Source organism: Microcaecilia unicolor, chromosome 5 (genome assembly GCF_901765095.1).
Source record: "Microcaecilia unicolor chromosome 5, aMicUni1.1, whole genome shotgun sequence".
NCBI lineage: Eukaryota > Metazoa > Chordata > Amphibia > Gymnophiona > Siphonopidae > Microcaecilia > Microcaecilia unicolor.
The window spans coordinates 78,737,359-79,314,074 of record NC_044035.1 but is presented as its reverse complement, the minus strand read 5'-3'; the positions used below and the strand labels follow the sequence as shown (position 1 = coordinate 79,314,074).

The following is a 576,716-nucleotide window of genomic DNA, read 5'->3' as shown; positions in this document are numbered from 1 at the left end:
CTGAACAGAAAAGGGTAGAGAGATAGACACTGGTTAGAAGGAGGGAGAGAGGGTAGATGGGTAGAAGGATGGGGAGAGAAAGAGGGAAGACGCTGGATGGAAGGGTAGGGAGAAAAAGGTGACACTGGATGGAAGGATGCAGAAAGAAAGAGGGGAGACTATTGGAAGGATGGGGAGAGAGAGGGGAGACACTGGAAGGATGGGGAGAGAAAGAGGAGAGCTGCTGCATGGAAAGGGGGAGTAGTGAAAGCAGTGGCGTAGCCAGAAGGCAATTTTTGGGTGGGCCAACAAGTTGGATGGGTGGGCACTAGAGTTGCCAACTTTTTGAAAGAGAAAAAAACCCCAGCCACCTAATACACCCATGCTTTACCCCTACCCCACCCCATGCTGCACCTCTACCTCACTCCCCATTACTTCAATGAGGGTAGCAGTGCAGGCTTCAGTGGCCAATTAATTGCGAGCTAAAGGAAGTACAAGGAACTGCACTCTTCTTCAGCCCCCATTGAGCCAAGGTCCTCCAACACACATATGGTATTGAAAGCCAAACACTGAACGCCAAACACATTCTGCATCCAGAGCACCTCCTGGCCTTCCATCAATAATGGATACAGAGCACAGCAAGGACATTTCCCCATAAAACTCACCATACAAAGAAATTCTGGTAATCTCAATAATAGACATGTTGTAAAGTAATTTAAAAAAATCTACAAACAAAAAGTCACTCAGAATCTAGAGCAAATCTACCATGCCAGCACTAACTTCCAAAACAAGGATCCTCTACCTATGAAAAGCGGCTCTAAAATATTGATACATCTATCAAGAAAACTGAACAAGCCAAATTACTACAGAATGCTACATAGAAACTTCATGGTGACAGAATACCTCAGGGCCACGCACACAGAACACAAGAGCCAAATACAGAATAAGTGACCACAAACTCTATTAATATAAATTAAACTGAAACCCCAAGAAACCAGACCTTGCATGTAGTACAACACTAGAGAAACAAAAAAGAAAGGCATTTCCACCTGTGCAAAACTTAAAGGTATCACATGCCAGGGATGATGGTTTTTTTTTTTTTTTGGGGGGGGGGGGTGCAAATAGGGCAATTGTGCTTGGCTTTCTGGCCAGAGAGAGCCTGCCAGAAGCTGAAGAAGGTGCAGCCTGGTAATGGGCTTTGGGGTCCTCTCCTAGATTTCTTCTCTGGGCCCCAGCCATGTCTGACATATGCCAACTCTGACATAATCTAATCACAAAATAGAAATAAAAATAATTTTTGTACCTTTTTGTTGTCTGGTCATTTTATTTTTCATATCATATTGGTCCCTGTCTCTGGTTTCTGCTTCCCTGTCTCCTGTCCATTTGACATTTCTTCTGTCTCCATGTCCACCATCCATCTCCCATCTCTATGTCCATATATTTCCTTATTCAGAATCTCCAGTGTTCATATCCCCGCATCCATCATCATTCCTTTGTGCACCCATGTACCCCATGCCCAGCATCTCCCATCTGTGTTCCTATTCTCCCTCTTGTCTGGTATCTCCCCTCTGTGTCCATTATATCTCTATTCTCATACCTCCCCCCCATGTCCATTGTATCTCTATTCCCATATCTCCCTCCCCACCCCCATGTCAGGCATTGCCCCTATGTGCCCATATGTCATCCCAATATAGCATCTCATCTGTGTCCCTGTCCCCTTGCTCCCATCCAATGCTCATCCCTTCTGTTTCTTTGTACCTCTCTATGTCCCCTTTCTCCCTCCCACACACCTTTCCTCTCTAACCAGCAACTTTCCTTCTCTCTTCCCTCGCCCTTATGCATGTGGTTCATTCTCCACTGTGGGTTCAGCATTTGACCCCCCCCCCATTCCTTTATCTCCTTGATCCAACATCCTTCTCCCTTTCCTCTAACACTAACCCTTCCCCCTCTCATAGGTCCAGTACTTCTCTCCCTTCGTTCTCGCCCCCCTTGCAGGTCCACATCTCTCCCTCTTCCCTCCAGTCCTCCCCTGCATATCCAGCACCTCTCTCCCTTTGCTGCAGCCTCCCTTGCATGCCCAGCACCTCTCCCCCTTCCCGCCTACCCTCCCCCACAAATCCAGCAGCTCTCTCCCTTCCCTCCCACACCCTCACCCAGCACATCTCTCCCTTCTCTCCCCCTACATATCCAGCAACTCTATCCCTTCCCTCCAGCATCTCCTTACATGCCCAGCAAATCTCTCCCTTCTCTCCAACCTCCCATCCACAAGCATACATGTCCAGGGCCCCTTCCCTCCCCTCCAACCCCCATGTCCAGCGCCTCTCTCTCCCCTCCCACAGTTCCAGCACCGCCAGGGTGCTACCTCCGTGTCTTCCTTACCCACCCGCCATCCTTGCAGCGGAACTTCTCTCTCTATGATCGCCGCCCAGCAGCAACTTCAAACAGCGCTGTGTCAGAGCCTTCCTCTCTGCCGCGTCCCACCCAGCCTGCGTAAACAGGAAGTTGCGTGAGATGCGTCAGAGAGGAAGGCTCTGACACAGCGCTGACACGCTGTTTGAAGTTCCTGCTGGGCGGCGATCATAGAGAGAGAGCAAGTTCCGCGGCAAGGATGGCAGGTGGGTAAGGAAGACACGTAGGTAGAGGTGCCGGAACTGTGGGAGAGGAGAGAGAGGCGCCGGACATGCGAGGGTGGAGGGAATTGGTTTGGGTGTAGCGCTTCTGGGTGGGCCTGAACCAAGACTGGACGGGCCTAGGCCCACCCAGGCCCACCCGTAGCTACGCCCCTGAGTGAAAGATTGGAGAATAAGAGGAAGGGGCATGGGGAGAACAAGGGTGAGAAAAAGATGAAAAGCCATAAGTAGATGAAGGAAATTAAAAATGGTAGTAAGAATGAATTAAATCTGGACACAGAGAGAGGCAGAAAAATATTGAAGAAAGCAAAGAAAAAGGAGAGAAAAACGACAAATGACCAGGAAACCCTGGCAGAAGAGTTAAGCGAAAACGAAGGAAAGCAGAATCTAGAGACTGGGAGCAACACAATGAGAAAAAGTAAATAGCCATACAACAAAGGTAAAGAAAATAATTTTATTTTTAATTTAGGATAAAGTAATATGGTGTTAATAAAGTTTCAGAGACCAATACTTCCTTCCTTAGGTCAGGAGAGGATACCGTAACAGCATTATACAGACCTGAGGCAGGAGGTTTTGGTCTCTGAAAGCTCACTGAAAAGGATTAGGCTATTAAATAAATTGTCTGAAATCGGATGCACTGAAAAGCAGCACTTTACCCTGTGTGACAAATGCATCTGAGTGTGACTAAATTTTGCTGGGGGGGGGGGGGGGGGGGGGGGTACAGAGAAAATTTTGTGCCCACCCACTTTGGGTTCAGGCCCACCCAAAATTGGCAGTCTGGCTACGCCACTGGTTTGTGTGAGAAGGAGCATTGCTTTTAACCTTATCTGTTGGACCAGACATGCTGTTAGTGTTGAGCATGGGTCAGTAGTTTTAACTCGGTGTTCAGCCAGTTTTTCCAGCTGCTGTAGGTAACATCGCCGGAGTTCTATGCATTGGCACCTGAGTCCTTTGCTTCCCTGCAGTCCTATTACAGCCCTGGATTTCCTTTAATCATTGTGTTCCTTGTTCTATAGGTAAGGCTGCTCTCCACTTGGAAGAAATTTGTAAGCCAGGTGCCAGATTATGAGCTTTGCCACTCTCCTGATTGACACTGGATAATTTTAGGTTCTTATATGGCAACCTGACCTCTAGTGGTATAGGTCATGGCCACCATTTTGAACCCACATCACACCTACCTTAGTCCAGTGAACTATCAGGGGGTAGGGGGTGCTTTGGTAGTGTGGGGAACTAAGGTGGCACCTGGGGGTGAGGAGTAGGATGCTATGGGGGAATGTCTTGGGTGTTCTTCAGGAGGTTGGTGGGACTATGGGAGGGAATACTTTAGGATGTGCTTCAGAGGGTGGGGAAGCTAAAGGGGGTGCTTTGGGGTGAGAAGCCCATTGATAGAGCCCTAGCTTCTCTAAGATGGCACCTGGGAGCATTGGATCATGGTTAGTGGCCTGATGCTCCTGAGCAGAACAGTAGCTCCAGCTTTGAGTTGGCATTATTTTTCCAGGAATTGTGCAGCTTTCAGTGTTCAAAGCAAACTACATTATTCAATTTGCATATTAAAGAGGTGCTTTGAATGCATCTCATTATTATGCACCCTGTGTAAATGAAACTAACATGCACTACTCTCAAATGTTAAGGGGCAATAACATGTGTTATTTCCTTAGTGCATGTTCATAACTCCCCCCCCCCCCCCACCAATATTCTATAACAATGCATATAAATACTAGGAATGCCCTGTTCTGCCCAAACCCCTCCCATTTCCGCACCCCATTTTTTAAATTTGCATATAAAATGTAGGCATGGATCCTGCACCTAAATTTATGTGCATAAGTTCTAATTAAATCTAATTAGTGCCCAATAATTGTTTGATTAAAAAACATTTATTTATTTATTAAAGACTTAATATACCGCTAAAAGTGACGAACAGATCACAGCATTTTACAAATAAAACAAAAAGCATAGAAAAGAACTACAAAATGCAATAGGAAAGAAACCGTGCACACAAGGGAAATAATTAATGGCATTAATTAGTTCATTATTCAATTAAATTGTGCATGCAAATTGGGCACACGCCCACATTGCGCATGCAGTTTTTGGTGACTTTTATAAAATTAGGAGGATAGTACCTCTAAATTTTATCTTTTATAAAATCTATTCCTCCACTCCCTTCCCAATTTCCTGCATGTTAAGAATAAATTAATAGTTTTGGTATATTTAGATGTCTTTATTTTCTCTTGAAGATTCATTGGAAGCAAACAAACTATGGTTATGTTTTCCTTCTATCTTATTCCTGGTAAAAATAATTTATTTTATGTTTGATTTTTAGATATTTTCTCCTCATTACATAACTAGAATAAAAAAATAATAGGAAAGCGGATGTCTCTTTTCCTCAATATATAAACTTCAAATGGAAAAATATTTGTAAACCATTTTAGGACGTGCCACTGTGCATTTCAAGAAAATGTATGTATGTCAGTGTCTTTCCTCTTATTCTACAAAATGTCCATTCAAATGGCTCATTTTCACATCCCTATGAAAAGCCTGGAGTTGTCACTCCTAAAAGGAAATTGCCCTTGATTGGGGGAAGATTGTGAAAAACCATGCTTAATTGCTTTCTGAAGCACCTGTGAAGGAGAACTGTGAAGGACTTGGCTTTATTTATCACTTTACTTTGTTACCTGTCCAAAGAAAGAATTAGATTTTAGATTTAACTACTCCCTTCTCCAAATCCAAGCTCATGGTGAGATACACATTCAGCTTTAGTTTGTGGTTCCCTGGCTGGAAGACAGTCTAAAGGTTGATTTATCACTGCAGGTTTTCAGCCATGATGTTTGAACCACACAGGATTCTGTAGAAACAGAGTCCCATAGTTCAACCTGAGAAGGCCTGAAACCACATGGTCCTGCTGCTGAGCAAAGGAAGAAGGAGTTGCTTGTAATCAGTCCTGCATTCCGACTGCTGTTACCAGAATCACAGTCCAAGGAGAATTTGGGAAGGGAGGCAGAGAAGGGGAACAGAGCAGAAGATGAATGGGACATGGGGTGAGGGGAGAAGTGGAACAGTCACACAGCAGAACATGGCTTGGAGGTGGAGGTGGGGGAGAAGCAGAACATAGAGGTGGAGGTGGGGGAGAAGTAGAACAGAGCAGAACATAGAGGGTACTTGGGATGGGGGTGGGGGAAGAAGTAGAACACAGAACCACAGTCCAAGGAGAATTTGGGAAGGGGGGCAGAGAAGGGGAACAGAGCAGAAGATGAATGGGACATGGGGGTGAGGGAAGAAGTGGAACAGTCACACAGTAGAACATGGCTTGGAGGTGGAGGTGGGGGAGAAGCAGAACAGAGCAGAACATAGAGGTGGAGGTGGGGGAAGAAGTAGAACAGAGCAGAAAAGAGATGGGTCATGGGGTGGGGGAAATGAAATGCAACAGACCAGAACAGGAATGAGACATGGGACTGGGGGCAAAAAGTGGAAGAGTGCAGAACATAGATGGGACTTGGGTGGGGGGGGGGGGGATAAAACAGACCAGAACAGGGATGAGACACGGGGTTGAGGGGAGAAGTACAACAGTGCAGAACAACATGTGGAACTTGAGGTGTGGATGGGGGTAAATGAAACAGACCAGAACAGGGATGAGATATGGGATTGGAGGGAAGAAGTAGAACAGTACAGAACATGGAAGGGACTTGGTGATTAAGTGTGAAAGTGTTGGAGGGCAGAACAGGTAATTATGGATGGGAGATACCGATGATCAGAAGCAAACGCAGGCACTAGAGGCTATTAGCGCCATACTAGCACCTGCGTTTCCTACTGCCCCATGATCAGATCCCCATAGCTCGTGAAACAATATGCTTGTGGGCTCTGACCCCAACTAGCATGGAAATGCATGCTAAACTGGGCTCTTAGCACAAGTACCATGCAATGTACATCTTTTCTATTTTTATATTTACCAGAGTACAGAAAAAAATTCATTTCTGATTCTCTTTTACCAGTATTTTCACTGCTTATAGAATCTGGGTTTCTTGGGGGGGGGGGGGTCTCCATTTCAGTATTTGTCTGCATGTTGTTGTTTTTTTGTTTGTCTGGGGGGGGGGGGGGTTGTAGTTCCTTATTTTGTATCAGGTGAGGGTCTGTTCATGTTTTGCATGTGCGACTGAGGTGCAAGATTCTGCTAGCATGTAGTACCATTCAGCTACTTCCAGTTCCCCATTAGCAGGTGTATTAAAAGTGTTTGTTAGGTTCTCTTGATACATTGATACTCTAGGGCCCAGTGTAATATTTATAGCACTGTCTTTTTATAGATGGTTTAGGGCTGCTATGCTGTGGCAAGATTTCTGTATAGGTTTTGAGTCTCTTTTTTGCAGGGTTCTCTGAGGCAAGGGCTGCCAATGCTCAGGACTAGTGGTTTCCACACAAATAAAAACCCATCTGCTTTAAACAACGTATCTGGCACTGGCACTGTGCCAATGGAACTGTGTGCTGTTCCTGACATGATCATCACAATGTGAATGTTTTTCTTATGAGGGATAGCTCCATTGTTGGGGAATATGGAGTTTGTGATACAGAACAGGAGCTTCAAGGTTTATATTGAGATTCTGATCAATCCTGTGGAGAATCCAGACTTCACTCCCACATACAATAATTTGTTGAATGATGCTGTCACTTATAATGGTGTTTTTTTCCACGTAGCTGAAACTGGCTGGAGGGGAGAGCTTTCTTTATGTATAGAACGTCATGGGTGCCGGTTGGTGTCCTGGCATCTCAGGGGGACCAGTGCACTAAAAATGCTGGCTTCTCCCACGACCAAATGCCTTGGATTTCGCCGGGTTTGAGATCGCCGGCATTTTTTTACATTATTGCTGAAAAACAAAACTGGCGATCTCAAACCCGGCGAACTCTGGCATTTGGCCGGGCTAAACTGTATTATCGAAAAAAAAGATCGCCGGCCATTTTTTTCGATAATACGGTTCCGGCCAGCTGTTGTGCCGCTGCCAAAATAGATCGCCGGCGACATTCGATTATGCCCCTCTATGTCCCTATATCCTTCATAACTCCTCTTTGTCTCTGTTACTCCCTTGTACAGCATAATCCTTGTTTCCCTATACTCTCATGTCCAGCATTACCCATCTGTGTCTCTATCCCCATACCTCAGTGTCCAATATCACTGCTGTGTCCCAGGGCTGGTATCAGACATTCAGAGGCCCTGGGTAGAAACCAGGGAAGGGGCCCAAAAGCTGGCCTTCAGCCTATTCCTCCTTTAGCTTAAGGCAGGTTTGGGGCCCCTATTGTATGGGGGCCCAAGGCAATTGCCTTGTTTGCTACCCCCTAACACCATCCCTGTGTGTCCCTGTCCCTATGCTCCTCCCATATCCAGCATTTCCTCTTTCTCCATATCCCCCCTGTGTCCAAATTGCTCCTCTATATCCCTAACCCCTTCTCATCCAGTATCACCCCCCCCCCCCCGTGTCCCTGTCACTTCACCCATGCCTTGCATATCTCCTCTGTGCCCCAGTCCCTACACATGCCTATTGTTCTCTCTCCTCTCTCTCTGTCCTTCCCCAGAATAAAAGACAATTTAAAAACAGAAATAAGCAGACAAAAACTGACATGGAAACCCTATGAAGCTAGACTATGAGCCATGCAAACTTGGAAAAACAGAAACAGAAATACACTTCCTTCTCATATGAACATAGGAATAGCCATACTGGGTCAGACCAATGGTCCATCTAGCCCAGTATCCTGCTTCCAACAGTGGCCAATTCAGATCACAAGTACCTGGTAGAAACACAAATAGTAGCAACATTCTATGCTACCAATCCCAGGGCAAGCAGTGGCTTTCCCCATGTGTATCTCAATAATAGACCATGGACATTTCCTCCAGGATCTTCGGGGGGGGGGGGGGGTACGGGGGAAGTCCAAGGGGTCTTCGTGCAGAATTGATGCACAAATCGCTCCTGCCCCATCCAGTGCTGCTCTCAGAATGGCACCCCTAGCACTAGTCTTGCGTGACTACTGCTAAGGGTCTGATTGCCATATTTATTAATTTTATTTATTTATTATTTGTAGCATTAGTATCCCACATTTTCCCACCTATTTGCAGGCTCAATGTGGCTTACATTTTGCCGTGATGGCGATCGCCATTTCCGGGTACAGGATTATAAATGGTATTACAAGATGCATGCATACATGGTTAAGAAGAGTGCATTGTGGTATTGCATAGTGGTTTCTGAGTGACCTCCTTTTCCGGGTACTAAATTACAACTGGTTTTGCATTAAGGTGCATACATACATGGTACAGAGGAATACATTATGGTATTGCATGGAGGTTTCTGAGTGATAGTGAGTTGTAACACAGGTTAGTTCATCGACTATAGAGTTATCATTTTCAACTTAGGAAATGAAGTGGTAATGCGTATTGTGTAGCTTTCATTACTAGCAGTGAGGTTAAACAGTCAAGCGACAAGAGTTCGGTTTTGTCTAGTTTGTGTAGAGTCTATTTATTTTGTATATTAGGATGGATCGTTATGGTATGCCTTCTTGAACAGGTCAGTTTTCAGTAGTCTACGGAAGATTGTTAGGTCATGTATTGTTTTTATGTCCTTCGGTAATGCGTTCCATAGTTGCGTATAAGGGACAGGCAGATTCCCTGAAGCCCTGCAGAGCTTGCCTGTCTTTACCTATTGAAAATGTGATAGTGAAACAGTGCCCTCTACTGGCAGGATTATAGGTGGAGGACTCCTGCTCAGTTCAGAGGGAACAGTGGCACTAAGGCCATCTTTACCACAGGAGTAAAATGGCTGATTTTACTATTTCCCTTATTAATATCCACGTGCTAATTTTCCCATTAGCAAACGGCCATTAGTGTGTCAGCCCCTACTGTTACCCATTCTGTAGGCGGTAAGGGCTCATGTGCTAAGCATGCACTAATAGGCTAGTGAGCGGCAATGTAGCTGTTCTAACCAAGTAAGGCGTTTACCACAAGACACCTGAGCGCGTCCCGTGGTAAGGCATTGTTTGCTGAGGTAAGCAAGTGTTTGTGAACGAGGGCCCCTTAGTTTGATTATACAGTAAAAGGAAAACTGTTACTAAGCTAAATAAAAAGAAGGATATAAACATTATACAATTCTGGTTTGGCTATCAAGTAAACCTTTGGGGACCTTATTTCATGGAGGTTTCCTTGTCAATGACGCAATCTTACCAGTCTGCAAAAGGAATACCAAAACTCAAAGGGCCCCTTTTACCAAACTGTGGCAAAAGGGGACCTGCGCTGACGTCAGCATATGTTTTTGACGCACCCTTTTATCGAAGCAGGTGGAGAGGTGTGGTAGCCGTGTTAGTCCACTCTTAAAGGTTATCAATAGAAATCAAACAAAATAAAACATGGAAAAGAAAATAAGATGATACCTTTTTTATTGGACATAACTTAATACATTTCTTGATTAGCTTTCGAAGGTTGCCCTTCTTCGTCAGATCGGAAATAAGCAAATGTGGTAGCAGATAGTATATATAAGTGAAATATCCAAGCATTACTTAAAAGATAGGTCTTTATTTTTTTTTTTAGGCAATGGCCATGCGGCAAGTGAAGCACTTGCCACGCGGCCATTTCGGGGGGGGGGGGAGCCCTTACCGCCACCCACGGCACTGCCCAATTACTGCTGGATATGACGGTGCGCTGGGAGTGGGAAGGACTGCTGGGCTGCTGCAGTAGCCCAGCAGTACTTCCTTTTTAGCAAGTGGTAAGCCAGCCCATGTTGGGCTTACCACGCTTTGTAAAAGGGGACTGATGTGATGCTATAAATTTTCAAGTGGCTGGTTATTAGTCATCAGTAGATTCGTCGTATTCTCTTATTTTTTTTTAATGAAAATTAACAGAAAAGAAAGGTTATGTAATGCTATGAAAACAAGAGAATAGAAATCAAGAACAAATTGCTCCAAAACTATTTTGTTGAGCCACAGCTAGGTTTCAGTTCTCATCTGACAGCAAAAGTTACCTCAGCTGCACTATTAAAAAAAACACGATCCATATTTATTTTCAAACTGGCACATTTCTTAGCCCTCTGAGCTTGCAATTAGAGTAGACAAGACTGATTGCAAGTAACAGGGTTTTCTCAGCTATCTTTATGTTTCCCACCTTGTTTTGAGGTAAGGCCAGGATAAAAATGTCTGAATCGTGGAATTTTTCTTTCTTCCTCCTTTCTAAAATTTCATTTCTGAGCTGAAGGCAAAAGGCTAATATTTATTTTAAAAACCTCTTTAATTCAAAGGCCTGCTATAATCTCTTGACCTTATTTCCTGTCATCAGTAAGACTTAAGCTGCTTCCAAGCTGCTCCTATTCACCCTAATAGCCATATAGTATAACCCTTGCTGTGAGCATCAGCTATTTATGCCTGCCTTTGTGACATGCTATAATCTTGGGAAGCCATTATGAGCCTGTCTCAAAAAGGGTCATTTACAAACAACCTCTTGTTTGACCTGAGGGATACAACACATTACCTCACCATATACTTTTTGCTTATGTATACTCTACTGTACTTCCTTCCTGGATCATTCACTTTCTCTCCTATTTAAGGCAGTGCAGGTGGGTCTGCCTTTTAAAAACCAGATGTTGGAAATTTAAGTTGTTTCCTGAAAACTTTGGCTTCCAATTATCTGAGATATTATTTAGCACCTTTTCTAGTATTTTCTACTGACCCAACCACACACATAAAGAGAAATCTGACAAGAGTGCATACTTGTCCTTTAGATTGTAAGCTCCTTTGAGCAGAAACTGTCCTTCCTTGTTAAAATTGTACAGCGCTGCGTGACCCTGGTAGCGCTTAGACATGTTAAGTAGTAGTAGTAATCTTGGCAAATAGAACCTTTGGGTGGGGATTCAGCTAGCAAATATCTACAGAAAATATAGGGAAAATTTTTACATTACATTGCACAATCAGTTAGTGCCTTTTCTCAAAAGCAGATCATGACATTATATAAAATACAATAAAATACATTGACATCATATTATGTACTTACTTTCATTAGCATTTTTTACCCTCAATTCAAAGGGTAAAACGAACCAACCAATGCAATCTCTGTATATTATTAACCTTATAATTGAAAGAGAAAAACGCCTAGATTTCGACCCAAATCGGGAGATAGACGTTTATCTCACAAAAACGAATAAATCGGTATAATGGAAAGCCGATTTTGGACGTTTTCAACTGCACTCCATCGCGGAAGCGTACAAAGTTGAAGGGGGCATGTCGGAGGCATGGCGAAGGTGGAACTGGGGCGTGGTTATTGGCCGAGGAGAGATGGACGCCTTTCGCCGATAATGGAAAAAAAGTATGCGTTTGTAGCTAGAATTTAGGGCACTTTTCCTGGACCCTGTTTTTTCCACGAATAAGGCCCCAAAAAGTGCCCTAAATGACCAGATTACCCCTAGAGGGAATCAGGGATGACCTCCCCTGACTCCCCCAGTGGTCACTAACCCCCTCCCACCACAAAAAATGATGTTTCACAACTTTTTATTTTCACCCTCAAATGTCATACCCACCTCCCTGGCAGCAGTATGCAGGTCCCTGGAGCAGTTGTTAGGGGGTGCAGTGGACTTCAGGCAGGTGGACCCAGGCCCATCCCCCCCTACCTGTTACAATTGTGGTGCTTAATGCTTAGTCGTCCAACCCCCCCCAAACCCACTGTACCCACATGTAGGTGCCCCCCTTCACCCCTTAGGGCTATAGTAATGGTGTAGACTTGTGGGCAGTGGGTTTTGAGGGGGATTTGGGGGGCTCAACACACAAGGGAAGGGTGCTATGCACCTGGGAGCTCTTTTACCTTTTTTTTTGTTTTTGTAAAAGTGCCCCCTAGGGTGCCCGGTTGGTGTCCTGGCATGTGAGGGGGACCAGTGCACTACGAATCCTGGCCCTTCCCACGAACAAATGCCTTGGATTTATTCGTTTTTGAGCTGGGCGCTTTCATTTTCCATTATCACTGAAAAACAAAAACGCCCAGCTCACAAATTGTTGAATAAAACATGGACGTCTATTTTTTTCGAAAATATGGTTCAGTCCGCCCCTTCACGGACCCGTTCTCGGAGATAAACGCCCATGTAGATAGACGTTTTCGTTCAATTATGCCCCTCTATGTGTTTCTCCTCACATTATCCTACAAAATGTAAACTTTTAATGCAAAAAGCATCTTTATTGAGAGTGTTCAGAAATAAATGTAACATTTTAAAAAATATGAGATGTTTTGCATGTTGGCATATGTTTAAAAGGCATAAATCTTGCTATTGTATGATTAATGTCTGAAATATGGTGTAATGGAAATGCCAAAGTAAACCTAGGTCTAAAATGACAAACCCAAGTTAATAAGAACCTGGCAATATGAGGTCTGTCAAAACAAAAATTTGATATGTATTCCTTTTCTCATGTGTTTCTACAGGCAATAGGTTTGGCAGCCAAATATGTTTTAACAAAGCAGCCACTATAGTAGAAATGTGTAATAGTCATAGAACTGCCAAGGCATTTCTCAAATACAGAAGTCAGGTTTGATCCTCCAGAAAGTGAAGTATGCTTAAAAATTGGGTTTCTACTCTCAGTTATTGTAATATGGGGATGGGCAACAGCTATTTAATGTATCTTTAAAATTGCACTAAGATATTCCCAAGGGCATCCTGTTGTGTCCATTTGTATGTACATGACCTTCCATGAGTAGTAACACTCATTCCTGCTTCTCATAGCATTGATAGTGATAGAAGAGAGCAGATCACAGGGGATCTTAAGTGTGCGTTAAAAAAAATAGCCCAAAGTGACACGTTTCATTTTTGGAAGGCTGTGTCAGGGCCGGGGAAGCAAACTAAAGGGGAGATTGAAAACCATACTTTCCCTTAGTAAAAGTAAATATGCTGGCAAACAGCCATGGCAGTCCTTCCCAGAAAGTCATTTGGGAGCTTCATCAAGCAGTATTAGGCCATAATGCACATTATTTGGCTCTAATGTCGCTGGACTAAAAATATTGTGGCCAAGTTTAGGTTGTCGCAGGTTAGGGAGTAATGAGATTCAAAATATGCAAATGCATATTTTGCATTTCATTATCATGCAAATATCCTAACTCAACTTGTGGTGATACACTGCAAGTCATGTTAGGGCCAAAAAAGCATGGTATAATAATCCTAGCTTTTTGCTGGGGTTATTTTACTGTCCAGGAGCATTAGGTCGCAAAGCTGTGGCCCGATCCTCTGGGGCTGACAGGGCTGAAACCCCTCCTCCGAACAATCCCCCTTCCCGATCAAGACCCCCATCTGGCCTTGGACTCCCCTACCCCTATCCCCCACAGGGGCTACCTTTCACAGCATTGGTAGTCCAAAGGAGAGGGTGTCTGGGGGATCTTCGGGGGGGGGGGGGGGGGTACGGTGAAAATCCAAGGGGTCTTTGGGCAGGATTGATGCCCAAATCACTCCTACCCCATCCAGTCCTGCTCTCAGATTGACGCCCCTAGCAGTAGTCTTGCATATCTACTGCTAAGGGCCAGATTGCCATATAAGGGGATATCTCCTTTTATGAAAATTTGATCTTTAGCAGTAGTCACATCATTCTGGACCCCTGCTCACCCCCACCCCCCCAATACTGTGAAAGGTAGCTCCTGTGAGGGATATGGGCACTTGCTCAGGTGAGGGGTCTGAGGCCAGAGTTGGGTCTTGATAAGGACTGTTTTAATTAAAGTACTTTTAAGTTCACCTCCTATGATCTGCTCTCTTCTATCGCTACTACTGACTGTGGATCCTACTTGCCTCTTTTGTACTGTTACTGTTTAGCACTTACAGGGATTGTACAGGGTATGCTAGTCTAGAGGGCACTTTGTCAGCCAATGTATATGAAAAGGGACATTTGTAGGAGTGGAGGAGTGGCCTAGTGGTTAGGGTGATGGACTTTGGTCCTGAGGAACTGAGTTCAATTCCTGGCATAGGCAGCTCCTTGTGACTCTGGGCAAGTCACTTAACCCTCCATTGCCCCATGTAAGCCACATTGAGCCTGCCATGAGTGGGAAAGCGTGGGGTACAAATGTAACAAAAAAAAAAAGATCATTTTTGGGGAAGGGATGGGGCGAAGTTGCCTGGAAATCCAGCACCACAAGGAACCACCTTGTTGAAGCTGAGAAATATCATAGAGGCAGAGCTTCAGAGCACCTGGAACCAACTGAATCCACTGCTTAGTGTCTGCCCTCCTTCTCCCATTCAGAGCTTTCATTGAAAGTGTCCTGGAACATTTAACTGACCTGGTTCCGTCCATCTCTCCTCCTCTTTCCCTTGCCTCCCAGACAGTGTCTATTGACTCCTCTTTGCTAATGTTTTTGGATACTTGTGCCCCACTCCTTCTCCCTTGTACCTCCACTCCTTGGTTCTCTTAAAAACTCCTCCTCCTCCATCGTTACCTGCACTGTGCTGAGAAACAATGGTGCAGGCACCGTACCACTGCTACTCTCTTACACTCTCTCTCTTCATTAAGAGAGTTCTGATTCACAACACAGGCGGCCAAATGTGAGTACTTTTCCAAACACGTAAGTTCTGTCATAAATTGGCTGCAAGCCACCCACCATCTTGTCAGAATTACACTATTCCCCCATCTTACGATCCAACTGTTCTCCCGCTAGATGACCTTGCTACAGCCTGAATGACAAAAATCAAGACTCTACGCCAGTCTGTTGCCCCTTCACCCCCTATCTCCCCCTCCTGTCCAAACTTCTTAAACTGGTGCCATCTTCTTCATCATCCTGATCCCTTTCCCAGTCTTCCACCCCTCTTCAACCATGATCCTCACCGCAACTTGGTCTTCTTTTAATCTTCCATATATATGATCTTCCTCCTCTCCTCTGGACCCTTGGCCTGTTCGCCCTGTTACTCGTTTGCTCCCTGTACTTTTTCCTCTGTGTTTCCTCTGCTACACTCGAGTCTAACCTTTGTTTAGTTGCCACCGACTTAGTTTATCTGGTTCGTCCATTATTTAAAAAACCTCTTCTTGACCCTTCACTTCCTATGAACCTCCGCTCCATCTCCAATCTCCCGTTTTTTTAATAAATCTTAGAAAAAATTGTCTTTCTTCAACTTGATACCTTTCTTGAAAGTACTAATGTACTCCACCTTTATCAATATGGCCTCTGTCACCATCATAGCACCAAAACTATCCTATTATCTTTCTACGATACTATCTGCACCTCACTTGGCCAGCACTAGTCTGTCATAGTCATCTCTCTTGATTTTTCCTCTGCACTTGACACGGTGAGTCACTCTCTTCTGTTGTCTTGGCTTCAGTCACTAGAGGTGTGTGACACTGTTCTTGCCTGGTTCACCGATTACCATACAAGACGCTCCTTTCAGCTGTTTCATGGTTCCACTCTGGTCGCCTTTTATTTGGTCACCTTGGGTGTACCTCAAAGGTCCAGTCTGACACCTTTATTCAAAAAATTTTTTCTCACCGCTTCTAACTCTTAAAAAGGCTGTGTACCTTTCTTCTATGCAGATGACATTCAGGTTCTCTGTAGAGTCATTGACTCTAGCTCTGCTCTTTGTACAATTAACAACTGTCTCCCTCACATTTCCATTTGGTTAAAGAACCTTAATTTCGCAAAATGTGAAGCTATAACCTTTCCGAATCCTGATGTTGCCCTTTCACCTCCATCTATTGACGGTCAGCTCATCCCATACTCAGACATTGTCAAAATCCTTGGGATTATATTTGACTCTCATTCAAAACACAAATTGATACCATCCTTCGTTCTGCTTTTTTCACTTTACACCGCATTTGTTCCCTTTGTTCTTATCTGGATCCACTCCTTCGCACACTCCTTATTTCAATTGTTATCTCTTGGCTGGACTACTATAACTCTTTCTATTCTGGCCTCCCATTATACTCTATAAAATGTCTCCAATTCATCCAATCAACAGCTGTAAAATTTATCCATTCTGCTCATCACATTGACCATGGCACTCCCCTTCTGCATTCTGAACACTGGCTCCCTATCTCTGCATACATAAAATTTTTCAAGCCATGTCTTTCCTCCACCCCTGCCTCCTTCCATTCAGTTCTTACATATACTCCATCTTGCTCTTCCAATGCTAATCTTCTTGTCATGCCTTCCCTCCCAGCATTTCACCTATCTCCCGTAAGTCCTCCTTCAGTTTCTTAGCTTCTTCCCTTTGGAATTCACTTCCTTCACTCCTTCACTCAGAGACCTCTTATCTAGGGTTACCATATGGCTCCAGAAAAAGGAGGACGGATTGAGCCAGCCGGGTTTTACTTCCATTGCTTTCCATTGAAAGCAATGGAAGTAAAACCCGGCTGGCGCAATTGCTTTCCATTGAAAGCAATGGAAGTAAAACCCGGCTGGCTCAATCCGTCCTCCTTTTTCTGGAGCCATATGGTAACCCTACTCTTATCCCAAGTTCAAAAACTTGCTGAAGACTTTTTTGTTCACTGAAGCTTTGGGTAATCTGTATTCTGTTGTCCATCCCTTCCTCTTATTTCCTCTTCATGAGAATTGATTTTAGTATTGTAAACTACTCAGCAGCCATGTGTGGACTCCATGAGGTATATCAAGCACCTAGAAATAAATAAATGTCTAACCCTGGCTTGGAATATGTGAAGGCTAGGCCTTCACTTCTGAGGAGGCAAGGTAGGTGATGCCATGATGGCACTTTCTGTGCAATAAATGAGACACCAGTTGCCAGTGTCCCTAACTATGCTGCAGGGCTAGCTGCAGCATGAACACCACTTATCAGGGATGATAATTTTCAGCTCTGCCCTGGAAAGGGAGAATATACACAAGTCACAACTGCTCCATCATAAATTCCACACCTTTGTTTTCCTTCACAGATATAGTCATCGAGAAAGAAGCATTTAACAAACTGATGTTTCTCTTTTTAAATTTCTCAGTTTTGCTTTATTTATTATTAGGATTTGTATACCACCTTTTTGAAAAAAATTAATCCAAGACAGTGAACATTGCTGTATCCTTTTCTTTGCTGCAGCCACACTTTCTTTATCCTGAAAGGTTTGTCAATGCTGCTGCCCAGTCAGGAACATAATGATGTACAACCTTATCCTGCCTCTAAGAGCTGTTAGGGCATAGTAAGTACACTGGGTAGGGTGGGGACAATGTGCTCTACTGCCAGCTCATGGATAAAAATGCTAGGCCTGTGTTACTGGCCTATGTGGAAGGAGCAGTGCAGGGGTGAGGAGTACCTTGATATGTGTAAGGGAAAGTGTCAAGTGTCCTGTTATTGTTGTCCCACCAGAGAGAGGGAAGTTGTGAATGAAGAATGCAGAATAATGATTACAAAAATTGGAACAGTGTTTAAGCCCTGATAATCAAAAAAGCTGAGCACCTAAATTGAGAAGTCCATATGCAATATGAGTTATGCATGTGGTGACAAGTGTCAAATACGTAACTCATTTATTCATATATTTTCAGTTCTTATATGGAAAAACATCTAACTGCTCAACTGACTAAATGGCCAGAAGTCATCCATATTATAGGGGCCAGCTTTGGGAAGGAGTGGAGACATGGGTGACAGTTACCCACATGGAAAATGATTCTTTAAAGAGGCATCTATATTTAGGAGCCTAGAGGGAGACTACAAGGGGTCAGAGGCACAATTTGGATGATAGAGTTAACCCAAGAGGCAATAAAGGGTGACCGCTGCTATCAGGGATCCACTGAATTACCAGTGCGCAGACCCGCAGATAGGTCCCGGGGGGCTCAGGATGGGGAAAGATAGGGCTCTGGGTAGAGGGGTTGTCCTCTCAGGGGCTGGGGTTTTTCAGTTGGGGGCAGGCATGTTGGGTCGGAGTGATTGGGTTGTGTTAGGGGGTTCAGGTTGCTGATTAAATCATGTTGTGGGGGTTGGGTGCTGACTGCCAATAGTGCAGCTGCACTGTCTCCTCTTGAGATGGCAGTAAGTTCAGCTGTGCTATCAGCAGTCATGACAGCTAGTTTAGTTTATTTGCATTTTGCCATACTGCCTCTGCAAATTTAGCAGATCAAGCTAGAGTGTGGTACCAACCTGTACACGAGCTGTCACAGCCGACAGCTCCTCCGACCCGCCCATGTCATATGCAGATCTGCTTTCTCTCACATTAAGCAGCTGGCACAGGATTTTTAATGCATTAGCTAGTAAACATGTACTATAGTTGTTAATAAGAAATTATTTTCAAAACCCTTATGTGTTAAGTATTCTAATGTTTCTTTCACTATAGTAGATAAGCTCTTATCTTATCTTATAGTAGTTAAGCTCTTTGAGCAGGGACCGTCCCTCTATGTTAAATTGTACAGCGCTGCGTAACCCTAGTAGCACTTTAGAAATGTTAAGTAGTAGTAGTAGTAGTAGTAGATGTTCCTCTGAAATCTGATACGATCAATAGAGGTAATCTTGAGATACAATAACAATATTGAAGAAAATGCAATAATAGCACTATGTAGTGTCCATTGTGAGATGATAATAACAGTGCTGTACCTTTCAGCTTTTCATTTTTATTATCCAGGCACATTCAGGGTCATTCTATAAAATGGGTGATTACAGTTACACATAGATTACAATTTCATAATCCACATACACTACAAGGTTCAGTGCAGATAACAATAGAACAAGCTGAACAGAGTCACCAGGAGTTACAAAACACACTTATAACCAACCAAAATAATACAAAATTAAATATCTTAATGTAAGTATTTCCTAAAAATATAGGTCTTTAAACATTTTCTAAACACTAGATAAGAACCTAGATTATACACACAAATTATTAGAATAATGAAATATGTATGTGTAAATGCCAAAAATCTGCCTAAGCACTATTCTGTAAAGCAGTGGCGTAGCTACGTGGGGCCTGGGGGGGCCTAGGCCCCCATAGATTTGGCCCTGAACCCCCCTGTCAACGACCCTCGACCTCCCCTCCCACCGCCAACCCTCCTCTGCCATCAGCATGGGCTACCTTTGCTGGCGGGGGACCCCAATCCCCGCCAGCCGAGGAGGTCCTCTTCTTCCCGCGAAGGCTTTGTTCTGTTTCTGACATGGACATCAGACTCACAGAAACAGAATGAAGTCTTGCAGATCAGCCAGGCTTCATTCTGTTTTTGTGAGTCTGACGTCCTGCACGTACAACGTGCAGGGCATCAGAAGCAGAACAAGCCTTCGCGGGAAAAAAAGGACCTCCTCGGCTGGCGGGGATTGGGGTCCCCCGCCAGCAAAGGTAGGCGACGGTGGAGGAGGGTTGGCGGCGGGAGGGGGGTTGAGAGGGTCGTCGGCAGGGGTCATCAAAGTTGGCGGCGGCGGGGGGGTCAGCAATGGCAGGGGGGGTCGACGGCACCAGGGGGGGGCTAAAATGTGCCCCTACACCTCGGGCTCTGGATCCCCCTCCCGCCGAAGTCTGGCTATGCCTCTACTGTAAAGATGCACTGTCTATATGTAAAGTATCCACCACTAGCGGGAGGCATAGTTAAAGCTCTGGCTTTTGCCGATGACCTACTGGTGATCACTCACGATCCAGAAAGAGCAATCCCCAGGATTTTAAAGGTGATACAGGACTTTGGGCACTGTCAGGATACACACTTAACATACAAAAATCTAATGCCCTGGAAGTCCTACAGGGCAATGCCATAAAACAGGGGGTGACCCTCCCTATAGAGTGGGCAACAGAGATAGTTAAGTACCTGGGAGTTAGAATACCTCGAGAGCTCCCACAAGTGTATGATTGGAATGTGAGAAAGTAGATGAATGACACGAGATCCAGCCTGCAGATGTGGCAGGGGCTCCCTCTGTCGCTTTTAGGCAGGATAGCTCTTTACAACATGGTGATAGTGCCCCGATGGTTGTATGTGTTTCAGACACTGCCCTTATACTTAACCAGGGCAGATGAAAAGAAGCATAATAAGATCCTACAGGCATTTCTGTGGGCCAAGAAAAAACCAAGAATAGCGCTGACCACTCTTCACTTACCGGTGGAATATGGAGGCATGGGATTACTAAATTTACACATGACGATAGCAAGCAGCCTGAGACATTTGAATGATTGGCTAAGGCAAACACAATACTTCACCCCCACACGTCTGGAGCTACAAGAGATTGGGCAGAACCATATTAGCTACTTGCTCCATGGGGGAAACAAGGGAGAACCAAACTCGTTGGAAGCGGCGCAGCTCTTGCCGGCGGCGCAGGCGGCATAGCGCTGGTTGTACCAACACCACAGATTCTCGCCTCGGGTGACTCCCTTTCTCCCAATTTGCAGCAACCCAGAATTCCCGCCTGGTCAAAATCATATAGCTTTTGTTACATTGGCTTCCGCTCAAGGAACGTATTGAGTTCAAGATCTGCACAACCGTGCACAAGATCATTCACGCAGATGCCCCACTCTATATGCTAAACCTAGTGGACCTACCGCCCAGAAACGCCAAAAGATCGGCCCGCAAATTCCTCAATCTGAATTTCCCCAGCTGCAAAGGAGTGAAATACAAACAGGCCTATGCTATGACCTTTGCATACAAAAGCACACAGTTTTCGAATGCGTTACCCAAGGCCCTGAACACCATGAACAATCTAACCAGGTTCCGCAAAGCTCTGAAAACACACCTCTTTAACAAAGCTTACAAAAGTCACCCTCAATGATACAAATCATCCCCCAAACCACCCAAGCACACCTAAAACACTTCTCACACAACCTATCCAACATCCGCCCATCTAAATCCTCTTTTACCTCAGCATATGATCAACTGTATTTAAATCATGTACTGACTTTATCATAACCTTACTCTGTAAGCCACATTGAGCCTGCAAAACGGTGGGATAATGTGGGGTACAAATGCAATAAATAAATAAATAAATAATAAATTGGAGGGTCAAAGGACTAGAGTACCTATTGCAGGCGATAGATACAGAGGGCAAGACCAAACCTTGGGCAGAGCTCCAGACACAGTACACTCTAAACTCAGCAGACTGGCTCCACTATTACCAACTACAACATTATATCACTAGTTTCCCGCAGGAAGCCATGGCAGAAGATGTGCAAGAAGAGTTGGGCTCCGCGCTCTCGCTGGGGGCACAACAGAAAGTCCCATTGACATACTATCACAGGCATTTAAAGGACATGGCAAAAGAACCAGATTATGAAACACTATCACGCCTGTGGAGTATGGACCTGGGGACAGAAATACCAGCGACAATGGTGAAGGAACACTTGCTTGGATACCGTAAGAACACGGACCAAATATACTATTGGGAAATGCAATTTAAGTTTGTACTGAGGGCATACATCCCACCTAGAAGAGCATTTCACATGGGACTATCACCAGATGGAGCATGCCCCAAGTGCAAAGCGGAAGGTGCATTGTTAGGTCATATGTTTTGGAGATGCCCGCGAGTGGGTAAGTTTTGGAAAGAACTGACCCAACAGATTGCTGTGATCTGGGATGTACAATGGACAGCAGAAGTTAATCTACCGTTCGGGCAACCGCGGTTAGCGGGCCGCCTACCAAGGGGGTGCCGCTCATTTATTGCCAGATCTATAATGGTGGCGAAGAAAACAATTTTGTTGGCTTGGCTGTTGCTGGAAGGCCCCATGGTATCCCAATGGAGAGGGCAGATGATCCACCTGTTACGAACGGAGAGAACGAGTTTGAGAGGTCGAAAACCACTGTTTATAAAAACTTTTTGGAACTGCTGGACTCCATTTTGGCTGACATTAACACCACATGCTAGGGGGCAAATAATGAACATGTAACATGGACGCTAACCCAAGATAGCGAGAAAGTATGGACTGTGGAATGTACCTGTGAGAGGGGGGGAGGGTTGAGGGAGGGGGGAAAAGGGGAAGGGAGGGGGAGGGGGGGAAATGTAAAAAGTTACTGGAGCAGTTCACATCTGATGTAAAACATGATTGTGTGTACCAACAGAGGCCTTGAAACAAGTTAGTTGAATGTAATGAAAAGTTGCTTGCTGGAAATGTTGTTTTGGAATTCTCCAATAAAAATTATTGAAACATATGTAAAGTAACCAACTCAAAAGGAAGATAGAAAGAGATCAAACGAATCACTTGTACCAAATAAAATCTTTCATGAAATTCAAGCTGGGTAATATCAAACAACAGGGAGTACAATCAAAATATTGGAGGGGAAAAAGCCTCGGTGCCCTATCTCCACCATATATTTGTACTTAAGGTGGCAGGATTCAAACAGGGTCAATACTCTTCATAGGCATAAAAAACCCTTCCAAATTTTCTTTTTTATTGTACTAAAGGTTGTTGCTTGATATGACTAAGTACTACCCAGCTTGAATTTCATGAAAGAGTTTGGGGCCCCTTTCCTAAGCCTCATAGGTGCCTATATGCATCCAACATGCATCAAATTGTAACTACCACCTGGTTACCATGTGCCCCGGGTGGTAATTCCATTTTTGACGCGTTCCAAAACATGCGGTAGAAATTTTTTACTGCGTGGTGCTTACCTGGCATTAATCGGCAGTGTACGTGCACTGATGATTACGGCCCGGTTAACATGTGAGACCTTACCGCTAATTCAATGGGTGGCAGTAAGGTCTCAGGCCCAAAATGGATGCATGCTGGCTATAATTTTGCAGCACCCAAATATGCAGGTGTAATTTTTATAGAATTTGGGGGTTAATGCATGTAACATGTCGAATATTATAACTCAGTGGTTCCCAACTGTTCACTGTGGCACCCTGGTGTGCCACAGTGAACTCTCTGTAGTGCTGTGGCAAATTCTGACCTCCCTCCCGTCACCACCCGAACCACTACTGCAGACAGCAGCAGTGGCAAAACAACAACAACAACAAAAAAGCAAAGTCAGAGCTGACAATGCATGCCTGAAGGCTGCTGTGGCCAGCGCTTGCTTTTTTTGTTGTTGTTGTTGTTGTTGTTGTTGTTGTTGTTGTTGTTGCAGCCACTGGGGACATAGAGCAGACAGCCTTTGGGACTAGCTTTTGCTATCAAGGAGGTTGGATGAAAACAGGAGATGAGATGAAGTGAAACAGTTGAAGCCAATAGGTCAGTCTCGGTTTCTCTTTCTCATTCACAATAAAGCAAGCAAACCTAGCAAACCAGCCTATGAGCTGCTGTATCCAACTTGTCCACAATTCCAGGAATAACATGTATAGAATGTTTGTACGTTTGGGAAGCTTGCCAGGTGCCCTTGGCCTGGATTTGGCCACTGTTGTGGATAGGATGCTGGGCTCGATGGACCCTTGGTCTTTTCCCAGTGTGGCATTACTTATGTACTTATGTTCTTTATGGCTGGTAGCATTTGTATTTAGTCTCACTTGTATTTTCAAACATGCCAGCTTGTGCAGCATACAGATGTATACAGAGGATGTATAATAACGGAATAATTTTTCATAGGTAGAGTAGTAATTTGTTATAAATTGTAATCAGTGTATCATTTGGAGGGGCTGGTTATAGGGACACCCTAGCACTGTTATATTTGTGCAGAGAGAAAGATGGAGACCTGTATGGCCAGGTGGGTGGAGATTGGTGTAGCCGGGGGGGGGGGGGCAGAGATTGATGTGGTTGGGGGGGGTGCCGTGAAATGTTGCTCGGACACAAAGGGTGCCATGAACCACTGTTATAACTTATATGCATATTACCAGCATTTAGGTGTAAGCACTTACCCCCAAATTTTATAATTGGTGCTTTAAATTGCGCATGCAATTTAATTGAATAATGAGCCAATTATTCAATTGTCATTAAAATCTATACATGGAAATTTACGTGCAGATGAGGGTCATGGGCAGGTTATGGACGTTGTTACACTAGTATTCTAAAGACAAGTCAAATAGTGGAGCCTGACAACATATATGGAACCAGATGATTCTTTATTATTCTTATAGTCAACAAGTGAAGGCAGACCCGACACAGCTGTGTTTCGGCATACATATATGCTTGCATCAGGGGTAAAATAACTTCTTGTATTGCAATGTCAGAAAATGAATCATTAGCTGGTTCAATGTTTTCTTACTCTTTGAAATCAGCATCAATAAAGTTCAGTGAAAGATGGCACTAGCAAATGCCATTCAATTTCAGACGCTTCATTCAGGATAAAAAAAAACATTCATGGAGGTTTTTTCCTTCTTTTTTGTGGATTGACACTAGTTTTCTATAAAGGAAAGTAGATGCCTAGCTTTCTTTAAAGAGTAGGTGCCCTCTGGATACCTATATATAAACACACTGTTATAGAATTATCCCCATTTAGGCTCCAAATGACAAATAACTGTAGAAATTCAAGTTGTCCAAATAGCAATTGTTATATAATGGTCTATTTGGGAGATATGTGGGGTATATCTTGCAAGGGGTCATTCATCTGCACAGACACACCATTTCTGTTCACTGCCCTGAACTAAAAAATGAAATATATTTATGGTTTATACAAACTAACGCATGCGTCAACATTTTCATACCTGAGCACACAATTCTGGAACGCGCTACCGCACAACTTAAAAACGATTCTTGAATTAACTAACTTCCGCAAACTACTGAAGACCCATCTCTTTAACAAGGTATACCAAAAAGATCAACAAATGTGAACTCCTCCACACACATCCAGAATTACCTTATAATACCTGCTTGTCATACTACTATCATGTTTTACCATTATAATGTGAACCAAGATCCTTCTGTAATACTATATGTCTATTTTCTTATATATTTCCACCATTCATGATGTATTGTAAGCCACATTGAGCCTGCAAAGAGGTGGGAAAATGTGGGATACAAATGCAATAAATAAATAAGATATACTGCTTTTGCTCAAGAGATGGCAGAGAGGTTCACAAATTAAAATCAGATAATTAAAAGTCATAGCAGAAAGGAACACCAATGTTTGACAAGAAAGAAATTAGGTAAAGCGCATCAAAGTAAAAACTTTATAACTACTACTACTACTTATCATTTCTATAGCGCTACTAGACGTACGCAGAAAGATAAAAGAGGACTCACAGAAAAACAGAACATGCAGGGATTCACTAGATAGTGGATCCTGGGAGGAACAACCGTGTCCAAATGCAAATTAAAAGCCCTCTCAAATAAGTAAGTTAACGGCCAGGAATGGCCACTGACTGTTTAACTCACTTATCAGCAGCTACCCTGTTCTTTACAGTGGCACTTCAGCGGTTAAATGCCACTGAAAATGACCAGCTAGCACCAAAGTACAAGCCGACTATGTCAGGGGTGCTCTGGGGGGTGTTTCAAGTGTGGAGTCTAGTTAGCTTCTAATATTCAGAGCTACCTGGTGGCTTCGTGTTTATTGTTAACTATTTTTTGGTGGAGCATTTTACTGGATTCCTTGCTGTAGAAGCTACTACTGGTTAGGTGCTATGTGATGCTCTTTTGGCCCAACTCCAGAGCATGGAAATTAATGTTAATAACTGCAGAGGACGGAGCTATGACAATGCAAATAATATAAAGGGCAAAAACAAGGTCATGAACAAGAAAGCTCTGTTCATGTAACAGCCACAGCTTGAACAAAAGAAAAAACTCAATGCCTAATCCTTTCATCCCAACACGCTACTCAGCTCCCAACCACACTGATCACCCCCGACATTACAATCCCAATATCTGACAATCTAAAAATCCTAGGAGTAACATTAGACAACCACCGAACCTTGGAAACTCATGCAAAAGCCACGACGAAAGATGTTCAACATGATGTGGGTACTGAAAAGAGTAAAACCATTCCTCCCACAAAAAACTTTCCGTAATCTAGTACAATCCACAGTGCTCACCCATGCTGCCTACTGCAACAGCATCTTCATCAGTTGTAAAGCCCAAATCACAAAAAAAAACTCCAAACCGCACAAAACACAGCAGCCAGACTCATTTTTGGCAAATCACGATTTGAAAGTGCAACACCACTACGTGAAAAACTTTCTCTGGCTCCCTATCAAGGAACGCATAAACTTCAAAGCCCACACAATGATCCACAAGATCCTCCATGGCGAATCTCCAAGCTACATGGCCGACTTGATCAATCTACCAACCAGGAACGCGTCCAAATCTTCTCGAACATATCTCAATCTTCATCTTCCCAATTGCAAAGGCAGCAAACTCTGGAACGCAATACCTCGACACATCCGAACAACCAATAAACATCTACCCTTCTGAAAGCTGCTGAAAACTTACCTCTTCAAACAAGCCTACCCAAACAGCCCAACTTAATTCTTGAACCTAATCCACACCACTAGCACTACCCATACTCCAATCCTCTCCCCCATGTCTCTTCCTATTGTTCCACTCTCTATAACTGGGTTATCTCTGTGACACTTTGTACCATACTTTGTATTATCTCTGTGATACTTAGTACCATACCTTGTAAGCCGCACTGAACCTGCTATCGAGCGGGAAAGAGCGGGGTATAAATGCTATAAATAAATAAATAAAATAAATAAATTTGGTCATCCTAGATACTGCACAATCACCAGTTTTGTGTGTGACCTTTTTTGGGGTGCTACAGTGTATTTTTGTTGTTTTTAGTTCTTCCACTCAGCACTGGTCTGTACTTAAACAGCACATTACCCAGCTTTCAGTCAAACTGCTGTCAGAAATACTCATTGTCTCATATCGAGGTGCTTTGATATCACCTAAAGAAGTACACTGTGCCCCTGAAGCACTGGTAGACCATGCAGTTCAGAAACTAGACTGTAAGACAGCCTCAGAGGCACAGAGCCTTGCAAGACAGATCTTTCAAGACATTTTATGATTTCTATTGTGTGAGATGATGTGTTTCATACCAATCACACAAGTAAACTTCTTCAGAGCCCCCCACTGTTTGAATGGATGTTCTTAAAAATGAAACAAAAGCAAAAAATTACCTCAGAGAAATTCTAGAGATAGAAGATAAAGATATGCCACCCTTTTCACAGGTTTTTTATATACCTGTGAAGGGTTTGGATCCTTTACAAAGGAATAATATTCAGAATGCGCAACCATTGGATGTTTCTGCCCTTCTTGAAATGTCGGATTCAGAACAGATAACACCAACTACTATGTTGGCCACAGTAGCGTTACCTTCGGACAAGATCTGGAGTTTTAAAGAAGTTTTTTCAGAATAAAGAAAAAACCTTTCGTGGTTTGCAAATTCGTGTTTTTCCAGATCTAGCGAGGGAAACGCAAAGGCGACAACAAAAGTTTTTACAGATGAGACAGGAGACACTTCAACTTGGCGCAACTTTTTACCTTAAATATCCTTGCAAATGTTTAATCTCCTATCAAGCCGTGAAATATGTTTATTTTGATCCTGACCAATTGTCATCTTTTTTAACATCTAAGAGAGCTCCTAGTTAAGTAAAGTTGAATAGAAACTCGTCTGTATCTCAAAATTTGATTTATAAAGTTTATTACCTGTTTTCTCCTATTTAGGAATCTTGGACTCCTGTTGTGGACTTTAAATGAAGCTATAATATTTAATTTGTGTTATGAATAATATCTTTAGATTTAATTGTAATAGTGGATTTTTTCTTTACAAGTTTATACTTGTTTACTATGTATAAAAATGATAAATAAAATATTTAAAAAAAAATGAAACAAAAGCTTTATTAAAATTTCTAGAAAATTTCAGACAAAATGGATTTACCTCATCATTTGCCTCTGCAGAGGATCTCTCAGAGCAGATTGGGATTGAACTCACATTTCCAGAAAAGCGAAGCCAAAAGAAGAAATGTATGTTTGATTATGAGGAAAAGTTAAAACAAGATTTTTTCCCTGCTTATTGATGTAGCAATGACTAGCATGAGTGAGAGATTTTCTCAGCTGGAGTTTTTTAATGGTTTGTTTGGCTTTATTTTCTCCACCAAGGAGATGGGGAAGGCTATAAGGGCAAACACATACAGAGAAAGTTGCAAACATTTGGCTGAAGAAATGGGTGACATTGATGCAAAGGCCTCTCCGGTACTATGTAAGCTACATTGAGCCTACAAATAGGTGGGAAAATGTGGGATACAAATGTAATAAATAAATAAAAATGTTGAGATATTCTTATCTGTAAATACCTTGCCAGCTGAGGTATGTATCTCACCTGTAGAGATATTAAACTATATCTATATGAAAAAAGTTATTGGATCTATACCCAAACTTAAGTATTGTTTACGGCTGCTGTTGACTGTACCTGTAACAGTGGTCTCAGGAGAGAGAAGCTTCTCACGTTTAAAGTTACTAAAGAAATACTTACATTCAATAATGTTACAAGATCATCTGAATGGTCTGGCTGAGATCATAATTGTGCAAGAAATTTGTTACAAGCTGGTCTTGTCTAAAATAATTGAAGATTTTGCCTCCACAAAAGCAAGGAAGGCCCACGTTACCTCTAAGTGATTTTGTTCACATCTCTGATGTTTTATACTGTTGAAGAAATCTATTCCAATTTTTCTACTTACAGAATAAAGGTCATTTAAAGTTGTATTATGTGTGGTAGTAATGGTGGTTGGGGAGATTGGGGGCAGGGAAGAGAGGGAATCAGAGCGGATCCCTCCTTAATTTTTACCCTGGGCCCCAGAAGGTCTAAAAACGGCCCTGGCCAGAGGGAAATCAAACAAAGAAACATACATTTATTTATTTATTTATTTATTAAATCTTATATCCTGCACATCTACAAATCTGGGTGACTTACAATAAAACATATACTGCCCGATATTTAGTGCTATTTAACCAGTCAGAATGGATGCTGACCGGTTAAATAGTACTTAACTGGCTATCCGTCGATATTCAGCAGGGGATAAGCAGCTATCCTCCGCTGAATATCCATGGGATTAGCAGTTGGTGGGTAATGATTATATCACGTGATATAACCGGCTATCCACCAATTTTTAAACCGGGTATGGCAGTCATATTTGGCCGCATCAAACCCTGGTATATCTTTGGCCAGTTTAAAGATAACTGGCTATATCTGAATATCTCCATGGGTCATGGTTGGGATAAAACCTGAATATTCAATACTAGTCACCGGAAAGGGCCCCACATTAAATATTCAAGGTCAGCGCAGTCTGAATACCGGGGCCATACAATTCAATTAAAACAAAGTCAATATTAAAACAGAGAAAACTACCAAAAACATCTGCAGCACATTAAAGTATCATGCTAAACTGAGTTAAAGACGCACCAAATCAATCCATAGAAAATGTTTGCTGGAAAAAAATTTTTTAAACTGTTTACGGAAAGATAGTAATGATGGTACAGAGCATAACTGCAATGGTAAAGCATTCCATAAAGTTGGTCACTCAACTGTAAAAAGAACTGCCCGATATTCATCCTGCATAATATGTCAAAAAGAGCATATGAACAGAGCATAAAGTTTTGACAGGTCAACAAATTTTCAATGACGAAGCAATGCACAAGAGACAATCATCATGTAAAGCTTTATCAATTAAAAACAAGATCTTAAAATAAATCCTCCACATAAATCGGTATCCAATGCAACTGTAGTTTGTGTGCAGTACAAGATATGTAAAGTTGTCATGCCAATAAAGTTATCTGCAGTGTTGTGTAGTAACTAAGTAAATGTAATTAGTTACTGTACTTACGTAGAAGCTTTGTTATTTTTACTTGTTAAGAAGTACAGGATAACATTTGCTACTTTTACTGTTCCAAAAGTAATAACTTCAGCAATTTTTACTACTTTTACTCAGTTACATCTGATGCTTGCAGTTGAAAGTAAAAAGTAAAAGCAGAAACAAGACGTAACTATGCGGATGACATAACTATTCTTCTTCCAATTCAAACTGGTGTTGCCGCTGAATTTCCTGCTTTGCAGTTGATATTCTATACTATTGAGCATTGAGTGACTGTGCGTAAATTAAAGTTGAATCCAGAAAAAAACAAAGTTGTTGATTAATGGCTCCAGAGGGCCTACAGAGTCCTGTATTGTAATTGGTCAACAAGTTCATTCTTTCTCCACCTCATTGAGGGTTCTTGGGTTGATGCTGGACTCTACAGGCACTTTGGAGTCTCAGGTTAATAAAGTGGTGCAAAAAATATTTTTTCTTATTTGAAAATTATGTTACATTCATAAATGTGTTCATGTGCAGTTTCAGCTACTGGTTCAGGCGTTGTTGTTGGGCTCATTAGATATTGTAATGTTATTTACCTAGGCTGTTCTCAAGTCTTAATGCATAAGTTACAAACAATTCAAAATACTGTGCTAAAGTTGATATTTTCTTTAAAACATTCTGATCATTTGTCAGAGTATTATTTTATTTTTATTTATTGCATTTGTATCCCACCTTTTCCCACCTATTTGCAGGCTCAAAGTGGCTTACAGAGTGTGGTTATGACATAATAATTTCGTGTTAACAGGTACATTTCTTATAGATTGAATATTGTTAAGAGAAGATAAGCATATACGTTTCTTGATGCCGAGTACAATTATTGATGTTTAAAGATTGGGTAATTGAGGATAGACAGGGAAGAGTTATGTCAGTTAGAGGTGTGGTGTGGTCATTGTGTGAGCTGTTGAAGTGGTTTGTAGGTTATGTATTTTCCTTGTATGCCTTTTGGAAGAGATGAGTTTTCAGAGATTTGTGGAAGTTAGTTCACTGGTTGCCAGTAGCTACAAAGGTCATGATCAAACTATCTTGTTTGATGTATAAGGACATCAAACAAGATAATTTGCCTAGTGGTCAGTGCAGTGGACTTTGATCCTGGGGAACTGAGTTTGATTCCCACTGTAGCTCCTTGTGACTCTGGGCAAGTCACTTAACCCTCCATTGCCCCTGGTACAAAATAAGTACCTGAATATATGTAAACCGCTTTGAATGTAGTTGCAAATACCTCAGAAAGGCGATATATCAAGTCCCATTTCCCCCTTCCCCCTTCCTCTTATGGTCTAGCTCCAGTTTAACCAACTTAATGTTTTACTTTGTCAAACTCTGTTCGTGCTTCAGGGTCTATAAATTTATTTTCCTTTCATCAATGAAGGGTAAAGTTAAAAAGAAATGTATAGATTCTCTGCTTTCTCATCAGGCAGCTAAAGTAGGCAGAGAAGTTTCATCTTTGATAATTTAGTAGTCAAATTATATACATTTTCGATGATTGCTTAAGACTTATTTATTTAGGAAGTATGGAAGGAGATCAATGTATTAGATTTTTTTATTAATTTTGTTACTGTATTTCCTGGGATATCCAGTCTCTTTATGCGTAATCCAAATTGAAGTGCAAGGTATTGTGGGCTATAAGAATAAAATATTATGTTATGTACATAAGTGATGATTCCTCAGTAAACCAAATGAAACAGCAAAACTGGGAACAGGATTTTTTAATTGAAAACCTTGTTACACAAACAGTGGATCATCTCTTCTTAAATTTTGCTGTTCAGGGAATACAGCCTAGGAGAACAGTGGAGTTGCTTGTGTTTGTTGAATTGGTTACTGGTCTCCAGCCAAACAGAACAGTAATGAGTTGGGTCATTTTAAAGCAGGGATCAAGTTGAAGCTGGTTGTATATAATTCTTGGTGAACAGACATATGTCTCTACCACAACAGACTGCTGGTCATCCCATGAAAAAAATGTTACACTGGGGTGACTGTCCACTGGGTTGATAGTCTTTAGAGAGGAATTCTCTTGTCTGGCCTTAAGAATGAGGAGTTCCCACACATTTGATATTCTTGTATCAATTCTCTAAGATATTCAAACACAATTTGCCATCAGACAACAAATTGTTAGAACAACAACAGTGATTCCAACTTTGTGAAAGCCTTCTCTGTAATTGGACAGCATGACATTGATAATAAAGATGATGATAAAGATGCAAGTGATGAGTTATACAGCACTACTAATGCGGATGATATGGCAATGATGACAATAAAGTATTCTTTGCTATAAGAAAGTTGTGTTTCAGGCAGATTCCCTTGATCAATACCTGCTGACCTAGTCAGAAGACATCAGTAGTATTACAGTCTAGTCTGATGTGAAGGAACTTTTTTTAATCAGACTGAACACCATTTCAGCTGCGCTGGATTAATGACCCACAAGCGCACGCAGTCAGTCATTTTCTAAGTGTAACTTACTAAAAGCAAAGTAGATTGAACTGTAGAGTAATAAAGTTGTTGGGATAAAAATGTTAATAGTGCATTCATTGTCATTACAGTACTTTTACATTATTATATTAGGCAATAACTTCTTTACTTTTACTTAAGATTTTTACTGTGTTTTTTACTGTACTTTTTACTTTTACTTAAATATTCAAACATTCATTTATTTTTACTTTTACTTAAATACTTTGATCTAGTACTTTGAATAACCCTGGTTATCTGTTATGTTTCCTTTCTCCAGTGTCTGTCTGCAGCTCTTCCCCTCCTCATTGGCAGCTGCAGGCAGGAAGTATGTCTATCTCTGGCTACATCAGCTCTCTCCTCTCCCTGCAGCCCTTTGGTCAGACACAGCCAGCCAATAGGCTGCAGGGGGAGGTGAGAACAGTAGCTGGGATCAAAACCTTCCTTTCTGCCTTTCCCCTCAGCTCTGCAGCATGGAGCTTTCACCTCCAAATCTGTAGATGTACAGAAGAGAATTTTGAGACTGTTCAGGCATCAAACTACACACAGAGCTGGCACCTATGGTGGTGACTCATCCCACCATGGGATCTAAAGACTCTTTTTTTAAAATAAAAGTTCAATTCCCAATCATTTCAATTGCCAGGGAAGATACTCTTCCTCCAAATATTTTGTAATCTTATAAAGTCAATTCAACATAACAAGTGAAGCATGTTTCACCAAAACTAACAGGGATCAAAAGGACACTCTTGGCCTTATTTTCGAAAGTGATGGGCGCCCATATTTCGACCCAAATCGGGAGATAAGTGCCCATCTCGCAAAGGCGCCCAAATTGGTATAATCGAAAGCCGATTTTGGGCGTCTTCAACTGCACTCTGTTGCGGGAACGAACAAAGTTGACGGGGGGTGTCGGAGGCATGGTGAAGGCAGGACTGGGGTGTGTTTATTGACCGAGAAGAGATGGGCGCCTTCGGCTGATAGTCAACAAAAAAGGGCGGCAGAAGCGAGAATTTGGGTCGCTTTTGCTGGACCCTTTTTTTCATGACCCAAGTCCCAAAAAAGTGCCCCAACTGGCCAGATGACCACCGGAGGGAAACGGGGATGACCTCCCCTGACTCCCCCAGTGGTCACTAACCCCCTCCCACCACAAAAAAAGAACTTTAAAAATGTTTTTTGATAGCCTGTATGCGAGCCTCAAATGTCATCCCCAGCTCCCTGACAGCAGTATGCAGGTCCCTTGGAGCAGTTGTTAGTGGGTGCAGTGGACGTCAGGCAGGCGGACCCAGGCCCATTCCCCCCCTACCTGTTCCACTTGTGCTGGTTAATGTTGAGCCCTCCAAAAAAAAAAAAACCCACTGTACCCACATGTAGGTGCCCCCCTGCACCCCTTAGGGCTATGGTAATGATGTAGACTTGTGGGCAGTGGGTTTTGGGGGAGATTTGGGGGGCTCAGCACACAAGGGAAGGGTGCAATTTCTGAAGTCCCCCCCCCCCCTCTTGGCGGTCCTGCTGAGCCCTAGTAAACTGTCAAAGAGGCTGATATATAAGCATAACTCTCAAAGTTAGGAGTATTAATCCTTTGAATATCGGGCCCTTAATTACTGTTATGCTATTGAATGGTCTGGGTATGCAAAAGCTGTACTTGGTTTGAGAAATTTGTGTTGCATTGTTTTAAATCTGTTTCATCGGCAGAAAATAGGGTGCAGCTATGGGAAAAGGTATTTTTTGGGAAGTTGGGTGCATGCTTGCTTTTTGAGACTGCTGCCATTCATGCTACCATGCTAAGTCGTCCTACTTATGCAAAATGCTATTACTGCTTTCCCTCATCATATAATATGGAGTTCAGCAATGCATGTGTTTCAGAGCATATTTTTAAATAAGAGCAGTGGACGACTGAAGTGAGAATAAACCATTTTAGCTCCCTGCCTTTGGATCATTTTATCAGAATATGAATTATATTTCTTATATTATTGTTTGACAGTGCTGTTAAATGTTTATGGGGTCCTTTTATTAAGGTGCGCTAAATAAGATGGCAATTCTATTCCTATGAGTGTCTTATCATTTAGCGCATACTAATCGTTAGCACATGCTAAATCTGTTAGCGCACCTTAGTAGCGTTAACAGATTTAGCGGGGATTGAAGTACCACTGAAGTCAAATATTGAATTGTTAGGAGTCATCTTGGATTCTCAGTTAACCACGGAACTGTATATCAGCTCTGTAGTTCAGAAATGTTTCTTTAAATTAAAATTGTAAGGGGACTTAAGTGGTACTTCGAGGAATATCAGTTTAAATGAATTGTTCAGTCTTTAGTTCTTGCCACACTGGACTTGTAATGTTATTTTTATAGGGCTTCCACAAAAACAAATTCATAGACTACAAGCAGTTCAGAATGCCACAGCTAAGTTGGTTGAAAGTGGGAGGAGATTTGATCACAGGACCCCTTATTTGATTCGGCTGCACTGGCTGCCTTTAAGAGCGAGAATTGAATTTAAAATTTGGGGTTTGTTTTTAAAATTCTTTATGGGTGTTAGTCCTGATTATCTAACTGTGCTGCTTAAACTTTATACTCCATCACGAAATTTACATTCAGTCACAGAAATTGAATTGGTTAAACAATCCAAGGGTTTGTGTAAGTTGAAAATGACAGAACAATGAACATTGGTTGGCAAAGGAACAGAACTCTGGAATTTTATAGTATTAAAAACTACATCTTCTTCCGTTGGAATGTGAAGACATGGTTATTCAACAAATATTTGGTTAGCACAAAACAGCTGTAGAAAAGGCTACCCACAGACAGCTTGGATAACCTTTGCTACAGCTGTTTTGTGCAGACAGCTTTCCTGTGACTTTCCTGCATAGATAATTTTGAAGACAGATGTCGCTCTGTATTTTTTTCTGTGTCCTGATGGTGCTACTTTTTGTTTTGGACTTATTGACCGACATCCTTGTATTATCAACTAGACCGAATTACTAATGACTCCTGAGGCAGGCGCCTTCTGTGTAGAGTTCTAACAAGTTGATTGTCAATAAGAAGGACCATTTTAGTTTTATTGTACATGTGTTTTTTACATTCAAATAAATAAGTTACCCTTGAATTGGAATTCGATTGGTTGGCCTCCATTTTTCTTTTTTTTTTTTCCCTTCTAAAGAAAGTTTAGTCACATAACTGACCTTTCACATTGGGGGCTTAATGGAACGTTTCATGAATGTTACTGGCTTCTGTTTGGCTCAGATATAAAACCCTTATGTAAATTTGTGTGCTCTGCTACTTTCATATTGTTAAGAAAGGGAAAGAGCATAAGCTGCTAAAATGGAAATATTGTGCAGTATCCCAACCACTTTCAGGTCTTACATTAAGCACAATGATTTTTATAGGCATACTGGATGCACCAGGCAGGAAAAAAAGTTAAGAGCTTAACTGTAGCTTTACTCTTTTTACTTTGGCAATTTCAATTAACTGTTCTAAATAACTGACAATGTAGAAAATAAAACATTCCCCCAACAATGTAAGTCCAACAGCAATTACATTGATTTACTCTGGACCATGTTCAGTTCAGCGAGTGGGATAAAGAGACAAGAGTTTAAAACTTCTTTCACACTGATGTAATAAATTCAGTACATCGCTGCAAAGTTGGGGCAAAATAGATGGTAACTGAAAGTAAAGGGAAAAAAAAACTTGCTTAGTTTTCCACTGTGCTGGAATACAATAGTTTATGGGAAAGTTCTTCAGAAGGTGATCAGAGGAAAAGTTCACCAGCATCTATCATGAACTGTGTCTTATGTGGCCTGCTGGGATAGGAGGGAGGGACATAAAGGTGTCAGCTGCAGGGCCCATACAGTAAATCACTGCTGCTAGTGTAGAGTAATGGCAATCTAGTGTAACTGCCTTCACAGTTTTTGTTTTTTCTTCCCCTGAGGTTGTGCTTAGGACATGTCCCCTTTTTGTGACCTCATTATCAGGATAGTGTGTTGTTGCATACGCTTCCCTTGTAAGCTTTCATTGACTGATTTCTTCTCAGGTTAATAAAAGGTGAAAAGTGTAATGACCCACAGACCACCACCAGGCTCTGGGCTGCGAGGCCATTTTACAATCGAAACTTTTATTTCCCTGGTGCTCTCCGAGTCTCATAATCAGTCTCTAACTTTCCCTTTCATTATTCAGGTCTCTTTTCAACTAACATATGCAACGTTACAGGCACACAGATGCAAGAAAAAAACACATGGTCAACAAGTTTTACTTTGTGTAATTCTCTAGTAGGATTTTTTGGTGGGTTGTGTTTTCAGTGCCTGATGTCTTTGCATTTATGCATTATATAGAATATTGTCATTCCTATAAAAAATGTACAACCATATTCCCCTTTTAAAAAATGGTTAGAGACATTCTGCTGCCAAACTTTACTACATTAGAAAACTACCTCAGTGTGTTCAGAGTTTGCACCAGTCTAGCCTTTATTTTGGCACTTCATATTGTGCTTGAAAACTATTGAGCATTGAGCTTTGTGTTCATAGCCAATGGTGAGATTTTTATGTCTCACAATTTCAAAAGGGTGTTTTTTGATCATTACATTTAGGTATCTGAACTGATTCCTATGTTACTCTATACGGAAACCTGCTCTCTCAGATCCCTACTCCTTCAGCCACTTTGGGTCTGACTTTATAACAGGACCAGGACCAGTGTTAGATATGCTGGGGCCCAGGGTAGTAATTAAGGAGGGGGAGGGCCTGCCGATCCCCATCTTCTCTCTACCACCTCCCTCGAACTCCCCACCCACCATTACTACCACATATAAACAACTTTAAATGACTTCACACACAAAACACAGATAGACCTTCACTAAATACAGAACAACGGACTACAAATTAGAAATAGAAATATGAAGACCTACACTGAACTGGAAACCCCAAGAAGTTAAATTTAGCAAGTACTGCAGCACTGGAGAAATAAAAACAGAAATGCACTTCCTTTTTGACTTAACACAACACACAAAGACATCTGCATTGCTATAGCCCAAAGCTGCAACATAAAGAGGGAATCCACAGCACACAAAGACAAACAAACAAACAAAAAAGCACCAACATCAAATCTTTAAAATAGGACCCGACACAGGCCACGTTTCGGCCTAACATTTGTGTCAGGGGTCTTTCAAGGCAACATAAAAAGATTGTGTTTAGAGGGAGCCTGCAATCCGTTTCAGGATAGTAGAAAGCCCATGGCTTCCGCTGCCAAACGGAGGTGGCAGACCTAATTATATTCGTTATACATATAAAAAACTTTGCTAACTAAAAACATAGGGGGTATTTTACAAAGGTGCACTAGCGGATTTAGCGCACTAATGATTAGCATACACTAAATAGTAGAGACGCCCATAGAAATAAATAGGCATCTTTAACTTTTAGCACATGCTTAGTTTTAGTTCACCCAAAACAACGCTAGTGCAGCTTTGTGAAAGGACCCCATAAAGAATAAACTTACAAATACAGACTGTCATCATGCACACATTGACATCCTGAAGTGAAAATAATGAAAGAACTCAATTTACATAGAATATAATCCATCCTTAACTTAAGAAACCATACACTCGTGTTAAAAGTGTGTTTGAAAGTCTATTGTGTATTATAAATGTGTGTACATCACAACTCTTCCCCTATTTCACCTAAACTACACCACCAGGAACATCTACACTCATAAGGTTGCCAATTGGATCCAGATTCGCCCAACTGATTTGATCCAGTCTCATTGCAGACTTGCCGAACAGCTTTGATCCAGTCCCATTGCTCAGGGACTTGTAATTCTGATTTTCCCATTGCCTTTCCTAATAAAAAGAACACTACTAGTCCCTGCAATGGAGTTAACCTAGTACTGGATATGATTGGCAGCCCTATACACACAGATAAGAAAACAGGAGTGGGAAATGGACCAATGACTCCAGAGACTGGGACAGGAAGATAAAATGTGAAAGCCTTTATTACAGACTCGATGCAGATCCATGTTTCGGCCACAGGCCTGCCTCAGGAGTCTTTGTGAGACGTAGCTGCAGCTGTATGTTTTCGTGCTTTCCAGTCCTAGCTCCAGCGATGGAGCTGAATTACGGAACTTGGAGATTACATACCTTAGGTCTTTTTAAAGACCACCCAATCTCGCAGAAGCATTCCTTTTGACTACATCTCACAGATGTTGTGTGGGATTTTGTTGTTCATCCACACAACATGCATATAAGTGTGTGCAACCTTGTTGCCACACGTACTTACATGCTTATACCACTGTGCAATTATAGAAGACCTTTTCCGTATGTAAAACAGGCTTTACATGAGGAAATCCCTTTATAAAAATTACCCTCCTTTGTGCCAATAGAAAATTACTTGCTTAAGAATCTCTCTGGTGAGAACCACAGTGAAAACTTATATTAATTCTGGGGAAACAGCCTAGAATGTAGTTCTGCCACTTTTCAGGCTCCAGAGCAACAGGAATCTTCTGATCCAGCCCCTCCCTTCTAGGAAGCCTGCAGGGAAGAGGAAGGGAGGGTGGGATACCGGTGTCGGAAATGATATTTCAAGCGGACGAGTCGGAGAAACTTACTGACTTCACGGTAAACCTGGAGGACATAATGGGGCAGTTCGGCAAACTGAAGAGTAGCAAATCTCCTGGACTGGATGGTATTCATCCTAGAGTACTGATAGAACTGAAAAATGAGCTTGCGGAGCTACTGCTAGTGATATGCAATTTATCCTTAAAATCGAGCATGGTACCGGAAGATTGGAGGGTGGCCAGTATAACGCCCATTTTTTTAAAAGGTTCCAGGGGAGATCTGGGAAATTATAGACCGGTGAGTCTGACATCGGTGCCGGGGAAAATGGTAGAGGCTATTATTAAAAACAAAATTACAGAGCACATCCAAGGACATGGATTACTGAGACCGAGTCAGCACGGCTTTTGTGTGGGGAAGTCTTGCCTGACCAATTTACTTCAATTCTTTGAAGGAGTAAACAAACATGTGGAAAAGGGGAGCCGGTTGATATTGTGTATCTGGATTTTCAAAAAGCATTTGACAAGGTACCTCATGAAAGGCTACAGAGGAAATTGGAGGGTCATGGGATAGGAGGAAAAGTCCTATTGTGGATTAAAAACTGGTTGAAGGATAGGAAACAGAGAGTGGGCTTAAATGGGCAGTATTCACAATGGAGAAGGGTAGTTAGTGGGGTTCCTCAGGGGTCTGTGCTAGGACCGCTGCTTTTTAATATATTTATAAATGATTTAGAGATGGGAGTAACTAGCAAGGTAATTACATTTTTTTAAATTCTTTATAAGTTTTAACATTTATATCAGCAAACATAAATGCATTGAAATATCAGAAATATAACAAAATATATGACATAATACTTTATATCATTCAAGTATAGTAAGGAAAAAGTATTATTTAGTTTGTCCACAATTATTTGGTCAAGATACTAAGAAATAATTCAAGTGGAAAAATATAGTAAATTAACAATTTACAAACGGACGGGAGCAACAAATGTACACAGCCGATATTCAGCATATTTAAACTAAGGGAGTACCTCCGTGGTAAGGACAACCTTTTCCCTTGATTCAATAAACTCTAATAACTTCTTGGGAGTAAAGAAAATATAGTTCACCAGATCAATTGAAATACAACATTTACAAGGAAATCTCAGCACCAATGTGCCTCCTAATTTTAAAACCCTAGGTTTGTACGAAAGAAATTCTTTTCTCCTCTTTTGTGTAATCCTTGCTAAATCTGGGAACACTTGAATCTTTTGTCCCATGAAAGAATCGTTAATATGTCGAAAGTATAACCGAAGAATATTATTTCAGTCAAACTCGAGAGCAAACGTTACCAACAATGTAGTTCTTTCAGAAATCAGTTCAAGAGAATTCTCCAAGAATTCTGTTAAGTTTAATGTAAGGCCAGGAGCTGTTTGAGGTTGTTCTTTTGATTGAGTAGGTATACCAGTTATGTATTGGGTTCTCGTTATGGGGGAAAACCCCTCCACTGGAATCCCCAATACAATATTTCTTAAGCATATCTGTAGCATTTATCAATGACGATTTCGGAAAGTTCAAAAATCTCAAATTGTTTCTGCGCCCATTATTGTCAAGATATTCCATTTTTCTATCTTGGATTTCTCTTTCTTTAATCAAAACTGAGGTAATATTCTGTAGTTTTTCAACCTCTCCTTCTATTTTTGTGATTTTAACTTGCTGCTCCTGAGTTTGAACTAACAAAGTTTGATTGACCTGTTATTTCAGTTTTTACTGAATTATTCATCAAGAGTAAAGTGTTGTTCACTGCCTGAATGGCATCCCAAAGTGTATTCATAGTTACCACTGCTGGTCTCATTAAAGCTCCGGTAGACACGGTTGCAATCTCCCGAGAAACAGGAGCAGCGACCTGCACTGGATCCTGTAATGATGTCTCCTTTCCCGGGGTTGAAGTGCTCATAGGTCCTCCCTCTACGAGTACCACCAGTCTGGGTAACTCCAGAACCTCAGGCTGTCATGACCCCATGAGCAAGGAATCGCCTCCAGGTCATGGAGGAGCAGTGAAGGAAGGGGGACTTAGCGTCACTCCTTCTATGCTGTGCTCAACGCCCTGAGAAGCCGAGCCTATCGAAGTGGGCATTCGTTCTCCAAGAGGCCCCACTCGAAAGCTCTCCAAGGTCATCTGGTGAGTGGCAGGGGTTGGCATCGTTTTCTCCTTTCTCTTCCCCATAATGAAATCGGGAAGATCAATCCTCGCACCAGAGCATTTTCGAGTGTCAGGAGCTAAGGTGCCTCACTTTAATTCCTGATGCCATCTTGACCCTTTTCCCGCGAGGTAATTAAATTTGCTGATGACACAAAGTTATTCAAAGTCATTAACTCGCGACAGGATTGTGAAAAATTACAGAAAGACCTTACGAGACTGGGAAACTGGGCAGCTAGATGGCAGATAACGTTTAAAATGAGCAAGTGCAAGGTGATGCATGTGGGAAAAAAAGAACCCGAATTAAAGCTACGTCATGCAAGGTTCCACATTAGGAGTTATGGACCAAGAAAGGGACCTGGGTGTCGTCGTCGATAATACACTGAAACCTTCTGCTCAGTGTGCTGCTGCGGCTCGGAAAGCGAATAGAATGTTGGGTATTATTAGGAAAGGTATGGAAAACAGGTGTGAGGATGTTATAATGCCGTTGTATCCCTCCATGGTGCGACTGCACCTTGAGTATTGTGTTCAATTCTGGTCGCCGCATCTCAAGAAAGATATAGTGGAACTGGACAAGGTGCAGCAAAGGGCGACTAAAATGATAGCGGGGATGAGACGACTTCCCTATGAAGAAAGACTAAGGAGGCTAGGGCTTTTCAGCTTGGAGAAGAGACAGCTGAGGGGAGACATGATAGAGGTATATAAAATAATGAGTGGAGTGGAACAGGTGGATGTGAAGCGTCTGTTCACGCTTTCCAAAAATACTAGGACTAGGGGGCATGCGATGAAACTACAGTGTAATAAATTTAAAACAAATCGGAGAAAAGTTTTCTTCACCCAATGTGTAATTAAACTCTGGAATTCGTTACCGGAGAACGTGGTGAAGGCAGTTAGCTTGGCAGAGTTTAAAAAGGGGTTTAGACGGTTTCCTAAAGGGCAAGTCCATAAACCGCTACTAAATGGACTTGGGAAAAATCCACAATTCCAGGAATAACATGTACAGAATGTTTGTATGTTTGGGAAGCTTGCCAGGTGCCCTTGGCCTGGATTGGCCGCTGTCGTGGATAGGATGCTGGGCTCAATGGACCCTTGGTCTTTTCCCAGTGTGGCATTACTTATGTACTTATGATCTACAAGGTAGGGTTGGATGGGGGAGGGATACATACTGTCTTGCATGCATTTTGTTAGTTTACTATGGGGCTCACTTTTGGAAGAGAAAAATGTCCAAAAAGTCTCATAAAGCACCATTTGGATGGATTTCTGATCAAAACGTCCAAAATGGTATTTTCAAAACCTGTTTTGTAGACGTCTACCTATGCATTTCATCTGCAGTGCATCCAAATCACAAGGGGGCATGTTCAGGGTGCTTCAAAGACGGGATTAGGGCAGGCTTAGGCCATGCCTAACACTTGGACGTTTTACAGCCATAATGGAACAAAACCAAATAGTCTAGGGTGAAAACTTCAACGTTTTGGTCTAGACCTGTTTTTCTAACAAATATGACATCAAAAGTAGCCCTAAATGACCAGATGACCACTGGAGGGATTCAGAGATGACCCTCTTACTCCCCCAGTGGTTACTGACCCTCTCCCACCCACCCCCACCCCCAAAACATGAATAAAAATAGTACTCACCAGCCTCTATGGTTATAGCAAGGTCCATTAAAGCAGCATGCAAGTCCCTGGAGTAGTGTAGTAGTGGATGCAGTGCACTGTACAGGAGGACCCAGGCCCATACCTTCCCCTACCTGTTATACGTAGTGAAAACTGTGAGCCCTCCAAAACTCACCAGAAATCCATTGTATCCACATATAGGTGACCCCCCTTCCCATATGGGCTATTGTAGTGGTGTACAGTTCGGGGTAGTGGGTTTTGGAGGGCTCAGCAGACAAGATAAGGGAGCAACGGTGAGATGTGTACTTGGGAGCATTTATATGAAGTTCACATCAATGCCTCCTAGGGTGCCCCATTGCTCTCCATGGATGTCTGGGGGACCAGTCTGCTAAAAATGCTGGCCCCTCCTACATTCCAGTGGCTTGATTTTTAAAAAAATTTTTGTAATGGCCTGAAAAGATAAACACAGAGAACACAAAACCATGTTTGAAACAGTATTTTTGGAAAAAAAAAGGGTAGATGTTTTGCTTTTTCAAAAATAGTTACATTTGCTATTTGGATTTGGGATGTTTAGCACAAAACATCCAAAGTTCAACTTAGACGTCATATCAAAAATGCCCCTACACATCTATGTATGGGAGGGATGGATGTTCTGTTTGGTTTCTGCATATTTGAAAATGCAATAAAACCTTGGAACAAAAGAAAAACCCAACAGGGTCAGGTTACAGTTGGAATTTTGAGGGGAAATGGGTTCATTTGAGGGTTGCAAAAAGAAGTATCTGTGTCTCCCTAGCCAGATTTCCATGAAAGAATTTGACATTATTTATTTATTTATTTATACCCCACAATTTCCCAGCACTGGCAGGCTCAATGTGGCTTACAACATTTAGTTTACTTTGAGGGGCATAATTGAACGAAAATGCCTATCTCCATGGGCGTTTATCTCCAAGAACGGGTCCGTGAAGGGGCGGACCGAACCGTATTTTGGGAAAAAATAGACGCCCGTGTTTTATTCAACGATGTGTGAGCTGGGCATTTTTGTTTTTCAGCGATAATGGAAAATGAAAGCGCCCAGCTCAAAAACGAATAAATCCAAGGCATTTGTTCGTGGGAGGGGCCAGGATTCGTAGTGCACTGGTCCCCCTCACATGCCAGGACACCAACCGGGCACCCTAGGGGGCACTTTTACAAAACCAAACAAAAAGGTAAAAGAGCTCCCAGGTGCATAGCACCCTTCCCTTGTGTGTTGAGCCCCCCAAATCCCCCTCAAAACCCACTGCCCACAAGTCTACACCATTACTATAGCCCTAAGGGGTGAAGGGGGGCACCTACATGTGGGTACAGTGGGTTTGGGGGGGTTGGACGACTAATAAGCATTAAGCAGCACAATTGTAACAGGTAGGGGGGATGGGCCTGGGTCCACCTGCCTGAAGTCCACTGCACCCCCTAACAACTCCTCCAGTGACCTGCATACTGCTGTCAGGGAGCTGGGTATGACATTTGAGGGTGAAAATAAAAAGTTGAGAAACTTCATTTTTTGTGGTGGGAGGGGGTTAGTGACCACTGGGGGAGTCAGGGGAGGTCATCCCCGATTCCCTCCAGTGGTCATCTGGTCATTTAGGGCACTTTTTGGGGCCTTATTCGTGAAAAAACAGGGTCCAGGAAAAGTGTCCTAAATTCTAGCTAAAAACGCATACTTTTTTCCCATTATCTGTGAAATGCGCCCATCTCTGTTCGGCAGATAACCACGCCCCAGTTCCGCCTTCGCCACACCTCTGACACGCCCCCATCAACTTTGTCCGCATCCGCGACGGATTGCAGTTGAAAACGTCCAACAATCGGCTTTCGATTATACCGCTTTATTCGTTTTTGTGAGATAAACGTCCATCTCCCGATTTAGGTCGGAACTTAGGCGTTTTTCTCGTTCGATTATAAGCAGGTTTCTGTCACACTACAAGAAGCATCCTATGAAAAAAAATTAGGGCCCATAATTTGAAAGGAAGATTGGAAAGCAGCCTAATCTTACTGTTCCCTGGTCACAAAGAAGTCACAATTGATTAGACTCAAAATACACCTTCTGGAAAAATATGTTTACATTTATTTCCAAACTTCCTAAACTGCCCTTCATGCGAAGTATCAAAGTGGTTCACAAAATCAAAAAACCGTAAACCATATATAAATAAAATATACAAATACAGCAATATCACAAATACAACAACCATAATGTACTGCTTTGCTCCTCTCAACACACCACCACTACTACTACTACTACTACTACTTGACATTTCTAAAGCGCTACTAGGGTTACGCAGCGCTGTACAATTTAACATAGAAGGACAGTCCCTGCTCAAGTAGCTTACAATCTAGAGGACAAATATACAGTCAGTCAAATAGGGGCAGTCAAATTGGGGCAGTCTAGATTTCCTGCCACCCAGCACCAACCTCTCACAATCATGCTGGATAAGCCAACTAAAGAGTGACCAAAACTGGGTTATTTGTGACACCCCCCTCCCCCGTGAGTGGGTTGTATTAAGAAATAAGGAGAGAGAAGAAATTCTGGTAAAGTGCTTTAAAAACACAAAAAAAGTTTATTCTTTCTGAGTTCATAACTGTCAGTTTGCTTGCCTTAGTAGAGCAGCCCAGGAATGTGCTCAACTTTGTTACATTTTGCAGGAGGGGGGATGGGTCCCACAGCTCTGCCTGCATGCAAATGAGGATAAACAGACAGGTGGATGGGAACATTTCCACACAGTTTCAGGGAATTAATTCACTGAAGGGAATAAAGCTTATGGGTCAAACTATGCCTACACACTATCCCCAGGATTCTGTATATCGTGCTGATATTTCTGAGCAGAAATCGAAGTGTATTCCATAACAATGCACATAAGCTAATTGGTTAACAAGCTAATCAATGGTGATGATTGGATTTTAACCACCAATTATCAGCACTAATTGGCCTTAAATAGAATTTACACACACTACTTCCTAAGTGTATTTTATAACATGGTGCACATAAATTCTAAGTCACATAGTTGAAAAGTGGGCATGGCCATGGGCGTGGAATGGGCAGGTCATGGGGATTTCTAAAATCTATGCACATTGTTATAGAATACACTCACTCCACTCATAATTTAGGCATCGGGATTTACACCAAGTTTTACTTGATATAGCTGCCAGTGACTAAATTTAGCCACATAAACCAGTGCTTGACGTACTTTATATACCATGTGGAAATTTAGGTTTATTCTGTAAAGTATGCCTAAATTAAGGTGTACTTTATAGAATATGCTTAGGTGAATTTCATTTCAGTGCCAATTTTTTTTGGCATGATATATGGAATCTGAGTTTCTTACCTTTCCCCCTAAACCCTTGGTGGATAACACTCATCCTAACTGTCTCATCAGCTCATAACCTTGGGATCATCTTTGACTCCTCTCTCTCAGTCTCTGCACATATCCAAGACTGCTAAAACCTGTCATTTCTTTCTCTTTAACGTCACCAAAATTCATCCCTTCCTTTCTGAGCACACTACCAAAATCCTTATCCACACACTTATCATCACCTCTTGCTTAGACTACTGCAACTTGCATCTCACAGGTCTCCCACTAAGCCACCTCTCTACTCTTCAATCTGTTCAACACTCTGGTGCTTGACTTATATTCCGCCAGTGTTGCTATGCTCATATTAGCCCTCTCTTCAAGTCACTACATTTGCTCCCTATCCGTTTCCGCATACAATTCAAACTCCTCTTATTGACGTACAAGTGTATTCACTCTGTGGCTCCTCAGTACCTCTCCACTCTTATCTCTCCCTACACTCCTCCCTGGGAACTCTGTTCATCGAGTAAATATCTGTACTCTTCTCCTCCACTGCAAACTCTGTTCCTTTTCTCTTGCTGCACCATAAGCCTGGAATAGACTTCCTGTATCAGTCCATCAAGCTCTAGCTCTGGCCATCTGCAAATCTAAGCTAACAACCCACCTTTTTGAGTCTGCTTTTAACACCTAACTCATATTCACTTGTTCAGTACCCATGTCTGTTTTATAATTCCCACCTTAAGTAATTCTTGCTGTTGCTAAGTGACAAACTGTTTGGGACAGGGTGAGGGCTCAGAGACTGGTGGGGAGAAACACAGACAGCAGATGTGCACTTGTCCCTCTCTCATTCTCTAATACTCTCTTCCCCTAACAATTTCAGTACAAGGGAGGTTCAGAGTCTGGTGGGAACAGAGTAGGGAGAAAGTATTGGGGTCAGACTGGAAAGTGTGTGTGTGTGTGTGTGTGGGAACAGAGTAGGGAGAAAGTATTGGGGTCAGACTGGAAAGTGTGTGTGTGTGTGTGTGTGTGTGTGTGTGTGTGTGTGTGTGTGTGTGTGTGTGTGTGTGTGTGTGTGTCATATTGTCTTTATTGAAACTTGCAACAAGACAAACCAAGCATACAAACAAGCGATAAAACAAGCAATAAAACCCGCTAACTAATACATAAATAAAACCTTACTGGCCAATACCCCCGCCCCTCAACAAACCCTCCCACTCAGGGAGGCTGAAACGAAAAACCCCTCCAATGCCTTGCCCACTGTAGTCCAGAACAATGCTCCTTCTCCCTCACTGCCAGCTGCTGGACAAAATGTACCACATCCCCTGCCACCTCCTGTACAGACAGCCACTTCCGATATAATGAAGCTTGGCAGCGTGCCTGCCACAGGAAGTAACAAAGGGCTGCAGCGATGATATACAGTGTCTCCCTACACCACCCCTTTCCTTTTGGAAACCCTCCATAGGCCCATTCTGCATAAGATAGCTGGTGGAAGAAAGGAATCCCTAATTGGCGGGCTACTGCCTGACAGACTTGTTGATTGAACGGGCACTTGAGGAGGAAGTGGTCCATTGTTTCATCCTCCGTCACGCACTCCCCCCTCGGGCACTTACGATCATTGCTGTTTCTATTTTTCATGTTAGCTCGAACATAAAGCCGGCTGTGGAAAGTCAGCCAGGCCATGTCCGCAATCTTCCGGGGGAGGCGTGATGAATTGAGGAAAGCCAGACCTTCCTCCTGTAGTGGACCTGGGCAGTCCCTCAAGGCTAGACGTGTTGAAAAGTGTGTCTGAATAATGCGGTGTTGTAGCTGCCTCCTGTCCTCCTTCTGGATTTCCTGTACTGTGATACCCCATCTCTTCACCAATCTCAACAGAGGTGAGATGTACTGTGGCAAGTATCCCGCCTTCCCTCGCAGGGGCATTGCCTGACCTCCCCTCACCCAATCCCTCAAGTACCGCTGAAGCCAGGAGGCCATGCAGTCTGCCCAAGCCGGCCTCCCTTCCCGCAAGACCCCTCCCAGATTTTGTTGGAAAAAGAAACAACTAAAATGTACCACAGGGTTGACCATTCCCAACCCCCCCTCCCTTTTGGGCAAATAGGTCACCTCCCTCCGGATAATATTCATCCTGTTCCCCCATAGCTGTTGGAAAAACAAGCTGTATACTCTGGCATGTAACGATATAGGCAGTAAACAGACCTTGGATATGAACAGGAGAAGGGGTATCAGATAGGTCTTAATGACATGCAGTTTTTCCACAAACCGCAACTTATATGATTTCCACTGGGCCACCCTTTCCTCGACTCTCCCCAGCCCCTTCTCCCAGTTGATCGTATCATAGTCCTGTCTGCCTACCCAGAGACCCAGGATCCGTACTTCATCCCTTGCTACTGGGTACTGACTGGGAAGTTTGAAAGCTGGTCTGCCCTGTCCTACCCAAATTGCGGAGCTCTTATCCTGGTTTATCTGGGCCCCCGCAGCCTGTGTGTATTCTGCCATCCAGGTCTGAACTCGCTCGGCTTCCTCCTTGCTACTGATTACTACTGTGACATCATCTGCGTAGGCGACACATCGCCATGTGTGTGAACCCAAAGAGATGCCCTCTAGTTGACCGCTAAACCCTCCACTCAACCTTCTGAGGAAAGGATCTAAGGAAAGGACGTACAGCAAGGGGCTGAGGGGACACCCCTGCCGTACCCCTGACCTCACTGCAAAGCTCTTGCCCACCCAACCATTTATTAGAGTGCTACTCCTTGCATTGCGATACAAAGTCTGGATCCACCCTATAAACTGGTCGGGTATCCCATAGCACCGAAGCACTAGCCATAGGTACTCCTGGGACACCCTGTCAAAAGCCTTAGACTGATCAAGGGTCAGCAAATACTTTCCCTTTGTCCCACCTTGACTCCTTTCCACTATTTCACGGATGGTACAAACTGCTTCCACTGCCCCTTTCCCCTTCACCGAGCAAAACTGTGCTGAGGACAAGAGACCACCCACTGCCCCAGCCAGGCGGTTGTAAATAATCCTGGCCATTATTTTCCTATCTACATTCAGAAGACTTATGGGTCTCCAGTTCTCGATAAGTTCCAGATTTCCCTTCTTTGCGAGGAGAACCAAAATAGAACACTGCTGTGAAGGGGCCAAACGCCCGTTCTGCAAACAATTATTAAAAATTGCAGCTAACACTGGAATCAGGACCACACGGAATTTTTTGTAGAACTCTGGGGTCAGCCCATCGGGACCCGGAGTTGTACGTGCTGATAGCGTATCAATAGCATCATCTACCTCTCCTGTGGTAATGGGCCTAAGCAGTTGTTCCATCTCCCCCTCCGAAACCTTTCCCAAGCCTGGGGCACTCTGCACGTATGATAGCATGAAGTTAGAAACCAAGCTCTCTTTCCCCCACAATTGGGTGTAAAACCGAATGACCCTGGCCTCGATTGAACGTTGGTTCGTCAATCGCTGCCCTGCTTCATCTCTCATAGCATAAATGACCTTGTGTCCTACTGCTACCTTGCAATTCTGGAAAGGATCCGGGGAATACCGATGCCCATATTCCCTTTCCAGAAGCAAAGCAGCGTATCGATCATATTGCAACAGCCTCAACTGGGCCTGCAAAGCTTCTATCTCTCCCTTCTCTAAATGGTTGGAGACCGCGTGGTCCAATTGCTTACGAAGACGACAGCACTGTGCCTGTAACCCCAGACTCTGCTTCCTGGCTAGGGACCGGAAAAGGGCCTTGACTCGCCCCTTTACCATGTCCCACCAGGCTCCCTTATCATCCATCACCTCCCATAGTGTTTCTTGGTCTGCTAAAAAACCCTCAAATATTTGTCTGTTTTCCTCTACTTCTAATAACTTTGCACTCAGTTTCCAAAATCCTGGGCCTTTCTGCGCCCCTTCGCATATTGTTAAGACTGTGGAAACTAAGGCATGATCTGAATATTCCGTCCATCTATTCGGCTGCCCCTGAAACTTAGCCAACCCGCCTACAAAGAGCCAGTCAATACGGCTCTCCGTGTCTCCCCTTCTAAAAGTGAACCCCTTCCCTCCCGCCACCTCCAGTCTTGCCTGTTTTACAATTGCTGCCAGCTGGAGGCTGTCATAACCCACCTGACGCCTGGACCCCTTTCTATCTGCTTGCTGTAAGACCATATTAAAGTCTCCTCCAAATACCACCAATTTGCTTGTATATAAATACGGTTTCACCCGGAGCAACAGCTGCTTGCGTTCCCAACTAATCTGGGGCCCATAAAAGTTAATGATTCGCACTGCTACCCCTCTAATGAAAACGTCTAAGACAACACACCTCCCTATCTCCACCTCTATTTCCCTCGTAATCTCCACTTCTCGGGTGGCAAAAAGAATAGCCACCCCTGCGCATCTTTCTTTGGCCAGAGACCAGAATGAGGGCCCCCCTTTCCAATCTCTCTTGGCCCGGTGCAGGAGCTGCAAAGAATCCAAATGAGTCTCCTGCAACAGGATGCAGTCTACCTTGCACTGGGTCAAATCGCTAAAGGCGACAAATCTAGTTCTCTCTGCCTTTATGCTGGCTACATTCAGAGTTGCAAAGATTAAGGACAAGGCAGCCATGGTTTATTTCTTAAATTTCTTACCCCTCCTCATCTCTTCACCGCAATCCCTCTTCACAGATATTCCTGCCCCCATCATTTCTTCAGGATCCTCTATAATTTCTTCTAATTCCAAATCCTCCCACTCTGAGTCATCTTCCCCGGCTTTCTTTCTACCCTTTTTTTTCTTGGTTTCCTCTGGACCAGCCCTTTCCCCTTTCATCCCTTCCTTACCCTCCTCTATTTCCTGCATGAGGCCCTTCGTTAAACTAGTAGGATGTGATGTTAGACTGGGGGGTAACACTGCTGGCTCCTCTCTGTTAAGTCTTTCAGATGATTCATTCCTTGCTCCCCTCCCCTCCCTCCTCTTCTCCTCCAAAACCTCCCTTTGGGGTGGATTCATCTCAAGATCACCCTCTCCTTCACCTGAAACCTGAAACACTGCATATCGATTACTCTGGCTCTTCTCCAGAATATCTGTTCTCCCCGCTCGGGCTAGCCCCCTCCCCTCCTTCCTCCGACCCCCCTTCCCTCCATGTTTCCCTACCAGGGTCCATGCTTCCCCTTCTTCTCCCCCCTTCTCCCCACCTCCTTCTTCCATCCTTTCACAAATACCCCTTCTTTGAATGTGATCCAAACCTGATGCCCTTTTCTCCCCCTTTCCCTTTCCCTTAGTGCCTGCCTCTGTATGAATAGTGGTATTTGATTTATCCATTAATCCCTTTAATGCTTCCCGCTTCTGTCCTTGTATCCTTGTAGTTTCTGCTTGTGCCCCTTCCTCCCCCCTCCTCTCTTCCTCTACCTGATTGTGCGATGCTTGTGGGCACTTGCTAAAAGGGTGCCCCAAGCCTCCACACAGGTTACAGCGTATGGTAGTGCAGTCGCTGGTGTCATGATCTGCACTACCACATCGCGAGCACTTTAACACTGTACATGACATGCTTAAGTGACGGAAAGATCCGCACCTGTAGCACTGTCTGGGTTGTCCTGCATAAAAGCATTGAATTCGATCCCTTCCAATGTATGCGGCTGAAGGTATATGTTGGGTGACATAGCCTGCCTGTTTTAATTTTACAAGGGCACTCCACCCCCCCCGCCCACACACGACTCTGGTCTGGTATTTTGCTTAATGGGGTCCTAATTTCGGCATACCGTCCCAACCAGTATGACAGGTCTGCAGCCATAAGAGATTCATTACGTACCAAAATGGTAATCTGGACTGCGTCCTGTCTACTGATGGGGACAGCCTTAAAATCCACCCATCTACCCTGATGCTGCACCTCTGTGTACTTTTCCCAAAACAGGTCCAAACCTCGCCCTGTTAAGAAACTAATATCATATTCAGGGATTCCCACAGGGTGTATGCATGCATACAAATCTTCAGGGATAAAGCCAAGGGAGAATACCATTCTTAAAACAACCTCTCTAGGTGGTGCTACCCCTGTGCCCACCCAACGCAGCTGGACAACATTTCGACGTTTTGGGGTAACACCGCTCCCGGGACCCCGCAACGGACCAGAAAATGGATTTCCCCTTGTCTCCATGTCTGACTCCTGCCTCCCCTCCTCCTTCCCTGTCTCTGCCCCTCCTCCCCGTACTACTGCTGCAAAGGATAAAGGGGCTGATACCAGTATGCTCCCCCCTTCCCCACTCCCTTCCTGCCTTCCTCCCCTCCCCCTCTCTTCCCCTCCCTCCTCTCCCATGTCCACTAACCCCACTATGTTCAGTTCACTTGTGCTGTTTCTGTCTCTTCCCCCTCTGCAATATTCTACTTCCAGTCCTTTGCCAGTTGCTGCTGTTCCCAACCAGCACTCGTTCCCTTGCTCTGCAACTGTCCCACTCAGACCAGGTCTGGGATCTGTCTCCTCTTGTAGCTGACACTCTCCTCCATGCACTTTCTCTGTTTCTGACACTGTCATACTCAGTCTGAGTCTTGGCTCCGCCTCCTGGTGCAGCTGACACTCTCCTTCATGTACTCTCTCTGTATCTGGCACTGTCTTACTCAGTCTGGGTCTTGGCTCTGCCTCCTGGTGCAGCTGACACTCTCCTCCATGCTCTGTCTTACTGGGTCTGGGACTTGGCTCCGCCCCCTGGTGCAACTGACACTCTCCTTCATGTACTCTCTCTGTATCTGGCAATGTCTTACTCAGTCTGGGTCTTGGCTCCACCTCCTGGTGCAGCTGACACTCTCCTCCATGCCCTGTCTCACTCGATCTGGGTCTTGGCTCCGCCTCCTGGTGCAGCTGACACTCTCCACAATTCTCTCTCTCCTTTCTGGGACTCCTGCTTTGATGGGCATGAGTTTCTGAGAAGCTCCCTTCTGCTCTTTCTTCTTGTTTCTGAGTGGCAGAATCTATTGGGAGCCCCTGCCTGTCACTGAGCTTCCCCCATGATGTCATCAGCACTTCTGATTGAGATTGGATGGCAGCTCTTGGACAGCCCTGCTCAGAGGTCTGCCCTATCAATTCTGTCCATGAGTGACTGTGGTGTTCCCACGATGTTCCCGCCCTCTGTCCACCATATTTGCTCTCAGCTTCTTCCATCTCTTGTAGTACTCCACTACTCCATTCCTGTACTTTCCCATCCTCTTTAGTCTCTGTCTCCATCTGCAAAACCCCTTGTTTTTGCTCTACTTTCCCTCCCGTTGTTCCTGGTAACTTCTGTACTTGCTCAGTGTGTAGTGATTCTTCTCCTACCTCAGCATTCAAACTGTTCTGATTCTCCTCAGCATTCAAACTGTTCTGATTCTCCAGGCTGTCTTTCTTCTCTGTCTCTCCCAGCAAACCTGAGCTCTTCTCTGTGGGTTCGGCTATGCCCTGCCAGCTCTCTAAGTATAAGGGACGTTTTTGAATTTTTTTCAGTTTCATAGCTCTTTTGTGTTCCAAACTTGCCAGGCTCTCTTGCTGCATGCAGTGCTGGAGCCCCTCCTTATCCACAGTACCTGCCACAACTGGACTAGGAGCCTCTGTTCTACAAGGCTGGTAAGTGGATGGAGCACCTAGCTCTTGGAATCCTGTAGGAAATAAAATACTGGTGATAACTGGGAATTATTTGTGTCAGTCTTGTCTTTCCCTCCTTCTGGCTGCTGCTGTTTCTCTTCCCCTGCTGTCCCTTCCAGCATAGCCTCTGGGGTGTCTGGAACCACGGAGTCCTGTGTGTCTCTGGGTTCTGCTTCCTGCTGAATCTGGGACTGCGTCTGGGTCTGCTGCATGCGTTCCCTGTTCAGGAAAACCTCACGAAGGGGATTATCTCTGCAGTTCTTTAGTTTTTGCAGCTGCCTTTGTTTTGCTGTAAGCCGCTTCTGGAGTGCTTCAACTCCCTTAACATACTTGTCTCGTGGGCCAGTGGAAGCCAGGTTACACATAGTTTTTGCTAGCTTCAGCCGCTTCCTCAGTACCTCTATTTCACCTTCTACTCGATTCATTTTCTTCACTGATCTAATTACCTCTTCAGGAGTCATATGCTGGGCCTCTTTCTTCTGCCAGGCCCTAGGCCTGGATTCCTTCTCCTCCTCTTCTTCCTCACTAACGTCCTCTTCAGACTCTCCGCTATTCTCTTCCACCACCTCTCCTCTGATACTGGATGCAGAGAACCCTGCTCTGGAACCCGGGCCCTGCCTTCTTGCCCCCTGTTCTTCACCCAGCTTAGGAATGTTATGGCCAGGACTTACAGTCAGGGTGAGCTGGCTCCTCAGCAAGCGCTGCTGGGCTCTGGTCCTTCCTCCGTCCACAGGCCTGGGCTCTCCTGGTTCTCCTGGTTGCATGCTTGGGGCTTGGGTGGAGGAAGCCTCCCCGTCATAGTGTTTCTCAGCTCCAAGTGTGCTAGGCCTTTCAGCCTGGGGCCCTCCTGCAGGGGGGCCCCCTCCCCTCTGCATTGTTCAGCAGCCACAGGGTACAGCAGCTCTCCTTTCAGCACCTCTTCACCACAGGTCTGTACTCTGTGTGTGTGTGTGTGTGTGTGTGTGTGTGTGTGTGAATTCACTACCCTGCAAAGGGCGGGAAACTGAATTTCAATATGCCCTTGAAAAGAAGGCTGTGTTTTGACAGCAAATGGTGAAAGCCAAATGGCAGGCACTTGCTAGATTGAAAGAAACAACTAATCAAGAAAATCAACCTAAACAAATGATCAGAAAAAAAGTTAGTGCTAGGTAGGGATTCAGTCTCCACATTTTCTGATTTAAGGAAGTATTAAACTTAAGGTCAATGTCACCCTCTCACACACCCCTCAGCAAAACCCCAATCACACACCCCAGAATAGCACACCCCCACTGACTCACCCATTCTCACACACCCCAATCACACACCCCAGAATAGCACACCCCCACAGACTCACCCATTCTCACACACCCCAGAGTAGCATACCTCCATGCACACCCACCCCTTAGCAGTACTTCCCCACTCATACACCACAGAATAGCACACCCCCACTCATATTCATCTGTCCTCACACCCCTCACACCACTCAGCAGAAACCCCCCAGTTTTCACCAGTACACTCACCGCTCAGTAGTACAACCCCCACTCATTATCACCCTCTCTCAGTAACACACCTCCATTCACACACACCCATTCTCACACCTCCCCTCAACAGTACAACTCCTCAGTAGCACACCCTCACTCTCACTCACCCATTCTAACATACCCATTCACACTCACTCTCAGCAGTACACCCCCACTCAGCCATTTTCACACACCCCTCAGCACTGTCAATGTTTAAGGCTCGCTTAAAGTAGAATATATTTAAAGCAGACCATAGTTTTGGGGCCAGTCATGGATCCAGATACTAATTTGTTTTCTAACCAGGGAGAATGAAGTTACAATGGACAATGAAATATGACATGTAGATCAGCGAAAAAGGCAAGTTAAACTAAGAGTTGATGAAACGCAGTGGAAAATCAAAGGCAACTTGTGCACCAAAGGGAAAAGAAGCTCAAATAAGGAGTATTGAAAACCAACAAGAAAATGAAATACAACTTCAGTACTAAAGACAAGTCAAGCTGCTATCAGAGCCCAAGAGACCGGACAGCGCAATGCTCAATGTTTAGAAAGTAATTGTAAAAGAGAAGCCACTAGAAGAATATTAACAAAGTCCAATATACAAGGGGAGGGGAGGGGGGCAGATGTTTCTTACAACTCAATGAATGAATATTGTGAAGATGAGGCTTCCGCTTCTACTCTCCAGCAGGCCTCACTGGCCTGTGGCCTCTGAACAAGACTCCAAACCGTCTCTTCCCAGCATCCTGAGCAATCCAACCTCAAGCTCCTGGGCCCCTTTCTCATTCAGGGTGAGCTGGTTCTCAATATGCAAATTGTATGCAGATTAGCATGTTATCCTTTCACACTCAGGGTGACCTGGTTCTCCAGAGGCAAAATTAAACAGATCTTACCCAGTGTTGCCAGGTGGGCAGTTTTACCGCCCAATTGGGCGGTTTTCCGCGACCCGCCACGGGAAATTTTTGCCTGCGGCGGGTTGTGTTTTTTTGGGCTTGTTTTGGGTCTTTTGGGCGGTTTTTAAAGCGTTTTTTTCGGCCACGGGGGGCGGGGTTAGTGACGTTCTGGGCGGGGCCGATGGCGGGGGAGGCAGGGCCAATGACAGGGGGCAGGCCTGATGACGGCAGGGGCGGGGGTGATGACGCGGGGTGGAGGTGTCAGGGGCGGGGTTTGACTTTGGGCAGGTTTTGGGCTGGATTTGGGCTCGTTTGGGTGGGCAAAAAATTTTCCACCTGGCAACCCTGGTCTTACCAACAGTATATTCAGGCAATTCTTTATTCCAGCCCCTGGGCACAGTTCTTCTAGCTTAAATACTTTATACATTTACATATCATCATACTGAGCCTCCCCACACAGATTCCTGGGCTCAGCATTAACCTCAATACTTTGGGGACTTCTAACCCCAGGCTTTGCAGCCTGCTTCTCAGTACTGGGACACACAGCCCTACTTCTTCTTTGGACACCCAGTCCTTCCTTCCTTGGACACCCCAGTCCTTTCTTTCTTTAGACTCACAGTCTTTTCTTTGAACACACAGTTCCTCTAAGTACTGAGGCTACACAGTCCAACACTAATGCTTTAGGGACTTCTTACCCCTGCCTGTTTTTCTTCCTTGAGCACACTGTCCACCACAAGTCCATAGGGCTTAGCCAGTTCTTTCCAGGGGGATTCTCTTTCTTCAGCTACCAGCTCTCTTCCTTTCCTTTCACCTCTCAGGTGGGGAAGAAAGTGGTTAATTAGCTACACAGGACCCAGCCCATAACCTCCTACACCTGTGGACCTCCCAGGGCTCTCCCCGGTCCTAGCGACCTCCACCTATTCTCCTACCACCCTCTAGTGGCCTACCCCGGACATCCTGGACATTTTTAGGGGAACAGCGCTATCTAGTGGCCTGCCCCGGCTAGGACAGCCTCTTATTTATCACAATACGAAGAGTCTCCTCAATTAAGCACTGGCAAAATTAACATTGTCTGCAAATCATGTTGTGCAATAAAATTTAAGGCAGAACCCGCTGGTATATGTTGCTCATGAGGTAATTTAAGGCTCCCTTTACTAAATGCTCCTCCAGAGCCACTAAAATCCTTATCCAATTGCTATACACCAGCTACAATGCACTTTCTGGAAAACATTAGAAAATACAAGTCATGTTTTCAAATGACCTCATTTGGGACACATGAAATTAAAGAAGGTGTTTTTATGCCTACTTTCAAGGTTAAGGGCCATATTTATCACAGAGCAGGATCATTATTACCATTACCTAATGAAAAGCATAAATTTCTACAAATCTATTTTACAGACAATGAATATGTTGAAGCTGAACGTTGTTGTGGCATTGTACATAATCTACAATGATTGTTGCATGACAAACTACATTTGGCGTTTTAAAACAGCTTTAGAAGTGATGCCTGATAATAAGTACCATGTTGTAATTCATGCTGACAAAACTCCAAGTGGCCACCAAAAAGGTCGATATAATGCACCTATGGTAAATGAAATTGCAATTATCATGGTAGGTAATCAATTTGATCCGCAAGATATCATTAAAAACAAAGACAGCTTCAAAGGGTGTCTGAAACCCACAGGTCTTATGACGCTTTACAGTATCCTTTAATTTTTTGGCAAGGAGAAGATGAGTATAATTTTGGAATACCAAAAGTAAATACACAGACTGGTCAGCCTGATTACATAAAAAGAGGTAATGGCTCTAGAATTCTACGCTTATCATGTAATGATTAGAGAGGGACCAGAAAACTATATTTTAAAGTGCCAACAGTTGTTTCATCAATTTGTGGTTGACATGTATGCAAAAACTGAAAGTGAATGACTACTTTTTATTCGACTAAACCAAAAGGAACTTTGAATTGATGAATCACTTTCGTGAATTTACTAAGTCATGATGAAAACATTAATGCAAATTCCCATGGAAAAATGGTAATTTTACCTTCAACGTTTACTGGTAGTCCCCATTATAGGCATATTTCTTACATTTATGTGCAATCCCAAATGGACCGAAATTCAACAGGAGCTTTTGCCTGGGCAAATATCAGCACACTGGCATAACATAATCAAGTTGATGCATCTCCTTACAAAGCAAAATATATTTTGAACCAGTAGCTGCTGGATATACTCCATTGAATGGCAAAAACATGGACTACCATTGTTCATATCCTCCTTTGACTAAAAGAGAAAATACATCACATCCAAATGAAATTGATGATATCATCAGTCCTGAAATACCTGATAAAGACCCAATCCTGTTCGATATAATAATCAAAAACATGATACATGGCCCATGTGGTTATCTCAATCCACAATCTATACATATGCAAGAAGGAACGTGTTCAAAAAAAGTATCCAAATAACTTTTGTCTTGAAACTCAAATGGCATAAGATGGCTATCCTTTCTACCGATGACGAAGCATACTTGATGGTGGCTATTCTGCTAAAATACATATGAAAGTTACAAAATGTAGAAATTTATAACAGATGGTTTGTACTATATTGTCCACTACTTTTGCAACTCAGTAAAATCCATCAAGCATATCCTTAAGTACATAAATAAAGGTTCAGATCAATGAGGTGGATCAGTATCAAATTGGTCAATATATCAGTAGCAATGAGGCAATTTGGCACATTTTACAATTTCCAGTGCATGAAAGATACCCAACAGTCATCTATCTGAGTGTCCACTTGGAGAACAGACAGCATGACTACTTTAAAATTGAAAATCTTGAACAAAGCCTGGAACCCTCCTGAAACCACTCACAGCATTCTTCAAAGTATGCCAAAATGATGAATTTACAAAGACTTTATTGTACTGTGATGTCCTAAAGTATTTAACAAGGGACAAGTCCAAGAAAATATTTAATCAATGGAAACAGGGGAGTCCAGTTCCTGAACATCCTGGCATTTACCAAAGTGATGATCTCAGACGTGTATATACAGTACACCGCAATAATTCTGAGTGCTTCAATCTGCATCTCCTACCTCATTATAAGAAAGGCTGTACATCTTTTGAAACTCTCAAAACTGTTGATGGAAAACTATTACAAACTTATCATGAGGAATGTTTAGCTCGAGGTTTGCTGCAAGACAACCAGCACTGGATAACACCAGTGTCTGAAGCATCTGCAACATATTCACCATCTAAGCTATGAACCTTATTTACTATCCTGTTAGCTTACTGTAAAATAGCAAATCAAAAGCAAATATGGGACTTAAAGTTTAGCAGAAGACATTTACATTCAAGCCAATACTTTCAAAACTGATGATTTAAATAGTCTACAAAACCCTAACAGCTATACAGAAAATATGTTCAATATTGCACTGATCTTTATTGAAGACAAAATTCTACAAATGATTGGAAAGAAGCTGGATGAAGTTGGACTAACAAGATCAAAACAAATATTGCCAAATCCTGAAGGCTGAGAAACTGTTCGAGAAACAATTTAGGACCAAACAAACCTTCAAAGATTTTGTTCAAAGAATTTGACCCCCCCAAAAAGCATATTCTGCAATTTTACAGGCTTTTTAGATCTACAAACTGGGGATCTCTTCTTTCTTGAGGCATCAGGAGGAACGGGCAAAACGTTTCTCATAAATATTTTACTAGCCAAAGTTAGAAACAAAGGCAAAATCATATTTGAAGATGGAAGGGCACATCAAAATCCATTTCTGCTAAAAATATTTTTCAGCTTTTTTCTGAGCTGTTAAATCTGCAAAGAGAACTCAGATTATTTTAAGTACAGTGGTTCTCAACAGTGGCATAGCTAGCGAATTTGACACCCGGAGCTGATCATTTTTTTAACACCCCCCCCCCCCTCTATAAGAAAAAAATGATTTTTAATAATAATCCATGAGTCACACAACAAGGGTGTATCTAGGAAAAGGCAGCATCTTAAACATTGCAGTGAGCACTAGAACATCAGTACACCCATTGTAAAACTAAACAAGCCAGATTAGATGATCCTGCCAATAAAAAATCATGTCTATTAGAATTACCCTGCTGATACAAACCACCACTCTTACTTCCACAATACTGTAGTGCCCTTTAAGGAAGCAATGCCCCCTAGCCAATTTTAGGGGCGGGCATATTCTCCAGAGCCAGTTGGTTGGGTGCTCAGAAGGCCACTAGGAACATCGTCCCTCTCCATAGCAATAATTTATTTATTTGTTTGTTATTATTTTGCAACCATGAAGCTTACATTTAACCTTTCAGTAATAGTAGATCAGAGCTAAAAATGTCATAAAATCCATTTTCTATTTTTAACAACAATGTAATCTGTACATATCTATAATCCCATCCTATACAACAGTTCAGAATGTTCTTACACCATGACCTCCCCATTCACATTTTCAAAAATTGTTTAGACACATTCACACATGTAGATGGCAAGCTTTAGATGATATTGTTAAATAGAAAATTTTATTTCTATACAAATAGACTGATTATAGATCAAAGACCCATAATTGTAGTGCTTGAAATGTAGAAATATGTAATAGCAATACAAAAATATTTAAAAGGCTTATAAATAAACTATTACAGTATACATTTACAAGTTATATTTAATACCTCAAAGGCCGCTATAAAAATCTATGATACACATTTTAAAACTATGAACTTTTAGTTGTAACATATTAAATACTTAAGCTATGGCATTGAAACTTATGAACTTTGTAGGAAGATTGTCCACTGGATATACAATGGGTCCAGTTTTCATTGTTGGAGGGCCATTCAAGAGTTGCCAATCACAACTTCTGGTTAAGTGCACTGCAAATATTTTGAGAAGAATTTTTGCAAACTCTTTGCCTACACAACTCCTTAAACCACCACCAAATGGAATGAAACTGAATCGGGAAGAATCCTCTGGGTGAGGCAACATAAATCGATCCGGATTAAACTCATCCTTATTAGGGACAAGTTCAGCAACATCATGAGTATCACAGATACTGTATATAACATTCCAGCCCTTAGGAATCTGATAGCCCTATAAAAATAAAGATAATGACATTAATATTCAAGAGCTTTTTGTAATGGAACCAACACTTCAAAAGTCCAGTCAGCAACAAAGAGCATTTTACTCTGAGGTAAAAATCTATAAAACCAGCAAAAAACAAACCACACCCATCGGGAGGCTCTGTGCCAATTGACAAGCATGAAATTGTCTGCAAATTGTCAGAGGCTATCGTGTGTGGCTGTAAAATGACCTTGCGAACTTGCTCTACTCAGGATTTGATTCATTCAGTGCTATTAGCGGTCAGAATAAAAACAAACATTCCGCACTATAGATTTACTAAGCAGAAACTAGGGGGATGCAGGCAGAACATTTTTTTTTCTTTTTCATTTTGTTCTGTTTTACTGCATAGTAGTTTCAATGTGCACTGAAAACAAAAATGCTTTTCCTTAATGGAAACCCGTATCTTCCCCCTAGAATTATAGGCCTGGAAAGTGGAAATATAAATTCAAACTATTTCATATATGGACGTTTACTACAACACTGTTTAGCACCTGTGGCATTCACGATCTCTTAGGTTATAGACTGAAATCCAAACTTCTTAAAAGTGAAAGGCAGCCTTAATCATATACCCTTTTTACAAGACCATTTTTCCTGTAAAGTATAATGTATGCTTAAAATTTACTTCTGATTGAGGTATTATTGTGATTTCCTGGACTAACAGAATTTTAAATTAGAAACTGTAGACAAAAATGTTGGAGACAACCAAACAGTAGACCAACGTTCAAGTCTGTCTATCAGGTTTCAAGCCCTTCAGAGAGGGAGAACAAATGACTGTGGCTGCAAAGGTGACCCCTTCCCATTTGAGATGCTTGGGAGTCAGAGGCAGACTGACCAGTCAGGCAACCGGACAGTACCCAAGGGCCTAGAGGCTCTAGGAGCCCATAGAAACTGTAGACAAAAATGTTGGAGACAACCAAACAGTAGACCAACGTTCAAGTCTGTCTATCAGGTTTCAAGCCCTTCAGAGAGGGAGAACAAATGACTGTGGCTGCAAAGGTGACCCCTTCCCATTTGGAGATGCTTGGGAGTCAGAGGCAGACTGACCAGTCAGGCAACCGGACAGTACCCAAGGGCCTAGAGGCTCTAGGAGCCCAGAGACTCTGCCTGGTTGCCCCCTGTTACTGCCGCACATTACAGCCATCCAGGGTCCTACCTTAAAGGGCCCTGGTGGTCTAGCGGCCTCTACAGGGGTAGGAAAAAAATCCCACTCTTTTCTGCCTGCTGCCACTACTCTGCCTGGTGGCACCGCCCTGTTTTAAAAATGGCTGCCGAGACATGCGAAACTACTGCGGTAAGTCTCGGCAACCATTTTGAAAACACGGCAGCACTGGGCACTGTAGTGACAGGAAAGAGTGGGGTTCTTTCCTGCCCCCCCAAGAAGCCACTAGACCACTAGGGGCCTTCAAGGTAGGACCGGGGAGGGCCCACTTTGGCTAAGGGTGTGTGGGAGGGGGCAGCATCTGTTTCAGTGGGGGGGGGGCTGTAGTATGTGGGAGAAGGGTGGTGGTGCAGCAGTGGGGTGGCAGGCAGTGGCTGGAGGCCCCCCAATTATCTTTACTGCCCAGGGGCCCTGACCACTGTTAGTCCGCCCCCGTTAGTTGTTCAATCTTTGAGAAAACTTTCCATTCAATGTTCATCCTGGAAGGAACTTCATCACCTGGTAGTTCAATCATCATATATTGTAAAGCAACCATAAGTTGATTTACAATAGAACTTAAAGAGTGAGGAATGTACGAGGAAGTAGTATCATGTTAAAATGGGTGCAGTGTCGAATCTAGGATATCAAAACAAAATCAAATAGTTCCAAAAGTTCTGAACTGGAAGACCGCTTTTTTGAGAAAGTCTGTTGGACAGCTGGAGGTGAAATCTATATTCTGATTTTAATTCAGTTTTGCAGATCTGCTGTTAGTGATCTGTAACCTGTCGTTAAAATTGTCTGTAGTACCTGAAGATTGGAGGTTGGCCAATGCAACTCCTATTTTTAAAAAGGGATTAAGGAAGTTACATGGAAATACTTTAAAAACAATTAGGAGGAAATCTTTTTTCACCCAATGAGCTCTGGAACTTGTTGTTAGAGGATGTGGTATTAGCGGTTAATATATCTGAATTTAAAAAAAAAGGTTTGGACAAGTTCCTGGAGGAAACATCCATAGTCTGCTTTTGAGATAGATATGGGGGAAGCCACTGCTTGGCCCTGGGATCAGTAGCATGGATCTTGCTAATATTTGGGATTCTATCAGGTACTTGTAACCTGAATTGGCCACTGTTAGAAGCAGGATATTGGGCTAGATGGTCCATTGGTCTGACCCAGTATGGCTATTACGTTGTTACTTATTGAATGCTATATGAAACATGTAACTCTGTGCAACAGTTTTAACTTCAGAAGTCAGACTTAGCATGCACTAATGCAAAAGGATGAAGTTGCTGGATGAAACGTGGAGGGTTTTGATAGCAGGATTCCTATGTGAGAAATTCCAATGTGCCATTGTAAAATAGGCTCCTAGTGCCAGACCCTATAATGCACAAATGCCAATGAATATATTTACACCTGCTTTGGAGCATGTACTCTACTTGGGTATATAGAGAAACCCTTTAACGCCATCAGAACCACATGTTTAGATATATCCAAGTTTTCCAAAGTAACCTTTGGTTCAGGGCCAAAACAGAAGGGACCAGAATTTAAAAAAAATAAATAATAATCCACCCCCTCTGCATTCTTTACAGTTTGAAAGCTTTGGTATTACTCTTTTATTGAACATGGTGGAATGTTACTGTTTTTTTAACAGCAATGCTAAATTTGACATAATTCCAGCATTAAGTACATTTCTTTTCCAATATGTCAAACAGGAACTTCTCTTTAGTGACAATTCTCTGGCATGCACACCTAAAATTCACCTTTAAGCACATGCCACTTAAAGGCAGAATTTCCATTTTATGGACCTATGTGTCAAGTTGGTTCTAAATGTATGTTCCATTTACATTACCAAATTAAATTTGTGTTGTTTATGTTAACTAAATATTATAATCCTGCTTCTTTTAAATCAAGTTTACAGCCAGCAAAGGGCCTCTTAAACAACTCAAATAGGACATAAAGTGTTAAAAAAAAAAAAAAAAAAGGACTTACATTTAACTCAAAAGTTTTGAGTGCAACCCGAAATCCACCCGGGACTGGAGGACTAAGCCTGAGCGTTTCTTTAATGACGCATCCTGTATACTTAAGATGTTCAAGGACTTCCAGGTTCAGTTGGTTGTTGTCTTGATTGTTAGGACATAATAACCCCTGTGCAAATTAAATGAAAAATTATCCCCAGCAATTGTCTTGATTGGTAGGAGCTTTGTACAACGGAGGCCCTTTAATGCTGTCTGCCTCTAGTGCAGTTTACATATAAAGTTCTCAAAATAATTCAGAAACGAATTTCTTCAGTTTCAAACAAAACTGAGCAACAAACTTAAGTAAATTGCTTAAAAAAACTAATGGAGGGGAGATCTGAGCTCTAAATTGCAATGCAAGACCACTGGAAAATTTTTAAATAACCATGTCTAGGCTGGACTCTGGTTTTATTATCTAATCCATTTATTCTACATGATGATACATATTTTAATACTCTTAAGATGTCATAACAATTTCTTAGAAAATGAATTTACAGAAGATGGAGAAATAGTAAATATTGGGGGACAAAATGCCATTGATTATTAAAATAGCAAAGACAGCATACATATAAATAATTTAAAATATGTGGCTTCCAAATCAATGCCGTCAGAAAGGACAACGTATCTGTTACAGAGAAGATTTTCATCATAAATAGTTTGTATATTTTAAGAAACCCTACCGCAATTTTCAGCTCTTTTCTCATTTTCTGCAGCACTTCATAATGGAGCCCCAAAAAAGTGATTAAGGAAGTGGCTGCGCTGGCCGTGGTTTCATGGCCCCCGAACAACAGTTCTGTGGCAGATTCTTTTAGTTCCTGGGGAGGGCAAAAAGCACCGGTAATCACCGACAGTTTTCATATTTTATGCATAAAAAGAAAAAATCGGCAACGAGATCATTTAAAGGTAGTGGTATAAACCTCGCCCACCATTCACATACTTCTCTGGATTTAGGGACGGGGATCATCACATATTAAAAAAAAAAAGTACCGTTTATTATGAGGCGTTTGCTGTTCAGATGAATTCGGGTTATTATAGGAAATAAAATTCTACACAACATATACAGTTCGAATCTCTCAGTTTGGTTCAGTTTTGTATAAACGTTGTTACGTTGGACACACCAAAAAATGATTCATTTATAGACGAAGGTAATCAATAGAAATAGAATAAAATAAAACAGAGAAAAGAAAATAAGATGATACCTTTTTTGTTGGACTAACTTAATACATTTTTTAAAGGATATTTTATTGAAAATTTTTGTTCGGTTATGATTAGCTTTCGAAGGCAGCCCTTCTTGGTCAGGGCGTTGTGTAGAAACGCAACTTTACTTCCATCTCAGCGATAGTAGAAAGAAGTAACACATACACACAAATACTTCTTTAATGACAGCATACTAGCAGACCGGAGTATACCATTCAGTAATACTGTGTACTAACCTCGACTTCATCATTTTCCATAGTATTTATGAGGGTAAAGCGAAGAGTTTACCTGCAGGTTTAACTGTTCTCCGTTCTTCTGAGTGTGCTCTATCAACAGCTGCAAAGCATCCTTATAACTATTATCCGAATCCTTTGCCATTTTCGCCTTTATGTTCTGTTCAATTTTAGCGTGGATTACATTCCTAGCTTTCAAGCCCTAGGAGACGAATAACACCGGGTAAGTTAAAAAAAAAAAAAGGGGGGGGGGAGGAGGGATTTCAGAACTCACGGACCAAAATATCATCCTCCTGGTTTCTGAGAAACCCTGACAAAAGGCTGAGAAATCATTTATGTTGTTCGTAACAGGCGTTGCACTCACAGCCCACCCTGAGGGAACTATTACCCTGTATAGGCCACTGAAGGGAACATCAATGGGCAGGGAGAACAAGTTTCGGATCATCTCTTCGAAAGCTTCCAGCAACTGCTGCTCGGTCTCTCCGTCCATCTGAGACGGTTCAAAGCCCAGCAGGATCCTCAGGGCAATGCGGAACATGAGACGCTTCACCTCCGGATAGACCAGCACGCAAGCTCCCCTGGTCAGCCACTGAGCCACCGAGCGACTGACCTCCTCCTCCATCACAGGGATGTAATTCTCCAAGGCTTCCCGGGAAAACGCCTGCATGATCACCTACCCAACAAGCAGACACAGCCCAAGTCAATGGAGCGTACAGTTTTCTGAAGATCACTCAAGGATTCCTTATTTGTTTATTCTTGGCAAAAGGTAAAAGACAGATATAGCGGGATCCTCCCGGATTCAATTAAAAACACCTTTAAAAGTTCATTTTTTTCTTTGCCCAGGGATCCCGCAGATCTGGCTTTTACACCGCCCCTTTATTCTAGAAGATCCAGGGAAAGCCTGCATCTTGAAACTGCTTTAGCAAATATTTCACCTTCCAAAAAAATAAAAATTGATAAGACGCTGCTGGCCAAAGCGATTTAACCATAGGAGGGCATACCTGGCAACTAAAAGCAGACGTAATCAGGCAACGGAGATCGCAGCGATTATAACTATGACATTAGACGTGCATTTTGCAACACACGTGTTTAGGACAATTTCAATCGGACGGTGAAATATTGAATAAAGCGCCGAGTACTCACAAAAATGTTTCTTATTCACACTTAAGGACAGAGCCCGCCCTGACCCCCATATTCTAGGGGAATGGCCCTCTACTTACTTTCTTCCGGTTCTTATGCTGCGAGTCATGCAGGTTGGAGAGGCAGCCTGAGCCCAAGATGGTCCTGACCGAGGCTGGCCACTGCACCGACACCAGCTTGTGCTCGCCCAGCAAGATCTGCCTCACGTTGTCAGCCCCCATGATCCGTACGGTGGGGCTTCCAAACAGATGTGTCTTGTAAATAAACCCATACTTTCTACGTTTCATCTGGAGAAATTTTCGTCTCTAAAAAAAGGTGAAATCCAAATTTCTAAATTTAGGATCAGTTCCAAATTCCTACATTTTTTTAAAAAATCAGAATCCCCTATCATTTTCGTTTGACAATTTAGAGTTTCCGGGTATAGCGATTTTCAAACAGGCTGGAGACAGTAGCCACAAATGGAAATGTCCTACAGCTACTCCCTACTACACACAACAAAAATCAAAAACTCCCAGACCTCTCGTCACTTATTTTTTCCCCCCTTTCAGTTCAGTCGTAATTGCAATATTTGCATCCTTTTAAACCCTCCCACCTCCTGCCCCTCCGATCAAAGGGTTTATCAAGAGCATAAGTACAGACCAAGCATAAGGAAAATGAAATAGGCGCCTACCTGAAGGACCAGCTGGAGGGTTTCTCCAAAGAAAGGAAGCCCCATCGTTCCCGGTGGGAGAGGGAAGTGAGACTGAGGGTCCCGACCGCTCACACAGTACAGCTGCCAGAGTTTCACTGCAGCCAAGAAAAGCAATAACGGAAGCACAAACGTGCAAAGGGCGCTGGCGAACAAGGTGTACAAGCCCATAACTCCCCAAGCCAGTGCTAGACTCCAGCTCGCGCTACCTGCCCAGCTCTCTCCGAGGTGCCTCCTTTTTATATTCTGCCCGGGATCTCTGCCCCCTTTTTTTCTACCTTGGTCAGATAAATTAGTTCACTCAAAGTTCATCTTTAATTGCAGATTGTGCCATGGCTCTGAGCCCCTCCCATCAGAACGACGCTGGCTAAAATCTTTAACCATTTGGATTCTCCTACCACCTCCAGTGAGCTTTAGACAGACAATCAGCAGATTTTACTTTGAAAAGGTGTTAATTTGCCCAACACAATGGGAATCGTACAGGGCGCTTTGTACCCTCGTCTCCTAAAGGCGCAGCTCAACTGTTCAGTCAATTAAAACACACAAAAAAATCCAGTGTTTTCTGTTTACAACTGCAATCCAGAAAAGTATTTTATTTCTGTTTACAACTGCAATCCAGAAACGTGTTTTATTTCATGTTTTAGTGTGGCATTCAAGAACTTTGGAGGTAGAGGACAACAATCATGAATCTAGATTTTAAAAAAAATGATTTGGTAAGCAGTTCAATATACATAGCAACCAAGTTAAATCATTTTAAGTCACTTTTGAACATCAGGCTTTATCTTTCACTTGTCTTTCCCTGATGATCCGTTTTCACAAATACCGAAGTGTGATCCCAAGAATCTTAAGAGAAAAAAAATTGCTATTGATGAAAAAAAATTAATTTTCAAAGTAGTTGCTTGAGGAACGTCGGTCTTTTTTTGTTCGTGTATTTTGAGTTGGCCATTTCTGATCCTCGGATAGCTGAGTTTAATGGGATATGCAGCTGTCTGCGCAATGAAGGTAGAAATTACAACCTAGAATATTTTCAATATTATATAGTAGTTTTCTTTGAACTTATTAAGCTCCCAAATGTCAGACTAAAATGGGACCAGTCGCCAGTCTGAAGCGTAAAAACATAATATTGCTATTGAATAATGGACCGGGAAGGTCTAACTCGCCATTAAGGTGATATTACAGTCCTCTGAAATTAGTGCTTTGGCCTGAAGTTCACCCTAGAGTCAGACTGTATTTACGTTCTGGATCCTGGGAGACATAAGCATCGGCCAACTAACTTATGATGTAACCTATGATGCTAATCGCAGGTTCAAACGCAGGTCAGCAGGCGAAAAGCAAATTTTTATCAGAGGGTCCCTACCCAGGCTGGTGCCACCCACCTGCTCTTTACAGCCATCTCAAAATAGATTACAGTGGAGCAAGGTCGTTAAGTACGTGCGAGGTTTTTTTTTTTTGGTCTTGATCGTGATGGACTCTGATATGCAATAAATGATTCTGATCTTTTTTTAAGGGGCGCCAAGAGGATTGTTTTGAAAATGATGCGTCTTCCGCCTTTATCCGATTTCAAGAATTCATGCAAAAGCAATATAGGAAAAGCTAGCACTGATTTTGTTCTAAAATTTGGGCTGCTGAAATACTTTGTTTTGTTTTTGATTTTTGGAGAGGGAGGAGGAATAGAAAATTAGAACCGGGTTCTTATATAGTGACACTTTCCAGTTAAGTGCTAGCTTGGAGCTAGGAGAAAACTTTCAGTTCTCAAAATCCTTTCTCACAGAATTTTAGTATTCCAAATGCAAATCTTCAACACACAGTTGTTTTCGAAAAATCCAGGCAGCAGTCATATACTTGAACCCGTGTGGAATGTGTTAGAAAGTTCACTCGTCCTCCTAAGATGCTTTCATTAATCATATTGGTGCAAACCTAAAATAAAAAAAACAACAAAAACTCTGCCCCCAAAGGCTGCCAAACGTAGTGCAGTTTTGTTCTGTGAATGCTCCTAAGCCTAAATGTAGCGTCAGGCATTTTCAGCAGAAAGGATTTAACTAATATATGCTTCCTTGCTGAGACGCTAATTAAAAAGAATTGGTTTGGTGGTCATGGTGGGGGGGGGGGGGGGGGGGGAACTGTAGGGAAAACCTCAAACCGGAAGATATTTTAAATCTTTTCAAACCAAATTGTCCCTCGTTTTCTGCAGTAGTGTACAAGAAGTACCCTCTGCTCCCACTCCCCCCTCACTCTGTCCTCAATCACTGGCTGACTACTTCCACGACAAAGTGCAAAAGATCAACCTTGAATTCACTACCAAGCCACCTCCTCCTCTTCTCTCTTCAACCCTCTCTATCAACCAACCAACCAACTCCTTCTCCTCCTTCCCTGATATCTCCGAAGAGGAAACTGCCCGCCTTCTTTCCTCCTCGAAATGCACAACTTGTTCCTCTGATCCCATCCCCACCAACTTACTTAACACCATCTCTCATACTGTCACCCCCTCCATCTGTCATATCCTCAACCTATCTCTATCCACTGCAACTGTCCCTGACACCTTCAAGCACGCCGTAGTCACACCTCTCCTCAAAAAACCATCACTTGACCCTACCTGTCCCTCCAACTACCGCCCCATCTCCCTCCTACCCTTCCTCTCCAAACAACTTGAGCGCGCCGTTCACAGCCGCTGCCTTGATTTCCTCTCCTCCCAGGCCATCCTCGATCCACTTCAATCCGGTTTTCGCCCTCTACACTCGACAGAAACAGCACTCTCTAAAGTCTGTAATGACCTGTTCCTTGCCAAGTCCAGAGGCCACTATTCCATCCTTATCCTCCTTGATCTATCCGCTGCGTTTGACACTGTCAATCACGATTTACTTCTTGCCACACTGTCTTCATTTGGGTTCCAGGGCTCTGTCCTCTCCTGGTTCTCCTCCTATCTCTCCCATCGTACCTTCAGAGTACACTCTCAAGGTTCTTCCTCCACCCCCATCCCGCTCTCTGTAGGAGTTCCCCAGGGATCTGTCCTTGGACCCCTTCTTTTTTCAATCTACACCTCTTCCCTGGGCTCACTGATCTCATCTCATGGTTTCCACTATCATCTTTATGCTGATGACACCCAGTTGTATCTCTCCACACCAGACATCACCGTGGAGACCCAGACCAAGGTATCGGCCTGCTTGTCTGACATTGCTGCATGGATGTCCAACCGCCACCTGAAACTGAACATGTCCAAGACCGAGCTTATAGTCTTTCCACCAAAGCCCACCTCTCTTCTTCCTCCTCTCTCGATCTCAGTTGATAACACCTTCATCCTCCCCGTCTCATCTGCCCGCAACCTTGGAGTCATCTTCGACTCCTCCCTCTCATTCTCTGCGCATATCCAGCAGACAGCCAAGACCTGTCGCTTCTTCCTCTTTAACATCAGCAAAATTTGCCCTTTCCTCTCTGAACACACCACCCGAACTCTCATCCACGCCCTCATTACCTCTCGCCTTGACTACTGCAACCTTCTCCTCACTGGCCTCCCACTTAGCCATCTATCCCCACTTCAATCCATCCAGACCTCTGCGGCTCGTCTTATATTCCGCCTGAACCGATACACTCATATTACCTCCCTCCTCAGGTCGCTTCACTGGCTTCCGATCAGATACCGCATTCAGTTCAAGCTTCTCCTTCTCACCTACAAATGCACTCAGTCTGCAGCCCCTCATTACCTCTCCACCCTCATCTCCCCTTACGTTCCCGCCCGAAACCTCCACTCACAGGACAAATCCCTCCTCTCAGCACCCTTCTCCACCACCGCCAACTCCAGGCTCCGCCCATTCTGCCTCACCTCACCCTATGCGTGGAATCAACTTCCTGTGGCCCTACGCCAAGCCCCCTCCCTACCCATCTTCAAATCCTTGCTCAAAGCCCACCTCTTCAATGTTGCCTTCGGCACCTAACCTTAGACTGCCCCAATTTGACTGCCACTACTTGATTGTCTGTACATTTGTCCATTAGATTGTAAGCTCTTCGAGCAGGGACTGTCCTTCTATGTTATATTGTACAGCGCTGCGTAACCCTAGTAGCGCTTTAGAAATGTCAAATAGTAGTAGTAGTAGTAAGTGCCAAGTACAGAAGATAGCTTCACTTTGGTTTTGTAAATGTCAGGATGTGGTCTGCCTGTTTTGTGCCTTTGAGGCTGCTATGCAGAAAAGTGGAGTTAAAGCCATGCACTTATGACTTTAGCACATGGCTTCCAAACAAGCATAGGGGCCCTTTTATTAAGCGGCAGTAAGCCCACTGCGGGCTTGCCACGCAGCAGTCCACAACTACCGCCAGCCCAACACGGATGCCGACTGTAGTTCCACCCCCAGTGTGCGGCACTGAAAAATATTTCTGCAGGGGTTACTGCTGGGTTAGCATAGGAGCCCTTACCACCACTTCCATGGGTGGTGGTAAGTGCCCCCCCCCCCTCCTGAAATAGTCACACAGTAAGTGCGAACTTACCACATGCCCATTTCATTTTTGGCCATTTTTAACTGCTGCATTAAAAGGGGCTATAGCATGCGGAAAGAATGGCCAGCGCTGCTGGCACAGGGTCCGTTTTACCGCAGCTTAGTAAAAGGGCACCATAATGCAGTAAACAAATTATATGCAAACAGGACCTGTGTAAAACTTGTGCATTAATCAGGGAGAGCACACTGGATACACAGCCACAAGGTTCTGTGCTAAGGGCAGCTAGTGCTGTGTGCATGTCTGAGCGGAAAAAGGTATGAGCACATCCAGGGCCGCCAAGAGACAGCTGGATCTGGGGCAAACACCCCTCCAGGCCTGCCCCCCCCCCCCCCGGGCCCATGCATGCTCCTCCTCCGGGCCTGGTTACTTATCTCCTCTCCTGCTCCGCTCTGCTGCACTGTACAGGTCCTTCTTCCCAGTGGCGTAGGAAGGGGGGGCGGTGAGGCGGTCCGCTCCAGGTGCACGCCGCTGGGGGGTGTCGGTGCCTCGCTGGTTCCTTGCTCTCTCTGCCCCGGAACAGGTTACTTCCTGTTCCGGGGCAGAGAGAGCAAGGAACCAGCGAGGCGCCGACACCCCTCAGCGGCGTGCACTCGGCAGATTGTCCCTCCCGCCCACCCCTCACCGCCTTCCAGGTATGTTCTCGAGGGGGGGTTGCTCTACGGAGGGGGGAGAGTGCGTCGTGCTGCACCCGGGGGGGGTGCGCAGCGGCAACCCGTCCCGGGTGTCAGCTGCCCTCGCGATGCCACTGCTTCTTCCTGCCGCATCCAAACAGGAAGTACTTCACACAGGAAATGGGTGAGACAGCCGTCGAGGGATCCAACACCTGAGCTTGGCTTACTAAGTAAGTCCTTACCTAAAAAACCTGAAATAATAACTTTAGACACTATTTGGGAGGCTTTAGTGGGCCTGGAAACTTGCTTCTCACAAAAGCTTATTTCCTTAACAATCTAATACTCTATCGGAAAAAAATACCTGAAATAGAAAAAAAAGATTACCACACTGGACAAAAAGATTGGAAACAATTCTAAAACAATACAAAATTGCCAACAAATTCAAGTTAATTTGATAAAAGAGAACATATATCTTCAGAACAGGATTGAAATCCTGGAAAATCACCATCGTTCAAATACATTGAGATTAATAAATGTTCCTAAGCAGGTTTCAATCTCTCCTCTTATAACTTTCAAAAAATATTTAACTGAAATTCTGAAAATTCCAGAACAGGCACATCCTTCCATATCAAAAATTTACTATTTGCTACCTTTTGTAAAAAAAAGATTTAGTGCAAGATGTTGGACTGGAAGTGCCAACAGAGACTCTGGATATGAACTTAACTCAAATACTTGAAGATGAAAGAGTGGGATTGACAACAGCAACATTGATAGTAACTTTTATAGTACAGCCCGATAGAGATTGGATTTTGAAGCAATTTTTTCTTCATAGAGAACAAACTTTTTTGAACTGTAAAGTAAGAATGTTTCCAGATGTCTCAAAGGCAACCCAAAGGAAAAGACAAGAGTTTCTTAAATTGCACCCAAAATTATTATGGCTGGGTGCTTTAGTCTGGTTAAAGTTTCCCTGCAAGTGTGTAATAAAGTTATACTCAATTAAGAATGTATTTTTTGATTCTAAGCAACTAAGTTCTTTCTTAGAATCTAAGACAGCAGAATCACCTATGTCACAACCAAGAATTGTAATCACCTCTACTCCGCAATTAGAATTAGTAATCCTGGCATCTCTATTCAGTCGCATAATTCCTTTTTTTTTTTTTTTTTTGTAGAGTTTTTTCTTTACTGTTTCCTTAGATGGACTATAGATGAGTAATAGATCGTGTAATTGGATAATTATGGTAGATTTAATTATTGTTTTAGATTCTAGAATCTGTCATGTCGAATACTCATCTTTTCTGTTTTCAAGAATTGTACTTGAATTAAATTGTAAATGCGTAAAAAAAAGCTGGATGTAAATGTAAAAAGAGATTAAATAAATAAATAGATAGATAGTAGACACTCTTACTATTTCTAGATAGATGTTAACGTTTTAACACTTTTTTTTAAGGACCATCAGAAAGCCTGCTCCAATCACCATTTATATTTATGAGGACCTGCCATAATTCTTCATAGGCTCTTGTTATTTTTTATTAAACAATGTTTGTATTGAGAATATGTACCTACCAAATACAAAAAAGAGAAAAATTTCTCATCGTATACAATAACCATTATACCAGTAATCAAAACAACCCTCCTACTCACTCACCCCAAATCACCCCCTACTCACTCACTCACTCACCTTCATAAAAACCTTGCCAAAAATAAGCAAAGATAGATCCGAGGCCTGGATTCTTATGACCTCAAACCCTTCCCCTCAATAGTTCCAAACCTAACCTCCCCCATCCACACTCACAAAGCTATACAGGATGTTGGGAAAGGCCTTGAAATTTGTTAAGAATTCAATTACAAGCAGTTGGTGAAATTGAAGCCAAATAAGGGTGCCAAATTTGGAGAAAACATCTCTGCCTCTTAGGGTGGAGACAGGTCATCCAGGACTCCCAAATCCTTGGGGTCCTTTTACTAAGGTGCGCTGAAAATGGCCTGCAGTAGTATAGGTGTGGGATTTGGGCGCACGTAGATCCATTTTTCAGCACGCCTGCAAAAAATGCCTTTTTAAAATTTTTGCCGAAAATGGATGAGTATCAAAATAAAAATTGCCATGCATCCATTTTGGGTCTGAGACCTTACCACCAGCCATTGACTTAGCAATAAGGTCTCTCACATTAACCATGCGGTAATCACCTACGCGCATCAAATCAGAGTTACCAACCGATTTTTGCCATGCGCCAGAAAATAAAATATATTTTCTGGCATGCATAGCAGGCGTGCATAAAAAATGAAATTACCGCAGAGGCCACGTGGTAGCTGGGCAGTAACTCTGAATTGGCATGCATTGGGCACATGTAGGCACCTACACGGCTTACTAAAAGGGCCACACAAGCATGTAAATTATTGCACAAATACCAAAATGTAGGAGGCACATCGTGCAGCCAGTGATTTAGAATACATCTCTTCCCCAAAATATAAGCTTTTCCCAAAAATAAACTCTCCCCTTTCCCTTGAGAACCCAAAAGCAAAACCCTATGAAACAAAATACCCTCCAAGGATAAAACCAAGGGATGTCCCAAAACTCGCTGCATGTAAGTGAGGAGACTGCACATCTTGCCTTAAAGGCTTGGCTCTGCGAAAAATAAGCCTGATGAATCACTCGATAATGGCATTCTTGCAAGCCCGCCTGATGCAACGTGTGGATGATTGCAAATAGAGAAACAGTGATCAAATTCTCCAAAGGTCGGCCCAGCTCTCTCTCCCAAGCCCCCTGCACAGAGGCATACAAAGGGGAAGGGAGTCGTTGCCTCAGTAGCTTAACAAACCAAGAAATAAACACCTGATCTAGGACATCCCTTTCCAAAAATTCTCAAAGTTGGGAACAGAAATGAAAGTGTAAGCTAGTAGTTGGCAAATTATAAACACAGCTGACCAATTGCACATGAGCAAAATAATCCATCATGGAGAACGAAAATCTGTGTTGTAAATCAGCAAATGCAAGAAGAGCCCCATCCTCTTTTTAAAAAAGTGTTCCAAATGTTCAAGACCCCTAGCTCTCCACCTCCGAAATGCCACATGATCAAGGTCCTCTTGAAACTCCACATTCCCTTCTACCAGCAAAAAAAAAAAGCTACTATGCGTGTCCTGACCCCAGGTGACAAGTAACTCTCAAAACAACCAAAAAGGAGGAACAACCCTCACGAAACTATGAAGAGTACAAAGAAAACAGAGAGGTGGATCCAGGGAGGATAATAGCGAAGTCTTTATTGGGGTTGCCTTAAAATACGACCTGACACAGCCCTCGGCCCAACGGCCTGCCTCAGGGGTCTTGATGAGTCTGTGAGGATGATCTTTCAGTTGAAGCTATGGAGACCAGATGCTGTGATTAAATCAAATGGAAGTGGTTGGCAGAAGAATCTGGTTAACAGGCCAACGGTTAATTTGAATGTAGCGGGATTTTTATGACAAGATATTGTCTCAGTAACTTTTAGCAGAAAATGAATAGATTTAGCACTGATAAGTAAGCATATATATGTTCGCGCTCTCTCTCTCTCTCTCTCTCTCTCTCTCTCTCTTTCCTCCACTGTGCTATTAATGCAAACCATGAAGAAGAAGATTCCTTAGCAGAGACCGAGACCCAGCCCAGTAGGCACTAGACCTGGTGAGCAACCTTGCCTGAGGAGCATGAAAGGTGAATTGATTGAAATGTTATTCTGTACATAAATATCGGTATAACATGTTTTTGTGATGTTGATATTTATACAAAGAATGGTATTCCAGCACATGTGTAGATCTATTCCAATACAATTCTTTTTTTCCGAGATCTGTGCTCATCTTTAGATGCTCATAGCACAATACCATTACCTCCCCTGTTCTGTTTTTAATCCATGTTCTTGATGGAGACCAGAAAAAAAAACAACTGTAGGTACTTCTGCTTGCAGCAAAAAGAAGAAACAGTCATTGAGGGGCATAATCGAACGGGGACGCCCATCTCTAAGGACGTTCCAGCAAAGGAGCGGGGAAACCCGTATTATCGAAACAAGATGGACGTCCATCTTTCGTTTCGATAATACTGTCGGGGATGCCCAAATCTCAACATTTAGGTTGTCCTTAGAGATGGTCGTCCCCTGTTTTCGGGGACGCCCATCTCAGAAATGACCAAATCCAAGCCATTTGGTCATGGGAGGAGCCAGCATTCGTTGTGCACTGGTCCTCCTCAGATGCCAGGACACCAACCGGGCACCCTAGGGGGCACTGCAGTGGACTTCACAAATTACTCCCAGGTGCGTAGCTCCCTTACCTTCAGAGCTGAGCCCCCCAACCCCCCCCCCCCACACCCACTCCCCACAACTGTACACCACTACCATAGCCCTTAGGGATGAAGGTGGGCACCTACATGTGGGTACAGTGGGTTTCGGGCAGGTTAGGACTCACATTTACCACCACAAGTGTAACAGGTGTGGGGGGGGGATGGGCCTGGGTCCGCCTGCCTGAAGTGCACTGCACCCACTAAAAACTGCTCCAGGGACCTGCATACTGCTGTGATGGAGCTGGGTATGACATTTGAGGCTCGCATAGAGGCTGGAAAAAATGTTTTTTAATTTTTTTTTAGGGTGGGAGGGGGTTGGTGACCACTGGAGGAATGAGGGGAGGTCATCCCCGATTCCCTCCGGTGGTCATCTGGTCAGTTCGGGCACCTTTTTGACGCTTGGTTGTGGAAAAAAAAAGGGACCAAGTAAAGTCGACCAAATGCTCATGAGGGATGCCCTTCTTTTTTCCATTATTGGCCGAGGATGCCCATCTCTTAACCACGCCCTGTCCCGCCTTCGGTACACTGCCGACATGCCCCCGTGAACTTTGGTCATCCCCGTGACGGAAAGCAGTTGAGGACGCAAAAAATCAGCTTTCAATTATGCCGATTTGGGCGACCTCAGCAGAAGGACGTGGAGGAGTGGCCTAGTGGTTAGGGTGGTGGACTTTGGTCCTGGGGAACTGTGGAACTGAGTTCGATTCCCACTTCAGGCACAGGCAGCTCCTTGTGACTCTGGGCAAGTCACTTAACCCTTCATTGCCCCAGGTACAGATAGGTACCTCTATACAATATGTAAGCCACATTGAGCCTGCCATGAGTGGGAAAGTGCGGGGTACAAATGTAACAAAAAAAAAGTCTCCCGATTAGTGTTGGAAGATGGGTGTCCTTCCCTTTTGAAAATAAGCTAGATTATCACCCTGTGCACAATTTAATTGAATAATGAGATAATTAGCACCAATAATTGGCTTTTAACAAGCAATTATTGGCGCTAATTGAAACTTACACTTAGGGCCCTGTTTACTAAGGTGTGCTAGTGTTTTTAGCGCATGCTAAAAATTAGTGCATGCTAATTGTGTAGAAGCTCATAGGAATTGTGGGTGTCTACATGGTTAGTGCATACTAATGCTTAGTGTGCACCTCTAGCGTGGCTTAATAAACAGGGCCCTTAATGTGTGCTGGTATTAAATGCAACACTTTGTGCAGGATTAGTTTCTGCGCAAAACACATATCTGCATCATGCACCCACAAAATGACCGATGTTCCACTAACCCATGCCAACATCTGCACACTTTTGCTGCTTCAGCCCCTTCATTTAGTATCGATATGTATATCTGCAGTAAGACTTCTTGTAATTAGATTTTTATTCTCACTACTACAAGGGTGTAAGAACTGGGATGTGAATTCTAGAGCTATAGTTTCACCACCAATAATAAGCTGGAGGAGTAGCCTAGTGGTTAGACCCGATCTTGACATCGAGAGGTGGCCAGTTTAAATATCACTGCTGCTCTTTGTGATCTTGGGCCAGTCACTTAACCCTCCATTGCCTCAGATACAAAAATTTACGCTGGTTGTCCACACTATATTCTGAAGAAGCTCCAGACGTTTCAAAACACCGCAGCCAGACTATTCTTTGGAAAATCTTGCTTTGACAGTGTGCAGCCTCTTTGTGAGAGCCTTCACTGGCTTCCCATTAAGGACCGTATTGATTTCAAGATCTGTGCCTTAACTCATAAGATCATTTACGGCGAAGCGCCAGTTTACATGTGTGATTTGATTGATTTACCTCCTAGAAATTCATTGGCGTCATCTCGTACTTATCTTAATCTGCACTATCCTTCCTGCAGGAATCTAAATTCCAAGACACTCTACGCTTCTTCCTTTTCGTTCATCAGCCCGCGAACCTGGAATGCTTTGTCGAGACTCCTGAAAGAGACACCGGATCATCAAACATTAAAAAAATTACTAAAAACTTATTTGTTTAGTAAAGCCTACCCCGAAGTCCACAATGCTCTTTAACCCCTTTTTTCCGTTTTGTTTGTTTGCCCGCTTTTAACCTTCTATCAGCTTCCCTTTTGTTGCTCCTGTAGTCCCATCCGTATTCTCTTATTTTAGCTACTTCTGTATTTAAATTTGTCACTTTTTTTTCTTTTTTTACTCGAATAATTTTATCCTGTTGTATTATGTAATTTTCTGGTAACTTTGTTAGCCACATTGAGCCCGCAAAAGCTGGGAAAATGTGGGATACAAGTGAACCAAATAAATAAATAAAATTAGATTGTGAGCCCACCAGGGACAGGGAAATAACCAGTGTACCTGAATGTAACTCACCTTGAGCTTCTACTGAAAAAGGTGTGAGCAAAATATCAATAAATGAGGTCAATGTCTTTTAGGTCAGGATTCTCACTACTACTACTGCTGCTGCTCTCAGAGAGGGCTACAAGCAGGTTTGGTTTTCAGAATGTGCACCATGGGGGTAATAATTCTCAAAAGCTCATAGGCACTTAATTATTACTATTCTATAGCCCATGCGCATAAGTGCTGGGCACATACCTGACCCTCCCATGCCCCTCCTAGGTTCATGCCCCCTTGTAATTGCACAATATGAATTTTGCTTGTGCAATTTACTAAGGGGTCCTTTTACTAAGGTGCACTAACAGATTTAGCGCATGCTTACGATGAGCACACATTAAATGATAAGACACCCAAAGCAATATAATGAATGCCTTATCATTTAGCACGTTAATCAATAGCGCGTGCCAAATCCACTAGTGCACCTTATTAAAAGGACCTCTAAGTGCAGGTACATGTGTAACTGCTAATTAATGCAATTAGTACTAATCAATGCAAATTAGTAGCTAATTATCATATTAAGTTATGCATGCAACTGACCGTATTCTACAGCGCATGTGTAAAATGCACGCTAAACATACAATTGTATACGCAAGTTTATAGAACTATGGAGAATGAGCATTCATTAGATGGACATTTTTTATCTAATCCACATAGCCTGGTTTGGTTACCTTGAAATCCAGACTTGGTTGCTGCCCTCAAGAATCAAAGTTGGAGTAGTGTTTCCAAATGGGAACGAACCTCAGTGTACACCAGAGCATGTCACCCAAAGTTTGGCCAAATTTCGTGTTCAACTTGGGGCACTGAATTTGGTGCTCAACTTTGGGTGCGAGGACTTGTGCAAGCTGAAACCTGGCATAAATCCTGGCACACAGATTGTGCATGGATCCCCACTATTCTGTAACACTGTGTGAGTCTTTTGTGAATGCTCCTGACCCACCCATGTCCCTCCCATAGCCATACCTCCTTTTGAGTAATGCACAATCCAATTAGGTGCCCATTGTTTCAGAACCGCACTTACCCAGATTGGCACCCAAATCATAATTAGTGCCAATTAAGTGCTTGTTAGCTCCAATAATTAAATCTTTGGAGCTCATTAACTAATTAATATGGGCAACCATTATAGAATTTGGTGGTTTTTCTGCTTGATATCATCCATATAGGGCCAGATTCTATATAAGGCACCTAAAAAATCTGCATGGTAAACATTTCCACCTAAGCATATTTTATAAGTGGTATCTAGATTTAGGTGCAGTATATGGAATATGCTTAGCTGATATCTCAGTGCCTAAAACCACACGCCTCCATTTACACTAACGAAGGCGTAGCATAAATCCCAGCACGTAGATTTATGAGCACTGGGCCATATTCTATAACTATGTGTGAAAATTTGGGAACGCCCACAGAATACCCACTTCCCCGCCCATAGCCACTCCCCTTTTGAACTGCGCACATTAGAATTTAGGTGCAGTTCATTACAGAATACGTTTAGCGAGTTGTGTGCATAAATTCTAATTATTGCCACTTTGTGCTCAATATTGCTTGCTAAGTGCTATTATCAATGCTGATTATCTTGTTAAGAAAATTAAGTTACGTGCGTTGTTATAGAATACTCCTGGATTTCAGTGTGGATCTCAGGGGCATAGCTATGTGGGGCCACGGGGGCCTGGGCCCCCGTAGATTTGGCCCTGGACCCTCTGCCAATGACCCTCTCGACCCCCCCTCCCGCTGCCAACCCGCTGTCACCTACCTTTGCTGGCGGGGGACCCCAACGTGCAGGACGTCAGACTCAGAAACAGAACAAAGGAAGAAGAGGACCTCGGCTGGCGGAGGTTGGGGTCCCCCGCCAGCAAAGGTAGGCGATGGCAACGGCGGGGGAGGATTGGAGGCGGGAGGGGGGTCAAGAGGGTCGTCAGCAAGGGGGGGTCAAAGTTGGTGTCGGCAATGGCGGGAGGGTCGGTGGCGCCAGGGGGGGACTAAAATGTGTCCCCTCACCTCGGGCTGTGGACCTCCCTCCCGCCGAAGTCTGGCTACGCCCCTGGTGGATCTCTAGGCATACTATATAGAATCCGGCAGACAGTGACTGAAAATATACAGACAGGGAAGTTATACAATTATTGGCTGCCTGTAAATGTCTAATTTTTGTGGCTCTTTTACAAAGCTGTGGCAAAAAGTGGCTTTAGAGCGCCCTTATATGGGTCATTCCCTCATGCTATGGCCAATTTTTCCCGCATCTGGAAAAAGGCTGATTTTCTATTTTTGGCATTAATGACCATGCAGTAATGTTGTATTAGTGTGTGGGCCCTTACCACCACCCATTTTGTAAGTGATAGCGGCTCACACTCTAATCACAGACTAATCTGTGGTGCACTAACTGATTAATGTAGACACCCCTACTCTTCACCCCTTACACACCCCCTCAGCCTAAAAATAAAATTTATTTTTTAGCTCGTGGGTAGCACAGGCACATTAGGATTTTACTGTGGGATGCCTCAGTGCCCTTTTAATCTGTGGTAAGCATGCGTTAGTGTTTACTGCACCATAGTAAAAGCATCACTTTGAAAATTGACATTGTTATTATTATATTCCCAAGCGAAAACTTGTATATGAAACAGATAACTGATGAAAGAAAATCTGACAATACACAAGAAACAAAAAAAATTCAAATTGTGTCATTCTTCAAATAAAATCCACTATTATTTGAAAATGGAGTAGACCAAAATCATAGAAACAAAAATGATATGCATTCATGTAAAGAAATACATCAGGCTACAAAACAAAACCTCAACCCATATATTTACGCTGATGATGTGACGATCTACATTCCATTCAAACAGGACATAAAAGAAATTTCCAATTAAATCAACCAAAGTCTACATATCATGCACTCATGGGCAGACGCCTTTCAATTAAAACTCAATGCAGAGAAAACCCAATGCCTAGTACTCACCTCTCAGCACAATACGAGCAAATTTACCACCATTAACACCCCAAAACTAAATCTACCAATTTCGGAAACCCTGAAAATCCTAGGAGTCACCATCGACCGACACCTGACACTAGAGAATCATGCGAAAATCATAACCAAAAAATTGTTCCACTCAATGTGGAAATTAAAAAGAATAAAACCATATTTCCTTAGAACCGTTTTCCGGAATTTGGTACAATCACTGGTACTCAGTCACTTAGACTACTGCAACTCACTCTACGCTGGCTGAAAAGAGCAAATTCTCAAAAAAAACTCCAGACAGCCCAGAACACAGCAGCCAGACTCATATTTGGAAAACCAAAATACGAAAGCGCAAAACCCCTACGAGAGAAGCTACATTGGTTACCACTCAAAGAACGCATCACGTTCAAGATATGCACCCTAGTACACAAAATCATCCATGGCGAGGCCCCAGCCTACATGGCGGACCTGATTGACCTACCACCCAGGAATGCTGAAAGATCGTCTCGCACATTCCTTAATCTTCATTTCCCTAACTGCAAAGGCCTCAAATATAAACTAATGCACACATCAACCTTTTCCTATGTGAGCACGCAACTCTGGAATGCATTGCCACGGAACCTAAAAGCGACCTATGAACTGACCAACTTCCGCAAACAACTGAAGACACATCTCTTCGACAAGATATACCATAAAAACCAAAACTTGTGAAATCCCCACACATATCTAGCAATGTAAGAATGCCTTATGTCATGTTATTATCTTGTTTTCCATTACCATGCTACCCAGACTACTTCTGTAACACCATATGTCAATTCTCTTATCATTTCCACTATCCATGATTTATTGTAAGCCACATTGAGCCTGCAAAGAGGTGGGATAATGTGGGATACAAATGCAATAAATAAATAAATAAAGGAGACAGTACAAAGTAAGGACTAGATTTACTAAGAGGCATTACATGCATTTCTTGCCAAAGATCCTTTATTACGTGTCATGGCTCTGCCGTGCCTCCCACCTTGACGCACCTCTTTTTCTTGTTGGGTCCCATGACACTCTGCAGTTGGTCCTGGCAGGCCACTGGCATCTGCAGGGGTCAAGGGACCTTGCGGTGCTTCCAGGTGCTGGCCTCCTACGGTGTATACGTGCAGAAGACTTATTCATATGAGGCAGCATGCAGGAGCGCCAGAATGCTGGGGAAGCTCCATTTCCAGTCTTGAAACTATTTGAGGGGGGTTCCTGCCTCCCTTCAGTGCTTTCATGACAGGTCTCCAGAAGCTGTGTCATGTCTTTAGTTCAAGCCTTGCCTCATGTGTCTCCAGTTCCTGTCTTGCCTGCCTTGTCCAGCTTCATCTATTGTGGATTAAAAACTGGTTAAAGGATAGGAAACAGAGAGTGGGGTTAAATGGGCAGTATTTACAATGGAGAAGGGTAGTTAGTGGGGTTCCTCAGGGGTCAGTGCTAGGACGCTGCTTTTTAATATATTTATAAATGATTTAGAGGTGGGAGTAACCAGTGAGGTAATTAAATTTGCTGATGACACAAAGTTATTCAAAGTCGTTAACTCATGAGAGGACTGTGAAAAATTACAGAAGGACCTTACGAGACTGGGTGGCTAAATGGCAGATGGCGTTTAATGTGAACAAGTGCAAGGTGATGCATGTGGGAAAAAAGAACTCGAATTATATCTACGTCATGCAAGGTTCCACGTTAGGAGTTACGGACCAAGAAAGGGATCTGGGTGTCATTGTTGATAATACACTGAAACCTTCTGCTCAGTGTGCTGCTGCGGCTAGGAAAGCGAATAGAATGTTGGGTATTATTAGGAAAGGTATGGAGAACAGATGTGAGGATGTTATAATGCCGTTGTATCGCTCCATGGTGTGACCGCACCTTGAGTATTGTGTTCAATTCTGGTCGCCGCATCTCAAGAAAGATATAGTAGAACTGGAAAAGGTGCAGCGAAGGGCGACAAAAATGATAACGGAGATGGGACGACTTCCCTATGAAGAAAGACTAAGGAGGCTAGGGCTTTTCAGCTTGGAGAAGAGACGGCTGAGGGGGAGACATGATAGAGGTATATAAAATAATGAGTGGAGTGGAACAGGTGGATGTGAAGCGTCTGTTCACGCTTTCCAAAAATACTAGGACTAGGGGGCATGCAATGAAACTACAGTGTAGTAAATTTAAAACAAATAGGAGAAACTTTTTCTTCACCCAACATATAATTAAACTCTGGAATTCGTTGCCGGAGAACGTAGTGAAGGTGGTTAGCTTGGCAGAGTTTAAAAAGGGGTTGGACGGTTTCCTAAAGTACAAGTCCATAGACCGCTACTAAATGGACTTGGGAAAAATCCACAATTTCGGGAATAACTTGTATAAAATGTTTGTGCGTTTGGGTAGCTTGCCAGGTGCCCTTGACCTGGATTGGCTGCTGTCGGGGACAGGATGCTGGGCTCGATGGACCTTTGGTCTTTTCCCAGTATGGCATTACTTATGTACTTATCTTGCCTACCTTGTCTCCAAGTTCCAGCTTTGCCTGCTTTTTCTTCTACTTCCAGCCTTGTCCCCAAGTTCCAGCTTTGCCTGCCTTGTCTTCTAGTCCCAGACTGCTCTGGCCATGCCTTGTCTGTAGCTCCAGCCCTGCCTTGTGTATTGCTTGGCCTAGGCTGGATCCAGTCCTTGCCATGCCTGCCTTTCCATGCCTTGCCTTCTCTGGATCCAGTTCTTCCCTTGTCCTGTCTTGCCTTGTTTTGCCTTGCCTTTCTGGATCCAGTTCCTGCCTTGTCTGCCTTGTCCTGCTTATCCCTGTCCACCTTTTCCTGCTTATCCCTGTCCACTTTGTCCTGCCTAGCCTTGTCTGCTTCATCCTGCGTAGCTTTGTCTGCCTTGTCCTGCCTAGCTCTGTCTGTTTACCTTGCCCTGCCTAGATCTGCCCACTTTGTCCTGCCTAGCCCTGTCTGCCAAGCCCTGCTTACCTTGTCTCCAGTTTAAGCCCTGTCTGTCTCCAGGTCAAGTCCTGTCTTGTCTTCTGTCAAGCCTTACCTACTCTGCCTGTCTCCTGGCCGAGTCTGCCTCGCCTAGTACTTTGCCTAGTGCTGTGCCTAGCCCAAGTGATTCGCCTGCTTTTAGCCAGTTCCCAGCTGCAGCCCAAGGGCTCACTATCCCTAAGACCATGACAGATTGCAAAGGCCATGAGCTCAGATCAGTCCTCCGCGTTAGAAGAGCAAGGATGCCGTGGATCTACTGGGAAGGAGGCTTCCCCAGTAAGACTTGTTCACTTTCTGCATCCAGGATCCATGCCTTGGCTGGGAATTTATCTAAGGAATCTCCTCGCTTTGATGTCATGCCCGAAGAACCGGACCATGGGTATGTGGTCCAGGACACCACTGATTCCAGAAGGGCCTACAGTTCCAAGAACAACTCATGGAAGTCTGCTAGTCTTGTTCCTGTGATCCTGAGAAGGTGCTATCATCAGTCTCCTGAGACACTCAACCCTGGACCGAGGGGAGGAGGCCCTTTGAAGAAGGGGTACTCCACCCTGACACACCTCTTTTCCCTTGTCTTCCCTTATCACTCCCCATGGTGGGCGGTTGGTCCTGGTGGGCCACCTGCATGGCTGCCTCTGGTGTCTTGCGGAGGTCAAGGGGACTCCCAGTGCTTCTGGGTGCTGGTCTCCTAGAGCACGCATGCACACCAAAGACCTATTTTTATGAGGCAGCATGCAGGAGTTCCGGGACTATTTGGAGGGGGGGGGGGGTCCTGCCTCCCTTCAATGCCTTTGCAACAGGTCTCCAGAAGCTGTGTCTTGTCTTCAGTTCATGCCTTGCCTCGTGTATCTCCAGTTCCTTTCTTGCCTGCCTTGCCAGCTTCATCTTGTCTGCCTTGTCTCCAAGTTCCAGCCTTGCCTACTCCAGCCCTGCCTTGTCTCCAGTTCCAGTCCTGCCTTATACTGCTTGGCCTTGGCTGGATCCAGTCCTTGCCTTGCCAGCCTTGCCCTGCCTTGCCTTGTCTGGATCCAGTTCTTGCCCTGCTTGCCTTGTCCTGCCTAGCCCTGTCTGCTTTGTCCTGCCTAACCTTGTCTGCCTTGTCCTGCCTAACCCTGCCTGTCTTGTTTTCAGTTAAGCCCTGGCTACCTAGTCTCCAGTTCAAGCCCTGCCTGCCTTGTCTCTAGCTTGAGTCCTGTCTGTCTTGTCTTCTACCAAGCCTTGCCTGCTCTGCCTATCTCCAGGCCAAGCCTGCCTTGCCTAGTGCTGTGCCTAGCCCAAGTGACTCACCTGCTGCTAGCCTGTTCCTGGCTATGGCCCAAGGGCTCACCTTCCCTGAATCCATGACAATAAGCAATTGGACCTATTTAATAATAATACATGTTAATAGCATTAGTGTGATACCCAGTGTACCTGAATGTAACTCACCTTACAACTGAAAAAGGTGTTAGCAAATAAATAAATAAATAAATAAATAATGTGGTAATAAACATCAATATATCTATCTCTAGAGTTAAAAAGGCTATAGCAGAATTAGAAAAGGTACAGAAATGGCCAACAAAAATGATAAAGGGGATGAGATTATTTCCCTATGATGAGAAATTAAAGAGATTTGGGCTCTTCAGCTTGGAGAAGAAAATGCTGAGGGGAGATATGATAGAGGTCTATAAAATATAGAGTAGAGTAGAACAGGTAGATATCTTCTAGACTGTCAGTCACAGTGAGAATTTACGAGCAGGAAAAGTGCTGGTTATAACGAAGTTTTCGATCTCTACTCAAGGAATGCAAGCTAAGTTGGATAAATACATGTTTAATTAACAATGAGGGTTGACTGGACGGTCAGAAGTTTAGTTATGTAATTGTGTTATTTACATCCTTAGCAATAGAAAAATTTAGATCTGAGCATCTTGGTGAATAAATTGTTAAAAATTGACATCCTGCCTCTCGTTTTTTACCTATAGAGGTTTTCTTCCAATTATATTGTTCTTGGAAGTTTTTACTCTGTTGGTTTTTTCGGAGGTAGGTGGAGCCTATGATGTTAGCCAATACAGTGGTATCCTAAGTTGTTGGTACCCTGGGCTTTTGAGGCTTATTTTATTCATTAAAGTTTATTTATACATTTGATCCCGAGGTGCCCAGTCTAAAGATACAATATAGAGTGTTTTTGGAGCTAGTTTCTACAAAATATTTCAGAGCAATGGCCATGGCCATTGCTGGACAAAGTGCCCAAGGCAATGGGGCAACAGGGAGGTCTTTCTTAAATAATGCAGTTAACCAAGCTTCTTAAGAACACTCTGAGAGACACATAACCAAAATAAGTACATAAGTATTGCCATACTGGGACAGACCAAAGGTCCATCAAGCCCAGTATCCTGTTTCCAACGTTTCATCGATGATGCCTAGATCTCTTTCTTGGTCGGTGACTCCTAACGTGGAACCTTACATTACATAGTTATAATTTGGGTTCCTCTTTCCCACATGCATTACTTTGCACTTGCTCATATTAAACATCACCTGCCATTCCCCAAACCTCATCCCATCTGGTCTCATCCTCCATTTGGCCTCCGTCATTGGTTCTTTAACCAGTTAAATTTCCCCTCACTTTTCTCAGAGGCTTGCTGCTAATGCTGCCTCTGGAACATTCTGGGTTATTTTCCAGCACCATGTGACTCTTGGTCAGTTTTGAGACATGTGTCCCCTAATTCTATAACTTGCATGTGCAATTATGTGCTTAGTTGTAGAATAGTACCACTTTTGTGTGTAACTTAATTACTTAATTGGTTCTTAATTGGCACTTAAATGGTGCTATCAAGTGGACATATTTCCAGAGAGCAGGACCAGGATTTACATACCGCAAGTTAAGTAACGCTGATGGGGCACTGTTTGAGCTTCTACACTATTGGAATTTTTTGTCTGATGACATTGCATTAGGCACATCAACTATAGGGACTGATTGCAGAGTAATTCACTCGTTATCTATTTTATACAGCTGCTGTCTGCCTTTTTCAATAGTGGCTTTTTCCTCCCTAATGTTTTGGGGAGTTGTTTTTCCACTGTCATTTTTGCAGATGTGCTGAAGCCAGCGATAGTACCCCATTGAGGTTATTGTAATTAGCCAGTGTGGGCTTTCCTCGGGGAGGTTGAGGATTCTGTTTTGTTAATATTGTTTATTGCTTTTTGCAATATTAGCAGATAGTGAATGCTCTATATCAGTTTTCTGAGCAAAATTTATATTTTGAGTAGTGATTTGCTATGAATAATACACCTTAACTAGCACCAATTCTAAAAAGGGGACTTGTAAATTGTCTAGCACATAACTGCGAAGGGGGTGTTCCTGTGGGAAGGGATCGGTGGGTCGTGGACTATTCTAGCATCCACTTAAAGTAATACTATAAGTTACGCTCACAAGGTGCCATATTTACACCTAAATGTTGATGCATAAATGTCAACTTATGTTAGCATTCTATAACAGCATGGCTGTAATTATCATTATAAAATTAGCACTTAGGGGGAATTCAGTAAATGGCACCTAAAGTTAAGCCCTGGGAAGATCCCCACTTGATTTTCTGTTCTCATTTTTACCATATTTTCACTCATACAATGCTTACATATATAATGTTTGCACACATATAATACACAGAAATTGTCAAGTGATGTAAATAAAACCTCATTGTATTACAGTATGTCTCTGGCATTTGAATTCTACTGCTGTTAAATGTGTATATTTTTGGTACTGTTTCACAGTAGTTCCATTATTAGGTTTCAATTTACTGTTTTCTAGTTTACCTCATTTATTGTATTTATGTTTATTCTTGGTTATTTTACTATTGTTATGCTGTTAACAAAATTGTAAGTTTTATGGTAAACTATAATTGTTGTATACTGCCTTGGGTGAATCTCTTCAGAAAAGTGGTTAATAAATCCCAATAAACAAATAAATAAACTAGAATTCTACAAGCGTGTTCTGCACAGAGCAACTTTTACAGAATACTAGATCTTAAGTTGCGCATAGAACTGGGTGAGAGCACTTACAGCTGCTAAAAACTCTTGTAAATACTGAAGCCCAACTAAGGGCAGTTAGGTGCATAAATGACTTTATTCTATAACATCACATGTAAATCTTGGGAATGCTTCTGACCCGTCCATGCTCCTCCCATGACTACATCCCTTTGGAGTTGCGTGCTGTGAAATTTAGGCACGAATGTTAGAGAATAGGGCACAGAGCAGATCCATGTGTAACTCCTAATTCCTTCTAATTAAGTGCTTGTTATTGCCAATAATTGATTGCTAACACCTAATTGATCAATTAGTTTACACGTGGATCTGCAACTCACGCCCAACCTTGTGCGCCCAACTTTGGGCAACCTTTACTGAATTCCCCCCGTAGTGCATGACATTTTGTCAACTTTTATTGACCCAGTGGTGATCGAACTCCTTGAGTATTTGCACGGCGTCATAGATGCCAGATCTGTGAGTGCAGTGGGTGCTGAGAACCCCCCAAATTGAACAGCTCTTTTATTGTGTCTAAGGAGGGGCAATTTGTGTTGTTTTTAGCCTCCAAATCATTTTTGATAAGTTGGCATCATTGCACAGTGTTACAGAAAAAGCACTGAGGGGTCCTTTTACCAAAGGGCCCTGCGCTAGTGGTGGGGGCCATTTTTGCCACTTGCTGAGGTCCTTTTTACCACAGTGGGTAAAAAGGCTGAAAAAAGAAATGGCCGTGCAGAAAGATTTTACTTATCGCTTGGCCATGCAGGGGTGAGCACGTACCACCAGCCATTGAGCTGGCGGTAGGGGCTCTGTTGCTAACCTGGCAGTAACAGGGTAGCACGCGATGCTGCCCGATTACCGCTGGATTAGCGTCTGCTAGCACCAGATTGGCCCACAGTGGGCTTACTGACACTTTGTAAAAGGCCCCCTGAATTTTGAGCACCAGGTGGCTCAAACTCATCAAGAGTGCCAGAGGAAAATACAACAACTATTTCAGAGGAAGAGCAGGCAGTAAACTTCCACATAAAATAGAGGAGAGTGCATAATGGAGGAAGATACTCAGGGAACCACCCTTAAGACTGATGAAAGTGCAACTGGTCCTTAGGCTTTACAATGAAGAAAACTACTTTAAAGACATTTTCCTTTGTTTCACAAATTATGTTGAGTCTTTCTTTACATGTGCTGAAGGTCACTCATTCCTTCTATTTTTCAAGATGCTTGCTGAAACTTAAGAATGAAAACTGAGTTTGGTCATTCACTTTTGTATTTAGTACGTTTTGAATATTTACATCTTTAAAGCTCTGAAGTATGTTTGGAGACCTAAAATTACCCATGTTGCCTTTGGCTCTTGAGATGTACAGTCTCAGGACGGGACCAATGCAGAAAGCCATGGATAGGCTGTGCATTGTATTTGTGACAAATACCTCCCCAAGGAAAGATCTCAAGTGGTAAGAAAAGAACTCCTGTAATAAACAAAGTCATCCATGCCCCTCTCTGAGGCCTTTATTTCATGCCTGTTTAACTCAAGGTGAATACTTTCAAGTCCATCCACCAGGCTTCCTGTAGACACATAAAGACCCAGAGCTACTTGTTCCCACCACTATGCAAATGAGCCTCAAAGCTCTACTGGTGACTTCTGGTGACCCTCCAGAACTGTCTTTTTCCAGCTTCAGTCTCTAAGAAGCTCACCTTCAGGCAATTAAGGATAATTCTCCTTTTCCCAAAAGCAGTTCATCTATGTATCTGTTCTGGTTTCAGCAGTGTATGAGGAAAGACTGGCTGACTTCTAAGACTGCAGCCCAGCTGTTAACAGCCCCTCCCTCAGGACAGTAAAAATCTGTTTTACACTGAGAAAAAAACATCAAACAAAGAAAACGGCAGATTCACCTGATTTCACTTCTTTTGGGAAGAGTCCTTACTTAGCAGTACGCCCATTGTATCAATTACTTCCTTTGAGTTGAACAAAAATCATGAGGCTGTCCAGGTCCATCAGTTTCAGCTCAGTCTTTAGCCCAGAGCTCCTACAGAGCTGGCTCAGGTGAGAAGGGCTGCACTTCCCTTCCCTAAGTATGCTTGCTAGGAAGTTACAGAGGGAAACATTGGCGTATTGTCAGTCCCTGAATGGAGTAATGAACCCAGCATGCTAAAGTTTTATGATCCTGCTGGGGTGCTACCATCCCCCAGATCTGAAATGGCTAGACTCCTTTGGGTTTCCTGAACTTCCACAGATACCTGTCTGTTTACAGGGACAGAGGCAGTGCCAACTTCTGGATTAAACAAAGGAACACTGTCTCTTGCCAGTATAGGGTCCTCTGTTTTATGACACCTCCTCCTTTCCTGAGTAAACAGGAATATAGCTTCCCTCCATTTCTTGCGAGTCCGGTGGCGATTGTCCCTCTTTCCCACAAATGTATTTCCATAAGCTCCCCTCCCCCTCCAAAGCTTCTCACCTTTGCTTTCTGGAAGGGAAGAAACACTGCTCTGCCGCTCGTTAATCCGGAACTACCACTGGCCCAATGTGGCTGCCAGAAGTAGTTTCGGCTGGAGCGTGTGCCATTTCTGGCACTCCAGAATTTTTTTTTTATATAGTGCGGCGCTAACCTGGCGGTAATCAGGCATCGTCGCACACTGCTCAGTTACTATGGGAGTCCTTACTGCCACTTCAATGGGTGGCAGTAAGTGTTCCCCACTGCATGGCCATGTGGTAACGTGGTAAGGGTTATCATACTGTGTGGCCATTTTTTTTGGGGGGGGGGGCATTTTACCCACTGTGTTAAAATGGGCCCTGGCACGTAGGAAAAATGGCCCCACTGCTACCGCAGGGCCCTTTTTCCCACAGCTTAGTAAATGCAGTGGTGTAGCAAGGGGGGCGGGAGGGGCGGTCCGCCCCGGGTGTCAGCTCGGGGGGGGTGCTCCCTGCCAGCTCCTCCCCCCTTGGCGCATTGACACCCCCCCGTGCCCACCCTCCTCCGTCCAACCAGCTCCCTACCTTTAAAAAAATATTGAATCTAAAGTGAGGCACAGTGCCTCGCGCCTGCACGTAAACGAAATGTGCATCGTCTCATCGGGCCTTCTCTCGCTCTGTCTGTCCCGCCCTTGCGGAAATAGGAAGTTGCATCAGCGGAGGGTGGGACAGACAGAGCGAGGGAAGGCCCGATGAGACACTGTACATTTCTTTTATGTGGAGGCGCGAGGCGCTGCGCCTCGCTTCGGATTCCGATATTTTTTTAAAGGTAGGGAGCTGGTTGGACGGAAGAGGGTGGGCACTGGGTCGGGGGGTGTCGATGCACCGAGGGGGGAGGGGTATGTCATCGTGTTGCACCGGGGGGGGTGCAACGGCGCCCCGCCCCGGGTGCCAGCCCCCCTCGCTATGCCACTGAGTAAATGGACCCCTTTGTTTTTTGCTTTGATATCTTATGCATTTACAATTGAGGTATTTGGATTAATACAGCATTTTAACATAGGGTATTTTTCCATGTGCAATGATAAGGCTGTCGGTCACTTGTTTATGAGTGACATAGGCTTCAGCAAGCGTTTTTTTTTTCCTCCATATGTTTTATTATTGCCTATTGTTAATTATAGTATTTATTTGATTATAGTCTTTGTTATTTATTTGTTATTTCAGATAATTTCTTAGATTTGTTTTCCATTTAAGATTTTATTGAGGTATCATTTAACAAGATCTTGACAACAGATATCCAAACATCACAGAACATCTGATCTGTATAATTATACAAGATCTTTTAATAGCAAGTGACAGACCATTTTGTCTCAAATCCTCCCCCCTCCCCCACCCCCCCATATGCAACAACAGTATATCAACAGAGCTGTCTGGGTGTAGAATTCAGAGTTCTTGTATCAAAATGCATTAGATTTAATATAATCAGTATACAACTTAACTGTTACTCTGTGTTTTCCAGCCTACTGAAGGAACAGGGCCAGACCTTTTAAAATTGTATGATCTTATTGTGTCTCAAACCTGTAAATTTAGATATCACATACATATAACTCAATTTCATTTGGAATTCCTCTAGTGAGGGAAGTGCTGATTATTTCCAAGGTTTTGCTATAACTAATCTTACTGGTATGGCCTCCATAGTTATTATTTTTGCTTCCTCTTCACTCACATTTGGTGGTCTGCCATTAAATAAGGGGTTCTAGGTCAGTTCCTACCAATTCCCATCTGGACAATTTCCACTGAATCAATTCCCACCACAACCCAAAAAATACAAAACACACTAGGACAAGTAATGTCCCTCCCTTTCCTCTTCCAGGTCATTTGGGAGGCCAGTACCCCCTCACAACATTAACTTTTACACATCTCTTTCCCCTTCCAGACATGCAGTTTGTGTGCGGAGGGGCAATACCCCCCACTCACACCCCAAACTAGGTTTCAACCAAATTCATGTTTAATCCAGGATCTAAATATCATAAATATTGCAGTTCATGTGGGGGGCAATGCCCCCCTGCACTCCCCAAACTAGGTTTCAACATAATTCAGCCCCTTAAAATGACACACTGATGACCGTTTATAACAAATTACCAGGATTTATGGCACCCAATACAAGAAAGAAGCTAAGGTTGGTTAAAAAAAAAAAAAAAGCACCGCCTGGACTCATGGTACCTGATACAAGAAAGAAGCTATGGTGAATAAAAAAAAAGGCTAGGGAGGGTGAGAAATAACCAGAAGGGGGGGAGTCTTTGGTGGGACTTGTCCTCCTTAAGTGGGAATTGACCCGGGGGGTAATTGTCCTATGTGGGAATTGTGTCAGGAGGAATTGGTGGGTGAGAATTGTCCGGGTGGGAACTCACCTGATACCAAATAAGGTGACTCCCTTACACATCAGGCTCTCTTTCCATATCATTAAACTCAAGATTTTGTACACTGAGGGCCAAATGCACTAAGGTCCTCAGAAGAGCCCTTCCCTTACCGATTCCATAGCGAATCGGTAGGGAACAGCCATGCATCAAAGAAATGGAATGCAAATGAGCTGCTCGTTGTAGCTCACTTGCATTTGCTATTCCCTTGGAAGCCAAAAAGGACGTCCCTGATGACGTCTGCCTTTTCCGCTTTGCCTGTGGCCATCCTTGCGCCTCCCGGGAAAGGAATACGCCACGCCGCTCATCCCCTCCATGGCCTGCTGCAGGAAGGCTCCGATGCGGCTCGGGTTCCTCCCTTCCGTGATCCTAGCAGGAGAGGGCAGTTGAGGACGTCCATCATCCACGTCTTCGACACCCATCCATCTTCCGTCCCTAGGTCTCTCTCAGCCAATAACAGCGCGTTTAGCTCAGCTAAACGCACTGTGATTGGCTGAGAGACCTCCAGGTCTCTCTCAGCTGAGCTAAATGGGATCACGCAGTGAAGGACGTCCAAAAAGGACATCTTCTTGGAGTTTTTTTTTTTGTTGTTACAGGTGAAGAACGTCCAAAAAGGACGTCCCTGATGAAATTTTTTTCTTCCAATTCTTTCCTTTGCCCAACGAGAGGTGTAGACCTCCCGTTAAGTTTTCCACAGTAAGGGGATCGGAAAACGGTAATACATCTCATTATAAGAGCCTTGCAACGGTAGTGCAGCTCATTATAATAGCCTTTGGATCATTTGCATTCCGTTTTCATTAGCTGCTACCGTGACAGGAAAATGCCCTTTTTTGCATGTCCCCAGTTTACTAGTTGTGCGCTAAACTGGCTAGAACCAGTTTAAAACCCACGTTGCTGGCTCGTTAGGTTTAGTGCCTCTGGCCCTCATTCTCACCATATATGAAAGAAAGTTATTGTCTGCTTACTTTCCATCTACTACTACTATTTAGCATTTCTATAGCGCTACAAGGCGTACGCAGCGCTGCACAAACATAGAAGAAAGACAGTCCCTGCTCAAAGAGCTTACAATCCAATAGACAAGAAATAAAGTAAGCAAATCAAATCAATTAATGTGTACAAGAAGGAGGAGAGGAGGGTAGGTGGAGGCGAGTGGTTACAAGTGGTTACGAGTCAAAAGCAATGTCAAAGAGGTGGGCTTTCAGTCTAGATTTAAAGGTGGCCTAAAACTCAGGGGCCCTTTTACTAAGCCACGTAAGCGTTTATGCACACCCAATGTGCTCCAAAATGGAGTTACCACACGGTACCACGTGGCTCTTGTGGTAATTTCATTTTTGTCTTGCATCCGAAATTTAGCATCAAGGTTATAGAATTGCCTCTTAAGCCTTAACCATTGATCTAACTCTCACTTGTTTGTTTTTTTTTCTTTTCAAGTAGTTGAGAGAAGTTTATAGAAAAAAAAAAAGCTGAGCTCGGTTTGCCATGAAACCCAAAATTGGATTTAGACATGAAAATGCTCTTCCACATCATTCAAGTAATCTATGAATAACTATATATTTTTTTATTTATTTATTTATAGCACTTGATATGCAGCAATTGATCCCTTAGGCAAGTATGCTTTTACAATTTCTATTACAGGTACTTTGCACCTGTAATATATATATTATGCACTGAGGGGGTCTTTTACTAAGGTACGCTTGTGTTTTTAGCATGCACTAAAAATAGGCACACGCTAAACGTTAGAGATGCCCATATGAATTGGTGTCTCTAACATTTAGAACGTGCTAAAAGCACACCTTAGTAAAAGACCCACTCAAACATTATGGGCCCTTTTACTAAGGTGCGCTCGTGCGCTAAAATAATGCACACTAAACGGTAGAGACAATCATATATTCCTATGGGCGCCTCCAGCATTAGTGTGCGCTAATTTTAGAACATGTTAAAAACGCTACTGCACCTATAGCGTGGCTTTGTAAACAGGGCCCTATATATACTGTATTATGCACCTAAACTTTTTAGTGCTTTATTTCTTAAAAATATTATTTATGTATTTGCTTTGTCTTTCTTTGTGCACACATTGGGGGTTATTTTTGGAAGTCTTATTCATGACTGCCATGTGGAAATAATGGCATTTCAAAGTGCATATTGTATACACATGTAGAAACGCATTTCAGAAAGCCATTATGAGCAAGGGAAAATCCACACTCCATAGAGATTTCAAAGGTGTGTGGTTTGGACAAGACTAAGATAGGACTAAAATCCCCCCATTTCACAACAGGAACAGTCATTCTCCTTAAGCCCATGGACTTTTTATCCACCTCTAAAATGAAACTACGCTACATTTTTGCAGCCTCACTATTAATTGGAAGCACATACACATATAGGATTGTAAAATAGGGCAAATACTTGGGAAATGGTTGCTTCTACTGACTTGTCTTTTATGCTGTGGTTGAACCCCTGCCTTGCCTTTCCTTTTTACGTGACAGGGCATTTTCAATACGATGTTAAGTCCAACTTTGGACGTTTTGCACAAAACGTCGAAAATCCGAATTGGAAAGAACATCATTTTTGAAAAAAAAGGAAAGCGTCTATTTTTTTTCTTTTTTAAATACCATTTCAAACAACGTTTTGTGTTTTGTAAGTTTTTTTTTGTTGTTGGACCATTTTCGAATAACATCGTCCAAATGAAAAATGTAGAAATCAAGCCATTGGGATTTAGGAGAGGCCAACATTTTTAGTAGACTGCTCCACCAGACATCCCTGGAGAGCAATGAGGCACCCTAGGGGGCACTGCTGTGGAGTTCATATAAATGCTCCCATGTACATAGCTCACCATTTATTCCTTATCTTGTCTGCTGAGCCCTCCAAAACCCACCCAAAACCAACTACCCCCAACTGTACACCACTACAATAGCCTTTATAGGTGAAGAGGGCACCTATATGTGGGTACAGTGGGTTTCTGGTGAGTTTTGAAGGGCTCACAGTTTCCATCTGTCTGCAATGCACTGCATCCACGCTAGACTACCCCAGGGAACTGCATGCTGCTCTAATAAATCTGAGTATAACATCTGAGGCTGGCATAGAGGCTGGTAAGTAATGTTTTCATCACATTTTGGGGGGCTGAGAGGGGGTCAGTGACCATTGGGAGAGTAAGGGGAGGTCATCCCTGATTCCCTGTAGTGGTCATCTGGTCATTTAGGGCACCTTTTTGTGGCTTATTCATTATAAAACAGGTCTAGCTCCAAACATCTTAGTTTTAGTCCTGGAAGATTTTGTTTTGTTCCCTTATGGCTGAAAAATATCCAAGTCTTATGAACACTCAAATCCTGCCCTTAACATCACCCCCCCCCCCCAACATACACTCTTGACCCCCCCCCCCCCAACATACCCCCTTGAGATTTAGACGCACTGCAGATGAACAGCATTGAAAAACATCTGAAAAATAGGTTTTAAAAATACCAATTTGGATGTTTTTGTAATCGCACTCACAATCACTGCCCCGCCCTCGAGGGAACTCTGTATAGTTTCCAGGGAAAGAAACGCGACGTCAGTAGGAGCAGGGACCAACCACAGGCCTCGCACTAGCTCTCAGTGCCCCGCCCTTGGAGGGAAGGGAAGGCTGCATATAATATTCACCCACCGCAAGTTCATTCCCTCCCTCTGAGTTCCAGGGTCATTGTCCATCCCCCCTCCCTCCCAGTTCCAGCATCACCCTCCCTCCCTTCCAGTTCAAGGCCCCCTCCCTCCGAATTTTAAAAGTCATCCTGACTTACCTCGCACGGTAAAAAGCGTGCAGGCTCAGTACTTACTTCAGTAGAAACAGGAAATGAGGTCGGGACCAGAGCTGAGAGACAGAGAAGGGAAAACTGAAGTAAATGCCGAGCCTGCACTCTTTTTACCGTTGCTGCCGGCCGCCATAACCCCGACGAGGTAAGTCAGGATGACTTTTAAAATTTGGAGGCAGGGGTCCTGGAACTGGAATTGAGGGAGGGAGGGACGACGACCATGGAACTTGGAGGGAGGGACGACGACCCTGGAACTGGGAGGGAGGGAGGACCCCGGAACTGGGAGGGAGGGAGGGGGGATGCTGGAACTTCCCTTAAAAACATTAATGGCAGAAGATGATTACCTTGCTAGCGCCCGTTTCATTTCAATGAGAAACAGGCTTTTTTTACTAGTATAAAATAAAAATTAGCATATATAAAAAACTAAAGCATGAAAGATTCAGAGAGCTCTTATTCTTCCATGTGGATATCACAAACAGTAAAGTGAAACCGGCTAAATGGACGAAAATGTGAAAAAAGAGGGTGAAAATCTGAAACAGGAGGACACTACAGTCAACTGTCAAAAATATGTATGAATGCTCTCTAGAAACAAATATCATGGCACGACTGAGTGCAGGATGAAAGAGTTGAACCCAACCGAAAGTAACATGAATAACATAAATGTCTATGGTAGAATTTAATATCCGCTCTAACTGAAAAAAAAGGGGTAAAAAAAGAAATAAAAAGTAGGAGAGCTCTCGTTCTTCTGTATAAAAAGTAAAAAGATGGCTACAAAGATGAAAGTGTGAAAAGGGGTATAAAAATGAAATACGGAATGGCTCAATAACAAAAGCCTGACACTGCACTGAGGGGCCCTTTTACTAAGCTGCGTAGGTAGGTACATACGTACATTTGTCCTACATGCGTCAATTTGGAGTTACCACCCAGCTACCGCGTGGCCCAGGCAGTATTTTCATTTTTAATGCGCATCCACTACACGCTCCGGCAGTATATCATCACTCCACGCACGTAGATGATTGCTGCACCCAAAATGGACAAGCACCAATTTTTATTTTGTCGCACATCCATTATTGGCAAACATTTCGAAAAGGCCTTTTTTTACAAGTGCGCTAAAAAATGGATCTGTGCCCGCCCAAAACTACACCTACACTAGCGCAGCCCATTTTTCAGCGCACCTTAGTAAAAGGACCCCTGACTGTGGTGCCATCATGACCAAATACTTAAAATATGTGTGAATGGTTTCAAGAAACTGGTGTTGCGGCACAATTGGATAAATATTTTGGAAAATTTCATATTAATGATTTTTCAAAATCAGTAACAAAAGAGTAGCTATGTGGGGCCATGGGGGCCTGGGCCCCCATAGATTTGGCCCTGGACCTCCCTCCCGCCACCAACCCTCCCCCGTCATTGCCGTTGGCTACCTTTGCTGGCGGGGGACCCCAACCCCCGTCAGCCGAGGTCCTCTTCTTCTGGCGCAAGGTTTCGTTCTGTTTCTGAGTCTGACATCCTGCACGTACTTGCGCCAGAAGAAGAGGACCTTGGCTGGCAGGGGTTGGGGTCCCCCGCCTGCAAAGGTAGGCGATGGCGGCGGTGGGGGAGGGTTGTCGGTGGGAGAGGGGTTGAGAGGGTTGTCGGCAAGGGGGGGTCAAAGTTGTTGGTGTTGGTGGCAGCGGCTGGGGGTCAGCAATGGTGGGGGGTCGGCGGCACCAGGAGGGCTAAAATGTGCCCCCTCACCTCGGGCTCTGGACCCCCCCATCCCGCCGAAGTCTGGCTATGCCCCTGGTAAAAAGTATTATGAGGTGTGAGAGTGACAATCAGAATGATGAATTAGTGAAGGGGAGTGTTTGAGCGAGTGTTGACAAAAGAAACAAATTTCAAATATTAGTATTTCTTATATAGTTGATATGAAAATTAAAATATAATTATATGTGATTTATATATTGATGTGGATATAATTATAGAGAAATTTAGGTACCCATTGTTAAATATAATGCATATTCATTGTGGATATCCTAAAAACCTGACTGGCTAGTTGTGTCCTGATGACTAGGTTGAGAAACCCTGGTCTAGGTATTTGGTGCCTTCACAAGCTGCCACTCAAGGCAGTTACCTAAGTAGCTTAAGTCCAAATCTAGGCCAGTGTACAATCATTCTGTGGGAAGGATTAACTGGGGGGGGGGGGGGGGAGTTCTTACACAAACTGCTGTGCACTTATTTATTAAATTCTTCAAAGAGAAGTTCTCAAACAAAAATCACCAACAAAGCACACCCACAATTACTGGAGTCATTTATTAGAGTTTGTCTCTTTTGGTGGACTGTAAAAAGTGACTTAAATAAACAATAGGACGATACCACTACCTTTGAAACAAATAAAATTTTACCATCCAAAGTGGCTCAATCAATGAACAGTTGCTTATTCAATTTTTTAAATTTTTAAATATACACCCATTTCTAAAGTATTCAACTATTTAACTTTTTTACTTTTTTATAAAGGTATGTATAAAAAAGAAGGAAAAAAGCCTCTGTATTCCCGTTTTCAGTACATATTAGTGTCTGTTAACCGGGACAGAATCTTCATAGGCTCAAAAACCTCCTCTTGTTTTTAATCAACAAAACCAAGTTATTATGACGAACACTTATCTTTTAGTGCCGTCCTTGCCGTTGCAATTTAGCTTCTCTCTAATATGCCGACGGGGTCCCGTTTCGCCGTGCAGGCTTTCTCAAGGGAAACATCTGTTGCTACGATGTCAATCTGCTTCAACAAATAAAAGTATGAATTAGCCCCTGCTTTAATGCCACACTCCTGCTTTTAAGCGCGCTTCATAATTCTGTCCCGGTTAACAGACACTAATATGTACTGAAAACGGGAATACAGAGGCTTTTTTCCTTCTTTTTTATACATACCTTTATAAAAAAGTAAAAAAGTTAAATAGTTGAATACTTTAGAAATGGGTGTATATTTAAAAATTTAAAAAATTGAATAAGCAACTGTTCATTGATTGAGCCACTTTGGACTGTAAAAAGTGCACAAGATTTATCAATGGAAACAGCATATTATTTTCTCTAAGTAGGGTATGGGATTTGATATACTGCCTTGCTGTGTTTTTTGCAACTACATTCAAAGCAGTTACATTATTGTATATACAGGTACTTCTTATTTGTATCTGAGGCAATGGAGGACTGGGTGACTTGCCCAGGGTCTCCAGTAGGAATCAAGCCCACTTCCCAAGGGTCAAAGTCTGCTGCACTAACCACTAGCTACTCCTCCAGCCCTGTTGTATTTACAAGCTGAATTTCTCTACTGATCTGGGCTTCATTCCTGTTGTACAAGAAATCTCAAACAGTAGAGTATAATTTCAAAGCTTCTGAGTTGTTTCTTCCCTGTAGTCCCCCCCCCCCCTCACCTGTATAGTAAATATGAACATCAAAGGAAATATATGTACACTCTCTTACCTACTGTATTTTTTTGTGTGTTATCCTTACTTGGTTAAAAATTCTACCTTCATTCCCTCCCTCCCGTCCCACCCCAACACCTTCACGCAAGCTTTGGGTCCTATTTTCCCAAAACGTTGCCCGTCCTAGACGCCGAATAGCTGAAACGCCTCTGGGGAAATCGGATCTGCTGCTTCTTGTATCTTTCCCTCCGTGGGCGATGGGAAGAGGGGCTGGTCCGTGCTGCGGAGTCTGCACGGTGTGCGCGCATTGATCTGGGAGGCAAAGCAGTGGCCTGACCCCAGGGCTTCTTTCCCATTCCCAGGAGCTGACCCGCTTGTGACCTACAACACGGACCGTGACATCTGAATGAACTCTGCCAGCAACTTCGCCAAGTTCACTGTCCATCAAATAACAAGCTACGGTGGCCTGAGCAGCGATAATTACCAGAGGAAGCCTTTATTATCTTCACAGCCATTTATTCTGCAGTCGTCACTGAGAAAAGAATCAAATGGTAAAGAATGAAAAGGGGATAATTAAAGACATCTTGGAAGGGAGTCAAGACATTAACAGCCTTTTCGTAACCTTATATTAAACCATCATGTAACAATTATTACACTTCACTAGCAAATATTTATTCGAAAAACAAATCCAGCTTCTTTACTGCACGTATTCTATTTGCTATTCTTGGAATAGCTGGCCTTTATTTTTCTAAAAATAAACGTAGGGATGTAATTCTCATTAAACTGGTACTGGACACGCTTAAAACTGCGACAGTATCTGAATCAACTGTAACCGCACTGTGGGTTTTAATTCTTGTATTGCTCGTGAATCAACTCAAAACGGATTAAGTTCTCAGAGGGGAAAAAAAATGGTTGTGCGTTCTTACAAAAGCATCAAGAGAGTTTGGATGGATCAGTTCAGTTGCTTTACTAATTAAAGTTAGTCATTGACACTTGTACCAACCGCCTACTGCTTTCCCCTCCGTTTGCCACAAAGATTCACCTTAAAGACAAGGTCAGAAGGGCAGAGGCTTCTGGTTCACTAAAGGGTCAACCTGCCATTAACACAAACTCAGAGCGTCAGTCCAACCTTTTCCTGATCTGGCCCGTTACATTTGATGGTCGTGTTTATACCATAGGTAGGTGACACGGTTACCGTTCATTCTGTTCAATAGGTTGAAACAATACTCATATGTGGTGATTAAAGTTATCCAGGTGAGTTTTGGATGGATGTAATTTCCGGTGATAAGGAATATATTAGCATTTACTGTTGTACGGGTTTTTTTTTCCTGTTTAGGCTTTGGGCGTTTCAGACGCTTTCTTTTCATACATATGTTCTGCTTAGCGCAAATTCTAAGAACAAACAGCAAGCAAATCGCTCATTAAAGAAGTGGTATGTAACTAGTTCTATTAGTGTAATCTTTAAATTAAGAAGCAGAACAGGCATCTTCCAAAACCAGGCTTACAGCATTATTAGAAGTGGCAGGTAATCCTGTATCTGCTTGAAGGCAACAGCACCGGGAGGGAAAATATATTTAAAGCGTGCAAGTTTTAGTTAAGACAGCGTCATTAATATATATATTTTTCATTGCTACATATTTCAGAGCACTGCAGATTAACTTTCAAAGTTTTTGAAAATTCTTCCCAGTTAGCTCCTTCCTTTCTCACCGGTCTATGCGAATGTCTACTGCCCTTCCCCTCTTCAGATCCTTAATGGTGACATCGCACTGTCTGGCACCTGTCAAACAAGCAGGGAAAGACTGAACAGTGTGCAGGAAAGTGGCTGCCTCCACGGTGAAAGGCACTTACCTTTAGATTCTTTTTAAAAAATTCAGAAAGCTAAGAAATAGTTTATTAAAACGTTACATGCAACCAGTATAAGTATACCAACACGGCATTTCTATACTAAAACAAAATATTTTAGTCTATTATTTTTACTACTAATAATAATAATTATAATCATTTCTGGACTTTTTTTTTTTAAAGAATAGTACAGATTTCTGAGCTTCTAATATGATTTATCCTTCATTTTAATAAGATTGCGATAACTTTTTGGCAATTCTTTTCATATATACTATTTACCCCTGAATCTATTATTTGCTTATCCAAAATGTGTTTTTGACACCATTTGCAAGCTTACCACTGCTACTTCTTTCCATAAAGTCATATAGCAAGTAACTGATTGTGAAATAATACATTTGCATAGCAACCCTTATGCTAATGGTTCTCATCATATCTATAATAGGCATAATACTGCCATTTACACTCCCTTCCCCCACCGTGGTTGGTAACCCCAAACCTTGCCTTTCAATGAGGGCCAATAATGGTGATGCACTTGGTCCCTCTCCCTCCCTCCCTCCCCTCAACTGTTGACCCCAATTGAATTCATTTTTACCCCTCCTTTATTCAATCAACATGGGGATGGTAAACCAAACTCTGCTATGAGAATGCCCTTGCTCACCCTACTCTATTCTGTTCCCCAAGTCCCCCATAACCCCCTCCTGTACCCACACACTCCCCCATTCAGTTTGTCAGGGTGAGGTTCGAAACAACCTGATGACCACCAGGGTTGCCAGGTGGAAAATTTTTTTCCAGCCCGATGCAGCCCAAAAAACAGCCCAAAACCCGCCCAAACACAAACCCCGCCCCTGACACCCCCACCCCCGCGTCATCAACCCCGCCCCGCCGTCATCAACCCCGCCCCCGCCGTCACCGGCCCCGCCTCCCACGTCACCGGCCCCGCCTCCCCGTCATCGCCCCCGCCTCCACGTCATCGGCCCCGCCTCCCCGTCATCGGCCCCGCCTCCCACGTCACTAACCCCGCCCAAAACGTCATTAACCCCACCCAAAAACGTCACTAACCCCGCCCCCCCCGCGGCCGAAAAAACCGCCCTGAAGGCCAAAAACAGCCCAAAAAACCGCAACCCGCCGCGGGCAAAAATTTCCCGCGGCGGGTCGCGGAAAACCGCCCAATTGGGCGGTAAAACCGCCCACCTGGCAACACTGATGACCACCCAGGCTCTCCACTGCTACCTAAAATCCTGCCCTAAAAGCTTACTTTGTTCGCCTAACTTGATTGGTGCTTGAGCCTCCTCTCAAGCACCAATCAAATTTCCCTTCAGCCAGCTTTCTTTCTATCAATGCCTGTTCTCTTCCTCAGACTACCTGATGTCCTGGTGAGGAGAGATGGGGGGGGGGGGGGTTGACTCAGCCACCTTATGAGCACCCCTCAGGATTATGTCCCTGGATGCCCAGCTTAATGGTGGCCCCTGAAAAATAAAAAGATCCCTCCCTCCCCTCCAAATGTTTGCTACATTATAAAGGGCTTGAGTTTCACAACTGAGGCTTCCTCAAATGCATCTGTAGGCAATTGCTCAGTATCACATGTGGGTAAAATTTAACCCATAAAAATTGTTCAAATAAGGATAGTTCTTAGGTAAGTGGTATAGCCAGGTATGTGTGTTCACCTTAGAAGCATCCTGATCTGAGCTCTTATTAAATAGCACTGCTGAGTATTGCATAGGTTTTGAATAAGCATGGCACAACGCTTTGTTTTCAAAACTGGAAGCACTTTTCTGGAACCGGAGTTCAGTTGTGGGTTACTGCCGCTGACATCAATGCTGCAATACTAATGCAAGAAGAGAGGTTTTAAACAGTGATGGATGACGGTATAAATGCATTGGGACAGCCATAATCAAACCAAAACAACCTGAAATAGCAGTAACTGGACTTGACATGAGATTACTGGAAAAAAATGTATGTACACGTTAACATATACCTCGCAGTTCAATGCAAATCACAAAAGTAAAAGACTGAACAATTTCCAGGATGGTACACGATTATTTATAATATAATGTATGTTAAGTTACACTAACAATGTTACTGACCCTCACTATTCAGAACATATTTCCTAAATAAATACGTTTTTATGTATTTATGAAACTGAGAATAACTAGTTACTGAAAATAACGAATCCTGCACAAATTTATCCAGGCGAACTGCCTGAAATGAAAAGAGATAATCCAATAACTTTTGTACTTTTAAAATCCTTTATGGGTCCTTTTACTAAGCCGCGTAAGCGTCTACACGCGCCCAATGCATGCCAAAATGGAGTTACCACCTGGCTACAGCATGGCTCTTGCAGTAATTTCATTTTTGGTGCATATCCGATACGTGTGTCCGAAAAATTATTTTCGGATGTGCATATCAGACGCGCACCAAGTAGCATTTGACGCAGTTGCCGCATGAGAGTTTACTGCTAGGTCAATGGCTTGCGGTATGGTCTCAGACCCAAAAAGGACGCGCGCCATTTGGATTTTGCAGCACGTCCATTTTCGGTAAAAAATTTACAAAAGGTATTTTTTGCAGACGCACTAAAAAATAGATCTGCGCATGTCCAAATATGCACCTACACTATCGCAGGCCAATTTTCAGCACACCTTAGTAAAAGGACCCCTTAGTGAAGGGAAGGTGAAAAATGTCGTGGTCTTTGTGATTCTAGACTTTTGTAAAAAAGTGAAGTGATCCAGTAAATAAAGTAGGGCTAAGCCATGTAATAACTTAAAGAGGAAACAAAAAAATTGAAATTGCACTCTAGCTAACACCAGCAGCCAATGAAGTCGTACATAAAACATAGAAATTCTATCAAATCTCACTGTTCCCACTTTGCAGGGCACTTGCCAAAACTTGCGCCTTTACTTTTAAGAAAGAAGTCTTAAAACAGGAGTAATAATAGGTACCAGGATACATTTGCTTTACAAAACAGAGAGATGCAGGAAACGGCTTCCTGATGGAGATGCTGCAGACAAAATTGTTAACAAATTTCAAGAATTCACTTGGCTCATTCACAATCAGTGAGAATAAATCTTTACATAATGCAATTATTTGCAACCTCACTCTCACTTGGACCCACCTGAGGAATGACAAAAACCACAACCCAACACAAAATCAGATTTGCTCCAAATTCACTTATCTGAACTTTTTTTTTTTTAATTCAAGTGTTCTACAGTAAACACTGCAACTAAAACTCCTTTTAAAATAATTTAAAACAAAAACCTGGTACCCTACAATCAAGCACTTCAACAGATCAGTCTTCATTTCCCTACTGGAGATTTTTTAACTGATCAATGTGTAGGTCCTGCCCTGTAGCTTGAGCACTGCTGTCCACATAGACAACTGCAGTGCAGTCTAGTTCTTTCCCGGACCCACGTAATATTATAACTTTGGGGTGATTGTACCATAATGATATAATGGGCATCTTAGTGCGTGCGAAATCCATTAGTGCACCTTAATAAAAGGATCTCAGTATTTCTTAGGGGGCTCATTTTCAAAGCACTTAGACTTACAAAGTTCCATAGGTTACTGTGGGGGTCTTTTACTAAAGCTTAACAAGTTATCTGCAGCAGGACACATTTTATTCCTATGGGCCCTGCTGCAGATAACTCGAGCTAAGCTTTAGTAAAAGACCCCCTATGAGAGGCATTTTCGATATGACATCTAAATCTGACTTTGGACGTTTTGCTGAAAACATCCAAAAATCAAGTAGTGAAAATAACCATTTTCAAACCAGAAAAATGTCTATCTTTTTCCTTTGAAAATGATCATTTCCTAGATGTTGCTTTGCTTAAAGTACGTCCTTCTTTTTGGACCATTTTCCAAAAAAAAAAGTCCAGTGAAAAACACGCAAAATCAAGCCAGTGAATAGGAAGAGACAGCTTTCTTGGTAGACTGGTCACATAGACATCCTAGCAGAGCAGTGGGGCACCCCAGGGGGCACTGCAGTGGACTTCACATGAAAGGTCCTAAGTACACATCTCATCATTACCCCCTTATAATTGTATGATGAGCCCTTCAAAACCCATGAAAAACCTACTGTACCCAACTATACACCTTATGGCTGCAGGTGTCACCTATATGTGGGTTCAGTAGATTTGAGGGTTTTTTTGGGGGGGGGGCTGACACTTTCCACCACACGTGTAATAAAGTGGATTATGGGCCTGGGTTACCTTCTTTACCTTCTCTACAGTGCACTGCACCGACCACTAGGCTATTCCAGGAACCTGCTTGCTGCTTTGGAGTGGAGGAGTAGCCTAGTGGTTAGTGCAGCGGACTCTGATCCTGGGGAACTGAGTTCAATTCCCACTGCAGCTCCTTGTGACTCTGGGCTAGTCACTTAACCCTCCATTGCCCCTGGTACAAAATAAGTACCTGAATATATGTAAATCACTTTGAATGTAGTTGCAAAAACCTCAGAAAGGCGGTATATCAAGTCCCATTTCCCTTTCCCTATTTGAGATTCTACATAGAATGTTGCTACTATTGGAGATTCTAGATGGAATGTTGCTATTCCACTAGCAACATTCCATGTAGAAGCCTGCCCTTGCAGATCAGCAACGCGGCCGAGCAGGCTTCTATATCTGTGCCGGGGCTGGTGGTTGGGTGGCGGGGATAGTGCTGGGCAGACTTATACGGTCTGTGCCAGAGCCGGTGGTGGGAGGCAGGGATAGTGCTGGGCAGACTTATACGGTCTGTGCCAAAGCTGGTGGTGGGAGGCGGGACTGGTAGTTGGGAGGCGGGGATAGGGCTGGCCAGACTTATATGGTCTGTGCACTGAAGAGGACAGTACAAATAAAAAAAGTAGCACATATGAATTTATCTTCTTGGGCAGACTGGCTGGACCGTGCAGGTCTTTTTCTGCCGTCATCTACTATGTTTACTATGTTTATTTCTGTGAGTCTGACGTCCTGCACAGACTCACAGACTCACAGAAACAGAAGCCTGCACAGCCGCGTTGCTAGTGGAGGAGTAGCCTAGTGGTTAGTTAGTGCAGTGGACTTTGATCCTGGGGAACTGAGTTCAATTCCCACTGCAGCTCCTTGTGACTCTGGGCAAGTCACTTAACCCTCCATTGCCCCTGGTACAAAATAAGTACCTGAATATATGTAAACCGCTTTGAATGTAGTTGCAAAAAAAAAAAAACCTCAGAAAGGCAGTATATCAAATCCCATTTCCCTTCCCTGTTATGGGACTGGCTATAACATCTGAAGCTGTCATAGAGGCTAGTATGTACTGTTTCATTTACATCTTTGCAGGTTAGGAGGGGGGTCAATGACCACTGAAGGAGTAAGGGGGTGTCACTCCTTTATTCTTGCAGTTGTCATCTGGTACTTTTTTGCGGCTTATTTGTAAAACATGTCTAGACCAAAATGTCCAACTTACAGCCCTGAATGTTTTTGTTTTGTTCCATTATGGCAGAAAAACATCCAAGTGTTAGGAACACCCAGATCCTGCCCTTAACATGCCCCTGACATGCCCCTTGTGATTTGAATTCACTTCTGACACACTTCATAGAAAAACTTCTAAAAATTGTTTTTGAAAGCACCAATTTTGACCCTTTTGTGATAAAAAAAAAGTCCAAATACAGATTTATGCCACTATTTGGACATCTTTTCTCTTTTGAAAATGAGCCCCTATTTAAGTAAGCCTCAGTGCTTTGAAAATATGCCCCTATATTTCATGACAGTAAAGATTTACACCCTATTAAATTTAAACCTTTTGTAGCTAAATCTTCCAAATTTCTAGAGATGCATTCAGTGAAAAATGAAATGAAAATAGGCACTTTTTTTTCCAAATGAAACAAAGGTACAGATAGCAACAAAATATGTTTTGTTTTTACTTAATTTAATTTGCATTCAAGTCTTTGAGCCATTAAGATGTATAGAAGCACTCTATGTTTACTTTTCAACTCAGACAGTCTGGAACCAGTGGGAGGAGGGGGAAAGGAGCAGGACCAATCCCTTGCAAGCATATTTCTAACTACCACCCCAAGCTTTATTTTATTTTAAAAACGTTTACCCCACTTTCCACTAAGGAGGATATTCTATTTATGGCACCTAAAAACTTGGTGCTGAAATTTATAATCTAGGCACTAATTATACAATATATGCTTAGTTGATATTTCAGCACCTAAAACTACACGCATCTATTTACACCAACGAAAATGTGGCTTAAATCTCAGCACATAGATTTACACACACTGGGCCATATTCTATAACTATGCATGTAAATTTCAGAATGCCCACAAAATGCACATTTCCCCGCCCATAACCATGCCCTTTTTTGCCTGCGTGTTAGAAGTTTGGCACACTTTGTTATGGAACACGCTTAGTGAGTTCTGCACGTGAATTCTAATCAGTGCTAATTAGTGCATTTTCCATCTCACAGATAGGCTGCAGAGAATACCTTCTCCTGCTTTAGACTTAGCCTGGCCTCAGAATGACATCCTATAGTATATCTCCTATCAAACTGAGCTCTCTTTTTCATCAAGCACTGCCATTTCCTCCCCTCACCCTCCCCACTGACAGTTTGAACTTCGTGGGTGTGGCTTGGATCTCTTTCAGGGAGAGAAAACTAACAACTTATAGCAGCAGCTTCAGAGAGCATTTTCCATCTCACAGATAGGCTGCAGAGAATACCTTCTCCTGCTTCCACCCACCCTACCCCTCTACCCACCCACCCCTAGAGTGACATGTCTTATATAACCTCCCTATCAACCCACTCATTACTTTACCTCACCCATTTCTATTCTTCTATCACCTTCTCCCACTACTCCAACCAGAGTTACACCTAATCACACTGACCACCCTTCAACATCTTCTGTCCTTCTGTGACTGTTCTCTTGTGCTTGACTGCTTAAATATTTTAAATTTAAATGCTTTACTTTTTGTCTATTAGATTGTAAGCTCTTTGAGCAGGGACTGTCTTTCTTCTGTGTTTGTACAGCGCTGCGTACACTTTGTAGCGCTCTAGAAATGTTAAATAGTAGTAGTATTTATTTGTTGCATTTGTATCCCACATTTTCCCACCTATTTGCAGGCTCAATGTGGCTTACATTGTTCTGTAATGGCGATTGCCATTTCCGGAATGAGAAATAGAGTTATATTGCATTAAGGTTCATAGGTGACAGAGAGGGGGATAATCGAACGGGGGTGCCCATCTCTAAGGATGGCCCCATAAAGGGGCGGGGCAACCCGTATTATCGAAACAAGATGGACGTCCATCTTTTGTTTCAATAATACGGTCGGGGACGCCCAAATCATGAAATTTAGGTCGACCTTAGAAATGGTCATCCCCAGTTTTTGGTGACAAGGGAAACCGAGGACGCCCATCTCAGAAATGACCAAATCCAAGCCATTTGGTCGTGGGAGGAGCCAGCATTCATAGTGCACTGGTCCCACTAACTGAATGGAAAAAGCCCTGCCCTTACCAATCCGGAAAGGAACGGGCATGCATGAAGGAAATTGCATGCAAATGAGCTGCTCGCTGTTAGCTCATTTGCACATGATTTCCTTCCTAAGGAGGGGAAGCGACGGCAGTTGAGGACGTCCTTCCCTGCGACGGTAGCCGAGGACGTCCAAAATGTGGATGCCTCTGCGAGAATTATTGCTTGTTGAGAACTGTTATCGACACTGATTAACTTATTAAGCCAATTAAGTTTTGTGCATTGTTATAGAATCCGCGCCAATATCGGCACGGATCTCTAGGCGCACTATATAGAATCCCTAGAAAAGCTGCTTAAAAAAAAAAAGATATCACATACTTAATTCAATAAAAACTTACAATGACACAAAGCATGGCACAAATAAAATAATACACATCAAAAAATGCTGATCTCCATGCTATATGCCTACTCCAGCACAATAAATACCAGATACTCCCTATTAATACCCCAAGAAAACATTTAGGGGCTCTCTTACTATGCTGTGGTAAAAAGGCCCTGCGGTGTCCTCGGTGCATGGATTTGCCACATGCCAAGGTCCCTTTTACCACAGCGGGGTTTTTGTGAAAAAAAAGAAAAAGAAAATGGATGTGTGGTAAGTATATACTTGCCGCACGACCATTTCCTGAGGGAGCCCTTACTGCCTCCTTAATGGGGCTCCCGCGCTAACTCGGCAGTGAGCTGGCAGTAGTGCCAGATTGTCACGCAACAAAGTGGCGGTAGTTCTGCTGCCGCTTTGTAAAACAGCCCCTTCCTTAGGAGAAAAGGCCTACAGGAGCAGAAATGTTTTTAGACTCTTCTTAAACTGTTGCATCAAAGCGAAACTAACAAAAGAGGCTACTGCACCTATGACCAGTACGTTTTTTCGAGAAAAAAAAGGTGCCGGTACTCAAATGCTGGGGTGATCACTGAGGGACCCACCCCACAATAGCCAGGCCCCCTGCAGCCAGTCACAGAATCTATGATAAGGCAGAATTGGTGTGTAGAGCAGTGGAGTAGCCATGGGTGGGCCAGGGCCCACCCTTTTTGGACTCAGGCCCACCCAAAATTGTGGCACTCTTGCTATGGCTGGCAGAGATCCTCAAACCCTGCCAGCTGAAGATTTCCTCCTCCTCAGGCAACCGGTGCTGCTGGCTGCTGTTTGGAAGAGCGCTGACTGCCTGAGCAGGAAGAAATCTTCAGCTGGCAGAGTTTGTAGATCCTCTCCTGCTTAGGTATTTAATATTTTGGGCTTGCAGGTGAAGGGAGGGACAAAGAGCAGAGAGTGGAGCAAAGCAGAACAGAGGGGAGCTAGGGACAGGGGGCATGAATTCCATACCCACCCACCAGGGCTGTGCCAAGGGTCTGTGGCACCCTCCTGCAGGAGATCAGTTGGCGCCCCCCCCCCCCCCCCCCACAGACAAACAGTTGGTGCACGTGCATGCGCCCCCCCCCCCATGAAAATGATCGCTGCCCTCCCACTCCTATGTCCCAACTGCCCGCCCTCTTCATTTCCTTGACGTCAGAAGAAGGCAGAACACTGAGCGAAGGGAAGACTAGTAGAGACGTCAGGAGCGCCGCCTCCTTCACTGACGCTGCGGCGCGCCTTCGCTGCCGGACGGAGGTAAATTTCAAAGGAATCTTGTTGGGGGGAGAAGAGGGCGGGCAGTTGGGATGTGGGAGGGCGAGGTAGGCATGGCGGGGCACCCCCCTGCCATGCTTACCTCGCTTACCGTGTTGGCATGGCCCTGCCACCTACCTTGGACTCAGGCCCACCCAAAATTGGCTCTCTGGCTACGCCCCTGGTGTAGAGCCTGAGCTCTTGCATTAAAACTTGGGGTCCATGGGTCAATTTTAGCAGACAATGGAAAAGGTGCCGGTACTCAGTACCCCCCAATTACCCCCCTCATAAAAGCCCTGCCTATGACAGTGTAGCTGCAAATGATTTCAGACACGGGAGCAGCAATTTCTGAATCTTCTTGCTAATAAGAATTCAGGGGCAGTTAAAAAGATTTCAAAAAGAATTTAGGGAAGGCCTGTCACTGTATTAGTGCGCTGTTGTGTTGCTGTTTAGTGTGAACTAAGCACTAAGGGGCCCTTTTACTAAGGTGTGCCAAAAAATGGCCTGCGCTGGTGTAGGCAAATGTTTTGGACGCACGTAGGTCCATTGTTCAGAGCACCTGCAAAAAAGGTGCTATTTTTTTCGAAAATGGACACGCGGCAAAATAAAAATCAGCACGTGTCTATTTTGGGCCTGAGACCTTACCGCCACTCATTGACTAAGCGGTAAGATCTCACGCGTTAACCAGTGGTAATCGTCAGCGCACGTACACTAGCAATGGATGAGACAAATGCCTGCAGAAAAGAAGGCTGTGCCAGGAAGATAGCCAGCATGACCAGCAGTGGCGAAGCTGAGAATAGCTGTAAGAGTAGAAGTAGTTGTCCGTCCGTCCCCCCCTCCTGACTAAGAGGGGAAACAAGCATTTGGACATGCAGGGTAGACAGAAAAGCAGTCACCTACCTCCATCTCCCCTACTGTTATAGTTCTCAATTCAACTTTATTTGATATACCTCAAATCTACCAAAAATCAATGCAGTTTACAGCATCAATATATAAAATTATAAGGGATAAAATAATAGGGGATAAGACAATACTAGGACAGTAAAGATGACACAGGAGGGCAATAAAAGTGAGAATAAAGGGTGGGATTGTTCTGAGGAAGCACTCAGAGAGAGGCGTCAGTGCAGTAGGCAAAGGCAAAGGGATGTATAAAAATTATTAATACCAGATCCTTGGATACTTTCCCTATCTCAATTATATATCAAACAATTTCCACACCAGAAACTCTTCTTCTCACTCCTGCTGTGCCACATGTGACAGCCCAGACCCTGAAAAGGAGAGCTCAAGCAGGGCCAGCTTTCTTTCATGTGTATCCTCCTCTTCCAGTTCTCGTACCTCCCCCCCCCCCCCCCTCTCATACATCTATCTATCCTCTTTTCACCAGATTGCTTGCATCCCCACACCAGCTTCTGTGCCTCTGTACATCCCCACCACACTCTAACTCACAGATCCTTCCCACATATGGTTCTCAGGCACAACCTACCATGGCTGTCTCTCACCTGTCTAGTTTCACAAGAGTCCCAGCCCTCTTGCATTTGCTGCACAACACATGGAAACATAAACCTGAGGAGGAAATTGTTGCTAAACAGCCCAAGCAGGGCCAGCCTAAGGGTATTCAACACCCTAGGCGAACCTTCAGCTGTGCAGCCCCCAACCCAGTGTGGCTCAAGACCCTACTTCTCCCTCCATAGTCCACCATCCCCCCCTTAGGCCAGCATCTTTTCTTCCCCTCGTTTAAGCACAGGCCAATGCCCAAACACTGCTGTGTCCAGCTACCCCCTCCAATACAGGGCTTCCTGTTGGAGGGAGGCACAGACAGGACTACGCTTAATGTCCTGCACTGGCACCAAACACGGTTGCCAGATGGGCGGTTTGCTGCCGCGGGAAACTTTTGCCCGCGGCGGGTTGCGTTTTTTTGGGCTCGTTTTGTTTTTTCTGTGCAGGTTTTGGGGCGGTTTTTCGGCCGGTGAGGGTGGGGCTAATGGCATCAGAGGCGGGGTTTGTGATGTTTTGGGCGGGGTTTGCTGACATATTGGGCGGGTCGATGATGGTGGGGGCGGGGCTGATGACGGAAGGGGTGTGGCTGATGACGGCGGGGGTGATGACGGAAGGGGCAGGGTTGATGATGGCGGGGGGTGGGGTGTGTGTGGTTTTTGGGCGGGTTTTTGATGGTTTTGTGTGGGAATTTTTTTTTTATCGGGCAACCCTGGCACCAAACCCCTTTGACCTGTGAAGAAGTAGGGTAGTGGTAGCAGTGGGAGGAATGGAAAAGGAAGGAAATGAGATGCTGCAATCCTGCCACCTTAGGCAGCTGTCTAGTCCGCCTAGTGTCAGGACTGGCCCTGAGCCCAGGTTGGTACTGCAGATTTCAGGGAGAAGGGCAGAATTCACCTGGAATTCATTTCCTTTCATTCTCTTCTTGACATTCACTCATAGGGGGGTTACAGCTTTGGTCTGCGAATGTTTCTGTTCAAGTTCTCCCCCATCCTGTCTTTGATGGCAACAAATAGCTCCTTCGGGGGTGGGGGGGTAGCATAGGCGTAGACTGGGGGGGGGCGAGGGGGGGCAATGCCCCCCCAAACGACGACGAGGCGCCGCCGCGCCATTAGTTTAAAAAAAAAACACATGCACGCACGCGCTCCTCTCCATCTGCTTGGCTTCCCTGCTCTCTCTGTCTGCGTCCCGTCTTCCTCTGACGTCAGAGGAAGGCGGGACGCAGACAGAGAGGGCAGGGAAGCCAAGCGGAGTAGCGGACGGAGAGGAGCGTGTCCGTCTACCCCTCTCTCTTCCTCCCTCCTTCCCTCCCTCCGCCGCAGGCAGCAGTCTTTTCCAGCGTTCCTGGCAGCGGTAGCGTTGTACACGCTGCCTTCGGCTCTGCCCTGAAGCCTTCTCTTCAAGTTCCTGTTCCCGCATAGGTGGGAACAGGAACTTGAAGAGAAGGCTTCCGGGGCAGACCGAAGGCAGCGTGTACATCGCTACCGCTGCCAGGAACGCTGAAAAAGCTGAAGACTGTTGCCTGCGCCGGAGGGAGGGAGGAAGAGAGGGGGTAAACGGAGTCACCATCTTGGACCTCGCGGGGGGGGGGGGGAGCAGAGGGAAGATGGATGGTACTGGGAGGGGTGGGGAGCAGAGGGATGGACCAGGAGATGGATGGGATTGGGAGAGGTCAGGCACAGCAGAGGGAAGGAGCAGAAGATGGATGGGACGGAGAGATGGTGAGCAGAGGGAAGGAGCAAGAGATGGATGGGACTGGGAGGGGTGGGGAGCAGAGGGAAGGAGCAAGAGATGGATGGGACTGCGAGGGGTGGGGAGCAGAAGGAAGGAGCAAGAGATGAATGGGACTGCGAGGGGTGGGGAGCAAAGGGATGGACCAGGAGATGGATGGGATTGGGAGAGGTCAGGCACAGCAGAGGGAAGGAGCAAGAGATGGATGGGACTGGGAGGGTGGGGAGCAGAGGGAAGCCTACTGGAAAGAAGACACTGCATAAAACAGAAGACACTGGGACCAAAGCGAATAGAAAAACTAAATGATCAGACAACAAAGGTAGATAAAAGTATTTTATTCATAATTTATTAATTGAAATGTGTCAGCTTTTTGAAATGTGCATCTGTGATATTTTGCCTGTAAATTTCAATTCCTTCCTCCACATTAGCATATTCATTTGCATATGTATATATGCAAATGATATGCTAATATGCTCCGCCCATTCTTTACCCCCCCCCCCCCCCCCAATGAAACAGTCAAACTACGCCTATGGGGGGTAGGGAGAGAGAAGAGGGAATGGTGATAACACAGCAGGGTAAGGTAGTGCCCTATGCTCTGTTCTAACTCTGCTCTCCTGTCCTTTCTGCCCCAGCCCTAACTGCTTAGTCAGAAGAGAAAAGGCCTGGAACAGTGAGAGTAGGGGCTCTTATGTTTGCTGCCATAGGCACCGACTCCGTGGGTGCTCGAGCACCCCCAATATTTCACTCACCGGAAGTTCGTTCACCCACCGGAGGTTCGTTCCCTCCCTCCCTCCTCCCTTCGAGTTCCAGGCCCCCCTTCCTCCGCATTTTAAAAGTCATCTATTTTACCTCGTCGGGGTTAGGGAGGAGCAGCGGTAAAAAGCATGCAGGCTTGGCTCTGTGCTTAGTTGTTTTCCCTTCTCTCTCTCTCAGCTCTGGTCCCACCCTCATTTCCTGTTTCCGCAAGGGCGGGACCAGAGCTGAGAGAGAAGGGAAAACAACTAAGCACCATGCCGAGCCTGCAAGCTTTTTACCACTGCTGCCGCCCTAAGCCCGACGAGGTAAGATAGATGACTTTTAAAATTCGGAGGAAGGGGGCCTGGAACTCGAAGGGAGGAAGGGAGGGACGACGACCCTGAAACTGGGAGGGAGGGGAACCTTGGAACTGGGAGGTTGGGGGACCCTGGAACTGGGTGGGAGGGGGCCCTGGAACTCAAAGGGAGGGAGGGAGGTACTGGAATTGGGGGGGGAGGGAGGGGGGCCTGGAACTTGGAGGGAGGTGGAGGGGGGACGAGGGAGGGGGGAATGCACCACCTGTAAAAAAATAAAAAAAATTCAGCACCCCCAATCATTTTGAAAAGTTGGCGCCTATGTTTGCTGCAGTACATGTTATAGTCTTACATGTGCTTCCCACCACTCCCAGACCCATCCCTGAATGGTAGCAGGGGAAGGGTCAGAGACTCCTTTTGCTGTATTAGCTCTAGCCTCACCCATTCAATCCTGTTCCTTTCATGCTACCTGGAAAGGGGAGGGGGTGGCTGCAGCAGGAAGCAGAGGAGTGTTCTCTGAGACACTGTCCAATAGAGATGGGGACAAAAGCCTCATGAGCCCAAGCCTAGCCATGCCCCTGGTTGTGACCAGCAGGGCACACCAAGTAATTGCCCAAGGCACATCAGTATGCCATGGCAGACTGGTTGAGATCAGCACTGCCATACAAGGAGAGAGTTCCAGTTATGCAGTGACAAAAATTTAATGGCTGGATCTAGGTCCCATAATTGCAGGGTGAAGGGAGCCCTCGTCTAAGGATTGTTACAACAGTGAATGGGCCAAGGGCTGGGCTTTCCAAACCTGTCTGGGGACTCCACAATGAATCTATACAATGGAGGCGGTGCATGCAGGTCTCTCTCATGCATGTTCATTACAGATATCCTGAAAAGCTGACTGGCTGTGGGCTCTCCAGGAAAGGTTTGGAAATTCCTAGCTAGGGAAGTAGCCTACGGGATTCTCTCCTCCCCTGTGATGTTGTGAATGAAGGCTCACAATGTTGTGGCCCAGTACAGATCGGACTAATTGAGAAAGATGCCCAAAGGAAGAGAAGGATACTATCCATTAAAGTATATATTTTAGGCCACAACACTTCCTTTGAAAACGTTGTTAGTTTTCAACTTTCTCATGAAAGCTGAGGACTGTCAGCCTTCTTGGGGTGAAATTAAATTTATTTGAGACAATTTCCAGAGGTGAGCCGATCGATATTGTGTATCTAGATTTTCAAAAGGCATTTGACAAAGTACCTCATGAAACATTCCAGAGGAAACTGGAGAGTCATGGGATAGGAGGTAGTGTACTACTGTGGATTAAAAACTATTTAAAAGATAGAAAACAGAGTAGGGTTAAATGGTCAGTATTTTCAATACAGAAGGGTAGATAGTGGGGTTACTCAGGGGTCTGTGCTGGGACCGCTGCTTTTTAACATATTTATAAATGATCTAGAGATGAAAGTAACTAGTGAGTAATTAAATTTGCTGATGACACAAAGTTATTCAACGTTGTTAAATCTCAAGAGGATTGTGAAAAATTACAAGAGGACCTTAAGAGACTGGGAGACTGGGCATCTAAATGGCAGATGACATTTAATGTGGGCAAGTGCAAAGTGATGCATGTAGGAAAGAGGAACCCAAACTATAGGTACGTAATGCAAGGTTCCACATTAGGCATCACCGACCAGAAAAGGGATCTAGGCGTCATCATTGATGATACGTTGAAACCCTCTGTTCAGTGTGCGGTGGAGGCTAAGAAAGCAAATAGAATGTTAGGTATTAGGAAAAGAATGGAAAACAAAAATGAGGATGTTATAATGCCTTTGTATCACTGCAACTGCATCTTAAATATTGTGTGCAATTCTGGTCACCGCATCTCAAAAAGATATAGTGGAATTAGAAAAGGTACAGAGATGGGTGACAAAAATGATAAAGGGGGATGGGATGACTTCCCTATGAGGAAAGGCTAAAGCAGCCAGGGCTCTTCAGGTTGGAGAACAGACAACAGAGGGGAGATATGATAGAGTGGAGTGGAACAGGCAGACGTGAATTGCTTGTTTACTCTTTCTAAAAATACTAGGACTAGGGGGCACACAGTGAAGATACAAAGTAGTAAATTTAAAACGAATCAGAGAAAATATTTCTTCACACAACATGTAATTAAACTCTGGAATTCATTGCCAGAGAATGTAGTAAAAGCAGTTAGCTTAGCGGGGTTTAAAAAAAGGTTTGGCCATCTTCCTAAAAGAAAAGCCACAAGCCATTATTAAAATGGACTTGGGGAAAATCCACTGCTTATTTCTAGAATAAGCAGCATAAAATGTTTTGTACTGTTTTGGGATTTTGCCTGGTACTTGTAACCTGGATTGGCCTCTGTTGGGAACAGGATGCTGGGGCCTGATGGACCTTCGATCTGTCCCAGTATGGCAATACTTACGTACTTATGTATTTAATTATGTACATAACTGCAAGGTATGCCTGTGCTTTTTACCTTTGCACTAATTACAAAAGTAAAAGCACACATATTATGTAATTTTCAAATGAAAAAGTACTCCCCGCCACACATACTTTTTCAAATAAAAATGTGTGTACTTTTGAATATACAAAAATGTTTGCTTCTTTTAAATTAAATTGCTAAAGTACATGTTTTAGTTCCTCCCCAAATGCAGGCAAAAGCATGCATTGCTGTACCATACACTTTTATCTACAACTTTTAGACAGCCAATTTACAGATGTAATTTTTTTTTTTAAACTGTGAAAATTGGCTTTGAACATTCTCCTCGCAGTGTTGTGTGCTCAGATCTTTCAAAGAGCATGTATAAAAACCCAAATCAAATTTGCTGCTCCAGACAATGTGTTTTGGAAATCAGAGGGATACAATCAGTTTTTAACAGTCAAATATTTTTGTTAGCAAAACTTCTATAATTGTCTTTCAGCTTACAGAAACATTTCAAAAACTATAATTAACAATAACTTAAAATTAACATGTCCAACAATAATGTTCACCATTGTCTCGCATCTGAAGAAGGGTTTTCATGCATTTTGTGACACAATGCTGCCAGTACAGGATCCTAAGAAATGAAAGTACAGCTGAAGTCCATCGACGGGGTGCACAATAGGTACAGTCTGCATCTTGGGAAAACTCGGAGTTGCTAGTTCCCACTTAGCAGTACCAGCCAACTCAACGGCTAGGGTTTTGAGAATCACTTTCGCCAACTCTTTGCCAATGCAGCTTCTGACACCGCCTCCAAAAGGGATGTAATTGAATCGACTCCATTTGCTCTGATCTCTTTCGGAACTAAAACGGTCTGGGTCAAATAGGTCTGAATTCTGGTAAACTGCAGCCGTTTCATGGGTATCTCGAATGCTGTACATTACACTCCAGCCTTTCGGAATCTGGTAACCCTAGAGAAAGGTACAGATCATCAACAAGGGATACAGCTTTCAGAATTTTCTTAATATGCAGTTCCTTTTTGGGTCAGTTGGGAGAAACTTGGGAGGAGTCCCTAATGTTTGCGAAAGAGGTATTATGAGCAATGGCCCTGGTTGCTTCACTCCCCTCCCCAATGTTGACCCTGCTATTACACACCGCTGATTTGGTTTCATCTTTTCAAATTACTCTGGAAAGAGAGATATGTTTTAGGATACTGATAATCAGGGATATTTTCAGAATGAAAAATTTTGACCATTAGTTCATGAGATCTAGAAGTAAAAATAATGTTTTTTATTTTTCAAAATTGAAACTGAATAGGAATAGAAAAATGTACAGTCACAAATAGAATAAGAACTAGTCTATAAATAATAATTTTTCTTAACAAAAATGGCTTAAGAGGAATGAAAATTATACACATATATAGGCGTGAACTGAAGAACTACAGTTTTCAGAAGAGGACTGAACAAAAGCTAGAATTATTTTGTCTGTTTTCCACGAACTGAAATTTTCATGAGTTTGTGACTGGAATAAGAACTAAAATTTTTGGAAGTGGACTGAATAAAGACTAGAATTAAGATTGTTGTCAGAACTAGAATAAAGTAAGAATAAAAATTATCCCCTGAATTCTATATATGGCTCTCAGAATTGTGTACGCAAATTTGGGCATGCAATTTAATTGAATAATAAGCCGATTAGCACTGATAATTGGACCCTAATAATCAATTATTGTGCTCATTGGGATTAATGTACGCATGCATATTTTACACATGGCTCCCAAAAAGGGGTGGGGCCATGGGAGGGTCATGGTCAGATCTGGGGTGTTCTTACAATTTATGCATGCTGTTATCGAATAAGAGGGACCCTCGCCTAATTTCGGGGTCCTTATACAGAGGCATGCTGAAAAATGGCTTGCAGTAGTGTAGGTGTGGGTTTTGGGCATGCACTGATCTATTTTTCAGCGCGCCTGTAAAAAAAAAGGCCTTTTTGCCGAAAAAGCCTTATAAAGTTAACACCTAAAAGATTATGTTTCCCGCTCATATGTTGTTGCAGTTGAACAAATCATGTTTTGAAAACCTTAGGTATTTGGAAAACACCAGCAACTGGATTAACCTACTTACATCTAATTCAAAGGTCTGCAGTGCAGTCCTGTAGCCTCCGGAGACTGGTGGCAGTAGGCGCAATACTTCCTTCACCACACAGTCCAAGTAACGCAGACAGTTCAGCTTCTCCAGGCTCAGCTCATCTCTGCACTCACATGCTGACCCTAGCTTCACCTCATCTCCTGCCAGTTCTTGACTTCTGGAAACCAGTCTTGACCAATCTAATCTTTGGCTTTCACGATTACGATTCTCATAGTTCAAGTCCTCTTGAGTTCTACTGGCCAACACATGGTCCCTCTGAACAGAAGACTGCAGTAGAGGGCCACCCTCAATCGTTTCTCCTGAAATTATGTCAAATTGCTCCCACTGGGTATTTTGTGACACATCTGGTCTAGCACAATGCAGCTGATGGCCATTGTTCAGACTCTTCTGCTCTGGAGTCATAACTTCATGGAAGGATTTCAAGTGGTTGAGCTTGTTCCCAATGACATGGGAAACAAGACAGTGACACTGTTTGTTTATTCCAAGAGATTCCAGTTCCTGTCTAATTTTCTGTAGCGCTGTGGGGTGTTTTAGAAGAAGCAGGATCAGAGAAGTGCTAGCACTAGCAGTGGTGAAAAAGGCAGCAAATATTAGTTCAATTGCTGATTCCTGCAAAATAAGATAGCATGAGGGTATTTACATGGGGCTTCATTTAATAATTGTGAAAATATTTGTCTTGAAATGAATTTCTAGCTCATCTGCATTCCATAGATAAATTTTGCAAAAAATGTCTCACTCATTGCTAAGGCTGGAAATTTCACACATTCCTAGTAGTGGCAATGTGCAAAATTAAAACGCACACACTTTGCATGGGGCAATTTAAAGGACCCTCATTGCTTAATTTGGAATCCCTTGGCCATCCTAGAGGGCTTCCATGCCCTGTTGAGTCATAGACCCCTCCAACACCTCCCCTTCAAAGTCCTAACATGGGGTACACAATGAATTAGAAGGGTCTTCCTAGGCCCCTAGTATGACATCAAATCCCTGGTGGTCTAGTGCCACCCCAACTTTGAAATAGGGCTTAAATAAAAACTATCCCCAGAAGCCTTGCTCTCCAGGGCCAGCCTCTTAAAACAACAAAAATGGAGGATCTACCCTGCCACCAACTCCAAGTCACCTAAGAGGTATATGGTGTGTGGGGGATGGGAGTAAGTCTCATTTGCTCTTGCTCTGGTGAATCCCTCTGTTGGAATGAATTGGTAGTTTCATGATACCACCACTAGAAGTCAGGCTGCCTCTTAAGTTGCAGCCTGATCCCTAGCATTAGCTCATAAATTATTGCCATCAAGCCCAGCATCTTGTTTCCAACACTGGCCAGTCCAGGTCACAAATACCTGGCAAGATCCCAAAACAGTACAGTCCATTTTATGCTGCTTATCCAAGACATAAGCATTAATACTGTGAGACTACCACTAGGGGTTGGCAACAGTCATTTTGACAGAGGAAGGGTGGCACGACCACCAAGGGCTTAAGGTTCTCCTGGGAGGCCAGGGGGACCCTTTTAATACATTACATGCTGTATCAGGGCTGGGGAGGGGAAGAGAAATTGCTGGGGACATTGCCCCACCAGGACATGGAATCCCTTGGTGGGGGATGGGGGGTGCTGTGATCCAGGCTATGAAGGCCCTTTTACATTACAGCTGCTCCTACTTGAAGAAGATCTGTTTATAATTCAGCAGTTCAGAAAAAATAACAATACCTCCAGAGGTACAGATAATGTCTGAGGAAAATGGGCCCACAAAGCCTTTTTTGAGGGCTTGTTTTCATGATTTTTGGCATCAATGAGCCACTTTGCACGAATTTGTACCACAAAATCTCATTAATGCTGAATTGAAATAAGACTGTTTTGAAGTGCAAATGCTGCAGAAACATTACTAGATAAAAAATTGAAGAAAATGCCTAAAATTTGGTGTTTTGGCATCTTTCTGATTGCTTGGTGCAATTTTTCATTTGAAAAGTGCACTTTTGCAAAGTCATTTTGCACTTTAATACACAAGGCCCATTGTATTGTGTTCTCCAAAAAGCTCATTCTAATGGTCTACACTGAAAAACTGCTGTTCCCTATCCACATTACCTTTCTTTATAAGCCTATAGCCTTAGGGGTCCTTTTACTAAGTGCGCTGAAAAATGGCCTGCGGTAGTGTAGACACGTGTTTTGGGTGCGCACAGAATCATTTTTCAACGCACCTTCAAAAAACGCCTTTTTAAACATTTTTGCCAAAAATGGATGTGCAGCAAAATGAAAATTGCCGCGCATCTATTTTGGGTCTGAGAGCTTACCAACAGCCATTGACCTAGTGGTAAAGTCTCACCCAGAAACCGAGCGGTAATGACCTACGCTCACCAAGTGCCTCTTGGCGCGCGTAGCTGATGCGCGCCAGAAAATAAAAAATATTTTTGGGGAGCGTGCAGCAGATGCGTGCCACAAATGAAATTACCACAAGCGCCACGCCATGCAGTAACTCCATTTTGGCACGCATTGGGCGCGTGTAGATGCTTACGCGGCGTAGGAAAGGGGCCTCTTAGTTTTCTGGCATGCAATGAAAGAACTGTGAATAACAGATCTCTGGAACCTAAAAAAAGCTTTCCAACTAAGAAGCCTCGTCCATTGTGTGTATGCTGGGGGGGGGGGGGGGGGGGGGGAGAAATAGAAGGACTCAACCCCACTAAACTTGCGTGTTGAAACTTCTGACTAGCGTGAAATTTGAGTGTGCAAGTAATACAACATGGTCATTTGCATGTGTAACAATTCAATATTTGGCACCAATTAGCAGTTACACCTGTACTTGCCCTGAGTTGCTATTCTATAAGTTGCATGCTCAAATTCCAGAGTGCACAACTTCAAGGCGGCTGTAGACCTTGAAGGGGCATGGGGAGGTCAGGGTCCTGTGAGTAATTCCTGAAAAATTATTTCAGTTTTTTTTAATGTGATCCACATTGAACTTGTTGGAGGTATATGTGGAATATAAGAATCACTGCTGTACGATGGAATACTAGCATTTATGCATCTAATTGCCTAGAGTTAGTCATGAGTATTTATGCCAGCCATTGAGCTGGTGTAAGTGCTCGTGCCTTAAGTTAGGTGCATAAATGCAGATGTACGCTTGTATTCTACATAAGAACATAAGTGTTGCCATACTGGGACAGACCAAAGGTCCATCAAGCCCAGCATCCTGTTTCCAACAGTGGCCAATCCAGGTTACAAGTACCTGGCAAGGTCCCAGAACAGTTTTATGCTGCTTATCCTAGAAATAAGTAGTGCATTTTCCCCAAGTACACCTTAATAATGGCTTATGGACTTTTCTTTTAGGAAGTTATCTTTTTTTAAACCCTGCTAAGCTAACTGCTTTTACCACATTCTCTGGCAACAAATTCCAGAGTTTAATTACACATTGAATGAAGAAATATTTGCATGCACAACAGCCTTTATAGAATTAGAATTTAGTGTGCATCATCCCGGGGCCTAAATTTTGGCGACCTTTTCAGAATTTACCCCAAAATGATTCCTGAAACAGAATACTGCATAATATAATCATCCTGTCTGTTCCTTGGAATCTTACACTAGTCTTGTTTTTGATGGGCAGTTTAATGGGCAGAATTACACTGCTGACTCACAGTCAAGCAAACTGTATATAAGGAAATGTATATTAATCCACAGGCAGCAGAATAAATTAGGCCACTGGGGCCATGGCCTAACCAATAATTTGCTCAACAGAGCACCAGCAGCAAGAGCTTGGAGGTGGAGCCAGAGGTTGGTTTGTTCAGCTCTCCCAACGAAAAAGGTGTTCCACTGCCCCTGCATTAATCCACATGATTGTTTATCAACTTTGAGACAGAAGGCTTCTATACCTTCAGTTCTTGAATGCTGACTTCTTTGCCGTGTTCTTTAGCGCTGTTTATTATGAAATCCAGAGCATCTTCAGAACCCTCTGAGTTCCCTTTCTGCAGTTTTTCTGCTATAACTTTCTCCATAAGCTCATGCAATGTATCACGGGCTTTGATTCCCTTTGGGGGGGGGGGGGGGAAAGAAGATACGATTTATCAGTTAGTCTTTCAGTTGAATATTGCTTTTGTAGAAAGCTGGCAAATATGCCCATGCACAGAAGTGGATAAAATTATTCCTTAACATTCATTGTTTATCAAGGAAAGACTATGGAAGTTTACCTTTAAATTGTTAGAGAGAGGGAGAGTATTTAATTAGCCTGTGTTCTAGAAATCAGATGCATAAAGAAACAGGAGACGCCGCTTTTTGCCTTCTGTGCCCTCTCTCTTAAAGGTTGTCTTGCCCTTAAGCTCTGACTTTTGTACACATTGCCAGAAAAGTGAGGAGAGTCAAGTTAAACTATCACAAGCCCTGTCCAAAAAAAGTGCTAGTGCTCCTGGCTGGAAGCCTCACTTGCTCAACATCCCTGAGATCTGGTCCCAGTGAGTTTCTGTGGTAAAGTGGCTCATTGTTTTTAAGCACAGGTCTAGAATGTTCCACTATATTTATTGTAATGTGAACTCATGTAGTGTATAATGTGCTCTAAAAGAGAGGCAACATTTTCCTTGATAAATTAGTATAGGCTGTTAATATCAAAATTCATATTTCCTTTTGATGTTAATAATTACCAATTTCAAAGTCCAGAACTCCTATATTTAAAGTATGGTTGGAAGCCATGTTATTATTAAAAAAAAAAAAAAAAAAAAAAAAAAAAGAAAACTCTACAAGCTATTTCTAATAAAATATTTAGATTTCTTTTACTAATTTTACTTAAACATTTAGCAGAGGGAAGAAGTGTCCCATGATAGAAACACTGTTTGATATTTATCAGTCTCAGCAAAATGGTTTATTTCGATTTTTATTCCTGGTGTCTCGATTTTATATGCATTGTGCTTTATTTCGTTTGCTATGCTATGTTTTGTAAGCAAACAACAAAGCAGTTTACAACCATTTAAAGATTATCAGAAAGGAAAGGAAATGGAACTCCATTAATCAAATCGTATAACTACAAATCGATTCATCTTTATGATTTGTCAACAGAAACGATTTTTGTTCACTTTGTAATCAATAAGCAACAACCAATGCCTTGGAACTAGCGACTAACGTGTTCCTTGAATATTTTCGCTGCCAGTTAATATTTTTTTATTTATTTATTGGGATTAACTGCCTTTATGAAGAGATTCACCCAATTTGTGTGGCCTTGGGTACAGTTGGCAGTAAAACCATACTATAGTGTAATTAACATGAATTAGCCATGACAGCACCAATTATGGGGCATGATCAAAAAGCATCAGAGAAACGTTGGCAGGTTATCAAAAGTTTAATCCATATTTTTAATAATGCAGCCCGTAAACTCCAAAATGATAGTTTATAGTTGACAGATTTAGAGACACCAGGATTTACATCGCTCCCCCTGGAGCCAACACACCATCGGAGGACAACATTCGATACAACGATGGGGAACATAGTTCATAACGTGAATAAGGGAACCGGAAGCCCTTGAAATACTATGCACAGTCGTACATTGGTTTCTAACTGATCAGAAACCAACACATGGATGTTTAGCCTAGGACTGAAAGGACTCTGGATTCTACAACACTGCGGATCAAATTAACAGCATTAGAAAGCAAATCAATTAATGCAACCAAAGATTAAACGTTTTAGAACACGAGATTGATAGTAAAAGGTAGAACTCTCCGTTCTTATTTGTGCGACTCGAGATCACACCTACGAGAGTTTAATCCTAAATTTGCAAGGGTTTATTTTTCTGCAGTTATTAATGAAATTCACTGATGTTCAGAAACTGGCTGGAGGCTCTATGCAGCCTCGTTAGATAACGTTCACAAACATATCAGGGATTTTGAGCAGAATGAAAATAAATATTCCATTAAGCTTGAAAATATCACATTTATAGCAATGGCAGCATACTGAATGCAGCGATTGAACTGCTGCTCTGCTAAAAGCATTCCTGCAGCGCTTTGCTGCATCACACGTACTTTGAAACTAGCGGAAAGTGGAAAAGAGGCAAGTTTAGCTTCCTGTACCTTACGAAGTCCACTGAAGGGAATATCGAGAGGCAAAGAAAAAAGGTTTTCCGCCAACTGTTCAAACGTTTTCTCCAGGTCTTTGAACTGTTTCTCTTCGATGCTGAGTCCTAGTAGGACGCGAACTGCGATGCGGAAGGTCAGGGCTTTGGCTGCGGAATAGACGGCTACAGGTCCGGCCTTCGTGCACCAGCCGTGCAGCTCCGAGCTCACCGCCTCCTGGATGCGGGGGATGTAGCTTTCAAGCGCAGAGCGACTGAACATTTTAGCCATAATCTGAAAGGGGGGGGGGGGGGAGACAGAGCAGAAGGCTAAAACCGGCTTTTACTGTTAAAACAACGCTTTCCAAATAAATACGTGTTGCAAGAGAGACTGTTCACACTGTTTTCGGCCACTGTTCACAGAAACTGGAGATTCCCTTCCCTAAAGTTTCATCATACCATTAACAGCACTTCTGAGCTACGGTAACAGACTGGGCACTATTACGGTGGGGTGACGTACGTGCTGGGTTTGAAGAAGGGGAAACTTTCATCACACTTCTGCTTTATGTAGGGAATGAAATGAGAAAACCGTTCCAATAATCCATTGCATGATTTCTACATTCGCACATACAACCATGCATTTTCTTTGAAACAGAGAGACCTTCGTAGTGGCACCTCCTCGTATTTCTTTGCTTGTAAATCAACTTATCCAGCCGTGGGCTATCTGCTATTAGGCACATACTCGAGTTATTTAAATTAATAAAAAGACAAGATCTACTGAAAAATATGCTATTTTTTAAGCAAACATTTTTCTTCTCGGGAACGGCTTAGCAAATAATTGTTTTCCCACATGATCTTAAGAACTAAATAAGAACAACCATTTTTTTTAAGACTAGGCCTATAATGATTGTACGGTTCATACAGAACTCTTAAGCCTCTCCTGAAATTCTTTGAGATGGTCCCCGTCCCACTTACCTTTCTCCGCTGCCGGTGGAACTCTCCGATGGAACTGAGAAGGGTGTTCGAGCCCAGGATAATCTGAGTGCTTTGGGGCCATTGAGCCCTGACAAGGTTGTGCTCTCCTAGTAAGATCTTACGAATGTTTTCTGCTCCCGTTACTCGAATGACGGGTTTCCCCAGAAGATGAGTTTTGAATACATTACCATACTTCTCTCTTCTGGAACTGTGGAAATCCGAGCCCTGCAATAAAGCACAGCGGGTCTATTACAGAATGAGCAAATCCTAGTGTTGCCTTATTCTTAACTACTGCGATACATAAGTGCATCTTTAGAAACGTGCGTTAGGGGTGGGGTTACATGAGCGTGGAAAAGCACTTGTGTTCTTTATAGCGTTATGTTTAAATTACTTCTCCAGGGATCAAGAAAATCTTTTAAAAGTTGAACTAAGGATTCAGCCTATTTATTAGGGTTGCTACAGAACAGAGAACATCGTTTACTGAAAAAAACAATTGGTAGATACTTGAACGATCGTGTCCAAGAAGGGTCAAATAATGTAATGTAGCTTTATTTGAGGGGATTAAGGAATAACCATTTAAGTATTTAATTAATGATGATAGATGAAGATTATATAAATACGGTGTCAGCATTACAGCTTTATATTTTTTTGTTCTTTGTATTTCAGGACTGAAGTATTCTTTGTGAAAATATAAACGAATTTATGTTTTTTTTTTTTGTTTGTTTAGCTGTACCTGAACAAGCCAGTGTAGAGTTTCCCCAAAGAACGGCCAGCCCATAGACCCTTTGGGAAGGGGCAAATTCTTCCTCCTGTCCCTGCTTTTTTTCCATCTGAGAGTCCACAAGAAACGAGACACAGCTAAGAGCAGCAGCGCAGACAGGACGGACGATGCAGCGGCTTCAAGGATGGATAAGTAACTGATCTCCATGATGACGAACATCTTCCGGTCTTTATTAATCCACTTTTGCAGGTGTCTTGCTTTTTGCTATTGGTTCAACAGCGGATGTGAAAAAAACATCGTCTCTCTTTTCTGTGCATTGTGTGCCAGCTGAAGTAAGATCTCCTTAGTACAGAGCAGCGTGGCTGTCCAGAAAAGAAGAAAAATCAAACTCCCTCCTTTTTATGCTGTTCTTTGCTGACCTGTAGGATGTTTTAAAGATTCTATTCATGAATATTTCGGAAACCAAGACATCTGTCGCTGTCCAGAAAAGAGGAAGAAACACCAAGCTCCGCTTTTTATACCGTTAAAAAAAATGTATACGTTGTTTTAAAGACTGTTTATGAATATCCAGGAAAGACACTGTAGTCTATACAATTAATATAATTTCACTTTCATATTTGACACATTCTGGACACACCTGGTAATTATGTCATTTATTTTAGATTTTAAAAAAATGGAGTTTAATTTCCTAGTAGCCACATCTGCTAACATATATCAGAAACCAAATATCACTTTTCAGTTCCATACCTAGAAAGGCTTTAAGATGTATCAGCTAGCTCATTTTACCTTCAGAAATGTCTTTCTTGAACAAACAGCAGCAACAAAAACAAGGGAACCTTTCCACAGGTACAAGAAGCAGCTGAACAGGATGCTAAAAGTGATAAGTTAGAGGTGTCTTAAGTGAAACGGAAGTCATACTGGGCGACCTCACACAACAGAAAACAAGATAATGCTCCTTTGAACAGGTGTCTTCAATTCCAGCAGCTTTAGGTAAAGAAAAAGGTGTTTTTTTTTTTTTTTTCAAACCCTACTTACCAGTTCTGCAAACATTTGTTCCGAGAAGTGGAATGATTCATACCTTTCAGGACTATCACTATTTTAACTATTCTCCACCTTGACTGAACTTCTGTACATATTGGCTTACTATATACGAGTCCACTTTCTCAAATGACGTATGTTCTGCATATTTAAAGAGCTTGACAAGCTACAATGATTGGAGACGGTGGGAAGTGCTGGGATTGATTTGAAGAATGTGGGGAGCGGGAGAGGGTGGAGGGCTATTGTGACAGATCTGCAGGAAGGGGGTGGCATGAAGAGCTGTAATGTTCTAAGGGACCAGGTAGTAAATATTAATTGCAAATCCAGAGGTTAACTTTTCATACCTGCTTAAAAGACCAGGAGCCCTCCGACATCAGCAAGGCTTCAGATCCCCTGACTGCACTGAAATAGTCACATTTCACGCAGATACCAAACGGAAGTTTAAAAAAAAAAAAAAAAAACCCACACGTTCTTAGGCACTGCAAAATCCTGTCCCTGAATGTATAAATCCCGCTCGTTATGTTCATTTTAATGCTGCCTTTGGTTTACTGCCAAAAACAGTGGTGCAGATCAGGTCAGCTGCAAGCCTGTGGTTTCATGTTGTGATTAATCTTCAAAGGCTGAGGAAATGCAAAATCTGTAAAACCTTCATTTAAACGTGATTTTAGTTCTTGAGTTTTCCTATAGTAAATTTGGTATAGATATAGCAAACCCCCAATACCTGCGAACAACAAATACCCTGGAAACATAAAAGAATATTAACATTCAAGAAGCTGCTTATTTCTAGTATTTTATCCTGATTCACCACTACTATTTTATAACTTCCCTTTTAGATTTGTCTTTTTTTCAAGATATGCGGGTCCTGAAGACCTACAAAAATTTGTCTCAGTGTAGGGAGAGGAAAAGCCCAGTGATTATATACAGATCATTTGAGCTATTAAATGTTCTTAGAAAGCCACAATGTGAATTAAATGCAAACAATCTTCAACTGCTTCTTTTTTTTTTCTGCACGTATTACAACGCCAGCACCATCTATTTTGCAATGTTTTTATTCCATTGGGTGATAAATTTTAAAAGAAAAAAAAAAGATTTGGTATTCCCGAGTCTCAGCAGAATACAAAACATAGCAAATTGATTTTCCATTTCGAAAACAAATTTGTGAGAAAGAAACATTTTCCTACTTTCACCGTGGGGAACACCGATTACTACATTAAACATTGATTTAAAAATGCACAATAAAACTCCAATTACATACGTCATCAGTCTCTGGTAAAACGTATAAACCCTAAAGCAGAATTTTCCAATACTTTTTAATAGGTCAGGCAATAAGCAATGCTTATTACTTTTTGAGGAGTTTATTTCAGAAAAATGACGTGCAGTACTGTACAATAATTATTTGTTGGTTTTAATTTAACTTCAACTTTCTGTACAACAGCAACTTCGTGCAACACGGACAAACCTTCCTACCCACTTTTTGCCAGTGATCGGATCCTAGCTGCTCTCCACATAATGTGGGTTCTCCTGTAACAAACTGAATTGGTCTTTTTTTTTTTTTTTTTGGAGTCAGAAGAAATACCCTAATCTAGATCCCAACGGGGATTTCTTTTGAGCTTGCTTCACTTTAATTCCAGGTGCACTATGTCCTTTGTCGCGTTGCTACAGGAAACACCTGTCCAAGTTTGTTTAGATGTCGAAAAGTGGATTTGCCTGCTCCTCTCAGAGCATGGGCTCTTTCCCACGTTTTCTAAAGGCACCACTATGAAATCAGGGTAATTTATTGACATCCAGCAAGTGCCTTTTAGGAATTAAAAGATTCAACAATTTTACCAATTATTTTTTTGTTTTTCCATTTTGCACATAAAACTATTTTGGATTGCCCTCTTGAAGCTTTCATAAAATGTCCCACTTAAAAAAAAAAACCAAACGAACAAAAATCAGGCCAAAGCATATACGGAACGGGATTAAAAACCTCTGATATTACTTTGTGGCTTGTGTTGCCTATGGTTTCCAATGTTGTAAGAGACTAAATTTAATATGAATTTAAAGCAATTGCATTTTCTGTGAAAATATGTCTCAAGTAATAGGTGTAATAGGGAAGGCCAACAAAATCATGGGTAAAACATAACATGATAGTTTTCACCCTTGCGGTTAGGGCAGCTCTATCCCCCCCCCCCCCCCCCCCCCCCCCCAAAGCAGCTATGTACACCTAAAGGCAGTAACAGCAGTAAAAACATGTCAGTTTTCACCTGTTAAAGCTTTTTGTTAAGTATGTTTGAAATGAATATTTAGTCTAATTTGGTATTTCAACATTTTATTAAAGTGTATGTAGGTCTGATCTATTAAAAGTATTCATGTAACATATCCAAACAAAAAGGTAGGACTGTAATTTTGCTCTCCCTTTTCTATGTAACATATGAAGAAAGCACAATTTCAAACATTACATACAGGTTTTGAGCTAATTATATTTTGAATATAATTGAAAGAAATGATTTTACACGTTAGTCATTTGGCTCTGTATAGAAAGTAGATAATGCCCCTTGTAGAAATCTTTAAGACTAGCATTGGGTGGCTCTAATATTCCTATGAATAAAATTACTTAGAATTATTATGGCGTATTTATGTGTTTGAATATATTCAGCTTGAATGATTGGATATTTATTTAACATAGAGGGGCATAATCGAACGAAAACGTCTGTCTCCATGGGCGTTTATCTCCGAGAACGGGTCTGTGAAGGGGCGGACCGAACCGTATTTTCGCAAAAAATAGACGTCCATGTTTTATTCGACAATTTGTGAGCTGGGCGTTTTTGTTTTTCAGCAATAATAGAAAATGAAAGCGCCCAGCTCAAAAACGAATAAATCCAAGGCATTTGTTCATGGGAGGGGCCAGGATTCGTAGTGCACTGGTCCCCCTCACATGCCAGGACACCAACCGGGCACCCTAGGGGGCACTTTTACAAAAAAAAAAAAACCCAAGGTAAAACAGCTCCCAGGTGCATAGCACCCTTCCCTTGGGTGTTGAGCCCCCCAAATCCCCCTCAAAACCCACTGCCCACAAGTCTACACCATTACTATAGCCCTAAGGGGGTACCTACATGTGGGTACAGTGGGTTTGGGGGGCAGTTTGGAGGGCTCCCATTTACCAGCACAAGTGTAACAGGTGGGGGGGATGGGCCTTGGTCCACCTGCCTGAAGTCCACTGCACCCCCTAATAACTGCTCCAGTAACCTGCATACTGCTGCCAGGGAGGTGGGTATGACATTTGAGGGTGAAAATAAAAAGTTGTGAAACGGCATATTTTGTGGTGGGAGGGGGTTTGTGACCACTGGGGGAGTCAGGGGAGGTAATCCCCAATTCCCTCCAGTGGTCATCTGGTCATTTAGGGCACATTTTGGGGCCTTATTCGTGGAAAAACAGGGTCCAGGAAAAGTGCCCTAAATTCTCGCTAAAAACGCATATTTGTTTCCCATTATCGGCGAAAGGCGCCCATCTCTGATCGCCCGATAACCACGCCCCAGTTCCGCCTTCACCACGCCTTCGACACGCCCCCAGCAACTTTGTCCGCATCCGCGACGGAGTGCAGTTGAAAACGTCCAAATTCGGCTTTTGATTATACCGCTTTATTCGTTTTTGTGAGATAAACGTCTATCTCCCGATTTGGGTCACAATATAGGCGTTTTTCTATTTCGATTATGAGCAGGATAGTAACATAGTAGATGACGGCTGAAAAAGACCTGCACGGTCCACCCAGTCTGCCCAACAAGATAAACTCACATGTGCCATTTTTTGTGTATACCTTCCCTTGATTTGTACCTGTCTTTTTCAGGGCATAGACCGTATAAGTCTGCCCAGCACTATCCCCGCCCCCCCCCCACCACCGGCTAAGGTTCTGGGGATCCCTTCCTTCTGAGCAGGATTCCTTTATGTTTATCCCGCGCATGTTTGAATTCTGTTACCATTTTCCTCTCCACCACCTCCTTTATTTGTTACATCTGTATCCCACATTTTCCCACCTATTTGCAGGCTTACATAGTACCGTGAAGGCATTCGCCTAGACTGGTAGAAACAAATACAAGGTGATATAATGGTTGAATAATGGTACATGTGTTTTAGATACAATGGGGATAAAGGGGAGGAAGGTTATATATTGTCCATTACGAGCTTTGGTTTTACTGTGTTGCAGGATGTAGGTATTTATGTTGGATCGGTGGGGTATGCCTTTTTGAACAGGTTGGTTTTTAGTAATTTCCTGAAGTTTAGGCGGTCATAGGTTGTTTTCACAGTTTTTGGCAATGCATTCCATAGTTGTGTGCTTATATAGGAGAAGCTGGATGCATAGGTTGCTTTGTATTTAAGTCCTTTGCAGTTTGGGTAATGGAGGTTTAGGTATGTTCGAGATAATCTGGATATGTTTCTGATTGGTAGGTCTATGAGGTCCGTCATGTATCCTGGGGCTTGGCCGTGGATAATTTTGTGGACCAGGGTGCAGATTTTGAAGGTAATACGTTCTTTGATTGGAAGCCAGTGTAGTTTTTCTCAGAGGATACATACATACATGTGGAAATACTATAAAAATGTACAGAGGATCACTCAGATCAACTTCTTGCCTGCAACATTTATCTCTGGGCTTTGCAGGCTTCACAAAGAAAGCGGAAAAGGACAGAGAAATAGGACAAAAACCAAGTTTCTTTGCAAGTTGTTTATAACAGAGACAGACCATTGTGGTTTATCCCTTTGCAAATGAATCACTGTACCTTAATTTTTGTAAGAACTATTTTGAAAGTTGGGGGTGTCTTATATTTTTAAAGATCTGCCAGATAAATCTTTGAAGTTAGGATATTATTATGTTTACCCCATATGTTTTGTTGCTGTAGGAATGAAATATATGACACATAATATAATAGGTCAGTAGGTCAAAATGACTCCAATCATATTTCTGTTCTCCAGACTCAAAATTCACAACTCCAAGCAAAGCAAGTTCAACACTCAATCCTGGGTCTGATTCCTGATTAGGATGATTCCAATCATTAATCACATGAGCCACAGAATGTTCAGGACATCCCTAATTAATATGTACTTATTTACCATATTATGACTATATTAATATTCCTTTTCCAATTCTCAAAAATCTTTATTCACACTTAAAGTTCAAAAATACACAAATCCTATTCATACCAAAAGTAGGTTATCTCCTACACTTACTAAACTGGCACAGTCTCTACCAGATTAGTTAGTGTAGGAGATAACCTAGTTTTTGTTATGTATAGGTTTTAAATGTGTATTTTTGTAGTGTGAATAAAGATTATTGAGAATTGGAAAAGGCATATGATTAGTCATAATATGGTAAATAGATTGATGTTGACTATTAAAATTTAAGACATCCCATTTATATAATTTGAATAATGAATATACATGAGATAGATTTGCACACAATGAAGGTAGTGGATATGAAAATCTCTCATTTGATTATTCATCAGGCATATCCTGAAAACCTGACCTGTTGGTGGTACTCAATAACTAGACCTGAAGACTACTACCCATCTTCAAATCCTTGCTCAAAGCCCACCTCTTCAATGTTGCTTTCGGCACCTAACCTTTATACCTTTCAGGAAATCTAGACTGCCCCTATTTGACTGACTGTACATTTGTCCTTTAGATTGTAAGCTCCTTTGAGCAGGGACTGTCCTTCTATGTTAAATTGTACAGCGCTGCGTAACCCTAGTAGCGCTTTAGAAATATCAAGTAGTAGTAGTACATTTCTAGAGCGCTACTAGGGTTACGCAGCGCTGTACAGTTTAACAAAGAAGGACAGTCTCTGCTCAAAGGAGCTTACAATCTAAAGGATGAAATGTCAAGTTGGGGCAGTCTAGATTTCCTGAATAGAAGACAAAAAAAATCTATATAAACAGAGCCAGCACGTTTTTTTTTTTTTACACATAGCCCCCTTTTCAGCCTTCACTGTCTAATGTAAATGAGAACGTGGAATGGTACTCTACACATGGCCCTGCATCCTTTTGCACTTCCCACAGGCTACCCCTGGAATGAACACGTAAATGCAAACTCTGGATATGTAAAGGATAATACCTTTGAGATAAAAGTCAAAAAAATGCAGTGGCAGTTGCTTAAAACCTCTCTTAAGAAAAACCACAATTTATTTAAGGTTGTAAAACAGAACAAATTTAATTTGCTATACAGAATAAGTACAATATCAAATGTGAATACATCAGATTCAAGAGCAAATGACTGATTTATCTTGCTGTGCTGATCAGCCAATGACTTCAGGCTTAGAAGCTGCACTTAAGGATGTTTCTACCATCCACTTAGTATACATTCATTATTTGTGAGGAACTCAGAACGATGCTTCCCTGGAGAATAACTTTTGTGATGAAACCACCCATAGCATTCATAACAAAAAGATGCAAAAATTTGGCATTTTGAAATGTTTTACCATTGTTCTTTAACATTTCTGCTTAAACTTGAAAGAACTTACAATGCAATCAACAAAAGAGTGCTGAAGCATGTTAGCCATTAAGGGGAAAATGCACTGGAGTTATTAACCACATTCATGAATTTAGTTTTAACAGGCCAATATCAGAATAAGTACTACTTCTTGATGAAAGGATGTCCCAAAAATAAGGGTTTTATTTTCCAAACCTCCAGACTATTGTAGTCTGATATCTAACACTATTTGGGGTCGCTTCGTTAAGGCTGGCAACACAGAAAATAAAACAGAAAATAGGCAAACATCTAAAATGTGCATTTTTGGTTTTGTAAGGTCAATCTTTATCTAAGGAGCTGCAACCATTGCAGAAGAACAACCCTCAAAGTAATGTCTTAAATGGAACAAAAAGCTGTACACTCCATGCCAACAAAATGTTTAAATATGGTATTTACAAAAGACTTGTCTCCTAAACAATTTGCAACTGCTCTGCACTTTATTTCATATGGTCCCTTGTTTTACTAAGCTGATAAAATCACAAACCATTTAAAATATATAAAACAGCACTTAGTTAAAAATACAAAGGATAATTTATCCGTTGGAATCTCTTTCTTCTGTATTTTTCGGCAACACTTGTTTATATGCAGAAACGCTGGCTGAAAATAACATCTTGGACTGAGCATTGGGCAGGTCTACGTATGATGGGACATGCCATTCACTAAACTTCTAAGTTGTTTTACCACTGTCTCTATCAACCTTTGTTTGTCACGATCATTTTTCCTGAACTGGGCAAATAATTGGTTCTTTTTGCTGGTATCCTTCATTCTGGGGAAAAAAAAACACCACACATCATGATGCATGTCAATCAAGCAATTCTGAGAGAGAGAAAGAGAGACAAACCCAGAAAAAGTAATCTTATGTTAAATTTACTGTCAAAAGTTCTCCTAATTCAGGATGAATATAATTGTTACAAACATTTGGAAAAATAGGTCCAGAAATTGTATTCCTATTAATCTTGTTTGTATCCGATAATGGCTTATAAATATCTATATAGACAAAAGAAGAGAGGCTGTTGGGCTTGTCCCGAAAGCCGGAAGAAACTGGGCCGACAAGTCCGGGGGTGCACCATCTCCACACCATTTCCTGTTAGAGGGTGCATAGAATGCTGGAGGAGATGGGGGGGGGGGGGCCTGGATGCAGGGGCTGGAGTGAACATTCATGGCCGGCGAATTGGGGCTTGCACGGGGACAAGTTGAATCCCGCACGGGCTGACTGGCTGGTTGGTCACGAATGTTGCAATGGTGGCACGGAGCTCATTGTGGGGAGAAGCGGGTTATAGTGGTTAGCCATGCATGGTGTAGTGGTTACTGCCAGAGAGTTAGAGCAGGGAATAACAGGGGGGGGATGATCAGGAGCAACCGCCAGCACTAGAGGCTGTTAGTGCCATTCTAGCGCCGGCGTTTGCTACCGCCCCATGATCAGAGTCCCCGAGCACGTGAAACAACGCGCTCGAGGGCACTGAATGCAACTAGCATGCAAATGCATGCAAAACAGGGCTAAACATATTCATCCCCAATGATCAGTGACCAGCACGCCAAAGACTGGGTCGCTGGCTGCGGCAAACCCTATGCCAACTCCAAGCTGGCGTTAGGGTTTGCAGACCATTGGGGAGGAATGGTGAGCCCTGTCCAGCATGAATTTGCATGCTAGCAGGCCCTCATTCCCCCCAACAAAACAAACCTGAAGACCCCCCCCCAGTGACAGGGGGATGGAGGTCCGATGGACCACCGGTCCCCCCTACGATTCCCTCCTCTCCCAGGTTCAGGGAGGACTGGAGATCCGGTGGGTCTCCAGCCCACCCTAACTCCCCTCAGCATTTCCAAAACAGTCCCTGGTGGCCCAGTGGGCGATCAACCCTCCCCCCTCTGAGTGACTGGGGGGGCTGGAGGTCCACTGGACCTCCAGTCCCCCCCCTCCCAGGTTCAGGGAGGGCTGGAGATCTGGTGGGTCTCCAGTCCCCCCCAACCCCACAGCAAAAGGTCCCTGGTGGTCCAGTGATCAATCCTACCTTGTGGGTTGGAGGAGGGAGGTAGCCTGCCTCCCTCCTCTTCCTTCGACGCCACAAAATGGCAGCGCCCAGCCCTGCCCAGTGTATCCTGGGACACCATATAAGGCAGATACTGAATCCACTTTTCAGCATCTTCTAGTTTACCCTGATTGTTTTCCGTTGCTGGCTTTTTAGTTTTGAATTCAATTTTATTTTGATAAGTGCATGCCGATGGGCTGCTCCATCTCGTGCGTCTATTTAAAAACGTTTAGCTCATTTTTGCATTGGGTGGCGGCTCGGTTTTTGGGCAGGGATGATACGGTCCATTACAACACTGGATAAGACTCTAGCTAACAAGACTGTTAAGTAGATAGTGCTTATGCTGTGTTGTGGCGAAAAGCCTTCAGAAACCAGAGGCAATCTGCCAGAGGTTTAGACCATGGTAACAGATCATTATTTTTTATCCGTAGCACATGCTTAGTTTCTATCACTGGGCATAAAAACTCCACAGAACAACAGAGTATATTTGCTCTTATATATTGGTTTAAACAACTTCTGTACCACTTTTTATACGCGACCCTCTCAATTCAACAACATCAAAGTAAATAAATTCACACTTAGCTTAATACTGCCGGATAAAGCACTCTTTATATAGCGTTCAACAGGGACACCGTTTCACCCCAGAAACAAGGCTTCGTCAGGAACAGAGTGCTTAACTGATGCTGAGGGTTGCTGGTGGAAGTGCTCAAAATTTCAAAATGGCAACTCTGTTGCTCTGTGGAGTTTTTATGCCCAGTGATAGAAACTAAGCGTGTGCTACAGATAAAAAATATTGATCTGTTACCATGGTCTAAACCTCTGGCAGATTGCCTCTGGTTTCCGAGGGCTTTTCTCCACAACACAGCATAAGCACTATCTACTTAACAGTCTTGTTAGCTAGAGTCTTGTCCAGTGTTGTATTAGGTTACATATTGTTACTCTAAGCTCATACTGCATTCACGTGTGCTATTCCTCGATGATACGGTCCATTACCTGGATGATTTTTTGTTTGTGGGTCGGACCAACTCAGGGAATTGCAGGCTTTGTCTGAGGGCATTCTTGGAGTTGATGGAGACTTTGGAGGTGCCTATCGTAGCGTCCAAGACAGAAGGTATGGCTTCTGTCTTGTGTCTTTTGGGTATCAAACTAGATTCGATGATGTGGGTGTCACAGCTGCTGGCAGTGAAGGTTCATACTTTGGAGGCTTTGGTGCAGACCCTTCTGGTTACAGTATCGGCATCTGTTTTTCTGCTGTGATAATTTGGCGGTTGTGCAGGTTTTTAACCGCCAGTACTGGCTTGTTTGCAATTTAATGGTTTATGTGTGTGCAAGGTATATTCCATGTTCCACTAATTTAATTGTGGATGCTTTGACTCGTTTCAAGTGGTTGGCCTTCAGAACCCTGGTTACAGGAGCGGCGTCAGGAGGACTTCCCGTACCAGAGCACCTGTGGCGGTTGGGGTTGGTGAAGCATGGCAGTTGCTGCAACAATCGGTAGTGTCTGGGATTTGGGCATCTTATCAGAGAGGATGGTGCAATGTGGGCTCCTTCTTGTCTCAGTGGGGATGGTCCGGGAGTAAGGTGCCTGATTCCATGTTGCTGGAATTTATTATGGCGACCAAGGGGCAGGGCGGTCTCACTTGGCAGTGGTCTGACCTTATGGGGTTTTCGTTTTTTCAGAAGGTACAGGGTCGGGGCAATCTGGTGGTTAGTTTCCTAGTTAAGCGAGTCTTGGTGGGGTGGGCTCATGGGGAGGGGACTTCTATGGACACCCACTGGCCCATTATTCTTTCTGTTTTGCAGGCTCTCTGGCACATGTTGGGGACCTGGTTTTCGTCAGCATATAAAGCTAGCCTCTTCTGCACAGCGTTTGTTCTGGCATTTTTTGGGGCACTGAGGTTGAGCAAATTGGTTGCCTGCTCTGGGCAAGAGGGGCCGCCGGTCTTTTATGAGACCATGAGGCATATTTTCAAAGCACTTTGGGAGGCTAAGTTCCATAGGTTTCTATGGAACTTTGGGAGGCTAAGTGCTTTGAAAATGAGCCTCCATGTGTACATTGACGGTGAAGTTCTGTTTATTTGGGGAAGGGGGTGATAGTAATTGATGCTCTTATGTTGTTGGGGCTGTGGGGGTCCAGCTTCGGTGGACAGCTTAAGCGAGGAAAGAAAATGTTATCCTCTGAATTTCTCTGGGATAGTGGAAGAATTCAGAAAGGGGGTGTGGTGAATTATTGGCTAAATGGGGAGGGGGAGGGGTAGCAGCTGGGCTGGGGGCTATGACCTGGCTGTTGGTGCTGACTTGCTAGTGGTGTTAATACAAAAGGGGGGGCAATGGCTGAGGAGCCATGAATCAGAGGTTTAAATGCTGGCTCCCCTTAGTTAAGGTGGCTCGGATTATGAATTTTTCTGGTGACAAATAAAGCTGTAGCCAAGTTTAACTCAATGACTTTGACTCTGATGTGTTCTCTGGGGGTGGGGAGAGTCCATACTCGGAGATTCCCTGGAGTGCCTCAGTTATATTAAATTCATATGTCCATCTCTGGGAAAAGGTGACTGGGTTTTTAGGGGGAGTCTGTTTTCATTGTTGTGTAATCTGTAATAAGTGAGTTTCCTATCCAATTTTGTAGTTCCTTATTTTCCTTTTGTTTGTATTTTATAAAAATTGTAAACTGCTTTGGTATATTTTATGTAAGGAGGTATATTAAGTTAATAAACTATAATAAATTGTGAATGGCTGATTTTTCACTTTATGAGTCCAAAAGCAGTCTGAAAAAGTTACATATTTGAACTTCTGCAACTATTTTATTTTTTTCATATAAAAGGATGGGGTTTAGACTGTTGTATTGCAAATTGTTTGCTCTAACAGAATTCATTAAAACCTCATTGTCTATCCTAATGACTCCAACCATCTTTTCCCAGATATGGTCACAGATGTTCTCCATGTATCTATATATTTATTCTGAACAAATTTTATACCTAAACATATCATTTGAAGCAGTATGGATCTACAATATAAAATATAGAACAATTAAGTTCTTAACATATACAGTGGGGGAAATAAGTATTTGATCCCTTGCTGATTTTGTAAGTTTGCCCACTGACAAAGACATGAGCAGCCCATAATTGAAGGGTAGGTTATTGGTAACAGTGAGAGATAGCACATCACAAATTAAATCCGGAAAATCACATTGTGGAAAGTATATGAATTTATTTGCATTCTGCAGAGGGAAATAAGTATTTGATCCCCCACCAACCAGTAAGAGATCTGGCCCCTACAGACCAGGTAGATGCTCCAAATCAACTCGTTACCTGCATGACAGACAGCTGTCGGCAATGGTCACCTGTATGAAAGACACCTGTCCACAGACTCAGTGAATCAGTCAGACTCTAACCTCTACAAAATGGCCAAGAGCAAGGAGCTGTCTAAGGATGTCAGGGACAAGATCATACACCTGCACAAGGCTGGAATGGGCTACAAAACCATCAGTAAGACGCTGGGCGAGAAGGAGACAACTGTTGGTGCCATAGTAAGAAAATGGAAGTAGTACAAAATGACTGTCAATCGACAAAGATCTGGGGCTCCACGCAAAATCTCACCTCGTGGGGTATCCTTGATCATGAGGAAGGTTAGAAATCAGCCTACAACTACAAGGGGGGAACTTGTCAATGATCTCAAGGCAGCTGGGACCACTGTCACCACGAAAACCATTGGTAACACATTACGACATAACGGATTGCAATCCTGCAGTGCCCGCAAGGTCCCCCTGCTCCGGAAGGCACATGTGACGGCCCGTCTGAAGTTTGCCAGTGAACACCTGGATGATGCCGAGAGTGATTGGGAGAAGGTGCTGTGGTCAGATGAGACAAAAATTGAGCTCTTTGGCATGAACTCAACTCGCCGTGTTTGGAGGAAGAGAAATGCTGCCTATGACCCAAAGAACACCGTCCCCACTGTCAAGCATGGAGGTGGAAATGTTATGTTTTGGGGGTGTTTCTCTGCTAAGGGCACAGGACTACTTCACCGCATCAATGGGAGAATGGATGGGGCCATGTACCGTACAATTCTGAGTGACAACCTCCTTCCCTCCGCCAGGGCCTTAAAAATGGGTCGTGGCTGGGTCTTCCAACACGACAATGACCCAAAACATACAGCCAAGGCAACAAAGGAGTGGCTCAGGAAGAAGCACATTAGGGTCATGGAGTGGCCTAGCCAGTCACCAGACCTTAATCCCATTGAAAACTTATGGAGGGAGCTGAAGATGCGAGTTGCCAAGCGACAGCCCAGAACTCTTAATGATTTAGAGATGATCTGCAAAGAGGAGTGGACCAAAATTCCTCCTGACATGTGTGCAAACCTCATCATCAACTACAGAAGACGTCTGACCGCTGTGCTTGCCAACAAGGGTTTTGCCACCAAGTATTAGGTCTTGTTTGCCAGAGGGATTAAATACTTATTTCCCTCTGCAGAATGCAAATAAATTCATATACTTTCCACAATGTGATTTTCCGGATTTAATTTGTGATGTGCTATCTCTCACTGTTACCAATAACCTACCCTTCAATTATGGGCTGCTCATGTCTTTGTCAGTGGGCAAACTTACAAAATCAGCAAGGGATCAAATACTTATTTCCCCCACTGTATATTTCCCTGGTGGACTCTACAAAGCATACATTTAACACAAGAAAAGGGGAGATTAAACACAAGTAGAAAAGATTGCAATTACAATATCAAAATACATATCTTACAGTGTGTGTTCTAAGCATCTAAAGCTTCTGGATAGTGGGTGGAAGATTCCAGATGCACCATTATCATGGTGCCAGTGTCCTTATCCTCTGATCCACTCCAGGAATTCAAGATGGGACAGGAATTGCAAATGGTGGAGAACTGGGTTTAAATAGAGGGAGCCATAAACAGGATTAAGTCCTCCTACTCACTTCATCTAATAGTAAGGCTTTATCATGTGTTACTTGGGTTCAGGAAATCATATGTTGCAGATGGGTTGGAGGGGTTAGGATGGAGGTATTAGCTGATAGCAGTGTTTAGGCAGGTCCCAAGTGGCTGTACACCACAATGGGCTCCTAAAGCAAGATAGGTAGCAGGGTGGGGCCTTGCTACATAAATTCAATACTTACTCTGATCCCCCAGATCAAAGCAACCTTCAAGAGCAGCTTCTATCACTGTCAACAACTATGCTGCCTTGTCTCCCTACATTGAGAAAGCAAGTCTTGTCTCAGATATGAATGCCATAACATCGACTGGATTACTGTGATGCAACTCTACTCTGGCCTGAGTACAAAGGGTCTGCATCCGTTCCAATTGATTCAGAATGCTGCAGCAACCTAACAGAAGGTTGTAAGCGACGTGACCACATCACACTATTTTTGTAAAAGCTTCCTTGGCTGTTAATACAACATAGGACCAAATTTAAAACTCTAGGTTTGATCTTCAAGGCCCTTAAAGGAAATGGCCCAGAGTACTTGAAGAACAGGATCTCCATCTACACACTTCTAAGCAGCATACTGGGCTGGAAGGATATTTGGTCTGACCCAACATGGCAATACTTATGTTTTTATAAAGGGCTACAGGCAACCAATTAAATTCTTTCAATAAAGGACTTACTTTACCCCTAGCTTTTCTTCCAGAATCAGATATGCTAATAATTCTTGTACTAGTTTCAGATTTTTAAGCATTTTACTAGGTAATCCCATATATAGGGAATTATAGTAATTTAGAGAAGACAAAAAAATACCTGTATTACTATTTTTAAATTATGCTGATTCAGTAATAGCTTCTGAATTGGCTGCAGGATAATGCAGAGTTAAACATTTAGGATTACAAATTCCGGTCTCAATGCAATGCTGTGCTAGAATGCTGTGCTAATCTTCTGTGTGCTTTAATGCATGCACTAAAAACAGTTTTTACTCCTGATGCAGTAAATTAATGGCCTGCAAATTAAGAACAAAAGACCAACATACTGGGGCAGACCAATAGTCCATCTCACCCAGTATCCTCTTTCCAACAGTGGCCAATCCAGGTCACAGAAACCCAAATAGTAGAAACATTCCATGTTACCGATCCCAAGGCAAGCAGTGGCTTCCCCATGTCTATGCCAATAGTAGACTATGGACTTTTCCTCCAAGAACTTTTCCAAACCTCTTTTAACCCAGATGCTAACCACTGTTAGCATACCCTCGTTCAATGAGTTCCACAGCTTAACTTTTCGTTGAGTGAAAAAATATTTCGTCCTATTTGTTTTAAAAGTATTTCCATGTAACTTCATTGAGGAGTCCTTTTACTAATCTGCAGGAAGAGCCCTGCGGTAGCAGCGGGGGTCCATTTTACCACAGCAGGTAAAATGCCTTCCCAGAATAATGGCCATGCTGTAAGATAATCCATACTGTGTGGCTAAGCGGTGGTAAGCCCGTACTTAGATGGCGGTAGGAGCTCCCACGACTCAGCATCAGTGGTGCCCGATTACTACCAGGTTAGCGCCGCGTTACAGAAAAAAAAACATTTTCTGAGCACCAGAAATAGCACATGCTCCAGCCAGAACTACCACTGGAAATGAGGGCGGGACCACAGGAACAACTGAAACAGAAGCGAAAGCAAAGGCAGTCTGAAGCGGCATCCGTGCATGCTGGACTTCACTGTTGCTGGCGGAGCAGGAGGTAAATCGTTGTAAACAAAGCTGGCACTTACGAAGGGCTAGGGCACCCGCACACGTCCTGCTTGAACTCGGAGGTCACAGAGAGAGAGGGAGGGAGGCGCTGGGCGGCGGAAATCGGAGGAGGGGGGCGTGGAACTCGGACTGGAGTGGGCCCGTGGAACTCGGACGGACGGGAGTGGAAGGAGGGAGGAAGGGAGGGAGGTAGGGGGTCATGGAACTCGGGGGGGGGGGGGGGGCAATTCTTTACTCACCTCCGGTGGCTGCTGCTGCTGGGTTCCCTTCCCTCTCACTTCCCATTGGTCCACCCTGTGACATCATCCCCAGGGCAGAGCAATGGGAACTGTGTTACGAACCCAGGCATCCAGACGGAGGTGCAAATTATTATATAGGATAGTTACAGCATCTTTTATCCATTTTCCTGCAAGTTACTTGCTATCTCCCCCCATTGCAGCCTTTCAAATACTGCCTATTTTTTCCACCCCTATAACCTCTTCTCATTGGAAATAAGTGCCTCAGTTTCTCCTCCTCCTTCCCACGTTCAACATTTAAAATTTTGTTGTGCTTTGTAGTTCCCCAGGAAAAGATGATTCTACTTGGTTAATTTCAATCGGGTCCCCCTCACTCTGATAGAATCTAAATAATGCTTCGCTTGATGATATTGATAGTCTCCAATTTTTATTTTTGATTCCTACTGCAAATCTTGAAAACCCAGAAACCCATCTTCATCACCAAATTGCCCTGTACAAATTTTTCCCACCTGGTGTATAACCTATTCATTGACCTTGGTGAAAATCCTGGATTATGCTTTAAAGGCACTTATGAAATCCCCTCTATCCCCAGCCACCTCCTGCAACATTTCCTCCAAATTCATATTGTTAATGTGCTAATTGGATTCCCGTCCCATTCTTTCTAGTTTTGGTTTCTATAGTTGTCATTGCAACGGTACTCCTTCGGCATGCTCTTCCTCAATTTCGCCCCATGGCTTTAAGCTGAGCAACCTCAAAATACTACTTAAATTTGGGCGGGGGGTGGGGTGTTGGAGGAGGGTGGATAGGTGATGTGAGCAAGTACAAAGTGATGCATGTGGGAAAGAGGAACCTGAACTGTAGATATGTAATGCAAGGTTCCACATTAGGAGTCACCGACCAGGAAAGGGATCGAGGTGTCATCGTTGATGATACGTTGAAACACTCTGCTCAGTGTGCAGCGGTGGCTAAGAAAGCAAATAGAATGTTAGATATTATTAGGAAAGGAATGGAAAACAAAAATGAGGATGTTATAATGCCTTTGTTTCGCTCCATGGTGCGACCGCACCTCAAATAGTGTGTGCAACTCTGGTCCCTGCAACTCAAAAAAGATATAGTAGAATTATAAAAGGTACAGAGAAGGGTGACAAAAATGATAAAGGGGATGGGACAATTTCCCTATGAGGAAGGGCTAAAGCGGCTAGGGCTCTTCAGCTTGGAGAAGAGACTGATGAGGGGAGATAGGATACAGGTCTATAAAATAATGAGTGGACTGGAACGAGCAGATGTGAATTGCTTGTTTACTCTTTCCAAAAATACTAGGACTAGGGGGCACGCAATGAAGCTACAAAGTAGTAAATAAAATGAATTGGAGAAAATATTTCTTCACTCAACGTGTAATTAAACTCTGGAATTCGTTGCCAGAGAATGTAGTAAAAGCAGTTAGCTTAGCAGGGTTTAAAAAAGATTTGGATAGCTTCCTAAAAGAAAAGTCCATAAGCCATTATTAAAATCCACTGCTTATTTCTAGGATACAAAAAGTAGAAAAATGGATAAGTAGGTGTCACACAGTACAATGTAACATGAATTTTGGGGATGTCTCATAGATAATAGTTTGGCTGTATGTTGTGACAAAATACTTTTGTCTGTCAGCCGTAGCAGTCTTTAATCATTGACTACCCCCTCCATCCAAATTTTAATGAAAAATGAATATCATGTGAAAAGTACTTAGGGCACATACTTATAATGGTAGGAAGAAAATTATTTGAACTACCACTGATCAATCAACAAAATAACAGAGCGAGCATAAGATATACCAGGAATTTGGAACCGACTATCCCTTGACAAAGCAATCTGGCGAAACAGGTCCTGTCGGGATAACGAAGGTTCCTGGATGCTCCTCATTATATTCACAAGATACACAAGATAAGTTATTTTGTTGATTGATCAGTGGTAGTTCAAATAATTTTCTTCCTACCATTATAAGTATGTGCCCTAAGTACTTTTCACATGATATTCATTTTTCATTAAAATTTGGATGGAGGGGGTAGTCAATGATTAAAGACTGCTACGGCTGACAGACAAAAGTATTTTGTCACAACATACAGCCAAACTATTATCTATGAGACATCCCCAAAATTCATGTTACATTGTACTGTGTGACACCTACTTATCCATTTTTCTACTTTTTGTATTTGGTTGTTGAGTTTTGATAACTTAATAAGTAGAACGCCTAAATTCTTTTGACAGTATTTCTAGGATAAGCAGCATAAAATATTGTACTGTTTTGGGATCTTGCAACTGTTGGAAACAGGATACTGGGCTTGATAGACCTTCGGTCTGTCCCAGTATTGCAATACTTATGTACTTTTGTAGTGTGTGTTTCTTTGGTGGCGGAGGGGCTGGAGAAAGGTGGATGGTATGTGCGTCTTTCTCCTCCCCTTCCCCCCCCCAGCTAGCAGTGTATCTTTCCCCACCCCCTATCCTCCATGGCCAGTCTTCAAAATGGTGACTGAAGAAACTTGGATCTTTGTAAAAATAGGCAGTAAGATTTTATATATATAATCACAGTAATAGCAGAGTGGCACTGAAAATGCAGTTAAAACATGTCAGCAGTGAGAAAAGAGAGGCAGTTAAACCCATAAGCTCAGTTATATCGGCCACTGAATAGGTTAAAAATGATACATATACAATCTACTTCTGTAATGTACTCACTTCTCTAGGAGGGTTAGGGCTGTGCTTGGATTTACTCTGAGATATTTAGATGTCGGTTGCCCATAATCCGCAAGATAGGTAGACCAGTCCCACACCATGAAGAGATCAAGAAGCTAAAGGAAATGGAGACAATACAAAAAGGAAAGAACATTTTAGTTATCACTGACATGTGGTACATCAGAGGAGTGTCTCTCAAAAAACACAAAGAAATTGATATTCAAAGGCTTTGCCCAGCTAAATTTAGGAGCAAGCTGGATAGATCTTACTGTTTTTATTCTTTGTGCAAAATTTAGTCAGATGGGTTGGGGGGGGGCATGGATAAACTTTTGCCAATCTGTACTGATATTCAGCACTGGCTGTTCAGATTTACCTGGTTAACGCTGAGTGGCCAAATGCTAACCAATTTAGACCCAATATTCACCCAACCTTGATAAATATCCAAAGTTAACTAGATAAAGCAGTCCAGTTATTTGTTGGCACATGGTCAGCTAAATGTCAGACTTAAGGGAAGTGGTGTGAAAGAAGGACTTTTTGCAATGTGATCACACTAAAGAGTGCAAGTAGCAAGGATTTCAGCCCTCTGCTGACACTTCTTTCAATCAATAACAAAGATCCTAATACATTCCTTCCTTTTCTTCCCTGACATATATTAAACAGCATAAAATTTTCTTTAACCAGAAATTTCCAAACTCCCATCAGTATCGTTTTCCATCAAAAACACAGTCAGTGCAGTTTTTTTTTAATTTCACTTGCAGCACTGCTGTTTTAAATAATACAAGAAAACAAATCTAGTTAAATTATCCCACCGAATAATGGTTTTGGTTTAGTGGATTAAGTAAAGGCAATCAAGCTTTAGAATGTGTTCTGCTGCTAGGAATGACTATAAATGGAACGGCTACTACTGTTCAAATAAATAACAGTGTATCCACAGTAATTAAAACCAAAACTTCACATTAACCTAATTAAGAACATTCAACAAGCCCTGTTAGGTCCACAGTCAGGCAATCTTAGCCATACTGGGAAAGGATTTTTTTTCAAGATTTTATGTTTACCTGTTACCGCAGGGATTCTTCTGTTAAAATACAAATAAAGTAAAATGGTATCTTCTTACTGACAGTATTTTAGTTTAAAGTCTTTGGTTTGTTGTCCAATACGGAAGTAATCTTTTAAAAGGCAATGTGGTGTCTGAACTGAAACAGCAAACCCCTTATTCAACTCTTAACACCGTAATCCGTTCTAAGCCATTTAAAACCTACTTCCTATCCAGGTTTTAATTGTTTCAGACATTTAAATACTTTACTTACCACCTTCATTCAATTAGAGAGTTTGCTTTAAGTCATCCTGCCTTGTTATTGTAGTTTAACATGTTACCATATGCATTTGTTTTTATAAAGAAGGAATAAGAGTACATTCCACCTCCATCATTATGTTTATATTTGAAATAACTTATTTAGCTAAAACCTCTATTGATTAATACTCAAAAGAAATAAAATAAAGCACTGTACCTCACACTTAGTGCTGTAAAATCTCAAGAATAGTTTAAAGAAAAAGGAAAACATTGCCTCTGATATCTGCATTTACACAGACATAAAAAATCAGGGACTGATATTGAAAAGATTCAGTCAGTTAACATCAGGCAATAACTGGCTAAATCTTCACTTTCAAATTTTCCATCCTGGGGATCAGTTATTTTTTGGTCTGGAAAATTTGATACCTACTCAAAAGATAACTGAGTAAAAAAGAGGAGGGATCAAAGGCATAAAAGAGGCACTGTTATCTTTCGATATCAACAATAACTTGTTAAATTAACTAGTTAAGGGCCTCTTTTATCAAGCTGTGCTAGCAGCTCCCAATGCGGTAATGCCGACAAAGCCCATACACTTTGAATGGGCTCCGTCTGCATTGCTGTGTGGCTCGATTAAAGAGGCCCTAAGTTTGGACAGAAAAATTGTTGTCCTACAGTGAACTAGATAACTTTATCTGATTAAGTTTAGCCAGTAATTTTCAGAGGTGTAGACTTGAGAATCCTTCTATTAAGCTGCATTAAGCAGTTAGTTCAGGTTTTACTGCATGGTAGCCATTAGCATGAACCCACAGAAACACCTACTGTGCGTTGAAATGGAAATGACCTGCTTCATGTGGGCGGTGGTCAGTGTGTTTTCTCTAGCAAAAAATGTGCCGGTACTCAAATGCTAGGCCACCCTTCAGGAGTGGGGTGATCACTGAGAGACCCACCCCATAATAGCCAGGACCCCTGCAACCAGTCACAGAATCTATGACAAGGCAGAATTGGTGTGTAGAGCCTGAGATCTTTCATTAAAACTTGGGTTCCATGGGTCAGTTTTAGCAGACAATGGAAAAGGTGCCGGTACTCAGTACCTCCAAGTACCCCCTCAAAAAAAGCCCTGGCGGTGGTAAAGGGTGTGGCCAGCTGTGAAAGCTAGTGTGCAGGTCGATGCTGTGCATTAGCCGTCATTGCTGCTGATTAACAGAAAAAAAACCCAGCAGATCCCAGAGTAAAGTTCTCACGGGAAATACCATAATTAGCAAGAGTACCCGATGTGGTCTATGTTTCGCTGACTATTGGGCTGCCTCAGGGGTATAACTAAAATGTGACATTTAAAAATATAAATATTAATTCTAAGTAATACATAAACAAATGCACACAATAAGCCAAATATATAAGATAAACCAACCAACCATTGATGTAAAAAATATAAAACATGTGCAGTGTATTGCCAATACTACTGATAGGGATTCATCCTTCCATATGTGTGTATTGAAGGATGACCCCTAGTTATAGTACCACTTTTCTAGCAAAAAAAAGTACCAGTACTCAAATGCTAGGCCACCCTTCAGGGGTGGGGTGATCGCTGAGGAACCCACCCCACAATAGCCAGGTCCACTGCAACCAGTCAGAGAATCTAAGGCAGAATTGGTGTGTAGAACCTGCGCTCTTTCATTAAAACTTCAGGTTCATGGGTCAATTTTAGCACACAATGGAAAAGGTGCCGGTACTCAGTACCCCCAAGTACCCCCTCAAAATAGCCCTGAGTACCACAAGACTACTGCCAAAAGTCAGGATGGCCTTTCAAAATTTGAAGCCATAAAGGGTGGAAGCAGAGGAGAACCACTCCTGCCCTGTGCTGCTGGGCTACCAGAGAACCCCCAGGCGAGTCCCGTGAGAGGGTTGAGATATGCAGTGGGGGTGGGGAGGGGGAGAGTGGTGGTGTGTGTTTGTGTTCTACAGGGGAACTAAAGTGCTGGTGTGGGGAAGGGGGGATAATCAAGAAAAGGTTACAACTGCCGCCAGCTCATTCTGTTATTTATTTATTTTGCACCAGAGCCCATGTTCCATGCTTGGGCAGGTACAACACATACACTCATGTTATCTGCTCAGGCATGGAATGTGGATCCATGCAATGAGTGTCCTCCCTGTGCATTAAACAGAAGGCAGATGCAGGGCACGTCACTTGCATTTACTGCATAGGCTTTGTATTTATTGCACCTTAACTTATGCAGTTAAAGTGCAACAAGTGCAAAGCTTACCATAGGTTAGCAAAAGAGCCCAGTCTAATTCTAGATAATCAGAAAAAGTATCCACTTGTTCTTAACTGGATATCCCGTGGCTCAATATTAACACTCATATTTCTTCAGTGCAATACTCATTAGGTGGCACAGAGCAAGAGGGTAATTTTCAAAAGTATTTACATGCAATAATGGGCTTTTTGAAAACTGCCTACCCTATATCTGCAAATAAAATTACATACATAATACTCAGAGAGAGGACAGGGATATTCTTGTACATAGGCTGGGGTGGGGATTGCCCTTATGCGCATACTTTTGCATTTTCAAAAGTATGTGTGTAATTTTTCCCAGAAGAAAGATAGCTTAATGGCAGATGCAAATTTGTAAACATACTTTTTACTAGTCAGTATTTCAAAGGAAACTGGTGTTTAAATTATGTGGGTACACAGTGTGAAAATGTTGCCCCTTGCATGCGCTTTCTTTCCCATTTGTATCTAGGAGAAACCTGTGGAACCACAACTTTGGGCTCAGACCCTCCAAAATTGCAATATAGGATGAATGGCTGGTGGGGATGCCCAAGCCACATCAGCCATAGAGATTCACTGGCTGAGCCCCACCTGTGCTGCGGCCTCAGCAAAGAAGTCAGCAGGAGGAGAAAAGAGCAGAGAGGAAATGCTTGGCTTCCCCCAGTCCACCACTGGCCCCCCCAAAAACTGGACTTCTGGCTATGCCCCTGAGAGAAACATGCTTCATGGAAGAGCAGTACAAGTGATGGAGGACCTAGCAGTTTCTTTCTGATTTTTTTTGGGCATCTGGCTCAACTACAACCAGGGCTGGGATCTCATGCCATGAGCCTTCATTTACAATTACCTGTGGATTTTTCCCTTATTTATATCCCATCGCAAATCATTTAGCCCAGTCACTGCAGGGATAGTCCTCGGCTGAAGGCCATGCACAGGGACTCTTTCTAGAACCCTGAAATGACTGGCAAATTAGGAGGCAATTCTATAAGGAGCTGTTTCAGGTTAGGCAGCATGGATGTGCATACATGCTGGGATTTGAGGGGTGTAGTTATCAATGTGAGCTACCGTTAAGATGTGTTATTTTACCTCTAATTTGTGCCATTTTAGCACAGGTCCCATTCTATGAAAGGAGACCTAGTTACTTACAACTGGGGTTAACAGTAAAATATCACATCTTAACTGTAGTCTATGTTGTAACTATGCCCCTTGGTCATTTGAGAACACATACATGTATAAATAATCCAACTTGGCACTATTCTGTAAGTATGTGCATATCTTCGATAGTGCATACTTTGTAGGTGGGCATTCACATGGGCAGTGCACATACTTACACGTGTAACTTATAGAATACTAAAAGTTTTGTGCAGATCTTCCAAATCTAGGTGCAAGTGTTTACACCAGCATATATATACCAAGTTATGCTAGTATTCTATAAAGGAAAGTAGGCATCTACTTTGCATTACTGAATAGAGTCCATAAAGGAACATCTTTATAGAATTGTCTTCAAACGTGCCATCCTTGTACAATAGCTGGAGTTTCTTCCACCCTCCACCAGGGGCTGTAAACACGGTCTTCAGTGTCCCTGTCCGAGCTGGCCCAAGGACCAGGACCCAAGTCATCTTCATTGTAGAGCACAGAACTGCCATAGACTCTTGGATGACCCAGTAGCATTTCTTGACAACAGTAGTTACCAAACTTGGTTCTGAAAACTCAACCAAGTCTGTCTTTTAGGGTAATCATATTAGACAAATTAGCCTAGTTAGACATAAAAAGCAAATATAGCTCATAAATATTCATAGTGAATATACAGAAAAGCAGACTCTAGTGAGGATACAAAGGAAATAATTTGGAAGCACTGTTTTTGAAAAACAGCACCATTGTAAGATGCAAATATTCGGGATTCTTCACCCCACAGCACATACCTAAGTACATAAGTACATAAGCATCGCCATGCTGGGACAGACCAAGGGTCCATCGAGCCCAGCACTCTGTCACCGACAGCGGCCAAAAGAACAAGCAATTTGACCCGCCCATCCTAGAAATACTGTATTCCCTCGTCCATTCAATAACATTCTATGAGCCAAAAGGCTCCCAAAAAGGAATAATCTCCTTTTGTGCCTATGATAGAAAAAAATAAGGTCTACAGTACTACCTGTATTATTTTTTAAAAATAAGTTAGATGCATTTCCTATCACAAGGATCTAAAAGCTTAACTAGCAAACTTGCATGCAAGTCCAATAAAGAATGCTTTCTTGTGCTATGAGAAAACGCCCTCCTGAAAAACAAGGGTGAAAGAAAGTAGAATTCCCTCACATGAGAGACAGGTGATTAGTGGATTAGTGAAGCGTCTCAATGATTGATCCTGAGATTAACTTTGTTCACTATCTTTTGGGCGCAATATTGCAGAGGGAGTAGAAGTAAAAAAAAGTGTCTTTTTTTCCAGATGGCATGAAGATCTGCAACTGTTTGAATACCCCTTAAGGAGTAAAGAGCACGAATGGATTTAGAAAAACATGGGCAGTTGTTAAATGTGTCAAAACTAAAATTCATTGTAAAATTTAAAAAAAGGAAAAAAAAAGCACAAAGTCATGCATCTAAGGTACAGAATCTTAATGGAGCAGTATATGATATAGGGTGAGAACATGATTGCATCAACTAGGAGAGTAACCTCAGGGTGATAGTGTCTGATGAATGCAAGGTAGCGAAACAGCATAACAAGGCTATGACTACAAGTACAGGAACACTAGGGTGCATAAAAAAAGGCATGCCAGCACAACATGAAAGAAGTGATAATGCCACCCTATAGGTCCCCAAGAATACGGTGTTCAGTTCTGGAGAATACATTTAGGAAAGGATATGGAAAGACCAGAGGCAGTCTAGTCAAAATGATGAGTGATCTGCACCTGAAGAAATATGACATAAGATTTAAGAACATAAATATTAAAACTATAGAAGATGAAGAGAAATATGATAAACGGATTTAAATACTTGAAAGGTATTGATAAAGCAGAAGTAGTAAACTTATTTTAATAGAAAGGGTGTTCTAAAACAAGGGGTAACATATGATATGATATGATACTTTCAGGATGCAGACAGCAGTGATGTCAGGAAATATTTTTTATCGAAAAGGTGGTGGATGCGAGAATGCCCTACCAGGAAGATGGTGAGGACAAATCTGGTAATGAAAATTAAAAAAAAAAAAAAAAAAGAATCATGAGGATAAAAGCACAGAGGATTCCCAGTGGCATAAAACACTTGGCAAATCTGCATCAAGTGACAAATACTGCCCAATAAAGCAGTGATATGACTGCACTGTACTTCCAAGTCAGCAGGGGGAAAATGCATGAAAGCAAAACAGCAGTTGTATGATTCTATTGGAGCTGTGGAGCAAGGACTGAGGTAACGTGGAGGGGCATAATTGAACGAAAACGTCTATCTCCATGGGCGTTTATCTCCGAGAACGGGTCCGTGAAGGGGCGGACCGAACCGTATTTTCGGAAAAAATAGACGTCCGTGTTTTATTCGACAATTTGTGAGCTGGGCGTTTTTGTTTTTCAGCGATAACGGAAAATGAAAGCGCCCAGCTCAAAAACGAATAAATCCAAGGCATTTGTTCGTGGGAGGGGCCAGGATTCGTAGTGCACTGGTCCCCCTCACATGCCAGGACATCAACCGGGCACCCTAGGGGGCACTTTTACAAAACCAAAAAAACAGGTAAAAGAGCTCCCAGGTGCATAGCACCCTTCCCTTGTGTGTTGAGCCCCCCAAATCCCCCTCAAAACCCACTGCCCACAAGTCTACACCATTACTATAGCCCTAAGGGGTGAAGAGGGGCACCTACAAGTGGGTACAGTGGGTTTGGGGGGGGGGGGTTGGACGACTAATAAGCATTAAGCAGCACAATTGTAACAGGTAGAGGGGATGGGCCTGGGTCCACCTGCCTGAAGTCCACTGCACCCCCTAACAACTCCTCCAGTGAGCTGCATACTGCTGCCAGGGAGCTGGGTATGACATTTGAGGGTGAAAATAAAAAGTTGTGAAACATCATTTTTTTGTGGTGGGAGGGGGTTAGTGACCACTGGGGGAGTCAGGGGAGGTCATCCCCGATTCCCTCCAGTGGTCATCTGGTCATTTAGGGCACTTTTTGGGGCCTTATTCGTGAAAAAACAGGGTCCAGGAAAAGTGTCCTAAATTCTAGCTACAAACGCATACTTTTTTCCCATTATCGGTGAAATGCGCCCATCTTTGTTCAGCAGATAACCACGCCCCAGTTCCGCCTTCGCCACACCTCTGACACGCCCCCATCAACTTTGTCCGCATCCGCGACGGAGTGCAGTTGAAAACGTCCAAAAATCGGCTTTCGATTATACCGCTTTATTCGTTTTTGTGAGATAAACGTCCATCTCCCGATTTGGGTCGCAATATAGGCGTTTTTCTTTTTCAATTATAAGCAGGATAGTAACACAGTAAATGATGGCAGATAAAGACCTGAATGGTCCATCCAGTCTGCCCTACAGTTACACTCATTATCAAGTCATGATTAAACCAACAATGAATGTGATATAAAATACTTGATCATTGTATCTCTTTGGCATTTCTGGGCATAGACCATAGAAGTCCACCCGGTCCTGTCCTTAGGTTTCAAATAGTGGAGTTGCTGTCATAGCCCACTCCAGCTTATCCAAATCCGTCTTGTTATTTGCGGGACACAGACCGTGAAAGTCTGCCCACCAGTAGCCTTGCTTTTCAAATTACTGACGTTTCCATCAAAGCTCTCTTCAGCCCATCTTAAACAGGACTGCCACACGTTTATTCACGCCTTAAGAAAAATGTAGCAAACTGGAGTGAGGCAAGGCTTCGCTTGGCTGAATCCTTGTTGATTCTATTCCATTACACTACGCTTGTCTATATGTTCATTAATTTTGTTTTATATAATAGTTTTTTTACCATTTTGCCCGGATCTGACAGGCTTATTTGTAGTTTCCCGGGTTTCACCGTGGACCACGTTTTAAAAAATTGGCATTATGGCTGTCACCTTCCGTTCTTCAGGTACTGTTCTTTCAGTATCATGTAGTGTATTTGATCTGCTCCTGCAGATTTGTTATTCTTTAACTTGTCGATTTGGCTTATTACATCTGCCAGGCTTACGTTTCCTGTATTTTTTTTGTTTCGATCCTTTTTCTACTTTTTTAAAGACCTTCTTTTGGCTCTAGTAGGCACTTTCACCTCAAATTTTTAACCATGTCAGGTGTCATTTGGCCTACCTCGCCTTCTTTGATATGTAGAATACAACTTAGTCTGGGTTTCCAAGATGGCATCTCTTCAAGCAATTTCACTTCTTTAATTTGCTAAGCTTGCTTTACCTGTATCTAAGTTCTTAGCTATTAAGTCTATTTTACTCACAAATATTGACAATTCTGAGGATTTGGATGTTGCTGTTTCCAACTTAGTTAACATTCTCCAAATACGCTCCAGTGTGACTTCCGTTGAGCTTGAGATTGTAACAAGGTTCCAACTTTTCCTTCTCCGGCAGAGCTACTAATTTTTTTTTTTTGGGGGGGGGGGTGCTCCCTCCAACGGAGTACTCGTAGTGACTTCTGCAACTGGCACAGCCATAGCCTCTCCCATTGATTCTGTTGAGCATGGAGGTGGGTTGCCATCTTGAGGAGATAAAGAGAAGGCATCACAACTCTGGTAAGGGCTAGCTAGTTCTGGTGGCATAGCGTTCAAATTTTTGTTGTGTTGAACTGAGTGTACAGTACAGGCAGTGGTATATGGAACAAATACATTACTAAGAAATATAGGAATGCCTGTGTAGAAAACTTGGTGAACTATCATAAGAATCTTGCCGTGCCGTGATATCTAGAAAAGGACAAACAGAATACAGTTGTCATAAGATGAAGAATGACTTTTTGATGATGACATCGGAAATATTAGCATCAAAATGAAGGGTGCAATCAATATTTATTTATTTGGATTTGCTCACACCTTTTTCAATAGGTATTTCCCTGCCGCAGGAGGGCTCACAATCTAAGTTTGTACCTGAGGCAATGGAAGTTTTAAGTGACTTGCCCAAGAACCGGCCACCTCTGGATATCAGGACCAGTGCTCTAACCATTAGGCCACTCCTCCACTCCAATAGTGACACCTAGGAGTTTAACAGAATTGTGGAGGGGGGTGGGAGTGAAGAGAGGGAGTTGCATAGATATCACTTTCCCAGTTATTTTTGACAAAAAAAATGCTAATTGGAGATCAGGCAACAGTTAGATAAGGCTGAGGCTTCAGACTTAGGATCTTTGAGCAGAGATTGTCCTTCTGTGTTAAAATTGTACAGCGCTGCGTAACCCTGGCAGCGCTTTAGAAATGTTAAGTAGTAGTAGTAGTAGTAGGTGCAGTTTTGTCAAAGACAGATTGAAGGGTGAAGTGGAGGAAAGACACATGGAGGGGCATTTTCAATATGACATCCAAATGTTGAAATAAACATTTACAGGAAAATGCTTTTAAAAAGTGAGTCCATAATGGAAGAAATAAATAAATGTTTTCTGATATTCAAAAATACACCAAACATTTAGAAACAGGACACACTGCAAACGTCATAGATGTTTTGAATATGCAACGGTAGTCCCCACATCGAGAAAACATCCATGGCAACGGCAGCACGTTCCCTCCACATGGCAAACGTGCATATATACCTCCTGCAGGTGGAGGAGCATTCCTCAGTGTGCCTGGTCATGTCTCTATGCAGGAAATTTAATTTTTCTGTGCCACGGACAGAGGTCCTAGTCCAACAACACCTGCCACCCCACAATGTCTCCATGAGGGATCGATTAGAGGCAGCCTGAAAAAGTGAGTGTGAAGTAGTATGCCCCAGGATCACAGCACCACTCATGTGTAAGCACCATATATTGTTTTGAGGTCTTCTGCCTTGTCTTGTGTTCCTGATATGGTCCAGTTCCCTCATTGTTCCTGTTCCAGCCTTGCCTTGATCTTGTCCCGGATCTCGTCTTGGACCCTGCCATGTCTCCGAGTTCCTGCCAAGCTCCAGCCCTGCCTTGTCTCTGAGTTCCTTTGAAGCACCAGCCCTGCCTCGTCTCCGAGTTCCTACCAAGCTCCAACCCTTCCTCATTTCCAAGTCTCTGCCAAGGTCCAGCCCTGCTTTGTCTCTGAGTTCCTGCCAAGCTCCAGCCCTGCCTTGTCTCCGAGTTCCTGCCAAGCTCTTGCCCTGCCCTGTCTCTAGACTTTGCTTTGCCTTGGACTCGCCCATCTTGCCTTGCCTTAGACTCTTGTTCATGCTCCAACTAAGCCTGTCTTGCCTAGACTTTGCCTTACTTTGCCTTCAGCGTCTAGTCTTAGTCTTGTCTGTCTTGCTCTTTGTCTTGTCCAGTCCTGTCCATATCCAGTTCTTGCCTTGCCCTCATCTTGCTTGTCCGGATACAGTTTTAGCGTAGATCCTTGTCTTGCCTTGACCTGTCTGGGTTCCAGTTTCTAGCCCCACTGCCTTGCTTTTGCTTGCCTCATCTGGATGCAGTTCCTGTCTCATCTGTCTTACCTTGTCCAGCTGTGTCTTGCCAAGCCTAGCCATACCTTGCCCAGTCTTGTCTTGCCCAGCCTATCCTTGTCTTGTCTAGTCTTGCTTGGGATTCACCTTGTCTTGTGACAGCCCAGGGGACTTGTCTACCACAGTTGGGGTACAGCTGTGGCCCAAGGGCTCACCGTCCTGTGTTCGTGCCACTATCTCCCTCAGCACCCCCCAAATCTGTCACAGGCTATTTGCGAAGCATCGCATATGTCCAAAATAAAAAAAATGTGACGCAAAGAAGGCCCATCCCCTGAACCCTGTCTCCACCAACTTGTGTTTTGTAGACGATTCAGCATCCACAGGGATCTTAGTGCACTTAGGCTCCAATACGGGAAGATACAGTGGATGGAGCGCCTCAGGGCCTGATGTAAGTCTCACTGACATTGCACCCCTATAACACCTCTGTCCTGGATCATGGCCTGAGTATGCAACTACCCTCATTACAGTGTGCCCACAACCCCTATATCCACTAGAATGTGCTGCAGCCAAATCCAAACCTATGAGATGACATGGAAAGGAAGGGAGGAAGTAGGAAGGGATGTTGGACAGCACCCTCCTGTGACCAAAAGAAAAGTAGCCAGCAAGTCACACACAGTTACCAAGAACATTGCAGCAGCTGTGGCAGAGTAAATAAAAATGTAAACAGAAAGACCCAGAGTGGGAATCAAACCCACATCCCTTAAATTGAGGGCCCACAGCCCTAAACCTTACACCACACATTTACCTGACAAAGGGGTGTGCAAGGAGGACAGTACACTGACCACAGAGGGCTTTCCTGAGACGAGAATGTGGGCCAAATATTCCCCTGCTAGTTCCTGGGGGCACCTCGGCCCCTCAGGTGGTGAGGAGATGCCGAAGGAATATGTCTGGGAGGACCTGCTGTCCTCGGACAACATTCAAGCCATGAGGGCCAGAGATTGGAGGTTGGGATGTAGAAGTGGAACCTTCATTCTGCGTGATGAGGGTCAGAAAACAGTCCAATGTCCATGGATCTTCAGAGGCCAATTCCAGAAGAAGAGGGAACCAGATCTGCCTCAGCCAGTAAGGGGCGATCAGGATCATAGTTCCCTGATCTTGCTTGAGTTTCAGCAAAGTGCTCTATGAGAGGTAGTGGATACACATACAGAAGACCTTCCCCCCAAATGGTACCCTAACAATTTCCTTAGGAGGAGACTTATAACCCAGGGCAGTTAACACCTCCGCCCTGGGTTCCTCCTCTGTCTCCAACTTAAATGGTATGGCAGAAGGCATCTCCCTCATAAAGCCAGTGAAATAGAGTCCCTCAGGTGGTGATTTTCGTCTCTCTTGAGGTAAGAGAGATCAGAGGGTATTCTATATGACTCCACCTCTGAGAAGTAATGTGGATTGTCCTCTGACTCCCATTCAGCATAATCAGATCTTACTGATTGAGTTTGCTCCGGCCTAGTGGAACAAGGTCCATGGCTTGAAGAGCTCCAAGGAACACTCCTACTCTCAGACTCCAGGGAAACTTCCTTCCCTGAAGTCGAGAGCAATACTGTATTTGTCTATGTCAACGTCTATACCCTTTGGGGTACTGGCGTCAAGGATCTCTGCACCAGCATCGATGGAGCCTCAATAAGGAGCTGGTGCTGTTCTGCTGGTGGCAAAATCATCCTCGATGCTTGAGCAGTGTGCCCTTGCAACTGTGCCAGCCCCTCCCTAATCATGGTCCAGAATTCCTCATTGAAGTCAGGCATTGGCAAAGGCATGGGAGCCAGGGGGAAGGCAGCCTGAGAAGGCATCGGTGTCAAACCAGTAGCTGGGACCTGGCTGTTTGGTGACTTGCACACTGACATCACTTCCACAGAGGGGGAGTGTTCCTCTTGGTGCCAGCTTTTCTCAGGTATCGGTGCATCTGATGCCCTGGCGCTCCAAGCACCGTACATCAAGGAGGACTGGTGCTTATGCTTCTTGGGCTTCCCCCGATGCATAGTGTCCAGGTACTTTGGGGCTGATGAGGCTGACCTTAAACCCTCGGGTCCAATGCTGAACGGTCCCGGGGTCTGCTATCAGCTCCCGATGTCAAGACAGGTGAAGAACTCCTCAATGCCAGTACACTCCAGTTGAAGTCTGAGCAGCCATGGAGGTCGGCATCGGCCTTCGAGGAGCCAAAAAGCTGCTCCTGCTGAATGCCTGCTGCGTTCTCACCTGCATTTGTAAACAGAAAGAACAAGAAGTGGGGTCATGGTCAGGTCCAAGGCACACCAAGTGTGTGGATCGGCACTTCTTGAAGCCACTGGGGATCTTCTAAGACATTGAAAAAAGAATCGCAGCTAAATTAAACTCGTCAATCTTGAACAGCACAAAAAGGGGTAGTATTCAAATTGAGACTGAGGCTGCAGTCTAAACCGTGCAGCCACATCTGAAAAAATAAGAAACAGAAAAATTCCGAAAACACTAAGAAAATTAAGAGGATTGAGGAAAAAAGAAAATACATTACAAGAGGCAGGCAAATTAGCCCTAAAAACCCGCACGGGAAGACATAAAGAGAAAAATACCATCCCAGAATGAGAGAGAACAAAAATGTGTTCTCTCAGCTTCATGGAAAAACGAAGACTGGGGTACCCACGTTCGTGCATTGGGTGGGAAGGCACCAGTTCATGCGTGTTGGGTAGGAAAGCACCAGTGCATTTGCGGTGGGATGCTACTAGAAACTTCTACAATACTCACTAGTCAGTGTCCGCACCATGCTCCATCAGGATGATGTCACCCAATTGTAAGAATATGAAGGTCTGTTTGTCCTCGGAGAACAATTCCACCTCTCCAACTGAGGAAAACCATGTCTACAGTGGGGGAAATAAGTATTTGATCCCTTGCTGATTTTGTAAGTTTGCCCACTGACAAAGACATGAGCAGCCCATAATTGAAGGGTAGGTTATTGGTAACAGTGAGAGATAGCACATCACAAATTAAATCCGGAAAATCACATTGTGGAAAGTATATGAATTTATTTGCATTCTGCAGAGGGAAATAAGTATTTGATCCCCCACCAACCAGTAAGAGATCTGGCCCCTACAGACCAGGTAGATGCTCCAAATCAACTCGTTACCTGCATGACAGACAGCTGTCGGCAATGGTCACCTGTATGAAAGACACCTGTCCACAGACTCAGTGAATCAGTCAGACTCTAACCTCTACAAAATGGCCAAGAGCAAGGAGCTGTCTAAGGATGTCAGGGACAAGATCATACACCTGCACAAGGCTGGAATGGGCTACAAAACCATCAGTAAGACGCTGGGCGAGAAGGAGACAACTGTTGGTGCCATAGTAAGAAAATGGAAGAAGTACAAAATGACTGTCAATCGACAAAGATCTGGGGCTCCACGCAAAATCTCACCTCGTGGGGTATCCTTGATCATGAGGAAGGTTAGAAATCAGCCTACAACTACAAGGGGGGAACTTGTCAATGATCTCAAGGCAGCTGGGACCACTGTCACCACGAAAACCATTGGTAACACATTACGACATAACGGATTGCAACCCTGCAGTGCCCGCAAGGTCCCCCTGCTCCGGAAGGCACATGTGACGGCCCGTCTGAAGTTTGCCAGTGAACACCTGGATGATGCCGAGAGTGATTGGGAGAAGGTGCTGTGGTCAGATGAGACAAAAATTGAGCTCTTTGGCATGAACTCAACTCGCCGTGTTTGGAGGAAGAGAAATGCTGCCTATGACCCAAAGAACACCGTCCCCACTGTCAAGCATGGAGGTGGAAATGTTATGTTTTGGGGGTGTTTCTCTGCTAAGGGCACAGGACTACTTCACCGCATCAATGGGAGAATGGATGGGGCCATGTACCGTACAATTCTGAGTGACAACCTCCTTCCCTCCGCCAGGGCCTTAAAAATGGGTCGTGGCTGGGTCTTCCAGCACGACAATGACCCAAAACATACAGCCAAGGCAACAAAGGAGTGGCTCAGGAAGAAGCACATTAGGGTCATGGAGTGGCCTAGCCAGTCACCAGACCTTAATCCCATTGAAAACTTATGGAGGGAGCTGAAGCTGCGAGTTGCCAAGCGACAGCCCAGAACTCTTAATGATTTAGAGATGATCTGCAAAGAGGAGTGGACCAAAATTCCTCCTGACATGTGTGCAAACCTCATCATCAACTACAGAAGACGTCTGACCGCTGTGCTTGCCAACAAGGGTTTTGCCACCAAGTATTAGGTCTTGTTTGCCAGAGGGATTAAATACTTATTTCCCTCTGCAGAATGCAAATAAATTCATATACTTTCCACAATGTGATTTTCCGGATTTAATTTGTGATGTGCTATCTCTCACTGTTACCAATAACCTACCCTTCAATTATGGGCTGCTCATGTCTTTGTCAGTGGGCAAACTTACAAAATCAGCAAGGGATCAAATACTTATTTCCCCCACTGTATATCGCGATAGGATTAAGATATGGGTTCGTTATATTGATGACATGTTTTCATGGTCTGGCATGGTGATCGTGAGATGCTGTATCAGTTTGTGAACTACCTGAATGGATGTCATCCTAATATTCAGTTTACGATGAGTTCTGATTGGCATGAACTGACTTTTCTTGATGTAAAAGTATGGAAGAAGTTGGGCTATTTTAAGATGTCGTTGCACAGTAAAACGATTGACCACAATACGCTCCTGCACTACTCAAGTTGCCATCCCAAAGCATTAAAAGGAAATCTGCCTTTTTCACAATTTCTGCGATATCGCAGAATCTGTTCAGACGAGAGGGACTTTTGCCATCAAGCAAGAGGACTACGGGAGAGTTTGCAGAATAGAGGATACCAGAGTAAGGTGGTGAAGATTGCCTATAATAGGGCTAAATTTAATAACAGGGAGCTACAGCCGCATCCAAGAACTTAAAGGGTTGAAGCAGCAGTACATACATATGTGTTAAAGCATACTACACAAGCATGGAATGTGTCACAGATTGTTCGAAAGCATTGGAATATTATACAGACAATGCCACTTTTTACTGGGTTCACTTTGCGATTGGCATATAGCAGAGGAAGTAATTTGAAAGAGCTGCTATGGCCCGCAACTTCTAAAACAGTAGGGGTTAGCTCCCCTGACTTTTATGGCCATAAACGATGTGGTCATTGTCAGATGTGCCCCTTGATGTTAGAGACCACTGAACTTACAGACCCGTCCACGGGACAGAAGTTCGTCCTGTGTGTTAATACCACGTGCAAATCGGAGGGGGTTATTTACTGTATTATTTGCCCTTGTGGAAAGCTTTACATGGGTCAGACCTCCCATCAGCTCTATGTGAGGCTAGTTGAGCATAAGAGTGTGATTAACATCAAGAAAACGACTTCGTCATTATCTGTCCACTGCACTGAACAGTCACATAGTTTTGAGTCATTAAAATGTGTGGCACTGCAACAAATTGTTACCAGTCAGAGTGGTATAGACTACCGTCGGGTACTCCTAAGAAAGAAGCAGCAGTGGATTTTCCGCTTAAATACACTAGTCCCTCTGGGTTTAAATGGAAAAATAGAGTGAAGCCATTTTGTAACATTTTTTGTAATATTGATAGTTACCCGCATAACGTGCGGGTGACATGTAGCCGTGAACCATTTGGGCTCTGATTAGTTAGTGGACCACCAGCGTGTGACATCATGTAAGATAGAAATAGCCACCATGTTTTACTTTTGCTGCCCTTCCTGCATCCGTCGGCACACTGAATGGAATGTAAGCTAACTTTCTCTTGTCGCTAGTACAGCATAAGAGCTTAAAGCTAACAGCTTTGTTTCCATCTCTTTGAAGTTCAAGGAGTTGACCTGTAGTTCTGAAGCGCCAGTGGCGAAACGGGGGCCAACGTTGACCACGGTCAAGATAACATGAAGAGACAGGAGAGTGGCTTCTTCTTTAAGCTAAGTACCTTTTGAAATAGTTGCTGTTAAAATTTGGCGAGAATAAGGCAAGCGAATTTAATCAGGAGGTTTTTTGCCTGTGATGAAGAAGTCCTAGCTCTCTTATTGCTATCGTAAGCGGAAGAGGAGCTTCTTGAGGCTTTTTCCTCCTGCGTATTTTTATGCTTACACTATTAAGAGTTTCCAGAGTTTATATTAAGTGGATTTCGCTGGGGAGGAGACTCGTTCCCGTAAAGAAGTTTAGTTCATCTCTTGAATATCAGACTTATACATTTCTTTTTTGTTTGATTATATGGTTTAAACGTTTTCCTGTGAGTAACACATCCATCTGCCCTTTGTACTATCTTTTGCATGCTTTTTTCTTTTGAAAAAGAGCACCTTGATGTTCCAAAGAGAGAACATTGAAATTGCATTGAATGGGGAACAGTTGGCTAGATAGGTAGCAATGCTAGCATTATTAGTTCTACGATATGTGATTTGAGGGGTAGGGGTATTGGTGGTTGCAGAAAGGTGGGCAAGACAGAATTGTACCAAGTAATGATCAGACCAGGGAATAGGGGTGTTGAGATATATGAAATTAATTGAACAGAGGAGCAAGTAGTCATAGAAAGGAACAATAGTTGCATAAGGCCCAGATCATGAAGTAAAGAAAGAAAGTCTTGTGCAACACAATTATGTAGATCAAAGGTGTGGATGTTAGTCACCTACAAGATTGGACAGCAAATGGAAGAATGCATGGGGCAATCAGGTCGAAGAGAGTTGGGTAAAAGGAGGAGGCTGGTACATCAGAAAAAATGAGAATAGAGGAGGCCCAGGCAGAGAAAGAGACAACCCCTTCACAGGACTCGAGCAAAAGGGTTGCAGAGAATCTGGAGATAATATGGAAGCATAAATCACAGTTTAGTCACCTCCTCTTTTCCAGTACAGTTGGAATTAAGAAACTGATAACCAGAAGGACAAGCCTGGTGGAGGTAAGAGAGATCTGGATCACATAGAGGGGCATAATCGAACGGGGCCCAAGTTTTCATGAGGGATGAAGGGGGGCACCTACATGTGGGTACAGTGGGTTTCGGGTGGGTTTTGAAGGGCTCATATTTACCACGACAAGTGTAACAGGTAGGGGGGGATGGGCCTGGGTCCACCTGGCTGAAGTGCACTACACCCACTAAAACTGCTCCAGGGACCTGCATACTGCTGTCATGGAGCTGGGTATGACATTTGAGGCTGGCATAGAGGCTGGCAAAAAAAAAAAATTTGGGTGGGAGGGGGTTGGTGACCACTGGGGGAGTAAGGGGAGGTCATCCCCGATACCCTTCGGTGGTCATCTGGTCAGTTCGGGCACCTTTTCACGGCTTGGTCACAAGAAAAAATGGACCAGGTAAAGTCGCCCATGTGCTTGTCAGGGATGCCCCTCTTTTTTCCATTATCATTCGAGGATGCCCATGTGTTAGGCACTCCCCAGTCCCGCCCACACTATGCTTCTGACACGCCCCCATGAACTTTGGTCATCCCTGCAATGGAAAGCAGTTGAGGGCGCCCAAAATCGGCTTTCAATTATGCCAATTTGGGTGACCCTGAGAGAAGGACGCCCATCTCCTGATTTGTGTCGGAAGATGGGTGCCATTCTCTTTCGAAAATAAGCCTGATTGTGAGGCACAGTCCTGCCGATATTCAGCCCGTGGGAGGCAGGCTGGCTAAATCCCTTGATTGGTGCTGTTGCTTTTTGAAGGTGCGGTCTCCAGAATAGTACACAATATTCTAAATGAGGTCTCACCAGAGTCATATACTGGGGCATCATCACCTCCTTTTTCCTACTGACCATTCCTTTCCCTATGTACCCAAGCATCCTTCTAGCTTTTGCTGTTGCCTTTTCTACCTGTTTGGTCACCTTAAGATTATCACATAAATCACACCCAAGTCCTGCTCCTCTTTCGTGCACGAAAGTTCTTCACTCCCTAAATGTACCATTCCTATGGGATAGGAGGCTATGTTCTGTTGTGGATTAGAAACTGGTTAATGGATATAAAACAGAGGGTAAGGTTAAATCTCCAGGGGATCTTTACTGGGACGGGTACAATTTAACATATTTATAAATGGGAACAAGTAGTGAGGTGATTAAATTTGCAGATGACACAAAACTGTTCAAACTTGTTAAAACACATGCAGACTGTGAAAAATTGCAGGAATCCTTAGGACATTGGAAGACTGGGAACCTAAATGGCAGATGAAATTTAATGTGGATGTTAGGTTCCACCTTAGGAGACAGCACCCAAGAAAAAGTTCTAGGTGTCCTTGTGGACAATACCCTGAAATCTTCTGCCCGGTGTGTGGCGTCAGCCAAAACAGAAAACAGAATGTTAGGATTTATCAGGAAAATAAGAATAAGAATACTATAATGTCTCTGTATCAATTCTGGTTGCCATATCTCAAAAAAGATATAGCAGAATTAGAAATGGTTCAAAGAAAGGCAACCAAAATAATTAAGGGGATGGAACTCCTCTCATATGAGGAAAGGCTTAAGAGGTTAGGACTCTTCAGCTTGGAAAGGAGATGGCAGATACAAAATCCTGAATGGTGTAGAATGGGTAAATGTGAATCAATTGTTTATTCTTTCAAAAAGTATTAAGACTAGAGGACACTCAATGAAGTTACATGGTAATACTTTAAAAATGAATAGGAGAAAATATTTTTTCATTCAACGAATAGTTAAACTTTGCAACTCGTTACCAGAGGATGTGCTAACAGCGGTTAGCGTGTCTGGGTTTAAAAAAGGTTTGGACAATTTCCTGGAGGAAAAGTCCATAGTTTGCTACTGAGACAGAAATGGGAAAGGCTACTGCTGTCTTTGATATTGGTAGCATGGAATGTTGCTACTATTTGGAATTCTGCCAGGTACTTGTGACATGGATTGGCCACTGATGTAAGCAGGAAACTGGGCTAGATGGACCATCGGTCTGCCCCAGTGCGGCTATATTTATGCTCTTTATGCTTTATTTATGTTAAAACACTGAGCTGAAATAAAGGTCCACAAAAAATTAAGGTAATATCTTTCTACTAAACTAATTTAATATACTTCTTTACTAGTTTTTGAGAGCTAAGACTCTCTTCCTCAGAACAAAACAGAATGAGTAAGTTGAAAAAAGATGAAGTAGACTAAAAAAGCAAGCACTCCACTTATTCCAGAATTTTGAAAATTTATGCTATAGTATTTACTCCTGCAAGAAACTGGGGCCTCTCTATGCTGTGCTGAAAAAGCTTTTCTACAGCTATTTGTACATTTCTATCATATAATTACAGAATTTCCCCTAAAAGTATAAGTCTTGGTGGCTCATTAATTCCTGTATTTATTCTCAGTAACTTCTGGCAGATCTTAAAACTATTTACTGATCCTATGTAATGGGATTAGCCTCTCCAGACTTGATATGACGATGAATAGAAGGCAAAACGATCTATTATCATCTGTGAGAGAAACTCAATATGTATTTCCTTAGCTATGCTCAAAAATCATGTTAGAACATTCAGTACATTTTAAACTATATATTGTGTGCAAAAAAAAAACCCATTTTGCTGCATATTTCTATTTGTTTTACACTTCAAACTCCTTTTCAAACAAGGAGAATATCTCATATGCTAAACAGTTTATTAACCCCTAATCATCCAGTTAATTCCAGACCTGATTGTATGTGTAATTACCTTTTTTCAGGTACAATTTGCCTGATAAACATGTCAGAACACTTGCTGTTAGTCTGTTTCAATAGATAAATACTGTCTTTCCACAGCCTAGAGGCATAATTAACAGAGAAAAAAGGCAGTTATAAAAACACATAGAAGCTGATTCACTAAGGAGAGCGCAAAGAGAAATCCCCACCTGACCTCTGTATAACCCAAGCAGGAGATTAGCCAATTTCCAAGCAAAGCAGGCTGTCACACTGTTAGGCCAATTGCTTCTATTGACACTCTGCATAAACATCTTACACAGGGTGAACAGAAAGGCTCGTCATGCCATTAACGTTTCTTATTATTTTTGTACCTAAGCTTTAAGGAATAAAGGACCCTTTTTTTAAAGTTACGGAAAACAAAAAGGTCAAAAGGTGAAAGCATTCGATTAGGCGCAGGGAAAGAGGGACCAGGTTTAGTCACTGCAAGGTACCAACGTATAACGTTTTCAGCATCTTGTCAAAAATTGAATATATGCCATATAGTGTGAAGAGATGAAAGCACCTGGGTTATTACTTGACTTTTATCAAACTATTTAACTAATTATGCCATACTCTTTTTGATTTCGTTTCTATTTAGATCTAAAAATGGAAATATAATTTACACGTTTAGAAGCCAAGCAGTTAATGTTAAAACTGAGCAACAAAAATGCACCAGTATGCGATTGCCAATAAAAAATCTGTAAGACTTCTTTTCTGTAAGAATGGGACTCACAAAAAAAAAAAAAAAAAAGGACACTGACCAAGAGCCCTATCTGTGAATTTTCCACAGTTTTATATGGAGTGCCATAGAAAATCAGACCGCCCCAGCACTTACAATAAGGGCAGAGTGTGAGCATTACGCCTCACAAATATTCATGTGCTATACATACATTTGGATTTAGCTTACACCTTTTCAGTATTAGGATTTTTCTAGGGCTGCAGATGTAACATGTTAAGGACCTTATTTTATAAAGATTATGCTCCTAATTTCTGAGCATAATTTATGCTCCTAAATTTATGCTCTTCAATTATAAGCATAATCTATTTGGAGCACAGAATATGCTTCTAATTTAGGAGCATAAATTTTAGGAGTATAACCTTTATAGAATAAGGCCCTAAATCTTTAATGTGCACCAACATTTTTAATCGCAATTAATGCAGAAGGCAGACACACAGCCCAGCTCGTCTCACTCTCCGACCCCCTCCCCCCCACCATGAACCTTGTCTGTCTGCCCATCAGTGTTGAACATGCTCCTTCCAGCTGGCACAGGCCTCCTTTTTGCCCTGGCCCACAAACCAGAAACAGGAAGTTGTTGCTAGAAGAGGTGGGCCGCTTTAGAAAGGAGGCTTGTGCTGGCTGGAATGAGCATATTCAATGCCGATGAGCAGACAGGCAAGGTTTGCGGGCAGGCGGGGTCGGAGAATGAAAGGTGCCAGTCCGTGTTTCTACACAGAATTTCCTTTGTCCAGTACAGAATTTCCCTCAAGGAAGGGAGATGAGGTCCTGGTTCAAACACTGCTGCTGTCGTGACTTTTCTGCATGGCCCTGCTTTTCCAGCTTAAAATCAGCATGGTGCCTTGAGACTTGAGAGCAGTGCAGGATTTCGAGGATCATGTTGATTGCACACTGTTACAGCTGTGACAGCATCAGCCTTTAAACCAGGAAGAACCCATCCATCCAACATTGATCTTGTTGGCTGGGAGACGTGGAGTTCAGAGACAGAAGATAAGGAGAGAAGGTACTGAGAGAGCAAGAGGCTAAGAAAAAATAGGAGAGCAAGGTGCTAAGAAAAAATGGGCATGGATAAATAGAGCATGTAATGAACAGGACATAACCTGGAGGAGACAATCAATAAGGGATATATGTGTGGGTGTTTGGGTGGGGAGCGGAGGGAAGATCTGGGGACATCTGAGGATAAGGGGATTGTGGAAGGGAAGGGGAGATGAGGAGTAGCAAATGAAACTGCATATGGGAAGAGAAGACCTAGAGACAACATGGTAAACTGTGCATGGGAAGAACTGAGGTAACACAATGTGAATGAAGGAGGGAGTTTGAGAACGTATTCTGTACTCCTGGGGAAAATCTGAACCAAAAGCTTTACAATTTTACATCTTTAAAGTTAGAACTTTTCAGTTTAGAAGTTTACTATTCAGAGACAGTAGCTATACTGTATTATTTTGATAAACGTTACAGAATTTTAAAGTGTTGTGTGCAGAATTTTTAATTTTTTTTGCATTGAATTCCCCTTGGAGTTATTTACTGCCTGTGTATTAGTGTTAATACATGTGTGGTCCTGTCACACTATCTGACCTAAGAATACTGTAAGACTCCTTTTATGGAGCAGTCTGAGCCATTCCATCTATTAATGCCAGGTTCATTGACAGGTAGGAAACTATAATCTATCCCCTCTGCAGATAAAGAACCCACTTCCATGCCCCCCCCCCCCCCCCCCAGTCATTATAGCTCAGCTGTAATGTCTTCAAGTGCAGTCAGTCTTAACATATTTCCTGATACATGAACTGTTCATGAGAACCTTACAACCCATCCATAACTTTAATTGTACGATTAATTATGATTAAAATTTTTATCTTCCTGCAGCCCTAGGGCCCTGTTTACAAAGGCACGCTAGCGTTTTTAGCATGCACTAAAAATTAGCGCATGTTAACCATATAGATGCTCATAATATTTCTATGGGCATCTACATGATCAGTGTGCGCTAAAAACGCTAGCAAGCCCGAAGTTCCGGTCCAAGATGGCGACTGTTTGAGCAAGGCAAACGGATGCACCTTGAATCTGCTGTCAGCCTAGACTTACGCGAGCGTCTTTCCCGTAGATGCGATGGGTAATAGAAGAGGTAAAGTTCGTGTGGCTCCCCTCGCACCGGGCGATACATCTCAGCCGCGCCAGACAACGCTGGATCATTTTCGTGTTGGGTCCGGTCCTGAGCAGGCGTCGACTCCGTCTGCTGGTGCTAGCGTTCTGACGCTGGACAGCAGTGTAGACGGGGCTTCCCTGAGCCCCGTCGAACGTGCAGCGCCCCCACAACCCGGAAGGGAAGCTTTTGTTGCAAGTCCTGGAGCCATGGCGTCTGGAAGAGTGCTATGTGACCAGGGAGGGAGACTGCACGAGTGGACAACTGGAGCTATAATACAAGCTGAACCAGGTATAACATCTACTCAAGCCTTGGAAAAGACAGTGAGTATCCTGGAACAAGCTGTTAATGCCCCCCTACCGGATTTTTCAATGGGAAAGGTAGAAAAACCAGCTGTAGTGACCTTAGAGTCACTGTGGGACCTGACTTCTTCTACCCAATCTGCCTTACAAACTTTGATTTTGAAAAACATGGAGACAATTAAAGCTTTATCTGAGACTGCTCTAAAACAGAGTCAATCCAGTGAATTCCAAGCTACTGAGGTTCGAAGGCTGTCTGAAAAAATTGAGAAAATTGATCTTGTGGGACAAACTTTAATTAAAGACAAAAACTCTACCTCGAGACGCTTGGAATATCTGGAAAATTATTCAAAGAGATTGACTTTGCGCTTTATAAATTTTCCTAGGTCCCCCTTGGTGGTCCCAATTCAAATGGCCAGAAAGTATCTAATGGAGACTCTGGGAATGCCGGAGAATTCCTTGCCTCCCATAACTAGAGCTTATTATATACAAACAGATGTGAAATCATCTGAAAATCAACAAACAGAAGAAGCAATGAATCTTACGGCATTCCTTGAGTCTTCATTGGAGGTTATAACTCAAAGAATTACACTTTTGGTGACATTTGCGTTGGAATTAGATAGAGATGCAGTCCTTAAACTTTCCCTTAGACACTTGGATTCTATGTTTTTGGGATCAAAGGTTAGGGTGTTTCCTGATTTGGCTAGAGATACTCAACAAAGGTGTAAAAAGTTTCTATCTTTACGTCTTAGAGTAATAGCAATAGGTGCAGATTTTATTTTGAGATATCCATGTATATGTAGAATAAAATTTCAATCTAGGCAATACCAATTTTTTGACCCGAAACAGTTGGAGGAATTTCTGTTAAGCAGAGAGGAGGTAAATGTAGAAGTCTAGTCTCACATGTAACACTGTATGGCAACTTGAGGCAGCCGCTCGAGATGTAACTTGCTCTTTTGATTTAATTTGTTTGTGATTATGCTTATAGTTAAGTATTTTTAATTTTTCTAATATTCTTGGACCATTACCTTAAATTTGTGATTGATAGTAGAATACACTTGTGGAATTGTTAGAATTTTGTATTTGGATTACTAATTCGTGTATTATCATTCATAAGGATTTATTATGATTGTTAAAAAGTATAAATAAAGAATTAAAAAAAAAACGCTAGCAAGCCTTTGTAAACAGGACTCCTAGGGCTAAAAACACTAGCAAGCCTTTGTAAACAGGACTCCTAGGGCTAAAAACGCTAGCAAGGCCTTTGTAAACAGGGCTCCTAGGGCTAAAAACGCTAGCAAGCCTTTGTAAACAGGGCTCCTAGGGCTAAAAACGCTAGCAAGGCCTTTGTAAACAGGGCTCCTAGGGCCCTGTTTACTAAGGTGTACTAGTGTTTTTAGCATGTGCACAAAATTAGTGCGCGCTGTGTAGGCGCCTATAGGAATATTGTGGGTGCCCACACAGCGCATGCTAAAAACGCTAACGTGCTTCTAGCGCAGCTTAGTAAACAGGGTCCCTAGTTTTTTACTGCAGACCGAAGCAAAGCATTCATTCAATCTCTCTGCTATGACCTTGTCCTCCTTGGGTGCCCCTTTTGTTTCTTCATGATCTAATGGTTCCACAGATTCCCTCACAGGCTTTCTGCTTCTGATGTACCTTGTCTCCACTGCAAGTTTTTCATCATATTCTCTTTTAGCCTTCTTTATCAATACTTATGTTGCTTCTTATTTTCTTCATTCGGATACTTTTTCCATTCTTTTGAAAATTAAATGTTGCTCTAGTAGATTTCTTTAGTGACTTCACTCTAGACATAAGGTCAAATTTGATCATGTTATGATCTGTGTTTCCCAATGGATCCAACAGCATTACCTCTCTTATCATGGCCTCTATTCCATAAGTACATAAGTACATAAGTAGTGCCATACTGGGAAAGACCAAAGGTCCATCTAGCCCAGCATCCTGTCACCGACAGTGGCCAATCCAGGTCAAGGGCACCTGGCACGCTCCCCAAACGTAAAAACATTCCAGACAAGTTATACCTAAAAATGCGGAATTTTTCCAAGTCCATTTAATAGCGGTCTATGGACTTGTCCTTTAGGAATCTATCTAACCCCTTTTTAAACTCCGTCAAGCTAACCGCCCGTACCACGTTCTCCGGCAACGAATTCCAGAGTCTAATTACACGTTGGGTGAAGAAACATTTTCTCCGATTCGTTTTAAATTTACCACACTGTAGCTTCAACTCATGCCCTCTAGTCCTAGTATTTTTGGATAGCGTGAACAGTCACTTCACATCCACCCGATCCATTCCACTCATTATTTTATACACTTCTATCATATCTCCCCTCAGCCGTCTCTTCTCCAAGCTGAAAAGCCCTAGCCTTCTCAGCCTCTCTTCATAGGAAAGTCGTCCCATCCCCACTATCATTTTCGTCGCCCTTCGCTGTACCTTTTCCAATTCTACTATATCTTTTTTGAGATACGGAGACCAGTACTGAACACAATACTCCAGGTGCGGTCGCACCATGGAGCGATACAACGGCATTATAACATCCGCACACCTGGACTCCATACCCTTCCTAATAACACCCAACATTCTATTCGCTTTCCTAGCCGCAGCAGCACACTGAGCAGAAGGTTTCAGCGTATCATCGACGACGACACCCAGATCCCTTTCTTGATCCGTAACTCCTAACGCGGAACCTTGCAAGACGTAGCTATAATTCGGGTTCCTCTTACCCACATGCATCACTTTGCACTTGTCAACATTGAACTTCCACTAAGGACTAGATCTAAAATAGCTCCATCTTGTCAGTTCTTGGATCAGTTGCTCCCTCCAAGAAGCAGTCATTTATTACATCTAAGAATTTTACCTCCCTAGCGCTCACTGAGTTAGCATTTATCCAGTCAATACTGGTGTAATTGAAATTACCCATTATTATAATGTTGCCCAATTTGCCAGCTTTCCTAATTTCTGCAAACATTTCTTCATCTGTCTTGTCATTTTGTCCTGATGGATGGTAGTACAGCCCTACCAATATACTCTTTCCTTCACACACGGAATGTCTATCCACAAGCATTCCATGCCCCTATTTGTTTCATATAGAATATTTATTTTGTTTGTTTCATATACAATATTTATTTTGTTTCATACAGAATATTTATTTTGTTTGACTCAATTTCCTCTTTAACATATAGTGCAACCTCACCCCTACAATTTGATCCACTCTATCATTGTGATACAGTTTGTACCCTGATAACACAATGTACCATTGATTGTCCTCCTTCCATCAGGTCTCTGAAATGCCTATTATATCTACCTCTTCATTTAAGTGCTATATACTCCAACTCTCCCATCTTAATTTTTTAGACTTCTAGTATTTGTATATAGACACTTCAAATTGTGTTTTTCCCTAGCATCTACAAGCTGCTTTAAAGTTGATGGGTATAATCTGCCTCCTTTACTCTGTTCTCCCATTAAACACTCCTGGCATTCTTTCACCATTATTGAAACCTCTCTGTTGGGGTTCCCTAAAAATCCTGTTTCATTAGTATCCTTTGAGGATACTCCACATTGAACCATGCGCTCCTGGGTAACTGTTGGCTCCCCCCTCCCTCCAATTTTAGTTTAAAAGATGCTCTATCTCCTTTATAAATGTTAGTGCCAGCAGCCTGGTTCCATCCCAGTTAATATGAGCCCATCCTTTCAGAACAGGCTTCCCCTTCCCCAGAATGCTGTCCAGTTCATAACAAATCTAAATCCCTCATCCTTGCACAGTCATCTCAACCACACATTAAGACTGTAGAGCTCTGACTGCCTCTTGGGTCCTGCACATGGAACAGGATGAATTTCCAAAAATGCTACACCCTGGAGGATTTGGATTTCAGCATTCTACCCAAAAGCCTGCATTTGGCTTACAGAACCTCCCTCCAACATTTTCCTACATCACTGGTACCCACATGCACCAAGACAGCAGGCTCCTCCCCAGCACTATCTAAAATCTTATCTAGGTGACACGTGAGGTCCGCCACCTTCGCAGCATGCAGGCAAGTGACCAGGCGATCCTCACACCCACCAGCCACCCAGCTATCTACACGCCTAAATCACCAACTACAACAGCTGTCCTAATCCTTCCCTCCTGGGCAGAAGCTCCTGGAGACACATCCTTAGTGCAAGAGGATATTGCATTCCCTGGAGGGCAGGTCCTGGCTACTAAAGTACTTCCTACTTCACCAGGGTGATGCTCTCCTTCTAGGAGACCTCACTCCTCCAAAGCAGCACAAGGGCTGCCAGACTGGAAATGGGACTTCTCTACAACATCCCTATAGACCTCCCCTATGAACCACTCTGTCTCTCCTCCAAATCTGCTACTCTAGCCTCAACAGAATGAACTCATTCTCTGAGAGCTAGGAACTCTTTGTATTGAGCACACACAGTGAACATGTGACGCTCAATGCAAAAGACTGGATAGCACTCCTCTTGCTGCTGGATTGCTGTCTGCATCTTAGTATTATTGTGTTGTTTAAACTTCTTAAGGTACTAGGGATATTAGATTAATGTAAAGAACCATAAGATTATATGGTATATTGCTTCTCATAAAGTAATTAAATGTAATTTAAACTCTAATGGAACTCCCTCCTTGTTATCTTAATTAGAATAATTGATTATATTAAGACTATAAATAAAGACATGTGCTAAGGGTGTGTGGGAGTTGTGGAGAGTGGTGGGTGGGAATGAAGACTGACCTGGAACTTGCTGTGCTTTCTAGAGGCTATGTGGTAATGCTGTAGGCTGTGGCAGAAAGTTCAAGTTTTAAAAACTATGTGGGAAAGGGTATGGAGACAAGTTAATAACTTTTACTTTTTTAAAATTCTGTCTTTATCAATAAACCTATCTTACCTCTTTTAGTGGTATGTTTACTAAGGTGCGTTAGCATTTTTAACATGCCTGTAAATTTAAGGTGCATTAAAATCTAATGCGCCTATACATTACTATGGGCGTGTTGGCATTTAATGCACGTAAACCATTTACACTCGTTAAAAACGCTAACATGCCCATAGTGCATTGAACTACACTTGCCCAGCACTGCTGCAGCGGATCCATGAGGATCTGGCAGTTAAACAAGATGACATTTGTGAAAACGGAGCACCTTCTGTGTAAATCAAAGGTCTTATCTTATGCTGGCTTCTTTTAAGGGGCTGTGTAAAGGCTTATATTCAATGCAGATGGTATTCTATATATACTACAAGCCAAGCTGTAAGTGAAAGGAATGTTCACTTTAATATCTCCTATGAAAGTCTATGCTTGCAGACTGCCGCCATTCCACGTCCCAGTAAATCTAGGGCAGTAATTTCTCTGTATCAGCATTACTGGTGGTCACCCTACTGTTATGCAAGCAGAATATAGGTAACCTATTTTTACCAAATTAGTGTTAGTGTCTTTGAAGATCATCTACATACTGTTACACTATTATCCAGACTAACAAATAGACTGCATTCTTACCTACCTCAACAAAGACTCTGCAATATTGCTCCTGAAAGCTCTATGCCACTCTTCGAGATACATTATATAGCTATTACACACGCCAGGAGAACGTACCATACAAGTTTACAGAACTGGTATGTTCCCTATATTAGTGGTTCCTAAACCTGATCCTGGAGGCACCCCAGCCAGTCAGGTTTTCATGATATCCACAATGAATAAGCGAACAAACAGTGGATCCAATAAAAGTCCTCTCACAATGGGTGTCTTCCTGAACAAGGTCTTTATTTAAATCTGCACAAATGACCCACAATGAATATTCATGAAAGAGATTTGTATGCACTGCCTCCAAACCATGCAAATCTATGTCATGAATACTCATTGTGGATATCCTGAAAACCTGACTGGCTGGAGTGCCTCCAATATCAGGTTTGGGAACCACTGCCCTATATTGTTCTCAAGCTTACCTATCATGTGAGCCACATCTAGGATGCTATTTTAGAAGCATTTAGATGTTTAAATTGCAACATCTACATGTATAGTTTGCACACACAGAAAGCCGCTACCTGCATATCTCTGTATCCCTGGGACACAGAGATTTAAATGAAGCATTGATTGGGAGTACCTTCAATTTAAATGTTTACTTCCCAGTTTGCAATGGAAAGTCACATCTGAGTAAAACAAAATATTCATGTCAGCTTTTGCATCTACGACGAGACATGCAGAAGTGCCAGCTCCCAGTTTAGATCTGTGGTCTAAATCAAGGGGCAGGTGCAGAAGCTGACGGCACCCCACACCCACAACCTATCCTGAACCGAGCCCTCCCCCACCTGTCTTCACCAATACCTTCCCACCCTCACCCTCTGGACTAGCTTCATAGGCTCTTACCAAGAGTCTCTATGGTATGTAGTGGAGTAATCTCAAGATTACCCCTAGGGGGGGGTCAGAAGCCCTATTTTGAACCAGTTGCCCAACAGGACAGGAGCATCTGAGGATCACTCCTGCCCTAGTGGGTGGGTGGGAGGGGGTGTATTTGTTGTGTTGGGTGGGTTTAGGAGGGTGTGTGGGGGTGATTATGTGCCAGAGGCAACACACTACAACAGCCCTACAGCAACTGTTTCCAGCATGCACTTACTTGTTTATGGACAAAGACCAGGTTTAGCTTACTGCATGGATAGTTAGGTACTCTGGATTTCTTAGGGGAACTCTATTAGAACATTTACAACTCTAACACCATGCAGACAAATAGGGGAAACTTGGATTGGACTACCCTGTTCATTATGACATGGAATCGAGTAGCCTAGATATGTTTCTCCGCATGGCCCCTGGAGACAAAACTATATATGGTCCATATGACCAGGTTAGTCCCCTTACCTCTTTTCCCTTTACTCCGGGCCCCAAAACTGTCCAGATAGTGCTGATGCAGCCAGAGAAAATATTCAGCAACACTATACGATTAGTACTGCTGAATATCCTTCTTATCAGCACTTACCCAGTTAGCAGCACCTGTGAACCAGATAAATGGCCCCTTAATATTTGCTTACCTGTATGACTGGCTCCTGGTGGCTCATTCGAAGTTACAAGCTTTCATTTTTCTGCAGAAGATACTTGCTTTATCATCACAACCGCTGCTCTATTGGACTAACTCATCATGGCTGCCATTCCTGCATACGTTCCCCATGGCGGGGGTGTCACATTTCTGCCACCTGCAGCTGACTCCATCTGGGAACCTGCTTGACAGCAGGTCAATGGCACATGCGTGTTTCTTGTGCGCTTCTTGAGGAAGCAGAGGCAGGCACAGCTGGATGACTTCACTACAGGGCCCCTATTTCAAACGCTCAGTACAGCACTTCGTTGCCTTCACGTCACTTCTCTCCTCTTCCCTGCCAAGCTTTGTTATGGCTAGTTCCAGCTATGTCTTGCCAAGCTCCAGTTCCTGCCAAGCTCCTGCAAAGTCTCGGTCCTGCAGAGCTCCAGGACTTGCCAAACTCCAATTCATGCCAAGATGATTCCAAACCTCAGTCCTGCCAGCTCCAGCCAAGCCTCAATCCTGTCAGCTCCAGCCAAGTCTCAATCCTGCCAAGTTTCAGGTCCTGTCAAGCTCCACGTCTTGTCAGTTCCTGCCCATCTCCAGCCTGTCCCTTTTCCAGCCCAGTCTTTTGGTGACTCATCCACCATTGGAGGGCGATCCCAGTCTTTGGGTTGACCCCTCCCGATGGCTCAAGGGCTCACATATAGGACTGTAATACCTAAAATCTCTGGGGTTCCTTATACAGTTTCACAAGTCCATTCTTTGTCATAAGAGTAGTTTTCAACATCATCCAATTTAGAGCTTTTCTTCCAGATGACAGAATTCAGATATTATAGCCAATGTTCAAGCTGTATAATTAGTGCCCAAGGTCACAGACAGAATTTATTTATAGGTATTCATGCACATGATGGTACAGCCTAGTGGCAAAATGGCAAGTGCTGTGCACTGCTACTTGAATAGCTGGATTAAATTCTGGGCATAGACTGCTTTCACAGCCCCAATGGCAGTGGTATTCACTTCCAGTTTAGGGCCACAAATATCAGGTATTCAAGACATCCCCAATGAACATTCATGAGATAGATTTGCATACAATCGAGGTAGTAGGAGGAGGAGGAGGCTTGCCATAGGCAGTGGCCATGTAAGGCCGTCGCCTTCATTTCTACCCACCCCTGAGATGAAGGATTGAATCATCTTTTTCTTCCATATTTGGTGTCATTTGGGGGGGGGAGGGGGAGGTTAAAGATGTGTGTTTATGAATGATATTTCTGTGTGCAGAACTGTATGTATAAAGGGTGGAATAGAGAGTATATAGTTGTAAGAGTGATTGTGAGAAAGATGTTTGACTGGGTGGGATGAAAGGCTAATACAATAGGTAGGGTCTATCAGTGTTGCTTTTCAAGCATCAAAACCTGCTGCAGTTATCACAGTACTGTTAAAAATTAGCAAGAAATGGTTCCAAGCAGAACATCTCTCACTTTTACTTAAGCTTTTTTTAATTTCATTCCAATTGAACTAAAGAAATTGAAAAAGAAAGTGTACAGCAAGGGATGGCTTGCAGTATTCTTCATGGATGTAGCAAGGGATGTCTCTCAGGAGTTTTCATGGGAGAAATTAAAAAAAAAGTTGGGGACAGTTCAGAGGATCTCTCAATGCTTGGATCAGCTCGATCGAGGCTGAAGATGCTGCAGAGGTAGTACTCACAGTCCCTAGGGGCAAAGAGTACTAAACATTTTATTGTATTTCTTTAAATTTATATTTCATTCAATACAAATATACTAGATAGATTATAATAAAAGCATATATAAAAGATATAAACAAAAATACATGCTCAAATGCAATAACAATTACAAGAAAACATGCAACACTCCCTAATTTCAACTTATCAGGTACCAGCAGCTATTATTCAAAATAATAAAAATTCTGCCTATAAATGCAGTGCTGCGGACCAAAGCTAAAGACTCAAGTACAAAAAGCCCGAGTAAACAAAAAGGTTTCAGTTCTTTTATAAATGCTAAATGGTCAGTTTAGAATTTGAATACCCACTAGAAGGACATTCCAAATATAAGACCCAACTATTGAAAAGACAGAATTATGGAGTCAAGGTGAGTCTAGCCTAGCCTGGACTATAGGAGGCAAAACTAGTCTCATTTTTCTTGAATTATGAAAAAAAATGATCATACTCTGCTGGTATCAACAGGTTAACCAAATGCCCTGGTCAACCCACATATAAGGCACAGTGGATCAATAAACAGATCTTAAATACAACACTTTAACTGAGAATCAAATGGAGGTCCTTAAGGTGGGGTTGACATGACATCTCAAAGGACATCTGGTCATCAATCTTTCTGTCAAGTTCTAGATTAACTGCAAAAAATGCAACACACAGTTCAGCGGCCACAAGTAAAGGGCACTGCAGTAATCCAGAAACGATAATACCAGCGACTAGACCACTAAATATAACAAGTTAGCCAATAATTAATAGTGCAGCTTCTTCAATAATACTTCTCACCTGCTCCTCACATGACAACTGGGAATCTACCACCCCACCCAAGGCTCTGCGCTGTCTTTTTCAAGAACTCAGTCCCATTCAACCAAATGGGCCTAACAAACTCATCTCTCATATGATCCCAACGCACATAAAGGCGTTCATTTTTTTCCAAATTTAATATTAGTCTATTCTCTGTCAGCCACAGGTTAATTTACTCTAGGCAAGATGAAACTATGCTTTCCAAACTTGAAGAAGCATCCGGTAGTTCCATCCGTTCGCCCACAACAACTTTATCAAAGATTGAATATAGATATCAGCAAGTCGTGTGGAGACAGAAGAACCTTGTGGAACTCCCATATGTAATGCCTACCAGATAAAGTCCTGTCCATCAAAACATACCTTTGGTTCACAGTCTGTCACAATGTCCTAAACAACACCAAAACTGTATCTCTAAGTACAATAGTTGGTTCAACAAAATGCATGATCAACTGCATCAATAGTTCTACTGCCATCCAAATAAAATACAATCAAATATGGTCAAACATGGAAATCAGCAAAGATTCTTTGGGGGGTATTCCAGATATGGATTCTGGGGACCTGGTGGGAGGGGCTCTTGGATTGGAGGCCTTTAAATTGAAAATGTAATTTTGGAACATTGTGCTAGAGGGGCAGCAGCCAGTTGGGATCATTCCTGTTCCTACAAGACTCAAAGTGAAGGGTCAACAAAGTAGAGGGTAAAGAACTGATTTTTTTAAATGAAGGAGTGGGGCTTAGCAGTGGGGTAGAGCATATCTTAAGGGGAGATTCTTCATATGTACTTAAGGACTAATGCACATTGTGAAGAATAATCTGAATCATAATTACCTGATGCTAGGGTTCACCTTAGGAGTTGTCACATTTGTGACTGCTTTCCATGTGGGTGCTCTCCTTGCCCTCTGGTGGCCAGAACTGGTGGCTGCTATGGACTGTTTTCTGCTGTCTTCCATGTTCCAGACTTCAGTGAGTCCGGTCCGGATTTTCCAGGTTGCCAGCCTTGCTCTGCTGGGTTGTTCCGGAACAGCACCCTTACTTGGCTGATGATTTACTGCAGCTGTGGGTCAGCTGCTGAAGGGCTTATTAGCTTCTGTGAGCCTTGCTTGCCTTGGTATCAAAGGTCATCCATGAGTTCCTGGTGGTTTGTTGGAGTTCCTCTGAAAGTTTCCTTTGTGTTGGACCCTGCCTGTTCCTGGACTTTGACTTTGCTTGCTTCCTGTGCCTGTGACCCTTGGCCTGGACCTGGACTTTGCTTTCCGCCTGCCTATAGACTCTGGTTAGTTTATGGATTACCCGTGTTTGCTGCCGGCCCCTTTGACCTTGCTGTGCTACTGGATAATGTTTATTGTCTACTATTAAAGCCTCTTCTAGTTATATTCTGGGGTTCCTGCTTGTTGTGTTCAGCACTGCTTTCTGCTTGGGTGATTTGCCTGCCGCTGCCGCTCCTCGACAGTGGCCCAAGGGTTCACAAACCTAGTTCCTGCTTTGAGAACGTGACAGGAGTCAGCACATCAAGAAAAAGATCTAGGTGTCATTGTAGACAATATATTGAAACGTTCTGCCCAGTGTGTGGCGGCGGCCAGAAAAGGAAACAGAACGCTACAAATTATTAGGAAAGTGATGATAAATAAGACCATTATAATGCCTCTGTATTGCTCCACAGTGCGACCTTACCTTGAGTACTGCGTTCAATTCTGGTCACCGTCATAGGAACCAACTTTTCAAAATGATTGGGGATGCCAAAATTTTTTTTTACAGGTGGTGCATTCCCCGCCCCTCCCTCCGCCCCTCCCCCTCCTCCCTCCGCGTTCCAGCCCCTCTCTCCCTCCCTCAGAGTTCCAGTCCCTCCCGCCCACCCGCCCTCCCAGTTCCAGGGGCCCGCCCTCCCTCTCTCTCTCCTGTCTCTCCCCCCTCTCTCCTTTCCCTCCCTCCCTCCCTCCGAGTTCAAAGGCCCCCTCCCTCCGAGTTCCAAGGCCCCCCTCCCTCCGAGTTCCAAGGCCCCCCTCCCTCTGTCCGTCCGAATTTTAAAAGCCCTCTTCTTACCTCACGTCAGTGATCTGGGATACCTCAGGGATCTGTCCTGGGACCTCTTCTCTTCTCCATCTATACTTCTTCCCTGGATACTCTGATCTCATCCCATGATTTTCAGTATCATCAATACGCTGATGACTCCCAGATCTACCTCTCCACACCAGAAATCTCAGCCGAAATCCAGGCCAAAGTATCAGCCTGCCTGTCTGACATTGCTGCCTGGATGTCTCAGCGCTATCTGAAACTAAACATGACCAAGACTGAGCTTCTTATCTTTCCCCTTAAACCAACCTCTCCTCCTCCCCCATTCTCTATTTCTGTGGATAACACTCTCATCCTTCCTGTCTCATCAGCTCGTAACCTTGGGGTCATCTTCGACTCCTCCCGCTCCTTCTCTACACATATTCAACAGACTGCTAAAACCTGTCGTTTCTTTCTCCATAATATCAGCAAAATTCGCCCTTTCCTTTCTGAGCACACTACCAGAACCCTCATCCATGCTCTTATCACCTCTCGCTTAGACTACTGCAACTTGCTTCTCACAGGTCTCCCACTTAGCCATCTCTCTCCTCTTCAATCTGTTCAAAATTCTGCTGCACGACTAATATATTCCACCAGGGTCATTATGTTCATATTAGCCCTCTCCTCAAGTCACTTCACTGGCTTCCTATTCGTTTCTGCATACAGTTCAAACTCCTCTTATTGACCTATCGTGCATTCACTCTGTAGCTCCTCAGTACCTCTCCACTCTCATCTCTCCCTACATTCCTCCCAGGGAACTCCGTTCACTGGGTAAATCTCTCTTATCTGCACCCTTCTCCTCCACTGCTAACTCCAGACTCTGTTCCTTTTATCTTGCTACACCATATGCCTGGAATAGACTTCCTGAGCCGGTACGTCAAGCTCCATCTCTGACCGTCTTCAAATCTAAGCTAAAAGCCCACCTTTTTGATGCTGCTTTTAACTCCTAACCCTTGTTCACTTGTTCAGAACCCTTATTTTATCATCCTCACTTTAATATTCCCTTATCTCTTGTTTGTCCTGTCTGTCTGTCCTAATTAGATTGTAAGCTCTGTCGAGCAGGGACTGTCTCTTCATGTTCAAGTGTACAGCGCTGCGTACGTCTAGTAGCGCTATAGAAATGATAAGTAGTAGTAGTAGTAGTAAAAGCGTGCACTGCAGGCTCATCGGTGCTTCAGCCTTCCCTTCTGTCTCTCGGCTCTGGTCCCGCCCTTGCGGAAACAGGAAATGAGGGCGGGACCAGAGCCGAGAGACAGAAGGGAAGGCTGAAGCGCCGACGAGCCTGCAGTGCATGCTTTTCACTGACGCGAGGTAAGAAGAGGGCTTTTAAAATTCAGACGGATGGAGGGGGGGCCTTGGAACTCGGACGGCAGTAGTAGTTTTAAAATTCTGGCTGGGCTGGAAGGGAACTTCCGGTCTGTAAAATATTGGGGGTGCTCGAGCACCCACAGCACCCACAGAGTCGGCGCCTATGGTCACCGTATCTAAAAAAAGATATAGTAGAATTAGAAAAAGTTCAAAGAAGAGCGATCAAAATGATAAAGGAGATAGAACGCCTCTCATAGGAGGAAAGGCTAAAAAGGTTAGGGCTCTTCAGCTTGGAAAAGAGAAGGTTGAGGGGGGATATGATTGAGGTCTACAAAACCTGAGTGGTATAGAATGGGTAGAAGTGAATCGGACAATCAATGAAATTATATGGAAATAATTTTAAAACAAATAGAAGGAACTATTTTTTCACTCAAAGAATAGTTAAGCTCTGGAACTTGTTGCTAGAGGATGTAGCAACAGCAGTTAGCATTTTTTAGGTTTAAAAGGTTTGAACAAATTCCAGGAGGAAAGGTCCATAGTCTGCTATTGAGATAGACACAGGGGAAGCCACTGCTTGCCTTGGGATTGGTAGCATGGAATGTTGCTACTATTTGGGTTCTGCCAGGCACTTGTGACCTACATTGGTCACTGTTGGAAGCAGGATATTGGGCTAGATGGACCATTGGTCTGTCTCAGTTTGGCTATTATATTCTTTGATTAGGTGGAAGTGTGGAAAGGAGGGGAATGGCCTTCACCTGCTTGTACTGACCTGTGCGAGAGTCTTTTGTTCTTCTGTGCTTGTCGAGATTAAAAGCTGCCCAGCAGCCCCTTTGTGATTGGGCCAGGGAATATAGGGCTTTGCTTTGAGGTCTGATGCTTTTGGCACAGCAAATTAACTCAAGCTTTTGGCTGGCGTTATTTTACCATGATTTTGGAACCATAACAAACCTTGTGGTGTGCACCGATGCATTATGGTTTTTTACACAGCAATGAGCTGCTTTACATGCAATGCATTTTGTGCCTCTCATTACTATGTAAACTGCGGCAACCTAAATACCACCGCAGTTATAACAGTCAAGCTGCATAAAGGCCCTTTAAGTTGCATTATGGGGCAAATAATGTGAATTAAAGCCCTAACACAATTGATAACTTCCCCTGCATAATATTGAGAAATGTATATTTATATCCATTTTATCTCAATATAATTAACATGCATGTACAACAAGGTTTGTTTTCCTGATAATGCATTTTCAGACCATACATCCCTACCCTATTTAATCCTACATACTTGTTTGCCACGGAACTGTGGTAAGAAGCTATTGTTGGGATAACTGGCTTCCATTAGTGAGCATATGATTGGCAGAAGGATCAAGCCTTTTTATTCACAGGTCAGCTACTATTTTTTTTAAAGGCAATCCTACTGATCCATCTTTTAGCTATAGTCTCTTGTTCAGTCCCAATTCTCCTGCCTGTTTGCTTTGATATGGTTCAAGTTTTCCCTTGTATCAGCTCCTACCTGTCATCAGCTTCTCTGTAGTGCACAGCAAATATCAGGCATCTGACCTCAGGGCACAGTCCGGCTGGGCAGGTAATGCCTGACCACTGGACATACTTCCTAATCTTTCATATCCTGCAAATCACGGGGCAGGATCAAATTCAAACTAAAAACACAGCAGCATGACCCCTTACGAGAACTCTCTGAAAAAGGCTCTTTGCTTTGCTAAGTATTCTTGAAAAGAACTGTCATCTATCCTATTAAAATGGAAAGGCTGACAAAAAAAGAGGCACAAATAAAGAGAGAAATCAGTGTGGAATAAAACAAGATAAATATAGGGATTTTGAAATATATGCATTGCTATCATGCATTTTTGGACATTAGAAACAGAAAATAGATCAAGTGAATAAATACCATAAAATAAGTTTTCTCTCACAGCAGCTTTCTGTATCAACATATGAAATAATTTCTTTAACTCTCAGATTTCTGCATAAATTACTCACTAATAAAAAGACAAAGTAAACATCGGCAAATACGTAGAACAAGAAACCCGAAGAGATGAAACTGATAGCTGATCGACTTACCACAGTTTGTTCAGGGAAGGTTAGTGGGAGTAGTTTTAGGTTAGTGAAAAGGAAAAGTAACAAAATCAAGCAGGTGAAAATAAAATTTCTCCAAAATATTCACAGTAGACTGACCTAGAGTCAAATGATAGCCAAGAAACCAATAAAAACTTTAGAAGTTTTGACTTTCTCCTAGCACGTGTCTTTGCTCCCATTATCTTCTGCACACAGTTTGCTTTAAGGAACCTAAACATTTACACAATAGACAACTATCTAAACTGTTTGCTATTTGCAAACACTTAATTACTAATTCCAAAATCTGAAGGTCCAAAGCAAAACAATATGAAATTTTTTTTAACATAACGACTATATGGATAAAACAGAATAGATTACTTATCTGTTCTTTGGGGGGATTCTTAATTTTTATGAAGCAAAGATAAAATCATATCTTTGGCTAGCAGACACTGAGACTCATTTTTGAAAGAGAAAAACTTCTAAAAAGTGTCAGAAAGCAGCATTTGGACATTTTTCTCACCAAAACAGCCAAATTGGTATTTTCGAAACCCATTTTCCAGACATTTTTCTATGCAGTTTGTCTGTAGAGCGTCCAAATCTCAAGGGGGTGTGTTAAGGGCAGGATTTGAGAGTTCCTAAGACCTGGACGTTTTTCAGCCATAAAGGAACGAAATGAAAACATCCAGGACTAAAACTAAGATGTTTTGAACTAGACCTGTTTTAACAATGACTAAGCCACAAAAAAGTGTTGTAAATGACCATGGGGAAGGGGTTAAGGAACGCAAGGAGGGGAAAGGAATGTCAGACACCAGGAGGAGGAGAGAAATGCCAGACCCCATAGGAAGGCTCAAATATAAACTGAGATGTATTTTTTGGCTATTTCTTTAGGCCAAAACTTCTCAGTTTACATTAGAGTATATATGGTAACTGATTTTAGAAAAGGTAATTTATGCACCATCTTGCCACCTAAAACTTACCCCCTAATAGCTTAATTTTATAACAGGGCACCTAAATTAATAGGGAAGCAAGCAACCCATTTTTGCCTATTTTATAAAGATACAAAAGCATCTGTGTGTCTTTATAAAATATTTGCACAAATCCTGCAGAAACTGCACCTAGATGTAAATGGGCATATTTTATAAAATTGTGATTCTGCCCACGCTCCACCAAATTCTGTCCCTGAGCATGATTATTGTACACTAGTATGCACCTAATTTTAAAACAGCCTATTTATCTAGGTAAAACAGGGGTCTCTTTACCAAGCTGCGGGGGAAAAGGGCCCTGTGGTACTGCAGCAGGTAAAAAGCCCTCAAAACAAAATGGCCATGCAGTAAGAAAACTCTTACTGTGTGGCCCTTACTGGCACCCACTGAGGGTGCCTTTTTTTGTCCAAGCCTTTGTAGGAGACACAGAATTACAAGAAGAATAAAAAAAAATAACAAGCAAATAGAAAAAGAAAAAAGCAATGTCCATAAGAAAAACAGAGGTCCTTTTAGCAAGCTGTGGGAAAAAGGGCCCTGCAATAGCGACAGGGGCTGTTTTTCCTGTGCGCCAGGGCCCTTTTTACCACATTGAGTAAAAAGCCCCCAGACAAACATGGCCATGCGGTAAGAGAACTCTTATTCCATGGCCATGATACGGGGAGCCCTTACTGCTGCCCACTGAGGTGCAAGGGCTTCTGCGCTAACCCGTCAGTAACTGGGCAGAACACGGCAATGTCCAGTTACAACTGGGTTACAGCCGCGCAAGCCATTTCTGGGGGGGGGGGGGGGGGGGGGTCTTTTTTCCCTGGAAATGTTGCGCACTTGGGGCGGGACTACTGCCGGCAGCCGCATTGGGCTGGCAGTAGTCCTGGAAGAGCGAGAGGTAAGCCTATGTTGGGCTTACCGCCACTCTGTACAAGGGCCCCACAATGCTGCACTTCAGCTCTGGTCAGATTTCTATTTCCATGTTAAAAACTCTAATTCAGTTTCCGAGTTGAAGTAAAATTTCAGTGTTTATGTAAAAGTAAAATAATGCACTTTGATGCATTGTACATAGATCTATATACATGTCATTAGCATACATTTACATGCAAGGTGTGTTAAAATTCACCTTCTGGGTTAGTGCACTACAAGTTTTTGAACTAACACATTTACTACATGGAAGGCAATTTTTTATACATAAAACAAAAATCAAAACCTAAGTAATCAGCTGTGTTAAGGAAAGTGCAGCTTATTACACTGGCCTGTATTCAATATGTGCATCCAACAAATTTCTCACTTATTATATTTGACTATGGCAAACACCAACTCCATTTTGTGCTTGGTACTTCTCAGAATGCAATCCCTTTTCCTAATAGATTGGTTCTGTTTACATTATTGAAAGTATTAAGTCAATCTAAAAAGTTTTGAATGACTTGAGTTTCACTTACTTAACATCCTGACATTCCCAAACAAAGCACTGGAGTACAAAACTCACAAAAATATAACAATACACAAATAATAAAAATAGTAGCATATAATAAAATAAATACAATTTAAAAGTAATAAAAACAATTCAAAAGATAAACTATTTGAATCCCTAACCCCCAAAATAACAAAAAATAATGATTAAAAAAAGACAAGTCCCATTTCAGATGTCACAGATCCCCAAGAAAAGCCATGTAATCAGATATTCTGTAAATATCTTTTAATGCAACTCACCACTTAGTCCAAAAGGAAGCGAATTTCAGAGCCTAGGATCCACATAACTAAGAGATACATCCCTTGTAGACACTAACCAGATCATCACTGAGACAAGTAAAAAGCATTAGCAGATTCATGTTTCTGTAAACAATCTGAGTATTTAGGACTACCTTTATCACCCTCATTTTCAGCTTATGCTCCATAAAACCAAATTATGTAAGTGGTAGTGCAAAATTTCAATTATTTTATTTTTCATATTTGCAATATCAGAAAATGGAAATAACTAGCATCCCAATTATCTACCACATTTCTTTTACTTTTCCAACTGTTCTGATTTTCCAATCATACACGCAACTGACCAGGAACAGCACAGAATAATACACTGCAGCATGCAAAGCAAGTGTGTATGCCATGCTGATAGGAGAAAACATATAGCATCAGTTCAATAAGCATTTCCTAGCTGAATGAATATTGTTCACTGAGGACAATCAGCAAAATGAGGGATGGTGCAGAAAGAAGAACAGTGGAGCCGGTTCAATGTGCCAGTTCTACCACAAAATTACCCACCCAAAATTTAATTTACCCCTTTTACAAAGCCGCAGGAGGGCTAATGCATGGGTAGTGTGTGCCAAATCAACATTACCACTGGGGTAGCACGTGTACCCAGCAGTAATTCCAAGTTTGGCGTGTGCCGAATCCCGCAGTAGAAAACATTTTCCTATTTTTGACCGCAGGGATGTCCTCAGCAGTAATCGGCAGCACGCCCACGCTGGCATGTGCTGCATGATTACCGCTGGTAGAGCATGAGTCCTTACCACTAGGTCAATGGCTGGTGGTAAGGGTTCAAGCCATAAATAGGTGTGCGCTAGTTTTAATTTTTGCCATTTTCCCAGCCATGGTAAAAAGTGGCTTAGAGCGCCCAAAAGATACGCCCACACTACTGCAGGTGACTTTTAACCGCGGCTTTGTAAAAGGACCCCCTTGTGACATGCTGCAAGCAATAAGCACGCAAATCACTGTCGCAGTTTATTGTGAAATGATAGGCTCGGTCACTGATAGGAAAGGTAACATTTATAATAAAATAAAAGTTGACACCAGTCTGCATTCCCTTATATGACAAACAGACTCCCACTTGATACATCGCAGGATGGGCTGGGGAAGGGTTGAGGGTGGAGGATGCTACTACACACCAGGAATTTGAATTTTTTCAGTCGGGGAAGGGGGTTGGGTAAGGGGAGGGGAGGGAGGGGACCCACTAGATGCCAGGAAGTTCTTTCTGAAGTTAGCCTGGATCTGGCAAACAAAATTCTCATGGGAACTGTGCATCAAAAGCCACTGTTTCTATCTCTGCATTGCTATGGAATACTTAATGGTCTCATATGCATTCATTTTAATACAATGTGCAGCCATGTATTCCACGTAAGTTAACACTGTATGGTTAGACTCAAAGTAGCTTTCTGCATTGGTCCCTGCATTAGCTAGACAGCTTTCACTTGAAGCAACCATCCCCAAGAGACCTGGGAAGGCTCAAGTGAAGGATAGATAACAGGATGGGCTAGAGGCTAAGTTAAGATGGAGGACAGGAAATCCCACAGTGTCAAAAACTGGACCCTGAAAAAGGCCAAAAATGAAGATGTCTACCCTTAGGACACAATGGTCAAAAATATTTGTCATGATAAGAATACTATAAAGCATTAATTCCTATGAGACTTCATGTAGTCCAACTAACATTATAAATTCATCTATACATCAGACAACATGGTTAACTTAGAAGTCTCAGTAGTAAACAGGGTTCCCTAGCTTGAATCTTTCACTCCACAGTCCCTGAAACATTAAGCTGGGACTCCAGGCCTCTGTACTTTCTTACCATAAAAAAAAATATGGATCCTCTAGTATCCTCCTCCAACCTTCTGAAAGTGACATCAGGTCTGCTGGTTCTACACTATAATCCTCCAAATATAACAAGGCTTCTGATCCCTCCAGCCCAGATCTCTGATGGAACACTGGGTTTTCTTCCTCCCAGCAGCAGCTCCAAATCCAACCAAGTTACTACTGGGTACCCAAGTTAATATGGCTGAGAGGCTTTCACTTTCAGGGATTGGTGGGAGGGCATACTGAAGTGACTTGTTGGTAGTTTTGAATGAAAAAAAAAAAAAAAAAGGACAGGGGAAGGGTTTTAAAGAGATACGTTGGTCTGACGGCATGATCTTTCTAGCCCATAAGCCTGTGATCATTGGCTCTATTTTTCAAGGATGGTTAAATTAAGCTGTATAGGTCAAGGTCAATGTTCACTCTAGACTGTGTGTGAGTTCTCCAACTCCACTGCTACCAGTGCAAGGTGGTGCTTCAATATTGGAGTGGAGAAGTGGCCTAGTGGTTAGGGTGGTGGACTTTGGTCCTGGGGAACTGAGGAACTCAGTTCAATTCCCACTTCAAGCACAGGCAGCTCCTTGTGACTCTGGGCAAGTTACTTAACCCTCCATTGCCCCATGTAAGCCGCATTGAGCCTGCCATGAGTGGAAAAGCGCATGGTACAAAGTAACAAAAAAAAATATTGTGTTTTCAATCACGAGGGACAGGCAGGTCTGGAGTCCTGTAGCCTGTCCCTCACTATTGAAAATGTGATATTGAAACAGCTCCACCTGTGGCAGGAATGCAGGGAAAGGACTCCCGTACAACCTAGAGAGCGTACTAGTTAAGGCTGAATGCCCTCTAAAGGGTCATTTTTGGGAAAAAAGGTATCCACAGATAACACCAAACAAAGAGAGAAAATGATTTTTAACACATTTTCTATGTAATGCATAAGAGAAAGTGATCATTTCAAAATGGATGGCACTGTTATCCACTGAATGTTTAAATAAGGAAAGTCTAAAGTTTTGTGACATTTTAAAATTTCATACTGGCTTCAACATCACTCATCAGAATAATGGGGAAAGGATGCCAAGTAAATGGCATGGAAAAAGAGGAAGAATAAAAGAAAACACTAATATCTTACTTGTCTAAGGTCGATGAATGCTAACTGCAAAGTGTCCCCCTGGAATCCTGGCACAGGGTCAGAACTGGCAAACACTGTAGACAGAAATTAAATAAAAAAAATTAAATTTGATGAGGATGACTTACTTAAATTAAGAAAACAAAGCACATTAAAACCAGACTGATAGAAAGATAAATTTGCATATCTATTAATTACAGAACTATCTTTCTTAAAGGAAGAATAAAAAATACAGGGCATTTTTTAATCTCTATACACTAGGACAAACACTGTGATTATGTTTTACCTGTGGGCTTTCTACTAATTCTCAAAATGAAAGCATAAATACACCTTTTGCTTTGAAAATTGTGTGTACATTGTATTCATAGCAAATCATTTGCACCTGCCTTTTCTGCAAGTAGAATTTTGCAGTAAAAGAACATGCATAAAGCTGATAATGCAATGCATACATTCTTCTACCAAATTAAACACAATCCTGGACCACTTCCTCTTAACTCGTATAAAATCCAGCATGATGAGAAAGCTTTGTAAAAGAAGCCCACAATTTCTTCAAAAATTATTCACAAATAAATGATAATTAAATATTGTTATTTCGAGGGAAAAGCCCTCAGTGGCTCTCATAGCTCTGATAGGGAGCATATGAAGGGACCTCACAATGGCAACACCATCATCGTTCTAAAAAACTTTTATTTATGCAAATATAATATAACTTATCACCTTCACCAAAGCCACAGACTACTGAAACAACACTTTTAAGTTGAACATTCACCAATGACTTGTACATATTGTTCAGTGTCTGAATATTAATTTTCACACTTAATAATTCAGGCAAATAAACACTTATTTTTCAGCTTATCTAAGCTCCTAGGCTCTGTTTCGCCGATCCTGGCTTCTTTGGGAGCTTAAGTTGCAATTTCTCATTACTGGAGCTAAGAAGCTGACACGTTACTTACTGCAGTAAAAGCTCAAATAACTAGGAAAGAACAGCCACTGGCATTTACATCAACTTCTTGCCAGTAACTGTTCTTTTCTAGTTATTTGAGCATTTGAACATCATAGTAAGTTGCATGTCAGCTCCTTAGTCCTAGTATTTGATTTAGGCTCCGGAAGAAGCCAGGATCAGCGAAACAGATGGCTCCATTGAGTTCAGGAGCTTAGATCAGCTGAAAGATGTGTTTATTTGCCTGAATTATTAAGGGCCCTGTTTACTAAGCAACTTTGTAGGCGTGCTAGCATTTTTAGCAAGCGCTAATGCTAGAGACACCCATACGTTCCTATGGTTCCATGCACTTCGTTCCATGCACTAATTTTTTGCGTGTGCTAAAAATACTAGCGCACATTAGTAAACAGGGCCCTAAGTGTGAAGATTAATATTCAGACACTGAACAGCATGTACAAGTCACTAGTGAACACTTGATTCAACTTAAAAGTGCTGTTTCAATATATTGTGGTTTTGGTGAAGGTGTAAAGTTATATTATATTTGAATAAATGAGGGTTTTTTTTTTAGACCTATGAAGGTAGTGCTATTGTGAGGTTCCTCCAAATGCTCCCTTATCAGAACTACGAGAGCCACTGAGGTATTTTCCCTTGAAATAGCAATATTTAATTATTGTTTATAATTTTTAAAGAAATTATACTTTCTGCTGCCTCGTTATACATACAGGCTTCAATATTGAGAACAGTATCTTTACTTTAAACTGTTTAATTTTTGTAGTACAATTACTTCAAAAACACATACACCTTAAACATGAACACATATCATATATATCCTCACAGTCAAAATACCAGCATCCCTCTATCTACCTATACATATTAATTCACATTGTTCAGCATATTATGCTCACCTACTGCCACAAATATGCTAAGAATTGTTTTTGTATTTCTCTTTATTGAAAATCCAAGGCATCAAATACAAAGCCAAACAACTTACAGTGTTTCAAAAGAGATGAATTCAATATGAATTGGAAAAAAAAAGGAAAGAAAGAACCACATAGACAAAAATATCGAAGCTAATGGGCCTATCTGAGCCATATCTGCTAGTTCTCTTACATAAATGGCTTACAGCAATTTGTCTTTAAAAACTGGCAAGCATCCCTCTACTCATATAGTAATCTCAGTACCTCCAAGACAGAGGGTCTTAACCCAGTCCTTGGGACATACCAGGCCAGTCTGGTTTTCAAGATATCCACAATGAATATGCATGAGAAAGATTTGTGTACAATGGAGGGAATGTATGCAAATTTATCTCATGTATATTTGTTGTATATCCTGATAACCTGACTTGCTGGGTGTGTTCCAAACATTGGGTGGAGAACCCCTGTTCTAAGACAATTGGCTTTACTGTATCATGTATTTATTTCTGCCTTTGGATTTGTTTTTTATAATATATTGCATTCTCCTGCAAGCATACCATTCACCCACTACCTGTGTCCTCACCAATCATCCACATGTTCAAATATACTTGCCTTCTACATACTAATTCTCAATCTATCATTCAATCACTGTAATCCTTAATTATAATACACTAAGAGGAATTATCCTACAAAAAGTTATAATATACTGCAATCATGTGAATTTTCTTTTTGTCTTCTTTTGCCCTCAGGCGATCACTGAAAGATTTGAAAGAATTCCAGTTCAATTGCTTTCAACATATTTTAAAACATCTGCTTTAGTAATAGCATCTGTTCAATAAAAATCCTACCTCTAGTCAAGCAGTAATTAACGATAGACATGAGGATGGAGGTTAGCTTAGCATGCAGACAACAGGTGGAAAGCTCTAAGACCCCCAGTTAGAATGGGACTGGCATTTCTGTTCATGCCTTTTTAACAAGTTTTCTGATAATGGAATTTTTACTCTTTAAAAAGCAGAGCAGATCAAAAAGGTTGTCAGACCCAAAGAGTTCAAGCCTCTTAGAAATGCCCCTCAAAATATATACTGTTATACATCGACAGAATAGCAAGAATAGCAAGAAACTAATAACACTTCCGTTCACGATACATTTTTGAGTTAATGTATTTTCAACAAAAAGCAAGCATGGCAGATGACTTTAAAAAAGCAAAACTCCCCTCCGAAGGGACACCACCTTGTAAGTGGTGGAGGGGCTTCCGTGTTTCAATGACTTAGAGGGCTATGCTGCAGGGTTACCCATATCAGACAGGCCTCTAAGGAGAAACCAGACAAAGAGTGTCCCAAACTGGAGGATCCAAGATGGCATCGAGGGAGGACGTACGTTAGTTGAGTTCCCGTTTTACACCAGAAAACCTGAAGAAGTAGGCGCGCTCCCCAGAGAATGGGGAAGAAAAAAGGCAAAGCCATGGTATTGTCCTCCTCGAACACGGCTGGGGTTCCCACCACTTCTCAGTCTACTTTGGAGAGATTCGGGGTCATAAAGTCGGGGATATCGGTTCCTGCTTCGGGGAACAGCAAGGCTTTATCGCCGAAACTCAGTGGAGAGGGAGTGACTTTGAGTCCCCCTGTTGGCATGACCTCTCCAAGACCCGGAAACAGTAACGCTTAGCTATGGAGGTCGACAGTGGACACGCCCGAAGTGGGTTAGGATTCTCATGCGATCCGAGGAGGTCTTCCCCCCCGAAGATATCTGGAGCGGTTTCTGTGGAGAAATTGGACCTGGTGAAGCCAAAAAATGTCATAATGGACGCACTATGGGAAGTGCTACAGAGTGTGAATAATTCTTTTCTTCAGATGTCAACAATTTTTCAGGAATAAATATGTGATTATATCAATACTTATCTAACAAAGTGGAAGTCCAAGATATAAAAATAGAGACTTTGATTACGGAAATGGTTTTTCTACGAAAATCAGTTAATCTGGTAATGAAGGACAGTCATGTTTCTTGTAAAAAAGTGGAACTTCTGGAGAACCAATTAAGGAAAAATAACTTGAGAATGATAAATCTTCCTAAAATACCCTATATATAGAGTTATATTACTAGTGACTTTTGCCTTTGATTTAGATAGGAACAATGTTTTGAAATTGTATTTCTGATACATGGCTGATAGTTTTTTGGGTTCAAAGATAAATATATTTCCTGATATATCAAGCGAATCGCAGACTAGGAGGTGTGAACTCTTTGCTTTTAAGCCAAGAATCATTGCTCTAGGTGGGACCTTCCTAGAGTGACTCCCTTGTGTTTTATTTCCTTATTACTTATTTGTTGAACCCAAGAAATTATAAGAGTTTGTGGAGTTAAAAGAACAGATGAAGAACCCTCTGCAGCAACTTCCTTTAGTTACCACTTTACCGGCTGCAATTACCAATTAACCTTCCTCCCTCAGAAAATATGAATTTGTAAGATTAACCACTTGGTGTTTTTCTTATTTTCTTTGAGATTGTTTTCCTGATCTTGGATCACCCAATTGTGGACAATTATTTATATATATTGTTGAGAGAAAATGTTTTTTCTTTTTCTTTATATTAATTTCTGCTTTTCCTTACATTTACGTGATAAATGTGAATGTAATTAAGTAAAATGATTTAAAAAAAAAAGCAAAACTATTTGCATTTCATAACCATTTAATCCATTCATTTATGCTAATGGCATCTTGATGTATATACCTTTTGCTGGTGATGTGTTTAATATAACATCAATTATTAAGATGGGACAATTGTGGGCTAAGGTCTTTAAATTAAAACTTAATAGGGAAAATATTTTTTTATTATTAAGTGGTGTGTGTGTTAGGGAAGAAACTAAACAATTGACGACAGAGGGAGAGAGTTATATGTTAGAATAACATCTCAAAATTCTAGGAGTCATCATGGATAAACATGTCATAAGTACCTGGCAAGATCTCAGGACAGCAAAACAGATTTGATGTTGCTTATCCTAGAATATGCAGTGAATTTTCCCAAGTCCATCTTAATAATGGCTTATGGACTTTTCTTTTAGGATATAATCCAAACCCTTTTTAAACCCTGCTAAGCTAACTGCTTTTACCACATTCTCTGGCAATGAATTCCATAGTTTACTTACTCGTTGAGTAAAGAAATATTTTCTCCGATTCATTTTAAATTTACTACTTAGCAGCTTCTTTGTGTGCCCCCTAGTCCTAGTATTTTTGGACAGAGTAAATATGCGATTCACGTCTACCCATTCCACTCCACGCATTATTTTATAGCTCTCTATCATATTTCCCCTCAGCCGTCTTTTCTCCATGCTGAAAAGCCCTAGCCACTGTAGCCTTTCCTCATAGAGAGGTCGTCCCATCCCCTTTATCATTTTCATCGCCCTTCTCTGTTTTTGTTACGGTACCTTCTGTACCTTTTCTAATTCCACTATCAGGCTTTTTTTCGAAAGAGAAGGGCGCCCATCCTTCGACATAAATCGGGAGATGGGCGTCCTTCTCTCAGGGTTGCCCAAATCTGCATAATCGAAAGCCAATTTTGGGCATCCCCAACTGCTTCCCGTTGTGGGGATGACCAGAGTTCCCGGGGGCGTGCCAGAGGCGTAGAGAAGGCGGGACTGGGGCGTGCCTAACAGATGGGCATCCTCAAGTGATAATGGAAAAAAGAAGGGGTCCCTGATGGACACTTGGCCGACTTTACTTGGTCTTTTTTTTTTTACGACCAAGCCACAAAAATGTGCCCTAAATGAGCAGATGACCTTACCTGACTCCCCCAGTGGTCACTAAGCACCTCCCACCCTGAAAAAAAACTTTAAAAACTTTTGTCTTTTTATTTTTTTTACAGTATGGGTGAAGGACGTCCTTTCCTGCAACGGCAGTTGAGGGCATCCTTCCTATGCCTCCGTCCCTGCGACGGCAGTTGAGGACATCCAAAATGTGGATGTTTCTGTGAGAAAGTCATCCATGCCTTTGCTATGCCTCCAACACCCCCTTTATTTACTTGGATTTTGGATCACAAGTAGCAGCAGTAGGATTTGAACCGACCACCTCTGGATTGCAAGATCAGTGCTCTAACCACTAGGCCACTCCACCACTCCACTGCCTTGAAATTTGGCCGTGCCTGTGAGGGGGGCAGTATGCAGGTCCCTGGGGGGGGAGGTATGCATGTGTCAGCGGAGGCATAACGAAGGCGTGGATGTCCTTCTTTCAAACATTTTGGACGTCCTCAACTGCCTCCCCCCTCCCCACAGGGATGGCAACATTTCAAGGGAGTGGAGGAGTGGCAGAGTGGCCTAGTGGTTAGAACACTGGTCTTGCAATCCAGAGGTGGCCGGTTCAAATCCCACTGCTACTACTTGTGATCCAAAATCCAAATAAATAAAGGGGGTGTCAGAGGCATAGCAAAGGCATGGACGTCCTTCTCACAGAAACATCCACATTTTGGACGTCCTCAACTGCCATCACAGGGGCGGAGGCATAGGAAGGACGTCCTCAACTGCTGTCGCAGGGACGGAGGCATAGTGAAGGACGTCCTTCACCCATACTCTTAAAAAAAAAAGGCGTCCCTGACGAGCACTTGGACATTTTCACCTGGACTTCTGTTTTTCTAAGGTTGTAGACGGCTATTATACATGCAGCTTGTTTGCATGTATGAAGCCATCTTTGGCATGCCCAGAGCAGCCACGCATAACGCTTGGCTGCTCTGCACTGGCTTCCCCTCCTTAGGAAGGAAATCATGTGCAAATGAGCTAACAACGAGCAGCTCATTTGCATGCGCTTTCCTTCATGCATGCCCATTCCTTTCCGAATCGCTAAGGGATCGGTAAAGGAAGGGCTTTTTCCGATCAGTTAGTGGGACCAGTGCACTACGAATGATGGCTCCTCCCATGACCAAATGGCTTGGATTTGGTCATTTCTGAGATGGGCGTCCTCGCTTTCCATTATCGCCGAAAATCTGAAATGACCAAGTCCTAGGGATGACCATCTCTAATGTCGACCTAAACTTGCTGATTTGGGCGTCCCCGACCCTATTATCAAAAGGAAAGATGGATGCCCATCTTGTTTTGATAATACGGGTTTCCCCACCCCTTCACAGAGCCGTCCTGCGAGGATGGCCCCAGGAAAACTTGGGCGCCCCATTCGATTATGCCCCTCAACATCTTTTTTGAGATGCGGTAACCAGAAATGCACACAGTATTTGAGGTGCGGTCACACCATGGAGCAATACAAAGGTATTATAATATTCCCAGTTTTGTTTACCATTCCTTTCCTAATAATTCTGAACATTCTATTTGCTTTGTTAGCTGCCGCTGCACATTGAGAAGAGGGTTTCAACGTATTATCAACAATGACACTTAGATCCTTTTCTTGGACGGTGACTCATAGGGCTGTGTTTACTAAGCCGTGTTATAGGTGCTCTAGCGTTTTTAGCAAGCGATAACACTACAAGCACCCATAGGAATATATGGGTGTCTCTAGCATTTACAGTGTGCTAATTTTAGCATGCGCTAGAAACACAAGCACACCTTAGTAAACAGGGCCCCTAATGTGGAACCTTTGCATCGTGTAAGTATTGTTTGGGTTCCTCTTTCCCAAGTACATAACTTTGCTCTTGCTCACGTTAAAAGTCGTCTGCCATTTGGATGCCCAGTCTCCCAGTCTTGTAAGGTCCTCTTCAATTTTTCACAATCCTCTTGCAATTTTACAACTTTGAATAACTTTGTGTCATGAGCAAATTTAATTACCTCACTAATTATTCCCACCTCAAGGTTACTATGGAACTTTGCAAGTCTAAGTGCTTTGAAAATATGCCTCATGGTAATCTATGGGCCTTTTAAGTCTAAGTGCTTTGAACATGAACCCCATAATATTTTTTTCTAGTTTTGACAACTTTCTTAATTTTATAATGAAAAAAATACATTAACATTCATTTTTAAATGAAACATAAAACAAAAGTAAAAAAAAATGAAAAATGTCAAAAAACAGAAGAGAAGACTCTTCCATGGAAAGTCAAGAGAGCTGTGTTTTATTGTCTGTTTGAAGAGACTGAGGGGACCTGCACATATGAGAAAGGTGCACATGCTCAGAACCTTCCACTATTAGAGAGCTGTGGGAGAGCAGTTTCATCTACATTCTATCATTCACTTACATGTCTGAATCCTGCATGTCAATGAACATAAAAATAAGAGTAGAATGGAATATCAATTAAACAGAAAAGTACAAAGGAAGCGCACCACCAATAATTACATTTCTCTGATAAAAGGAAAGTCCTTCATATTGACTTAGGGCTTTTGCTATTATTTTGATAATTATGCTACCTATTTTTATATGACTGGATTGAATAGTGGCAGGCAACTAACTGAAAGCAGTGGCCAGTGCTTTACCAGCAACATTCACTTGTATCAGTGTAATAAAGCATTCTATGTTAAACCCAAGCTGACAATTAATATATAGAAAATAGAGTATAATTGTTCTGATGAAAGCACAAGGAAATTGCAGATTAGGTATAATTTTGATAAGTGCTTTTGCTAACATAAAATTATGAGGAAAAATTAGATTTGCCAGCAAAGCTTCTAAGACTATGGAAAGCCCATAAAGCCATAGGAAGCTTTCTTTAATGTACATGAAAATAACTAGTTTTTGTCTTTATAGCTCAATGATCATTTTTTGTCACATGGACAAGAGTTTTCATATAACATTGGAAAACAACATTTGCAAGAGAGGCCGTGATATAGTTTAGTTTTCATTTCCAACAAAACCACCTGGATCAGTTTTGTTGACAAGTTCACTTGAAAGAGAAGGAAGCAGGAATAGTATTTGCACAGCATAGCAAAACCAAAACCAACCAGTCAAGGAAAACTAGTACTACAGTTTCCTCCATCAGAGCATCTTTTATATATACAGTGCTTTGTAAAAATCTTCACACCCTTCTACCGTTAAAAAATCAGAATCCAAAACGCATCAAAGTAGGAGTTTGTTTCACCAATCCACACTCTCATCATGAAAGAACCACCAAAGAAACATTCAAAAAATAATTAAGACTAAGAAACCCTAGAGTCAATACTTGGTGGCAGCAACAGCAGCCATGGGTCATTTTAAAAAAGTGTATACCAATTTTGCACAGCACAATTGTGAAGTTTGTACCAATTCGTCTTAGTAGAATAGCTTATGCTCTTTCAGATTAACTGGGGACCATCTGTGGACTGGGGTCTTCAAGTCTTTTCACATATTTCCTATTGGATTCAGGTCTGGACTTTGACTGGGCCACTTGAGGACATTTACACTTACGTCTTGTTCAGCGATTCCACTGCAGCCTTCATTTTGTACCTGGGATCACTGTCCTGCTGAAAGGTAAATCTTCTCCCCAGGCCTATCTCTACAGCAGACTGGAACAGGATGTCCTTCAGAGAATTTGCTTGTGTTTTACACTATGCATCTTTACCTTGATCTCCACAAACCACCCTAGCCCCCACTTCTGCAAAACATCCCTATATGATGCTTTCACCACCATGCTTTACTGTAGAAATGTTGTTAGCAAGTTGATGTGTTGCGTTTATTTTATGCCACACTTATCAGTTAGCATTAAGATGAAAAAGTCATACTTTGATCTCATCAAACCATAAAATTTTCTCCCATGTGCATGTAGTGTTCCCTAAGTGTTTCTTTGCAAATGCTGTGCAGTACATCTTGGGGTTAGCGGTTTATAGAAAACACATTCTGAAACAATGTAAATAAAATAATAAATAACATAGCTAATAATGCACATATAAAAATATATCACCAAATCATAACACCTACAACTACCACAGACATTAAAAACATAAAGCTTTAAAATGAACCATGTACATGTGTTCTTATTTCATATATGGTTCTTATGGTGGTATTTATCATTTCAGTTCACGAGCCCCTGACACAGCCCTTGAACAAGGGCAAAACACAGCTGTGTTGAGCAATATTTTAACTCTTTTCATTAATACATTTTCCAACTGGAATCCACGCGGTCTGCCTCTTCTTCTAGTTCCAATTTGAACTTTACAGATTGCATGCCTTCTTGTTTTGTTGGATAGTCTGGATCCCAGCCAGGTTTATTAATGACCAGAATGTAGCTTCACTAAAGGATCCTTTAGTATTTAGATTTTAGCAAAGCCTTTGACATGGTTCTGCACAGACAACTAATAAATAAACTGATTGTCCCCCGGTATGTGCCCTAAAGTGACTGACTTGGTTAGGAACTGGTCGAGTGGAAGGCAATAGAGGGTAGAAAAAGGATGTTACCAGTGCTATGCCACAAGGTTCAGTTCTTGGCAGTGGCGTAGAGGGGGGGGGGGGGGGGGCTGCCACCCGGGGCGGTTCGCCGTTCAACCCCCCCCCTCAGGTGCAGCACGATGACACCCCCCCCCCCCCGACCAGCTCCCGCACCCTACCTTTAAAAAGAATATCGAGAGGCGAGGCGAGGCGCTGCCCTGCACGTAAAAGAACTGTGGACCGTCAGGTCTTCCCTCGCTCTGTCTGTCCCGCCCTCCGCTGACGCAACTTCCTATTTCCGCAAGGGCGGGACAGAGCGAGAGAAGGCCCGTCGGTCCACAGTTCTTTTACGTGCAGGGCAGCGCCTCGCTTCCCGATATTCTTTTTAAAGGTAGGGTGCGGGAGCTGGTCGGGGGGGGGGGGCGGGGGTGTCGATTCGCCGAGGGGGGGAGCTGGTAGGGAGCACCCCCCCTGAGCTGACACCCAGGGCGGACCACCCCTCCCGCCCCCCCCTTGCTACGCCACTGGTTCTTGGACAGTTCTTTTTAACATTTTTGTAAGTGATATTGCTGAAGGGCTGTCTGGTAAGGTTTCTCTAATTGCAAATAATACCTAAATCTGCATTAGGGTAGACCCCCTTAATGGTGTGGACAACATGCGGAAGGACTTAGTGAAGGAATTTGGCAGCACAATTTAATGCTAAAAAATGCAGGGTCATGCATTTGGCCTGTAAAAACCCAAGGGAATGGTACCGTTTAGGGGGTGAAAACCTTTTGTGCACAAAAAGGGAGTGGGACTCGGGTGTGATCATATGTGATGATCGTAAAGAGGTCAAACAGGTAGAAAAGGCTATAGCAAAAGCTAGAAGGATGCTTGAGCGCATAGGGAGAGGAATGGCCAGTAGAAAAAAGGAGGCGATAATGCCTCTGTATAAGACACTGGTGAAACCTCATTTAGAATATTGTGAACAATTCTGGAGACCGCACCTTGAAAAAGATATAAACAGGATGGAGTCAGTCCAGGGGACGGCTTCTAAAATGGTTAGTGGTTTTCATCATAAAGCGTATGGAGCCAGACTCAATGATCTCAATATGTATTCTTTGGAAGAAAGGCAAGAGAGGGAAGATATTATAGAGAAATTTAAATATCTAAGTGACATAACTACAAAGGAGACAAGTCTCAATTGAAAGGGAGCTCTGGAACAAGGGGGCACAGGATGAAGGTGATAGGGGATAGACTCAGAAGTAAGCTGAGGAAATACTTCTTCATGGAAAGGGTGGTGAATTCATGGAACGCGGCACTCCCTGTGGAAGTGGTGGAGAAGAAAACAGAATCTAAATTCAAGACAGCTTGGGACAAGTATATAGGGATCTGTTAAGGGAGTGATAAGGAGAGTAGATGGCATAGATACGCAGACTGGAGAGGCCATATGTCGCTCGATATTTAGCGCTATTTATCCGTTAGCACAGTCACTGACCAGTTAAATAGTGCTTAACCGGCTACCCACTGATATTCAGCTGGCGATAACCAGCTATCTCCCAATAAATAACCATGGTTAGCAGCTGACAGATAACTGGTTATATTGCATGATATAACTGGCTATCTGCCAATTTTTAAACCGGGTTTGGAGGTCAGATTCGGCCATGTCAAACCCTGGTATATCTTTGGCTGGTTTAAAGATAATAGGTTATGTCTGAATATCGACATAACTGGTTATCTTTGAAGCAGCCAAAAAAACTCAGATATTCAATGCCAGTCACTGGAAATGGCCTGACATTGAATATTTGGGTTTAGCGCATACCGCAGGAGACAGCCTGGCTTACCCTTTACTGCACCTTGATAACTCTCTCCTTAATTATAACCCACTTAGAAAAAGGAATTTGGATTGGCAGGCTAAATAATCAGTTTCTGACTGATTAAACAGCAGCAAAAAAATCTCCTGGACCAGATGGTATACACCTTAGGGTACTGAAAAAGCTCAAAAATGAAACTGCAGATTTACTATTGGTAATCTCTAACCTGTCATTAAATTATCCACAGTACCTGAAGATTGAAAGGTGGCCAACCTAATGCCAATTTTTAAAAAGGGCTCCACGGGTGATCTGGGAAACTATGGTCCGATAAACCTGATGTCTGTGCCAGGCAAAATGGTGGAAACTATTATAAAGATCAAAATTACTGAACACATAGACAAACATGGTTCAATGGGACAGAGTCAGCATGGATTCAGGCAAGGGAAGTATTTCCTCATCAATTTGCTACATTTTTTGAAGGGGTGGTTGATAAAGAGGGGCATAATCGAAAGGGGCGCCAAGTTATCCTGAGGACGTCCTCACAGGATGTCCCGGCAAAGGGGCGGGGAAACCCGTATTATCGAAACAAGATGGGCGTCCATCTTTCGTTTCGATAATACGGTCGGGGATGCCCAAATCTCAACATTTGGGTCGACCTTAGAGATGGTCGTCCCCAGTTTTCGTCCATAATGGAAACCAAGGACGCCCATCTCACAAACGACCAAAACCAAGCCAGTTGGTCGTGGGAGGAGCCAGCATTCGTAGTGCACTGGTCCCCCTCACATGCCAGGGCACCAACTGGGCACCCTAGGGGGCACTGCAGTGGACTTCACAAATTGATCCCAGGTGCATAGCTCCCTTACCTTGTGTGCTGAGCCCCCCAAACCCCACAACTGTACACCACTACCATAGCCCTAAGGGATGAAGGGGGACACCTACATAGTAACATAGTAGATGACGGCAGAAAAAGACCTGCACGGTCCATCCAGTCTGCCCAACAAGATAAACTCATATGTGCTACTTTTTGTGTATACCCTACCTTGATTTGTACCTGTCCTCTTCAGGGCACAGACCGTATAAGTCTGCCCAGCACTATCCCTGCCTCCCAACCACCAGCCCCGCCTCCCACCACCGGCTCTGGCACAGACCGTATAAGTCTGCCCAGCATTATCCCCGCCTCCCAACCACCAGCCCCGGCACAGACCGTATAAGTCTGCCCAGCACTATCCCCGCCTCCCAACCACCAGTCCCGCCTCCCACCACCGGTTCTGGCTGTGGTACAGTGGGTTTCTGGTGGGTTTTAAAGGGCTCACATTAACCACCACAAGTGTAACAGGTAGGGGGGGATAGGCCTGGGTCCGCCTTCCTGAAGTGCACTGCACCCACTAAAACAGCTCCAGGGACCTGCATACTGCTGTCATGGCGCTGGGTATGACATTTGAAGCTGGCACAGAGGCTGGCAAATAATATTAATTTTTTTTTTTTTTAGGGTGGGAGGGGGTTGGTGACCACTGGGGGAGTAAGGGGAAGTCATTAAAAACTGAATTTATGAGGGTTCTAATCATAATTATCAGTGGGTGTGTACAGAAAAAATGTTTTTGGTTCATTTTTGGCTTATTTGCCCCCCCCCCCCCATTTCAATTTCATGTGGTTCATCTCAAACATTAATTTTAAATAAAATGTTAAAATACATATTAGAACTTTTCAACACGTGCAACATTACACACGCTATTCATAGGTTAACATGCATTAAACCAATTTTAGATACAATAAAGCATGCTAACGAATGCACATTTCTAACTATGAAATATATCAGAAATTAATTTTATTACTATGACTATATAGTTCAAAAGAGGAAAATGCAGATTCATATAATCTGAAGGTCTAATATGTTACGTTTGTGCCTCAGACAAGTCTGAGTTTTTATATCTGATTTTGTACATTTCAGCTTCAACAGCATTAAACTAATGTAATTTTAAATATGCACTTTTATTTCAGGTTTAACAGAAGTGTTCTGGTTAAAGATGGATTATCACAAATACAAAAATATATAATATATCATAATAAAAACATATTAAAAACTGAATTAGAAAGAATACCAAACTACACAACATCAAAGTCTAATCCTACCATAACCCATCCTAAAAATAAATATTTAAAGCTTCATAATTGAGTCAGACAGTTTCAACATAAGACAATACCAGAAATAACACTACTACTGAAACTACAAATTCAGAACTTATGAATTCAAAATTTTAAATTATGAAAGACTGTTCATTATGATTGGTGTTTACTATTTATTTTAAGCACTCAAAGGTAATCTTTTGCTTGCATAATATACAAAACATTCTATAAAAAAAATAACCACAGAGGAAAGAAGAGACTCTCTTTCTTTTTTTGCATAATCCTTTTATTAGTAACAAGCAGAAGAGACTCTCTAAACAATTTTCCTAACACTCTCCTTGTAACTGACAATCTCTAATGCCCCCACTGTTTACTAAGCCGCGTTAGCAGCTGCCATGCCGACACAGCCCATTGAAAGTGAATGGTGCTAGCGCGGCTTAGTAAACAGAGGGGTAAATGTCTCTTGATTATATTGAGGTAATGTGTAGCACTAGAGTATGATATCTGTGAGGGGAGAAAAAGCCTCACAACCCAACCTTCACTAATAATCTCATTGTATATAGTGATAGGATTTTCAGGGTAATTCAAGACATTGGCATTGAAAAAAAAAACCTTCACTTTGAATCACTAAACCTCTAGGCTACATTGGCTTGCTGGTCAACCCTTCTCTTTGTGTCAAATTAAAAAATGAGGGGCCCTTTTACTAAGCCGTGTCAATTTGGAGTTACCGCCCGGCTACTAAACGGCCCGGGCAGTAACTTCGTTTTTCACAAGCATCTGCTGCGCATGTCGTAAAATAATTTTTATTTTCCTGCGCGAGGTGGAAACCAGGCGATAATCATCATTCTAAGCACATAGACGATTACCACACGGTTATCGCATGAGACCTTACCACTAAGTCAATGGCTGGCGGTAAGGTCTCAGACCCAAAATGGACATGTGTCAATTTTTATTTTGCCGCACATCCATTTTTGGCAAAACTTTTTAAAAGGCTTTTTTTTTTACTGGAGTGCTGAAAAATGAATCTGCGCACACCCAAAACAGGTGCCTTCACTAGCAAAGTTCATTTTTCAGTGCAGCTTAATAAAAGGACCCATGAATAACTTAGCTTTTACAAAAAAGTGCTTTATGTATCATGCTGTGGACTTCAACAACTGTGGCCAGTTTCACTCATGCTGTTTCAAGGTGTGGCAATGCTGAAAGAAAGGAGTGTGAAAAAAGGTGATTTGACCTTAGCACCTTGAAACAGGCACAAGCGAAACTTTGACCACAGTTGGTGGGGTCCATAGCATGACAGCACTTTTTTGGAAAAGCTAAGTTATTCATTTTTTAAATTTTTCACAAAGAGAAGGGTTGACCAGCAAACCAATGTAGTATAGAGGTTTAATGATTCAAAGTGAAGGGTTTTTTTTATGCCGATGACTTGAACTACCCTGAAAATCTAATGATACACATTACCTCAATATAGTCAAGAGACATTTAGAGATTGTCAGTTACAAGGAGAGGGTTAAGAAAATAAAGTAGAAAACATTTCAAATAATAGCAACTAGAAGAGATTATCAAAATTAAAATTATACCTTTAAATCTTGCATTTGATTTGGATGAAATTTTTGTATAATTACAATTATGGTTTACCCACTTTACACCTAGAATTACTAATGTGATTTACTGTGTTACTACGTGCTAACGACATTAATGTGCAATACTAGTAACAAGGTTCCTCTGCATAAAATGGGACCCGAGGTAAAAACATGCATTAATGGCATTAGCATGTGTTAACATGGAACTACATATCAGTATCTCTATGCTTTAATATACAAACTTATCTTAACAAAGGATGTTCACTTGTTGTACTCTCTCTCTCTGCTTCAGTGGCTGAAAAATTATTCTACTACCTTCACAGCACATAAAGAAATAAAACCTGGGGGGGTTTAATGTAATATGCTTAAAACTGTCAACAAAAATAAAATGCAGGACACTAGAACCTAGAAAATTAGAGATAAATATACAATGTTTTTAGAAATAACTAGCAAAGATGACTTTTTCTTTAATAAAACAAACACAACATAAAATAGCTATTCTACAGAAGTTGGTCTATTCCACTACATTCAAGGAAAAGGCATATTTGTTAGCATCCTGAATTCTGTCTAATCCATAGCTACATACTCTTAACATGCAAAACAGAAACCAATGAGCTGCTCCTTTATTTACTCCAAATACAAGCATAAAAGCATCTAACATCCACAAAAACTCTAAAGAGCAAAAGAAAGTGAATGCTTGTTTCACAAGCCATACTTACATTCGCACTGTATGACATCTAAGTTAAACTGCTGAATGGCTCCCATGCTTATTTGTTTCAACTCGCAATCCAGTAGCATCTGCGTAAGAGATGTAGACAGATGTTTGCAGGCTGACATGCAGGCTGTTTGTGCAACTTTCCCCTAATAAAGAAGAAAACAGAAAAGGAACAAAGCATAAACCATGAAGTGTATCGTGTATGAACTGATGGCCTTTTAGTCACTGTTTTTATTTGTCTATACATGTAGACTGTCTGTGCAGTTTACCCTTGTACATAACTGCCATGACTACGTCATTGTAATTTGCTTAATGTACTAACATTTATCATGTGTTTAATATATGGGACTTTCAGTTCCATGAAAGAAAATCAAACCCTTTGTAAAAAATGTTATTTTACTAGACCATTGATTAATGTAAGTCAATTTCTTCAAATAATATTAAAACAATTCTATGATCTCCAAATTATCTAAATTTGATGGAATGTATAGAATAAGGATATAATTGGTAGATGTACATATTTGTAGTAAAAAGTTTTAAAAATGGTTTACTCTTGAAAATAAACTAAGACTTTTTTCTATGTACTCCACTTTACCATACAAAACCCAAAATATGACTATTATGAAAGCAAAATACCCAATTTCATCCAAGTCTACCTGATTTCTCAGTTATTCAGAAAGTTATGCCAATTTGTGTATTTCTAGTTTGCTCAAATTATAAAGGAGTATAATTTTTAGAAGTGTGTCCTAACTGTAGAGACACATCTATAATTTCAAGAGTGTACAAAACCAACTTAATTTTCAAGCATAACATGCACACCCAAATCGATTTTCAAGACTGGGATGCAAGATGGCTCAATATAACTTGTCCCATTAGAAAAAGCCATTTATGAACCTCCCCCACCAATAAAAGTCTTCTTGAAATATGCCTTTCTCTATGTGTGCAATTGTATAAAATACATGTAGCGCTGTCAACTCACCCTCCCCCCCCCAATATTTGGCACAGCAAGAAAACCATTTTATAAATAAACGTGTTCAAAAATAGTGTCATTACTAGGGGGTTTATGTGTGTAAGTAGCACCACATAAATGTACAGACACAATTCTGCTACTAATGAGCCTGATTTTATAACTAGAAGCACAAGAAGTCCAAAAAGACAACTATTTTATAAAGGCAATACAAGTGCCTTTGTAAAACTTGAACCCAGAAAGTGACCCGGTAGTATGCAAATGCCAATGCACATATTTACACCTGCTCTGAAGTTGGTGCTAATTGCATGTGTGTACTGGTGAAGGGCACCTGGTTTAAAAGTAAAAGTAGGCACCTACTTAGGCACTATTTTGTAAAGACACATAGAGGAGCACTTTCAATAAGTCATTCAAGTCCAAATTGGTTCGTTTTGCTCCTTATGTCCAAAAAAATAGGATCCACCTTAGCGCCAGTTTTGAACAGGAAACACATCTGGGTTTTCGTTTTGAAAATGGCTCAAAGATGGATGTTTTTACACAGAAGACATCTTGCTTACATTAAACGTCATCTGCCATTTAGATCCCAGTCTCCAAGTCTCGTAAGGTCCTTTTGTAATTTTTCACAATCCTCTTAACAACTTTGAAAAACTTTGTGTCGTCAGCAAATTTAATTACCTCCCATCTCTAGATCATTTACACATATGCTAAAAAGAAGCGATCCCAGCTAGCTCACATTTACTGCAGCTTAAAAGGACTTACCATAGGTTTCTGCCAGGTACTTGTGACCTGGATTGGCCACTGTTGGAAACAGGATATTGGGCTAGATGGACAATTGGTCTGACCCAATATGGCTATTCTTATGTTCTTATAATGTGCTGACGTGTTGTGCAGTAAAATCCAAATGTGCATGAGCAAGCTATGCACTACAAAAAATTTTTGAATTTTTCTCGGAGGGGGCATGTCTTGGGCAGAGAGTGGGCATGGCAGCACAAATTAGTTACCACAGATACATCATGCTCTGATTAGAATGGGATTAACATGTAAGTCCTTGCCTACTACAAAATTGAGAAAATGGAAAATCAGCCATCTTCTGGCTGCGGTAAAAATGGCCGTAGAATGAAAGAATGATCCTCAATAAGGTAAAATTATGTATAATCATACCTGATAATTTTCTTTCCATTAATCATAGCTGATCAATCCATAGACTGGTGGGTTGTGTCCATCTACCAGCAGGTGGAGATAGAGAGCAAACTTTTGCCTCCCTATATGTGGTCATGTGCTGCCGGAAACTCCTCAGTATGTCGATATCAAAGCTCCATCCGCAGGACTCAGCACTTAGAGAATTACACCCACGAAGGGACACTCTGCCCAGCTCACCACCGCCGAAACGGGGGAGGGGAATTAACCCAGCTCATCCCCACACAAGTGGGGAGGGGAATCCGTCCAGCTCATCCCCGCGGAGCGGGGGAGGGACACCACACCCGCCGATGCGGGGGGATCTGGCTTATCCTGCAACCGCAACCGCGGGAGGAGCTGACTGACCCTAACACCGCCGAAGCGGGAGGGGTACAAAGCTGCCCTACAGCCGCACGAAGCGGGAGGGAGTGCCGGCAGAATTTATGTCTCAATCCAGCCCCGTAAAACGGAGGGGAGAGGAATGCAGCAGCTCACTGTAACACAAACTCGTCTCAACTCTTGAAGAATCCAAGTGAAAGAAGAACTTGAACACGAAGTCCTCCTGAAGTAACTGAAGGCTAAACTTGAACCTAAAATTCAACCAGAGTATAAACAGTACAGATATCTGGGAGGGGCTATGGATTGATCAGCTATGATTAATGGAAAGAAAATTATCAGGTATGATTATACATAATTTTACCTTCCATATCATCAAGCTGATCAATCCATAGACTGGTGGGATGTACCGAAGCAGTACTCACCCAGGGCGGGACATAGAAATCCCTGACCTCAACACTGAAGCTCCAAACCGGGCCTCTGCCCGTGCAGCCACAGTCAAACGGTAATGCTTGGAGAATGTATGAGCCGAAGCCCCGTTGCCGCCTTGCATATCTCTTCCAAGGAGACGGATCCGGCCTCTGCCATCGAGGCCGCCTGAGCTCTCGTGGAGTGAGCCTTCAGCTGGATAGGAGGCACCTTCCCCGCGGCCACATAAGCCGCTGCAATGGCTTCCTTGACCCATCTTGCCACTGTAGGCTTAGCAGCCTGCAGACCCTTACGAGGACCTGCAAACAGGACAAACAGATGATCCGATTTCCGGAAATCATTGGTCACTTCCAAGTATCTGATGATGACTCGTCTCACATCCAGATATTCAAGAGCGGAGTACTCCTCTGGGTAGTCCTCCCTACGAAAGGAAGGGAGACAGAGCTGCTGATTCACATGGAAGCGAGAAACAATCTTGGGCAGGAAGGAAGGCACTGTGCGAATAGTCACTCCTGCCTCAGTGAACTGCAGAAAAGGCTCTCGACATGAGAGCGCCTGGAGCTCGGAAACTCTTCTGGCTGAAGTGATAGCCACCAAAAAGACTGCTTTCAACGTCAGGTCTTTCAGAGATGCCCTCGAAAAGGGTTCAACAGGCGGCTTCTGCAATGCTCTTATCACCAGGTTGAGATTCCACGCAGGCACCACTGAGTGCAGAGGAGGGCGCAGGTGATTAACTCCCTTGAGAAAGCGCACCACATCTGGCTGCGAAGCCAGGGAAGCACCCTTCAGGCGGCCCCTGAAGCAAGCCAGAGCCGCTACCTGGACTTTAAGGGAACTGAGCGACAGGCCTTTCTCCAGACCTTCTTGCAGGAACGCCAACACTGAAGAAATTGGAGCAGTGAAGGGAGAAAGTGAGCCTGCTTCACACCATGCTGCAAAGATACACCAAACCCTGGCGTAAGCAGTAGAAGTAGAGCGCTTCCTCGCTCTCAGCATAGTGGCGATGACCTTGTCTGAGAAGCCCTTCTTCCTCAGACGCTGCCGCTCAATAGCCAGGCCATAAAACCAAAGGGAGAGGGATCCTCCATCACCACGGGACCCTGATGTAACAGGCCCTGCTCCACTGACAGCCGCAGAGGATCGTCGACTGAGAGCCTGATCAAGTCCGCATACCAGGGACGTCTGGGCCAATCCGGACCCACCAGGATTACCCTGCCGGGATGCTTTGCCACCCGGTCTAGCACCCTGCCCAACATGGGCCAGGGCGGGAACACATAGAGGAGCTCTTGTGTCGGTCACTGTTGGAGAAGAGCATCTACTCCCAGGGATCGAGGGTCCCGTCCTCTGCTGAAAAAGCGCGGCACTTGGCAATTGGCCGATGACGCCATCAGATCTAGGCTCGGCTGGCCCCAGCGCTTCGTGATGTCCAAGAACGCCTGAGCAGATAGTTGCCACTCTCCGGGCTCCAAGGTATGGCGACTGAGAAAGTCCGCCTTGACATTCATGACTCCGGCAATGTGGGCCGCTGAAAGCTGCTCCAGGTTCGCTTCCGCCCACTGGCAAAGACTCATAGCCTCCTGGCTAGAGGGGTGCTCTTGGTACCTCCCTGGCGGTTGATATAGGCCACAGCCGTGGCATTGTCCGACAGGACCCGTACAGGCTTCAACACCAGTACCGGGATGAACTCCAATAACACCAACCGAATGGCTCTGAGTTCCAGGAGGTTGATAGACCACTTGCCTCTGCAGGAGACTAGAGCCCCTGCGCTGTCCTTCCCAAGCAGTGGGCTCCCCAGCCCATCAAAGAGGCGTCTGTCGTGACGACAATCCACTCCGGGGTCACCAGAGGCAATCCTGCAGACAACTTGTCTGTCTGCGTCCACCAGCTCAGCGCCTTGCGCACTGCTGGGTTGTAGTGGTCTCATATGAGCCCTGGCCCAGGGCACTACTTCCATCGTGGCCGTCATAGAGCCCAACAGCTGCACGTAGTCCCAAGCCCGAATAGGAGAGGCTACTAGGAACTAGTCCACCTGAGCCTGAAGCTTGACAATCCGATTGTCTGGCAGGAACACTCTGCCCACTTGGGTGTCGAATCGAACTCCCAGATACTCCAGGGACTGAGTCGGGCGCAGCTGGCTCTTCTTCCAGTTGATGATCCATCCCAGGGAGCTCACCAGAGCAACTACCCGGTCCATAGCTTTGCCGCACTCTGCATAAGAGGGGGCTCGGATCAACCAGTCGTCCAGATAAGGATGGACTTGTACTCCTTCCTTTAGCAGGAAGGCCGCTATGACCCCCATTACTTTGGAAAAGGTCCGCGGAGCAGTAGCCAACCCAAAAGGGAGGGCTCTGAACTGGAAGTGTCGTCTCAGGACTGTAAAACGCAGAAAGCGTTGGAGAGGAGGCCAGATGGGAATATGCAGGTACGCTTCCTTGATGTCCAAGGAAGCCAAGAACTCTCCTGCCTTCACTGCCGCTAGAACAGAGCGGAGAGTCTCCATGCGAAAGTGCCTCACTTTCCAGGCCCGATTGACCCCTTTGAGGTCGAGGATAGGCCGGACAGAACCTCCTTTCTTTGGAACCACAAAGTAAATGGAGTAACGTCCCTTGCCAATCTGATTTTTTGGCACCGGAACGACCGCACCCAGGCGGATCAGGTTGTCCAAGGTCTGCTGCACTGCCACAGCTTGACCGGAGACTTGCAGGGAGAGAGTACAAACCCGTCTCTTAAGGGTTGGCAGAACTCTAGCTTGTAGCCCTCTCTGATGACTTCCAGCACCCACGCGTCTGAAGTTATAGTGGTCCACTCGCCCAGAAACGAGGACAGCCGTCCTCCAATCTGCACTGGGGCGTGGACCAAGGCCCCGTCATTGGGTACGAGACCCTGGGGGAGGACCGGAGGGAGCACCTCCGGGACGGCGGTCTCTGCGAAAGGAATGCTGCTTGGGGGAGAAATTCCTCTTGAAGGAAGAGGGGGCAGAGGAACCCGACTTGCCCGGGCGGTACCGACGGGCTTCCAGCAACCGTCCTCTGGAGGTACCGGGACGAGTACTAGCCCGAGCCCTGACCTCTGGTAATTTCTTGCCCTTAGACGTGCCGAGATCGGTCACGATTTTGTTCAGCTCGACCCCAAAGAGCAGCTTGCCTTTAAAAGGCAATCTAGCCAGGCGGGATTTAGAGGCGTGGTCAGCAGACCAATGTTTCAGCCAAAGCCACCGCCGCGCAGAGACTGTCTGAGCCATGCCCTTAGCTGAGGCTCTCAAGACATCATACAGCAAGTCTGCCAAATAGGCTAAGCCCGATTCCAGGGCCGGCCAATCAGCCCTCAAGGAAAGATCCGAGGGGGAAGCCCGCTGCACCATAGTCAGGCACGCCCTGGCCACATAGGAGCCGCAAACTGAGGCCTGCAAACTTAACGCAGCTGCCTCAAAGGACGACCTTAAGGCCGCCTCCAATCTTCTGTCTTGGGCGTCCTTTAGGGCCGTGCCACCTTCCACCGGCAACGCCGTTTTCTTAGTCACCGCAGTGATTAAAGAATCCACGGTAGGCCACAGATAGGCCTCACGTTCACTCACAGCCAAAGGATAGAGGCGGGACATAGCCCTAGCCACTTTAAGGCTCGTTTCCGGGACATCCCATTGAGCCGCAATTAAGGTGTGCATGGCATCATGCACGTGGAAGGATCTAGGCGGGCGCTACGTCCCCAGCATAATGGCAGAGCCAACAGGGGCTGAGGGAGAGACGTCCTCCGGAGAGGAAATCTTCAAAGTGTCCATGGCCTGTAACAACAGGTTGGGCAAATCCTCTGGGCTAAAAGCCGCGCTGCAGAGGGGTCATCCGCTCCATCCGAGCGGGGATCTATCTCCTCCAAGGAATCCGCAAAGGACCGTTGGGAGACCTCAGACACGCTGCCCTCATCTACATCGGAGGAGACAAAGTCCTCCAAGGCCTGGAAATCAACCCGAGGGCGTTTACCCTCTGGGAACCTCAACCTCTTTATCAGAAGAGGGGAGCAGGGGCAGCGTTTTGCATGAGGAAAGCCTGATGCAGCAGCAAAACAAACTCAGGGGAGAAACCCCCCAGACAGTGCACTTCCGCAGCCTGGGCAACAGCCCTAGACGCACTCTCAACCGGCGCTCGCAATAGCGGGGGAGAGACATGCTGCGCATCCAAAATGGCGTCCGGCGCGAAACTCCGCGAAGGAGCCGCGCGGGAAGAACGGCGCTTAACTTTAGCCGCTTTGTGCCGTCGCCCAAATTAAGGGCGTTCATGGCATTAATGTCTCCAACCTCAAGGGCGGCCCACGAAGAAGCCGTCCGAGCCGCGTGGCCGGCCAAGATGGCGGAGGCGAGGAGCGGGGGATGGGCGTTTATGGCGGGAAAAAACCGCCACGCCGGAGGAACGACCGGGACATTCATCGGTCACTAAACTGTCACCCATCAAGGGCGAATCAGGTTGTAAAACCCCCGCATCCCCTCTAGAAGCGCTCCAGCGATCCGGGGAGCGACCCTTTGCGCCCTCGCCCTCCGACGCCATATGCCACGAGGAGAAGAATCGGGGAACCCCCTGCCCGCTATAAAAAGGTAAAATTACCTGCTTGCCGCTCCGAGCTGTAACGAACTGGTGTCCCAGTGAGTAGCTGCAATGAACGTTTAAAGAAACGTCGAATTAAACGCCTTTAAAGACGTTAAAATTTTTTTTTTTTTTTTTTTTTTTTAAACGGAGCCAGCGGGAGGGGGGAGAAAAGGAGGGACCTGGCACCACCAGGTTTGCACTTGCTCAAAAGAGCCCTCAACCCCAGGCACTCAACAAAACCTAAGAATTAGGCTTGGAGGCCTAGCCAGAGCTGCTGCTGTGTGTGACCACCACCTGCTGAGATAGAGAACATACTGAGGAGTTTCCGGCAGCACATGACCACATATAGGGAGGCAAAAGTTTGCTCTCTATCTCCACCTGCTGGTAGATGGACACAACCCACCAGTCTATGGATTGATCAGCTTGATGATATGGAAAGGTAGTTTACGGCCACGTTTTACCAAGGACCCTTTAGTTTTGTTCAGGAGTGTGTGCAATATTTTCAACAATTCTCAAAAATGCTTAATATAATTTATATATTATTAACAACATGAAGTATAGGCTATTCTTACAATTTATTTATGACTAATGGTTTCATCATTTTTCATTCACAAACTGAAAGATACTACATCATAGTCTGCTTATATGTCAAACAAAGTTTAAACAATATTTCGTAATGTGTCCCCTAATTAGACATCATGAACAGTATGGAGTTTCATATTTGAAATAGTATAGTATGCTAGTTTGCTATTTGAAAGTCTTCAAGAATGAAAGAGTGACAAATAGCATATTTGACAGAAACAGATGAACTGCTGAGAAGGAATGTAAAAACACAATGCAAGAACAGCACGCTTAAAAGTCCCTCAAACCCCAAGCAAAACAGTATCAATATGAATGGAGAATGACATGAAAAAAGAAAAAAAAAATCAATGGATCACAGTTCATTTAATTACAAAGTAATAGGTTTCAGATACTTAATGGAAATGTCATTTTGATTTAATGGTGCATTTTTATTTTAATATACTGCTCTATCAAATCAGCTCCATGAATGCCCTATTTATTCTGCCACAATAAGGCAAGATCATAAATAGATTAATAGGTTGTCAGGAAAAGTTTTAGAATTTAACTTATTGTAGATACGAAGATAGCAATACTCCACATATTAGCAGACATGCCATTTATATGCGGTGTTGTCACACAACTCAGTATACTGGTATATAGGAGTAAAACTGACATAAAAAATAATAGAAACATAGAACTATGAAATAATTCTGCTGAAAATACTACTTAAATATTGAAAATTTAATTGTACAGTCTTAAGAGGTGTTGTGGGGCATTTTCGATATGATGTATAAAACCTATTTTAGATGTTCTGGGAAAAATTTCCAAAAATCTAGTAGTGAATGTGGCCATTTTCAAACCAGAAAAACATCCAGATGTTTGTTTCGAAAATGGCTATTTGCTAAATGATTTTCTGCTCAGTGAGTCTATTTTTAAGGACCATTAAAAAAATGTTCAAGGGAAAAACGCACAAAAACAAGCCATTGGGATACATGGGAGAGCCAGCATTCTTAGCAGACTGGCTACATAGACATCCAAGAAGAACAGTAAGGCACCCTAGGGGACACTGCAGTGGCCTTCACATAAAAAATCCCAGGTACACATCTCACCATTACCCCCTTATATTGCATGGGGTCTTAAGCTGACTAAACTTCTCTTACAACCGACAGATACCCCTGACAGTATGATCCAACTGAGTGGTTCCTGATGAAGCCCTGTTATGGGTGAACGAATCGGGCCCCGTTGAAAATCAGCAGTTGAAATGTGGGGTTGTCAAGCCAGCATTTATTAAGCTAAGTTGATGCATGCTATGCTGTAGCTTGAACAGTTTTTTGTTACTCAGTTACTCTTCAAATTTGTGCTCTATTATGGGCAATTTTGTATGATGCTCTTATATGGGCAACTTTGAATGAGTGAAGCAGGGAACATTTACCCCATGAAAGAAACTAGATCACGGGCACAAAGTCTTTTATAGATAATAGTGTCTCGTTGACCAGACCTTGGCGGGAGCCTTGGTTTCTGAGGGTATTTCCCACTTTACTCATTTCTTTACATTCATTTTACACAACCCTTTGGATTGTGTTTGGCTGTTTTTCAGTTCTCTGGAGCAGTATTTAGTGGGTGAAAGCACTTCAGGCAGGCGGACCCAGGCTCATCCCCCCCCTACCTGTTACACTTGTGGTGGTAAATGTTGAGCCCTCCAAACCCCCCCAAAACCCACTGTATCCACATGTAGGTGCCCCCTTCACCCGTAAGGGCTATGGTAGTGGTGTACAGTTGTGGGGAGTGGGTTTAGAGGGCTCAGCACCGAAGGTAAGGGAGCTATGCAGCTGGGAGCAATTTGTGAAGTCCACTGCAGTGCCCCCTAGGGTGTCCGATTGGTGTCCTGGAATGTAAGGGGGACCAGTGCACTACGAATGCTGGCTCCTCCCACAACCAAATAGCTTAGATTTGGTAGCTTTTGAGATGGGCGTCCTCGGTTTCCATTATCGCCGAAAACTGGGGACGACCATCTCAAAAATGACCTAAGGACGACCATCTCTAAGGTCGACCTAAATTTCATGATTTGGCCATCCCTGACCGTATTCGTTAACACGGGTTGCCCCGCCCCTTCGCAGGGCCGTCCTGCGAGGACGCCCTCATGACAACTTGGGCACCCCATTCGATTATGTCCCTCTTAGTCATGATTCAAACAGGTCTAGACCAAAACTAACTTTTAGCCCTGGATGTTTTTGGTTTGTTCCATTATGGCAGAAAAAGGTCCAAGTTTTGGGAATGCCCAATATGTCCCCAAGACGCCCCCTTGTGATTTGCATGCATTGCTGAGAAAAACATCTCAAATCTAAGTTTTGAAAATTGCAATTTGGACTTTTTCAGAGAAAAACGTCCAAATGCCACATTAGGGACGTTTTTCTCTTTTGAAAATGAGCCCCATAACATACAATTATATCATCAGCAAAAGTATTACTTTTATTCTTTCTCCTTCTCTTCTTCATACCACATGACCAGGCCAAACTCTGGGGAACCTTCATCAGATCAATAGCTAGAAAGGCTTTTCCTTCTTAAGTGTATCTTTAGTGTTGCTCTTTGGTATTTCAGGAGTGGTCATAGTTCCAAGCATTCAACTTCTCTTCCTCTGTAGGATCAAGCACAGCAGCATGCCCAGGGTATGATGGGCCCTAACAAGCAGGTATCCTAAACTGGCCTGCCCCAGGAATGAATGTTTAAGATCTACTTCTGGTTTTGCTTCAAATGCCATGTTTAATGAAAATACCAACATCCTGACAACCATGTTCAATCACTGTGCCTACAGGCTTATTGCTTTCATTAATACTGTAACAAAATTGGAAGAAATTAAGAAACAAACAAGAGAACAGATGAGCCCACCTTTTTGAGGCTGCTTCCAACTCTTAACTGCTGTTCACCTGTTCAGTACCCGTGTCTGTTTTAATCATTCCCATAATAAATAATTCCCTAATCCCTTATTTGTCTTGTGTCACAACTGTCAGGAATGGTGAGCCCTTGGACCAAAGCCGGAGCTTTGGCAGACAAATCACCTGGGCTGGCACAGGCAGGAATCAGAACAGACTGGACTAGGATAAACTAACAGACTCAACAAGGCAAGACAGAGGTAACTAAAAACAATGGACAACACAAGAACCGGATCCAGACGAGGCAGGGCAAAGAAGGCAAAGGGCCAGAACTGGAACCCAGACAGGACAAGGCAAAACACAGAAGTAGATTAAAACTGGGTCCAGAAAAGGGCAAGGACAAGGCAAGGATTGGATCCAGACAGGACTAGACTGAAAGAGACAAGACAAAGCACAACTAGACAGGCAAGACAGGGTAGGAGCTAGGCAACAAGAATAACAGAAGCAAGACAATAAACAAGGCAGGGACAGGATTCTGGAACGGGCTAGGCTTGCCTGGAACCGGATTCTGGAACGGGCTTGACAGAGAGCAGGGGCAGAACCTGGCTCAAACACACAACAGGAATAGAGCTTAGCAGAAACAGAGCTCAAGAGCCAGGAAGCAAACATAGCAGGCAAAGGATTAAGCAGACTAAGGGAAGACCAATAAACAAAGAAGCAATGTGCTTACCAGCATCCACAGCTGGAAGGGAAAGGCCAGGCAGATTGAGAGGCAGCAGACACACCTGCATAGCAGTGAGATAATTAGGGACAATGCTGGCTTCTACAGACTCTCAGAATTAAAGATAAGAACTACACACACAGGAAACAGAACAGGGAAAACAGGGACAGAGCTTGGCTAAATACAGAGATTGGCTTAAACACTGAGCTTAACTATAGCAAGAATCAAAAGCAGGGCTAGACTAAAAGCAGGAGCCAAGGGAAGTCACACAGATACAGACACCAAGGGCAGGGCATGGCTCTACAGCCAGGCTTTCAGAAAACAAGATTCAAAAGCAAACTCACCGAAACAAAGGAAAGCATTGAAACACAGCACAGACCTTCAGAAGCAAAACACTCAGGAACAAAGCTAAGCATGGATATGATCTACACAGGTAACACAAGATTAAGAGACCTCTTGCAAAGGCAATGTAGAAAAGCTCCCTGGGTCCTTATAAAGGAGTAGGCTACTGATGTCACAAGTAGGAAATGAAGCAGAAGCAGGGAGACCAATGCAAGGCTTGGTTAACAAAAAAAACAACAACAGGACATGAAGCAGAAGCAGGGAGACCAAAGAGAGGCTTGGCTTACAGGAAGAACAACAACAGGACATGAAGCAGAAGCAGGGAGACCAAAGCGAGGCTTGGCTTACAGGAAGAACAACAACAGGACATGAAGCAGAAGCAGGGAGACCAAAGCGAGGCTTGGCTTACAGGAAGAACAACAACAGGACATGAAGCAGAAGCAGGGAGACCAAAGCGAGGCTTGGCTTACAGGAAGAAGAACAATAGGGAAAAAGGCAGACTGGAGAGGTCACAGAGCTAGATACCGAGAAACAGTAGGTCTGAACATAAGGGCACGGCCACAACCGTGACACTTTTTTGTCTGTCTTGAATAGAATATAAATTCTGTTGAGCAGGGAATGTCTCATATGAGTTTAGTGTACAGTGCTGCATACATCCAGTAGTGCTATAGAAATAATCATAGTTGGTAGTAGAAGTAGTAACAACCAGGGCTCTGAATTTCTGATTAAGCACCCTGGTAAGAAGGGGCACCAATAGCAACTGAAATGTTTTAAGGAATTCAGGGGGGAAACCAGTTGGGTCCGGGTGCTGAACCTGCTGGGAGACTTCAAACAACCCCATAAACTTCAGTCTCATTGATAACATCTTCCAATACATTTACATGCTCATCCAAGAAGGTCTCTGTAAGTTTGTAAATAATCAGATATTTCCATATCAGAGGCAGTCAACTCAGACGAATAAAAAGAAAGATAGAAGTCAACAAATTGTTTCTCAATATCTGCCTTGGAGTGAACTGGGATCCACACCCCATCATGAATTTGAGTAATAACTGCCTGAGATACTCTCTGCCGCATTTGTGCAGCACAAAGTTTATCAATCTTACCCCCCTTAACATACTATTTTTGATTGGTCCTTTTATAGATAGAAGCTAACTCCTCATCTAAATATTTGCGATACTTTCGTTTACATTGCTGAAGCTTTCAAGTGGCAGCGGCCGTTTGGGAACCTGTATGATTTTCTTCTGTAAACCTCAGCTCATGTAAAATAGTGGTGAGAGTTTGGGCCTTACTTTTTTTTTTTTTTTAAATGGGAACCATACTGGACAAATTTACCCCTTACTGCTGTTTTGAGGGCATCCCATATTATGAAGATATCCAAATCTAGGAAATCATTAAAAGTAAAATATTCCTGAAGGGTTTCCGTGACAGATTGTACAAATTGATCATGATCTAAGACCGCATTATTCATTTTCTAAGGTAAAAGACCCGGGGCACCGAGCTTGGTCCCCTGCAGAGACAGCTACAAGGGCGCATGATCAGAGAGAGCAATAGAGTCAACATAACAGTGGGAGAGCCTATGGAACAGCTGAGGCAAGCACAAGAAGTAATCAATTCTGGAGCAGGAATTAAATCCTGCAGCAAAACATGTGTAATTTCTAATTCCGGGATTCTGCTGCCTCCAGACATTCACTAGAGAGTAAGAATGAAAAAGTTGCTGAAGTCCCGTCTCCCGTCAGGGCAGACCGCCCGACCAGATCGATCCCATGTTTCAGATATCACTAAGATGAGATTCCACACCCCCCCCCCCCTCTAGTATTATGGGCAGGGTCATCCATACAGATATGCGCCCCAACACTGTATTTTAAAAATCAAGTTTCCTGTTGTTAGGAGCATAAGCGCAAACTATAAAGCACTTAAAAATACCCACTGCCACCTCCACCGCTATACCCCGCTCTAAATCATCTCTACAGAAGCTCAAACACCCTACCCTGAAACTTCTTATCAGTCATAATGAGCACTAAACTGAAAATAAAATATTTTTCCTACCTTTATTGTCTGGTGATTTTATTTTTCTAATCATCTTGTTTTCAGTCTCTGGTTCTGCTTCTCTCTTAACTCTGTTTCCAGAGCCGCCTGCTCATTTGTTATTTCTTTTCTCACCTCTCTTCTTCACTTCCTGCCCTAGGTCTATGTTTGGGGCTAATCTTTCATGTTCACCTTTCTTCCATTTTCCTGCCTCAGTTATTTAGTTTTCTATCTCCCTTCCTTTCATGTGCAGCACTCTCCTCTCTACTGTTCCCTTACCTTCCTGTGCAACATGTCTCCCCCCCTATTCCCTTCATGTGCAACACGTCTCTCTTTACCTTTCCCTTCATGTGCAACACCTCCCCTCTTCCTTCATGTGCAACATGTCTCCGTTTACCTTTCCCTTCATGTGCAACATCTCCCTTCTTCCTTCCCTTCATGTGCAACATGTCTCCGTTCATGTGCAACATTTATCCCTCTACCTTTCCCTTCTCCTTCCCTTCATGTGAAACATCTCCCCTCTTCCATTCCCTTCCCTTTCTGAGCATGTCTCCCCTCTTCCCTTTCCTTCCTATGCAGTGTATTTCCCTCTCCTTCCCACCCTCATTCCCTCCCACGGATCCGATCTCTTTCCCTACCTTCTTCCTCCTTCCCAATCAGGTCTCTCTCCCCTCTGCTGCAAGTTTACAAACTCATCATGGTTACTGGCAGCCATTAGATCGGGCTTTCCCTCTGCTGCATCTTGCCATGCTGCAAAAGAAAGTTATAACAGAGCAAAGGACCCTGGTACTGGCCAGAGGAAAGCCTAACCTAATCGCTGCTAGCACCTGCAACAAGTTTGTAATCTCAAGGCGGATGGGACAGAAACCAGACCTGAGGGGTGAACGAGAAAGAAAGGTAGGGAAGCAATGCCTGAGTATACTGATTCTAGCTGGGGTGGCAGAGGGGTGGAAAGGCAGGGTTTTTGAGTGGCATTTGCCATTCCATGCCATCCCTTAGTGTAGCGAAACTTATGACCAGCGCAGGAAAAAAGAGTGTCTGTGCTCTAATTGCTGCTTACAGGGTGTGGGTACGCAACATACACACCATGTATGGCTACACCACGTATTTGAGACCAATAGTGATGCTGGAGGAAGTTTTAACAACAACAACACACACACACACAGAGGTATGAAAAAGAATTGGATAAAACACACAGTCCACAGCAATATAGTAAAAGTCAATTTTATTCAAATAAGCCTGATGTGGCCACTTTTCGGCTTGCGCCTGCATCGGGACATAAACAATCTTGAAGCCTTATTCATTCTTCAAGTAGTAAAATTATATCTGACAGGTGTATCTCAATAATAATCTAATTATGAAAACTGGTTTTAAGCCATAGGATAACGAAACTCCTTGTCAGATATAATTGTGACCCGCTGAGTGAACAGGTACCAAAAGTGGGGTATCTGGCTTATTTATATCACAAGATAGAAGGATATCAACTGCATAATCCTGCAAAATTTCAGTCTTAGTTATGGACTAATTATGTCTTCCAAAAATTGAGAAACGTTTATCAATTTAAAAAATAATAATAATAATTAACCCCATAAATCACATATCCCACTTTAGGTACCTGCAATGTTTAGGCTGTAGAACATAAAAAAACATCAAATCTGTGAATAAAATTGCATAGTCCCATTCTACTGACCCTGTATTACACAACATTTTCAAAAATGAAAGCTGCCCCTCCAAACTTTTTAAGCCTTTATCTCTGTTATTTGTAACCCCACTTCTGGTACCTTTTCAATCAGTGGGTCATATTTTACTTCTGGGAGACTGAACAAGGCTACAGGATCACAGTTTATGCCCCTGATACATGCACAAACCAAAATCTGGCCACATCGGGCTTGTTTGAATAAAAGTGACTTTTATCATACTGTGCTGGACTGTGTGTTTTATCCAATTCTTTTTCATACCTAATTTTATACTAGGTCACCTAGATTGAGAGGCCACAAGTGGGACTTATAAAGATACGTTGTAACCTAAAGAACTTTGTAAGTCTAAGTGCTTTGAAAATGAGCCCCATAGGTGCTTGCCTATGTGTCTTTATAAAATTGTCCTAATAAACTCCAGAAATGGCAGCTAAGCCATGGACATTTACATCAGACCAAGTGCAGGTGTAAACGATGGTGCATAAAATACATATAAATTGTGATTCCACCTGCACACCGCCCAAAACCTGCCTCTAAACATGTCTGTACTAGAGTTGCATACAAGTTTCCCTGGGGTGGAGGGTAACATTGTAAGAGGCATTTCACATGCATATATAGTCATGTGTCTGCAAAAATACCTTTATAAAATCTACCCTATGGGTCCATGTTCATAGTCTTTTAAGAACCTAGCAATGCCTCTGAGTTTCACAGGCAGCAACTGCTAGTTATTTATTTGTTACATTTATATCCCAAATTTTCCCACCTATTTGCAGGCTCAATGTGGCTTACAAAGTACTGTAAACGCGTTTGCCATTTCGGTTGGTAACAAATACAAGATTGTGTTGTGGTCAAATGAGGTAGAAGTGAATCAGACGTCAGGGGTCAAGGGAAGAGGATAGTGTGTTGTCCAGTATGATCATTGATTATGTTGTGTAGCTGGGTGTGGAGATTTATGTTGGGTTGGTGGGATATGCTTTTTTGAAGAGGTGGGTTTTTAATGATTTCCTGAAGTTTAGGTGGTCATGTATTGCTTTCACTGCATACGAGAGACCATTCCATAGCTGTGCACTTATATAGGAGAAACTAGATGCATAAGTTGTTTTGTATTTTTGCCTTTTGCAGTTTGGGTAATGTAAGTTTAGGTGTGATCGGGTTGATCAGCATTTGTTTCTAGTTGGTAGATCTATGAGGTCTGTCATATATCCTGGGACTACGCCATAGATGATTTTGTGGACCAATGTGCAGATTTTGAAGATGATCCGTTCTTTGATTGGGAGCCAGTGCAGCTTTTCTAGAAGGGGTTTAGCGCTTTTTACCATATATCAGTCTGGCTGCTGTGTTTTGGGCGGTCTGGAGTTTTTTTGTGAGTTGTTCTTTACATTCCGCATAGATTCCGTTGCAGTAATCTGCATGGCTTAGGACCATTGATTGTATTAGTTTACAGAAGATGTCCCTCGGAAAGATTTGTTTAAGTTTCCACATTGCGTAGAACATTTTCTTTATTACGGTTTTTACTTGGCTCTTGAGAGTGAGGTTGCGGTCGATTGTGACTCCGAGTATTTTTAGTCTGTCTGAAATAGGGAGTGCGTGTCCTGGGGTGTTTATTGTTGCAGGTTTGTAATTGTTACGTTGGGATGAGAGGATAAGGCAGTGTGTCTTTTCGGTTTTAGTTGGAATGAGTTTGCCCATGAGTCCATGATGTTCAGGCCCTCATTAATTTCATTAGTTATTTCAGTCAAGGCATGTCTGAAGGGAATGTAGATTATAACATCATCTGCATAGATGAATGGGTTAAGGCCTCGATTGGATAAGGACTTTGCCAGTGGGATCATTATCATGTTGAAGAGTATTGGTGATAATGGTGATCCTTGAGGTACTCCGCAGTCTGCTTTCCATGGTGATGATATGTTTGAATTTGATTTTACTTGGTATGTTCTGGTGGTTAAAAAGCCTTTGAGCTAATTGAGTACGTTTCCTACACTCCCGAAGTGGCGAAGTAGTCTTCGTAGTATGGTTTACCATGTCAAATGCGCTCGACATGTCGAATTGGAGGAGAAGTATGCTTTTACCTATGGCTATTTCCTGTTTGAATTTGGCCAGGAGAGTGACTAGGACAGTTTCGGTACTATAGTGGGAGCAGAATCCTGATTGTGAGTCGTGTAGTATTGAGTGCTTGTCCAGGTATTCCGTAAGCTGTTTGGTCACCAGGCTCTCTCCATCAATTTTACTACTAAAGGGATGGACACAACTGGGAGATAGTTGGTGAGGTTGTTTGTTTTTTTCTTAGTATCTTTAGGTAGTGGGGTAAGTAGGATGTTGCCATAGTCCTCGGGGAAGAAACCTTGCTGTAGCGTGAAGTTTAGGTGGGATATGAGGTCTTCTATGAATCGGCTGGGGGCGGATTTAAGTAGATGACTGGGACATATGTCCAGTTTGCAGTGGGTGTTGGCGAATCTGTGAGTTGCTTGTGTGACTGATTCAGTGGTGAGTAGATTGAATGTAGACCAGATGCGGTCAGCTGGGTAGACGCCCGGGATTGGGTCTAGGTCGTCGAAGAATTTTTCAATGTCGGTGTTGTGATGAGGAAAAGTGCTGCGTAGTTTTGTTATTTTGTCCTTGAAGTAGGTGGCCATTTTATCTGCAGCTGGGATGTCTGTGTTAGATTTAGTGACAGGAGTGGTGTCTAGTAACTTATTTACAAGTTGAAATAGTTTCTTAAGATCTTTGTTATCGAGTCCTAGTTTAGTCTTGTAGTAGGACCTTTTCGTTTGTCTAACTGCATATTTGTATTTTCTCTGTATTTGTTTCCATGCATTTAAACATGTCAGCCATAATATTGCCTATTTCAATACATTTATGAAATGTTTTGAAACTCAATTTCAAATTCTCAATTAGGAATGCTTGCTCAAGTAAACCTATTATATTTCAACACATTGGCCCTATGCAAAATAGCCTTTCCCTTACTCTACACCTACCGAGAAAAATTCCTATTGAATATAGCCCAGTCGCTTAATTCAATTCATTTCTGACATCTTGTTAGAAAACAACATGGATAACATGGTAATACTGTAAAAGTTCTTAATAACTTTAAAAAAAAAAACCCTCTCTCGAATTTTCAGTCTATCCTTATGTCTTATGTAGTAAATTTTGTGATCTTTTATTCTTGTATAAATCTTAGAGTGACTTATTCTCCTCTAGAGGTCATATAATCCTTTTTAAGCAGGTATAATCAACCAACACCAATATAAATTTCAAAGCCTATGGAAACTAACAATTCAACTATTTTCAAAACTGAAATTAAAAATACACATGCATACTCATACAGGTTTTTCAGTATAATTATTTTTCCCTCTGTCCTTATTTTATTTATACAACATAATTGCAACTTTATACTAAAAATAATCTTTTCCTCCAACAAATTAAAGATCAAGAAACTGGAACTCAATATGCAAAAACACCTGCCACAAATGTAAAAGGCATCTACTGTTTACCCACTTTTCACATATTGCTGAAAAACAAGTTTGCATAAAAAGAAAACCCTTAGACAAACTTCTTATATTTCAAACGAGCTTGCAAAAGAGAATTTGCTGACATATTAAATCCTTTCTGTTGCATCCAAAAGCTTTTCTTCCCTTAAGAACAATTGCAGTGCAGAGACATTTGGCTCCCAGGAAATTCCCAAAGGGTCAACCATATGCATCCTTCCATGGCACCTTCACGGTACTGCTTTCTAGATCCATACAAGTTGTCTCAAAAGAAGCTTTCATCATTCACTAGTGTCAGTCAATATGATTTATGGACTGCATTCAACAAAGTCAAAGCATACAGAATGAGAAATATGACTACAATCTGCTAATTTGTTTTGTATTGAACCACTTAAGAGTCAAAGACCTGATGTCAGACTGAGACCAGCAACACAATTAACCAGTCAGTGACAGATTCATCCATTCCTCCCTGCCAGGCTGTGCCAATCAAAGACAGCATGAGGCGACATTTGATGAAATCAGTTAGAAAACCCATTCTTAAAGTCGCCTATGTGGGCTCTTGATTGACAGTCTTTGAATTCAGCTTGTGGAGCAGAGCCATCCTTCACCCAATAGTTTCCCACTGCAAGCTGTGAAATAAGGCTTTTACTGCCAATCACTGGAACAATGAACCAACACTACACCCCCCCCCCCCTTCCATGAAGGCAAATAAACTTTTGTTCATATATTTGCACAAGTCTTTCTAAAATTGCTGGCAACTGGAAAAAAAATTCCCAACATTCCAGGCTATATTCAGCCCATAGCGGACAGTGTTTTTTGTTTTTCAACAGTGGCCAAAAGTGGACTGAATTAGACCCTGATATTCAGAGCTGGCCAATGGTCAGGTATTGGTAATGAATATTCAGTTCTTTGGCTGTTCCCTGAAGTTATCCTGGTGCTGCCAATATTCATTGCTGGACCCCAGGCAAATTATGACTTTCATGAATGTGGTCCTACTTGTCCAGACAGCTTCCTGGGCACCAGCACTGAATACTGCCAGAGCCTGGATAACTTTGGGCTCCGTCTCTGTTCTATCAAGGTACCAAGTGGATAATGCCATGGTGATAACATTCAATATTCACTGACACTATCAAGTGCCAATCAATAGCAAGTGTGGAGCTGATCAGAGAGGGTTAACCAGGCAGGTACTGCTTCAGCCTAGTTAACTTCCACCAAATTTCAACCCCATTGCACATATCATCAATCAAAATGAAAATATATTGTGCTCATATCTGTATCCAAAACTTAATTACTAATAATGCTGTATTCTGCCTTGAACATCATCTGGAATGGAGGGCTAAAAATCCAAATTATTATTTAAATTACTATCCTATTTGGGGTCTTTTCACCAATAGTGGTACCATTTTATGCCTCTCCCAATGCTTTCAGAGTCTTCACGCCACTGTGTATTTATTGATTTCCCATCTTATAGTCCTTTTGTCCTAAAAGCTGTGTTTGCGTTTGATTAATAGTAGCTCCTTTGTGACAGGGTAATAGTAGAAAAGAACATTTATGCTGCATTCCAATCTTGTTTTCAGACTAGAGGCACAGGGTCTGGTAGTCTGCCGGAAAGCAGATTTTTGCCATCAGATTCCCCTGGGCAAACTTGTCTATGATGACAATTGCAGAATGCTTCATACATCTCAAATATATGTAACTTTCCACAAAAATATGACCCAAACCTAACCCTCTCTGCCTTACTTTTGCCTTGTGCCAAGGTGTTTTAGAACCTTCCAAGCCTATGTTGCTGCTACTTGGCCCTCTGCCAGTATTCTGAGACCTTCCAGCCATTGTTACTGCTGCTTTACCCTACTCCTGCCACCTTGAGATTATCTGGCCAGTGTTGTTGCTGCTCTACCCTTCCCCAGTGCCTTGCAGCCTTCCTGCCAATGCTGGAGCTATTTTATTCCATTCCAAGTGCCTTGGTATGTTCCAGCCAATATTGGTACTGCTCTGCCCCTCTCCCAGTACCTTGGGATCTTCATTCTGCTGTGCCACTTTGCCCTTCTGATAATGCTTTGGAGTCTTCATGTGACTGTTAGTACTCTTTGCCCCTATTTTGGCTCTATGTGGTATTTGTAAGTGCCAATCTTAATATCTTGGAGCGATATTGTCTCTGTTACAGATGCCCAATAGCAAGTTTTTTAAATGTTTCATTGAAAATGGATGGAAAATCCACTGTTTTAGAGAACAACTGCTTACCCCAAGGCCTTTTAAATGACACTTAAACCAATACAAACAAAAAATAAGGTTCTGAAACACTTAGGGGGTCTTTTAATAAGCCATGTAGTGTTTTTAGCTTGTGGTAGAAATCAGCCGGTGGTAAATGCCGAGACGCCCAATATATTCCTATAGGCGTTTCAGCATTTAACGTCAGCTTTCTACCACAAGCTGAAAACCCTACCACTGCTTAGTAAAAGAGCTCCTTAACCATTACTGCACAGTGCAAAAAATATAGTGTGGGGAATCCTCACAAAACATTTATTTAGCGCTTATGCCAACAGTGATGTACAATGCCACTTTTGAGCAATGTATACTCAATCACAGGCTCCCTCATCAAATAATAAACAAACATTATAAATGTTAATGTAGAACTTATTTTGTGCAAAAATTTATGAATACAGCATTAAAACAAAACAAACAAAAATTCTTTTTCAGTTTCTGACTCTCAAAAGCATCCAAATGGGTTTTCTGTACAAAAGCCACATGAGTCTTCAATTTATGAAGGTGTATAGCCCTGGCATTTTGAGCCTGCCGCATTGAGCTTGCCATGAGTGGGAAAGCGCGGGGTACAAATGTAAAAAAAAAAAAAAAAAAAAGAACAGTTCAGCAAAGACTCCAAGTGTGGTTGGCTTGCCCAATTCCATGGTCTCCGGTGTTCTATTTCCCAAGAAAGCACCTGGACTCAAGCGTCCTCAAGCTCTTCTGGTACGTCATACTATGTGCGCTATCCGGGTTACCTTGGCGGCTCACTAGAAGCAGCAAACTTTTCCTTCTTTGGTGAAATGGCTTAACAAGCTTTGGTATATTTGTGATATAGAGCATCTTCTAGCTGCTCATCGCTGTTCTCTCCATAAGTGGGAGGCCTGCGACATTGTTCAGCTTAATCTTTAGCGTTATTGTTCTGTGTACGCCCCTGTTTTTCTGGACTTTCTGATATAGGGGACAGGGTTGGGTTGGAGTTGGAAGGGAGGGGGGGGGGTTAAGAGAGGAAAAAAACCTAGAAAATGTTCAGAAGTTCCTTTGTTTATGCATGCATTGCCTTGGGCAGGGGAGGTTCCCCTCTTTTCACTACTATAAGTTTATTTTGTTGCTGTGTTGTATTCTTGTTTTGCTGATTTTTGTATTGGCTGTTGTGTGCTCCTGCCTTTTGGTTTTCAATAAAGGTTTCTAAAAATAAAAAAATAAAAAAAAAATCTGATGCTTGATGAGGTGGTTTTAAACTCTTAACATTTTAGGGGCCCTTTTACTAAGCTGCGCTAAAAGGTAGCCTGTGCTATTATTAGCACATGAGTTTCCTGCGCACTGAGACCACCTTTCAACTTGGAGGTAAAATGGCCAATTTCTGTATATTGGCAATAATGACCACACATTAATTTTTCCATTGGCGTGATGCAATTAGCATGTGAGCCATTAATTACACCTATTTTCTGGGCGGTAAGGGTTTGCATGCTAATCACGTGCTAATGAGTTAACGCGTGGCAATGCTCACATGTTAACCCATTAGCACTGAACATGCTCACTCTCCACTCCCGAACATGCCCCCAGCACTAAAAAAATAGAAATGAATTTTTAGTGCATGGAAGGCACGTATACATAAGAAAACTATCACAGGATGCATTAACATTTCCCACGGCAGGCGTTTTTAACCTATGGTAAGCATGAATTAGTGCTTACCGCAGCTTAGTAAAAGAGTCCCTTAGAGATACAAAATTATGCAGACCAGTCATTATATTCACCCCAATTCCTATCCATTCCTGCATTCAATTACCACCCTCCTACTACTCCAATGCACAGTAATACATCTCCAATGCAAACTATGATAAGCACACTCAGTGAAAACTGAAAAACAACCACCAAAGCTTCAGCCAAAACAAAAACACAAAGCCACATAAGCTTGGCAGAGATGAGCAGCAAAAAGGAGGTGGGTAGCCCATAATTTGTCAAAGATTAAATACCACTCACCATATCATAATACATACACATTCAGACAGGAACTGTCAAAATCGTAGCATGCTTAAGCTCAGAATTAATAATGAGTCAGCAAAAAAGCTAACTCTAGGAACCCTACTGTGCCTAGTCTCAAAACTGTAGGATGACACACAAAAAGTTCAAGGGAATGCCTGGTACAGCACAGACAATCAAAACAGCACCTTAACCTGTCACTTCACCACTATCTGCACAAACTCTATTCTTCTAGAAAATTCAAGTTCTCTGGCTCTTAAAAACCAATGCTTTGTTATGGAAAATAACTGAGAATGGCAGGATAAAGTAGACCACAGTGGGCATCTAGCACTTTCAGATGCACTCCAAGAATTTACTGTGCTTCCAGGCTATGGTCGGAGCATAATCCATGGTAAACCACAGCAACAGTACTATCTGATGGGCCACTTGTAAAACGGACTCTAATTGTAAGAACTTCATAATAAGCATGCATGCATTTCGTCTGATCACGGCAGGCTGGTAGACAATGGGTCTACTCTAGCTCCAGAGGATGGCAAAACTCGGGTTCAAGCAACTTAGGCAAAAACTCCTCCAAAACCAAGCACAGATCCAATTCTTCCCATACCTTCAGGTGGCCATAAAGGCACAAGCTGTTCCTACGGTTGTAATTATATTACCTTCTTCCAGCTGCTTACAAAATGTTAAAATTTCATTCATCTGAGCTGGAGTGTTCACCACCATGGCCTCAACAGTGGCAAGTCACTCCGAGCAGCATGTTAGTGACAGTACTCCATTTTAACATCTATCACAACCACCTCTGATTTAACAATGTCAAAGTGGTGGAATTACTAGTCAGCATGTTTTTTAATTGCCTTCAACTCTCCAAAATTGCACCATGGCTTTCTTTTCCGATGATGGTCAATCACATTTGGCACACTTCATGCCAAGCATAAATTGCATCTCCAGGTTCCTCGATGTTGCTGCCATGTCATCAGGGGCGTATCTGCGTGGGGCCACAGGGGCCTGGGCCCCCGCAGATTTCGCCCTGGCCCCCCTCCCCGCCGTCAACCCTCCCCCGTGGCGGGGGAAGAGTGGCGGCGGCAGCGGGGTGGGTGGGTGGGGAGGGAGGCAAAAATGTGCCCCCTCTCTCTGGCTCTGGCCCCCCCTACCGCCGGATTCCAGATACGCCCCTGCATGTCATAACAGATAAACTCAGATGCCCAGGGCCCAGGCAAACAGAATTACTGCTATACTGTGTAGGTGAGTGAAATTATTAAAATATAAATAGGCTACCACAGAGCCCCTTCACTGTGCTGCCATCCCAGATCAAACTCACTAGCACCCCCTCCCACCTCACTTCATTGATTTTATATAAAACAAATGAAACAACGGTGACAATTCTACATTCAAAACCAAAATAATGGTTACATAAAACAAATTTTTTCCTATGGACATCCCTATTGAAGAGTGCAGTCCTCAGACCAACCTCAGCCAGCCCGAAAGAGCCTGAGCTATCCTGACAAGAAAGGACAAAAACTGTACCATCCCACTATGCTAAGTTAATAGACATTTATTTTAAATGACTTCTGAAGGTTATTGCCGCAAAGAGGCGTCCACCAAATACTGAGTAAACAGATGTGAACGTTTATGCAATCAATAGTTTTTGGTTTCTCTGGTTTACAGCTGAGCTTAAATTACTGAAACAAACCTATCGTTGCCTTGAGAGAACATGGTGCAAATCTACGCTGATGATAAACTGTTATGGAAATCAGGTTTTAAGACTTATAAGAAGAGGATAACAGAAGCCAGGGAAACCTACTATAAAATATGGTGGGTGCTGGTGTTGTTAATAGCAAGAAATTATTTAATTTAGTGAACAATTTAACTTTACCTGTTTCTTCTGGTTCACTATCTGTCAAGCCATCAGCTCAAGATTTAGTAATTTCATTTTTAATAAGATCTCTCGAATCTGCTTAGAATTAGAGAGTGCATGTACTATTTCAGGTAATGATAAAGGCAATACTAACTTAGGGGCCCCTTTTACAAAGCAGTGATAAGCTCAAAGCCACTTGCTCTTCCGGGTTTACCGCTGGCCCAATGCGGCCACCGGCGGTAGTCCTGCCCCGAGTGTGCGCTATTCCCGGGGGAGAAGAAAACCCCCGGAAATGGATTACATGGCAGTAATTGGGCATTGCTGCGCACTGCCAGGTTACCACTGGGTTAGAGTGGGAGCCCTTATCACTACTTCACTGGGTAAGGGCTCCCCGCTACATGGCTACACGGTAACAGTTCTCTCACCATGTGACCATTTGGGGGGGGGGGCATTTCGGGAGGGAGCCCTTACTGCCACCCATTGAGGTGGCGGTAAGGGCTCTCACTTTAACCCGAAAGTAACTGTGCAGTGCGAGGCATTGCCCGATTACCGCTGGGTACACTCCGGCGCTACAAAAATAAAATTTTGTAGCGCCAGAAATGACGATGTGCTAAGGGTGGGAAGTACCGCCGGGCTGCTACAGTTTCCAGCGGTACTTTCTTTACAGCGAGTGGTAAGCCTGCATTGGTCTTACCACCACTTTGAAAAAAGGAGCCCTTAATGAGGTTAAAACACTATTATTGAAATGTTTCTGTTCACAATGTATATTGGATAGCTGTCCTGTATCATTGTTTTCTTCAATACCTCAAAGTCTTGCAATGGCTAACTTTAGGAATTAATGAATCATTGTCCTCTGGCACTTTAGCATCTGATAAGGGTCATATTATTCTTGATCCCATTCCAAAAGACAATGGGCATGATTTAACATTACCTTCTAGCTATCGTCCCGTTGCCAGCATTCCGCTTTTTACTAAAATAATTGAATTCTATGTTAGTCAACAGTTTTCTTATTATTTGGAGAAATTTTCATGTTTGCTTTACACTCAGTTTGGGTTTCAACCCTCTCATAGCACAAAGACTTTACTACTACTGCTAACTTCACATGTGAAAGAGCAGTTACATATTGGGAGACAAGTATCACTGCTTCAATTTGACATACCTGCAGCTTTTGATACAGTAAATCATGCTTTGCTACTTGAGCGTTTGGAAGAGATAAGACTCTTTGGTACTGTTTTAAAATGGTTTTGTGATTTTTTTCAACTAAGCAAAGTTATCAAATGTAGTTCAATGAATCGTTTTTTAGTCCATGGTTTTCTGGTTGTGGTGTCACTGAAGGGTCCCCCCATCTCCTATACTTTTTAATTTTTTCACATCATCATTGGGTGAGATCTGTTTGGGAGAGTTAATTCTTTCTTATGCAGACGATATCTTTCTCTGGCTACCAATACCGATAAATATTTCTGAATTTTCCAATAATGTTCTGTCAGGAATGAATAGGATACAAAACTGGGCTATAGCTAATAAATTGAAATTAAATCCTAATAAAACAAAATTCCTATGGTTTAAAAATCCTGTAGTAGTAGCAGTAGTAGAGTCATCACTTCTACTACCAAATAACAACGTTTTATCAGCTGAATCGGGACCTAGGGTTTTAGGAGTTATTTGGAATTCATCACTGCAATATATTTCTCAAATAAACCATCTTTTAGACCATCTTGGTCTAAAAGAACTTCTTTTAGACCAAGACAATTAAGATTACTTAGAGCTTTTTTTATATTGAAGTATTTGCTTTCTTAGTCCAGATGTTTATCCTCCCTCACCTTGATTACTGTAATGTTCTTTATGTGGGTTTATCTGCCAGACATTTAAGGACGCTAAAATGAATACAAAATACTGCAGATTGATTAATTTTTGAAATTTCTAATTTTTCTAGTGTATCTAGTTTTACTGTCCAATTGCACTGGCTTCCAGTTAGAGAGAGGATTTCATTTAAAGCAACTTGTACCTTATCAGATGGTGCATGGTATAACTTCTGTTTTACTGACAAAAAATATTATTATTCCTTTATTTGGGATGTCTTCTCGCCTACTTGACAGGCTTGTTTTTCGTCCATCTTCTTGTAACAATCTGTGTTTTGTAAGTGTGGCCAAAACTATGTTCTCATCTGTATGTGTTTCTCTTTGGAATTTGTTTCCAACTTCTTTCCAACTTGAACAGAGCTGTTGGAAATTTAGGAAAAAAGTTTAAAGACATTTCTCTTTGGTTGTTCCTAATTTAGTTTGCTTTCTTTTTATCTTGATACGAGTTTTTGTTGAATTTTATTTTATTTTACTATATTTGCAAGATCCTATGTTGTAAATCTTTTTGTACACCGCATTGGACCCATATCAGAGTTACAGTGGTTTATACATATTATATTGGTATTGGTTTCTATTCTGATTTACTTTTTGAATATTTCTATGATTGTTCTTTCACGTGGAATGTGTAGAATACATTGTGCAGATCAGTGAAACTCCTACTATAATGCATTTTTAAAAACATACAAGGTGTGAAATCTTTTACAAAGCATAATAAAGCTTTCCCAAATGTGTGGGGACTTTGACATGCTGGGCAGCTTGTCATTGGTTACACAGCAGCCTAGAGGCATATTTTCAAAGCACTTAGCCTTCCAAAGTTCCATAGAAACCTATGGAATTTTGGAAGGCTAAGTGCTTTGAAAATGAGCTATAAAATTTAACTCCTGCAGACTCTCCCACTTTACTTACTTTGAAGAGACCACCATATCAAATATTTACTAAATTTTGTTGGGCTTTTAAAAAACCTAAATTAAAATTTTCCTTGATCCTTAGGGATTGGGATTGCCTAATTTACGATTATATAATCAGGCATGTCTTTTTTGCCATATACGGGACTGGTTCTATGGGAAATCCCATTTTACACTTTTGGACACACAGCAGGCCTACTATGCCCCTTATTCTTTTTTTTTTTTTTCATTACTGCACTGCGCTGGCTCCCGGGTACCCCGATAGTAAGGAACTAATGTTGTCCCGTTGCGGGCAGTTTGGAGGATTTTGGTGCAGGATCTAGGTGGTAATCCTATGGTGACTGACCAGATCCCGATCCATGGCAATGTCTCCTTTCAGCCGGGGCTGGATAGCATTGTTTTTCAGTTCTGGGAACGCCAGGGGGCGACAAGACTGGAATATTTATTGGGAGAGGAGGGTAATCTTTTCTCCTATGAAGTATTTCAGCAGAAAACCAGGATGGATTGAGGGAATTGGTTTGCGTATTGTCAGATCAAGCATTACATAGACTCTTTGGAGGCGAATATGCTTCCCTTCTTGGAGCACTTTAGGCCCGTTCCTGAAAACCTGGCAGCCTCAGACTAGAGGGCTCAACCCAAATGGAAAGGGTGCTGTCATAGGTGAAGTAGCATGTTGCTGGTCCCTGGTGATCTTATGAATGAAATTGGGCATGACAGCAAGTACATGCCACAAAACAGACAGTCGTGCAACACTTCATCTTACTTGCAGTAATTTTACCCATAACTATCAGCTAATGATTCTTACCGACGACTGTTATACATTGACCATGTTTCCCATTTTCCTTATTGCTATCCCATATCTATTCCTCTCCATCTTCCTATGCCTACCTCCTAACGCTCATTTCCTTCTGCACCTAATTCCTCCTTTGTTCAATTTACTTATCCATTAACCCCATTAATATTACGTTTACCACAAATTGTATATTCTTCTTATGACTTGTAATTTTTTTTTTTATATTGTTACTATCCAGCTTATTTTCGAAAGTGATCACCGGCCATCTTCCGACATAAATCGGGAGATGGCCGGTGATCTAGGAAAAGCGGCGAAACCGGTATAATTGAAAGCTGCTTTTTTGACAGCATCGCCGCTTTCCCGTCGCCAGCAAAGGTTCAAAGAGGCGTGTCGCTGGCGAATCGAAGGCAGGACATGGGCGGGGCTACCAGATGGGCGGCTTTCACGGATAATGGAAAAAAAAAGCGGCGTTAAGCAGTATTTCGCTGGGCTTACGTGGTCCTTTTATTTTCACGACCAAGCCTCAGAAAGGTGCCCCAACTGACCAGATGACCACTGGAGGGAATGGCGGATGACCTCCCCGTAGTCCCCCAGTGGTCACCAACCCCCTCCTACACGAAAAAAATAAAAATAAAGCACTTTTTTGCCAGCCTCTATGCCAGCCTTAAATGTCATACCCAGCTCCCTGACAGCAGTATGCAAGTCCCTGGAGCAGTTTTTAATGGGTTCAGTGCACTTCAGGCAGGCAGACCCAGGTCCATCCCCCCCCCCCCTACCTGTTACACTTGTGGTGCTATGTGTTGAGCCCTCCAACCCCCCCCCCAACACCCACTGTACCCACATGTAGGTGCCCCATGCCCCCTTCACCCATAAGGGCTATGGTAATGGTGTAGAGTTGTGGGGAGTGGGTTTGGGGGGGATTTGGGGGGCTCAGCACCCAAGGTAAGGGAGCTATGCACCTGGGAGCTTTTTTTGTATTTTTAAAACATTTTTAGAAGTGCCCCTTAGGGTGCCCTGGCATTTGAGGGGGACCAGTGCATTACAAATGCTGGCTCCTCCCACGACCAAATGCCTTGGATTTCACCGGGTTTGAGATCGCTGGCATTTTTTTCCATTATCGCTAAAAAACAAAACCGGCGATCTCAAACCCAGCAAACTCTGTAATTTGGCCGGGCTAAACCGTATTATCAAAAAAAGAGATGGCCGGCCATCTTTTTCGATAATACGGTTCCGTCCAGCTGTTGCGCTGCCGGCGATCTATTTCACCGGCGACGTTCGATTATGCCCCTCCAAGTAAGCCGCATTGAGCCTGCCATGTGTGGGAAAGCGCGGGGTACAAATGTAATAAATAAATAAAATACAGAAACAAAGTAACATGATTGAAGTAAGAATATTATATAGCATACCATTAAAATATATATTGCACAGAAAGTAGGCAGATTTTAAAATAATCAACTAAAGTCTTCCAAGCAAGATAAATAAACTTGGAAGATGATGAAAAAACTGCAATTTTCTGCATGCTGTTTTCATTGTCTCAAGATTCCATATCATGCTCCACTGAAAAACATGAAAATCAAAGTAATAAAGTCCTTTTAGGAGCAAGAGTTACTGCAGCTTAATTTACCATGCAAGTTACTAACCTGCAGTACTTTGGCACTGCAGGTTAGTGACTGGCATAAAAAATGTCATTTTATGTTGCCGCAGCTGGGAATATCATAAATTCCTGGCTTTAGCAATTCATACCAATTCATATTGCGCACTCTCTATTTTTAAATGGAATATTACTGTGTATTTCTTATTCCGGAAATGGCAATCGCCACTATGGTATTTGTAAGCCACATTGAGCCTGCAAAGAGGTGGGGAAATGTAGGATATAAATGCAGAAAATAAATAAATAAATAAAAATTGTGGACCCTAAGTTGGGTCTGCTATCTTTTAAATGACTAGCACCTGATACAGAATACACCCACTCTATCTGTAATTCAAACTCTCCCCCCACATACCGCACATCTCCCTGATGTTTAGTGAGGAGCAAGAGTAATCCCTAGCCACTTCTACTCCACCAGGTACCCAGATTCAAAATGGCACCTCGGCCCCGAGGTGTCAGATTTCCACATAACTGCCAGGGACAGATCGGTGGAGGGATGCTGGGAAATGGATTCTAGGAGAGGCTGTATAACAAGGGGGTGGGGTCATTTGGGGGGTGGTTCTATTTGGAGGGGTTTGGAGGGTTCAAGGGGGAAATTAATACCAGGGAGGAATTGAGGTGGGTTTTTATTTTTTTCTAAGGCAACAGCCCCTTTAAAGGACTCCCTAGGAGCTCCATACTGTGTGTTAACAGCATGATGCTCCTAGGAAGGAAAGATAATGCCAGCTTAAGGTTGTGTTATCTTTCCATGAATAACACAGCTTGTGAGGTTAAACAAAACTTGCAATATTCAATTTGCATAATAATGAGGTGCTTTACATGGATTTGCAAGCTTTGCACTGCATGGCTTTGAGTTCTGGGAGAGATGTTCTGTACTGGTGCTGTGTGTGACACCCAAGTGTGCCTTATTAATCTTGTCATTATTGGAAAACACCTGTTACAGGTAACTCTTTAATGCGGCTAACAAGAAAATAGAAAGCTATATCCACATTTCTTTATTAATATCTTACATGTTTCTACTTTTCTGTTTATTCTAAATTGTCTTGTGCTGTTAACTGCATGTATTGGGCTAGTCTTGAAGAGCTGCTGAGAAATGAACTGCTAAGAGGAGGAAAACTTCACTGGTGGAAATTGCATTGAAACTTAGGAAAAGATAAACTTGGGGTTGAATACGTAATTTCACTGTCTTTTTTTGTTAAATTACTCTATTTATTTAGCAAAGTCAGTTTAGACTAGCAGTGGCATACCTAGCATACTTGACACCCAGGGCCGATCATTTTGAACACCTCCTCCTCTATATGAAAAACTTATTTTTAGTAATAATCCATAAGTCACACAAAGGTGTACCTAGAAGAAGGCAGCATCTTAAACACTGCAGTAAGCACTAGAACATCAGTAAACCCACTGTAAAACTAAACAAGCCAGATTAGTAAAGATGATTCTGCCAACAGAAAACCATGTCTTTTTCACAAAAACAGATACACCCTCACCCAGTATAGAATAAATAACCACAAACAAAAAATAGAAATGTGTAGACAAAAATTAAACTGAAACCACAAGAAGCCAGATTCTGCATACAGTGCAACACCACAGAAACAGTGATGCATGTCCCCTAGTGCTGTGCAAAATATAAAGATAGCAGATGTAAATTTGAAAAAAAACTGACAAACACCAAATCACCACTTTACAAATTAACAACCCACCTAGCTACGCCTCTGACTGTTACACTATCCTGTCCTGAGCTGAGGATGGGAGTTTTGGTCTCTGAAAGTTAGTCAAAATGTATTAAAATTAGTGAAATAAAAAGATCATCTTATTTTCATTTTCTATTTATTACCACAGCTAAAATACTACTTTATCCTAAAGCAAAAAAAAAATTTTTTAATCTTTTTTTCTACCTTTGTTGTCTCTGGTTTCTGCTTTTGTCATCTTCTCTTCACTCTCTCCCCGCCATCCAGCCTCTGCTCTCTATTTCTCTCTCTCCCTTCCATCCAGCATCTTCCCCCTCACTCAGCCCCTTCCATCCAGCGTCTGCCCCCTCTTTGCCCCTTCCAGCCAGCGTCTGTCCCTCTCTCTGCCCCTTTCCATCCAGCATCTGCCCTTTCTCTCCCTTCCATCCAGCGTCTGCCCCCTCTCTCTGCCCCTTCTATCTAGTGTCTGCCCATCTCTCCACCCCTTTCCATCCAGCATCTGCCCCGCTCTCCACCCCTTTCCATCCAGTGTCTGCCCCCTCTCCACCCCTTTCTATCATCTGCTCCCTCTCTCCAGCCCTTTCCATCCAGCATCTGCCTCCTCTCTTCCTTGCATTTAGCGTCTACCCCCCGCTCTCTGTCCCCTCTATATAGTGTCTGCCCTTTCTCTCCCATCAGCATCTGCCCCCTCCATCCAACATCTGCTGCCCTCTTTCTTTCCCATCCAATGTTCAGCACCCTCTCTCTTTTTCACATTTCATGATTCCCCCCCCCCCAAATGCTGCTCCAGCTCCAAACTAACCACAATAAAAAGTTTTTTTTTAAAGCCAAGGCAGGATAATAAAATAAAAATATTAAGATTGCAGGGCCTAATTACCTATGGCTGCTGGATCTGCTCCGAAACTGGAAGTGACCTCAAAGGGGCGGAGTCGATAGCCATAGTAGGCACCCGCGATCCATCCAGAGATATTACTGTTTGCCACTGCCGCCACCGCCTCTTCTCCTCCGGCAGACTAGCAGCGGAGGCAGCCCGGAAGGGGTGTGGTGGAGTGGAGGCTGCAGGAAGGCAGCGAGGGATGGAGAGAGAGGAGTCGCTTGGTGGAGACGCAGCAGCCCAGCAGGGGTGGAGTAGAGGTTGCAGGAAGGTGGCAAGGGACAGAGAGAGAGGAGCCGCTTGAAGGAGATGCAGCGGTCCAGCGGGGGTGGAGTGGAGCGGGTTGCATGAAGGTGCACATGGGCTGGAACAATTTAAAGTTTTAAGAGGAAGGCAGGACCGACGGAGCAATGGAAGCTGAACATCCCCCCTTTGATCTGCAACCAGGACGGTCTGCCTCTACCGCCCCACCACACTGTAGACCAGGGTTGTTCAACCTTGGTCCTCAAAAGCCACAATCCGGTTGGGTTTTCAGGATTACCCCAATGAATATGCGTGCCTCCACTGCATTCAAATAGATCTCATGCATATACATTAGGGAAATCCTGAAAGCCCAACCTTGAGAGGGCCGAAGTTGGATATCCCTGGTTTAGGCAATACTGTAGTCTTTTCCATCACTGTTAGGGTTTTATATAAATAGTGTTTTAGAGTCTAGTTTAGTATCTTAGGTTGCATTTTAGAACTTTAAATAATATCAGTTCAGAACATAGATACCAGTTGAGAGAAGCCTCTATTTAGTGTTTAATTCCCTCCCACCCACCCCAAGGCTGATCTTTGATTTATAGATTCCCCAGCCAATTAGGAGGTGGACAGTGTAGACTGAAGCAGATTATTGCTTTGGCTCTTTTTCCAACAAGTGCTATGACTGATTTATTTATTTTAGGAATGGGTTTATTTAGATTCTAATTTTATAATGCTAGAAAACTGTTTATTTTTTTTTCTTATCTTAGTAGAGAGGACTAAGTTTAATTTTCTCTTTAAGGAGCTTCTTTGCTTCCTTGCTCTATGATTTCTTTTTACCTCCATTTCAAAAGGAGAAGTGACCTAAATAATCTTTTTTGAAATCCCTGAATTTCTGAAGGTTAGATCTTAAACAAAAGAATGAAGCAGCTACGTTTACCCTACAGGACAGCAGTGGTGAATGGGAGACTGCTTGGAGGCGCCAGCTGAAGCACAAAAAACATGGAAAAAGTTAGGGACTTTGGAAGGGCTTTTTCTGTTTTCTTTCTACAGGTGCAAATACTTCCACAACTGCAGTATAGCTGAGAAACATCATATCATCAAAGCTGTTGCCCCAGTTACAGCTTCTGCCTCTGTGCAGACAGAAAATATGATCCCAGAAGAGGGGCTACCTCCAATTGCAAGATTTCAGGTTGAATCCCTCATGAAACAAGTTAAAGAACTGAGAGAGGAGGTGGCAAGGTTGAGAAGCATCCATGAGAATGAGAAATGCATCAATGAAATGCTTCTTGAAGCATCAAAGATTTTCAGCAGTGAGGAAGAAACAGCTGTGCTGAACGAGGACAACTGGACTCAGATCATGATATCCTGCAGGACTGACACCATGATCCCACCTGCCCTTAAACTGAAGAACCAATATGAAGCCCTAGAAGTGGAGGAGGTGAGAGCATCCCAGAGAGAGGAGGAAGAATAAGAGCTTGAAATCCCCACAGCTTCTGGATGAGTGACCATTAAGAGACAAAAGGTGGGGCTGGTTGGCGAATCTCTTCTGAAGGGTACATGATGTCCAGGGGAGGTGTGCTGTCTGCAAGATGCCAAAATTAAAGATATTACAGAGAGCTTACTGAGACTCACCAAAGCCTAATGATTATTATCCAATACTGCTCATCCATGTTGACACAAATGATACTGCTAAGTACCCCTCCGAACGTATCAAAAGTGACTTTCATGGCTCTGGGAGAGAGGGTGAAGCAGACAAGTGCATAGGTGGTGTTCTTGTCAATCCTCCCTCTTAAGGGTAAAAGCAAAGGAAGAGAAGTTTGCATCCTGGAGATGAATATATGGCTGTACAGATAGTGTCAACAAGAGCATTTTGGCTTCCTGGACCATGGGATGCTTTTCCAAGGGCTGCTGAGAAGAGATGAGATGTTATCCATCTATCAAAGAAGGGAAGAAGTGTTTTCAGCAGAAGCTGGCTAACCTACTGAAGAGGGCTTTAAACTAGAATCGTTGGGGCAAGGTGATCAAAGCCCCCAGGTAAGTGAAGCAATAAGTACTCCTACACAAATGGGAAAAAGAGGCAATGTCTGGAAAGCAATGTATACTAATGCCCGAAGTATGGGGAATAAGGTTTTAGATCTTGAGGCTGTGATGGAAAAGGCTGATTTGGATTTAGTGGCAATCACAGAGAAATGGCTAACAGAGAACCATGACTGAGCTATAGTTATACTGGGCTATAATCTGTTCAGGAAAGACAGGGTAGGACGAAAGGGAGGGGGAGTGGCATTATGTGTTAAAGATAACATTAAAGCCATACAATTGCAGGACCTACAGGGAAAGGAAGAGGCACTGTGGGTCAATCTGGAAAAAGGGAATGGCAAATGTATTTACATTGGTGTGATATTAGTGATAGTGGCAAAAGTGGCATTGTGAGACTCAAAGGTGAAGGAGAGGAATATGTAGAAGCTGCTAAAGAAGAGGCAGAATTGCTTAACAAATCTTTCTGTTCTGTGTTCACAGCTGAAGGGCCAGGAGCAGGACCACAGAAGACAGACACAAATAGGAATGGAGGGGTGGTAGTCCCTGAACAATTTTTAGAGGGCTGTGTTCGTGAGTTGCTGACTAAACTAAAAGGTGGACAAAAAGTTGGGGCCAGATAGCATATATCCGAGGGTACAGAAGGATTTTAGAGCGTTCTAGTGGCTCCACTGGCTGACCTTTTCAATGCTTCTCTAGAGTCGGGAATGGTCCCAGAGAACTGGAGATGAGCAGATATGGTCATTCTCCCCAAAAGCGGAAGAAGAGGTTGGAAAGGTAAGTCTGACCTCGGTGGTACGTAAATTAATGGAAATGTTTTTAAAACAGAGAATAGTAAAGTTTTTGAAATCCAATGCATTACAAGACCCGAGGCAATATGATTTCACTAGAGGCAGGTCTTGTCAAACAAATTTGATTAATTTCTTTGACTGGGTGACCAGAGAGTTGGATCGAGGGAGAGCACTAGATGTGGTGTATTTAGATTTTAGCAAAGCCTTTGACATCGTTTCACACTGACGACTAATAAATAAACTGAGCCCACTCAGTATGGACCCTAAAGGGACTGACTGGGTTAGGATATTATTAAGTGAAAGGCAACAGAGGGTAGTAGTAAATGAAGCTCATTCTGAGGAAAGGGATGTTACCAGTGGTGTGCCGTAAAAGGTTTGGTTCTTTTAACAATTTTGTAAGCTGAAGGGCTGTCTGGTAATGTTTGCCTTTTTCCGGATGAGACCAAAATCTGCAATAGGGTAGACACCCCTGATGGTGTGGATAACATGAGGAAGGACTTCATGAAGCTAGAGGAATGGCCTCGAATTTGGCAGCTTATAAATGCAGCATCATGCATTTGGGCTGCAAAAACCCAAGGGAACGGTACAGTTTAGGGGTGAAGTAGCCTTGTGGTTGGTGCAGCGGACTTTGATCTTGGGGAACTGGGTTCGATTCCCACTGCAGCTCCTTGTGACTCTGGTTAAGTCACTTAACCCTCCACTGCCCTATGTACAAATAAGTACCTGTATATACTATGTAAACCGCTTTGAATGTAGTTGCAAAAACCACAGAAAAGCGGTATATCAAGTCCCATTCCCCATCCCTTTAGTACATGAAAGAGGAACAGGACTTGGGTGTGATTGTACGTGATGATCTTAAGTTGGCCAAACACATAAAAAGGTGATGGCAAAATCTAGGATGATGCTCTCCTTAGGAAGAGGAATGGCCAGTAGGAAAAAGGAGGTGATAATGCCCCTGTATAAGACTCTGGTGAGACTGCATTAGGATATTGTATATAATTCTGGAGACCACACCTTCAAAAAGATATAAACAGGATAGAGTTGGTCCAGAGGGCGGCTACTACAAAGGTCAGTGGTTTCTGTCATAAAGCATATGGGGCCAGACTTAAAAATCTCAATATGTATTATTTATTTGTTACATTTGTATCCCACCTATTTGCAGGCTCAATGTGGCTTACATAGTACCGTGAAGGCATTCACCAAGTCCGGTAGAGAAACAAATACAAGGTGATATTGTGGTCGAATAAAGGTACATGTGTTTCAGGTACAATGGAGATCGAGGAGAGGAAAGGTTATATAGTGTCCATTATGAGCTTTGGTTTTGCTGTGTTGCAGAGTGTAGGTATTTATGTTGGGTCGGTGGGGTGTGCCTTTTTGAATAGGTTGGTTTTTAGCGATTTCCTGAAGTTTAGGTGGTCATAGGTTGTTTTCACAGCTTTTGGCAATGCGTTCCATAGTTGTGTGCTTATATAGGAGAAGCTGGATGCATAGGTTGCTTTGTATTTAAGTCCTTCACAGTTTGGGTAGTGTTGAGGTTTAGATATGTTCGTGATGATCTGGTTATGTTTCTGATTGGTAGGTCTATGAGGTTTGTCATGTATCCTGGGACTTGGCCGTAGATAATTTTGTAGACCAGGGTGCAGATTTTGAAGGTAATACCTTCTTTGATTGGAAGCCAGTGCAGTTTTTCTCTGAGGGGTTTACCACCTATTTGCAGGCTCTGGCAGGAGAGGAGAGATATGATGGAGACATTTAAATACCTACGTGGCATAAATGTACAGGAAGCGATTCTCTTTCAACTGAAAGAAAGCTCTGGAACAAGGGGGCATAGGATGAAGGTGAAAGGGGATAGACTAAGAAGTAACCCGAGGAAATACTTCTTCACATAAAGGGTGGTAAATCTGTGGAACGGCCTCCCGGTGGAAGTGATGGAGACGAAAACAGTATCTGAATTCAAGAAAGCTTTGGACAAGTACTTAAGATCTCTAAAGGAATGATAGGGAGAGTAGATGGCATGGATGGGCAGACTGGATAGGCCATATGGTCTTTATCTGCCTACATTTTTCTAAATTTCTGTTTACTAATTAAACATTTTATTGTTTCAGGAGGCTTTTGTTGTTTAACATGTGCTAGTTATTTTAATGATCTAAATGCTGTATTATTGTAATGCGCTTGTGTTTGTGAGACATGCTTTCTTATTTTGTCATACTGATTTTGTGAATGTAATGGTTGTAAGCCACCTTCTTTAACCGTTTTGCTAGGCAAATTATAAATGCAAAAATATCTAAGTAAAATAAACATGCATGATGATATGGACCTAGTAACAACTTTAATATATTTCGCAGCATGCATCCAAATAGCGAAACAAATGTTACAATATAAAAATGTTTTTATGGACCTTCAGAAACGGTATTCATCCAACCGGCAGTTCAGTACTGCTTATGGAATCGGTCCTCTTTATTATATAAATGCATTTTTAAATACTTTTGCAAATCTAGTAATAGCACAAATGAATTCTTTAGCACAATCTATCATCATTCAGTCATTTTTAATGAACAAAGACAGAAACAAAAAGCCAGATGGCAATTCAGTTTTTCAAAGCACATGCTTATCCTCCAAGTTGCATCTACTTACCGACATAGCTGCATGATCATTGGTGTTACTCTGAGAAGGAAACCAGCAAGGAAGTCAAAACAAAAGAGACAAAGTAAACAGCAAAAGAAGTGTTGGCAGCAGTAAAAAGATTTTAAAAAACAACCTATTTCCTTCCTACATCTATTAGATAAATTTATATTTTTCAAAATGATGTGGTCTGAACTTGCGTCAGTTTTAAACATGTAAAGATTTCAGCTACAATTCTGAATGGCTATAGAAACAGAAAATCTGATGAAAGATGACTACTAGGTCCATCCATCTACCCATATTCTTCTCCTGCTGCAATACTACAGAACCCATCTAGTTTCTAGATTTTCTCTCAGATGTTCACAAACTCTCTGGGGCTAATTCCATGTTTTCTTCAACTCTGACACTTTTTGCCTTCACCTTCTCCACAGGAAAGATGTTCAATATAGTCACTTCCCTTCAGTAAAGGAATAATTTCTTAATTTACATCCCCTCAGCCTTAATCTGTAACACCTTGTTCTAGAGCTTCTTTTCTACTGAAAATGCTTGTAATTTACACAATACTTATATATTTTACATCTTTGAATCACTCTGTCATATCCATTTTCTCTGTTCTTCTCCAGAATATATAAATATTTAGTACCTGTGGAGGGGCATTTTCAATATGACATCTAAATCCCAACTTTGGAGATTTTGCGGAAAACGTTCAAAAATCCAATAGCGAACATATCCATTTTCAAACCTGAAAAACGGCTTATCTTTTATTTTCAAAAGATGGCTATTTGCTAGACGTTATTGTGCTGAGTGCATCTATCTTTTTGGACCATTAAAAAAAAAAGAGTTGAAGTGAAAAACACACAAAATCAAGCTATTTGGCTGTAGGAGGAGCCAGCATTCTTAGTAGACTAGCCACACAGACATCCCAACAGAGCGGTGGAGCACCTAGGGGCAACTGCAGTGGACTTCACATAGGTCCCAGGTACACATCTTACCATTACCCCCCTTATATTGTATGGTGAGCCCTCCAAAACCCACCAAAAACCGACTGTACAGCACTACAATAGCCTTTATGCCTGCAAGTGTCACCTATATGTAGGTACAGTAGCTTTTTGTGTTTTGGAGGGCTCACAAGTGTAATGGGTAGAGTAGGTTATGGGCCTGGATCCCCTTCTCTATAGTGCACTGCACTGATACTAGGCTACTCCAGGAACCTGCTTATGGCTCTAATAGGACTGGTTATAACATCCTGATGCTGTCATAGAGGCTAGTATATACTGTTTCTTTTACATCTTTGGGGGTTGGGACGGGGTCAGTGACCACTAGGGGTGTATGGGAGGGGAAGGGGGAGGGGGGTCATGCCTTAATCCCTTCAGTGGTTATTTGGGGCACCTTTTTGTGACTTAGTTATTATCAAAATAGGTCTAGCCCAAAATGTCTAGGTTTTAGTCCTGGACATTTTTTATTTGTTCCATTGTGGCAGTAATGTCCAAGTGTTAGGAACGCCCAAATCCTGTCCCCAACACCCCTCTCCTTGTGATTTGGACATACTTCAGATGAAATGCATAGAAAAAATATCTTAAAATAGGTTTCCAAAATTGCAATTTGGACGTTTTGGAGAAAAAACATCCAAATGCTGATTTGTGCCACTTTCTGGACATTTTTCTGTTTCAAAAAATGAGCCCCAAAAGTGTCTTCTCATAAGAAGTATGGTGTAGACTCTGTACCATTTTAATAGCTCTCCTGTGGACTGTTTTTGGTAAATGTATCTCTTTTGGAAATACAGCTTTCTAAACTGGACACAATACTCTAGATGAAATTATTTTTACAAACGTGCTATTGCAGCCTTTCTTCTGCTGGTGATACTATTCCTTCAATTCCTGTCTCATATCGATGTCTTGCCACACTGCTTGGCAATCCTGAGATTATCAGACATTATATTAAAACTCCCAGAATTAACTTTTTATCATTTTGAGGAGTCAGATTCAAGTTTTATTTAGATGACCTACAGTTATTATTACTGTGTAAGAAAGATCCAATTGCCACACCCGCTGGTAGGTGTGTGATGTCTTTGGAAAGGTATATAGCTGGCTGAATTTTAATGGATTAGTTTCAAAACTAAAGACGAAATAAGTAATAGGGAGCAACTAGGAGAGTTCTGCGAGTTTAAATTTGGAGATAAGCAAATGAAACTGACAACCAAAGCATATGTTTAATTTTAAAATGACTTACGCGCCATTAAGAGACTAATAGCTACACCTTTTTCAAACTGAGATTTTACAGCAACTGAACTATATACTAGATGATTTTCGGACAGTAAATGTTATTACTGTAATCCAATTTACCTGGATGTGCAACATCAATAAAAGCATTGAGGTTGTTATATAATGCCATTGCCTGTTTGGTAACCGGATGAGGTGATTTGAATCCATTACTCCCAGATTAATGGTATTACACTGGTTTCTGGTCCAAACAGGATACAACTTAAAATTTGTTCTTTAATTAAAGCTATAAGGAGTGAAGATCCAGAATATGTTTCCAAAATTATTGCAAGAAACAACATCAGCATCGATCCAGGGAAAGAAGAGTAGGAAAGAGTTCATCCAAACAAGATTTTATTGGAAAACAGGACCCGACCTGGCCAAGTTTTGAACAAACCTTCATCAGGGGTCACAAATAATTAATGTGGGAGCACTTATCACCTCCTATTTATGAGGTGCTAAGGGCTCCCTTGTTAACCCTTCATTAATCGGTTAGCATGCACTAATAATGCTGGTTAGTGCTCCTTCCCAAAAAATAATTTAAGAAAATAGTGTGTGCAAAATGTGAAATTACCACAGGATGCATCGGCACATCCTATGGCAAGCCTTTTTCGGCACACTAAGCCTATCTCAGGGCTTAGCAAACCTTAGTAAAAGGACCCCAATGAATGGTCCACAGCACAATATTGCTTACATTGGTAACCAAAGAATAGTATCACAGGTCCCAAAGTCCAAAAATAAAATATTTTGTAAAAGCACATTAAAAAATGTAGGTAAAAACCCAAAAGTTAAAATGAATACCTGATATGACCACATTTCATTTAAACAGACCGCATCAGGGGTCACGTATGATGATCAAAATATCATGTACTCTCAAACAGTCTTCATTTGAACTGATTATGGAAAGTACCACAGCTTGGTAATATTGCACTGCTCAAATATGAAAGCACTGTACTTCACTTATTGAGTGAAATCTGCCATCAGATGTTTAACTTTTGGAATTTTCATGCTAGTTTTGCAGGAAATTTTACCTTTGGACTTTGGACCAGTAATGCTATTATTTGGCTACCACTGCAGGAATTATAGCATCAGGCTCTTGGTTTTGCTGGGCTTTTTTTTTGTATTTATTTATTTTTACAACGCTGCTTACATGACAATGGTTTTCATGGGGGAGCAATCAGAAGGAAAACTTTACTAAAACTTGACAAAAGTCAAAATCTAAAGTATACAAAAGAAAATCTTGATAAGCCTGAAAGTTTTTAGAACAAGTACTGTACACTGGATGTATGAAACAAAATTTGAACAATCCACCATACTTGGAAAAAAGGATGAAGCATTTGAAGAAAAGAACACTAATAATTTGCCAACCATTAAGCACAAGGGTGGATCTATTATACTCTGGGGTTGTAGCACAGGAAAACATTGTGTGGGTGGAAAGAAGAATGTGTTCAGTCAAACATCACCATATCCTAAAAGCTAATGTTCAATAGTAAAGGAAGAAACTGAAGCTGAAAAGAGGTTCAATATTTCGGCACAACAATGATCTGAAAAATACTTCAAAGTCATTCATGAAGTACTTACAGGAAAGAAAGAGGAAGATTTAGAAATGGCCATCAAAGTCCCTAGTCTTAATTATTGAAAATATGTGGGGAGATTTCAAATATATAGTGCTTGAAAGGAGACCTAAGAATATTTGAGCTAGAAGAGTTTTGAAAGGAAAAGTTCCAAAAGCAAGAACATAAAAACATAAGCGTTGCCATACTGGGACAGACCGAAGGTCCATCAAGCCCAGTATCCTGATTCCGATAGTGGCCAATCCAGGTCACAAGTACTTGGCAAGATCCCAGAACAGTAAAACAGATTTTATACTGCTTATGCTAGAAATAAGCAGTGGATTTTCCCAAGTCCATCTTAATAATGGCTTATGGTCTTGTGTTTTAGTATTTTATCCAAACCTTTTTTTTTAAACCCTGCTAAGCTAACTGCTTTTACCACATTCTCTGGCAACAAATCCCAGAGTTTAATTACACATTGCATGAAGAAATATTTTCTCTGGTTTGTTTTAAATTTACTACTTAGCAGGTTCATTGCGTGCCCCCTAGTCCTAATATTTTTGGAAAGAGTAAACAAATAATTCCTGTCTACCTGTTCTACTCCACTCATTATTTTATAGACCTCTATCATATCTCCCTACAGCCATCTCTTCTCCAAGCTGAAGAGCCCTAGCTACTTTAGCCTTTCGTCATAGGGAAGTTGTCCCATCCCCTTTATAATTTTTGTCGCCCTTCTCTATACCGTTTCTAATTCCACTACATCTTTTTTGAGATGCGGTGACCAGAATTTCACACAATATTCGAGGTGCAGTCGCACCATGGAGTGATACAAAGACATTATAACATTCTTATTTTTGTTTTCCATTCCTTTCCTAATGATTCCTATGGAGTGGAGGAGTGGCCTAGTGGTTAGAGCACCAGTCTTGCAATCCAAAGGTGGTCGGTTCAAATCCCACTGCTGCTCCTTGTGATCTTGGACAAGTCACTTAACCCTCCATTGCCTCAGGTACAAACTTAGATTGTGAGCCCTCCTGGGACAGAGAAATAGCCAGTGTACCTGAATGTAACTCACCTTGAGCTACTACTGAAAAAGGTGTGAGCAAAATCTAAAATAAATAAATCACTGCCAATGTTCCCTCTAAGCTCTGCAGGAGTCCTGCTTCAATATTGTGATTTCAGTGGCTAGGGACAAGCAAGTCCTTTGGAGTTCTGAAGAACTTGCCTGTCCTTTGCAATTGAAAATGTGGTATCAAAACAGCACACCCACTGGTAGGAGTATAGGTGGAGGACTCCCACACAGCTTAGAGGGCACATTGATCACTACATATTTAAAAATCATTTGAGAGGAGTTTAGCTTTATGTTTATTTATCACATAATGTACCACCATTCATGGAATCAAATCAAAGCAGTTTTGATCTTGGGCATTATGAACATTAAAGTGCTAGCTTAAGCTCTTCTTGACTCTAACTAGGAAGCAATATAATTTTTACTGACCCTACACGCAATATTAAAGCTCAACCTGTTCACTGAATGAAGTTATTGTTATTACTGTAAATTAACCAATTAATTATCTTTAACAGCAGATAAACTCAAGTGACCAAATTCTAACAACTTAAAACTTATAAACGAAGAATTACTTTGATCTAAAACTAAGGTGGTGTACAACTACACATACTTACTGGTAAGTGAGTAAAAACTTGAAATGTGCTTCTCAAGAAATTGATGAGGTCCATTAAATAACCACTTGCTCTTCCATCAGGCTCTGACATTGTCCAGTCATAATCAGCAAGTTGGATAAATTCATCAATTTTTTGGTTAAGCTTTGTGTAGATCTCCCCTTCTGCTGCATGTCTTGCATCCTAAAATTAGAGGGATAATGACTAATTATAGAGCCATTTTTGTATAAACCTTTCCAAAATACGAAATAAAACACCTTAGTATTTTGAAACAATGTCAAAATGAAAATTTCTGATTATTTCACTTTTGAACGTCTGTCATTGGATTTCACTTAGAAGGATTTAAAGTTTCCTGATAAAGTGCACTTGTGAACAGGGCGTCAGAACAGATGGGTGAGATACCAGTCACTGAGGAAGGGGAAGAGCCACACTGCTGCTACCTCTACACAGGCTTGAGGAAGCCACACTGCCTCTACTGCCACTATCATCACATAACGCACACCCATAGAAGGTAATTGTATAACAGATTGCCTATGTTAATAGGACAGGAAGATGCCTAATTTATACACATAAGTGCTTATGTGTCTTTATAAAATACTAACATACATTCTGCAACAAGAGTATCTAGACTGTGGGCACTGACATTTATGCATGTAAACCACAACCTCACCCAGATTCTTTCCCTTGGCAAGCCTATTGTACACCAGCCTGCACTGCATGTACAGTGGAATCCCACTATAGAGTTATATCATGTTTCCACTGTACTTTTAATCATGATCTAATTTTATAAACAGCATATGTAGATATACTAGATTACTTAAGAAATCTATAATTTGGGACACCTGACCAAGGCTTACTACTGCAATGACTGGGTTACTTGGGAGGGAGAGAGGGCTAAAATAGAAGCAAAACTCTACATGACCACTAATGAAGGTACACAGTACTTTAAGCCTACACAGGTGTTAGCTCCAGTAGAGATGGAAATCTAAACAGGAGTAGGTAAAAGCTGTCAGGCAAAAGAGAAACTAAATAGACAAATAATAATATAGGACCTCAATTATTAAGGTGGAATAATAGGCTGAAGAAATTCCATGCTGATGATGACTGGATAACCACAGTGTCCCTGAGCCCCAAGCATTTTGAATTTACCTTTTTTTCCCCTTTCTCTCTGATACCTCAATAAAATGAAAAAAACAAGGCAAAATAAGAGTTTTTCTCTCTTAACATTTATCTACATAGCAAGCTTCAGTTGACCCATTCGTGGTTTGGGGATCCAGATTAATGATCCCAAACCCTCAAAAAGCTGGAGCTGGGCCAAGGGAAGCCCCACAGCTAGTGCTTGATCCTGTTCTGGGCTTTGATTTAATAACTTTTATTGAGTCAGGATTGCCAGTGAGCACCGAGTACTTGAAAAATCTAGCTGTTTTGGAAGCTGCAGTAGTTGGCAGAGTTACTGAAGGGAAAGGTACAGCAGCAGAGGCTGCTGCTCGAATTGTTGCTAATGCCGGTGATCAGATCCTGAATTTTCCAGCTATAATTACTTTAGTGATAAGTTTACATCAGTCTTTATCGAGAAGGGTTTAAGTATGGAACATGGGCTCCACACAGAATAAACAGGTTCATTTCTTCATAAGGTTGCCAGAACACTGCTACAGCAAGCAAGCATACTCTAAGAAGCATCTTGTACTGTCATTATCCAGTTAGAGAAATCAGTTTCTGTTTGTGGACTTTAGGTGCTGACCCTTTGAACACTAAAATTAGTAAGCAAGCAGTGAAAATTATCATCTTAGACCAGTGGTTCCCAAATCTGGTCCGGGTTACCGCGGGAGCCCTTACCACCACCTCAATGGATTGTGGTAAATGCTCTCTGCCACATAGCCACGCAGCCATTTTTTTGGGGGAAATTGTACTGGCTGTGGTAAAAAGCGCCCAGTGCGTAGGAAAAATGGCCCCGCCTTTACTGCAGGGCCCTTTTTCCCACAGCTTAGTAAAAGGACCCCCCTATGATTGACTGAGCCTTTTCTTTTCTCTTTTATAGTGCTGTCCTTGGGACTATGCTTACTCTGCAGTGGCGCTTACTGAATTTTTGTGCTAAGTGCCGTATGGACTGGGGAGGGGGTGGGAGGGGAGGCAGGAGGATAAGAAAAGGACATGTGTTTTGCAGGAGGGGCTTTGGGGAAGATGGGAGGAGCAGGGCAGTGAGTGGGGCAGGCAGAGGGAGGGGTAGTGGGGGAGGGGGAGGAAGTTATGTTTGTTATGGGTGGAGGCTAGGGTTTCCGAGAGGGTGGATTAGATATTCTAATGTCAAAGGGAGGGATTAAATTTGCTACTTAGAACGTGGGAGGGGTCAATCACTCAATTAAGTGCAAACATATTATGAAACATTTGTGGGATCTTCAGGTGGACATTGCAATGTTACAAGAACTGAAGTTGGACTCATGAGAAATGCTGAAGAACAAGAGGCAGGGGTACTGGAACAAGATCAGGTGGGTCAAAATTAAAGAGGGTCACCATTCTGATTAATAGGAATGTGCCACTTGTGGAGATGTCCAAGGGAGGTACAACTGGTTGTCGGGGAGGATAAACTGATGGGAATTTACATTGGTGAATGTTTATGTTCCAGTTGGCCCTAATGGTTCGTTTTATAGAGATGTAGTTAATATGATTCATTCCCAGGGAACAGAAGATCTGATTTTAGGAGAGGACATGAACATTGCTGTGGGGAAGCTGGAAAGGACACTTGAAAGTAGTAGAGAAAAAAATCAGAGCAAGTGGGCTACTTAGGTGATGTTTGTTGCAGAATATTCTGGAAGATGTGTGTAAGATGTTCCATCCAATGGATAAACAATGTATATGCTATTTGGGGAGGCAAGTATCTTGCTCTAGGCTGGATTACTTGTGGGCAGATAAGGTTTTAGTAGGGAACTGCAGGGATCTAACTATACACCCTATTAGTATTTCTGACCATGCCCCAGTGATGGGTAGAGTGGTTTTTCCCCAGGAATGCTCCAAAGAGACACTTAACCGGGCAGTGGTACTGAAAATCGGCTCTGAATGCCCATAAAAAAAAGGGCAGGTCAGGGGCATTGAGGAGGAGCTGGCAGTTATGTGGGTGCTGGGACCCGCATACATAACCCGGCCAACTTAGGACAGCTCAAAAGCTGTCCTACATAGGCCAGGTAAGCTATGCAGGTCCAGGCACTGAATATCAGCGAGGACCTACATTAACCTAAAAAAGAATTTTAACCTCCTCAATCCCCCTTCCACCCTCCATGCAGCCCCGCCTCCTTGCCTTCCTCCTTCTGGTGACAGTCACAAAGCCCCTCACCTTTGAATTTCTCCCCAACCCCCACCCCCCTCCCGGACCTACGTGATATTCATGGTGATCATGGGGGTGATGGGGACAGGAGCAAAGCCCACTCGCTCCTGCCTCTTTTTGCTATCTTCACAAAAAGGCTGTCGTGACCTCAAGCAGCAGCTTGCAGTGCTATAGAAGTAAAGCTCACAGCAGACATTTTGTGAATGGAGCAACAAGAAGCAGGAGAGAGTGGCCTTTGTCTTGACCCTATCACCCCCACTGGACCACCGTAGATATCAGGTAGGTCTGGGGGTGGTGGTGGTTGTGACTATCACCGGCTGAGAGGAGGGGGAAGGCAAGGAAAGTGTCTGCATTGGGGGTGGAGTAGGAGAGGGATCGCAGAGGCTAAAAGAAAAAAAATTGTTATGCCGATATTCAGCAGGGGCTACATAATTTTCTTATGCAGACCATGACTGAATATCAGCCAGGACCTGCATAAGCTCCAGTGGCCATTCCCACCAAACCTAGCCTCTATTATTCAGTGCCAGTGCCCGAACCTGGCATTTAAAAAACTGCTGATCGTGTCGTGGTTGCAGAGGGAACTGGGGAGAGAAAGATGCTTAATGGGGGAAGAGAGGGGGCAGGGTATGATGGACAATATAGGGAGGAGTGTGGGCACGGAAATGCTGAAGAGGGCCATGGAAATGTTGAGCTGCATGGGGGAAAGAGAAAAAAGAGGGAGAGATGCTGGACTATGGGAGGGAGTAGGGAAAAGAAAGGGAAATGGGACCTGATACACCGCCTTTCTGTGGTTTTTGCAACTACATTCAAAGCGGTTTACATAGTATATACAGGTACTTATTTGTACCTAGGGCAATGGAGGGTTAAGTGACTTGCCCAGAGTCACAAGGAGCTGCAGTGGGAATTAAACCAATTTCCCCAGGATCAAAGTCCACTCTACTAACAACTAGGCTACTCCTAGAAAGGGCTAGGAAGATGCTGAATTGCACAAGGGAAGCAGAAGAGAGAAGGGGGGATGTAGACCGGGGGGGGGGGGGGTGAAGGACATAAGAAGGTCATGGGTTTTAAGGGGAAGAAAAAGAAAGACAAGATAGTTGCTGGACCATTGGAGTACAGATGGAAAAGAGAGGGACTGGTTGATGTTGAACTGCATGGATGAAGGAGGAAACAGAGAAAATCCTGGAGCACTGGGGGAAGGGACAGGAAGATGCTGGGCTACACAGGCGTGATGCTGGACTGTGGGAGAAGGCAGAAGACAGAGGGGGAGATGCTAGACTGGAACACAGGATTTAGGGGAGTGGCGAGAAGGCAGAAAGACAAAGATAAAAAAGTATTTTATTTTGAATTTATTAATTGGAATATGACAGCTTTGAGAAACACACAACTCTGATATACAAGTGGAAAAGCATAAACATTGCCTACCTCTTATTTAAATTTTTCTGTAGTATAGTAAGTATTGCTTACAGGGCAATGTGACTGCAAATTTTTGAATGCAAAGATTTTGTTTACATCCATGGAGTCCTTAGAGAGAACTATATGTACTCTCTTATATGTGGAGCATACAAAATTAAGCATTCACCTTATTGAACACAAATGAAGACTCAATATGGATACACTGATGACTTTACTGGTTAACCACTGGAAGGAGAAACAACATAATTTAGCTGATAAAATGGAAGATTATTGATCATGTGCCTCTTAATATTTATGGAGGTGATCTTTATCACAATTGAATTCTAGGGAACATTTTTTGGCTATACATCTTTCATACTACAACACCAGGAAGGTTAGATGAAGAATTTGAATGGATAACACAGATTTATAAAGGACTGTTTGATAACCATGTGACATTTTTTTTAAGAGGTGCTAATGCCATTTTGTTTTGTAGTTGTTTGGTATCAGTGAACAATGTTAAGATAGAAAGCATCTGCAGAGTGATTTTTTGAGTGGACTCCCTGACACAGAGCAAGGGTTCAAAATGCAGTACTGTGTCAGAGAATATTGTGGAGAGAACTGTCGTGGAGATAACTGTTTAACTGAATGGATGGTTTCATCAATCACCTGGCACCCGGTTGCAGTGGATGAATTTGAAGTTATTTTTTATTTTTTTATATAAATAATCTGAATGTTGAGGTATTAAATCTTTGGAATAATAAAATATTTGAGAGATAAAGAAGAGAAAACTATTTAAGTGATGTTTTCAACAAAAATTGGACTGATGAATGGTACTGACAGTTAATTAAGTATGTGTGGCTCTAAATCATTTGTGACTGCTGCATTGGCTCATTCAGGACAATGAGTAGAATCATAAGTTGCCCTTGCATCACCGTGCACTGGCCCTCTTGTCGTCTGTAGGGTCCTATTATCCTATTTGAGTGTTCAACTCCCCAAACAAAATCAGAGCACCCAGGGGTGCAGCAATCAGTGAACAAAGAAAGAGGTGCTGGGAATGAGAGAGACTGGAAAGAGTGGTTGCTGGGATCTGAGAGAAAGTGGGGAAGAGTACTTGCCAGAATCTGGAGAATATAAGGAGGGAAAATGCTAACTACATTAATAGGACATAATTAGATGTTGAGGCTAACATACTAGTGTTCACACATTTGTGGAGATTTGTATTATAGAATGGGGACAGTGCACTTATTTACTAGGACCCACCAAAGGTTAATCCTGCCCTACCTATGCTGACTGCCATTACTGTGAATATGTCACAGTGGGAGTCCAGAGAAGGGAGAGCAGCCCTCTTTCTGTGACCCCTTTCAGGGTACCAACCCATAGTTGAGAACCATTCTCCTAAGGCATCCACTTTTATTGTTTTTATTACTTTATTAAACTGAATTGTCAAATCTGAAACAAAAATACATGCTTTGGGGCCCTTTTACAAAGGCGCATAGCTGGCTACGCACGTCCAACATAGTCAAATTGGCGCTACTACGTGCCCCGGGCAGTAATTCCATTTTTGGCACACACCCAAAACATGCGGTAAAAAATATTTTCTACCGCGGGGCCCTTACCCAGTGGGAATTGGCAGCGTGTGCTGCACGCTTACCGACCGGTTAGCACATGAGACCTTACTGCTAAGTCAATGGATGGCATTAAGGTCACAAGCCGAAAATGGACACACGCTGGTTTTCATTTTGCCGCACGTCCATTTTCCGGCACATTAAAAAAAAACCCCTTTTTTCAAGGCACGCTCAGGCAGTGGACCAGCATGTGTCCAAAACACACGCCTACACCAGCGCAGGCCACTTTTGGGCGCACCTTAGTAAAAGGGTCCCTTTGTGTTGCAACATTTAGTAAAATTGAATTTCATCTATGCTACAATTCTGCCATAGCCACACATCAAAAGAAAACAAGAAGCACTGAAAGGAATTTGTCTTTCAAAAAACTAGTTGAGAAGACATAATGAAATAATATATCATCTAATAAAAAGAAATATATGTAAGGGTTTCATATTCTTAGAAAAATAATGAAAAGTTAGCTGGTATTTTCATTCTATGGATTTGCAATAATTTATTCTTAGGACTTCTTAAACAATTTTCAAAGCAATATATATTATAACTTACATTAATTACCTGTCTGATGACTGCCCTCTCGAGGGACTAAGTTCTGCAATATTCATAAAGTTTACTTGAAACCACTATGATATGAAATATTCTAATAATAAAACCTCAATGATATTTTACATACCTTAAAAGTAGAAAGCCCATAAAGCCTTGTGGTATGGACTGTCTCTGTGGAAATATTTGTAATGTTTGTTATAAAGTCCTCAAGGTATTTACAGGCTTGTTCCAGGTGTGTTGTGTTTATGATGATTTGCACCAGCTACAAACACAAATACATCCATAAGATGCTGCAGGTCCCTTTCAATGACACCTGATTGTAAATGCTACTGCTTCCAGAAACTATACTACTAAATTGGTAATCACTGTATTACAGAATACAACTGATTAACTGTTATTCTAACAGCAGATTGTGATGGCAGTTCATTAATGATAATGCTAATACGTCAAAATCTTAACAAAGATTAGGTCACAATCTTTAAAACAAACTGAAATGTAAACCTGCTGTCATGAATCTTGAGCCTATTTCATTACACACATCAGTACAATGCATGCTCTAACCACATCTCACTAAACCTATTTCAGGGCTGGTATTTTATAACCTACCTCTGTTAAACCTATGTGAGGCTTTTTAATAAGGTTCTGTAAACAGCCACTTAATGTCCTGGTTAGCAGCAGATTTGTTGATTTTCTAAGCATGTCATCTATTTCTGTGGAACTGAGAACATAAAGGTTTACAGAGTTAAATATATATTGAAGATGAAAGAGAAGTATTTCTATCTAGGTTTACTATCTGAAAATAACATTGAACGAAATTGAAAAAGAAGCTGGCTTAGCTAGCTACATCTCAATGCCCCAATCACCTGAAGAGAAAACTTTTATGACTAGATTAAACCCTCGCAAAAAAAGGAGAAGGCCATATAGCTGACCAACACAAATCCACAAGAACAACAAAACTGTGTTAACCAATGAAAATAGGGTAAAGATTAATGGTTTTCTATATTTAATTATTGTGATTTTGATTTTCAGGCTTCTAATTGAAGACTGATTTCTGACTTTGTGCTTCGTCCCATTTCGCATCCCTCCCTCTTCCCTCCCAAACAGGCTTTGCCTCCTTCCTCCCAACTTAACAGTAGCAGCTCCCGTCCCGAACCCCCATCCAACCACCTATTCATAGCCCCCAGGGTCTACTTTACAATCTTTAATGGTCCAGGGATGTAGTCAGGGCAGGAGTGATCCCCAGTCATTCCTGCCCTTGTCAGTTCTGCTCTCAAAATGGCTGCCACAACATTTAGTACTCCATTATACTTGGCTTCACATATAACTCCATACCAACCTTCCCACCATTTGCACTCCTCTATGGAGCTTCTTTTATCCCTGCCCTCTTTATCTCACGCTCAGACGCCACACATCTTAAAGCATTTTTCTATTTAACCCAAACCTTAAGGAATTCACTGCCTTTTAACCTACATATAAAGCTTTCTTATCCTAAAATTGAAGGCTTTTCCAATAGATCAAAATATGGTGGCAGGATCCTGCTATAGCGAGCTACTCACCTGACTTCATTTTCTCACTCCAATATTGTGAAACTCTATACTATAATTTTCAATCCCTGTAGCTATTTTCTCAATCCTGTTTTGATTATGGTGTTCTTTTCTTAACTGCTTTGTTGTGGCTACAATGACGACAATATAGGAAGTCCTTAATAAACAAACATATACCTTATTTTTCAGACTATAAGACGCACCGGATCATAAGACGCACCTAGGTTTTAGAGGAGGGAAATAGGAAAATTTTTTTTTCCTTTTTCCCTCCTCTAAAACCTAGGTGCTCCGGTGCGTCTTGTCCGAATCCCTCCCTCCGAGTTCGGGATCGCCCTCCCCCCCGGCCCTGTCACCACTTCTCCCTACTCACGTCACGCGATCTTCCCTGGTGGTCTAGTGATGTGGGGCAGGAAAGAGCCCCCTCTTTCCTGCCCAGCGAGCTGCTCTCCATCCTCCTGTATGCAGCCTGACGGTCTCGGCGAGATTCAAAATTTTGAATCTCGCCGAGACCATCAGGCTGCATACAGGAGGATGGAGGGCAGCGCGCTGGGCAGGAAAGAGGGGGCTCTTTCCTGCCCCGACGTCACTAGACCACCAGGGAAGATCGCGTGACGTGAGTAGGGAGAAGTGGTGACAGGGCCGGGGGGAGGGCGATCCCGAAATCGGGAGGGCGGGCGGCCAGCCAGCCAGCCAGCCAAATCTACCTTCGGACTATAAGACACACCTCCCATTTTCCTCCCAAATTTTGGGGGAAAAAAGTGCGTCTTATAGTCCGAAAAATACGGTAGAATGTATACGACTCCATTGTGATTAAGATGTTTAAGCAGACTAGTGGGACAGGCAGATGTGGGCAGGTAGGAACATTTATGTAGATGGTTTATGTTTTATTAAAACTTGCTATACAGCTCTAACTGCCATGGTAGATAGTCTTGGATCCTAATGCATCGCTTAAAGCTTAAGAGAAAACTAAATTCCTCTTCTTAGGAGATACAAGTTTATTAGATATCAACAAAATTTTTCTATTGGGTCTAATCTATTTTTATTGGATTTAAACTCAAAGATCTTAGGAGTAAAGTTAGACAACTTGTTATCTATGCAACATCATGTATCTTCTACAATGAAAAAATCTTTTCATGTCCTTAAGAAATTAAGATATATTAGAAAGTTTTTGAACAGGGGTATATTTAGGATTGTAGTTCAGCCTCTGTTACTGTTTCAATTTGATTATTGTAACCTCGTGTTGGTTTGTTATTCCAAAACACTAATCAATCATTTAAACTTGATACAAAATACAGCCGTGAGATTGACCTATGGTTTGCCAAAATATGATTCAGTTAAAAACTTATATTAACTACATTGGTTATCAATTATGGCTCACACCCATTTTAAACTGAATGTTACAGTTCTTAAATCTTGTTTGGTGAGGTACCCATCCTATACGACAGTGGCGTGACTACCAGGGGCCACAGAGGCCTGCCCCTCCCCCCAAATTGGTCTGAGGCCCCTGGTTTGGCTGGCAGGGGTCCCCAACCCCCACCAGCTGAAGTTTGTCCCTCACTGGTCCGCTGCATTGCAAACCCAGCTCTTCTCAGTCACACCATGCATGCTCATTTTAGTGAAACTGAGAATATGCGACACTTCAGGTCTTTATCTCCCGTCACTTACTATGTATGTTATGTATGTTACTTCACGCATGCTCAGTTTCATTAAAAAAAAGTGCGCACAACGTGACTAAGAACAAAGCAGGGAAAGAAATGTGAGACCAGTGCGGGACAAATGCTTCAACTGGCAGGGGGGTTGGGGACTGCCGCCAATGGGGAGGTTGGCCAAAATGTGCCTCCCCACTTTGGGCTCTGCCCCTTCCCCCCATCGAGGTCTGGCTATGCCCCTGCTACATGATGAATTTGACTACACTTCTGCAGAATGAAAGATCTAGATATAACACTCAAAATCAATTTTTATTGGGTTTTTCAAATGTAAGTGGGATAAAATCGAGTAAGCATTTTTCCTCTTCTTTACAATATCAGATGGCTATGCTATGGAATTCCTTACCGTTATGTTTGAGAACTTGCAACAATATTTATTATTTAGGAAGAAACTAAAATCTTTTCTATCTTGTGATATTGATTCTGCATCCTCAGGTTGTAATTAAACAGCCTGCTATAGTCATGGCTCGTTGGTATTAATATTGCTAGTATTGTTCTTATTTTTATTTTACAATTTGTAGCTCCTAGATTTTTTGATCTAGTATCTCTTGTTGTAATCCGACCTTGAAATGTAGAGGTATAGGTGGAATATAAGTCCCGGCGTAACATAACAATCTAAAAATTTAGAATGGAAAAGAACTCCATTAATGTGGCAAACCTGCCCTATAAAGTGCAAGAATTTTGAAAAGCCATGGGTCACCAAGATCACGGAGTGGATGTGGGTTAATCGACTGCTAAAGTCCAGGTTCATCCTACTGAATATGATACCTACGAAATTAGATGGGGATCTGAGGGAACTGTTGGAAAGACAGTCATTTATCAAGAAGGGAAAGAGTAGTGTTAAGAATGAGATATATACAGAATGTATGAAACTACAACCTATAAAACATAGAATATGAATATGTTTCCAAAAATATAGTCACTGTATGGTAGCCTGAACAGCATATGAAGGTTTATTGATAAGGGGGATACTGGAGCCTGGATGGGGAAGGAGAAAGGTATAAAGTTCAAAATGTATAATTTGGTTCATTTGTTAGTTGGATGTCAACTGGTGTGTAAAAAGGAACAATTACATATAACTGTGTATAATCTGAACGAAAAAAAACAGCACCACGGGCCTTTAAAAATGGAACACAGTTCTTTAATGAATGAGCCTTGACAAAAAGACCCGACACGGGCCGTGTTTCGGTGACTAGCACCTGCGTCAGGGGTCACAGTGATGACGTGGAAAACTTGGGGAATAACTCGAATATATTCCTCTACAATATATTATTCCTTACCCCACGTCTCATGTAGTAAAAGCTACAAAGCACCAAGGCACTTTCACTTTCTGTATCTTTGATACAGAAAGTGAAAGTGCCTTGGTGCTTTGTAGCTTTTACTACATGAGACGTGGGGTAAGGAATAATATATTGTAGAGGAATATATTCGAGTTATTCCCCAAGTTTTCCACGTCATCACTGTGACCCCTGACGCAGGTGCTAGTCACCGAAACACGGCCCGTGTCGGGTCTTTTTGTCAAGGCTCATTCATTAAAGAACTGTGTTCCATTTTTAAAGGCCCGTGGTGCTGTTTTTTTTGTTTGGACTTTAGTTTGTACTTTGTTCCCTCTCTTTTGTTATATAATCTGAACGAACCTTAAATAAACATAAAACTATGTTTTATGCACAGAAATAGGAGCTTATGAATACCTGTGCATAGTTTTCTGAAAATTACTAAAAGCAAACATTGAGGCCAGTTTCCAACTTAAATGATATTTTATAAAGTGCACACACAGTCAATTAAATTTGACTGGGAGATATATTCTCGCCTACTGTAGACAAAGATTGTACTTAAGAAATATTTCAAGGAAGTCTTAAATATCCCCAACAATGAAGATATATTGAAATCTAAATATTATATTCCAAAAAAGATTTGAAAAGAGAAGAAGGCTGAGGGAATTTTGGATGATTTGATTCAAAGATGGAAGCTTTGATTTAACTAAACGCGCTGTGGTTGTCTGAGAGAGACCTGGAGGGGCATAATCGAAAGGGACGTCCAAATAGTTTTGATTTGGACGTCCTCGCACGTCCCAATCCCCGATTCTCTCCGGCGTGGTCATTTCGGGCACGTAAGAAAAGCACGTCCAAGAGAAGGACGCCCATCACAAAATCTGAAGAAAAAAAACATACAAGTGCTCGTCAGGGATGTCCTTTTTTTTTTTTGAGTGAAGGATGTGTATGAAGCCGTCTTTGGCATGCGCAGAGCAGCCACTATAACGCTTGGCTGCTCTGCGCATGCTGAGCTGGCCGACTGGCTTCCCCTCCTTAGGAAGGAAATCACGAGCAAATGAGCTAACAGCGAGCAGCTCATTTGCATGCGATTTCCTTCATGCATGCCCGTTTACCGATTCGCTAAGGGATCAGTAAGGGAAGGGCTCTTTCTGTGGAGTTAGTGCATCTGGCTCTGAATAAAGATGCTTGTTAGTATGTGTGAATAGTAAAGAAAGTCAGTTAGGAATCTGTGAAATCACAGTCATTTGCATTAATTAACAACAGAAACTGGATGATGAGCTCTGAATAGCTTCCAGACTTCTGCTTTTAAAACTAATCCTCAAATGTTATTTTTTGTGATTTACACCAGATCCAGCAGTCTAAAAATGAATAAAAGTTAAATAACGAATAGAGATCTTTTGCAAATACTGTAGCAACATCATTCAAGAGGCCAATGTATTTTATTTTAATCATAACATATAACTTTTGTTAAGGAAATCCAGTTTTTTAAATATTCTACGTGCTAAGAGTTTATCCCTATCTTTAGTAATTTCAGATACGAAGCACCTATTTAATATTAGTCCTTTTCTCACGATGAATCATGCCACATAACCAATGCAGGAAACGTACAAAATTATAATTAGGACTTTAGCTTCTAAGGGTTTATCAATTGAAAATTTAAATGTTTATTTTCAAGCCAACTAACGGCTTTGAGACGATACCAAAATTGTGTATATCAGTGGATAGGTGGGATTCCATTTTTTTATATGACCATATTAAAAATTCAAAATTGATATACTCTCATCATCATCACCAGCAGCCATACTCCTCAACCAGTCACCCTCACTCTCATCCCTCTACCTTATCCCCAACAATCTTCCTTTTTCAATCCTCCATCTCATGCCTCTAAATACCACACACACCCAGTCCACACATATGCACAAACACATCTCCATTGAAACCCCACTTACATCTGCCATACATACCCATACTCCTTATTTCCTGCCAAAACAACCTCTACACATACACCCAAAATTTCTAAAAATAAAATACAAGTTAAAACAAATTTAACCTAAAACCATTAAAGTCCATCTTCACCTCAATTCTAGAACCTGTAGCACATGATTATGAAACAGTGATTCTCAACCCAGTCCTCAGGACACACCCAGCCAGTCAGTTGTTCAAGAATATCCACAATGAATAATATGCATGCATACAATGGAGGAAGTATATACAGATTTATCCCATTCATATTCATTGTGAATATTCTGAAAACCTGACTGGCTGGGTGTATACTGAAGACTGGGCTGAGAACCTTTCTATAAAATACTGTTAAATTTAAAGTCAGCTGGTAACAATAAATCATATATATTTTTCTTTCTTGACCTGACGTAGGTTATTTACGTAGGTAACTTTCGTCAGAGGAGGGAGGGCACAGGAAGAAGGAGAGAGACGTCGGTGAAGGCAGAAGCGATCGACGATAAGCTGTTCCATCCCGTGCAGCGCCTTCACACACAGGTGAGAGGCCCTGCACCGGCCATAAGGGCGGAGGGGGGGTCCGGTGGAGGGGAGGAGCGGCGGCAACGAACTCAAGGGGGCGTGGCACGAGGCAGAGGATGGCGGGAGGCGGAGCAATGGTAGGAGAAGAGAGAGACAGGAAGGGAGGGGGGCCCGGCGATGCAAAAGTTTTGATTTTTATGAGTTATTATTTCATACAGGGAGAAGTGGGGAGCAGCGGCGACCTCGGGCGGGGGGGAGCAAGGCCGTCCATACAGGACGCTCCTGATGAGTGGCTATGCCCCCTCCCGATCCTTTTTTGATGTTTGTAAAGCTTTTATATTTTATGCAGGGGAAAGCGGGAAGCCACGTGTTTGTGGTGTTTTCATTTTTTTTTATCTCACTTTTCTGTTTAAACATGGCAGATTGGATTTTTATGGTGCAGGGGGCAGCAGGGAGATGACAGCTCAGGTCTTAACGACAGGTCTGAGCTCACGTTAAATTTCTGACGGTAAATGATTCGTTGCAAGATTCGGTATGGTTAGTGCATTCCAAATTGTCAACATTTCAATGGTAGTTTCTCGTTTGCATTCCGTTTTCGTTAGCTGCTAGCGCTGTCGGAAAATGGCCTTTGATGCATGCTACGGTTGAAAATTTCTTCGTTAAGGGCCAGTAAAGGGTCGTTAAAAGGGTCATTAAGGTTTAGTGCATCTGGGCCTTAATTTGTATCCTCCTGCTGGTTTTAGGGGCATCTGTTTATACACCAATACAGAGAATATATATAACTGATACTGTCAAAAAGCTGGAAGAACATTACAGGGATGAAGTTGAAAAAATGAAGATACCTACATAAATCAATAATATTGCTATAAAGAGATGCCTTCCACATTTTGGGATTTGGTGGTTTAACTGCTTGCTTATTATGTAAATTTTCTGCAACCTATTTTAACTATTAAGGAATTCAGTGTTGTTTACTCTGCTCTGATATAAATCTGGATTAATTTTAGTCATAAAGAACTTATTTACTCCAGCCTCAGTTCTCTTCTTCCTTCCTGTGTATCTCATGGTAACAGTATCACAAGCAGGAATTGGGCAAGTCACTTCATGAGTTTACTCAGCAGCAAGTATTCTCAGGCTCAAGGGGTGGGGCTTAGATCCACACTCACTTCCTTATTTTTGTATTACTGCTACTATGTAGTTGTGAGGCTTGAAGGAGATAGAGGTCCTGCTGCGCCAGATCAATCAGGAAAACATCTTCCCCACCCAGAAGTAGACAGCAGTCACATTGCAGTAGACTGCTTCCTCTGGCACACCAATGGCAGTATGTCATAAAATACTGCTGAACCCTAGTCAATGGGAAACAACAGATTCTAACTGCAAATGCTACTGGTCATGCTTACCTGCGATGAAGAGACTCCGAGAACTTAAGGCTTGCATAAATAAATTCCTTGACCTGCATGTAAATCTGAGGCACTGACTGAGACATTGGCAGTTTCTTTGGAAAGGTTTGCTATTGTAACAAAGAAAGTAACACTCAGTTAAATTTCAAATTTCAGTCATGCTGCTTAACATATTTTACTATCTTACAAATAAAGATTATTAAATTTAACAATGGGTATAAAACATCCAACTAAAATGCAAATATTTGCAGATCTCTATATTAGAAGAAAATAAATATTGATCAAATGCATGACAAGTCAGCCAATTTGTTCTAGTATTTCTGAAATATTTTCATACACTGTTTTACATAATTTTATGGTTTAAAATTATACAATTATCAATTCAAATTTCTCAGACTGAACCTAAATACTGTAATGTTTAAGTAAATTATAAATGCTTACATTAAAATTGAATCAAACAGAAAGATAATGGCACACTGCTACACAAAAAGGGCAGTTCTATAAAGGGCACCCAAACATGGCCCCATCTAGATAAATGCCTGTATTTTCTTAAGATAGTCATGTGCATGCCCACATCTGCGTGTACTTGTACACACCATGCATGCTGATGCAGCAGGTAAGGGAATATTCCCAAAGTGACTTGCCCAGAGTCACAAGGAGCTGCCTGTGCCTGAGGTGGGAATTGAACTCAGTTCCCCAGGACCAAAGTCCACCACCCTAACCACTAGGCCACTCCTCCACTCCACAGGCAACCTCTAATTATATATATACATACATCTACTATAATAAAACTCACCCTCAACGCTCTGAAGACAACGTTCTGAAGTCACTCAGCCACTCCCTGAAGGGTTCATGGTGGTGAAGCCACAACACTGACCATGTCTCTCTGCCCCGCCCTCACATGACGGACCAATCAGAAAAAACACCCTCAACATTCTGAAACACAAAGGACCATCACAACACCGTTCCCAGGCAACACTAGACAACGTAAGATGGACCAATCAGAGGAAACTACATGACAATAAGGGAGGAGCATTCCCCAGCAGAATGGCTCATTATCTGTGCAGCACGGAGAGCACAGAACCACCGCTGGAACGAGAGAAGAATATTCCTGCTGTGGGTATGTGCAAAAATAGACCGGGGGGGGGAGGGGGGAGAAATTTTTAAATGCCTAATGCTGAAGAGTGCCAGAGGGCCCATAGCAAAGACTATATTTGGGATCGTTTGACATGGAGTCAGAGGAGCCGGAAAACAACGTGCCCATCACCATCTGGGACGTGGGCGAACAGGACAAGCTGCGGCCCAGCTGGAAGGATTACCCGCGACCCAGCCAGCAGCAAACTGCGACCAAAGAAGGAGGAGGAGTAGGGAAACACGCGGAGCACGTTTCCCTACTCCTTCCCTGCCTAGGAATTGCTGGAGACTGGCTGCCAAACTAACGAAACAACCGCACACCGACGCACCACCTCCATCATTCAAAAGGCATCCACTCTTTCTTCAACAGAAATGCAAACTAATAATACAAAACAAAGAATACCCGTTTTCTCACACAGCTACAGGTAACTCCCCACCCCCTTCCTCTTCCCCTTTTGCCAAAGTGGCTGTGCCCAACCATCCCCAGCCTCAGGCAAGCCGTCTCCCACCTCGGGGATTCCCCGAGCACCCGGAAAAAGACGGCGCAGCTTCCCGCAGCGCATGTTCCAGCATTCCCCTGCAGCCGGCCTGAAATGGACCGAACATACCGGATCACCACCCAATGGCCCGAGACCGTGCTCCTCTCCCTTCCGCCAACTTAAAACAACCATCCCCGTCCTCGGACAAGCCATCTCCCACCTCCAGGATGCCCAGAACCCCAGCCCAAAGGAAAAAGACGGCGCTGCTTCCCACAGCACATTTCTCTTCCAGTGTTCCCCTACAGCAGCCCTGAAATGGCCAAAAAATACCGACAGACCAAGAACGTGCTCCTCTACCTTCCGCCCATCTAAAACAACACTGCTGCCTCAGCACAACACAAAAAAAAAAAAAAAAACCGGAAAAAACTATCCACCACTCAGCAAAGGCTGACCCCCCTACAACCACATTTACATTTCACCAACAGAAAGACCCCCCTCCACAAACCTCCTTGACAGACAAAACCACACACACACAATACAACAGACACACACCCTCAAAGCCACACACCAATCCATCCCACTTTGCCAGCATAGCACAGCACATCCCCCAACCCCCCAAGCAAAAAAACAAAACAAAAAAAAAAGACACACATCAACAACCTGCACACACACCCCACCCTCACACACACACACAAAATAACTCTGTGACACATACACACACAAAAAAAAACCACATGCTAGCGCCCGTTTCATTGGTTTCGGAAACGGGCCTTTTTTTTTACTAGTATATATATATATATATATATATATATATATATATATATATATACACACACACACACACACACACATATACACACACACTTTGCATCAACACAACATAATCAGTGTAAAGACTGCCCAATGCATATTCCCTGATCTTCAATACAGACACATATATACCAAGTCAATCCTGTACCACACCTACTGCCATAGAAGACCCCCCCCCCCCCCCCCCCCCCCCCCCCCAATCTTTGGACACCAAAAGCAGTTCCCAAAAGGAGATATTTAATCAGAAGTACAGATAAACAATCTGTTACATGGATGTGTACCAAGAAGCACAGAATGAATAGCTTTGCTACATATATGTATTACAGTGAGCACATAAGTAACTCCACGTCACAACAGCCCCCCACCCGTGTCTATTATATTGCTACAGAACCTGTGGATTATGACTGAATAGTCAGTCTGCATTTTGGTGAGCAACAGCAACCCCACAGCAGTAGGCCGATTTCTCAAACAGCTCATGGGATGAAAGCCCTAACACAGTGAACACACATGCTCTGTGAATGTGTGTCCCCATGGCCACAACATAAAAGAGAGCAGGAGTGCAAGTCAATAATCTACACTGGTCAATGATTCTCTCACGTGCTTTACAGTGATTCATTCTTCAAAATACATTGAGAATTGCAGTTCTATGGGTACATATGCCATCCCAGACAAATCGTCTAAGTATAGGTATTGTTATGAAGGTATAGGCCTGACATTCCTTTTGTGTTACAGGAGGACCTAGGCAACTTGTTAAACGTATCCTAACCCTTGCATGAACAGACCACCAGTGGTGAGCCTTTGCCCCCTCCCCTTCATCACCTCTTCCAGTGACACTAACAGGAAATGGAAGCCAAAAGCAATATTCAGAGAGTATGTGAGCACCTCATGCTATATATGAAAACCACATCTCAAGGACTGAGCATTTCCATAGTCTTTACCTTGCTCTGACATAGATGCCTAACAACCAACTCTCCCAACAGTCATTAACTCTCATTCACAACAGTCAAGCTCTCAGAATTGTGTCTGCAATGAATATTGGAATGCCTTTGTGAGACAAGTGTAGAGCTGGGTGTAACATAAAAGCACTCATGTAGGTCCAACTGTGACAGTATGTAGGCATCGTGACGGGGAAACTGGATAGCACCACAAACATATGTTATAATTTGTAAGACATTGCAGACCACCTGCATGTCAAGGGAATAGAAAGACTTTCAGTTCCAATTGATGGCCTCGTTGCCTGCAGGTGGTCTTATAGCTATGTGTGTGTTGTCAGTAGCCTTAAACACAGAGGAGAAGTATGCCTATATAGAATCACACTTAGCATGATCCCTGTTATCTGTTCAAAAGTTGAAATTTCCTAGAAATGTTCTAGTTTCTTTTCACTGTGATCCACATTTAGTCATATAGCTGGGTAATTATGGAATATAAGTACCACTTTTTGTATTGTTGGGTGGCATTTGGCACCTATCTTTATAGAATTTTCCTCAAAGTTCCAAAGAACAGGTAAAAGTGAGAAAATAGCAGACCCAGCAGTTCACACACAGTAATTTTGTGGGGCAGTATAATAGCTAATATGATAAAAATATACTGCATACCAAAACTGCTAAGAGCAATATCTTGGAAAACAGTCATCCATTTGGATAACTGCTTTTTTTTTTAAACCATGGACAAAAGATATAGAATTGTTTGCTATGAACCACATGAAAGATCTTGAAAGCTACCAAAATTCAGATCCAAGTATTTATTGCTCACATTTCCACGGGTATTTTCACATGCTGAATTACCCATGAAAAAGTGGCTCCCCTCATTAATCACTCTTGTCATTCAGTTATGCACCATTACCATCCTGTCTAATTTCATTATTTTTTAAGTAAACTTTTTTTTTCATACGGCAAAGCTCTTCTTACCTTATCAAGTTCTGAATCTTGAAAGGGAAACTTGCTAATTACAGTTCTGAGCTCATCTTCGTTTGCTATGGGAATTGGACTGTAGTTATCTGTTTCAAATATTTCTCTATTTAACAGCAGCAGCAAAAGGAAAGAAATAATCATTACATCAATTAGTCTTAATATACACAACGTATATTTTTAAAACATACAGTTTAGCAAACGTCTTTGTGCTTTACGTAACTCAATTCACTAAAATAACGAATACTGCTGCACAGTATCATGTAAGGGGGAATTTCTTCTACTAAACATTGCTAAATTTCTCCAGAATTTCCCTGGGATGCAGAATTTAATGTTACTGATAGTGTTGCATAGTGGAAGAAGATCACAGCACCATGTAACAACAATTATACCAGACAGAGACAGAGACCAGGGTCAGAAGGTGGAAAAAGAGACCTATTATGTGAGCACAGGGCTAAGGGAACATGGGTGGTGGGTGGGAAGAGGCAGTGGACAATGTATATGTGTGCAAAGAGAAATGAACTGGAGGAGACAGGGGTAGAGGATAAGTGTGGGGAGAAACAGCTGGGAAACAACAGAGGGTAAGAGGTGGGTGGAAGGGGAGAAGAGCTAGAGACAGGGGGTAGGGGATGTGTGTGGGGTAGGGGGAAAGCTGAGAACAACAAGGGATAAGGAGATGAACTGGAGGAGACATCACCAAGAGAACAGTAGTGGATATATAGTTTAAATATGGTATAGCCTATGGGCTTGAATGCCTCTATAGAGTGGATGTCATTATAGTGATTGGTTCATGTGAGTTGTAGTCATAGCTACATAAGCATAGCACGTGATAAGTAATGCTGCCGCCATTTTATTGCAGCCTTTTGCTGAAGAGAGATGGATGACGTTAAAGCTTGAATTGTCTGCTTTCTGATGAAGTATATCAAAACATAATCACGTACAAGGGAGGACTCTCAAGATAAATGTTTGAATTTTGAAGATTTTTGAAAGAAAAATGTTTTTAATTTGAATGTACTAATGATGAAACAGGTGCAAAAGGTTTATTTTTATAAAAATCTTTTCATAAACCTGAACAGTTTGAAATCCACTCACGTTATAATTTACACTTTAGCTTTATGAAGGGGTCTGAATAATTGAAATAAACTTATAGTGGGCTGGTACTGGATTTCATTTTATGTACAACATAGCCACTTGGCTGTCTGTCTGGATTAAGATACTAGCTCTAGGGTTTAATCTGATTTTTGTCTTAAGTACAATGGGCCGGTACATGAATTCCTCAATCTTAACTGAAATCATCTGTGGTTTATACCATTTGGTACAGAGGCTGTTGGAATGGAAGACCCTGGATCAGGCTGTCACATATCTACCAATGGAGTGCGTGAACAACATATTGTTTAGTCTTACTTGGTGCATGAATGGCTGGGTCATCTGATCCCATTGGAACTTTAAGGCCCACTGAAGCAGACACATGTGGATGCATGATTACATGAATAGTGGTCACTGTGGGCTAGAATGCTTATGCTAACCTCCACAAGGAGTGGAGGAGTGGCCTAGTGGTTAGAGTGGTGGATTTTGGTCCTGGGGAACTGGGTTCGATTCCCACTGCAGGCACAGGCAGCTCCTTGTGACTTTGGGCAAGTCTCTTAACCCTCCATTGCCCCAGGTACAAATAAGTACCTGTATATAATATGTAAGCCACATTGAACCTGCTATGAGTGGGAAAGTGCGGGGTACAAATGTAACAAAAATTTAAAAAATGACTCCCAACTAGTTGGGTTTTCAAGATATCTACAATGGAATAAGCATAGTAACACAGTAAATGACGGCAGATAAAAGACTTGAACGGTTCAGCCAGTCTGCCCACCAGTCACACTCATTATCAAGCATAATTAAACCAACAATGAATGTGATATAAAACACTTGATCACTGTCTCTCCTTGACATTTCTGGGTCATAGACCACAGAAGTCTTCTTGGTTCTGTCCCTAGGTTCCAACTACTGAAGTTGCTGTTGAAGCCCACTCCAGCCTATCCAATCTGTCACATCATTTGCGGGACACAGATTGTAAAAGTATGCCTGGCACTGTCCTCATGTTCCAGATTAATGGAGTTTTCATCAAAGCCCTCTCCAGCCCATCCTAAACCGGATTGCCATATACGGGACCCAGACTGTACAAGCTTGCCCAACACCGGCCTTAGTCGCCATCTAAGCATGACACAGATTTGCATGCACTGCCTCCACTACATACAAATCTATCTCAAATATAATCATTGCAAATATCCTGGAAAACAAATCCATACAACTCAAGAATGTACACTTCTGGAAAAACAAATCACACAATGTGGCCAGTCATATGAGTTTCTGTGATGTGAAAAAAATGTAAACTGATTCATCGTTTTTTTTTTTTTTTAATGGGCACACAAAAATGCTTTGTAGCCTGCTTTCACAACAATGTAATTTACACCTCAGTGAGGTGTAATTTTTTTTACTGGCTGTCCTGTAGTTCGCTTTCAAGTGAAATTTTGTAAGGAGCTCATTTGCCCCTATAGTAAATCTTCCCAGGAAAAGGCTGCTATCATGCAAGAAATCCCATGGGTTAGTACACCGCCCTCTTGTTGATAAAGGGAAAGGGGGAAGGGAAATGGGACTTGATATACCACCTTTCTGAGATTTTTTGCAACTACATTGAAAGCGGTTTACATATATTCAGGTACTTATTTTGTACCAGGGGCAATAGAGGGTTAAGTGGCTTGCCCAGAGTCACAAGGAGCTGCAGTGGGAATCGAACTCAGTTCCCCAGGATCAAAGTCCACTGCACTAACCAATAGGCTACTCCTCCACTCTTTGCTTGAATTTATATGCACAAGTAACAGAGCAACATCTTATTGTAAAGATCTAGTTGAACAGTTGTGCATTGGTTATCACATTTCATAACACTGATGTTTCACAAACCTGAAGAGCCCAGTCCATTTCTTAAGCAGAGTTTCATTATACTGATCTCTGATTTCAAACAAAAGGTCAAATAGCCTGTTGACAAGAAAGCCATAGCCCTGAAATACAAAATTGAAAGGAAACTTAAAACAACAAGCAAAGTACAAAATCATAGTTATCATTCAAATAGAAAGGACAATATCAAGAAGCAAGTTTGTAAAACAGTGACCCCCCATTCATTAATATAGCATGGTGTTCTTCACACTACACTAGTTGTGCTTACTGCTCTCAAACTTAGATCTACCATTTTTACTGCAATCTCAGCAGCTCCTGCACAATAGTTCTAATGTTCATCATGAAAACAACCAACAGAAGAGCAAAGACAGTTGCCCAACCTCCCCATACTCCCCTCCATTCCCTTATTAATAGTAGTTTACCAAGTTCAGTAACCCCAATGGATCCTCACACATTTTACCTTCATGCCCACCTGGTACACATACTCAAACCAAGATGCCACATTCCCCCTCCCCCCCCCCCCCCCCCCCCCCCCCCACACACACACAAACAAAATCTCACACACTGTAGATTAAGCTTCTAGCTCTCACCGGGAGGAACTGAATATAGGGAAGCCACAAAATGAGCAAGACTACAAAATCTTTTCATTTCCATATAAAACCATGGAACTGATTCCTCTACTGTAGCATCAAAGATCCCAACTTAGATCACTTTCTTTGCAACAAGAAAAGCCTCATTATATAGTTACCTCTGCTCAGCTGAAATCCAAGTCTGCTTTGGATACACCAACCTAGAACAGCTCCACTGAGGCTACTATAGAGCTTGCTGTCAAACATTTCATGCACTGCATAATCTTTCCCTTAGAGCATCTTATGAACCAATGACAATGTATAGAAGATCCATTTTCCTTGTTGCCCTTAGTACAAAGATCAGTAGTTACCAAATGCGTCTAATGAGGGTAATCATATAAAAGGACACCTAGTGTAAAGCCCATTTTCAGGCACCTATTTTAAGTCAATTTTAAGTAGAGTGATGTGGTAGCCGTGTTTGTCCACTTTTAAAGGACAAAGAAAACATAGAAAAGAAAATAAGATGATACTTTTTTTACTGGACTAACCTAATACATTTTTAGTTTAGCTTTCGAAGTTTACCTTCCTCTTCAGATCAGAAATAAGCAAATGTTGATAAATAACAGTATATGTAAGTGAAACATCAAAACATTCCAATGACAGTTTCAGAGGAAGACGGTGGGGTGAGTAACATATGCTTAACCCAAACTTCACTTTGTACGTGCCTACTGGCAAACTATGCACCATCACACTAGTTGGTATTTTATAAGAGGCCACATACCCCATGTCAATGACTTTCTAAAATTACCCTCTATGGGGGCAATTCTATAACTGAGCACCTCCAATTGGGTATTCAGATTACACACAGTAGGAGCCTGTGTAATTATACTCTGGAATTTGCAGCCAGAGAATGTGGCAAAAGCCGTTGGCTTAGCGGGGTTTAAAAATGTGGATGAGAGACAGGGAGAGATGCATAGTAAATAAGAGGGTGGCAAAGCAGCAGAATTTTATGGTTTATAATGGGCTACAAAACCCAACTCTTTGTTAAGTCCTCTCTGGTGGGTGTCAAAATAATTTTATAAAGACAAGTAGGCGCCACTTAAATCTAGTATTTTATAAAGTGTCAGAAAACATGCCTAATCTATGCATGTATATATATGCTTCACCCAAACTTCACCTCATATGTGCCTACTGGCAAACTATGCACCATCAAGCTAGTTGGTATTTTATAAGAAGCCACATACTCCATGACAATGACTTTATAAAATTACCCCCCTATGGGGCAATTCTATAACTGAGCACCTCCAATTGGGTATTCAGATTATGCACAGTAGGAACCTGTGTAATTAAACTCTGGAATTTGCTGCCAGAGAATGTGGTAAACACCACTGGGCTTAGCAGGGTTTAAAAAAGGTTTGGATAATTTCCTAAAAGTTCATAAGCCATTATTAAGATGTCATTGTGCCGGGGGGGGGGGGGGGGGGGGGTTGGGGTGGCAGGTGGCGGAGATATAGGGGTCCTACAGGCCTCCATTTCCTTGTTTGACAGGTCCAGACGATGATCAGAAGCCCCACGCTGTTCCAAACAGTGCTCTAAAAATAGCGCAGTAACAGATCACAGCTATACTGCCCCTATGAGAAGTTAATTGAATGCAAATATAGGCACACAATTAGCTCTGATCATAGGGGCTATGATCAGAGCTAATTGCGACTTCAAGCAGGACTTCAAATAAATGTCATTCAGTCATGGCAGACTCCAGAGGTCCTCTATGCCATCAAGATCCTTGTTTTACGAGCAACCCCACTGTTTCAGAGCAAATCATGGACCCATTCAGAGTACTGCTCTGCCCATTTAGCATCCTGCTAAGTGCTCCTGGTCAGATACTTCCTGCACTCCAGCTGCTTGTTGGCCAACTGGCGAACTTTTGGCTTGTTTAAGAGCAGATTCGACCACCCGAGAGCGATCAGGCAATTGTGCCCTCTCAAATCTGGGAGCCTTCTGGATACAATACTGAGTATCCATCTTCTTTGGTACAACATGCACAGAGACAGAAGATTACCAATTCTTCGTCAGTGTATCTTTAAGGATAGGGTGCAATAGAACTGTAACCTCTTCCTTAGGAGGAGATTCATATTCCAGGACAGATAACATTTTTGCCCTAAGCTCTTCAAGGTCAAGTTTCAAGTTCATTGAATATTCCGCACCACAGGCATATGCCGTCTGAGCGGTTCACAATATAACGAAACTGGATAGGACAGAGAAACAGAGAGAAGAGAAATAACATAAGAATTAAGAGGGGGGGGGGGGGGGGGAGAGAGAATTACTGTCCTGCAGCAACTGAACACTGGAACACGCACCAATATAGCCAGACCATGAGGAAAAGTAAATTATACAACCTCAGTGCCATAGACATCCATAAAGAGGAATGTTTTTAAGCCTGATTTAAACCTGTCATAGTTACATTCCAATTGAACATAAAGCTGTACTAATTCCAAAGTTTGGGACCATTAATACTGAAGAGTTTTGATCGAATAGTATCAAAACAAATCTGCCATCTCTGACTTAAATGGGCTGGCTGAAGCCATCTCCTTCACAAAACTTGTGAATGAGAGACTCTCAGGTGGAGATTTACGCCTCTCTTACGATTGGGAGGGGTCAGAAGGGACTCCATATGACTCCTCCTCTGAAAAGTAATGTGAATCTTCATCTGATTCCCGTGAGCGGTCTGACTCCTCGCAATACTCCATACGGGCAAAGTGATTCTGTGCCTGCCCTGGCTCAGTGGAACCATGTCCACCCCCCAAAGGACACTGAAGTACAGCTCTACTCTCAGATTCCAGGGAAGCTTCCTCCCCCGATGTAGAGAGCGGTACTGCATGGGTTGATGTCGAGGCATTGGCGTCATAGACTGCTCCACAGGCAGACAGGGCCTCAAGGAGTTGAGGCTGAGCAACAGCTGGCACAAGCATCCTCAATATCTGAGTGACGTGAAGCTAAAACATCTGTACCAGCTCCTCCCTGAGCATGTCCCAATACCGTTTACCAAGGGCAGGCATCAGCAAAGGCTGGTGAGCTGGTTCAGAGTCAGCCTGAGAAAGAATTGATTGTCAAATTAGAAGCAGAAACCTGACTGCCTGAAGATTGGCACACCAGCACCTCCACCAAAGAAGAGGAGATATCCTCTCGGTGCTGGCGCTTCTCAGGTACTGGAGATGCCAATGCTCCAGCGCTCCCAGCACTGTGCTTCGAAGGGGTCCAATGCTTGTGCTTCTTTGACTTCCCTCGACACTCAGCATCACAATCCCTCGGCTCCAATGAGAATAACATCAAACAAACTCATACATGTCCTCAGTGACAGATCTGAGGCTGACTGGTCCAGAAGCCTACTATCAATGCCCAATATTGAGGGAGGTTCAGACCTCCTCAGTGCCAGTGTACTTCCAGTGATAGATGAAGTCTGGGCAGCCATCAAGGTCAATGCTTCTGATGCCAATGGACCAGCCTTCGAGGAGTCAAAAAGTTTCTCCTACTGGACCTGATGCGCCCTCTATGTTATCAGCTGCATTTGTAAACAAAGAGAACAAGAATCAGGCTGCTGGTCAGGCCCAAGACACCCGATACACCAATTGTGTGGGTCCATGGCAGAAATCACCTGATTACATTGGGTGCACCTTTTGAAGTCACTGGGGGGCTTCCTAGACATCAAGAAAAGAATCGTGATCAAATTAAATTCCTCAATCTTGAGTGTCAAAAAGGGACAAGGCTCAAATCGAGGTTGGTGCTCAGGCCTAAACGAGGCCTAAAGAGCCGCACAAAACAGAAAGTCAAAATAAATAAAGGGGAAAGGTACCGAAAAACTATGAAGAAAATGAGAGAAATAAAGGAAAAAACTGCACTGTCACTTTCATTTCTAAGGTGGGTGGGAGGGGGGGGGGTCAGTAACCACTAGGAGATGGAGGGGTCATGCCTGCATCCCTCCAGTGGCCAGCTGCTCAATCAGGGCACCTTTTTGTACCCTGGACATGATTGAAACTGGTCTAGATAAAAGCACCCTCCTTTTTTGTCTTGAACGTTTCTTCCTGTTCTATTATCGCTGAAAGAAGTCCTAATTTTGGGCACATCCCAAACATGCTTCCAAATTTGCTATTTGGATGAACTGCAGTTTAAAACATCCAAATTCTGCCTTTTGAAAATTGCAATTTGGAAGCTTTTGCAGATGGGCCTTTTTTGGCTTTGAGATATCCATCTGCTTCGAAAATGAGCGCCAAAAAGAACTTGGTAAGGGAACCAATCAGCGTAGATGTGGTAAGCAGAGAGAGTCTGCATACAGTCAGGCTTATTTTCGAAGGAGAAAGGCACTCATCTTTCAACACAAATCGCAAGATGGGCGTCCTTCTCCCAGGGTCGCCCAAATCGGCAAAATCAAAAGCCGATTTTGGGCGTCCTCAACTGGTTTCCGTCACGGGGACGACCAAAGTTCACGGGGACGTGTTGGAAGTGTAGCGAAGGCGGGACTGGGGCGTGCTTAACACATGGGTGTCCTCGGCCGATAATGGAAAAAAGAAGGGTGTCTCTGACGAGCACTTGGCCGACTATATTCGGACCCTTTTTTCTTGTGACCAAGCCTCAAAAAGGTGCCCGTACTGACCAGATGGCCACCGGAGGGAATCGGGGATGACCTACCCTTACTCCCCCAGTGGTCACTAACCCCCTCCCACCCTCAAAAATAAACTTTAAAAATATTTTTTGCCAGCCTCAAATGTCATACCCAGCTCCCTGACAGCAGTATGCAGGTCCCTGGAGCAGTTTTAGTAGGTGCAGTGCACTTAAGGCAGGTGGACCCAGGCCCATCCCCCCCCCCCCCTACCTTTTACACTTATGGTGGTAAATGTGAGCCCTCCAAAACCCACCATAAACCCACTGTACCCACATGTAGGTGCCCACCTTCACCCCTTAGGGCTATGGTAGTGTTGTACAGTTTTGGGTAGTGGGTTTTGGGGGGCTCAGCACCCAAGGTAAGGGAGCTATGCACATGGGAACAATTTGTGAAGTCCACTGCAGTGCCCCCTAGGGTGCCCAGTTGGTGTCCTGTGGGCACCAGTACACTACAAATGCTGACTCCTCCCACGACCAAATGGCTTGGATTTGGTTGTTTCTGAGATGGGCGTCCTCGGTTTCCATTATCGCCGAAAACCGGGAATGACCATCTCTAAGGATGACCATCTCTAAGGTCGACCTAAATGTTGATATTTGGGCGTCCCCAACCATATTATCGAAACAAAAGATGGATGCCAATCTTGTTTCGATAATACGGATTTCCCCGCCCTTTCGCTGGGACATCCCACAAGGACGTCTTCAGGAAAACTTGGGCACCCCATTCGATTATGCCCCTCAGTGTGATCTTGAAGAATCAGAGATAGTAACATAGTAACATAGTAGATGACGGCAGAAAAAAACCTGCACGGTCCATCCAGTCTGCCCAACAAGATAACTCATATTTGCTACTTTTTGTGTATACCCTACTTTGATTTGTACCTGTGCTCTTCAGGGCACAGACCGTATAAGTCTGCCCAACACTATCCCCGCCTCCCAACCACCAGCCCCGCCTCCCAACCACCGGCTCTGGCACAGACCGTATAAATCTGCCCAGCACTATCCTCGCCACCCAACCACCAGCCCTGCCTCCCAACCACCGGCTCTGGCACAGACCGTACAAGTCTGTCCAGCACTATCCCCGCCTCCCAACCACCAGTCCCGCTTCCCACCACCGGCTCTGGCACAGACCGTATAAGTCTGCCCAGCACTATCCCCGCCTCCCAACCACCAGCCCTGCCTCCCGATCTTGACTAAGCTCCTGAGGATCCATTCCTTCGGCACAGGATTCCTTTATGCTTATCCCACGCATGTTTGAATTCCGTTACCGTTTTCATTTCCACCACCTCCCGCGGGAGGGCATTCCAAGTATGCACTACTCTCTCCGTGAAAAAATACTTCCTGACATTTTTCTTGAGTCTGCCCCCCTTCAATCTCATTTCATGTCCTCTCATTCTACCATCTTCCCATCTACGGAAAAGGTTCGTTTGCGGATTAATAACTTTCAAATATTTGAAGGTCTGTATCATATCACCCCTGTTTCTCCTTTCCTCCAGAGTATACATGTTTAGTTCAGCAAGTCTCTCCTCATTCGTCTTGTAACACAAATCCCATACCATTTTCGTAGCCTTTCTTTGCACCGCTTCAATTCTTTTTACATCCTTAACAAGATACGGCCTCCAAAACTGAACACAATACTCCAGGTGGGGCCTCACCAACGACTTATACAGGGGCATCAACACCCCCTTTCTTCTGCTGGTCACACCTCTCTCTATACAGCCTAACAACCTTCTAGCTACGGCCACCGCCTTGTCACACTGTTTCGTCGCCTTCAAATCCTCAGATACTATCACCCCAAGATCCCTCTCTCCGCCCGTACCTATCAGACTCTCCCCGCCTAACACATACGTCTCCCGTGGATTTCTATTCTCTAAGTGCATCACTTTGCAATTCTTTGCTGCTTACAAAAATGAAAAAGGAAGAAACAAAGTGCAATCAGCATTGATAGACAGTGATTACTGGGTAGTTCAGTGTGTTTGATGCCATGTCTGTCTTGGCCTTCCTGGTCCTCTTTTTCCTTTCTGGTTTTTAGTTCATGGCTTGTCTAAACCATCTGAGTCACCACTGCTATAATATCTTAAAAACTCTCCAAACAGACTAGACAGTTTTTATTTATTCAGCTTAAGAAGAAACCTATATGTAAGGTAGCAAGAGAAGGTTAAAACTGAAGGATAAGAGACAGTTAAACAAACCCCAGTTAAATACTACATTGAAATATATAGGGTCAGATTCTGGAGTCCAAGATGGCGTCTGAGGTAGAAGTGTGTGAGGGCAGCTCCTGAACGCCAACAGTCTTCTAGGCATATCGGAACCTTTTGGACCCCAATATGGGGAAAAGAAAGGGGAAGCCCTCTGCTCTCACCTCCTCGAGTCGGATGGAACCTTCTCCGATGCACCAGGGGACTTTGGACACAATGTTTCTGCGCACACCGGGACCTTCTGTGAGCACTTCGATAACTCCGGTAGAGATGCCGGAACGTAGCATTGAGGGAGTCTCTTTGAGCCCTCCCTCAAACGCAGCTCCTCCGAGGCCTGGGGGCGGAGTGGTGGCATCAGCGGAACAACGCCATAGGGCACCCGAAGAGGATATGGCCCTGGCGGCTGTAGGAGGAGGCCCCATCGCCACCTCATCTCCCGCGGGTATATCAGAGCGGTTGGGGCGGCGAATCTTACCCCTGAAAGAGCAAGCGCAAGAGACGCCTCCAGAAATGCCCGGAGATCAAATTAGACCTGTTATCGTTACCCTCGAAGTATTGTGGGACGCTATTCAGGGGTTGCATGCTATCCTGAAACAGACATCAAAAACAACTCAAGGAGAATTGGCGGAGATTAAATTGAATCAAGAAAATTTCTCGGCCAGACTTGGAACTCATGACACTAAGCTGGAGGCTCTGGAAACTGAGGTACAAACTTTAAAAAAATTCTCTTCATCTGTCTCCAAGGAAAAAATTTTTCAGTTTAGAAAAATTGAGTATTTAGAAAATCAACTTCGAAAAAATAATTTAAGAATACTGAATTTTCCTAAAACTCCTTTATTGCCACCATTGGAGATGTTTAAAAAATATTTGAAAGATATTCTGCTTATTCCGATGGAGAATATGCCACCAATAACTAGAATACAATATATTACTGGAATTCATGAAGAGAGATCTGTTTCACAACTGAATTTAACGGAATTTCTCCAAGACTCATTAGAGTTAATTACAGAGAGAACCACTATGCTAGTGACATTTGCATTCGAGTTAGATCGAAATAATATCTTTAAATTATATTTCCGCCATATCAATGAAGATTTCTTAGGCGCGAAGATTCAAATTTTCCCGGACTTATCCAGGGATACTCAGAAAAGGAGGAAAACTTTTTTACAGCTTAAAACTAGATTGCTTAATATAGGAGGAACTTTCCTACTTAAGTACCCCTGTAGACAGTGGTGTGCTGGTAAAATTTTAACAACAGGCTCTCTCCCCGGTCCACCTCGGCGCCCCACGTCCACCACTGCACCCCCCCCCAATCCACCTCTGCGCCCCCCCCCCATCCACCTCTGCGCCCCCCCCCCCCCAAAAAAAAAAAAATTGCAGAGCTGGCTATAGCCGGGGGGGGGGGGGGGGGGGGCAATGCATTACTTTCTCCAGGAAAAAAAAAATTAAATGATCCCAGGTTCCAATCTAATTCATGTTTAATATGGGATAAAATGCCATAAATAAGTAAATAAATTTAAACTTTTAATGTTCAGCACCTGATTCTCAAAGTGGACATATTCCAAACACTATAATGAAAATAAAATTATTTTTTTCTACCTTTGTTGTCTGGTGACTTTGTTTCTCTGATCATGCTGGCCCAGTATCTGATTCTGCTGCTCTCTCTCTGTTCCCTTGACTCAGTTTCCAGGGCTTCCTTTCCATTTATTTCTTTTCTTTCCTCCTTTCTTCTTTATTTCTGGTCCTCCGCACACTTGACTGTACAGTGGATCCAGCTTCTGCCTATTTTCTCCATCCATGTGCAGTTTCTCTCCTCACTTCCTTTTCCCTCATCTAATCTCCTTCCTCTATCTTCCCTCCATGTCCAGCATTTCTTCTCTCTCCCTTCCCTCCCCTCCATCCATGTCCTGAAACTCTCCTCTCTCCCCTGTCCTCCTCTATCCATCCATACCCAGCAATTCTCTTCTCTCCCCTGCCCCCCTACCCATCCATGCCCAGCAATTGTCTTCTCTCCTCTGCCCCCCTCTATCCATCCATGCCCAGCAATTGTTTTCTCTCCCCTGCCCCCCTCTACCCATCCATGCCCAGCGATTCTCCTCCCTCCCCTGCCCTTCCCTCCCGCTCCCATCCATGTCCAGCGATTCTCCTCCCTCCCCTGCCCTTCCCTCCTGCTCCCATCCATGTCCAGCAATTCTCCTCCCTCCCCTGCCCCCATCCATGTCCAGCGATTCTCCTCCCTCCTCTGCCCTTCCCTCCTGCTCCCATCCATGTCCAGCAATTCTCCTCCCTCCCCTGCCCCCATCCATGTCCAGCGATTCTCCTCCCTCCTCTGCCCTTCCCTCCCGCTCCCATCTCAAGTCCAGCGATTTTCCTCCCTCCCCTGCCCTCCCCTATCCATGTCCAATGATTTTCCTCCCTCCCCTGCCCTCCCCTCCCATCTCATGTCCAGCGATTCTCCTCCCTCCCCTGCCGCTCCCAAACATGCCCAGCGATTGCCCTTCGTCCCCACCGTCCCCTCCCACTCCCATCCATCTTTTTTAAATACCTCCTCGCCGTTGAAGCGCCGTGTTAAAGTCCTGCTGCCCATCTCTAGCTTTCCCTCCCTGTTTGCTGCAGTTCGCGTGAACTTCGTGCCCTTAGTCCCGCCTTCTGACGTATGTCATACGTCAGAAGGCGGGACTAAGGTCACGAAGTTCACGCGAAGAACTACAGCAAACGGAGGAAAAGCTTGGGCAGCAGCAGCAGGGCTTTAATGCGGCGCTTCAACGGCGAGGAGGTATTTAAAAAAGATGGATGGGAGCGGGAGGGCATGGTGGGGGCGAAGGGCAATCGCTGGGCATGTTTGGGAGCAGGAGGGGAGGTAAGCATGGCGCCCTCCTGCCATGCTTACCTCCTGCAATGGAGCCGGCTCGCCCCGAACAACAACCGGCTTGAAAGAGCTGTCAAAATTTAACAAGCGGCTCTTGCGAGCCGGAGCGAGCCGGCTCCAGCACACCACTGCCTGTAGATGTGTTGTAGTCTTTAATTCCCAGAACTATATTTTCTTTGAACATGAGAAACTATTAGAATTTGTCTCTAGTAAGGAATAATATGTTAGACCCTGAATATTATGCTATGTATCAGCTGTACAAATAGAAGTTGCCTTCTACCTTTGTTTACTTTTATTTTCTATAATATTTGATTGCTTAGATCTTGGACAACATTATTGTGGTCTTAAAAATTTTATTATTGTTTTTCTTGCAATGTATTAATTACAACAAATTGTTTTTCTTAATTTTCCGAATTTATGTATATACATGAATGTGAAATGCAAATTCATAAATAAAAAATTAAAAAAAAAAAAGAAATATATAGGGTCATACAATTGTGACCAAAATGAGGGTAGGGAATAGATAACTACCCAGATCATGCCCTGCCACCTTGAATCATGAATGATGTGATTTAAAAATCGTTACACTCTATATTGTAGTCAATTTTACTGTGTCAGTATCAAGGTTTCTTCCTACCTGGCTGATCATGTATCCAGCTTACCAAACCCTTTCCCTAAAGTAATATATATTATTACAGAATCTGATTAGGAGGATCCTTCCTTCTTGTGTATCCATGTAAATGTCTTGTAAGGTTAAATCAAACAAAATATGTGTTCTTTAATCCTGATTAGCTTAAATCTTTCCTAGACTCTAAACAACGATAGAGAATTTGTAGGAGCACACGAGAAAGGTGGCGGCATCATTTCTTTAATAATTTAGAAATAATATAGTATAATCTTCACAAATTCCTACCTCCCCCTTTTATTGTGGTCTAATGAAGCTAAATGTTATGTTTTCTTTGAGGAAAGTAAATTCCTGTTTCGTTTATTTCTTGTTTCTAAAGCTGTATTTCACTTAGCAGTTCTTATGTCTGTTTAAGTTGCAAAATTCAATAAACAAATAATAAATTACAGAATCTGAATTACTCCATTTGTAATGTTAAAAATAAAGTTACCATCAATCATGAGGTGACAGCATGCATATGTCAATTAACTACTGGTAGATTGCTTTTTAACTTCTATAAAACTAATAACAGATACAAAACATATATACAATATTTTCAGATGACTTTACAGGCTGACATCAACATGTTAACTAGTATTCTACCTGTCCTGTCCGTTAAGAGGTTTCTAGTATACAACCAATGCATTTAAAATTGTTATGCCACCAAAATCCCAACACAACACCAACCTGCACAGTATCAGCGAAAACAACAATCAGATTCTTCAGCTCCAGGACAAGATCTGGATCAGTGCAATATGACTAAAAAGAAATTGTTTATTTAAGAACACTTTTAAAACAAGAGCACATCATAGACACTTTCTATTAAAACACAAAGCATATCTTTAATACTTAGTTCAAGTTTATAGATCAGGCAGAAAACTTAAATCATCTAATTCTTTGACTTAATTAATGCAAAGCAAATATCATGAAAATGCTTTGTGAATATATTGGAGACCAGCTTACTGTCCTCAAGGACTTGAGCTGTGCAACACTGATCTAGTGGGTCATGTGCTTTCCTTGATTGACTTATTTCACTACATTATTTGAATATGTTACATAAATGAGCTGTGTAATCCCAATATTCTCTTAGCTCACATAGAAATGTATCGCAAATCCTTTCAAAAACTAGCCTAGTTATCTCTGCTCAAAAACAGATTGTGGTTACAGTATGGATTTACTAAGAAAAACTTAATCTCCCCTCGTTCTATAATCTTACGCACACAAATTTATGCTTAGCACACAACCGTGCGTCCACAAATTATAGAATACCTACAGTTGCTTGTTTAACAATCGACAAATTAGCTGCTAATCAGCACTAACAACCAATCATTGTGATAACTGGACTAATCTGATGCTAATTGGCACTAATTTGCCATTATGCGCATAACTGCACTTAGTTGGTATTCTCTAACCTTAGCATGCAAATTCTTTAGCATGTAACTACAAGTGGGTGTGGACATGGGAGGGGCATTGGCAAGAGAGGAGCGTGTCCAGCATTTACAGGCTAAGGTTAAAGAATACCATTAGTTATGCATACAACTGTAAGATTTAGGGACGGGATCTTTACACCAGCAATTGATATGGTGAATGCAGCCATGCCTAAATGTGAGCACATAAATGCCAATTTATACTAGTGTTCTATAGTGGCAATTATACATGTAATTGCCAATACAAAATTCTTACTTAGGGGTCCTTTTACGAAGCTGCAGTAAAAAGGGGCCAGGGATGCCATCGGCGCATGTTTCTGACATGCGCCGAGGCCCCCTTTTGCCGCAACAGGTAAAAGGCAGGTTTCCATTTTCTTAAAGAAATGGCCGTGCGGCAAGTGAACCACTTGCCACGCAACCATTTGGGGGGGGGGGAAGCACTTAACCACCACCCATTGAGGTGCCGCACTAATCTAGTGGTAACCGGGCAGCGAGTGGCAATGACCGATTACCACCAGTTACACACTGGCGCTACCAAAATGCCAGAAAAAGCGTGTGTTGGGGGAGGGAACTACCGCCGGGTTGCTGCAGTAGCCCAGCAGTACTTCCCTTTTAAGCCCGCGTTAGGCTTACTGCCGCTTCGTAAAAGGGTGTGCAGCATCCTGGCGCCTAACTTTAGGCAATCTGTAGAGAATTACCCCCAATATGAGTAGACTGCTCATGCTATGACTGAACACTTGTTAATTCTAAATAATTAAATTTGGAAACAAGAAAGTAGCTTTGAACACAAAAACAGTTCAGTAACAACTATATTACACAGCAAAATTATAAATAATTGTCATCAAATCTGACATGGGTATAATGTCCATAGACAGAATGAAAAGTTCCTGCAAAGATTTTAGGTAGCTATTTAACCTTCAGTCTGAAGACACATTAATCAGAAATAGATTTTACTACTACGTGTTGACAGAGGTTCATCTATAGTTTACCAAAACTATTGTTCTACAATAAGACAAAGAAATTTCAGAGTGCTCTTAACATGTAACCTGTACAATTCAGTTAAATGCAGTTCACAAAAGAGTACAAAACAAGTAGAGGGTTAGCCCAGTAAAAATAAAGGACCCTGTTTACCAAGTCACGCTATAGATGTGCAAATCTTTTAGCGCACGCTAAAAATTAGTGTGCACTAATGATAGAGACACCCATTATATTCCTAAGGGTGTCTCTATCGTTAGCGCACGCTAATTTTTAGCAAATTTTTAGCATGCACTAAAAAGTCTGTGTGCCTACAGCGCAGCTTAGTAAACAGGGCCCAAAGTTACTTAAAAATAGGAAGATATGATATTTTTATGGTGCTAATTGATGTTTGTAAATACACATTTTCTGGATTAGTTGAGTCTTTTCACGAGACAATGCTTTAACAGACCCTAAAACTTGAATCTTTAAATATCTGTTGGTTTTTCTCTACCCAGGCAACTTGCAGATTTTTGGTTAAAATCATATTATAACCACTAACTGCAGTCTCCTCTTTTTGACTGAAATAATGAACCAATGTTCATTTTTCAAACACACAAAAAACAGGGCTACACCATTTAAATATGAAAGAGTGAAAGAGCTAGGTCCCAAAGCATATATCTATATATCAATTGATCGATCGATCGATAGATATAAGCAGACATAGAACTAATAGTTCTTCCGTTTTGTGAACTAAATTAGGAAGGTTCTAGCAATTACCTGCACATTACTAGAAAGAAGAGGAAATTCTAAGGGTTCTGCTGGTAGTTTATTTTGGAAATAGGGTGTTTGGAATGATAATCAGGAATTATTTCCTGCTGGTACTTTCAATGCTGTATTCAGTCTGATCTAATGAAGAGGTCAGTTGAGACTAACGAGAACAGACTGCAATAATAACAGCAGATTAACTCTGCATATTCTAAAGTGTTGGACTATAACCATGTTTGGAGGCCCCAGTCAGTTGTAAATCAGTGGAGGATTATGCAAATAGCACATGACTGTGGCTCACAGCCTGACTCTGCTAAGAAAAAACAATAGCTTGGCAGGCTTGCTCCAAATCTGAGCAATTTCTAATTACAAAAAAAAAAAAAAAAGCGGAGATGTAATTTTTCTCTCTGGTACTATCTGACTTTAACACACAAAATCTTTTATTAATAAATAATTTGAGTCATAATCACATACCGAATGTGTTCGAAGGACAGCAATGATTTTGGCAAGTGCCATATTCCAAAGTTCATCAGTGAAGGCCCTCGTCACCAAACCCTGAGTAACATGTAAAATGTGATCTTCCACTACAAAAAATCTAAGTCAAAATATAGAAAAACACAGATAAAAAGATTGCAACAATATAATCAAATACTAAAGCTATAGGAATATAAAAATAGGAAATAATTTCAACAGAATTTATCTGTATATCACCATGAACTTACCCTACAATTTGACTAAAATATTTCCTATAGCCTTCAACTGTTTCATGCTTCCAATGAAGAAAAAAAAAGAAAGAAAGAAAACAGATGAGACCCACAACATTCTAGAAATGCAATTTGAGTGTATGTATTCAAACAATTAAAAAAAATAAAAATTGAAATTTACCATGTTTGATTGAGGTTGCAAGACTAGTCTTGCCTGTTTCCTTCTCTGTTTTCTATAATAGTTTTCAAACGTTTCTTTATCACCCTAAAATAAAAGAAACAAAAGTAATGGTACATTGAAAAAAAAAAGGTTTATTTATTAGCAGCCTATTTACCTTTTGTATTACTCCAGATCTAAACACTGCATAGTAACTAACATGCCTCACTGAGAAATCTAATCACAAATGTAAAAATGTACCCAGTAGACATAAAACAAGGCCCATTTTCCAAAGAACATCAAGATCAGAATTGAGACACATGGGTCAGGATATCCTCAATTCCTGCAGCATTTTACAAAAAAAAATCTGTTGAATGTGGAGCATTTTGTAAAATATGAATAAGGATGTGCAGAGAGTGAATAAGTATTTTGCCTCCACATAAAATGGGAGCACTCATTTTACAAATATGAAATGCCTTTTGGATCTATGACTCACTGCAGCTACTCACTGCCTCTTCCTGCTGGTATCTTGAAAAAAATGAATGACACAAACTCAGCAGCTTCCACGTGTAGGTAGTGATTTTTCAACTTCTATGTATAAGTGGCGCAACTTTCTCATATAGCTGTTCCATTTTACAAACCTAGGGCCCTGTTTACTAAGGTGCGTTAGTGTTTTTAGCATGCCTACACTTAGCGTGCGCGCTAACCATGTAGGTGCCTATAGGGATATTGTATACAGATACATGGTTAACACGCGTTAAAAAGTTTAACACGCCTATAACGCTGCTTAGTAAACAGGGCCCCTAGATATATAAGTGCCACCAATTGAAGGGGGAAGTCATTAACGTGCATTAAGGGAATAATGCACAACATTAGCCTCCTAATGCATGTTAAATAGCATAATTGTGCCTTATTTTACTGCAATGCAAATTAGTTTGGGGACCATGGGCTATATATTGATGTGACACAAAGTACACAAATGCATGCAATACACGTCAGTATTATGTAAATCTAAATGCAGTTTGCACTGAACTTCACTAGCTGTGTTACTCAAGGAAAACAAAATGTCAGCTCAAAGTTGGCACTATTTTTCTTGTCCAAGAGCATCAGGCCACTAACACCCTTCTTAAAGGATCATCACGATAAAACAGAAGTGCAGTCCAGGTCCCCAGTTCTACCTCCCAGCAAAGCCTCACCCCCCCCCCCCCCCCACACACACACACACACACCACAGCCTCACCCCTCGAACACACAGTAAGTATCCTGAATTCAAGCACTGCCCCCACCCTGTTTTGCCCCCTTCAGCCCCCTCAACAAAGACCTTCCACTCCCCCCAGACTTGATCTAAGGATATGAAGCAGGAACAATCCCCAGTTGCTCCTACCCCTACTGGCACCATTTTCAAAATGGCATCTGCAACCCCAGTGTCACTCAGAAAGACCCCTTATATGACCTGACCCCCCTATGTGCCATTTTAAACCCAATGCCAGCAGGGGCAGCAGTGGCAAGGGATTGCTCCTGCCCTATACTCCTAGACCAACACAGATTGCTTGAGGTAGGCCAGAGGGGCCTGCTAGGAGACGGGGGTTGGAGTTGAATGCAGGACACTAACTTTGAAAGGGCAGGGGACCTAGGAGAGGAGGAACCTGCTCCACTCTTTTATTTACAGCACTGTCCTCTTTATGAAAGCCTCACCAGGAGCATTGGGCTGCATGTTAGTGGCCTGAGGCACCTCAGATGCAGAATCACAGCTTGTGAAGTTGTTCACAAGTTGCTTTATTCCCCATGGTCAATGACCTGTGAAACTGAGTTACTGCAGGTTAATAACTCCTGCACTAAACTAAGCTGCAATAAAATACTGTTTTACTGCAGCTTAGTAACGTCTCCACTACATAATGAGGCTGTAATTTTTTTAATTTTATTTTTAGTCCCTTGTGTAATCCCTCTTGTAAAGCCCTGTCCAAAATGAGAACCCTTTAGCCTAAAAGTGAACCCTTTAGCCTAAAAGTAAGTGCAGCAGCCTGAGAACCAGGGGAACTGGGTTTAATTCCCACTGCAGCTCCTTATGACTCTGGGCAAGTCACTTAATCCTCCACTGTCCCAGGCACAAAATAAATACAGATATATAATATGTAAACCACTTTGACTGTAACTCCAGAAAGGTGGTATATCAAATCCCATCCCCTTTCCCTTTAAAATCTGTGCATGCTTCTGAGCTTGTGTAAAACCAGATGGTGAAATGTTTTTCCCCATAAATGTATATTTCCTTTATAAAATGGGGAATAGACACATAGAATTTTGTTCCAAACAAATCATTCCCCCTTGAAATCTCTGTGTGGTGTGACTATCCATGTGTAAGTATCAAATTTATAAAAACTGAACACAATAATCCGTGAGGCCTCACAAATGACTTGTACCATGGCATCATCATTTCATCTTTCTACTGGTTATGCCTCTTCCTAAGCAATCTGGCATCCCTCCAGCTATAGCCAATATCTTGTTGCACTGTTTTGCTACCCACATATCATCATCATATCTCTTGCTTCCTCGAATTTTCATTGTGTACTTCTAAGGGAGAAGTACACAATGAAAATCCTAGGAAGCAAGAGATTTCTGCCCCCCCCCCCCCCCCCCCATATATATATATAACTGTATTTTTACAATATTAAAACTTAGTTTTAAGCTTACTGAGATCACTTTCATGCTATCCTCCAGCTTTTCCAAGGATCAAACATAAATGCTGTATCGCTATATTTAAATTTTGACGTATTTTTCCCCAGCAAAGTACAGCTAGTGTGAATACAATTTCATACTAGTAGCTAACAATCATATATATATCCAGTATAATGAATATGTATTTACACTTTGATTATTAAAGAGTCTAGGCAATACTTGAAAAGTACAAATTAAACAAACTGACCAATAAAAGAATGAATGGAAGAAGGGAAAAAGAGAAAATTACTTAAAATGTTTAAGAAATATTTTTCAAATATGTGCATACCAAAACTGAATAAATATGCAGGCATCTATAAACAGGAGAAAAATCCACTAAATCTTGGGCAGTTAACACCTAAAGAAAGGGAAAAAAGAGTTATTTTAGACTTTTTATATAACAGATTGCTTCTGACCACAAAATATGATTGCTAAAGAAATCATTATACCTGTATTTTAAAGCATAATATAATAGTTTTTAATGATCTGTTGATATTATACTGTACATTATACTGCTGATTCCTATCAAATTTTTAAATAACTTTCACAGTGATTACCCGAATAAAGATGCTACACATTAAAAGAGCCACATGTGTTTTGAATAAGTGGTACAACAAATCTAAGTGGACCTTTTACTAAAGTGTGTGAGGCAGTTAGCACTTGCTATTAAGCACATGGCTGAAGCAATAGTTACTTCACTTGCATGACAGTTAGTGTACAGTGCATTAATTCACACTAAGGGGTCAATGCAAAAGGCCATGCATTAAGGCACTGCAATGAAGTTCAGGGCAGGAATTCCTATCGAATGCGGTAAAAGAAAAACATTGCTCCCCGATGTAGTAAGCAAATAAAGTCCAAATGGTTGAGTTCACTTAACCCCTAAATTCTATAAATTTGGGTGCCCAAATTTACACTTAACATGCAATTTATAGAATAAGATTATGTGTAGGGCTGTACTGGACACTCGTATTTGATTCAATTCGGCTCCAAATAGTGCCCCGAATACATTATTCGTATTCGGCCAAATACTGATTTAATAATCCAGGGCTCTACTGTGCTAAATCTTACTGAAATAAACACTTGCACATATGTTTACTAAGCGGTGCTATGGCCGCGTTAGCGTTTTTAACGCAAGTAAATGGTTTAGGCACATTAAACGCTAACACGCTATACATTTCAATGGGCGTGTTAGCGTTTAACATGCCTTAAATTTACAGGTGCGTTACAAACGCTAACCCACCTTAGTAAACATACCCCTTGGATGTCTGATTTTATGTTGCTTCTTTTATTATTTGTTATGTTAAAGCTCAATGTCCATTATTCGTATTCAGCTGAATAATATGTGTTATTATTCGTAGTCAGCAGTATAGTAAAGTATGATATTCGGTACAGCTCTAATTAAGTGCCTAACTTAATTATTTGAATATATGCTAATAGGCTTTAAAATAATTGCCAATTATTGTTGTTAATTGTCACTAACTGAATCTAATTGGCAGTTAGGTGCATAACTGACCTTAGTTGGTATACCTAGAAATTACGCACCTAATTTATTAACTTCAAGAGCCATTTCTCATTTGTTATTAGTAGACAGGACATGCTAAAAAATTTTCGCACACACACACAGGTAGAGATAGGAGACTATCCTTATAAAGAATGGCTATACTAAAATTTGTCAAAAAGAGGAGGAGGTTCTTGACTGCAACTGATTAGACCCTTCAGATGCCTCCAGTCCTTCAAGTGAGGCTTGAAAGGTTGTTACTGCCTTTGCTTAGGGGATTGATGGAAGCTCCTCCTCTAATAATACAATTGCCTCCTATATTGGAAAGGTTGTTTTTTTCAGCAGATGTAGGCTACTCCACTATTGCTCATGAAAGAATTTAAAGGGTACTTCCAAAAACTGAACACTGCATGCATATTTGTGAATAAGCTGAGAGGGCTGAACGTAGGACCAAAAGTGTTCCACTGGATAGGAAACTGGTGGAAGGTAAGCAGTGGAGTTCCTCAGGAGTCGGTGCTGGGGCCGATTCTGTTTAATATATTTGTGAGAGATATTGCTGATGGGTTGGAAGGAAAGGTTTGCCTTTTTGTGGCTGACACAAAGATAGCTAATAGAGTAGATACCCTGGAGGGAGTAGAAACATTGAGAGGGATCTCCAAATGTCTGAAGAATAGTCGAGAGTTTGGCAGTTAAAATTAAATTCCACTGTTGTGTGGTACTTGTTAGTGAATATGCTTCTAAATCTTTGAGTAACAAGTATTCTGTCCTCTATATGTTAGTTATCCAATTGTAGTGATTTGTTGGAAGAAAAGATTTCAGATGCTCAGCTTACTGTATGTGATTACATCTTACGTGTGCCGGGCGAGCTTCCTCATTAGTCAAAAAAACCTCCAGTTGTACTATCACTCTTCTAAGAATTGGATAAATTTGTATTCTACTTCAGTGTAAAGGTACTAAAAAAGTAGTTTTAGAACAACAGTCAACACCAACTGGCAGAGATTACTGGAGTGCCAAAATCTACAATAGCATGTGTTGTACAACAAGAGAAATTGAGAAATGAATCACCTGGGTTGTGTTCAACTTTTGTGTTTGCTGGGTTGTGTTCCACAACAAATGAAAACATTTACTCATTTTTCACGATATCCTGACTACTTTGTTTATTTGGGGCACCGCTTAATTGGGACAAAGCATAGGAATCCCAATATGTCCCAATTAACCAGAATCTACTGTATATTTGTGTGAAGGCTGCATTACTATCAATAATACACATGTATGTATATTCTATGACAACTGTCCTGGGCTTGATATAAGGGAGGGATAAAAGTCCAAATAAATCAATTAAATAATGCATCGTAGCAAATGGGCAACACTGTCTTTACTAGTTCACATCACTGCAGGATGAAACAAAAATCTGTTTGCGATATTATAATGATGCAACAAAAAAAAAATATGAAGAACTTGCACATTACACTAACCTCTCTGTTTACTAAGAAGCTCTAGCGGCTGCTGCGCAGCAATGCCAATACAGCCCATTCAAGGTGAATTGGCAGTGTCAGCATTAGCGCATTACAGCCGATAGCGTGGTTTAGTAAACAGGAGAATTAATGTTATCAGTCTCTCTCTAATTCAGTTTTTAATCTTAATTTATCTTTCCTCTATCTCTGTACCCCCCCTCTCCAATACTCAGGATATAAATTTTCAAAATCAGGTTCTTGGGGCCTGGATTGGCCGCTGTTGGAGACAGAGTGCTGGGCTTGATGGACCTCTGGTCTTTTCCCAGCGTGGCAGTGCTTATGTACTTATGTAATCACATAAATTGGTAAATAGTGACTTATCCAAGGTAAACTGGCCTGAAAATTGCCCTCCCCATTCCAGCAGAAAGTATACAAAATATACATAATTTTATTTCTAGAGCATGTTTATATCTGGGAAGACAATCACACATGAACATTACGGGCCTGGTATTTAAAGAGGTTTAACTGGGCAGAAGAGGCTCTTGCCCAGTTAAAGCCTGCTGAGCAAGCCAACCATCAATATTCAGTGGCATTTAACCGGGTAGTGTTGCTGAATGTTGACTTTAGCAAGCCATTCCCTAAATAGTTAGGTTAGGGACAGTCCAGGGATAGAGTTTGGGTGGAGCTGCGACTTGGCCAGTCAGCGGCAATATTCAGTGTGCTAACCAGTAAGTATACACATGCTGTCCTAACTTTAGCTGCTGAGCTAACCGGACAGTCTTAACCATGCCCCGGCATTGAATATTCAGTGATATTTCAGACCATGGCTATCACAAGCCACTTACCACCAAGAGCTGAATATTGGGCCTTATATTTTCAAAAGTATGTGTGTCACTTGCCGCCTCTCAGCTGTCCACTCAAAGTATGCAGAAAATTTCAAGCCATGTACTTTACATGAAATTAAATCCTAGACTGGCATCCCTCTGAAACGCCATGAAAAATACAGGAGTTGCAACTACACAGACCGTTTGAAAATTATCTTAATGGTAAAGGTGCAGTGATTAAATCCACAATACCAAAAGAGAATCTGAATACTAATTTCCAAAGGGATTATATATTTCTTCCACATTAAAATCAAATGATCTAGTTTATATAGAGAGTTACAAGTGTTAGCTGATTTTCTCATCTTGGGTATTATTGTTATGGTCATCAGAAAGGAAAAGATGGAAAAGCAAGATGCTATAAACAATGAAGGCACCTCCTCCTCGGGTTCACCATCTTCATCAGCATTTTGTTCTGATCTTCTATGGTCGTCTTCAGGAACAATGCCGTTAACTACACATGCAGACTTCTTATAATTCATACCAGTTTGTTTATGCAATGCAATGTGGAAGGTTTTCTGCTGCAGTGCCTGTGTTAGCAAAATGGTAATAGTTCTTTTAAAAATCACTGAAAGCTAAACAAAATATACAAAAGAAAAATCAAGTGTCTCAAGAAAGCATAAAGTACTATACGTGATGCAACAGCACCTATGAAAATGACTCCATTAACAGGTAATTGCCTATAAACTAAGGGGGTCTTTTACTAAGCTGCAGTAGCGTTTTAGCGCATGCCAATGATTAACATGCACTAAACTCTAGAGATGCCCATACATTCCTACGGGCGTCTCTAGCATTTAGCATGTGCTGATCATTAGCGCACACTACAAATGGTACCACGGCTTCGTAAAAGACCGTTTGATATCTCAAGCCAAAGGTAAGAGCTCAAAATAAGATCAAGGACAATTATGACGGACAGAGAACTTATGACCAAAAGGATTTACAAACACACTTTTAAACTGCTTTAAATATTTGAATTGTCATATCAAGCTGTAAATTTTGATAACCAACACTTTCTGTAACTCACAGATGACTCTGAATCATACAAATGTTCCCTTTTCAGAAACTTTTATAATTTTTGGTCACTGATATTTACTGGGCTGACTTTTCGAACAGAATTTGATATTATTAGATTTAATACACCACAAATAAGTATGGCATTATTCTATTGATGGATACCGAACAACATACTCTAACGCATTCACAGAAACAGAGAAAAATGAAAGCAGATAAAGACCATATGGCCTATCATGGCCTATCCAGTCTGCTCATCCATGTCATCTACTATCCTTTCCTCTCCCCTAGAGATCCTATGCACCTGTCCCAAGCTTTCTTAAACTCGGATACAATTTTTGTTTCCACCACCTCCATCAGGAGGCGGTTCCAAGAATTCACCACCTAAATCTTAAGCTTATAGAACAGCATTTTTCCTGCTTAGGTGTACTTCCATACAGTTGCCCTGGGGCATACATGCATAATAATTAAGCACACAGATACAGAGTACCTACTTTTTATATGACATAACTATAGGTATACTCAGGGTAGAGAACAGGCACAGCAGGGACAAGATCAGCGTTTTTGTTTTCTTAACTTCCGCTTCTTCCCTTTTTTCCAACATTCTGTCCTCTGCACCAGAAGTAGTTTGCAGAAGATGCAAACTGATACACAGCACTGAGGGGCCAATTGTAATTAGTGACGTGGAGGGGCATTTTCGATATGACGTCTAAGTCCGACTTTGGAAGTTTTGCAAAAAAACGTCTAAAACCTGAATAGGAATGAAGGCCATTTTCAGAAAAGAAAAACGTCTATCTTTTTTTTTTTTTTTCAAAAATACCATTTTGAACAAGGTTTTGTGATTTGGACGTTTTGTTTTTTGGTCCATTAAAAAAAAAAAAAGTCCAAGTGCAAAACGCACAAAATCAAGCCATTGGGATTTAGGAGGAGCCAGCATTTTTAGTAGACTGGTCCCCCTGACATCCCAGGAAAGCAATAGGGCACCCTAGGGGGCACTGCAGTGGAATTCATAAAATGCTCCCAGGTACACATCTCACCATTGCTCCCTTATCTTCTCTGCTGAGTCCCCCAAAACTCACCCAAAACCCACTACCCCCAACTGTACACCACTATCATAGCCCTTATTGATGAATGGGGCACCTATATGAGGGTACAGTGGGTTTCTGGTGAGTTTTGGAGGGCTCACAGTTTCCTCCACAAGTGTAACAGATAGGGGAAGGTAGGAGCCTGGGTCCACCTGTCTGCAGTGCACTGCACCCACCACTAAACTACTCCAGGGACCTGAAAGCTGTTCTAATGGACCTGAGTATAACATCTGAGGCTGGCACAGAGGGCAAGTAATGTTTTTCATCACATTTTTGGGGGGTGGGAGGGGGTAAGTGGCCACCCCTGATTTCCTCCAATGGTCATCTGGGTATTTAGGGCACCTTTTTGTGCCTTATTTATTACAAAAACAGGTCTAGTTCAAAACGACTATTTTATAGCTGAAAAACGTCTAAGTCTTAGGAACGCCCAAGTCCCGGCCTGAACACGCCCCCTTGAGATTTGGACGCACTTCTGACGGACTTCATAGAAAAATGTCTAAAAATTGGTTTCGAATACACTGATTTGGACACTTTTGTGAGAAAAGCATCCAAATGCAGATTTATGCCACTTTTTAGATGTTTTTCTGTTTTGAAAATGAGCCCAACCATTATCTAACACAGCAGGTTAAACAGGATTGTGATGTACTATTACTACCTAATAGTATAGATTTTAGCACAGAAAATGCCAAAGTAAAACCACTGTGTTAAAGAATAGATGTCACTGAAATGCAAATTAATGCAATCAGCAGACTAGGGAATCAATCTCAATGTAAGAAATGTGCTAAATTTTAATGTTTTTTACTTCTCCCTTTTCACGGAATATTAACTATAATAAAGAAGGAAGCTGGTGACTTAAAACTGAGTGGAAGTGTAGCAATTCACCCCAAGTTGAGGCAGGAGTGATGCCCACTCACTGCGGCCCCCAGTACCAGCATCTAGGAAAATGGTAGCACCCAATCACTAGAAGTACTGCTAGGGGTTAGCCTGCAAAATAAGGGGTACTTTTACAAAGGCACAGTAAAAAGTGGCCTGTGGTAGCGTTGGCACATGTTTTGGACATGCGCTGGGCCATTTCTTTACTGTGTCTGGAAAAAAGGGGGGGTTATAAGCCAGTAAATGGACGTGCAGCAAAATTATATCTAGCGTGCACCTATTTACGGCTTAAGCCCTTAACACCACCCACTAACTTAGCGGTAAGGGTTCACGCGCTACCTACGTGGTAACCGTGCAGTGTGTGCCACCTGCCAATTACCACCAGGAACACCCCGTGGTAGAAAATTATTTTCTAACGCGGGGTTCAGCGCATGCCAAACTTGGAATTACCACCAGGCGCACGTGCTAGCCCAGTGGTAGGGCTGATTTGGCGTGCGCAACCCGCGCATTAGCCTTTGTAAATGAGTCCCTAAGAGGAGTATATTCAAACCGCTAGGGTTCTTGCACCACCATTTTCCAAGATGGCAATGGAGGAAGAAGATGCCACAGGATGCTTCTCCAGGACCAGGCAGGAACTTGTGGTCCACCGAGGTGCTACAGTTTTAGGGGCTCTCTCTGCAAGGGTCTTCCTGTGCCTAAGGCCAGGGGTGACCTGGACCTGATGGCCTCCTTTTTAGTTTCTCCTCTGTCAGTGCATATACCTGTCCTGTTCAGCACTGACTCATGTACTGGAAGGAATACTGTCAAGGACTGGTTCATACTGACAGGAATGGAGAAAAAGCAGACCTCTACCCATGCTGAAAACTGACATGTTACCACAGTGGTATGCAGTGGTTTTAATCTCCACAATAATCTGGAAGGCATTAATTTACCACATCAGGAGTAAAACTTTTCTCAGTGCACAGTTCTGACTTCTGAATAAGAGCTGATAAAGCTTTACTGGAACTCTTAGCTCATTTAAGACAACACTTCAAAACATCCTTTCACAGCTCAATTACACATTTTTATGAAGTAAGAGCTAGGAGAAGCCACTTTATATCCATGCAGAGGACCAAAAAGACATCTCTTGTATTTGGTCTCACCTGTTTCATTGCAGTTTCTCCTATTCTGTCTGAATGCTTTCGAATACTTTCTAAAAAATCTTTAAGATCAGACATGGAAATGTCCTTTATCTCCTCTCGCAGTTTAGGGAGATTTTCTATCATTATTTGGCAAAACCGATATTGGCCAACTTTGGGAAGGTAAATATTTTCTAGTTGTTCCATAGTTTTTAGAGCCGAATAGTATCTGTTAAAAACAAAGTAATAAGTTATTAAAGGCACAATATACACTATCCAAAGCAAATTCCTTTTTCTATTACTGTTATCTATTGTAGCCAAACAATGAGCATTATTTGTCTACAGAATATCTACTTACAGACTCACATTCAGAGATAATGCATCTACAAAAACATTCAACTTTCTTAGGTCAAATTTTAAAAAGAGTTTTGAGGTAGTCCTAGAATGGGAAAACCTCTTTTGAAAATAAATCTCTACAATTTTGACTTTTCACATTCACAAAATATTTAATTGTGCATTTATCTTTCTAATAAAGGAAAATCAGTATCAAATCATATTATGAAACTTCACTGGCAGATTAAGAAAGCAAATATCATCACACTCTAGAACTATTAGGCTTGGTACCCAGACTAGTTTCAAATAGAGGGATAATTACAGAAAGAAGTTTCTACACGTAAAGCTTGTTTTACATACAGAAAATGGCTCATATACGGATAAGTGATGGGGACTCTGATCAAAAGAAGAAAGAATGGCGCCAACTGTCACAGTTTGTGGAAACAGGGTGAGATTGAGGGGAAAGACTTTGGGGGGGGGGGGGGGGTTCTGTTCCAGTTTTCTGAAGGACTCACAGGCAACTGAAAATTGGATTTTGAACTACTTATAAGAGGGAAGGGAAATGGGAAGTTATTGAGGTTAGGAATTTTATCACTGTTTTAGCTTTGCCTCTATGTTATTGGTGCATTCAAAATTGTGTTACATGAACAGTATATGTTGTATTACTGCAAAAGCTAAAACATTTTAGAAAGAAAAAAATGGCTCTTATAAAACTGTGTAGCCAAATGTGTACAAGTATACATACTAACTATATGGTGTGCGTATACACACAACGCATGTCAACACTTCTAGGGTTGTAGTTTTGTCAGGACAGGAACCAAATAGGGATGTATATGCATATTGTATAACATGCACACGTACACAAATATATTTACACCTCTGGAGCAGGTGTAAATTTTTTGCAGTATTGGTGATAGTTCTAGTTGCCTATTTCATAAAGGCACAAAGGGGCCCTTTTACAGAGCAGCAGTAAGCCCAATGCGGGCTTACCATTCGCTTGCCAGCCCAATGCAGCCACCGGCAGTAGTCCCACCCTGAGCACGCGCCATTTCCAGGGGAAAAAGAAAACCCCCAGAAATTGCTTGCACAGCGGTAACCCGTCGGTAATCGGGCATCACCGCACGCTGCCCGGCTACCCAGTTAGCGCAGGAGCCCTTATTGCCACCTCAACGGGTTCCCCGCTGCATGGCCACTCGGTAACAGTTCTCTTACCACATGGCCATATGTGTCTAGGGGCTTTTTACCCGCTGCGGTAAAAAGGGCTCTGGCGCACAGGAAAAACGGCCCCCACTGCTAGTGCAGAGCCCTTTTTCTCGCAGCTTGGTAAAAGGACCCCATAGGCAGCTATGTTGCCTTTATAATATAATTTTCTAAAAAAGATACTTATCCTTTAATGCATAGTACCACTAATTGTTACAGCAGCAGGCTGAGAACCAGGGAAGCCATGGTTCAAATCCCACTGCCACTCCTTGTGATTCTGGGTACATCACTTAATCCTCTATTACCTCAGCACAAACTTAGATTGTAAGCCCTCTGGAAACAAGAAAATACCTATTGTACCTGAACATAACTTGAATTGGGCTACTATCGAAAAGAGGATGTTCTGAAGACAATTTTCAAAGACCCCTGCAGGTGTAAATTCCCCTCACTCAATGCCACCAAAGCAAGACGCATTGTACTTATAGCCACATTCAAGAGACAGCATTACCAGAAACAGGTTTATTTATGTATTTATTTATTTTTTGCATTTGTATCCCACATTTTCCCACCCTTTGGTAGGTTCAATGTGGCTTACATATTACAACAGAGATGGATTATAGAATATCAGTTAGTTGATGTGAATTACTCAATGCCAATGATCAGTGGCAGCAGCAGATTCCATTTATAAAGCATAAGGGATGAATAGGTAGTATTTGTGGCAGTGAGGTATAAATCCTTTTCCATTTCCAAGGTTATTTAGGGTATTTTTAGTGGTTAAGAAGTTATGAAGTTGCAAAGGGGAGGAACTTCCTGAAAAGGTGTGTTTTTAGATTTTTCCAGAAGTTGTTTAGCTCAGAGGAAGGAAAGTATGCTTATTGCTTTCATTTTATAATCTATGCACACATTTTCCATGAAAAATAACTAAACTAAAAGAAGGTACAAATGTCCAAGTACCTGTTGCAAGTTTTAAAATGTGTTATTTTACATAAACATGATTAACATCATATGTCAACACTTGGTTTTAAAGCAGATTAATAAATAGACATATGTCTGGAGCATATAAATTTCTCTCCATTGCAAAGACGCTTCTTTTCAATGTTGTCCCTTGTTTGGTTAAAAAAAAACCATGGGATTTCAAGTGAGCAAGGCAGTTTCACTTCCTGATTAAGATTATTCTTCATAGCTTGAAATGTCTTTAAGAATTCCTCATGAATTTTGGACTACGGGATGTGCAGTTGTAACATGTGAACTGTTCTTACTATTGTGAATGTGATTTGAACACTGGAGATTCCTTCCACTATTCTTGGGATGAAATTGCCAATCTCAGTTGTTTGGTAAGGAGCATATTAGAAAAAATTATTTTACAATAGAAGAAAAACTTTTTAAAAATCTTAAATTTTGGAAAGATAATGGACCAATGAATGAGAAAGAATATATAGACCCAATATCTTTTCACAGCTCTTACAATATTTCTTGCTGAGGCCATTTGCCTCCTATTTTGGCAAACCAATAATAGCTTCTCTTTGTCACCATATACATATTTTTGCCATAGGCACAAGATAGGAGTTATCATTCTCCAAAGAAATGTTGCCATACTGAAGAAGAAAAGCACCAGGAGTCTTATTTTTCACTGAAATAATACTTATGTTTAGGATAGTGAATATTAAGCTGGATAAAATTGTGGTAAAACTCATTAAAATGTAGTTTCGAAGTACCTCATACAGCAAAGTTCTACTTGTAATATAAAAAAGATTATCTCAGGACATGGCATATCTGAAACGACAGCTCATTTCAGCTAAGGAATGTAAAACCAATTTGCTTGCTCTGAACACCACAGCTCTCATGAGATTGCAGGCATAAAGAGAGGCTTGAAGTGCAGTTAATGAACTTGCTTATAGTATGTCTTATATTCAATGGAATTTTTAGAACACAAATATCCTCACCCCTATTGCTGAAATAAAAAAAAATGCCCTGAATTACTGCATGCTGAGCTTTTGCAGAGTAAATCCATAAAAACATCCAAATCATTAACTGTTTTATTCAAATTATACAGATAATTTCGCTAGAGTACTGCTACCTCATCTGAAGAGGGGGGGGTTGACTGCTGTCACTGAGATGAGAATTACCATAATCCATTTAAAATCCTTTCTACAGCCCCTTACTAATTATATATATCGGGAGCTCAGGACCTTGCCCTTTCAGCATCTGTTCTGATAAACCACTGAAGCCTTTTAATTTGAAGGTCATCTTCAGGTCAGGATTTAAGCTACTCAGTTTTACATATTATTTTAGGACAGGGATTAATTTCATTACTTTTTCTCCAGAAACTAGGAATTGTTTATAACTAACACAAGGAAATGTTAAATGCAAAGTCCAATGTTTGGGTTAATATTGCCGCTAATAGGGGACACAATGAAATACCTCACATAAAAGTTGTAAACCTTTTATCTGATATGTCAAAAAATAAGTTAGAACACTAGTAGCAGAATATTTCATGATCTGAAATAAACACTAGTAAGAAATGCAGAATGCATTATTTAACAACTAAAGACTCTAAATATTAATACATTACTGGGCAAAATATCATGACAGCTGCAGTCACTGAATATGGTTTAGCAGAAAAATACATGCTATAATCCTTCAGAACTTAATTTTCAAATGTACCTTCAATTTTACAAACCAAGGTTTCTTCAACAATGATAAATATGCAAATGTTAAACTGACAGTGATTAACATAACTGGCAAGGGATTTAGGTGCACAGAATGCTATTTAGCTGACTGATTACTTTTCTGACTAATCTATAACAAGTTCTTCAGCAAATAAATGGTTAGCCAATAGCTAAGGTAGAAAAAAAAAGTTCAAACATAAAAAAAAGACAAAAACGATATTTTTCATGCAGTGGTAAGATGCTTGCAAAGGATATTAATAACAACTAGTAAAGATCCATGAACACAATGGAGTTTGTTTAGATAAGAAAAGTGCATTTTTTGTAGAAAAAAAGGTGCCGGTACTCATTATGGGCGGGGTCACCACATTGGCTCCACCCCTATGATAGCCACACCCACATTAGCCACACCCCTTATATCAGCCATGGCGCATATAAACAGACATCATTGAAAATATACTAGTATAGGAGAAAAACAATAACTTGTGATTTTTTTTCATTATAAATCATTTCTGTAAGATGTTACAGCTCCAGTATACCCAGTGCAAAATAAGACAACAGATGTAAATTCTCAAATTGGACATATTCCAAACACTAAAATGAAAATAAAATAATTTTTTTCTACCTTTGTTGTCTGGTGACTGTTTTCTATCCATACTGGTCCAAGTGTCTGATTCTGCTGCTGTCTATCTGTTCTCTAAACTCCATTTCCAGGGCTTCCTTTCCATTTATTTCTTTACTTTCCTCCTTTCTTCTTCCATGTCCAGCATTTCTCCTCTTTCCCCGCCAAACCCTCTATCCATCCATGTCCAGCAATGCTCCTCTATCTCCTGCTCTGCTCTCCTCTCCATCCATTTCCAGCATTTCTCCTTCCTCTCCTGCCATCCCATCCATGTGCATCTCCTTCCTATCTTCCCTCCCCTCCATCCATGTCCAGCATGTCTCCTCTCCCCTCCCCTCCCATGTCCAGTGATTCTCCTCTCTCCCCTGCCCTCTTCTCCTATCCAAGTCCAGCAATTCTCTTCCCTGCCTTCCCCTTCCATCCATGTCCAGCAATTCTCCATTCTCCTCTCTCCCCTGCCCTACTATCCCATCCCCTCCATGTCCAGCGATTCTCTTTTGCCCCCTATCCTCCCCCTCCCTTCAATGTCCAGTGACTTGCCCCAGCCTCCACCTGCCCCTGAGATCATTCAAACCCCAGCCCCATTTGTCCAGCCCCCCTTGCCCATACACACACCACCAGCCCCACTTGCCCACACACACACCACCAGCCCCACTTGCCCACACACACACCCCAGCCCCACTTGCCCACACACACCCCAGCTCCACTTGCCCCCCCACACACACCCCCAGCCCCAATTGGCCACACACACCCCCAGCCCCAATTGGCCACACACCCCCAGCCCCAATTGGCCACACAACCCCCCCAGCCCCACTTGCCCACACACACCCCCCCCCAGCCCTACTTGCCCACACACACACCCAGCACAAATTGGCCACACACACACCCCAGCCCCAATTGGCCACACACACACACCCCAGCCCCAATTGGCCACACAACCTCCCAGCCCCACTTGCCCACACACACACATACCCAGCCCTTTTTGCCCACACACCCCCCCCAGCCCCAATTGGCCACACAACCCCCCCCCCCCAGCCCCACTTGGCCACACAACTCCCCCCCCAGCCCCACTTGTTCACCCTCCCCTGCTCGCTCCCTGCTGTTTGCACCGATCCCTGCCTCCTAAAACTTATTTTTTCGGGAACCGGCAGACTGAAGAAATAAAACAAACAGCTGACAGGCTTGCCTCCTTCGATCGCGTCGGCCGCTTCCTTTCCCTTCATTCTCAGCGCGTCCCGCCCTCGAGGAAAGGAAATGACATCAGAGGAGGGCGGGACGCGCTCAGAATGCAGGGAAAGGAAGCGGCCGACGCGATCGAAGGAGGCAAGCCTGTCAGCTGTTTGTTTTATTTCTTCAGTCTGCCAGTTCGCGAAAAAATACGTTTTACGAGGCAGGGATCGGTGCAAACAGCAGGGAGCGAGCAGGGGAGCCCCAGAAAAAAAGGTGCCGGTACGCCGTACCGTCGCGTACCGGCACAAAAAAAGCACTGGATAAGAGAATGTTCTTTGAATAAACAAGAGTCAGGGGTTTCTTTTTTTTCCAAAAACAGTAAAATATCACTGCTGTTATTTAACAATATGTACAAACAGAGCTGCAAGCAGTGTAAGGTACTCATTCACTCCTATGGAAGTCCTAATGGTTCAAAGCAGTTAAATATTAACTGGCTCAATACAGTCCAGTACAGCCACTCCCTGAGGTCATCTCCTTTCATGAAACCAAATCCTTGCAAACATAAATGATTCTTTTTCTTCTGAAAGGGTTTGGACACAGACAGAGATCATCACAACACAATATAATATAATTTCTTGTATTCCACAAATATTGATAATCAGTTCTATACAAATCATATCTTTAAAAAAAACTGTCATTATTGGGAAATATGAAAACTTCTGATATAGATACAATGGAACATGGTATAACAACTTGCTTAATGTCTAGTTACTATTGTCCTACAAATTTTTGAAATGAATGAGTTTTCAATCGCTTTCAAAAATCATATAATTAGCTTGAGTCTTAATATCCTTTGGTAGCCTTTTCCACCCTAGTTGCCAGATATGTGAATGTTATGTCTAGTATCTTTTTTGTTTTATGCCTTTTGCACTGGGAAAATGCAAGATTAAACTTAAACTAATCTCTTTGACTTACTGCCCCTTAGGGTGGAAAAAGCATCCAATGCTCCTCCATTCCCACTCCACCCCTCAAAGAAGCAAAGTATCCGGAATTCCATCCCTTCTTGCTCTCTCCCCCCCCCACCCCCCCAACGAAGAGCCACCAGCACCTACTGCTGGGGGAGGAGCTGGTATCCAGGGTCTTAAGGGCAGGAGCAATCCCCAGTCACTCCTGCCCTTTCCAGTACTGGGTTCAAAATGGAAACTATGGTCCCTAGGAGTTGTCTCGTGGTACTACTGCTAGGGGGTTAACATGCCAACAAAAAAAGGCGCAACTCTCCCTATCAGATTGGCCCTAGTGATAATACTATAAAACTACCACTAAGGGGGGAAATCACCAAGCCGTGTTAGGGTCTTTGCGTGGGTGTCAGGGCCTTAATGCATGTTAAGGGAATTAACGTATGCTAAATGCTAGTAAGTCCATTTTATACCTATGGGCTTCTTAGCATTTAGTGTGTGTTAAGGCCCTAATGCCCTCGCGAAGGCCATAACACTGCTTGATGAATTACCCCCTAGGTATTATAGCTGCCATCTGAAGCCAGTGCTGAGGATTGCTCTTAACACCCTACACACTAGGCGGGAATTCTATCAGTAGGTACCAAGTGGTTTTCAAGGGGGTGGGCTGTTGGATACTGTGCTGCTTCGGGGGGAGGTGGTGAGAAGGGAAGGCAGTCATGATTTGCTCCCTCCAGGGGGGAAAGGGGTGATATCAATAGGTGGCACTGGCGGCCTTTTTCCATCTTAGGAGGCTGTAATTCCACTTAATACCACTAGTTGTCATTGGCAACTATGCCTCTTCTCCACCTACAACCCATCCCTACCTGAATTAAACAGCAAGCGTGGAACTTTTTTTTACCATGGCTGGTTTTAAAATGTGACAGCTGTTAGCACGGGTCCATGTTAATAGCTATCGCACAATAAAACCTGTGCTAACTGCTTAATGTACCTTAGTAAAAGAATCCCTTAGTTCCTGCTGACTGGTTGCTTTTGTTGTCCTTATACTGATGAGATTTTACTATGTATTTCTGTCACACATGATGAAATTTTATAATCACTTCTTGTTGTTTTGTCAACATGATAATGTACAATTTTATTATTTTCTTTCAGTTTATGAAAAAAGTAATTCAATTATATTTCCTAAAGATGACCCCCCAGTTTAAAAAAAAATTTCAGTTCCTTTCCTTGACTCAGAAAACTTTGGATCTCTGCTTGACAAAATCTTCTTTATTTTGGAATTACAGCAGTAATATCCACTGAAGATTGCAGTCTTGCTCTTAGCATCTAACTTCTTCCAATATTGTTTCAGAACTTGTCTATCCATAATTCTTCCGGTGAATTTTCTTTCAGTAGCTTATTAAAACAGTTACTTACATGTTTATTCATACCTTCAAAGAAATGAAGCAAATTGTTGAAGCAAAACTTCCCTTGGCTGAATCCATGCTCATTTGTCTATGTGTTCCGTAATTTTATTCTTTATAATAGTTTGCAATATTTTCCCCAGCACTGACGTCAAGCTTACCGGTCTGTACGTTTCTGGATCATTCCTGGAACCCTTATAAAAGTCGTAGTTACATCGGCCAACATTCAAACTTCGGACCATTTTTTGAACCAGAGTGAATTGGAGACGGTGAGACGTGAAGAGCTTGGACTGTCTTTAATTATGGAAATACTCCCCTGAAGCAGCTATACTGTAGCGAAACAGGGTGACCCTGTCGGGACTTTATGGAAGTGAGGAGTACATTACACGCGAGGCTCGATTCATAATATAAAGTTGGACATTTCTTCAGCCGAGATACGTACTCTTGCCAAGCTTTGGGAAATGTGTTATTTATGTCTCCTTTACAAGTGTTTGTAGAGTACATGGTTAAGCCAGTGTGAATATTGTTTTGTGGAGTTTTTTTTTAAAGACACATGACTGATACGGTTCCCTCATTATACAAAAGGCATGTCCTTTGACAAAGAGGTGTTTCCGAGGGATCTGATGTCTTTTTTTTCTCCACATTTTTTGTTATTATTTTTTCACTTTGGGGACGCCATTGTTGCTTTCATACACGTTGTATACAAGGTAAGAAGGTGTGTTTCTGTTTGATAATAGATTCTACCTATTCCGTTGGATTACAGTAATTAAAATCACCCATTATTATTCTGTTGCCTATTTTCCTTTAACATGACTGCGTCCGTCTGCTCATCCTGGTCGGGCGGTCAGTAGTACACCCCTATAACCGTCCTTTTCCCCTTAACACTTGGAATCTCGATCCACAATGATTCCAAGAGATCTTTCATTCCCCGCAGAATTTCCAATCCATTTGACCCAAGGCTCTCGTTAACACACAGTGCTACTCCTCCCCCAATCCGGTCCACCCTATCACTACGATATAATTTGTACCCTGGTATGACAGTGTCCCACTGGTTACATAGTAACATAGTAGATGACGGCAGAAAAAGACCTGCACGGTCCATCTAATCTGCCCACGATAAACTCATGTGTATACCTTACCTTGATATGTACCTGTCTTTCTACCAGGTCTCAGAGATGCCTATTATGTCTAATTCTTCATTCAGTGCAATATATTCCAATTCTCCCATCTTATGTCTAAGGCTCCTAGCATTTGCATATAGGCACTTCAAGCTAGGCTTGTTATTCCTTATTACAGTACGTTGTTTACTTGTCAGTACTAATTTGCTATTTTTTGCCTGGTTTTTATTATTTTTATTTATGGACATTGAATCTACTACAGTCTCTTTTTCATACTCACTATCAATAAACTCTGTCTGGGCGATATCCTTGCAAGATACTTTATTCCAAACCATATGCTCCTGTGCGACAGTCGGCCTTCCCCCGTTCCTAGTTTAAAAGCTGCTCTATCTCTTTTTTAAATGTTGATGCCAGCAGCACAAGCCCATCCTTTCTGAATAGGTTTCCTTTTCCCCAGAATGTCGCCCAGTTCCTAACAAATCTAAAACCCTCATCCTTGCACCACTGTCTCATCCACGCATTAAGACTCCGAAGCTTTGCCTGTCTCTTAGGCCCTGCGCGTGGAATGGGAAGTATTTCAGAAAATGCCACCCTAGAGGATCTGGATTTGAGCTTTCTTCCTAAAAGCCTAAATTTGGCTTCCAGAACCTCTCTCCCACATTTTCCTACGTCATTGGTACCCACATGTGCCAAAACAGCCAGCTCCTCCCCAGCACGATCTAAAATCCCGTCTAGGTGACACGTGAGGTCCGCTACCTTCGCACCAGGCAGGCAAGTCACCAGGCGATCCTCCCATCCATCAGCCACCCAGCTATCTATATGCCTAATGATTGAATCACCAACCACAACAGCTGTCGTATGCTTTCCTTCCCGGGAAGTACCTGGAGACATATCCCTGGTGCTGGAGGACAGTCCATTCCCAGGTGTGCAGGTCCTGGCTACAGGAGTACTTACTACTTCACCTTCTGGGATACCTCCATCCTCCAAGGCAACACAGAGACTACCCTTCCCTTGTTTTTGTTCCTGCTTTGGTCGTATATTATTGGACTTTTTGCCTCTTGTATGTGTAGTATATTATTGGTCTCTGCAGGAAGTTTGCCTCTTGTGTGTTTGGTTTGAAAGAAAAAAGGAGGACAAAACAGAAAAAATACATTAAAGAAGCCCTATAAACCTCCAGAAAAACCAACAAAAAAAATCTCTGAATTCCACTCACCAATTGGGAGGTTGTATCTATTCGGGGCGAGTGGAGTTACTTTAAGTCCCTTACCAGGGATGGAGGGCACAACAGAATGTGAAAGCTGACTACACTAAACAAGAATCACTGAATAAGCACAGACAACCAAGATTGCAAGAGAACAGAATAAAGCTCCAAAGCAGCCACAAAGTGAAACAATAGCCATTGTAGGCAAGACTGATCTGTTATATTTAAAAAGCTTGTCAGTTTGCTAATAACTGTGCAAGTTAACATTTATATTTATGTGCTTCCACTTCAAATGCACACACAAAAAAAGATGCAATTAAGTCAAATAACATTATGATTCACTTAAATTTAAATGGAATTTATGACCTTTGATGTGCAAAAGAATGTTTATTAGAGAGCTGTGGCAATATTACATTCATTACTGATGTCTCCTTCTCTGTTTTGTAACTGATCTAGATAGTATTTGTCTAAACTTTGATGATTTAGAGATATTTGTTTGGGATTGTTTTTCAGACTTCTGATTTCATTCTATGGTTTTGGTATGTAGGAAACAAAAATGATTATATTACCTCTGTTTTATGCATATCACATTGGTTGCCAAGTCAGAGCATAGTTAAATTTAAGATTATTTCACTGGATTAAAAAGATGTTGACAGAGAAGAGCCTGTTTATCAGATGAGACAACTCTTATCATGACAACTGGACCTGGTAAGATTGCCCCACTGTCAGCTATTCATCTGATCTCAACAATAGAGATTCGTCTTATACACGACAATGGCTTTTGAACCAGATTCCAACAGAACTGAGAGAAGAGACAAATTCTTTGCCATTCTGGAAAAGGCTGAAAGCACAGTAATGTGGAGATGTCTCTAATTTCAAGATAATTTGGTTATTTTACTGTTAAGTTTTATTACATATTGACTTTATTTAATATAAACTACTCTAACATTGCAAAATATCAAATAAGAATAAATTAAATCAAATAATACATCACTATTTCATAAAACGAAAACAACCTATATCTCCATAAATGCACAATAGTTACAGAATGTATCTGCACACATAGCTTATAGAATAGTAGCAGTTGCATGGGTAAGTTAATTGCTTAATTAGGTCAAATTGGCACTAAAGCAATAATCAGCGATAACTGGATTTAATTTGCACTAACTCACATCATGTAATTGTGTATGTAAATGTACTTAGGCGTCATTGTGCATGGTATGGATCTCCACATGTAATTATTATTTTTCTAAAATAGATATTTACACATGTATCTCATATATGTAAATACCATTATTTACATGTGAATATGTTTCAAAAACAATGGCCCATACCTTTTTTTGAGATGAGTCAATTAGAACTGTAACTAGTACTCATGGTGCAGTTACACTATGGAGAAATACAGAGACATTATGATATTCTTTGTTTTATTCTCTATTCCCTTCTTCATAATTCCTAAAAATGTATTTGCTTTTTGGCCATCGCCACCACACACTGGACAGAGGATTTCCATGTACTGTGCATGATGCCCATATCCTTTTCCTGGGTGGGGATTCCTAATGTATAACCTTGCATCGTGTAGCTATAGTTTGTGTTGCTCTTCCTTATGTATATCAGTTTGTACTTGTCTACATTAAAATTAATCTGTCATTTGGATGCTCAGTCTCCCAGTCTTGAAAGGTCCTCTTGCAATTTCTCAAATTCACTTATGATTTAACAACTTTGAATACATTCCTAATGCATGTTCCTTCTGACTAAACAGAAAAGAGATGCTCTGGATGGGGGGCGGGCACTTTTCAGAAGCACGCTTAGAAATTGCACATGATATAGGGAATGCCTCATCCTAGTCTTCCATGTTTACTTGGGTTCTTTGATCATTTCCTCCATCCACTGTTCCAATTCTTCACTATTAAAGGAGGACAATTCGTTGCCCACAGAACTGCCTTCCCCTTCCCATCTTCAAAAACATTCAGTATGGTCCCCTACTGCACTGTGCCTTCCTCCCCCCCCCCCCACCCCCCCCCCCCCCCCGAAGTAAAACTGCTGAATCATTCCTTTCCTCTGTCAGCCCCTCTACTGTCTGCCCCACCCTCCCTGTTCTGGCTTTCAATGATCCTCTGACCAGGGCAGCAGCCATGTTATTCAGACAATGCCCTTTATGTAGTCAGACTGTCTCAAACACTGAGGACCGTTTTACAAAGCGGCGGTAAGCCCAACGCAGACTTATCACTCGCTAAAAGGGAAGTTCCCACCCCCAGCACACGCCATGTAGTGCCGGTGTATACCAAGTGGTAATTGGGCAGTGCCGCGCACTGCCTGGTTACTGCCGGAGTAGCGTGAGAGCCCTTACCGCCACCTCGATGGGTGGCAGTAAGTGCTCCCACCTGAAATGGGCCTGTGGTAAGTGCTTTTGTATGTCCATTTCTTTAAAAAAAAAAAAAAAGGGGGGAGCCTTGGCATGCAAACACACATGCCGACACCAGCGCAGGCCCCCTTTTGCCGCAACTTCGTAAAAGGACCTGAATTGCCAATAAAGTGCAGTTTGATCCAATGAAAGTCACTAACATATTATTAGTATTTTGAATTTTTTTCTATTGTTTTCAATTAAGATTACACATATACTTTTAGCCACATGATACGAAAACTGGCTTATTTTCCAGTGGTTTAACCACACAAGTGTACCTTTAGTTATAATTTTACTTATAAGTAATTGATACAAACAATGCTGATCATTTGCAACACACTGGAGGAGGGCACAAGATCAATTGCCTTTGTCTGAACTGTAAATTAACTTATAATGGGTTATGATACATTAAGCACATATTTCTGAACTCCCAGAAAAGATCATTATTTCTCCATTCCAACATGGATTCCAATTACTCTTCTTCTTGAAATTGTTTAAATGGCACAATATATAACAATATGGCTCTAATTATATTTTTAATACAATAATATATTCCATGCTGTTTACATAAAAAATATTTTCTTATGACAGTAATTTTACTTTTAACAAATTGCACTATTTCTACATGCATTCAATTTAAATTACAAGCTTATATTCTAAACTCTTCCTACTGAATAATCAAGCCAAAGTGTGGAGGAAAAGACCAGCTTTGTTCATGCCTCTCCTGAAGTCTTTTCCTCCACGCTTCGGCTTGAGTATTCAGTAACAAGAATACTACTAGTACTAGGAAGAATTCAGAATATAAATTTGCTATTTAGATTGTGTTATTTCCGGTAAGCTTGTCAAGAAAAGAATATATTGAATTTTCATACCATTTTTTCATGCAGTATCTGTTCATTTTCAATAACATTGGAAACAATGACTGCAGTAATAAGGAGAACTAGTCTTTTTCACTTTTATTTTGGATTTTGAAATAAAATCCCAAGTAAATATATTTTAACAGAAAATTAAGCCAAGGATTAGGAAAATTGAAAAAGAAAATCATAAATAAAGCACCCCGCATTAAATAAATCCTCTAATTAACACTAATCACTAGTATATTCTATCCTAAGTACCAGAAATACCAGTATTTCTACCCAGAGGTACCAGTAAACAAATATATTGGCAGGTTCCTTCATGTGGTTATAGTAAATTTATTATAATTCTGGAAATTTACATAAGAACATAAGAGTAGCCATACTGGGTCAGACCAATGGTCCATCTAGACCAGTATTCTGTTTTCCAAACAGTGGCCAAGCCAGGTCACAAGTACCTGGCAGAAACCCAAATCGTGGCAACATTCCATACTACAAATCCCAGGGCAAGCAGTTGCTTCCCATGTCAGTCTCAATAGCAGACTATGGACTTTTCCTCCAGGAATTTGTCAAAACCTTTTTTAAACCCAGATAGGGAAACTGCTGTTACCACCTCCTCTGGCAAAGAGTTTCAGAGCTTAACTATTTGTTGATAATCCGTCCGAAAACAATCAATGAAAATCAAAACAGACGAAAACCGAGGCAATTATTTCCATATGAATCAACATAAATCCAATGAGCAGGAGAACGCGTGGGTTGCCCTTTGTTTTCGCAAAATTAGTAGCAAAATCCGAGGCAACCAACGAAATCCGAGACAAAATTTTCAATGAAAAAATCAACGAAAACCGAAACCGACGATAATCGAAGTCAACGAAACCCGAGGTTTCACTGTATTTGTTTTAAAAGTATGTCCATGTAACTTCCTCATGTGTTCTACACCACTCCGGATTTTGTAGACCTCAATCATATCTCCCCTCAGCCGTCTCTTTTCCAAGCTGAAGAGCCCTAGCCTCTTTAGCCTTTCCTCATATAAGAGGAGTTCCATCCCCTTTATCATTTTAGTTGCTCTTCTTTGAACCTTTTCTAATTCCGTTATATCTTTTTTGAGATACAGTGACCAGAACTGAACGCAATACTCAAGTTATTTACGGTTATTTAAATGATGAAAAGCATGGTTAGAATATAATAAATAACAACAAGGTATTATTTCACTCATTTGTTTTAATAATTAAAAATTGTTGAACACTTCACTAATCTGTTGGCTGTCTCTTTCTATTGTCAATTTCAGGCTTCCTAAAAACTGAAGTGCCCATCCTAGACTCCAGAAAACCCAGTATTTCTAATAATAGCCTGGGCGATTACTAGAAACAATATGGTATATATTTTTTAGCATTCCCAGTGAACTGCTTTCATAACTGAGGAAACAGATGGCGAATGCACCAGTGACTGTATATTCCTGAGTCGTATCAGAATATCCTAGTGGTTATGTGTACCAGAGGGTGATGCTAGCTTTTTCTGCTCTCCTTTTTTTTTTCTTAAAGATTACTTACTCATAATCTTACTGAGTCCCTCTGACGGAAACATCTGTACAGCATCAACTGTGGTGAGTCGCGCTTCAACTCGAGTTGAGGAGGCAGGGGGAGAGGGGGGGTCCAAGTATCACCCGGGCTGGATTCTCTGCATCCCTCCAAAGTAATGCTCACTTCTACAAGACTGAGGATTGTGGGCAAGTCAGTTGGCATCAAGTGCTCACAAAGCTGAAAGAAATCTCACCCCAGGCAGGTCAGTAATTCCACCAATACCACCTGCAGCGGGGGTCTGGCCATCGTTACCAGCTCCAGAAGAAGGCTGGGTAAGCAACCCATCAATCCAGGGTTGAGTCACCAAAGGCACAGGAGGCACCAAGCCTAAAGCAGGTGGAGCTTTCACCTTCCCCTTCCATTTATGGGCATTATATTCAGAGAAGAAACAAGGCTAAGGAAATATTTAACGGAACTCAACCACCAAAGTTCAGGTCACCCAGCATGCCGCCATCTTGATTCCTCCCCAAGTTCGAATTTTTATAGCATACCTTTGAATGAGACAAAGCCAGCATGGATTTAGTGAAGGAAAATCTTGCCTCATCAATTACATTTCTTTGAAGGGCTGAACAAACGAGGATAAAGGCGAGCCAGTTGATATTGTGTATCTGGATTTTCAAAAGGCCTTTGACAAAGTACCTCATCAAAGACTCCAGAGGAAATTGGAGAGTCATAGGATAGGAGGTAGTGTCCTATTGTGGATTAAAAACTGGTTAAAGGATAGAAAACAGAGAGTAGGGTTAAATGGTAAGTATTCTCAATGGAGAAGGATAGATAGTGGGGTTCCTCAGGGGTCTGTGCTGGGACCGCTGCTTTTTAATATATTTATATATGATTTAGAGATGGGAGTAACTAGTGAGGTAATTAAATTTGCTGACAACACAAAGTTATTCATAGTTGTTAAATTGTGAGAAGATTGTGAAAAATTACAAGAGGACCTTACGAGACTGGGCATTTAATGGCAGATGACGTTTAATGTGAGCAAGTGCGAAGTGATGCATGTGGGAAAGAGAAACCCGAACTATAGCTACATAATGCAGGGTTCCACGTTAAGAGTCACCGACCAAGAAAGGGATCTAGGTATCGTTGTTGATGATACGTTGAAATGCTCTGCTCAGTGTGCTGCGGCAGCTAAGAAAACAAATAGAATGTTAGGTATTATTAGGAAAGGAATGGAAAACAAAAGTGAGGACGTTATAATGCCTTTGTATCGGTCCATGGTGTGACTGCACCTCGAATATTGTGTTCAATTCTGGTTGCCGCATCTCAAAAAAGATATAGTGGAATTAGAAAAGGTACAGAGAAGGGCGATGAAAATGATAAAAGGGATGGGACGACTTCCCTATGAAGAAAGGCTGAAGCATCTAGGGCTCTTCAGCCTGGAGAAGAGACAGCTGAGGGGAGATATGATAGAGGTCTATAAAATAATGAGTAGAGTGGAACGGGTAGACGTGAATCATTTGTTTACTCTTTCCAAAAATACTAGGACTAGGGGGCATGCGATGAAGCTACAAAGTAGTAAATTTAATACGAATCGTAGAAAATATTTCTTCACTCAATGTGTAATTAAACTCTGGAATTCGTTGCCAGAGAATGTGGTAAAGGCAGTTAGCTTAGCGGGGTTTAAAAAGGGTCTGGACGGCTTCCTAAAGGAAAAGTCCATACACCATTATTAAATTGACTTGGGAAAATCCACTGCTTATTTCTGGGATAAGCATCATAAAATGTATTGAGCTTTTCTGGGATTTTGCCAGGTATTTGTGACCTGGATTGGCCACTGTTGAAAACAGGATACTGGGCTTGATGGACCTTGGGTCTGTCCCAGTGTGGCAATACTTAAGTACATATGAAAGAGTGTTATCATTTCTTCCATTTTTTGTGGCTGTTTTTGACTTACAGTTGTTCTTGCATGCATAGACACAATGTGACTTTTCGTCCACTTATGAAACCGGCTACTGTTAGCCTTCAAGTCCCTAAACCCTGCCTCCAGAAAATTTATTGTAGCCTCTCTCTTTATGATTTTCCCGGTAATGCATATGGCCAGAAGGAAAAAGGAGGTAATGATGCCCCTGTATGAGACTCTGTGATACCTCATTTAGAATATTGTGTACAATTCTGGAGAAAACACCTTCAAAAAGATATAAACAGGATGAAGTCAGTCCAGAAGGCAGCTACTAAAATGGTCAGTGGTCTTCATCATAAAGCATAAGAAGACAGACTTAAAGATCTCAATATGTATACTTTGGAAGAAAGGCGGGAGAGGGGAGATATGATAGAGATATTTGAATACCTACGCTGTAAAAATGCACACGAGGTGAGTTTCTTTCAAATGAAAAGAAGCTCTGGAATAAGTGGGCATAGGATGAAGGTGAAAGGGGATAGACTCAAAAGTAACTTGAGGATATACTACTTCAAGGAAAGGGTGTTGAACTTGTGGAACAGCCTCTCAGTAGAAGTGGTGGAGATGAAAACAGTATCTGAATTCAAAAGAGCTTAGGACAAGTACATAGGATCTCTAAGGGAGTAATAGGGAGAGTAGATGGCATGGATGGGCAGACTGGATAGGCCATATGGTTTTTATTTGCCTACATTTTTCTCTGTTTCCGAAAACCATTCAAATAGCTGTTTATCAATTTCGGAATCACATACTTTTCTGCCACCACCATCCAGTTTGTGTCAAACCATATTCATCTTGTTGATGAGTCTTCCTTGCTTGTATTGATCTTTCCATTCCCAAATTTGTTTTCTGCCAGCATCCAAACTCCTAGAGGCTCCAGAAATGCTGTGCTCTTCAGCGAACTTCACAGCTGTGATTCTGAACCTGAGTGAGTATCTTACGTATCAGGGCATGAGAAATGAACTCGAATATACTACTGTCATTAAAAAAATGGAATAGGTGTTAGAAGAATAGAAGATTTAGCACCTTCCCCCTTGCTTGTTTGTATTTCCTATTTCCTGCCCAGCCTCAGCCCTTCCTTTCCATCAACTGTCCACAGCCCTTCAAATCACATCTATATCCTTCAGGCCTATCTTATACTAATCTCTCATCCATAAACTCTATATCAAAGTTTATATGACCTCCTAGCACCCTCCATATCCCACACACTACCTATTTTGAGAATCCCTATTCTCTCTCCACCCAAGTCCACCCTTAGTCCCCACGGGTCATCAGGTCAAAAAAAAGTGCACAATAATATTGCAAGCATAAAGCTCACTGACTCACAGATAGGCATGGAGGGGTGACCAATCAAATTACTACTACTAATCATTTCTATAGTGCTACTAGACGTACGCAGCGCTGTACACTTGAACATGAAGAGACAGTCCCTGCTCGACAGAGCTTACAATCTAATTAGGAAAGACAAACAGGATAAACAAGAGATAAGGGAATATTAAAGTGAGGGTGATAAAATAAGGGTTCTGAACAAGTGAATAAGGGTTAGGAGTTAAAAGCAGCATCAAAAAGGTGGGCTTTTAGCTTAGATTTGAAAACGGTCAGAGATGGAGCTTGACGTACCGGCTCAGGAAGTCTATTCCAGGCATACAGTGGGGGAAATAAGTATTTGATCCCTTGCTGATTTTGTAAGTTTGCCCACTGACAAAGACATGAGCAGCCCATAATTGAAGGGTAGGTTATTGGTAACAGTGAGAGATAGCACATCACAAATTAAATCCGGAAAATCACATTGTGGAAAGTATATGAATTTATTTGCATTCTGCAGAGGGAAATAAGTATTTGATCCCCCACCAACCAGTAAGAGATCTGGCCCCTACAGACCAGGTAGATGCTCCAAATCAACTCGTTACCTGCATGACAGACAGCTGTCGGCAATGGTCACCTGTATGAAAGACACCTGTCCACAGACTCAGTGAATCAGTCAGACTCTAACCTCTACAAAATGGCCAAGAGCAAGGAGCTGTCTAAGGATGTCAGGGACAAGATCATACACCTGCACAAGGCTGGAATGGGCTACAAAACCATCAGTAAGACGCTGGGCGAGAAGGAGACAACTGTTGGTGCCATAGTAAGAAAATGAAAGAAGTACAAAATGACTGTCAATCGACAAAGATCTGGGGCTCCACGCAAAATCTCACCTCGTGGGGTATCCTTGATCATGAGGAAGGTTAGAAATCAGCCTACAACTACAAGGGGGGAACTTGTCAATGATCTCAAGGCAGCTGGGACCACTGTCACCACGAAAACCATTGGTAACACATTACGACATAACGGATTGCAATCCTGCAGTGCCCGCAAGGTCCCCCTGCTCCGGAAGGCACATGTGACGGCCCGTCTGAAGTTTGCCAGTGAACACCTGGATGATGCCGAGAGTGATTGGGAGAAGGTGCTGTGGTCAGATGAGACAAAAATTGAGCTCTTTGGCATGAACTCAACTCGCCGTGTTTGGAGGAAGAGAAATGCTGCCTATGACCCAAAGAACACCGTCCCCACTGTCAAGCATGGAGGTGGAAATGTTATGTTTTGGGGGTGTTTCTCTGCTAAGGGCACAGGACTACTTCACCGCATCAATGGGAGAATGGATGGGGCCATGTACCGTACAATTCTGAGTGACAACCTCCTTCCCTCCGCCAGGGCCTTAAAAATGGGTCGTGGCTGGGTCTTCCAGCACGACAATGACCCAAAACATACAGCCAAGGCAACAAAGGAGTGGCTCAGGAAGAAGCACATTAGGGTCATGGAGTGGCCTAGCCAGTCACCAGACCTTAATCCCATTGAAAACTTATGGAGGGAGCTGAAGCTGCGAGTTGCCAAGCGACAGCCCAGAACTCTTAATGATTTAGAGATGATCTGCAAAGAGGAGTGGACCAAAATTCCTCCTGACATGTGTGCAAACCTCATCATCAACTACAGAAGACGTCTGACCGCTGTGCTTGCCAACAAGGGTTTTGCCACCAAGTATTAGGTCTTGTTTGCCAGAGGGATCAAATACTTATTTCCCTCTGCAGAATGCAAATAAATTCATATACTTTCCACAATGTGATTTTCCGGATTTAATTTGTGATGTGCTATCTCTCACTGTTACCAATAACCTACCCTTCAATTATGGGCTGCTCATGTCTTTGTCAGTGGGCAAACTTACAAAATCAGCAAGGGATCAAATACTTATTTCCCCCACTGTATGGTGCAGCAAGATAAAAGGAACGGAGTCTGGAGTTAGCAGTGGAGGAGAAGGGTGCAGATAAGAGAGATTTACCCAGTGAACGGAGTTCCCGGGGAGGAATGTAGGGAGAGATGAGAGTGGAGAGGTACTGAGGAGCTGCAGAGTAAATGCACTTATAGGTCAATAAGAGGAGTTTGAACTGTATGCGGAAACGGATAGGATGCCAGTGATGTGACTTGAGGAGAGGGCTAATATGAGCATAATGACCCTGGCGGAATATTAGTTGTGCAGCAGAATTTTGAACAGATTGAAGAGGAGAGAGCTGGCTAAGTGGGAGACCTGTGAGAAGCAAGTTGCAATAGTCTAAGCGAGAGGTGATAAGAACGTGGATGAGGGTTCTGGTAGTGTGCTCAGAAAGGAAAGGGCAAATTTTGCTGATATTATAGAGAAAGAAACGACAGGTTTTAGCAGTCTGTTGAATATGTGCAGAGAAGGAGAGGAAGGAGTCGAACATGACCCCAAGGTTACGAGCTGATGAGACAGGAAGGATGAGAGTGTTATCCACAGAAATAGAGAATGGGGGAGGAGGAGAGGTTGGTTTAGAGGGAAAGATAAGAAGCTCAGTCTTGGTCATGTTTAGTTTCAGATGGCGCTGAGACATCCAGGTAGCAATGTCAGACAGGCAGGCTGATACTTTGGCCTGGGTTTCGGCTGAGATTTCTGGTGTGGAGAGGTAGATCTGGGAGTCATCAGCGTAAAGATGATACTGAAAACCATGGGATGAGATCAGAATACCAAGGGAAGAAGTATAGATGGAGAAGAGAAGAGGTCCCAGGACAGATCCCTGAGCTACACCAACTGACAGTGGGATAGAAGTAGAAGAGGATCCACTAGAGTATACACTAAAGGTACGCTGGGAGAGATAAGAAGAAAACCAGGAAAGAACAGAGCCCTGAAATCCAAGTGAGGACAGCGTATCAAGGAGTAGGCTGTGATCAACAGTGTCAAAAGCAGCAGATAGATCGAGAAGGATGAGGATAGAATAGGTACCTTTGGATCTGGCTAGGAACAGATCATTGGAGACTTTAGCAAGCATTGTTTCATTTGAATGAAGGGGGTAAAAGCCAGATTGAAGTGGATCAAGAATAGCTTGAGATGAAAGAAAGTCAAGGCAACGGCAGTGAACAGCATGTTCAAGTATCTTGGCTAGGAAAGGGAGGAGGGAGATGGGGCGATAGTTGGAAGGACAGGTAGGGTCCAATGAAGGTTTTTTTAAGGAGTGGTGTGACTATGGCATGTTTGAAGGCATCAGGAACAGTCGCAGTAAAAGATTGAGGATATGACAGATAAACAGGATGACAGTAGGAGAGATAGTGTTAAGTAGATGGGTGGGAATAGGATCAGAGGAACAGGTAGTTAGTTTCGAGGAGGAAAGAAGATGTGTAGTTTCCTCCAGTAATGCCAGCTGAGTGCAGGACGCGGGTGGAGCAGTCAGTGAATCGGGAACTGGGGTGCCTACACATCCATCATGCACCTGTAGCTCTCCTCCAGACCCAACACAAGGCACCAAAACTGTTCTGGCTGAGTGGGGAAGTGTCAAGACCCGACCACTGGCAGGAAAGAGTGCAGTGCAGATCCAGATTCATGTCCCCCTCCCCCTGTGAATTCTGAGATTGATGCTATTCAAGCATATTTTCACTGCTGTTCTTGTTTTTGGTTTATATGTATTTTATATGTATGACATTGCTACCACACTCAAGAATTATTTCTTGAATTTTCATTAAAATGTTAATATCTGTTAAGAATTGAATTTTAAAGGTTTGTGTATTACCAGCAAAAAGACACTTAGCTTTGGGATCATTATAAATAATAAATCAAGACTGCCTACACCATCTCTGATTGGAGGAGATGAGTGTCCAAAGTAAAGCTCTGAATCTTTGTCAAGTGTTGCTTACAGGTTGTGATAAGTTAACAATGGCTTCTTCATATAACGTTACATTCTACTTTTCTTTCAATTATATTGAGTTGAAGCCAGAGTTCCAATCTAGATACCCTAACACTCAGCTGGTTTAAAATGCTCCCTTGTAGATGTAGATAACTTTCTTAGAAGAGTAAAGAGCTTTTTCACAAGATAATTTAATAAAATATATTTAGTTATCATATGAGAGTAATAATTAGAGCTCCTTCCACTCTTTCAGCACAGAGATATAATTTTGATTATTGCCTCCTCAACATCCATACTTTTACCTGCTGGGCTGAGAAAGTGTTCCTAGCAAGGGGAGCGATAATCAAAAAAAAAAAAAGTATGCAATAATTTTAAAAAAGTCATACTTCTCAAAGAGCGTAAGCATTTCCATACTGGGGCAGAACAAAGGTCCATCAAGCCCAGTATATTGTTTCCAATGGCCAATTCAGGTCACAAGTACCTGGCAAGATCCCAAAACAGTGAAACAGATTTTACGCTGCTTATCCTAGAAATAAGCAGTTGATTTTCCCAAGGCTTATGGACGTTTAGGAAATTATACAAAACTTTTTAAAACCCTGCTAAGCTAACTGTTTTTGCCACTTTCTCTGGCAATGAATTTCAGAATTTAATTACACATTAAGGGCCCTGCTTACTAAGGCATTCTAGTGTTTTTAGTGTGCGCTAAAATTCAGCACACGCCAAAGCTAGAGACACCCATATATTCCTATGGCTGTCTAGTGTTAGCGTGTGCTATTTTTTAGCGCACGCTAACAATGCTAACGAGCTTATTGCATGGCTTAGTAAACAGGGCCCTAAGTGAAGAAATATTTTCTTCGATTTGTTTTAAATTTACTACTTAGTAGCTTCTTTGAATGCTCCTAGTCCTTGTATTTTTTGAAAGACTAAACAAGCGATTCACATCTACCCATTCCACTCCACTCATTATTTTATAGACCTCTATTATATCTCCCCTCAACTGTCTCTTCTCCAAGATAAAGAGCCCTAGCCTTTTTAGCCTTTTCTCATAGGGAAGTTGTCTCTCCCCTTTATCATATTTGTTGCCCATCTCTGTACCTTTTCTAATTCCACTATTTCTTTTTTGAGATGGGGTGGCCAGTACTGTACACAGTATTCGAGATGTGGACGCACTATGGGGCAATACAAAGGCATTTTAATATTCTCATTTTTGCTTTTCATTCCTTTCCTAATAATTCCTAAAATAATTCCTAAATAATTCTCTTGGGTTATTACAGCAAATCCCACATCATCTAAGTATTAAATGTTCAGTAAATAGCTAGATGTCTTATAATATCTATTTTTAATTTGATTACCACAAAATCTAAATCAAGTCTTGGGAGGGTAATATGTGGCCAAGATCGCTGTTACTTCCCTGTGTGGAATACTCCTTATACTCCTTCTTTGACTGGGGAGGGGAGTTTGGGAATAGCCCTTGGAGAGAAGCAGTACAACATGTCTGGTTTGATGTAACTTTAGGTGCAGTATGTTTTATTGCAATATTACTACCATTGCCATTCATTTTGGGAAGGTAGTTGAAACTATCACAGAAAAGAAAAAATAGAAAGTGTAATCTGAAAATATCAAGAAAAACTTCCTTGAAGAAAAGCCAAAAGTTTCCACTGGGATGAAATACCCCCAAATACTTCAGTATTTATTATTTACAATATAATTAATCAACTTACCTTTTCACATCCATCTGTTCTTTTAGCTTGCTGTACATTTCCAATGCTGAATAAAACAAAGATGTTAGACCATTGGGATCTCACATTATAGTGTAAGCAATATACAATATGAGGTAAACAAATGGCCTGTTTTTAGCAGACAAGAGTACACTTTAAAATTAGAAATTTAAAATATTCCTCAAAAATAAAGATCAACAACAAAATCTATCAAAATGAACAGTATATTGCAATCCAAAATGCATCAAAGCCCAACATGATGGGGGTTCAATAAACATTAAAAACATGATCTAACAAAGAAATATAGCTTAATATTTCTTTTTTTTTTTTATTTATTTATTTAATTAAACTTTTTAACAAACATAAATTTACAATTATGAGTGATAATACACTATATGGAAATTATACATATTATAACACAAATATTTCTTAAATTCAAGTTTCATTAAACTATAGACCACAAATTAAAGAAATAATCCAAGATGCAAGATTATATATTAATCTAAAAGGAAATTTTTAAAGGTAATTCAAATATATGATGCGCTATCCCGGGTGTTCCCTCCAAATCTGTTAAACAGTGAACATATGGGGCTATACCACTACATTTACTTCTTCCTTACTTAGTAAATATTCCTCCAGTTGTTTAGGGTCAAAGAATTGAAACTGTTTAGATTGAAATACAATTCTGCAGATACAAGGAAATTTCAATAGGAAGTTGGCTCCTATTGCCAAAGTTCTTGTGCGCAAAGCCAAAAAGGCTTTACGCCTTTTTTGAGTCTCTCTTGATAAATCAGGATAAATTCTTATTCTTGTCCCCAAAAAATTTGAATCCAAATGTCTTAGAGATAACCTTAATACTGCATCTCTATCCATTTCTAAAGCAAAAGTGGCCAATAAAGTTGCCCGCTTTGTTACAACCTCAAGAGATGACTCCAAAAAAGATGTCAGATTCAACTCCCTACCATCCTGGAAAAGTTCCCCTGATTCTTTACATGGACCAGATTGTAAGTAAAAAGCACGAGTTATTGGTGGTAGGGAGGTATCTGACATACCCAATATTTCTATAAGATATTTCTTAAGCATCTGAATGGGTGTAATCAAAGGTGAACTGGGAAAGTTTATCAGCCTTAGATTTAATCTTTTAGATTGATTCTCAAGATATTCTAGCCGTCTAGAGGTAAAGTTCTTATCTTTGATTAGTGTTTGACCCACAAGTTCCAATTTTACAGTTTTTTCCGTAAGAACTTTAACTTCCCTGGCTTGAGATTCAGTCTTTTCCATTTGAGAGAGTGCAGTTTCTGATAGAGTCTTTATAGTTGCCGCATTTTTAACCACCAAAGATTGTAGGGAGGCATGTGCTGTAAAGGTTAAGTCCCAAAGTGACTCTAAGGTCACTACGGCTGGCTTTTCCAATTTCCCAAAAGTCAACTCAGGGAGCGGTGCTTTAGCAGCTTGCTCCAGAATACTCACTGTTTGAGTCAACAACACAGGAGAAGATGTCATTTCTGTGGCTGCTAAACTAGCAGCACCATGTTCTTCACTTAGTTCCAACAGGCTCCCTCCCTGGACACTCCGATTTCCACTCTGGGCTGGAGCGCAAGGGCTCTGATGAAAACCTCCACTTCCTGGTTGTGGGGGAGCCGCACGTTCGACGGGGCTCAGGGAAGCCCCGTCTACACTGTCTGCCAACGCCGAAGCGCCCGGCTCTTCAGACGGAGTAGAAACTCTCCCGGGACCCAGCGCGACTCCAAAGTCCTCCAGTCGCGCTTGACGAAACTGGCTAGACCCGCCAGGGAGAGAGGGAATCTCCCTGACTTTACCTCTCCGTTTCCCCATAACGAGGATCAGGTAAGGAGCCAGCCGCTATAGCGTTGTATGAAGGAGAATGGGACGCGTCTGGTTGCGCGTCTCAGACCGTCGCCATCTTGGATCCAGCTTAATATTTCTTAAAGGAAAACAGCACCTCTTTCTCTCTCTCTCCAACTTTAACCATATGTTTTGTGGAACACAACTACAAGAAAACTGTTCTATCAAACAAAAAATGGATATCAATTTCAGGACTGTGTACACCCTACAAGCAATGCAACAGAAAACCAAAAAGCCGGGGCTCAATGCACAAAGGCAGCCATAAAATACAGCTGCCTCAGTAAATTTTAGCGAGTCACAAACAGCGACCAATGTACAAAGGGGATCGCATGCAAATAAGATGCACAGATCCCTCTTTGTGTATCGGTCGCTATTTGCAATTCCGAGCTGTCAAATGCATTCGACAGCTCCTGATGCAGACTTGACCCCGACAAACCCCGCCAACCCCCCGCACCTCAAGGAACAAATACCTGGTGGTCCAGTGGACCTCCAAACCCCCGTACCTCCTTGCACCTCCCTGCAAGCAATGTCTCAGAGGTCCAGTGGACCCCCGACCCCTCTGATTCTCCCCCTCCCTCCCAAAAGCAAGAATGGCCCTGGTGGTCTAGTGACCATGACCCCGAGTTTCCCCACCCCTTCAAAGGCAACAATGCCCCTGGTGGTCTAGTAACCCCCCCCCCCCCCTCCTCCCTTCCCCCTGTACCTGGAAAAAGATGGAGGCAGAAGGACAGGGCAACACCTCTTACCCTCCTGACTCTTGACCAGATCTGCACAAAATGGCAGTGCCCAGCCCCGGCCTGGTGCATCTTCCTTATATGGCACTTAGCCCCGTCAAATGCATCCCAGGATGCACCGAGCCAGGGATGGGCACTGCCTTATTGTGCAGGGTGGGCCCCAAGGCAGGAGTGTGGAAGGTGTTGCTCCTGCTTCCGTCTTTTTCCAGGTACAGGGAGGGGAGGATGGGTCCAATAGACCACCCAGTAAATCTGGTCTGAGAAAGGGTTCGCAGGGGGTCGGGTCCAGGAAGGGGTGAGAGGTGGTCCAGTCCACTGAACTACCAGGGTGATTTTGTCTGGGGGAGCTGGGGGGGGGGGACGGTTGGGTTCCATTGGACCACCTGGGAAATTTTTAAAAAAATATTTAGGAACCCATGGGAGCCAATTAACTGCTATAATTGGCTGTCAGCACTCAATTATTGCTAGTTAACAGCTTGCTACTCAATTAAGATACATACCCAACATAGGAATGCAATTTTGGGCACCATATATAGAAACTGGAGGGAGGGGGGAATGATGTGCTGCACAGTGTTTGCAAAGAAACACTTAGGGGAAACTGTACACATGTAATAGAAAGTTTTGTGGTCTGATCAAACTGAAGTGGAACTTTTTAATTTCAATGGTAAGTAATATGTATAGCATAAAACACCATGTTAACATCATCCCTATAGTAAAAGCATATTGGCAGCAGCATTATGTTGTGGGGATGCTTTCCAGAAGCAGAAACAGGGAGTCTTAGACTGAGGGAAAGATGGAAAGAAAATCCGTTCGTCTGCCACAGACCATGTACTAGGGAGAAGATTCATCAATTCAGCAGAGCAATGATTTTAAACACAGAGAAAAAGCAATAATGAAGAGCCTGAGCAAGACAAAAATATAAGTCCTCACATGGTCCAGTCAAAGCTGAGACCTGAATCCAACAGATATTCTTTGGCAAGATTTGCAGACTGAAGTCCTCAGATTATCTTCTACAAACCTGAAAGAGCTTGAGGCATTCCACTGAGAAATGGGAAAAAACTGCACCATCCTGCTGCTGGTAGACACATATCCTAAACAATTCATAGCTTTTAATTCTGCAGAAGGATCTTCCACCAAGTATTGAGTCAAGAAATGTGGAGATTTATACAATCAAGACTTTTGGTTTCCTATTCTTAATTACTTTCCACATATTTCTGTTGAAGTGTAGGGCCTGATATTCACTCAGCCTAGCCATAAGAACTGCCATACTGGATCAGATCAAAAGTAAATGAAGCCCAATATCCTGTTTCCAATAGTGGCTGATTCAGATCACAACTGCCTGGAAAAATCCCAAAACGCAGATACATTATATGTTGTCTACCACAAAAATAAGCAGTGGCTTTCTCCAAGTCTACCTAGTTAACAACTGTTTATGGATATTTCCTTCAGAAACTGGTCTAAACCATTTTAACTCAGTTATGCTAACTGCCTTCGCAATGTCCTCCCACAACTAATTCAGAACTTAACTGTACATTGGTTAAAAAAATGATATTTTCTCCAATTTGTTTTACATGTGCTATTTATTAAATTCACAGCATGTCCCCTATCCTTTGCATTTTCCAAAAGAGTAAACAATCAATTCACATTTATCCACTCCACTCATGATTTTAAAAGATCTCTATCATATCTCCCCTCAGCCATCTCTTCTCCAATCCTAACATTCTGTTTAACTTTTTGGCTGCTGCCACACACTGAGCAGAGGATTTCAAAATATTGTCATCAATGACACCTGGATCCTTTTCTTAGGTGGAGATTCTTCATATGGAACCTAGCATCATATAGCTCTAACTGCATCACTTTGCATCGATCCACATTAAAATTCATCAGCCAGGTCCTCTTGCGATTTTTCTTTGCTTTTTTTTTTTTTTTACAATCTGCTTGTGATTTAACAAATTTGAGCAAATGCCTTTTCTGAATAAACAAACCAAAGTGATTTACAAATAAAAGAAACAAACAAACAAAATTTAGTTCAAAACAACAGAAAAAAAACTCCAGTTAGGGATAGGAGTATAACTAATAAAAGTTTACCAACATCACAATTAAAAACAAAAAATTTGCAAAATTTGATCACGTCACTCATTGTTCTTTTCATTTATAAATATGCTAAAAAGAAGAGGTCCTTCTACCCGCTACTCCACTAGTCACCTTTCTCCATTGAGAAAATTGACCATTTAGCCCAGATCTCTAATTTTGTATCTTTTAAGTAGACCTCCATTCACAATAGGGTACTGCCTCCTATCCTACAACTGGGGCTCTGTCAAAGACCTTCTGAAAAGCCAGGTACATTATATCAACTGGCTCACTTTTATCCATACCTTCAAAACAAAAACAAACAAAAAGGCAGGAGATTAATGAGACATGACTTCCTTTGGCTAAATCCATGTTGAACCTGCCTCATTAAACCATGACTATTTAACTCACACCTGTTTCAGCAGCAGCTCAAGGTGAGTTACATTTAGGTACATTAGGTATTTCCCTACCTACGTTTGCAGATGAGGCAATGGAAGGTTTGCCCAAGATCACAAGCACCAGTGGGATTTGAACCAGGCTTCCCTGGTTGTCAATCCAGTGCTCTAACCACTAGGCTACTCCTCCACTCCATCTAGAAATTTTACTTCCCTAGTATATCCTAATGTGACATTTACCTAGTCAATATGGAGTAACTGAAATCATCCTTTATTATGTTGCCAACTGTATTACCTTCTTTGATTTTTGTTAGCATTTAATTATCTGTCTGTTCATTCTTCACATATGGGAGTTCTATCCAGAAAGCATCCAGAACACATTTAGTTTCCTAAGAAGCTTTTATCCTGTTTGACTCAATGTACTCTTTAACATATTGCACCACCTCTCTACAAGCTGATCCACCCAATTACTATGATACTCATTTGGTTTATAACCTGCTATTATACTGTCCTGTTGGTTATCCTTCTTCTACCAGGTCTCCATATCTACCTTTTCATTCAATGCTGTAGGCTCTAATCATCTCCATCTTATTTTTTCGAATCCTATCACACATACAAACATCTATCTCTCTCTCTCTCTGCCCCATGTACACATGCACCAAGCTGCAAGTGGCTTATGGGGGCTGTCAGAAGTGTGACAATTTCCATGGCAGGCCCTCAGCTGGGTGAGGTTGTCAGCGCAACCCCCACCCATCCCAAGGTAATGGTGACCTAAGTGGTTTGACAAACATTGCAAAGTAAGAGTTTGTTTGTATTTCCTTTATCTCATCTTCTCTACTGGGATTTGCTAACTTCTTTGTTTTCTTAGTATCCTTAAAAAATAGCTCAGGGCAAAACATGCCTTGCTTTAGCAGCTGTTCTAATTTAAAAGCAGCTTTATTTCCTTTTCTAATATTAACGCTAGAATCTGGGTTCCAGCATGGTTAAAGTGGAGTCCATCTTTTCAGAATAAGCTACTTCTGGGTAGATGGAAGTACCTGGTGGAAGAGGCTGCTTGGGAAGGGGAACACTGCTGATGCCATTATTTTGCAGTGGACTGGTGGTGGAAACAGGCAACCAGGCCGCCACCCCCCCCTCCCCCGTGGTAATCAACCAGGTCCTTGGCTCTTTGAAGAACAAATATACATTACGGCATGCCACAACCCTTGGAGTACCACAGGAGCGCATTAGAAGCAGTAGAGAAAATCCACCGCAGAACAGTTTGCTAGAAAAATCTATTAAAACTGTGCGCTTAAATATTTTTTATGAGCAACAGAAAGGCCAAGTCAAAGGACTTGGCAACCTCTAGCACACCAGCTCAAAGACCTATGAACAAATATGTTCTTGTGGAGCAGTCCTCTACTCTCATTCCTAATATGAATGCATCTGGGAGTGGTGCATCTATTAGCTCAGTTGAGAGGACTCTCCCTCCAGGGCTCCTAACACTTTCATGCCCTCCTCTTCATCCATATCTTCAGAGGCAACAACTCAGGTTGAAGACTGGACTGCCTGGTAGTAGGATATCTACAGCAGAAGGTGACTTGCGAGTCTTACTACCTAAAGTCAGTTTATTTTCCTGAGTCTGGTGTAGAGTATAACGGAGCTTCCTCAGATCAACAAGATGTTACCTTAAAGGATATAAGGGCAATGGTCACGCAAACTGAATCTATTGTTGCAGGAACCTCAAAGGAAGTTATGCCAGTTTTTTCAAGAGGCAGTTGCAAAATTAGAGGAAGTAGATAACAAATTTCTCCAATTTGAAAAGAGGTTCCAACAGTTTGAGCCTCAAGTTTCAACTTTCAAATCTGCAAGTTCCTCTGCAATCAGGGATAGGCTGCTCACTCATTTTAGAGTAGAGAGGATAGAGAATTTTTTAAATTTTCCCTGAACTAGATTGTTATCTGCAGAGACATTACTGCTTAAATATTTTAAGGAAGTGTTCAAGATCGCTAAGTCTCAAGAAATTTCTTTGATTCATCATTATGTACTTTCTAGACCTTGTTTGGAGAATGTGGCTGACGGAGCCTTAGCCATTTACTAAGAAGCACTAGCAGCTGTCATGCGCTAATGACGCAGCCCATTGACTTTGAATGGGCTGTGTCGGCATTGCTTAGGGGGGTTAGAATCCTCTACTGATGATCATTCTTTGAGACAAATTCTATTGGTCACATTTTCCAAAGAGAATGATAAAATGATGGTATTAAAACTGTTCTTTAAGTAAAAAGATGTACTATTTTGTGGGCAAAAAATATGTTTTCCCCACTGTAAATGATGATTTCTATGAATGGCAATCATATGGAAATTTATTGCTGTCTTAGAGATGGTAACTGGAGGATTATTTTATTTTCATTTCTTTAAAACTTGATATACCACTATTTCTGCATCACAGGTCAGAATGGTATACAGATAAATGATAATAAAACAGTAAGATAGAAAAGAACACCAATAAAAATAGTAAAGAGACAGTCATACCATTAACAGAAATGCTAAGACTTAAGTCCAATCCATGCAACCTGCCCCAGAGGAAGCCAACAGGGCATCAGTGAACACCCACTTCAAGGGACACCCCTAAAACAAATCTGAAAAAGTGGGTCTTCAGTTGGGCTTTAAATCTAACAAATGATAGTTTGGATCTCAAAGCAAGAATCTGGGTGCCAATAAGAAAAAGCTGAATGCCTGCTAGATTCATAGCATGCCTGTTTAGGAGAGGGAAGAATTAAGCGGTGAGCATCCAACAAGCATAGGGATCAGGTGGGGGTGTAGAGGATTAAAATGGAAGAAAGGTAGGTGGGTTTTGAACCAAATGCGGAAATTGACTGGTAGCCAATGAAGATTAATCATCAATGGAGTCACAATCACGTCATCTACATTTAGAGAGAAAACGTGCAGTGGCATAATGAAAGGGTCTATAATCGATGAAGCTGATGAGCTGTTATACCACAGTGCATAGTATTACAGTAGTCTAAGTGGGATATCACAAAGGAGTGAACCAGTGAATGAAGTAGAGGAAAACCTAGAAATTTAGAAAATGAATGAAGATGATGGAGTGCTAAAAAGCCTCTTTGAAGAACTTAAGAAAACTGTTCATGGAATGAAAATTTTGAGTCTAAGATCACCCCAAGATAACGGAATGAATCAACAGAGGGGATAGGAATATCCAAGAGGGTAGGGAGCAGAGAAGATTTAGATAAAGGGCCTGTAATCGTCAATCATTAATGAAGGGCCAGTAGACAAGACTGAAGACGGTTCAGTTAGGGAGAGAAAGGAGTTGTGGAAAAAATAAGAAAATGTCATCTGCAAAAATGAAAAATCTTATATTGAAAACTTTGAATCAGTGTGGCTAGAGAGCTCCAGAAAATGTTAAAAAGAAGGGAGACAAAACTGAACCCTGGGGAACATCATAGTGTAGTGGGAGGTCATCAGAGCAAGCAGAAGGTCAGGAAAATGTGAGTGAGCAAGAATTAAGAAATAAGGACAACCAAGCAAACACAGTACCTGAAATCTCTATAGAACTGAGACTTGAGAGTAGCAGTGAATGATCAACTAAGTCAAAGGCTAAGGATAGTCAAGAGAAAACAAAAGGACAATATTGCCAGCATTGAGTGATGAGTGAAGCACACTAAGGAGGGCAGTAAGTGTGGATTCTGTGCTATGGTGAGACTGAAAGCCAGTTTGGCGAGGGTGTAAAATAGCAAGTTGGTCAACATAGGAGCAAAGTTGGTCAAAGACCACCTTCTCTGCTATCTTGGAGATGCTAGGAATGTGTCCAGTACTCAAACTAAGGGTGATCATTTGAAGAATTAATGGAGTAAGACTGCATCTGGGAAGCTGGAGCTAACTTGAAGAAAACAGATCAAGCTGACAGGTGGAAAGCCTCATAAAAAGCCTTGGTTTTTGGAAGTTATATTAAGAATGAGAAAAAGTCTTCCAAACAAAAAAAAATGCAGAATCTGCCCTTTGGGGAAGGCCAGATGGAGCAGCTGATGGTAATGGGCTCGTATTGGATAGTGAGCCATGTACAGAATCGACCTGAGCAGAAAAATAAGCAGCTAGAGTGTTGGCTGCTGGCATTTGGAGATTCAAACTTGAATAAGGATGATTAGTAAGATGTGAAACAACCTGAAATAGTTTACTACTGGGACATCACAAGTGGTAAATGAGTATAGTAGGAGTTTTTTTGCAAACTTAAGCTGAGAATGATAATATTTGTTAGCCAATTTAAAAGCAGAGGGCAGTGCATGGGATTTATGTTTTCACCAGTGGCGTTCTGCTCTTCGCACTTGATGCTAGAGTAAACGGAGGCCATTCTGGAACCAAGGTTCCTTTTGCTGTGCCAAACCACCAGTGACCATGCAGTTAGGTGGATGAGAGAACTGCAGAGAGAGAGTCTCATTCCAGCAGAGATTCATCTCTTCAAGAGAATGTGAAAGAAAGTCATCTGGGAAAAGGGTGAAAAGGGAAGTATAGGAAGTAGGATCTTTAAAGGCATAATGCAACTGAAAATTCATAAGGAAATGAGCGAGAATACTGCAGGCCGTAACCTGTCATAAACTGCATTTGTCAAGTAGGCCAACCCCGTTTCTACCTGGGCGTTATGGTGCCCATCTTGCGTTGTCAACTGCTGATGCAACTTCAGGCATGCTCTTTCTATGAATGAGCTGCACACTGTCACTTGAAGGCCCAAAGAGGCCACTTCAAAGGCTTGCTTCAGTGAGCCTTCTAGCTTACTATCCTGTAGATCTTTTAGGGCAATGCCCCCTTCCACCAGCAAGGTGATCTTCTTAGTCACTGCCGTAACCAAGGAGTCCACCCTGGAAAGGTAAAATTATGTCTTACCTAATAATTTTCTTTCCTTTAAAGCAGCAGATGAATCCAGGAACTAGTGGGTTAAGTCCGCCTACCAGCAGGTGGAGATAGATATAAACAAACTAAAGGCAGTGATGCCAGACGGCCAGCTACTTCCTCAGTTAGTATGTCATTCGTAAGCATTTGCCAAGGCCAAAAATATGAAACCAACAACAACCAGAAACCATCCTCACTATGAAAAACAGAGAACCAAATAAGAACTTCGAAATAACTGCAACTTGATCCAGAAATCGGAATCTTTTCCGTGTTCCCATATCTGTCTGAACTCTGCAAAAGAGAACCTGGAAGGAAAAAATAGCCACACTGCGTGAAAAATGAAAAAACCGTCGGCTGAACTAGGGAGGGATCCTGGATTCATCTGCTGCGTTAAAGGAAAGAAAATTATCAGGTAAGACATAATTTTACCTTCCTTGTCACTTGCAGCAGATGAATCCAGGAACTAGTGGGATGTACCAAAGCATTCCTTAAGTAGGGTGGGAAGCCGATGCTCCCCGCGCCAACACTCCCGCCCCAAAACTCGCATCCTCCCGAGCAGACACGTCTAGCCTGTCATGCTTCGCAAAAGTATGACGGGACGCCCAAGTAACCGCCCAACAAATCTCTTCCAGAGATAAGGCCGACGCCTCTGCCCAAGAAGCCGCCTGTGCCCCAGTAGCATGCGTCTTCAGGGCCACTAGAGACGCCCGCCCTTGTAGCAGATACGCCGCTCCAATGGCTTCCCTAATCCAGCGAGCAATGGAAGCCTTAGAAACCGCCTCACCTCTTTTCGATCCCGACAAGAGCACAAAGAGATGATCCAAGCGTCGAAACTCGTTAGAGATCTGCAAGTACCGAAACAAGGCTTTCCTCACGTCCAGGAAACGTAGCGAGGCAAACTCCCCTGGATAATCCTCTTCAAAAAGACGGAAGATAAACCGCCTGATTGACATGGAAAGCCGAAACCACTTTAGGTAGAAACGATGGCACCGTCCGGATTGACACCCCTGCTTCAGAAAACTGCAAAAAAGATCTCTGCAAGACAAAGCCTGAATCTCAGAAATCCTCTTACCCAAAGCAATGGCCACCAAAAACACTTTCTAAATGTTAGATCCTTCTCAGAAACCTTATTCAACGGCTCAAATGGTGGGGATGGAGGGTTCGCAGTACCACATTCAAATGTCATGCCGGGCACGGCTGCCACAGAGGAGGCCGAAGCCAAAGAGCCCCGTGTAGGAAACAGACCACATCAGAGTGAGCTGCTAAAGAGGAACCGTCCAGTTTGCCCCTAAAACAAGCTAGTGCGGCCACCTGCACTCGAAGGGAATTATATGCCATTCCCTTTTGAAGACCATCCTGAAGGAACTCCAGAATAACCGGAATGTCCGCCCGAAAAGGCGATTCAGCACACAAAGCATACTACGCCGAGAAAGCTTTCCACACTCACGCGTACGCTGCTGAAGTAGACTGCTTCCATGCCCCCAAAAGAATCGCAATGACTGGTCCTGAAAATCCCTTCTTCCTCAACTGCCGCCTCTCAACAGCCAGGCCCGTAAGACCAAAGTGGGAGGGATTTTCCATCTGAACTGGTCCTTGATGCAGCAGATCGGGAGTCACCGGAAGTCGCAATGGTGGCTCTGAGAGTGCTCGAACAAGATCCGCATACCACAGCCGTCAGAGCCCGTCTGTAGCCACTAGAACGACCGGCCCCCAATGCCGCCCTTTGCGGCAAAGAACTCTACCTATCAGAGGCCATGGAGGAAAAACATACAGTAGCTGTTGTTCCGGCCATGGCTGGAGAAGAGCATCCAATCCTGCAGATCCTGGCTGCCGTTTGCGACTGAAGAACTGGGGAACTTTGGCATTGCAAGCCATGGCCATAAGATCCATTACTGGTCTTCCCCAACAGTGACAGATCAGCCGAAAAGCCGAGTCCGACAGCGTCCATTCCGCTGCGTCCAAAAGAGTCCGGCTGAGAAAATCCGCTTGAATATTGTCTTGACCCGCAATGTGCGCTGCCAACAGACTCTGAACATGCGCTTCCGCCCATACTAGAAGACGAGATGCTTCCACTGCCAAGAGAAGACTGAGAGTGCCCCCCTGCCAATTGATATAGGCCACCGTCGTGGTGTTGTCCGAGAATACACGAACCACCTGCCCCTGCAGAAGGTCCTGAAAACTCCACAGCGCATTCACGACTGCTCGCAACTCCAGACGATTTATCGGCCAAGTCACTTCGAGAGGGGTCCACGATTCCTGGGCTACTCGATGAAGACAATGGGCTCCCCAGCCCACAAGCCTGGCATCCGTCACGACTACCACCCAATTGGGAGACACCAGAGAAACACCCTTCTGCAAATTGGCTGACTGGAGCCACCACACGAGACTGTCCCTGGCCCGGCTCGACCAAGGAAGGAGCCGTTGATAATCCAGCGATGTTGGCGACCATATGGTCAAAAGGAAATTCTGAAGAGGCCGCATGTGAGCCCATGCCCATGGAATGACCTCCAAGGTCGCCGTCCTGGAACTGAGGAGCTGAACATAGCCCCACACTCGGGGAGTGCTACGATTCAATAAGGTCCGTACCTGAGAAAGCAATTTGATCCTTCGCCCCTCGGAGAGAAACACCTTCCTCCGCTTCGTATCGAACTGCACTCCAAGATATTCCAGACTCTGAGTAGGAACCAGATGACTCTTGTCCAGATTGACCACCCAACCTAAGGATTGCAACACTGCAATCACTCGGTTGGTGACCACTCGACTCTCCTCTGCTGTTGTCGCCCGAATCAGCCAGTCGTCGAGATATGGATGCACCCAAATCCCTTCCTTCTGCAGGAACGCCACCACCACCACCACCATTACTTTGGAAAAAGTGCGTGGGGCAGTGGCCATCCCGAAAGGAAGGGCCCAAAACTGGAAGTGCTGACCGAGCACTGCAAATCGGAAAAATCGCTGATGGGGCTGCCAAATGGGAATGTGTAGGTACGCTTCCCTCAAATTGAGAGCCATCAAAAACTCGCCTGGTTGAACAGCAGCAATAACTGCCCTCGATGTCTCCATGCGGAAGTGAAGAACCTACAAAAACTGGTTTACTTTTCTGAGATCGAGAATAGGCCGAAAAGCCCCTCCTTTCTTTGGCACCACAAAGAAGATGGAGTACCAACACGAGCGCCTTTCGAGAGGAGGAACAGGCACGATAGCCCCTATCCTTAGCAGGTCTCGAAAACAGTGCAGAACCGCTGTCCTCTTGACCCACGATAAACAGCGGGACTCCAGAAAAAAATCTGTGACAGGAGAGAAGAATTCTAACTTGTAGCCCTCTCGCACTACATCGAGGACCCACTGGTCCAAAGTAATTCTGGCCCACTCTGGAAGAAAGAGAGCAAGCCGACCACCGATCTGCTCTCTTCCCGAGTGGACCTGCGCCCCATCATTGGGAGGATCGAGCCAGAGCCCCCTGACAACAGGGGGTCCAGCCGGACACTTCTCGTTGTGAAAGTAAGAACGCTGTCCAAAACGAGAACGCTGGAAGGCTGCGTTGGAGTGCCCCGGGCGATACCGTCGTGACTCCCTGAACCGTGACCTCGAAGCTCCCTGCCTGGGTATAGACTTGGTTCTATCCTCTGGGAGACGGTGAGATTTGGAATCCCCCAAATCTTTAACAATCTTTTCTAGGTCTTCCCCCAAAAGCAATTTCCCTCGGAAAAGCAATTTAATAAGCCACTGCTTAGAGGCCATATCTGCGGCCCAATGACGGAGCATGATACTGGTAGTGATGTTTCCCAACTCGGAATCTCAGATACTTGCTGTGACTGGGAAGTATTGATATGTGGGTAAAGGCATTCTTCAAGTCCAGAGAGCATAGCTAATCCTTTTCCTGAATCATGGGAAGAAGAGTGCCCAGGTGAAGCATCCTGAACTTTTCTTTGACCAGGAATTTGTTCAGGGCCCTTAGATCTAGGATGGGATGGAATCCCCCCAATTTTCTTGGGTCGATGCTTCCAGCGCCGTCAATGGATCGGCCTTCGAGGGGATAAAAAGTCTCTCCTGCTGGACTTGATGCCATCCTCTGTGTCCTCAACTGCATTTTCAAATAGACAGGAGTTAGGGTTATGGTTAGGCCCAAGGCACCTGATGCACCGAGAGTGTGGGTCCATCACAGAAATCACTCAATTATATTGGGCTCTTGAAGCCACTGGAAGTCTTTCTGGACATCAAGAAATGAATCGCAGCCAAATTAAATTCCTCAATTTAGGACTACAAAAAGGGGCAGAGCCCAAATCAAGGTCAATGTTCAGGCCTACATAGGTCTATCGGGCCACAAAAAATAAAGAAACCTTGAAGAGCCAAAACCAAAGCACTAAGAACTAAGAGGGAAAAAGTGAAATTAAAGACAAAACTGGCAAAGCACAATTTGAAAAATGTTTTCCCATGCCACATAAAGAGCCTCAGGTGTTCTGGACCTTTGTCATTAAACAGCACAGAACCACCCAGCCTCCAGCATTACACACCTACTTCCTATTTCTTCCAGAACTGCAAACCTGAGCATCAGAGGAAAGAGAAGCAGGAATAATGCTGGAAACTGGGTAGGCCCAGGATGCCAAGGGACAGTAGCTCAGGATTACAAAGATGTCTTAACTAGTTTATAGCAACTATATTAAAATTATAATTGCAACATAAATTGTTATTATTGTCAACAATGAATGTTAGAAAATGAAAAAAAAAAGATTTTAAAAAATCTTGGATGAAAGGGGAAAAACAGACAGAATGGATATGCAGTAACAAAAATATGCTTGTTTATACAGTTTGTTATGAATGATTGCCTATTGCTGTTATATTTTTTTAGAATGGATGTTTTAGTTTGTTGTGCTTTTCTATCAAATTAATGGATTTCTTATATGTTTTTTTAATATAATATGTTATTTTTTAAGATGTAAACCGTTCTGTTTTGTGAATGCAATTAGAAACGGTATAGCAAATAAATAAACGATAAACAATAATTGAAAACATCATGATTCGGTTCACAGGTTCAATATCAAGATGGAAGCAACTGAAGATTCATTAAGATTAAAACTGCATGCTTAAAACAGGGAGGGACAAAATTTGTAGGTATATCATGATGGACCTCTTCAAAAATATAGCAACCTGGGAACATACAAAAGCATAGTTTCTTTTAACTATGTCCTGACCAGAAAAGACCATGATTACTTATCCTTTTGTCACTTCAGCTTAACTGATTAAACTTCAATTTTATAACAAAATGTTTTTAAAATTACCTGGAAGGCATAGCTGCAGTTTATCCACTACTGTGGCAATATTCCTCTGCTGAATTCTACACCGAATGCTGTCTTCTGTTTGTGCTATCACCTTTGATATCAAAATATATATGGTTAGAGGATGAATTTCAGTAATGTTCCCACTGAGTGCACAAATGAAAGAATGACCTCCTCACCTCTTTTCCAGCTTCCTGAAGCCTTCGGTTGGTATCAGTAACTTGGACCTTAAAAATAATTTCATCTTTGTTAGCCAAATATGCATATAGTGTCCTGACGTATCTGCTCACCCCTGTAATCAGATCATGCTTCATGAGAAACTTAAAACAAAGGAATGCAAATTCAAATTAACTCTACAGTTTGAACTTGAACTTTTGATCGCAAAGGGCTTTTGTTGACTTTAATTACTGATGACAGCTCTTTATAAAAGATTATATGGCAAACTTCTCAAATATAGTTGGGATATTTGAACCTTACTTTTTGTACATATGTCAAACAATTCAAACCCCTGACCCAATTCACTACTGGTCCCCACAATGAGCTCGGTATGCTATTCACTGTCTGCAAGTGATGGTGATTACACTTTGTGGTAATTAAACATTCATTCTTTGTTGAATGCAAACACTGGGCAGTTGATTAACATCAAACATGAAAATCTCCAAACTCTAGCAACATTTTATTGCCGCAGGTGCAGACACAGCTCAATCTCAGATTTTCCCACATACTAAGTGACTCATTAGGTCATCATAACAAGGAAGCACATTCTAGTTTATTAAAAATCTCATTAGTTTCAGAACAAAGATGCTCAATGACCTCATTGATGCTATTTGGTCCCTTGTTATCTGAATATCCTTTACACAATGAATTTTTAATCGTAATCCTTGATGAACTATGCTTATTGTGTCTCCAAGTGTTAAGAGAGCTAAAACTTTTAATGGTCACTATTTTGCACCTACTTGATTAAAGACCACAGCTCCAGCCTAACAAAATATCAAAAACATTTTATTTAACTAGTGAAAATGCAATTATTAAATAAAATTGCTGGTATACGGATGCAAAAAAAGAAATGCCACAAAGTTCTATTCAATTCTATTAAGTTTTAAAAACACATCATGCCTTGGTTTTAAAAAGTATACCCTTCATCTACTAAAAGATAAAATATCACCGCTTTTTTTTCTTATTTTTGACAATGCAGTTATGTTATATTTTAAGAACCAGCCTGTTACTCAATGACTTAACAGGGTAGCATAGAGTGTGTGTGATTTATCCCTTGTCCAACAACATCATTTTCCAAAAACTTTTAAATTAAAAAATACCTTTTCTACATCTGCTGAAAAAAATTAAGATATAATGATTTTACTTTTAAGTTTAATTTCTATCATAACAACTTAATATGTTTTTGTTGTACAATATTTTATAAAACTCTCAAACAATCGTGGTATATAAAAGAACATAGTAGAAAAACAACACACACCGTCCACTTGCGCTCACTGACCACATACAATGCTAAACACAGGCTGAAAGTTTCTTTTGTCTCTTACCTTTAACTTTCCAGCATCTGCCCTTACTTTGAGAAGCTCTGTGATAGCATCCACAAAGCCTTGATGGTGAAAGTTGCACATCTTTTCAATTTCCCTGTCATGGTTACGAATACGGGCATCTAACTTTTCCATAAACCTCTGATGCGCATTTGGCTGGTCATCATATACAGATCTGTTAAAAATAGCACACTATATTATATAATGTATATTTATTGTTTGCCATCCACTCTCTACTATCAATTTGTAATACAAGATATATACAGTGGTGTACACATATTGGACAGTCCCTGAACCTTGAAGCTTACAATCTAGTCAAGATAGGAGGGCCTAGGGCAAGACAGCAACACCATTACTAAGATTTAAGTAGGGTGGGATTAAATTGAGGAGGGGCATCTTTTGTGACAGTATCTTCAGATATGGCATTTGCAGCCTGGAACTGTTCAAAAGATGGCTCTAGCAATGGAAGTTATATCAGCCTTCTCTCATACAACAAAATTAGACTATCAAATAAAAACAGAGATGCACTCCTCAGTGTAGCAGTGAGCAGGAAGAACTGGGGTACATATGTTAAATGCAGCCTCAAAGGGGTAAGTTTTCAGGTTGGAACTGTATCCAGTAAAAGAAGAAGCCTAGTGCATGTGCTCAACAAGGCCACTGAACACAAGTGGGTAGAGCCAGGTAATAGAAGTGGAAATGAGATCTGGAGCTGAGGAAAAAGGAGCAGATAAAAACAGCTCACCTGACGACCAAGTATGGGGAAATAAGACAGGCAAAGTAGCAAGCAGCTATGAAGTAAATGCACTAATAGGCAAGTATAAGAAGCTTAATTAAAATGCAGGAGATGGGGTGCAAATGCAATGACTCAGGGCAGTGTTCTTCAATGTAACAACCGAGGGCAATTGGCGGCTCCCAGAGACCTCTGGAGTAGCCCCCATTGTCTCTCTGGGTTTTTTCTACTACGTTGCCTCTCTAAGCTCAGGAAAGTGGATGGAAAGAAAAGCTGCATGCTTGAAGGGAAAAGCATTTCTCAACAGACAAAAAAGAATGCATTTTGAGGATACTCCTCAATGAAGCTGGGCTGTTGGAGATGAATGCCATTGGCACATACTGGTCAGCAGTGTTGTGACCCCACATGAGAAGATATTTGGTGGCTCTCCTTCAGCTCATTAGAATTCAAAGCGGTCCCAGCTTAAATATTAATGAAGACCACTGATTTAGGGCTTACATTATCATGGTGGTGTCAGTGGTAGATTAATCATTTAGTAGTGGTAGGAGCAAGTTGTACTAATCTAGGCAGGAAGTAATGGGGGATCAAGTAAGCATTCTGGCAGAATGTTTAGAAAGGAGTGTATGGATCTTGAGATGTAGGGAAAGGCACAATATTTCACTAATATTTGAAGAAAGAGCTGACCAACAGCTCAATGCCAGTGTTCTATGCTGTCAGGCAGGATACTCAACTTCAGTTTCTGGACCTATTTCCTGCTTCACAGGCAGAGTGTCTGGGGATGCTGTAAAAGCATCAATCAGAGCCACAGGAATTAGGGAATCTTAGTCATTAATCAACAGCTATACTGCTCAAATTTAGAATGCATGCATACCAGGCCTTGGAAAGAAATATACAAAACATCGCTATTGAAACAAAATTTTCAGTTTAGAGCAGTGTCGGCTTAAGGGGCAAGACAATGAGGAGCTGGCTCAGATGCCAAAGCTTAAGGATATCCAAAGCCTGCCTCACTGGTTCTCCCTTCATAGTGATGAGAGCATGCTCCTTAATCGCCCACAATGTGTTCCTCAGCTTCAGCTGAAATACTGCCAGTGAAAGTTAATGTCAAGAAATGCACAATCGGGGGAAAAAAGGAAAAAGTTCCTGTTGCTGTGTCCACAATTAATGGTAATGCTGGGAGCACGTAGAAGGGGGTTGATCCTGATGTTGGGGCTGGAAGAAGGTAGGACAGATATTGTGGAGGTGGGGGAGAAGTATGAGAATATGCAATGGAAGGTGGAGAGTGAAGTACAGAAGTATGGATGCTGGGATAAGGAGGAGGAAAGGCAGAGAACTAATAAAGGGAGAAAGGCAGGGGCAATTGGTTTCTATAAAAGGGGAACAAAGAAGAGAGATACTGGGCACTTGAGGAGACTCAGACTTAGGCAGAAACTCTGAGATTGGGTGGGAGACCAGAAGAATACAAAGCAGATTCCAAGATTGATTGGGTACTAGGAATATATATGTGGTGAGTCAGTGCTTGGTTGGGACTGTGAGTGAAGATTCAGAAATTGGGTAAGGTGGAACAGTAGAATATGGGGACTAAGAGGAGGGATTAGGTAGGACAATGAGGATCAGGTGAGTGATGGGTATGGGTAGGGTTGTGAGACTGAGTGCATAAAAATGAGGAGGGGAGATGGTTTGAAGAATCTGGAGATTTTGGAAAGCAGTTGAAAGGGAAAGGGGAATACAGAGAGGGTTAAAGACAAAGGCAGGGGACAGGTGTTTGAAAGATGTGACAAAGGGTGGAAATAGGAGAAATAAAAGGGAGAATGGAGTAAAACATAAAAAAGGGACTGGAGATGACGAGGTGATAAGCGACAGGGAAGTAGTTAGGTAAGGTGAAGGGATGAGCAGCAGATGAAGGTAGAAGGCACTAGGGAGGGAATAGAAGTGGATGGAAACAGGGGAAGAGGATACTGGAGAAGGAATGACACAGAGGAGGGAACTAAGAGGACTAGAGAAGCAAGAGAAGAAAATGGAAATCTGGTCCCCTAGAATATAAAACAATATGGCAGACATAAACTTATAGTCCCTCTTTAGTGGCCCCTTAAATTCAGAGTCTGAAAATTCCATTAAAAGATACTATATGAATGCTGATACAGATCTGTCTTTGCAACCTCATATTTCATCAGTTACTACATTTGATTCTTTTTCTAGCTACGTTTGATCAGGTCTCTTCACCCATACCAGGGAAAGAGTGATCTCAATTCTTTAGTTTATGGGCTGGTCATCTCATGTTTAGACTATGGCAATTAGTAAGATGCTTATGAATATGCCAGTACTTGACTCTCACATTATGACTTTGTGTTGTATATTGTAGTTTATGTTGTACTATGTGTATAACTATATTCTGGTTTTTCTTAATGAAATTATTGTAATTGTCTGGCCTGGAATGAATTGTCTAACTTTTATTATAGCCCTCCTTGTAAAGTTTGCCTATTTGCGAATGATACTAAGATTTGCAACAGAGTGGACACCCGGGAGGGAGTGGAAAGCATGAAAAGGGATCTGAGGAAGCTAGAAGAATGGTCTAAGGTTTGGCAATTAAAATTCAATGTGAAGAAATGCAAAGTGATGCATTTAGGGAGTAGAAACCCACGAGAGACTTATATGTTAGGCGGGGAGAGTCTGATAGGTACTGAGGGGGAGAGGGATCTTGGGGTGATAGTATCCGAGGATCTGAAGGCGACGAAACAGTGTGACAAGGCGGTGGCCGTAGCGAGAAGGTTGCTAGGCTGTATAGAGAGAGGTGTGATCAGCAGAAGAAAGGAAGTGTTGATGCCCCTGTACAAGTCGTTGGTGAGGCCCCACCTGGAGTATCGTGTTCAGTTTTGGAAGCCGTACCTTGCGAAGGATGTTAAAAAAATGGAAGCGGTGCAAAGAAAAGCTACGAGAATGGTATGGGATTTGCGTTCCAAGACATATGAGCAGAGACTTGCTGACCTGAACATGTATACCCTGGAGGAAAGGAGGAACAGGGGTGATATGATACAGACGTTCAAATACTTGAAAGGTATTAATCCGCAAAAAAATCTTTTCCGGAGATGGGAAGGCGGTAGAACGAGAGGACATGAAATGAGATTGAAGGGGGGCAGACTCAAAAAAGATGTCAGGAAGTATTTTTTCACGGAGAGGGTGGTGGATGCTTGGAATGCCCTCCCGCGGGAGGTGGTGGAGATGAAAACAGTAACGGAATTCAAACATGCGTGGGATGTGCATAAAGGAATCCTATGCAGTAGGAATGGATCCTCAGAAGCTTAGCCAAAATTGGGTGGCGGAGCAGGTGGGGGAAGAGAGGTTGGTAGTTGGGAGGCGAGGATAGTGGAGGGCAGACTTATATGGTCTGTGCCAGAGCCGGAGATGGGAGGCGGGACTGGTGGTTGGGAGGCGGGAAATACTGCTGAGCAGACTTGTACGGTCTGTGCCCTGAAAAAGGCAGGTACAAATCAAGGTAAGGTATACACATATGAGTTTATCTTGTTGGGCAGACTAGATGGACCATGCAGGTCTTTTTCTGCCGTCATCTACTATGTTACTATGTTTGACATTTCAATAAACCATAAGACTGAAGGGAGAACAAAGAGGAATGAAATCTAGGTAAATAAAGTAAATGAGTAAATTGGAGAAAACAAGATGAAACAGAAGGATCAACATCAGATACAGATGTAGGGGTAGGAAATGAAGAAGAAAGGGCGAGTGAAGAATCAGAAAATGGAAATAAGATCCTAAAAAAGGAGAAAACCAACCCAATTGAAAAAATAAAATGATCAAAGGGTACCTTCCGGTGTGGATTCATTCTCATGGTTTGAGCCCTGAGATATGCACAGCTCATACCACAAAACTGGCCCCACACCACAATATTTTGAGCTAGACCTGTTTTTTTGTACACCAAAATAATGTTAGTTATGGTAATATTTCATGCTGCCATGCTGGAGACCGCCATTTAATTACCAGACCCAACACCTGTTCCTTGGGCCACCAGGGGCTGAAGAGACTAAAAAGGCAGCAGTTATGACTCCTGTAAGGGGAGAGTCCCAGCTATTATCATGCGTGCTGAAAAGGCCCACTGGTGACAGTGGTTTTAAAGGGCTTCCCTGTGCTATCTTTGCTGGCTTGGCCAGCGCTGCACTGCCACCATCCAAAGCAGCCACCCTAGGTGGATGCCTAGTCTGTCTGGTGGTAACAAAGCAGTGTATATTTTCACAGCTGACATAATTCATTCTCTAAAAACTGGCAAAAAGTATTTTTGTTCCTTTGTATCTGGTCATTTTGTTTTACAGTTCGTGTTTTTCCTGGTTTCTCTTTACTAAATCCTCATTAGTTTTCTTCTAAGTCAATTCCTAGAATCTCATTTGCATTTTCTGTTTCTTCACTCTCCCTGATTTCTTCCCTCCCTCCTTTATATCTCTGATGTGGATCCTTCTGTTTCATCTTATTTTTTCCATTTCTCTCATCTGCCTTTTTTATCTACCTGTATCTAGATTTCATTCCTCCTCCCTTTCCCTTGTCTTCCTCTTTTCACCTTTCATCTCCTTACTAACTATCCATTTTCTACTCTTACTTCCCTAGTCCTCCCTTTCCCCACCTCTCATTCCTTCCCCTAGCCTTCCCTTTCCCTATCCCTATCTCTCCTTCCTTCCTCTATCTCCTATTCTCCCCATCTTTCTCCCACTTTCTAGTCCCCCATTTCCACCCTCTGTGCTCATCATCCCCTCCTTAAATCTACTCTTCTGCCTCTCATCCCCAACTTTTTCCCTATCACTCGTTTTCTCATCACTTTCAGTTCCTTTCTTATGTCTCACCCCCGTATCCAGACTTCCACTTTTTACCAGCTCCATTTTTTGTTACATTTGTATCCCGCGCTTTCCCACTCATGGCAGGCTCAATGCGGCTTACATGGGGCAATGGAGGGTTAAGTGACTTGCCCAGAGTCACAAGGAACTGCCTGTGCCTGAAGTGGGAATTGAACTCAGTTCCTCAGTTCCCCAGGACCAAAGTCCACCACCCTAACCACTAGGCCACTCCTCCATTTCCGCTCTCTTTTACTTCCTTCAAAGACCTGCCCCCTTCCTTTGTCTCTCATCCTCTCCATTCTCTTCTGTCCCTTTTAACTGCCTCTCAGGCCCCTCCCCAAACCCTCCAAGTCCTTCAAACCATATCTCTTCCCCATATTTCTGCAATCAGTCTCACAAACCTACGGGAAAATTAGGTTCTTACTTTGGTAATTTTCTTTCCTTTAGTCATAGCAGATGACTCCATTACAAGTGGGTTGTGTCCATCAACCAGCAGGGGGAGATAGAGAGCACTGAAAAACCATAGTGCCTCATGGCCAGCTAGCTCCATCTGCCTCTTCAGTATTTGAAGCTTCCAAAGCAGTGTTACACCGCAAAGCATAATAACATGAACTTTCCTCACAGCGGATGAACGCCCCAAAACTGGAGCTATAATTCAAAGGAGGGAATGAACTCATCCTTCTGGAGGGAATGAACTCATCCTCCTGTAACTGAACAGAAATCCTGAAGACCGTTTTCCAACTTCCCCCAATGAGGGAACATATCTACAGGAAAAACTGAACATAAAAGCAACATAAATCACATAATGAACCACTGAGGGAGGGCTCATGGATTCATCTGCTATGACTAAAGGAAAGAAAATTACCAAGGTAAGAACCTAATTTTCTCTTCCTTGTCATCAAGCAGATGAATCCATTATGAGTGGGATGTATCAAAGCAATCCCTAGATAGGGTGGGAACAAGCCACACCACGTGCCAGCACTTCTGCTCCAAAATGCGCGTCTCTCCTGGCAGCCACATCCAGCCTGTAATGTCGGGCAAACGAGAGCTTAGAAGCCCAAGTAGCTGCACTACATATCTCTTGAAGAGAGAGTGCTCCAGTTTCAGCCCAAGAAGAGAAAATCGCTCTTGTGGAATGTGCCTTAAAGGCTTCAGGCGGAGGCCGGCCAGATAGCAGAAATGCTGAAAAGATAGCTTTTTTGAGCCAACGGGCTATAGTGGCCTTAGACGCTGGAGATCCTCTGCGCGGACATGACAAAAATAACAAAAAGATGGTCAGAGGTCCTGAAAGCATTTTACCGGAGGTCTCAGTATTCCCAGGGTCTTCTATAGAGAGGACCTGCAAGGCATCAGTAATAAGCGCTGGCAGCTCATCGCAGTGGAAAATCCTCACTGCGGAAGGATCATCTGAATCCGGTGGCAATCCTGCAGCTTCTTATGGCTCTTCAGACCACGAAGGCTGTCAGGGGAAAACGCGCCTGACGGTAATCCAAGGCCAGACTCCACTGGAGGGGATGACAGAAAGCAGGGCCACAGGGGACCTCTGCGGAAGAGCTCCTTTTAACAGGTATGCATTATGCAGCAATAAAACAAATTCATGGGAAAATGGCTCACCCTGGCCTCCCGGTTCCAGTCCGGGGGAAACAGCTCTTTTATCAGCCTCCACACGAGGCGCCCCTCCAGGCTCAAACCCCTCCGCCTCAGCGGGGGTTGCGCCATGCTGTTCCAAAATGGCACCCGCTGCCAGCTTCACAGAGCGGGAAGGAACATCACTCACCATGCTCGGGCCGGCTCTACCGTCTGAAAAGCACGCCTTACAGACCCCGCTGCAGATTTGCGCTTGCCACAAACGGAACAGCGCTTAACTTTCTCAGCAGCCATCGCCGAAAGCGGCAGAAATTCAAAATGGCGGATTCGCGCCAAAATCGTCCCAAACGCGGGCCCTCCCCGGAAGAGCTACAAAATGCTCTTACCTCACCAGACCGAGTCTCCGCGCTCCGGTCACGCTGCACAATCAGAAGAAAACCTCTTTTCTGGGATCGCAGCGCCAAAGCTCAACGCGCTTTTTTTTTTTTTTTAACACTGTGAGGAAAGTTTGAGGCAACAGCGAAAGAGGTAAATTTCCAACTCCAGAGGAACATTAGCGTGGGAAAGGCAGGGAATGGGCGAACCTATGTGCCTGCATCCACAGCGTGGGCAAAGACAGGGACAGGGCTTGCCTATTTGCCTTTAAAGTGGGCACCATCAGCCACAACACCCCTGCTACAACTGGTAAAAGCACAGGAGCCACCCCAGGCAGATTTTCTGAAGGAGCTTGAACAAGCTGCAGCCACTCTGCTGGGGAGATAGAGAATACTGAAGATGCAGATGGAGCTAGCTGGCCATGAGGCACTATGGTTTTTCAGTGCTCTCTATCTCCCCCTGCTGGTTGATGGACACAACCCATTCGTAATGGATTCATCTGCTTGATGACAAGGAATCACCCAATCAGCTGGTCCCCATTGTCCTCCTAATCTCTGCTCAATATCTTAGTTCCCACTATTCCCCCAGCTTACCCTCAAGTCCCCACTCTTCTACCCTACCCAGTTCCAAGTCTTCACTTATACTCCCAATAACCCAACGACTTAAGTCTGTCATCTTCTGGTCTTCCACCCAATCCTAGAGTATCCAACTAAGTCCAAGTCCTTGCTCTTCCATATCCCCATATCTCTAGTATCTGCCTTCCTGCCTTTTTCTCTCCCTACCCTAGCACCCATTGCCCCCCTAATGCATCTCCACCAATTTATCCCTCCTCTAACAGCATTTGCCTTTCTACTTCCCTTCCGATTTTCATTTATCCCTCCTTTTCTCCTCCCTACCCTTAATCCTTCCTTCTGCCACTCCCTCTTCACATTTCCTTGTATATGCTCTTGCTTCTCCTCCATACTCTCTCTCCTCTCCATTTTCACTCCTCCAGCATCTTCCAGTACAAGCCCCATTCTCCTAGCCCAAGTCCTAGCCCCAGCATCAGTCCCACGCCTGTGTCCTACCTGCTCACAACAAAAGCCCCCCTCTTCTAGTCTAAGCCTCAGTCCCCGCCCTCCACCATCAGCTCTAGCCCCAGCCCCTTAGCCCATCTGCCTCCAATGTCAGCCCCCTTTTTTTGCCTAGTATCGGATCCAGTCCTTCTCCTACTTGCCTCCAGCATCAGACCTCATTTACTACCCCAATCCTATCAGCATCATAAGAACTAAGAGTAGCCATACTGGGTCAGACCAATGGTCCATCTAGCCCAGTATCCCACTTCCAACAGTGACCAATCCAGGTCTTAAGTACCTCTGTCACAGCACTAGCCCTCTTCTTCCAGCTCAGCATCTACCCCAGCATCTGTGGGCTCCACACAACAGTGAGAGCTTGCTCCTTTGCTCTTGGTACTAGGCCGTTCTCCTCCTGGAACTACAGAAGGATTTAAAATGTGAGAACAAGTACTTCCCAATTCTCATGAGAATACATGAATTGCCTGTCCTCACACTTTAAACCCTTCTCTAGTTCCAGAAGTAGAATGACCAAGCAATGAGAGCAAAGGAACACACTCCCGCTGATAGAAGAGTGAATTGGTCAGATGGACTTTTGGCTCCCTAAAGCTTGGATTCCCAGAGCTAGTGCATTATTAGCTTGCCATTTGAGCCAGTCCTGCATTCTGGATATCTATTGCTTATACATTTGAGCCTTATTCTATAAAGGTTATACTCCTAAATTACGCTCCTAAAATTTATGCTCCTAAATTATGAACATACTCTGTGCTCCAAAATAGATTATGCTCGTAATTTAGGCACATAAATTTAGGAGCATAAATTATGCTCATAAATAAGGAGCATAAATTTAGGAGAAAAACGTTTATAGAATAAGGCCCTTTATGATTTTATCTTCTCTTACTTTGAATTTAAGAAATTGTATTATTTTTATATATATTGTATTGATATGGTTACTGGTTTTGTATCATGCTTTCAGGATTTTTGTAGGTATGTAATTAAATAAATGGATAAATTGGTATAATTTACAAAGGCAAAAAAATATAACAGGGAATCTTTTCTAATAGTCCTTGGTCTAGGAAACATTCCATAATGGTAGCAGTTTTAAAACAAATGTAAAGAAAGCATTTTTTAGTCAATTCAGAGTTAAACTGTAAATTTTGTTGCTAGAAGATGTACGTGGTCATGCAGAGGAATTTTTTATACATTTCTCAAGGACATTCCCATTAATGGTATTAAGCTAGGCAGCCTTAGGTAACAAAACTTTTAACTGATGGAAAGTGGGATTGCACATCTGGGAATGGACCTACTAGGTACTTCTTCCAAAGTAACCCAGATTCGCCAGTTAGAGAATGTACAGGGCTTGATAGACTATTAGTGTGACCAAGAACGGCATTTCTTATGTTCTTATCCCACATACAAGAGTCTGCTAGAAAAATTAGTAAACTATAATTTGACATTTTTTTTTTTACTACACTGCTGTTATGCTGGTTACTCAGTTAAGAACATAAGAACAGCCATATTGGGGCAGACCAAAAGTCCATCTAGGCCAGTATCCTGTTTCCAACAGTGGCTAATCCCGGTCACAAGTACCTGGCAGAAACCCAAATAGTAGCAACATTCCATGCTACCAATCCCAGGGCAAGCAGTGGCATCCTCATGTCTGTCTCAATAGCAGACTATGGACTTTTCTTGCAGGAACTTGTCCAAAACTTTTTTAAACCACATACACTAACCACTCCAGCAGTGAGTTCCAGAGCTTAACTATTTGCTGAGTGAAAAAACAGTTCCTCCTATTTGTTTTAAAAGTATTTCTATGTAACTTCATGAGTGTCCTCCTAGTCTTTGTACTTTTTGAAAGAATACAAAAAATTGATTCACTTCTACTCAATCTCCACCACTCAGGATTTTGTAGACTTCAATCATATCTCTCCCCATCCGTCTCTTTTCCAAGCTGAAGAGCTCTAACCTCTTTAGCCTTTCCTCATATGAGAGGAGTTCCATCCCCTTTATCGTTTTGGTCGCTCTTTGAGCCTTTTTTAATTCCACTATATCTATTTGAAATACGGCAACCAGAACTGAACGCAGATTCAAGGTGAGGTCGCATCATGGAGCGATACATAGACATTAATATTCTTGGTCTTATTTACCATCCCTTTCCTAATAATTCCTTGCATTCTGTTTGCTTTTTGAACGCCGCCACACACTGGGCAGAAGATTTCAGCGTATTGTTTATGACGACACCTAAATCTTTTTCTTGGGTGCTGATCCCCATCAGGTACCTATGATTCAGGTTATTCTTCCCAATGTGCATCACTTTCCATTTGTCCACATTAAATTTCATCTGCCATTTGGATGCCAAGTCTTCCAATTTTCTAAAGTCTTCCTGTAATTTTTCACAGTCCACATGTGTTTTAACAACCTTGAATAGTTTTGTGTCACCTGCAAATTTAATCACCTCACTTGTCGTTCCAATTTCCAGATCATTTATAAATATGTTAAATAGCACCAGTCCCAGTACAGATCCCTGCAGCACTCCATTATGCACCCTCCTCTATTGCAATTTAACCCTACCCTCTGTTTTCTGTCCAATAACCAATTCCTAATCTACAACAGAACATTGCCTGCTATCCCAAGACTCTAATTTTCTCAGGAGTCTCTCATGAGTAACTTTGTCAACAGCTTTCTGAAAATCTAGATACACTACATCAACTGGCTCACGTTTATCACATTTATTCATGCCTTCAAAGAAAGAAGCAAACTGGTGAGGCAAGACTTCCCTTGGCTGAATCCATGCTGACTCTGTCCCACTAAACCATGTTTATCTATGTGTTTCCATAATTTTAGTCTTTATAATAAATTTCCACTATTTTATCCAGTACTGAGATCAAGCTTACCAGTCTGTAATTTCACAGATCACTCCTTTTTAAAAATTGGTGTTACACTGGCCACCATCCAATCTTCAGGTACTACAGACAATTTTAATGGCAGGTTACAAATTATTTATTTATGATTTCTTGTATCCCACTATTATCCAAATAAATTCTGGTTCAAAGTGGCTTACAATTACATTTTGGTGCAGTTACAATAGTGCTGTGCAATGTGCAGAGGGCATCTATAGTTTGTGTGGTTATTCATAGAGTTTTTGAAGAGACAGAGCTGAAGATGAAAAGGTAATGTGTTAGCTTTTGAGTTCAGTTGTAGTTTTGGTGACGTTTACTCATATAGTTTTTGACGAGGTAGATTTGCAAAGGATTTGAAAGGGGATTACTAACAGCAGATCAGCAATTTCATGTTGAGTTCTTTCTGGGGAAGATGCACTAAAGACTCGTTAAAGCCCTTCCCTTACTGATTCCCTTAGCGAATCAGTAAGGAACGGGCATGCATCAAGGAAAGAAATGCAAATGAGCTGCTCGTTGTAGCTCACTTGCATTCTCTATTCCATCGTTAAACAGTGGCCAGTCTGCGCCTGCCAAGGACGTCCTTTATGGGCGTCCCTGATGAGCACTTGGCTTTCTTTTTTTTTTCCCTTCCGCCGTCTCCGCTCCCCCTCCCCCCTGAATTGAAATCACAGCTTCCCGCAGCCCGGCCTCCCTGTCATCCTCTGCGCCCCAGGGCCCCGCCCCCTCCGCCCCCTCCGCCCCCCTGAGGTTGAGGTCGTCGTCGTCGCCGCCGCCGCTCCCCTCCATCTGTCACTGGGTCGGACCCTCACAGTGCCTCTCACCTCCATGTGAAGGCGCTGCAGCAGGCAACAGCAGATCGCTTCCCTTCGGGCCTCCCTCCTTCCGTCCCTGGCCCGCCCCCGTCTGACGTAGTTCTGCCAGGGCAGGACACAGGGAGGGAAGGAGGGAAGTCCGAACGGAGGCGATCTGCTGTTGCCTGCTACAGCGCCTTCACACGGAGGTGAGAGGCGCTGTGAGGGCCCGGCCCGGTGGCAGACGGAGGGGGGGGGCGAGTGGAGGGGGGAGCGGCGGCAACGACGACCTCGACCTCAGGGGGGGCGGGGCCCCGGGACTGCAGGAAGCTGTGATTTCAATGCCTCCTGTTGTATCTCTCAGGGATGGTATGGTTCTATTACCATCCCCCCCCCCCCCCCCTTACCTTTTACAATACATGCCAATAGTTTTTCAGCCTTGTTGCCATATCGGAAAAATTTTTATTTTTGAAAGATGACTATGATAAGTGTGTTCATGAATAACAGAGTTCAGATTCGTTTGTAAGCCTCTTTGGTTTGAAGGGTAGGACTGGTAATGTATGCCTGCTTTAGACTGGCGAAGCTGTGATTCGGGAGCGGCGACAGCGACTTCGGTGGGGGGGGGGGGGGGGGGGGGGGGGGCGGAAGGGGAAAAAAAAAAAGAAAGCCAAGTGCTCGTCAGGGACGTCATTGAAGGATGTCCATGTTAGGCACTTTAAGAAGGACGTCCCTGACGAGCACTTAGCTTTTTTTTTCCTTCCCTCACAGATAAGGGGCTCTGCTCTTCTGAGCACTTGTTGGACTTTTTTTTTTCTTTTCCTTTCCGATTCCCTCACAGCAGCCCCAAAGAGAGGTGCACATCTCCCGTTAGGTTTTCCACGGTGAGGGGATCGGAAAATGGTAGTGCATCTCATTACAATAGCCTTGCAACGGTGGTGCAGCTCATTATAATCATTTGCATTCCGTTTTCGTTAGCTGCTACCGTGACAGGAAAATGCCCCTTTGTGCATGTCCCTGTTTACTACCTGCACGTTAAACTGGCTAAAACCAGTTTAAACCCCACGTTTTAAGCTCGGAAAGCTTAGTGCATCTAGCCCTCAGTACTCTTGGATGCATGCCATCTGGTCCAGGTGATTCACCACTCTTTGTCAATTTGACCCAGTACGTTTTCCAGTTTTACCGAGATTTCTTTCAGTTCCTCCACATCATCATCCTTGAAAAACAACATTTCGAATACAGGTAGATCTCTTACATCTTCTTCTGTAAAGACCGAAGCCAAGAACTCATTCAGTCTCTCCATTATGGCCTTGTGCTCCCTGAGTGCCACTTTTACTCCTTCATGATCTAACAGTCCCACGGATTCCCTCGCAGGCTTTCTGCTTCTGATGTATCTGAAAAAGTTGTTAATGTGAGTTTTTGTTTCTGCGGCTAGTTTCTCTTCATATTCTCTTTTAGCCTTCTTTATCAATGTTTTGCATCTAAAAACACAGAAAAATGCAACAGTATGCACCACCACTTTTTTTTAAACAGTACTGTATTTTATTTATTAGGATTAATTTACCGCCTTTTTGAAGGAATTCACTCAAGGCGGTGTACAGTAAGAATAAATCAAACATAAGCAATAGATAGCAGTAAAAATATTCAAATAACAATACAAAGTATGGCACAGAGGGACATAATCGAACGGGGTGCCCAAGTTTTCCTGAGGGCGTCCTTGCAGGACACCGCGAAGGGGCGGTGAAACCTGTATTATCGAACAAGATGGGCGGCCATCTTTTGTTTCGATAATACGGTCGGGGACGCCCAAATCTCAACAAGTGAAGCCTCACGAGTTTAAGGTGCCTTCCTTAATGGCTAAACCCTTACACAAACTCATCATCATAGGCTCCTCTACCCCAAACGAAACCAACCAGTGTAAAAAACTCCCAAGATGGGAGAAAAACACTGTAGCAAAAAAACGGAGGGTGTAGAGTTCTCCAAAATTTACACAAAATATCGCAAGAATGAAGTTCCAGGTTATCACCAAATATATGCATAAAAATGGACTAAAAATACTTTTAAATACTACAAATACTATGGAAAAGGGTTCTTGGAATCCAAATATAGTCACTTAGCTTCTTTCATCGACGGGGTAATCAATAACCCTATGACGCCAAAGAGCCATTCAATTCCATTATATTCTGGAACCAAAATCCTTCACCCAGTCCCCGACAGCGGGATCCCCTGTGTTACTGCATCGGGGGGGAATATCCACCATTAACCTGTCAGTCCTTCATTGCAGGAAATGAAACCAGAATTGGCTACCGGTTCAAATACAGGATCTATCAGGAACAAAACCACCCCTCATTGTTGGGGGACCAATCAGCAATATGTAGTGATTGAACAAATAAAAACAATGGATGTCATGGTGATATCTCACATTGCCTCCACAAGATAGAACAAAAATGGATATTTAAATTACAAACTACAATTCCCAGAGGCCTTAATGGCTTTATTATTATTATTATTATTTGTTGCATTTGTATCCCACATTTTCCCACCTCTTTGCAGGCTCAATTGGCTTACAATACATCATGAGTAGTGGAAGAATACTAGAAAATAAACATTTAGTATTACAGAAGGATCTTGGTCAGCATGATGATAATAAGACATAGTAATAGTATACAAGCAGATATTATGAAACAGTTCTGAATATAAATGGGCGAGTTGTGCATATTCACATTGGTTGATCTTTGTGGACTTTATTAAAGAGATGTGTCTTCAGTAGTATGCGGAAGTTCATTCTTTCGTACATCGATTTCAAGCTGCGCGGCAACGAGTTCCATAATTGTGTGCTCAGGTAGGTAAAGTTAGACGCATGCATTAGTTTGTATTTCATACCTTTGAAGTTGGGGAAGTGCAAATCAAGGAATGTGCGGGATGATCTTTTGGCATTCCTAGGTGGTAGGTCTATCAGGTCTGACAAGTAAGCTGGTGTGTCACCATGGATAATTTTGTGAATTAGAATAGGAAGCTTTCTATTGAATGTCAGCTCCTTGATTGGTCCCCCAACAAAGAGGGGTGGTTCCGTTTCTGACAGATCCTGTATTTGAACCGGTAGCCAATTCTGGTTTCATTTCCTGCTGTGAAGGACTGACAGTTTTATGGTGGATATTCCTCCCTGATGCAGTAGCGAAACAGGGGATCCCGCTGTCGGGGACTGGATCAAGGCTCTTGGTTCCGGGATATAATGGAATTGAATGGCTCTTCGGCGTCATAGGGTTATTGATTACTGGGCCAGTCTTAGGCAGGGGCAACAGGAGCAGCCATACAGGGTCCCGTGCCTCCAGGGGCCCCGCGGCGCTTCCTCCCGCTCCCTGCCATTTGATCCTCACCTGCCCGCTCTCAGCTTTCCGACAGCCCTCCTTTCCTTCCAACTGCTATGCATTTAAAAAGTCGCAGTGGCTGCAGCAAAAGCAGCAACTCGCCTCTACCTTCCCTTCTCTCTCAGTGTCCCGCCTCTCTGATGCAATTTCCTGTTTCCACGAAGGTGGGACACTGAGAGAGAAGGGAAGTTAGAGGCGAGCCTGCTGCTTTCGCTGCAACTTTTTAAACACAGGGTGGCTGGAAGGAAAGAAGGGCTGTGGGAAAGCTGACAGCGGGCAGGTGGGGCTGAGGTTGGAAATAAAACTCGGGGACTGAAAAGGGGGGTAAGTTGGGGGATGGGGTAAGTCACTGAACATGGAAGGGAGGGAAGAGGAGAATCGCTGGACATGGATGGGAGGCGAAGGCTTGGGACAGAGGAGAATCACTGGATGTGGATGGGCAGGGAGGACAGGAGCAAAGGAGAATCGCTGGACCTGGATGGGAGGGGAGGGAAGAGGAGAATCACTGGACATGGATGGGAGGGGAGGGCAGGGGAGGGCAGGGGAGAGAGGAGAGCTGCTAGACATGGATAGATGGAGGGGAGGGCAGGAGAGATGCTGGACATGGATGGAGGTGAGGGAAGACAGGAAGGAGATGCACAAGGATGGAGGGGAGAGAGGAGAAATGCTGGACATGGATGGAGGTGAGGGAAGACAGGAAGGAGATGCACACGGATGGGAGGGGAAAGAGGAGAAATGCTGGACATGGACGGAGTGGAGGGCAGGGAAGAGAGGAGAAATGTTGTAGGGAAGGAAAGACAGAGGAAGAAGATGCACACAAATGGAGGGGAAAGGAGAGAGGAGAAATGCTGGACATGGACGGAGTGGAGGGCAGGGAAGAGAGGAGAAATGTTGTAGGGAAGGAAAGACAGAGAAAGGAGATGCACACAAATGGAGGGGAAAGGAGAGAGGAGAAATGCTGGACATGGACGGAGAGAAGGGACGACAGAGGAAGGAGATGCACACAAATGGAGGGGAAAGGAGAGAGGAGAAATGCTGGACATGGACGGAGGGAAGGGATGACAGAGGAAGAAGATGCACATGAATGGAGGGGAGGGGAGAGAGTTGAAATGCTGGACATGGATGGAGGGGAGGGAAGACAGAGGAGGAGATGCACATGGATTTAGGGGAGAGGAGAAATTCTGGACACGGATGGAGGGGAGTGGAGAGTTGAAATGCTGGACATGGATGGAGGGGAGGAAAGAGAGGATGTGACATGAAGTGAGTTGAACGTGGATGGAGGGGAGGAGAAATGCTGGACATGAATGGAGGAGAGGGAAGGAGATGCATATGGATGGAGGGGCGGGAAGAAAGAGGAAGGAGATGCATTCTGACCAAGATAAGGGAAAGGGAAAAGAGGAGAAAAACTGCACATTGCTAGAGAAAATAGACAAAAGCTGGATCCACTCTATACCTCCTCCAGTCAAGTCCGCGGAAGACCCAGCTTTTACCTATGGATGTAGGGCAAGAAATGAAGAAGAAAGGAGGAAAGTAAAGAAATAAATGGAAAGGAAGCCCTGGAAGTGGAGTTAAGGGAGCAGATAGCAGCAGAATCAGAGACTGGGACCAACATATTCAGAAAAACAAAGCCAACAAAGGTAGAAAAAAATCATTTTATTTTCATTTTAGTGTTTGGAATATGTCCAGTTTGAGAATTACATCTACTATCTTATTTTGCAATGCCTAGCAATGTTTCTTTCTGTTTTTCTGGTATTGTGCTGCATACAGAGTCTGTATGCTAATTTGGTTTGTGTCATTTTGGGTATACTGGAGATGTAACAGCTTACAGAAATTATTTATAATGAAAAAATGTTATTTTTCTTCTCCTGTACTAGTGTAATATTTTCCATGATTGCAGTTTATATGTGCCATGGCTGGTAAAAGGGTGTGGCTAAATGTGCCAACATTTTCCAGTTCAGCACACTATTAGCAGCCATGTTCATACAAAGTTAATTATGTTCAGTGGAAAATAAATCTTTTGGCTCAGGCTGCTTGCTATCTGAATATTCAATCACTGTTTCATTATTGCTACCAAGTATTACATATTAAGAGGATTTGTTTTAATTCATTTATCCAGTCTTTACATGCACATGGTTTTGCTTTTTAAACCCAAAGGTTTTCTATTATAGCATTTTACATGTTTGAATTAGTTTTTCTATACAAGTTTTGCTTCATTTGTCTTTATTTGAAATAAAAGAAAATGTTTAAAACATATCTTGTCGGACTTCCGGTGATGTCACAGTCCTCGATGGAAGCCTGACTCTGTAGCTCCCGACCCATCCAGCTACAATAGCGAACTTTAGCGGTAAATACGACGACTTTTGTTGTTTCTTCGCTGGCACAACCTTGCTTGAAAGATAGGAAGGCGACATGACACAAAAAATGAAAAATTTAGAGGCGCGAAGCGCGATGCGCAGTAGCCAACGCACATCCAAAACACCTTCGCGCCATGCTTCCCCGCACCATGAAGAGGCCTCAGATTTCGAATCGGAAAGATCGGAAGAAGACACGGGCGGTGTGAGGAAATCACATTCCACCCGTTTGCTTATGGATTTAAAAAAAGACAGCCCACATGAAAGCGGATATAGTAGAGCGCATTGATAATCTAAGGGGTGAACTTAAAGAGGTAGGCACCCGTATTGAAGATTTAGAAGTGCGAATGGATGAGCACGTGGAAGTAGTACAACAAATGCGACAATGTGAGGAAGGTATTACAACGCAGATGTCTGAGCTACAATATAAGATAGATGACATTGAAAATCGCAGCAGACGGAAAAATTTGCGGTTTCGTGGGGTGCCGGAAGGAGGAGCCCAGGAAGACGTCCTGAAAATTATACAAGAAATTTGTAGGCAACTCCTGGAGGCACAGCCAGATATGCCTGTACCTGAGATTGAAAGAGCTCACAGAGCATTGGGTAGTCCGCAAACCAATAGATCAAGAGATATTATTGTCAGGTTCTGGAAATTTTCTGAAAAAGAGCAACTACTTACCCTAGCTCGCCAGCAGAAAGAACTGAAGTACAATGATACTTTGATAACAGTTTACCAAGATTTATCAGCATATACACTGCAATGGCGCAGGGAGATGAAACCGATCCTGGATACTTTGAATAAACATACTATTAAATATCGATGGGCTTTTCCATTTGCCCTTTGCTTTGCCATAGCAGGCAAATCACATCGTGTACGTACAGTTGCGGATGCGAAACAACTACTTCAATTGGCAGGCCTAATGGAGATGGGAACTGAGGAAACAACAGCGGCTAATAAAGTGAGAGATAAAATTCATCAATGGAAGCAAGTCTTCAATACAGCAAAAAAGCCACGAAAGACGACAACACGATCCGTAACATGAACTGGAACATTATTAGAGTATTGAATATTCATGATAAGAAAACGTCTAGAGAAGTGAGAGGAAGTGCATTTATATCAATGCGAGGTGTTGTATTTCAAGGATGTGGGGGAGTTGGGGGTTGGGCTGTGAATGAGGCTGTTGTCCTCTCTGGGAGATCTAGATGGGTAAGGGTGGAGATCTTGTTTTCTGCTCTTCCCTACTGGAATACACTGATGGGAAAGGGGAGGGGGGAGGGGGTGGGAGGGATTGTTCTTCTTCTATACTTGTAAAGGGGAAAGATTCTATTACAATGGCTGTTATATGCTTTGGTACAGGCTTTTTCTCTGATTCAGGAAAGTAAATGAAGTCAGATCTAAAAATAGTTACTTGGAATGTTAAAGGTTTAAATTCTCCGAGAAAAAGACAGATGATATACCAAGAGTTAGCTAGATTACATCCACAGGTGGTAATGTTACAAGAAACACATCTGAAGCGAGCACATGAATACTTGTTCCGCCCTGCCTCTTATTCAAAAATTTATTTTGCTTCTGATATTACCAATAGTAAAAGGGGAGGGGTTGCAATACTCTTTCACGATAGTATACCCATACAGACCCAGCAAATTAAGAGAGATACAGCAGGGCGATACCTTCTAATCAGGGGACAGTTGGAGTCTAGGGAGTATACCTGGGGATCCATATATGGGCCAAATGTGAACCAAACCTCCTTCTTAAAAACACTAAAAAGAAATATTAGACCCATGGTGGGTGGCAAACTCATATTGGGAGGTGATTTCAATGCTACCATGAACCCGAGCTTAGATCGCTCGGGATCTGTGTCTCGGGCAGATAGAACATTAGCTGATCAGATGGCACTATGGGTGGAAGAGATGGGTCTCTTTGATACATGGAGGGATGGACACCCCCTGGACAGGGATTACTCATTCTATTCCCCGGTGCATGATTCATACTCCCGTATAGACTATCTCCTCCTGGATAAATTGCTGGGAGGACAAGTGAAGGAGGCACAAATTGGAAATATTACTATTTCAGATCATGCTCCATGTGAGGTACAAATGGTACTTTCAGAGGTTGATGAAGGACAGAAAATGTGGACTTTTAATAATACCCTGTTAAAAGATGAACGCCTATGTGCAGATTATGTGAAAATGCTTAAAGAATACCTAAAATTTAATTTGGATTCGGGGCCCTCAATTGCAGTCGTATGGGACGCATTGAAAGCAGTCTCACGTGGCCATTTTATATCAGTAGCGGGTCATCTTAAACGAAGGCGGGAGTCCTTGAAGCAATATTGGAGGAGCAAGATTGATGAGTTGGAGGCTGTTCACAAACGAACAGGCTCTACTAAAGCATATAGAGCTCTTCAGGAGGCGAGGCTCCACTTGGATGAGTTGCTTCTAGGGGAGCTTGATTTTATTAATGAGAAACTTTGGCTCCATGTATATAATGGAAGAAATAAAATTAACCGTCAATTGGCACTTCGTTTGCGTAAACTTAAGATGGACAGAAACATATTCCGGATTAAAGATAAAAGGGGCATTGCTCTATCCACATCCCGAGCTATCAGGGAGAGATTTAGGGAATTTTACGCAGAATTATATACTGGGGATTCCTCCATACAAAACACTGCTATCCAGGCGTACCTAGAGAAATTAAATCTCCCAGCACTGCTTCCAGAGCACTGGAGCAAATTAGAGGCTCCGATAGAGGTTAAGGAGGTACTCCAGGCTATTAAGACATTGAAAACAGGCAAATCTCCGGGAGTGGACGGGTATACTGGAGAATATTATAAAATGTTTGCTCCATACCTCGCACCTGTATTGACAGAAGTACTAAATTTTGTAAGGGATGGAGGGAATTTGCCCTCAACCATGAAGGACGCATGGATAGCAGTCATTCTCAAACCCAATAAGGAAATTACTGAATGTGCCTCGTACCGCCCGATTTCCATACTAAATGTTGATGTACGTATCCTTGCAAAAGTGATGGCCACTCGGTTAGTAACTATCCTGCCAACCCTAATACACTTGGATCAGGTAGGCTTTATAATGGGCAGACAAGCCTCAGATAATATTCGGAGAACAATGGACGTCATATACTTGACACAACAACAACAGTCCTCTTGCTGTTTATTGAGCATAGATGCTGAGAAGGCTTTTGACCGAGTGCATTGGTCCTTTTTGCACTCGGTATTGCAAAAGTTTGGATTTGGACCTATGTTTAGGGGACTAATACAAGAATTATATACTACACCTAGGGCATGTATTAAGATTAATGGTAATACGTCTCCTTTTTTTGAACTATCACGAGGTACACGTCAAGGCTGCCCTCTTTCCCCTTTATTATTTGCTCTTGTTATGGAACCTCTAGCTCACACTATCAGATCTAATCAGAATGTCCAAGGGGTAAAAGCGGGGAGATGGGAATCAAAAATTGCTCTTTTTGCAGATGACATTTTGTTGACCTTAACCTCTCCTTTAACATCACTGTCAGCAGTATTCGCTGAAATTGAGTCATATAGTCAAGTGTCGGGCTTTAAGATCAACTATACAAAAACTGAGGCCATGGCAGTGGCTATGGAGGAAGGAGAGTATCAGACTTGCTGTCAGACTTATCCACTAACTTGGGTCTCTCGGGGACTGCGATATTTGGGGGTTGTACTTACTTGTAAATTGAATGATATGAGTGCAACAAATTATTTGCCCCTGATTAAGGAAATTAGGAAAGATTTGGATAGATGGGACCCTTTATATCTTTCATGGTTTGGAAGAGTGGCAACTATAAAGATGAATATTCTCCCGCGTCTGCTCTATTTGTTTCAGTCGATACCACTTTCCATAAATAACCGTATGCTCACCTTGCTACAAACAAAAATAGAACACTTTATATGGCAAGGTCATAGGGCACGTCTCCCTAGGTCCCTTCTATATGCTGCTAGGAAAAATAAGGGTGGACTAGGGGTACCCAATTTGGGACTATATCACAGAGCTGCCCAGGCGAAAGCTGCAATTGAGTGGTTTCATGAATCGGATCATAAGCTATGGATTAAGATGGAGCAGTACATGATACGAAGCCCTCTTCGGTTGGGGCAGCTCCTTTGGTTGGCACCCAGATATCGATATTTAGCTCAACCTTTAAATCCAATTATTCAATACACTTTTTCTTGTTGTGACAGGTTGGAGAGGACGAAGGGATTTTATGAAACACGCCTTACACCCATAGCTTATAATGCGGCATTCCCTCCTGGATGTCAAGTGTCCCCTTTTGTTAACTGGCGGAAAAAGAGATTGATATGGTGGGGGCAATTGATAAAAGATGGGAGTTTTATTACATTTCGAGAATTGGCTAATGAATATGACTTGCCTCAGCAAGATCAATATGCATATAATCAGATCATTCACTATTTTCAAACAATAGGTCTGAAATGCAAATTAAGAGGGGAGATTACACTCTTGGAGCAGCTATGTGTAGAAACTGAAAAGTCCAAGGGACTAATCTCTAAATTATATAGGTACCTGAGAGACTCCATGAAGATAAGCTGTAAACATCGGGACAAGTGGGAAAGTGAATTGGGAGTGAAATATACCCTTGAAGAATGGCAGCAGATGGAGCGAGCCTCAGTGTGTAGTTCACCAGCAATTAATATTCAAGAAAATTGTACAAAAGTAATATACCGTTGGTATCTCACCCCATCACGTTTGTGTCATATGTATCCTGGGACATCGAAATTATGTTGGAGAGGCTGTGGGCAGCTTGGTACAATGGGACACATTTGGTGGTCATGTAGAAAAGTGCAAGCATTCTGGAAATCGGTGCGAGATAGGATACATAGGTGGGTGGGGGGTTTCCTACCGTGGGGATCCTGCAGTGTTTTTATTAATAACCAATTATGGGGACTCACCACTCAGGGAGGCCAATTGGCAAAACAATGTTTTAATGCTGCACGACTGACGATAGCTCGGATGTGGAGGCAGGAAAGCTGTCCCCCAATACGGAGATGGTATAATTTAGTATGGTATATAAGTAATATGGAAAAATTAAAGGCCGAGGAGAATAAAACCTTAACAAAATGGAAACAGATTTGGGCACCTGTAACCAAATCTCCATTGTAGATATGGATTTTGGAATCTTCTTTAGGAATGAGACAAAGACGAGAAGAAGGAATGGGGAGGGTGGGGGGATGTTCCTAGATACATATAAAAAAGTTTAAATGTTACAAGAAATGTTATTGCTTTTTATGCACATTGCATTGGGAGTCTTTATATAATATGTAAAGTAATGTGAGAGGAACCTGTATGATAAGCATTTGTACGGTTTTAAGTTGTACCTTGTGATTTCTCTCAATAAAGCCTCTTGTTAAAAAAAAAAAAATAAAAAAAAAAAACATATCTTGTCAACAAGGCTAGGTGGGGGCAGGGCTAGGTGGGACTGGGAAGGCCCACCGAACTGGTCTGCACAACTGGTCTGCACAAGGCCACGCAATTGCTAAGCCCAGCCCTGATTTGGGTAGAGGAGCCTATGATGATGAGTTTGTTAAAGGGTTTAGCCATTAAGGAAGGCACCTTAAACTTGTGAGGATCCACTTGTTTATATATATCATCTTAAGTTTGCAATTCTGAAGTCTAGAGTTTATACAGACTGAATGGGAACTTGTTAAGTGAAGTTTCTATTTTGTTGCTCTTGTAGCTCTATTGGGAAATTGATAATATACTACTTACAATGCCAACACAATATGCAATAGAACATTTTAATAGACAGTGTAGGGTTTAAGCAAAGATGGAACATAGGTAAGAGAGTAAAAGGAGTTAGAAAATAAGGTGACTAATTTAAGAAAGTTGAACATGAGGTCAGACAGATGTTTCAGCTAGGATAGGAGTGGATAAACATGTCCTGCTGCAGTATGTGCAGTCGGTGTCACTCCTTGAGTATGTGAGAGACTAAGAAGTTAGTTCTTGCATTAAAAGCCTAGTTGAAGAGCCAAGCTGAAGTACATATAGTCTTGTGTTAAGCGGAGCCTTTCAGGGATGTGGGAACTACTCTGGAGAAGGCTCACTTGCAGGTATCACATCGTGTAATGTCTTTTGGAGACGGTATGGCTAGGGATACCCCTTGGGAGGACCTTGGTGTCCTTGGAGATGTGTAGGTGTTCTTCAAATACTCAGGGCCATTTCGTTTAAGGGCCTTGAAGATCAGACATAGAGTTTTAAATTTAACCCTGTATTGTACTGGTAGACAACAAAGTTTTTGCAAAAATGGTATTATGTGGTCATGTTTCTTGCAACCTTCTTTGAGTGTTGCTGCAGCATTCTGAATCAATTGGAGCTGCTGCAGAACCTTTGTATTCAAGCAACTGTAGAGTGCATTATAGTAATCCAGTCTTGATGTTATCATGGCATGCACAACTGGGATAAGATTTTCCTTCTAAATGTAAGGAGAGAGGCAACATAGTTGTCGAAATTGTAGAAACAGCTCTTGAAGGTCTGGTTTTGCCAACAAGCCCTGGCCAAGAGAACATAACCAGCATGCAGGTTGATAATAAATGAAAGCCTGCATAAAATAATGCAACTTGAGATAAACAGCACAACTGCAAATTCAAAATTTTGCACATTTAGCAATGACCAGACTAAGTATAATAATGTCGCTGTGCCTGCAGCCCATTAATGGCAAGCAGAAATATTTAGACAACAGCAAAGCCCTCATTGATGAAGAAAGAAGACCAAAGTATATGTTACGTTATACTTGAATAATCCTTCCTCAAACAGAAAATTGATCTGAAGCTTTTCACAATACAGTAATCAAAATGCTGTATATTCCACATTCCAAAACTATTCTAAGAAGAGGTACAGTCTGGTATTCATCCCAGAGTACTGACAGAATTAAAAAATGAACTTGGGGAACTATTGTTGTAATTTATCTTTAAAATCGAGTGTGGAGAGTGGCTAATGTAATGCCAATTTTTTAAAAAAGGTCCAGAGGAGATCTGGAAATTATAGACCGGTGAACCAGACATCAGTGCCAGGCAAAATGGTAGAGACTATTATAAAGAACAAAATTACAGAGCATATTCAAAAAGCATGGATTAATGAGACAAGCCAACATAGATTTAGTGAAGAGAAATCTTGCCTCACATTTCTTTGAAGGGGTGAACAAACATGTGGATAGGGATGAGCCAGTCGATACTGTGTATCTAGATTTTCAAAAGGCGTTTGACAAAGTACCTCATGAAAGACTCCAGAGGAAATTGGAAAGTCATGGGATAAGAGGTAGTGTCCTAATGTGGATTAAAACTGGTTAAAAAACAGAAAACAGCGAGTACAGTTAAATGGTCAGTATTCTCAATGGAGAAGAGAAGATAGTGGGGTTCTCCAGGGGTCTGGTTACAAAGATATTCAAAGTTGACAAATCAAAAGAGGATTGTGAAAAATTACAAGAGGACCCTTACGAGACTAAATGGCAGATGATGTTTAATGTGCAAAGTGATGCATGTGGGAAAGAGGAACCTGAATTATAGCTACGTAATGCAAGGTTCCACGTTAGGAGTCATCGGCCAGGAAAGGGCTCTAGGCGTTGTTGTTGATGATACGTTGAAACCCTCTGCTCAGTGTGCTGCAGCGGCTAAGAAAGCAAATAGAATGTTAGATATTATTAGGAAAGGAATGGAAAACATAAAATGAGGAATTTTAAATGCATTTGTATCACTACATGGTGCGACCACACCTTGAATAGTGTGTTCAATTCTGGTCACCGCATCTCAAAAATGATATAGTGGAATTAGAAAAGGTACAGAGAAGGGCGACAAAAAAGATAAAGGCGATGGGACGACTTCCCTATGAGGAAAGGCTGAAGTGTCTAAGGCTCTTCAGCTTGGAGAAGAGACGGCTGAGGGGAGACATGATAGAGGTCTATAAATAATGAGTGGAGTGGAACAGGTAGACGTGAATCGTTTGTTTACTCTTTCCAAAAATACTAGGACTAGGGGGCATGCGATGAAGCTACAAAGTAGTACATTTAAAATGAATCAGAGAAAAATTTTCTTCACTCAATGTGTAATTAAACTCTGGAATTCTTTGCCAGAGAATGTGGTAAAGGCAGTTAGCTTAGCAGGGTTTAAAAATAGTTTAGACGGCTTCCTAAAGGAAAAGGCTATAGACCATTATTAAAATGGACTAGGGGAAAATCCACTGCTTATTTCTAGGATGAGCAGCATAACATATATTGTTCTTTTTTGGGATCTTGCCAGGTACTTGTGACCTGGATTGGCCACTGTTTGAAACAGGATGCTGGGCTCGATGGACCTTTGGTCTGTCCCAGTATGGCAATACTTATATACTGGTAGTTTGAGAGCAAGGGAACCATGAGCCAAGCAAGCTCCTGACACTTATGAAACCAGACCCCATTCTCCCACTGATCTTAGCTATCTCCTCAGAATGCACTGTAATTGCTATCTGTAACTATGCTACTCTGTCTCCTCCTGACAGTTAAGCAACAAAATCAGTAGCAAAATTCTCCATTCCCAAGTTGGCCATACATACATTTCTATACTCGATAAATCAAATATACCAGTCCAACTTAAATAAATTCAGTAGTGGGGGGGTCATTCATACATGTACCATATAACACCCAACACTAATCAAAAATTCTTAAACCACCATCAGGCTCATTTTCAAAGCACTTAGCCTCCCAAAGTTCCATAGAAACCTATGGAACTTAGCCTCCCAAAGTGCTTTGAAAATATGCCTCCAAGTCATATACTAGTTTTCTAGTCCTCATTAGCAACTTTTTTCACATGGACCACTCACTCCGCAGTTTGCCTGCCTCCTCATTGGTCACTATTTATTCATCAACATTATAACCGCTTCGTTATCAATATCAAATCCTCTTTAAAAAAAATTCTTATAATTTCACATATTAGCTCAACGTTACTTATCTTAATTTTATAATGGACCTGCTGCCAACATGGTAAATTTTTCACCTTTGGCTGCGTCGCGGTGCAGTCCTAAACTTCTAATTCGGGTTGTTCAGCATTACGTACGTTTCTGACATAAAGAGATACAAAAAATGTTAAGACTATGGGGTTCATTTCAAAGCACTTAGACTTACAAAGTTCCACAGGTTACAATGAAACTTTGTAAGTCTAAATGCTTTGAAAATAGGCCTCAATATTCAAGAGGCGGTGAAAAAAAAAAAAAAAGTAGTTCCAAAGAAGTGAAACTGAACTAGTTCACTTATATACATGCAGTGAGCTCCACCTTGTGGAAGCATCAAATTCAGAGGGTTCTGGATTAGAATGTTTCCTACCATTCTGATCCCAGGAAAAACAAGATATTGCATTGGGCAGGCTGATGTTACTGTAGATTAATTTTCAGGACCCTCATGCCTGTAGAGTCAGACCCCCAGTAGTTAACATATAAAACCATCTAGCTACAAGTTTCTTCTTAATTATGCAGTAAAAGGTATCATAACTTTCCAGTGTTCCATTCTATACCATTAAAGAAATAAAAACTGTGGAGTTTGGTACAGCAAAATAATGTATATAAAATACGTTAGAAATGAATATTTTAACAAGACTGACACAGTACTATCTTAATTGAAATAACAGTATGTGACAATGGAGGTAAAATAAGATAGGGAAAGGGGAGAGAGAGAACAGGTAAGAGAAGAATTGAACACTACAAAATCTTGCTTAAGCAGTCACATTATCTTTTTATTGATAATTTTTACCTATTCATCCAGTGTAATAACGAAAGCATACAGAGTATATTCAATTCACAGGACTCTTCAGGCTCTCATCCCTGCAATTCTCTCTTTTACATTACACCAGATAAATCAAGTGACTATCAGGCTTATTTTCGAAAGAGAAGGACGCCCATCTTTTGACACAAATCGGAAGATGGGCGTCCTTCTCACAGGGTCTGAAGGAACACTTCGTCTGCCAGTTCCCACTCCGCTGGGTCGATTTGATACCTGTTTAGAAAGTCGGCTTGCACGTTGCTCTGACCTGCTATGTGAGCTGCCGACAGAAGCTACAGATGTAGCTCGGCCCAGTGGCATATCTGAGCGGCCTCTGCGGCCAGTGCTTGACCCTGAGTGCCGCCTTGTCGATTTATATAGGCCACTGCTGTCGTGCTATCCGACAGAACTCTGACAGCCAGTCACTCCAGAGTCATGTGAAAGGCCAGAAGAGCCTGGAATATCATTCTCAGTTCCAAGCGATTGATGGACCACCCCGTTTCCTCGGGTGTCCACAGACCTGGGCATAGCTTCCCTGGCAATGTGATCCCCAGCCCTTCAGGCTGGCATCCGTTACCACCAGGCACCAATTGGGAAGCGCTAGCAGCATTCTGTCTGAGAGCCACCACTCCATACTGACTCGGGCCGCAGGGAGCCACGTGAGTCTGCGTTGATAATCCTGGGACATTGGAGACCATCGTTGAAGCAGGGCAATCTGCAGAGGTCTCAAGTGCGCTCTCGCCCATGGCACTACCTCCAAAGTGGCTGTCATCGACCCCAGCAGCTGGACAAAGTCCCAAGCTCGTGGGCGAGGCATCCTCAGGAGCAGACGGACCTGATTCTGAAGCTTGCACCGCCTTTGGTCGGGTAGATAAACAAACCCCGAGGCTGTTTCGAACTGGACCCCCAAATATTCTAGAGATTGAGAGGGGGTCAGATGACTTTTGGGTATATTGACGACCCAGCCCAGAGATTGCAGTACTGAGACCACTCTCTTCTGCAGAGTCCGCTCTGATGAGCCAGTCGTCAAGGTACGGGTGAACCCAGATACCCTCTCACCTGAGAAAAGCAGCTACTACCACCATTACCTTGGAAAAAGTTCATGGAGTTGTGGCGAGGCCAAAAGGCAAGGCCCGAAACTGGAAATGATTTCCCAACACAGCAAACCGGAGGAACCGTTGGTGCGGGGGCCATATAGGAATGTGCAGGTAAGCTTCTTTTAGGTCCAGAGACGTGAAGAATTCTCCTGGCTGTACCGCCGCAGTGACGGAGCGCAGGGTTTCCATGTGAAAATGCCGCACTCTTAGTGACTCGTTGACTTTCTTTAAGTCGAGAATGGGCCGAAAAGACCCGCCTTTTCGCGGCACCACAAAATAAATGGTGTAACAACCACAGCCGTGTTTGGCGGGAGGTACAGGGATCACCGCTCCAAGGTGCAACAAGACTTGTAAGGTCTCCTCTACTGCCGCCCGTTTGACGGCAGTACCGCATCGGGACTCCACAAACACGTCTCTCACCGGGGCACCGAATTCCAATCGGTAACCTTCTCTGATCAGGTCCAGCACTCACTGATCTGAGGTAATCTTGGTCCACTCCTCGAGAAAGAGGGAAAGGCGTCCTCCTACAGCTGTAGCGGAGGAGTGGACTGGCGTCCCATCATTGTGGAGGACGGCCCTGAACTCCTGGCCCTGAGCCTGCTGCTGTGGAGCGTTTGTCCGAGCGAAAGGAGTTCCTCTGCTGAAAGCAGGCACGTTGAGTAAACCCAGCAGAGCGCCCCGGGCGATACCTTCTAGCTTCACGGAAACGAGGTCTGGAGGCGGAGGGAACCACTTGACCCTTGGATAAAGGCCGCGGCCTATCCTCAGGTAACCGCTGGGATATAGCATCCCCCAGGTCTTTAACAATCTTCTCCAACTCCTCTCCAAATAACAGAAGGCCCCGAAAGGGCAACTTCACCAGCCTTTGCTTAGAGGCCACGTCAGCCGCCCAATGCCGTAGCCATAGAAGGCGGCGGGCGGACACCGCCACAGACATCTGTTTAGCCAAAGCTCTGACCAGATCACAGAGGGCGTCAGCTAAAAATGACAAGGCCGACTCCATGCGCGGTGCAACCTCAACGAGGGACTCTGCACCATCCACGGGCTGTTCCACTGCCTGTTGCAACCAAGAGAGGCAGGCTCGAGCAGCATAAGAACTGCAAACAGACGCCCTTAAGGCTAGGCCCGAAATCTCAAAGGACCGTTTTAGCGCTGATTCCAGCCGCCGGTCCTGAATGTCCTTCAGGGCGACCCCTCCCTCTACTGGGAGGGTGGTCTTTTTTGTCACCGCCGTGACTAAGGCATCCACTTTAGGAATCCCAAAATGGGCCAAGTGCTCCTCACTCAGAGGGTACAGATGCCCCATCGCCCTGGCCACTTTCAAGGGCCCCTCGGGGTCAGCCCATTGAGCAGAAATAAGCTCTTGGATGGAGTCATGCAAAGGAAAGGCACGAACAGGCTTCTTAGTACTCGCCATCCTCGGATTGCCAGAGGAGGCCTCGCCTTGAACAGGGTCATCAATAGAGAGGGCTTGTAAGGCAGAGATAAGTGCTGGCAGCTCATCGCGGTGGAAAATCCGAACCGCAGTGGGATCATCCAGATCCAGTGGCAAACCGGCTCCTTCCTCTGGCTCTTCAGACCACGAAGGCCTGCCAGATCCCTCAGAGTCCCCACAGCCCGACCATGGGGGGGGGGGGGGGGGAAGGGGAGCGCCACTCTCCGACTGGGAATTTACCCGTCTACGCTTAGCGTGCATCCAAAGCTCAGGGGCATCCACGTCTGGCATCAGCCCCGGGCCATCATCAGTCGGAGGGGAACCAAGTAGCAACGCAGTGTGAGACACCTGCGGCAGAGCTCTTTTCAGCATGAAGGCTTTATGTAAAATAAGCACAAACTCGGGGGAGAAAAACTCACCCTGACCTCCTGTCTCCGAATTAGGAGGCACGGGGAATGGAGCTCCTCTGGTAGCCTCGGCCCGAGGCGCCCCTCTGCTCTCAGACTCCTCCGCAACCGCGGGGGTCGAGCCATGCAGCGCTTCCAAGATGACACCCACTGCCAGCTCCATCGAGCGGGAAGAATCATCGCTCGCCATGCTCGTACTGGCTCTACCGTCTAAACAGCATGTTTTACAGAGCCACGCTGCTGATCTGCGCTTGCCACAACGGGAACAGTGCTTAACTCCCTCAGCAGCCATCGCCGAAAAACGGCGGAATAAAATTCAAAATGGCGGCTTCGCACCAAAATCACCCCGATCGGAACGCCGTCCGCGGGCCCTCCCCGGAGGAGCTGAGTACCGCTCTTACCTCAAAGGACCGAGTCCACGAGCTCCGGTCATGCTGCACAGTCAGGAAAAGCCTCAGAAATAGCAGCGCTGAAAAACGCGGGTCTTTTTTAATGCTGTGAGGAAAGTTGGAGGCAAACAGCTACAGAGGCACTCCGGAGGCAGAAGAGGGTGGGAAAGGGAGGGAAATGGTGAACCTATATGCCTGCATCCACACAGGGGGAAGGGTAAGGCAGGGGAAAGGGTGAACCTATGTGCCTTTAAAGTGGGCTCCACTTTGCCACAACACCCCTGCTACAACTGGCAAAAGCACAGGAGCCATCCCAGGCAGACTCTTCAAGGAGCTGAAAAAGCTGCGTCCAACCCTGCTGGGAGATAGAGAAATACTGAGAGGCAGATGGAGCTAGCCGTCCTAGAGGCACTATGGTTTTCAGTGTTCTCTATCTCCCCCTGCTGGTAGGTGGACACAACCCATTCGTAATGGATTCACCTGCTGCTGATGACAAGGAAGTTTTGCTTTTCCATTATCTTTGATGTCACCTTCGCTGAGTTTGCCTACTTGATAAGACAATAAAAACCTCAAAAAATGCCACTCCACAAAGCCGCTACGCAAAGACGCTTGTGGCTTCTGATGCAAAGTCAGCTACTAGATTTATCCACTGTCCTTTCCTATTTCTATTAACTTTCTTGCAATTATGTGAGCATAAGACTAGCATACTTTTGTGTACAAAATATGGGCTTGCAAACTTATCTCTTACATTTAAAAAATTAGCATGTATTGAAGCTGCTTTTGAACCATGTCAGCAGCTACTCTTCTGGTGCACCATCAGCTTAGGCAGTCATTCTCTACCCCTGAATATGTTTATATTTTACAAGATGTGTGTGCATCATGCAACTCCACTCCAGCTTGTGATAAGAGGCTGTCCTATCCTGGGCAGGCCCCTAGATGGCGCTGTTCCCCTAAAAATGTCCAGGATGTCCTGGTAAGCCACTAGAGGGTGCCTGTAGGGGAGTGCATAGAGGGAGGTCGCTAGGACCGGGGAGAGTCCTGGGATAGCTACAGGTGCAGGCGGTTATGGGCTGGGTCCTGTTTAGCTATTAATCACTTTATACCCCACCTGAGTTGGGAAAGGGCTGGAAACCTGGTAGCTGAGGAAAGAAGCTTCCCTGGAGGTACTGGCTAGGCTAGAGACTTTTAGTGTTAATCTGTTCAGTATTGAACTGTGCAAGAAGAAATGTTTAAGCTGGAAGATTGCACTGAGTAGGAAGAAATGTTTAAGCTGGAAGAACTGTTTAAGCTTGTGAAAATGTTTTAAGCTGGAAGAAGTGGCCCCAGGGAGCTGGAATAAAGAACTGTTTGGTGAAGTGTGCTGGATTGGACTTGAGTGATTAGCATCTAATCTGCATATTTCTACAAGCTCACCCTGAGTGAGAAAGGGACCCAGGATCTTGAGGTTGGTGTGTGTTCAGGATACTGGGAAGAGACTGCCTGAAGCTCTGCTCGTGTGCCAGAGGCCTGGTGGAGAGCGGGAGGAGAAGCCGCCTCTTCACAAACTCTAACCAAAACTAGCCCCAAATGCATGCCCATAAAAGCATGCATTATACATCTACAACTCATACTTTAATGCACCTATACCAGTAGGCAATTTTATAAGTGCTTATTTCTGTATGTAAAATATAGGGGTCCTTTCACTAAGGCTCGCTAACAGATTTAGCACATTCTATATAAGGTTCCCATTATATTCCTATGGGCATCTTATCATTTAGCGTATGCTAATCATTAGAGTGCGCTAAATCTGTTAGCGCACCTTAGTAAAAGGACCCCACAGTTTTACAACCAAAAAAGTATATAAAAATTATCTTCTAAATTAACATGACATTTTTATTTGCAAATTGGACTTGAAAATCCACAGGTGCAAAAGTACCCATGGACTTTGCACCTTAGGTTATGTGGATCAGGTACATGGGGAAAACAGGCACACAGAATGAAAAAAAAAAAAATCAAAACTTTGTACCTCCTTAAATTCCCCTAGCCTCCCCTATGTCCCAAAAAACCTATTTTCCCTCTAGGTAAATGTATACAAGCTGTTTACAGCCATGTGTACCTTTACTTGCAGTAACTAGGCAATTTTCAAAAATAAGCTTTATTCAGATAAAAAACCTTTTGAAAATTAACCTCACAGGGAATAACAGGCACCATCTAACACAGCATACCAGCCATGCAGAAATGTAGCTAAACAGAAACTATTTGAAGACAAAGATATATTTTAAGCAGTGACAATAAAACTATTGAATTACTTATGGAAGGCTAATAAAAGTGCAATTACCAATGTTTACTTCATATCTTAGCAATTAAGAAGGAGGAAGTTTAGTTCATCTGTCAACAGATTGCTTCATGCTAGCTGTGGTGTAAACACTGGGGTATATTGCTCACATTATTGTTGCAATCCTTTTAAACAGTCCTCTGATAGCATGGTTATACAGCCCTATACTAGTAACTGTATAATAGTCATTGTTGAATTTATTGCTTTAATCTCATCACTGGAAGCACACCTTAGATAAAAGACAACGCAGCTTAGATGTTATTCTTTTATATAGATGCTATTCAAAAAGGTGTTTTCTGTGCTATCTTCATATCAGCAGAACCTAAGCAGAAACTATTAAAACATGCATAAAATGGAATTACACCTATTCTTTATCTGCTCTTGATAAACATCTATGTCCTCTAATATTTATTTTCAGTAAATAATGATAAGTTGTAGTATCACATAATTGGATATATCTAGGGCTGCAGAACAGATCTGACTTGAGGCCTTGTAAGATGTAGATCTACTTTTATATTTTGATTAAGGAAATGCACCTTTCAAACTGCCTTTTCCTCTCATCTCCTCTACTGAAAGACACAAAAAAAATCACACACACACGTGGAGGGGCATAATAGAAAGGGGCGCCCAAGTTTTCCTGAGGACGTCCCGGCGAAGGAGCGGGGAAACCCGTATTAACGAAACAAGATGGGCGTCCATCTTTCGTTTCGATAATACGGTCGGGGACGCTCAAATCGCGAAATTTAGGTCGTCCTTAGAGATGGTTGTTCACGATTATCAGCGATAATGGAAACCGAGGACACCCATCTCAGAAACAACCAAATTCAAGCCCTTTAGTCGTGGGAGGAGCCAGCATTCGTAGTGAACTGGTCCCCCTCACATACCAGGACACCAACCGGGCACCCTAGGATGCACTGCACTGGACTTCAGAAATTGCTCCCAGGTGCAATCCTTACCTTGTGTACTGAACCTCCCAAAATCCACTCCCCACAACTGTACACCACTACCATAGCCCTTATGGGTGAAGGGGGGCACCTATATGTGGGTATAGTGGGTTTTGAAGGGCTCACATTTACCACCACAAGTGTAACAGGTAGGAGGGGTGGGCCTGGGTCTGCCTGCCTGAAGTGCACAGCACCCACTAAAACTGCTCCAGGGACCTGCATACTGCTGTCCTGGAGCTGGGTATGATATTTGTGTAAGTAGTGTCGTCATGAAAAACCCATCTAATATGACATTCCATGATACATATCTCACTTCCAAAAATGCATGATTTGGTATATCTGAGATCTCTTCTTCCACATACAAAGGACAAACACATTAAAAAAAAGACATAAGATATATCAAGTGATATCTAACAGCTTGCAGGTGAATATATAATAATTATGAGACCTCGTCAATAATCAGAAGGACACTGGGATTAGGTGAATATGAGAAATTAGCTCTCAAAGTTTATTAATTACTTACCAAAAGCAGGATTAACACAAGATCATCACAGTACATATATCAGTCATTTCATTTCTCATATTGGGAGAGCAGCGCTCCATGACACACAACAGGTGCCGTCACAGTTTACTGTATTCTCCGACTGACTTAACGAATTGCCAGTATTTATACTTTCCTTCTACTATTGTTTTCTATTAGCCTATACATTTGGTCACCTGCAATTTCATCATAATTGGAACATATATCCAATTATGACCAAGTTTTCAACCTTAGTGAGTCTGCTTATCTCCCATCCAATTATGACCAAGTTTCATCCTTAGTGAGTTTGCTTATCTCCCATTCAATTATGACCAAGTTTCAACCTTACTGAGTTTACTTATCTCCAAGCTTCGCTCAGCCCCCCTCTAAGTTCAACTTTTCTGCACCTGGCCTTATCTTTGCTCAATTATCTCTTATCGAAGTTTCTCAAAATGCCTATGTCCAGCTGTATGTTACACAATCCTTGCCAACTTTGTAACTCTGCCAAGCTTCATCAGGCTGTCACATTTCTTTTAGTAAAATATCAGGTGTGAGAGATTTACAGGCCTAGTTTGCTAGAAAGCCTGAACCTGTTTTTCACTGCAGCCAATTTGTGACAGTTATTTACACAGGCCATCTGAGCTACAAGATGCAATGCAGGACACTGATATCTCACACACTGCAAGTAGTTTTCAGTGTGCAATATAAACCTAACCATCCAAAAATGCCATCTTTCTTCCACTGAAAGCTCAGGATGAACTGGCATATATCTTAGCAGAAGCTGCAGAACATGGAAACCTTCTTATAAATACAGCCTATGAGGTATTGGGCACTTTCACCAGAAATGCAGCTTTCTGTCTTGGCGGTCAGGCGTCTGTCTTAGTTGTGTACCTTTGGCCTACATCAAGACCTCTAGACCACATTGGCAGAAGCTCCGTGCAAAGAAACATTTGTTATCATAAAGAATTACTGCTCTACTCTGCAGCACCTCTCTCCTGTTTCACTAACTCATCCTACTACTGAGGTTATTTCTGTTAGAGAATACTCTTTCCCTGCCAGAGGCAAACTAAGGGGGTACAATATCTTGAATATGTTGCATCTGTTAAACCCTGACAAGAGAGAACACGGCTATGCCTAGTCAACCGAAACACCTACTACTGTCTTGGCCAAGATCTGTTCAGAACATGCAACTTGGCCTACCTCACCCGGGACATATGGTCAAAACCCAAAAGGTTTCTCCACATCATTATTTTATGCCCTCTGAGGCTTTGTCCATCCTCTCTGAAACACTTCAATGTTAATTTCAAATAGACAGCTGAGTTAAGAACATAAGTGTTGCCATACTGGGACAGACCGAAGGTCCATCAAGCCCAGCATCCTGTTAACAGTGGCCAATCCAGGTTGCAAGTACCTAGCAAGATCCCAAAACAGTATAAAACATCTTATGCTGCTTATCCTAGAAATAAGCAGTGGATTTTCCCCAAGTCATTTTAATAATGGTTTATGGACTTTTCTTTTAGGAAGCTATCCAAACCTTTCTTAAACCCCATTAAGCTAACTGCATTAATCACATTCTCTGGTAACGAATTCCAGAGTTTAATTACACATTAAGTGAAGAAACATTTTCTCCGATTTGTTTTAAATTTACTACTTTGTAGCTTCATTGCATGCCCCCTAGTCCTAGTATTTTTGGAAAGAGTTAACAAGTGATTCAAATCTATCCGTTTCACTCCACTCATTATTTTATAGACTTCTATCATATCTCCCCTCAGCCGTCTTTTCTCTAAGCTGAAGAGCCCTAGCCGCTTTAGCCTTTCCTCATAGGGAAGTTGTCCCATCCCCTTTATCATTTTTGTTGCTCTTCTCTGTACCTTTTCTCAGTCAGAACTCTGCTCCCAACCCACAGCCTTCAACATCAACCCCTAGCCCATTCTTCTACCTGTCTCAGCATCAACGTAACAGGAGGACTATCTTCTTCCACTGCCACAGCTGTGCTGTTACTGTGCTCCCTCTGTGGTCTGTGCTGCAGCTCTGAAATGCCAAACGAGGAAGTAGAGGATGAAATGTCCACTGCTGTGAAGGGGTGATCTGGTAAGGCATGCTATCAGCACCCAAATCAGTGTCTCACCCCTTAAGCCAGCCTTACTTAACATAACTTATGAAGTTGTCCTTTGAGCCTATTGAGTCTGTTTTACTTAAGTATATCACCTGTAAATAGGGCCGTCGAGAGACCAAGCTGGGCCTGGGGCAAACAATGGCAGCCCCCCTCTATGCCTCCCTCTCTTCCCACCACATTTGCTTCACGTCTCTCTCTGTCTTTCCTCCTCCCCCCTTGCCTTGTAGGTCCAGCATCTCTCTACCTATCTTCCTCTTACCTTTACGTCAGCTCTCTCATTTTCTTCTACTTCATGCCTATGTCCAGCATCTCCTCCCCCCCCCCCCCCCCTTCCAGGTCTCTCACACTCTCTCTTCCCTCCTGGTCCATCATCTCTCCCATTCCCTTCCTCCTGCCTTTGCTTCACTCTCTTTTCCTCCACTTCTTCCCAAGGCCAGCATCTCTCCATCTGTTCCAATCCCCCCCCCCCCCAAGTCCAGCATCTCTCCCTCACCTCCCCCCAGCAGGTCTGGCATCTTTATCTAGCACCCCCACCCCCTGATGTCCTCCAAGAGGTGCTACAGAAAGATGCCAGACCTACGGGGGGGGGGGTGGAAGGTAGGTATGCCGGACTTGCAGGGGGAGACGGTCCCTATCACTGGGCAGCCCCAGGTGTTTGCACAATACTAGCTATGCCCCCTGGGCTACATGCCCCTAAACTCTACAGCCTTTAACTACTGAGTTGCCACATTTTGAACTAACTGAAGTACACAATAACAGCGACTTTGATAGAATATCTACACTTGACCTTGGAAAATGCAAAACAAAGGAGTCAGCAAGAATCTTTGCTATATATTGTAGTACTTCAAAAGAACTAAGGTTAACAAAACACTACACAATAATCTAACAAATTTATATTGCCTGGTTTTCTTTCAATTTGAAATTATAAATACAGTCTTAAAGAGATGGAGAAACCAGAAGGATGCAATCCAATGAAACAGACGCTGTTTTGGAATTATACAAACTTTTTCAACATCAAGGACCTTCTGTTACTAAACTGGATGAGAATAAATGAGAACATGCACTAGAGGGCACCCTCTTATTACACAAAACAGCTTCCTACTGACTAATGACAGATCACAAAACTGTCACAAAACTTGGCACAGATACACAATACAAAAAAGATGCTTAAACAAAGTCACACCCATTCAACCTCTACATATAGCTCAATCACAATCTCATTCCAAGGAAGTGCTGCATTTTTTAACATTGCTCACCTCAGAACATTTTATGAAAGCAAGGTTATTACTAGAATATAGAGAATATCCACCATAGCACAGAAGCACCAAAAACAATCTCTAGATGGCATAGGTGCCAACATTTCAAAATAATTAGGGGTGCCAAACATAATCAAAATTACTCTTCCTGGTACATAATGAATGAGTTTGTTCAATATTGGAGGCACTCAGCTCCCACCAGCACCCACAACGTAGGCTCCTTTGCTAGATGATGTGTCTGGACACCAGAGGTAGAATGACTATCCCTGCAGGAGCAATCCCCAATATCACATGAGTAGTTCAGAAGGACTGATTCCAGAGACGGATTTTGTTCCACCCTCAGCCAATAAGAAGGCTTTACTTGACAGGAAGTAATTCTGATCAGGTGGAAGGAAGAAAAAAAAAGGGACTAGTATGTGTTACTGAAGATCCCATGGATTCATACAGGCTTCTGAGCTCTTCTCCCAGCATTATCCCATGTACAGAGTACATGCGGAAAGCGCATCATCTCGAGAGCTCTTGCCATTCAACGGTGTCACAGTGACAGCAGCATGATTGATGTCAAACCAATAACGTCAAACACCTTTCCTAGTGTCACCAGGCATAGCTGGTCACAACTAGACACATCCTGATTCCATAGTCAGGTTAATCCTAGCATAAACCTTTCATAAACAATGTCAAAACATTTTGGATTACCTAGAGCACTGGTTTCCAAACCTGTCCTGAGGGGACCCATAGATAGTGAGGTTTTCAAGGTATCCACAATGAATATACATCATGGGATATATTTGCATGCACTGCCCTCACTGCATCCAAATTTGTTTCAGGAAAATATATTATGAATAGCCTAGAAACCTGACTGCCTGGGGGACCCCCAGGACAGGACTGGATACCACTGCAGTGGCGTACCAAGGGGGGGGGGGGGGCGGGGGAGGCGGTCCGCCACGGGTGTACGCCGCTGGGGGGGGTGCCGGGGTGCGCGCCTGTCAGCTGAGTTCGCTGACTTCGCTAACTTCGCTGCAGCTCCCTCTGCCCCGGAACAGGTTACTTCCTGTTCCGGCCAGGGCACAGGGAGCTGCAGCAAAGTTAGCGAACTCAGATGACAGGCACGCGCCGCGGCACCCCCCCCTCCCAGCGGCGTGCACCTGGGGGGGGGGGGGGTCATTTCACCAGGGGGGGGGCCGCGCTGCACCCGGGGGGGGGGGGGCGCATCGGCGATCCGCCCCGGGTGTCATGCCGGCTAGGATCGCCACTATACCACTGTTCTAGAATAAATGAGACAGCAAGGCAACACAGTGTTCATTTCTCTTATGCTGCAACATTAAATCAAATCACATTACAGTCAGTTATTAAAGGTTTGTTGCTTCTTCACCAAAATAAGAAAGTATTACAGAAATTTCATGGGAAATACAGTCGGTGGTGGGAGGCGGGGCTATTGCTGGGCAGACTTCTACGGTCTGTGCCCTGAAAATCACACATACAAATCAAGGTAAGGTATACACAAAAAGTAGCACATATGAGTTTATCTTGTTGGGCAGACTGGGTGGACCGTGCAGGTCTTTTTCTGCCATCATCTACTATGTTACTTGTTTACACACTCCTCTAGCGCTTTTTGCCTGCAAAGAAACTTCAAATTCATTATAAAATAAATGTCCAGGTGTTTCCTGTAATTGAACACATACTATACCAGTAAGCACATTTCTTAACACCTCACCAGCTTGAACTGCAATCATTCTCCACACCGGAGGGGATGCAAATATATGTCACCAACATATCAAAAAAAAAAAAAAAAAAAAAAAAGAAATCACAAGCAAAGGCAGAACAATGTACAACTCAGGCAAAGGTCAAACCAGGGGAAATAGTTTATTAATCTTAGTTGTGCTGTTACATTTTACTTGCCTCGTTTTCCTGTATGTGCAATTTCTGTGAATTGTTCTCATTAATAGTATCCTGTTTCTAGGAGCAGGAAAAGGCTCTGCACAATTTGTTAGTTAACATTACTTCCTATAAGCAGGGTCAACAGTCACTTCAGCAGTCATTGTTCCTTTTGGACATGCCTGGTACTACACCCCAGGGCTGGTAATGCACATCCTCTGCAGTCCAACCTCAGCTGATAATCATGGAACCCCAGCTTTGCAACAGACTTCCTTCTTCCTGTTTTTGCAGTACTGACCAGAGAGTCCTATTTTCCTGCTAGATTTGCTCTTACAGTACTTGCTAATATATGAAATGAAACTGTAAAACAAATGATTGAGCAGAATCAAGAATGCTGCTTTTTTATTTTAAATCATCTGCATGATCAAAAATACAGCAGGGAAAGGATGCTTTTAGCCAGTAAGGAAATGTAATCTACCCCCCCCCCCCCCCAACTTAAAAAAAAATTAAGAAACATTTTTTTCTAATCCTGCAGGGAGATGTCTGGGGGAGAAATGTTCTCCAAATGGGTTAGTTTTGCATATACATGACAGTAATAAACCTCATTCCTAGGTACAATTTATCCAGGTCCTTGGAGACATTTTGCCATTCCTAGTTTTGAACTGACATCCATTGAAATCAGTGCTGCAAGTCCCATAAGGAACTAAGATGGGCGGGTCAGAAGTCCAGAACTGTCCCAAAATCTCCAGCCTAGAACTGGATAACTTGGCATCTCGGAGGTAACTTAGTAACATAGTAGATGGCGGCAGAGACCTGTACAGTCCATCCAGTCTGCCCAACAAATTAAACTCATTACACATGGTATGTATACCTGTCTCTGACTTATCCTTGCCATTTTTAGGGCATAGACCATAGAAGTCTGCCCGGCACTGGCCTTGTTCTAAATCTAAGGTATGTGGAGTATGATCTCCGTCTCAAATTAATGTTAACGCTCACAGTAGTACTTGCATTGTGATCACATTCATGTTGAATCATTATACCTTAGGCAAGAATAGCTCAGAACTCAAAAGTCAGGTTCACCCAATAACATACAAAATATATACTCTTCACATATGGAATATCATTTTTCCTCAGGTTAATGGGCACTACTAAATCCATTTAAATCCTGTATGCAGCCAACAGCACAGTACTTCCTTTATATACGTCATATCCAGCCTCTTTTGGTAATTCAGTCTTCACACAGTTACATATTGGTCAGGTAAAACGTTAATATTACACAAGCATGGACCAAGCAATTCCTCGTAGTTTGTGCCGCTTGAAAAATCCTTACAGTAGCATCAACGCATCCTTACAGTAGCTGAATGCAAAGAAAACATTTTAAAATCCTCCTGTTATTCAGATTCTGTTTCATGTCTCAGGTAATAGCAGTGTTTCGAGCTTCTGAAAACTCCCACTGTGAGTGTGCATCCACCGTTCAGAGAGACCCAAGCAGACATTGCCTTGATTAATCTGAAGTACAAATACAGGTAGAGAATAAACTTAAAATCTAGAGGTATCACCATCTATAAAAATGCACGCCTTTTATTCCGAAGAATAAAGCCATCTGAAAAATAAACTATATTAATATAAATAAAAGTCAGGATACCTAAGAATAAGACAAAAGTGAAGCAAAAGAGCCAGTAATCAGCAAAGTAAATATTTTGAAGCCTCAAGGCTGCTTTAATTTGGACTTTGGTATACAGGGGAAGGAAGGCATCATAATAAACTGCCTGGCGCAGACTGAGTTTCTCTTATCTTGTTCTGCACAGCAGCTCCCCCATCACTCACACAATGTATGGGCAGCAGGAAAGGTCTTCCTGTTCGGCTCTGCACAACAAAAACTTCACTACACCCAGACAAAGCATTAGTCAGGTAGGGCCAGACCAGCGCAAGCAGAAAAGCATGGAATTATGTATGCATCTGACTGAATAACAGGGGCTACAGGGAGCGTATAGATGCAAGGTTTCTTGGTGCTGATGCCGTTACAGAATACAGAAAATCCCCCCAAACATCTTGTTAGATTGTTAATAAAAGACCTCCAGACCAGCCTGGTAATTTTAATATTAAATTAATGAAACCTCAACTGCTACTACTACTACTTAACATTTCTAGAGCGCTACCGGGGTTACACAGCGCTGTACAGATTAACAAAAAAGGACAGTCCCTGCTCCAAGGAGCTTACAATCTAATGGGCGAAATGTCAACTGCCTGAAAGATCAGCAAATTATGTACATTCCCATATGGCTTCCTATCACAAGTTTCTGATACATACATCCGGCAAAAAAGAGCAATAAAAAAACTCTCAATATCACTAAACTAAGGGAGAAAAGACTGCTAAAAAAAAAACAGGTGTATCTGAAAGTATCAAAAAATTAATTAACTCCTCCCAGGTTCTCTTAAATATCAATCTGATTAGAAGGCTAATAACTTAAAAAAAAGAGAGTGATGAACAACTGAACACAGCAAAAAAATGAATCACTTATCTGGCCGAGAAGCGTCTTCACTGCTTCTCAAAATCCATAAAAGAAATATTTTAAATATCATTGAATCTTGATCAAGATCTTTCCCAATTGCTGTAGCATACTTGAAATTTCCTCAGCAAGGAACTAGGATCCACCTTGTTTCGCCTGGCTGCGTCAGGAGGGTTGACTCTCAGGAAAGCCTCGTCCAAGTTGGCGCTCAAGCTGACTTTAAAAAACGACTGGAGAAATAGCTCCTCCCCCAAATAACATGACATGTCCAAGTGTATATCCATACTAGTTCAATGAGATCAAAAAGCTGAATGGACCACATTCAAAGATCAATTAAATGCCTCCCACTCCATCGGGTCATTTGGGCCATCAGGGCTAGTAGTGTGTAGATGAAAAATCCATTTTTGTTCTTGTTGATGGAAGAGTTTTGATATTTCATCCCTGCATCCACTGTCCCTTATTTGATCGGTAGATAAACATTTTAATTCCTCAAACTTACGATGGTACTGTTGACAATGAGGCATATTTTCAAAGCACTTAAACTTATATTACACAGCAACCTATAGAACCTTGTAAGTCTAAGTGCTTTGAAAATGCATACTGTCAAATCATAATGGAGTGTTACGATCCGTAGGTTTTGAAAATACGCTAGTTATAATTTTCCCTTCTTTCATTGTAATCTTGACAACCAAAAAGCAGATCTCAGAGTCGTGACTCATAGTGAAACGTCACTGTCGCACGGCATTCATTAAATGACAAAAATTTCATCTATGTACTTCCATCAGCATTTTACTTGCTTAAAGGTATAAATCTTATCCCGTTCCAAATGAGCCATAAAAAGGTTGGACACCGAAGGGGCAAAGGACTCTCCTATCACGATACCAGTAAGTTGCAAGTAGATCGCTCCATTAAATAAAAAATTATTTTTAGGCAAATTACCAGGCTGGTCCAGAGTTCTCTTATTAACAATCTAACAAAAGATTTGGGGGGGAATTTCTGTATTCTATTATCTTTTGTTAATCTAAAAGTTTCTGGTTATCTAAGGTATTATAGAATAGCCATGAAACATCTGGTAGAGTATTAATATATACGAAGAATTCACCGTACTTAGTCAGTGGAAAGAGCCAAGCAGCTTACTTATAACACATGCTCTCCACAGACAGCAAGATCAATCAAGCGCACAAGTAGGTGACACCATCTCATACAGTGCAGGAACAAACACCCTTCCAAGAGCTCAGAATTGGCGTTAGGTTCTGAGCATGTGTGTGACCCTCTCCACATGCAGCAGACCCCTCAGTTTAAATCTCAGAATCAGCTTGAGGAGGCAGATGGGACTGTGTGCCTGACTAATCCTGTTTATACAAAACAAGCAACTTTGCTTTCTCTGTCTACAGTAAGCTTGCGTAAGCCATGCACTGACACTAGTGCACAACTTCCTAATGCAAAAATTTAGCTAGTCAATGCAATAAGTACTACTACTACTACTACTACTATTTAGCATTTCTATAGCGCTACAAGGCATACGCAGTGCTGCACAAACATAGAAGAAAGACAGTCCCTGCTCAAAGAGCTTACAATCTAATAGACAAAAAATAAATAAAGTAAGCAAATCAAATCAATTAATGTGGACGGGAAGGAAGAGAGGAGGGTAGGTGCAGGCGAGTGGTTACAAGTCAAAAGCAATGTTAAAGAGGTGGGCTTTAAAGGTGGCCAAGATTTAAAGGTGGCCAAGGATGGGGCAAGACGTAGGGGCTCAGGAAGTTTATTCAAGGCGTAGGGTGCAGCGAGACAGAAGGCGCGAAGTCTGGAGTTGGCAGTAGTGGAGAAGGGAACAGATAAGAAGGATTTATCCATGGAGCGGAGTGCACGGGAAGGGGTGTAGGGAAGGACGAGTGTGGAGAGATACTGGGGAGCAGCAGAGTGAATACATTTATAGGTTAGTAGAAGAAGTTTGAACAGGATGCGAAAACGGATAGGGAGCCAGTGAAGGGTCTTGAGGAGAGGGGTAGTATGAGTAAAGCGACCCTGGCGGAAGATGATGAGCAAACAGTACGCAAATTACTGCTGTGTTAAAAAGCAGCACACACCGCCACAATAATATGCAACTGTTTGCTGCACTAAAGTGTAAAGTGTCTCCCTTCCTGTCAGCAGGAGTGGTAGTTTGTTCACATACTGACAAGAAGGGAGACATTAAAATAAATTTGACTGCCTTGCTCTTGGTTCCCTTCATTTCCCCACAAAAAAATTCCTAGTGGTCTAGTGGACTCCCTAACACCCCACCCCCCCCCCCCCCCTCAATACAACCAAAAGTCTTCCACAAGCCCCCTCCAGGCCCCACCCCTAGACCCTACCCCTCATACCTTTAAGTCATCAAAAAGGTATGAGGGCTCTGCCAAAACAAGCGCAGAGGTAGGGGTGAGTGGGCACCATTCCTGCCCTGAATTAAATATATGTGGGCAGAGTCCGGGTCTCCTAGATTACCACCAAGGATGTTGGCGAGGGGATCAGACTGTTCAGACAGGTCATCTCTGGGAGTCAACAGAAGGTATCACTGATCAGAGGTAAAGCGCCACGCCATCCCAGATCACCAGAGCCAAGTTGCGGGTCCTTTATGTCTGCTATGGCTTGGGAGTTAAACCCTTTGCTTTGTGCTCAGGTTTTCACTCTTCAGTGCACTTTTCTGCATTTGTGCTGAATAACAAATTTATAACATTAACATGTAAACAGGGTGTATACTCAGAGCATTTGCACAAAACCCCCTTCTACATTGTGCACTAAAGCACAAAGCCTGAACTCACTTTACTGCATCGACATTAGAATCACGTACACACGTTGCTACTCTACTTTGCCACCTATATCCCAAGCTTAGGAATACTCCAGTTTCTGCAATAGTTGTCCCACTGTCAAGGAGTAAATCAACTGATATGTTGAGAGCTGAACCATTCATAAGGACAGAATGCTCTGTATTGCCTAAACAAATGCACTGTTTTTGACTGAAGACAGATCCAGGAAGTCATGTGAAGGTATGAAGCAAAGACCAGTTGGCTGCTCTGCAGAAAATCTCAAGTGAAGCAGATCTCCAGAGGGCTACAATAGCAGCAGTGGCTCTGATCAGCTGAGGTTTGACTGTTGGTCAAAGGCATACCAGCTTAATTACATCAGAACTTAATGCATGATGCCAGCTAATTGGCTAATATAGTGCTTTGTCAGTGTTGATCAGAAATGAAAAAAGCTGAGTAAATTTTCTGAACAACTTTTACACCTTTCAGGTAACAAGTGAGAGTAAAGAATATAGAGAGTTTTCTTGCATTGGTAAATATGTGGCAGACAAAGCTATTGCCTCATTAATGTGAAACAGTGTTTCTACCTTTGGATGGAATTTAGGATACGTTCATAAGACTACCTTATTATAATGGAGCTGGTGTATAAGACTCATATGTGACTAATACCCCAAACAACAAGATTCACAAAAATCAAGAGCATCTAGATCTTCATCTACTTAAAGAGCATTCACATAAATTTCACTTGCTCCCAAACACCAGAAAATTTATGAAAAATTTAGGACCAATATGCTCTTGGTGCAGCCTTTTTACTAGCTTATCCATGTAAATGTCTAGTTTGGTATCTAGGCATTATGGGGGGTTTTTGCACCAGAACAATTGAGAACTTTTTTAGATATGAAGAAACTTTCTGGTGGATTGAGAGAAACAACTGGTTAATATATAACAACTGGATAATATGATAAATATATTTGTGGGTTTAATTGGGTTATGCCTTTTCTATGTTTGTTACCTTATTTGATCTCCTTATCTTTATTTCACCTCCCCCACCCCCCTCTTTTGAGGTCTAAGAAAGAGAGTATGGAATTTTTATTTCCATTTCTTCTGGGTTTATTTTTTTATTTTCTTTTTCTTTTCTCTCTGTATTTCACTAAGTAAGTTGTAAGATATTTCAAATGTTATAAATAAAAAAAAATTAAAAAAATAAAAATTTAGGACCAATATAATTGGAGGATCAACAAAATCACTTATTTCCTCTCATATTAATCATAAAGGCCAAAATTATTTTGAATGTTCTGAAAGTGCTTAAAGCACCACATGATCATATACAAAGTTTACTTAGCTTTAATTGTCAACACAATGTGAAATCATCTCATCCTCCATAAAAGTAGTTCATTCATTCTCCTCGTTCAGCATCTTAACTTAATTTCCCCATAAAATCACAAGATCACTGCCATCGCTAATATAAGCTAAAACTAAATCATCAATCAAGTTTCTGTAGTGGGAAAGCCAGCATTTGAAAAAGGTAGCCTGTGGGATACCAGCCCATCAACAGCAGCTATTTAGTAGCATCAAATCACAGTTTCCTTGACCATCTATATATATAAAAGGCAACCCCAACGTTCTGAAGCCTCCACGGAAGCTGAGGCGCCCGAGATATCCGGTGTGCCCTGGAGTGTCTGCACCGCCCTCGCGTCATGACGTCGAGGGCGGAGCTATAACACTCGAGGGCCGAAACGGCCCACAGCGAACAAGGCAAGTAGCTTCGAGGGACGGAGGGAGGGGGCCCCTTGCTAGCGCCCGTTTCATTCCGCTCAGAAACGGGCATTTTTTCCTAGTGCACAGATAAGTCACTTTTGTTTACTGCTTCTGTTGTGTTGATGTCTCATCTTTTGATTTTTTTTTCTTCATAAGAGTTGATAACCAGCTGGCGGAGGTCAGCGGTTATTTTGGCCACCATCAGCAGTATCTCCAGATATTCAATGCCAGGTCATGTTTATCTATTTATTTATGTAAAGCTTTCTTGTATCCCGCCTATCTACAAATCTAGGCAGCTTACAACAGTAGATACATAATAAAATCAAATACACTCTACAACATAACTAAAATATCAAACATCAGAGCATTAAAAAAAAGCTGAAATTATAGCATCAGCAATACACCTACTGCAACAAATGGGCTTTTAACTGTTTACAAAAAGGAAGTAGAGATTCAATGAGTTTCATATCTGATGGCAATAAATTCCACAAAGATGGACCAGCAACCATGAAATACTGACTCCTTATATGCATCAAGCCTGATATGTCAAATGCCTGGGACCTCGAGCAAAGCCTGGTTGTTGGAGCGCAAAGAGTGGAGTGAAACATAAATCTTCACGGTGGCAGCTAAACAAGATGGAATCTTAACAACAAAATTTAAAAAATCAATGTTAAAACTTTAAAATGACTTTTTAAAAGAAAATGCGCTGAATGACCGATTTAAGGAATGGCTTCATAGTCAAAGAAGTGTCAAGTAATATTCTACAGAACTGAATATCCAGTTATACATAGCCAGATAACACTTATCCAGTTAGGTGAGATAGTTGGCACGTAGCCGGATAAGTTAAACTGGATAAAGACAGGACTGTGTTTTATGCAGTCCTATTTATTTGGTTAAGTGCTGAATATGAATATTGACACTTCATTAGATAAATGTCGACTCCACCCTTGAACCGCTCACAATTAGCTGGTTTAAGCTTAGGCACTAACTGGGTACATTCAAGTGCACTATCTGGTTAAGTGCCACTGAATATACCCAGTTAGCCCCAGACAAGCGACTTAACAGTCCTGATCCTCTCCTGGCCATTTAAACCCCTTTGAATATCGACCCCAAAGTGTTTTTCCTGAAGATCTATGTTTATGGCAGGGGTTCCTAAACCTGTCACGGGTGAATCCCAGCCAGTCAGGTTTTCAGAATATCTGCAATGAATATGCATGAGATAGATTTGCATACCAAGGAGGCAGAGTATGCAAAATCTCATGAATATTCATTGTGGATATCCTGAAAAACTTCCCCTACAGCAGGTTTGGGAATCACTGGTTTATAGCTTAGATTACTTATTTTGTATTTTGGGAATATTGTACTCTTAGATGGAGTTTCTTTTATTGTTGTTTGTTTTATAATGGGAGTTTGTCCAATCCAGGCAGGAACACTATCTTTATCACATTTTTATAAAACTAATTTTCCTAGAATCAGTTTTGAGATTTTTCCCTCCTTTTCTTTCGTTGTTAAGGCAAACACCATTGGGACTTCTGCTTGCTCTGATTCACATTCCCAGCTATCAAATCAACAGTTTCCACCCCTTGTTACGTCTGTGTTATACAATATATGATAGTGTAATCCCCTGTTGTAGGCAGAGTATTATGTCAGGATTTTAATTGCTTATGTGGGTTATATTATATTATCTTGCATGTCATTAAAAGGCTGAGATTTTAGTATGTAGTTTGTGATGTAATTTTGAAAAGGTTTACATGCTTATTAACAGTTTGAAAACCTATCTAGCTTCCTTTTGTTTTATAATGTGACTTAAAACATTCAGGCATATTTTCGAAAGAGAAGGGCGCCCATCTTCCGACACAAATCAGGAGATGGGCGTCCTTCTCTCAGGGTCCCCCAAATCGGCATAATCGAAAGTCGATTTTGGGCGTCCTCAACTGCTTCCCATCGCAGGAACGACCAAAGTTCACGAGGGCGTGTTGGCACCGTAGCGAAGGCGGGACTGGGGCATGATTAAGAGATGGGCATCCTCGGCCGATAATGGAAAAAAGAAGTGTGTCCCTGACGAGCACTTGGCCGACTTTACTTGGTCCATTTTTTCTTGCGACCAAGCCGTGAAAAGGTGCAAATGACCAATGACCACCGGAGGAAATCGGGGATGACCTCCCCTTACTCCCCCAGTGGTCACCAACCCCCTCCAGCCCTAAAAAAAAATAAACTTAAAATTTTTTTTTGCCAGCCTCAAATGTCATACCCAGCTCCATGCAGGTCCCTGGAGCAGTTTTAGTGGGTGCAGTGCACTTCAGGCAGGCGGACCAGGCCCATCCCCCCCCCCCCCCCCCCCCACCTGTTACACTTGTGGTGGTAAATGTGAGCCCTCCAAAACCCACATGTAGGTGCCCCCCTTCACCCCTTAGGACTATGGTAGTGGTGTACAGTTGTGGGGAGTGGGTTTTGGTTGGTGTCCTGGCATGTCAGGGGACCAGTGCACTACGAATGCTGGCTCCTCCCACGACCAAAGAGTCAGTACAGAGTATTTTTCCTGACCCTTGGGAACATCTATTCACAACAGTCCTGACTGAGAGTTGGCCCCTGTGACTTATGGGCATCATTATTAGCTGTCTTTTCTTTGTAGGTAGGGCATGGTTTAAAGCCTGGTTTGCCCTGTGCCATGGTCCCACATCACCAAATCAGGAACTAACAGAAGTCAATTTTTTTCTTTTGGTAAAGATGTTACATAGACAATAGATATGACAAGAAAAGAAGGCTCTCTTCAAGAATTATTGTTGGGAAAGCTCTCTTTCAGAGTCCAAAACAAAATTGAGGGAAGTACTATATGCTCAAAACTTTAAACTAGCTCTAAGCTTGGAGGATATGGTACCATCCTGACACCAAAAATGAAGCCATCCACTTGAGTACTTGATTCAGTGCCGATTACTGACAAAGAACGTAACCTGTTATGAAAACTATACCGTGTGGAAGAACTAGGACATGCTGTGAAAGAGGAAACATCTTCCTGGATAAACTGTGAACAAGTAAACTTTAGACATTAAGAATATTTCGTAAGCCAGAGCAGCAGTACTTGGCAAGAGAGTGTGTGTCAATCACTCTGAGATTAAAAACAAAGCAAGACTAAAAGTTATATTCAAATCATCAAGTTGTCTTAGAGCCAGGGAAACCATGAGGCATATTTTCAAAGCACTTTGGGAGGCTAAGTTCCATAGGTTTCTATGGAACTTTGGGAGGCTAAGTGCTTTGAAAATGAGCCTCCATGTTCTAAGACAACCCCACTCTCTCAAATGACATTCCATGTAACCATGGGCAAGTTACTTGATCTCCCACTATGACTTGGCTTGTAAGCTCTCTATACCTAAATTCTAATAATGAAGCAAGCCACCTTACGCATCATTTGCAAAAGGTGGCTAAACCTCAAAATGTATATTTAAGGGCTACCCTACACCCCCAGCACTAACATCTCCAACAAAGTGACTCTCCCTAAGAAGGGATTAAAGGAAGTGTAAAGAGAGGAATGAGAGTAGCTGTACTGACAGCCCCTCGGCTACATAGTAAGCTGTACTGTAGAAAAAGCATTAACATCATACCTATGTTATTTGAATGTTCTAATGTGTGCTTATTAGGTGTTTCATTGGAATTATGCTGACATCATATTATACCTATGTTATCTTAAAATGTTCTTCCATGCTGTCTATTATGGTATTGTTTGTATTGTACCGACGTTTATCATATCTCTGTTATATGATTGCTCTGAAGTGCTGTTAAATGTGTATATTTCTGACACTGTTTCATGTTAGTCCTATTACTGGGTTTCAATTTGCTGTTTCCATGTTTATCTCATTTAGGGCTCTGGTTACTAAGGTGCGCTAGTGTTTTTAGCACGTGCACAAAATTTGCGCACGCTGTGTAGGCGCCCTTAGGAATATTGTGGGCACCTACACAGTTAGCGCGCGGTAAAAGCACTAACGCGCCTCTACAGCGGCTTAGTAAACAGGGCCCTTATTGAATTTATGTTTATATTTGGCCATTCTACTATTGTTATGCTGTTAATAAAAACACTGTAAGGATATAATGCTTTAAGCGCTCCAGCTGGCCCAAAATACTGTAGTGTGAGTGTTGACAGGGAACTCAAATAGGGACCATATTACAGTCACTTTAGCATCGTTATATTGGATGCCGATTGCATATAGGACTGAATTTAAGGTTGTCACTTTGATTTTTAAAGCCCTGAACAATGTAGGCTAATCTCCTTGGTTGGCATCAATTTTGAAAAATGTACAAAACCTACTCATTCTTTAAGGTCTGAGGATAAGTGTTTGTTAGAGGTTCCAAGCTTTCAAACTGTTAAGTCTGTTAGGCTTTCAGGCTACTATTTTTCAAATTGCAGGGCCTAAGCTCTGGAATTCTTTGCCAAGTGAGATGTATAAAACGGAAACACTGCTCACTTTCAGGAAAGAGTTAAAAAAATATTTTTGTTTTTAAAGGCATTTGGGGAAATGGGGGGGGGGGGGGTGCCAGGAGTTAAAAGGATGGGTGGCACAGGCATGGCTGCTATCATTGTTTTTAATGTTGTTTGGTATATATATTTAATGTTATAAGTGATGTTTTTTTAATAATGTTTATGTAATTTTGTAATCCACCAAGAACATAGGACTGAGCCGAATAGAAATTGTGATACATAAATAAAATATGTTAAACTGTACCTGCTGTACACTGCCTTGGGTGAATTTATTCATAAAGGCAGTTAATAAATCCCAATTAATACACAAATTTGCCACCATGGCACAGTTTTATGGTACAGAAAATCAGAGCAGAAAAGAGGTTTGGAGCTGGAGAAAGAAGTGAGTACCTGGACACCTTATTCCAACTTCTCAGAATACGCCTCTCATCAAGAGAACAGAGTACAAGAGGAGAATTAAAAGTAAAAATCACTGCATTCATAAGAGGAAGTGCATGTGGAAAAGTGAAGCAGACGGATGACCAATACTAAAAAGACGCCAAGAACCTAGACCGTGCTGCCAAAAGGGCCTACCTCTCCGAAACTAGGGCTAGAGGTTCCTGAAAAAGTAGTTTATAAAAATCTTATAAAACAAGGGGACATTCCAGAAACTAATGACCAGCAGACTAAAAACAAATTGTTGAAAATGCTTATTTCATGAAGCACATAGTCAAGTTGGTTATCTGTTGCCAGAAAATATGGTCCAAACAACTTAGGGATCATTTTACTAAGCTGCCGAAGAAAACGGCCTTACGCGAGCTTTTCCTAGGCACCAAGGCCATTTTTACCACATGTTTTGAATTAACAGCCATGCACTAATGATGTCATTAGCATGCCCAATTTAAAAAAAAATTAGCCTGTGAGTGCTTACCAACGTGTATTTTGTAGGCGTAAAGGCTGATGTGCTAATACTGTGCTTATCAGTTAGCGCATAGTAATGCAGCTGATTAACGCAGAAGCACCCACTCTCTACCCCCACAGGGGCTATTCATAAATGCGATAACTCATTTTAACTCTAAGGTTCTACAGACTTCAGTCTTCAATACAACCCAAAGCCCACAGTAATCAAGGTCATCTGGGAACATACCAAAAGACTTAAGGTCACATGATTGATCTAGCTCAACTATGAAGTGGGGGGGTGGGGGGGGAGGACAGCACAACTGTGTGGGCCTCTGTGTATTTCTGTAGGAACTATAGGCACTGACAGAAAAGGTCACCAGAACTTGGAATACCTGGGCCTTGGACTGGGAGATTAAACCCTGAGCTATCCTGGAAACTAAGAACAAGGCACGATTTTCTTTTTAATTTTATCAACATGTTCAAAATAAATTCCAAGAATACACTTGATGCAGAAGAAATTTGAAGACAATCACTGTATACTTACAATCTATCGACTAAGTGCAATAGGAAAACTTCTTATATAAGGTATTATCTTGCCTCAAATTTAAAGTCCACAAAGAAGAGGCCAGAGAACGATAAAATTCATGGCAATTAAAAAAAAACCACAGTGGAAAAGGAAAGGAAGCAAATATCAGGTTTCTAACTATACTATGGAGTAGATGATACTGGCCTAGAAGATGAGGGAAGGGGAAACAGCACACTCAGAATCCAAAAAAAAGTGGTCAAATGACCCGGATCAAAGAAAACATTTCACAGAGTTCAACTTTATAACATTTGTAAGGGAAAGGGAACTGGGACTTGATATACCGCTTTTCTGAGGTTTTTGCAACTACATTCAAAGCGGTTTACATATATTCAGGTACTTATTTTGTACCATGGTTAATGGAGGGTTAAGTGACTTGCCCAGAGTCACAAGGAGATGCAGTGGGAATCGAACTCAGTTCCCCAGGATCAAAGTCCACTGCACTAACCACTAGGCTACTCTACTCCTCCACTCAACTGTAAGGAAATGTTAACCAAAAAAGTGCTCCCAACTGTTGTACTCTAGATCTCAATTTCAGGACTTGCTGGTGTAACTTCTGTTTCGACCTCACCACATCAGGGAAAACTAACTTTACAATTCAGAAATAAGACGTCTCAGTGATGAAAAAAACATTCTAAGTAACCACCAGTCTCAGTCTGGGATAACCATCTAATAAAGTGAATTATATCATGAAATGTGACCATGGTTAAAGGAAAAGCCATATTTGGGATTAACAAAATTAGGATAAATGGCAGAAAATTCAAATATGGCCTAAAGAAAAACTACAGCCCAACTTTCCTTTAAATTAAGAATTTAATGGTCTCAAGAGAGGAGGTAAATTGTTATCAAAGCTTCCTGGCTGGGGACCAAAGGAATCCATGGCCCTTGCTGTGATCATCAGCTACAGGCTCAGATCTCCTACTATATGCCAGAGAAAAGGGCACCCTAATTCTGTGATGACCTAATGACAGAAGCTTTATGATAATTCAGTTATATTTAGAAAATGCTTATTTAGAAGTTAGACAACTTCAGAGTACTCAACTTCACTCAAATGTTCAACGTAATTCTTTCTTGAACAGGGCTGAAAAAGGCATTGTCTTCCTTATAGCATCATCAGATCAGCGCGTGTGCTTCCGTTTTGGCTATAACTGAGCCATGCAATTTTCAAGGGGCACACCGCAATCCTCATTGATCCTTTAATTTAATTTAAGTTTTCTTCATTCTAATTTTTCAAAATTTTCAAGATTTACCAATTTTAAACACTAGATATCAATTTTTTTCAATTTCATGTACTTAGCTTTAACAGCAATACTTTTCGTGCTGGAGACATTAATCCACCGACATAGATCTACGTTTCGCAAACTTGCTGTATCAAGGTTGTCTCCTGTATCCACATCTCGGCGTTTTAGAAGTTAGTGCATGTGTCATCCCATTTAAGTCTAGGGGAATAAAACCATTCTCTGAATCCTGATGACTCCAGCTTGCCCTATGATCCTACTCTTTCTGATTTTTTTTTCCAGAAACTTTTTCCAGGTAACATCGCATCTTTTCTTTTCTTCCTGTCATATTATATAATGGAGCTCTTTTCTGCCTTTTGTACAATTTTGATATAAACCATTTTGAGGTTGGTTTCAAAAGGGGTATATATATAACATAACAAACATTTCTAGTTACCCCATATTTCTTCTACATTCCACTAGAACAAAGAAAACTAAAGTGAAGTTTATAATATAATCTACAGTAGCATGCATGCCAAGAAAAAAAAAGTAAATAAAATTTTATAAACACACTACTGGGATCTTGAACTTTCATGGACTAAAAACCCTATTCTGCTGTTGCTGCCACTCTCTGCCTAAACAATGCTAGCCCCAAATTCTCCATCCCCTGACAGCTCAATAGAAATACTCCTGTCCCCAGACACTACAATAACTGCATCATGTCACAAATGCTAAAACATAAAGACATGTATTAAGGGATTTCTATATTTTGTGTCTATGGGAAAATTGTTTAGTACAATACATCTGGTCCATTAGGTATATGCAGTTACCTGCAAAGCATACTGAAACAATAAAGCAGCACAAGGGTTTCATTAACAAGAAAAAAAAATAGGGAAGTAGAAGTGTGGAGCCAGAAAAGAGGCAGGAACAAGTGACTGTTCTCTAATTTGCTGCAGGCTCACCTCTCCCCTCCCCTTTCCTATGAAGTTATGAAATATACCTTGCACCTGCTATGAGGCACAATGGCCTGATGCCTTGAACCACTCTAGAAAGGCAAACTACCTTTCTACAACATACACCAGTTACTCTTACTGTGATTATAAAATTAATTTTGTTTCAAGAATAATGACAGTATTTGGATCAAACTAATCCTGTTATGCTGGGTTATGGGGAAGGGGTGAAATCATCAAGCATGGTCTCTTACTGGTTTATAATAAACTACAAGGTATTAATTAGGTCATACTCTGTAAACAAACTTCAAGCAACCCGACACACGACACATAACATGCCTTATGCGCACAAGGGTGACCTTACTCAACAAACTGCACGCAGGTGTGAAGACCTCCTCAACATTTAAATGCAGCAGGGCAAGCCTGTAAAGCTACACCATGCAATCAACATCCCTGAGACGCTCAGAACTCTCTCTTCCTTTTCAATCCATCTCCTGCACCAGATAGGTCAAGGCAGTGAACCTGAAACCCGGCCACACCCATCGACAGTGACACCTCTCAAAATCTGCAAGAGAGACCGGCACACACAGTGCGCGAGACTCCGTAACAACCCGGAGCCACAAAACGCCACCAGGCAAGGGGAAGGGCAGGGAGATGGGGGGAGTCAGCCACTGTTGCCGGGGCAGCGGAAGGATGCAGAGACAGTGCGGGGCAGTCGCAGCCCAGGCCTGTCCGGGAGGAACAGAAAAGGAGAAGGCAACACTCTCCGCAGACAGACCTCTCCCCGTTGCCCTTCTCGGGCTCTATTTACCGGAGGGTGGGTCCAACGCATGCCGTGTCGGTGCTCTCTATCTCCTGCAGGATCCGCTCGTGCTCGGGGACGCTCTCCAGGCTCTCGTTTTCCGCCATCTTGCTGGCGCGCGGCGTCCGAGGCTCGCTCTCGGCTGCAGTGCCCGTGACGACCGGCAGAGGGAGCGCGAACTTGCTACACTGCCTCACTGTTGGTTGACCTGCGCTCAGGTGCGCGCGAGGAATACACCGCCCAGCCCTGACAGAGTCGCGGAGAGGTCGGGGGAGGGGGCGGAGACAAACAGGGCTACAACCACCACCGCTGCAGTCTGCAGTCCATCTGAAAACTCTGCATGTGCTAAATGTAATGACTGCAAAAGAACATTTATGAGGTCAAAAAAAATAAACTGTAGGGATGCCTGGTAATGATTATATCGTGTAATGGTAAGTGCTATCTGAATATAAAAGTAGTGGCACACTTGACTTTTAAATGACTTTCGAAGGAGTTTTAATACACCAGCTGCCTCTATGTATTTAATAGATTCATTACTTGCAGCAGTTTACATGTTATTAACAACCTTTTGTCGTGGTATAGTTTAGAAATTAAAAAGGGAGATGACTTGCGAACTGAGACACAACATCCTTGCTCAAACATGGTTAATTTACTTCACAAATGAGGCAGTGTTGCTAGGCAATGTCATACAGAAAAATTGCTTTGCATAATGTGACATGGGTACGTGAGAAGAAAGTCTATTGTCATTTTTAAATTGTATTCTAATATTTTAAATTGTACTCTTGGGGAAAGTCAGTCTCTTTACTGTAATCCACATTGAACTTTTTATGTTTAGGTGGAACATAAATGCAATTTTATAGTTAATCCCCTAAATAAGGTGCAGAGCAAAATGTTAATAAAAAGGCAATAAAGACAAACATGCTATTACTACAACTACTACTTATAATTTCTATAGCGCTACAAGGCATACGCAGCGCTGTACACCGTACACAAAAAGACAGACCCTGCTCAAAGAGCTTACAATCTAGATAAAACAGACAGAACAATTAAGGGTATAGTCATTACACAGTGCCCCACCCCTCACCTCTAGGGGATCCTCCTGATGTGTCTCATAGAGTCCCTGGTTCAATGTCTGCAGTGTTTTTGTTCATTTGGCACAAATGTTAGTTGTTTGTTCCCATGTCTATTTGCTCCTGCTGTTGCACTTTCTGTCAAGGTTTTTATGTGAGACTCCATGTTAGGAATAAAAGATTTTAAAGTGTGATCTACTCTTGCACTCCTAAAAAAAATCTTACATAGAGAATATTACATTAACCAGTAGGTCTCATATTCTGGATAATCAGCACTCCCAGCTTCTATAACATATTCTGTGGAGAATTTCTAAGGGTCATCAAATGCCTTTGTACAAATGGCCCCTTTATCTGCTGTCATTTCTATATTCCTTAGATTTTGAAGGGCCTTTCATAGGTCTTCCTCTCTTCTCTACAAAGGTGATCACTTGATGGCCTCCTGGATTGTCATGGATGGTATTATCTCCTGACTCCTCTCCATCCAAGTGAACTTCTTGAGGTGATTCAGTGCAGTACGTGGAAGATTACCCTTATCTTTGCGCAGGCATGTTCCACAAGTGAACCCTTTCTACACTTTGCCTGTTAGTTTGATCACATTCTCAAACAGAAAAGGAGATCCAGACACTTCACAACCACAGGCTGTTGCGTGATGACTCTGGTTTCACTGAAATTTCAGCTTGTAAAGAGTTTACACCTCTTTCGGCTTGTTCATCTCACGGTTCCTGAGGTATGATGCTTGCCATAGGCAGTATACTCCCAGTGGCTGTGTTCCTGACCAGACCAAACCGTATGATTCATTGACTGAGTATTGCACTTCTAGACTCTAATGTTCAGTGTTACATTTCATTTTCAGAACATGAAATAATCTACGCTCAGGTTGTTTTTTTACCTTCTATTGGTATATTTAGGACTCATTTTCAAAACAATAAAATTGCAAAAAACATCATAAGGTGGCAGAAAGACTTTTTTTTCTCTCAAAAACGTCCAAGTGGCAATTTTTGGCTTCCTGATTTTAGATATTTTGCTCCAGAGTTCATCCAGATTTCAAGAGGGCAGGTTGGGGATGTGTTTTAGGTGGAACACGAGTAAAATCAAAAGACAGACCATTTTCTGTAATAATAGAACACAATGAAAATGCCTGGAGCCAAAATTAAGACATTTTGGGCTAGACCTGTTTCAGTTACAACTAAGAACTCCTTATTCAAAGCCACAGTAGTGATTCCTGGCATGGCAAATGCAACAAAGCCCATTCAGTTCCTATGTTGCATTTGCTGTGTGGGAATCACTACCACAGCTTTGTAAAAGGTGTCCTAAATAACCACTGGAAGGATTAAGGGATTACTTCCACCAGTGGTCACTGACCCCCTCCAAGCTCCCTACGATGTGACAGTACACACTGGGGGCAATAAGACAGCTTCAGATATGATGGCCATTCCTATTACAGCAGCAGGAAGGTCCCAGGAGTAGCCTAGTGGTCCGTGCAGTGGATTGTAGAGAAGAGAACCCAGGCCTTTATCCCACCCTAACTGGTTCACTTGTGGTAGAATTACAGAGTTGCAGGGGGATAGAAATTTCATCCATCCCTGCTGGAATCTCCATCCCGCCATCCCCACTGAAATCTCCATCCCTGTCCGTCCCTGCAAGTAATCTTCTCATCCCTGCCCATTCCCTTTTCTAAAATAACCTAACGTGATAAAATAACTCAACAGAAGCCTATGTTGATAACTTCCCCTCTCAATGCGTATGGGGATTTCAGTGCCATCAACCATATCCATTAATTTTTTTTAGCACTTTTATAATTGTCATGGTACAAGAAAAAGATAGGTAAGCTGGCCTGGCACTACACTTCTGCAGGAATCCTGCAGGACCTACATTCATCCCTGAGGGATCTTTGCATCCTTTCCTGCAGGAGTCCTATGCATCCTAGAAGGGATCCCCATGAGAGTCCCTCTAACCCCATTCCCATGCAGCTCTCTAGGTGGAATGTGTGGTACAGTAGGTATTTTTCTGCTCCTGGAGGGCTCACCATAAAATATAAGGGGATTTTGGTGAGATGTTTATCTGGGACCTTTTATATGAAGTCCACTGCAGTGCCCGCTAGGCTGCCCCACTGCTCTGCTGGGATGTCTTTGTGGCCACTAAGAATAATGCTTCCCAGACATCCCAAAAGCTAGTTTTTGGGTGTTTTTCTCTTGGATGTTTTCTTTTCCAAAATGGTGCCGAAGAAAAACACACTGAGCACAAAAAGGTAGGCATTTTTCAGGTACGAAAATAGCCAAGTTCACCAGTCAATTTTGTACATTTCTAGCAAAACATCCAAAATCAGACTTAGACATTTTATTGAAAATGCCCCTCTTAATGTGGTTTGTGTATTTCATTGCATTTATAGCTCACCTAGCTTTAGTAGATGAGGTACACCAAACAGATATAAAATACATAAAACTAATAACAGCAATAATAACCACAAATAATAAATCAAGAATAGAAATCAAATCTTGGTACTGTGTAATCATGCAGGCCAAAAATTGAAATAATTCCATTCAAATTCTGACATCAATGAGGAATGAGTGTTTCCTAGCTGGCACTGCATGCTAATGAAGGAGGAGGGAGTAAGGAAACGTGGATACATTTTTCTTTTCTTTTTAGAGCTTGATTGAGGAAAAGAGGCGGGACTTCCTCTGTTGGTACCCTCTTAATTCTGACAGTTATAAAGACCATCTTTTGAACATTAGCCTCTCTCAGATTATTTAAAATAAATGTTATTATATATCCGTAGCATAGAGATAGTAACATATTAAGGGCTTCTTTTACAAAGCCGCACTAGCGATTCCCACACAGCAAATGAGACGAAGCCCATAACCATTAAATGGGCTTCCTCTCATTTGCCACACAGGAATCACCAGTGCGACTTTGTAAAATAAGCCCTAAGTTTATAGCTGTGAGAGGATATTTTGACCTCACATGAAGAATCCTCAGAATTTGAGGTCATCTTTAGTTAGGGATCGATAAATTGAGTTCACTGCTTAATAGATGTATAGCACATTTTCCCATAAAAACTGTAATAAATAATTCTTTTGTTTGTAAATGGTGGAAAGTACTTGCTGCAGGACTGCTTGCTGTGAGGAGACAAAAGGACTGAAGCATTAAAAGAATCTATTTTTAGAAGCCTGTGTTAAAGACTGCCATTGTAAAAATGTCAGAGCAGCCATGTTGTAATAACTTTGCAGCACCTAGGCTATTGAAGCCTAAAAAGAATTTAAAATCTAGCCAAATCCAAAGTGGTTTCCATTACTCCAACTAGTCGTGTGGCAGCTGTAATATTGCCAGATCAAAAATTTCAAATTGCAGCCACTCAGTATTCAGTATAGATAGTTGATTGATCAGAACCCATTGTTAGTATGTTTGCCCTGAGGTTATTCCCCATCGACTCAACATAGATTAAGAGAATGTACAATCCCATTCTATCCTATCAGCATTGTAATTCATCTCCCCTTCCCCTCCTTATGTCTAGTCTAGTCTCCCCCTCTCTTTTTATTTGTCTTTCTTTATAGACCATCTACACGACCATCTACACTTCCGGAGAACACTAAAAACTTACCTGTTCAAAAAGGCATACCTTACCAATCCACCATAAATGCCTGATCTCTGCTACTCAACAAAACTAAAATACGTAATGGACATAACGCACCCCTTCCGTTGTACAATTCCCTTATGTGGCTGTACCATATGAACTTTATTCTTACCACAACATCAATCTGTATTTGTTTACACCAGAGTCTGCAAATGCCTCTCCGGTACTATGTAAGCCACATTGAGCCTGCAAATAGGTGGGAAAATGTGGGATACAAATGTAACAAATAAATAAATAAATAGAGTGTAAGCCACCCAGAAATCATGGTATGATGGGCGGGATAAAACTTGAAACTTTACCACCTCCTTAGTTTCCAAAGGGTAGAGGCCATGCATTTATGCTATAAATAGTAGTATGAAAATGATGGGCACAATTTCTGACCTGTGGCTGGCTGCTGAATTTTCTGACTCTGTGATATCTCAGTGTAGCATTCTAGACCAAATCAAAACACTATGGAGGCAATTTTAGAATTCTGTTTAGTCTCCATTTTAGTACCCCAAGGACAACAGTGGGAGCCTATTTGATAATGGTGTCTGGGTACACAAATTCTGTTATAGAGTTGATACTGGTGTGCCCTATATTTTGCACCCACATTTACAGCAGCCATAGACCTGGCATAACCGCAGTCACATAAACGTGTTTAACTTACAGTATTCTGTAAGCTACCCACATAATTGGGAGCCCCACCCATGTGCCACTTATATGTGCCATTACAGAATAACAATCAGGCCCCCTGCTTCTCTTTTTGTGAGTAAGCCCCGCCCATGTGCACACCTCCTTGCATTTACATGCTGTGCCACTTACAGTGCCATTAGAGAACAACAGTCAGGCCCCTTGCTACCCTTTCCACGGGTAAGCCCCACCCATCTGCATGCTCCCTTTCATTTACATGCTATGCCACTTACATGCCATTGCAGAACAACAATCAGGCCCCCTGCTACCCTTTCCACGGGAAAGCCCCACCCATGAGCATGCCCCCTTTCATTGACATGCTGTGCCACTGAAGCAAAACGGCAGATGGTCTGCAAACTCCAAGACGGAAAATCAACAAAGCAGATCATTATGAAAAAATGTAATTTATTAATAGATATTAAAAATTAGATATGGTACAGCCTGACAGAGGCCGTGTTTCGCCCAGCAGGGCTGCTTCAGGGGCTACACAATGATCCTCTACTATCAAAATATGGTAGATTTGATGAAACCAAATGTACTGAAGAACGCAGTCATGAATCTTCTAGTATATATATTGAAAAAAACAGCTCAACCGAATAAACCAGAAAAATGTGCTGACATAAGATGTATCGGACACTCTCTTGATTCTGGTAATGCTGAAAAAAGAATCAAGAGAGTGTCCGACATATCTTCTGTCAGCACATTTTTCTGGTTTATTCGGTTGAGCTGTTTTTTTCAATATATATACTAACGACTGCGGTCTTCAGTACATTTGGTTTCATCAAATCTACCATATTTTGATAGTAGAGGATCATTGTGTAGCCCCTGAAGCAGCCCTGCTGGGCGAAACACGGCCTGTGTCGGGCTGTACTGTATATAATTTTTAATATCTATTAATAAATTACATTTTTTCATAACGATCTGCTTTGTTGATTTTTCCATGCTGTGCCATTACAGAACAACGAGCAGGCCCTCTGCTACCCTTTTCATGGGTAAGTGTACAGTTAGTTTCTTATTTTCACAGTTCATCGATGGGAGGGAGGGAATTGTTCTTTTTCATTGTAATCTTCTTTGGTGTTGATTTGCACTTGTATATTTGTTTCAAATTTAATAAAGTTGATTTAATTTAAAAAAGCATAAGTGCTGTAAATTCACATGTGCAAGAGGTGTTTAAATGCGGGTGCCCAGTTACAGAATTGCCTTTCATATCGTTATTTAGCTTTTTACTTGCAGTAGCACACTTGTGACTTGAGGATATACATCATGGTTGGATAAAGACACATCGTAGTCCTCAGGCTCCTACCTGATAATATACCCAAGCTGTGCAATATTCCGCAGTTTACACCTGGTCATACCTTACTGAAGGGCTTTTTTTATTTATCACCCTATCCCAGCATTGCATCATCATCTCCTCCGTAATACTCTAGCACAAGTACTATGTATATATTGTATTCAATGTGCCTTGTTTTTGACAGATTCTGGCAAGAATAATAAGGCTTTTATATTATGATAGAATCTGTTGTTATGGAGACTGATATTGTTATCATTTCATCACTTCTGCAGTACTTCAAACTCCAACAATCACCACATCTACTGTAATAAACACATCTAGTCCTGAGAATTGAAAACAAGTTTTTAAGGGCCCTGTTTACTAAGGTGTGCTAGCGCTTTTAGCGTGTCCTAAAAATTAGTGCACACTAAACACTAGAGACACCCATATATTTCTATGGGTGTCTCTAGCATTTAGCATGCACTAAAAACACTAGCACACCTCTATCACGGCTTAGTAAACAGGGCCCTAAATGTTTAAACAGTTCATTCTATCACAACTGGAAAGGTATACTCCATAAAGTGCGTAAAATTTCTTGAGGTGTTCTTCACACTGTAGTGCTAATTTTATGAAAGCATTTTCACACTCAAATGCTGTTTTATATGTGTAAAATGCCATATAAGATTCCCTATATTGTAAAATACAACGACAGGAACAAATGTAGTTTTTTGCGACCTAGGTGTAGGTATGTTCACGAACAGGTTGTGAGTGGAGTCACAATTGATGCATGTGTTTTTGAAACTCTGCACAAATCGCCCATATTTCATGTGTGGACATTTATGCCTGGCTCCAAGCTGATATAAATATCCATGACCTCAATTTAGTTGTGATTTCAACAGTTTTTGTTCCAGAGTTATATTAAAACACTTAAGCACCTACTTGTACTTACAATCTAGGTAGCCTGTTATAAAATTACCCTTCAGCGGTCTGCTCATTCACCATTTCTTTATCTCACTACTTCCCCCATTATGCCTCAGTCATTTTCCACAGTGCTCCCCCCTCCTGAAACCCCTTAAGCCTCATCACCACCCCCAGCCTCTATCTGCTGTAATATTGTTCTTGCACTCTAGACTTCATCACCTTTCAGCTACTCATTTCTTTATCCTTGCAAAAAGGTTTGAGTTTTGCCCACAGAAATTCACAGAGGGGCTGGCAGAGAGGTGCAAGTGAGTCTTGAGGAGGTAGCCTGGAACCATGTAGAGGCAGTTAGTGATAGGTAAATAGCTGTTACAAGAACATTTTGTACATATGGGGCATTCTCTTCCCCACCTCCACCTCTCTATACATTGAAGGCCCTTGTCCTGGGCCCCTTTCACTCACTTTCTCCCCCCCCCCCCCCCCCCCCCCCCGCCCTCTTTGTGCTGATTCCTTGTGCTCGCCCTCATTCCTTTCCCCATGTACTATTTAAAGGATAAGATATTTCTCTCAGACCTAATCTCTAACTAATTTCACTTTAGCCCAAATAACAGACTATACTAGTGTGTGGGTGTCTTACAAACAATGGATGATGTAGTCAGTGGTGTGCTGGAGCAGGCTCTCACAGGCTCGCAAGAGCCGTTTGTTAAGTTTTTAAGAATTTTGGGAGCCGGTTGTTAAAGTAGGGCCCTCCATGGCTACTTTAACAACTGGCTCCCAAAATGTGGGCTTGGGCCCCCTGCTGAATTCTCTTTTACTTTGCTGGTGGGGGGATGCTGAGCCCTGCCAGCCAAGTAAATAGACTGCTGCTGCTCCCCGCTCCTTGTTTCCAGCTCTGAGCAGCAAGCTGGGATTTCTCGAGCATGTGTGAGAAGTTCCAGCATGCTGCTCAGAGGAAGACCTTGGGAGTGGTGGCAGTCCATTTATTGGCTGCCAGCAAAGGTATGCCTAGTGTGCCTGCACCAAGGTAGGGAGGAGAGAGAGACAACTGTTGCTCCCCCCGCCACCCCTGGCCCTTCCAACTGCAGAGCTGGATATGTCCGGAGAGAGAGCCTGTTGTTAAAAATTTACCAGCACACCCCTGATGTAGTGACATCAGCAATTCTTGTTGGCTAGAGTGCAAAGAACAGGTGCAGCCTTTCTAAAATGCAGCTCCACAAGCCTTCCTAGAGACATACAAGTTGGGATGCCTACATTTAGGCAAGTATTTTAGAAAAAGGTCTGCTGACATAGATTACCTTCTAAAATACATGCCTGCATAGACATCCCAGTGGCAGGACATCTAGTAGGAGCACCCAAGATGGCAATAATAAATGCCTATCCCACTGCTAGATAGACATGTCATGTTCGGTACTACACGTCAATGTGATAATTTAACACTACAGATGTGGCAGTGCCAAACACTGCACACCCGTGATAGCACTCAAACCATTTTCCCCCACCAGTATTGCAATACTCTTCCCCGACCAGCATCACCAACCCTCTGGGGCATCTTCAGGAACCTCCTCCCCCCCCCCCCCCCCAGCATTACACCCACCACCAAAGCAGCATCAAGACCAGCATCAACAACCCCCCTCTGGATGGCCCATCCCCTGGCAGTGAAGGCCCCAGGGCTAAAATAACATGAAGGAGGCGCTTAGGCCACCAGTACCTCCACCCTCCCAACCCAGACCCTTGATTTCCTGGGAGTCGCTCATGCCTACCTGTGTTTCAAATGGCCACCAAGGCCTTTAGTAGTAATATTCTGATATTACTGCTAGGAGTCATGCTTCCATGTAAGCGTATTTTTCCTATATGTGGAAGCCTGACCCCCCCCCCCCCCCCCCCCAGCAGTAATAGTTGTAGTATTACCGATAGAGGTTTCGGCAGCTATTTTGAGTTCCAGGAGGATACGAGTGGGGAGCAAGTGGGCATCACTCCAACCCACTAGACACTAGGGACTCCACAGTAGGTTCCAGAGGCTGGGGTGGGGGAGAGTGGTAGCCGAGGACACTTCATATCATTTTAGCCCCAAGGGTGTTCGCCATCTGGGAAGATGGTTGATGCTGGTGGGGGGGTTCCTGAATCTGTCTCAGGGGGTCTTGAGGTTGCCCTGAAAGGGGGTCGTTGATGCTGGGTGGGGGAAGGCTCATACCATTGTGTGCCGAGGGGAGTGTTAGCATAATGGGACCAACAGAATGGGATGTACTGCCCCTTAGATAGGCACTTAGCCATGCTTTGGTGAAGGTCTATATTTTGGGTTTCCAGCTGCAGATGTGCACTACCTATTTCAGATAGGGAACGCACATCTGTATTGTAGTTCCACCCAGAACACTCCCTCTCCCCACCCTCACTACACCCCTTTGTTATCAGGAGCACTTGTCTTCTCGATATCTAAAAGGCCCCTCTTCTAATGACATTTAAATGCCTGTATCTCTCCACACATTTAAATGGTGCCTTTTAGACCTCAGAATGCTTCTAAGAAGAGGGTATATCATTAGGGCTCCTATTTCTAGGTGTATTTCCAATGTTTATCCAATACACACCTATTTTAATTTTTTTGCATTCAGGTTTTTTTTTTTATATCAGTGTTTATTGGTTAAAGTCTAAAATCAGAAGCCCTACGTATGATATTGCAGTTTGGATAGCAAATCATATAATGGAAAATTGAACAACATTTCTAAAAATAACAAAAAGCTCTTAAACTGAGGATGGAATTTCACTGGAAGACAATAAGGGATATTTTCAATATGACGTTTAAGTTCGAAAATCTGAATAGGAAAGAAGGTCTGTCACGAAATGCCTAGCCACCCGCCTGGGGTTATGCCTTGGCTACTTAGAGGGTCTATCCACAGCTCAGGTCTGCCTGCACCTGCGCTCTACACTAGCACCCTCCTCCCTCCAACTCGATCACAACCACCTCTGGCCGAGTCTCCCACTCTCAAGTTATCTGCAGTGATTTCTAGGTTACTGGGCCCACACTCCCAGTGGTCCCACAGTTCCCTGAAAGCACGGACCCAATACACAAACCACCAGGATTCTTTATTAGTCCAGACAAACAGGGCGAACAAACATTTATGTTAGTCTCTTAAAAATATTGAACAGTGGAACAAAATAGTGCAAATAGCAACCAGTAACAGGTAACTGAAATATGGATCAATTATAACATTAACTAAACATTTGCATACTGTCTAAACAGTACCTGGGAAGATCAGACATTCACCAAGCCTCAGCAAAGAGATCTGCCTCTCTTTTCTCCCAGGGTAAGACTGAAGCAACAGCCAGTACTACTGGGTAATTTTTCAAACTCCAGGCCAATCAGACCCAGACAACAAATTTTAAAGTATACTGCTGCTTGCTTCCTGCTTGTTTTGAAACGAAACATTCAGTTCCCTATAACAGCTTTACAGCAAAGAAACACTACCTGCTGGCCAAATAGGAGAATATACTAAAGGACATAAAACAGGAAAATATCTAATATATTTTACAGACCTAAAGCATACTGTTTCTTCACAAGGTCATTTTCAAAAAAAGAAAAATGGGGCACCCTGTGGGGCACTGCAGTGGATTTCATAAAATTCTCCCAGGTACACAACTCACCATTGTTCCCTTATCTTGTCTGCTGAGCTCACCAAAACTCACTACCCCACAACTGTACACCACTACCATAGACCTTATGGGTGAAGGGGGCACCTCTGTGGTTACAATTAATTTCTGGTGGGCTCACATTTTCCTCCACAAGTGTAACAGGTAGGGGGAGGTATGGGCCTAGGTCCACCTGTCTGCAGTGCACCGCACCCACCACTAGACTACTACAGGGACCTGCATGCTGCTCTAATGGAACTGAGTATAACATCCGAGGCTGGCAGGTAATGTTTATAATCATATTTCAGGTGGGAGGGGTTAGTGACTACTGGGGGAGTAAAGGGAGGTCATCCCTGATTTCCTTCAGTGGTAATCTGGTCATTTAGGGCACCTTTTTGTGCCTTATTTGTTATAAAAACACAGGTCTAGCTCAAAACATCTGTTTTAGTCCTGGACAGTTTTGTTTGATTATGGCTGAAAAACGTCCAGCTGTTAGGAATACCGAGATCCCGCCCTAAACATGCCCTGACACGCCTCCTTGTGATTTGAATGCACTTCTGACAGACTTGTTAGAAAAACATCTAAAAATTGTTTTGGAAAATACCGATGTGGATGTTTTTGTGAGAAACACTGTTTTGAACAAGCAGATTTTGTCCACTTTTTGGACATTTTTCTCTTTTGAAAATGAGCTCCAATGTGGTGGTATGTGATCTGTGATAGGTGAAGGTTTCTGTTAGGTATTTCCATCCATCCTACATCCCCCTTGTGCAACAGAGTAAGCTGTGTGTTTTGTGTGCTTTGTAAGGAGTATTACATGGGTACCTGGTGGTGAGAAGAGTTCAGTGGAGTGATTATGAATTGTACTGAGTAAGGGATAGTATGTGGTGGGTGCATTATAGGTGAGAGGTGGTGTCTAGGGTATGTGATTGAGAGTAGACTGGTCCCTCTAGTCTAATGGTTAATACAGTGGATTGTAAACCAAGGGACCCAGGTTCAAATCCCATTTCAGCTTTATATGAGGGAAGCCACTGCTTGCCCGGGATTGGTAGCATGGAATGTTGCTACTAGTTGGGTTTTTGCAGGTACTTGTGACCTGGATTACCAGGCCATTGTTGGAAGCAGGATACTGGGCTAGATGGACCATTGGTCTGACCCAGTATAGCTATTCTTATGTGTTTTGTCAGTACTAGTGGGTGGCATGTAGGGTGTGAGGTGAGTAAGGGTTGTAGGGTGTGTAGTGTGAGGAAGGTGAGGGTTGTATGAGGAACAGAAGGTGGAAGCAAGAGAGAGAGTTATGCTGGAGGGCTAAGTCAGCTTCAGTAGGAAGGCAGTTTTTATATTAAACAATTGCAGAGGAGAACAGAGCCAGAGGAACAGAAGATGTTGGTACACATGTTGCATAGCTGCAAAGGTTGTATAGCAAAAAAAAGAAAACAAACAAACAAAAGAATGGAGGAACCACTGCAAGTGCGGAATGCATGTCTGTGGAACCAGTCCTCCACTCCCACCTTGTCCTACACAGAAGATCCCATCCCTCCCTCAGCACATACACATATCAGACTAGATTCTATATATTATGCCTAAAACATGGGCACCGAAATGAAATACGCCTAAGCATATTCTATAAAGTACGCCTAAATTGAGACACACTTTATAGAATAAGCCTAAATTTCCATGCGGTTTATAGAATATGCTGAGCGCCTGTCTGCATGACTAAATTTAGTCACAAGCAGTTATGCCTTTGTAAAACTTGGTGTAAATGCCAACACCTAAATTACACACAGACAGGTGTATTCTATAACCACGCACATAGATTTTAGAAACAACCCACCCATTCAACACCCATGGCCATGCCCCCTTTCCAACTACTCAACATAGAATTTACACACATCACGTTATAGAATACGCTTAGTTCTGCGTGTAAATTCTAATTAATGCAAATTAGTGTCAATTGATTGTTAGGTGGCAATTATCGGCACTGATTGGCTTGTTAACTAATTAAGTTGCCTGTTCAAATCCAGAATATGACTGGATTTGTGCATACAATTTAAGTTGCTATGTAGAATCCGTGGGATTGTGCTTCAGTGCCGCCGCCCCCCCCCCCCCCCCCACACACACACACACCCCTCTGTCCTACCCCTGCAAACACATTCATATTCCCTACACGTCTCAAACACTCCTCTGCCTCTTCCCAAACTCACACACATATATGCAGGCTTCTGCTAGGTTTCAGAGGGTCTACACTAGTTAGTTTAATTTTTTTGAATTGGGAATTCTTTGATTTAACACTACAGTTTTAGATTTGTTTCATAGTATACAGGATGAAGGAAAAGAAAGTAACCCCCTAGAGTTTTTTGCTGTTTTCTCAGCAACCGCTTTGAATTTCAACGAGAAATTTTACGTACTTATTTAATCATTGTACTGAAATTTTATATACCTATTAATCATCATACGTATTACTATTAAACAACATTTAATTATTTTATTCTACATTGATGTTACTGACATCTTAGCGTTACTACCTAGCAATTTTAACGTGTTAAAAATGTTCAAGCTACAACATTGTACAAATAATGTCATTCAAATTATATAATTAACAATGTGTCAAAATTTTGCAGTCACTGTGAATTGTCAAAGTGTCCACCCCCAGCTTTAACACAAGCCTTCAGTTGCTTTGAGAAAATCTTAACAGCCTTGTGGATTGGTCCATTTGACAAGCTGTCCCAGATCATCTCTAGCGCTTCCTTGAGTTCAGTGATTGTTTGCGGCTTTGGGTTGAGTTTGTGATAGGCCTCCAACATTGCTCCCCAGAGAAAAGTCTACGTCACTGTGACATCATTAACAGTAAGTTGGTACCCCCATTTCATTTTTCAAATAGTGGTAGTTTTACAGTGCAATATTTTTTGAATGTGTGAAAATCTCTGGGTGGTCACGCAAAAAGTCTGTAGCTTTGCCATGTTTAAAGATAATCTCAAATAAACCTGTAAAATTTCACAATCAAATTCTAAGCAGTTGCTGAGAAAACAGCAAAAAAAAACTCTAGGGAGTTACTTTTTTTTTTTACCTCACACTGTAGAAATAAATACATGGTATCTAAGTGCAATAATATTGTTATATTTGAACAGGTTGCTGCTCTTAGACGAGTCATTACCCTCTTCAGTAACCCTGTGTCCTGACAGTCACGTATCAATTAAATGAAATGGTAACTCATTCAACATCTCAGGATCCAAACTGTATTCCTACTGCCAAGTTCATATTTCTAACTTTGGGAACAGACATATCACCTCCTGCTTGTGCATTGTTCTGTTGCTTTGACACACTGGTGTTGAACTACTTCGATCTTTAAATATGATGTAGGAAAAAATTACCCACCTTAAAGTGTTTCCAAGGGGTAGCTCTAGGGACTCGATCTCTGCAAAGATAGTTTCCAGTGCTTGATCTTCTTTGCCCTCATCCACAGCATAGTTTTCTGCCATGTCTGGGTTTTGGATAGGTACAGTACAGCAAGTAGCAAACGCTGCTGCCTTCTTGTTTTTCTGAAGTTCAAGGAAAAATCCTACAGTCAGCAAAGCCAGCAGTGAATCCGCCATCCCTCTTATAGCCTCTTATTGCTGAGTAATGACCCTTTTGCAGAGGACACTTCCCCCATCTCCTCATGAGAATCCAGTACAGTATATCAGCACAGTTGTCCTTGCAACACTCTGGCTAATACTTTATCATTTAACCCTCACCTCTTCATGAGCATTACTGTATGCTTTCTTTTGTTTTCTAAATTCCTGTTGGAGGACATTTTACTGATTCATTGTTCTTCATTTAAATATTGCATCTAATGATGGAACATATGAATTGAAACACCAGACACAGCGTACAGTATGTGTCTTTCTTGTTAGCTTTGAAAAGAAGAACTTTCTAAGCTGCTGATCGAAACCTTTTATAGAAACTTTAAAATCTGATCAGCCAATTGGAACCTTTTTGGTGACAAAGGGGAGGAGTTATCAAAGTGGGCTACTGTTAAGTCGGGTAGCACAGGGTCCTGTTTTATGGAATAAGACCCTCTGCTATTAACAATAGCCCGTGTTGATAACTTCCCCCCTTAATCCCATAACACAGTCTCCCGGCTGCATAAAAGTTTGCATCAGTTAATAAATGAATCATTAGATACTTAAAGGGCATTTTCAATATGACGCAGGGTTGGTGCTAGGGTCTCTGGTGCCCCCTGCAAACTATCAGTCGCCCTCACCCTGCCCCAGCCCAGCAACTCCTTTCTTCTCCCTCTTCCCCCTTCTCCCACCCACCCCCTTTTTCAGCTCCAGCTCCATTCTCACACACGTCCTCTGGATCAGCTCCCACTTACAGCTCTGCCTCTAGTCAGATGGGTCTGGTGCACTGGCAATGTGTGCTTCTCTGAGCCACACGAATTAACTACTTCTGATTTCATGGAACTGGAAGTAGTTAATTTTGTGACTCAGGGGAGTACACAGTGCCGGTACAGTGAAAAAAGAGCAGCCCTGCATACCCTGCTTACCGTGTTCCACCTGCCCTGATATGATGTCTAAATCCAATTTTGGAAGTTTTGCTGAAAACGTCCAAATATCAAGTGGCAAAGATAGCGATTTTCAAACCAGAAAAATGTCTATCTTTTTAAAAATGGCCATTTGTGAGATGTTTTTGTGCTCAGTGCATCTATCTTTTTGGACCATTTTTGAAAAAGAAATGTTCAAGGGAAAAAAGCAAAAAAAAAAAAAGCCTTTGGGATGTATGGTGGGGGGCAACATTCTTAGTAGAGCAATGGGTCACCCTAGAGGGTACCACAGTGGACTAGACATAAAAGGTCCCAGGTACACATCTCACCATTGCCCCTTTATATTGTATGGTGAGCCCTCCAAAACCCACTAAAAACCTACTGTACCCAACTGTACACCACTACAATAGCCCTTATGGCTGCAAGTGTCACCTATATATGGGTACAGTAGGTTTTTGGTGGGTTTTGGATGGCTCACACTTTCCACCACAAGTGTAACAGAGTGGGACATGGGCCTCCCTCCAGGTAAAGGTATACTCTTTCAATTATTTACATATTGATGCTGAAGATGTGCAAAATTAATGCTGATAAAAGGGTCCAATGAATTTCTCATCCTCTACTGCACCTCTGTGCCAAAGTGTGACAGCTAGACTATTGTTATAGCTATTCAGTTTTTACTTTTAAAACAGGGCTAGCCTGACCATTAGGCAGAAAAGGCATCTGCCTAGGGTGGTACAATTTGTTTTTTTTTGGGGGGGTGGCACCATTGCAGCAATTAACATGTCTATGTTCAGCATCTCCTCATCCTTCAGCCAAAGGGTTTCACCAGCTTCCCTTTTCTTCCTTACCCTCTCTGTGGTGGCACCAGCATGTCAGTCAGCTTGCCGACACAAAATCCATCGCACCTGGCACTGGGCCGTGAGCATCTGTGCATGCTCAAGGGTCAGTGAGTCCTTCCCCTTCCAAAATTCCTGTTTTAGAAGGTGCTGGATGGGGTGTGTGTTGAGCATTTTCAGAAGCTCAAGGCTCGAAGCCAGGTGTTACGAGTGTTGCGTTGGCAAGGTTAAAGAGGAAAGGCTAAAGAGGTTACGGCTCTTTAGCTTGAAAAAGAGACAGCTGAGGTGGGGATATGATAGAGTTCTACAAAATCCTGAGTAGTATAGAACAGGAAAAAGTGAATCGATTTTTTTACTCTTTCAAAAAGTGTGAAGTTTAGGGGACACTCAATAAAGTTACATGGAAATACTTTTAAAACAAATAGGAGAAAATATTTTTTTTCACTCAATGGGGAGGAATAGGGAAGTAGAGAAGTCCTGGACACCATGGGGTTGGGGGAAATAGGGAAGGAGAGAAATGCTGGATACTGTGGGGTTGGGGAGGAATAGGAAGAAGAGAGAGATGCTGGATGCTGTGGATTGGAGGAATAGGGAAACAGAAAGATGCTGGACATCATGGAGTGGGGAGGGGGAAAAGGGAAGGAGTAGGGTTGGGACAGGAGCGATCCATAGTTGTTCCTGCCCCCTGCTGGTGTGGATTCAAAATGTTGCTGGTGCCCCTTATAGAGCAGCTGACCCCTAGCAGTAGTACCACAAGAGTACCACCAAGGTTGCCAGCACTAGGAGTTGCCAACACCATCTTGAACCTGGCACCAGGAAGGTAGTGCTCCTGGATACTAAGAATAGTGCAGCTTGCGAGGTTGATCAAATAAGTTATTCATATATGGTAAGTTGCTACTCAAGTTAGTCAACTGCCATGGGAAATTAAGGTGTGGTAAAAGCATATCTTCTACTGGCTTTTCACACATACATTTACATACTCTAGGAGAGGCATTCCTGAGGGTGAGATTGCTGCAGGATTTGGTACAACATGCACATTTCTGAAATTTAAGAGTATGCATGTTGTGCATTCCAGAAAACTAAATGATCCACATAAAATGGCAGGAATAACATGTACAGGTACTTTTCTGGGATAATTTTCTGACAGAAATATCTAGGTGCTGTTACTTTGAAAATCCTAAGTCCACATTTACTTTTTAGCTGTACAATTACAAAAGTACCTTCACAATGCACTCAGTACCTGTGATGTAAGTGATCAACCAGTAGATGTCACACACATGCAATTTAAGGAGCCAATTCATGTCAGACACTTTGAACAAAGCATGGGACTGTGAAAATCTGAGTCATTTGGGTGCATTAATCCTAAATACACAGGATGAACAGTTTTTCATGTAATCTGATATTTATAGATATGAGAATCTCACAGTGGGCTTCATATAGAAAATGGAAAGAGAGAATAAAATATAGATTTCCTTAAAATATTTCAGTTCCTTTAATCCAGATGTCTTCAGTGAATCTAAAAACAAACCTATGAAATAATCCTTTGCAACAAATAAAACAGTGACTTCATCATACAACAGAAGAACAAATACATCACTGTAAAGCCCCAGCCTAGAGTGTGACCTATATAGTAATGGGTTCCCCTTCTGTGAATAGAGTTCTGAAGGAAATTGTTCCTAAAGTGAATATCCTTATGGTTCACCTGACTCCTTTATCTGTGAGCCAGTGAACACACCAAATGACAGAAAATTTATTGTTTTAGGAACTAGGGTTGCAGTAACAGAGCTGCACATGAAAGGTTAACCACAGACAAATATAACTACACAAACACATTGTAGAACAGTTTCAGTGCACTATGAATAATGTATAGAATTTTATTTCTACTGGTACCAAGGCCTGGTATGCTTTAAATCACCAGTGAGCTCACTGAATCATTCAAGGGTCTATATTATTTACAGAAAGAAGAAAACAGAAGAACTATTCTCCACAGGAAGCATATCAGAAAAAGGAACAACGGAGGTGACCAAAATCAAAACTTGTACACCAAAGATGCTCAAATGTCCTTTATTAAAAATCTTCACAGACTAGGGCTCCCTCCCTCTGTTGGGTGCCTCCTCAAAATGGCAACACCCTGCCCTGTCCAGTGCATCCTGGGATGCACTGGGCGGGGCTTAACTACCAAGTACCCAGGCACAATCCTTTATCCTCCCTTTAACGCTCCAAAATTTTCTCTCATAATCGACACTATGTCTGCGCTTCAATTTGCATGTCATTAGCATTGATAATTAAAGAAGGCCGGTGAGCTGACTTGCGAGCAGCTTAACGTAACATGGCGGCTGCCATGCAGGAGCTCCCGACTCATGTTCTGCTCCTCTCCCGGCTTCCCCGCTGCACAGAGTGATCTCACAGGAAATCCCAGCCAGGATTGGTTGGGAACCCGGGGAAGGGGTGTGGCCCAAGCACAGCAGCGGGAAGAGGAGAAACTAAGAGCCAGTGAAGGAGGGAATGAGCCTCTTTGGCAGTGGGTGGTGGGATTGCTTCCCCTCCCCCCCCTTTTTGTTTATTTGTTTCTCTGAAAAACAGCTGGGCATCATGGGGCACTGTTTATTCTCAGGTAGTTCAAAGTGTTAGAAAGCATTCAGGCTTTTGACTCGTAACCACTCGCCTCCACCTACCCTCCTCTCTTCCTTCCCGGTCACATTAATTGATTTGATTTGCTTACTTTATTTTTTGTCTATTAGATTGTAAGCTCTTTGAGCAGGGACTGTCTTTCTTCTATGTTTGTGCAGCGCTGCGTATGCCTTGTAGCGCTATAGAAATGCTAAATAGTAGTAGTAGTAGTATTTTCAAAGCACTTTGGGAGGCTAAGTTCCATAGGTTTCTATGGAACTTTGGGAGGCTAAGTGCTTGAAAATATGCCTCAATGACACTAAATTCTGCTATGTGGTTACGCAAGGTGTAAGGCGATCAGTTGATAAGAATGTTGGGAACTGTACAGATAGTTAAAAGAGTTTAACAGCATTGTATGCTATGTTGTACTGTGTAACAGGGTGGGCGTAGGGCATGCATTCTTAGTCACCTTCTCTTACATTGTGCATAATTAGTTGCATTGTCACAGCTGCAGAGACACACAAGCCTTGAAACTGCCAGAGGTGCTAGAACAACAGGCAAAAGAGAGTTCATTCGATTGAGGTGAGGACAGGAACACCCACTGGCGATGGGCTGATCCCCCAGCTGGCTCTAATGACGTATGAAATACCAGACCGGCGTGGAGTAAAAAAGCAGACACACTGTGGCCACGCTGGAGAAGAGGTATGGCTGGCCGCCACACTGACCAGCACTGCGGACACACTGGAAAAGGAGATATAGTTGGCCACCACATTGACCAGTGAGTCATGCTCCCTAGCTGGAAGGCCAAGGAGGGGCGAAGCCATCTACAGCATAGAACCCAAGGCTCGGGTGTTTCCTAGGAATAGGATAATGTATATTAATAAAGCTGTGGCCATTTATTCCCAAATCTTGTCTCTTGCCCATTGTATGCCTTCTGCATGTGCAGCCTGCCTATGTTATGGAGTTCATCCCTGTGCTGTTACAGCAGTATTTTTACCGTGCTGTTCGGAACAGCACAGAGTTTCTGAGCATCAGGGCCTTAGTGAACTGATTCCATCAAGCCCCCTTCATGTGCTAATTTCATTGTTGTAGCAACATTTAAAAATAATAGCAGAAGATTTAGGAAGAGCAGAGATGAATTAAATTCATTATGCTTTTCTGTGTCCTATGACACTGTCTTGTCACCCTGGCTTATGGTCAGTTAATCTACAGCTCGCACAAGCCCCTCCTCTTATTTACATCAGGATTTGGCAACCATGGTCTTTGAGGGCCACAACCCAGTTAGGTTTTTTTCAAGATTTCCACAAGGAATATGTATGAGACTGATTTGCATGTACTGCTTCCATTGTATGCAAATAGATCTCATGCATATTCATTATGGAAATCTTGAAAATCAGACTAGGTTATGGCCCTCAAGGACCATGGTTGCCCAACTCTGATTTACACTAATGAACAGGCTCAGTGACATAGCCATGGGGGGCTGCCCCCCCCCCCCCCCCCCAGTTTGGGCTCTGACCACTTCCACAACCCAAATTACCTGTTGCTTGGCATGTGGGGAATGCCAATCAATCCCCGCCAGTGAATGAGATCTGCTGCCTGGAACTGTCCCTGTGCTGCCTCAGTAGAAAAGAAGTCTTCGGGCCCCTTTCCATCCACCAGCAACTGTACTTCTCACAAATGCTTAGTTCACACATGAACTGAACATGTGCAAGGAGTGCCGGCACTGGAAAAGAGGCCGCAGATTTCTTCACTACTGAGGCAGCACTGAGGCAGTTTCAGGCAGTGGATCTCATCAGCTGGCGGGGATTGGGCATCCCCACCAGCAAAGGTAAAATTATTAACTGGGGGGGGGGGGGGGGAGTGAAGAGAAAAGGCATTACCATCCCAGTCCACTCCTGGGCCCCCTCTGAAAGCAACTGCAATAGTAAAACCCAGAGAGTTTGACAGTGATGTGCAAAAGAAGATCTGTTTCACAACTGGGGTATAGTGATGGGACCAGGGATTCATGAGTATAAAATGGAAACAACACAGAACTTAGATCTAGTTGTAATATATGAGGTCTGTTGCAAGCAGTGGATTAAATGCAATTTATTCAGGTTAGAGTAATTCTGAGGACTCATTGATTAGCCCCATAGTCCAACATAAATCTCTTTCCCTGAGGGTTTTTTCTTATTTGCAGGGACCCTGGCCAATAGTAACTAGGAGCATGCAGCCAGAAAGTTTTCACTTTCTGTTGTTCTTGTGTCATTTCTGGAAATGTTCATTTTGTTCAAACTTTTTTTTCCCTTTATGTCATTACAGGAGTAATGTAATTTAGAATGGGCATTCTTTCCCTTTAGTGCATGCATGCACTATTCGCACATGTGCAATGGTTTGCACATTTATGCACTAGCGAGATAGTGTAACCTCTTCTGAAACAGTGTGTACTGTTTTGAAAGTGTGTGCATTATTTCAGAAGAGTGCACTATTGATGGCACACGAAGAAACACAAAATTTTGGTTGGTGCAGGATTTGGTATGACATGCACATTTCTGAAATTTAAGAGTATGCATGTTTTTCATTCACTGCATGCAAATCTTTCTCATGAATATTCATTGTGGATATCCTGAAAACCTGACTGGCTGGGGACCAGGTTTGGGAACCACTGCAATAGATTGCAAAATTGGATCATCATACATAGTTGGAGGTCAGCACTACTATTCATACTCTCGGAAGTTGTAATCATTGTCCAAAAATCTTCAAAAATAGTTTTAAAGAACAGTTTTATTCACTTTTCCACTTTAAATCCAAAGTGCTCTCTTGTGATAAATCCATATAAAGAATCTTCTCAAACCCCTTCCTAAAGCTTAAATAATTCTTTTCCCCACTCAACTCTTGTTGCAGTGTGTAAAATCTAAATAGAGAGCAATTGTAGAAAAAAAAAAAAAACCTCTATTGTGCATATGTTGCAACCTAAAATCTTTTCCTGAAGATGTACATAAAAACACCTTCCCATGTAACCACAAGGATTGATTTAATACATAATTGCGAACTTTTCCTGCAAGTACTGGTTTTTGGTCCAGCCTGATTTGAAACGATAACATTCAAGATCATAAATTTAATCCTGTATTGAACTGGGAGCCATGGTACTATAATTATTTAAGAAGTGGGGAAACGTGCCTTTTTTTTAGGCTGTCAGTAAGCCATGCCACAATGTTTTGTATTCACTGCAGTTTGCAAACAGCTGTGTTATCCTCATGTACACCAAGGTACAGTTATTGTCAAGATTGGATAACTGTCCTCAAATCAACTGTGGCCAGATATGCCTATAATTCTCTGACTCTGAGATACCCAAATGAAGAATATACTGTCTAGATATATGGAAAAGCATCTTAGAAAGGTTGTCCAACTCAGAATATGGACATCCAAGTCTGTATATCACATATGGATGTCCAGTTCTCATATATGTTAGAACAGGATCTGCCCACATACAGCCTGATCTAAAATACATGAGAAACGGATGTCCAAGTTCTGGCTACATCAAGCATGAACATCCATTTTACAAACCGAAACATCCAAACTATGAATGGGACAAAACAAGGGACATAGACAGCTTTGTGGCAGCAGAGGAACATCCATATTGTAAAAAGACCACATAGCTAGACATGTAAAAGAAAAGCTTGATGGTTAGAGCGGCATATGAGAACCAGGGCAAAGAAGCAGAGGTTGCAGGTTCAGATCCCACTGTTCCAGGGACAGATATACCTACTGTGATATCCCTTCCTCCATCCAGTGGAGCATTGCTCAATCAGAGCACCTTTCTGTAACTTCAATTTGCCAAGTTCTAGGTCTAAAGACAGATATCCATCTTTTTGGACATGGGTGTCCCTTCTCTTTCTGAAATTGAAGTTGGATGTCCATATTTGGCTTCTTCCTGGTCCCACCCAATTCATGATCAGATCATGCCACCTTGCCATATGGATGTACTACAGTTTTAGATGTCCGTATCCTGGCTTTGTAAAATCAAGATTTGGACATCCATACAACATGGATGTCTAAATGCCAGTTTTCAAAGTCCAAAACATGAAGAGATTTTCTAAAATAAGCACCATGATCTCTAAAACCCAGTACTGAATCCAGCCACACCCAGATTGGAAGCTAAAGTTCTAATCGATATCTGGATATCACCAAGAGAATAATAATATCCAATCCAGGCTTCTCAACCCCTATGCATAGAATCTTGGTCTTTGTTATATTCAGTCCAACCTTACTGCTGAGAAACAGTGGCCCATTAAACTATGCATGAGCCATCCAAGAAACCACTGATTTTAGGACCTTTTGCACAGGTATCAAAAATTTGAATATCATCAGCACACATTTCCCAACTATAACCAAAAATTAACCTCTTCCATGGAGATCATTTTAGAAGAGATATGTGGCACTTACTATGCATGTGTCTAGTAGCACACCAAGAGTGGGTTGGTGGGGGTGGTCCGCCCTGGGTGCAGGCAACAAGGGGGTGCATGGAGCAGTCATGTGGCTGTCGGCTCCACAGGTCCCCTGCCCCCTCTCATGTTACTTCCTGTTCCGGGTCAAGATACCGGCACAGCCGACTGCCTTGTCACTGCTCCATGCACCCCCTTGCTAGGAGGAAGAGTGGTGGGGGGTGATGTGCCTGTGGGGGTGGGGTGTTATGCACCTCAAGGGGTGTGTGATGTGCCTCGGGAGAGGGGTGCAGCGGCGACCTGCCCCGGGTGGCAAGCAAGCTAGGTATACCAGTGCATGTGTCAACATGTGCATGGCCCTAAGCGGTTAATTCTATAAAGGGACACCTATTTTAGGAACCTAGCTTGGCACCTACATTTGGTGTACTTAGATTTTAGGAAGGCCTTTAACGCAGTTCCACATTCAGTATAGGCTCTAAAGTGACTGACTGGCTTAGAAACTGGTTGAGTGGGAGGTGACAAAGGGTAGTGGTAAATGGAGATCACTCTGAGTGTAAGATAATTCTATTCTATTCTCCACCAATTAAATATAATGTACAAAGTAAGAAATAATAATAAGATGTAAGAAAAAGGGTAATGAACTAATATATTTGCTGAATTACATTAACCTACTACTACTACTACCCTGCACTGTAACATTTAAGGACATGTGCTCAGAACATAAAGACCATATATTTAACTTTAAAATCTTTATTTACAATACAGGTAATATAATAATGTTACAAGAGAGAGGCAGTTTTTAGGAATGTTTCACAGGGAAATGTGCTTCAGATTATAAATTAGGCTAGATTAATGGTAGCTCAGTTTGATTGAGGCTGTTGGTTGGAGTGATGAAGGAGATCCTTGCTGGAAAAGAAGTCATTTTGTTGCAGAGTTGTTGCTGGAGCTTGGAGAGGATCTTATCTGGATGTGTGTGAAGTCTAGCAAGGTCCATGGAGGTGTAGTTGAGGAATAGCAGAGAGGCAGGAGGCAGAGCAAAGAACCAAGAGAGAAGAGACCGAACTGAAAATGTTCCAGGCTTTTTATAATCTCTTGTGAACTGTAGGCTGAAGTCAGGTGGGTGTACTCGATCCAATGAAAACTCAGGGATAGCTGAAAACTGGTTTCATCTAGTTTTGAGATGGAGCTGGTAACTGGTCACATGTTTAATGACATCATAAGACTTTCTGTCTGGACATCTGCTGGTAGATACACATCCATATTGACAGGATTAAAACAGTCTGGCATAGATGGGCTTCTTTTGTCAGATTAGGTGGGTAGAAGGGCTTTTCAGTCTCTGAGTCATTGTCTGAGAATAGGTGGAGCTTCACGTCTTTGTTAACTCCAGTCTCTGTGATTGCTGTCCATCTTCAACGAGTGATATTAATACACTGGAGAGTGCCTATGACTCCAACTTTGGCATGTAGAGGATACATGATTTCTTTGCTTTTAATGAAATGACTAGCCGTTCATGACATTCCTCTCTACAGGGGGAGCATTCAGAGAATATGAGAGCGATTCTGGGTGACACTCTAGCCAGTGGCCTGCAGGCAGACTGTTGCAATTAGTTTCATATGTGACTTGTCAATGGGAGGGAGAGGATTTGGGGTTGGAGGGAAGGGATACTTCTTACTCACACTTGATAGTTGTGCTTGAATTCTATTTAATTGTTTACAGGTCTTTCTCACGGAGTTTCTCAGACCATGTTGTATTTTCTGATGACCTTTTCAATAAAAATGATTTAAACATAAAGATACCACCAATAGGAATATACTTTTAAGGAGCAGAGGCAACCCGAGTAGTCACTTATTTATTATTTATTTATTTATTTGTAGCATTTGTATCCACCTTTTCCCACCATTTGCAGGCTCAATGTGGCTTACATTTGCCGTAATGGCAGTTGCCATTTCCGGTAGCAGAATACAAAGGCTATTGCATTAAGGTGCATACATACATGGTAAAGAAGAATCATTATGGTTATTGCATATTAGTTCCTGAGTGATAGATTGGATTGTAACATACATTAGGTCATCGACTATAGACGTTAGACTCTGGCCTGCAACTCTTGCTTATAATATTCACAGTTGACTATGGATCAGCAGGAAGATTTTATCCTCTTTCCCTGTCTGGCATTCATAAGAGAACATTTTAATAATGTGACCTCTTGTTTTGTTAGAGACCAATCAACTTGTAATTCCTTCTTGTATCCTTCACTCAGATTTATTCATATATTTAAAGACTTTTTTTTAACTTGCCATCCAATATTCTGAGCAGATAACAATCACACACATAATTATACACATAAATATACATGAATATACAAATACACTGGTTTTACTTTTTACTGTAAAGCAGCCCAGTAAAAGATATTAATTCCGTATGTTGAGTGCTTGTGAATATCTAGGGAGCCCTTGTACTAAAGTTTAGCTTGCACAGACCAGCAGAATTAGCGCATGCTAAGGGCCAAATTCTATAAATGCCGCCATAAAAATCGGCACAAAAACATGCGCTTTACTGGCCAGTAACTTTCAAGTTTGCCTAAAGTTAGCTTATAGACTATGCTCACATGCCATTATTGTGACTAAAATTTATGCGCACTCGTTTAAGCCACCTAAAACCCAGGCCTAAATACCTGCGCTTAAGTTAGGCACAGATCAGGTGTATTCCAAAATAGTGCACATAGTTTTTTGAAATGCCCACTACCTGCCCATTCCACACCCATGGCCATGCCCCTTTTTGGCTGCGCACATTAGAATTTATGCACACCGCATTGTACAATACACCTAGAAAGTTGTGTGTGTAAATTCTAATTAAAGTTAATTAATGCCGCTAATTGGTTGTTAAGTACCAATTATTGGCGCTGATGGGCTTGTTAATTAAGTTGTACACACCATTTGGCCATGTGGCCAAATTAGCACACACAACTTAAGGCGCCCTTTATAGAATTTCGGGGTAAATGCTGTACATCCTATTTTATACCTATTGGTCATGTGGCATTCAGCATGTGTCAGTGTCCATTAGCACATGCTAAGTTTTAGTAAAGGGCCCCTTTAATTTGGGAGTTTTGTCATTCAACAAAGAAAAGAGAACGTAATTTTGATCTGTAATATATAGATATTGTTGGGGAGGTTTTTTTTTTAGTAAACATTGACAAGGGTCACTTTGAGTAATAAAGTAGGGAAGATACAAGGCTGGAAAGGTATGTGCTGTAGTCTGCATTGTTAATTTATTAGAAGAAATCGTTTGCGGTTAGAATGCTATCATTTAAACAACTCTGTGAATCATCAATCAAATGGAGGCCTTTACAGATAAGGGCGCAAACAGCACTGTACTATACATTAACAGCTAACAGTTCATTAGCAGTCTGTGCTGATTCATTTGGCAGGAAGTACACTGCTGAGAGAGATTTCCAGGCAAGGAGTAATCAAGAATGTTGTCTTTTGGAATATCCCCCAATTACTTAATTGTTGTGCCAGTGTTTTGATGCAGTTTTCCTGTTATGTAAATAATAACAAACAGGGGTGGCCTGTGAGGGATGTGGCGCCACGTGCTAAGATTCACTGAGGGGTCATTATTGCATAAGCTAGTAGGGGCTAAAATGCTGGGCAGAAAAATAGGACCTAAGGAAAAAAAAATCAAAAACATAGGTGCTCGATGGTAGGGCTGATCCTGTTAATAAATTAAAACTACAGTGCAGAGTGTAATATAATTAATGCTGTTCATTGTTTCTCTAAGTGCCTGATTGAAGGAAAAGGCATTACTATATAATTATAAGACTTGACATTTTTTTTGGTTTAGTTAGTGTTGGTATCTCATGGTTTCATGAGGTCAATTTTCAAAGGGTTTCAGTGTCTCACTTTGGACGTTAGGTATTGATTCAGTCCCTTTGAAAACTGACAAAAGCTGAATTGCTAAATTTGAGAACCTATTTCCACAAGACACCTAAAATGTAGGTGGTCATAGGAACATAATTAGGGCTGGAAAAATGTAGGTCCTTAGCAATGATTTTCAGCACCAGGCATCTAAGTTAGATTCTTAATCTTAATCTAGGCAAATGGAATTCAACTTCAATTTAGGCATCTAAGTTTTAGACTCCTAAGTTTTGGAAATTTCTCAGATGAAAACATAGGGATCCTAAATTTAGCTTAAGATCTTCCCAATTATAAGAACTTAAATGTAGGCCTCATAAGTAATGGACTGAATATTTTTCATCCAAACTATGGAGCTCCACTGGCCTAATATGCAACCCACCCACAAAAAAGGACACACACTAGACATTATAACTCACAACTCTCATCAGAGCCCATCTTCACTATCACAGATACAAAATGGACAGTTGCACCATGGTCAGATCACTACAAAGCTAACACCTCCCTCTCATGGAAACAAAAGGGTCACAAACGAAAACAGGTAAAAAGAACCTATACACAAGAGGCAAAATAGACCCAGTAACATTCTGGCAAGAACTTTACACTGACGAATGGGCAACTCCCACAGACTCACCCCCAATTTCTACAAGAATGGGACAACAAATGTACAGCAATACTAGAAAGCATAGCACCGCTCCAAACTAGATCTTCAAAAAGAAAAAAACTCCCATACCATAGTTCAATGAAGAATTGAAAGACCTAAAAACACAGGTCAGAAGACTGGAAAGAATATGGAGCAAAAGAAAAGACGAAATCACTCTTAATTGACTGGAAACAGCTGCAAAGAAAATACAAATACAAAATCAGACAAACTAAAAGAATGTACTACAAAACCATAATAGGACCAAGCTACAAAGATGTACATTAAGCTCTTCTCACTTGTGAACAAACTCCTAAACACCACACCGGTTACTTCTAACAACACAGACCCCCATCCGCTACCAACATAGCAAATTTATTAACGAAAAATCATAAAGCTCCGGCGCATGATACCAAACAACACCACCGACTACACAAAAATCCTTGATTGCTTAGATCCAAAACCTGGGGAATACCCAGCTGATAGTTCGTGGACCAACTTCAAAGAAATCTCAGTAGATGAACTCTCACAATGGCTTAAAAAATATAGCAAGTCTCAATGCAAATTAGACATTTGCCCTGTCAGCCTAATAAGAACCGCTCCAAAACAATTCAAGAAAGACCTTACGACCAAATCAACCACAGACTCCAAAATGGCCTATTCCCCACGAATAAAGGAAACTCCTACTCACACCTCTGCCAAAAGACGTTAAAAAAGCACAATGTACTTAACTAACTATCGACCAGTTGCGTCTATACCGCTCATTACTAAAATAATGGAGGGTGTAGTTACAAAACAACTCACCGAATACCTAAATAAACACTCATTCTACATGAGTCACAATCAGGATTTTGATTTAAATCACAGCACCGAACCTTTACTAGTGGCGGCAATGAACTCATTCAAAAAAACAATTGCAACTGGCAAGAACATACTAGTACTGCAATTTGACATGTCAAGCGCCTTCGACATGGTTGATCATGGAATACTACTTCTATTCTAGAATACTTCGGAGTCGGAGCCCGGTCCTCAAGTGGTTCGAAGGATTCCTCACCACAGATCCTACAAGTAATAACAGATGCCGAAAGATCACCTCTATGGACACCGGAATGCGGAGTTCCTCAAGGATCCCCCTTATCACCTACCATCTTCAACGTAATGATAATACCACTAGCCAAATTATTAGCCAATCACAACCTTAACCCTTTCATATATGCAGACGATGTCACAATCTACATCCCGTTCAAACACAATATAACCGAAATCACCAACGAGATCAACCAAGGCCTCAGAATTATGCACACCCTGGGCAGACTCATTCCGTCTAAAACTCAACGCTGAAAAAACTCAATGCCTAGTACTCACTTCTCAATATAACACAAACAACTACTCCACTATTACCACACCATACTGCACCCTTCCTATCTCAGAAAACCTGAAGATTCTCGGAGTTACCATAGACCGAAACCTCACTCTCGATACCCACGTGAAGAACACGACAAAAAAGATGTTCTATTCAATGTGGAAACTCAAAAGAGTCAAGCCTTACTTCCCGAGAAGCATTTTCCGTACCCTGGTACAGTCTATGGTACTAAGTCACTTGGACTACTGTAACGCTCTGTACGCCGGCTGCAAAGAACAGACTATTAAGAAACTCCAGACTGCCCAAAATAACCGCAGCCAGACTCATATTTGGTAAAACCAAATACGAAAGTGCGACACCCTTAAGAGAGAACCTTCACTGGCTAGCACTCAAAGAACGCATCGAATTCAAGATATGCACGATCGTACACAAGATCATTCACGCAGATGCCCCTCTCTACATGTCCAACCTAGTGGACCTACCACCCGAAACGCCAAGAGATCAGCCCGCAAATTCCTCAACTTGAACTTCCCCAGTTGTAAAGGGCTTAAATACAAGCAAGCATACGCCACCACCTTCTCGTATAGAAGCACACAGCTACGGAATGCGCTACCCCCAACCTTAAAAACCATGGATAATCTAAGCAACTTTCACAAATCCTTGAACACACCTCTTTAACAGAGCCTATAAAAAGAACCTCTAAAGACACAAATCACTACACAACCCACCCACACAACCAACTACACCTCCTACATCACCCTACTTAACACCCGCTTCTCTTTCTTTAATATCTTCGTCCTACCACCGACTATATCTATTATTCCCTCATGAATATGTCATAATAACACTCTGTAAGCCCATTAAGCCTGCAAATAGGTGGGATAATGTGGGGTACAAATGTAATAAATAATTAAATAAATAAATAAATAATGATCAGCAGATAAGGGCATCTTGGCCTATTCAGTCTTAATTTAACTTAATTTGTGAGAACCATACTCCCCTCCCACCTCTCTCCAATGTGGCAAGACCCCCACAGGTCCACGCCCTCTCCCAACCAACCCCTCCCCCCACTCAAGATAGACAACCCTACCCCACCCCCCCCCCGGCCTACTTGAAGTCTCTTGTGGTCCAGTGGGAGTGATGGGGGCAGGAGAGAAGTGATGCAAGGCTGCTGCTAGAGGCTTTCTAGAAGCAATCACTAGGATTCACTCTTACCCCCATTGTCCCATTGGACCACTAGGTATGCCCAGGGAGGCCTATCCTAAGTGTGTGGGGGGGGGGGGGTTAGAAGGGGGTATGGACCTGGGGGACTGGAAGGGGAGTCTTGCCGGAAGGGGGTATGGATCTTGCTTGAGGGGGTGGTAGGGGAGTCTTGCATATCAGGGAGTGGAAGGGGTATGGAGGGATGAGGAGAAGCCTTGGTCTGCCTTTCTTTGCCTTTGGAGGGTTGGGAGGGAGGGGGAATCAGAAAGGGGGCTGTGTGCTTCTAGGGCAGGATCACCGAGAGACAGAGCCGGGCCACCGCAGCTGCTGCCCCCCCCCCCCCCGATTTGGGCTGCCGCCGCAGCCCCACCCCCTTACCTTCCTACGTCTGCACCGCCCCCTTACCTTCCTACATCTGCTTCTCCCTCAGTCTGTCACTCTCCTGCTCCTGTGTGCCGGGACCCGTGTTATCACAGCACAATCACCTGGGTCCCGAAACACAGGAGCAGGAGAGAGACAGACCAAGAGAACAGAACCTACTGGCACCTAGCCCCCATTGGAGGCCAGTCCCAGGGAATCTTGCCCCTCCCCCCAGTCCTCTTCAAGGAGAGTGTGAGGGAGGGAGGGGCTGGCAATATATTTGGGCAGGACCTGGAAGTTAACTGGCACCTGTCAATATTCAGACTGATGCTCAGTTAACTCTCTGCATAAAGTTAGGACAGCCTTTTTTCTGTCCTAATTTCATGCAGTTACTTCTGCCAGTTAGTGGACTGAAAATCACCAGCTAAGCTTCTGCTCCACCCTATCTCCACCCTCATACTAGCCAGTTCGGCCATGGGCAGTAGAGGGGATATTCAGCGGGCACTTGACTTCCCACACAAACTACTTAAATGGTCAGGATTGTCTCTTCACCCTTTAAAAACGCTTTGAATATCTACCCCTAAGTGTCTATGATGGCAAATGTATATCAGGTCACCTAGATATGGAGGACAAGCAGGAGCAAAGTGGCAGAAATCAGAAATTCATGCCTGCTGAGGGTTGGGAGTAAATGGTAGCATCTGAAGTATGTGTAGATGCACAGATTTAATAAATATGCATGTAAATCGTGACTCCATCCATGTCCACCCAAACTCTACCTCAGAACACACCTTCACATGGGTAGCTTACAAGTATGTGCCATCTTGTCACCACAATGTGTTTATACTCACATGACCTCTAGGGTAATTTTACAAAAGCCCTTTTGTAAATTGAAAAAGCGCTTTATATATGAAAAATCCTTTCTAATTTTAGCCCTATGAGCTTTAATAAAATACCTGAATAAAATCTGCTGAAATCAAGGCTACAGTGTGGCCATATACATTTACATCTAGTCAGGGGCTGGTGTAAAAGTATTCATAGCTGTGTATTTTATTACCTGCGGGGTTACTTCAGGACATCATCCAAACTCCTCCCTCAAATATGCCTACACCTGAGTCACATATGTAATAGCGCATACAAGTATTCAGGGGTAGATTCAATAAAGTGTGCCAAAACGTAAGCACAAAGGGCCAAATTCTATAAATGGCGCCTGAAAAATCAGCACCAAAAAGCCAAGCACTTAACGTGATTCTATAAACCACACCTAAAGTTAGGCATACTTATAGAATATGCGCATGTGCCATATAAAACCTAAACCAGGCCTAAATACTATGCCTAACGGAGATGCACATTAGGTGTATTCCATAACAGTGCACGTAGTTTTTTGCAGTGCCCACAACCCACCCATTCCATGCCCATGTCCATGCCCTCTTTTTGTGGCACAGAATTTAGGGGCACCACATTATAGAATACGCCTAGAAAGTTGTGCGTGTAAATTCTAATTAAAGACAATTAGTGCCACTAATTGGTTATTAAGTACCAATTATCAGCGCCGATTGGCTTGTTAATCAATTTGTGTGCACAATTGGCCGATTGGCCAAATTAGTGAGAACAAACTTAAGGCGCCATGTATAGAATTTAGTGGAAATTCTATAATGGCAATTCAGCACAGAACTAACATTATCAGAATAGTAGCGTAAGTCTGCAGTTTCACATGTAACTGTAGGCACGAGAACTTACACCATTCAAAGACTGGTGTAAGTGCTGGCATGTAATTCCAACTATTCTATAACAGACACAGAGAACACCTAGACATGCCCCTGACTCACCCATGCCTCTCCCACATCCACGCCCTTTAGAAATTGAGCGCGATAGAATTAGCGGGGCCCAACTTCTAGAATGGCAACTAAGGGCAGTTGGGCATGCAAGTGCTAATTGGTGTCAATTAACACCAATTAACAGCAATTCAAGTTGATAATTGGCTGTTAACTCCCATTAACAGCCAATAATTAAGTCCTGCACGCAACTGGTCTTCCTCAATTGACTTCGAATGAATGAATAATTTCCAGTGCCTCAAACACAAATGAAAGGAACATTTATAAAGACAATATATAGAGCACCGGTCTTGCAATCCAGAGGTGGCCGGTTCAAATCCCACTGCTGCTCCTTGTGATCTTGGGCAAGTCACTTAACCCTCCATTGCCTCAGGTACAAATTTAGATTGTGAGCCCTCCTGGGACAGAGAAATATCCAGAGTACATGAATGTAACTAACCTTCAGCTACTACTGAAAAAGGTGTGAGCAAAATCTAAATAAATAAATAAAATAACCGGTCAGTATTCAGTCCTGTGCCTCAAATATAAACGAACAGCATGTGTAGTTAAACTATCTATGGCTTCACAGTTTCTGCTAGTGCCAAACCAATGAATTCTTTATGTAAGCCCCCCCCCCCCCCCCCAATACAGTCACCAGGCATACACCAGGAACCTGCCATACATTTGTATTGTTCTGTATAAGGGAGACACACAGATAAGAGAGAGAGAACTGCATTAAAGCAATATACAAAAGAACAGAGTGTTACTGGTTCCTGGACAAATATCAAGAAAAAAGATCTTTCTTTTTATTCACATCCATATGAAATATATTCACATATAGATTTTATTTGAGTACAGTGAGAGGACAAATGATAGAAAATCCATTATAGACAGAGATTCATCATTCCATTATGTGCTACAGTCATGAGTGGAGTGTAGTTACTTTTAAGGAGTTGAGGGTAAAATGTTTTGGAGACTGAGGCCCTGATGCTCAGAAGCAAACACAGGCGCTAGAGGCCATTAAGGCTGGACTAGCGCCTGTGTTTGCCAGTGCAGAATGCTCAAAAGGCCCTTACCGTGGGAAATAAGATCTTGCCAGCGATCAGCGCTAATTGCATGTTAATGTAGTCAAAAGGATTACAATTAGGTCATTTCTTATTCCCTCCGATGCTCAGGAAATAGCGCCCTGAAGAAGAGCACCCTTACCATACAAAACCCAATGCCAGCTCGGAGCAGGCATTATACAAAACTCATTATTGTTCAGCAAGATGACAGGGTGGAGGTTCCCTTTCTAAATAGTTTAATAGCAATTGATATACCCCATATTTGTCAAACAAGTCAGAGTGGTTTACATATTCAGAGTGGTTTACTTTCCCAGGTAGCACTTTTTGAGGAGTTTTGAAGAAGTTGAGAGAAAGAAAGGAGGCAAGGGAATCCTCTTCCCCCATGGCAGCCAAAGCTGGCATGCTGCAGGAATGTGAGGGGGCCGCAGGGAAGCCATGCGAGAGAAGTGAGGATGTGTGGGCTGCTGCAGTCTCCAACTCCCATTCCACTGCCCCTCGCTGTCTTCCTGCAGTTGCCCCTCACTGTCTTCCTGCAGCCCCAGTTCCCTCTGCCTTTGCTGCACTGCCTCTCCCCCTCACCGCTGGACTGGGCATGAGCAGAAGAGCTTTGCTTACATACAGCTCTTGTGCGCATGCCCCGGCACAATCCTGCCACTTAACTTCCTAATGCTCGACACTAACAGCGCACGTATCATTTGCATACCATTAGCGTTGAGCATTAGGAACTTATTTTTGGGCGCTGTTGTGGCAATGCACTGTTCTGTACAGTGCCAGAGTTTTGAGCATCGAGGCCTGAATGACAATATACTTACAGACAAAACTGTGATACAAGATGTTCAGGAAAAATGAATTACCAGTGTCCAATGCTCAGTTCCAGACATGTTCATGAAACATGCTCTCAGCACCTTGCAGCAACAAGAGACACTAATGGAGACTCTTAAACATGCAGAAGTTGTTTTCTGTCTGAACACCTGTAGTCAAACATCACTGTCTCTTTCCTAGACACAGCATGGTCCCTGTAGTATGGAAATTAAAAAGTAGCATGTATGGCACAGATAAGGGAGCTCTGTTTTGCAGCCACACATTAAGGAAAATTCTATAAGAGGGCACTTACACTTACACATGTGTCTTGCAGTTGCAAGCACTTAGACCAGCCATAGAGCTATTTGACCTGTTATGCCGGTATTCTATAAACAAAGGGGTAGAGTCTATATTTGGCACCACAAAAAGCGCTATTCTATAAGCCGCACTTAAAAGTTAGGCATGATTTATAGAATAGTACTTATGCCCAGGACTCACACCTAAATTTAGGTGTGGCCATTTGCACCAACTGAAATGTGGTGCAAATGTACACACCTAAATTAGGCACATATTCTGTAACAACATGTGTAAATGCTAGGAATGCCCGCGTTCCACCCATAAACCTTCCATTTCTGTGCCCCGTTTTTCTACTCACGTGTAAAATTCAGGCACAGATTCTGAACTTTAATTTACATGCTTTAAGTTCCAATTAAATTTAATTAGTGCCAATAGTTGCTTATTAAAATGCCAATTATTGGAATTAATCGGCTCATTATTCAATTAAATTGCACATGCAATTGACCTGCGTAAAAGGTTTGGGGACTTGTATAGAATTAGGGGGAAGTGCTTACTTTTCTCTAAAGTAGATTCTAAATAGGCTCATTCTTGGCACCTAAAAATAGACCCTCTCTTCTAGAATTACCCTCTTAAAGGTTAATTTTATAACAGGGTGCCTGTTTTAGGAGGTAGCTACTTAGATGCTCTTATAAGACACAGAAATCACACCTGCTTTGCAGGCATGGACACTTTCACTGCTCTTGAGCAGGTGTAAATGTCTGGGCCTAGATTATTTACATATTACATATTATTTATTTATTTATTTGTTACATTTGTATCCCACATTTTCCCACCTATTTGGAGGCTCAATGTGGCTTACACGGTACCGTAACAGTGTTCGCCAGTTCCATTCGCGTTCGTCAGTTATTTGTGTAGATTCATATATAACTCTGCTCACGCTCTGCCCCTATACGTGCTTACTGGCAAAATGCGAACCATCATGTCATGTCTCATACTATTACACCAGTCAAATTTTATAAAAGGTCATTTACACACAAAAATGGTTTACAAAATTACCCTCTTAAGGCTAGATTTACCAAAAGGCTTTTCTGCACTCCAGCATGCATTATCACATATTATTTACCACAGGTTCTATTGTATATTTTATTTTTATTTTAGTTATTGCATTTGTATTCCGCATTTTCCCACCTGGGGTAGGTTCAATGTGGCTTACAGGTTATTTTAAGTAAAACTGGTTACATAATAAGGTTCAGAAGTGGACCACAAGTTACTAAAGGTAAAACAAGTTACCTAGTAAGGTTCAAGTGGATTACAAGTTATTTATGGTAAGATAGGTTATGTGGAGGGGCATAATCGAACGGAAACACCTATCTCCATGGGAGTTTATCTCCAAGAACGGGTCCGTGAAGGGGCGGGCCGAACCGTATTTTCGGAAAAATGGACGTTTTTGAGCTGGGCGTTTGTTTTTTCTAGCGATAATGGAAACTAAAAACGCCTAGCTCAAAAACGTCCTAATCCGAGCCATTTGGTCGTGGGAGGGGCCACGATTCGTAGTACACTGGCCCCCCTGATATGCCAGGACACCAACTGGGCACCCTAGGTCAGTGCGGTGGACTTCAGAAAAAGCTCCCACATACATAGCTCCCTTACCACGGGTGCTGAGCTCCCAACCCCCCTCCCCCAAAACCCACTACCCACAAATGTACAACACTACCATAGCTCTTAGGGGTGAAGGGGGCACCTACATGTGGGTACAGTGGGTTTTGGAGGCCTCCCATTTACCAGCACAAGTGTTACAGGTGGGAGGGGGGATGGGCCTGGGGCCACCTGGCTGAAGTGCACTGCGGTACCCACTAAAAGTGCTCCAGGGACCTGCATACACACAGGCCTCTAGGACTTGTTACTGCTGTATAACATTGCCACACCAGTTTACACCTGAAGACTAATCTCTCCGAAAACGTCCTTTATTGGAATAAGCAAGCTTACTCACAGTTAACTGCAGATCAGAGGTTGTGCCCCACCACTGGCAACGAGTCTCCCTGGTATTGAGATTAGCAGGTCAGAGCTGGCAGAATGTTGTACAATGCCCTCTTTCAGCCACATTCAAGGTAAGAACTAAGTTCTCTAACGTGGCTAACACATGGAAGGGATCTAAAACTGGCTTACAAAAATGGCCACTACCTCATGGACTACCGGAAACACAAGAGGGCACACTCTGACCCAGTAGGCAGGGGGAAAAGCACCATGGGAGAAGAGCCTACCAACTACCAACATCGTGAGACTATAACAGAAGCTAATGAAATCACGGAGCCCAATACCCTACACCCACCACAATGCAATGCTGATGTGACCCTGTAGTGCACCCGAGAGCCACTTCTGACCCAGGGAAAAGCTGTGACGGGATCGAACATATTCTGCTGTCATGGAGGTGGGTACGGCATTTGAGGCTGGCATACAGACTGGAAAAAAAGTTTTTAAAGTGGGTTTCTTTTTGGTGGGAGGGGGTTAGTGACCACTGAGGGAGTCCAGGGAGGTCATCCCCGATTCCCTCCAGTGGTCATCTGGGCAGTTGGAGCACTTTTTTGGGACTTGTTCGTGAAAAAAAAGGGTCCAAAAAAGTGACCCAAAATCGCGGTAAAAACGCCTTTTTTTCGATTATCAGGTAAAGACGCCCATCTCTCCTCGGCTGATAAGCACGCCCCAGTCCTGCCTCCACCACGCCTCCGACACGCCCCCGTCAACTTTATTCATTTCCGCGACGGAGTGCAGTTGGAAACGCCCAAAATCGCCTTTCGATTATACCGATTTGGGTGCCTTTGCGAGAAAAACGCCCATCTCCCGATTTGGGTCGAAATATAGGCGTTTTTCTCTTTTGATTATAAGCTGGTTAGTAAAGTTCAGAAGAGGATTACAGATTACTTAATGAAAACCAGGTTACATGATTGAGTGACAGTGTAGTGTCACGAAATTTGTGAGAGACAAGTAGTATAGAGTCTTATGTTGCAAAGATTTTGAATAGATGGAGACTGTAATAGTGCTGCTGGATTGATTGTGTGGGCTACGGGAGCTTGTACAATGGCTCCTATTTAATAGAAACACACTTTGGTAAATTTAGGGGAGAAGATATCAACATGGGCTACTGTAAAGTCAGGCTATTTACCACAAGTCATGCTATTTTAACACAGGGTCTCATTGAATAAATGGGACTCTGTACTAAAATAACATGACTGGTAATAAAATAACCTCTCTTAATGGTAGCCCTCATTGATAACTCCCCCCCCATTTAGTCTTTAGTGAAGAACACAAGAAAAGCCATGCTGAGTCAGACCAAGGTCCACTGAACCCATCATCATGTCTCAGACAGTGACCAATTTGGATCGCAAGTACCTGGCAGATCGCAAAACCACTGTTCCTTCTAAGCTGAGCGGGGGTCCTCCAACAGCATTGCTGCCAGTAGGGGGTGGTACTTCAATATTGTGTTTTCAGTTGCTAGGGACAGGCAGGTTCCCTGAAGTCCTGCAGAACTTGCCTGTCTCTCACAATTGAACATGTGATAGTGAAACAGCAACCCCCACTGACAGGAGTGCCCAAAACGTAGATCTATTTCCCATAGCTCCTTTCCAGGGACGAATAATGGTCTAGCTAAGCAGTTTTTTATGGTCCTTTCATGTACAATCATCTTTTGAATCCCATTGTTTTGGTCAGTTTGACCACATCCTTTGGCAAAAGATTCCACAGCTTAATTATGTACGGCATAAAAAGATCTTTCTACTAGTTGTGTTTAATCTTCTAGTCATTAGGTTCATGGAACATAGGAACATAAGAACATAAGAGTAGCCATACTGGGTCAGACCAATGGTCCGTCTAGCCCAGTATCCTGTTTTTCAAACAGTGACCAAGTAAGGTCACAAGTACCTGGCAGAAACCCAAATCGTGGCAACACTTCATACTACAAATCCCATACTACATACTCCATACTACATGCTTCCCATGCCTGTCTCAATAGCAGACTATGGACTTTTCTTCCAGGAATTTGTCCAAACCTTTTTTAAACCCAAATACACTAACCGCCTTTACCACCTCCTCCAGCAAAGAGTTCCAGAGCTTAACTGTTCATTGAGTGAAAAAATATTTCCTCCTATTTGTTTTAAAAGTATTTCCATGTAACTTCCTCAAATGTCCCCTAGTCTTTGTACTCTTGGAATGAGCAAAAAATCAATTTACTTCTGCTTGTTCTACACCACTCAGGATTTTGTAGACCTCAATCATATCTCCCCTCATCCGTCTTTTTTCCAAGCTGAAGAGTCCTATCTTCTTTAGCCTTTCCGCAAAAGAGGAGTTCCATCCCCTTTATCATTTTAGTCGCTCTTCTTTGAACCTTTTCTAATTCTGTTATATCTTTTTTAAGATATGGTGACCAGAACTGAATGCAATACTCAAGGTGCGGATGCAGCATGGAGCGATACAAAGGCATTATAGTATTTTCGGCCTTATTCACCATCCTTTTCCTAATAATTCCTCTTGTTTTTGTGTTGTTCAGCAAGTTAAAGAATTGTTCTTTATTTATCAGTTCCACCCCATTCATAATTTTGTAAACTTCTAACATATCCTCTCTCAATCATCTTTTCTCTGAGCTGAAGAACCCTAACTGGCTTAGCTTCTCTTCATATGGGAGATGTTTTTGTCACTCTTCTCTAAACCTTTTCTAATTCAACTGTATCATTTTTGAGATGGGGTGACCAGAACTACACAGTATTCAAAATGTGGATGCACCAGTGACCAATACGAAGACCTAATGTTATTCTCAGTTTTGTTCTCCACCCCTTTTCAGATAATCCCTAACATTCAATTCGCTTTTTCAGTAGCCAAGGTACAATGGACTGATAATTTAAATGAATTAACCACAATGACTCTGAAAACATTTTCTTGTGTAGTGACTCCTAACTCAGAAACCAGCATTTTATATCTGTAATTGAGATTATTTTTCCCTGTGGCACAGGCTGGTAGATATTTTCTTTGTCTGGAAGACAGAATGGTCGTTTGGAGCTTCCTTATGACTAGAGTTCTTATCTTGCTGAAACGTTTTTTTTCTATCATACTTCCTAGGTTACTTCCTTCCTTATCTTTCCAGTGGGTTGTGCTTACAATTTCTTTCTCTTATTCCTTTTTCCTTCATTTAAAAGAATCAACCTAGACTTCTACATAGTAGCTATTTATTTTGTATTTTAAAAGATACTAGATACTAATTAGATCACTTGTCACATGAGGAAAGATTCACTGTCGGTCATTGTACATTCATGTGTAAATTAGCATCATTACCATGAGTTGTCCAAAACTAATATAAACAGACTTCTTTTAAGCTGGTTTATGGCCTACTATGATTACATAAAATATTGTTTTGTCAAAGATAATAAAAGTGGCATTTTACATGGGACGTCTAGATAGGAAAAGGAACATCCAAGTTGAGACATTCACAATTTAATTTAATTTGACATTTATATTCCACTTAGCTGAACAATCAGTACAAGGTGAATTACAACAATAAATAATATAATCAAATTAAAAAGCAAAGTTACAAGTACTAATTTTAAAATGTAGGGGCCCTTAACATGGGAAAAAAAGCTTACCGCAAAATGTATTAAAGTGTTCTGGGTAATTTGCCTGTCAGTGCTTGCTAACCATGCACTATTCATTTATTTATTGCTATTTTTTTAGGAGGGGGCACGTCATGAGTGGGGAACAGGCATGGAAACATTATCCAACTAGCACAGTCACATTAGTGCATGACAACTGGATAATGCAGACTAAGGTGTCCTTTTACTAAGGTGTGATAATGGATTTAGCGTGCACTAATGATTAGCATGCGCTAAATGATAAGACACCCATTATATTCCTGTGGATGTCTAATCATTTAGTGCATACCAATCATTGCGTGCTAAACCTAGCACACCTTAGTAAACGGACCCCTTAATGTGGGAGTACTTAGCACCTTAGGAAACCCAAAGGGCTCCTTTTGGTCACTAATGAATAGTGTGCGCTAAAAGATAAGACACCCATTATATTCCCATGAGTGTCTTATCATTTAGCATCTATGCACACTCAATCTGTTAGCGCACCTTAGTAAAAAGACCCCTAAGCACGTGCTCCCCGTAGATATTTTTGCAGGTCTCTTACTAATAGGAAACTTACAGGCAGATGATCAAAAGCCCCGCGCTGTTATAAACAGCACTCTAAAAATAGCGCTGGAACAATGCGGGGCATTACTGGACTTATGATCAGAGATAATTGCATGCAAATTTAAGCACGCAATTCTCTCTGATCATGGGGTAGAAGTGCGGGAGGATTGTGCTTGAGCATGCACTAAGCACAATCCTCCCACACTTGTTGACAGGTCTGGCCCCCTACCGACGATCCCCTTGAACCCCTCTCCCGCCACCAACCCTCCCCCGCCGTCACTGCCCACCACGCCGCTGCATCAGATACCTTGTTTGCTGGCAGGGGTCCCCGAACCCCGCCAGCCAAAGAGAGTCTTCTTCAGCGCCGGAGTAGCGCCTTCGTTCAACGAAGTTCCTGGTGCGATCAGCTGTTTCTGACGCCTTACGTCCTGCACCGGGCCCGTGGGACTGGAAAAGGGACATGCGACAAAATAAAAACCAGTGTGCATCCATTTTCAGCTTGAGACCTTACCGTCACCCATTGACTTAGCAGTAAGGTCTCACGCGCTACCCGGGTAGTAGGCATGCAGTGCTCGTCCACTGCCATTTACTGCCAGGTAAGCGCCAAACGATAGGAAATAGAAACTATTTTCTATTGCGTATTTTCGGTGCATGCCAAATTCAGAATTACCACCCAGGGTACATGGTAGCTGGGCGGTAATGCCGATTTGACGCATGCTGGATGCACATAGGCCCTTACGTGCCTTTGTAAAAGGGCCCCTTAATTAGTTGACAAGCTAATCAGTGCTGATAATTGGATGTTAACAAGCAATTATCAGCACTAATTGGCATTAATTAGAATTTACGCACGCTACTTGCTAAGCTTATTCTGTAACGCTGTGCATGTAAATTCTAAGTCGCATAGTTGAAAAGCGGGTGTGGTTATGGGTGTGGAATGGGCGGGTGGTGGACCTTTTAAAAATCTATGCACTTTTTTATAGAATACACCTGTTATAGAATACACCCGCTCCGTGCCTAATTTAGACATTGGGATTTATACCAGGTTTTAGTTGGCATAATTGACCACGACTAAATTTAGTCACAAGGACCAGTGCTCAACATATTCTATAAAGTACCCCTAAATTAAAGTGTACTTTATAGAATACAGTTCAATTTCCATGCAGAAATCTTGGTGCGATACACAGAATCTAGCCCTTTATGTCATGTCCCTTTACCTTTACATCTAGCACCATTTGAAATAAAATGTTAAAACACTTTAGCTGTTAATGATGTAATTTTCAGTATTTAATAGCCTACTATTATCTGATTAGTCAGTTTATTTCATGGCAGAGACATGCTACTGATGAGAAATGTTGATTAAATTAATTTACCTGATGCTTATCTCTTTGTAGAGGAACAGAATGACTAGGGAGCTGGTGTTTGGGTGGTGGGGCTAGTTCTGGGCAAGACTTCCACGGTCTGTGTCCTGAAAATGGCAGATACAAATCAAGGTAAGGTAAACACAAGAAGTAGCACATATGAGTTTATCTTGTTGGGCAGACTAGATGGACCGTGCAGGTCTTTTTCTGCCTTCATCTACTATGTTACTATCCAGCTTATAATTGAAAGACAAAAACGCCTATATTGTGACCTAAATCGGGAGATAGGCGTTTATCTCCCAAAAACGAATAACGCGGTATAATCGAAAGCCGAACTTGGACGTTTTCAACTACACTCCATCGCGGAAGCGTACAAAGTTGATGGGGGCGTGTCGGAGGCATGGTGAAGGCGGGACTGGGGCGTGGTTATCACCCGAACAGAGATGGGCGCCTTTCGCCGATAATGGAAAAAAAGTATGCGTTTGTAGCTAGAATTTAGGGCACTTTTCCTGGACCCTGTTTTTTCACAAATAAGGCCCCAAAAAGTACCCTAAATGACCAGATTACTCCCAGAGGGAATCGGGGATGACCTCCCCTGACTCCCCCAGTGGTCACTAACCCCCTCTCACCACAAAAAATGATGTTTCACAACTTTTTATTTTCACCCTCAAATGTCATATCCACCTCCCTGGCAGCAGTATGCAGGTCCCTGGAGCAGTTGTTAGGGGGTGCAGTGGACTTCAGGCAGGTGGACCCAGGCCCATCCCCCCCTACCTGTTACAATTGTGCTGCTTAATGCTTAGTCGTCCAACCCCCCAAACCCACTGTACCCACATGTAGGTGCCCCCCTTCACCCCTTAGGGCTATAGTAATGGTGTAGACTTGTGGGCAGTGGGTTTTGAGGGGGATTTGGGGGGCTCAACACACAAGGGAAGGGTGCTATGCACCTGGGAGCTCTTTTACCTTTTTTTTGGTTTTTGTAAAAGTGCCCCCTAGGGTGCCTGGCTGGTGTTCTGGCATGTGAGGGGGACCAGTGCACTACGACTCCTGGCCCCTCCCACAAACAAATGCCTTGCATTTATTCGTTTTTGAGCTGGGCGCTTTCATTTTCCATTATCACTGAAAAACAAAAACGCCCAGCTCACAAATTGTCGAATAAAACATGGACGTCTATTTTTTTCGAAAATACGGTTCGGTCCGCCCCTTCAAGGACCCGTTCTCGGAGATAAACGCCCATGGAGATAGACGTTTTCGTTCAATTATGCCCCTCCATGTTACTATTCATGTTCCCATATACACATTTAAGATTATTAATGCTATCCTGATGTATATTCTTTCTGGGCTCATGATTTGTTAACATGGTCTCTAGTTTTGATAGAAAAGACTAATATTACCAACCACCTTGTGTGTTTATGGCATGAGGAACAACTGAAGGAGTGAACAGGGAGAAACTGAGAGAAAAACAAGATAAATATAAACAGGGATACAAGAGTAAAATTAGAAAACATCGATGAGAATCTACTGTTGTGAGAGAAAGAGAGAGCCAAGAATGCAATTCCAGATGCAGGGGACAAAAAGGAGACCCTACAGCACTCAGACGTCTTTCCTACTTCATCAGAGATATAATATCAGAGATTTTTCCTGTCAGGTGAAGTTTACAAGATCTTACACTTCAAAATATAAAACTGTTGTTTTAAAGATGAGACTATTTGTAGATAGATATACACTGAGAAAAAAAAATGAGATCAAGGTTTTGTCTGTTACTTTTAAAACAGAGTCTTTATAGGATTTAAACCAAAAGACTGATAAGTGGATAGTCTACATTAGTCCTCATAGTGCTTTATGTACTGATTGCCCTCCCCCCCCCTCTTCTACCCCTGTTAGTGTTTGAAGGGATTAAGTTCAGAGTTCATTGTGTTGTCTGTCATTTCAAAGATTAGATAGTTTAGTTAAACTCCTACTGGCAATGTAAGTGACTCTGTATTTATTGACTGTCTGGAGTCATTATCAAAGCTTCCAAACCTAATCGACACCTTGTAAACAAAATTCCCATTATTTTAGTGGCCCTGATAAGATTTACAAGGGATTTGCATTTTTGTTATGATTGATTGAGCAGTTAAATATTTTAGTACAGTAAAAGGAATTATAGTGAAGCCATACAATACAGACTCAATCTAAAGTTGTATCTATTGAACTGAATGAAAACACAGTGTATCTATTAATAAAGCTCATCAGGACCAAAGACAAAGAAGGGAAGTTGAAAATAATTGTTTAGAAGTCTATGACTTCATAATCTGACCATGTTCAAAAAGCATGGAAAGGGAAAGCAGGAAATGTTACAGAAAAGGGCAAACAGTGTAAATTAGGGACAATATGGCCATTATCACAAGGACAATCAAAGAACAATGATAAGTAGGAGTAGTAGTAGTAGCATTAAAAATAATGGAAAGACACAAATCGGTATTTGTTTATTTTCTCTTTAACTCATCCTAAACAATAATATACAATTAATACATGGGGCTAGATTCTATACATGGCACCAAAAAAGTCAACGCTGAAAAATGTGCTATTCTATAAACCGCACTTAAAGTTAGGCGTGGTTTATAGACTAGAGCTTATGCCCGGGAATCATGCCTAACTTTAGGTGTGGCCATTTGCACCAACTGAAATATGGTCAAATGTACGCTTATCTCCGTTATTCTACAGCAATGTGTGTTAATTTTAGGAACGCCCCCATTATGCCTATACCCCTCCCATTTCTGCACCCCCTTCATCTGATCATGCAAAAATTTTAAAAGTGGATCCTGTGCCTAAATTCACACACATAAATGCCAAATAAATCTAATTAGTGCCAATAATTGCTTGTTAAAAAGCCACTTATTGGTGCTATATGGTTCATTATTCAATTAAATTGCACACACAAATTGGGCATGTGTCCATATTTGCATGCACAATTTTTGGCAGTTTTTATATAATCAGGGGGAAGGTATGATTTATGAAGGATTCTCTCCTATTTTGCATCTGTGGAATAAACCTTTCATACATCAATCCTATTGACTTTAAATAAATTAAATCTCTGCCATGTTCTCCTTTTTTCAGTATGTTTTCCTATGGCTTTTCTGTTCATAAGTTTTTGATGTTGTGTTTCTAGCTTCCTATTTTGTGTATTCTTGACAATCTCTGTTGAAAATACCCTTATTTAATTTTATTGCTAGACAGATTTAATTATTTATTTAAAATTTCTTATATCCCGCCCACTCATAAAGAATAAATATTTTCTCCTGAATTTTAAAATAAATAGAACCTTCATCAGTTTTAATCTACCTATTAGTGGATGATACTGGTGCATTAAGTAGATCTTCACATAAATTGTTGTAGGTCATTGCACTGCTTAACATGTGGCAGTAGCTAGAAAAAGCAAAAAGAATGTTAGGAATTATTATTATTATTATTTATTGCATTTGTATCCCACACTATCCCACCTATTTGCAGGCTCAATGTGGCTTACAGAGTTATGTAAGACATGTTCATTCCAGGGTGTCAGTTACAAATAGTATCTGTACACTTACAATTAGTAATGTTCAGTGAAAAGTAAGGGAAAAGAGAGTGAAAGGTGATAAACAGGATAATATAAAAGGTGTCCTTTTAATAACTGGGTGGGTTGGTGAAGTAATTTTGTGAAGTTATGCGTTCTCTTTGTAGGCCTTGTTGAAGAGGTGTGTCTTCAGAGCTTTGCGAAAGTTGGTTATTTCGTCAATGGATTTCAGGGTTGTAGGTAATGTATTCCACAACTGTGTGCTTATGTAGGAGAAGGTGGTAGCATGTGTCAGCTTGTATTTTAGTCCTTTACAGCTGGGGAAGTGTAGATTGCAAAATTTGCGGGATGATCTAATGGCGTTTCTGGGAGGCAGGTCCACAAGGTTTAGCATGTAGATTGGGGTGCCTGCGTGGATGATTTTGTGTACAATTGTGCAGATCTTGAACGCAATGCATTCCTTGAGTGGGAGCCAATGCAGTTTCTCTCTTAGGGGTTTTGCACTTTTGTATTTAGTTTTTCCAAATATGAATCTGGCTGCGGTATTCTGGGCTGTTTGGAGTTTTTTGATAGTCTGTTCTTTGCAGCCAGCGTATAGTGCGTTGCAGTAGTCCAGATGGCTTATTACCATTGACTGTACTAAGGTCCGGAAGATGTATCTCTCTTAGGGGTTTTGCACTTTTGTATTTAGTTTTTCCAAATATGAATCTGGCTGCGGTATTCTGGGCTGTTTGGAGTTTTTTGATAGTCTGTTCTTTGCAGCCAGCGTATAGTGCGTTGCAGTAGTCCAGATGGCTTATTACCATTGACTGTACTAAGGTCCGGAAGATGTATCTCGGGAAGAAAGGTTTAACTCTTTTGAGTTTCCACATGGAGTAGAACATCTTTTTTGTCATATTCTTCACGTGTGTATCTAGTGTGAGGTTTCAATTGATGGTTACCCCAAGGATTTTTAGATTTTGCGAGACAGGGAGAGAACAATATGGTGTGGTTATGGTGGAGTATTTGTTTGTATTGTATTGAGATATTGTGTTTTTTCTGCGTTAAGTTTTAGCTGGAATGCATCCGCCCAGGAGTGCATGATTTGGAGGCTTTGGTTTATCTCATTGGTGATTTCATTTCGATCGTGTTTGAACGGGATATAAATCGTGACATCGTTTGCGTATATGTAAGGGTTGAGGTTTTGATTGGCTAGACGTTTGGCTAAAGGTATCATCATTAGGTTGAAGAGAGTTGGTGAGAGTGGGGATCCTTGGGGAACTCCACATATAGGTAGCCAAGGGGGTGATCTATCCTCATTCATTGTTACTTGGTAAGAGCTTGTGGTCAGGAATCTTTTAAGCCATTTGAGAACTGTGCCTCCTACTCCAAAGTATTCTAGTATATGTAGTAATATTTCATGATTGACCATGTCGAAGGTGCTGGACATATCGAATTGTAGGAGAAGTATGTTGTTCCCAGTTGCAATTGCTTGTTTGAATGCGTTCATTGCAGACAATAGTACTGTTTCCGTACTGTGATTTGATCGGAATCCTGATTGAAACTCATGTAGAATTGAGTGTTTATTTAGGTATTCAGTGAGTTGTTTCGTTACTATACCCTCCATTAGTTTAGTTATTATATAATTTAGTTATTATTATAATTATAATTATTAAGAAAAGAATAGAAAATAAAACAAAGAATATTATAATGCCTCTGCATCATTCCATGGTGCAACCTCACCTTGAGTACTGTGTGTAATTCTGGTCGCTGCCATCTCAAAAAAGTTGTAGTGGAACTGGAAAAGGTTTAAAGAAGGGCAACCAAAATGGAAGGGTGACTAAAATGATTAAGAGGATGGAACGACTCTCATGTAAGGAAATGCTAAAGAGATTAGGGCTCTTCAGCTTTGAGAAAAGATGGCTTAGGATAGATATCATAGAGGTCTATAAAATCCTGAATGGAGTGGAATGGGTAAATGCAAATCGATTGCTCTTTCAAAAGGTATAAAGATTAGGGGACACTGTGAAGTTACAAAGTAGCACATTCAAAACAAATAGGAGAAATGTTTTTTTAACGCAACATATAGTTACAATATTAAACTCATGGTCAAATCAAGGGGGTATATGCAGTTAATCAGCTGTGTTTAAAAAAGGTTTGGACAAATTCCTGGAGGAAAAGTCTATAAACTGTTGTTAAGGTAGACCCGCAGAGAGACACTGCTTATCCCTCAGGTTAAGTAGCATAGAATCTTGCTAATTTTTGGGACTCTTCAAGGTACTTGTGACCTGGACTGGCTGGCCACTGTTGGAAACAGGATACTGGACTAGATAGATCTTTGGCCTGACCCAGTATGGCAACTCTTATGTTCTAATAAATAACAAACAAACTTAATAGCTGTTACAGTAATATACCATAGTCATTGTATCACCTGAGATAGTTAATATTCTGTGCCCAAACACCCTTACAGTACCTTCCCCTGGATCCAAAATAGTTAATTGGCCCAATGATTTAATTATCGAAGCTAGCAAGCATTTAATTGGCGCTAATTATGATTTGGGGGCCAATTTGGCTATGTGCTATTCTGTGACAATGATTGCTTATGTTGGATTGTGTGCAACTCAAAATGGGTGTGGACATGGGAGAGGCATGGGCAGGTCAGAGGCGTTCACAAAAGACTCACGCAATGTTACAGAATAGTGGGGATCCATGTCCAATTTGTGTGTTAGGATTTACATAAGACCTCACGCCCAAAGGAGTGCTGAATTTGGTGCTCAATTCTATTCTATAAAGAGTGCTCATCCTGAAGTGCCCTTTATAGAATAGCATTAAACATTGAATTTTATTGGCACTAAATTTTCGGTGCCACTTATAGAATCTGGCCCTTTGCGTGTAGTAGATATTTAACATTTTGACCTCCTTTTACTAAAGCGCGCTCACATTTTTAGTGTGCGCTAAAATTGGGCACACGCTAAACATTAGAGACGCCAATGCATTCCTATGGGCGTCTCTAACGTTTAGCGCGTGCGCTAGAAACGTGAGCGTGCCTTAGTAAAAGACCCCCTTTTAAAATTACTGCAATTTTTAGTGCCCCATGTTATTAAGGATATACCTTTCATTTTACATGTTCTTTTCTTTTGCAGTGTCCCCTCACTACAATAGTCTTTTGAACAGGTAGTCTGTGAGATAAAGGTCTGTGTTAATGGAGCTAAACCATGACATCCACACAGTAAGCATCATTAAAAGCACTTCAGCTACATTTAAGTTCTCTCAGAGGCTGGATTTATTGCAATAAAGAAAAGCCCTCATTCAGCACAAATACCTTTCAGTCCATTTATATGGCAGAATCTGCCAGCCAAAGATTAGTGGTAAAATGATTTGAGATAGAATCAAAGAATTCCAACTTTTTAATTAGTCTGTTAAATGCAAGAGCTTCTAATACAAATATTTAACTGTGAAGCTTGTACACCGCACTTAGGTCATCAGGAGGAAATTTATTAGAAACTCTAAAGTCACTCTACAATGATTTTCTTGGGTTATGACTTCTTAAATTGCTGTTTATTGCCAATAGCACTACATTTGAACATAAATAAGATTCACTGGATTAGGGCATTGTCCTGGCTAAAAAGTTTAACCTTCACTTTGAATGAGTTATAGTTATTGAAAGCCTTTTATTTTGCGATAGAAGTACCTTTAAACTGGGCTAGCTATTTTTACACAAAGTAATGAATCACTAGCTGAAAACCTTTTTTGGTGAGGTGCCAGACTTGGTTAACTTTTGTTAATATTTAGAGAAATGTTTTCACTGAGTACAGATCTTCATTATGTGGTTTTAAAAAGTTCACTGTTTAATGCTTAGTGGGAGGAAGGATGTAATCATGCAAACAGAGTTAAGACAGATTGGTTTGGCATGGAATTAAACAGGAAATGGTGCCTCCAAAACATATCCTAAAGCAGACCTCGGATGATAAAAAGTCACTTTTTAGAAAGAGACATTTGGGTTACGTGTGTCTGCGTGTGTCTGTCCTATGACTTCCGGGTTATTTGCTTTAAAAGCTGAAGTTTTTATTCTTTCAATTAGTGAAGAGAATTTATGAAATTTTATGAACTGAAACTGCTGATTTTCTTTTTGGAACAATAATTTATTGCGTGTAATGGTGTTCACATTTTTAAAATTTTATATTTCATTTTTTAAATGTTATATTTTACTGAATTTATGAATATACTTCAAGTATTACACTTGAAAAAATGAAAATACATTGCACCATCAGGAAACGCATAGCAATGAAGGAAAACATTAAAAAAAAAGTAGAATATATAAAAAATCGCATTAAAAGGTTAAGGAAGAGAAAGTGGGAAGAACAAAAGAAAAAGAAGGTTGGGAAACACCTTCCATTAAAAGTAAATTAAGGAAAGTTCTTAAGGAAATGGCCATCAGATCATATCAATAACAGCAAGAACAATCGACTCATCCACAGATCCTGCCTCCACAACTGGAGATGATATGGCTACAGGAACGATTGGGATCCTAGCATCTGAAAAAAGTTGGGGCCCTTTTACTAAGCTGTGCTAGATGTTAATCCACACCTAATGCAGTTTACAATGGCATGCTTCAGGGCACACTCAGGCATCATGGTGTAGCTGTCAAATTAGTGTGCGCTAATCTGGATGCTAAAAAATATTTGTATTTGGGGGGGGAGGGGCATATCAGGGGGCAGAGAGTGGGCGTTCCTGTGTTAAACAGTTAGTACATCCACATTAGCACAGGATTACCACACGAGCCCTTACTGCCTACCAAATGTGTGGTGGTAAATGCTCACACAGTAATTTTTTAACAGCAACATTAGCACATGGCCATTAATACAAAAAAAAATTTGAAAATTGGCCATCTTATGGCTGTGGTAAGAATGGCCTTAGCACATGGAAAAAAAAACCATGCAAGGGCATGTTAAGGCCACTTTTTGCCACAGCTTAGTAAAAGGACCTCTTTGTAAGTGATCTGAGTCAAGGAAAACATAAGTCTTATTATCAAATTTAACATAACATTTGAATGGAATTGAAGGATAAAAGTTCCTCCCAAGGCAACCAGTCTAGATTTACATGCCAAAAAGACTTTCTGCCTCAACTGCTTTGTTCTAGGTTGGTTTTTCTGACCTATCATAGGTGCCTGGTATAAGAGACTTGGGGAAGCTAAGCCTCCCCAGCCACAAGCAGACCCGACAAGCCTCCTCATGGTAGCATGCAACACTGCGCAGCACAACACAACAGAAAAGATAGAGCAAGAATATATTAGTGCTGCAGCCTGCAGGACCTGTCATCTTCTTCAAATTTGTGCACTGCCATATTCCCCTCCCTCCCAACCGACTCTCACACACACACTTTAACAGATCGCAGCAGGCCTGCCTCGGGGATTTGGCCTCCTCTGACACAACTTCCTGCTTCCATGAGGGTGGGATGCATCACAGAAAGAAGGTTGAGTCTTTGAGGCAGACCACTACCGATAGCACTGCAAATTGCAGCAGGAAAACATCCAAGGCAAGAGTGGTACTGTTTCTTTGGGGGAAGGGGAGGGAAAGAGTGGGAGAGACTGGAACCAGGGGGCGTGGGAAGTGCAAGAGAAGAGACAGGAAGAGATGCTGGATGGAATAGACACTGACCTTAGGAGGGAGGGAAGTGCTGCTCTGATGGAACGGGGTGGGGAAAGATAGGAAAAAAGGCTGGACTAGGGGAGAAGAGACAGGGAAAGATGCTGGATGGAATAGAATAGAGAGTGACAGACACTGGCCCCAGAGTAAGGGGCAAGGATAGATGGGAAGAGATGCTGAACTTAGGAGGGAGAGTGGACCAGCGGGGAAGGGGGAGAGAGAGACACACACACACACAACTGGACTGGAGGAGGGGAGCAGAGGGGAAAAATGCTGGATGGAAAAGAAGGGGCGAGACACTGGATGCAGAAGGAAGAAATACTGTACTGTGAAAGGGTGGTGGAAATTGAGAGGTAGAGATATTGGCCCCAGAGTAGGGGATACAGGAGAATGAGTAGAGTTACAGAGACAGAAAAGAGATGCTGGGCATGGAGGAAGCATAGGGACAGGGACACAGAATGGCAATGATGGTCAGAGAGGGGATAGGGACACACAGGGGCAATGCTGGGCATGGGGAGAATATGGACACAGGGGCAAATTGCTGATCACAGGGAGAGGGAGAGGAACACAGGTCAAGATAGGCACATAGAGGGGAAATGCTGAACATAGGTAAAGATAGGGACACGTGGAGGAGCATAATCGAAAGGACGCCCAAGTTTTGCTGAGGACGTCCTCGCAAAATGTCCCAGTGGAGGGGCGGGGAAACCCGTATTAATTAAACAAGATGGACGTCCATCTTTCGTTTTAATAATATGGTCAGGAACGCCCAAATCCTGAAATATAGGTCGTCCTTAGAGATGGTCGTCCCTAGACTTGGTCGTTTCTGATTTTCGGCGATAATGGAAACCAAGGACGCCCTTCTCAGAAATGAGCAAATGCAAGCCCTTTGGTCATGGGAGGAGCCAGCATTCTTAGTGCACTGGTCCCCCTGACATGCCAGAACACCAACCGGGCAACTTAGGGGGCACTGCAGTGGACTTCATAAATTGCTCCCAGGTACATAGCTCCCTTACCTTGTGCTGAGCCCCCCAAAACCCACTACCCACAACTGTACACTACTACCATAGCCCATACAGGTGAAGGGAGGCACCTAGATGTGGGTACAGTGGGTTTGTGGTGGGTTTTGGAGGGCTCACATTTACTACCACAAGTGTAACAGGTGGGGGGGATGGGCCTGGGTCTGCCTGCCTGAAGTGCACTGCCCCACTAAAACTGCTCCAGGGAGCTGCATACACTGTCATGGACCTGAGGCTGGCATAGAGGCTGGCACGACATATTTTTAAAGATGTTTTTTGAGGGTGGGAGGGGGTTAGTGACCACTGGGGGCTCTTTTGAGCAGGGACTGTCTTTTCTTCATGTTAAATTGTGAAGCGCTGCTTACGACTAGTAGCACTATAGAAATGATTTATAGTAGTAGTAGTAAGGGGAGGTCATTCCCGATTCCCTCCAGTGGTCATCTGGTCATTTAGGGCACATTTTTGTGGCTTGGTCATAAGAAAAAAAGGAACAAGTAAAGTCGGCCAAGTGTTCGTCAGGGACGCCCTTCTTTTTTTCATTAAGGGCCGAGGATGCCCATGTGTTAAGCACACCCCAGTAACGCCTTTGCTATGCTTCCGACACGCTCCCATGAACTTCGGTCGTCCCCACAATGGAAAGCAGTTGAGGACGCCCAAAATCGGCTTTCGATTATGCCGATTTGGGCAACCCTGGGAGAAGGACGCCCATCTCCCGATTTGAGTTGAAAGATGGGCGCCCTTCTCTTTCGAAAATAAGCCTGATAGTGGATGAAAGGAAAGATGAGAAAGTGGTGGATAGGACCCAAGGATCAATTATCAAATAGTTTGTTTTAAACCTTCAGCAATATCTCTCACAATGATATTGAACAGGGAGAACGGAGATGATTGGAAAAAAGAGGGTAGGAATATAGAGATCATAAAGTCTGTAGCAGTTCAAAATAGGAAAAAAACTGGGGAGAGTTAGTACAGAGGAGCCATAGGAAACAGAGAGAGAGAGAGAAGAAAGAAATACATTAACCTGAAGGGACAGTATAGCACATAACTTCTGGCAAGTGGATGCAAAGAGCACTGAGTATCAGCAGCTGAAGCCCAAGTGGGTCATGGTGGACTTGAGAGTTATCATGTAAGAAGCTGGGAGGAGTATGCAGATGGCTAATAACTATTTGCGGACTTTTCCTCCAGGAACTCATCAAAACCCCTTTTTTAAATCAGCTAAGCTAGATGCCTTGACCATATCCTCTGACAACAAATGTCACAGCTTAATTATGCTTTTTAATGAAAAATATTTTCTCCTGTTTGTTTTAAATCTGCTGTTAGCTTCATGAAGTGTCCCCTAGTCCGAGCACTATTTACTTGTTCTATCCCACACATATTTCCATAGATCTCTATCATATCCTCCCTTCTCCAAGCAGAACAGCCCTAACCTATTTAGCCTTTCTTGATAACGGAGCTATTCCTTTCCCTTTATCATTTTTGTTGCTATTCTATGAGTCTTTTCTAGGTTCTATATTCTTTTAAGAAGGGGCAACATGAATTGCACACAGTGCTCAAGGTATGGTCGCATCATATATCACAGAGCTATTATGACATTCTGTTATCTTTTCCATTCCTTTTCAAATAATGAGTAACATTTTATGTATGTATTTTTCATTGCGGAGCAATCTAAATAGTAGGGAAGGGACGTAGGCCTACTAATAAAAACAATTCTGACATTCAATAAATCTACTGCAATCAACCTCTGTATATATGTATATATTATAATTATTTTTATATGTTTATTTTGTTTTGCTTTATTGGTTGGCCTATGTCCCTTCCCTACTAGTTGGATTGCTCCATGTTGTTTCGTAGGGAAATATCCTTTCCAGTGGTGGTGTTTTGGTGCATTTTTCACTGCAAGCTGCAGAAGCATTACATACAAAACAGACCACATACATACAGTTATTTTATAGTGGAAAGAGAAGAAAAAAACTTACATTGTTGCAATTCGGCAGTGTTTCCCATGATATCCACAATGAATATGCATGAAGAGATTTGTATATACTGGCCACAGTGTATGCAAATCAACTTCATGTATATTCATTGTGGATATGCTGAAAACCTGAATGGCAAGGGGGTACTCCAGGAATGACTTGGGAAACACTGCAATACAGCATTCTAAAGCAATGTTACCCACATTGGTCCTGGAGTACCCCCTTACCAGTCAGGTTTTCAGGATTTCCACAATGAATATGCATGAAAAAGATTTACATACAAGCAGTGTATGCAAAAGAATCTCATGCATATTCATTGTGGATATACTGAGAACCTGATTGGCAAAGGGGTACTCCAGGACTAATGTAGGAAACACTGGTTCTAAAGCACAGCAGGGAGAGGGAGGAGGAAAAGCCATCTTTACCTGGAGTGTGTTTCAAGTGACCTGAAGTTTGTGGAGAAAGTTACAGCAGAAGATCCTGAAAAATGTGCCAGACTGAAGCATACCCTAGGGAGAAGCTGAGTGTTTAGTAAGAATATGACTATAGATGATCAAAGTGACAGATGATTAGCCAGATCAGAGTTCTTTGACATACAAGGGAATGACTTTCTGTATGTACCCAGCATGTGCAGGGGTAGAAACTATGGGGTGAAGAGCAAATGGCTATATAATTGAGGCTGAAGATGGCAGTATTGAGCCACCTCTTTCTACTTTAACAGAATGTAATCAAACACTAAACAGAAGTTGAGGATCCTATTTCAGAATCTGCAAGGTATCGTCCTAACTTGAAGTCTGTAGCCATTCGTATCCCACTTGAAGTTCTACTTTGGATCATTCTATAATTTTAGAGCCCAATATTCAGCCAGCGGTGATCAATGTTTTATTTATTTATTTGTGATGTTGATATCCCATATTATCCCCAAAAGTCTTGAGTTCAATGTGGCTTACCAAATAGATTGAATGAATATAGAGAATGAAAAATTACATTGGTCATAATGCGTTGGAATGAGTAACAAGGAATAACAGATTAATAGAAGGGTTATAACAATGTACAATTTGATAAAGACATTATACAAGCAGAAGATAAGGTTCTCGACCAGTTAATTAGATTAAAATACTTAGACTGATGTGAAGAAATTTGAAATGAATTTGTAGAGATGAGTTTTTAACTTCTTTCGAAATAATTAGAATGGAATCTAACAGATTTAGAGAGAGAGTTCTAACATTTAGTTCCAATGTGGGAGAATCTGAGAAAAGTACTGATTTGTAGCAGACATTTTTTAAATTCAGCGGGAAGAGTCTGAGGAAATCTCTGGCTCCAAGGAACGCATTACGTGAAGGTAGTTCAAATAGATGGTGCATATAATCTGGAGCTAGTCTGTATATTATTTGAGAGATAGACAGGCTCACTTTCGAAAGAGATGGACGTCCATCTTTTGACATAAATCGGAACATGGACGTCCATCTCCCAGAGACGTCCAAATCGGTATAATCAAAACCCGATTTTGGACGTCTCCAACTGCAGTACGTCGCAAGGACATCCAAATTTCAAGGGGCGTTCCAGAGGCGTAGTGAAGGCGGGACTTGGGCGTGCCTAACACTTGGACATCTTTGAGCCATAATCGAAAAAAGCAGGGACGTCCTAAAGTAAAAGGTACCCAAAATGACCAGATGACCACCAGAGGGAATCGGGGATGACCTCCCATTACTACCCCAGTGGTCACTAACCCTCCCGCACCCTCAAAAAACCATCTTTAAAATATGTTGTGCCAGCCTCCATGCCAGCCTCAGATGTCATACTCAGGTCCATGACAGCGCATGCAGGTCCCTGGAACAGTTTTAGTGGGTGCAGTGCACTTCAAACAGGCGGGCCCAGGCCCATACCTCCCCTACCTGTTACGTTTGTGGAGGAAACAGCAAGCCCTCCAAAACCCACCACAAACCCACTGTACCCACATCTAGGTGCCCCCCTTCACCCTTAAGGGCTATGGTAATGGTGTACAGTTGGGGTAGTGGGTTTGGGGGGGGCTTGGGTGGCTCAGCACACACGGTAAGGGAGCTATGTACCTGGGAGCAATTTATGAAGTCCATTGCAGTGCCCCCTAGGGTGCCCTATTGGTGTCCTGGCATGTCAGGGGGACCAGTGCACTACAAATGCTGGCTCCTCCCAGGGCCGCCGAGAGACTGGGCCAGGCCCAGGGCAAGGCCGTCCCTGGGCCCCCCCCCTCAAGGTCGCTACTGCCGCTCCCCTCTCCACCCCCCCTCCCCGAGGTCACTGCTCCCTCCCCTCGACCCGCCCCCTCCGTCTGCCACCGAGCTGGGCCCACTGCATTGAAATCACAGCGCCTCTCACCTCCGTGTGGAAGCGCTGCAGGCAGCAGCAGATCAACTCCCTTCGGGCCTCCTTCCCTCCCTGTGTCCCACCCTCGCGGAAGTTACATCAGACAAGGGTGGGACACAGGAAGGGATAGAGGCCCGAAGGGAGGCAATCTGCTGCTGCCTGCAGCACTTCCACACAGAGGTGAGAGGCACTGTGATTTCAATGCAAGGGTCCCAGCCTGGTGGCAGACAGTCGATGACAGAGGGCGGGTGGGTCTGTGGCGCCGGGCCCCCCTTGAAGGCCCGGGTCTGGGGAATTTTGTCCCCCCCTGCCCCCCCTCTCGGCAGCCCTGGCTCCTCCCACGTTTGGTCGTTTTTGACATGGACGACTTTGGTTTCGAAAATCGCTGAAAGTCAAAGACCTCCATGTATAAGGACATCCATCTCTAAGGATGTCCAAATCCAAGGATGTCCTTGGTATTTTCGAAATGAAAGATGGACATCCATCTTTTTTCAAAAATACGTTTTTCCCTGCCCCCGGATTAGGATATTTTACAAAGACGTCCAAATCCCAACTTGGACGTTTCTTTCAAAAATGCCCCTCCAAGGTACATTTCTTAAACAAAACCCTAGCTTTAATAGGGAGCCAATGCAATCTAATTAGCAGAGGGGAGACTCTTTCAAAACGTGGAACTTTATAAATAAAGTTTTGCTGACTGCCGCCAGCATTATACCTGAAAATTCAATGACAGGCCATGACCAGGCTCCGGCATTGAATTTCTAAGGACATGGGGATAAGGGAACAGAGAGGGGGGGTACCGGCGGAGGAGAAGATAAGGCCCAGTGGAGGGGACAGCCAGATTCTTAGCTCAGGGAGTTCCACATGTCAGGAGAAAGCATAGATCATTTTCCCCAGAGGGCTGGAGGCATGGTAAAAACTATGATTCCCAGCAGCCCTTGAGGAAGTCTTACAACAGAATCAAAGACTTCCTATCCCAGCAGTCCCCAGTGGAGCCCAAGGGAAAGGCAGGTAAAGGTGAAACCCAAGACACGGAGGGGAGGCCAGGAATAGAGGGGGAGCCTCTAAGCAGAGCTAATCAGGGGGAGGAGGATCAGTTGGGGAATGAGTGGGGCAAGGAGCCCATGGAATGGAAGGGGGAAGAAAAGGAGGAAGAAGTAAGGAAAGAGGAGCCGATGGAGATTGCAGCTCTGGCAAGATCCAAAAGTAAAAGGTTCAGACAGCAGATAACCGCTTGGTGCGGGGTCTTGGTAAACAAGGGAAGGCAGTGGCTATCGTGGAGGAGCCAGGGAGCGACTGAGTCAAGTGGGAGGAAGCTAGGAGATAGAGCTGGCCAGAGGAGGGAGGGGACCCCTGGGAGCTCTCTGCCTCTGTACTGCTGATGGGATTTCTAAACTGCTTGTTTGAACTGCCTGTTTGGAAGTGCTTGTTTTATTTGAACTGCTTGTTTTTCTTTGTGAAACGTTTTTTGCTTTTGGGATTACTTATTTTGAATTGCATCATTGGGACTGCTGAGATTCATGTTCTGTTGGTTTATGAACTGCATTTTTGAAGCTTTGGAGATTCCTGAACTGCTTTGCTTTTGGAACTGTATTATTAAAAACTACTTTTTCTAAACTGTTTGTTTTTGGGATTGCATTCTTGAAACCGCTGGGATAATTTCCCTGGTGGATATCTTGGGAGCTGTGTTGGAATAGTACTGATGTCGTACCTCAGGTCGGAGGGTACACCTGGAGGATTACAGGAAGTTGTACCTAAGTGGAATATCATATAGAAAACTTGGGCCAGAAGCCAGAGTTTTCCTGAGAGGAGCAGAGGGATCCTTCACAGGAGCCAGCGAAAACATAGCCAGTTAAGTGTAATATTTGGCACTTAACTAGCTATGAAGAACCTCACAATGATAGGACCTATCTATGCAATTATCATAGTCTGTTGACCAGCTAAGTGTTGAGTCAGTCCCCAGAACACCCTCACAAATGTTATAGAATAGTGCAGATCCACTCCCAACTTGCATGCTGGGATTTACACCTGGTTTCAGTTGGTGTAAACCCTTGTGCCCAAAGTTAAGTGGGATCCCAGTGGAAGGAGATAAGATGGCATCCTGAAGGGAGCACTGCGAAGTTGTTCCTGGACTTGATCTGGCTCCAATATGAATTGAATAATATCTTTTCTTCTAACATATGCCTAAACAGAGGGGCAAACAACGGCCAGGCCCCGCAGTACCTATTTTGCCGACAGTTGGGCCTATGGATCTATTCGCAATTCCAGGACCATTGGGTGGCTGTGAGTCTTCACTGCTGGCGGGAACGGAGAGATGTGAACCACTTCCACAGCCTGAAGCTGACATCTCCTTCAGTCCCGAGATAAGAGATCCGTCACCTATGCCAGCAGTCAAGCAAGGTTTGTCTGTACAGGGATTCCTGCAAGCCGAAGGGGCAGTAGAGAGTCCTTCGGCAGGGCCAGACCCAAGCGATCGACTGCCGAACACCCTTGTGAAGCTGGGTGTGATTCAACATGGCGACGGTGTTCCAGTTGCAACACCTACAGAGATGGAGTCTAATCTCTCTGATGATTCCGAAGTTCTATCAGTCTCACTAAGTAAGTCATTTATTTCCTCTAAACCACCAACTATAACGTTGGAAACATAGGAGCCAAATTTTCAAAATGATTGGGGGTGCTGAATTTTTTTTTTAACAGGTGGTGCATTCCTCTGCCCCCTCCCTCCCCCTCCTCTGAGTTCCAGGCCCCCCTCCTCCGAGTTCCAGTACCCCCTCTCCTCTGAGTGCCAGTCCAAACCCCAGCCTGACCTCTTCTCCCTCAGTCCTCCGCCGGTCCATCCTCGCCTTCCTGCGTGCCATCCAGAATTTTAAAACTCATCTTACCTCGGGGTCCCAGCAGCAGCAGTGAAAGGCGCTTCAGCCTTCCCTTCTCTCTCAGCTCTGGTCTCGCCCTTGCGGAAACAGAAAATGAGAGCGGGACCAGAGCTGAGAGAGAAGGGAAGGCTGAAGCGCCAAGCCTGCTCGCCTTTCACTGCTGCTGCTGGGACCCCGAGGTAAGATGAGTTTTAAAATTCTGGGCGGCACGCAGGAAGGCGAGGACGGACTGGCGGAGGACTGAGGGAGAAGAGGGCGGGCACCGGGCAGGTAGGCTGACTGGGAAGGGAACTTCTGACTTCCGGCGGGTGCAGAGCCTGTCCTAGGGTTTCTGGCGCCCTCCTGCAGCCTATTAGTCGGTGCCCTTACCCATCCAGGGGTGGGATCACTATGGCTCCGCCCCTACAGTAGTCACACCCCTTTTACCAGCCATGGCATCATTGAAAACATTACACCAGTATAGAAGAAAAATAACTTGTGGGGGTTTTTTTGTTTGTTTTCATTATAAATAATTTCTGTAAGCTGTTACAGCTCCATTATACTCTAAATGACACAAACCAAATTAGCATACAGACCATGAATTATGAGAACAGACAGTCTTGCCAACTCTGAAAAACAATGTGTTAGCAAAATCTCAGAATCTAACAAACAGATCCCTATTCAGACACTTGGCCTTGCAGTCACACATGCAGAACAGAAATAGCCCCTCTTCAAATTCTTCAAAAATCCTAAGAAGTTAGACTCTGCATGCAGCACAATACCAGAAAAACAGAAAGAAACACATTGCTATACATTGCAAAATAAGATAGCAGATGTAGCAGATGTAAATTCTGAAAGTGGACATATTCCAAACACTAAAATTAAAATAAAATAATTTTTTTCTACCTTTGTCTGGTGACTTTTTTTTCTGATCATGCTGGCCCAGTATCTGATTCTGCTGCTATCTGTCCTCTTAACTCCGTTTCCAGGGCTTCCTTTCCATTTATTTGTTTACTTTCCTCCTTTCTTCTTCATTTCTTGCTGTATATCCATAAGTAAAAGTTGGGTCCTCAGCAGACTTGACAGTCCAGTGGATCCAGCTTCTGCCTATTTTCTCCATCCATGTGCATTTTTTCTCCTCTCTTCCTTTTCCCTCATCTCCTTCCTCTCTCTTCCCTCTCCTCCATCCATGTCCAGCATTTCTTCTCTCTCCCCTCCATCCATGTCCAACAATTCTCTCCCTGCCCTCCCCTCCATCCACCCATGTCCAGCAACCCTCCACTGCCCTCCCCTCCATCCATGTCCAGCAACTCTCCTCTCCCCTCCATCCACCTATGTCCAGCAACTCTCCTCTCCCCTGCCCTCCATCCATCTATCCATCCATATCCAGTAATTCTCCTCTCTCCCCTGCTGCCCCCCTCCATCCATCCATATCCAGCAATTTTCCTCTCTCTCCCCTGCCCTGCCCTCCCCTCCATGTCCAGCAATTTCTCCTCTCTGCCTGGGCCCTGCCCTCCCATCCATGTCCATCCATGCTCCTCTCTCCCCTGCCCAACTCCATCCATCTATATCAAGCAATTCTCCTCCCTCCCCTCCATCATGTCCAGCAATTTCTCCTCTCTGCCTGCCTGGGGCCTGCCCTCTCATCCATCTCCATCCATGCTCCTCTCTCCCCTGCCCACCTCCATCCATCTATATCAAGCAATTCTCCGCCCTCCCCTCCATCATGTCCAGCAATTTCTCCTCTCTGCCTGCCTGGGGCCTGTCCCCTCATCCATCTTCATCCATGCTCCTCTCTCCCTTGCCCACCTCCATCCATCCATCCATCCATCCATCCATCCATCCATCCATCCATCCATATCAAGCAATTCTCCTCCCTCCGTGTCCTGCAATTTCTCCTCTCTCTCTCCCCTGCCCTTCCGCTCCCATGTCCACCTTCCCGTTGTATTTAAATTTACCTCCGACGTCGCAGCAGCTGCTCATGCTCAGCATCAGTGAAAAAGCTGCCGATGTCTCTAGCCAATCCCTTCACTCGTTCCTTCCCTCAGTGTCCCGCCTTCGTCTGACATCATTTCCACGAGGGCGGGACACACTGAGAGGGAAGGAACGAGCGAAAGGATTAGCTAGAGATGTCGGGCAGCTTTTTCACTGACGCAGAGCATGAGCAGCTGCTGCGACGTCGTCGGAGGTAAATTTAAATCCCCCAAGGCGGCGTGGGTACCAGCGCAAGAATCCGAGGGCTGAGGAGGTAAGCAGTGGCGGTGCCTTCCAGGTTGGCGCCCCCTGACAATGCCTGGGCGTGCAAAAATATTGGGGATGCTCGAGCACCCACAGCACCCATGGAGTCAGCGCCTATGGTTGGAAACTATATCGGAAGAGCTTTTGGCTTTAGAGTCATCGTTTTCGCAAAAGTTGGTTTTGGTGTCTAAATCAATTCAAATTCCCAATGAATCTATATCTATTTTGGAGAAAAAAGTGGCACAAATAGAAGATAAGAATGAGGACAATAGTAAAGAAATAAAATGGGTTCAACAAACTCAATTAAATATCATTAAGGAAAATAAGTGGCTACAGAGATCTAAAACTCTGCGTATAATAAACTTTCCAAGACAAGAGTCTATTGCACCATTAATAACTTTTAAAAGATATATGTTTGAAATCTTAAAGATACCGTAACAAGCTTGTCCACCAATCTCACAGATTTATTATTTGCAGCCTTATAAGAAAAAAAAGTATTGCTAATCAACCTGAAATTGAAGGAACGGAAGCTGGTTTTGATACTTTAAATTTAACACAATTAATAGAAGAAGACAACTTGGGTGTGAAACCTGCAGCGCTTATTGTGACTTTTGTGTTACAACCAGATAGGGACTGGATATTAAAACAATTTTTCAGATATAGGCAAGAGACTTTCTTGAGTTATAATATTAGAATATTTCCTGATGTATCTAAAGTCACACAAAAGCGGCGTGAAAGTTTTATTAAGCTTCGTTCTCCAGTTTATCAGTTAGGTGGACTTTTTTGGTTAAACCTCCCATGTAAATAAATGTGCAGTGGAACTGAATTCTGTTAAATAAATATTTTTTATCCTTTACACTTAAGTTCTTTTCTGGAATCCAAAAGGGTAGGAGTACCATCTCCAGAATCAGGAACGGTTTTAACATCTACACACCCTAATCTGATTTAGAACGTCCTTGGATCTCTCCCATCAGGACTACATATCTGAATTAATATTGATACTGTATTTCCTGAATATTGTGCCTTGTCTTCTCCCAGAATGGTGGACTAAGATAGGAAGATCATACTGAGTTTTCTTTGCCCCACTCATTCCCCAGCTGATCCTCCTCCTCTGAGTTTTCTTGTAATAATTAGTAAGTAATAATAATATGTTACATATTCTTCCTTTTTCTGTACAAGAATTAAATTGGAATTGTAATATTAAATGCAATAAAAATAAAAAAAAGTGGGATCCGAGTGCTACACACTATTCTATAAAGGGCACCCATCCAGGAACACCTTTTAGAGAATGCTGTTCAGCGTCAATTTTTTTTTTTTTTGGCACTGAATTTTGAGTAACTAATATACTAATAGGGGATATTCATATTTAAACTGGAGCATTTATATTACAAACACTACCCACATAATACTGCAGGACATCACATATACTCTACAAAATATTTTATTGTATTCAAATAATCAATCATTCCTACCACACACTCATAAGTACATAAGTATTGCCATACTGGGACAGACCAAAGGGCCATCAAAGCCCAGCATCCTGTTTCCAACAGTGGCCAATCCAGGTCACAAATACCTGGCAAGATCCCCCCCAAAAAGTACAAACATTTTATGCTGCTTATCCCAGAAATAGTGGGTTTTCCCCAAGTCCAATTTAATAATAGTCTATGGACTTTTCCATTAGGAAGCCGTCTAAACATTTTTTTAAACTCTACTAAGCTAACTGCCTTTACCACATTTTCTGGCAACGAATTCCAGAGTTGAATTACACATTGAGTGAAGAAAGATTTTCTGTGATTCATTTTAAATTTACTACTTTGTAGCATCATCGCATGCTCCTAGTCCACTGCACTCATTATTTTATAGACCTCTATCATATCTCACCTCAGCCATCTTTTCTCCAAGCTGAAGAGCTCTAGCTGCTTTAGCCTTTCCTCATAGGGAAGTCATCCCATCCCCTTTATCAATTTTGTTGCCCTTCTCTGCACCTTTTCTAATTCCACTATATCTTTCTTGAGATGTGGCGACCAGAATTGAACACAATATTCGAGGTGCAGTCGCACCATGGAGCAATACAAAGGCATTATAACTTCCTCATTTTTATTTTCCATTCCTTTCCTAATAATACCTAGCATTCTATTTGCTTTCTTAACCGCAGCAGCACACTGAGCAGAAGGTTTCAGCGTATCATCAACGATGACACCAAGATCCCTTTCTTGGTCGGTGACTCCTAAAGTGGAGCCTTGCATGACGTAGCTATAATTCGGGTTCCTCTTTCCTACATGCATCACTTTGCACTTGTTCACATTAAATATCATCTGCCATTTAGACGCCCAGTCTCCCAGTCTTGTAAGGTCCTCTTGTAATTTTTCACAATCCTTCCGCAATTTAACTACTTTGGATAACTTTGTGTCGTCAGCAGATTTAATTACCTTACTAGTTACTCTCTCTAGGCCATTTATAAATATGTCAAAAAGCAGCCATCCTAGCACAAACCCCTGGGGAAACCCACTAACTACCCTTCTCCATTGAGAATACTGACCATTTAACCCTAATCTCTGTTTTCTTTTAACCAGTTTTTAATCCACAATAGGACACTACCTCCTATCCCATGACTCTCCAATTTCCTCTGGAGTCTTTAATGAGGTACTTTGTCAAACGCCTTCTGAAAATCCAGATACACAATATCAACTGGCTCACCTTTATCCACATGTTTGTTCACCCCTTCAAAGAAATGTAATAGATTGGTAAGGCAAGATTTCCCTTCACTAAATCTATGTTGGCTTTGTCTCATTAATCCATGCTTTTGAATATGCTCTGTAATTTTGTTCTTTTTAATAGTCTCTACCATTTTGCCTGACACCGACATAAGACTCACCGGTCTATAATTTCCTGGATCTCTCCTGGAACCTTTTTTAAAAATCGGTGTTACATTGGCCACCCTCCAATCTTCTGGTACCATGATAAATTTTAAGGATATATTACATATTACTAACAATATTTCTGCAAGTTCATTTTTCAGTTCTATCAGTACTCTGGGATAAATACCGTCTGGTCCAGGAGATTTGCTACTCTTTGTCAATTTGTCAAATTGACCCATTACATCCTCTAGGTCTGTAGAGATTTCATTCAGTTTCTCCGACTCATCAGCTTCGAATACCATTTCTGCATCGGTATCTCTCCCAAATCTTCCCCAGTGAAGACCGAAGCAAAGAATTAATTTAATCTCTCCACTACGGCTTTGTCTTCCCTGATCGCCCCTTTTACCCCTCGGTCATCTAGCGGTCCAGCCGATTCTTTTGCTGGCTTCCTGCTTTTAATATACCTAAAAAAAATTTTACTATGTGTTTTTGCCTCCAACGTAATCTTTTTTTCAATGTCCCTCTTTGCGTTCCTTATCAGCACTTTGCATTTGACTTGACATTCCTTATGCTGTTTCTTATTATCTTCAGTCGGTTCCTTCTTCCATTTTCTGAAGGATTTTCTTTTAGCTCTAATAGCTTTCTTCACCTCACTTTTTAACCATGCCGGCTGACGTTTGGTCTTCCATCCTCCTTTTTTAATATACAGAATATATTTGGCCTGGGCTTCCAGGTTGATGTTTTTGAACAGCATCCCCGCCTGATGTAAATTTTTGACCCTCAAAGCCGCTCCTCTAAGTTTTTTTTTCACTGTTCTTCTCATTTTATCATAGTCTCATTTTTTAAAGTTAAACGCTAACGTATTGGATTTCCTGTGTATACTTACTCCAAATCTAATATCAAATCTGATCATATTATGATCATTGTTATCAAGCAGCCCTAGCACCATTACCTCCTGCACCAGATCATGTGCTCCACTAATGACTAGGTCTAGAAATTTTCCCTCTCTCATCAGCTCCTGTACCAGCTGCTCCATAAAGCAGTCCTTGATTTCGTCAAGGAATTTTACCTCCCTAGCATGCCCCGATGTTACATTTACCCAGTCAACATCGGGGTAAATGAAATCACCCATTATTATTGTGCTGCCCAGTTTGTTTCCCTAATTTCCTTTAACATTTCTACATCTGTCTGTTCATCCTGGCCAGGCGGACGGTAGTACACACCTATCACTATCCTTTTCCCCTTTACACATGGAATTTCAATCCACAGTGATTCCAAGATGTGTTTTCTTTCCTGCAGAATTTTCAATCTATTTGATTCAAGGCTCCGTTAATATACAATGCTACCCCTCTACCAATTCGATCTGCCCTATCACTACGATATAATTTGTACCCCAGTATGACAGTGTCCCACTGGTTATCTTCCTTCCACCAGGTCTCAGAGATGCCTATTATATCTAATTTTTCATTTAGTGCAATATATTCTAACTCTCCCATCTTATTTCTTAGGCTCCTGGCATTCGCAAATAGGCATTTCAAACTATGTTTGTTGTTCTTATTTACATCATGCTTAGTACTTGACAGTATTAATTTGCAATCTTTTGTCTGATTTTTATTTTTACTTAAGGACACCTGATCTACTACGGTCTCTTTTGCAACCTCACTATCAGGATACCCTATCTTCCCTATTTTGGCGATATCTTTGAAAAATACCTTATCCCGAACCATGTGCTTTTGAGCGACTGTTGGCCTTCCCCCCGTTTCTAGTTTAAAAGCTGCTCTATCTCCTTTTTAAATGCCGATGCCAGCAGCCTGGTCCTACCATGGTTAAGATGGAGCCCATCCTTTCGGAATAGGCTCTCCCTTCCCCAGAATGTTGCCCAGTTCCTAACAATTCTAAAACCCTCCTCCCTGCATCATCGTCTCATCCATGCATTGAGACTCCGGAATTCTGCCTGTCTCTTGGGCCCTGCGCTTGGAACAGGTAGCATTTCAGAAAATGCTACCCTAAAGGATCTGGATTTGAGCTTTCTACCTAAGAGCCTAAATTTGGCTTCCAGAACCTCTCTCCCACATTTTCCTATGTCATTGGTACCCACATGTACCAAGACAGCCGGCTCCTCCCCAGCACTATCTAAAATCCTATCTAGGTGATGCATGAGGTCCGCCACCTTCGCACCAGACAGGCAAGTCTCCAGACGATCCTCACATCCACCAGCCACCCAGCTATCTATATACCTAATGATCGAATCACCAACTACAACAGCTGTCCTAACCTTTCCCTCCCGGGCAGCACTTGGAGACATATCCTCGGTGCGAGAGGATAGTACATCCCCTGGTGGACAGGTCCTGGCTACAGGAGTACTTTCTACTTCAACAGGGTGATGCTCTCCTACTAGGAGACCTCCCTCCTCCAAGGTAGCACAGGGGCTACCAGACTGGAGGTGGGACTTCTCTACAACATCCCTGTAGGTCTCCTTTATGTACCTCTCTGTCTCCCTCAGCTCCACCAAGTCTTCTACTCTAGCCTCAAGAGAACAGACACGTTCTCTGAGAGCTAGGAGCTCTTTGTATCAGGCACACACATATGACATCTCACCAACTGGGAGATAATCATACATGTGACACTCAATGCAAAAGACTGGATAGCGCCCCTCTCGCTGCTGGACTGCTGACTCCATCTTTGTGTTTTGAGTTTTTCAATAATTTAAAACTTACTACAGTATTAAGGATATTAGCCTAATATAAAAGTGTCTTTTAGTTTATGTGGAGGGGCATAATCGAACATGAATGCCCATCTCCATGGGCATCTATCTCCGAGAACGGGTACGTGAAGGGGCGGGGCAAACCGTATTTTGGAAAAAAATAAGCGTCCATCTTTTTTCCAATAATACGGTTTGTGCCAGCCAAATGCATCGGATTTGTGCGGATTTGAGCTGGGCAGTATTGTTTTTCAGCGATAATGGAAACCGAAGGCGCCCAGCTCAAAAATGAACAAATCCAAGGCATTAGGTCATGGGAAGGTCCATGATTCATAGTGCACTGGTCCTCCTCACATGCCAGGACACCAACCGGGCACCCTAGGGGGCACTTGTAACAATTAAAAAAAATAAAGTTAACTACTTCTGAAGTCCTTAGCTCCCTTCCCTTGGGGACTGAGCCCCCCAAAACCCCCCCAAAACCCACTCCCCACAACTCTACACCATTACCATAGCAGTTATGGCTGAAGGGGGGCACCTAGATGTGGGTACAGTGGATTTTGGGGGCGGTTTGGAGGGCTCCCATTTACCACCACAAGTGTAACAGGTAGGGGGGATGGGCCTGGGTCCACCTGGCTGAAGTCCACTGCACCCACTAACAACTGCTCCAGGGACCTGCATACTGCTGTGATGGAGCTGGGTATGACATTTGAGGCTGGCATACAGGCTGGAAAAAAAAAGTTTTTAAAGTTGTTTTTGTTGCGTGGGAGAGGGTTAGTGACGACTGGGGGAGTCAGGGGTGGTCATCCCCGATTCCCTCCGGTGGTCATCTGGTCATTTAGAGCACTTTTTTGGGACTTGTTCGTGAAAAAAAAGGGTCCAAAAAAAGTGACCCAAATCCATGCTAAAAATGCCTTTCTTTTTTCGATTATCAGCCGAGGACGTCCATCTCTCCTCGGCCGATAAACACGCCCCAGTCCCGCCTTCACCACGCCTCCGACACGCCCTATCAACTTTGGCCGTTTCCACGACAGATTGCAGTTGAAGACGCCCAAAATCGGCTTTTGATTATACTGATTTGGGCGCCCACAGGAGAAAGACGCCCATCTCCCGATTTGGGTCAAAATATGGACGTCTTTCTCTTTCGAAAATAAGGCGGATAGTATATTGTATGATTTATTTAGTGTTTCCTTCTTAGATGGTAATGAAATGTATTTAAAACTCTGTAAGAGCACTCCTTGCTTGTTACCCTAATTACAATAACTGACTATAAATGAACAGTTGTCTTAGGGGTGGGCGGGAAGACTAATCTTTAAGTTTCCAAAGCACAAAGCAAAATAGTGTTCACTTACCAGAGAAATGTCCTCTTCTCTCGGAACTTCTCAGAAAGGGTTCCAACATTCAAGTACCTTTCTGACCTCATTTGCAACTCTCTTTAACTAGTCCCTTATTTACTTACTCCTGTTACTCTGTCTTATCTATCTATATGTTCTATCTTTGCTTACACCCTATGCAGTCTGTTAAAATGTTTTATTGTGTATTGTATTGGCATTATAATATAGCATACTATGCGATACTTTGAATTGTTGTGATCATCTATTGCTTATGTTTGACTTATTCTTGCTATACACTGCCCTGAGTGAATTCCTTCAAAAAGGTGGTAAATAAATCCTAATAAATTAAATAATAAATAAATAAATAAAAGTCATTAAGTACAGTTCATTGCAATGAAATAAGAAGCAAAAAACAAGAAGCTCACAGGGAAATACCTGTTTGTTTTATTTGCATATATATTAAAAAATTCTTGAAAAACTGATTGGAAATGAGAGGTACCATAGGTTTAGAAGGTCATAATAAAGTTGGATGTGGACTGAATAGACTTCTAAACTGAAGTGAAATAACACTGCGGCTTACTTCTGCTTGTAACCACTAGTATTTCTGGAGGTTCCTTTTTATTTAAGTATAATTTGTGGAGATCTTAATGGTTGATATTTTGGGGATATGAATGTTAACTATTATTATTATTAGCATTTGTATAGCGCTACCAGACGCACACAGCGCTGAACACCTGATACAAAGAGACAGTCCCTGCTCAAAAGAGCTTACAATCTAAATAATGCAGACAGACAAGACAGTTACGGGTGAGGGAAGTAATGGGTGAGAAGGAAGGAAGGGACAAGGGGAGGGCAATTGAGTGTATTGTTGGATTGCATCAGGGGTACAGGATACTAAGGGCCCTGTTTACTAAGGTGCACTAGCATTTTGAGCACACGCTAAATGCTAAAGACACCCATATATTCCTATGGGTGTCTCTAGTGCTAGTACGTGCTAAAAATGCTAAATATCCTAAATGCTAAATAACAATCTAAATAAAAATAATCACAAATAACACTTTCAAAATGAGTTAAAGAAAAAGAAATATCAAGTTCTTCATATAGATTCAAAGCAAGCATGGAAAGCAGGTATACGTATTAAAAAGCCTCTGTAGCGGGCTGTCTGAAGAGGAAGCACTGACATAATCCGCAGGCTGAGAGCAGGACATCCCGTAATGGGAAAAACCACTGGCAGTGAACAAAATATATAAAAATCAAAATAGGAAAGTCTTTGAAAATTGCTCTGTCTGTTCGATGTTTGACAATAAAACCCATAAAATCTTCAAGTGATGCCTAAAAGGAAGGGAAAAGTTAGAGGAGGTTACTCCTCACCCTCTACAGACCCTACTCTTCGTTAGTTACCGATTACAGCATATGCGACGCCATTTACATCAAGAGGTGCTCCGTTGACCGGTTCAGAGAGGAGTCCCAGTCAGGAAAGTGAAGTTTCACTTAGCCCACATAGCCCAGTAAGGCAGGTTCCAGAGGCGAAGAGCAGGCTGGGAGGTAAACTCGTCGAGCCATCGGAGGTCGAGGGCGACAGACGAGTAGAGGAGAATTCTTCCCAAACTATTGTGACACTCCAAATGGGAGACTCTCCTGAAAATCAGAACCTCCTACTTACCCCCTCGGAAGTCGGGCAAAACATGACTGGTCCAGAGTTAACTTCTGCTGCATTGCTAGAAGAGGAAACGCGGCCTTGTCCTGAGACAGCCCTGCAACCACTGGAGAAACCAACAAATGTAACATTGGAATCCCTATGGACAGCAATGGAATCCCTGCATAAGGTTTGTCTTACTTTTGTCTCCAATACAAGGTCGAATACCTCAAGGATAGACTTTCTTCAATTTTGAATTGTCCTTCAGGAATGTAATTTGAAAAAATATGATATATCTTTATCGCAAGTTAAAGAAGTGGAATGTAAATTGCTTCAGAATGCCGATGTGGTGCATCATAAGCTAGAGAACTTGGAAAATGGGGTTAGATCATTAAATTTGAGGTTGCTAAATTTTCCTTCTGTAAAATATACCTCTTCAAGAGACTCGTTTCAAAAATTTCTAAAAGAAGTTCTCCGGTATCCTGAAAATGGGTTTCCCCCATTACAAAAGCTTTATTACTTACCAACTCGAGAAGCTAGAGCGAAAGCTCAAGAGCCATTAAATGTTTCCTCTGATAGTTTGGACGTATCAGCGCTTCTAGAGAAATCGCAAGACAAGGTAGACTTTAGGTCTACCTTGCTGGTTTCTTTTATGTTTTTGCAAGATAAAGAGGCTTTGATAAGACTTTACTTGAGACAATCGACTCCTGTTCTATTCTTGGAAGAAAAGATTCAAATATTTCCAGATGTTTCCAGGTCGACACAAGAAAGAAGGAAGAGATTTCTATCTATGAGACAGGAGGCCTTGAATTTGGGTGCTAAATTTCAGTTAAGGTTCCCATGTAAATATATACTTCAAATAGAGAATATGACATTTCATTTCTTTGAACCTATACAGCTTCGATCGTTTATAGATGCAAGAATTCCTAAATGATTCATAGCGATTTTCTGGACTTAAAAATTATGATGTACTTGTATGACCTCTTAAACGCTATTTTTTTGTTGTTTATTTAATTTCCTTAAAAAATATCCTTATCCTCTTTATAGGATTTGTGTTTCAGTCTCCCCCAGTTAGTGGACTACTGCCTATAAATGTTAATGTAGGTAAGGGAATAGTTCCCCTGAATATTGTTTTCTTTGTATTTTATGGCTGATTTCTTGACAAAGTTCGCTTTGGAAATATGTTTAAAAATTTATAAATAAACAATTTAAAAAAAAACAACTTCAAGTGATCTTGTTTATGAGGTAAGTCTTTTCATCTATATGTTCCTGCTGAATGAGTAAGACTATTTCTAAAGACAAGCTAAAATCCTTAAGAAAGTTATCATTGCCAGAATATTAGGCCTGGAAAGCGTGTTGACTAAGGAAATAACAGTTGTCTAGTAGTCTTTCTTGTGTAGCACCTCCTTTTGCAAGTCTCTAGTATCTATTTAAGATCAGAAAGCTGGAGCTTGTGGTTCTTTGCAAGGTCCATGGCTTATCTGCCTAAGTCTGCAATATTTCCTCATTTCACTTTTGCAGTGATGTGTGACACGTGAGAGTACAAAATGGTTTTTGATAATGAAGTTGCACTAATTGAATGATTAGATGTGAAATTGTAACAAGACAGGCCAAAAGAGTACAGAACGCCTTTCTAAAGAAAAGCAACAGCTAATAATACATTTTTAAAAGAATATATCTGTCAGGAAACTGGTGGGGCTATTAGATGTTCAGGGTGTAATAGGTAGAGTCAGGGAAGATAAAATCATAATAAAAAAAGTATGAATTCCTATTATATAGGCTATGAGGGTGGAAGGGAGGTTTCCAAATTAGAGTTGGTCTTTTCAGAAGATAAATCTGAAAAACTGGCATAAATTGAGGTAAAGGAGTAGGTTTTATAACAAATTGATAAGTTAACAAGCAGAACATCACTAAGATCACATGGAGGGGTATTTTTGATATGACGTCTAAGTCCAGCTTTGGACATTTTTCTAAAAACGTCCAAAATTCAAGTGGGGAATACAGCCATTTTCAAAACAGAAAAAAGTCTACCTTTTTATTCAAAATTGGCTATTTGATAGATGTTTTTATACTCTGTGCGTTTATCTTTTTGGTCTATTTTCAAAACGCACAAATTCAAGCCATTGGGATGTAGACAGAGCCAGCATTCTTAGTAGACTGGCCACACAGACATCCCAGGAGAGCAATGGGGCACCCTAGGGGCACTGCAGTGGACTTCAAATAAATACTCCCAGGTACACATCTCACCGTTTCTCCCTTATCATGTCTGCTAAATCCCCCTAAACCCACTACCCTCAACTGTACATACTAACCCTTATGGGTGAAGGGGACACTTATAGGTGGGTACAGTGGGTTTCTGGTGAGTTTGGAGGGCTCACTGTTTCTACCAGAAGTGTAACGGGTAGGGGGAGGTATGGGCCTGGGTCCACCTATTTATAGTGGGAGAGGAGAAAGGGAACAAAGCAGAAAACAGATGGAACTCAGGGGTTAGGTGGAGAAGAACAACAGAAGATGGTGGATGAGACATGAGTGGGGGAGGGAGAGAAGGGGAACCAAGCAGAAGATGACTAGGAATAAGTGATTCAGTGGGAGAGTTGAGGCAGAGCTCCCCTGAACAAAAAGGCAAGTGAATACAGACAATGGAAAAGGGGGATTGAGGAATGGGTGAAAGAGGTAGATAGGAAACCGGGGAAGGAGAAAGACAGAAGGGACAATGGGAGTGCTGGAGAGGGGATGAAAGGGAGATGAGTAAAGCTGGTAAACAGATAAGAAATGAAAAGGAGACAAGAGTGAAAGAAAGGAAGAATGAATATTCCTCTTACATGTTCATTGTAATGCTTTTTTTTTTTTTTTTTTACTATGTAAGCCGCATTGAGCCTGCTGTATGTGGGAAAGCACGGGGTACAAATGTAATAAATAAATAAATAAAACCCCATATGGGTGGACACAGATCACAGAGAAGTGAAAAGTAAATAAAGAAATATTTTAAAAAAATTAATGCCAGAGAGATGTTGAGAAGGAAAAGAAGAAGACAAGAGTAGAAAGAAGAGATGAAAATGCCAATGCAGAAAAGAATTTAGGAGAAGAGTGACACATAGAAAGTAGAAAAGATGACCAGACAACAAACATAGTAGCATGGAGGGGCATAATCGAACGTCGCCGGCGATCAATTTTGGCAGTGGCGCTACAGCTGACTGGAACTGTATTATCAAAAAAGATGGCCGGCCATCTTTTTTTTCGATAATACGGTTTAGCCCGGCCAAATGCCAGAGTTCACCGGTTTTGTTTTTCAGTGATAATGGGAAAAAAATGCCGGCCATCTGAAACCCGGCGAAATCCAAGGCATTTGGTCTTGGGAGGAGCCAGCATTTGTAGTGCACTGGTCCCCCTGACATGCCAGGACAGCAACCGGGCACCCTAGGGGGCACTTCTAAAAATGTTTAAAAAATACACAAATAGCTCCCAGGTGCATAGCTTCCTTACCTTGTATGCTGAGCCCCCCAAATCTCCCCCAAACCCACTCCCCACAACTCTACACCATTACCATAGCCCTTATGGGTGAAAGGGGGGCACCTACATGTGGGTACAGTGGGTTTTGGGGGCGGTTTGGAGGGCTCCCATTTACCAGCAGAAGTGTAACAGGTAGGGGAGGATGGGCCTGGGTCTGCCTGCCTGCCTGCCTGAAGTGCACTGCACTCATTAAAAACTGCTCTAGGGACTTGCATACTGCTGTCAGGGAGCTGGGTATCACATTTGAGGCTGGCATACAGGCTGGTAAAAAAAGGTTTTTATTTTTATTTTTTTAGTGTGGGAGGGAGTTGGTGACCACTGGGGGACTACGGGGAGGTCATCCCCCATTCCCTCCAGTGGTCATCTGGTCAGTTGAGGCATCTTTTTGAGGCTTGGTCGTGAAAATAAAAGGACCAAGTAAACCCGGCGAAATACTGCTTAACGCCGCTTTTTTTCCATTATCCGCGAAAGCCGGCCATCTGGTAGCCACGCCCATGCCCGCCCATGTCCCGCCTTCACTACACTGCCAACACGCCCCCTTGAACTTTCGCTGGCGCAGCAACAGGAAAGTGGCGATGGTGTCAAAAAAAGCTGCTTTCGATTATACGGATTTCGCAGCTTTTGAGAGATCGCCGGCCATCTCCCGATTTTTTTTTTTAAATCATTTATTTATAATTTTTCATTTTACAAGGGTCACTTGCAAACAGTAATACAGAGATGACTGTACATTAATACAATATTAGAGGAAAACAATCTCAACTAAATAAATGGATTATATACAATCTTTCTCTTTCTTAGACCACAAAATAAATAGAGAGCGTGAAACAAGACAAGGAGATCAATTAAACAACAGTAAACAAAGAAAACGTGGTATTAACCTGATTATCCCCAGTTATTATTTATCTGAATCATTATTCCACATTGATCGTCTGGTTGGCTTCTTCAAACCCAAGACGGTGTATAGTCAGTTAATTTCGTTGGAAACATACTTATTGTCCAATATTAGTGGAAATAATACACCTAATTTAATTTTTTTCTCTTTTAAAACCAGAAATTATTTAGCAATACAAACACTTGAATCTCTAATCCAATTCCCACTGATTAAGGTAATCCCAGTTTCGCAGGCTTCACTCCTTTTAAATTAATATACTAAGAGGAATCATTTCAGAGGAAAAAACTTTAGGAGTCATACCCGGAACTCTGGAAAACAACAATCTCGATATTAATCATCTATATATATAAAACTCACCCTCAACGTTCTATTGGCTGCTGACATCACTGAAGCCAAGGTTCGTATGTTCGAAGCTCTGAAGCCTCGAAAATCACAGTCTCTGGGCCCCGCCCTCGCGTTAAACGTTATGACGTTGAGGGCGGAGGCGGAGCAATTCACCCACATCGACGACGGGTGGGGGGGGGCCACACAAAAGCCTTGCTAGCGCCCGTTTCATTGGCTCCAGAAACGGGCCTTTTTTTACTAGTCTGTAATAATATTCATTTTGTTCAAATTTTTCTGGTCTATTATTATTTTCAAAATCTTAACCATTTCCTACTCCTGTAGAACTTCATTTGCTGTATCAATTTTTCATTCTCAAAGGATTCGATTCGATTATCCATGTGGCTCACTAATAAGATTATATCTGAAGCAAAATTATTTACTACCACCGTTAGGTCCTGGAGCGCCTTCCAGATGATATTCAATGTAACCTCCACGGGAGCCAAAAACTCCAAGCTGATAGCTTTTACGGGTTTAGGAGTGGCACCGCCGACACGGGTTCAGCTGTAAACGACTTCCGTTTCAGCATACACTCCTAACTTACTCCTCCACTCCTTTGGACATGGTGGTTAAATGACTCGGGAGTGATGAAGTTGTTTCCAGGTCCAAGAGCATCGACGCTCCTTCACCAGCGCTAATCAAAGTACTCATCAACCCAATCATCTGTGGGCAGCTCATCGCGCAGCGGTCCCACATTTGCTGCACAGGGGACAAAACACTGGTCATCAGCGGCTGACCCCCATTGTCCCCTTCCTCTCAGTTAAGGTAACTGCAAATGCAGAGAGGAAATTTCAAGTAAGCAAAGACAAAACTTCAGAGGGCAGCTGGGCCGTTGAGCGTACGAGCTTCAGGTCACCATCTTTCCACTCTCCCTAGTTTGGGACACTCTTTGTCTGGTTTCTCCTCAAAAGCCTGTCTGATATGGGGCCATCTCCCGATTTATGTTGGAAGATCGTCGGCGATCACTTTCGAAAATAAGCCTGATAGTAACATAGTAGATGACGGCAGAAAAACATCTGCATGGTCCATCCAGTCTGCCCAACAAGATAAACTCATATGTGCTACTTTTTGTGTATACGTTACCTTGATTTGTATCTGTCATTTTCAGGGCACAGACCGTAGAAGTCTGCCCAGCAGTAGCCCCGCCTCCCAACCACCAGTCCCGCCTCCCACCACCGGCTCTACCACCCAATCACGGCTAAGCTTCTGAGGATCCATTCCTTCTGAACAGGATTCCTTTATGTTTATCCCACGCATGTTTGAATTCAGTTACCGTTTTCGTTTCCACCCAGTGGCGTACCAAGGGGGGGGCGGGGGGGCGGTCCATCCCGGGTGTCAGTGGGTGGGCACTGCACTGCATCGGCACTGCAGACTGCAGGCAGCCCGCGTCTCCTGCCTCCATCCTGCTGTGCCTTTTAAAGAAAAATCTGAAAACCAGTATGGCAGGCATGCTTCGCGTCTGCCCTGCCTGCTTGTAAAAGAAAGTGCCAGCGGCAAACCTCCTTGTTGACGTCACGACGTCGCGTCGGGTCTTCTCTCACTGAGGACGGGACCCAGTGAGGGAAGACCTGACGCAGCGTCGCGACGTTGACGAGGAAATTTGCCGCTTTCTTTTACAAGCAGGCAGGGCAGACACGAAGCATGCCTGCCATTCCGCTTTTCAGATTTTTCTTTAAGGCACAGCAGGAAGGACGCAGGAGACGAGGGCTGTCATCTCTCCATGAAGGTGGCAGGTGGGTCGAGTTGGGGGGGCTTAGATGGGAGAGGAGGACTGGGGAGGGGGTTTTCAAATGGGAGAAGGGGACTCGGGAGGGGGGCCTCAGATTGGAGAAGGGGACTGGGGTGGGGATGGGGGTCTCAGATGGGAGAAAAGGGGAGAAGGGGACTGGGGTGGGAAGGGGGATCTCAGATGGGAAGAGGGGGGTGGGGGTCTCAGATGGGAGAAGAGGGGAGAAGGGGGGTGGGGAGGGGGTGGGGACTCTCAGATGGGAGAAGGGGACTGGGGTAGGGAGGGGGTCTCAGATGGGAGAAGAGGGGAGAAGGGGACTGGGGTGGGGAGGGGGTGGGGGAGGGGGATCTCAGATGGGAGAAGAGGAGAGAAGGGGACGGGTGGGGAGAAGGGGGGTGGGGAAGGGGCCATGCGAGAAAATGAGAGCCATGCCTGGGGCTGGTGGGAAAATGGGTATGGGGCTGAAAAGGGGTCCCTAATGCAAGGCATGTGGATGAAGGGGGCTGGAACTGGGGGGCTGAAAAGGAGGGTAGGCAGGATAAGGGGGCTAGTACTGGAACTGGGGGCTGAAAAGGGGCAGGGGCAGAAACTGGGGGGACTGGGGGCTGAAAAGGGGACAGGGAGAAGTGGCTGGGGCTGAAGCTCAGGACTGGTGAGAGAAAAGGGCTGGAGCTGAAACTGCGGACTGGTGGGATAGTGGGGCTGAAAAGGGGGGGCAAGTGGGAGATGTGGGCTGGGGCTAGAACTAGGGGCAGGTGAGATAAGAGGGCTGGAACTGGGGGCTGAAAAAAGGGGCAGAGAGAGAGAGGGGACAGACGATGGATGGATGGGGGGGGGGGAAGAGGGAGGGCAGACCCTAGATGGATGGGGGGAGAGGGGAGGGCAGACCCTGGATGGATGGAAGGGGGTGAGGGAGGGCAGACCCTGGATGGATGGGGGGGAGAGAGGGAGGGCAGACAGTGAATGGAAGTGGGAGAGAGAGAGGGCAGACAGTGAATGGAAAGGGCAGGGAGAGAGGACAGACATTGGATGGTGGGGACAGCAGAGAGGGCAGACATTGGATGGCAGAGAAAGAACGAAGACGGATGCTGGATGGAAGGAAGACAGTGAAAAGAAGATGAGGAAAGCAGAAACCAGAGACAACAAACTGTAAATAAAATATATATTTTTATTTATTTTTTTGCTTTAGGATAAAGTAGTATTGTAGCTGTGTTAATGTTTATAATAGAACATGTAAATAAGGTAATCTTTTTATTGGACTAATTTTAATAAATTTTGACTAACTTTCGGAGAACAAAACCCCCTTCCTCAGGTCAGGTTAGGATACTGTAACACACTATACTGTATTGACCTGAGGAAGAAGGTTTTGGCCTCTGACAGCTAAATGTATTAGTCCAATAAAATGGTATTTTATTTTCTGTATTTGTTTTATTTCTATTTGTTAATTTGTAAAGTGGTGATTGGTATTTGTTAGGTTTTTTTTCAAATTTACATCTGCTGTCTTTATATTTTGCACAGTACTAGGGGACATTTTCTGTTTCTGTGGTGTTGCATTGTATGCAGAGTTTGGCATTTTGGAGGTTCAGTTTAATTTTTGTCTAAATAGAAAGTTTATGATTACTTGTTCTATAGTGGATTCGGGTGTATCTGTGTTTGTGAAAAAGACATGACTTTCAGTGACTGTGCAGGATTGACGATCTGTACTATCTGTCTCGTTTCGTTTTACAATAGATGAATTGATGTTCTAGTGCTCACTGTAGTGTTTAAGATGCTTTCTTTTTCCTTGTGTGACTCATAGAAATGACTGCTTATGGTAAGGTAGAATTGCTCTATAGGTCCTGAGTGTTTTGTATTCTCGGTATGCCTAGTACTGGATTTTGGAGGGGGGTGTTAAAAAATGACCGGCCCCGGGTGTCAACTACCCTAGGTACACCACTGTTTCCACCACCTCCCGCGAGAGGGCATTCCAAGCATCCACCACTCTCTCCGTGAAAAAATACTTCCTGACATTTTTCTTGAGTCTGCCCCCCTTCAATCTCATTTCATGTCCTCTAGTTCTACCACCTTCCCAAAGATAGAAAAGAAAGAGTGTGTTTTTATTTAATACTTTTTAAAGTTTGGGATGTGTCTCCTTTGGAAAATGTGGGGGGTTTTTTGTATTTAGAAGAGTACAGGAGAACATGCATGTCTGTTTCTCTTTTACCACTACTGTACTGCTTATAGAGTCTAGCTTTCTTTAGGATCTCCATTTTATTTTTTTCACTGCATATTTTTTATGGTTCCCTATTTTGTATCAGGTGAAGGTCTGTCCGTATTCTGCAAATACAATTGAGGTAAAGGATTCTCCTAGCCTGTAGTGTCTGTGTAGGTCTATGTAACAGTCCAGCTTGTTCCAGTTTCCCAGTAGCAGGTATATCGATGCTCTGTGGCCCAATGTAATATTTATAGCACTTTCTTTTCATAGGTGGGTTATACTGTGGTAAGTTTCCTGTTTAGTTTCTGAGTGTCTTTTCTCAATGTTTTGTGTTATTTCACATAACCCTCTGTTTACAAAGCCATGCTAGCGGCCTCTGGTGCACTAATGCCGACACAGCCCATTCACTTTGAATGGGCAGTGTCAGCATTGCCATGCGGCTTTGTAAACAGAGGGGGAAAGTGTCTAACCTTATTTGAAAGCAGGCTCTGGGGCAAAGGCAGCCCTTGTCACCCAAAATAAAAGTGCTAAAGACTAGTGATCTCAATATCCTAGAGTCACCACATAAGTAAAAACCCGTCTACTTCAAACAAAGTGTCAGGCAGTGAAAGGAGCGTATGAAAAATTTGAATTTTTTTTTATATGATGACTTGTAGGAGGGATAGTTCCATTGTTGGGGAATATGGAGTTTGTGATATAGAACTGGAGCTTCAGGTTTTATATTGAGATCCTGATCAATCCTGTAAAGAATCCAGACTTCACTCCCACATACAAAAATTATAATAGCAGTTTTACCAGGTAGCTGAAACTGGCTGAGGGGCGGGGAAGGGATTTCTTCACGCATAGAAGGCATGGAGGGGCATTTTCGATATGACATCTAAGTCTGACTTTGAATAGCAAAGAAGGTCATTTTCAAAAAAGAAAGACTTCTAACTTTTGTTTTCGAAAATAGAAGGTTTTGTGATTTGGATGTTTTATTTTTTTGGTCCATTTTCGAAAAAAAAAAAAAAAAAAGTCCAAGTGCAAAACACACAAAATCAAGCCATTGGGATGCAGGAGGAGGCAGCATTTTTAATACACTAGTCCCGCTGACATCCCAGGAAAGCAATAGGGCACTGCAGTGGAATTCATAAAATGCTCCCAGGTACACATCTCACCATTGCTCCCTCACCTTGTCTGCTAAGCCCCCCAAAACCCACTGAAAACCCACTACCCACAACTGTACACCACTACCATAGCCTTTACGGGTGAAGGGGGCACCTATATGTGGGTACAGTGGGTTTCTGGTGAGTTTTGGAGGGCTCACAGTTTCCTCCACAAGTGTAACAGATAGGGGGAGATAGAAGCCTGGGCCCACCTGTTTGCAGTGCACTACACCCACCACTAAACTATTCCAGGGACCTGGACCTGAGTATAACATCTGACCCTGGCACAGAGGCTGGCAAGTAATGTTTTTCATCACATATTTGGGGGGTGGGAGGAGGTTAGTGACCACTAGGAGAATAAGGGGACGTTATCCCTGATTCCCTCCAGTGGTCATCTGGTTATTTAGGGCATCTTTTGTGCCTTATTCGTTATAAAAAAAAAATAGGTCTAGCTCAAAATGTCTTAGTTTTAGTCCTGGACGGTTTTATTTTCTTCCATTATGGCTGAAAAATGTCTAAGTCTCAGGAATGCCTAAGTCCCACCCTGAACACGCCCCTGATACGCCCTCTTGAGATTTGGACGCATTTCTGACGGACTTCAAAGAAAAACATCTAAAAATAGGTTTTGAAAATGCTGATTTGGACGTTTTTGTGAGAAAAACGTCCAAATGCTGCTTCATGCCACTTTTTCTGTTTTGAAAATGAGCCCAATGGTGTCTTATATTGCTAATTTAAAAAAAAAGGGGGGGGGGAGAGGTGTATGATGTGCAGAAATGTCACTTTGGCTTGCCCCCCTCCTCCCCATAGCTAGCTTGCTCCCCTATTGCCACCCCAAATATTTCTATCTAGAAATACCATTGGTGCTCCATTGATAAAAGGACTTTATTGGGGCAATTTTCACACTCCTGCAGAATTTCCCTTTGAAACTCCACTGGTGCATGACCTGCAGGTAGTAAAGTACCCAGAGAGTTTCCATCTGCTTTGCAGTAAATGCAAAGTACACATTGATGACTTCAAAATGAAAATCACCAAGTCTACTTCGCCTACCCCGAGCTATCCCTATGGGTGAAAGCACACACATTGTGAAACAACACACGTACCCACAGTTAGCGGGGGGGGGGGAGGGGGAGTTTTTAAAAGACATTTCCACTGGCTTAATTGCACTAAATCTTTTGAAAATTATCCTCTAATTGTTTTAAACAATTCTTCCAATAAAAGTAAAGCACAAATGTATAAAGCAAGTTGGTGAGACCAAGACAAGTCATTTAGGAAGCCCAGGTATAAGATATATTTGAACATAGCAATTGCCTTATTGGTCAGACCAAGGGTCCATCAACAGTGGCCCAAAAAGCAGATAGTTTCCATGCTATTTACCCCCAGAGATAAGCAGTGGCTTATGGACTTTACCTCCAGGAATTTGTCTAAACCTTTTTAAAACCATGCTACACTAATTGCTTTTACTACATCATTTGTGATTATCACTTCAGAATGGGAAGTCATATCTGTAAAGTAAGGTCAGCCAGCTCAGTGAGACTGTTTCGGTAGACAACTGCATAATATTACACATGGTTCTGGTAAGCAGTAAGCACAAACTCCTAATGGCATATGCAAGACAGAACGAAAATTACATTTTTAGTTTTCTGTGGCACAGTAGTTGAAGACTACTGTGCAGTGACTACAGGACTGAAACCATGTCTATTAGATCAAAAGGAAATTGGAGAAACGTTATCTTCTGGGTGTTTCTCACCATTTTTAGATAGTAATGCGAAAAGAAGTCACTGATTACTACTGTCATACCTAAAGGGAGAAATATATGTTTATAGATTGAAAACAGTCGCTAAGGGGCCCTTTTACTAAAGGGCGGTAGGGCTACCGCCGGCTTGGCGCATGGCGATTCGGCCCTACTGCTGGGCTCGCCCAGGAGCCCGTCAGTAGTTCTGGGCCTCCCACGCACCATTTCTGGCAACAGAAAATACTTTTTTCTTTTCTAGTATCGTGGGCGTGCTCAGCAGTAATCGAGCAGTGCCACGTGCTGCCTGATTATCACCATGTTACTACTGGAGCCCTCCAGTAAGGGCTCCAGCAATTTTTTAATTACCGCACAACCATTTACTGGCCCTTTTAAAAAAAAAAAAGCCTTTTTACCAGCAGCGGTAACGGGTGGCCTTGGCGTATGGCAATCCCATGTGCCAATGCCACCATGGACTACTCTGTAAAGGACCCCTAAATGCACTGCTTTATGGTGACAGCCAAGACTAGGTGTTTACTAGAGGACTTTCTGCTTGTGGTCTTGGACAAGTCATTTAACCTTCCATTGCCTGAGGTACAAACAGTTTGTAAGCCCTCCAGAGACAGAAAAATACCCACTATACCTGAAAGTAACTTCCCTTGAGCTACAACTAAAAAAGGTAAAAAAGGACCAAAGTGAGAAAAAAAAACCCCGAACTGCAACAAATCCCAGTGAGATAGCTAATGCTGATACTCTTTGGTTACTGTACAACATGGCTTATTCACAGGTATAGGTCAGAGGGTTGTTATTTTATACTCTTTGCAAATGTCAGAGAGGCAAAAGCAGAAAATAAATGTCCACATATGTTTTGCAGTTCAGTGGAAAAAGTGTACAGTACGGAGTGATGAAAAGTGAAAACTATTTGTTTAAGCAGGTATCTGTTTGGTTATTTTCTTTTTTCCACAGGCTAACCATAATCATTTTAACAACAAGCAAATTATTAGTAATTTTTAAACTGGTAAATATAAAAACAAGAAGTGAAACAGCGCAGGTAGCTGAAACTATACCAATTCTACAGCACTTGTAGTAAGAACCGAAATAGTTCTGTGCTGCTCAGATAGATATTGTTTTGCTACATGACTGCATGTGCAGTGAAGTGATACCAAGTCCTAAGGGTCCACTCCTTTGAGTTAAGCACACAAAGGGCTGCATTTTGATGCAATCTGATATTGCATATTTATGTCCCAGACAAACTGCTACTGAGAGGAAGTGATAAACAGAACTTCCTGTACAAAGCTGCCTGAGATAACACTTTCCATGGCCTGGAGAAAAAAAAAACACATGATTGCTACAGATCTAAAAGGGAACTACTCAGGCTACAAAGTGCTTTTATTTCACATGCGTCATTGCAAAAACCCAGAAACAAGAGACCCCAAACTTATTACTTACATTTTAAAAACATTTTTAGGGTATATTACTTTGTAATGAATTGTTAGTTCAGCAATGGTCATTACATCATCAGGTTCTCAATAGGATCTGGTGACAGGGTATTTACTCTTCATATTGGGTGGGTTTTGAAGCTCAGTGAAAAAGCCAGAAAAGGACTATCTATTTGTCAAACTCAAGTCCTGCACTTGGGGCTCATTTTACTAAGCCATAGTATTGATTCCCAGTGTGACAAATGTGTCAAAGCCCTTTCAATTCCTATGGGCTTTGTCGCATTCGCCGTGTGAGAATCACTACCACAGCTTAGTAAAAGAAGCCCTTGGATATTAGCCAAATAGTATGGGGTTTGCGTCACAAGACATATGAGGAGAGACTTAAGGACCTAAACATGTAAACCCTGGAGGAAAGCAGATACAGGGGCTGATATGATACAGACACTTAAATATTTGAAAGGTATTAATCCACAACAAACCTTTCCCAGAGTCGGGAAGGTGGTAGAAATAGATGACATTAATTGAAGTTGCAGGGGGGGAGTCGACTCAGGAATAATGTCAGGAAGTATTTTTTCACTGAGAGGGTGGTAGATACCTGGAATGCCCTCCCATGGGAGGTGGTGCAGTTGAAAACACTAACGGAATTCAAAAATGCATAGGATAAACACAAAGGAATCCTGTATAGAAGGCATGGAACCACACAAGCTTAGCAGTGATTAGATGGCAACACCAGTAATTGGGAAGCAAAGCCAGTGCTGGGCAGACTTCTAAGGTCTGTGCCTTGATCATGGCTGGACAGATTCAGCTTCAGTAGCTGGACAGATAGGCCAGTGCTGGGAAAACATCTATGGTCTTTGGCCTGATCATAGCTGGACTGATTTGAATGTGCTGGAATGGGGCTTCAATGACAACTTCAGTAATTGGAGAACAAGGCCAGTGCAGGGCAGACTTCTATGGTCTATGCCCTGAAAAAGGCAAAGACAAATCAAGATCAAGTATACATATGTAGTATCACATCATACCAGGGGTGTAGCCAGACCTCGACAGGAGGGGGGTCCAGAGCCCAAGGTGCGGGGACACATTTTAGCCTGCCTCCCCCAGCCGCTGACCCTCCCCGCCACTTTCGATCCCGATGACGACCCTCCCCCCCCACCCCCCGCCACCACAGGATACCTTTGTTGGTGGGGGACCCCAAACCCGCCAGCCTTCTTCAGCGCCAGTCTCCGACGCGTTCACTCACTTCGCTGATCTGTGCTGTGAGTCTTGACGTCCAGCATGTCCTGCACGTCGGCAAGTCTGCAGTGAATTCACACTTCAGTGTGAGTCAAAATCATCATCGGGGGGAAAATGAACAGTCCAGTGGGCATGGGGAGGATTCCCTCTCCAATCACACTGCTGGCCTGGTGGCTCCCCCCTGTGATGTGCTCAGCCTTGCTGCTTATGCACATTTAGATTGACTTGTGTAAGCAAAACAGAATCTATTCCTCCACCTTTTCTCTTTCCCAAAGTCTATATCCCCCCTCAACATGTTGTATATCCATGTCCCCCAATCCATCGCCCCCTCCATAATTTTTCTTCAGCTCCTCTCAACTGCACACTCATCTCTATCCGAACCCCAACCACTCTCAGTTCCCATTCCCACCAGTCAACAATCAACCTTCACATCCTATGTCTACCCTCAACCCCTTTAAGCTAGCCCTTACTATAGGTTTTCAATCTTCCTTAGGGTAGTGTAGCCAGGCATAGAGTCTCAACAAAAGCAGTTACTCAAACAGGTGAAAGTGAAGCAAAAACACTTTATTTGTACTCGCAAGTATGTAAAACCTATTCACTTCACAGACTGGATAAAGTAAGAACAAAAAGTCTCTTAAGTTCATGTAATCTTCATGCAGCTGTGTCCCTGACAGGGCTCCACAGTGTGGAACTCGTTGCTAGAGGATATAGTAACAGCAGTTAGCGTATCTGGGTTTAAAAAAGGTTTGGACAAGTTCCTGGAGGAAAAGTTCATAGTCTGCTATTGAGATAGACATGGGATAGCCACAGTTTGCCCTGGAATTAGTAGCATGGAATCTTACTATAATTTGGATTTGTATCAGATACTTTTAACCTTTATTGGCCACTGTTGGAAACAGGATACTGGGCTAGATGGACCATTGGTCTGACCTAGTATGGCAATTCTTGTGCTCACTAGTCTTTGTTCTTTAGTGTACAGTACTGCTTATGTCTAGTAGCACTATAGAAATGATCTAATATAATAATTCGTACCTCCAACGTTCTGAACCTGACTCCGTGGCAGCTTGGAAGTGAAGCCGTGAAGCCCTGAAGTGTTCATAGGCTTCGTAATCGCTCCACCCATGGTAACGCGACGTCAAAAGAATCCCTCCCTCCCTCCGATTTCCAGACCCCCCCTCCGAGTTCCTGACCTCTCGACCCCCCTGCCGCGACCCTCTCAAGCCCCCCTTCCCACCGCCAACCCTCCCCCGCCGCCGTCGCGTACCTGTGCTGGCGGGGGACCCTAACCCCCGCCAGCCGAAGTGCTCTTCTCGTCCACACGGCGTGGACAAATTATCTGATCAAGTTGCAATCTGTTTGTGCGCGTGCATCTGACGTCCTGCTTTCTGTCGCAGGGACGACCAATGTTCATGGGGGCATGTTGGAGACGTAGCGAAGGCGGGACTTGGGCATGCCTAACACATGGCCGTCCTCGACCCATAATGGAAAAAAAAGGGTGTCCCTGACGAGCACTTGGACGACTTTACCTGGTCCTGTTTCTCTTATGACCAAGGCAAAAAAAGGTGCCTGAACTGCCCAGATGACCACCGGAGAGAATCGGGGATGTACTCCCTTTACTCTCCCAGTGGTCACTAACCCCCTCCCACCCTCAAAAAACATCTTTAAAAATATATTGTGTCAGCCTATATGCCAGCCTCAGATGTCATACTCAGGTCCATGACAGCAGCATGCAGGTCCCTGGAGCAGTTTTAGTGGGTGCAGTGCACTTCAGACAGCCAGACCCAGGCCCATCCCCGGGATCCCCCCTACCTGTTACATTTGTGGAGGAAACATCGAGCCCTCCCAAACCCACCAGAAACCCACTGTACCCACATCTAGGTGCCCCCCTTCACTCATAAGAGCTATGGTAGTAGTGTACAGTTGTGGGGAGTGGGTTTTGGGGGGATTTTGGGAGGCTCAGCACACAAGGTAAGGGAGCTATGTACCTGGGAGCAATTTCTGAAGTCTACTGCAGTGCCCCCCTAGGGTGCCCGGTTGGTGTCCTGGCATGTCAGGGGGACCAGTACACTATGAATGCTGGCTCTTCCCACGACCAAAGGGCTTACATTTGGTCGTTTCTGAGATGGGCATCCTTGGTTTCCATTATCACCATTATCCGATCTGACGAAGAAGGGCAACCTTCGAAAGCTAATCAAGAAATATCCAGTAAAAAAGGTATCATCTTACTTTCTTTTCCATGTTTTATTTTGTTTGATTTCTATTGATAACCTTAAGAGTGGATTAACACGGCTACCACACTCCTCTACATTATCACCAAAAATCAGAAACGACCAAGTCTAGGGACGACCATCTTTAAGGACAACCTAAATGTCAAGATTTGGGTGTCCCGACCGTATTATTGAAACGAAAGATGGACATCCATCTTGTTTCGATAATACAGGTTTCCCACCCCTCCATCGGGACGTTTTGCGAGGACTTCCTCAGCAAACCTTGGGCGTCCCTTTTGATTATGCCCCTCCATGTGTACTATATAGAACCTGGCAGTATGTGCATAAATACTTAGAATACTAGTATTTATGCAATTATATGCTCGCATACATGCGTAAGTGCTAGCATGGTGCCTCAGTGCTATTCTGCAAATACCCACTCAACTGAGATAGCATGTGTTTGTCAGGGGGGCATACACATGAGCAGAGCATTGGCATAGCTAAGGGTGGGCCTGGGTGGGCACAGGCCCACCCATTCTTGCCTCTGGTCCACCCAGTCAGTAGCCCATGAGGCCCCCAAAACTCTTCAGTGGTGACGCCTCACTACTCTCTCTTCCTCTTCTCCACTTATGGCCTGACTGCTGGCCGTCTCTCTGTGGACCCCCCCCCCCCCTCCCCGGTCTACCTCAGAGTTACTGCTGGTAGCAATTCCTATAGGCATCATGCTCCGCTTCTCTCTATCATGTCCTGCCCTCAATGATGTCACTTCTTGTTTCTTTGGTGGGAACATTGTAGAGAGAAGCCTGCAGGGCCAGCGTAGGTTGTCTATAGGAATTGCGGTGGGCAACAGCTCTGAGGTAGGACCAGGGGATGGGGTTCAGAGAGAAACGGGCAAACATCGGGTCATTAGAAACACTATATTGTATATATGTAAAGGGGTAGGGGTGGGGAGGGCCCACCCAGGTTAACTCTGGGCCCACCCAAAATGGCAGGTCTGCCTACACTCCTTGGGCAGAGCATGGGCAGGATATAAGCAGGACTCCCACTTACATGTGTAACTTACAGAATATTGTTACAGAATGTGTTCAGTTTTGGAGGCCATATCTTACTAAGGAGGTAAAAAGACTTGAAGCGGTTCAGAGAAAAGTAACAAAAATGGTATGGGGTTTGCTTAGCAAGACGTACGAAGAGAGACTTGCCGACCTGAACATGTATACACTGGAGGAATAGAGAAACTGTGGTAATATGATATTAAAAGCAGGAAGCCGGCAAAAGAATCGGTTGGGCCGCTGGATGACAGAGGGGTAAAAGGGGCGATCAAGGAAGATAAAGACGTAGCGGAGAGATTATTATTATTATTATTAGCATTTGTATAGCGCTACCAGATGCATGCAGCACTGAACACCTGACACAGAGAGACAGTCCCTGCTCAAAAGAGCTAATGAATTCTTTGCTTCGGTCTTCACCGAGGAAGATTTGGGTGGGATACCGGTGTCAGAAATGGTATGTCAAGCGGACGAGTCGCAGAAACTTACTGACTTCACGGTAAACCTGGAGGACGTAATGGGGCATTTCAGCAAACTGAAGAGTAGCAAATCTCCTGGACCGGATGGTATTCATCCTAGAGTACTGATAGAACTGAAAAATGAGCTTACGGAGCTACTGTTAAGTGATATGCAATTTATCCTTAAAATCGAGCGTGGTACCGGAAGATTGGAGGGTGGCCAATGTAACGCCCATTTTTAAAAAAGGTTCCAGGGGAGATCCAGGAAATTATAGCCCAGTGAGTATGACGTCAGTGCCGGGGAAAATGGTAGAGGCTATTATCAAAAACAAAATTACAGAGCACATCCGAGGACATGGATTACTGAGACCAAGTCAGCACGGCTTTTGTGTGGGGAAATCTTGCCTGACCAATTTACTTCAATTCTTTGAAGGAGTAAACAAACATGTGGACAAAGGGGAGCTGGTTGATATCGTGTATCTGGATTTTCAAAAGGCATTTGACAATGTATCTCATGAAAGGCTACAGAGGAAATTGGAGGGTCATGGGATAGGAGGAAATGTCCTATTTTGGATTAAAAACTGGTTGAAGGATAGGAAACAGAGAGTGGGGTTAAATGGACAGTATTCACAATGGAGAAGGGTAGTTAGTGGGGTTCCTCAGGGGTCTGTGCTAGGACCACTGCTTTTTAATATATTTATAAATGATTTAGAGATGGGAGTAACTAGCGAGGTAATTAAATTTGCTGATGACACAAAGTTATTCAAAGTCGTTAAATCGCAACAGGATTGTGAAAAATTACAGAAGGACCCTACGAGACTGGGAGACTGGGTGGCTAAATGGCAGATGACATTTAATGTGAGCAAATGCAAGGTGATGCATTTGGGAAAAAAGAACCCGAATTATAGCTACGTCATGCAAGGTTCCACGTTAGGAGTTACGGACCATGAAAGGGATCTGGGTGTCGTCAGCGATAATACACTGAAACCTTCGGCTCAGTGTGCTGCTGCGGCTAGAAAAGCAAATAGAATGTTGGGTAGTATTAGGAAAGGTATGGAAAACAGGTGTGAGGATGTTATAATGCCGTTGTATCGCTCCATGATGCGACCGCACCTTAAGTATTGTGTTCAATTCTGGTTGCCGCATCTCAAGAAAGATGTGGAGGGGCATAATCGAACGCGAACGCCCATCTCCATGGGTGTCTATCTCCGAGAACGGGTACATGAAGGGGTGGGCGTCCATCTTTTTTCCGATAATACGGTTTGTGCCAGACAAATGCATCGGATTTGTGCAGATTTGAGCTGGGCGGTTTCATTTTTCAGCGATAATGGAAAACGAAGGCGCCCAGCTCAAAAACAAACAACTCCAAGGCATTGGGTTGTGGGAGGGGCCAGGATTCGTAGTGCACTGGTCCCCCTCACATGCCAGGACACCAACCGGGCACCCTAGGGATCACTTTTACAAATGAACAAAAAACAGTAAAAGAGCTCCCAGGTGCATAGCACCCTTCCCTTGTGTGCTGAGCCCCCCAAATCCCCCCAAAGTCCACTGCCCACAAGTCTACACCATTACCATAGCCCTAAGGGGTGAAGGGGGGCACCTAGATGTGGGTATAGTGGGTTTGGGTTTTTTTTGGAGGGCTCAGCATTAACCAGCACAAGTGTAACAGGTAGGGGAGGATGGGTCTGGGTCCGCCTGCCTCAAGTCCACTGCACCCACTAACAACTGCTCCAGGGACCTGCATACTGCTGTGATGGAGCTGGGTATGACATTTGAAGCTGGCATACAGGCTGGGAAAAAAAGTTGTTAAAGTTCTTTTATTTTGTGGGAGGGGTTTAGTGACCACTGGGGGAGTCAGGGGAGGTCATTCCTGATTCCCTCCGGTGGTCATCTGGTCATTTAGGGCACTTTTTTGGGACTTGTTCGTGAAAAAATAGGGTCCAAAAAAAGTGACCTAAATTCTCGCTAAAAATGGCTATTTTTTCTATTATCGGCGAAAGCCACCCATTTCTGTTCGGCTGATAACCACGCCCCAGTCCCGCCTTCACCACGCCTCCGACATGCCCCCATCAACTTTGGCCATTTCCGCGACAGATTGCAGTTGAAGACGCCCAAAATCGGCTTTCGATTATACCGATATGGTCACCCATGGCAGAAAGACTCCCATCTCCCGATTTGGGTCGAAATACGGGCGTCTTTCTCTTTCAAAAATAAGCTGGATAGTAGAATTGGAAAAGGTGCAGCGAAGGGCGACTAAAATGATAGCGGGGATGGGATAACTTCCCTATGAAGAAAGACTAAGGAGGCTAGGGCTTTTCATCTTGGAGAAGACATGGCCGAGGGGAGACATGATAGAGGTACATAAAATAATGAGTGGAGTGGAACAGGTGGATGTGAAGCGTCTGTTCACACTTTCCAAAAATACTAGGACTAGGGGGCATATGATGAAACTACAGTGTAATAAATTTAAAACAAATCGGAGAAAATGTTTCTTCACCCAATGCATAATTAAACTCTGGAATTCGTTGCCGGAGAACGTGGTGAAGGCGGTTAGCTTAGCAGAGTTTAAAAAGGGGTTAGACGGTTTCCTAAAGAACAAGTCCATAAACCACTACTAAATGGACTTGGGAAAAATCCACAATTCCAGGAATAGCATGTATAGGATGTTTGTACGTTTGGGAAACTCGTCAGGTGCCCTTGGCCGCTGTCATGGACAGGATGCTGAGCTCGATGGACCCTTGGTCTTTTCCCAGTGTGGCATTACTTATGTACTTAGATGTTCAAATATTTGAAAGGTATAAATCTGCAGACAAACATTTTCCAGAGAAGGGAAGATGGTAGAAACAGAGGACATGAACTGAGATTGAAAGGAGGCTGACTCAGGAATAAAGTCAGGAAGTATTTTTTCACTGAGAGGGTGATAGGTTCCTAGAATGCCCTTCCGCTGGAGGTGGTGGAGATGCAATCGGTAACAGAATTCAAAAATGCGTGGGATAAACACAAAGAAATCCTGTTTGGAAGGAATGGATCCAAAGAAGCTTAGCAGAGATTAGGTAGCAACACTGCTAATTGGAAAGCAAAGCCAGTGCTGGGCAAGACTTCTATGGTCTGTGCCCTGATAGTGACTGAACAGAGTTGGATGGGCTGCAGTGAAGCTTTTCAGGAGCTTCGACAACTTCAGAAATTTAGAACAAGGACAGTGCCGAGCAGACTTCTACGGTCTATCTCCTAGGAGCAACTGATTCCAGTCAACACAGAATATTCTATCTTGGAGATATGAGCAGAACCAAGTCAAAAACATGTGACACCAGTATTAGAAAGTCTTTGAAGAAGTCCGATTAACTATTTTGAAAGCGTCTGAAAAATCAAGTGACCTCAGAAGCACTTCTCTACCAGTATCCAGGTTAACCCTAATAAAACCATCAAGTACAATGTTTAGAGCAGAAACCAGCCTGTCTGGGTGACAGGTTTTCAAGAAATCAAATTAAAGAATGCCAAACTTTTCAGAAACAAGGCAGAAATTTAAAGCTTTAGTAGGATCAGCCTTAGAGTTCTTGAGGTGATGATTTATAATGCCTCCTTCCTCTCAAGAGATACCTGGCCAGTTATCATGCTACCAGAGACAAATGTGTGACAATAAGGCAAAAACTCTACAAGGGGCTGTTTTAAAAGGTGTGACAGAACAGGATCAACAACAAATGTGGTAGATTTCATTGAAGTAACCATTTTCCGTTTTCCTCACTGCCAACCAAGGTAAATTAAAACACAAAAGGGAACTATGACTCTCAGAACCAGAAGGCACAACATCAGAAGTTAATATACACTTCAAGAAAAGCTAAACAGCTATGCTTCTGAATATTGATTTCTGGGTGTTGTATGTGTATCCTCATGTGCTTTAAATTCACATTATGTGCATACTGGCTGCTTTCCAGCCACAAATAGACATATACTGTAGATTTTTTTTTTGTTACATTTGTGTGTTGCACTTTCCTACTCATGGCAGGCTCAATGCGGCTTACATGGGGCAATGGAGGGTTAAGTGACTTGCCCAGAGCCACAAGGAGCTGCCTGTGCCTGAAGTGGGAATCAAACTCAGTTCCTCAGGACCAAAGTCCACCACCCTAACCACTAGGCCACTCCTTCACTGTTGCTACTATTTGAGATTCTACATGGAATGTTGCTATTCCACTAGCAACATTCCATGTAGAAGTCGGCCCTTGCAGATCACCAATGTGGCCGCGCAGGCTTCTGCTTCTGTGAGTCTGATGTCCTGCACGTACGTGCAGGATGTCAGACTCACAGAAACAGAAGCCTGCACGGCTGCAAGAGCAGGCTTCTACATGGAATGTTGCTAGTGGAATAGCAACATTAACATTCCATGTAGAATCTCAAATAGTAGCAACAGAATCTCAATAGTAGCAACATTCCATGTAGAATCTGAAATAGGGAAAGGGAACTGGGACTTGATATGCTGCCTTTCTGTGGGGTTTACATAGTATATACAAGTACTTATTTGTACCTGGGGCAATGGAGGGTTAAGTGACTTGCCCAGAGTCACAAGGAGCTGCCTGTGCCTAGGGTTACCATATGGCTCCAGAAAAAGGAGGACGGATTGAGCCAGCTGGGTTTTACTTCCATTGCTTTCAATGGAAGTAATTGAGCCAGCCGGGTTTTACTTCCATTGCTTTCAATGGAAAGCAATGGAAGTAATTGAGCCAGCTGGGTTTTACTTCCATTGCTTTCAATGGAAGTAATTGAGCCAGCTGGGTTTTACTTCCATTGCTTTCAATGGAAAGCAATGGAAGTAAAACCCGGCTGGCTCAATCCGTCCTCCTTTTCCTGGAGCCATATGGTAACCCTACCTGTGCCTGAAGTGGGAATCAAACTCAGTTCCTCAGGACCAAAGTCCACCACCCTAACCACCAGGCCACTCCTCCACTCCTTTTGTAGCTAGAACTTTCTTTCACCAGAAAGTTGTCAAATGTCCTTGTAAATATTCACCACATACTTAGAGTTTAATAGTTCTCTTTCATTTTCACATCTTATTTCCCCTTTTTGGTTATGCTAGGTCAAGGGTTCTAAACTTTGGCTAAAGGCTGTAAACAAGTCTGGTTTTCAGGGTAACTGAGCAATGCAAATTAGACTTACTTTTATATCTTATATATGTGAATATATCTGATGAATTTTCTTTGTGGATATCCTGAAAACCAGAACTATTTGCAACTCATTTTGAGAACTCTTTTGCTAGATGAAGTGACAAGTTAAGAACTATTAAAGCAGCTGCCCTTAGATCTGAGCTCCTAAGTAGCCCCTTTAATCAGCAAATACAGAGAAAGCAGATATCACCCCCCCCCCCCCTACAATTTGAACACTTAGCTTTGGGGATATATTTGAACTCCACCTGTTTATGTCAATTATAGACATGCAAAAATTTACAGGGAAAAACAAAGTCAATGGAGGACGTTTTGGCCATTTATAAAAACAGGATTTCCCTCTTCCTCTCTTTTAGGTTTGACAAATGACTAGTATTTCCAGTAACTTAGTGCATCTTATGGCGTCCAGCTGGCCTCATTTTTTTGAGATTTGTTGATGCACCCCTGGTTTTGCCCTATTATATGCATGAACTTGTAGCTCTGATTTTCCCATTCACTTCCCTACCATAAAAAATAAAAAAAAAAGATCAGAGCTACAGTTCAGAGAGTGGAAGAGGCAGTGCAAAGTGGGGAAGAGGAGCCAGGTAAAGGCAAATGACTGCATTACTATGGAGAGGCGTAGCCTCAATCTAGCACCAGCACCAGAATCAGAGACTGGGGCCCTGCAGAGAGGAATGAAGAAGAAAAGAACTAGCAGATTTGGAAGGTGTGACAATTGAAGTTGACAGAAAGGGCATTTCTGATGCAGCCCAGTCAGAATCCACCTGGTCACTTGACTGATCAGTGCCCACTCTCTTGTCCCCTCCTTCCCAGCAGCAGTCTAGGGACTGAAACAGCTTATGCTTAAGGCTCTTATACCTATTCCTTCTCTTTAGTGCCTTTTCTTTTCATAAACAGAAACCTGAGGAGGAGCATAGTAGGAACCTTGATCACTCTGCCTTCTGCTGTCCTCTCCATCGCTCATGTTCCAGGGTTAGAGTTAAAGATAACACAAAACACAGCTGGTGAACAGGAGCTTTTCCTACCATCTCTATGCTGATGACTCCCAAATCTACCTTTCTACCCCTGATATCTCACCTTGCATCCAAACCAAAGTTTCAGCGTGCTTGTCTGACATTGCTGTCTGGATGTCTCAACGCCACCTGAAATTAAATATGACCAAAACCGAGCTTCTCATTTTCCCCCCCAAACCCACCTCCCCGCTCCCCCCGTTTTCTATTTCTGTTGATGGCTCTCTCATTCTCCCTGTCTCCTCAGCTCGAAACCTTGGGGTCATCTTTGACTCTTCTCTCTCCTTCTCTGCTCATATCCAGCAGATTGCCAAGACCTGTCGTTTCTTTCTTTACAACATCCGTAAAATCCGCCCCTTTCTTTCCGAGCACTCTACCAAAACCCTCATCCACACCCTTGTCACCTCTCATTTAGACTACTGCAATCTGCTTTTTGCTGGCCTCCCACTTAGTCACCTCTCCCCTCTCCAGTTGGTTCAAAACTCTGCTGCCCGTCTCATCTTCCGCCAGGGTCGCTTTACTCATACTACCCCTCTCCTCAAGACCCTTCACTGGCTCCCTATCCGTTTTCGCATCCTGTTCAAACTTCTTCTACTAACCTATAAATGTACTTACTCTGCTGCTCCCCAGTATCTCTCCACACTCGTCCTTCCCTACACCCCTTCCCGTGCACTCCGCTCCATGGATAAATCCTTCTTATCTGTTCCCTTCTCCACTACTGCCAACTCCAGACTTTGCGCCTTCTGTCTCGCTGCACCCTACGCCTGGAATAAACTTCCTGAGCCCCTACGTCTTGCCCCATCCTTGGCCACCTTTAAATCTAGACTGAAAGCCCACCTCTTTAACATTGCTTTTGACTCGTAACCACTTGTAACCACTCACCTCCACCTACCCTCCTCTCTTCCTTCCCGTTCACATTAATTGATTTGATTTGCTTACTTTATTTTTTTTTTTTGTCTATTAGATTGTAAGCTCTTTGAGCAGGGACTGTCTTTCTTCTATGTCTGTGCAGCGCTGCGTATGCCTTGTAGCGCTATAGAAATGCTAAATAGTAGTAGTAGTAGTAGTAGTAGAATGTGGACTGAGTCCACAATATTCATCTCATGCAAATTTCTTGCAGACATATCATATCTTGACTTAAAACCTTGCCTCTTGCGTCAAAGGTTTTTCCTGATGCACCTTGTATCACAAGATTTAAATAGCTTGCTGGCTATTACAGAGACGTAAGCAAGCAATGGTTCCTCCTGCAATGAAAATACTCATCTCCTTGACGTCAGGTGCTGCGCTGGGCTGCTATCTAATGCCTTCAATTGATGTGTCCCTCTAAAGCAGTCTAGCTTTCCATGATCTTCACCATCAATAGATGATTCATTACCTCAATACACTTACACCATCAAGGCTCAATTCTGAGATTGATTTTAGACCAATTTTTAATGATCTTATACCTCATTTTCATTCTTTTGAGAGCACAAAGGCCTTAGCATTTACATATAAGGAGGGGCACACCTATTTTATTTGTTATTTTATTTTATTATATATTTTTATATTCACTTTTTTATCCACTTTCTAAAATATCTGATTTTTATTATACCTGTTTTTCAAATAACTGGTTTAACGATATAACCAGTTATTTTTAACCCTCATTTTATTCTGTCAATCTTTAAGTTGTCTGCATCATTAATATTTCATAAGATGTTCTTTTAAATATTCTATTCTTGACATATACCCCCCTTCATGACATCTGATGACAGTAACATTTTGGTGGGATCCCCGCGGGTAAGTGTTTGCGTTTAGCCCCACCACTGAAAACCATGAGATGAGATCAGAGCACCAAGGGAAGAAGTATAGATGGAAAAAAGAAGAGGTCCCAAGACAGAGCCCTGAGGTACACTAACTGATAGTGGGATAGAAGTGGAGGAGGATCCACCAAAGTGCGATGGGAGAGATAAGAGGAAAACCAGGAAAGAACAGAGCCCTGAAATCCAAGTGAGAACAGAATATCAAGGAGTAGGCAGTGATCAACAGTGTCAAAAGCAGCAGATAGATTGAGAAGGATGAGGATAGAATAGAGACCTTTGGATCTGGCCAAGAACAGGTCATTGGAGACTTTAACAAGGGCTGTTCCATCTCCTAATGTTTTATATTTATTACAATCAATGTTTACTCCATGTGATATGGTTCTGTATTTCCAATTCATTGCTTTGTGTTATATATGTATATCAATGTTTCTGATTTTATGCTTTTTACTGATTACTCCATGTGACATTTATTGATTCATGTTATACATGTAGATCATTTTTTATGTTTATATGGTTTTTAAATATGCTTTGCATTAAGATATGCTTATTTTTATGTTTATGTGCAGTCCTGTGACCCCTGAAGCAGGCGGTTCCCCCACCGAAACACAGGTCCGTGTCAGGTCTCTATTTTGATGCCTAATAAAGACTTTGGATGAGAACTCTCCCGTCTTCTAAGCCTTGTGTCACCCTCTACTCCTCTTTTCTGGTTTTTCATTGTTTCCTGTAAAGGGCTTCCTCCTGTTCCCCTTGTGCACACTAAAGAAAAGACATTATCATGATGGTATAGACACCAACAACTTCCCCAGATGACTCAAGGATTGAAATTAAATTCAAATTGTCTAATAATAACATTCCAGCCTCTTTCAGGTCCTCTTTCTACTCTAGAGCATCGTTAACGATAGAAGTGGGCATATGAAAAGCCCTTGAAATAGAAGGCACCAAGTGATGGAATTTTTAAAACTGGTTGCCACAGAGGTGTGAATTATATAAGCATAAGGATCACTATTATTATCGTTTGATCCTTTAAGTATTAATTGCAAAAAATTACCCCTGGCCAATGAGCACCATTAGGCAGCCACAGGACTAGGCGAATGCCTAGGGCAGAGCTTCTGGAGGCATCAAAGAGCAGCTGGGGTCAAAGCAAAACAACAGGCCTTGACACTAATACTCTTGCATTAGCCGTGGACTCAAGGAAAGAGACAGGGCTAATGGCTGGGCCTGTGGCTGGGGGTAGGGCAGGGAAGAAAGAAATGGCTGCTGGTTGGGCCTGAGGGAGGAGGGAGAAGAATGAAAGGGCAGTTGGTTCATGGCTGAAGGTTCGCCCAGGGTGTCAGATACCCTTGGGTCAGCCCTGCCAATGATGTTTACAGCTGTCAAGTTTGTAGATAGCACAGCAGTTTCAAAATGAGTTTCATTTAGGCCTTGAGAAATAAAGGAACAATAATGGATAAAAATACATCTAAAACATCATTTTTATCCAAAATAGAAATGTAATAAAATCATGGTGCTCCTGTATGCCTCACTGAGGGGCTCTTTTACAAAGGTGCGTTAGGCGCTACAAGCATGCAGTGTGTGCCAAAATGAGACTACCACCAGGCTACCGCACCCCCCTGGCGGTGATTTCAGATTTGGCGTGTGTCCATACTGCCTGGATTATTTATTTATTTACTTATTCCCATGTGTGTAGCATGTGAACACTTTCTGTTAAATCAATGGGTAGCGTTAAGGGCTCAGGCCAGTTTTGGGCACGCACTGGTTTCATTTTTACCACAGGCCTTTTTCCCATCCCATTTAAAAAGCCCCTTTTTGTAGACGTGGTAAAAACTGGCCTGGCGCACGCCCAATACATGTGCCTACACTACCACAGGCCACTTTTTACCATGGCTTAGTAAAAGGACCCCACAATTTCCAATTGTCTCTCACAAATTTGGCTTATAATAAAAGTCTGCAAGTGCTCTGACTATGGTAGACATTCACATAACTGCAATACTCTGTTTTTTAATCGCAGGTACTTGAAATCTTTGCACCAGTGATCATTTACACTGCGCCCGAGCACTTTGTCTTGAATAAGATTCAACTGTTGCTTTTTCAGCTACAACAACTTTACTGTGGAGCATAGGCTAGTTATTATAGAAAGAATATTTGTCTGATGTGACTCAGTAGGTACAAAAGTGTCTTGTGCGTCAGTCACTCAAGTTTAAAAAAGCAAATACAAAGTCACTTAAAATTCATTAGAGAAGCATTTAAATACTACTGAGAAAATGGAACACTTTACCATCAATCTTTCTGTGGAACGTGTTCACTGATAATATAAGATAAATGAATCTTCTATTTAACTGTATATATTTTAGAGTCATTATTTTGACTTACAACTCTGTTCATATATTTCTTAATAAAGAATTCATACTCCAGTCAATATTCTGCCCCCAGGAGGCAGGCTAGCTAAGCGCTTCAATCAGAGCTGAGCCCAGATACTCAATGCCAGGCCATCTGAGGGGGGGGGGGGGGGGTGGCCAGCTTAAACTTAACTGGTCAAGTTAGTATACAACACTGGCCAGTTAAATTTATAGCAGTCAAAGACAGGACAAGCTATTTAGGTGGTCCGATTTGGCCGCTAAATTAGCTGGTGAAGATCTGAATATTTGCTGCTAGCTGGTTATATCACGCAGTATAGCCAGTTAGCTGCTATCTCCCGGATTCTATATAGCATGACCTGAAATTGCGTGCGCAAATCTGGTCATATTCTGGATTGGCACACGCAATTTAATTACTTAACAAGCCAATCAGCACTGATAATTGCCACTTAACAAGCAATTATTGAGACTAATTAGCATTAATTAAAATTTATACGTACAACTTGCTAGTTGTATTCTGTAAAGCGGTGCACGTAAATTCTAATGTGTGCTGCCAAAAGGGGACATGGCCATTGGTGTGGAATGGGCGGACTGTGGGCGTTACAATAAAACTATGTGCATGGTTATAAAGCACACCTACTCCGCACTTAACTTAAGTGCCGGTATTCACACCACGTTTTACTTGGCGTAAATGGACGTGCCTAAAGTTAGCTGTAGGCATGGCCTATTCTATAAACTGGCTAGGCGTATTCTATAAACTGCTCCTAAATCTATGTGCAGTTTACAGAATATACCTAGGCGGAAATAATTTCAGCGCCGATTTTTCAGATGCCATATATAGAATCTAGTCCTATGCGCTAAGTGTTAATATTCAGCAGAGATAACCAGCTATCTCATGCTGAATATTAGCGCTAAATGCTATTTAACTGGCCAGGAGCCATTTCTGTCAAGTTTTTTATTTATTAGGATTTTTTTTTTATTGATTTCCAATAACATAACAAATACAAGAAATCTTGTTTCAGAAAATCAGACAGAAAAATTCAATGGATTTACATCATCCCTTGAATACATTATAGAAGAAAACATTAATGTCTTTTTATATCACAAAAAAGAGGGGGGCATTACTAAAGAATATGGGGAATACATCAAGAAAAAATAACCAAAGAACAGGCTTCACACCAGGGGCGTAGCCACGGGTGGGCCTGGACGGGCCCAGGCCCAGCCACTTTTCCTTCAGGCCCGCCCAGCGCCCACCCTAACAAGCCCCGACCCAAGCTATCTTTTCCTGCCTCTTCTGCTGGCTCTCCCCATCCGCGTGGTCTGTTTAATTTTAGTCCTTGAAGCGCCGTTCTCCCTCCAGGACCGCACCGGCGATTCCGATAGCCTTCTGCCAGCGTGCATCGTCGGGGGCGGGGCTTCTCCTTAGGCGCATCCCACCTCAGGACGCACCTGAGAGACCCCGTCCCTGACGACGCACGCTGGCAAAAGGCTATCGGAATCGCCGGTGCGGTGCTGGAGGGAGAACGGCGCTTCAAGGACTAAAAATAAACAGACCACACGGATGGGGAGAGCCGTCAGAAGAGAGGGAGGGGATGGCGAAGGGAGAAAGTGCTGCCAAGGTAGGCCGAGGGAGACAGAAGAAAATGCCGGGGGGGGGGGGAGGGAATATTTTAAAATTACTGTGTAGGGGTGGGGTTGGGAACAGCCCACCCAGGTTAATGCGGGGCCCGCCCAAAATGGCAGGTCTGGCTACGCTGCTGCTTCGCACGCAATTTCTATCCTGAAATATTCAATTTGAACCAATTGCTAGATTGTGGACATTTATACCTTCCTTGAATCAATGAACACTCTTAACTGTTCCGGCTGGAAAAATATATATTTTAACCCTTCATATTTCACTACGCATTTACTTGGATAGTTCAAAAAGAAAGAGGCTCCCAGTTCCTGGGTCTCTTTTCTCATACTCAAAAACTTTTTCCTAATCTCTTGTGTTTGTTTTGTAACGTCCTGAAATATACGTATTGTTTTACCATAGAATAAATCATTCATTCTTCGAAAATACAATCTTTTTATAGCTTCAACATTATGCTGAAATACGAATTGCACCATTAAAGTCATTCTTTCTGAATGTTCTGATAATGTCACTTCCAGCAATTCAGATAGATTTAAGGTTGTTCTTCCCACCTCATTTATAGGTTTACCAGTTGTAGACACACCTTCAGAAAAACTTTTATTTCTTATATAATATATTTTGTTGACTGGAGGCAAAGATTCTGAAGAATATTTCAATATTTCAATTAGATATATTTTGAAGGCATCCAAAGCTGATATCCCTATCTCTCTTGGAAAATTTAGTATTCGCAGATTTAATCTTCGATTGTAGTTTTCGATTTGATCAGTTTTTCTAGATATTATAATTTTGTCTTTTATCATTTCTGAGGAAAGATCTTGTAACTTTTTTACATCTTGATTAATCTTTGTTGTTTGAGTAGTAAACTCTGTTTTTATACCAGTCAGAGATTCAGAGAAAGTGTTTATTGTACTTACTAACGATGAAAGTTCTTTAGTGGATTTTTCCACACTCACAGCTAGTTGTTGGAGAACAATCCATATGTTCTCCAATGATACCATCCCAGGAACAGAATCTAATTGCTTCCAATCCATGCTTAGGCCCACAGGCCCTTGCAAACCATCTGGCTTAGCCATTCCAGCAGCCTCGATTAGGGGCTCAATAGCGACAACCTCTTCGGTCCCGGTAGAACCTCTCTGGAGTTGGTGTCCTTCTGGATGAGGCGGAGGTTCAAGCGCTAGAGGAGAAAGCGTGACTTCAAGGCCCAAGTCCTCCAGAGTTTCCCCAATCTGGTGGACAGCGGGCTCACTCACAGCGTGTGGGAGAAACGTTTGCGAGGTGAACTGATCGATCAACAGCTGACGTGGGGATGAGGTCCGGGGTGTCAAGGCTTCATTCCGGACCTTACCCTTCCGTTTAGTATGTGGCATAATTCGGGGGAATTTGTTTTACAGCGCGTCGATCCCAGAAGAGTTCAGAGCTCGCTCACCTGCATGCCGCCATCTTGGAACGCCCCCTATTAGGATTTATTTACCGCCTTTTTTGAAGGAATTCACTCAAGGCAGTGTACAGTAAGCTAAATAGTGCTGAATATTGGCTGGACTGTGTTTAAGAGAAAAATCTATATAAAATAAAAAAACATTGAAAGTTTGTATATATACATATAGAAACACACAGATACTGTATGTAGAGTACCGCACAGTAAATATCTGAAGTTCCTATATCCCAAATCTCCCATGATATGAAAAAAAGCATGAGCCTTAGAGAGGAAGTTATCAACGTGGTCTACCATTAAGACAATGAGACCCTGTGCTAAAATAACCCATCTTAATGGTAGCCCATGTTGATAACTTCCCTCCTTAGAGCCCTGAATTTAAAATGTTTATTAGATTATGGATTTAGGTATTCAAAGAGTTTAACGTTGCTATTAATCTAAAAAAAAAAAAAATCCCCTGACATGGTCTAACACATCTTGAGAGTTTACCAGCTCTTAGATGCTCTTACTCTTATAAATGCATCTCACTTGCATGTTTTTCTAAAGAGGTCATTGAAATTGCATTTGCCTGCCACTTTGTCATTTCAAAAAGCAATCAGGTTGGTATTAAAACCCGGCAGTTAAGGGGGTTTTTTTTCATTGTCATCTTCTTCATTTATATATGATTCACATATATTCAGTGCTGCTATATGTACAGTCAGCAGTGCTGAAAGCACTGAACCAGGCATGTAAATGATTAGAATACCCAACACATATATTTCCACTGCATAAAAATATAGCAATTGTATGTTACAATTTGTCACGTGCACGAGGACCTTGGCACACTGTCAGGCTTCTTCCCCGGGAGTACTGGTTTCGTGAGTCCTTGGACCACTACCGTGGAGCGGCAGTGGCAGGCAAGATCACCTACAAGGTAGAGATAAGACAAGACTGGACCGGAACTCCGGACTGGAGTTCTACACTGGAATACTCGGAACTGGAACGCACCGGACAGGTGCGCACTGGAGTGGGGCCCGCTGGACTGGACACACTGGAGTGGCCCTACTGGACAGGAACATACAGGAGTGAAACCCGCTGGACTGGAACACACTGGAGCGGAACTGGAACACCCTGGACCCAGGCTTCACCTACACTTGACTGCCTTCCCCCTCGGGTTGAGCCCTCAGGTTCTGGCAGCCGGTAGGACTTACAGGAACAGCAGGAATGAAGATCCAGGAGTGCCCCCTGGCACCTAGGTGAAGGCAAGGCAGACAAGCAGGAACTGTCCGGGTTCTGGCAGTCAGCAGGAATCAACACAATGACTAGTAGACTGTACCCAGGCTAATAGGAACGCTATACCCAGGCAACCAGTCATACACAGGAACATACACAGAGCAAACTCAGGAGACTTAGAAAAGCTATACACCAGCTAACAACAAAGCTGTGCCCAAGCTAACAAGTCATGCACTGGAAACAGACACAGAGCAAACTCAGAAGACTTAGTAAAGCTATACACCAGCTAACAACAAAGCTGTGCCCAAGCTAACAAGTCATACACAGGAAACAAACACAGAGAACTAGCAGAGCTAGACACAGAAGGGTAGGAAACCCATAGAGCAATAAACACAGAAGGGCTGAAACCCTACAAGCGATAAACACAGAAGGGCTGAAAACCCACAGAAGGGTAGGAGACCCACAGAGCAATAAACACAGAAGGGCTGAAACCCTACAGAGCCATAAACACAGAAGGGCTGGAAACCCACAAGCGATAAACACAGAAGGGCTGAAAACCCACAGAAGGGTAGGAGACCCACAGAGCAATAAACACAGAAGGGCTGAAACCCTACAGAGCTATAAACACAGAAGGGCTGGAAACCCACAAGCGATAAACACAGAAGGGCTGAAAACCCACAGAAGGGTAGGAGACCCACAGAGCAAATAACACAGAAGAGCTGGAAGCCCACAGAACAATAAACACAGAAGGGCAGAAAACCCACAGAGCAAAAGACAAGGAAAGCAAACGGTGCTAACAGCACACTAACCTCGGGACCTAAGGCACTGCGGAGGAAATGGCAATGCAAAGGCCAGGACTGTAGTTTCCAAGTCACTAATAAAGCCCTTCAACACCAGAGCCACAGGTGCAGCAATCACCTTGCAACCAAACAGAGGCTTGACACACAAAGCAGTCATCCCATAGGAAGGAACAGCGGGAGCCATCTTGGATACTGGCAAGCAGGAGGAAGCGGCAGCCATCTTGGAAGAGGCAAAGCCCACACAGGTGAGATTCAGTAGGGCAATCAGCACACAGAGCCAGAGAGAAACTAAGACAGAGACAGACACAGAGACAAGCAGAAGCCAGCACAGCCACTGACTCCCAGAAACAGGGTAAGTATGAGGGTGGTCACGGCCACAGACGTGACAGTACCCCCTCCTCAAGACCCCCCTCTCGGTCTCCCTGAGGAGGTCAGGTGTCCAGGGGTAACTGTGGTGAAACCTTCTGATCGGTTTCAACCCCCAGACATGGATCACTGGACTGGAAGTCACAAAGAAGTTCAAAACTGGCCGACAGGAGCGGAACTTGTCAACAGGAGGCTCCTTCCAATCACCGCTGGGCCAACTCAGGAACTTGGATGCATCAAGAGGAACCACATTCAAAAGGCACCCTTCTCCGAGGAAACCCAGACTGAACTCAGGAAGCAAACCGGGACTGGGACCCGGACTAGAGTCAAAAAGCAAACCGGGCCTGGGACCCAGGCGGGCGTCAGAAGCTTGACTGGAACTGGAACTCAGAGCAGGCTCAGCATCTTGGCTGGAAGTGGAACTAGGAACGGACTCAGCATCTTGGCTGGAACTGGAGCTCGGAGCAGGGTCAGCATCTTGGCTGGAAGTGGAACTTGGAACGGACTCAGCATCTTGGCTGGAACTGGAGCTCGGAGCAGGGTCAGCATCTTGGCCGGAACTGGAACTTGGAACTGGCTCAGCATCTTGGCTGGAACTGGAGCTCGGAGCAGGGTCAGCATCTTGGCTGGAACTGGAACTTGGAACAGACTCAGCATCTTGGCTGGAACTGGAGCTTGGAGCAGGGTCAGCATCTTGGCTGGAAGTGGAACTTGGAACGGACTCAGCATCTTGGCTGGAACTGGAGCTCGGAGCAGGGTCAGCATCTTGGCTGGAACTGGAACTTGGAACTGGCTCAGCATCTTGGCTGGAACTGGAGCTCGGAGCAGGGTCAGCATCTTGGCTGCAACTGGAACTTGGAACAGACTCAGCATCTTGGCTGGAACTGGAACTTGGAAGAGATTCAGCTGCAGGGCTGGACGCACCCCTCTGGCCGGACTGGGACGTCTCTCTAACATTAGCTTCAGGCGGCGTCTGCCGAGCAGGGTTCAAGAGGAGACGGCCCTGGTATCCCCAGAGCATGCTAGCAGGCTGAAATGCAGAAAAAGGGTTTCTCCGGGCCCCAAGCCGTTGAACACACCTTCTCTCAGCTATTGCTTCGGAGGTCTTCTCCCAGGCTGAATCAAAACAAGGTCTCTCATAGTCCTCTTGGAACGTCATCTCATCCTCAAGAGCAGACTCAATATCTTGGCTGACCTCTGCACTCGGTGCAGATTCAGCATCTTGACTGGAACTACAACTCGATCCAGATTCAGCATCTTGGCTGGAACTGGAATTTGGAACAGAAGTTGAACCGGGACTGGGACCCGGACTGGAATCAGAGTCTTGACTGGAACAGGAATTCTGAACAGGAGTTGAACCGGGACTGGAACCCGGACTGGAATCAGAAGCTTGACTGGCAGGGCCCCTCAAACTGGACTCAGGAGCTTGGCTGGGAGTGCCCCGCGAACGGGACTTTAACTGAGGCTCGGTCTGAAGCACCACTCGAACTGGCCTTAGGAGCTTGATAGGAGGTGCCCTCTGGACTGGAAGCGGAGGTGCCACCTGAACCACCCTGTGGACTGGCATCGGAGGCTTGGTTAGAAGCCCCCCTCGAACTGGACTCAGTGGCTTGACTGGACGGGTCACTTGAACAAGAACCGGAGACTTGACCCGAAGCGCCACTTGCACAGGAATCTGAGGCTCCATCGAAGGCTTCCCTCGGACTGGACTCGGAGACTTCAAAGGGCGTGCCACTTGAACGAGGACTGGAGGCTCGACCTGGAGCGCCACTTGCATAGGAATCTGAGGCTCCATCAGAAGCACCCCTCGGACTGGACTCGGAGCCTTAAGTGGCATCGTTACTTGGACTTGAATTGGAGGTTCAGTATGAAGCATCCCCTGGACTGGACTCAGGCTCTTAAGCGGCCGCGCTACTTGAACTGGGGTCAGGGGCTTGGTAGGAAGTACCCCTCGGACCGGCTTAGGAGCTTGGCTGGACTTGACATCCCGGACAGGAGCTGAACTGCGAGGGGCACCCCGATTGTTCTGTACCACCCGCTGGGAAGCCCCGAGCATGGGCCTTCCACAGCGTATTCGTTCAGCCTCCGCTTCTGGAGTACCCCGCAGGGCTGGCTCCTCGAGGAGTCTGTAGCGGTATTCATAAAGCTGAGTCAACGGATCAATATCCGAAACTGGGCTATGACGGACCCTACACCTCTGGAGACGCTTTCGCTCAGCTGCCGCCTCCAAAGTATCTCTCAGGGTTGGATCAGACAAAAGTTTCTTCCGGTAGTCGCGGAGGGTCAAAAAACGATTCACAGAAAAAATTGGGTTGATATAGGGATCGGACCACAAATTAAGGACTACCTCCGGATGGTTCGTGAGGAACTCGGACATGGACGGTAGTCCCCGCTGGGCGGATGACCTTGCCGGACTCATGGCCTTTGCATTCTGTCACGTGCACGAGGACCTTGGCACACTGTCAGGCTTCTTCCCCGGGAGTACTGGTTTCGTGAGTCCTTGGACCACTACCGTGGAGCGGCAGTGGCAGGCAAGATCACCTACAAGGTAGAGATAAGACAAGACTGGACCGGAACTCCGGACTGGAGTTCTACACTGGAATACTCGGAACTGGAACGCACCGGACAGGTGCGCACTGGAGTGGGGCCCGCTGGACTGGACACACTGGAGTGGCCCTACTGGACAGGAACATACAGGAGTGAAACCCGCTGGACTGGAACACACTGGAGCGGAACTGGAACACCCTGGACCCAGGCTTCACCTACACTTGACTGCCTTCCCCCTCGGGTTGAGCCCTCAGGTTCTGGCAGCCGGTAGGACTTACAGGAACAGCAGGAATGAAGATCCAGGAGTGCCCCCTGGCACCTAGGTGAAGGCAAGGCAGACAAGCAGGAACTGTCCGGGTTCTGGCAGTCAGCAGGAATCAACACAATGACTAGTAGACTGTACCCAGGCTAATAGGAACGCTATACCCAGGCAACCAGTCATACACAGGAACATACACAGAGCAAACTCAGGAGACTTAGAAAAGCTATACACCAGCTAACAACAAAGCTGTGCCCAAGCTAACAAGTCATGCACTGGAAACAGACACAGAGCAAACTCAGAAGACTTAGTAAAGCTATACACCAGCTAACAACAAAGCTGTGCCCAAGCTAACAAGTCATACACAGGAAACAAACACAGAGAACTAGCAGAGCTAGACACAGAAGGGTAGGAAACCCATAGAGCAATAAACACAGAAGGGCTGAAACCCTACAAGCGATAAACACAGAAGGGCTGAAAACCCACAGAAGGGTAGGAGACCCACAGAGCAATAAACACAGAAGGGCTGAAACCCTACAGAGCCATAAACACAGAAGGGCTGGAAACCCACAAGCGATAAACACAGAAGGGCTGAAAACCCACAGAAGGGTAGGAGACCCACAGAGCAATAAACACAGAAGGGCTGAAACCCTACAGAGCTATAAACACAGAAGGGCTGAAAACCCACAAGCGATAAACACAGAAGGGCTGAAACCCACAGAAGGGTAGGAGACCCACAGAGCAAATAACACAGAAGAGCTGGAAGCCCACAGAACAATAAACACAGAAGGGCAGAAAACCCACAGAGCAAAAGACAAGGAAAGCAAACGGTGCTAACAGCACACTAACCTCGGGACCTAAGGCACTGCGGAGGAAATGGCAATGCAAAGGCCAGGACTGTAGTTTCCAAGTCACTAATAAAGCCCTTCAACACCAGAGCCACAGGTGCAGCAATCACCTTGCAACCAAACAGAGGCTTGACACACAAAGCAGTCATCCCATAGGAAGGAACAGCGGGAGCCATCTTGGATACTGGCAAGCAGGAGGAAGCGGCAGCCATCTTGGAAGAGGCAAAGCCCACACAGGTGAGATTCAGTAGGGCAATCAGCACACAGAGCCAGAGAGAAACTAAGACAGAGACAGACACAGAGACAAGCAGAAGCCAGCACAGCCACTGACTCCCAGAAACAGGGTAAGTATGAGGGTGGTCACGGCCACAGACGTGACACAATTTAACAGACCATCAGAGGTGATCTTCCACTTGGGGACAACCTCTGTTGTGAAAGTAGGTGGAACATCTTATTTCGTCATAAGTCCAATATCATTCTTAAATTTTACAACTTTTATAACTCGTGTAATTGTTATAACTTTATCATATCCCTGCTTATAGAGATATTCAAGATAAGTAATCTGTATTTTCTGGATTATAAGAAGAAATTAAGATGACTATTGGAACCTGGTTCTACAAATTATGAGAAAGCTATAATAAAGTTATAACAATTACACGAGTTATAAAAGTTGTAAAATTTAAGAATGATATCAGACTAATGACGAAATAAGGTGTTCCACCTACTTTCACAATAGGGGTTATCCCCCAGTGGAAGATGATCTCTGATGGTCCGTTAAACTGTAACATACAATTGCTATAGTTTTATGCAGTGGAAATATATGTTGATTATATCAGAAATTCTGCATAATTTAAGATTAAGATAGTTGTGCCCTGAGAAAGGCAAGGAAAAATCAAAATCGGGTATACATATAAAGTATCACATACCATGTATCTTGTTTATCTTGTTGGGCAGACTGGATGGACCATACAGGTCTTTATCTGCCGTCATTTACTATGTTAATATGTATGTTGTGAGGCCTCGTGAGCACTTATGGAATGATTAGAATACCAACATATATATGTGTGAAAGTTTGCACATATGCTTGTAATACCAAAAATCTGCCTAACTGCTATTCAATATGCACATATTTTACATATCGCGTATTTGACAGGTGGGCGTTCAGATGGCAGAGTCTGGCCAGAGCATGGGCAGGGGTCATGTTTACAAATGTAACTTATAGAACACTATCCCCCTAATTCTAGAAAAATTGCCAAAAATTGTGCACACAAATTTGAGTGCATGGCCAATTTGCATGCACAATATAATTGAATAACAAGCCAATTAGCACCAATAATTGGCTTTTAACAAACAATTATTGGCACTAATTAGATTTAATTGGCATTGATGCACATAAATGTAGGCATGGGATCTGCGCCTAAAATTTATACGTGATCGGAAAAAGGGGTCAGGAAATGGAAGGGGCATCGGTATAACAGGGGCTTTCCTAAAATTAACACCTGTTGTTTTAGAATAATGGGGTAGGCGCATACATTTGTCTCATATTTCGACTGGTGCAAATAGCCATACCTAAAGTTAGGCTCGATTCCCAGGTGTAAGCACTATTCTATAAACTGTATCTAACATTAAGCTTGGCTTTTAGAATAGCACTTTCTTGGCACCAATTTTTTGGGAGCCATTTATTTATTTATTGGGATTTATTAGCCACCTTTATGAAGAGATTCACCCAAGGTAGTGTTCAGCAGATACAGTTCAATATAAAACTTACAATTTTGTTAATGGCATAACAATAGTAAAATGACCAAGTATAAACATAAATACAATAAATGAAGTAAGCTTGAAAACAGCAAACTGAAACCTAATAATAGGACTACCATAAAACAGGATGAAAAATATACACATTTGACAGCACTGAAATTCAAATAACAGAGATATAATACGATGTCAGCATAATACTAATAAAACATCTAAAAAGTGCATATTCAAATAACATAGATATGTTGCTAATGCTTTTCTACAATACAGCTTACCACATAGCTGAGGGGCCAAGTGCAGATATATAGGTGGGGCCAAGATGAGTGGTACAGATCCCCAGGCCTCGATATTGGTTCATAGGGCACGCGACAGGGCTGTACGCTCTCCCCGCTATTTTTTCTACTCTCTTTAGAACCTTTCTTATGCATGTTGCGAAGGGTGAGCAAGGTGTCAGGTGTCTGTCTTCAAAGGGGCTCTATTAAACTGCTAGCATATGCAGATGACTTGTTGTTGACATTAGTGAGCTGCACAAGTCCCTGCTTGCACTTCTTCAAATTATTCACCAATATGGGCAGCTAGCAGGATTCACACTCAGTTTACGTGAGTCCCAGGCACTTCCCGTACCATCTGAGGTACATGAAGAGTGGAAGGGAGACTTTCCTCTTGGCTGGGTAAAGGGCCCTCTAAAATATCTGGGTGTGTATGTGTTGGCAGACCTTTCACAACTATATATCTGTAACATTCGCCTACTTCTGCAGGACATGGTTCATCTTTTACAAATCTGGTGCTTACCCTTTGTCCTTATTGGGACGGGTTAATCTGTTTAATATGATGATAGCTCCTTGCTGGTTATAAATCTTCCAAATGCTACCATAGTATTTGAAAGTTTGTGATGAGCAGGCATTGAATAGGGCTATCCAAAGTTGTCTATGGCAGGGGAGGTGCAGCAGATTTCCGATTTCTGTCCTTCAGAAGCCGAGGGTGCATGGAGGCCTAGACTTGCTAAAATTCGCTATTTGCTAGTTGCTTGTAATGTACATCATATTAATGATTGCTATCGTGAGTTCTGCTCTTTTTCGGCCACTCCATTGGAACTGGAACTTTTGGGCTCCGTGCACGTCATCTTTCGACACAAAGCTGGAGATGGGCGCCCTTCTCGCAAGGCCACCCAAATCGGCATTATTGAAAGCCAATTTTTTGACACCCTCGACGGCTTTCCATCGCCGGGATGACCAAAGTTAATGGGGGCGTGTCGGCAGGGTAGTGAAGGCGGGACTGGGGCGTGATTAGGAGATGGGCATCCTCAGCCGATAATGGAAAAAAGAAGGGCAGCCCTGACGAGTACTTGACCGACTTTACTTGGTCCATTTGTTTTCATGACCAAGCCGTAAAAAGATGCCCAAACTGAGCAGATGACCACCGGAGGGAATCGGGGATGACCTCCCCTTACTCCTCCAGTGGTCACTAACCCCCTCCAACCATAAAAAAACAAGTTAAAAATACTTTTTTGCCAGCCTCTATGCCAGCCTCAAATGCCATATTCAGGTCCATCGCAGCACTATACAGGTACCTAGAGCAGTAGTAGTGGGTGCAGTGTACTTCAGGTAGGCGGATCTGGGGGGGGGTTGGGGGGCTCAGCACCCAAGGTAAGGGAGCTATGCACCTGAGAGCAATTTGTGAAGTCCACTGCAGTGCCCCTTAGGGTGCCCGGTTGATGTCCTGGCATATCAGAGGGACCAGTGCAGTACGAATGCTGGCTCCTCCCATGACCAAATGGCCGTTTTTGACATGGGCGTCCTTAGTTTCCATTATCGGCGAAAACCAATGTCGGCCATCTCTAAGGGCGGCCATCTCTAAGGTCTAGATTTGGGCGTCCCCGACCGTATTATCGAAATGAAAGATGGCCACCCATCCTGTTTCGATAATACAGGTTGCCCCGTCCCTTTACGGGGCCGTCCTTAGAGATGGGTGCCCCTGTTCGATTATGTCCCTCCACAGCATACATAGTGCACACGTACTTTGGAAACACTCCTTCAATGTGCTCTCAACATTCCCCTTTTCTACATGTGCACATTTACACACAAACCCTTGCATGCACACATTCTTGTAAACATTATTTCTTTCTCATAAAACTTCTTATATATGCATAACATAAAATTACCCCTTTCTGTATGCTCTCATGATTGAAAAACCTCACAACTGTAAATCTCACAATCAAAACGACTCTTAAATTGTGTTAATCTCCAAGACAGCCCATGTAAAAAACACGTATCTACAAAGCCCTGAATTGAACCTTGGTGCAGAAAGACCTTCCTTGTTGTTTTACTTCCCTTCAACAATTCTTTGCAAAAAAAAAATTTCTTTATCTATTCTTTTGTACCATAGGAAGGAAGCAAAATAACTTAGCAAATATTTCCCCAACCTCCTGCCTCCCGCCCATCTGTTCTGTAATAGCAGAAACATGCATAGCAGCATAGCTTCCTGAAGCACGAGTTCACCATGTTCTAATTGACTGCATCAAATGCTGAAAATATCCAAGTAGAGGGCACTCCAAAGCTATCAGACAAGGCCCAGATAAATACATGAAAAGTCATTTGTTCAATATTCATCCAACATGAGGTCAGCATTTTTTAAAATTCTGACCACCGCAGGGAGTATTAGCTTCAGGTATTCAACACCGGCTATGTCCTGGCACTGGCATTGAATATCTGGGGCTAATTCTTTGGGAGCTAGCCACCATATCTTATTTGAGTACCTGCTGAATATCAGCCAGGACCCTCTTAAAAAATTCTGGACAGGTACCGACCCCCTCCCTTCCAATTTCCCCATCCCAACCTCCCTGGACCTACCTTTATGGGTGCCTGCTGGTCTAGGAAGAAATGGGCAGCAGTGATATCCACTTGCTTCTGCCAGGTGTGGCCTGCTCTTCAAAATGGCTACTACAACCTCAAGTGGCAGCCTTGCAGTACTTCAAGTAGTACAAGTTCCTCACACTGGGGCACTTTTACTAAGCTGCGTAAGAATCTACGCTCGCCCAACACATGCCAAAATGGAGTTACTGCCAGACTGCCACGTGGCTATTGCGGTAATTTCATTTTGATGTGCATCCTATATGAACGTCTGAAAAATATATATTTTTTTCGGGTGCATGTAATGGACGCACATAGGTCATTACCGCCTGGTTACCGCGTGAGTCTTTACCGCCAGATCAATGTTTGGTGGTAAGGTCTCAGACCCAAAATGGACATGTGACAATTTTCATTTTGCCACATTTCCATTTTTGGCAAAACAAAAGAGACCTTTTTTACAGGCATGCACCCAAAACCCACAACCTACAGTATCGCAAGCCATTTTTCAGCTCGTCTTAGTAAAAGGACCCCACTGTGAGGCTGCCGCTAGTGGTTATGGCAGCCATTTTGAAGAGCATGTTGTGCTGGACAGGAGCAAGTGGGCACCATCAGGGACCTACAAAGGTAGGCTGGGGAGGCCTATAGGGGTGAGGTGGGATGAGGGGTGGGGCTGGCTTAGATTTCCTTCGATGGTGGGGGGGGTTGGAGCTTGGATTTTAAGGAGAGGTATTATGAAGTTCCAGATGGGTGGGGGGTGAATCAGAGGGGTCTTACCAGCCACTACCTGGAGGTTAACCAGGCACCAGCCAGTATATAGGTCGGTCCCCGGTTAACCTGATTGCATAAAGTTAAGACAGTCTTTTTTCTGCCCTAACTTTATGTGGTTACCTTGCCAATTAGCAGACTGAATATCGCTGATAACTGGCTAAGTCACTGCTCTGCCCAAACTCCGCCCCCAGTCCACCCCTAAACTTGTGGGTTATGGAATGGCCAGTTAGTGGGAATATTCAGTGGTACTGTCCAGTTAAGTGCAGCCGAATATCCCTGCTTAGCCCCAACCAAGTCATTTCTAGAGCCAGGAGCCTCTCTTGGATGTTTAAATCGCTTTGAATATCTACCCCAATAATAATAATAATAATAGATCGTCAATCATCTTATCTGTTTGGTTCTCTCCACTGCTGAACCAACATAGTGATGAGTGAACTGATGTAATTTTAGGGAATGTTTATGTTTATATAAATGTTCCTGGAGTGATTTTTTTCCCTTATTGATGAAATGTCATATGTTACTGGGTATCAACATGGGAGATGGAACTTTGCTCTTGATTGCTACGGAGTGAGTGTTCTCCTTCATGAGGGTCAGATGGGCAAAGAACAATTGTTGTGCTGCTGTATGGGTTTGATGAGTTTTATAAAAGAGGAAGTGTTACTCATACTAAACACTTCGTTGCATAAGTTTTCTAAAATTGTGACCAGCATGTCTGCAGAGTTCTTGTATGCTTCAAGCAATTAACTTTATAACAGGCCACCTAACGTGTGAAGATAGCCCAGCTGATACTTAGCCCGCAGGAGGCAGGCGATCGGCGCTGAGCCCGGATATTCAATGCCGAGCTGTTTCCAGTGACCGGCATTGAATATCTGTTGTTTGGGGGGGAGGGGCCGGTTTCAACTTAACCAGCCAAGTTAATATTCAGTGCTGGCCGGTTAAGTTTATAGCAGTCAAAGATAGGCCTGCTATTTGGGCCAGTGACATAGCTACAGGTGGGCCTGAGTGGGCACAGGCCCACCCAATCTTGGCTCACTCCACCCAACTGCAGCGCCACACTGTTCTCTTCCCACCTCTCCTCCATGGCGTCCTGGCATCTGCACTCTGGTCTCTGAACACCTTCCCTCCCCAGTGTCCATACAGGCATCCTCGGCGCATGCAGCGATTCATTCTCACGGCTAGTGCCGGCCCCACGGGCTTCCATCTGTCACGTTCCATCAGACAGGAAACAAGCAGTGACATCAGAGAGGATTTCCCATATGTTAAGAAAAAATTGGTATATCATACAGACACTTCCGGGTTTCGCTAAGGCAAGAATAAGAATGGCGTTTAGTAGAGGACGCAATTTGAAAGAGATTTTGGCGCCTGCAGCTCTAAAAAAGTCTGTAAGAGAAAACATTCCTGAAGTGGGACATAAGAGCTGTGGGAGTTGTGGGATGTGTGGAATTATGTTGAACATAAAGGAGTTTACGGATCCTCAATCGGGCAAATGTTACACACTTTATCCAGTGCTTTTTTTGTGCTGGTACGACCCTCCTGGCGAGTCCTGCACTTCTTCAGTCCCCCTACTTACTTTTTTTTTAAAGACTCAGCAGTGCGAACTGTGCAGGCAGCGATTCAAAGGGGCTGTCAGCATCGGAGCTTCCCTCTGCAAGTCCCGCCTACATTGTTACAACTTCCTGTTTCCGCATAGGCGGGACTCGCAGAGGGAAGCTCCAACGCTGACAGCCTCTTTCAATCCCTGCCTGCACCATTCGTGCTGCTGAGTGAGTCCGAGAATTGCTGGACATGGGAGAGGGGAGGGCAGGGAACAGAGAATTGCTGGACATTGCTGGGAGGGGAGGGGAGGGCAGGGAACGTAGAATTGCTGGACATCGCTGGGAGGGGAGGGAACAGAGAATTGGTGGACATTGCTGGGAGGGGAGGGCAGGGAACGGAGAATTGCTGGACATCGCTGGGTGGGGAGGACAGGGAATGGAAAATTGCTGAACATCACTGGGAGGGGAGGAAACAGAGAATTTGTGGACATCGCTGGGAGAGGAGGGAACAGAGAATTGGTGGACATCGCTGGGAGGGGAAGACAGGGAACGGAAAATTGCTGGACATCGCTGGGAGGGGAGGAAGCAGAGAATTGGTGAACATTGCTGGGAGGGGAGGGGATGGCAGGGGAGGGAGGGCAGGGAACGGAGAATTGCTGGACATCACTGGGAGGGGAGGGAACAGAGAATTGGTGGACATTGCTGGGAGGGGAGGGCAGGGCAGGGAATGGAGAATTGCTGGACATTGCTGGGAGGGGAGGGCAGGGAACAGAGAATTGGTGGACATCGCTGGGAGGGGAGGGAGCAGAGAATTGGTGGACATTGCTGGGAGGGGAGGGGATGGCAGTGGAGGGAGGGCAGGGAACGGAGAATTGCTGGACATCGCTGGGAGGGGAGGGAACAGAGAATTGCTGGACATCGCTGGGAGGGGAGGGCAGGGAACGGAGAATTGCTGGACATTGCTGGGAGGGGAGGGAGCAGAGAATTGGTGGACATTGCTGGGAGGGGAGGGGATGGCAGTGGAGGGAGGGCAGGGAACGGAGAATTGCTGGACATCGCTGGGAGGGGAGGGAACAGAGAATTGCTGGACATCGCTGGGAGGGGAGGGCAGGGAACGGAGAATTGCTGGACATTGCTGGGAGGGGAGGGAGCAGAGAATTGGTGGACATTGCTGGGAGGGGAGGGGATGGCAGGGGAGGGAGGGCAGGGAACGGAGAATTGCTGGACATCGCTGGGAGGGGAGGGAACAGAGAATTGCTGGACATTGCTGGGAGGGGAGGGCAGGGCAGGGAACGGAGAATTGCTGCACATTGCTGGGAGGGGAGGGGAGGGCAGGGAAAGGAGACTTTCTGGACATCGCTGGGAGGGGAGGGCAGGGAATGGAGAATTGATGGGCATCGCTGGGAAGGGAGGGAACAGAGATTTGGTGGACATTGCTGGGAGGAGAGGGCAGGGAACAGAGAATTGCTGGACATCGCTGGGAGGGGAGGGCAGGGAATGGAGAATTTCTTGACATTGCTTGGAGGGGATGGAACGGAGAATTGGTGGACATTGCTGGGAGGGAAGGGCAGGAAATGGAGAATTGTTGGACATCGCTTGGAGGGGAGGGCAGGGAATGGAGAATTGCTGGACATCGCTGGGAGGGGAGGGAACAGAGAATTGGTGGACATTGCTGGGAGGAGAGGGGAGGACAGGGAATGGAGAATTGCTGGACATCGCTGGGAGGGGAGGGCAGGGAACGGAGAATTGCTGGACATCGCTGGGAGGGGAGGGAACAGAGAATTGTTGGACATTGCTGGGAGGGGAGGGCAGGGCAGGGAATGGAGAATGCTCTCATTACCTCTCGCCTTGACTACTGCAACTTACTCCTCACTGGCCTCCCACTTAGCCATCTATCCCCACTTCAATCTGTCCAGAACTCTGCGGCACGTCTCATATTCCACCAAAAACGATTTACTCATATCACCCCTCTCCTCAGGTCACTTCACTGGCTTCCAATCAGATACCGCATTCAATTCAAGCTTCTCCTTCTTACCTACAAATGCATTCAGTCTGCTGCCCCTCACTACCTCTCCTCCCTCATCTCCCCCATGTTCCCGCCCGTAACCTCCGTTCACAGGACAAATCCCTCCTCTCTGTACCCTTCTCCAACACCGCCAACTCCAGGCTCCGCTCATTCTGCCTCGCCTCACCCTATGCTTGGAGCAACCTTTCTGAGCCCTTACGCCAAGCCCCTCCCTGCCCATCTTCAAGTCTTTGCTTAAAACCCACCTCTTCAATGCTGCATTCGGCACCTAACTCTTACCGTTCACTAAATCCAGACTGCCCCAATTTGACTGCCCCTATCGGACTGTCCGTTCACTTGTCTCTTAGATTGTAAGCTCCTTGAGCAGGCACCGTCCCTCTATGTTAAATTGTACAGCGCTGGGTAACCCTAGTAGCGCTTTAGAAATGTTAAGTAGTAGTAGTAGTAGAATTGCTAGACATCGCTGGGAGGGGAGGACAGGGAACAGAGAATTGCTGGACAATCTTGGGAGGGGAGGATAGGGAACGGAGAATTGCTGGATATCGCTGGGAGGGGAGGAACAGAGAATTGGTGGACATTGTTGAGAGGGAAGGGGAGGGCAGGGAACAGAGAATTGCTGGACATCGCTGGGAGGGGAGGGCAGGGAATGGAGAATTGGTGGACATCGCTGGGGAGGGGAGGGAACAGAGAATTGCTGGACATTGCTGGGAGGGAGGGCAGGGAACAGAGAATTGCTGGGCATGGGAGGGCAGGGATGGGAACAGAATTGCTGGACATGGGAGGGGAGGGCAGGGAAGGGAACAAAGAATTGCTGGACATGGGAGGGAAGGGAAGAGAAAATTGCTGGACATGGGAGGGGAGAAAGGGAAGAGAAGAGAGAACTGCTGGACATTGATGGGAAGGGAGGGCAGGGATGAGAAGAGAGAATTGCTGGACATGGATGGGAGGGGAGGGCAGGGATGAGAGAATCGCTGGATGTGGAGGGGAGGGGAGGGCAGGGAAGAAAGAATCGCTGGACATGGATGGCAGGGGGCAGAGATGAACTGCTGGACATGGATGGCAGGAGAGGATGGGACAATCGATGGACATGGGAGGGCAGGAAAGAGAGGAAACATGCTGGACATGGATGGAGGGGAGGGAAGAGAGGAAGGAGATGCACATGGGAGGGCAGGGAAGAGAGGAGAAATGCTGGAAATGGATGGAGAGGGAGAGCAGGAGATAGAGGAGAATTGCTGGACATGGATGGATGGAGGGTTTGGCAGGGAGAGAGGAGAAATGCTGGACTTGGATGGAGGAGAGGGGAGAGAGAATTATTGCTTTATATGGATACAGGGGAGGGAAGAGAGAGGAGAAGTGCTGGACATGGATGGAGGGGAGGAGAGAGGAGAAGTGCTGGCCATGGATGGAGGGTAGGAAAGAAAAAAGAAGAAGATGCACATGGATGGAGATGAGGGAAAGTCAAGAGGAGAAAACTGCACATGGATGGAGAAAATAGGCAAAAACTGGATCCACGTTATACCTCCTCCAATCAATTCCACGGAAGAGGACCCAGCTTTTACTTATGGATGCAGGACAAGAAATGAAGAAGAAAGGAGGAAAGTAAAGAAATAAATGGAAAGGAAGCCCTGGAAATGGAGTTAAGAGAACACTACTACTACTACTACTATTTAGCATTTCTATAGCGCTACAAGGCATACGCAGCGCTGCACAAACAGATAGAGAGCAGCAGAATCAGAGACTGGGACCAATATGGATCGAAAAACAAAGTCACCAGACAACAAAGGTAGAAAAAATAATTTTATTTTCATTTTAGTGTTTGAAATATGTCCAATTTGAGAATTTACATCTGCTGTCTTATTTTGCACTGGGTATACTGGAGCTGTAACAGCTTACAGAAATTATTTATAATGAAAAAAAATCATGTTATTTTTTTTCTTCTGTACTAGTATAATATTTTCAATGATGTCTGTTTATATGCGCCATGACTGGGATAAGGGGTGTGGCTAATGTGGGTGTGGCTATCATAGGGGTGGGGCCATATGTGGTGGCCCCGCCCATAATGAGTATTGGCACCTTTTTTTCTACAAAAAAAGCACTGACTTTATCACAACTCTTCATGTACATCAGAGTGGGTAGTTTATGGTATCATATGCCCATGTAACAAAATATACATAGGGCAGACTTCAAGAAAATTGATGACCAGACTTATAGAACATAAAAGTAACATTCATACTAAAAAGACAACAGCGCTGTTAGCGGCACATTGCAATACAGCTGATCACACTTTTGAATCCTTGAAATGTGCAGTATTACAACAATTAACGTGGAACATCAAAAGTGGCAATAAAAAACTTATTTTACTGCAACAAGAACAAAGATGGATATATCGGCTGCAGACCGTTCAGCCAAATGGGCTGAACACTAAGATCGAGTGGAACTAATTTTTTTGATTGAAAATTTCCCCAATTGAACTCTCTTGATAAGAGTTTTTTAGACATGACTATGGGCTCTCGGACTTCCCTTTAAGAGTTGATTAGTTAATTAGTCTTTTTTGAAGAGTCTATTGGCTCACAACTAATGGGAGGGGCTGTGCTGAAGGCATGTGACGTCAAGGATTTATAAGCCACGTAATTACTTACGTCAGACGGGGGCAGGCCCAGGTCAGGGAACGAGAGACGTCATAAAGACTGGCGGCGATCAGATGATCGTCTTCTTTCCCATGCAGCGCCTTCAGACAGAGGTGAGAGGCGCTGCACGGGCCAGTAATGTGGAGGGGGGGCCCGGTGGAGGGGGGGAGCAGTGAAGACGACCTCAGGCGGGGGCGGGGCACGAGGGCGGAGGATGGCGGGAGGCGGAGCTGTGGGACAGTACAGAGAAAGGAAGAGAGGAAGGGAGGGGGGCCAGGGCTGCTACAGCTTTGATTTTTGTTTTGTATTTTTATTTAATGCAGGGGGGAAGCGGGGAGCAGCGGCGACCTCGGGCGGGGCGGGGGGGCAAGGCCGTCCATAAAGGACGCTCCTAACGAGCACCTTTGCCCCCTCCCGAACTTTTTTTTTTCACTTTTATATTTATGTAGGGGGAGGGGGAGCAGCAGCGACCTCAGGCGTCAATAAAAGATGACCCTGACACGCGTTTTCGCCCCCCTCGCTTTTTTTTTTTGTTTTGTTTTTACATTAAAGTTTTTAGTCGGACAGCCCTAACGACAGGTACAGACCTGTCGTTAGCTTTCCGGCAGTTTTCCAGCGTTAGGGCAGGCGGAAAACTTTGATGCATCTCGTTTCAATAGGGTTTCTACACAATTTGCTCATCTGCATTCCGTTTTCGTTTTCTGCTACCGTCATCGGAAAATGGCCTTTAATGCATGCCACGGTTCAAAAATTCTTCGTTAAATGGTCGTTAAAGGGTCATTAAAGTTTAATGCATCTGGGCCAAAGTGTAAAGAACAGGAGAGATGCCCTGAGGCATCCAGCCTCACCACCACCATAGAACTGAATACAGGAAGTCAATAAGTTCAACACCTGAGAACTATCATCCCTATAAATCAATAAGACCCCAGTGTAGGAACCCCATAAACCCCCACTGTTGCCTTCAAGTTCAACCTTCCAGCTCCCCTGTGTGACCTCCCCATCCCCTCCCCCCACCCTCCCACTTTCCCTTCCCCCCTTCCAAAAACAGAACAAACATGTCAACTCCCCCCCCCCCAAAAAAAAAAAACCAAGGAAAGATATTGGCATCACTAATGTGCATCGGGAGTCTTCCCTCTCCCTTCCTATTCCAATAGACACCAAAATACTTTTGCAACAGACATTTTAAGTATATGAAAAAACACAAACACGGCAATGTGTAATTGCAATAATCACAGAACTGCAATTGAGCTAGTGAGATCCATTCAAAGAACCTCCGAGCACTTTGAAACTGACACAAACCTCCTGAATTGCAGAACTTTCAGTGCAGTAATGCCTCCATGACTTCGCTCACTGTATAGCCAAAGTGTTCAACCACTCCAGTGCTGCCTGTGGAATAGTGTAAAAGTCCTATTTGCCCCCAGAAAAAATCCTCAAAGTGGCAGGGTATCAGGGTTGAAATTGCAATTTGTGTTCCACTAACAGCATGCACACTGGGGAAAATGCATGCTTCCAAGAAGAAAGAGACATGGAGTAGTGTTGAAATAGCTGCATGACCTGATCATCATAACACCTCACCTCCTTGCTTGATTTATAAAGCCAAGGAATGGCTGCTTTCTGTGGATATCTGTGAAATTTTGCCATCAGCACTCGAGGGCGGTGATCCCCATCTTGTAGCCAACCCACATCGTGAGCACGTTCTAGTTAAATGGGGTCTATGCCACCAGCCTGCGGGAAGGTCGCAAGCAGTCAAGTTTCTAAGGTGGAACACAGCAAGGCCTTGGACACTGACAAAGGAAAACTCACGATGCACAGATTATCTCTTCTAGTCCAGTTTTCAAGATCATCAATCTTTTCCTGCTGTGCCTGCACTAGACCCTCCAGACGTACCGGGTCGGATGTGTGAGCTTGACTTACATCTTCCACTTCTGACATGCAGCACTTAAGTTCCCTGTGCACCGGGTAAATTCAGAAGTGACTTGGGAGATCCCAGCTATTTGCTCAGTCAGTTGGGTGAAACGACTGTCCAGAGCCTCCACTATCATCGCTGCAGTGTTCTCTGGTATGAGGTCTACGTGGCCCAACGGCTGGGACGATGAGGGTGAGGCCGCCATGTTGAGATCGGGCCCTCGGCTTTTCTGGGTCTCCCAGCGCTGGGGCTTTGCAGTCATTGCTCGTGTGGGTCGCATTAAAACTTCTCCATAGACTGGTAGAAACCCGGAGATCCGTTGTTCTGAAAAATACTTGCTGCAAACGCTGATTTTGAAGGGTAGAAGGAGGATTCCCGAGCTGCTCTGCTGACACGTCTTAAGCTGCTCACAGCGTTATGTGACTCCCTCTTCTACTTTTGTAACATATTAACCTTCGTTGTTATTTCTATTCCTAATGTTCATTGTTGATTTGCGGGACTTGCGTTGCTCTGATTTGTGGAGAAAGTAAACAATTGCCATCAGACACCTTAACTGGGCAGATTTGTGCCTACACATGCCCCTGCCATGGAAGCGCCCCCTTTGCAGTTGTACTTGAATACATGTAGGCACTATCCTATAACTGGGTGCTTTCATTAGAATGCATTTCTGTGCCAAACTTTGGGCACAGAATTAGAGCCTAACTTTAGACACCATTTAAAGACTTCCCCAAATAACAATTAACTGTATATCAAGTTCCGCAGCCACAGGATATATGCTCAAGAGGCAGAATTTTAAAAGCAGAGAACTTATCCATGAAACTTTGGAATTTACATAGATATGTCCTTTAGAATATTGACTTTTTTGATTTGTGGTAAAGATGGGAAGGTAGTGGGTTCTTTTGATATTTTGGATATTTTCTGGTGCTTTTATTTGGTGGGCCAATCATTTCTTCCTTTCTGTACTTTTTTTTTTATTTTAAACTAAATAGCTATAGAAAAATAAAACAGGAACTTCTTTTGTTGACCCTGACATCCTGACTTTGTGATCCACATTGTTATACCAGGAAACTAAACTGTACTGTAAACTTTTATATGACAAAACATTCTTTAAGAAACTAGATCACAATTCATTAGTCCTTTGTAACTCAGTCTTTTTGGAGCAGGTTAAGAAGCTACACCTGATTTGTTCAGGCATACGTTCATTTATTTTAGGAGTACCCCATCTATGAAAATTTGCATTTCTCCTGGATGCATTAATAAATGCATTTTATAACTAGATCAGTGAGGAGGTTCAAGGTTGCTTGTGATGCAACAAGACTGAATGTTGTATCAAAAGCCAGGAATCATCCTCTCTGCAGGTACATGAAGGACTACCATAATGGAAAACACCTGTTTCTCTGATGCAGTCTTTGCCATATAAGATATTATGATGAGGGCAGTGTTATCATACTTGGCCTTAATTATGAAAGCATAAAACAAATTTGCAATGTGTTCAAGGGCATGCTATCCTAAATAGATGAGAAACCATCTGAGAAACACATGGGGCAGTAAATGACGAATACGGGAAGCAGGGCCATCCTGAGGGTTGAGCATGCAGTGCAGCTGCTCAGGGCACAAGGGAGATGGAGGTGTAAAAATCACTCCCTGTCCATTGTCTTTCCTGCAGTGACCATAGTGCAGTAGGCGGAGCTCAAGCACCGGGGGGGGGGGGGGCGGGGGGTCGCACAGCTCCTGATGGGAAAGCACACAGTCAGTGGATTGTGCCACAATAGATTTAGGATCATTACTGTGGCCACTTAAAGCTATAAATATTTTGATTCTTGATAGTATCATTATTGCTCATCGTACATAGCTTTAACTTATTATTTTGGCCTACATGAGCAAATCTTCTATCCTTAGATGAATATTTATCATCTACATTTAAAGCCAATTTTACATGGGGCATCTATGTCAGAAATGGAATGTCCAAGTAGGATGTTCACAAGTTCCAGCCTCTTTTACAAAGGTTCACTGAATGTGGAGCCTTTTATAAAGTATACATCAAGACAGGCAGGAGTACCAGGGTTTTCCCCAGCACGTACAGCAGGAGCAGCCATTTTACTGGAAACGTTTTTTTAAAAAGCAACATTTTTTTAAAAAGCAACATGCAAGAGCCAGCGCATACACATGCACGTACCACATTGGCCCTTGTAGGTCTTTTTCTTGTTTATATGTCAACAAACCCTGGCTATTTTTTACACAGCTTTGGTGACTCCCCTTTTTTATTTTATTAATTAAAACTTTCCATACCACCATATCTGACTTGCAGGGCAAGGCAGTTTTATAGGCTAAAAAACAATGAATGAAAGCAAGACAATGTAAAATAGGATAGAAAATCATTCAAACCTGCAGCATGCCATATAAAATAGATAAAAAGACACAAATATTTACAAACTATGTAGGAGTGATGCCCAGAAATGGCCTAGTCCTACCTGAATCAGGTGCCATAGGAACTGCTGGAACAGCCAAGTTTTAACTGTTGACTTATGGTCCACCCCTTGTCTTTTTTGTGCTTACCAGAGTTTATACATATAAGTGCTGGATTTCACAAAACAATATATGTACAACAGACACTAATTAAGAAGCTGAGCTCCTAAAGTTCCCATTTTTACAGTTTTAGGCCATTTGCTGAGTGCAATTGCTCCCTCAATAACTCCTATAAGCCATGGCCAAACTAAACAGTTTTCAGACACTTATGCTGCCTCAGAGGAGGTGCCCATCTTCAAGTCTTTGCTTAAAGCCCACCTCTTCAATGCTGCGTTCGGCACCTAACCCTTACCGTTCAGTGAATCCAGACTGCCCCAATTTGACTGCCCCGATCGGACCGACCGTTCACTTGTCTATTAGATTGTAAGCTCTTTGAGCAGGGACTGTCTCTCTTTGTTAAATTGTACAGCGCTGCGTAACCCTAGTAGCGCTCTAGAAATGTTAAGTAGTAGTAGTAGTAGTAGTAAAAGCTAGGAGGGAAATTTTTAAATATACATATACATTTATTACTGTGCAAAATTGGAAATACATGTATAATTTTCTGAACCCTCCTCCCGAACCAAGCCCCAACGCAGTTCATCTGCAGTGCATTCAAATCACAAGGGGGCATGTCAGTGGTGTGTTGAGGGTGGGATTTGGGTGTTCCCAAAACGTGGTGAGAGGCGGGGCTAGTGGTTGGGAGGCGGGGATAGGGCTGGGCAGACTTATACGGTCTGTGCCAGAGCTGGTGGTTGGGAGGCGAGGCTGGTGGTTGGGAGGCGGGGATAGTGCTGGGCAGACTTATACGGTCTATGCCCTGAAGAGCACAGGTACAAATCAAAGCAGGGTATACACAAAAAGTAGCACATATGAGTTATCTTGTTGGGCAGACTGGATGGACCGTGCAGGTCTTTTTCTGCCGTCATCTATGTTACTATGTTACTTGGATGTTTTTCTGCCATGATGGAACAAAGCAAAAATATCTAGGACTAAGAGTTAGATGTTTTGGTCTAGACCTGTTTCAATCACAACTGAGTCACATAAAGGATCCCTAAATGATGAGATGATCACTGGAGGGATTAAGGCATTACCCGACCCTTACTCCCCCTGTGGTCATTGACACCCTCCAACCCCCCACCCCCAAAGATATGAAAGAAACAGTACATACCAGCCTCTATGACAGTATTAGATGTTATGGCCAGTACTATTAGAGCAGCAAGCAGGTCCCTGGAGTAACCTAGTGGTCGGAGCAGTGCACTGTAGAGAAGGGGACCCAGACCCATAGCCCCTCTATCTGTTAAACTTGTACTGGGAAGTGTGAGCCCTCCAAAACCCACCAAAAACCTACTGTACCTACATATAGGTGATGCCTACAGCCATAAGGGCTATTGTAGTTGTGTACAGTTGGGTACACTAGGTTTTTAGTGGGTAACGGTGAGATGTGTACATGTGACCTTTTATGTGAAGTTCACTGCAGTGCCCCCTAGAGTGTCCCATTACTGTGCTGAAATGTCTGTGTCGCCAGTCTACTAAGAATGCTGCCCCCCCCCCCCCCCCCCCCCCCAACATCCCAATGGCTTGCTTTTGTGCATTTTTCCCTTGGACTTTTTTTTTTTTTTTCCAAAATGGTCACAAAAGAAAAACGCACTGAGCATAAAATGTCTAGGAAATGGCTATTTTTGAAACAAAAAGATGTTTTCAGGTTCAAAAATCACTATGTTTGCCTCAACGTCCAAAATCGGATTTAGATGTCATATTGAATATGCCCTTCATAGGCTACTTATTTTTACTGACCTGTGAGGTATATATAGAATCTCCACCAGGGCCGCTGTTAGATATGACTGTGCTCAGGGCAGACACAAGCCGGGGGCTTCTGGTTGCCCATCTCTAATAGACAACCAAGACAGCAGCAGCGATTCAAGGAAGGACAAACCATGTCAACTTTAATATAAACAGGATCCAACCTGGCCAAGTTTCAGATTAACCTTTGTCAGGTGTCACACATAGGTTTCCACAATACATTCACAGATTCAAAACATGTATTGCAATGCCCTGTTGCATAAAAAAGGCTCTAGTCCAATTCCAAAAGTCTTTTCTGCTTCTGTAGTAGACTGTCTCTTGTTTGTTTCTGCCCATCTCTAATGCCATCCCTGGTCCTCATTTTCTCCCATCACCCCTTCCTGGTGTGAGAAAAGAATGAATATGAAAATGAAGGGGAAAAAAATCAAATGCGTGCATGCCTCAGATATACAAAAGTTAATCATTATTTTATTGTGTTCAAGTACAAAGGCACAGTATCATTTTGATTGATTTTTTTTGGATAAAATTAGATACTTCACTAGAAACTATTGCTATAAAACATGTCAAATTACAGTTGTCTTGCACTGCACACTGTACAAAGAAAACATATTGAGATGATTAATCAAAAGCGATTTAATGGCCATTTGTTAATGTGTTTTAACAATTCCGACAACTGAGGAATTTAGCTTTGCTGCTTGTTGACCTTGGGTAACCTAGCAGTATTATGTTGAGTTAGGTTGATAAATTAGTGAAAGGGAATGTTTACCTGCTTTTACTGTATCTCTGCATGCTTTCTTGTGTCCTATCAGTGACTATTGTGTCACTGATGAACCTGGCGTCTGAATGATTGGCACTTGGTGCAGGGAGCTGTATTGATTAAGCACTGGTGGCACAGATACGTTGATTTACTCATTAAAGATTTGACTTTTTGTGAACAAGCCTCTTCAAATCCTGGTGAAGAATTAATTTAGAGTCTGCCAAAATTTTTTAAGGAGTCACTAAGTTTGCATTAGTTGGATAACAGCTAATGGGGTACAGAATGTTTTATGCTATATCTAGAATGAAGCAACAGTGTAATTGCTGTCGTATTTTTCATTTGTTCAAGCAAGGCATTTGTGTAATGGAAAGTGTGGGATTATCATAGTTCTTCTAATTTGTGAGGATGAAATTATTATAAATCTTTTAGCAGCCCTTTTACTAAAGTATGGTAAAATCTGGGCTTAATGTGTTTTAACAAAGGACCTTTCTGCATGCTAAACCAAGATTAAACAGAGCACTTTAGGGTTTTTAAAAATATATATTTTATTGTAGGTCGTGCGCTAATGTCATTACTGTGCGGCAACTGCATAGAGTTAACTGTGACCAGTTCTCTGGATGGAGTAGTAGGGTAGAATACCTTTAATTGCTTATTACTGTAATCTCCACATTCAATCTGTATTAAGTTGTAAGACAATACTTTGCATTATCTTTTTCCTTTGATTTTCTATTGATAAAATTGTCACTCCTCATATTTTGTGGGCTATAGTTTTGAGTATTGATTTTATCAAATGTATGATCTAATTTTCACTTTGTATCATTAAGATTCATTAAGATATTCTAATATTAGTGTACAAGTGTTAATCCTTGAAATTGTACATATAAAAATTGCAATTTAAAAAAACCTTCAGTATTAAGCATAAGGAGAGTTCCTCGTCAGTCTTTTACTTTTACTGTTGGTCTGCACTCTCTGCTATTGCTGTGACTTGTTCCCTGCACCAAATAGTAAAGTCGATGATGTAGGTGGGGCCACAGCAATTAGCTTCTCCAGGGCTCATCCAGGTTTTAACAAAGCACATCTTCTCTGCAATCAGGAAATGGAGGCAGATTGGAAATGCCTACTGGTAGTGAGCTGCTCCAAAACAAACACCTCCAGTACCAGTTTAAAGTCTCTCTACGTAATCAAAGTGAAGCAATATAAGTCCTGATTGTCCTGAATCAGGGTGCCTTGATACTTCAAGGAGTCACAGGCCTGCGCTTTTTGCAGAATCTTTTCTTTATCAACATATTTAGTGAAAGACACTGCCGCACAACTAATATTTCGCCAAAGTCATTATGCCCATATCAGCCCTCTCCTGAAATCACTTCACTGGCTCCCTATCCGTTTCCGTATACAATTCAAGCTCCTCTTGTTGACCTAAAAGTGCATTCACTCTGCAGCCCCTCACTACCTCTCCACCCTCATCTCTCCCTACACTCCTTCCCTAGAACTCCGTTCACTAGGCAAATCTCTCCTAATTGCACCCCTCTCCTCCATCGCTAACTCCAGACTCCGCTCCTTCTATTTCGCCACACCTTATGCCTGGAATAGGCTTCCTGACTCATTAAGTCTAGCTCCATCTCTGGCTGCCTTCAAATCCGGGCTAAAGGCCTACCTGTTTGATGCTGCTTTCGACTCCTGACTTGTAACTTTTATCTTATCCTTATGTGTCCTTCTGTCTGTCCTTCCCTTATCCTTTTTGGTCCTGTCTGTTTGTCCTGATTTAGATTGTAAGCTCTTTCGAGCAGGGACTGTCTTCTTCATGTTCAATTGTAAAGCGCTGCGTATGACTGGTAGCGCTATAGAAGTGATTTATAGTAGTAGTAGTAGTAAAGACACAGCAATATCCTGGGTCTGTTGTTGAGAGTGGTATATAGAGACCTATGTGCATGGTCAAGCTCTTTCTTCATTTGCTCAGCAAGTATTCATTAGCATAAATTCAATAGAATCTGCAATAGAATCTCCTGATCACCGAACTCCAGAACATCCCAGAAATGAAGGTTCTTTTGTCTGCCACTGTTTTCAGTATCATCCACCACACAAAGCATTTCCTCATATCTCATTGACAAGCTATCACATATAGATCTGGTATCAATAAGTGATTTGCCCTGCTGAGACATGTGCCTTTACCAGGGTACCCAAATCTTTCAAGTCACTATGCAAGGATTATATTTTGGTGGTGATCTCATTCTGCATATCCTTAAATTCCTTACGTATTTCCCAAAAATACTGCTTCATGTCTCAAGTCTCAACTAAGGCTCTGCATTTCTCCCATCACTCCATCTTTGTCATTGGAAGAGTCATCATCTGAATCAGGCCATACCATGCATTTGCAAAGTAGGCCACAAAACAGCTTCACTCTCTGGCTTCCTTCATGTCATTATTTTTCAGCTTATGAGCCATCAGAATTTGTAAGTACTCGTTGGGTAGACAAAACTCCAATTGGGTAGGCTCAATGGAGAATGATAAAAGCTATTTAATCAGGCAAGGCATGGGAGCTCAGCATCATGCAGCCATATTGGAGGCTAAAGTCACATCCAGTAAAAAGATATAAAATTATATTTTTTTTTGTTCAGTTTTTATTCGTTTTTATTTTTTTGTAGGCAAGCTACAAATTGTCCAGAATGTAGAAGCTAAGATTATACAAGAAAACAAAAAAAAGAGAAAGGTCCCCTACAAAAGGAATGCCAAAAGACAAGGAAGTAGAGGTGAACCAACAGTGGAACTTTGGAGTAAGAACTGATAAAACATAAAGTTTAATATGATAAGAGCCGTAGGTCTACATAAAACAAATCCCCAAAAGATGGTGAAAATTCAGAAGATAGTCTCAGACTTGACACGGTTCTGTGTTTTGGAGCCGAGCACCTGCATCAGTAGTGAACAATGATCTGAATGATTTAAAGTACAACTGTACAAGTGACTGTGATTGGGGGTTAGGTAATCTATGAAGGGAAATAATCAGTATAAATACTTTCAAGCTCTAAGAAAATACAGTGTGAAATGGGATAGGATGGGAGCTCAGCATCAAGCAGCCATACAGGTGGCTGATGTCACATCCAATAAAAAGGTATCACCTTAAAAATATTTTTATTCTGTTTATTCATTTTTATTCCTTTGTAGGCAAGCGGATTCTATATACTGGATTCCTATTTGTTTCTGGACTCGAGGACTGACTTATCTTATTAACAACCGTTATGAGATTGTAAGCTCTGTTGAGCAGGGACAGTCTCTTCATGTTCAAGTGTACAGCGCTGCGTACGTCTAGTAGCGCTATAGAAATGATAAGTAGTAGTAGTAGTATGACCTTTTTTTTCTTCCAGTCAGGGAAAACTTCTCCAGATTCCTATAGTTAAAGGAATTCACAAATACAGCCCTATCTTTATGAAATCATCAGAGAATTATGTTACTTTTCACAAGAAAATGAAGACATGATTCAGGCAAACATTCAGTAGCTGTGATCTGTGTTTTTATTCTTTCTAACCCAAGATAAGTTGGAAAGCATTATACAAAAGTTGTCTGTCTATCTGAGGGCAAAATAACTCTCTGAACATTCAGCAAAATGGGATAAAACTTGGCAAAAGAGAAAAATCAGTAAAAAGACACAAAAAATGGGCTAAATCAGATTGGGGGTTCTAAAGAAATAAGCCCCCCCCCCTCCCAAAATAAAATATAGTCCAATGTATTTCTATGAGAGAAAGAGTTTCAGCTTCTGTGCTTGCAGCTTAGAAAACTTAACAGAATGGGATGAAGCACAGCATGTGGGAAAAAGTGGGAAAAGGTCAGAATTAAACATTTTAAAGTAACTTTTTATTAGAGAAGATAATTGATGAAACCTGAGTCTTGTGTAGTAAACGTAACTTACAGTGAAATGTAGCAGTTACAGAACAGGACAAGGCAGTTGAAAGGTGGAATTCCCTACTCTCCTAAACCACCAACTTCTCCGACCTCCAAAAGACTACCCCTCACAACTGCCCTACCCCCAAACTGCCTCTACTCCAAAAACTACACATCCACAACTGCCACATCATGCTACAAGCTGCCTATTCCCGAAAATTACTCCCTGCAGGTGCCCAAACACCTCACTTACTGCCCTATCTCCAAAAACTGCATCATGTAAATGCCAACACCCCACATATTTCCCCACGCCCAAAAAATATCCCCTGCAAATGCCACACCACCACTAAACTGCTTTCGCCCCTAATACTACCCCCAGGAAGTTGTTCCACTCTCAAAAACTACTCCCCTATCTGCCCCTACCACTCTGTTAATTGTCCCAACCCCAAAAGCTACTTTTCTTGCAACTATTCCACCACCCGGCAAATCACCCCCCAAAACTACCCCCCCCCCCCCCATGCACAACTACCCAATCCTCCTGCAAATTACCCATTCCCTGTAAGAATGCCCTGTCTGCTTTGATTGTAACTAGCAGCAGAGAGTATAGGTAGCATTAGGTAGGATCCAGACAATTGGGAAGGCAGTGGGGTGGAGCTATATAAGGGAGCTCTAGTCACAGGAAAGGAGGAGGTGATCTAGAAGAAGTCTGTCTGGTGGAGGGGGGTGGAGCCAGACTAGAAATGAACCTCCTCCAAAAAATGCCCCAATACATTCTTATGGGTGAACCAGTTCTAACAGCTACAGTACTCCTGCATTGATTCAGGGCCGCCGAGATGGGGGGGCAGGGGGGACAAAATTCCCCATGCCCAGGCCTCCAAGGGGGGCCCGGCTCCAGGGTCAGGCCGCCAGCGCTGCAGTTCCCGGTCTCACCTGCCTGACTCTTCGGCTCCAGGCCCCCTACATTCAAAGCAGCAGTCACAGATCACTTCCCTTTGGGCCTTCCCTCCCTATGTCCCGCCTTCGCGGAAATCAGAAGTTACATCAGATGAGGGCGGGACACAGGGAGAGAAGGCCTGAAGGGAAGCGATCTGTGACTGCCGCTTTGAATGCAGGGTCCTGGAGCAGTGGAGGCAGGCAGGTGAGACTGCGGACTGCAGCGGCGGGGGGAGTGACAAGGGCGGCAGCAGCGGGACAACCTTGCCCCAGGCCTGGCCTAGTCTCTCGGCAGCTCTGCATTGATTCTCTTTAACATAGGGGCCCTTTTACTACTCACTATTCCGGGACTACTGCCAGCACAACACGGCCGCTGGTGGTAGCTCCGGGTCGAGCACGCACCATTTCCGGGGTAAAAAACACCCTGGAAATGGTTAGCACAGTGGTAACCCAGCAGTAATCGGGCATCACATATGCTGCCCGGTTACCGCTGGATTACCGTGGGAGCCCTTATTGCCACCTCAGTGGGTGGCGGTAAGGGCTCCCCGCTACATGGTCATGCAGTAAGAGTGTTCTTACCACAAGGCCATTTTGTTTGTGGGGCTTTTAACCTACTACGGTAAAAAGGGCCCTGGCATGCGGGAAAACTGGTCCCTGCCGCTACCACAGGGCCCCTTTTCCTGCACCTTGGTAAAATGACCTCTAACAATTAAGGAATTTTATCTTTCAGACTGCCTTCCCTTCTTGGAATGGTTCCTCAGTTGTTTTTAAACTCTGGCTGCAAAAATAAAAAATGTCCAGATATTGAGTGCCAGTATGCAGATAGTGGCCAATGGTGTATTTTCAGATAAGGCAATCAGCGTCAGTATATTTGGATAGTGGCAGTCTAGGTTAGCATATCTGGATTTAAAAAAGCTTTGGACAAGTTCCTGGAGGAAAAGTTCTTAATCCGCTATTGAGATAGGCATGGGGGAAGCCACTGATGTCCCTGGGATTGGTAGCATGGAATGTTGCTACATTTGCGTTTCTGCCAGGTCCTTGCAACTGGATTGACCACTGTTGGAAGCAGGATACTGGCTAGATGGACCATTGGTCTGAACTAGTATGGCTATTGTTCTTATGTTCTGTCTGCTATCCAGATTACTTATCCAGATAAGTTAGAACAGCCTTTTATCTGTCCTAAGTTATATCCGGGTGACCAACTGAATATTGCCATTCCTGATCATTTCCAGGAACACCATGTCTCCGCCCATGCGCTGCCCTGGTACTATCCGCATGGTGCAGAGGTCTCTGAATATCTTAATCAGCAGCACTTATCCTGGTAACCGGCACTGTTATCTAGATAAGTGCTTTGGAATATTGACCTGGTTATTTCTTCAGATGAGTGAAATAATGATCAGCTGCCTGAAAAGTTTCAGAATACTTAGGGGGTCTTTTACTAAAGCTTAGCTCAAGTTATCTGCAGCAAAGCCCATAGAAATAAAACGGGCCCTGCTGCAGTTAAGTCAAGCAAAGCTTTAGTAAAAGACCCCCTTAGTTATCTTTACCTTAGGTCCTTTGGAGGGATTTTATATTGTATAAACGTTTTGTCTTGTAGCATGAAGATTTACATTTTAAATTAAATGATATCTATTCTACTTGAAGAATATTTTAAAAGTTGTTATATGGACTTAACGAGAGTATGTTATCTTTTGTAATAATCTATTTGGACACAAACTAAAGATGAACGTAAAGTTAATTGATTAACTGAGTTAAGAAACAAATTAATATTTTGAGGCCCCAGCAGAGTTGCTATAGCAGTTTCATTTGGGATAGGGGTGTATAGCTGAAACTGTACCAAAAAGACTAGGGGGCCTTTTACTAAGCTGTGGTAAAAGGTGGCCTACGGTAGTTTAGATGTGTGAAATTGGTTCGTGCTGGGCCATTTTTTTTACCGTGGCTGGGAAAGGGGCTTTTTTTAATGGGACAGTAAATGGCCATGCGCTAAAATTAAAAGTAGCGTGCAGCTATTTCCTGCCTGAGCCCTCACTGCTACCCATTGGCCTGGTGGTAAAGGGTCATGCGTTATTCGTGTGGTAATCGGACAGCGAGCGCCCGCTCTGCAGATTACCACTGGGAATGCCCTCACCCTGCTGTAAAAAAATAGAAACAGCGTGCGCCAACTTTGAAATTACCACTGGGCGCCCGCACTACCCTAGTCGTAGTGCCAATTTGGCGTGCACCAGGGGCGTAGCCAGACTTTGGCAGGAGCCCTAATGCCGACCCCCCCCCCCGCCGCCACCAACAACAACTTTGACCCCCCCCCCCTGCTGATGACCCTCTTGACCCCCCCTCCCGCCGCCAACCCTTTCCACTGTCAGACTCACAGAAACAGAACGAAGCCTTGCGCCAGAAGAAGAGGACCTCTTCTGGCGGGGGTTGGGGTCCCCCCCCCCCAACAAGGTAGCCCACGGCGACAGCGGCGGGGGAGGGTTGGCGGCAGGAGGGGGGTCGAGAGGGTCTTCAGCAGGGGGTCCAGGGCCAAATCTACAGGGGCCCAGGCCCCCGTGGCCCCATGTAGCTACACCACAGGCGTGCACTACCCCACATTAGCCCTACTGCTGCTTAGTTAAAGGGCCCCTACATAAGATAAAGAAGGTAGCTTAAAAAAAACGAATAGTTCATTTCCAAATGTTCAGACTACTACTATAATTTTAATTAGGCCTCTTCTATCCTTGACTTTTGAAGAGGTTTATTGAAGCTTACTAGACAGAGAGGAAACAAGAGAGAGAGAGAAAGACTGCTCTCATGGCTCTTAAGTTGAAACCTTCATAAATCCTTACCTGTAATCCTATGCTACAATAAAGAGTAAATGGATTGTTTATCAGCTTTCTATCTGTGAGTGACAGCATCGTGTCAAATGAGGCATTAAACAACTAGTTTTGAAAAAGATGACAAACACTGCTTAATTTACCAGTGGAGAATATGGTGAGTCAAATATTTAGTTTTGCATTAAAGCTATATCCGACATCGCAAGAGAGAGAGTTTCCTCTCATTAAAATGGCCAAAATGCAGACTTTATTTTCTGCTCTGATGCCCATTTGTAATTAATGCTCAACATGCAAAGCTGTGCCTGACATTGTAAATGTATTAGCAAACAAAAAGCACTGAGGACACAATCCATGCCTTTTTCTCATTTCTATCCATTTGCTGTGGCTGCTAATTCGTTTACTGCTCTGGTTATTTGCAATTAATTGCCTTCCTAGGGAAAAGTCAAGTTCTATGATATTTTAAATAAACAATCACATAAAAGGCAGATATGGCAAGAACTAGGCTAGAACAAATTGTAATTTTATGATATGGAAAATTAAGGAATGATAGAACCTATTATGAAATCCATTGTTAAATAGGCAAGATAGCACTATGAGCACTAACAATAATTATTGCATAAGTTACATTTGTACTCCATAGGTTAATTTTAGAATGCATTTTCTGTATTTAAAGCCATATGTATAAGTTTTAATGTTAACAGATTAAAATAAAATTGTAGGTAAAAAGATTAATATAATTATAAGTACCATAAGTGGAGATGGCTTTCAAAATAAAAAAATAAAGGATACTTTTTTACTCTTGAGATTTTCAGTTTATGATAAAAATCTTTTATTAATATTAAGTCTTTATGTGTGGCATCACAGCCAAAGCCATTAATTTGGGTTCTGGAGGTACCGGTATAAAATGTATGCTGTATGCTGTATATATATATATATATATATATATATATATATATATATATATATATATATATATATATATATATATGAGACGAATAAGCCATGAAATATTTAAGAATATATGCTCATAAAATATATATATAATTGTAACTTTAAAAAATTAGACAACTGAGTAATTCAGACAGTAAGCAATAATGAATACACAATATTGAACAGAAAGATTTCACAAGCTCACATGTTCATAGTCTATGCAAAAGAGTCTTACCATGTCTTTTGTCAGTTCTTGATATTTTGTTAATTTTTCCAGTTCTGTGTCTCCTTCTATCACAATGTTGATGGAAATCATAGCATTTTTGTTGATTACTGTGATATTGGGTACATTATGTTCCAAATGAGGATCTGTTTGAATTTGACCTTTTTCATTTTCTATGACTTTTTCTACAAGGTGGTTATACCTGTATTTGTTGACTCTAAAGTCAAACTTCTTGCACAAGCTCCAGTGGATCACACTGTTGTGACATTGCTTAAAGTCAGTTTGGGAGATTTTACTACATTAACTAAGCAAGAAGGTCAATGGTTTCAAAATGGGCTCATTTTTGAAAGAGAAGGATGTCCATCTTCCGACATAAATCGGAAGATGGACGTCCTTCTCCCAGAGACATCCAAATCGGTATAATCGAAACCCGATTTTGGACATCTCCAACTGCAGTCCGTCGCAAGGAAGTCCAAATTTCAAGGGGGTGTGTCGGAGGCATAGTGAAGGCAGGACTTGGGCATGCCTAACACTTGGATGTCTTTGACCCATAATCGAAAAAAGCAAGGACGTCCCTAACGTTTTCACCCAGACGTGTTTTTATTATGAATAAGGGACAAAAAGGTGCCCAAAATGACCACCGGAGAGAATCGGGGATGTCCTCCCGTTACTCCCCCAGTGGTCACTAAACCCCTCCCACCCTCAAAAAAATCTTTAAAAATATGTCGTGCCAGCCTCTATGCCAGCCTCAGATGTCATACTCAGGTCCATGACAGTGCATGAAGGTCCCAGGAGCACTTTTACTGGGTACTGCAGTGCACTTCAGACAGGCGGACCCAGGCCCATACCCCCCCCCTACCTGTTACATTTGTGGAGGAAACAGCGAGCTCTCCAAAACCCACTAGAAACCCACTGTACCCATATACAGGTGCCCCCCTTCACCCGTAAGGGCTAGGGTAGTGGTGTACAGTTGTAGGTAGTGGGTTTGGGGGGGGCTCAGCACACAAGGTAAGGGAGCTATGTTCCTGGGAGCATTTTATGAAGTCCACTGCAGTGCCCCCTAGGGTGCCCGGTTGGTGTTCTGACATGTCAGGGGGACCAGTGCACTACAAATGCTGGCTTCTCCCACGTCCAAATGGCTTGCATTTGGACGTTTTTGACATGGATGTCTGGTTTTGAAAATCGCCAATGTCTAGGGATGTCCAAATCTAGGGACGTCCAAATTTAAGGATGTTTTGCAAAGACGTCCAAATTGCAACTTGGACGTTTCTTTCGAAAATGCCCCTCCACATAACCTACATTTGCTATTAGTTGAAGTAAGCTGAATATGTGCTTTCATGCAGTTAGTTGTAAAGCTTGTTGCTGAACTACAAAAATTAATCATTTTGTCTCCATTCTGAGGTTACTCAGCCATTGCCAGTTCTAGGTGGTATCCATATTGTTCTCAATTACCCCAAGATATTGTCCATGCAAGAACATGTTTTTCCAGTTAGCCAAATGGGTTTCCAGTTGTTCAGTTCTGTATCCATTTTTCTTCTCTGTCACTGTAATGTTCTCCCTGCAAACTTGGTTGACATTTTCTCATTACTGGTCCTAATGCAATCATTTGGTCCCCATTTGTCCTCCAACAGTCTGTCTTACTTGGAGCAGGCCCCGATCACCAACTTTTCATGATAAATACAGCTTGTCAATGCCACTTCGGGGTGCAACATATGGTGCATTGTCATCAGCTATAAATAAATAAATAAATTTTAGTTGGGTCCAGTCTACAATCCCAGCTGCGTATCTGACTACTGGAATGGCCCAGGTGTTGAAGTCTTGAAAGTGTTTCCACCATTCAGCTGAAACAAGTCTATAGTTAATCTTCTGATATCAGAAGGCCTGTACACAAAAAGTCAATAAGGTACAGTAACATATCCAGAAAGGTACAAAATGATATCATGTCTTATTCATGTGAATCTGAGTAATGTCTGTAAAATTGTTTTACCAGAAAAATATTGAGTTCATGGTCCTTATAGAAAATTGTGAAAAATGAAGAATTCATGATCACCAATCAAATGCTTGGAGCAATCAGACATTGTGGTAAAGGAGAAAAGTACGAGAACAGAATTGCTAATAGAAATGTCTGTATAAACTTTCTCTGTTATGAGAGACAAAATAGAACATCCTTACATGTTAAGTAGAGATATGTATTCATTTGACAATGAAATGAAAAATGCAAAAAAAAAAGGATATTTGGCTTTGTTTCATTTTCAAATAAGGAGGCCCTTTTATTAAGCTGCGGTAAAAAGGGCCCTGCACTAGCGGCAGGAGCCATTTTTGCTGCGTGCTGAGGCCCTTTTTACTCACTGCAGTGAAAAGGGCCTCAGAGCACAGCAAAAATGGCTCCCATGCTAACCCAGCCATAAACAGGCAGCGAGTGTCACTGCCCGATAACCATCTGGTAACCTTCTGCAGAATATTTTTTTAGTATTTCCACTAGTGCCGGAAATGCCGTGTGCTGGGGTGAAACTACCACCGGCGCCCACATTGAGCTGGCAATAGCTTCAGTTTGGTGCGTGGTAAGCCTGCAGTGGGCTTACCGCCACTTAGTCAAAGGGCCCCAAAGTGAATAAATTTTGTTACATTTGTACCCCGCACTTTCCCACTCATGGCAGGCTCAATGTGGTGGGCAATGGAGGGTTAAGTGACTCGCCCAGAGTCACAAGGAGCTGCCTGTGCCAGGAATCGAACTCAGTTCCTCAGTTCCCCAGGACCAAAGTCCACCACCCTAACCACTAGGCCACTCCTCCACTCCATGAACAAAAAAAATTGTTTGGTTTGGTTTGCCATTCAAGTCTATGGGGCATTAAAGTTTATAGGGAACATAACTACTTATCATTTCTATAGTGCTACTAGACGTACACAGCGCTGTACACTTGAACATGATGAGACAGTCCCTGCTGGACAGAGCTTACAATCTAATTAGGACAGACAAACAAGACAAACAAGAGATAAGGGAATATTAAAGTGAGGATGATAAAATAAGGGTTCTGAACAAGTGAATAAGGGTTAAGAGTTAAAAGCAGCATCAAAAAGGTGGGCTTTTAGCTTAGATTTGAAGATGGCCAGAGATGGAGCTTGACTGCTCAGGAAGTCTATTCCAGGCATATGGTGCAGCAAGATAAAAGGAACGGAGTCTGGAGTTAGCGGTGGAGGAGAAGGGTGCAGATAAGAGAGATTTACTCAGTGAACAGAGTTCCCGGGGAGGAGTGTAGGGAGAGTTGAGAGTGGAGAGGTACTGAGGAGCTGCAGAGTGAATGCGCTTATAAGTCAATAAGAGAAGTTTGAATTGTATGCGGAAACGGATAGGGAGCCAGTGAAGTGACTTGAGGAGAGGACTAATATGAGCATAGCAACACTGGTGAAATATAAGTCGTGCGGCAGAATTTTGAACAGATTGAAGAGGAGAGAGTTGGCTAAGTGGGAGACCTGTGAGAAGCAAGTTGCAATATCTAAGCGAGAGGTGATAAGAGTGTGGATAAGGGTTCTGGTATTGTGCTCAGAAAGGAAATGGCGAATTTTGGTGATAGTATAGAGAAAGAAATGACAGGTTTTAGCAGTCTGCTGAATATGTGCAGAGAAGGAGAGAGAGAGAGAAGATGACCCCAAGGTTACGAGCTGATGAGACAGGGAGGATGAGAGTGTTATCCACAGAAATAGAGAATGGGGGAATTGCCATACTGAGGGCCAGATGCACTAAACTTTATGAGCCAATAACAAGCCATTAACGAGCAAGCAGTAAACCCTGGCATGCACTAAATACTTTTTTCCAACGGTAGCAGCTAACGAAAACGGAATGCAGATGAGCAAATCGTGTAGAAACCCTATTGTATGAGATGCACTAACCTTTTCCGACTGCCTTAACGCTGAAAACGCTAGAAAAATCTAACGAGAGGTCTGCACCTCTCGTTGGGGCTGGGCAGGATTGGAAAAATTATTAAAATGTAAAAAAAAAAAAACCTGGAAGTCTCTGAGCCAATCCCAGCACATTTAGCTGAGCTAAACACGCTGTGATTGGCTCAGAGACTTCTCAGCTGAGTGAAGCATGGGCAAAAAGGACGTTTTTATTATTCCGGGGTTGAATGATGTCCAAAAAAGAGCCTGCAGCATCGGAGCCTGTTTGATTTTTTTTAATAAAGCTTCGCTTTAAAAAAAAACACGTCCATTTTGTGCGTCCTCCCCCGCAATAATAAAAACGTCTTTTTTGCCCGTGCTTCACTCAGCTGAGAGACCTGGAAGTAAGGGAGGGACATCTAAATAAATAGAGCTGAGGCGAGTGGTTAGAGCACCGGTCAAGAGGTGGCGGGTTCAAATCCCACTAATAGTTTTGTTAAAATTGGAGTTATTTATTATTTTCTCCCCGTTTTTATTTATTTATTTGAACATTTGTTATTCTGCCTTTCATGAACCTTTTCAAGACTAACAACTTCCAAACTGCACTTGCTTGCTATCAACACATTAGCAGAAGCAGCATCGGAGCCTGTGGTGTTTTTAAATAAAGCTTTGCTTTAAAAAAAAAGTCCATTTTGTGCATCCTCCACCGCAATAATAAAAACGTATTATAAAGGCGTATGTGGCATGCGCAGAGCAGCCAGCATAACGCTTTGCTGCTCTGCGCATGCTTGACCGGCCGATTCTCCGACTGTTTTAAGAAGGAATAGAAAATGCAAGTGAGCTACAACGAGTAGCTCATTTGCATTCCCTTTCCTTGATGCATAGCCGTTCCCTACCGATTCGCTATGGAATTCGGTATGGAACGGCTCTAACGACGACTTTAGTGCATCCCCCCCTGAGTCAGACCAAAGATCCGTCAAGCCCAATATCCTATTTCCATCCATGGCTAATCCAAGTCACAAGTACCTGACAGGATTCCCAAAAGTACCTAGATCCTATGGTGCGTATCCCCAGGGTGGAGCAGTGGATTCCCCAAGCCCTCCTTAATAACAGTTTATGGACATTTCCTCCAGGAATGTGTTCAAACCCTTTTTAAACCCATCTATGCTAACTGCCCTGTGTAATTTTTGTGATAAATTTGTGGAAAGTACAAAATTTACTGCACTTTAGTAAAAGATTCCCATAAAAAGCTATATGTAATTTTCATATCATCATATTAACTGGTGAGAGCATAGGTGTAGTTAGCATGATTACTTTAGGAGGGTCAAAAGGTAAGGAAGGAACCATATTAACAGTAGGGTGAGGTGGACCAATTCAGTATTAGAACCTGTAACATTTGGAGGTGCACTGCCTCCCCCAGGCACACCCCAAACTATGCCTATGGTTGGGACTATTTTGAAGTTGTGGGTTATCATAGCATAAGCTGTTCACTGAAATAGGAGTGTATGTATGTGTGTGTGTAAAGGTGACAGTGAAGCACACAGAACAGCACAACAGTACACACTCACAGTTTTCTGAGTTCCTAGTCAGTGAATACCTAGTCAACAGCACATTTTAGAAAAAAGACAAGGAAATACAAAGGTAGAAATCCAATCCTTCAAAAAGTGACGGTGGAGACACATTAAACAGTAATAAAACCTGGAAAGCATATGAAAAGTGCCAGGGCAGTCTGTAAGAATTATTAGTAGCACAATCCATTTGAGGGGTAATTCTATGACCGGGCAATTTTAAATAGGCACCCAGAGGGTGCCAGGTAGGAGTCTATCCTATAAAGGAATATAGGTGCCTACTTATTAGTTAGGCAGGAGCCGCAGGGCCAGACCTTGTAGGGAGTTTCTTGAGACTGTGTGGCAGCAAGTCTGCCTGCCATGGGTGATCAGTTCAGTAACTGGAAATGCAATAGTGGATGTGTTTCAGATTGTTGCTGAGCAGTAAACAGTTCCTTAGTCCAATCTCCTAGAAACCAGCTTATTCCAGTCTTTCTGGGAACCAGCTATGAGAGAGCTGGTGTCAATATTTGCATCTGCCACTTATGCTAGTATTTTATAAAGAGAGGTAGGCACTTACTTGTCTATATAAAAATAGGCTTCACACAGGTGCCTTAAAGCGGGCTTTAGTTGCCCTCTTATAAAATCCCCCTCATTGTAGACAAACCTAGGGGCCCTTCTACAAAGGTGCACTGAAAACTGGCCTGCGGTAGTGTAGATGCGTGTTTTGGGTGTGCGCAGAATCGTTTTTCAGTACACCTGTAAAAAATGCCTTTTTTTACATTTTTTCCGAAAATGGACGTGCGGCAAAATGAAAATTGTTGCGCGTCCAATTTGGGTGAGACCTTACTGCCAGCTATTGACCTAGCGGTAGTCTTACATGGTAACCGGGCAGTAATGACCTACATGCATCAAATGCCACTTGGCGCAAGCCCAATACACAGGTCTGAAAATTTTCAGACATGTGTATCAGACGCACGTCAAAAATGAAATTACCTCAAGAGCCACGCAGTAACCGGGTAGTAACTCCATTTTGGCGTGTGTTGGGTGCATGTAGACGCTTACGTGACTTAGTAAAAGGGCCCCCTAGTCAGGTTTCAGTCATGGTCCGTGGCTTCTTGTTAAGAACTATCACTGTTATGGTCGGGCAGAGTCAGGGAACGGGATACAAAAAGAGGATAGGGGGGAACCCCACGTCATTACAAATGAAGGAATGTATCATAATCAAACAGAAGCCATTTCTAATTGAACTAGAAGCCTAAAGGTATAGGAGGAAATTGCTGAACCAAAAAATAAATTCACCTGAGCAAAACGGGACCTGCAGACAACCCAGATGGAAATCTGCTTTCTTTAGAGAGAGCAGAAACAGCCTCCCATTGGCCCAGTGAATAGTTAGTCTTACATCAAGCAACCGTTCCTGATTTGGGAGGTTCAGGCCAGTGGCATTCCTAGGGGGGCTGACACCCGGGGCGGATCGCCGATGCACCCCGCCCCCTTGGTGCAGCGCCCCCCAGACAGCGCGATGCCCCCCCCCACACGGCGAAAGAACCCCCGATCCCCCGGCAAAAGAACCCCCCGGGTGCACGCCGCTGGGGGGGGGGGTGCCGCGCGTCTGCCGGCTCTTCGTTTCATGCTCCCTCTGCCTGGACAGGAAGTAACCTGTTCCAGGGCAGAAGGAGCATGAAAACAAAGAGCCGACAGGTGCGTGGCACCTCCCCAGCGGCGTGCACCCGTGGCGGACCGGCCCCACTGCCCCCCCCCCCCTTGGTACGCCACTGGTTCAGGCTATGCTATGTATGTTTTCTTTATCTCAAAGGCTAACATTCTGATTGAGTAAATCTGCCATTTTGTGGAATGACAAATATTCCAGGAGCTACATTATGAGGTGAGGACCATTCCAAGACCCCTGACATCACAATTATTTGAACTCCAAAAACTATGTAATGCCCCTGACCTGGGCACTTCTGGTTTCGGGATCCAGCCGGGTCAGAGCCTCCCAAAGGCAGTCTCTGTCGGACCCTTCTCTCACTTGGTGCTCAGTGCCTCCAAAGAAAGAAGTGTTAGCAGGTGGGTTTATCCTCTGAAACCCAAAAACAAGTCCAAATGAAACTGTGGGGATTAAGACTGGCTGTTAATTTGGCAGGTTTGAAAGATACTTATACTTTCTCAAGTCCAATGAACACACTGGAGTCAGTAGATCATGTAAACTCAAAACTGTTTAGTTTTCAATTCTGCAACAGCAGGAACATCAATCCATTTCAACTCTTCAACGTGGAATGCAATTCTTTTAAAATCCTGATCCTTCTGGTGTTCCACGGGGGAACTCCTGTTCTCTCCTCTCTCCTCTCTTGGATATAATTACAGATCCCTTTCAGCAGAACTATGTACACATTTTTTACAGACTCCTGTCCATGCCTATTCCAGAGAAAAGTGTCCCAAAGGCTGTGCTCCTCTCACTTTTACAGGTCCAGACCCTCCATGGCCTGACCTCCCTCCAGGGTGACCTTTGCATTGGTTCATCCTGGCCCTGGGATGGGCATTACCTGGCTCTGATCCCACACCCCATGGTCTGGGTCTCTCCTCTACCCACCCGTAGCTCTTCTCTTTTACAGCCCTCGCTTTGCTGAGTCACAACTCTTTGCAGCCAGGGTATTTTTTCTCTTCTCCTAATTGGGATTCCCCTTTACTCTTCCAAGTCAGTGGCAGGGGACCATCAGGCAACCAAAGACCCCCCCCCCTAAAGATCAAACACTCCTCTTTATCTCTTTTTAATCCCCCCCCCCCCCCAATTTCTCTGCATTTTATTTCAAATTACTCCATTTGGGCTGGGCTTCCTCCCACCCAGGGACCTCCCAGTCACTTCCCCCTAGTGACTCTCTACAGAGACTTACTGTACAAGTAATCCTAACCTAACAGGGAATTACACCTAAAACAAAGGAGTAAAGGAGTACCACTGCTAATGTGGAGATCAACTCCTCCCATCTGTTATGTATATGGGAAATGAGGAGACATTAGCATCCAGTGTCCCATGATGTACTCTGACTTCCCTCTGTCACTGCAGAACCTTGTGCAACCTAGTAAGCTTCAGGGGTCATCTGCAGGCCATGCAGCTAAATTGCAGTGTTTCACTTCATTATCAGCATTGCTCAGAGACAACGCCACTGTTGAATATGTTCTTACTAGTAAAAAAGGCCCGTTTCTGACACAAATGAAACGGGCGCTAGCAAGGTTTTCCTCGGAGTGTGTATGTTTGAGAGAGTGTATGTGAGAGTGACTGTGCGAGTGTGTGTGTGTGTGTGTGTGAGAGAGAGAGAGAGAGTGAGTCTGGGTGCGAGTGTGTCTGTGAGAGAGAGAGTGTGTGTGTGTGTGTGTGTGTGAGAATGAGAGTGTGTGCAAGTGCGAATGTGAGACAGTGTGAGAGAGAGAGAGTGTGTTTCACACAGATACAGTGTGTGCGAGACAGAGAGAGTGTGTGTGAGACACAGACTCTCTGTGAGACTGAGTGTATGAGACCAAGAGAGTGTGTGACTGTGTGACACATAGAGAGTGAATGTGATACAGTGTGAGACATAGAGTGTGTGAGAGACAGTGTGTGAGAGTGAGAGAGAAAGACATTGACTGTGAGAGAGTGTGTGAGAGAGAGAGTGTGTATGTGACAGAGATTCCTCCCCCCCCCCTCCCTCTCTCTGGTGTCAGCCCCCACCCCCCCTCTCTCTCTCTCTCTGGTGTCTAAGCGTTACTGTGCAGGACGCTGAGCTCTGGCTGTGCTTCAAGGAACTGACCAATCCTATTTAATAGAATGCACCTCCAACATTCTGAAGCCGAGAAACCTCGTGTGGTTGGTCACTTCTGCTTGTGACGATCCCGGAAGTACGTGATGTCAATTCAGGAGATGGATACAGAGAGCAGGAATGCCTCAGCCATGCAGTCAGCTTCAGAATGTTGGAGGTGCGTTTTATTATATAGGATGTTTGTGATGATTGTCTCCCATTGGTGCTGCTGTGTTTAAAAACCATCAGCTTCTGTGACTCCTGATACAGATGATTCTACCAAAACACGGTCCGGTGTTGAGTCCTTGATTTCATCTGTTGAATAAACAGCGTAAGAATATTTGGTGTATACATATTTTATTTTTTTGAGAGTCCTTGATTTTATCTGGTGGATTTTATCTGCTGCACAGAAGTTATTTGATTTTACCTCTCTGCACTAATACCTGCTGGATATGCAGTAAATTTGCGTACTTTGTGGCAGTGGCGTTCCTAGGGGGGCTGGCACCCGGGGCGGATCGCCGATGCGCCCCGCCCCCCGGGTGCAGCACCCCCCCCAATGCAGCGTGGACCCCCCCCCCCCAGCAAAAGGACACCCCTGCGAAGGAACCCCCCCCCCCACCGGGTGCACGCCACTGGGGGGGTGCCGCGCGTGCCTGTCCTCCGTTGTTCCATGCTTCTTCTCTGCTCCGGAACAGGAAGTAAGCTGTTCCAAGGCAGAGAAGAAGCATGGGACAATGGAGGACAGGCGCGCGCGGCACCCCCCAGGGGCGTGCACCCGGGGCGGACCGCACCCACCGCCCCCCCCCCCCCTAGGAACGCCACTGCTTTGTGGAGAAGCATCTTTGACCTTTTATAAGACCAGGCTTCCTCTTTGAGGTCTTTTAAAGGGAAAGAGACAGGGGATGGGATTTGATATACCGCCTTTCTGTGGTTACAATCAAAGCAGTTTACATATTACGTACAGGTACTTAGGGGTCCTTTTACTAAGCCATGTATTCAAAGCTGCTGTTGCTGTCGTCACACTGAACGCATGTCCCCTCTCCCTCCAAACTGAATTGAAGAGCTACTGAGTCCCAGAGAGAGAGAGAGGGAGAGATGCAGAAGACTATAAAATGTAGGAGAATGAACTGAGGATTATTGTGAGAGGTGCTATGTTGGGGTTGCCACATCCCTGTTGTTGATTTTGTGTAGACAGGAGGTGTTATGTTGAGGCCACTGATCGCCCCATCATTGTACTCCAAGAGGCAGGGGTGTTATATTCAGGCTGCAGAGCTCCCCATCATTGTCCTTGTGGGGAGAGGTGTTATGTTAGGGGCTGCCATACCCCATGTCATCGTCCTTGTTGGGGGAGGGGTGTTATGCTGGGGTCTTGCCTGGCTCCCTGACATTGTCCTTGTAGAGTGGTGGGAGGCCTCTGCCTCTTAGGTAGTTAACAAAAATCAGCCTGTCAGTTCATTTTTTTTCTGATATTTGTATTATTGTGATTTCCATGACTAAGTATTCCTATAAGAAGGACAGGAGGAGGAGGGACTTCCGGTGATGCTCTTCTGCTAGGCAGGGCTGGATCAATGAAGCAGGAGGGAGGTGTATAGCAGTCTAACTTGGTTTGTTTCTCCAGTAAGTGTTGTATTGGTGTTCGCAACAATCTGCTGTAATAATTGCTGCATTGACCTTTTGTAGGTATGAGTGTTTCTATTTGAGTTTTAGGTGGGTAGTACAGCTTTGGTCTGGTAGATTTGTGTTATAGGTTCTAAATGTCTTTTCTGCAGGGTTTTATATTAGCTTATTGGGATCAATGAAATGTGCATAAAGGGCCTTTAGAACATTTTCTTGTAGAGTCTTTATAGCCAATTCACAGATCCATCTTGATTATTTAGAAAAACTTAAATTTGTGATGGAGATTTTTTATTTTTCCTGGCAAATCAAAGTGTGAATGTTGTCTTTTTTCCAAATTCTCCTGTAGGGCCTATGATTTACAGTAGGTCTCTAGCAGGTTTAGGTTCTCTGCATTATGGAATAAAATGGCCTCTAATGTGTTTTTGCGGGATCATACTTGAAGGGAAGAGGCCATTGTGATTTTAAAAAATGTTCAGATCTGTGGAGGAGGAGACAGTAGGTTGTATGGTCTCATTCCATAGATTTTAACTACCTAGCAATGCCTCTAAAGTATTTCTTCCTAAAGATTACATCCACATTTCTGATTAGCTCAGCCAAGAGAAAACTTTAGCTGAGTTTTCTGTCTGATTCTTTTGACAAGAATTCACCAGAAAGTAAGATACGTCTGTGCAGTGTGGTTTTTCTAGCAAAAAAGGTGCCGGTACTCAAATGCTAGGCCACCCTTCAGGGGTGGGGTGATCACTGCAACTAGCCACACAGAATCTATGACAAGGCAGAATTGGTGTGTAAAGCTTGAGCTCTTTCATTAAAACTTGGGGTCCATGGGTCAATTTTAGCAGACAATGGAAAAGGTGCCGGTACTCAGTTCCCCCAAGTACCCCCTCAAAAAAAGCCCTGCGTCTGTGTCTCATCATGCCTCGTCAGCTAGTTGCACTGAAAGATGTGACAGAAGTTCCTCTATTCCTTCTTCCGCTACTTGAAAGTAGATGTGCAAGTAGTCATATAGATGGGGGAGGGACAATAATGAAAGCCTTTTTCCAGAAGCTAATAGCATTTTATTCACAAAAATCAGTGGTTTGAGCATTGCATTTGTATTTATTAGTTTGGTATTCTGTCGTTTGCAGGCATCATGGCAGTTTACAATAAAATCAAAACAGGAGTTGCAAAATAAAAGCACAGACTTCAAGCTGAGCCTGCCTAACTTTACCATCCCAGCTTTTGGCTGCTCTATACACCATCTGTGTTTGTGACTTTGCTGATCCCATCTGTGCTGACTCCCGACCTGGACCATCACTAGCCCCGCCTCCCTGTGACATCAATATAGCATCTGGTGAGCATTAAGCATTGGGGTCAGCACCAGAGGAAAGAAGACTACAAGCTGAGCATGCCTGATATTACTACTACTACTACTACTATTTAGGATTTCTATAGCGCTACAAGGCATACGCAGCGCTGCACAAATGGCTGCTCTATACACCATCTGTGTTGACTCCTAACCCAGACCATCACTAGCTCCACCCCCCCCCCCCCCCCCGTGATATCATGGGAGTGGCTGGTGAGCATTAACCTTTGGGGTCAAGACCAGAGGTGCCTCATGCTGGAAGGATGAGCACCTCCTTGTCATGCTGATGAAGGAGCACGACAGAGAAGTGCTGCTTTGTGCACTCCTTCATGTAGACTTGGGCAGAAATTGGACCTTATAGTGGACCTGGAACTGTTCTGGTTGGATGTAATAATGAACTTAATTTATATTGTTGTGAGTAGTTTTGTTAATATTTGTTGGATGAAACCTTTATCTAATCCCACCATCCCCAAGAAAGCAGAGTCCCAATATCGGATCCATGGAGAGCAAGTGCCCTTGTTCACTGGCTAGTCCTATCACATATAGACTACTGCAGTGGGATCTATGCTGGATGCCGGGATTACATACTGAAAAGGCTTCAGACAGTCCAAAACACGGCTGCAAGGCTCATACTGGGGAAATCGCGCTTTGAACCTGCTCAACCTCTTCGGGTTCAACTACACTGGCTCCCCGTAGCTGACCGTATTACCTTCAAAATCTGTTCGCTCACACACAAGATCATGTACGGTGAAGCTCCAGAATATTTATTTATTTATTGCATTTGTATCCCACATTTTCCCACCTATTTGCAGGCTCAATGTGGCCTACAGAGACCTGTTATGGCATTGTCATTTCAGGATATCAGATACAAATAGTGATGTAAAAAGGTTGAGTCAAGGAGAAAGAAAAGAATTAAGCGGATTAAGTTGGATGAGTGTGGGAGATATACTGTCAGGCTGGGGTGGTTTGGTATGGCTATGCTTGATCTCATTGATCTACTAACAAGAAATGCCATATTGTCTGCAAGGTCCTACCTCATTCTCCATTTTCCAACCTGCAGGAATTTTAAATACAAAACTCGTTTTGCATCATCCGTCTCTTACTTCAGTCCGAAATATTGGAATGTCCCACCGAAACAACTTAAGGAGCTCGCTGACCACCAACTGTTCAAGAAGTTCTTAAAGATGTTCTTATTCATCAAGGCTTACTCCACTGGCAACTCCAATGCTTAGCCTCTCCCACTTGCCGTCGCTTCACCCCTGTCATCTACCCTGTGTTATCCCCTGTTCCTACCCCTCCTGTCACTTTCTGTTTCTGGGCCATCATTGTCCTGTTTTGTATCCTGATTTATTGTAAGCCACAGAATTGTATTGAAGTAGTTACAGGTCAAGGGTACAAAGGCATGTTGGCCCCTCTGTGCCCAGCTGCTTGTTTTCCTAGGGTATTACATGAGGTCAGAATAGAGCAATCTCAGATCAAAATTGATTTTATGAATTTAAAAATAGCACTGTTTAAAGTAAGATCTATTACAAATAAAGTGGCTTTAATATTTGATAATATTGGAACAAGAATTTGATATTATCCCCCAGATTCTAGAAATGGCGACTAAAGTTGCACATGCAAATCTGCACGCATGGCCAATTTGCGTGCACAACAAGCTAATCAGCACCAATAATTGGCTAATAACAAGCAATTATCAGCTTAATTGACACTAAGTATAATTTACACACACAACTTTCTAATCATATTATGTAGAGTGCATCATGATTGTTGCAGTTGTCTGGGTCTTGCCAGGTCTGAGTAAGTGGAACTGACATTTCAGCCATCATGCTGTGGTTTTCTTCAGGGTATGCTGTGAGGTCTAATGGTCTGACCACCTCTGGCAGGAATTTAGGTTGAATACAGCATATTACTTTGTTATGATGAAACTGAGTGAAAGGTTCATTAGTGACTAAGGCCTGAAATTCACTAGTTCTTATAGTCAGAGTAACTGTTACTTAGAGTACCTGCCAGGTCGAATTCTTGAAAGAAAAGGATTCCATGGGCTGAAAGGACAGTTTCATGAAAAATGTAAAGATGACTTTAAGATCTGGTAGTACAGAAGACTTCTGTATGGGTGGTTTTATATGAAGAAGCTACATTATGAATCTCAAAACAAACGCTGAGAAGGGAGGAGGGCTCTGTCAATGAAGACATGATAGGCTGACAGTGCATTGAGATGTACTCATGTGGAAGGCTTTCCTGCTGCCATCAATATGACCTGGACTGGATATGGTAGAACAAAGGAGTCAGCTAAGCACTGCTTAATTTCCATGCCGTCAGAGTCCGTGACTTAAAGTTGAGATGCAGAAGATTGGAAAGGTTTGGAGTGGTTTGAGAAAAGAAAACCGGTTCTGACAAGGCCAATATGAAGCTTTGAGAATCATTGGTCTGGGCCTTCTTTGAAACTTGCGCAGGGTCTTTGCTATTAAAGGGATGAGTGAATAAGCATAAAGAAGGTGCCAAATCTAGTTTATGATGAGTGCATTCTTCACTAGATGATCTCAAGATGGGTGCACTGAATAATAGAGGGGAAGCTTTGTGTTTCCACTACTTGCAACAGGTCTGTTTGAGGAGTGCCCCAGTCCCAATGGCTTGAAGATTTAGAGACCATGTGTGGGGCTGAAGAACTTTGCTGAGTTTGTCTGCTATGTGGTTCTGATTGCCTGGTGAGTAAATGGCTTGAATTTGATAGTAATTGGAAATCATAGTCCCAAATATTTGCTGCTTCTCAACATAGCTGTAAGGAACATGTACCTCCTTCTTTGTTAGTACAAGCATTATCTTTCTGTAACATTAGAGGGGTTTCATCCAGTTTCAATGAAACTTGCTTAAAACTTACTGACAGGTATTTGTAAAGGAAGCAGCAGCACTACAAGCCTACAAAATCCAACGGGGGCAAGGAAATAGGAGGTTTTTTCCTTTTTTTTCCCTTCTGCTGTATGTGGGGTTAACAGCTGCAACTAGAGTGGCGGTTGGAAAACCACAGCATAGCACTGAGGGCAAGGAATTTGGGCAATGCTTGTATTGCTTAGTGGAGTTGTGTGCTTAGTCCTGATCCCGGTCACATGGAAACTGAAGGAAACCAAGCAGGGGGAGGTTTGTCTTTACGAACACCAGCTTTTCTACCAGTCTGGTGCTAGCCGTGAACAATGTGGATTCAATGATATCCCTTGCCATTAAGAATATCAATTTACTGGTCAACCGTGTTGGTAGCAGGAAAGAAATGCTGGGCTACTTCGCCAGGTCTGGCCAGACTGATGACTGATGTGCCCAGTATGTCAATGAGCCTAAGTTGAAGGCTCAGTGGGCTCTGCAAAGTACCATGTCACAGAGGTTTGTGCAGGAATCTCATTTGCAATAGACTAAAGCTTACTGCCGTAGCAAGAGCTTGTGTCAGCAAATATGATTCAGTGGTGTCCTGTCTGTCCTAACCCTTATCCCTTACTTGTCCTGTCTGTCTGTCATAATTAGATTGTAAGCTCTATTGAGCAGGGACTGTCTCTCCATGTTCAAGTGTGAAGTGCTGCGTACGTCCAGTAGTGCTATAGAAATGATAAATAGTAGTAGTAGTAGTAGTAGTAGTAGTAGTACGTAGGTGGATAAAAGTAAGGGAGCAAGTGGTATGGGATAGGGTGCTGCTCATGCTGCCAGTACCACTTGATGGTGTGCCGACTCTTTCCTCTGCTGCCACCCCCACTTTCTCTTTCTGCCTCTATTGTTCCCTTTCCTCCACCTGAATGTCCAGCTTCTCCCTCCAGTACATCAGTGTGTTGCCCTGGAGAGAGATACGTCATTTCACCTGTGGTTCACACAGGTGGTTAGAATGTAAGTATACTCCTTGGTGAAGGGTTTCAACCTGTTGTCCACTTGCACACAAGTCATCCATCAGCAACAACACCTCTGCTGTCAATCCCTCTCTTTACTGAAAACTTTATAACTGTGCCTCCAGGATATTCACTATTGTGATGACAAGACTCAGGGAGGTCTCCTTGAAAACCTTTTGTAATTCTATGACTTGAATCATATGTGCCCAATCCTGGTGAACCAAGGGGCTTTTTGTACCATCCTTGGTCTCCAGTGGCAGCTGATGCAGGGCTGCTTATTGTTTACTAACCTCTCCAGCATCAGATAGGTCCAACATTCTATGGGTCTTGCTGCCTGTGTTCGTGACTTCTTCGGAGTTGGTGTGCTAGGCTCTGTAGCACAGGCTGACGTCACCATAGCAAAAGAAAAGAAAAAAAAAGTGACTCGAGCCTGCCTGACGCCACTGACGAGCTCAACAGCCAACCTCCCGGTTAATGAGTGACGAGACACGAGCGTGAAAAGCAACAGAGAATAAATAACAACGAAACAATCGAGACCCACGCCGCAAAAACAATCTCCACACATACCAGCGAGAGGGAAAAAAAAGGTCCTGCACGCACCTGTGCCACCATAAAGACAGACCGTTAGCGAGGAAAAAAACCCTGTGCCGCACACACACATGCATTAAAGTAACAGAAGGTACAGCTTATTTAAAAAATTAAAAAAAAAAAATTTAAAAGATGCTCACTCTCAATGTCTGTATTTGTCACACACACAGAAACTCGGAGGGAGGGAGGGACGGAGGGGGGAACCTGAAACTCGGTCCCCTGGAACTCAGAGGGAGGGAGGGAATGACCCAGGAACTCAGAGGGAGGGGGGATGACCCTGGAACTCGGAGGGAGGGTGACATAGAAACATAGTAGATGACGGCAGAAAAAGACCTGCACGGTCCATCCAGTCTGCCCAAGAAGATAAATTCATATGTGCTACTTTTTTATTTGTACTGTCCTCTTCAGGGCACAGACCATATAAGTCTGCCCAGCACTATCCCTGCCTCCCACCACCGGCTCTGGCACAGACCGTATAAGTCTGCCCAGCACTATCCCCGCCGCCCAACCACCAGCCCGGCACAGACCGTATAAGTCTGCCCAGCACTAGTCCCCGCCTCCCAACCCACCACCCCGGCACAGACCGTATAAGTCTGCCCAGCACTAGCCCCGCCTCCCAACCACCAGCTCTGCCACCCATTCTAGGCTAAGCTCCTGAGGATCCCTTCCTTCTGCACAGGATTCCTTTATGTTTATCCCACGCATGTTTGAATTCCGTTACTGTTTTCATCTCCACCACCTCCCGCGGGAGGGCACAAGCATCCACCACCCTCTCCGTGAAAAAATACTTCCTGACATTCTTCTTGAGTCTGCCCCCCTTCCAGGGCCGGTCTTAGGCCAAGGCGACCGAGGCGGCCGCATAGGGCCCCGCGCTTAAGGGGGCCCCGCGCGGCACGCCTCAGTCAGCCTCTTCCCAGGGCACCGACGTACGATAATTTTTCTTTTAAATTCACCCTCCGTCGCCGGAATCCAGCACAGCAGCGATCGTCAGTGAAAACGCTCCTCCCCTCCCGAGTCCCCCCAACGTCTGTAGCAGAACAGAAGCTCTTCCTGATTCGTTCATTCTCATTGTCCCGCCCCCGAGGGCGGGACAATGAGAATGAACGAATCAGGAAGAGCTTCTGTTCTGCTACAGACGTCGGGGGAAACTCGGGAGGGGAGGAGCATTTTCACTGACACTACTCCAGCGGCGATGGAGGGTAAATTTAAAAGAAAAGTTAACCTTCCTTGATTGGGGGGGAGAAGAGGATGGCAGGAGAGGGCAGGGGGAATAGGAGGGTCGCTGGGCATGGTGGATGGGGAGGGGGGTTTCTGGACAGGATGGCAGGGGCAGGCAGGGAGGACAGGAGGGTTTCTGGACATAGGTGGATGGCAGGGGAGGGCAGAGGGGACAGGAGGGTCGCTGGACATGGGTGGATGGCAGGGGAGGGGGGGTTTCTGGACATAGGTGGATGGCAGGGAGGACAGGAGGGTCGCTGGACATGGGTGGGTGGCAGGGGAGGGGGGTTTCTGGACATAGGTGGATGGCAGGGGAGGGCAAAGGGGACGGGGGGGTTTCTGCACATAGGTGGATGGCAGGAGAGGGCAGGGGGGACAGGAGGGTCGCTGGACATGGTGGCCAGGGGAGGGGGTTTCTGGACAGGATGGCAGGGAGGACAGGAGGGTTTCTGGACATAGGTGGATGGCAGGTGAGGGCAAAGGGGATGGGGGGGTTCTGCACATAGGTGGATGGCAGGGGGGACAGGAGGGTCGCTGGACATGGTGGCAGGGGAGGGGGTTTCTGGACAGGATGGCAGTGAGGACAGGAGGGTTTCTGGACATAGGTGGATGGCAGGTGAGGGCAAAGGGGATGGGGGGGTTCTGCACATAGGTGGATGGCAGGGGGGACAGGAGGGTCGCTGGACATGGTGGCAGGGGAGGGGGTTTCTGGACAGGATGGCAGTGAGGACAGGAGGGTTTCTGGACATAGGTGGATGGCAGGTGAGGGCAAAGGGGATAGGGGGGGTTCTGCACATAGGTGGATGGCAGGGGGGACAGGAGGGTCGCTGGACATGGGTGGATGGCAGGGGAGGGGGGTTTCTGCACATAGGTGGATGGCAGGGGAGGGCAGGGAGGACAGGAGGGTCGCTGGACATGGGTGGATGGCAGGGGAGGGGGGTTTTCTGCACATAGGTGGATGGCAGGGGGAGGGGCAGGGGAGGACAGGAGGGTCGCTGGACATGGTGGATGGCAGGGGAGGGGGGTTTCTGCACATAGGTGGATGGCAGGGGAGGGCAGGGAGGACAGGAGGGTCACTGGACATGGGTGGATGGCATGGGAGGGGGTTCTGGACATAGGTGGATGGCAGGGGAGGGCAAAGGGGATGGGGGGTGTCTGCACATAGGTGGATGGCAGGGGGGACAGGAGGGTCGCTGGACATGGGTGGATGGCAGGGGAGGGGGGTTTCTGCACATAGGTGGATATCCGGCAGGGGAGGGCAGGGAGGACAGGAGGGTCGCTGGACATGGGTGGATGGCAGGGGAGGGCAGAGGGGACGGGGGGGGTTGCTGGACATAGATGGATGGCAGGGGGGACAGGAGGGTCGCTGGACATGGGTGGATGGAGGAGAGAGAAGAAATGCTGGACATGGATGGAGGCAAGGGAAGAGTGAGGAAGGAGATGAGGTGAGGGAAAAGGAAGAGAGGAGAAAAAGTGCACATGGATATAGAAAATAGGCAGAAGCTGGATCCACTGGACAGTCAAGTCTGCGGAGGACCCAGCTTTTACTTACGGGATGTAGGGCAAGAAATGAAGAAGAAAGGCGGAAAGTAAAGAAATAAATGGAAAGGAAGCCCTGGAAACGGAGTTAAGAGGACAGATAGCAGCAGAATCAGATACTGAGCCAGCATGATCAGAAAAACAAAGTCACCAGACAACAAAGGTAGAAAAAACTATTTTATTCAGGATTTATTAATTGGAATATGTCAGTTTTTGGAAATGTGCATCTGTGATATTTTTCATGTAAGTTTCAATTTTTGTAGTATTGCTGCATGCTGATTCTGACTTCTTGAGGTTACTTTCCAGTTCAGTATTTTGCCTTCATGTGTTTTTCAGATGTGATCAAGGAAGGTGCAGTATTCTGCTAGCGTATAGTTTGCAGCCATTTTTGTTTTTTTGGTTTTTTTTCACTAGGTTGTGCACTGGTGTTTTAGAGCCCGGTGTAATTAAAGTTGGCTTTCCATGCCACGCATAAGGTTGTAGCTCGTCTTGTCCTTGGAATTAGTGCTGTTTATGGTTTCATGATAGCATTTTGCTTATTATTTCAATCAGTTTTTTTGTACAAGTTTAGCGTCATTTGTCTTTATTTGAAATTTCATAATTAAAAAAATTTTCTAAAAATGGAATAATCTTATCAATGGGGTGGGGGCGGAGCCAGGCTGGGGCGGGGCTAGGGTGGGCGGGGCTAGGATGGGGCCCCACCAAATTGGTCTGCATAGGGCCCCGCACTTGCTAAGACCGGCCCTGCCCCCTTCAATCTCATTTCATGCCCTCTCGTTCTACCGATGACGACCCTGGAACTCGGAGGGAGGGAGGGAATGACCCTGGAGCTCGGAGGGAGGGAGGGAGGGAGGGGGAGGATGACCCTGGAACTCGGAGGGAGGGAGGGGACAGACGACCCTGGAACTCGGAGGGAGGGGACGACCCTGGAACTCGGAGGGAGGGAAGGAGGGGGGGACAACCCTGGAACTCGGAGGGAGGGAGGGAGGGGGGATGACCCTGGAACTGGGAGGGAGGGGGGCCCATGGCACACACTCTCATTCTCACACACACAGTCTCTCTCTCACAGACACACTCGCACCCAGTCTCACTCTCACTCTCTCTCTGTCACACACACACACTCGCACATTCACTCTCTCTCACAGTTACTCTCACACACACTCTCTCTCTCAAACATACACACTCCGAGGAAAACCTTGCTAGTGCCCGTTTCACTTGTGTCAGAAACGGGCCTTTTTTACTACTATTTTATAAAAGACCTTTTACATGCCTAAATCAACATTTTTTTCTGTTAAAATGGTTTATAATTTGACCTTTTTGCAATGGGCTTTGCACAGGTAACACGCAATCGTAGCATTATCATGAACTAAGAGTTAGTAATAGGGGGTCAAATAAATAACTTAGTCACCAGGCCAATTTGTCCCAGTAACTGCAAGGAAAGAACCAGGGCAATTTATAAAGAGATATGAGACATTTGAGAACAATTTGTGGCTCTGCTCTGCTTTCACTTCTATTTTCTTTAAACTGAGGTTGTGCTTTTAGGAATCAAGCTGATGGTGTCTGTCCAACTGATCTTGACTAGGTCATTTCCCTCTGATTCTGTCAGATAGAAACATAGTTAAATGAAGGCAGATAAAGACCAGTCTGTCCATCCATGCCATCTACTCTCCCTTCCTCTCCCCTACAGATTCCATGTACCTGTCCCAAGCTTTCATGAATTCAGTTAGTTTTCATCTCCACCACCTCCACCTTTTCTGTGAAGAAGTATTTCCTCGGGTTACTCATGAATCTGTCTCCTTTTACCTTCATTCTATGCCCCCTCATTCCAGAGCTTCCTTTCAATTGAAAGAGACTTGCTTCCTGTGCATTTATGCCACAGAGGTATTTAAACATCTCTATCATATCTCCCTTCTCCCGTCTTTCTTCCGAAGTGTACATACTGAGATCTTTAAGTCTGTCCCCATGTGCTTTATGATGAAGACCATTAACCATTTTAGTAGCCACCCTATGGACCGACTCCATCCGGTTTATATCTTTTTGAAAGTGCAGTCTCCAGAACAGTATACAGTATTTTAAATGAGGTCTCACCAGAGTCTTATACAAATGTATCATCACCTCCTTTTTCCTACTGGCCATTCCTCTCCCTATGCACCCAAGCATCCTTCTAGCTTTTTCTGTAGCCTTTTCTACCTGTTTGGCCACCTTAAGATCATCACACACAATTTTTTATTTTTATTTTTTTGTTACATTTGTACCCCGCGCTTTCCCACTCATAGCAGGCTCAATGCAGCTTACATGGGGCAATGGAGGGTTAAGTGACTTGCCCAGAGTCACAAGGAGCTGCCTGTGCCTGAAGTGGGAATCGAACTCAGTTCCTCAGTTCCCCAGGACCAAAGCCCACCACCCTAACCACTAGGCCACTCCTCCACTCCACACCCCGGACCTTCTCCTCTTCCGTAACAAAACTTTTTTGCCCCTTAAACTGTACCGTTCCCTCCGATTTTGCAGCCCAAATGCATGACCCTGCATTTTTGAGCAATAAATCATAGCTGCCAAATTCCTGACCATTTTTCAAGCTTTGCAAGGGCCTTCCTCATGTTATCCACACCATCAGGAGTGTTTACCCTATTAGAGGCAAACCTTACCAGACAGCTCTTCAGCAATATCACTTACAAAAATGTTAAAAAGAATCAGGCCTGAGAACCGAACCTCGTGGCACACCACTGGTAATATCCCTTTCCACAGAGTAAGCTCCATTTTCCACTACTCTCTGTCACCTTCCAATCAACCAGTTCCTAACCCCATCCATAAGTTCTGGGCCTATACCAAGGGCACTCAGGTTATTTATTAGTCATCTATGTGGAACTGTGTCAAAAGCTTTGCTATAAAATCTAAGTTCACCATATCTAGTGCTCTCCCTCAATCAAGCTCTCTGATAACCCAGTCAAAGAAATTAATCAGATTTGTCTGACAAGACCTGCCTGTAGTGAAACCATGTTGCCTTGGGTCCTGTAATCCCCTGGATGCCAAAAACTTTACTATCCTCTGTTTTAAAAACATTTCCATTAATTTACTTACCACAGAAGTCAGACTTACCAGCCTGTAGTTCCCAACCTCTTCTTTACTTCTGTTTTTGTGGAGAGGGACCCCAGAATAAGCCTCCTGTTTCTGACCCTCATCAAAGCCTTACCATACCAGACCTCTTGCTGGGCACCATCTTGGATCCCCATAATCTGTAGTCTTCAAGTTTACAAGCAATTTTAATGACAATATATTTGTGTCTATAACATAGTAGATGACACCAGAAAATGCCCAGCTGGCCCATCCAGACTGCCCAGTTGTACCACAATGCAAGGATGCATCCCAGTTGCAGCTGTAGAAGCTTGGCCGCCTGTAGAATTTCAATCATAATCCATGTCCATTTTTCTTTAATTCTTCCACGGTTCCCTACCTTTCTAAGGGGCCAATGCTCAACGCTTACTGAGTTTGTAAAGTTCCATTTTGACTGGTTTCAGCCCTTGCATGTATGTTATTGTGCGCCTAATGCTCTTTTGGCACTGCCTTTACCATTCGCAAAAGCTATGGCTGAAAACTAGATGCAAATGTATTAAAATGAGCTCATTAGTATTAAAACAAACATTCCATGAGATGCACAAACATTTCTGTGCAATGCACAGAAGGGAGCATCTACCTGTAGCGTTCAAAACTTTCCAGCATGTCCGAGATGTCATTGTATGTGAAAGGGCAGCTTCAAGGTGGTCTGCATTTTTTAATAGTATTTGCATTTTTCAGGTGTGTTAGTCTGAAACAGTAGTGTAACCTTAAAAAAATAAAAAGAAAAGGGTTCTGGTTGTCATACACAAAATACAACAATAAAAAAAAAACAATAAAAAGGCAACCAAAAAATAGTAACCCAACAAGAATCGTCCTTAAATGTTTGCATATGACGCACATTTTTACAGCAGGGTCCAAAGAACAGTTGTTGCCATTTTTCAAGCCAGTTTCTGTTTTTATTTTGTCTTGTTTTGTAGTTTATTTTATTTCCTCTTTTTTCCTGTGTAATGGAGCACATCTACTGCACTCATTTGCCTCCCCCCACATGCGGGAGTTCCTCTGGTTGTTTTTATTGATTCAAAATAAAGACCATGTTTAGGAAAACACCATTTGTGAGAGGACTCTTTTGGATCCACTGTTTGTTGGTTTTGACTTTTGTTTCTCCTGTGGAGAGATCACCTTCTGTAGGTGTTGGTTCCTCTGGCCTGGGCATATACAAAACATTGACACTTACCATGAGACTGTTCTGCGCATATGTCGGGTGCTTTCCCTACTGAACTTCAGGCAGATTTTCTGCACATCTCATTTGCATGCAATTTCCTTTGAGCAATGATCTCTATTCCTCATTCGGTAAGTTGAGCCACAGCTATGAACGCACGTGGCTATTAACGATGACGTTTGAGCATCGGCCCTTGAGTAGATAAGCATTAAGACCCTATATTTACTCCTATACCCAGAGCTCCCAAGTCTTACCTCCAAAAACTAGTAAGACTGCTGTTCAAACAGCCTTAGAGGCCCCCACTGCTTTGAAGGATAGTACCAACCCTCGTCAACCTGCCACAACCAGCTCAGTTGGTTTCTGGAAATTTGAAGTCTGGTGATACCAGCCTGATTACTCCATGGCATGCAGTTTTGTTAGAACATGCTTCATTTACTTTTCATTTGTTTTGCCCTTATTGTGTGCCTCTTGCTTCTGTCCTATAAAGAAGGGAGGATAGTTAACAATACTTCACACACCCCCAACCCTGTTCCTCTTATTGCAATAGAACTTTAGTCATCAGACAAGTGCCATTAGAACAATCCAGTCTACCTCACATTACTTACGAAGAAAAGACACAGATCCTCATTGATCCCTAATGTCTCCTTCGCCTTCTTCCACTTGGAAATTTCTCTCCTTATGCCTTCTTGAAATCTCTACCACCTCCTGTGAGAGTCGTCTGCTTCTTAATTCCATTTTTAAAAACCTTACACACTAAAGTGGAGGGTATAACATTGGCCACTATAATAGGAGGGGAAAGGGGTTAATTTGTAAAATAATATTTTAGGAAATTTGGGATTTTTCTGGGAGTGATATTGAAGTAATGTAATGTAAACGCATTAAGGGTTGGGAAAGTTAGGACATTTGAGAAAAGGGAGGCAATTGGGGGGAAAGAAAATGTTTTGGAAGCAGGGATTGGATAAATATGTGTTGAGGGTGGGGTTAGCATTAGCAGGAGAGAATGAGGGAGACTGAGAGGGAAGGAAAAGTTGTGTGAGGAGAAGAGAGGGAGGGTAATTGTGTGGGTGAAATTCATCCACCTGGCCCACCCTTGTGAAAAATTTGGGTTTGGAATCGGGGAGGTTCTAGGGGTCGCAGCTTGGTTGCAGGGTATTAAGTTTATTTCTGTAAATTTGGGCAGAATTTCAAATCATAGGGCCTAAGTTAGGCCTAGCAATGCTGGTCTCATGTGCATCACCGCCATGAGATGGGGCACAACCCTGTGGTACTGTGGGTCATGGGGTGGGTAATGGGAAAGGTATAACAGGAGGAGGTTAAATGGTGAAGCTAGTACGTTACCATCTAGCTACATTGGTGGTGAAAAAAGTTTATGATAATATGTTTGTAAAAGGTTAAGTTTGTAAAGTTGATGTTTAATAAATAAAGCTGCGGTCAATGTCCTGCCAATTTGAGAAATATAATTGCCTCATGTGTGTCATTGGATTTGGGTTTGTCTGAAAAGTGGCGAATGAAGCTTGCGAATGCCAATGTTATACCTTTGAGGTATGTGTGACTTTGTGCCCTTTTCAATTGAATCAACCATGAAGCATTAGACCACTCCAGAAGCTTTCTTAAACCACATTTCATTCCGTCTACTCCCTCAGTGATGTCCACTATGCTGCTAGTCTTAGCATAATTTACAAAGCAAAAGGCAAACTTTTTCTTTTAATTCTTCTGCAGTATCATTCACAAAGATAGTGAACAATCTGCCCCAGAACAGATATTTGGAGCACTCCATTAATTATCCTTATTTTCTTGGAGTGAATTCCATTTTCCAACTCCCTCTTTTGTCTATTCCTAAATCAGTTTCTAATCCACCGCTTATGGGCCCAGCCCAGGGCTGCTCTGTTTATTGAGCCTTCTATGTGGGAAAATGTAAAGTTTGTTGAAGTTATGTTTTCAAAGCAAATAAGTAAAAATAATCCAATGACTCAGAACATAGTACTCTGAACACCAGATTCCCTTATTTCCCACCCTACAACAAACAGTTTCGTTTACAGTCCTCAAGTTCTAGTTTTTGAGGACTCAGATTTGTGAATAGATCAGAAACATTGTGGTCTGCACATCAACCTCAGCTTTGAATCAGAGTCTGACAGTTTGCATGTTTTTCAGAAGAAATTACAAAGATGTAGGTGTGTTTATAAGTAAATCTAAACCAACAACCTATACAGATGAAGCCAGCAAAACTTTGTTCACAATATGATAGGGTCAGCGTGAACAAACATATGATCATAATGCCAGGCAGAGCTTATTGTAGGCAAAAAGGAAGTGGAACTGGGGGAGGGGGTGGATGAGCTGGAGCACTAAAGCTGGAGCACTAGTAACAAGCTGGATTAGAGTAACTCTTTTCTGTTCTGGTCCAGACTCACTTCACCCCTGCAGGCTGCCTGGAAAGGAAGGACCAGAGTGGAACACCTCTGTTGCTCTGAAGTCTGAAAAAAAGTTGTAGAACTGCTTTTCACTACTACTACTTATCATTTCTATAGCGCTACTAGGCCATTCACCCATACATTATGCCCTGACACCAGAACCATAGAAGCTGCACTATTGTTCAAGGGACAAAGTAACCCCAAGTGGTAAAGGCGGTTAACTTAGCTGGGTTTTTAAAAAGCTTGGATGGTTTCCTAAAGGAAAAGTTCACAGACCATTATTAAAATGACTTGGGGAAAATCCACTGCTTATTTCTGGGATAAGCAGCATAAAATATATTGAACTTTTTTGGTTCTTGCCAGGTATTTGTGGCCTGGATTGGCCACTGTTGGAAACAGGATGCTGACCTTGATGGACCTTTGGTCTGTCCCAGGGTGGCAATACTCATGTACTTATGTACCTATTTCACACCTGTTTTCCAAAATATAAAATGGTTTGGTTGCCATGTTATTCTGTTTGAATGCATAAAACTAAGGGTCAGATTTTCTAAAGCTAATCAAAAATATGAAATTAGTGTGGAAAAAAAAAAGTATCACCTGCAACCTATGTTTTTGTTGACCTTTATTTCTAGGTTTCCAAAATATGGCAGTCTTTCATTTTTGCCAATTTTATCTCTAAGGTGCAAATTCAGGCTAACATGCCTGAAAGTTTCACAGGACCTGATGAAATAATTACAATTATTAACTTGTATAGAGCTTGTAGTGAATCGCTTGTTTTAGCTGATAAAAACCCAGATGCATCAAACCAACCAACAGCAAATTTCAAATTCATGAACTCAGAATAACTTCTTCTTTGCCTATTGGCTGAAATTGAACACCTGTGTAATACTGGCCTGAGGATTGTTACCATCCTGCTGCCCTGCTGAATTGGGGACACAAACTGAACTGACACACTGCTGGGACAACAGATAGGTAATCCAGAGTGAAGGAGTAGCCCACTGGTGGGCTTTCATCCTGGTGACCTGCCTTCAATTCCCACTGCAGCTCACTATGACCTTGGGCAAGTTACTTAACCCTCCATTGCCCCAGGTACAAAAACTTAGATTGTGAGCCCCCTAGGGACAGAGAAAGTACCTGCATATGCCGTGCAGGTCTAGTAGCACTATAGAAATGATTAGTAGTAGGTATCATGCTGGAGTGCAGCACATCTAGATGTGCAACAAATAACCATTTGGTCTTTTGAATAAACTACTTTATGACAAGACAAAGCTGTACTGTATATCTTAATTGTATGGGTGTGTAATTTCCTTACCTTGCCTTGGCACAAAAATACCTGGCTCCAGCTCTGCCTTCGCCAAAGCAAACGGATTAACTACCACCCACCCCCCTCAAAAAATCATGTTTATTGGCTTTGTACTATATTTGCATCAATGCATGGAAACCATTTACTGGAACAAATGTGTACAAAATTCCCTGAAGAAATTAGGGCAAAAATAATGGAAAGAGAGTAAATGAGCCTCAAGTTTTAGATCCTAAAAGAATGACATTTACTCTAGGCGCCCAAAAAAAAATAATGAGTTTCTAAATTTGAAATCTTGTGACCCACCACAGGAAAAAAAAATAAAAAAAAGATTTCTCATAGATTCTATTCTATCCTATGCCCGGTCGGATACTTCATTACACTCAAATGTTGTTTTATTTATTTAATAATTTATCGGCGTCATTTTGGCTCTCTGCAGCCTACAAAGGCCGAGTATAAGTCAGCAAAAATTTAAAAAGTAGCATAATTACAATAGAAAATAAAAAATAAAAGTTATACAAAATATTAAAACAACTATCGCCATTTAAATTAAAAAAAAAAAAACCATAATCAAACTATAGTAAACGAATTCGGCGACCAATATTCGTGATGGCGACTCGAGATATTTAGGGCAGTTGTCGATGTCTTTGCTTTCAGAGGAAGTACAGAAGGAGCTGTGTTTAGAGTTACTTGTCAGAGAGAACCCAAAAAAGGTTCCGTGTGCTTTAAATTGGATTCTGGGTATTCAGAGGCCGAAACTGCTTTGACTGCATGTTGAAACTTCTCCTTTTGTGGTTAGTTTTGCTGTGGTCTCCTCAGGGTTCTTCTAAACGATACAGTGGCACAATTGATAAATTGTAACATTTGACGGGAGAAAAGTCATATTCGTGGTTATAATTTTCAATAACGTCCCCCCCCCCCCCCCCCAAATAATATAATTTATGATGGAGGAAAGAAGTTAGAGCTGCTAAATGTTAAAATAAAGAGTGAGCATTCCTCTCATCTTTTCCTTCACGGATCCAACATAAGAGCGATATGTCACATTTCTTTTTCATTTTCTTTTTTGCTTTTTGGAACTTTGATTTTGTTTTCTAATGGAAGAGCTAATACTCAAACAAGCAAGTGCCTAAAAACATTGCAATATTTACGGTGACTAATCACCGTTAGCAAGAGATCATTGGTAATGTGACTGTTCTCTTGTGCTTGACTGCTTAAATATTTTAAATTTAAATGCTTTACTTTTTGTCTATTAGATTGTAAGCTCTTTGAGCAGGGACTGTCTTTCTTCTGTGTTTGTACAGCGCTGCGTACACTTTGTAGCGCTCTAGAAATGTTAAATAGTAGTAGTAGTAGTAATGCCTGAACCAATACAGTTACGAGAGGCAGCTGCTTCAGCCCAAAAGCTATGATTGGAAAAAGCTTAATGGGATCAGGTAATTGACTAGTGAAGCCAAAAATGTTACCTCCAATTAAACAATCAACAGCTCCATACATCACCCTAATCATCTTACTTCTTCCAGGGAGCTGCTATCAAACCGAAAAGCGGACTGCAGTTGTCAAAGAAACCACTTCCTCTGGGCTCTGAAAATCAGCTCCCAAACCCCATCTCTAAAGCATTTATTCAATTAGTCTGGTGTAATTAGCAAATAATGGAAAGTCTGTAGTAATGCAGATTCCACAAGCACCTAAGGAAAAATCAGACCTTGATTCCACATCACTATTTATCTTTAAATTCTATTCGCTTCAATGTGTTTGCAGGCATATTTTTTTTAATATATATATAATGTTGGCAGTTAACAAAAGCAGCCTTTCTGCTTGACCTGTTAGCTGAAAAAAATATGATTAGGTATAGTCTCACTGCACTGATTTTATGCAGCTATAAAGAATCATCACTAAACCTTCATTTGAGGTTTTGAAAGCATAAATCATAAGCAAGTAAAATAATGGAAATATTTTGTTAGTGTAGTTCCTGTTTTTGCGTTTTTAATGTCATCTCGAACCTTCTTTTACCACAATAACACCTGCATTTGTTCATACCGCAACTGGCGAACGCCGTTGCGGTACCATGTAAGCCACATTGAGCCTGCAAATAGGTGGGAAAATATGGGATACAAATGAAATAAATAAATAAAATAAATCTCTCTCTCTTATAAAAATATTTAGTTTTCATTTAAACTTTTTTTTCACAGTCTCGAACACCGACAGCTATTGGGGGGTGGGCACAGCGTTTTTTCGAAAGAAAAATACAAAGGAAAGGAATTTTTATATCACAAAATAGGAAGAAAGAGTGACAACAGCTTTAAGGAAGCAGACTGTTTAATGGCAGGAATAGAAGCTGCAAAATAAAATAGTTAAGCACTAAATCTATATCGCCAGTAAAACAAATAAATGGTAGAAAGGAGCAAGTTGTTATTAAAAAAAAAGTACTGTATACATAGTACTATTACAAATAGCCTTTTTTTAAATCAAGAAATATACAAGGAGTGACTTGCTATTGAGAAATAATTTATATCCGTTTCTTTCTCTCGCACTATGATATGCAAAAGAAAACTATTACAGCAAGTATTACCACATTTTTGTGGTGCCTAAATGGAAATATTTGTTGAGAAATACATTATGAAAAAAATTTCTCAATACAAAGATTTTTAAAAAGAAAAAGAAATATTTGTTAACGATTGGTGCATTTTATAATAATTAGGTGCACTGAAAAATCTGAAATTGTACAAATAAGAAGACATCTTTTGAATGCCTATTTCCCCTGTTTCCTTTTATGTATCCTTCTTACCTAACAAAAATTTTCAATAAAATATCCTTAAAAAAAAAAAGAAGAAGAATCTGGAATAGAATCTGTGTAGACATAGTGTTGGACATCCAAATACGTAAATAGCCAAGGAAAAAGCGTCTTCAGTTCAATCAGTGGTTTATTTATTGTTTCAGATTAACTGAAATATTTACATTGGAAAATAAACATATATATTGAAATATATTATTTGCATTTGCAAATATCTGGCAATTTACCCTCCTCTAAAATATAAAGGAAAGCAAAATAGGAAGGAAACTTCTATGGGGAAATAATTTGGTATGTAATCATTTATGTAACGAGTACATATAAATAAAACCTCATATTGCCAAATCGTGACGCATCTACAATAACGACAGAAGCCCTTGGGAATTCAAGTACCTTATTAGTGAAGAAATGTTGCAGTTACTCAATATGTAATCAGAGAAAATGTTTAGCAAATAAAAACCATATATTATAACATTTTGTAATTGTTAAATAAGGCTTTGGGTTCATGCAATTTTTTTCACTTGCATTTGGGGAACGGATAAACTGCTTTACATTGTAACATATTGGATACATATGCAGGTTTCGATGCCCTCGGAGAAAAAGAATAATCCAAAAGAAGATAAATTTAGGATAGGCGAGGCTTTAAAAATGTACCTAATAAAGTTATTACTTTTACTTTTGTTTATATTGCATGTTTTAATTATGGCTGTCTGATTACTTGTGATATATAGGATGGTCTTTTTCAGCTTTGCGGACAATAAATATTTTACATAAGTAAAATAAATATGTTGTAATAATTTTATTAATATAAAGTCAGTAGGGAGGATTGAAACCAATATGCAATACATGCCAGTTGGATCGTCCTTGACCAACAGCCTCAGTGCCATAGGATTGCCTGAGGTACAAATGAGATTGTAAACCCTCTTAGGCAAGAAATTAACTACAGTACCTCCAGTTCGAATTTGGAAAAGACCTAATAAATCTAAAACCCAAATCCCAAACTTTCCTCTGCTTTGATGTACTATTATAACGTAAACAAGATACCCTAAGTCTGTGTGATAGTAACAGATAAAGACCTGAACGGTCCATCCAATCTGCCCAACAGTCACATTCATTATCAATTCGTAAGTGATTAAAATGAACAATGAAGGTGACATTATACACTTGATTATGGTCTTTCTTTGGCCTTTCTAGGACATAGACCATACAAGCCCGCCTGGCCCTGCCCTTATGTTCCAACTGCTGGAGTTGCCGTCGAGGCCCTCTCCAGACTGTTCGTCTTGTCATTCGTGGGACACAGACGTAAAAGTCTGTCCAGCACTGTCCTCATGTTCCAGCCACTGAAGTTGCTGTTTCCATGAAGTACAGAACTGTATGGAAGCATTTTCTATCGGTATTCTGCAAAGTTCAACCGGAAAACTTGTCATCTGTTTGACTCTTCCCCCCCTCTCCCGCCCCCCCCCCCCCCCCCCCCCCCGAAAGAAAGTAGGAAAGAAGACCAAAGGGCTATCATGTGATTACTCAGAGTTGATGTAAAATTTTTGCACAGACATTCATAACCTGTAAAAGTGAGTGTTGTTTAAAGAGTCAAAGTACAGCGTATAGCAAAATCGATACCTTATTAGCTTAGAAAGAGATGTGAATTTCAAAGGCCACTGAACTTAACGACCAAAAATATAAGTACATAAACCAGAAGATTAATCACACACTGTCATGCAGAAATTGGTGCAATTCTTCCAATCATTAACGTTTTGCTTACAAAAATGTGCTTTTTGTGTTTGTCTTTCTGCTAAATGATAACCGTTTTCAAGTTGAATCCCCTGATAAAAACAGTTAAAAACAAGAACAGGGTTGTGTTGTAAAGGTCGTACATGCTGATTCAACATGAAATAGTCAGCCTGCAAACAAATCAAACCCCACAGGATTCCACAAATAACCCGCTAATAGTAACAAAATGTTCACAGGGCAGCACAATAGAAAAAAAACACACAGAATGCTTCCGTTCTTATTCTCAGCTGGTAAAAATGTGCTTTCCTGGTTTAGTTATGCGGACATGGTATTTAACTTTGAGCTCCTAGGAGTATCTTCTTCTTCCGTAAGGGTTATTCGTTTGTCAGGCTGGAAGCCTTTTGCTGGCCCTTGAAATGGCCGGAAGCGGATAAGGTGTTGAGTTCAGTTAGAATATTTTTCTATAAATTGTGGATTTTTTCCTAAGAAGCAAACTGCAACCTATCTTTTTTGTGTAATATAGCCTTCCCCAGATCTTAGCTAGTATACTATTAGACCGATGTTTTGACGATTCCCAGACTTGCACGGTAATGACAGTAAGGAGTACTCCTTGAAATATAATACAACGAAATAGAATAAAGGAAATACTAATAAGTGTATTACTCCACACGACTAAGGCACTCATAACAGTAAAGGATAAAGTGAACATTTTACCTTAAAAGAAAATCTGTTTGGCACCTCGATTCTGGGTTGGACCTGCGGGAGAAGAGGCTGATAGCATTAAATATTTTTTTTAAAACCCTTTAATATTATGAATTTGTTAAGAACTGCACCTATGGGCATTTCAATAGGAGAAGCATTTATAGTTTCTGCAACACAGAAGTTAGATACAATGAAACATAGCACTCTCCACCCCAAAATTACCATCCCTTAACAGTCCCCACTGAAACCATGAAAAGCAACCCCCTCTCTTGCCACGGACAACGTTGCTATTTGTGCACACTTACATGGAGGGTTTGGAAAGAATTCATGAGCCATGCTTGATCTCTTTGCTTTCCACATTGCATTACATTATTTTTAATTATACTCTTTCTTGTTGAGGAACATTTATTCTTTCCAGAGCAGAACTTCCACACCTGTCATGGTGATCTCACAACTACTTTGAGTATTCAATATACCCACAATGAGTATGCATGACAGTAAGCTGAATTGTAAGTTTTATGTCAAACTGTACCTTCTGTAAACTGCCTTCAGTGAATCTCTTCATAAAGGCGGTTAATAAATCCCAATAAATAAATACATGTGCGAGAAAATAAGTCTCGTTGGCTTCTGTTGTTTGTTTCAAGTATTCTTCCTCCTAACCTGTGAAGTATTTTCTGCTTATGTTTGAGACTTCAGACTGTAGCCAGGGGCCAAAAGGCTTACAGTTAGTGCGAATTAGCTTTTCAATTTTGGCATGACACATGAATTGAATGGAAATGAAGCGTTACAAGCCAAATTGACTTCTGTTGACAGAAAAACTCTTTTTACCCAGAAACGAATAATTATTCAATTTAACTACAGGCCTGTTCTTGAAAAGACATTTCCAATAAGAAGTGCAGGTACTTTTATGTCACAGTCCAGCTGCAACTTATTTAAAGTGACAGTCAAATCTTTCAAATACTTTAGATAGTGCGAGTGGGATATAAATACCGAAAATAATTAAAGTTTACAGTGGAACCTGTTTTTGAAAGCTCATTCTTTTCTTAAATTTTATTCTTTATTTAAATGTGGATTTTGCTCACACCTTTTTAGTAGTGGCTCAAAGGTGAGTTACATTCAGGTACACTGGATATCTCCTTGTCCCCTGGAGGGGACCCAGGCATGCCCAAAATCACAAGGAGCAATTTGAAGGGCTACCTCTGGATGTCAAGCCCAGTGCTCTAACCACTAGGCCACTCCTCCACTCCACTCCACTCTACTGGTACTGTATTATTTCAGAATCCTAAACGAGGCATCATCCTTCTAATTCTATAAAAGCCACCAAAAATTGTAAACACAAATTTAGATGCATGCTCAATTTGCATGTGCAATTTAATTTAATAATGAGTCAATTAGTGATAATAATTAGCTTCCTAACAAGCAATTATTGGCGCTAATTCAAATCAATTAATATGTATGAGTGTAAATTTAGGAGTGTGATCCATGCGTAAGTTTTTCACATGTCCTGGAAAAGGGGGTGCGGAAATGAGAGTGTTATGGGTGATGGTTGTTTTGGGGTGGAGCATGGGCATGGATTCAAGTTACATGCACAATTATAGAATACAAGGGTTCCGCATGTAAATTCAGGCAGGGGCATGTGCACCACATTTTCGTTGGAGCAAATAGATGCACCTAAATTTATGTGACCCCTATGCTTAAGCGTTATTCTATAATCTATGCCTAACTTTAGGTGCAGCTTATAGAATAGCGCTTAAGTGTTTTTTTTTTCATGCCAATATCTTAGGCACAATGTATAGAATTCACCCCCATACTGCTATTTTTATGCATCCTAAAGATAGTTCCCTCGGCTGCTACAACAGATCCTGTGTCATGGCACTTCATGCGCTGATCGCATCTGGTACAGACAGTTTGGTGACAGGCATTCTTTCACTTCCATAAACAAAAATATTGCAGTTGTTTCTAATAGTAGATATTCAAAGCATTCATTTAGGTTTGTATGGGAAAAGAAAACTTTGTTGCTCATTTTGCCCAAAGGGCCTTAGTAGCTAAGAACTTATTTTTCTGATTACTGAGGTATCACCTGCCGAGAAGTAGACAGGCAAACCTCAACTTTCTTCAGTGCATTGGGAGGCAGTGGGCTGGCAGTGTAGGGTTCTGGTTAGCTAGAAACAGGTTTGAGCCCCACTGCCACCATTCAGTGTATGGTTTTGATCAAGCTGCTTCAGGCCTCAGTGGTCATCTGTAAATTCCGATATGAAGCAGAAGAACAGGGAATATATTACAATAATTTAACTTATTCCATATTGTAAAGTTGGAAGGTGCACATCAACATGTTGACTTCAACCACCATGGAAACACCTGAGGATCAGACTCTCCCAAGCCTTCCATCATTGAATGGATGGGAATGAGACCACTGAGATCAACCTGTGGCCTGTGGAAAGGGGCTATTCCTCCCTCTTGAGACTTCTTACCTCCTCCAAGAGCTGCCAGAAAACAGGTTGAAGTTCCCCTCCAATGACATCACCAGCTTCCAGCCCTAAGACTGATGTGCCCAGGTGCTGCCACTTGGAACGATCAGAAGTGGTGGTATATGATTTGGTCTCTGTTACATAAGGATGTAAATAGCTTGGTTTCTTTGTAATGGTAGAAGCTGATTAGTATGGGGTATTGGTAAACTGTCTTAGAAACAGACAAAATAGAAATGTGAATGCAATGAATAAATATTTGGAGAACATATACATTTTTTTATAATTTGTAGTAGGATGTATTATACTTTGTTTTGGGGGGTTTTCTATCTTATCCTACTTACAATGTATTTTATAGTGCTGAATTTTGTTATTCTATTGAAGAAATCGAAGGAGCTGGGATCGTCTTCCTCTTAGATACCACCCCCCCCCCTTAGGCATTCTTACATATCATTACAAATAAGCAATGACACAAACATGTGGACATAAACCAAGGCTGCAGCTTTGTTTATTGTCACGATAACTATTAATTACAGTAGGAATGTCCTACACCCAAACTACAAACTTAGGAGAATAAAACTAAAAGGCCCCAGCCGCATGTCATGACGGCTGAGCAACCTACATTGCCAAATGAAATCCACCACCCCCACCCCGCCATAATTAGCTAGGGTATAAGGAGCAAGGCATGGACTTCCATGCTCCCAGAATCCAGGTCCCATGACCCCAGCTTGAACTTGAACGTCTAGCACTTATTTTTGTTCAGTGCTCATCCCCCATGATCTAAAACCAAAGTAGCTCAGGTATCTACAGGCTGCAACAACCACACATCCCTCTAGTTTGCAAATGTTCTTTACTGTCTTTTCTTTGGTTCCAGCCAGGCAGCACTCTTTGTCTCATCGCACCGTCTGGCCGTTTACGTGTGTGTGTCCATGCACACATGAGAGACACAGCCTTTGTGCCTTTTGCAGCCTCTATGTTAGAACCACTTCCCATCCCTGCTCCTTTGTATTCTCCCTTCACCTCCTTTTTCCTTCCTTTGCACTCTGTTCTCTCCCCTCCACCCCTCCCTGTGTTCCTTCCCCCATCCCTTCTATCACCTCTCATTAAATCTATCTCCTTTCCTTTCCCCCTTTAAGCTGTGTAGGCAGTGTAGGCACCTACATGCACCCAATGCATGCAATTCAGAGCTAACACCCGGCTACTGCATGGCCTGGGCGGTAATTTCGTTTTTTACTTGCGTCCACTACGCGCACCGGAAAATATATATATATATTTTTTGTTGTTACATTTATACCCCGCGCTTTCTCACTCATGGCAGGCTCAATGCAGCTTGCATATTGTATACAGGTACTTAATTGTACCTGGGGCAATGGAGGGTTAAGTGACTTGCCCAGAGTCACAAGGAGCTGCCTCTGTGCCTGAAGTGGGAATCGAACTCAGTTCCTCAGTTCCCCAGGACCAAAGTCCACCACCCTAACCCCTAGGCCACTCCTCCACTTTTCTGGAGCACAGCACTAACCAGGCAGTAATCGGCATTGTATGCACACTGATTACTGCCCAGTTAATGCATGAGAGCTTACCGCTAAGTGAATGGGTAGCGGTAATGTCTCAAGCCCAAAATGGGCATGCGACAATTTTCATTTTGCCGCACGTCCATTTTCGGACCAAAGAAAAGGCCTTTTTTGCAGATGTGCTTAAAAATGGACCTGTGCATGTCCGATACACATGTCTACACCAGCGCAGGCCACTTTTCAACACACCTTAGTAAAAGGACCCCTTAGTTTCATATTAGCTCCTCTTCAGGTGTCAGGGCAATGGCTCCCTGCCATCTGTAGCTTCAGTTTCCAGTCACCAGTTTCTCTTTGGGTGGTGGGGTCTGGGCTCTCTGCCATCCAGGGCTGGTTTAACCATTAGACAGATTAGGAGGTCACTTAGGATGGCAGCTTCTTGACAGTTGCTGTTAAAGTAAAATAATAGATCCAGACAGTCATCCAAAATAAAAAAAATTAAAAAAAAGCTTGTCTCTTGCCTACCTCTGGTCCCATTTTATGAAGACCTCCCATTCTGTCTCTGAAAGGGTGGGGGAAGTTTAAGAGATTAGGCCCTTTGTCTTTGATAGCTTGTCACATTATCATTTAAAGCACAAGCCTCTGAACATGGATTTGAAGGACACACATCCACAGTTCTCCCCATGTAGTAACTCCACTCAGATAATGCACCAAGTACCTTAGTTTTATGAGTTGTGCAATAGATGGTCTGTGTTTACTCAGGTTTATTGTCCTACAATTACCAGCATTAGATGAGGGAAACACAAATCATGAGCATCATTTATTTTTCAACTTTTTATAACATAATTGTTAGGATAAATCCAATCTATCTATCTCTATATTTATTTATCTATCTATCTCTGTATAACTAGCTAGCTCACTTTTCTTCAATTAAAACAAAGCTCCTGTGGGTCCTTCACACAAATGGTCACATGCCGGACATCAAAATCCCTTTTGGGAGCTACAAACTCTCCCTTAAATCATAGATCAGAAACCTTGTGGATTCAGTATTTATGCTGGTTCCCCAAATCCAAGCAACCTCCAAGACCTGCCTCTATCATCTGCAAAAACTATGCTGTCTCTCTCTGTACATTGAGAAGGCAAGACTTCTCACAGTGGTTCATGCCTTGATAACATCAAAACTGGATTACTGTAATGTACTCTACTTTGGCCTGACTACAAGGAGTTTGCCAGTGCTGACTCAAGGGGCTCTGGCATCCTGAGCCAATTGTTGCTCTTTTCCCCCACCCCCTCCATTCATCTGTATCAGCACCCTCCCTGCCTTGCTTGCTCAACCCCCTCCTTCACCAGCAATAGCTTTACCTGCTCTTTTACAGTGACAAGAGCAAATCGCCACCACTGCCCCAGGTTTAAACACAAGAGCAAGAGATACATTCTCATGTTTAAAAACCTGAGGCAATGCCAATGGCCATATAGAGCGTACAGCAAAGAGAGTAAAACACATTCTCACTGCTGTGAAGGCTGAGCTGGTAAGACAGACTTGTGGTGCTTTTGAGCTTTGGTGCCCTAAGCCAGTGCCTCACCTGGCTAGGCCCAACATTAGGGGTGAGCAACAAGGGCAATTGCCTTGGGCCTCAATGTCACAGGAGGCTCCAAGCCTATCTAAAGGTTGGATCCCCCTCCCCAGCATCTTCCCTGGGCCCCTCATGTCTAACATTGGCCCTGGACCTGGCTCATGCCTTTAACCAACTATGGGTTATCACCAGTGACATAGCTACAGGTGGGCCTGGGTGAGCACAGGCCCACCTATTCTTGGCTCAGGCCCACTCTGTCTGGCCCCTACAACAGTAAATTGGTGGCTGCCTCGCTACCCTGTCCACCACCCCCAGATCTGGCATTTGCCCCCACTCAAAGCCAGGCAATCTCCCCCATCTGAACCCCCTTCCTCATCTACCTTAGCATCTTTGCCAGCAACAGCAGCAGCAATGCACATCCGCTGCCTCGATAGGCCACAGGGGCTTTCCCTCTGCCACATCCTACCCTCACTAACATTACTTCCTGTTTCCTCTCTGGCGAGAAGCAGCAGAAGGAAGCCTACGGGGCCCATGTAGGTGGCAGATCTTCATTGCTGCAGCCGCTGGAAAAGGTGCTGACATAGAGCGGGCAGGGGGCAAATGCCAGATCCAAGGGAAGAGGAGAGGAAGAGAGATGCAGGACAAAGGGAGGGGAGTTTTGGAAGGCCTACTCATCTGAATTCTGGGCCCACTCAAAATGCTAGATCTGACTATGCCCTGGTTTCCACCAGTTCCAATTGATTCAGAATGCTGCAGCAATATTGATAAAAGACTGGAAATGACATGATCACATTGCACTATTTCTGCTAAAAACCTACATTGACCACCAACAGGGGGCAAAATTTAGAATTCTGTTTCTGATCATCAAGGCCCTTAAAGGAAATGAGCCTAACACTTGGAACTTTACAGCCATAATGGAGCAAAACCAAAACTTCTAGGGCAAAAACTTCAACGTTTTGGTCTAGACCTATTTATCTAACAAATAAAACACAAAAAGGTGCCTTAAATGACCAGATAACCACTGGAGGGGTTCAGGGATGACACCCCTTACTCCCCCAGTGATCCCTGACCCCCTCCCACCCACAAAAAATGTGAATAAAAATAGTCTTCACCAGCCTCTATGACAGCCTCAGATGTTATCACCAGGTCCGTTAAAGCAGTATGCAGGTCCCTGGAGTAGTGTAGTGGTGGGTGCAGTGCACAGACAGGTAAACCCAGGCCCATACCATGTGGTAGAAAATGTAAGCCCTCCAAAACTCACCAGAAACCCACTGTCCCCATATATAGATGCCCCCTTCACCCATAAGGGCTATTGTAGTGGTCTACAGTTGGGGGTAGTGGGTTTTTGGTGGGTTTTGGAGGGTTCAGCAGAGAAGGTAAGGGAGCAATGGTGAGATGAGTACCTGGAAGCATTTATATGAATTCCACAGCAGTGCCCCCTAGGGTGCCCCATTGTTTTCCTGGGATGTCTGGGGGATCGGTCTGCTAAAAATGCCGGCCCTCCTACATCCCAATGGCTTGATTTTCTGCATTTTTAACTTGTGCGTTTTGGTTTTTTTTTTTTCAAAAATGGCCTAAAAAGATAAATGCACAAAGCACAAAACCTTGTTTGAAATGGTATTTTCAAAAAAAAAAAAAAGATCGACATTTGTTTTTCAAAAATGAGTATATTTCTTATTCAGATTTGGTACATTTAGCACAAAACGTCCAAAGTCTGACTTAGACACACTATTGAAAATGCCCTTCTAAGACTCTCCCAAGGGATATCCCTAATCACACCCTCTCCATAGGAAATCACTTAGGGGGTCTTTTACAATGGTACACTAGATTTTTTAGCATGCACTAAAAATTAGCACACTGCGTAAACGCTCATAATATTCCTATGGGCATCTACACAGTTAGTGAGTGCTAATTTTTAATGTGCACTAAAAATGCTAGCGCACCTCTGTAAAAGGGGGCCTTAGCCTGACACTCACCAATGAGCCTTGTCCAGAGTAGCCACCACACTCTGGAATGCACTCCCAGAAAGACTTTTGCTTAACACAATGCCCCCCATCACATTGCTTCCAGTGCCCCCTCTCCCCTGGAGTCTCTCTTTCCCTCTCGTCTGTCCCCCTTCCTGCGAGTCTGGCAGTGCTCCCTTATCTATCTCCCTCCCCCATTGTCCTGTAAAGTCTATCTTAGTTGCTGGCAGCAGCATGACTGGCTGCCTTTGACAGCAGTGGTGTGGAGGTGGGGAGGGAGGCTGTGTGTGGTGGTGGTTGTAGCAGAAAGGGGGAAATGGATGCTGTACGGGGCAGGGCCTAGCCAGTTTCAGTTTCGGCTTTAGTTTCGGCTGAAACCAAGCAGCGGATATCAGCCATAGATTCAGTTTCAGCCAAAACTTGAAGAGATGGCTAAGGTGAAATATATTAGAGGTCTATAAAATATTGAGTGGTGTGGAACAAGTAGACGTGAATTGCTTGTTTACTCTTTCCAATTGAAAAAAAATTAGAGAAAATATTTCTTCATTTAGTGTGTAAACTCTGGAATTCATTGTCAGAAAATGTGGTAAAAAAAACAGTTAATATATTAGGGTTTTAAAAAGGTTTTGGACAAATTCATAAAAGAAAAGTCCATAAGCCACTATTAAGATGGACTTGGGAAAATACACTGTTTATATCTGGGATAAGCAGCATAAAATCTGTGTTTACTCATTTGGGATCTTACCAGGTACTTGTGACCTGGATTGGCCACTGCTGGAAACTGGGCTTGGGGGACCTTTGGTACTACTACTACTACTAATCATTTCTGTAGCGCTATTAGACTTACGCAGCGCTGTTTGCATTATATGCAGGTACTTTCTCTGACCCTAGAGGGCTCACAATCTAAGTTTTTGTACCTGGGGCAACAGAGGGTTAAGTGATTTGCCCAAGGTCACAAGGAGCTGCAGTGGGAATTGAACCCAGGTCACCAGGATCAAAGCCCGCTGCGTTGTTGGAAACTGGTATTGAGGGACCTTTGGTCCTTCACAGTATGGCGATGCTTATGTTCTTGTGTTCTTAGCAAGTCACATACACAAGGACTAAGGACTTGCTCGCCACACATGCACTTCTTCTGACTCCTCCTGTAATTTGTCCTTAAGTTGGTCACCCTTATCTTCTAACTCCTGCTACCATATCTTATCTGTCTACATGTTCCATTTCCTCTTACCCCTTATGCTGTCTATTATCAAGCCTTTAATGGAAGAAACAACTAACTAACTTGTACACACAAGGACTAATACTAGCTGGACCTGCTTATCCACTCCTTCTCTAGCTCAAATCATTTTTCTGAACCTTTTCTGACTTCTGGTGCAATTTTTCTTAAATTAAACACCCTCATTTCTATTTAAGTCCTGTTAATTTATCTTATCTGTCTATATGTTCCACCTCCGCTTACACCCTATACTATTAAGATGTTTTCATGTATATTGTGCTGACATTGTAAGTAGCAGACTGTGCCATAATGTGTATTGTTATTTGAATATTTTACTGCTGTAATTGTCTATTGTCTATGTTCTGATTATTCTTCCTGTACACTTCCTTAGGTGAATTTATTCAATAAGAGGATAAGTAAATCCTCATAAATAAATAAATGCAGACTGAAATAATATATTTGGCTACAAAGGGATCAGTTTAGCAGAAAGAAAAGCAAGATTATTTTAAACATAGAAACAGCTTCTTATAGAAGTGGAAGGGGGTATAAAACTACAATCTAAATCTAAACTAATACAATATAATCTGATGTTTATATACCACCTTTCTTGTCCATAAAAAGTCCCCTAAAGTAGTTTACTGCACTATGAAGATCCATAATCAAATGCATAATAAATACACATTTATACATTTTGAAAATACATATTGCTATTATGCAGTAAAGTGCCACAAATAAATAAATAATGCTCAACTATAAAATAAATATTTTAAAAAACAATATTGATATAATCCCAGCAAGGATCCCACTCTCATTGTGGAAGCCTACTGCAGGCTTTATTCTCCTTCACAAAACAATCCAGTCATATATTAAAAACACCATTTTGAATAACTACAGCAACTTAATCTACTACTGCATATCTCAGCATCAGTCGCATGTAATTGATTTATTCTCTGCCAACAATCCTTCATGCCCAATAGTGTCGACAGCAAACCTCCCACCCCTGCCCTACAGAAAACATGAATATAGTCTTCTGCTCCCCGGCCAAACTGCTGCGGTGGGGGGGAGAAAGGAGGAGAAAGAAAGAGGGGAAAGGAATGTCATAGTCGCCATGCAATGGTGACACCTAGTGGCCAGATTGAGGTCCCATGGTCACAGGTTTCCAAAAGAAGATCTGGTGGCTTTCACTGCAGTGACAGGACTAATGAAGTTGAGAGAGATATGCGGGGGTGGGGGGGGGGGGATCCTTCAGTGGTTGCATATAAAGTTTATGGTGCCACAATCCAACCCCAGTTCCCACTCAGTTGAAAGCCCAAAGGAGTAAGAGGAAACAGGGGCCAAAATTGTATCTATTACTTCATTTTCTTGCGTTCACAGCTGGTGCAAAGCACAGCAATTAAACCGATTACTTTCTCACATAAATACAATCATTACCCCCACTATTTATGGAATGTCATTGGTTATTGTTTCAAATTTAAAAATCCTGATTCTGGCTCATAAAGTGTTAAGGGTTCCCTTTTGGTCAGCTTTGTTAATCTTCTATATGCCAGTCCAGGCATTGCATCAGTCTCAAAATCGTTTCTTTATTCCCCATCTGGTTAGGGCTAGATGAGACCCATCACCCAGCATTTTTTTTTTTATTTGCCGCCAGCAGTCTGGAATAGTATATTGCAATATCTTAGAACAGAAGTAAATTTAAAGACTTTTAAAACTGGGTTGAAATCCTATTATTTTTCTCTGGCTTCAGTGATATTCAGTCAGCACCAATGGGAGTCGGTGG

General features: G+C 42.9%; 3 protein-coding genes across 15 annotated transcripts; all 3 read right to left on the bottom strand.

Moving 5' to 3' along the window:
• Positions 1 to 60,951: 60,951 nt before the first annotated feature.
• Positions 60,952 to 67,902, bottom strand: LOC115471128 (cytochrome P450 26A1). Its single transcript, XM_030204814.1, has 7 exons — positions 67,714 to 67,902; positions 67,124 to 67,348; positions 66,292 to 66,576; positions 65,959 to 66,105; positions 65,154 to 65,288; positions 64,448 to 64,603; positions 60,952 to 61,293 (listed from the first exon to the last, which is right to left on the bottom strand). The coding sequence occupies exons 1-7, from the start codon at positions 67,900 to 67,902 to the stop codon at positions 60,952 to 60,954; spliced, it is 1,479 nt and encodes a 492-aa protein (XP_030060674.1).
• Positions 67,903 to 119,133: 51,231 nt separating this feature from the next.
• On the bottom strand, positions 119,134 to 129,979 carry LOC115470108 (cytochrome P450 26C1). Of its 5 annotated transcripts, none has more exons than XM_030203020.1 (7): positions 129,891 to 129,979; positions 128,868 to 129,332; positions 128,135 to 128,359; positions 127,179 to 127,454; positions 125,001 to 125,156; positions 121,128 to 121,760; positions 119,134 to 119,981 (listed from the first exon to the last, which is right to left on the bottom strand). In XM_030203020.1, exons 2-7 carry the CDS (start codon positions 129,072 to 129,074, stop codon positions 119,610 to 119,612), a joined length of 1,869 nt encoding a protein of 622 aa, XP_030058880.1. In that variant the 5' UTR covers positions 129,075 to 129,332; positions 129,891 to 129,979; the 3' UTR covers positions 119,134 to 119,609. The 5 variants fall into 5 exon arrangements, with proteins under 5 accessions (XP_030058880.1, XP_030058883.1, XP_030058881.1 ...); XM_030203023.1 differs by having other exon boundaries at positions 128,868 to 129,217; positions 129,891 to 129,948; XM_030203021.1 differs by lacking the exon at positions 129,891 to 129,979 and adding an exon at positions 129,642 to 129,745 and having other exon boundaries at positions 128,868 to 129,274.
• A 6,064-nt stretch (positions 129,980 to 136,043) lies between these two features.
• On the bottom strand, positions 136,044 to 413,011 carry EXOC6 (exocyst complex component 6). 9 transcript variants are annotated; one of them, XM_030203016.1, is made up of 24 exons: positions 359,496 to 359,499; positions 349,125 to 349,131; positions 342,267 to 342,438; positions 340,905 to 340,952; positions 340,729 to 340,819; positions 325,510 to 325,555; positions 301,244 to 301,448; positions 297,510 to 297,662; positions 293,589 to 293,657; positions 290,612 to 290,695; positions 290,449 to 290,495; positions 290,201 to 290,321; positions 287,265 to 287,336; positions 275,631 to 275,728; positions 272,679 to 272,784; positions 268,349 to 268,458; positions 260,556 to 260,667; positions 260,077 to 260,211; positions 253,074 to 253,253; positions 247,595 to 247,624; positions 208,871 to 209,012; positions 192,550 to 192,623; positions 148,046 to 148,158; positions 136,044 to 137,157 (listed from the first exon to the last, which is right to left on the bottom strand). In XM_030203016.1, the coding sequence occupies exons 3-24, from the start codon at positions 342,396 to 342,398 to the stop codon at positions 137,025 to 137,027; spliced, it is 2,301 nt and encodes a 766-aa protein (XP_030058876.1). In that variant the 5' UTR covers positions 342,399 to 342,438; positions 349,125 to 349,131; positions 359,496 to 359,499; the 3' UTR covers positions 136,044 to 137,024. The 9 variants fall into 9 exon arrangements, with proteins under 9 accessions (XP_030058876.1, XP_030058870.1, XP_030058878.1 ...); XM_030203010.1 differs by lacking the exons at positions 349,125 to 349,131; positions 359,496 to 359,499 and adding an exon at positions 412,876 to 413,011; XM_030203018.1 differs by lacking the exons at positions 349,125 to 349,131; positions 359,496 to 359,499 and adding an exon at positions 398,331 to 398,673.
• Between the last annotated feature and the right edge of the window lie 163,705 nt (positions 413,012 to 576,716).

Coding starts and splice junctions, on each gene's coding strand:
- LOC115471128 (XM_030204814.1), bottom strand. CDS start 67,902: ATGGGCTTGTACACCTTGTTCGCCAGCGCCCTTTGCACGTTTGTGCTT. Junction 66,577..67,123: donor AGCATAAGAACCGGAAGAAA/GTAAGTAGAGGG, acceptor CTTGTTGGGTAG/GTGATCATGCAGGCGTTTTC. Junction 64,604..65,153: donor GAAAAGAGCTGAAAATTGCG/GTAGGGTTTCTT, acceptor TAATTTGCACAG/GGGTTATTATGTCCTAACAA.
- LOC115470108 (XM_030203020.1), bottom strand. CDS start 129,074: ATGTTCGTCATCATGGAGATCAGTTACTTATCCATCCTTGAAGCCGCT. Junction 125,157..127,178: donor CCTTCAGTGGACTTCGTAAG/GTACAGGAAGCT, acceptor CCCCCCCCAAAG/GGAATCAAAGCCCGTGATAC. Junction 119,982..121,127: donor TGCAGACCTTTGAATTAGAT/GTAAGTAGGTTA, acceptor ACCTTTCTCTAG/GGTTACCAGATTCCGAAAGG.
- EXOC6 (XM_030203010.1), bottom strand. CDS start 412,979: ATGGCAGAAAACTATGCTGTGGATGAGGGCAAAGAAGATCAAGCACTG. Junction 340,820..340,904: donor TTCAGGAAGCTGGAAAAGAG/GTGAGGAGGTCA, acceptor TTGATATCAAAG/GTGATAGCACAAACAGAAGA. Junction 287,337..290,200: donor CTGTCCTTCGAACACATTCG/GTATGTGATTAT, acceptor ATTTCTTTTTAG/TCATATTGCACTGATCCAGA.